Source organism: Homo sapiens, chromosome 6 (assembly GCF_000001405.40).
Source record: "Homo sapiens chromosome 6, GRCh38.p14 Primary Assembly".
Classification (NCBI taxonomy): domain Eukaryota; kingdom Metazoa; phylum Chordata; class Mammalia; order Primates; family Hominidae; genus Homo; species Homo sapiens.
In genome coordinates this window covers 126,756,922-127,253,284 of record NC_000006.12, presented here as the reverse complement: position 1 = coordinate 127,253,284, position 496,363 = coordinate 126,756,922, and the positions used below count along the sequence as shown (strand labels likewise).

The following is a 496,363-nucleotide window of genomic DNA, read 5'->3' as shown; positions in this document are numbered from 1 at the left end:
GTCCAGCTAATTTTTGTGTTTTTAGTAGTGACAGGGTTTCACCATGTTGGCCAGGATGGTCTTGATCTCCTGACCTCGTGATCCACCCGCCTCAGCCTCCCAGAGTGCTGGGATTACAGGCATTAGCCACCACACCCTGCCAGACCTAGGAATTTTCTATTCCACTGACTAAAATTTGGTTTTCCCCTTTTCTCTTCCCTATTGTGAAAGTTAATTTAATATGTCAACTCTACTGGCTAATGGATGACCACATAGCTGGTATAACATTATTTCTGAGTGTGTTTGTGAGGGTGTTTCCAGAAGAGATTAGCGTTTGGATCAGTAGATTGAATAAAGAAGATCACCCTCACCAATGCAGGTGGGCATCATATAATCTGTTGTGGGCTTGAACAAAAAGGTGGAAGAAGGGCAAATCCACTCTCTCCTCTTGAGTTAGGACATTAATTTTCTCCTGCCTGATGACATTAGTGATTTTGGTTCTTGGGCCTTCAGACATGACTGGGACTTACATCATTGGCTTTCCTAGTTCTCAGACTTTTGGGGTTGGATTGAAACTACACTACTGGCTTCCTAGGCCTCCAGCTTGCAGATGGCAGATGGTGGGACTTCTCAGCTTCCAAAATTGTATGAGAAACTCCTTCATAATATATCTTTTTTCTATATATGTATTTATAGCCATTTGGTTCTTTTTTCTGAAGAACACTGACTCATCACCTGTTGTCCCTGATTTCCATTGAGGGGCCATGACATTCTGGGAAACAATACTTCATTCTTGTAAGTGGAGCATGTAAAATAGATGAAGCCAGTGAGTGCATACCAACCCCTGGGCTAGTGACTATAAAGATGTGACCATTTGACCTCTGCTATCATGTGAAATTCCTGAACTTTTGTAAATAATTTGGGATACAGACTCTCTTCTCCTCTAGTTAGCAGCAAGTGCAGGTGTCACACCTGGAGCTGGCTCATTCATATTGCTGCTGTGAAGAACGCCACTTGAAGTTGAAACTGATACATGAAGAACAGCGGGAATAAGAATGGGGAGGCCTCATTAAAACAATTAAAAGCTGCCTTTTCTCTAAACTTCTCAATTATGTGAGCTTATACAATATTGTTGAAGTCAGTTTGAGTTAGCTTTTCATGTAGTATTCACAACAAGAAACATCCTTATACGTGTTGCAGGTCCTAGGTCTGGCTACAAATAGTTTCATATTGTAGCTACAAACTTTCACATTTCTGGCTCTCGTACTTTCTCATTCCTACTAGACTGTTAAAAATATAAGGCAAATTTGAAGAAAAAAATTTTGGGTAACTGATGCATCTCTCAACCTTTGTTAGAGTAAGTAGTTGAAAAAAAAGATGACAAGAAGAAATTGCGTGATAATATAAGGCTAAATCAATAGATATACGATAAGTTTTAAAGCTTTATATCCACAAGAGAAGAATATAACTTACTTAGATGCCCATGTAATACCAAAAAGAGACAGAAAAAAATAAACTCATGTACTTAGACTGAAAGGAATACTTCAATACATTTCTCAAATCAAAAATTCATATTTTCTGACCATGATAGAATTCACTGGATATTAATTTATTAGATGGGAATAAAATATCTTATCATTTAAAAGTTCAAAGTAAAATCTCCTATCTTAGCCAATGATAAAAATAATAATATAATCTGAGACAATTTTGAAACAAGAATAGAAAGAACACAAGGCATTAGCATTTTTCTTTTTTTAGTGTGGACTAAACTTACCTCACGGAATATTGGTAGTAAAAAAATGTTTATTACTAAAAAGAAGAATTTTAAATAGGAAACAAAAATAGAGGAAAAAGTCTAAATATAAAAGTCAAAGTGGAATTGATAATCCAAAAGTTTTATTTTAATTTAAAAATAAATGCATAATGTAGCAGCTATATCATAGGCACATTTTATTAAGAATGATGTCAAAGACAAACATTATTAAGGATGAAAAAGAAAAAATAAAGACATGGAGGAAGTTAATAGTATTGAATTACATTGTACTAATAAGTTTGAAAATTCCAGTCACATAGGTAACTTGGAGCATGCCAATCTTTGTATACAAATAAATTTTTCCTACACTCTGGACTAACTGTGCTTTCTATCTACATGGAATCTCTTTCCTTGGATTTTTGATGGTTCCTTCTTGTCAATGATGTCTCATCTTAAAAGTCACTTTCTCAGAGAGGTTTTTATTTTGACTACCCATAGTTTCTCAACATCCCTCAGCCTGTCACTCAGCACAATATCACACTCTTTTAATTTCACCTGGGCATTTATCATTAGCTGATATTTTAAAATTTTATGTGTTGGTTTATTATCTGTCTTCTCTTCTGAGAATATATATTCCTTTCATATATAATTACACACAGAAAGGCCCCTCTGTGTGTCTTTATTACCCAATGCACATAGAACAATGACACATAGTTGGTATCAATAAAGGTCTTAAGTAAATAGATTTTTAGGAAATAAACATGAGTAGAATCACAAAAAATATATCCAATAATCATGGTATTACCTCAAAAAAATAGTTCCAGGCACGACAGTTTGCTGTCAAACACTTTCAAGCTCTCTATAACTCAAAACTCTTCATGTTATGTAAAATGTTCGATAGCCCAGAAAATGGGCTATCAATTGACCAGCTAATGATATGCTTAGAAAACCTAAAAGAATACATTTTAAAATTCTTAAAACCAGAATATAAGTCAAATGTTCAGATACAAAATAAATAAAAAGAATATTTATATATTGGCAATAACCATTTAGGAGATAAAATTTCAATTAAAATATCAAAGGATGTTGTTGAAGATGCACAAAGTTATTCTTAAATTTACTTAAGTGTACAGGAAAGAAAAATTTGAAAAACGATACCAGTGGAGGGCTGCTGGTTTTTAAATGGATGAGGATTTTTTCATAGTTTTTAAAATGCTTCCAAAAATAATAATAGTTAAAATTGTGGAATTTATTATTATGAAAATAGTATGGAAGTGGTGGAAGAATATACTCGTTAGTAGGACAGCTGCTAGTATACAAGTATACAGTGTTTGGTGGTGGAAGGATAAGATCTTAATGAGAAAGACTGTTTCCAACAATTTCGGGGAAAAATTGCCTACTTGGAGATAAATATATGTGTGTGTGTGTATATATATATATATATACACACATACATATATATGTATAAAACATTCACCTCTTACACTATAAACCAAAGATTGCAAACTGGTGACCACCCTTGTATTATAACTGGGCCACAAATGTACATGGTTTGTTGCATGGTATTATAAAACTCAAAAAAATTTACAACAAACTATAATTTTTTTTTTGTTTTTTCTTTTTTAATATGGGAAGAAAAATTAAAACAGAAGATATAGCAACACTGGACTCACATTCCCAGATGGCAGCATTTGGCAAGAACAGAGGAGTGTCAGCTCCCCTGGTGCTCTGCAATTTGGCACAATTCTTCCCACCTCCTGTTTTATGCCAGTTTGCCTCACACATTTATGTGAATGGCTCCGCTCCTGTAGCCATTTGAGATTCAAAACTTCAGGTGGGTCAAGAGTTGGCTATAAAAGATAAAACTCAGAAATAAGTGAGAAGAAGATACAGGTGGCTATTTAACTGATTCTCACAAACTGGTGTAAGCCAATTCAATCTTGCATAACTCTTAGGTTATTTTTAAAATTTAGTAGTAGCCTCCAATGTTTAGAGGTGGATGAAGTTTAACTACTTCCCCACAACCTATCAGGTTATGAAGAAAGCAAATGCAGATCAAATTCTGCCACCCATACATCCATTGGAAAGCATGCAAAAAAATCTCAGTAGGGATCACGCCTTGGTGCCATCTTTAAGTGAGTAGGATATGACTCCCTGAATTCTTGTGGAATTGTCTCTGAAATCTTTTATTCAATGTATGTATCTCCCATACCATTAATTTCATCAATAAGTACCGATTTCATCAAAGATAAATTAGATGCAGTACTTATAGTCTTTGAAATGTAGCCTTTCTGATTAAATGCTAAATAATCGCCTTTTGTATGAGCATTCCTGATTAGGGCAAATGATCCCATATAAAGCATAGCTTAAATCAATTGTCCCGTAAATAATAGCACATTGTCTATGCCAAAGTTTAAAAAAATAAATTATAGAGACCACAGCATTGGCCTTTTGAATAGAAGTACTTTCTGAACATAGAAGAAATGGAAGAAATTACAGAGGAAAAGGATATGTTATTGATGTCACAAAATTGGAAGCTTTTTCATGTCAAAAATACCTTAAATAAAAAGGGAATAAAAAATTGTTTGAAAATATTAGTAGCAAATATTTCCAAAGCGAAATTTCTCTCTTGTTCTATTACATATAATAAAACATGATTTAAAACTTTATATATATGTGTGTGTACATATATGTGTGTATATATGTATATATGTATATACATGAACAAAAGACTGAAAACTGGCCACCACCCTTGTACTATTATTTATTTATATATATATACACACAAACACACACATATATGTATTTCTGTTTTCCTCTTAGTGTTTTTGTATGTAATAAGGTTTTGTATTACCTTATTATACAAGAATGGTTAAATGGATTTTCACTGAATATGTAGAGTTTAGAAGTTGCTCTGGAAGAAGTGCTTTCTTTCACTCTAGCACTCTCATCTTGCATCTATACTATGTTACTGTTGCTGCTGATTCTCTTGAAGTTTACTCTGCTGGCCAGATTCTCCCCTGCTCACCAGTAGTGAAACCTCATCTTGATCTTGGGCAACAAAAACTTTCTCCTGCAGTGCAAATGACTATTTTTTGTTTTGTTTTTTGATGGGGAGGGCAGTGTCGTTTTTTTTTTTCTTTTTTGGAGTGTGGGGAGCAGCATGTACCAGTTATCCACCACTCACTCAGAGGTACCTTTTCTCGACATGGGAGGATTCCACAAACACTGTCATGGATATTGGAAGCTCCAAAAAGTAGCTTATCCTTCTTCATGGTTGTTGTTGTTGCTACTTGCACAGTAAACAGAGGTACTCAGCAGCCACCGTGGTCAGGGGCAGCTTTAGAATAACATCTTGGTTTCAGCACAATGCCTCCAGCCCCAGAGAGTGAAGAAAGACCCCTCCTCCCCCAGATAAAGGCCCACCTCATTTCTTAATCTACTATTAACCACTTCCCAGAATGATTCATCTTGAGAGAATCGTTTCTTTTGTCAAAATGAGGGGTTCTGTACCAAGGTTCAACTGGTAATCATAACATTGCTCTACATGGATGCATTTCCCAAAATCTGTGTTATTCAGTCATGCAGTGGACATCTGTTGTTTATGCCTGCCAAAAATTCATTTCCCTTTCTTTTGAAATGATGCCCTGAACTTATATTGGAAAAGCTACTCCTTCACTATTGGCAGCCATAGAACTGCCGATCAAGATGTCCCCATTTCTCCTAGCCAAGGGATAGACATGTGACCCAAGTGATACCATCAGATGCTTTTCTCTCCTTGAAATTTGGAGCTCATGTGAAATGCAGAAAAAGATGGAGAAAGCAGTTTGTGATGATTAATCCCAGCTGGCCGTGACTGTCCATTAGTTTCTCCTCTCCCCAGAGATACTTTGGCTCATGACTTCTTCAGGACTGATCCTAAGACTGTGTAAAGGTGTCCTATATTCTCCAATCCTCTTATGCATTCCTATGTGCTTGATAGGCCGAGCTGATTTCTGTTTCTTGCACCTAAGGAATCCTAACTGATACAAGTTCTACCCATGATTGCACATTTAGGTAAGCATATTATTTTCCCAAATTTCCTGTTACTAGGTTTCACCTATCTACCAGGATAGAGCTGTAAAATAATTCTACCTTCTTACCAATATCAACTGTCTATCTGGTCTACTTTTCTCATGAGATGCTGCATCTAATAGCAGGGTAGGGAATAGGACAGGATCACACCTGAAATGTGGTTATTGAGGTCAAATGATTGCCATGACTCATTTTCAATTATAATGAGTAGTTTTATATTTGTATTTTATTGCATCAACTTGGAAGCACTCTGATTCTTTGAGAGAAAGAGAAGAGAATATGAATTAAAGAAAGAACCAGTGACATGGTGGTTCTCCTTTCCCCTCTTGTTGCAACCTGGAAGGAATCAATAGGCCAATGCAGTTATAAACAGAGCTAAGGTTTCTGAGTCCGGGGTGAAATATTGAATTTATCTTTGAGAAAGATACTCCTGTGTTTGGGGTTAGACTTCCTAGAAGTGTCTCTTTAAACATACAGGTCTAAGGCAAAAAACTACCCATTATTCTTGGAAAAGCAATTTTCGTATTTATATGTTACATGCCTTACTCTTCCATGTGAGTTTTAGAATTATTTTTAAATTCTACAAAAAATTATGTTGGGATTGTACTGAATTGATAGATTAATTTAGCTTAGAGTTGCCCAATAAAATACAGGATGCCCAGTTAAATTTGAAATACAAGTAAACATATTTTATATACACTCCTGTGCCACATAATGACATTTCAGTCAATGACATATTGCATACACAAGAACAGTCCCATAAGATTATAATACTGTATTTTTACTGCATCTTTTCTATGCTTAGAGACACAAATACATACCATTGTGTTACAATTGCCTGCAATATTTAATACAGTGACATGCTGTGCAGACTTGTAGCTTAGAAGCAAAAAGTTACGCTACATGGCCTACGTGTGTAGTAGGCTATACCATCTAGGTTCATGTATGATGTTCACAAGATGATGTAATCACCTAATGATGCATTTCTCAGCATGTATCCTTGTTGTTGTGTGACACATGACTGTATATCTGTATATTTATATATAACTATCTCCATCTCAATCTATTATCTATCTACGTGTCTATAAGTATCTATGTATATATGTATGTATGTATCTATCTATCTATCTGTCTATTTATCTGCCTGTTTATCCTATGCAATAATTTTTTATTCAACAGTATGCAATAATGTTTGGGACATACTTATATTGAAAAATTATTATTCATGTATTTGAACTCAAAAGTTAACTAGCTTTTCTGTATTTTTATTTGCCAAACATGGCAACTCTAATTTAGGAAGAAATAACAGCTTTCAAATATTGAGTCATCCTTTCCACAAACATGATGTACTCTCTATTTATTTAGGGCTTATATCACTAAATAATTTGGATTGTATATCTTGCTTATTTTTTTAGATTTATTCCGAAGTGACTTAACATTTCTAAAATTATTGTGAATGGGATCTATTGCTATTGCAAAGGAACCCTATTCATTTTTTATAGTGGTCTCATAGCAACTTTATTGTACTTAATTAATTTGTTCATTAGGTCTTTAAAAGTTTTGTATTCACAATAATATAACTTAAAAATAATAAGTTTATATTTCTTCCTTTCTATTCTATATTCATTTTGTCTCTTTTTATTATTTTACTATACAGATTACAACCTTTAGTACAATGCTGAATACAAGTGGTAATGGCAGACATCTTGTCTTATTCTTAACTTAAAAGGAACATTTATAATTTCCTTAAAGATATTATATTTATTAAAAGTTTTAATATATAGTTTTGGTCAGGCTAATACTTTTCTGTTTCTAGTTTGCTAAGAGTTTACAATTATTGTTATCATCATGAATGATTATTGAAACTTATCAAAAATGCTTTCTGTACCTATAGACATCATATCATTTTTCTCTTTTAATTTGTTAATGTGGAAATTACAGTAATAGATTTACCGATACAAAAAAACTTTTGATATGGATGTTTCCAACTTAGTTATGGTATACTCAGATGGAGACATATGGACAAACATTGAAGGGTTCCATTTGCTGATTTTATTTAGAGGCCTATGTGACACCGACTTAAAATTTTCCTTTCTCATAGTATTTATGTCTGATTCTGGGGTAAAGGCTATCTTGGCCTGACAAAATGAGATCACTACAGGGAAATTTCTTCTTGTTATATCCTCTTAAATTGTTTGTATAATTTGGGGTTGATCTTTTATTTCAAACAGTAATTCCAGTACAAAAAGAGAACAACAAATTAGCTGGGTGTGGTGGTGTGCAGCTGTAGTCCCAGCTACTCTGGAGGCTGAGGCAGGAGATTCGCTTGAACCCAGGAGGCGGAGGTTGCAGTGAGCTGAGAGTGCACCACTACACTCCAGTCTGGGTGACAGAGCAAGATTCCTTCTCAAAAATAAATAAATTAATTAATTAAAATAAAATAAAATTAGGTAACGCTCATTTTAAAAATCTGATGGGCCCATTTATTTTGCTTGTTTTGTTAAGTAATTGGTGTATTTTAAACTGTTAATTCACTATCTTCACTATTTAAGCTATTAATTCACCATCTTAATGATCTGGTTTTTAAAAAAGTTTTTTAAAATGGCACATGTTTATGTGCCAGTATGTAATAATTGTACATATTTATGGGTACATAGCAATGTTGTGATACATATAATAAATTGTGACCAGATCAAGGTAATTAGCCTATCCATCATCTTAAACATTTATCATTTCTTTGTGTTGAAAACATTCAATATCCTCCTCCTAGCTATTTGAAACTATATAATATATTATTCTTAACTATAGTCATTCTACAGTGCTACAGGACACTAAAACTTATTCTTCTTATCTAGCTGTAATTTTGTTTTTGTCAGGTTTCCATTGGAATCTATTTTGGTAAGTTACATTTCTCTAAGAAATTGTCCATTTTGTCCAAGTTTTCATTTATATTGACGGAGTTATTCTGAATATTCTTATAATATTTTAAATTTTTATTCCATTAGCTCCTGTTTTTCCACCCTAATTTTATTTCTTTGTGACCTTTCCAGTGGTGTGCTGGAGCTGACTTGTTCTGGCTGCCCAGAGCCATGTGTCTATGAATCTCTCCCCAGTTTGCATTCAGTGGCATCATGTTGGTAGATTAAAATCAGCATTTGTGGCAGGATCTACACTATGGAAATCAGAGACCCCTATAAATAGGAACCTATTCCCCACCCTAGAGAGAGAAGGTTTACCAGCACAACTCTACTGCTGTCTACTTCTGTCCTTCCCTTCTTCTTGCTTGTCTTCCTCTCTCTCTCTCTTTCTCATCAAACTTGTTATAGATTTTTCTATTATATTAGTTTTTTCAAAAACAATTTTTGGTTTATTTTATTCTGTGTTTTGTATCTTTGTTTTTAATATTAATTGATAATTGATTTTAGTTTTATTATTCTATTTGCTCTATTTCTAGGATTTACCCTATTATTATTTTTAGTCATTGGGTGGATTATTTATTCATTAATTCTTAGTTTTTCTTATTTTGTAATACATGCATTTTAAGACTACATTTTTCTCTAAAAACTGCCTTAATTACAGTGCACAAGTTTTGCTATATGGGAGTTTAATTGTAATTCATGACTTAATGTTTAATAATAACCACTGTCCATTATGATTTCTTCTTTGACTCATGGCCTGTCCAGAACTTTGCTCTTTTAAATGCCCAGATGTTTTCCACTAAGATGTTGGTTTGCTTGTTTTTTAAGGCTATCTTTTCATTAGTACTTTTGTTTTAGAGCCAAGTAGTTATAAAATGTGGTATATACCTTATCAGTTTTTTGGCATTCGTTGAGACTACTTTGTGGCTTAGAAACTGGTCAGCTTTAAAAAATGTCTCATTTGAGCTCAGAAAGAATCTGCATTCCCTAATTGTTCTCTAAATTATAAATTTTGTTGCTCAAAACTTCTTATCCTTAAAAAATTTACCTGCTTTGACTCTCATATTCTGAGAGAAGTGTGTGAAGATTTTTTCACTGTTTAGACACCTTGTCATACTTCAGTCAGCTTGTTTGCCTTAGAATAACAGGCCTTACTGAAATACCTGGTTGAATACTCCATGGGCTGGGATATTAGATTCATCTTCCTTCTCTATCATTGTTTCACTTCATTTATGGTTCCTAGAGTCTTTCAAGTTAAGAGTTGTATTAAGCCATTTAAAAAATTATTTCTTCCACAATTTTCTATGTTTATAGTCAGAGAGAAGCACCTGTACCAGCTCTGCTGGCTTTATTTGCTCATGCTCTTCTCATGCTTTCCAATTCTGCCATTTCATCTTTTTACTGAGATAAAAATTCCAACTTTTAGCTTTCTTAATTCCTTTCATCTGTATCTTTCTTATTTTTCTTTTTATTTATTTTCTTATTTTCCCTATGCCTTAATGCTCAGCATCTTTCTTATTTTTCATTTGCTATTCATTTTTTCTAATTTCTTAGATGTAAACCCTTATTTCCTTGTTACTTTGTATATAATATTTACTTATTTATTTATTTTTGAGATGGAGTCTTGCTCTGTCACCTGGGGTAAAGTGCAGTGGCACGATCTCGGCTTACTGCAACCTCTGCCTCCCAGGTTCAAGCGATTCTCCTGCCTCAACCTCCTGAGTAGCTGGGATTACAGGCACATGCCACCACACCTGGCTAATTTTTATATTTTTAGTAGAGACGGGATTTTGCCATGTTAGTCAGGCTGGTCTGAAACTCCTGACCTCAAATGATCTGCCCACCTCAGCTGCCCAAAGTGCTGGGATTACAGGCATGAGCCACCACACCCAGCCTTGTATTTAATTTAATAAAGACACTTAAGACTATTGATTTCTCTATAAATAATTTTTTAAGGAGGGGCATATGTTTTGAATATCATTTGCTTAGTGTCACATTATATCTATGTCTATTCTGTACCAATTTTTTCATTCTGTTAAGGTTTTGCTAATGCAAAATCCTGCATTCAAAATTTTTTTTCATATTACAAAGATGCTTGAAAAGGCAGTGTAATTTCTGCAGAATTTAGTCAATACATAGCTATTAAATGAATCTTATTTATAAAATTATTCAGGTACACCCTATACTCATAATGTTTGATCTAATTGACCATTTATGACTTAAGAATGACATGGTGCATTTATTTACTCCTTTTGTACTTCTAAAAATTTATTATTTAATTTTAACTATTTTTTGCATTATATATTTAATGGTACTTAAATAAACAGTATTTATATAAATGGTAGTTAGATATATTAGTTAAAAAGTAGAATACCATGAAATACTATGCAACCATAAAAAAAGAATGAGATTATGTCCTTTGCTGGAACATGGATGCATCTGTAAGTCATTGTCCTTAGCAAACTAATGCAGGAACAGAAAACCAAATACCACATGTTGTCACTTATAAGAGGGACCTAAATGATGAGAACACATTACACATAGAGGGGAATAACAGACACAGGGGCCAATCAGAGGGTTGGGAGAATGGAGAGGATCAGGAAAAATAGCTAACGGATACTACACTTAGTACCTGGGTGATGAAATAATCTGTACAGCAAACCCCCATGACACAAGTCTACCTATATAACAAACCTGCATATGTACCCCTAAACTTAAAAGTTAGAAAAAAGTGGTGTGGTATGTAAGAGATGCAATGGTATGTAAAGTTACATGACTATTAAGTAGTCATTGGAGCTTTTACTCTTTATCACATACATCACCCTTTTTCTACTTACTTTTTGTTGCTTGAATTATAATAGAATTTATTTATAGAATATGATTCTATAAATAAATAAAAGTTGCGTCCTTTATATTTTCTACATTACCCACTTACATATTCTATTTACATTGCCCATGCTGGTTAAGATGATCAACTCTGGAAACAGAGAAACCATATACACATCTTAAGTCCCGTGATATATTTACAGTGTATATTGGTGTATGTCTTTAATTGTCTATTTTCTCAACCATAAAATGGAGATGGATATAGAATCTACTATACAGTGTTGTATTAAAATTAACATTTTATTATATGTAAAGTACTTTAACACATATATAACCTATATTATATGTGTAATATAATATACATATGTAATATATAGTGTTATATATATTACATATGACATATACTACATATTACAAATATATATTACAGATGCATATTATAATATATGTAATATGCATATATGTTATATATGTATTATGTAGTACAGCAATTGGCAAATAATGAACATTCAATAAATGATAGATCAAAAAGCAGAAGAATTATCCCTTAAAGCAGCATTCAAATACTGATGAGTAGATGTTTAAAAATAGGGAGCTAACCATATTTTAGTTTAATACCATTAAATCTGTGGCCGTCACTACTAGCAGAAATAAGTTAGAAACACATTCTGTAGGGTTTTGAAATGTGGGCAGAATGTAATACTACTAGTAGATAACATTTGTTTTGTGGTAGAGGTTTTAAGGCAACTCAAATTTTTTAAAGTTTTGATTTAATTATGTAAGCATTAGAAAACTATCAGTTTTGAACAGGATAGTATTATGGTGAAGATAGTGATAAATAATAATCTGTTTGGCATTGATGAGCAAGAGATTGAAAATAGGGTCGAGAATGGAAATAGAAAGATTAGATAATCCAGTGATATACGATGACAAAAGATCTGCAAGATGGAATTGAGAAAAAATGGGAAGCATTGCTAAAGAATAACAAATACACTAAGAATAACAAATCTTAGTGAAAACTGAGTTTCTAGGGTTTCAAAGTAAGCCTTTAAGACGAGGTCCTTCATACATCTATAAATATCTCAGCATTCCTTCAAGGGGAATTAGCTTTTATTTCTATTTGAAAAATAAATATTTAGAAAGATTTATGAGCAAACAAATATTTGTTTAAAAATACACAAAAATTTTAAATTAGAACTTTTCTGGTGAATTTGAATTTGTTCAAGATTAACTAATAGGGACCAGATTTTACCCAATCTATTGCCTTAAACAACTACAAAAATAGATACATGGGGCACAGAAGTTTTTAGAGGTTGGACAATAAACAGCACAGTACTGTGTTCCCTGAAAGAAGGGAAATAAACAAAGTGAGCCTTATGATTTTACCAATTTATTGGTTAGAGGCAGTTTTCATGCTGTTGTACAGGTATAGACACTGAAACAGAGCCTAGTGGTCTTGCTAAATTGTAAAGAAAAAAAAAAAGGCTGGTCGTGGTGGCTCACGCCTGTAATCCCAGCACTTTGGGAGGTCGAGGCGGGTGGATCACGAAGTCAAGAGATCAAGACCATCCTGGCTAACACGGTGAAACCCCGTCTCTACTAAAAATACAAACAATTAGCCAGGTGTGGTGGCGAGTGCCTGTAGCACCAGCTACTCGGGAGGCTGAGGCAGGAGAATGGTGTGAACCCAAGAGGCGGAGCTTGCAGTGAGCCGAGATTGCGCCACTGCACTCCAGCCTGGGCGGCAGAGTGACATACTCCGTCTCAAAAATAAATAAATAAATAAATAAAAATTTAAAAAAACTTAAAAAAAAAATCTGAGCTTGGGGAAGGTGAGCTGGCTAGAATTTGCTAGTGAGATTACTAAGAGAAAACTGCACAAAAGGAGTTCCAGGGATTTTTAGAGGGGCCCCTTGAGTCTTTAGCTAAGTGATGTACACATGAGTGAAAGGAAAACTACCTGAGGATCACAGAAAGACTCGCCATTAAGGGGTAGGTAGAATAATTTCTACAATTCATACAGAATTGAGAGCTGTTCATGGTCCTAGCAGTGAATGTGTAAAGATCATGTAAAACGAAGCATCAGATAGAATTATTGAAAGGGTATCACTTTAGTGGTGCTACATTGGTCTCAGATGGAGGGCTGTTTTTGATACTGTTCTGATGACCTTCTACTCACCCCACTGGTGAAGAAGGGATTTCCCACCCTAAATAGTATAAGACGACTGAACACAGGATACCTAACAATGGACAGAAAGATCTTGGCAGCAGTTTATTGGTCACATATACTCACAGCATGGGAGTGGATCCTATGAGGCTCAAAGATATAAAGACAACACTTTAAACTTTAGTTTTTATACTACAGACACACGGTAATAAAGTTTAAAAGAAGACTCAAAATGATCCAACTTATTATAAGTAACTTACCTCTTAGATAATTTAAATTTTCCAAGTAACATGCCAAAACAAAACTCAACATTATTTAAAGGAAAATAACAAAACAGAGCAATTGATAATATAAAATCCACAATGCCCATTACCAATCAAAACTAAAATTAAAATGTTCAGCAAAAGAGCAGAAAAATAAGACCCATAAGTAACGGAAAAATCAATTAATAGAAATTGATCCAGAAATAATAACAATGACGAAATTATCAACAATGTATAAATAGCTCTTACAAACATAATTCACATGTTTAAGGATGTAGAGCAAAACATAAAATTATGAGAAAAATACATATAAAAACATTTCACATGGAACTTTGAGAGGTGAAAAATATAACTAAAATGGAAAACACCGTATGGAATTAAGAACAGACTAAATATCATAAAAGAAAAGATTAGTTATCTTGAAGACATAGCAATAGAAACTATACACAATAAAGCAAATAGAGAAAACAAAGTACTGATTTATAAAAACCCAAAAAGAATCAAGATCTGTGGGACAATATCTACTAGTTTAATACATGTATAATTGAAATCTCAGAGGAAAGGGGGTGGAGGGAACCCACTGATCCAGGAAGTTCAATAAAAATCATTAAGAAAGCATGCCAAATCACATCATAATCAAATTACAGAAAATCAGAGAAAATCTTAATATCAGTCAGAGAAAACGTCACATTACAAGGAATAAGTTTAAGAATAACAACAGACTTCTGTTAAGCCAGCAAAGAGCAGAGCAACAGCTTCAAATCTTTGAAAGAAAATATGGTCAACATAGAATTCCTTATCCAGTGAAAAGATGTTTCAAATAACAAAGCAAAATAGAACTTTTTTTCAGACTAATAAACCTGAAAAAATTATTACCAGCAGACATATACAACAGGAAATATTAAACAAACTTCTTTTTTTATTTTTTATTTTTTTATTATTATACTTTAAGTTTTAGGGTACATGTGCACAATGTGCTGGTTAGTTACGTATGTATACATGTGACATGCTGGTGCGCTGCACCCACTAACTCGTCATCTAGCATTAGGTATATCTTCCAACGCTATCCCTCCCCCCTCCCCCGACCCCACAACAGTCCCCAGAGTGTGATGTTCCCCTTCCTGTGTCCATGTGTTCTCATTGTTCAATTCCCACCTATGAGTGAGAATATGCGGTGTTTGGTTTTTTGTTCTTGCGATGGTTTACTGAGAATGATGATTTCCAATTTCATCCATGCCCCTACAAAGGACATGAAATCATCTTTTTTTATGGCTGCATAGTATTCCATGGTGTATATGTGCCACATTTTCTTAATCCAGTCTATCATTGTTGGACATTTGGGTTGGTTCCAAGTCTTTGCTATTGTGAATAGTGCCGCAATAAACATACGTGTGCACGTGTCTTTATAGCAGCATGATTTATAGTCCTTTGGGTATATACCCAGTAATGGGATGGCTGGGTCAAATGGTATTTCTAGTTCTAGATCCCTGAGGAATTGCCACACTGACTTCCACAATGGTTGAACTAGTTTACAGTCCCACCAACAGTATAAAAGTGTTCCTATTTCTCCACATCCTCTCCAGCACCTGTTGTTTCCTGATTTTTTAATGATTGCCATTCTAACTGGTGTGAGGTGATATCTCATTGTGGTTTTGATTTGCATTTCTCTGATGGCCAGTGATGGTGAGCATTTTTTCATGTGGTTTTCGGCTGCATAAATGTCTTCTTTTGAGAAGTGTCTGTTCATGTCCTTCGCCCACTTTTTGATGGGGTTGTTTGTTTTTTTCTTGTAAATTTGTTTGAGTTCATTGTAGATTCTGGATATTAGCCCTTTGTCAGATGAGTAGGTTGTGAAAATTTTCTCCCATTTTGTGGGTTGCCTGTTCATTCTGATGGTAGTTTCTTTTGCTGTGCAGAAGCTCTTTAGTTTAATTAGGTCCCATTTGTCAATTTTGTCTTTTGTTGCCATTGCTTTTGGTGTTTTAGACATGAAGTCCTTGCCCGTGCCTATCTCCTGAATGATATTGCCTAGGTTTTCTTCTAGGGTTTTTATGGTTTTAGGTCTAACGTTTAAGTCTTTAATCCATCTTGAATTTATTTTTGTATAAGGTGTAAGGAAGGGATCCAGTTTCAGCTTTCTACATATGGCTAGCCAGTTTTCCCAGCACCATTTATTAAATAGGGAATCCTTTCCCCATTGCTTGTTTTTGTCAGGTTTGTCAAAGATCAGATAGTTGTAGATAAGCGGCGTTATTTCTGTGGGCTCTGTTCTGTTCCATTGATCTATGTCTCTGTTTTGGTACCAGTACCATGCTGTTTTGGTTACTGTAGCCTTGTAGTGTAGTTTGAAGTCAGGTAGCATGATGCCTCCATCTTTGTTCTTTTGGCTTAGGATTGTCTTGGCAATGCAACAAACTTCTTTAAGCCGATGGAAAATGATATCAGAAGGAAATTTAAATGCAAACTAATCAATGAAAGAAAAGATAGATAAAAATGGATATCAGATTTTTAACTCATTTTTAATTTTTAAAAAAGACAATGACGTTTTAAGCAAAAATAATATCAATGTGTTGTGAAGTTTAAAGTACTCCAAAAAAAATTACAAAAATAGTAGAATAAAATACATGACAAAGAACAGGAGGGAGAAATGGAGGCATATAATTATATAGTTGCTAGACTATATACGAGTTTAAAAAATATTATTTGAAGGTGGATTTTGATGTTATTGAGGTATATTGCAAACTCTAAAGCAATCATTAAACAGTGAAATAAAAAGGAGTAGATAATAAGTCAATAGTAGAAATAAAATGTAATAAAAATAATACTGAATCCAAAAGAAGGCAGAAAAAAACTAAGTTGCAGAAAAGACAATTAGAAAACAAATACCAAGATAGTAGATTTACATCAATATATACTAATGATTATATTAAATGTAAATAGCCTAACACACCACATAAAAGGCAGAGATGGTCAGATGGAATTTTTTTTTCTTCAAGGCAGACTCAACTGTATACTTAACATAAGAAATGAAGTTTAAATAGAAAAAAAAAGCAGCTAGATTAAAAGTAAAAGCATGGAAAAAGATATACCATACATTGGATAATATATACCATGCAAAGGCCAATCAAAGGAATGATGTAGAACTTTCACTTTTAGTCAGAATTAAGAAACAGGGATACCCATGCATATAAGACAAATTTAAAATGTATAGATATTATTAAATAATAATTTTTAATACATTTTACATAAGGCAAAAAGAACAGTAATTTCTGAGAGATGGTAAACAAATGAGGCAGCCCTATAATCGCTTTAGTTTAATGCCTTGAGAGAGTTTCCAGACCATAAACATTGAAAGACATTAAATATCAAAGCTCACTCAAAAAGAAATGGGTAATCTGAATATACCTATATTTGTTAAAGAACTTGAAATTGTAGTATTGTAGTTATAAAACTTCCTACAGCAGAGGGGGTAGGGAGTGGAAAAAACAAAAACAAAATGAACAAACAAAAACTTCCCACAAAGATAACTCCAGGCTGATTGCTTACCTGGTAGCTCTAACAAATATTTAATAGGAAATCAATATCAATTTCACGTAGACTGTTCCAGAAATTAATAAATAAGGAATACTTTTCACTTTGTTCTATGAGGCTACTATTAAACTAATATCAAACCCAGGCAAGGGAATTCTAAGGAAAAAAGAAACAAACAAACAAACAAAAAACCAAGAACATCTACTGATTTGTATTTCTCATAAACATCTGTATAAAAATTTCAAACATATTAGCAAATGGAACACAAAATAGATTGAATGGATAATACATCATAAGCAAGTGGGGTTTATTCCAAAAATATAGGGTTGGTTTAGCAGAAAATAAATCAATGTATTCAGAATATTACAAGCTAAAAAAGAAAAATCATATTAAAAAGTTATCACAGTGAACTTGCAAAATTATCTCATATAGCACTTCCAAAATCCTACATCTATTCCAATCAAAATTCTCAGCAAAGAAAGAACACAAGGATATCCTCTCAATCTGATAAAGGGCATCTATTAACTAATGTTTTCCCTCTAAGGTCAGGAATAAGACACATGTCTGATCTTCCCAAATTCATCATTGGCAGGAAGGACTTCATCATACCAGACTTACACATCTGGAGTGAAATTTCCCTATGTATATCTGTGTGTATGCACAATGCCTGTACGCTTACTGTTTAGTGATGGGGTGAAGAGAAATGTCATACTTTGCATGATTTCTTCCCAGCAGCCAAAGACTACAACATTTCCATTCTTCTTTTTAATTCAATAACTTTTGGTTAATTTGACAATTTGCAATACTGGTAATAACTATATTTTGGATCCCAAATTGCACCTAGTATTAACTCAAATTCCAGTTGGTATTAATTCAAAATCATTTTGTTTGGACTATTGAAGTGAAGAGAACCCAGGCTTGGGATCAAGAGTTCTGGTTGGGATCTCAGATCTGCTACGTAGACATGAACCTTATCCCTTTTTTATCTCAGTTTCTCATCCAATTGAAAAAGGACTAGACTAAAAGATCCCCAGATTTTTTCTAGCTTTGAGATTTTATATGTATCTAGGTTAATATCTCAAAATTTAGCATACATCAGAATCACCTGGTGAGTTTGTTAAAACACAGATTCCTAACTCCTGTGAGAGAGTCAGGAATTGTAGAGATTTTCATTCCATAGATCTCAGGTGGAACCAGATGATTACATTTCTAAATAGCTCCCACATCCTAATGATGCTCTGTTCCTCAGAATGTACTTGGAGTAGCACTGGTTTAAAAACTAGAGATTATACTAGTTGCAATTCTCTTTTAAGACACTAGATGATGTATTTTTGGATTAAAACTAGTTGGAAATACTCTAGTATGGCTAAATGGTTTTAAAAGCCCAATATAAGAAATATTTGTGTTTGTATAAAAAGCTAGTATTTATCATTTCATATATATATTTTATTATACTTTAAGTTCTGGGATACATGGCAGAACGTGCAGGTTTGTTACATAGGTATACAGGTGCCATGGTGGTTTGCCGCACCCATCAACCCATCATCTACATTAGGTATTTCTCCTAATGCTATCCCTCCCATAGCCTCTCACCCTCCAAGAGGCCCCAGTGTGTAATATTCCCCTCCCTGTGTCCATGTGTTCTCATTGTTCGACTCCCACTTATGAGTGAGAACATGTGTATTAGTTTGCTGAGAATGACGGTTTCCAACTTCATCCATGTCGCTGCAAAGGACATGAATTCATCCTTTTTTATGGCTGCATAGTATTCCATGGTGTATATGTGCCACATTTTCTTTATCCAGTCTATCATTGATGGGCATTTGGGTTGGTTCCAAGTCTTTGCTATTGTGAACAGTGCTGCAGTGAACATACATGTGCATGTGTCTTTATAGTAGAATTATTTTTAATCCTTTGGGTATATACCCAGTAATGGGATTGCTGGGTCAAATGGTATTTCTGGCTCTAGATCCTTGAGGAATTGCCACGCTGTCTTCTACAATGGTTGAACTAATTTACACTCCAACCAACAGTGTAAAAGTGTTCCCATTTCTCCACATCCTCTCCAGCATCTGTTTTTTCCTGACTTTTTAATGATCGCCATTCTAACTGGCATGAGATGGTATCTCATTGTGGTTTTGATTTGCATTTCTCTAATGACCAGTGGTGATGAGCTTTTTTTCATGTTTGTTGGCTGCATAAATGTCTTCTTTTCAGAAGTGTCTGTTCATATTCTTCACCCACTTTTTGGTGGGGTTGTTTGTTTTTTTTCTTGTAAATTTATTTAAGTTCCTTATGGATTCTGGATATTAGCCCTTTGTCAGATGGATAGATTGCAAAACTTTTCTCGCATTCTGTAGGTTGCCTGTTCACTCTGATGGTAGTTTCTTTTGCTGTGCAGAAGCTCTTTAGTTTAATTAGATCCCATTTGTCTATTTTGGCTTTTGTTGCCATTGCTTTTGTTGTTTTAGTCTTTGCCCATGCCTATGTCCTGAATGGTATTGCCTAGGTTTTCTTCTAGGGTTTTTATCGTTTTAGGTCTTATGTTTAAGTCTTTAATCCATCTTGAGTTAATTTTTGTATAAGGTGTAAGGAAGGGGTCCAGTTTCAGTTTTCTGCATATGGCTAGCCAGTTTTTCCGACACCATTTATAAAATAGGGAATCCTTTCCACATTGCTTGTTTTTGTCAGGTTTGTCAAAGATCAGATGGTTGTAGATGTGTGTCCTTACATCTGAGGCCTCTGTTCTGTTCCGTTGGTCTATATATCTGTTTTGGTAGAAGTACCATGCTGTTTGAGTTACTGCAGCCTTGTAGTATAGTTTGAAGTCAGGTAGCTTGATGCCTACAGCTTTGTTCTTTTTGCTTAGGACTGTCTTGGCTCCATATGAAATGTAAAGTAGTTTTTTCTAATTCTGTGAAGAAAGTCAATGGTAGCTTGATGAGGATAGCATTGAATCTATAAATTACTTTGGGTAGTATGGCCATTTTCATGATATTGATTCTTCCTATCCATGAGCATGGAATATTTTTCCACTTGTTTGTGTCCTTTCTTATTTCCTTGAGCAGTGGTTTGTAGTTCTCCTTGAAAACGTCCTTCACATACCTTGTAAGTTGTATTCCTAGGTATTTTATTCTCTTTGTAGCAACTGTGAATGAGAGTTCACTCATGCTTTGGCTCTCTGTTTGGCCATAATTGGTATATAGGAATGCTTGTGATTTTTGCATATTGATTTTGTATCCTGAGATTTACTGAAGTTGCTTATCAGCTTAAGGACATTTTGGGCTGAGATGATGGGGTTTTCTAAATATTCAATCATGTCATCTGCAAACAGAGACAATTTGGCTTTCTGTCTTCCTGTCTGAATACGCTTTATATCCTTCTCTTGCTCAATTGCCCTGGCCAGAACTTCTAATACTATGTTGAATAGGAGTGGTGAGAGAGGACATCCTTTTCTTGCACTGGTTTTCAAAGGAAATGCTTCCAGCTTTTGCCCATTCAGTATGATATTTGCTATGGGTTTGTCATAAATAGCTCTTATTATTTTGAGATATGTTCCATCAATACCTAGTTTATTGAGAGTTTTTAGCATGAAGGGGTGTTGAATTTTATCGAAGGCCTTTTCTGCATCTATTGAGATAACCATATGGTTTTTGTCATTGGTTCTGTTTATGTGATAGATTACATTTATTGATTTGGGTATGTTGAACCAGCCTTACATCCCAGGGATGAAGCCAACTTGATCGTGGTGGATAAACTTTTTGGTGTGCTGCTAGATTTGGTTTGCCAGTGTTTTACTGAGGATTTTCACATTGATGTTCATCAGTGATATTGGCCTGAAAATTTCTTTTTTTGTTGTGTCTCTGACAGGTTTTGATATCAGGGTGATGCTGGCCTCTTAAAATGAGTTAGGGGGGAGTCCCTCTTTTTCTGTTGTTTGGGATAGTTTCAGAAGGAATGGTACCAGCTCTTCTTTGTACTTCTGGTAGAATTCGGATATGAATGTGTCTGGTCCTGGGCTTTTTTTTTTGGTTGGTTAGGCTATTAATTACTGCCTCAATTTCAGAACGTGTTATTGGTCTATTCAGGGATTCGGCTTCTTCCTGATTTAGTCTTGGGAGGGTGCACGTGTCCAGGAATTTATCCATTTCTTCTAGATTTTCTAGTTTATTTGTGTAGAGGTGTTTATAGTATTCTCTGATGGTAGTTTGTATTTCTGTGGTATCAGTGGTGATATCCCCTTTATCATGTTTTATTGTGTCTATTTGATTCTTCTCTCTTTTCTTCTTTATTAATCTGGCTAGCGGTCTATTTTGTTAATCTTTTCAAAAAACCAGCTCCTGAATTCATTGATGTTTTGAAGGGTTTTTCATGTCTCCTTCATTTCTGCTCTGATCTTAGTTATTTCTTGTCTTCTGCCAGCTTTTGAATTTGTTTGCTCTTGCTTCTCTAGTTCCTTTAATTGTGATGTTAGGGTGTTGATTTTAGATCTTTCCCACTTTCTCCTGTGGGCATTTAATGCTGTAAATTTCCCTCTACACACTGCTTTAGCTGTGTCCCAGAGATTCTCGTATGTTGTGTCTTTTTTCTAATTGGTTTCAAAGAACTTATTTATTTCTGCCTTAATTTCCTTATTTACCCAGTAGTCGTTCAGTAGCAGGTTGTTCAGCTTCCATGTAGGTGTCAGGTTTTCAGTGAGTTTCTTAATCCTGAGTTCTAATTTGATTGCACTGTGGTCTGAGACACTGTCTCTTTGTGGGTCTCTAAGAACTTGCTTTATGAATCTGGGTGCTCCTGTATTGGGTGCATATATATTTAAAATAGTTAGCTCTTCTTGTTGCATTGATCCCTTTACCATTATGCAATGCCTTTCTTTGTCTTTTTTGATCTTTGTTGGTTTAAAGTCCATTTTGTGAGAGACTAGGATTGCAACCCCTGCTTACTTTTTTTTTTGCTTTCCATTTGCTTGGTAAATATTCCTCCATCCCTTTATTTTGAGCCTATGTGTGTCTTTCCACATGAGCTTGGTCTCCTGACTACAGCACACTGATGGGTCTTGACTCTTTGTCCAATTTGCCAGTCTGTGTCTTTTAATGGGGGAATTTAGCCCATTTACATTTAAGCTTAATATTGTTTTGTGTGAATTTGATCCTGTCATTATGATGCTAGCTGGTTATTTTGCCCATTAGTTGATGCAGTTTCTTTGTAGTGTCGATGATCTCTACAATTTGGTATATTTTTGCAGTGGCTGGTACCAGTTGTTACTTCCCATATTTAGTACTTCCTTCAGGAGCTCTTGTAAGGTAGACCTGGTGTTGACAAAATCTCTCAGCATTTGTTGGTCTGCAAAGAATTTTATTGCTCTTTTGCTTATAAAGCTTATTTTAGCTGGACATGAAATTCCAGGTTGAAAATTCTTTTCTTTAAGAGTGTTGGATATTGTTCCCCACTGTCTTCTGGTTTGTGGGGTTTCTGCAGAGAGATTTGCTGTTAGTCTGATGGGCTTCCCTTTGTGGGTAACCCGACCATTCTCTCTGGCTGTTCTTAACATTTTTTCCTTCTTTTCAACCTTGCTGAATCTGACAATTATGTGTCTTGGAGTTTCTCTTCTCAAGGAGCATCTTTGTGGTGTTCCCTGTATTTCCTGAATTTGAATGTTGGCCTGTCTTGCTAGGCTGGGGACGTTCTCCTGGATAATATCCTGAAGAGTGTTTTCCAACTTGGTTCCATTCTCCCCATCACTTACAGGTACACCAATCAAACGTAGATTTGGTCTTTTTACATAGTGCCATATTTCTTGGAGGCTTTGTTAGTTCCTTTTCATTCTTTTTTATCTAATCTTGTCTTCATGCTTTATTTCATTAAGTTGATCTTCAATCTCTGATATCCTTTCTTTCGCTTGATCGATTCGGCCATTGATACTTGTGTATGCTTCATAAAGTTCTCATGCTGTGTTTTTCAGCTCCATCAGGTCATTTATGTTCTTCTCTAAACTGGTTATTCTAGTTAGCAATTTCCTTAGCCTTTTTTCAAGGTTCTTAGCTTCCTTGCATTGGGTTAAAATATGCTCCTTTAGCTCTGAGGAGTTTGTTATTACCTACCTTCTGAAGCTTGCTTCTGCCAATTCGTCAAAGTCATTCTCCATCCAGTTTTGTTCTCTTGCTGGTAAGGATTTGTGATCCTTTGGAGGAGAAGAAGCATTCTGGTTTTTGGAATTTTTAGCCTTTTTGCACTGGTTTTTCCTTATCTTTGTGGATTTATCTACCTTTGGTCTTTGATGTTGGTGACCTTCGGATGAGGTTTCTGTGTGGATGTCCTTTTTGTTGATGTTGATCCTATTCCTTTCTGTTTGTTAATTTTCCTTCTAACAGTCAGGCCCCTCTGCTGCAGGTCTGCTGGAGTTTGCTGGAGGTCAACTCCAGACATTGTTTGCCTGGGTATCACCAGCGAAGGCTGCAGAACAGCAAAGATTGCTGCCTGTTCCTTCATCTGGAAGCTTCGTCCCAAAGGGGCACCCACCAGATGCCAGCTGGAGCTCTACCGTATGAGGTGTCTTTCAACCCCTGCTGAGAGGTGTCTCCCAGTCAGGAGGCACGGGGGTCGGGGACCCACTTGAAGAGGTAGTCTGCCCCTTAGCAGAGCTCAAGCACTGTGCTGGGAGATCTGCTGCTCTCTTCAGAGCTAGCAGGCAGGAACTTTTAAGTCTGCTGAAGCTGCACCCACAGCCACCCCTTCCCCCAGGTGCTCTGTCCCAGAGAGATGGTAGTTTTATCTATGAGCCCCTGACTGGGGCTGCTGCCTTTTTTTCAGTAATGCCCTGCCCAGAGGGGAGGAATCTAGGGAGACAGTCTAGCTACAGTGGCTTTGCCTAGCTGCAGTGGGCTCCACCTAGTTCGAACTTCCCGGCGGCTTTGTTCACACTGTGAGGGGAAAATCACCTACTCAATCCTCAGTAATGGTGGTTGCCGCTCCCCCTACCAAGCTCGAGCATTACAGGTCAACCAGACTGCTGTGCTGGCAGCAAGAATTTCAAGCCAGCGGATCTTAGCTTGTTGGGCTCTGTAGGGGTTGGATCCACTGAGCTAGACCACTTGGCTCTCTGGCTTCAGCCCCCCTTTCCAGGGGAGTGAATGGTTCTGTCTCGCTGGCATTCCAGGCACCACTGGGGTATGGAAAAAAAACTTCTGCAGCTAGCTTTGTGTCTGCCCAAATGGCTGTCCAGTTTTGTGCTTGATGCCCTGGGCCCTGGTGGCATAGGCACCTGAGGGAATCTCCTGGTCTGCAGGTTGCAAAGACCATGGGAAAAGTGTAGTAACTGGGTCGGAGTGCACCATTTCTCATGGCACAGTCCCTCATGGTTTCCCTTGGCTAGGGGAAGGAGTCCTTCTACCCCTTGCATTTCCTGGGTGAGGTGATACCCCACCCTGCTTCGGCTTGCCCTCCATGGGCTGCACCCACTGTCTAACCAGTCCCAGTGAGATGAGCCAGGTACCTCAGTTGGAAATGCAGAAATCACCCGCCTTCTGCATTGATCTTGCTGCTGGGAGCTGCAGACCGGAGCTGTTCCTGTTCGGCCATCTTGCCAGCCCTATTGTTTTATATTATTACCAGTGTTTGGTTGGTTAATGAAGTGCATGATTGGTTTATGTGTGTGCATTAGTAAATTTAACCTTTCTTATTGAATATCTTTTATGTATAAAGCTTTCTGGTTTGTATTTTGGGGACATGGGGTTAGTTTTCTTCTTTTCATGAGCTTATAATCAAGTATGGGAGACAGACATAAACACAAATGACTCTTAAATAAGGCATCAAATTAAAATGCCAAAATAGTTCTTAGAGAAGACTGGGTGCCTTTGGAAGGCTGAGGTGGGAGGATCACTGGAGGTCAGGAGTTCGAGACCAGCCTGATCAATATGGTTAAACCTGTCTCTTTTAAAAATACAAAAATTAGCTGGGCATGGTGGCAGGCACCTGTAATCCCAGCTACTTGGGAGGCTGAGGCAGGAGAATTGCTTGAACCCAGGAGGCGGAGGTTGCAGTGAGCTGAGATCACACCACTGCACTCCAGCCTGGGTGACCAAGCTAGACTCCATCTCAGGAAAAAAAAAAAAAGTTCTTAAAGAAAAAAACACAACATACTCCCCTTAAAAACAAGGAATTCTGAGGGAGAGGTTAATTATACTTGTGGGGTCTACATGGAGAGTCTTGAGAATACTTGGAGAGAGAGAGAAGAAAAACAGAACTGGCAACCAAATTCTGGAAATATAGCAAAGAGAAAATGCCAGAGTAAGGGAATATAAAAAAATAGATATAATGGTGTATTTTAAGTATTCTTCTGTTTTAGAAGACAACCAACTTATTGGGAACTTTCTTTTGTGGTACTACTTGCATTTTTAAGTATATTAGTTTTACGTTGTGGAGAATCATTTAAAAATAATTGTTATCTAAAGAATATGCTTAGTCACAAAAACAGTCATTGGAATCATAAAATATTTTACTTTTCAATCTATTCTATTACTGTTAAATTCTATTCACCTTTATATTCATTCTATTTCTATTAACAATAATATCTTCTAAATCTTCACGTACATGAAAAATGTGTAAGCAAACAGAAAATTTTCAAGTCAAACGCTGGTCAATTCAAATCCACAAGAGAGCAAACAGTACTTCTAAAAATAAGTTTTTTAAAAAACCATAATGTAACATGTCTTCATATTTAACGACAATACATAATCATATGAGGAACATATGGATATTATTTTATCTGTTTTAGAAATTAAAGTTCTAGAACACAGATATTTAACCAGATTCATGTGCTGTATATATGGGTTTTTGTATTTTATTGTAGTTCCTTACTTGCATCATATTATAGTTGAAATAATATTAATAATAATTATTATGATTTATTGAATGGCTCTTATGTGCTATCTACATGATATATCTTTTCTTAAATGATCCTAACAACTCTAGAAAATAAGTAGTACTAACTTCATATTAAGTATGACTTAAACAAGTCATGCACTTTGCAAATGATATGGCAGATTTCTGCTTGACCACACAGTGAATGCTTTGTCCAAACCACCTATTTTGCTTTGAACTATTCTATTTTGGCCTGGGAAGGGGAATTACTGCTGATGTGATTGGTTAATGGTTAGTCCTATTACACCAGGCTTGTATCCATTGCTACCTTTTTGTATGTCTCTGAATTATCAAACGAACAGGAGCCTCCTGACTGAGACTATGTACTATTAATGGATCATATGTATCCAGATATATTTACAGATAGAATACATTTCAGAAACATAAAGGACAATAAAAAATGGCAGAATTTACAATCTTAACAACATGGTTGCAGAAGCAGAACGGGAAAGTCATGTAGGCAGTCAAGGTAATACGCACAATGTAAACATGTCATCTAGGACATGAAGAAAACCTTTTGGGCCAAGTAGTACAGCATGTTTAGTTAGATCTAAACAAATGTGCATGACTATAACCCCAAATCTGTAATTTCATTTCTTTCCTTTTCCACAATTATCCAATCTTCAGTTTTACCAGTAGTATCAGAGACATTTTCTGCTCTTAAACTCTAGCTATCTGTGACACTTCCTTCTGGAAAGTGTCCAAAGCTTGAACCCTCCCTAGTTTCTCACACATCTGTGCATTATTAGCCTGTTTCTGGTCAAATCGTGTGGCAGATGAACAACAGCCACAAATTCTTTGACATTCTTCCTATAGGGAGGTAGGGCCTATTTGCTATCTCCTTGAATCTGGGCTGCCATTAATCTCTTTCCACTAATGGAGTGCAGTGTTAGGGATTATGACAGTTGTAGACCTTGTTTCTATGAGATTGACAGCTTCTACTTCAGTCTCCTAAAGCCCCCAGGGACAAAACAAGAAGTCAGATCACACTGCTGGAGAGACCACATGGAGAATATTGAGAATATGTGGAGAGAGACAGAAGAATCTAGCTGAGCCCAGCCTTCCAATTGTCCACAGCAAGACATAATGAATGGAAGTAAAACCACCTTGGATCAGGTGAAAACTAGTGAGTCAGCACCCTGTGGAGCAAAATAATTGCCCAGCTGAGTATGCCCAAATTCCTGACTCACAGAATGATGATATATACTAAAAGGGTTATTGTTTTAAGTCATTAAGTTTGGCATAGTTTGATATATGTATATTCTGCCTTGGTTTGCATGTTGGTCTATCTTTATAAAGTATGCATGTCCTTTTTTGCATATGGATCTCTGTCTGTAATTATGTTACAACGAGACTCTCTTTATATCAGTTTCCCATCGCCTCTGTGGAATGTGCCTGTGTTTCTCTCCGTTGATTCTTTTCTGCCTGATCTTTATGTTTATATGAGTCAGTTTTGCCTATTTAATTAACTTTCTATTTCCCTTTTCTTTCCCCTTCAGTGGCTCTTTCTACTAATTTCTCTCACTTTCTCCCAGGACAGGTAGTGAATTAGAACACAGACACTGGAGCCCAATTGCCGGGGACCAGACTTCAGCTCTGCCATTTACTGTGGGATGACCTCGAGCAAATTTTTTCACATCTTAGTGTTGTTGGGGTTTTCTCATCAGAAGTATGAGGGTATAATAGTCTTCACCTTATAGAATTGTTGTGTGTATAAGTTAATAAATATCTAGATAAATACATGTGTGTATACATGTACATGTATGTCTATGTACACACATACATATGTGTGTATTAGAATGATAGCCCTAAGCATTAAATATCATTTATAAGTTCTAATTCTCACTGTGTTTCCTTGTCTCTATTCCTTGTCTTTTTCGCTTCTACTTATCACATTTCTCTGGAAAGTAACTGACATAAAAATTTTATTATCTGAGCAAGTCAGTAGAATTCAACACTCCCATTATTAATTTTAAAAGATGAGTAGATTGTAGTACACTTCTCTCTGTTAAAAAAAATTCCTCAATTTAGGCTGGGCACGGTGGCTCACGCCTGTAATCCCAGCACTTTGGGAGACCAAGGCGGGTGGATCACCTGAAGTCAGGAGTTCAAGACCAGCCTGCCCAACATGGAGAAACCCCGTCTCTACTAAAAATACTAAATTAGCTGGGCATGGTGGTGCATGCCTGTAATCCCAGCTACTCGGGAGGCTGAGGCAGGAGAATCGCTTGAACCTGGGAGGCAGAGGTTGCGGTGAGCTGAGATCACAACACTGCACTCTAGCCTGGGCAACAAGAGCAAAACTCCATCTCAAAAAAAAAAAAAAATCCACAATTTATATAATAATCTTTAAACTTGTATAGACATTGACTTTAAAATTTTTCCCTCCTGAAGTGCAATATATGAAAAGATTCCTCATCCAGGCTTAGTATAGGGAAGGATTTCAATCCCTTTTTTTGGAATGAGACATCTCACAGATGACATTCCTAGAAGGGACAATTCTGAGTAGACTTGGGAGGTGTATTAGTCCATTCTTATGTGGCTAATAAAGACATATTAGAGTCTGGGTAACTTATAAAGGAAAGGGGTTTAATTGACTCACAGATCAGCATGGCTGGGGAAGCCTCAGGAAAGTTGCAATCATGGCAGAAGGGGAACTAAACATGTCCTTCTTCACATGATGGCAAGATGGAGAAGTACCGATCAAAAGGGGGAAAAGCCCCTTATAAAGCCATCAGATCTCGTAAGAACTCACTATCATGAAAACAGCATGGAAGTAACGGCTCCCGTGATTCAATTACCTCCCACCAAGTCCCTCCCATGACACGTGGGGATTATGAGAACTACAATTCAAGATGATATGGTTTGGACACAGCCAAAACCATATCAGGGGCTTGTGCAATTTCCGTCAGAACATCTCTAAGTTTATCATTTCTCGTCTATTCAAGACAATGTATTGCCTTAAGTAAATTTTCTCAGAAGCATATCAACCCTGAGACAAGAATGTGTGTGTGTACAAGTGATTTGTAAAGAAAGTACTTGCAGGAGATTCCAGGAAGGAAATAGGGTCAGCAGGACAGGAATACAGGAGAAGCCAGGTAAGAGCCTCAGCCTGATTTTGTGGAAATGTCAAATTCTCTGAAATGTAAAATTCACCACAGCGTTTTCCTGATTGGAGAAGGAAAAGACCAAGATTTCATACTTTTGCATCAGTAAGTAATCAGCCAAGGACTGGGGATGTGGGAGGTACATAAGCTCCCAGGAACTTTCAACTCCTTTGCTCTTAGCCTGTAGGCAAAATAGCTTCAGTTGTCTTCAGGTAGTTTTTGTAAGAGTCTGAGGTATAGGCCAGAAACTGGAGGAGGGCTGCTCAGGAATAGTAAAGGAAATCCAAAGAGATCTAGACAGAACACTGAGACTGTCCTGGCTGCACATATATCAAAATGCAAGGAATGGGAGTAATAATACTTTAGGAATAAAATTTGAATCTGTTCAAATTTACTTTTTAAAAACAAGTCACTCACAAGTGTTGGTACTTTAACATCTAGCAGGTGGTATCCTCATCTGGTGGCTACCTTTTGTGTCACAACATGGTTATATCTAACTAGCTAGAACTTAATTTCTCTTTCTTTTTAGATGAGTAACATAGCATATTTGTGCCTTAATTCAAACTCAGTTTTTGTGTGTGTTATGATTGTATTTGCAAGTTGGCACAAGTACCAGTGATGTGAGGGAAGAATAATCATTTCAAGGTGACAATCACAGGTTAATTAACCTTTTCAGGTCAGCACACTTCTAAATTAGGTGGGAAGAGTTAACTTCTTCTGATACTATTGGGCTATTTGAGGTGACCCAGGCCATCCTGAAAAAATCAAGAGAGAGACAATTTCTTATTGATTCCCTGATTTCAAAGGTGCCAAATGGACTCTTAAGCCCACTCCTAAGCCCTGCAAAGCCTTTCCCTGAAGGGTATCTAAAGCACAGAAAAGGCCAGCTGAGAGCAAGGCATGAGGCACAGAAGTAGGGAAGCTTGTATTTGGCAGCCATGGTCTCTCTTTTGTCTGAGTCTCTTTTTGCCCCCTCTAGGTGTCTTGTAAATGTTTGCCTCACCTCTGTGCTTCTTCTCTACCAAAAGAGAAGAAAACTAATATGGAGTTCTAACTATGTCCACCATAAACTCTATGGTGCTGTGTGTAAAATGGTTAAATAGATACACACTCAACTGCTGTAGTCAGTGTTGACACAGGATGTGTCATACATGATATTCCTACTTTAGTCAATGTAAAAGTTGTTATTACCCCATCCAGAGACAACTGTTCTTGCCCAAATTTGTGCAACATAATACCAATGCTCTCTTGAGAAGTTTCTTCTCTTCCTCCCCGCTTCCCTCCCTTCCTTCCTTTCTTCCACCCATCCATCCATCTTAGAAAGAAACAGATAAACAGGGGAAAGGAGGTGGGAGAGAGTAAAAGACAGAGAGAGAGAGAGTGAGAGAGTGAGAGATCGTGCACACACAAGCACACACGAACCTTTCAAGGTTAAGAAATAAGGCAGGCTGAAATTATTTTGTGGCACAAATTAGGAGAGTCAACTCTCTATAGAAATCAGATGATTAGTGAAATTTAAGCATTTGTAGATACAAAAATGAAAACTAGTCTGAAAATAGTAATGAGGGCTTTTAAATAAGAAAGACACAAATCCCAGGGTAGGTGGCCTGATAAAAACTATCAGGGCAATAGAAGTGAATATAAGAGGATTCCAGATAGGAGCAGTACAGATACCAGATATCCTCAATCAAACTGGCTAAGGGGGTCTCATAAGCTCCTTAGTAAAATATAGCTAAAAGTCTATTTTAGAGCCCTGCTATATTAGTTTATCAACTTCCATATGTATATGTACGTATTTAGTTATGATAAAATAGATGAATGTCTGAGTATGCACACATATGTACATGTGAACTGCAAGAGATTTTATGGAAAGAGATATGGCTATGGCTAGTCAGGATAGGGCATCTCAATCACCTTAATTTGATTCTTAACAGGTACCGTACCCACAAATCCAGGTAAAAAATACATATGTAGAAAACAAAACCAAATAAAATAATATTTTATTACTATCTGGGTTTGGCTCCACACTCCCATGGAGATCTCGGGTGGGCTGAGCTTGGCTTAACCATTCACTGATTCTTTCGGCTTGGTTAATTGGACCTATGTAGTCTAGGACAAAAGTTGAGTGGAAGACCTACTTGCTTTCTTTGCTTCAACTCCAAAGTTTAAATCTGAATTCTCAATGTCAACACTCATTGAGTCAAGGAAAGCACACCTCTAACGACAAGCAGTGGAGGAAAGCACTGAAGACTAAGATAGTATTTGGCTCAAAGGGTAGGGCAGAGCTGGTTGGATTCCCAGCCTCTGTGTTTTTTGGGTTGGCTGTGGGGAGACCTCAAGGGAGCTTCTTTGGCTCTTCTTATGCAGCTGGGCGGAAAAATTAGCCAGGATTATACAACATACACCAGACACAAGCTTAGCTCAGTTATATAAGGCCAGAGATATAAAGTGCCGGAAAGTTGTTTTGTTTTTTCTCTAAAACTGAACAAAACAAACCCCTTCTTTTAATCAAGAACTTCCTCGGTTCCCACAAAAGAAGTCCCTTAAATGGATTTTACCCTCAAATTATTCCTGACTAAATATAAAATTCCATAATAGTACAGGAACATAGATTTTATTTTTGCCTCTTTTCCTGCTGTTGGAACTATTGTTCAGGACTTCCAAAGTGTTAGTATGTCAACTCCAGATTTAGAAGAGCTCTGATGAATTTATTTGTTCAGTAGCTTTCCCCCTTCTTCATGTGCAGCTCTCATTCATTTGTATTTTCATCCACCTGGTTCGGATGGGAGCTGACAGTCATTTGCCCATGGATGGGAATATTCCCCAAACTGAGCAAACCAGAGTTTCTTTCCAGGAAGTGAATCTCTTTCTATTTCTTCTCTAATCAGGAGCCATGGGATGTGCTCCTTGATTAGTTAGTTAGGAGGCATTCCACATATTTACTGTATTGCAAAATTTAGGAAAATAAAGCTGTCACCATCCAGTTCCCCAAAGTAATAGAAATGATGAGAAGTAGGGGGAATGTCCCATATTTAGAAGATCTCTTCAGTATCTGGTTTATCCCTGAGGCTAGTTCAACACTTGTTCTCCCAAAGTTCTGGTTGTTTGGTAATTTTCTAAGTTCTGAAAATGAGACAAATACCTTTGCAAAAAAAAATCTTCCTTTTTTCTTAAGCTAGTCCAAGGTGGGTTGCTGTCACATATGTTGATTCCAAGACTTCCATTTGTTTTATTTTATCCCATGAATACATTGCTACACCATTTCAGCTGGGGCTTCAGCTGCAAACCCTATATTGGGAATTCTAGTTGATGAGACTGGGCCTTCAGATTGGGTTAGAATGAGTGACCTATTTACAAAACTGGCCAAAAGTTGTGGACTTTTCTTACTCCACCGAAATCTACCTCGGAGTTTTTATTGCACGGCAGGGACTGCTAGTGGTTTACTGTAGTTTGCATTCTCATTTTCTTTCTTGTAATTAAAACCCTGGATTTTAGTTGGACATTTGGTTGCCTGGAAATAAGGTTTTATTTTCTAATCTTCCTTGTGGCTAGGTATGGCCATGTGACTAAGTTCTGGTCAACAAGACATGAGCATAAGTTTTTGGATTTTTGTTTATAGTTTCACAAAACCCTCTGTAATGGTCATCTGACATACGCCTTTTGCTTCCTTGCTTTTTCAGCTGGCTGTAATGCAGTCCAGATGGAACTTGACCAGTTTTCTTGGGCCATGAGGTGGAAGTCATGAGCTAAGGTTGATGTAGCTGGGACTACTCTTCTTTGCCTCATCAATTAAAATGCTGTATATATACTATCAATTCCTAAATATGTATCTCTAGCCCAGACCTCTCTCAATGGATGGACTTTAGTATCTGAATGCCATCAACACCTCCACTTGAATGTCTAAAACATCTCAAACTGAACTCCTGATTCTTGCCCTAAATCTCTCTGTACCCATAGTTTTCTCCATCTTAGTGGATGGCTACTCCATTTTCTGGCTAGTTAGACCAAACACCTTAGAGTCACACTTCCACATTCATTCTATCAGGAAATCTTGTTGTTCCTACACTTCAAAACAAATCTGAATCTAACCACTTCTCACTGATACTGCAGCCACCATTTTAGTCTTAGCTGCAACGTCTCTTGCCTCAGTTACATGGCAGTCTTTTGAAATCTACATCAGTGCATGCCATGGCTCTACTCAAAACCCTCCAATGGTAGCCCATTGTACTCAAGGGGAGAGCCTGACATGAGCTGGCTAAACTGTGACCTCTATGACCTCATTATCCTATTCCTCTACCCCAGCTCAGCCCTGAAGCATAGCTCAGTCCCATACAAGCCCTCTAGCGCATATCTTTAGGCTTTTTTTTTTTTTTTACAAAAAACATGAGACAGAAATAAATTTCATTCTAGTTTAAGTCACTATTATTTTGTTTGTAGCCAAACTAACCATAAGTGATAAAATATTCTGGTTGGAAAAAATTCCAGTTGAGGTCACATCCAATAGCAAGAAGACCCAGAGAATAATTTAAGGGTCTTCGGTGACTAGAAAGCCGTACAATGACTGAAAGGTCTTAGCACAATTAGCAAATATTGTGCCTATTTGTTTCTTTAGTTGTTTGGGTTTTTTTGTTCTTTTATTCTTCCTACTGAATTATATGCTCTGCAAAGGCTGAGACCATGATATCTTGTCATGAGTGTCTACCACTGTGCTTGGCACAGAGTAGATGGCCAACACATATTTGTTAAGTGAATGACAAAGAGATGAATGAATTTAGGAAAAAAATCAAGAACTTGAGAAATCCTTGAGGTAATACTATTTCATAATAGTTCCTAGACTGAATTGATTATTATAGTTAAGATTCTGGTGTGCAAAAAAAGATTACACCAAGTAGCACTTCTTATAAAATCTTGTTTTAATTGTTCTATTTATAGGGAGTGGGTGGCATGGTATGCTATATACAACAGGCAGAATTCTAGGATGACTCTCAATGACCTGTGACTTTGTATTACTCCCACCCATTGAGTGTGGGTAAAACTGTGAATATGATATCACTTGCATGATTAGATTACTAATTTGTTGACTGATTAATCTCAAAATGGAAGTTATCCTCAATGAGCCTGACCTAATTAGATGAGGTCTTAAATAAGAAGTATCAGCAGATACATTCCTGCTGGCCTGGAAGAAAGCAAAGAGCTAGATTATGCACTGCCTGTGGAAGGCACATGATAAGGAACTGCAGGTGGTCTCTAGAAACTCAGAATGGTCACCAGCCAATAGTCAGAAAGAAAATGGGGACCCCAGTCCTACACTGCAAGGGACCAAATTCTTCCCATAACCTGAATAATCTTGGAAGAGAACACTGAGCTTTGAAGAAGAATGACAGTATGGCCAACACCTTGATTGCAGGTTTGTGAGACCCTGAACAGAGGATCCAGCTAAGCCATGACCAGACTGCTGACCCACAGAGATGATTAAGCCTCTAAGTTTGTGGTAGTATTGTTAAGTAGCAATAGAAAATGAATATGAACACTTTCACATACATTGTATTATTTATTCTTATCACAATATACATATTTATATTTGAATTTAGGAAGGTTAAACAACTTGCTAAAGTTTATCCACCTAGTAAGTTACCTAGAAGAATAGGGAGGCCAGGCACGGTCGCTCATGTCTGTAATCTCATCAGTTTGGAAGGCCAAAGTGGGAGGATCACTTGAGCCCAGAAATTTAAGACAAGCCTGGGTAACATAGTGAGACACTCACCTCTAAAAAAAATATAAATATTAGCCAAGGTGGCATGTGCCTGTAGTCCCAGCTACTCAGGAGGCTGAGGCAGGAGGAATTGCTTGAGCCCAGGAATTTGAAGCTGCAGTAAGTTATGATTGTGCCACTGCACTGCAGCAGCCTGGAAGACAGAACAAGATCTTTCTACTAAAAAAAAAAAAAAAAAAAAAAAAAAAAGAATGAAAGAAAAAGAAGAATAGAGATACTTTTATAAAGACCATATTACAGGGGGTATAACTGTGTTCTCATGTGGTCAAAGGATGGAATAGACCAAGAACTGAGGCTGCAAACACTTCCATAATGTGGTACCATTGCTTTCTATCCAGCTAACAGTGGTGATTGGATACTTTAATTCTAACCAAAATATGATGACCTAGGCTGAAATTTTCAACTTTTAATTGCTTAGAAATCTCTGTAGGTGCTTTTAAGCCTATGTATTTCTACTCTTGGCTTTCTACATCTACTTTTCAGGTTCTTATTGTTTTATTGGATATATTCTTATTGAAATCTCTCTCAAATCCTATGTGGCATAAGGTATAATGGAAGGAAGGGAGGAAGGAAAGAAGAAAAAGAGAGGGAATGGGAGGTGGAGGGAGGGAAAGTAGGAGAGAATGAAAGTAAAGATGAAAGGAAGGAAAATAAGATAAACAGGAAGAAAAGAAAAGCAAACACTACACAATGATGCCTTAGAAGTGAGGAAGCTATGATTCAGAGAGGTTATGTGACTTGCCCCAAATCACTCAGTTTGCAAGCTATAAAGCATAGTTTTCAAGTCTTCTGACTTTAAAATCTATGCAATTTTTCAGGCTGACATAAATATTTGATTATCTTTATCCTGAGGCTTTCTATTTTTAAAACAATGTGTGTATTTCGTTCAGGCAAATCACGAGGCAAGCACCTACTCCACCTACTCACAATGAGAGATGCACCAGTGCCCTTCTGTTACCAATTAGGCTTCATAGTAGATTTGGGTCTTTTTGCAATGCTAATAGGAAGAGGCTGATTGAAATAAAACATGATGGATTTAGATGAGCTCTACTCCACACATGCTCCAGAAAGCACACTTTAACTTCAGGATAAAACTGATGACTTAAAAATTTAATGGCCCACAGAGCAACTAAGAAAAAAATGCAGTTTTAGAAAGAAGAAAAAAAGAACAAGCAGAAGGTAATAGAAAAAGAAGGAGGAGGAAAAGGAAAAGGAGGGTTATAAAACAAAAACTAAAGAAAAATAGATTTTTCAAAAATAAACCTTAAAATCCACTCTGTTATTTTTATTGTATTTTTGCAAGTCTTAAACAGTTCCTGTTTGGGATTCATTTATTATGGATGCAGTCTGAATTGTACTATTCTTTAGACCATATGGAATATCAGAGTATCTAGAATACACTGATCCATCCAACTTGTCATCACTATATTTCATAGTACAATTTGATTGCTGGGTTCAGAATACTCTTTTCTCCAGGGATCAAGATTTTTTTTTTGAACTTTTGATGTACACTAACAATTTCTGTTCACTGAGGAGGAAGATTAAGCTTAACCAGAAATAATAAACTCTAAGACCTCACCAAAAGCCTTTCTATCACAGTTAATGGCCACTCCATCCTTTTAGTTGTTCAGACCAAAAAACACTGAAGTCATCCCTCATACTTCTCTTTTGTTCACATCCTACTCATAACCTATGAGCAAATCTGGTAGCTTTATTTTCAAAATAGTTCGAGAATCTGACCTTCTATTACCAGTTCTACTGCAACCACTCTATTCTGCAATACCACCTTTCCTCAGCTGCTTCCTTTGCTCTTTGTCCCCTAAAGTTGATTTTCAACCTGGAGGCTAGAGTGATTCTGTTAAATATTAGTCTGATCAAAGAATTCCTCTGCTCAAATTCTCTAATGGCTCCCCACTTACCCCAGAGCAAAATCTCAAACTCACTCAAGTGGCACCTCCCTAAAGTCTTCTCTGTCCACTTTATTTAAAATTGCCACAACATTTTGGGGTCTTATAACCACAAGCCTCTATCTTATTAATGGCCAGCAGATGTAGGATGAGGTTTATAATGGTGTACAAAGTAAGAAGGCTGTAAGTGGCTAAAAATCTGGGTGTTTGGGCTATTCAAAAATAATTGGATGTATAGACATTTGAGTTTGGTGCTGGGGGACTTTTGATTTAGTGGGTTTCAGCCTGCAGTGATGAAATAAACAACCTAGAGACCGAGATACAGAGGCTGTCTTTGGCTCAGTTATATAACAGCCATTATGAGCATATTTTTGCCAGTCAGAAAGTCTCTTGGCCAAATTCTGCCTTTGCTACTTCTATTCATTATTTAATCTTGGGTATCTAATTATTCTGGCCCCATTTATTTTTACTTTAAGGATTATTTTTAGATTAATGTAAATGGTATATAAAAAGTTACCATACTTGGTAAGTACTGGATAATTTTGTTTAAAGTAATGGCAAACAATGGGGAAAAATTTTGATTGGGTGGATACCTGGCAACAGTTGGGATGATGAGTATTGCTCCAATGGCTTTTAGCAGACACAAGGAGGAGGCTTTTGTAGAAAACACACAGAGAACCAAGCATGAAACAGTAATCATAGAATACTAATAACAAAAGAGTGGATTTAAGGATTATTGAGGGAAAAACATAATAGGACTCAGTCAATAGATTGAATGCAATTTTTGGCTTGAGAAAACGGCTGGGAAGTAGTACTGTTTGCCAACATAGGAAAAACAGGAGATCAGCAAATTTCAAGGTACGAAAGAGATGGTGAGTTCAATTTAGGATATAATATGTTTGAAATGTGATATTGAGAGGTGACAGCGTGCTGGCAGTTCTCACAGCCCTCGCTCCCTCTCGGCGCCTCCTCTGCCTGGGCTCCCACTTTTGGCGGCACTTGAAGAGCCCTTCAGCCCACCGCTGCACTGTGGGAGCCCCTTTCCGGGCTGGCCAAGGCCAGAGCCGGCTCCCTCAGCTTGCAGGGAGGTGTGGAGGGAGAGGCGCCAGCGGGAACCGGGGCTGTGCAAGGCGCTTGCGGGCCAGCTGGAGTTCCGGGTGGGCGTGGGCTTGGCGGGCCCTGCACTCAGAGCAGCCGGCCGGCCCTGCCGACCCCAGGCAATGAGGGGCTTAGCACCTGGGCCAGCGGCTGCGGAGGATGTACTGGGTCCCCCAGCAGTGCCAGGCCACCGGCGCTGCGCTCGATTTCTCACCGGGCCTTAGCTGCCTTCCCGCGGGGCAGGACTCGGGACCTGCAGCACGCCATGCCTGAGCCTCCCACCCCCTCCATGGGCTCCTGTGCCGCCGGAGCCTCCCCGACGAGCGCCACCCCCTGCTCCACGGCGCCCAGTCCCATCGACCACCCAAGGGCTGAGGAGTGAGGACGCACGGCGCAGGACTGGCAGGCAGCTCCACCTGCAGCCCCGGTGCCGGATCCACTGGGTGAAGCTAGCTGGGCTCCTGAGTCTGGTGGGACGTGGAGAACCTTTATGTCTAGCTCAGGGATTGTAAATACACCAATCAGCACCCTGTGTCTAGCTCAGGGTTTGTGAGTGCACCAATCGACACTCTGTATCTAGCTACTCTGGTGGGGCCTTGGAGAACCTTTGTGTCAATACTCTGTATCTAACTAATCCGATGTGGACGTGGAGGACCTTTGTGTCTAGCTCAGGGATTGTAAACGCACCAATCAGCGCCCTGTCAAAACAGACCACTCGGCTCTACCAATCAGCAGGACGTGGGTGGGGCCAGACAAGAGAATAAAAGCAGGCAGCCCGAGCCAGCAGTGGCAACCCGCTCGCGTCCGTTCCAGGCTGTGGAAGCTTTCTTCTTTTGCTCTTTGCAATAAATCTTGCTAGTGCTCACTCTTTGGGTCCACACTGCTTTTATGAGTTGTAACACTCACCGCAAAGGTCTGCAGCTTCACTCCTGAAGCCAGCGGGACCAGGAGCCCACCGGGAGGAACGAACAACTCCAGACGCGCCGCCTTAAGAGCTGTAACACTCAGGGCGAAGGTCTGCACCTTCACTCCTGAGCCAGCGAGACCACGAACCCACCAGAAGGAAGAAACTCCGAATGCATGCGAACATCAGAAGGAACAAACTCCAGACGCGCCGCCTTAAGAGCTGTAACACTCACCGCGAGGGTCCGTGGCTTCATGCTTGAAGTCAGTGAGACCAAGAACCCACCAATTCCGGACGCAATGTGACATTCAAGTCAAGAAGTAAGTTAGGTGTTGTACTATTAAGGTTACTGGTAGTTAAAAATCCTTAAATGAATGAGATTTTTCTCTATGAAAGACAGAAGAGGCCTGGCGCAGTGGCTCAAACGCCTGTAATCCCAGCACTTTGGTAGGCTGAGGTGGGCAGATCACCTGAGGCTAGGAGTTCGAGACCAGCCTGGCCAACATGGCAAAACGCCATCTCTACTAAAAATACAAAAAATTAGCTGGGTATAGTGGCGGGCGCCTGTAATCCCAGTTACTCAGGAGGCTGAGGCAGGAGAATTGCTTGAATCCAGAAGGCATAGGCTGCAGTGAGCTGAGATGGTGCCATTGCACTCCAGTCTGAGCAACAAGAGGGAAATTTCATCCCCCGTGACCCTCCCCCTGCCCAAAAAAAAGAAAGAAGAGGAAAATCAAGAGTAAATGGTGGCTTAACAGTCATAGGAGGAAAGAATCTCAATAAAGATGATAAACAACATCATGAGTAGAAGAAAGGTCATGTAAGGTAAGGACTAAAACATGTTTGTTGTTTTTAGTAATTAAAGACATTTGCAAGATTGAATTTACTGTAATAGAGATAGAAAAACACAGATATGGTGGTTGACACAGTCCTAAAAAATGGAGTCATGGAGGTAAGTACATACTGCTCTTTGGAGAAACATGGTTGTAAGGTGAACGAAAAACTAAGGTGTACACTAGAAGGAAACAGAGCGACAAAATAGGAGATGCTGAAAGAAAAAGAGAAGTTGAAATACAGAAGAGAAGAGACGCAATGTAAGCTTCCCAAAGAAATGAGAAGATGTGATTCAAAGAACAGATGGTAGGTTTAACATTTGAAATGTAGGACAACAATTTAGCTAAAATAGAAAGGGAAGAGGTAAGGCTGGCTCTGACTATATTTACACTTGTTTGTGTTTTGGGGAGAGAAAGGAAGTGGAGAACGTTCTTGCAAGATGATCTGTATTTTCTCTCTAAAGCAGAGTTCATTTGCTGAGAATGATGGAGAAAATCAGGTTAGTGAAAGTTTGAAAATATTATTGTGGTGAATGACAGAGGAAGTGGATTAGGGATAGTTAGAAGTTTTACTGTGTAGTGTTAATAGCCCAACTGATGTGGGAGACCATAAATTTGTAGTGGCATCAATCCATGTGGTTGTGGAATTTGTTTTTAGCAGTGCTTGGCAGCCAGATATGTGACTGGAAAGGGAGTGATTGGTTGATCCAGGGTTTGAGTTTTGCTAATTAGGTGCAGAAGAAGGACAAAAGGCAAGGGAACTGATGGTAATGGCAAGAGAGATCTCTAAGTAAAATGTCATGAGCTTTATGGGGATTAAGGTTGGTAACCATCACTTAATGCCTACTTTTAGCATGGAACAAGGTTATGTTTTACATAATTTATCTCTAATTCTCACATCAAATATGTAAGGTGGGTATTCCTACTCCCATTTACAAGTGAGGAAAATGAAGCCCAGCTGAAAAATTTAGTGACGCCAGGTGGAGGATGAGAGATTAAGTAAAATCGGAAGGGTGAAGGACTAGAGTCCTTAATGAGATTGAAGAATATTATCAGTGGACCAAAAAGTTGAGGAAGCAGAAAACACATGAGATTGTGGACACAGTGTGGTAATCAAGAAATTAGAAATCTGGAGCTAGATGATTTGGGATATGATATGGACTAGGGTATCCAGACAGAGATATATAAACAATAAGGTTGGAGTGTTGAATATACTGTCCACACAGAAGTGGCAGTTGTCCAAGATTAGTAGAAATAGGAATGAAAGTGGATTGATCTGCTCAAATCTTTGATGAATCTGTCAGGAGTGGTAGAAGTGAAAAAGTGGCAATGGTACAGTAAGTGTAAAGCATGATTTTGCCAGATGTTCTGAACTTTAAGAGAAGTTAAGGTTTAGAAACAGTAACATGAAGTCCCGTTCTTTTTTTTTTTGACGCGGAGTCTGGCCGTGTGGCCAGGCTGGAGTGCAGTGTCACGATCTCGGCTCACTGCAATCTCTGCCTCCCGGGTTCAAGCGATTCCCCTGCCTCAGCGTCCCAAGTAGCTGGGACTACAGGCGCGCATCACTACGCCCGGCTAATTTTTGTTTGTGTTTTAGTAGAGATGGGGTTTTCCAGTGTTGGCCAGGATGGTCTCAATCTCCTGACCTAGTGATCCGCCCACCTCGGCCTCCCAAAGTTCTGGGATTACAGGCGTGAGCCACCGCGCCCAGCCAAAGTCCCATTCTTCTGGCTCCTTCCTTCATGTACATCCTTCTCATTCTTGGTCATCCCCTACTCCCCAAATTCTATGCTTTTCCTATTTATTTTGTGCTGCTTCCAGTCTGATCTAGCCACTTCTCACATCCATCTCTCTATCCATACCTAGACTCCAACATACAGCTCTTCTAAATTGAGCTGTCCATTTCTTTCATTTAGTGGATATTTGAATAATTCCCTTAAAAACGGGGGTGGCCTTGAAAAATCCCACCTCATGTGCTAGAATTCCCTGGAGTTACACTTCCTGATAGAGCTCATGGGTGAATTTGAACATGCTGTGGTTTGAGGACATGAATGAATGGCCACTTTTCAAGGCTCCAGCTCAGTGGTATGGATATTTTATTATGGTGCCTTTGAAGAAATTCTAGCCCAAGAATGCAGACACTCAGAATAGCTTTTTCCCAGGACCTGACTTTGGGGGTTGGGGGCGGGAGTAGCAGCAGCTTCTGGGAATGGCGGGCTGTCCACAGCACCATTGCTTCCTTAGCTCCTTTAGGCACCGTTATCAGCTTCTTAGCTCCTAGTAAGCTTGTGGTCCAATAAAACCTCTGAGGGTTGACTTTTTCCGTGCCAACTGCCATTCATTTCCTTGTATTGTGTGTTTTGTTGTATTTTAACGTAAGCCTATTTTTTCTTTTCTTACTGATTTTATCATTTTGGCCCAGCCTATCATCACACCTGCTATTTTACAGTTTCGACTTTCTCCTCCAAAGTATCAGTTATTTCTGTCAGCACTGTCCTATTTTTTTTTTTTTTTCAAATTCAAGTAGGCATGCTTTCTTTAGCTTCGTCTAAGCTATTGAGATGGGGCTAACAGGGCAAGATGAAGGACAAAGAGATTGACATAGATAATTTTATCAATACTTCTTACATAGGGTTGTTCAATCAGATATGGAGCCATCTAATTGTAGCTGCTTCTCTAAATCTTATACATAAATATATTCAGGGAAGTTCTGTCAAATCTGTTATTTAATTCAATACACATTCTGTAAAACTTCCCTAATCTATTACTTTAAAAACTCTAAAAAGCAAACAAACTAAACCACAACAGAAAAATGGGATTAGTAAGGCAGAGAGCATGATACCTGAGAGGGGTTGTGATCCCATGTGTCCTGTAGTTTTCTCTGATGGTAAAGGCCGGTATTCTAGCTTCTTATCAATAGTTTAACATTATTTTTAGAATTTTATCAGATACCAACACACAACTTTGGTGCAGTCTTCAAAATCCACAATTGTTTCTCAGGGCAAGCCCTGTTATTTAGGCAAAAAGGAAATATGTTTTGAAAATAAATTTTTTTAAATGAGCAGTTTTGGAGGGGTGCTGAAACATAATTGATTTTTTTCAGAAGTATTTACAATACATGTAAGATAATTGCTTTATTTTCTGGCCTTATATAATAAATTTTATGATTTAGAATCTAACTTGAAAGCAAGCATTTCTCTTTTATTGGCTTAGGAGAAGTTGTGAAGATGTGTGATTTTTTTACAGATCATCTGAGTTTCTATAGGACAGAAAACTAGAATTCTATATTTAGTATTGGATCCATACTGTAACCATTACATTAGGTTTCTATTTTTAAGGATTAAATAGTAAGTTAATGGAAACAATATAGCCCTATTTTTGCTTAATATGCTAAGCACAAGATGCTTTATATGAGCAACTGAATACATTAATAAAAAAATCTCATTTTTAATTGAATAGCTGAAATGATGCCAATATGTGAAAGAATTATAAACTGTTACAAAAATAACTGGTTGCATTAAACAGGATTGCATATAGTAGACTGCTGCTGCATGTGTTTGAAAAAGGAAATGCAAATATGGAAATAAATATATGTATTTAATTAAATAAAATATAATTAACAGGTTTAAATTTTTTAAGGGAAATTTTGCTACTAGGCAGTGACGTCAACCTGAGCTATTTTTTTTTCTTGTCAGTGATTTATATTCATGATTCAAATATTGGCTGACAATTTGATCAAGGGGGAGATAAGGCATCCTTAAATTGATATTAATAATATTATCAGACTTGATATTTTACAGCATTTTACATTTTAAAAAGATTCTGACATCTATTTTTATTTTATTTGTAATTTATTTAAAAAATAATGTACAAAAAGTAGAAAGTAATATAGTATACACGAGTTTGGGGCACAGAGTTGAATAGCCAATATTGCCTAAAAGTTGAGAAATTTGACTTAGGTGTTAAGGAGGGCAGCAACCAAGATTGATTTTACATGAAAAAAAAAATCAGTTAAGATGAAGTAGCATTACCAAATGCATTTATATAGAAAAGGATACAGAGAAATAAAGGTGAAGGCAAAAATATCTTACTGAAAATTATGAAGTGATATGGGAAGTCAAGAGAGAAAGTTGGGAAGATGTATTGGGGAAAACAAGTTTGAATGGAAATTCTGTTAAAATTGACATTTATCCCTCACGCTTAATATTTATAGTGGAATTTTAGTTTTATCACAGGTGTGGATAGTTCTACTCTTTGTTAAATTAGAACATTTACTCTTTTTTCTCCTTTGCCTCAGTAGGTTAATGGCTGTAGTCTAATTTCTTCATAAAGCAGACCCAAATAAAACATATGTTGACTCTCTGTAGGCTGTACCTTGAGTTTCCTTCTTACCCACAGATAGAAGCCTTCTCTATTGAGTTGTCTACATTCTGCATCTTCAATTCCCTACCTCTCATTCTTTCTTGGCTCACTGAGACCTGGATTCTGTCCTCAGAACTTTGTTAAAATAAGTTCTAAAAGAACACCATATTGGCAAGTCCTGGGGACACCTGCCAGTCTTCAGATTGATTGATTTTGTTGCAATATTTGATATAATCGTGCCCCATAATGTTTCTATAATGTTGCTTTCTTTATTCTTGACCTGTTTACCTCTGAGTCCATCTTTCTCAGTTCCCTTCATAACTCCCTGTTTCTCTACTCACTCTTTAAATATTGCTAATTGTATTCAATCTTTTTTCTTCTCTTTCACTGAATTCTCCTTAGGCTCACTCACATATGCCCTGTGATTTATTTATTAGATAATTACTTCTAAATCAATATCTCTACCTTTCATACAGTTTAGCCCAGGGACAGACCTATAATATTCCAGACTCCTAGGAGATTATCTCAATTGAATATCTGTCACACACCTCAATCTCAACAAAGCAAATAAACAATCCCACTCTCAGCTGTGGGTGATTCTCTGATTAATGACACTGCTTACCGAGTGAGACATGGGACTCACTTTGCTCCCCTGCTTCTTGCTATTGGTTACATGTTTCATGGCTTCTACCTTCAAATGATCTCTGGTGTCTATTCCCTCCTCTCCTTCATCTTTTTCTGCATTAATTCAGGTTCTTTTTATTTTGAAGTTGACTATACAATTTTATACTCCTATACTTAAAACTGTTACTCATCCGAGTGTTCTTCATTCTTAAAAATCCATCTTTTCATTGTCACCAAAGGCAACTTTTAAGACAAATAGAATTATTTCATTGCTCCTCATAAAAACCTTAACAGACTCATCACTGTTTTCAAGATAAAGTATAGACTCTTTCCCATAACATATAAGGCCATTTATCATCTGTTTCCTGTTCACACTTCCCAAATCTCTTGCCAGAGAACACAGAAACTACTTGTAATTCCCCAAACTGCATATTCTCATTTATGCCAGGCTTTTCTCATGGCCTGTGATACCCAACCCGACATTCATTTCCTATTTTGTTTCACTGCCAAAGAAGTACTCATGATTGAGGAATTAGCTCACGTTACTAAACACTCATCCTCTCCTGCTCCTGCATCCAAGCCTGAGTTAGGGGCTCATTCCTCTTGACCTCCGCACCAGGAGGCACAGACTTAGGTAAAATACCCTCATAGCATTTGGGTATCTTATGTGTTTCTCCTAGTAGGAAGATTCAAAGACAAGAATTTTATTTTGTGGATTTGTATTATCTGTATCAAGCATGTTGCCTGGTGAACAGTAGATATACTGTAAATACCTATTGATTAAATTAAATATTATAGAAAGATTGATTATTGAAGGAAATATATGTGTATGTATGTGTGTTTACATGATTGTATTTATATATATTTATATATAACAGAAATATCGATATTTCTGTTTCAGAGTGACTTGGAAATTCTATTTTAAGCAAAGCACATACATTTTAATTAGTAGCAATTTACTGGGAACCCAGTACATACTTGGCATGCCACATAGTTTCCTTTAATCTTCACAACTCTATACAGTCTGTAAAAATATTATATTTATTTTATATATGAATATATGGAGAATCAAATAAATTACTTTTCCAAGAGTGCACGGTCAATAATAAAGAGATTTAAATGCAAGTCTTTCTATCTGCAAAGCCTAAAATAGACAGAACTTTTAAAATTTTTATTTGTTGAATTATTGTTTGTTGAAAGAGAGGAAATGACTAATAATGGAAGCCAAAGATGATTCTTTTAAATTTATTACAACTTGTGGCTTGGGTAAATTTGATCTTACTTTCAGCCTTTGCAATATCTGATGAAAGAGGGTCTGGAATTTAGAATATCCTTTATGTAGCCTGCCTGCAACTGGCATTTTGGCTAATCAAAATAAGAAAAAAAGGAATGTTTAGTAAAATGCCTGTTATTTTCAAAAGGAAAATTTTTTAAAAGGAAAACTGAATTCCTCATTTTGCTGGTATAGTTTAGGCCATGTGAGAAACACAATAAATATGTGCCATCAGGAGCAGCCTGTGAGCAGATGAAACTATCTCAGACATAGCTCAGCAGTTTTCCTCTGCCAGACATTACTTCCTATGGAAAGAGAGACAAGTATACTTTTAAAAAACACTTATATGAGATTAAATATCCTTACATATTTATTTGACTAAATGGAAGGCATTTACTGTTCCCCTGATAGTTAACAAGTTTATTTCATTTTATAAAAATAAAGATTTATACATTGGGAACAAGAAATAATTTAGGGTATATACATTTCAAATAATTTATTTTGTCATTATTAGTAGTAGTTATTGTAAATTAGGTATAATGGTTTTTAGGAGGTATTATAATTTACTCATAAGTTACATATATTTCTTTTCTTTTTTTTTTTTTTGAGACAGAGTTTTGCTCTTGTCTCCCAGGCTGGAGTGCAATGGCATAATCTCGACTCACTTCAACCTCCACCTCCTGGGTTCAAGTGATTCTCCTGCCTCAGCCTCCCAATTAGCTGGGCCTACAGGTGCCTGCCACCATGCTCAGCTAATTTTTTGTATTTTTAGTAGAGTTGGGGTTTCACCGTGTTGGCCAGGCTGGTCTGGAACTCCTGTACTCGGGTGATCGATCCACCCACCTCGGCCTCCCAAAGTGCTGGGATTACAGGCGTGAGCCATGGCGCCTGGCTGTAAGTTACATATATTTCTAATGAGTTTTTTTTTTTTCTTGGCATTGGAATACAATGCTTTCTATGTCACCTACAAAAAATCTTACCAGAGCATTACACAAAATAAGAGAAGTAATTCCTAGGGCAATTATCTACATAATAATATTATAGTAAAATTTACTAGGAGCAACTCAAGCATTTGATGTAATTATTTTGTACAGGTAGAGAGCTGGACCAGTTGCTGTTTGCCGATGATAAATGTTAATTGAATGGGATAACTACACATAAGTCGGATGCTGATAGGAAGTGCATGAAACATGGTCTCTGCCATTGCAATGAGAAACAATGGTTGAATGTCATAATCATTATAATATACTCTTACAATGGAAGTATTGTGTTTTTCTGGTACATTATATTGGAGAAATTGGTTTCCCAAGACAGAAAGAAGATTTTTATGTAACAGGACAGTAATAATTAGACCTAAATATAAACCATTTTCATATCTAAATTAACTGCTTGGTGACTGAGTGCTAGTTTCAAACAGTAGAAAACAAGGGAATTAAAATATAACTAAGAAGATAAGCCCAACTTGCAAAAAGCCATTATGGACAGACAGTATTCCATTCTTTGGATTTTAAAGTAAAATCAGTAAGTCTTTGATTTGTTTTTGGTTAATAATGGAAAGCATTTTCCAAACTAAAAGAAAATGAAATTAATACTTTATTAATGGTGCTAAGAAAAGCTAGCACTCCCTCTCACCCCACTCCTAGCAAAGCTTTGCCTCCAGATGTTATTTTGTATTTATTTTGCAATGTTTATTATGGCAGTCCAAGATGTTTATGTCTTAAAGATACATTGGTCAGTTTATTTACAGAGAGACAGCTTCTTGAAGTGAAGGCAGTTTACTTTGGGTGTGGGTTAAGCTACATAGCACTAGAGAGAATGGGTGTGACTGGTTTCCTCTTGTGTGTTCTCTTATTATTTCTTTCGTTTCTTTTCATTACAAGCGCTTCTCTCTCTCTTTTTTTAATCCTGTAAGGTTTTATATGATTTGTCCTGTGAGAAATAGTTGAGTTTTTCTGAGCAGTTACCCTGTACAGGAAATGAAAGAAACACAAGGCAGAATGGATGACAGGGCCTTGACACCTTTGCTTACCACCTTTGCCTCCTGTCAAAGGTGACACTGGAATAGCTGGAGACCTTCTCAAGGCACTCAGGATAGAGAGCAGTCTGTAGTATTTGACAGAATCACTGATATTTCTCAGGCAAGGCTTAGGATTGACTAACGGGAGAGAAGGGAGGCAGTAGGTGCTTGTGTTTGTGCAGTAGGACTGGACCAAGGATTTTGAAAGATTCTGTCGTTCCTTTTTTTAATGTATTGCAAACTAACACAGAATTAAATTGTAAAACCAGTATAAGAAAGTTCAACCAAGTTCTCACTTTTCTCATTATGACTATTTCAATGCCATTTCAGTAATATTGAATAACATTTATTTGAAACATTGCTTTGTAATATAAAAACAACATTTTTAAAGTTGTTTTTTCTTACTTCTGCTTTGTTGAGTTCATCAGAGTGTACTAACACTCTGATGGGAAATCCAATTTGTGGAAGTGCAAGGACATGACAAAAGAGAAGCTGGCAATGTGATATTTGGTGAAGGCTGGAGAAGGGCTGAGACATGTTTTGGTTAGGACTGGTGTGGCGTCTTCATACCCATAATGTAGTATTTTGCAGGAAGAGTGAAGCTTCATCTTGCAAATTAGAATATATAGGGAATTCCACTTTTAATTATTTTCCTCCACTTTAGCATTATTTTTCTTTCCATGCTTTAAGGAGTGATTTGGGCATAGATTTGTTTTCTGAAGTATTCTCAATACACTTTTAACTTAATATTTAAGTCTTGTATGTTTCAAGTGATACAAGGGAAAAGCAGGACCATCTGCTGCTTTTTCTTTGTGGATCTGAAATAATCTTACACCTCTTAAAGAGACATTTTGTAAACACTGCCTGTGGCTAGCCCTTATAACTGGCTACTTCAGTTAAAATGATTCTCAAAGGTATAGTTTATTTTATTTAATTTTAGTCATTTGAAAATAATGACTAAATACTGCTTGAGTGGCAGATCAAGACATTAATTTTGCTGGCCAGTTCAGTAGTTCAGTTATGATCATTGTTACAGATAAAAGAGTTTTCCTTCAAATTGATAATTAAATCACCCAATCTCGGTGAAGCTATACTTAGATAACTATCTGTATTTTCACATTTTCTGGATCTTTTTTGGTATCAAAACATACAAAGTTGCATAACTATAAAAGCACTAATATGTTTTATATCATTTTTACAGAATGGAAAACATCAATATTTATTGTGGATGCCAGGCTTGGTATATCAATTATTACAAAATCATACAAGGCTTTTAACCTCCATCTAGAAACCTGATAGAAAATTTTAGGAGAATGTTATGTCACCTATACATATGAAAATTGTCTAATCTGATAGCTCTACTGGTACAGCAAAGCACTGTTGCTAATTTCCTAATGGCAGAATCTATAGGTTGATTGATTATTTATTTAAAAGATACTTTATTAATGGATGGAAAGGGCATCTGCTGACTATTTTCATGTTTCATGTTTTATATTCCTGTCCCAAAGTGACTACATTAAACCTGAAACAAGTGATTTTTTTACACAGTCATTTCTCTTTATGCTTATTAATTTCTAATTATTCTTTGCTTGTCAATATAGTGTTAATTTATCCATTATCTAATTGACTGGTTTCTTTTGGGGGTGAAAGGGGTGGAGGCAAGGAAACTGATATAGGCCCTGAATTTCAAATTGCTTAGGCTTGCAAGGATGTTTATGGCCAAACAATCTATTTTGACAATTGTGGAAAGGATAATTCTCATAATAAATTTGAGAATTCTAGAGATACTAGAACAGCACATTCTAATGGTCTCTTCTGTTCTAGAAATAATACCATTTTGGATTTAATTGGATCATCTGGATATTCAAATAAAACTCTATTCTCTTGACCCTTTCACATGTACATATTAAGCTATCCTTTAAATATTCCATAGTTAACAAGTGGAATTGTTGGTTTACCACAATAATTCATTTCCCCCCCTAAAATTCCAACATTAAAAGGAGACTGGCAATCAAGAAAGCTAGAACTTATTTGCATGAAACTGACTCACTTTCCTAAATTGACTCTGCATGTCTATGTCTTTTTTGGAATCATAAATTATTCTCACTGCTGGTTTGGATAAAACTAAAATCTATTTTCCTGTAGCATTTGGTGTGTTCATAAAGTGAGTCATAATCATTTTTTTTTTACTATGGGAAAAAGATCAGTAAGGGTGAACTTAGTGATAAATAGGACCTTCTTCCAAATAGTTGCCACATGAGGAAAATCCCTTGTATGTGAAACACAAAGTGTTTCTATTTTTGTTTTCTAGTTTATTTTTATTAAACTTCTTTTAAGAAGTATAAATGGGGCCGGGCGCAGTGGCTCACGCCTGTAATCCCAGCACTTTGGGAGGCCGAGGCGGGCGGATCACGAGGTTAGGAGGTCGAGACCATGCTGACTAACATGGTGAAACCCTGTCTCTACTAAAAATACAAAAAATTAGCCGGGCGTAGTGGTGGGCGCCTGTAGTCCCAGCTACTCGGGAGGCTGAGGCAGGAGAATGGGATGACCCCGGGAGGCGGAGCTTGCAGTGAGCCGTGATTGCTCCACTGCACTCCAGCCTGGGCGACGGACCGAGACTCCTTCTCAAAAAAAAAAAAAAAGAAGTATAAATAATATTCTTTCCATAGCTCTATACTTCGAGGAATTTATTAAATTATGTCTTCTCCAGTTTATTCCTAGGTTAATTTTTAAATCATTAGGTAGGGTTTTTTTTCCTTCCCAAACTAGTCAATCAAAAACCATAAATAAGCAAAGTGTAGAACAGAAGTAGGGAAGGAAGTCAAAAGGATGGACGGACTGCTGCCAGGGACAGCACAGTGCCCCAGGGCATGGCACTCGTTTTTGGCATGTCATTCTGGTGGAGGGGCAGTACATGTCACTGAGTAGTTATAAGGATGAAAATAAGGGTTCCTTTCTTTTTGGGATCAGAATTCTTTTTACTTTTTTTCAAATCTTGAGATCATCATAGCCAGATAGTTGACGGAGTTGTCACCAAATTTTCTACCTCTTGGGAGATTGGGACCAACCTGGAATGTGCGTGTTCTGGGGAGACCGTATGTGGTAGCGTTAACTGACTCAGAAATGTCTCCAGTTCAAGATTCCACATTTAGTGGTAGTTTATTTTATTGTATTTGGGTATCACACAATGTACAAAGTAAAGTTGCACCTCTAGTTCCATGTTTGATATAGCTCCATTGCCAGCAGCTACAGAAAAAAAACAATGCAGATATACTAGAAGGAAGTGAAGTATATCCTTACTCCCTTCTAGTAAGGAAGGGCTACATTGTTGCATTCTCAAATATGTGGTCTCATCACGTACTTCTATTGACTCCTTTTGGGGAAGAATATAGGTAATTCTTAGACTGAAATCTCCAGTGTGGGCGGCAGTGTGAGCAATGGGGAAAGGAATGTCAAACTGTTGCTGTAGCTAGGGACTGGCTAGCAACAGTAATAGCTTATATATTTATTGTGCTTTATAATTTCAAAGCACTTAAAATACATTTGATTGTTTTATTTATAAAGGTAGACTCCTCTTTAAAATGTTTAAGAAGTTGTTAAATTTGTTGAAGAAAATCTAGATCTTGCTTGAAATTCATTTGTGATAGAAATTCGGAGCAGCTAAAATAGTAACTGATGCTAATAGTACAAAAGTGAATACTTCCATTAAACCTGTTAGGCAGAACACTTTGGTAAAGTTATTATTTAACCTTGTTTAAAAACTTTTCTTATATGTATCTGCCAGTTTTCTTTTTTAAAATAAAACTTAATCCTTTGTAGGTGATTCAGTATGTTGGATTGCCTCCACATCATATTGAACAACAATTTTCACTGCACACAGCTATAGATATAGAAGTAACTGTAACAGTTTGCAAACTGTTTATATGTCAGATTATTTTGTGGTCATGTAATTATGTCTTTTGAAATTATTATGTAGCCAATTTTCCAATTAATGAAATATTTCCACTTGTTGGAGTTGTGTTACCACTGTATTTTAAGGACTATGAATAAAAATGATTGCTATTTTGCTTTCTTGCTTCCCCCCTCCCTCCGTCTCTCCTATGTTTCTTCCTCCCTTTCTTTCTTTCTTCCTTCATTTTTTGTACCTGTGTATGTGATGGATATGTTAGCCTCAAAATTACTTGAGAGCCAGTATGGGCAAGAAAAGGTGTGTGACAATTAAAATCCTGATATTGAATGTCTGAAAGTAGCTGGAAGAAAATGAAGTATCCTCTGAAGAAAGTTGTTTTGGTAGTTCCAACAGTGAAGAAAATCTGTTGATGTTTCTTCCTGGATCATTGCAATTCTGAACAAGGACTCAGGGGAAAGATGATCATGCTGGCAAATACCCTGCTTATACCAGAAAAGAACTGAATTGAGGGCTAATCCACAGACATAAAGGGCTATAACAATCGAGGGCTTCCCAAGGAGCCAGACTTACTGTTCTCTTTCTGAACTTTGGTCCTTTACTGATAGCACGTATTTCCCATTTCTCCTTTTTATTCCTCTTGCCTACCAATGCACTTGCCTCCCCCAATCCACTGTTCCCCACAAACCCCACATCCAGCCAGCCCATAGGCTTCCTGCAGCTCTGTGTCTCACCGCCTCACCCTACCCCGCCGCGCCACACACACACACACAGTCACATTTCGAGTTCAGATTCAGAGTTAAGTCTTATCCTGGGTTGAGGCCTCTAGAACTTGACGTCTCAGGCTTCTTAATGGGGGATAATAGTTTTAGATCATGAAGAAATACCTCACTATTATATGTCATGGGCAATCTTGGAACTAATAATAAATATGACTTTAGAAGTTATGATGAAGGAGAAGGAAAGTGGGCTTTGGAGTCAGCCAGAGCTGGGTGTCACTTCCAAACTCACATGTTGCTAGTTGTATGACTTTAGACACTTCTCTGTGCCTCAGTTTCCTCTTTTGTAAAACAAGGACATCAATGACTCACAGGGCTTTTGGGATAATTACATAATATAGTATAGTCAAAGGGTTAAGTGGCTAGCATAAAGGAGGTACAGCCATTTGTTTTGTTTTGCTTTTCTTTTTCTAAGAACATTTGAAATAAAGTTACAATAATCTACTATGTTAGTAAGATGAAATGTTATTGCTTAAATTTGGAAAAATTTCAATTGATTTGATCATGATCCTTGTTTAATTTTATTTTTTCAGTGGTGGATGAATTCCAGACAAATTATCTTTGCGTTACAAGAAGTTACACCCTGTTTGTAACAGATCAACCACAAAACAGGCCTTTTCCCCATAATTTGACCAGAAATAGTTGCAGTTGTATTGAGAAAGAATCTAGTTGGTTCCTCTGCTATGAAAATATATCCATGGAAAATATATACTGTCTGTATTTATGCCCATTTATAAAAAATGTACTTTAAGTAGTTTCCTAATTTTAAGAAGACTCAAGACAAAATTACAATTTAATTACTAGTTAATATTATTAATTTCATTTCCATGATTCTCACATATATACTTATTCCTTGAAATTATCATGCATGTACATTTTTATGAATACTATCACATATCATGAATCAAGAAATAAAATTTATATGTTTGACTTGTGGAATTAGTCATAACTTTTAATTGATATTCATTTATATACAAAATATTTATTATTATATTGAATGAAGAACCTTTTAATTCTCATAACAATCTTGCAAAAGAGATGATGCCAATTCCATTTTGCAGATTTGGGATGATATTCTGCGAGATCATACAATGTGCCCAAGGTCACACAAGCTGCAACCAGTTAGTAGCAGAATTGAGACATTAACACAAGCTGTCTAACGCTAGCACCAGTGCACTTTCCATTTTCTTTGCTGTCTCCCTTTGTGAGAATGAATATCTATTCTTGTTTTTAGCTGTATTTATATATGCTTTTTCTTCCCAGTGTTATTTCAATATTTAATAACCACTAATGTGAACAGCTTTTAATTCAATAACATTAGAGAAGCAGAGTTAAATCTGTCTCCTCTGAGAGCCTATACATTTTCACTTTTGAGAAAAGCAGGGTTGGGATAACTTCCAAAGGACGCAGTCACTAATGAGGACTCAGGGACATCACCCTGAAGTAAACAAAGTGTGAAATGTTCCCTTGTCTGGAACTAGAGTGATCATCTCCAGTTCCCCTCTTTCTTGTTGCACATGAGAAATGGGGACCCAGAGGAGTTAAGTGACTCACTAGTGGTTACACAACTGCTACTAGAACCTAAATCTGAGGATAGAAAACAGGCCTTCCCTTAATTATGAAGCTGAATTCGGAGAACAGGGCAGGAGCTTGATCAGACATTAACAGATTTATGTTGCTGCACTCTCTCGATTCTTCGAATCAATAATTTACCGACCATCTGTTGATGGGGTAAACTATCAACAGTTTACCCCATTATGGAGACAGAATCAGAGTAGAAAGTTAACACCTTCTGTGACTAGTGTAGGAACTTTACCAGAGGTTGATAGAGTTTTTGCTCAAATTTGAGAAGGCTGCTGGTTTGAATACTGTATGATTCTATTGTCTTAAGGATCTGTTACTGGTGGATGGAGAATTACAGTTAAAATTGATGTTATCTTTTTCTTCATTTATATTTCATCCAACATATGAAAATGAATGTTAGTTTTTATTTCTTTTTCCTTTGTAATAATTCTACTTTTATATAAGTTTAGCATCAAGGATTCAGACCTTCTGCCATTGTCAGAAGGACCATAGGGTAATAAGTTTGAGTCAAACACATGGGAAGACCTGATAGTCATTTGCCACCATTGTCATGTCCTGGTTTACTTAACCCTTTTTCCAGCATTGCCTATGCAGGTGTAGACCTTCCCAGTAAGTGCTTGTTGAATAAATGAAGACATGAGAAACAGAAAGATGTGCAAAAATAATTTGGCTACTTATACTTGACTGGGTAACACTCAGAAGAAAGATGGTATATGAAATCATCCGAAAGGTCTCAAACCTGGGGACATATTTCTACCTAACATCATTCTGTAGGATAAAGTTTGTTTCTTCTTGGTAATATATGTTTTAGCTGAAAATGGAATTAGAATTATTTTATACATTGGGAATAGATTTAGTGAGTTGAGACACTTATCTCATAGGGACAAGGAAAGAAACACCAGAATAAGAAACAGGAATAAATCATTTAAAATGTTTATATCTTAGAAGAGGAAGAGAGAAGTGGAAAATCAATTAAGCCAAGTAGATTACATGAACTGTACAACTGGTGGAGAACGGGTGTCCAGAGATAAGCAGCCAGAAGCCAGAGTCATTGCAAATTCTTCAGAAAGCAGTGATCTTGAGAGGGCTAGGAATCACAGTGGACAGAGCAGCCGTGCATCCTTCCATGACAACAGGAAGGTTAAGGTGGGTCATGCGATTCTGTGCTGCACACTCAGAGATACCTCCTCCTGCAAGGGGTGGGCTGTGTCCTCTGTGAAACACTGGTGAGGCCTTCAGCTAGGGTGACTTCAATCCCCTAAAGAGATCCACAGATAGAAAATATGGAGAAGAAAAGACTAAATGTTGAAGATGCAGGGGGATCTGACATACAAGAAATGATGCCCATTTCTAAGCAATGAAGGGGGAGCAGTGAAATCAGCTAGGGAGGCCCATGTGTCTATAATTAGAATGTTGATTAAAATAAGAAAATGGAATAAATATCTCCTAATACGCTATAAGTAAATCTCCATTGGCTCAGATAAAGGTGGATTCAAAAAACAAATATTACTGAGAAATGTAATATATTCTGAATTACATAGGAACCAGGTTCTCTGAGTTAGCAGAATTCTCTTTCTTAATTCATGAGTCTCTAAGAGTAAGAATTTCTCAATAAAACAAACAATAAAACAGAGTGAACAAAACTTGAAAAACTATTAACAAATATATTTATTGTGGTGGCTTTCTCCCCTACTAGATATACCTTGTTAGAAAATAGTATCCCTTTTAGTTCCAGGTGGACCATTAAGCAGGTAATAAAATTGTTTTTCCCTCATTGAGAAAGAAAACACATGACTTTGCAAACATGTTATATTCTCCTTGCTCTATTTTTTTTCTATAAAATCAGAATTTTCTTCTAATAAGTATGATTTTGTTTTTGGAAGTAAGTTACAGGCACATGTTTACAGGTTGATATATAATCCAAGGGGTAACAGAGGCTGAGCCACATAGTGCTAACATAGATTGGAGACCTGTTCCAGGTGACCACAATCCTTCACAGTTTTGTAAAGCACAAAAGTAGTCTCCAGCTCTATGATTTCTTCCACATTTGTCTTTCTCCAATCCCATATGGTATATTCAATTCTGGTATGCACTCTTGTGTTTCTTATAAAAATACAGGATGAGAGTGATGGAACTAATCTTAAAACAGTTGTTTCTGTGATGATAAATCCTGTGATTCCAAATGCCAGGCCCTAATTCTGAGCACTCTCTAGATCTCCCGGTCAAAACAACACTGTCCTTTGAAGGATGTTTCTCTTCCCTGAACTCCTATTTGTTTTGAAGGGATACTGTATCTTTGAATTTGCAGAACTATCTTTTGCTTCTTAAAACAACAGCTTGAAAACACATTTTTATAAGGAAAAGATGTTTCTTCTCCAGATGTCATCATTTCGTTGTTACATCTTATAGCCTATTGATAATATGTACAAGAATGTCTTGTCTTTTAAAAATGCAGAGAAGCACACAAGACAACCATCTGAAAGTATCCCTTCTTTGATCTTTTGGCTCTTTGTTGTTAACTATGCTTGTATGAAGAATATAGCAACTACTGGGAATGTTGTTTAGACAGAGCAATAACTGACATGTCCATTTGTGGTCCTAATGGCTAGAGCACCTGTCCTGGGCATCTGGTTGAGATAGCAGCATCATGAGTCTACAATAATCTCATGGAACCCTCTAGTGTACAGTGCTGACTGATACCGATTTCTGTTTATCTTGGACTTTTCGCTTCTTCTGCTGCTGTTTGTTTTCTCGTTGCTCTGGGATTTCTTTGCTGGATTCCAGACTTTTGCTGTCAGGTATTGCTTCTTTACTTTCTCCTTTATTAGGTTTTTTTCTTTTCCTCTCCCTTCCTTTTTTTCCTGAAATGAAAGGATACTCTTTTAAAAATTACATTCAATTATGTTCTATTTTTTAATTACATTTTAAAAAATGACTTAAATTTCTCTTAGATTATATATCATAATGATAGATACTAAATATCTACTATTTCAATCATTCAACTATTATTAAGTCTGTGGTATATTCCAAACAATGTAAATGTGAAACACGTATATGATATAATAAGGCAACTAACATATGACTGTTTGAAATCCAAATAGTTCTGTTCTTCTAAGTTTGGAACTTATTTTACATGATAGTTATTTATGCATGTTTCATGGAAAGTTTTAGATAGATTTCTTGCTGTTGAAAACATTTATTAAAATGTATATTTTGGCTGGGCCTGGTGGCTTACGCCTGTAATCCCAGCTCTGTGGGAGACTGAGGTGGGAGGACTGCTTGAGCCCAAGAGTTCAAGATCAGCTTGGGCAACATAGTGAGACCTTATCGCTATAAAAAATAAAAAAAATCAATGAGGCATGGTGATGCATGCCTGTGTCCCAGCTATGCAGAAGGCTGAGGTAGGAGGATCACTTGAGCCTGGGAAGTCAAGGCTGCAGTGAGCCCTGATAGCGCCACTGTACTCTCCAGCCTGAGCAAGAGAGGGAGATTCTATCTCCAAAAAAAAAGGAGAGATTTTTATCTGGCTCATATTTTTAAGGTACCATGTTGTATTCAATTTTTTTCGAAGTAGCAGTTACATAGTTATAATTTGTCAAGATATTTGCCTGCTATCTAAGAGAAAAGAACTGATTTGCATAACAAATGCAGAAATAATAAGGATGAATAACAAGATAATTGTATTTTAACATAAATATTTGTATGTTGAAATTAATTTTGATTATAATTTCTCTACATGCAGGGTGGTGATGACTATAACTGATCAATAACCCTCTGGTACAAGCTACCAGGGCAGGTTGAGTCTCTATCCAGCAAATGAGTAGATATTTATCACATGTATACTGGATTTCATGCAGGCCCCCGACCTGGAGCTGGGTTTGAAGCATAGATTTAACTCAGACTCACATTATGAGAGGAGACATTTTTAAAAGTGGAATCAACATGACTTTAAAGGTTTGGATGTGAAAAGGTATTATTGTAGCCAACAGGGAGCCACTTGAAGAACTGAATTTTATTCTGTCGGCATTGGAGAAATGCTGGGAGTTTTAGAAGAAGAGAATAATTTGATCGAAGTAGATAAACCTGGCACCAAATTGGATGATTATTTTTATTTATTTCTAAACAGTGAATTAACTAGATGTTTTATTATCATGTACACCTTTTATATATGTAGTCTACAGTGTAGTCTGAAGGCATGGTTTTAGTAACATCCATGAACACATATATCCCAATGAGAAATTACCTAGATTCAAATCAATATTACAGTAAACAAAAACTAGGAACCAACTGTTTCCTGAGGTATGACAAATTCTGAATGTGTATCCCACATACTGGGTCATTTAAAATTTGAAATTAGACTGTCTAAAATAAGTAACTTTTGACAAAAATATTTTGGAGAAATTGTCTGCATGAGAGAACCAAAATATTTTCATGTCCTGAAGTAGGCTGCAAATATTGAATTCAGTGGTTTGGCTTTCCTTTTCTTGGGCTCTGGTTACAGAATCCTAGGGAGTGGTATTATTAATATTGCATAGGTATACTACGCCAATACGGTCTCCTTGGATTAATGATTTTATGCCACATCTAGCTTTGTCATGAGACTGTATTTATAAAACCTTCCAGTTACTTTTTGAAAGCTTTCCTTGTTGGGCTCAGCACAACATACCTTCAAATTCTGGAATCTAAAGGGACAATTGACAAAAATCAGAATTCATTCAAGGGTGAAGCAAATTGTTTTGGACATACAGAGAGGAACAAACAACATTAGAGGCAACTATTATGCCTAAACTGAACTACTTATATTCTGATTACTCGATTCCATTATTCTTTTCACTTAAAAGAATTTTGCTGGGTTGATAAGATTTCTACAGAAGGGATCAGGGCCTTCTTTCCATGCTGGATTTAATGAGTACACATTTGATGTGCTGACTTGAATATAATAACCAAACAGGGAAAACTGAAGAGTAAGTTTCCCTTTCTGAATATGTAGCATAATTTAAATTTTATAAAACTGTACAAACAGAGAAAAATACTAGTTTTCATGCTATGTGCTTAGTTTTCACAAGGAGATGGCTGCAAAGGTTGGATTACATAATATTTCCATATTGAGGAGCATTTTGGAGGTGTTTGAGTTCAACTCGAAAAAATTGTCAGCAAAAACCATTCCAAAGTTCCATAAAAACTACTGACCCCAAGCAAAATGTTATTTTTATGGAAATCATCCAGAAGTTCAGTGTTTGACATTGTTCTCTTGATGACGGTCCAACATCTTACAGCTGTGATCCCAACCATAATGTTTTGGACACATAAGAAATGTATTGTTTCTTCCTTGGTCACAGATTGATTTATATGTTTTTTAGCCACTTGTGACAACATCCTCAACTGGCAGTGCATTTCTGCTTATTAGCAAACTGATATGATTATTTCTTAAGACAGGCCTAAACATTTTTGGAAGTAGATTGAAACTCGGTATTATAACTTTATGTCCAAGGAATAACTAGTCTGGGCAGTGAGTGAAAGGGAAGGCTCTAGTAAAGTAACAGGAAACTAACACATTGTACATTATTGCTGCTCAACAGAGGGCTATTGCACAACAGAAGAATGAGGTTGTTATTTTTTTACAGGCCATGTGTTAGTGGTTGGAAATGCTAACTACCCTTTGCATAAATATATTTTCTGCTTGTGTAAGAAATAAAATAGAAATACACAAGAGTGGCTGTAGTCCATTAAAAATCACGTGTAATTTGGGATAATTTTGTAAGGTTTTCATTAAAGGGGACTTCCTTTTTTATTCTGGTGACTTTTCATTGATGTGGTTAATATTTTTTTCAGGCTTTTTTGGCAATTTTGCAAACTAAGCATTCCAGTTATGACAATCTGACATATATACACACACATATATATATACACACACACGTGTGCTTTGCCATTCACTGAATATTCATGTTTGTGTGCATGTGTACACGCACGTACCTGCCTGAACTGGGTTTTGGAACATTCTAGTGATTAAAACAGCGTTCATCTCCCCTTGATGTTCTACCTATGAGGGTGTTTGGGTAGAAAACATCAAAGAGAATTTGCTATTAGCAGTCAAGTACAATCTGAGCCCTTGCAGAGAAGCACTATGGTGTAACATTTAAGTACACTGTCCTTAGGGCCAGAAAAATGCTGTTTTCAAATTCTAGGTCTGCCACCAACTAGTTGTGTGAACTCTGGCAAGTTGTTGATATTTCTCAGGATTAACTCTCTGATATATTTAAAATGTGAATAATCCTTACTTCTTGCTAAACTTCATAAGGATTAAATGAGATGCTGGTAGAGCATTTAGCATGGTGACTGGCATATGTTACTCATGGGACAAATGAAAACTAATATTATTAACCCCTTGCACAAACATGAACAAAGCCCCTACTCTGTGCCAAAAATGTGTGATAAAACCTGGGGATATAAGTTAGATATGGAGACTGCCAATAATTATAGTCACATGTTAATGCTAAAATAGAGGTGTGTACAAGGTCCTGTTGGGGGTACAGTGGGAAAGCATTGAACTCCATGAAGAGAGACTGAAAATGATTTCAGAGACTGAAAATAATTCCCCTGATGTAATGATGTTTGAGGTGAGCCTAAAAGAATGACTGAGAGTTTGCTAGGCTGATGAGGGAAGAAGTGCATGCCAGGCAGTGAACATGCACTAAGGCATGCAAGGACATGGTGAATCTGGGGCATTGAAAGTCAACTTCCTTGGTTTGATCAGAGTCTATATATAGAATATTACCCATAGAAGCTGGAAAGATATACGGGCTTCAATTGCCATGTTGGGAGTTTGTCCTGAGGACCAGTGTACTGAAAACTAGAGAAGGGCAAGTATTGAATTCAGATAGCAGGCCAGAGTTTGGATGTTTCTGTGATGAGTTTAGAAAAGGCCAATAGGCTATTCTTACATGTTGACCTTATTTCCTATTTCAGAAAATTGCTGTAAGTAATAAGATGCTGTAGAGGGAATGTAGTCAGTGGTTGGTATTTTTGAGCCTTAATTTTTGAAAGAGTAGCTAAAATCTCCATGTAGACCAAAAAGCCATATTTAAGATTTTGTTGCATAGTAGTATCACATAATTGAATTGATAATTGTTATTTTTAAGATTCTGAAATTATTTTCTGTTAGTATAAACACATACAGTCTTTTACATAAACATTTCCTATGGCCTTCTGCAGACAATGTTCCAAAACATATAAAAATACAGATTCCTAGATCCCACCCTTGGAGATTATGATTCAGTGGTTCTTATGAGGGGCCCAAGAACCTGTAGTCAACAACAAGTTCACACCCCTCCCCCCCAGTTTATTTTGATGTGCAACCACATTTAAAAGCCAAAGCTGCAGAGCAACAGAAGACCCAATTTCTTCAAATATATACTCTCAAAACTTACTTCAAATTGCATGGTTGCTCCTTTGTTTCTTTCATTTTTCCTAATGAATATCAAATACGTTTTTGACTTACTGTAGCTACTAATTTTAAGGCAAGTTTTCTTAATAGATAAATTTGGAATAGGCACCCAGATATAAATTAAATTAATTGCAGGTTATCTTTTTAAAACCTGTTCAAGTGCATATATGAACTAGAAAAAATAAACATGTAAAAAATGACAAAGAGAGTGATCCTGAATTATTCTTCCTAACTTGTATATATTTAAATTCCAAGTGAAAATGCAAACCATAGAACACGTTCAATATCCTTTAAACATAATGAGGTTATGAAAAAAAGAGTTGCTTTCCCTAGAATCACAACTGTAATTCACTTATTGAGAACCACTTAAATTATGAATAGCAGCTATTTTCTTGATGTTTGGATAAAATCTGTCTATAGGTCTTCATAAAAGCTGCTGCTTTGTGAATTTCTTGCGAAGTGTCACTAAGGGGAGCCATTGAGCTGTAAGTAGTTCACTTCCCAAGACAAACTAGGTTATAATTTTTACCCAAATGCTAAAAATGTATTCCACATTACAGACTGAGGACTAAATATCACGAATTATATGACTCAAACCAATTAAATAAGTATTACATTTTTCTTTTCTTTTTATTTGGTGTGGAATGAAATTCAACTGGAAGCCCATGGCTTTATGCCTTCTATAAAGCACTCACAGTGTGAAAAAGGGGTTGATCTTATTATTTTTGAATCTGGAATTGGACCTGATTATTATGTATAGAGAATGAAAATTCCAGCTTTTGTTCTTTTTTCTTTTTTGTTTTTTGTTTTTGAGACGGAGTTTTGCTCTTTTTGCCCATGCTGTACTGCAATGGCGCAGTCCTGGCTCACTGCAACCTCTGCCTCCCAGGTTCAAGTGATTCTCCTGCCTCAGCCTCCCGAGTAGCTGGAAGTACAGGTGCGTGCCACCGTGCCTGGCTAATTTTGTATTTTTAGTAGAGATGGGGTTTGGTTTTACCATGTCGGTCAGGCTGGTCTTGAACTCCTGATATCAGGTGATTTGCTTGCCTTGGCCTCCCAAAGTGCTGGGATTACAGGTGTGAGCCACTGTGCCCGGCCTGTTATTTTAAATTAAAATATCACTGGGAAAATTTGCAAGGAAGAGGAATTGCTATAGTATGACTTTTTTCTTTTGTGGGGGCAATTATAATGTATTGTGTAGATACATATTTACAGGCCTATATTATTATCAAGTAAATTGAGAAATGTCTTTTGTTTGTTTTAATAAAATAGAAAACTTCTTCTTGCTCTAAATTTAACCTAGGAATTTACAACAAATATAGTAAAAATATCAAAGAATGAATGTCTTTTGCTTTTTGATAAATAAGCACACAATTTCTCCACACTGAAATTTAAAGCTACCTGATTTACCTATGCGGTAGGTTACACACGAATTCTATTGCCTTTTCTATTTAATTTTCAAGATGCTTCTGATTAATTATTCAAAGAAAAATAATTTGATACATCATTACATACTCTACTAAATGCTATTAATTTGGGATATTACTTTGAGCCCACTTTTACAAAGATAGCTCTGACCATTAAAATATACTGAGATTGAAATAACATTTTATCATCAATTTCAAAGGACCAGTTTAAGAGAGGCACTCTATTTGTATCATGCTGTTTTGGGAATTTAGAAACAAGAACATAATGATTGGAAGGCACTGAGTATAAACTTTAGGAAATGAAAGCAGATAAACCCAAGCTTCTTAACATGGCCCTCAGGGTCCTTGTCCACTGTGATATGACCCCTGCTTACTTATCTACTTTGCTGGCCTCACACTTGTCTTTTTAGTCACCCCTGCACTTGTCCCACCATAATGTTTACTGATCCCATATATTGGATACATTTATCTAGAATGCAGTTTCTAGATCCCTTGCCCTAACTCAGACTTACTGTTGAATTATCTGGCCTTCAGGGAAACCTTCCTCACTCTCCTAACCTCTTCCTAGGCTGGACTATTTACATTTCTCCTCTCTGTGTTCTCAGCTCCCAATTAGGACCCTGCTGCAGATCAAGGTGAAGATGACCTGGATAGTTTGTTTTTAAAAATAGTAAGAATAATTATAACTACAATTCAACACACACTTTTATTAGGTTGGTGCAAAATAATTGTGGTTTGTGCCATTACTTTTAATATGTACCAGGCCAACTTCTAAGTAAGAGTACGGTGCCTAGAAGCTCTATTCAACCCCTGTTCTACAGATGAGGATAAGGAGGGTTCCTAACCACAGCACCCTTCTGCCTCCACATTATTTCTCAATAGAGCACAATGTGACATGCCATCCTTGTTTATGTCACTTCAGCTACTGAGGCAAGGAAAGAGCCCAGCTGTGGACTAACTGTTTAAAAGAGAGGAGTTTTATAAAAATCAAGATTTGGAGTGTACTTTCTTAATCTCTTGAAATTTGAATTTGCTGGGCAAGGAAAAGCTGCTTATCAGAAATTAACTCAGAACTTAATAGCATTTGGAATAAACTTTTTGAGTCAGCACCATTCAGCACTATCTCATTCTCTATTCTCTTTCTTTTTATTTTTGCTACAAGCCTATATTTTAGTATTTCCACTCCCCCAACATATAGAGGTATGATATATATATATATATATGTAACTTGAAAATTATACATCATTTATATCTAATTTAGAAATAATTTTCCATTAGACTACTACTGTTACATTTTTGAAGCTTTAATGAAATTATCACATATTTTCATATTTTGTTATACTTAATACTAAAAAAGAGAAAGAAAAATTATATAGCTTTAAAATTTTAAAATGCTACTTGAGGTTTGAATGCAGTCCTATTATAAATCATTTCACCTTATAGCAGACATCATAAATATCAGTAATCACAACTTTTTAGAATGTGTATTTTCATAGTCTGCTTTAAGCATAATAAACTCTCTTTTGCCTAATTAAATACCTTCCTTACAAATGGACCATTGCCAATAGGCCTTTACAAATTTTTTTCTCTGTTGTTTAAATAATTTTATTATCCACTAAAGACTCAGAATCTGAAATTTTGAATGTTGGCTCAATGTCGTGACAGAGGTTTCCATAACCCTTTCATTCAAGCTAACTCCATTCCACCTCATTGCTTCTGCTGCCTGGAACCCCAGCCTGGAATCCTTGCTTCCATTTAAAAGGGCCATTAGCTGGAGTCCAAAAGAAACTATTAAAGGCACTGGGTATTGCATACTAGGATGCCTTCCTGTTCTATGTTAAAAGAACAGTTAAAAGTGATCAGGGGAGAAAGTACCCAAAGATTTTTAAAAATATTGGCAATGTTTACGAATTTTACTCATTATAAAAGTAAAGGATATTCTGTATTTTATTGTATAATATTTTAAAAGCTAGCAGGGTATTATAATTTATATTAAATATTTTAGATTTTGCATTCTTTTGTATGGGTTTATTTCTCTTGTATCAACTGCTTTTTGGTTAAAAGTTCATTTACAATAAGTAATTTTTTCTTCAGAGCAGAAGTTGTTATCTTGACTTTGAAATCCTATCTATCACCTTAGGATAGATCATAAAACTCTTGGAAAGTAAATCAGATACATTGACTTACATGTAGACAATTTCTTGATCTAAGCATGTTTGCATAACACATTTTGAATTAGATCTTGGGTTTTAAATAATTGTATCTATTAAATAAGCATATAAATTTATTCTCATTCTTACTTGTTATCAAAGGGTATGTTGGCAAATTTCATCTATTAAGCACCGTCAAATATTATTCATTACTTTTGCCGTGAAATTCATGACTAGCTTGTTGGATGAATATTATTGTTCCCTTAAAAAAATGACCCTGAATAGGATACTTTGGTTGTTTTATATAATGTTTATGAGCTTATAATATGGGAATTTTATTACCTATCTTCAGAAATTTAGTCAGTGGGGCGTCCTAACACTAATATTTCAAAGACCATTAAAGCCTGCCTAACAACATTGTCGTGTTCTATCCCAAATTTTCAATTTGGACCTAGTCCTCTCAAAATATTAGTGACTATCTCAAAAACGAATTGATGTGTTCATCTTTTTTTTGTAACACTCGTACTCTACCCTGTCCCCATCTCACCACCATGCCCGCTGGCGCCCCCTGCTGCTTCAACCACCATCTTCCATCTCAAGCTGGAGAATATGCGTGAGTCTATGGAACTTATTAAATATTTATTTCATATTACCCTTTAAAAAGTTCTCTCAGCAATTTAAATATTTAAAAAAGTGGAACAGCCTCTTTGAAAAATTTCTGTTATACACACATTGCCAGACTGAAAGTACATAAATAGTATTACCTAGAAGTCTTCCTATAAAATTATTTTAAATCAGAATACACAATTATAATTCAGACCATCTATCCAGTGATTCCTTTAAGACATCTGGAAAAATTATTTCTTTAGTACTTGACTATCATTAATTTTTAAACAACTTTTCACATTATTTGCGATAAATTAGTTTGCCTAACGTGCCAATTTAAAATTTAAATGTAACAATGTTATTTAATATATCTATAATCAATGACTAAGTTTAAAGTACTGCCTATGGTACAGATTGCTTTAAAAATATGAATTTTCAAAATAATTTTTTCCCAGTAAATTTTTATTTTCTTGCTGTAGATCTTTTTGAGTTGACTCTCATGTTTCCCCAGCCCCAATAACACATATTCCAGTAACACAGTAAAGAACACTTAAATGTGTTGACTTATCTAATTCATTTGCTTCAGAAAATCAGGAACCACAGCTGTATTATCCATCTTTCATTCTCAAAATTAATGGTTTCTATTTCTATTTTCTCTTTACATATTCCTCTCATGACTGAGCATAGTGAAAGTTAGCTTTTATGTAGAGTTTAAAATAAAACTTGTATTTGAATTTTCCCTATTTTTCTTTAGTTAAATGTGTAGGCCCACAGCTCATTCATTTGTGCTTAAAATACATGTTCTGGAATCAGTATATGATAAATATTCACCAAATGCCTTTTATTTTTTCTAAGAATCACTAAGGCAAGATCACTGTCTTCATCTTTGATGGAATATAACTTTCCAATTAACAGAAAAGTCCTTCATTTCAAAAGGCTGAGCAGAATGCTACTTGAAAATTTATTCCAGCTGGTTAAATTAAAGAATTGAACGAATTCCAAAGAAAGAATATTCTCTGGGCATTTATCATTTGATTTTTATTTGGATAAATTTCCATTTGTTCTAAGAGCTTGTCTTAGAATTTTGTTCTTTTGAGACAGAAACAGAAGAAGTGTTGATAGCCACATTTGGCACTGCTATACTCATTCCCTTACCCAAATTGTCTACTGGGTTGTATGGACAGGAGCGGATGGCCTCATACTTGCTGACATGTTTGCTGTGATTGATTATACAAGAAATCTTGATAGTATTCTACTCTTTCATCATGTTATGCACTAGTTGACTGTGCTGTCTAATTCTCATTCTAACACAGCCCACTATGTCTTTCTCTGAAGCTTTTTATTGGTCTATGGGGGAAAAATGTACCTTTAATCTGGAATTGCATCATGTGGGGAAAAATGACTACCCAGTTTCTTATTTGTGCTGCTCCACGTATCATGTGTCTCACTCCATGCAATTTTAGCTACAGATAATATAAATGTTTATAGTGATGGTTTAATGTTTTCAGCTCTTTATTAGCTACATATGTAAAGATGATTTTCATGCATCTTCAAATACGTTCTTAAATGGTTTCACTATGCTTCAGGATCTTACTCATTCTTCTTTTGTTGCAGATTTTGCTTCAAACTACTGGTTTCTTAACTAGTTTGAAAAACATAGAAAACCCCACTCAACCTCTACTACATTAAAATTTGTGATAAACTTTACCCATAATATATGATAAGGGGAGTATTTCACCTATAGCAGGTAATGCAGATTGTTCTAGGTACTTTTTCTCCCATTCTATTTGTTGAAGCAATTGTCTGTTCTTAATCAGAAATACTTTCAACATCCATTTCCACAATCATCAAGATAGGTCCTTGTAATTACTTCATCAATAATGGTTACATATAGGACTTGGAGGGGAATACAACTGATTTAATCATCTTTAAAATTTGTTTGGAGGTTAAGTGTTAACTAATCTAGAAATATCCACCCTGTAATTTAGCAAGATTAGTAAGATTTTACTGTACCTATTTTACAGCTTTTCACTGTGCTTTCTCTATCATTATTGATGAGGGTAGGTTTGGAAGTATAGACCTGGGGAACAAATGTGTATGTATGTTTGTGTGTGTATATATTTTTTATATATAAATGTATATGCACATATTTATTTATAGGTCCCTTTCCACCACTGATGGAAAAGTTCTATTTTTGGGGTGAATTTTAAGTATCAATTCCAAGACAGCCGGTTTTCCAGTGTAATTTTTAATGATTCTGAAGAGAGTGTCATCCTTTCACAAGAGCTCTTTAGAAATTTGAATCTTTAAATTTAGTGATTTCTGTAACTTATATGACTTTTAACTTTTTCTTATCAACCATATTTTCCATGTAGCATATTAAGACTTGTACCCTATCTACTTTTTCTCTTCACAAACTTTCAGAATGTCCTGAGGAAAATAGAATATGGCTTTCTAATAAGCATCTGATTAATGCAGAAGAAATCAAATAATTACTTTCATTCTTTGGATAGTCAACCTCCTATGCATAGACTTTCCCTCCCAACATTAACGTTATCATTAGTAGATTTCACTCCTCTTCCTTTGCTACTAACTAGTGTGTTTCCTTCTATTGTTTGATTGGGTCCCTATGTGCAACCCAGTATATCATCTACTAATTTTAATTCATATTTCTAGGCCTTTTTGCAATTTGTCAAGGTGATATTGAATTTTGTTTCCAGTTTTCATAATATTAGGAAGAACAATTAATGTAGTAACAACTACAAATATAAAGAACTTACTCTTTATAGAAATTCAACCTTAATTTTTATTTACCTATCAAAGTATTGAAAAGGAAATGCAATTCACAGGACTGATTATTTTGGAGTAGGGTGGTTATATGGTTTGCCTGCTTCCCTACCCAAATCTTACCTTGAATTATAGTTCCTATAATCCCCATGTGTGGTGGGATGGACCCAGTGGGAGGTAATTGAATTCCAGGGGTGGTTACCCTCATGCTGTTCTCGTAATAGTGAGTGAGTTCTCATGAGATTTGATGGTTTTATAAGGGGCTTTTCCCCCTTTTTCTTGGCACTTCTCTTCCTTCCGCCATATGAAGGATGCATTTGCTTCCCTTTCCATCATGATTGTAAGTTTCTTGAGGCCATGCTGAACTGTGAGTCAATTAAACCTGTTTCCTTTATAAATTACCCAGTCTCGGTTATGTCTTTATTAATAGTGTGAGAATGCACTAATACAGGTGGGGTGGATAGTATTGGGAGATTCTAGCAGTGATTCCCTGATTTACTTGCATAATTTTGTGCACAAGGGGAGACATGTAAGGCCGATATTCCTGGTATATTAGTAAGCACTGCTACTATTGCTCTAAAGGCTGTGGTAGCTCCTTTCTCTTTGGCAAGAGCCTGAGAACTGTAGTGAGTCTATAAATATTCGTTGAATGAATTAAATGAAAAAGATAAATATTGTTCCCTTTTCTTGATTTCATGGCTGTGACTTAATTCGAGTTAGAGTTGGAGAAGGACAGGCATAGACAGAGATGCTTTGGTGTTACTCTCTCATATGCGGGCATGCTGTGATTACCCAGTGTCCCAAACAACCTGTCTTAATAAGTCCCACTTATTATAGAGTACTCAGCCAGTTAGCTACTTCTGTTCCAATATCAGCTTCAAGAGATTACAGTGAACTCCAGAGAGCTATATCATGTTTTCAGGAATATCATTTTGACTTGTCATGCTTGGTCCTTTGGGACCAAGTCAATGATGAATAACTAGAGTATCCCTAAAGCTGTTTCAAGAAATGGCATTAGGAAGTCCAGGTTGGAACAGAGAAGTTAGAAAGAATTCCATTCTCTTGTTTCCAGAAGGCATTTGAGTTCTAGGACAGTTTTAGTGATTTGAAGACTTCAGAGTTTCCCTGAGGTTGGGAGTGTGGATCAGAGTCCATCTCTCAGCCCAAAGCTGGAAAACAGTGGTCTACCAAAAAGTTTTTGCGATTGTTTGGAGAAAAAGAGGTGGTCAGGAAGAGGAACAAATAACAAGAGAAATAGAGGAAGAGAGGAAAGCACTTGGGATGGTTGTCAAAAGTTGAAAGATGACAAAATAACCTTGTCTTCCTTAATTATCTTCTATAGCAAGCATAAATGATGCTTTATTTGGTGGAGTTGAGAATGTAGTCTTCCTTTAAAGTCATGAAATATGATTCTAGCCCATCTTGCCTGATCTTGGGGCTTTTGTATCCTCTTTTGAAGTGGCACTACACAGTCTCAGAAGCCTGACTTCCCCTTGAGTTTCGAATAACTGTGGCTTTTGTTGTAATCCATTGAATTTTTCTTTCAGTGGAATGCCACCAAAATGGACCACTGGGTAGTATGATGAAACTTTCCATTTAAGAGGGTGTAGCAAGGACAGCAGATGTTATGTGCAATGCAATTAATGGGAAGAGAAAGTCTCAGGAAAGGCTTAAGCAAATGAGCTGAAAATTAAAGGAAATGTGACAATTCCTGAAAGAATGAACACTGTCTTACTCAATCTCTAAGAACACTGTCTTAATCTCTAAAATAAATATTTCTCATTTAATTGAAGTATTTAAGAACGAAATAAAGTGACCCTGGAAAAAAGAAGGCCAGATGAAATAGATAGAAAAAAGTTTTAAAGGGGTAAAGAGCTTGAAATAGCCCATATGTTTGGTTTTTATTTTCTGAGCAAAGTAAACTTCATATATACCTTAAGACCTAGTTAAGGTAATGCTATAGTTTAGATATTTGACCCTGCAAATGTCATGTTGAAATTTGAGCGCAAATGTTTGGGGTGGGGCCAAATGGGAGGTGTTTGGGAGTCATTGGAGTGGGTCCCTCATGAATGACTTGGTGCCATTCTCATGGTAATGAGTGAGTTCTCACTCTATATTAGTTCCTAGGAGAGTTTCCCAGAGAGCTGCTTGTTAAAAAGAGCCTGGCACCTTCTCTCTCTCTCCATTCTCTCACACACTCTCTCTTTTCTTCTCTAGTCATATGATCTGCACGTGCCAGTTCCCCTTTTCCTTCTGTCATGAGTGGAAGCAGCCTGAGGCCCTCACCAGAGTCAGATACTGGTGCCATGCTTCTTGTACAGCCTGCAGAACTGTTAGCCAAATAAACCTCTTTTTTTGAATGAATTACCCAGCCTTAGGTATTCTGTTATAGCAATACAAAAATGTACTGAGACAGGTAGAAACGGGGATACGTGATCAATGACTGTATATAAGCCATTCCCTTATCTCCAGAGAATATTTAGGAGAAAGAGTAGTAGTCAAGAAGTGACTTCAAATATTGGGGAGTGAAAATACTGAAGGAAAGCAGAAGTAAGGTTGGCTTACTTGTTTATCTCTTATGTCAGAATTTGGGGAGAGGAAGGTGAATCCCTTTTTTGTCCATTACATCTTGCCCACCCTTAATCAAGCACACTTTTGGATCCTGCAAGGTCTGCTGGAACTTTTAAACTGCAGAGGATTTAAGGAGTTAAGCACAAAATGTCTCTGAGGAAGCCTTCCCTGAGTATGAATGGGTCTGGGTGTGGGTGTGTGAATCAACCCTAACAAACTGAAAACAATACCGGGTGATTTCTAAAAATTAGCAACTCTTTTCAGGCATCACTGAATAACCTCACAAATGATTTGCACTACTGCTAACAACACCTGGTAAGCAGCTGTATTATCTATGTATGATAATATATTTAACATATTTATATATGGGGTACTGTATTTGTATATTTTACTGTATAGTTTTTAAGTATCTTGAAGATCACCCCTTACCTACATACATCATTCAAGATACATTTTAAAGGCTACTTCTCTATTAATTCTTCCCTGATCTTCTCCAGCAGGTGAGGAGGGATGCAGTAATGTATAGCTGCTATGACCTTGGGCTTTGAAGTTAGAAAGATCTGAGTTTGATTTTCTGTCAAGCTATTTAGTCATAGTCTATCTTTGGGGGATATTACTTAAACTCTCAAGACCTCATCTTTTAAAATGTGTGCTTAAAAAAAGTGGGACATTAAATTTTAAATATCTGAAATAGGTATCAGGAAACGTGCATTTTAAACTTGGCTATATTACTCATCAGCAATATGACCTTAAGTAAAGCACTTTCTGTGCTTTGTTTGCCTCATTTATAAAATAGAATCAATAATTCCTACTATTCTCATTATTTGGGGTAGGTATGAGAAACAAATGATATATAAGTAGTTGAAAATGAAAAGAATTCTAAAATTATAATCCCTAAAATAAAAATAATTAGTAACAATAATAAATGGTCTCTATGAAACTATAAAACAGCTGAGTGAATCAACTCACCCTTAATAATAGAACAGCCTTAATCTGGTTTGGGTAAAATCTGAGGAGCACTTAATTCCTTTAAGATGTTTGATGAAAGTTGTTAACCCACTCAAGGCCATCTGCCTTACTTCTTGCATATCTCTCAAATGTGTCATTCCTTCTTTATCCTCATTCAGTTCAAACCTCTGTCATCTCTAGAACCTCTAGAATGATTTTTGCAAAGATCTGGTGGTTTTTTTTTTTTTTTTTTTTTTTTTTTTGTTTTCTTCCAGATATTTTCCACTTTGCTGTCAGGTTACCTTCTTATAGTGCAGAGGGCTGGTCTTTTATTCCTGTTGGTTTTTTGTTTGTTTTTAAATCTGCCCAGTGCCTGTACTCCCAAAGTTCTTGGCATGGTTTAGAAGGCCCTTCTGAATCTGACTCTTGGTTATGTTATTGAACAGCACCTCCTTCCCTAATTTGCCTTTGCTCAGTCACACTACATAGTTAACTATAATTTGATCACATCATGCTCTTTCTTGCTTTTGTGATTTTATTGATGTTGCTTCTCAATGGAAAGTTCCTCTCCTTCTCTTTAGCTGGAAAATTCTACTTGGCCTTTAAGAGCCAATAATAATTTATCTCCTCTATTTCCAGAGGACACATCTGTCAATTTTGCATTTATTTGTTTACAACCAATTCTCCCATGAAATTATGAACTTCCAAAGGAGTCTCATACATATTTGCATATCTTTGTTATTTTCACTTCTAGCATCTAGCTAATCAGCTGACCATGAGATGCAGAGATTATCTGGAATTATCCAGATTGGTCCATTTAATTACATGAGTCCTTAAAAGTGGAAAGTGGAAGAAGAGGCAGAAGAGTGTGTCAGAGAGATGCTGTGTGAAAAGGACTCAACCTGCCACTTGAGGCTTTGAGGCTGGAGAAAGGGGCCATGAACCAAGGATTGTGAGCAGCCTGTAAAATCTGGAAAAGACAAGTAAGTGGATTCTACCCTAGAGTTGCCAAAAAGGAACACAGCCTTACTGATGCCTTGATTTTAGCATGGTAAAACTTGTGTCAACCTTCTCACCTACAGAATTGTAAGATAATAAATTTGTGTCATTTAGGACACTAAGTTTTTGGTAATTTATGATGACAGCAACAAAAAACTAATACAAACCCAACTTTGTAATGGTTTTCTTATATTTCAGTTCACATGTCCAAAACAGTTTTAAAGACCCTCATCCCACTATTCAAATGTTCTAGAGTAAACTAAATGAGATCGTTTTGGTTATGAGCAGCATCTAATTTGTCTACACAGAATATTAGCACATAAGAGCCTTAATTTCCTTTTTGAAAACTTTGTTCCAGCAAATTTGGATAAGGTGAATTTATTGATAAGATGCAAACTAATAAATCAAAGGAAGCGGAGCATCAGAAAGAAACCACATTCTAATTTTTATTACGAGTTTATACCTCTACTCTCAATCTAATTCTCTACTCTCAATCTAATTATTGTAAGAAGCAAAAATTTCCTTTTCCTAAAAATGATCTGATAGATTATTAGCTGAATTATGAGAAAGGTATTATGGTATGCTTGGGTATTCTCCACTGTGTTTTTACATATATGGTTGGTATATTTTTCTGTCAATTTGTGAACAAGAATTCTTATTAAGCAGAAATTCATCTGGACTATATCATCTGCAAGATCAACTTTAAGACAAATGAAAGAATGTGAAAACAGGGACATTCTTTAAGAATGAAATTATGTCTTCCTCTATGCACCCACATCACTGTGGTTACAGAACTTTGGGGAATTTATTCCCATGTTTTCTCTCCTCTGGGTGTTCACCGCTTCAGTTCTTCCTATCAGAACCTCCTGAGGTCAGAAAGGTTTGCCCTTTTCAGAGACTTTCTTTGGCTGGTAAAGCCTTCTGAGCTAACCAGAAATCAAAATGGGATGCTGTATTATGTCAGAACTGTGTGTTTAGTCTGCTTTCCTAGAAATAATCAAGAAAAGTTAGATGTGAGAAGACACAGATGGTCCTTTCTCAGCAATATTTTCATATTTTTGAAGTATAATATAAAAATATAGTTCATATCTAGAACAATATATTTTATATACACATATTTTTATTGATTCCATTTATAAAAGTTCACAAAACATGTGTGTGTTTGTGTGTGTATAATGTAATACAAAGCAATAAATGTTATATGATGTTGGCCCTTAACCCAGCATGTTTTTCTTTGAAAATTCACAGAAATTGATATTCTATTTCTGACTTATTACTGAGCATATTTATAGCATGGAGAATATTTTTATTTGCCAGATTACAAATCATTTTAGGAGAATCTTTGAAGGGATACCTAAAACCATTTTTGCACCAATATTAATCATTTTTTAACCTGACTTCTATTTTTATAATTATATAAAAAATAGGACTCAAAGCTGCTTCAAGACACATATTCTGTTATGAGTTTGGTAATTAAGAAGCTTATGTGTAGAACTTAGAGAATCTCAAGGAGTTGTCTGTGATACTATTAGCTGTTGTCCAGCCAAATAATACAATATGTTTCCCCTTACCAACTATAATATATAATCTACTATTTAAAAGTGTATACAGTGAAATATAATTAGTTACCATTTCAATATTTAAATTCAAGATGACTAGTAAAGGATCTCTCATATACTGCACAGTCCTAGACATGCATCTAAATGTACCTATTAATATTCAATGAATACCAGGCTCATTTCATGCTCATTTCTATTTCAGGAATGACTCAAAAAAGGACTGTGTTCCACTGATTATGAGACTAATACTAACGTGACAAAAGTTATTTCACCATTCTCTTTTTGTAAAAAAAAAACCAAGAGAACTATAATAACACAAACAAAACTTTAAGACCACTATTTGGCTCTCTCTGACTCCCTTCCCTGAAGAGCATTTACGACTGACTTTTGAGGAAAAACAAACACATTCATAAAAAAAAAAATTGGCTTCTTGCAAGTCCTTTTCTCCTTTGTCTTCCAACTCTTTTACTCAAGCTATGAAAATAAAGTAAACAAATATTTTCAATTTACCTATTTTAAAACTTCTATTCTTGTTTTACCATTTCAGTTTTTCACTCTGCTCTTATTCATTCCTATAGTTTGGGACATACTATGCTTATACCTTATCATTAATTCTAATAGCATACAAAATTAAGTCTTATGATCAGCACTTATTACTGGCATGGAGCATCTGGTGCTAATCTCAAATTGATTCCAGATTACATCGCAATCCTGTTGTCTTCCCAACAGGGCAATACCCTTTGCTGTCTCAGGGTCAAACATGCAACTCCTGCCTGCTTGTATGGCCAGCTGGGTTCAAGAAGGAAGGAACCTCATTGTTGACAGTTACCAGATGAATGTGCCCCTTCTGTACAGCTAAGAAATGGAATAGACATTGGTGAGTGTTGGATACAGTTTACAAGCTTGAAATGCTGGGAATTCACATTTGTGATACTTAAGCAGATTTTAGTCTCACTGGCTTATTCCCAAGAATTGGGTAACATGTTACAGTTTTTGATGATTTGTTGGTTATTTGTTATTCTTTGAAATTCCCAAGGAATGAGCAAAATATCCAGCGGGAATATTGATGTGAGCAATAGACTTAGCAGTCTCTTTCATGGGCCATCAGCTGTGGCACTTCACATCATAAACTCCAAAGGCAGGCTAATCGTGGGTGAAAATTCACCCTAGTTGGAGGAAGTCCTTGCAATAAGGAACGACCAAGTTCAAAATTATTCTTGGTTTAAAACACAAGGTTTTGAATCTCAATAAGGTGAAGGAAAAAACAAGTTGTGTTTACTAGAAATAAAAATTTGCTGCCACAGGGAATTGAGGGATTATCAAGCAAGGGTATAAAGATTCAGCTTCAAGGAATGACAGCCAAACATTTTCCTCAATATTTTGCAACAGGTATCAGGTACCTAAGTTAAGTGAAGATGAACTTTGATTTTATTTGAATTTAAATAATTATAAAACCCTGGAGTAGAATATGTCTTCCTTAAAGTGTATCTTGAGCTTTTTCATTGTTCAAACCCTGGATTATTATACATTCATCCTAAATTACTTTCTGTTGACACATAAAATGAAGTGTCATATTGTTTTCCTAGACATGAAAACCCACTGTAGTTTTTTAAAAGCTTATTCTTTGTATTTGTTTGACCGTATCAAAAATAGTCATGGAAAATAGCTGACCTAACCAAGTGGAATTTTAGGACCCAAAGAAACCAGTAGTAAGGAATGAGTGTTTTAGGTCTATTAAAAAAAAATAAATAAATAAAAAGGAAATAACAAGTTCCTTGATGTTGGAGCCCCAGCACCTTTTGTTACGAGCTTGTATTTGGCTTCCTTTTCTGCTTAGTCATTGCTTTAACTCCCACTCTGAGATTAATTGCATGACCTCTGGAGATGAATGATCTTTTACTTAATCTTAGTCAATGCAATCTGGACAACCTCAGGTTTGGTGAGGCTCCTCTTGGGTGGTTTTCATTTGTTTTAGAACATTAAAGTATCTCATAAATCTATATTTATTATATTGGTGAGTAATCTACTGTAATTAAATATGAAATGCTGAAGACAATGTTACGGTAACATTGGGGTCAAAAACCCCTTTTTATGGTGATTCCATGGCTACAAAAATACTCTGGAATTTACTTTTGTCTTTATGTCTGGATCTGCTTAACATTACAGAGCATCCAAAGGCACATCATTTTCAAATGTTCACTTTCTAAGTGTTTTAAAATAATAGTGATTTTTAAAATGGTAAATACACAATTCTTATAAGAAAACAATTTAAGATGAATCTTAGAATTTGGCTAACAATACCCTTATTCAATATAATGTGTCCCCATTTACTGGTATTAGAAAATTTGGTGAACGAGTCTTAAATAATCCAGTCTTTAAGAATATCCAGGTTTGATATTAGATCTCTTCTTACTAGTTTTCAGGATGAGACCAGTCTTAAGATGCAGAAATGAGGCTGAGTAACAACAAAATCAGTTTAAGGCCATCAATTTGTAATTTATGAGTTAGAAGGAACTGTCACAACTGTGCTAAAATTGGCCTCTGCAATGTTGACAGGGAGAAAAAGGATTTCTTAAGCAAATTAATATTGAAACAAACTATGATTTTTAGATGCATTTAAATGATCCAAAAGTATAAAGTTTTCCAGTACTTTATGCTCATATACGAACAAAATTGATGTTACCAGGCAGTATTATTTGATAACTGAAGTAGTCACCTACCCAATTTCCACTTGGTGGTGGTAGATTAACCATATGCCACCACTGAAGAAGGTAACACAACTGCATGTTTTTCAAACATGTTCTGTAATTGAAACTAGCAAAGCTTTTACTTACTGGTTTTCAATATTCCGCAAGATGCTGAATATTGAAACACAAACTAAGTAACATGCTTTGGGACTTTATATTCAATAAAGGAATTCTATTTTCTAAGTTAGACAAATAACCAAAATAAAACAAATGGGCCAACTTAAGACAGACAAAAGGGCAAATACAGGAAAAAATATAAATGAATATTTTTAATTTGGGAAAATGTATACATTAGGAGACAAATGAATTATTGAATGTAAAGAGAATGAGCATTGAAAGCTTTTGATAAGCTGGGGAAAATCACGTTTTTGCATTGAAGTAAGGTTGAAAATCCATTCACTAAGAAGTCTTAAAATCAAATAAATTTTCATGCATCTATGCTTAAAGTCAGGGATATAAATGAAAGAAGTCTAAGAGTTCCTCACTCATATGATTCCATGGTTAGTTTAAAGTTTAAGATAAAGCTGCCCAAGGGTAGAAAGCTTCTTCATCAACCTAAACACTCTTTCTGTCAGACTTCCCTTTGAACTGCCCTAAGAAAACTTTCATGGGTACTTCAAATGAAAATCTCTTATATCACTGAAAAGAAACACAAATAGACCATAAAATACTTTAAAAAAATGTGTTGGTGACTATGTTCAGTTCTATGACTCCATACAATTACTTTCAATTATTTTATTATTGAAGTGTTAAATAATTGTGTAGCACACATACACTTAAATCTTTGAGGAAAACAGAGTAAGACTAGTTCCATTCTAGTGGCTCTAGAGAATATGGTGGCAGGGAGGTCAACTTGAAAAATTATAGTCCTCATCTTCCCATAGGACAATGGTAACAAAATAAAAGCTAGCACAGAAGCAGTTTCTTAATGTATCTATTACCCTGATTTTAAAAACATGTTTCTTTTGCTTTCTTCATACTGCTTAGTCCTCTGATCAGAACATATCCACCATTTCAAAATTATGCTAAATGAAGTGTTTGTAAAAATACTCAGGCAATGCTAAAATGCAAACACAAATTTGTTCGTTTTTCTATTAGGCCAACCTTGAATTTGCAAATCTCTAATTATGTTGCAAGTGCCTTAGAAGGCTTAATAGACTGCTAGTAGGTTTTACCACATCTTAATTCTGAAAATCTGTATACAAATTAAAGGAAACATATCCATGTGTTCCTGACTAATTTGCCATTAAGCTTATTTTGTGAGCTCAATTTCATGCCTAAAAAGTATTTCAAAGCCTCTTTAAATTTTTAAGCCTTTGCCACGAGCAAGGTATCACAAACACACATTATTAGAAATGCACTGATGTTTGACAACCCAACTAAACTGTAAATAGATATCAAATAATACTGCTAAAGGAAATCAATGTTCCCATATTTTTATAAAGAAATAGCTTAACGCCCTCTGTGCGCCCACACGAATGAGCACGCTGTACAATTTTCATGTTAGAATGAAACTCTTATTCGGTTAACAGCCAATTCCCCTTGCTTCCAAAGTTAAACTACAATATTCTAGGAGAAATTCTGTACCATTCCCTAGTCTCAATCTCACGTGCCTTCAGCAGATGTCTACAGCAATTGGGAGCAGCATGTATTTTTCCATATAGTTGTGTGTTCCCAAAGAACAAACCCAAAGTCATGCTGCATCTGCTTTCCTCGCACATGCACGTTGTGTTCCCTCTTGGAACTCTACCCACTTACAGCTTGCTTCAGGCTGAGAAGCCTCCTGGGGTGGGAAGTTTGCTTCATGTCTGGCATGTCCAATGATTCACACAGCATTTAGGAGACCATATATGCTTCATAAATTGAGTAGAAAATCCAAGCCTTTGAAATACATTTTTTTTAGTAAATTTTACTTTATGTCTTCAATATTATTTTATAGGAATTGGATTAAGTATTAATTTTAACAACCTTTTAAAAAGCCAAGTGAGATTCTTTATTAGGATTTATATTTAAGCATAATCCTGTGAAAATTGCACAAACCACTTAACAGCCTGAAGGTCACTGACTCTACTGACTGACAGCGCCTTTGTTTAGACAACATGATAGCACTAACATAACCATTTAGTGCATTTGAATACAATGTTGGCAATTTGTGAAAACTATTTGGCTTTAAAACATCAGAATGATTTGAAGCAAAAGGGGAAATCACTGGCCAATTTGCTTATTATAGTTAAGTTTGTTATTTGAATAACAAAATGGTTGTAAACAGAAAGATGAAGCAGATTTGGTGGTAAAAAGAGGTTTTCAATTTTTTCAACAATGATAATATCATTAATAAGAAATAATGGTTGATGCTAAGCCTCATGTGTGATAAGTATAGTTAGAAAAGAGCAGATGATTAGAAATAAATGATCCTCTTGAACACAGGGCAAAAGTGTTGAAAAAGACAGAATGGAAAGATCAGATTGACAAAAGATTTAGGTTCTAGTACTGACTAACTTGCTTATTAACTGACATTCTTAAGGTAGTTATATACTCTTTTCAGCCTCAAATACTTGAAATATCACTGGACTCAGAATTAGGTCTGAGTGTGAGTCCTGGTCTTTGAGTGTGAAATCTACTACTCACACTCAAAGCCTCAATTTCCTCATCTTTAAAATGCAGTCGATAATAATAATGCATATATGCCTGCAATATTTAAAGAATTTTAAATGAGATAATTATGTAAAATTGCCAACATTTAAACAAATAATATTATTATTAAATCACAGTCCAATCAGAAAGAATCTATGTTAATATGGTTATGGTAATGGATATGGTTGAATAAGGACATATAGCCCAAGCGAATACATGTTTCTGTCTTTTGGCTTTTTGTAAGGTGATTTTGAGTCCAAGTGTAATTCCCCTGGAAAACCATTTACCTTCATTGCAGTAACTGGAGGTCTCATTTCCATTTTAATCATTGTATAGGTTCCCAGATTTATATAACCAGGTAACTGAACTACTGTGCCCTAACTCCTTAGTGTCCAGAGATGAATAAATCCCTTCCAGCTGTTATATTATTTAGTGGGGCTCTATGGAACATTAGGATTTAAAGCAACTCAGCATTTGGATATTTTTTTTAATTTCTGATTATAAAAACCATATGTATTAAACAATTTGGTTTTAGACTAGGAAATTAACAGGTGTCTGTATGTGTGAGTGTGTTTGTGTATATATTATATATATATATTTATATCTGTATATCTATAATGATTAATAAGCCAATTGTCCAGATTAATATAGGCTTGTGAAACAGGCATTTCAGTGTATAGAGTTTCATGGCAATACAATATGTAATATGATGAATTAAAAGTACTTCTGTTTCCTCTGGAACTTTAGGTGCTTGTAGTTAGAAGATACTAGATCACATGTTGGTAGTTTTGTTCTTTTCATTATTCCAATACATACATTCAGGTCCTCTGGGTCTTAACTAACTTTTAAAAAATTTAATACTACACACACATTTTTAGTTAAGCAATATACATGTGTCATCTGCCATTTATTAATATTAATTATAAATGATCAGTGGTTAATGGGATCCAAGTCCAGCAGCTGAGATTTTTCTGAATTTGACCTCCTTAGAGTTTATATAAAAAGTTTTCAGAGTAGTTCTCCCAAGCTCCTAGCCAATTTGAAGCTAGTTTGCAACCTAACATTTTAGATTATGTATTTAGCAATCAAAAAGAGGAAGGATAAATGACAGAAATCCTGAAAAAAACATTATGCCAGAGGATTAGATGGGACAAATAAGAGGAAGAGATGTTGTTTAAAGTGATACAGTGTCGTGTGTTAAACATTACAACAAGCTAAAGGTTATGTATACAGTATATGTTTTAGGAATGTTACAGTTTCATCTTTGTTTTCCATAGTTTTACTATAGTCATAATGACAAATGTGGAAGGGATGTTTCTATAAGTTAGTATAAATGAATGCAAACTTGAGGAGAAAACCTAGAAAGAAAGAAATACAAAGCCCAGCATGTTAGTATATCATGAGAGCCACTTCTCAAAGTTACTTATTTCTTGCTACCCTACAACATCCTACAGCTACAGCATAATGGACTCCAAGACATCTGATATAACCTCTGCACAATGCCTTGGGGAGCACACTGATATATTTTTCCTTCTGAGAGTCAAGCAATTTTCCTAAGAAAAAAATACTGTGCTTTTCTGTGGCAAAAAGTCCACAGGAATGTCAAATACAGATTTTACCATGATTATAACTGAAAAATATAAAAGAGGTTTTAGAAAACATCTTGTTCAACAGTTTTAAAATACAGTACTTTGGTATAGAGCTACTGGTTGGCTAGACCTTACTTCAATAGAGGCACTTAGTTTATTTTTATTTTATTTTAAATTGGGGTAAAAAACACATAACTACCTTAACCATTTTTAAGTGTACAGTTCAGTGGCATTAAGTACATTCACACTGTTGTATAGCCATCACCAGCATCCATCTTCAGAACTCTTTTCATCTTCCAAAATTTGAAAAGTCTGTATCCATTAAATAATCACTCACCATTTAGCCTTCCTTACCTCCTGGCAACTATCATTTTACTTTTTATTCTATTAACTTGCTACTTTAGGTACTTCATATAAGTAAAATCATATAGTATTTGCCATTTTGTAACTCTTTGAAGTTACTTAGTATAAAGTCTTTAAGGTTTATCTATGCTGTGGCGTGAGTTAGAATTTTCTTCCTTCTTAAAGACAATAATATCTCATTGTATGTATATATCACAATTTGTTTAATCTATTCATCCATCAATGAACACTGTAGTTGCTGCCACCCCAACTTTTAGCTATTGTAAATAATGCTGCTATGAACATGGGTGTAAAACTATCTCTTTGAGATTCTATTTTCAATTCATTTGGGTATACGCTCAAATGAAATTGCTGGATTATATGGTAATTATATATATATGTATAACTTTATATATATATGTATATTTGTGTGTGTGTGTGTGTGTATGTGTGGAACCACCATGCTGTTTTCATAGTGGCTGGCTGTACTATTTTACATTCCCATCAATAGTGCATGATAGTTCCAACTTTTCCCACATCTTTGCCAACAATAAGGCACATCTATTTTTTATCCATTGTATAAATTGGGCTCTACATGCAATTTCAACAGAGCAGAGGGTTCTGTTGCTAAAATCCATTTTAAAACAATTTTTTTCTACTCCAATTTTCTCATCTTGTAAGCATCTGTAGATAGCCAAGCAATCTATTACCAGGAGGAAAGCAAGACCCAGTCAAATGCCCACTAAAAGTCTCCTCTTCCTACTCCTACTTACATTTTTTTTTAAGCCTCAACTTTTTTGGCAGACCTTCTCAGAACACCTTTCTGAGGATAACTCTCTTAGTCTAATGCTCAAATCTGCTTTACAGAATACCTGGCCCCAAGCCACATCAGACAGTGAGAACAAAGTGCTAGAATAGCCATTTTATTGAAGGGAGACTGTTTTCCATTGCAGCAGGGGAGAGTGGCTCAAGTAGGTGGCTCCCCTTGCTGCTTAAAAATAAGACCCTAAGAAGTGATTAAAAAAAACAAAAGAAGCAAGTAAGCACAGTTAGTATGGTGATATATTATTAAATATGTGGATAGCTCCACAAATTGAATTAACACCGTCAACACAGTTCATGGTAAACAATACTTCACAAAATATTGTGTCCATAAAGCCTTATGATACAGTGGAAACTATAATGCACTGGGATTCACATTTCTTTTCTGTCATTACCAGCTTTGTGATAATGTCACTTCTGCAAAGTCACTTTAACTCTTTCGTGTTGTTTATTGCAAAAAAGAATGGTGAAGTATGCATCTCCAAGGTACTTTTTGACTTATTCTGATGTTTTATGTTTTGTTATTCCTACATAAGAGGAAGAAATCTAGAATTAGTTCTAACATAAGTCTTCTTAATTACATCAGCACAGGCAGAAGAGTTTAGGAGGGATATAGGACAAGATAGCTTATACATACCTATGATCATATGTACATGCAAATATATTTACCCTAGTGTGCCTAGCACTATGTCTGGCACACAACTGTCACCTATAATGTTTGTGAATGAATACCCACACATGTAAGATTGCAGTATCTAACAATTTTTATTAAAATCAGCATCTGAGAAGGAGAAGTTGTAATTACAAAAACAAAGCAAAATAAAACAAAAAACCAAACAGAAAAAAAAAACCCAGATGCTGGTGAGGTTGTGGAGAAAAAGAAACACTTCTACATGGTTGGTGGGAGGGTAAATTAGTTCAACCATTGTGGAAGTAAGTGTGGCGATTCCTCAAAGATCTAAAGGCAGAAATACCATTTGACCCAGCAATCCCATTACTGGGTAAATACACAAAGGAATATACATCATGCTACCTGACTTCAAACTATACTACAAGGCTACAGTAACCAAAACAGCATGGTCCTCGTACCAAAACAGAGATATAGACCAATGGAACAGAACAGAGCCCTCAGAAATAATACCACACATCTATAACCATCTGATCTTTGAAAAACCTGACAAAAACAAGAAATGGGGAAAGGATTCCCTATTTAATAAATGGTGCTGGGAAAACTGGCTAGCCATATGTAGAAAGCTGAAACTGGATCCCTTTCTTACACCTTATACAAAAATTAATTCAAGATGGATTAAAGACTTAAATGTCAGACCTAAAACCATAAAAACCCTAGAAGAAAACCTAGGCAATACCATTCAGGACATAGGCATGGGCAAGGACTTCATGTCTAAAACACCAAAAGCAATGGCAACAAACCCCAAAATTGACAAATGGGATCTAATTAAACTAAAGAGCTTCTGCACAGCAAAAGAAACTACCATCAGAGTGAATAACCTACAGAATGGGAGAAAATTTTTGCAATCTACCCATTTGAAAAAGGGCTAATATCCAGAATGTACAAAGAACATAAATAAATTTACAAGAAAAAGTCAAACAACCCCATCAAAAAGTGGGCAAAAGATATAACAGACACTTCTAAAAAGAAGACATTTATGCGCCAACAGACACATGAAAAAAATGCTCATCATCACTGGCCATCAGAGAAATGCAAATCAAAACCACAATGAGAAACCATCTCACACCAGTTAGAATGGTGATCATTAATAAGTCAGGAAACAACAGGTGCTGGAGAGGATGTGGAGAAATAGGAACACTTTTACACTGTTGGTGGGACTGTAAACTAGTTCAACCATTCTGGAAGACAGTGTGGCGATTCCTCAAGGATCTAGAACTAGAAATACCATTTGACCCAGCCATCCCATTACTGGGTATATACCCAAAGGATTATACATCATGCTGCTATAAAGACATATTCACATGTATGTTTATTGCAGCACTATTCACAATTGCAAAGACTTGGAACCAACCCAATAATGACAGACTGGATTAAGAAAATGTGGCACATATACACCATGGAATACTATGCAGCCATAAAAAAGGATGAGTTCATGTCCTTTGTAGGGACATGGATGAAGCTGGAAACCATCATTCTCAGCAAACTATCATGAGGACAAAAAACCAAACACCGCATGTTCTCACTCATAGGTGGGAATTGAACAATGAGAACACTTGGACACTGGAAGGGGAACATCACACACCGGGGCCTGTTGTGGGATGGGGGGATGGGGGAGGGATAGCATTAGGAGATAAACCTAATGTAAATGACGAGTTAATGGGTGCAGCACACCAACATGGCACATGTATACATATGTAACAAACCTGCATGTTGTGCACATGTACCCTAGAACTTAAAGTATAATAATAAAAAAAATCATTCTATTATAAAGCTACATGCATTCATATGTTCACTGCAGCACTAGTCACAATAGCATAGACATGGAATCAACCCAAATGGTGATCAATGATAGACTGGATTAAGAAAATGTGGCACATATACACCATGGAATATTATGCAGCCATAAAAGGGAATCGGATCATGTCCTTTACAGGGATATGAATGGATGTGGAAGCTGTTATCCTCAGCAAACTAACACAGGACCAGAAAACAAAACACTGCATGTTCTCACAAATGGGAGCTGAACGATGAGAACGCATGGACACACGAGGGAAAACAACACACACTGGTACCTGTTGGGGCCAGGGGAAGGGAGAGCATCAGGAAGAATAATTAATGGATGCTGGGCTTAATAGGTGATGGGACGATCTGTGCAGCAAACCACCATGGCACATGTTTACCTATGTAACAAACCTGCACATCCTGCACATGTACCCCGGAACTTAAAATAAAAGTTGAGGGAAAAAAATAAACTAATTCAAGTATATCAGTAATATAAAAAAAGAAAAGCAAAACACATTATAGTCAAGTTAATACTAGAATAAGAAAAATATTTGCTATGCACATGACAAAAGGTTAATCTCTAATATACAAATAATTCCTATTAAGTGGTGTTTTACTTAATAGAAAAATTAGAAAATTGGATAAAACATATAAATAGGCATCCTGTGGAAATTCAAATAGGCTCTAAACATGAGATTAGCCTTATTAATAGGAAAATGTCAATAAAACAATAGAATACCATTTGTCAATCAGATTGGCAAGAGTTTAAAGGACTAATAACATGCAGTTAGAGTCAGGATATGAGGAAACACGTAATTTTGATATATTCCACGTGTGAACTGAAACACCTTTTTGAAAAATAATCTGGCAGAATATATTAATATTTAAAATATTCACATCTTTGGTTTATCCATCAAATGTTTGAGACTACATTTAATATTAGATCTCACAATTATTGAGTGCTTACTCTGTGCCAGGCACAAGTCTGAAAGTTTTATACATACTCATAACTCCTCACTACAACTTTGTAATGTAGTTAGTGTTATCATCCCCATTGTACAGATGAGGAAAAATGGGATATGTAAAGGCTAAAGAATTTGCTTAAAGTCATAGCGATAGTTAAAAAGCACAACTGAAATTTGAAACCACATGGTTCCAAAGCCTGTGCTCTAAATTCTAAGATGCATCACCTCCTTTTCCTCTGATAGAAAGTCAATGTATCAATTCATTAACATGATAGAGATTTTTGTTACAGTAAGAAGAGCAAAAAAATGGGAAACAATTTTACAATCCATCAATAGCAGAATGGTTGAATACATTATGTGATATTCATAGCATGTAACATTTTGCAGCTATTAAAAAGATGAATTAGAAAGACGTCCATGATATGCAAATTTTAAAATGACACAAGTAAACATGCACACACTATTGAGCTACTAAGGTGCACAATTTATTCTTTTTCTGTAGACACAGAAAGAAAAGTCAAATGCTTTTTATAAAGAAAATAATATATTCATTCTCTATGGAAATTTTTTATATGTCTATTTCTATAAGCAGAAGATTAATGTGGAAGAATATACAACCCACTTTCACATTGCTTTTCTCAGAGGAAGGACTGGACTGAGGGAGAGTGAGATTATTAATTTTTTATTTATGTATCTTTTAGGCTTTTGTGTTTTTACAAGAGCATGCACATCATTATTGATATTAAAAATACAGCTTTTGTGTAAGCCAAACAAAGAAATGAATAAAACAAATAACAAATCTGTAGCTTAACTGAGATGGTTCTGGTTTTTAAACTATTTCAATACTTTCTTAGTTCACTAGGCTGACACTGCAAATATTAAATATTAGTTTTTGAAGATGATGAACATGAGAAGAAACAGTTATTCTATGAGCAGATAATTTTAATTCAAAATTGAAGAAATCTGCTGAGATGGAAGGAAAGGGTGACAAGGTAGGAGGAAGGGCATAAAAGGTATAAAACATGGTAGAAAGCCAAGGGACTGATGGAGAGAAGTTAAATTTAAAAACTCCCTTGTCTTATACATTTCAAGACCTTGACAAACTAGACAAATGTGAAGCCACTACAGGTTTGCCAATGAAATACTTTGGTAACTGTATCTTAGCTGTTGAGACAAACCAAATTTGAAATAAAACAAAATCCCTTCATGATTTTGCTGTTGGCTGGAAAACAGATAAGCAGCATAGCAGATGTTTACAATTGTACTTATTATTCTGAGAAATATTTTACTATCATATGTACATATTCCATAAGAAATAATTAGCCATCTAAATTGTATTCTACTAATTACATTATGAAAACCTAGGTTCTTATTTCTGTGAAGACAATAATTTTTGTTCATGAGTTATAATTAATTAGATATTAACTCTTGATCCTAAGTATGCACATATTTTCTATATCTTTTATTTTTGGAATTAGCAACTATTCATATTTTCTGCATGTGAATTTAGTATATTGATATTTCCTTACCTAAAATGTGCTATTACTCAAAAAAGTGAATAGTAAGTGGCATTGTGCTTTCAGATATTACATTTTATGTAACGCAAAAGTAAAAGGAATATCTCACTTACAGATGTACATGTTTTGCATTGAGATATAAAATGTAATTAAACTTTATTCAGAAACTCTTCCCTACATCTGTTTCTTTGCAAAAATAGGAAAAGCAAGCTCTTCCAGCAGAAAAAACAAGTAAACAAAACAACCATTTGCAAGGCATATTTCTCAATTATGGCAGCTGGGGCTCACAGAGGCTAGAGTTATGACCTGGTGGTGTATACACAATATAAACACCGCAGTTCAGTAATTAGGTTAGAGTTAATTTTAACGTTTCAGTGGCCTTGTGCATAATCAAGCAAAAGGTCATTGCCCACACTGGTGCATTTCACACAGAACCCTCAGCAGCTAGAAATGGACATGGACATGTCTTTACTTAAGCCTGCACAATTCAATTCCAGAAACCATTCATATGCATAGTAGATTATTTTTTCTATTCATTTAAAGCCAGTTTACTCCCAAAAAAAAAGTTTCTAGCAAATGCAGAGAAACTAGAAAAAAATAGTTAAAATATTCTTAGCATTATCCTGAACGTGTGTTTAGTCTGAAATAGACAGAAAAAACTTTGGTTACTCTTCCTCACTTAAAATTATTTTCAAAACCAGTATTGAAAAGGGATTATCTTGTAGAAAAACATACGTTTCTAGATTTGGTAAGTTTTGTTTCTTGTTTGGTGGGGAGAGATGGGAGATGATTTACATCTGTTGTGTTTTTGTCAGTACCCTTGTTTTCTAAACAGAGCCAGCAATCAAAATGGCTCACTTGACCCTGGCTTCAACTGCAGGCATTTTACTTACACAGACCAATCTCAGGACCCCAATTCCTCTGCCACAGTGATTCAAAGTAGGGTCCATTGGAATCCTTTCGTGAGATTGGATGCAGGGATACTGAAAGAGAGAGCGAGAGCACTATCCTTTTTTATTTGGAGCAATGTGGATATATAGACTTGGAGCTGCCCAGAGCCAGCTTTCCTCCTAAATGGAGAAAGACTCTGCAGCAGAGGAGAATAAGGCCGACAAACAATGAGGAATGAAGGCAGTGTGAGCTGAAATGGTGAGAAAGGGAGAGAGCAGAAGGCGATGCAGTGATATTGTGATAAAGTGATATTGTTTGAGGACTTAGTGCAGTCTGCGTTTAAGCCAATAATTTTCTTCTTGCCTAAGATAATTTGAGATCTGTCATTTTCAACTACAATGTCCTGCAGAATACAGAGGGCAGAACAGTGAGCTTGGTGAAAAAGGACTATCATTGAGAGATAACATGCTAATATATTATTTTGCTATTAAAGTAATAAGTATGTCGTAAATAATTTTTTAGAGAAACTGAAAAACAGAAAAATTTTAGGAAAGTATTTCTAATTTGGGACCTGAGAAATGGGATGTTTTAAATGAAAGGTAAGGAACTGAGTAGGAAATTAAATAGAAAGAGAAGGGCATGTAGAAGAGAGTGAGAACAAAGTGGATTAAGAGGTTTTGAAGAATTTTCATTTCTATACATTTTGTCATGCTAATAATAGCCTACTTACTCACACCTCTTGAGAGGCCCAAGGATAAGGCATCAACTCCTTTCTGCAGACTATGACATCTACAAAGTTAGTCTGTAATGCTTCTATGAAGAAGCTGCTGGAGGATATAAAAAGCAAGATAATTATCTATGGAAAGAATAATTCTTTGTGCCTTCAAATGTGGGGTGTCCCCTATGTCAAAGAGGTTTCGGCAACACTAGCAGTTTTAAGGAGTGACTGTATTAGGGAGATGGGAAGGAGAACAGGAGCATGAAAGGAGGGAGTGTCTTTTTGCTGGAGAAATATTTACTTTGCAATTAGCAAAGGACAAGAAGCTTCTTTTGGAAACTACATTTGGGGGTCCAGAATTTAAATTTATGCTGATGCTCTCGGAGTCTCTCTCTAGGGAACCCTCCTAATTGGCAGGGATCTCAGTTGGCTAGAACAGGCTGTAAAGGAAGCCAAGGTCTTGGGGTCATTTCTCCAAAGGGCCGGTTAACTCAGCATTGTTCCACAACCACAAGCTGTACCTTTAACCCTACTTAGCCGTCTTACAAAAACATATTAGCACATCAACATGGTGGTCACAGAAAAAATACATGTATTCACATTGAGACCAAAATGAAATGTAAGCAGAGAAGTTTCATTTTTGCCAGCATTAACAAATGTCTTTGTAATGTGTTAGGAAACTCTAATGAAGACAGCAGCTACTGGTGGTACAAATCACAAAGGTGAAAACTGTTAACAAAGGTGTATGCTTACAAAAGGGCTGATACTCTATGGTCATTACCTTGTGGACTGATATAAACCATTCGGAATATAAGATCTATGATGAAAAGAATTTTGTCTTTTTGGTGTACTGCTTTATCCTCAGCACCTAAGAGTGCCCAGCACATGGTGGAAGTTTAATAAATATTTGTTGAGCGTATGAAGGTATCTTGGCCTCAGATTTTATTTATTCTTCCTGTTCTGCCCTTTACAAATTAGAAAGTACAATAGAAATAATATCCAACACAACATCTCCTGTATCAATAGTTGACTGTTTTTACAAAGGAAGGAAGGAAATTTACAAAGGAAATACAAATCTCTTACTGTATTTCAGACAATAAGAGATTGTTAAGTGAATGAGGAATCACACTAATCTAACTACAAACAAGAGAAAGACCTCTAGGGTAGAATGCAAAAATGGCTATAATTCTCCTCTCCCACCCTGTATATGCATGCCACCTTGCAAAGTAAGTTTGCACCTTCTCCTGCCAAGAGATAAAATCTGTTTCTTCAACTCTTGAATCAGGACTAGGCTTATGACTAGTATAGGCTGACAGAATGTGGTGGAAGTAAAAACTATGCCAGGTTCTGAGCCTAGCCTCAAGAGGAATGACTTCACCTTTTCTACTTTGGAAGGCTGTAGGACCTCTTGCCATCTTGATGATAATAGAAACATGGCAATTTCCTCATTCTCCAGCCATCCAACAATGTGACAGAGCCCAGCCAAGATCAAAATTGCCCAGTAGGTCTCAGCCTTAATTGCCCAGCCACAAATTGTTAAGTAAGTGGTTGTTGTTTTAAGCCTTTATGTTTTGAGGTTATTTGTTATGCAGCAAAAGCTAACTGAAACAATCCTCGTGCACCAGACCTAAACAATGGCAAGATCATTGTTTGCTTAGGAGCTGAAGAATGCTACCACTCTATTCAATAACCTGATCACTGTGTATTATGTCACACTCACCAATGGGTCACAAAGCACTAAATATTTATAAATATCACTAAGTGAAATCTCAGAGAATATAGGCATTTTCAAGGGTCATTTATTACAAAGTTTATTTTAGAATAGGAATGCTGAGGTACACACCAATTAGCAGAAAAGCCTACAAATAATTCTTATACTATCATAGGAATGAAGGGATTGCATGGATGATAATAACAATTAAGTATTTCCCACTGTGAATAATGTCCACCATGATTTTCGACCACCGTTAATAAAATCCCCAAAATCTCAGAGAGCCTACAAAAATGGTATGGAGCAAACTTGGTCTGAATTGTAAGAGGTAGTAACTGCTGGCTGAGTTCTAAAAAATGATATAATATCAAGGAATGCAAGGCATGAAATAAAGTCTTATTTTCTGCAGAGCTTTTTCTTTAATATTGAGAAGTTTAAGAACATACAATAGGATGTAAAATGTGTTAGAGGCAAGAAACTTAAAAACTGTCATTTCATTTTTTTTTCTATATCTATCAAGGTGCTGGCTGTAATTCTGCTGCTTCATTATGACACAGGGGAGTCAATTGTGCATGTCTTCAACCCAAAAACCTAGGCAACAAAGAATCCTCACATAGATCCTGCTATTATAATGTCAATGCCAGAGGAAACAATAAGAGGTGGGGCCTATCACTGAGGCATTAAATGTTTTCACCTACATGGATAATAAATTCTGATACTTGTCCACTGAATTTACAAGGTGATTTGATGTTTCAGTGATTAAATTGGAGGTGGTGGGAAAGAAAAAAAAAAGGAATAAGGGTTGAGTAATATAGCTAAGGAGAAAAAAATATCAAATAAAAACAGAGAATAAGTCATATGTGACCATGATTAAAGAGCATCTGAAGACCAAACATGTTTTTATGAGAGACTTTAAAGATGAGTAGTGAGGTAGGAGGTAGGGCTTGACTCACAAAGTGAGACTTGACTCTGGAGGCAGGGTTCAGACACCAGACCAAATTGAGGACTAATTAAAACAGGCATGGAGTGGAAGCACCTTTCTAAAAGACACACCCACCAATGTGCCATGTCAGTTTGCCATTGCCATGGCAACACCCAGAAGTTACCACCCCTTTCCATAGCAACAACCCAATGACGTAGAAGTTACCACCCTTCTCCTAGAAATTTCTGCATAATGTGCCCCTTAATTTGCATCTAATTAAAAGTGGGTATAAATGTGACTGCAGAACTTCCTCTGAGATGGTACTCAGGGCACAATGCCTATGGGGTATCCCTGCTCCATAAGGAGCAGTACCTCTGCTGCTGCTGTACACTGCTGCTTCAATAAAAGTTGCTGTTGAACACCACTGGCTTACCCTTGAATTCTTTTCTGGGCTAAGCCAAGAACCCTCCCAGCCTAAGCCCCACTTTTCAGGGTCCTCTTCACTGCATTGGTAGTGCCTACATTCTTTCAAGGACAGCTGTACAGTTTACTATTATTAAAAGCTTAATATTTAAAACAGATTGTAGTATATACAAATTGTAAACTGTCAATCCATAAGAAACATACTGTAGGTCTGGTTCTAAAACTTGATCAGTTTAGAGAGATGAAATTTTAAAGTATCAGGTTGAACCATATGAAACTGCTTACATTTGACCATTTACGACCTACAAAAAAGGCGGTTGCAAACAGTTCAACTGAATAGATAGGAGAGTATTATGAAAAAGAAATGATTATAGCCATATAATTAATTTTAGTGGAGGGAAAGCTAAATAGTGATTCAGCAACTGGAAGTCCTGTCCACTGAGGACATTAAATTGAAAACGTGGCTTAGCCTTTAAGAGAGAATACATTCAGCCAGGCATGGTGGCTCATGCCTGTAATCCCAGCACTTCGGGAGGCTGAGGCAGTTGGATTGCCTGAGCTCAGGAGTTCGAGACCAGCCTGGCCAACACAGTGAAACCCCGTGTCTACTAAAATACAAAAAATTAGCCAGGTGTGGCAGCGTGTGCCTGTAATCCCAGCTACTCAGGAGACTGAGACAGGAGAATCGCTTGAACTCAGGAGGCAGAGGTTGCAGTGAGCCGAGATCGCGCCACTGCACTCCAGCCTGGGCGACAGAGTGAGACCCCATCTCAAAAAAAAAAAAAAAAAAAAAAGGAGAATGTATGTAATGCCTTTATATAATGCCTGGTAGACTTTTACTATACTTAATTTTGAGAAAGTACATAAGGCAACCTACAGTATACTCAAATAGTACAGTAATACAATGATTCCCACATTTGTTTCTTCCCTGGAGTGTCCCTAAACATTTTATTTCTTTCTATTTTAAAGGGTTCCTTTTATATTTCTCTGGTGGAATGAATGCTAGCTTGTCTTTATACCAGGAAGATAGACCTCCACCTCACTTCTTCCAGCAACATGCTCTGCTCTTCTCTCTCCTTTCTATCCCAAGATCATACACTATCTGTGATTAATAAGAATCTTTTTTGTAAAACTAACCAAAGAACAAAATTTCTTTTATTCTTGGTGAGTTGCCTTAAAAACCATCTATAGGAAATTCTCTTTAGTTAATTAGAGGAAGGTACAAATGAATGAAAAATGTGTTTGTTGACTCTGCTTCCACCACCACATACACAAATATACCCTTTTGCATCAAATGCAGGTGCACACACATCTTCCTGAGCTGTTTCAGTTTTCCTTATCTGAGATGGTTATACACTGTATGTCAAAAAAGTCAATAAATAAAACCTGGCAACCACTGGAAATGCATTTTCTCCTTGTTTACTTCTACTTAAATATGATGTTTCAATACACATGTGATAATAGTTTATATATTAGTCTGTATAATCTCTTAAAATCTATATTTTTGATATTTCAAATATATAATTCAATTAAGTTCAAGCTAGAAAGAATTGTATTGGTAATGACCTCTTACTAAAGTTAGTAATTGATGGAGAAGTTCAGGCTGATTAAAAGGTAGCATGTCAAGTAAAGGGGAATAATCTGAAATACTGTAAACAAATACATGAGATAATTTAAATGTAAGGATACAACAATTAAATTTATCTCCTTGGGTTAACTTATTCTAACCATGAGAAAATGGTAGTAAAGAAAAATGTGTGTGTGTAAGATTTTGTAACATATACATATTAAAAAGCATCTCCCAACTAGATGAATCCACTCTGTTCCTACAAACTATTTTCTTCTATTCAACTTCTTCTTTGTGTACATTTTGAAAAGTCATTTCTGGATCTTATCATTCTTCCCTGGAGATCTTGCCTTTGGCAATTTCAACAGAGCAGAAAAAATCCTGAACACATGCTCCCTACCTTTTCCAAATATGAGTTATCTACCTCTGTCTATTGTTAACCTCTTAGGCAGGGATCATAGACCTAACTTTAAATTCATAAGAAAAGCCTTATCTTTTAGTACACTCATCTTGAAATGCTCAAGCTGTGAACCTAAAGGAATCTTCTTATTTTATTAATCCATAAACATCTGGGAGCAACTCAAATAATAGCTATCCTAAGTGTGAGGGGAAGTCATGTCTGTACCACTTTATTGTGTTTATCTTTAAAGTTGATTAAATGTTTCTAATGCTTACCCTACTTAAAATAAGAAATGCCAACTTTTATAGAAAAATATAAAGATAAAGTCCTCTACTAAATTTGCTCTGTTGATATGCTTCTCTATATGTGTATGTGGGGTTCTTATCATTTAGGTTATAAATTCAAGACAATGAGTAATTTTCAAGATATTTTTATTATATATTATACATATTATATAAATATACAGTAGAGCCTAAATGAAGACTCTGGATGTTATTATTTTGATATGATGCTTGATAGAGAGGATACGGTGGGATGTCCAGAGGTCACTATTACTTTTCTATTTGGTTTGTGTTCAAATAGGATACTTGCTAACTAAACCTTAAGAGAAGTTAAGAAAACTGGAGGATTAGAGAAATAACAAAGAGAGAAATGATTTTCTTCCTACCTGTAGTTTATAGGCTACTTAAGAAAAGTTTTTGACAAACACCTTGAAAAATAAATGAAAAAAAATAAAAGTAGGACTAAATCTGGAAATTAATTGTAAATGTGATTCATATTTGCCACTTGTTAGTCTACATTTTATGAAATTTGAAAAAATAAAACACCTACATTTTCTAGTTGTATAAACTTCTCTTTGTAAATGTAAAATGTCACTGTATCCTCAGAGGGGAAGAAAACAAATCAGAAAGACACTTTTAAGCTAAATCTTATGTCACAGGTTACTATTTCAAACTTCTTGTGATGTTGTTTATTTTATCTCTTTCTAGATGAGATAAATGCCAGTTTTAACAGTTGACATTTTCAATGTTTAAGTCAAGTGCTACCAAAATATAATCTATTGAAAGATCACATTCTCAAGTAAAAGAAATAAAATGTAATTAGAATCGTGATTTAATTCTGCTATTGGATAACTTTTCTTCATTTATATTTTAAAAGGAATGTGTACTGAATACTGATTAATAACGTACAATCTTTGTGAAAAGAATGATATGAGCAAAGACCACCTGTAAGTCATTAAATTTTAAGGAAATTTAGTAAACATAAGTAAATGTACGGCAACAGGAGCATACCAACAAGTAGAGTGATGAAATATTTGACTTCCAAATCCAACTTTTAAAATCTAAGATGTTTTAAATTAATTGGTAACAAATGCCAAAAGGCCTTTTTCACTAGCCAGCTTTCATTCCTTAAACTAAGTTTTAATCAAAACCTCCTACAAATTTACAAAAGTTTGAAGTTCTCTTTAAATAACCCATGTCTTCAAGAATTTTTTCACATTAACTACTTGATTAGAATGGCAGAAACAGGTTTTATAGCTTTTAGTGATGGCCAATTCTTTTGGCATAATGGATGTTTCTTTGCAAAGTACAGGTGACCCAAATTCTCTTTTGTATAAGCAATGTTCAAGTTTGCAGTGTCCTCTTCTGTGTTCCCTTTAAACTAGTTCACACATCTATAATCTCCCTTATTCTACGATGTTGTGATTATCTGTTTAAACATCTCAACCTTTCACTGGACTCTGGTGTACCTTCACAATAGAGAGACAGTACCCCATTCAGTTGTGAATCCTTAGGCCCTAGTACAGTGCATAGCCATAAAGTAAGAATATAATAAAACTATGTTGAATGAATAAATGAATGAAATAAGCTAGTAAATGAATGAAATAACCTAATAAAGGTCAACTATGGAGAAATAAGAAAGGTCAACTACAGAGGCAATCAAACTCCTTTGGAATTAATTGAGAAGATCATTTATAGACTCACCAGATAACTACCAATAGTTACATAAAACTACACAACATATTTGTAGGAAGTGGTGCTGAATACATTAGTGAGAAAGATAGAAAAATGATATTTTAAAGATCGGCAACTGAGGGTCTTCTGGCTGGAAGTTTATTCACCCTAAAGGATCATATTATTAAATGCTATATTTCTCCTTGTTGATTTCACAGCAAATTCTAATAGTTAATATTGATGGAATAGGTTCTGTAATCTGGTCTATAAAGACCAGAATATGAAAAGAAATCAATATGAAAAGATATCTGGAGACAGATATGAAAAGAAATATGAAAAGAAATATGCAATATGAAAAGAAATCTGGAGACAAATGTCGTTAATGATTTTGCTATATTCATAAAATGTGGTCTTGGTCATTTCAAAATAAAGTCAGTATTAACTATACTGGCCAGGTATGGCGGCTCACGCTTGTAATCCCAGCATTTTGGGAGGCTGAGGTGGGATGATTGCTTGAGCCTGGGAGTTTGAGGTTGCAGTGAACTGCGATGGCACCACTACAATACAGCCTGGATGACAGAATGATATTCTGTCTTTAATTTTATATATATGTGTGTGTGTGTGTATATATATATATATACACTTAGCTACAAAAGCTTACCACTACATTTCACTACTTTGGTTTGCAGGCAGTGAGGAAAGGAATGTTTGATGGCGGTGTTTCTTTGTCTTGTTCTTGTAAATATCATTAGACTTTGTAATTATGAGACTTCCCAAAAGTTTTCTAAGTACTAGCAAAGCAGATTATAGTACAGATAATGCCCTGAATGCTTACAATACAGCCTAGTTCATCATAATTCAATTAGCACACTTCTATAGTAAAGTTCTGACATCAGGCTCCATATTTTGGAATTACCACATCTATATTCTGTAATTTACAAGCAGCATATTCTTGCTTGGTACACATTTTAGGATATTAGGCATGAAAGATAATGCCAAGTGTTTCATAAGAAATAAAATGAAAAATGCAACAGATTATGAGGATTCAAACAAGCACATTTTGTTATTATGATTGTACCTCGTTCTCCCTTCTGACACTTCTTCCTTTGCACTGTACACTTTCTTGTCTCATTTGTTGGGGGACACAGGTTACCCTTTGCTGAAGGATGCTGTATTATTTCTCGGACCCGTGTTTCAGTCCCTCTTTTGAAGCCACATGTTTTTCCCTTCTTCGTGCATGGACTCCAAGGATTCCATTCACTGACCTCACAGTGCACTGAAACAGAACAGAAGAAACAGACTCAGCTGGCTTACAACCACTTTCACTATTGTTGAGTTAAAAAAAGATTTGCTTCCATCAGAACTTGCCCACATTTGAGAAGAATCTTGCAGATCAAAGTCGGGCAAGATGACTTAAATATAAAACAGGAGAATGGGAAAGGCAGAAATTGAATGTTTTCAGTTTAGTACTCATTATCAGGTAAACTCATTTTTGCATTGGATTTCCTTTTTCTCTAGATTGATTAACACAGGCACTAACATTAATATAATCACTAAAATTGATCAATTCTTTATAATTTCCAGAGCACTGCTGCAATTGTTGATTGATCCTGACCAGAATTTGAAGAACAGTTGTTATACTATGTGCTAGAGAATTGATTCTCAAACTTTAGCATGCATCAGAATCACTTGGAGGGCTTGCTAAAACAAAAAATTCTGGACCTTTCTCCATTAGCCCCCACCAGAGTTTCTGATTCAGTTATCTGGGGCAGGGCTGTGAATTTGCCTAACAATACAGGTAATGCTGATTTGCAGGTACTGGGAACTCCTTTTGAGAACCTCTGTGTTAGAGAATGCTTGAGCAGAAAATGAATCCAGGTCTTTGGCCTACTATTTACTGCCTTTGCTTACGACATGTGCTGTTGTACGCTTAAATATTGATATCTGTTACTGAGTATGGTTCAGGCATAGCGGCATCTATTATATGTGAATTCTGGGTCAATTTCAGCTGATAACCTGCTTCTAAAATTAACCTGACCAAGTGATTCCTAAGATGACCTGATGTACTTTTTCTGAAGCTTCTTTTGGAGATTTGTTTCCTTTTTCTGTATTAGTTTCTTTTTTTCAATAACGGCTTTCTCAGGTTGTAACAGATTTTTGAACTTCTAAAGAAAAGAAACATCTCAAGGTGCTATTATATTTATGTCCCTAAAACTTTCTAATGTATAACAACAGCTAGCAACAGTAACTCTTTCAGATGATTTAAGACTATCTTTCCACAAAAAGAAGTTTCCAGTAACCTCCCTTATTGCCTTCTGATTTAATGATTCCTTACTTTAGAGCAGAATGCTATCTCATAACAGCAGAGGCTGAAAGATAACTTAAATGTTTTAGAAATTTAAATCCATTTATTATACATTTTTCACAGGACTTTTCAGACACTTTCAGGTCCCTGAGTGCAACACGGAATTAAATGGAATTGATTAAATACATGACTTTATGTTTCTGTGAAATGAAATGAACTTTATTGAACCATTTTAAAATAGTCTTCATGCTCAGTTATACCACTACAATTTTCATTCAAGAATAGAGTAACTAAGTCAATTAATAATATTATAATCTCTTGCTGGTTATGGATATTATCTTCCAGCATCCCATTCTGATATTAATCATTAAAAAGTAGTGTATCCTTAGGATTACAAAAAAAGGCACCTCCAAAAAAGCAAATGAGAAGAGGAAAGTCTATGTTTGTGAGCTGTCACTTTGTCCAGTATTCATTTAATTCCAGAATTAAGAGGACTGAATTAGAAAAAATGATCTGATGTGCAAGTGACCAGAACTTCGGTGCTCTTTCATAATAGCAAAAGTGGTCTAAGCAAATGTACACTTGGACATTAGAAAAACGTATTTAAAAAATTACAGCTTAGGTAATTATTAGTTTATAGTCAGAAGATGAAAGGTTTTATAAATTAAATTCTACGGACAACCTTAGATAGTTTCATTGGAGGAGGGAAAATATTCAAAACTAATGAGTTTAGGTAGTAAAAAGTTCTAATGAGACCAGAGAGTTAAAACACCATGAAATGAGGTGAATTTATCTTAGAGAAACACTGTAGAATAAACCTATAATGTTAGCATCCAAATAATATTTCCACTAAAAAAAATGAAAACTGAAAAAAAAAAGTGCTAAAGACAACACAAAGGTGATTTAGGTTCTATTCAGATCATTTAATGAACAATGTAGAATTGAGGCACTCCTTGGTTAAGAGATAGTTAAGGAAAAACAGAATATTCACCTTCTGTGTTCCTCCTAGCTTCTGTATTAAGAACCATCTTAAAACTGGAAATCTTTAGCTATTCACTAATGAAGCAAATGAAGCACATGTCTCATAAAGGTAATGAGCTCCGGTCCCTGGGAATGATTGTGCTGTGGTTGATCATCAGTGCAAGATGCTGTAAAAGGGATTCCCGAATTGGCAAGAAAGTTGAATAGGATGTCCTATTAGTAGTGACTTTACTGGTCATTTTGCTCTAATTCTTGTTGACTAGTTGCATGGTTCCATAGAGAACATAGCAAGGGAATGTCCCTTGCTACTCAGTCCTTGAAGTGAGATATATTCTCTCTGTGTTTCTTGAACAAATCCAACTAAGAGAAGCAGTGAGGGTGACAAAATGACAGTGCAGAAAGGAAGCAAATATCTGGAGCACAAAGTGAAAAGAATATGTTCTCTTATAAAATTTGGTTCAGTGGATGTTTCTGTTTCATTTCACCTGCAAACCATGGAAAGCAGATACACTGTGACATACCTCTTTCATCCCAGCTCTATATCAGGGTAGCATTTCCTCTGTTTATGACCTTTCCTCTCAATTTAAAATCTCGATAGAAAAGTAGAAATACGGTGTGGATTTTAGCAATGAGAAAGACACATTCTTTCTATTGGATGAGTAGTGGGAAGCTAAAGTCAGGCTACTAATTACAGCACTGAAAATAACTTAAAATGTTTCTTTGGGATCACCATTTTGGCTCTCCGGATCCTAGTTTTCATATTTGTTAAAGGAACAGGCTTTAATATTCCTTTGTGATATAGAAGCAGGTCATCATCTTCCCTGAAATTCTGGACTGGCCTAAAGGCATGGCAGGTGTAGTACCTGCAGGCTAGGCGCCATATGATGGGAGACATCTCTTATTGAGCAAACAACCGGAGCCAGCCCTGAATGAAAGTTGGTGATTTGTGTTACTACAGTGTCCTAGGTCATTTGCATCTGTTAAATGAACCAAACTCAGTAATTGGCCTTTGGACTGCTAACCTCTTTTCCAAAATATATAAACTTAAATGTAGTTGTGTTAAGAAATAAATAGTCTTAGTCTTACTAGCAGCATAAATTACCAGTAAGCTTTAAAGGCAAATCCAATAGTGCCAAGTGTGAAATGATCTCCCTGACAGAAAAGCATTAATACATTTAAGGTAAATAGCCTTTCCAGGACTGAATGTTACACCTTCAACAACTGAAAAAATCTAAATATGTGCCTTTTTTCTGGGTAGAGAAATGTCACAAACATTCTGCAACTCATCCTGAATTTCTGCTCTTGAATATTCCACAGACGTGTTTTCTATTTTTTCCAGTGTTTGGAACTTATTACCTCTAATCATCAGCCCTCAGGACCTATAAGAAAAAGAACTTGAAGTGCTTTCTTTTGTACTTTTTACCCTATTCCTAAGTTGCTTTTTTTTCCATGTGTTTTTACAACTAGAGAAGAAAAACTTAACCAAAATGAGCCACGAACTGTTTCAAGACTGTTGTTTTCCAGATGCTTCTAAAATTATCTTTAAAATATCTATTTATTTTATTCTATCAAGAACATTGTTTAGAAATAAAAGTGCTACGGTACACTTGAAATGGTTAAACCATCACTTTAGAGTTATTACTCCAGCCCTTTAGATTCTAAGGGACCCCTAAGATGGGGACTCCAGGGGAGTCCTGGAGACTATCTTGTACTGAATCAGGAGGGCAGTTGTGTGGATATGCCAACATCACCGCAGCATCAAAGGTTCCTGTAGTTCTTGCCCAGGGGATTTTGAGATTTCCTAGGCTATTTTACCATTTGGTTCAGCATCTGCTTCCCAAGTGTTCATCAAAGTTGTAGCTGTAGTAGCTGCACAACGTTTAAAAGATTGAAAATACAGCCTGACAGTGATCTGTTACTTAGACAAACAACTTGTCTGAGGGACCTCCCCTTCAGGAAATTTGGCCTGCAATTAATCAGCCCCAGGGACTGTCTCAATCTGTCAGTTTGAGTAAGTCCACAATCCTTTTTATTATGTATCAATACCTGTGCAAGCAGAATACTTCAGCATAGCAGTATGAGAGAAAAAGAGTGAGATTTTAACTAAATCAATTCCAGTTCTCTAGGTCTTTGATCCATTTACTGAGCATTAATGGGCTGTGTCAAGAGAATATATGTTCCCACCTTGGAAAATAACTTTGGTCATTAGTTGAGATTAGACCTAGGTGTTTTATGAAACTGTTGCTCTAAGGTAAAAATTAAGTTCAAGACATATATGTATGTCACATAACAGATCACTGTCAGATATACATATGTGTGTCTTGGCTGAATGTTTACTTAAATAAAATTCATTAAATAATTAAATAAAAATTCACTAAATAATAAAAATAAATCTATCATAAACAGAATGGTTGAAACGATTATCAATAGTCCCTAAGAAATAAGGAAGCACCTACTGTATTAAATTGTACCATAATACATACTAGATAAGGTTATGAAAAACACCTTTAAGAGAGTATCTTTGTAAAGAAGGATGGAGACAGCCTTTAAGAGATCTCAGCCCAAGAACCTTCAAGTTCTTTTGGCAAAGGACTTTGAAAAGCACCTCCATGGAGACTGACATTATCACTTACTCAAATTATTACAGGTTCTCCTTACCAATACTGACACACTCCATAGTATGGTTGTTGGCTTCCAACCCTTCTGGGCAATTGTCAAGGCACTTTCCAAGGTGTAAGTAAAATCCACTTTTACATTTTGTGCAGAAATTTTTGTTGAAACAGGTATCACAGTCAGCTTTGCATTCTGAAAGAGAAAAAAGAAAGAAATATGCTTGCATTATGTTCTCTTAACTATTGGTCCAGTTCTACATGTGTCAGACACAGCCACACACAACTTTAGTATCAAATAAACACCTGAAGTCCAAAATTATTTTGCCAGACTGAATTCACGATTCCTCCACAGTGATTTAGTTGAGGTACATTGGTTATTGATTTTAAAATCATTGTACTGATTGCCCTATGAAAAAATCTTTGTGTGTGTGTATATATATATATATATATATCTCCAAGAATATTTATAAGATGAAGTATCTGTTTATATTAAGTGATAGTGAAAATGTTTCATCAGAACCTTAAGAAAACATACAAAGGATATTATCTTTGTGTTGTTCTTGAGGGCTATTGATTCTTACAACAAATATTTGATTGCCTACTATGTGCCAGGCATTGTTTTTTATATTGGTTGACAGCAATGCACAAGAGGGGTAAGAGTCAGGCTTCAGAAAGTTTACATCCTAGGAGAGGAGATACAGTAAACAATAACAATAGTTCACCCTTATGTGGTGATTACTGTAAGCCAGGATTGCTATAATGCTTTACAATATTATTAAGTTATTTAAAGTTTACAACAATCCAATGAGGTAGTCATTGGTATAATTTCATTTTACATATAAGGAAACTGAGGCTCACAAAAGTTATAAAACTAACCCAGGACAACAGATCAGACTGCTTTTTGAAACCAGGCAGTCTAGTTCCAGAGTGATAAGTGCTCTGGAAAACAAAACAAAAAAACAACAGCAAATGGTGGGAAAAAGAGATGGAGGGTGGTTGACAAGGGGAACAGGCTGATTATTTTGGATAGGATGATCATGGAATGTCTCTCTGAGAAGGTGACATATGAGCAAAATCATCAATGATATAAGACAGCCAGCTATGCAAAGATGTGGACAAAAAGCTTTCCAACTGCTAGAACAGCCAGTGTAGAACACAATTGCAAAGGCTTGAGGTGGGAAGATCTTATGAGAAGGGAAGTGAGGCTGGTGCAAAATGGGTGAGGGGGAGTTGTAGGAGATGAGTTTGGAGGAACTACATATGGTATTTGAATAGAGTGGTATTTCCTAATTTACATTTTTGAGAAAGGTCCCTGGGTCTGCAGTGTGAAAAACAGGTTTTCAGGTTCCAGATGACAGTACTCCCAATATTTATTTCCAATTGATAAATAAATGTTTCAGTTGCTCTGGAATCTCTCTTGAAGTCAAAATAGCTGAAATGATTTGGCAAGTTAGTCAATACTTGGATTTTGTGTTGATAATGGAAACTCAGATGGAATTGAGGCTTGCAGTACTTTTCTATAGGTTCAATGAGCAATAATCATATTCCCAGCCTTTGCTTTCATAATTAAAAAGAAAACCAAAACATGAGTGCTTTTTTGTAAGTTAGTGATAAAAATTTTCTGGTTCTGAGGGTTAAGTCCAAGTATGGTTTAGCCTAATTATCAGATAAACATTATCATTTACTTAACATTGAATATCACAAATATATTAGAGGCCATTTCAATCTGGAAAAGTCACCAAAGATGAGATAAAAATACAATTTCGTGTGGGCACTTACTTGTACACTTATTTATATCTGGATATCGAGTTCCATAATATCCACTTGGACATGAAGAGAGACATACTCCAATCTGCTTCATGCCAATTCTTTCCAGAGCAAAAAATAGTCTGGGCTTACATGACAAACATCCATTGTAATCTGAGCATGTTGCACAGCCTCCTTGGCAGCCTTGACTAACGTTAGGATGCACTGTGGAGACAAATGTAGAAAGACATTACAAAGGTTAAATCACAGATAAAAAAATGACATTTTCTGGGCAGGATATATGTTCTCTTTCATTAGCTTTCAATTTGTTGGTAATGGGTGAATGAGGTGGGATTTTTTTTCCTATCTTTTTTTATGATCTTTTATTTCCCTTTAGCACATGTATTGTTTTTAATTTCAAAGTTCTTAAAATTGAGCATTTGAAAAATAAAGAATATACTGCCTCAAAGGACTTATATATGTGTGTGTATACATAGTCTCTTTATCATATAATATATATTTTTAAATTATGTATAACTAATTATATATATTCTCTTCATATATATAATATCCTCACTGAACTAGCACCCTGGGAGATTGGGGACTGGTAATTTTGTGCTCATTTACACAGTGAAATTAATACACATTTGCTTTGCTTTTCATTTATGTAATGGAGGATAAGCATATGTTTCTAATTTCTTCAGTAAGTAAAATAATGTACATTAGGGCTTAACTTGAGTAAGGACACTAAGTTTTATATCTGTTTTGAACTATGGTGTATTAGAGAACACAATTTTACTTTTTGATCCAATGCAAACTGATGCTGAAGCTATGTTAGCTGTTGAGCTCCCCAGAATTCCTTCATTAAATATTTCTTCTCACACGAGCTTAATAATTGCCAGTTCAAATAGATATAATGGTGAAAATGTGATGCTTATCTCACCAGTGTTTCCATGTGGATCATATATGACTACTTATGGTAATTTATGTTCAATATTTTCTCTTTTGGAACTGGAGTCTTACAGTTTCTGTGCCCTTATCTTCTACTTACTCGAGTGAAATGTATATTTGGTGAGAATGGACCAGTCTACCTTAAGAATCACTGTTACACATATTCCAGGGTTTCCAAGAGTTACCAGTGTGTGAGTTAAGAGTGTTCATTAGCAAGTCTGAACAAACAGAAATGAATATTTGGGAGACTCATGTTTGCTTAAGATCATCACAACTTTAAATCTTCTTTTGACTATTAAATAGTCATCATCACCTCTGCATGAGCTGGTAAAAACTACTGACTAACGGATGTTTCTCATATAGCTGGTGTTTAGGATGATTTCTTTTCCTAATGTGTTCTCCACTCAAATATATTGCTAATAGCTTTATTGTCCTTTGAAGATGCCAGAAGAAAAAAAAACCATAATCCTTAGAGAAAGAAAGATTGATGCACAGGAATCTAAAGGCATCCCAGTGTATTTCTGGCTTCTCTTGTTGGTAGTAGAAGGAGTAGGCTCTGATGGACCTTAACATTATTAAATCTGTCTTTACAGTGACGTTTGGTTATTACTAAGTTCTTTACCACAAAAACAAATCCCTCCAAGCTTAGTTAGAAGAGGTACCTATAAGACCAAACAGCCTTACCACAGGGGTGCACGGGTTAGTTACAGAGAGGTCATTCGGTTGACCAGCATCCTCTGCCTGTAGGAAACCATCCCTGAATCAGCCACAGGAACCACAAGCAGCTCATTCTCATTCCAAGACGTTTTGTAAATAAACTAAGGAAATGTGTGGGGGAAGGGAAGTCTGCTTTTCCTGTGCATGCTCCTCTGTGGGGGCGGGGTAGTCACATAAAGTGGCACAGGAGGTTTAGACATTACAGGGCCTGGGGGACTTGTAAGTGAAACTACTTTCCAAGTAACAGGGTCATTTTTCATGCCAGTAACTCAGCATTGGTGACTTACAGAAAACGTGTACATATTGTAAGCTTGCAAAGATCCTAAAAAGTAAAAGGGGCAAGAGATTTCCATGTGTTTGGAATCTATCATTATCCATTTCAAGAAGCGAGAGGTGTAGATAAAAACTTGTAAGACCTTTTCATAGAATTGTCTATAGAAGAGTGGACCTCAACTTGAAAGAAAAGTGCTTCAAACTCAGGGCACTAAGAGACTCTGGGTTTAAGAAAGATGGACCATATTGGTCCATGCCAATCCATCCCTATCTCTGAAATGTGGCTGCTGAAAGAAAACACAAAATTCTAATTTTATGTATTCTGAAACTTTTGCCAATTATGATATAATTTTAAATATATCAATTATTAATATAAACATGATTTACATATTCAGAGCTTCAAAAACTGACATTCCTTAAGATAAATTTTATTTTAAAAACTAGGTTTTGAATGTTTGGAATGTTCTTCAGGAGAGAGCTTTGAATAAGTCTCATGATTGTAACTGTATCCACTGAAATTATGAGATGTGCCAAAATACCTTGCTTGATTCCCTCTGTCTCTAAAACTTTTACTGATGAAATGGAGCACAGTCAACATTGTGCTACAATAATTCTTTTTACCTTTTTTTTTTCATATAATGACTTCCTAGGCAAGGGTTTTTAAAAATTTGATTTTTGAAAAAGCAAGAAAGACCTAGTTGTCCCAACTTGCAATAAAATTTTATGTTTTAATCAGTGAATTTTGAATATGGCAATGAATTTTGAATATCAAATGATGGCAAACCTTATTTCTTCAGGAAGGTTTAAATGCTGGCTGTGGGAAGAGAGAGAAATGAAGACTATGAAGCTCAGATTCAATGAGTCTAGATTTTTTTTATGGTTATGTAGTGTAGTGACAGCTTTCTTGAATGCCGTATAAGGATCATACAAATTACACAGTCAGTATTACACAACTAAGTACAAATTTCCCAAACTTCATTTTAAGGCAAGAGATTTTACTTTTTATATGGAAACCACAAAAAACTTTGGTCTATATTGACTGTAACAACACTTTCAGCCATAAAATCTTGTGATTCTGAGACAGAAAATAGAATTTTACTTTCTCATGTGTCTTTCTTTTTATTCCCCATTCAATATTAACTTCATTTTGAATTTCTAAATCACCTTTTTCAAACAATATTTTCCTACTATTATTTGAAGTTGTTGGTGGAGAGGTAGGGAAAGTTTCACAGAATCTCAGTGTTTGAACTTAATCTTAGAAAATGAGTTGGAGTTTATGAGTATGTAAGTGGCCATGTTTGGCTAGAGAAGGAAACACTACAGTGACCCAAGCTGGGAAGGAGACTGGCATGAGTTTGATGCAACTGGTGCATAAGTAGTGGGGAATGAAGATATAAGGAATAACAAGAAGATTGGAAGTATAAAATAGATCTAGATTACAGAAACTTTTGTGAGATAGGCCAATGAAATTCTTCTGTAAACATAGGGTGTTTCAATCACACCAGTGATTGAAATTTAAGATTTGAATTGGAAAGGAAATTTCCCTGGCAGTGTGGCAGGCATGCAAACTAGGAGAAGAATAATGTAGTAGTCAAGGTAAGAGGCTGATGATAACTTAAAGTACGGCAGAGGCAATATAATGTAGTGAGGAAGGGATGCATGTTTCAAGGATATTTAGGAGGTGGTACCAACCAAATATAGTGGCCAATGGCATGTAGGCTGAACAAGAAAGAGGATTTGAAAAGGTGGGTTTCTAGGTCCAGCCAGTGAATAGAGAGGGGAGGGGCTACCAGGGGAGTAAAAGCCTGCAGTTGGAGAGTAGGGCATGGTGCATAGAATACTGACGTTTAAAAAGATAAACCTGGCTTGGAATCATTAATTTTGCAGATTTTATGAAATATCCAGAGAGTGATGCTTAATAGATGGAGCTTACTTTGGAGTGGCTGTTGGAGATGCACACATGAGTCTCTGATGGTGGCTACTTAATTAGAAAAGCCATGGGAGCTACTGGGCCTGGCACGGTGGCTCACGCCTCTAATCCCAGCATTTTGGGAGGCCAAGGTGGGCTGATCACATGAGGCCAGGAGTTTGAGACCAGCCTGGCTAACATGGTGAAACTCCGTCTCTACTAACAATACAAAAATTAGCCCAGTGTGGTGGTGCACGTCTGTAATCCCAGCTACCGTAACTGCTTGAGCCTGGGAGTTGGAGGTTAAAGTGAGCGCAGATTGCACCATTCCACTCCAGCCTGGGTGACAGAGTGAGACTCTGTCTGAAAAAAAAAAAAACAAGGGGAAGCTACTGAAAAATTACAGAAAAAGAAGACATCATGCAAAATAGGGGACATTTGGTAAGAGAACAAAATGTATTATAAGCAGCTTTAAACAATACTTTGAATTTCTAGGTCACTCACTGTTGCTTTCAGAGCATATTCAAAAGCTAAATTAACTGTGGTAATTGCCTTATGATACAAGTAAGTAGAAGCTATCATAATCATTTATTTTGAAACTTCAAACTTGAACTCAAAGGAATAGCCTGCTGGAAAAATAGTGAGTTTAGATCAGAGGTGAAAATAGAGATCTTTGATATCTGGTAACTATATCTTTATATATAAGTAAACTTTAGATGTGTAATGGGGGTAGATATGAGTGGGAAAATGGGCAGAATTCATGGAAACTTTAAATTGGGACTTTCTACTAAAAATGTGTCACATACACAGTGAAATTAATATGTCTATCTTTAGAATTAAGAAAGAGGGAACTATTATTTCTTAACTTGTTTATTATGGTTAGTTGTACAAAAAGGGTGTACACTGATACATAACTTAAACCTACTTTCAGTGTCTGAACTGTCAACATTCCCTGAGTAAAAAACTTCAATTTCACTATCTGTTAAGAAGGCTTCCTACTATTTGATAACCTTTAACTTGTGATACATAACTGATGCAACCATTCCTAAGAGACTTGCTATTATCATAAGAGTTAATTCAACTTTGATAAAATATCCAGAATACAGAATTTTAAATGGAACCAAAACACTTGGTCAATATACAACCTTTGGCTACTTGTTTTCAATGTTTATGATGTATCAACTAATACAGTATTGGGAACTAAATTCTGTTTCTGTGACAATTTAAATGCAAGCTTCAAGCATTTGCTTTACGTTAATTCACTTCTAAAGCTCAGTTACAAATGTACTAACATCTATTGTAAGTTGTTATGTGAAAAAAATCCATTATTGCATGCTGCCAATTACTGCTGATGATCATTTATTTGTAGCTAATTTCCAGAAATGTAAATTTTAGTAGACTTTAGACTAATAAGACAGGTTTGACTGAGTTGAAAAGAAGTGCCAGATACATAAAAGTAATAATGATTTTATAATCTAATTAAAAATTAATAAATTCACAAATTTGATCTAAGTTATTTTTAACAACAATAAAAACATCATATATAAAATCTCTCCAAAGCATACTTGTCTGCACAACATTCACTGCCTGTTTTTCTGTATGCAGTGGCCTTAAGAGACAGGGTAGAGAGAAGAGACCAACTGAATTCTATAATCAAAGTTTTTTTTACATCTGTCCTTTCTTCCATGCCTTCTCTTTTTAGAAGTGTGCTCACATTGACTGTACGCTTCCTGAGGGAAGAGGTCTCATGGTTTGATAATTTCTTCTTCTTTTTTCCTCTATAGATTCAGGAATTTGAGATAATTCCCACCTTCTATTCAAGGAAGCTATTTATTGAATAGGTTCTCAATAAAGTGTTTTTGATTATTGAAGGAATGAACACAATACATATAAAAAAGCTATTTTTTTAAAAAATGATAAATATGTTGTTAGGTACAGTGGCTCACAACTGTAATCCCAGCACTTTCCTTGAGCCAAGGAGTTTGAGACTAGCCTGGGCAACACAGCAAAACCCTGTTTCTACCAAAAAAAAAAAAAAAATTAGCTGGGCACGGTGACACATGCCTGTGGTCTCAGCTACTCAGGAGGCTGAGGTGGGAGGATCCTTGAGCACAGAAGGCCCAGGCTCCAGTGAGCCAAGACTGTACCATTGCACTCCAGCCTGGATGACAGAGAGATACCTTGTCTAAAAAAAAACAAAAACAAAAACAAACAAACAAACAAACAAAAAAAACAACCAGAAAGAAAGAATAATAAAAATGTTAAAGTAGTAAATGTTTAACAGAAAGTATCTATAACAATTTAAGTGGGCTATGCCTATGAATATCTGGCAAAGAAATCATGTTGCAAATTACATAAACTTTGAATGCTTAATTATGAAATCAATCATTCAAAGTGAAGTAATAATGGTTTTCTTATGTGTCATTTACTTCAGTAATTCATTCCCTTAGAGAAAATGTGGCGATTTTTCTTGCCTAAATTAGGACAACACATTTCTACCATATCTTGGGACTTGATTAGTACGAAGTCACATTTAAGTTTGGAGTAATATTACATTTATTGAAAATTAAGAGATGTTTCCCGATTCCTCTGGTGGCAACGATCACTTTAAGAAAAGTCTAATGTTAAAAATTTGAATTATTTGGCTGTCTCTCTAAAATTCTGCCCAGTCAACCCAAGAAAATATTCAGAGTCAGTGTTTCTCATTTGTTCATGTGTTAAAGCTTGCAAGTAGAGCCGACAATGGCTAGGTCTCCACAACCATTTAGGCAACTTGAGAAAGTTAGGTATAGATAGCAAAATATGAACACAAGATTTTCTGAATAAATATAATTACTTATTTGGATACAACACTCCTTTTGGATTATCAAACTATGATATTTGGGTGAATACAGGTTTATTCATTATTATTTTTTATTGATAACTTATTGAAAGAACCACATGTTTATATGTCCAAATATATACAGACCCTGCCATTTTTGAAATACTGTTTATCATCTGATGGTTTTAGGGTTTTAATATACCAATGTTTTAACCATTAAGTAAATTAAAATTCACCTATGCTATTTAAATATACATATTTAAATATGTGCACATATGTGTTTGTATGTCTGCGCATGTGTATATGGATACACACACACATATATGTGTGTATATACATATATATATGCACGCATGCATGCCCATGCATGCACACACACACCTACATACAAATTCTATTGGTCTTTCGTCAAACTCAAAAGTACATACATTAATTGAACTTTAACAGCTAGGATAATAGAGTCTACTGTATCTTTTATCCTACTAAATCAACATCTAATCTGAAAGTCTGTGCCTACACCAGAGGTTGACAGAATTCCTAAGAGTCTCAGAGAGGAATGTCTTCACCAGCTGCTGAATACAGCCCAGTTGGTGCGCCACCATTATTATTATGTGGGGAAACATACTGTTTTTAATGGAAATGGTTTCTTTGAGAACTTGGAAAATCTTTCTTTTTCTCTTACTGAATAATAATTTCCTGAAGGGAGTCTAATATTTATATTCTATAAATACTTTAAAATAAAGCCACAGCAATAAAACAAACCTAACATTAAGCAGCAAATAGCTAGGCTTTCCACTAAAATCAAGTCAGCCCAAAATATTAAGAAAATGGCTAGCAAATGATGTTAGCTGTAGAATTCATGAAATCTAAGATATGATGAATATTTGGGAGCTCAAAGCCAACCTGGTAACTGAAGGCTATGCTTTGCCTAACCACAGCTAGTCCAAAATCAGGACTAGAAATGAAAGATAGATGCAAGTAGGCTTCACTGTATATGGATACACTGTGGAAACTATGATTAAGGTTTTCAACAAAAATTTCACCCACAGTGTGCTCAACATTTCATGTGATGCAGGAAAGGCAGGAATGAATAAGACATCCAGTTCCTGAAGACATGATGTTCATCAGTTAATAAGTAAGTAAACAAGGAATCAAATGATTAAAGATTGTAATGAGTGTTGTTAAGGCAACAAACAGATGAATAAGGCAGAGAATAACTCTGGGAAACTTCCTTAAATACATGTCAGGGAAGAACCTTTAAGTCTACTCCTTAGCCGAGGCCTGCAGAATAAGGAGGAGTCATTATGTAAACCCAGGAAGAGTATTTCAGGTAGAGCACCAGCAATGCAAACAGTATAAAGCCATGGGAGAAGCTGGGCACAAGGAGCAACATGACAGGTACCAATGAGGCTGCAATGCGTTGAGTGCTATAAAATGAGTTACAAAGGGTGGTTGGAGCCAGATCCTCCCATCCCTTGAGGGCCAGAGTAAAAAGCCTAAGTACATGTAGCCTCTGCATTTCTAAGTAAATATTAGAAGGAAAGGAAACAACACATTTTGTCTGATATAGTTACTTTAATTTGTGTTAATTTTATGGATCTTGGAACAGAACCAGCATCTTGTATTCCATGAAGATATGTTCTCTTTTTAACTTGTATATTAGATGAAAATGTTCTAACTAGCAACAAACTTGGGGATTTACATCCAGATTCCAATCTTTGAAGAGGCTGTGCATCAATCTACATGTGTTTTGCTCTTGGGACTATCTCGTTTCTCCTCTGTTCCTCCCCATCTTTCTCTAGCAGTAATTTTAGTTTGCTTTGGGATTTTAATTTTCATTCTGTGTAAGTGTGTGTGTGGGAATAAGTGGGGAGAAGTAAAAAAGTTATCAAATACATGAAAGGTCATAAGAACAAAGAAAGAATAAAAAGCAAAAAAATTACAGTCTTGCATATAATCTTTTCTTGTATTTTTCTAAATTGTTACCATTAGCAATGCATATTGAAACAGTCTAAATAACTTAGAGTAACAACACTGTGCTTTTTACTTCTAATTTAATATTTCTTTTAGTATCTTAATATTATGTTCTTTAATTCCTTAAATGAATTAAAAATCTATGGACTAATTTCAAATTGGATACTTCAAAAGTAGTAAAAACCCTATGAACTTTCCTGTGACCAACCGACTAGCTACAATTGATGCTGCTATTGAAACTGTTACAAACTACTCACAGAACCAAAAATAAAGAGGTGTTTTTTTTTCCTAATCGCAAGTAGAAAAATCCTTTGTAAAGTGAATGCACTCTGCTACGAGTGTAAAATGTAAGGTACTGAATCAACATCCCCAGCTGTTGCTAAGAGAGGGAAAGCTTCCCCTTCTCCAAGTGGCCATGTTCCCAAGTGGAGGTGAATAGAGGACAAGAGGGGGTGGATGAGGGTGATGAGACCCAGATTCTGTAGAGCCAGGACCTATTGATGAGTTAGTAGGTAATAACAGCGTTTTTCATAAGACAGATCCAACAGTGTTCATCCAACAGTGGGAATCATTATGTGCTGTGGTCTGGCTGAGAGAAGCATTCCATTTTTTTTTAAGGTTAGAAATAATTAGAAATTTTTTTTTAAGGTTAGAAATATTTTTTTTCTAACCTTAAAAAAAAGATATATTTTTTTTAAGGTTAGAAATAATTAGAAATCAACATAAACAGAAAATGTGACAGTTTAATGGTAATGAATCCGCATGAGTGCTCCATAACTACTAACTTCACATTCTTGAATGAAACAAACTTCAGTTTGTGCTAAAAACAAACTCCACTTTGTTATATTGTGAATAAACTTGGATATTTGTGCTACATAGCATGCTAAAGTAGCATATCTGATGGCTGAGGTCTTAGCATAAGTAAACAGCAAGTGAGAGACTTGTGGTATTTCAACAAGCACTAGAAGATGTACCAATAGTGAGTATACCATTTTTAAAAACTCCAGCTTTATGTATCACATACAAAATTCTGAGCAAGGAAAATAAGTGATTTTTTTCCTAGATTCACAAAATTGCTAACAGAATTGAAGAAGAATATACATGCACCTTTGTAAGTATGATGCATCTTTATACTTATGTGCATGGCTCCAATTGCTAACGGAATTGAAGAAGAATATACATGCACCTTTGTAAGTATGATGCATCTTTATACTTATGTGCATGGCTCCCTGCATTGTGACCTCATTCAGAAATGGGTCCTGCACACTTCCCAGAAGAGCACAGGGACAGGGTGAAGAGGTACTGGATCTGCACTCATTTAGAGTCTGGTTTTGAACCCTAGTTGTCATGTTTTCTAGCTGAGTTACCAATATTTATTTTTTATCCAGTTATTCATTTAAAAAATTAAATTATTCAACATCCACACAGTGTTCTAGTAGGTGAGCATACAAAGATGAATATAACCAATTATCTGTGTAAATGAATTTCCAGTCTGATTATATATTTAGACAAAAGTTGTTTAACTTTTTTGAGCCTAGGTTTCCTCATCTGTAACACCAGAATATCTGCTTGATATGTATTTGAGAGGATTAAGTGAGATGCTGTGTAAAGTGCCTAGGACTCTCTTAGGCAATCATCAAAATCATAGGTATAAGACACTTTGTTTAACTCAAGAGGCACTAAACTCATCCTGTGTTATCATCATCCATATTTGAAGCAGCTGGCAGCTTTATCCAATAATAACTCTTAGAAAAGAGGATACATACTGAGGCTTCTAATACAGGAGGTGTGAGAAGCTTGGGGAACCAGAAACTCACTAACAGTCATAGAGTGGCTACTTTTTAAGTACCATAGACACAGACTTTAATAGGAGTCACAGACATCCGGGTCAAGAAGACCTCTGAGGCACTAGCTGCTCACTGAAGATACACACCTACTTAAACAGACTGAAAAAGGTAAGATATGGCATAGAAATGATATCAATATGGTACCGAGAAACCAAAGGTCTATATGGTACAGAGAAACCAAAGGTCTAAAGATTCTAAAACTTTACTGTGTGTAAAAATGGCCTGGATTACTTGTTTACAATGATGAGGTAAGATGCCACTCCCAAATATTTTGATTTGGAAGTGAATCCAGTGGATTTAGGTAACTGCATTGATAAGAAGCATCCCAGGTGAATCTGACGAAGGTGATATAAATACCACACTTTCAGTATTACATTATTATTATCTTCACAAATAATTGTTTATTCAATGATTACTGGAAGCAGTCTTCTAGGTACTGATCATACTGAGAGACAAAAGATAGTCTCTGACTCAAGAAGCCTACAATACAATTAATAAGATAATACTTTAATATTCTAAAACCCATAAATGTATAGATTAGAAACTTTTTGCCGCAAATTAAAAGGCAGGAGCAATTATTGATAATTGAGATATCTAAAGACTACAGAGAACAGATAGGAATGATTATGGAACTTGAAGGAAAAGAAAAACTGAGACAAATGGAAAGGGGGAAGGAGGGAAAATGTTATGAACAAAATGCTTTATGTAGGAATACATACATAATATCTGAAAGGATGGTGAATTTACCTATGGAATTTAAAGGGCTCTTGAAGCTCTTCCTTCTCCCTTAAATTTGCAGATGAGAATATTGAGATCCATATAGTCAGCTTCCAGCCAATAGAATCATAAACTTTGGGAACTTTAGAGGTATCTAGTTCAAACTGCTTTCCTGTAACAGTCTACTTGATTATGTCTAGTAAAACAAATATCATGATACTTGGGGAAAGCCCATACAATTATCTTATAATGATATTTATTTATTTATTTATTGAGATGGAGTCTCTCTCTGTCACCCAGGTTGGAGTGTAGTGGCACCAACTCCGCTCACTGCAACCTCTGCCTCCCGGGTTCAAGAGATTCGCCTGCCTCAGCCTCCCAAGTAGCTGGGACTACAGGTTCACACCAACATGGCTGACTAATTTTTATATTTTTAGGAAAGACGTGGTTTCACCATTTGGCCAGTCTGGTCTTTAACTCCTGACCTCAAGTGATCCACCCGCCTCAGCCTCCCAAAGTGCTGGATTACAGGCATGAGTCACCGTGCCCAGCCCATAATGACATTTATTAATAAACATCCCATTATATCAAAACTCAACCATTTCTCTCAGAAAGTTCTACTACCATAGAGAATACCCAGCAAGTTTTCTGCTTTTTCCTGAAGACAGTTTGCCAAACAATGCTTGATGCTCTTGCTTCGGTATCTCCTTCTCCCCACAATAAGCTCATTCATGGGTATTCAAATGGGACAGGACGTTAAAGATCTGCCAGTTCACATTGTCAGCTAGTAAGACTCTCATCTATAATAAAGATTTCCTCTAATATACATGCCTTTCTTGTCAAATCCAAAGGAATTATACTAATAGTAGGAACTTCAGGGTAGATATATGAGAACTGTGGTAGTGTGGGAAAAGTCATAGAACTGTAGAAAAACAAAACAACTATCCCCCTACAAGACCTTTGAGGCTAAGTTTTGCAACTTACCAACCTTGTGATACCATACAAATCACTTACCATCTTTGAGCTTTAATTGTGAAATGAGTATGATAACACCTGTTCTGCCCATTCCAAAAGGGTGTTGAGAAAAAAATCAAATAAGACGATGAGAAAGTGTCTATATGCTGTACAAAATCATATTAATATAAGTTATTGCTGATAATGGGCAAAATGATACTTTTCCAGCTCAGGATCAGATTTGAACCTTCCTCATTCCCAGGAATAGAATATGTTTGATGAGGAAATGGATAACTGTGTTTGATGAGAGTACGGCATGTGTAATTGGTTTGTTTTTTAAAATTGTGCCTTGTCATGAGCCATCTTACTTTAGGGCAACAGGTTATTGTAACTTTTTAAAGTTTGGCATATCTTGGAGTAAGGAAATAAAGAGACTGTGAAGCAACTCCTCAGTCAATGAACAGATAATTCTCTCCAAGAAGGCCATTATTAAACACATAAGAAATCAGATTGGCAGAGGATCCATAGAGCCCTTCTCTGGAAGGTCAACCCTTGGAACCATCTGCTGTGTAGCATTTGGTATTACAGAATGGCTACAGGAGTTATTTCTACTCTTGGCTCCACTGCAAAGTGACTTCAATTAAGTCACTTACTTCTCTGGTCTCTCTTTATCTTCTTCAGTAACATGAGTGGTTTATGCTGCATATATAATTCACACAAATCTTCCTAGCTATTAAAACTATTGTACACTTAATTGACATGTGCCTTTTTTTTTTTTTTTTTGAGGCAGGGTCTCAGTTTGTTGCTTAGGCTGGAGTGCAGAGGCATGATTACTGCTTACTCCAGCCTCAAAATCCAGGGTTCAAGTGATACTCTCACTTCAGCCCCCACAGTAGCTGAGACTACAGGTTTGAGCCATCATGCCCGGCTAATTTTGGTATTTTTTGTACAGATAGGGTTTAGCCATGTTGCCCAGGCTGGTCTTGAACTCCTGGACTCAGGAGATTTGCCCTCCTTGGCCTCCCAAAATGCTGGGATTACCTGTGAGAGCCACTACATCTAATCGACATGTGCTTTTCTGTTGCAGCAAATGGCGCCATGAAGATGCTACAATCAGAAATCTAGGAGCCCTCCTTATCCTCTTCTCCAATCACCTTTCTTACAGATTCTACCTCCCTTATTAATAGAGTTCACATCTTCCCATTTCCTACTACTACTACTGCTACCATTACCAATCAGAGGGATCTTTTAAGAACAATAGTTGTAAATTTTTTTTTTTTTTTTTTTTTTTTTATGGATTCTCACTCTGTTGCCAGGCTGGAGTGCAGTGGCACGATTTCGGCTCACTGCAACCTCTGCCTCCTGGGTTCAAGCAATTCTCCTGCCTCAGCCTCCCAAGTAGCTGGGACTACAGGCATGTGCCACCACACCCGGCTAATTTTTTATATTTTTAGTAGAGACGGGGTTTCACCATGTTGGCTATGATGGTCTCGATCTCTTGACCTCGTAATCTGCCCGCCTTGGCCTCCCAAAGTGCTGGGATTACAGGCGTGAGCCACCGCACCTGGCCAATAGTTGCAATCTTATTGGGCCTCTGATTTAAAAACAGTTAAAAAACTTGGCCTGGCACTTCCTAAGTAACCATTCTGTCAAGTAGTCTGGTTTATTTTCTCACACCCTCACGTTTTGTCTAATGAGGTATTAGTAGTTCCATCTCAGTTGCAAAGATAACTATTTCTCATTTAAACCTCCTCTGGCATTCTCTTTTACAGGCTTAATGAAAAGCAGGGTGTATTGGGAAAGCTATTCATTAGGTCAGAAGATCTAGATGTACAGTTTAGGTTTACCATCTCTGACTATGTCATTTTGATCTGTTCCTTAGTTGTTTTCAGCCTCAATTTCTTTATTTATAAAATGGAATAATATCTCATGAAATTGTTGTGAAGGTTCCATGAGATAAACATGTGGAAGTAGCTGGTAGTAGCCTTTCTTTACTTAAAGACCTTTACAAGTCAGTGATCACATACCGAAAATAATTGAATCAAGTTATTTTCAAGACTCTGAATTTTGGCAACTGATATCTTTAAAGCTATCAACTGAGGTTAGGAAAGGTCATCAACAAAGTTACATAAGAATCCAAATAACTTGTTGACATATATTTGCCAAACTGGTGCTTTAAGTAGATTGACTTGTATGTTTTATGTGGTGGTCATGGGGTTACCATAAAAGGTTTGAAAATGCTTCAGAGAGATGGACAAAAAATGCACTATTTTAAAACATACAATATGTTAGTGTTTGGGAAAAGTAATTCCAGTTAATGAACTATTGTGAAAGTTCAGCTATAGAAATTAGTCAATGTGCCAAAAATGGAAATTCACTCAGCCAAGCTATGCCACACCATTACAAGGCTTACTTAAAAATGCTAACTACATTTAAAGTGGACAATAGCATACTTCCTATGATTGTCACAAACGGCATGCTAAGTAATGAGTCCTATTCATTGCTCATAAATTTTAAGACAAGAAAATACCAGAAGGCCTAATAAATTCCCATGTTTTCAGTTAATCTTCCTTCCACCTTCCTGCTTCATCCCCATATGTGGTCTTGTTCAGCTTTGTCTCTGTTTCCCAGAGAAAAATCTGGGTAGCTATTAGGTTCATTGTAAACTAATTAATTTCCAACGCTATTTAAACAAATCAAAAAAGAGGTACTATTCGGCTTAGAAATGATATCTAAAGTGCTCTAATTTATCTTTAGCCAAATATTGTTTTTTAAAATCTGAATTAATATTTTCTTTCCTTAACCACTGTGAAATACTACAAGGGTAAGTTCCAGGTGTGTTTTGCTCATTTTCGTAATTTTGGCACATAGTAATTGTTTAATAAAGAGCTATTAAATAAATAAATGAATGTATGATATTGTAGTTAGTGCTGAGTTCAATTTTGATTTTTCCATATTTTTCCCCTAACAAGATTCCTTTTTTGCCTTGTTAGCTTTTTAAAAATATGGTCTAAAACTTCCATGAATGTGCAAAAAGAAACTTAAACTTTTGAATTCTAGCCATAACTCAGCATTCTAGACATTTGGACGGGCAACTATCTAAGGTTAGAGCATGCTACAAAAATGAAAAGGGAAAGCTCATTGATCTTACTGTTGGAGGAGTGGACTTTAAGATCAGTTTTCTGCTTTCAGATAAATGAAAGATTATGAATTCATTTGTATAGTGGATACAATCAAATCACAGACTAAATGATTTGTCTAAATTATATAGCAATATATAAATTAAAATCAATGTCCCTGCCTCCTAAGGTGGGATTTTTCTCACTACAGTCAAATCAAGAAAATCTAGATTCTAAGAAGGTAATTAGAAAGACAGGATTATCTTCCAATTAAGTTTATAAAGTCTCTATTTCATATTCCATGGATCCCTTTTGATTATTTTCCTTGCTCATTTATAGCAAATACAGTATTTAAATAGGATTCAACTGGAAACTTAGCAGTGAATGACTGCCATTACGTTTGAAGCAAAACAAAAAGGAGTAAAGTTCCATTGCATATGTTTTAACATTATTTACATTGAACTTTTTCTAAAATGGTTTTTCACAAAGAAATCTTAAAATTAAAAAAATCCTATGTCTGTAATGAGGAAGTAATCTCCAGATATTAAGAAGAAATCTCATATTGTGACTTACCAACAAAGAAATGAAATTAAGATTCATGGGTTCTTAAATTTTAAGGTAGGCCTTAAATCATCAAGGGAAAGAGGAAACATTAACTAGTCTAAATGACATATGCCTTTCCTAGTCTAGTATCACAGGAATCATTAATGCTGTAGCATTAATTTGAAATTCAGTCAATGAAGTTTCTGAGGTTTTTAATTGCTTAGCTGTGTAATCCCTTAGTATATAATAAACACTTGAAAATGCTGTGCAAACAGGAAAGCACAGAAAGGGAACACTGGTTTGCTTTCACCTCTTGAGGCCTAGGGTACTACCCTGTTTTAATAAATAATATTCAATATAAGGCTTAGAGCTCAGCAGTTATCCCTTTTAGTAGTTTTTGAATCATAATAATATGGATACCAGAGCTTACATCAGATCAGATCTCAGATATGTTACTTCATTTTGGTGAGAATTTGGAGAACTAGCCAAGAATTGCATTTGAACTGGCATGTGATAAGATTTGTAATTGCCCCCACCTTTTTTTAAGCCATTAAAGCACGAGTAGTCAGTTTTTACTATTTTTCAATTTAAATGAACTCATTTCCCTTATATCCTGTGCACATTAAAAAAACTAATCTGTATAGAGATAACTTAGAATAATATTTTGCAGTTCAAATTACATACAGTTCATACTAACTCCTCTCTTGATTCTTTTTCCTTTAGCCTTTTCTCTAGTATACAGTATCAGAATCTTTGCATCAGATAGCATCAGACCTGCTGTTGCAAACACTACTAAGATCTATCATTTAGGCACAGTTACTTAAACTTTGTTTAATCTCTAGTGGAAAAGATTTCTATAAACATTTACACCAGAACAGTTTGTCAGAATGAATCCTGCAAAATTACTGGCATACTCCCAGGATCAGGGGGCTGGTGTTGGGGGAGAGGGGAGATTCCTGGTTACACAATTTTAAGCAACCCTAGAATTTCAGGGGTTTTCCTGCTAGAATATGAAGGGTTTGTATTAACAAAAAGGTATTTCAGTGCCCAGAGCAATTCAAGTAAAGTGTTTGAACAGCCACTTTAGTTTATTGCTCTTGTAAAAATGACTCTCCATTTGCTTCAGGTTTAAAGTAAAGGGATTATTTAGGTTTCAGAGACCCAGTAAATAAATTGTCTATGAGGAAAGAAATTTGTACAAGAAGTGTGTGAAGAGACACACCAAACTTATTCAGTGCAATGGTTCTCAAGGTGCTTGATACATAGGAATGACTTGATCCTCCATGAGTTGCTAAGTAGTCAGCATGAAAGAGCTAGTGGGGGGAAAACTGACATCTGCCAAGATAAATGCAGCACTGTTTTATAAATTAACTCGGCTGTCTGTGTCTTTATTTTTTCTTTGGAAGATTATAAAATTAAGACTGTTCAACTCATCTTAGTAGTGGTTTAGAATTTGTGGAGTGGATGAGGAAGTGAGTTTGAGCTAGGAAGGGTGACGAAAATATCCTGCACTGGAAAATCTTGGCAATTTTCATTTGAATGTGTTCTTATCTGATGACCTAGAGCACTTCAGCCCAACAGCTTGTGAATTAAATAGTTTGGGTAAAAACTATTACATGAAGGTTTCTTGGATCGTAGGCTCTCCTTAGAGCACATACTCAGTTCAGAGGCAAACAGTTTAAAATGAATTCCTGGAATGTCAATGGGATGTCCACATGGATACTGAAGATGGTAGTTATAGCATGAAATTGTTTGGAGGTTCTCTTGCTGCAACTCTCCCTTATTCTGTTAGAAACTAAACTTTGGGGTATGGTCACATAATGCCCACAGGTTTAAAAACACAGGCTGGATATGATAGCAAATGTTATTGATTGTACTAGGGCCAAGTATGCATCTATGTGATACTGCAAGCCTAACTGGCCTCCAAGGAAATCCCACTGATCTGTGTTAAAAGCTTGGATCTACATTAAGCTCTGGATAGAACTGGAAAGTTGGCTGGATGTCTTAGAAATGTGCTATATGAAAGAAAGACTGTCCTTTTAAAATTATATTCAGTCTTTGTGGAGGGGACTGAGAGTTACCATCTTGAGGATGGCATGAAATGAGAGTGTGTGAATTAAAGTCAGAGGGGCTAAGGATACCATGTTTGGACCTTGTTCCTTGTTACCAAACAAGCAACGAGGGTCCTTTTGGACTCCATATAAAAAAAAACTCATCATAAATTGAAAAACAAAACTAAATTCTATAAGAAACAAATATGTAGCTTCTCAGTATGTCCTCAGTTTGTGGCCAAGCAGCATTTGTCCATACCGTTTGTATTTTATGGCAGAAACTACATGACCAGTGGTACAAGTAAACACAGCAAAAAATTTTGCTAAGTTTTTCCAAAATTAGGATTCTTCTATTCTTTGGTTATCTTATTGTCAATTTAAGATGAAAGAAAATTAAATACATTGTTCCACAATATTGGCCATAGTGACAATCAGGTCATGATAACTATTAGATGTGTGCAGTGCACAAGGACAGGGTTTATTTGTCTGCCAGATGATACCTGGAGATTTCCAGTTGCCAGAAAAAGCTGGCCAGAAAAAGAGTTTGACTTCCTGTTTGTAGATTTAAAATAAGCAATATCACTCATCCACATATTTAAACTGAGAACTGGTAGTCTAAGCTCAAAAGAGTGCTGAAATATACTGAAGTCATTCTGAACCATAAAGGAATTTGAAACTTACCACTGTAAGGACAGTGTCTTTGTTCAATTAAAGATCCGTTACATAAAGTGATGGAGTATCTTTTCTGGGTATCCAAGCCAATGGTTTCAAAGGCAAATTTTTACTTTGGGTATTGAGCAAGAATACTTTTGTGCTACTTGAGTATTTTCCTAGGGAAAGGTTTAACAATCTTTTAATTTCTCAAATATTGAAAGCTTAAAATTATAGCACCACTTACTTGTTGATAATTTCTACTTAGATACTTACAACACCATGTTTCTAAAGTGAATTATTTTCAGTACAAGAAATCATAAGTTTGTTCTAGCTCCAGATATTTTAGAATTGCTTGTCTGATATAATGTACTACCATTTTCTTGTTGCCAAATGTTACTTCAATAATATGATATTTAAGTTGACCTAAGGATGTTTACAAGAATTCCTTCCCTTCCATTTCCATGCTAGTCAGACACCTTCTTTTATGAACTTAGACTAGATTCTTTGAGTTCTTTATCTACTCAGGAAGGGAGGAGGAGAACTTGTAGTGATGAATTGGGAGTTCTCTATGTGGGCACGTACATTCACACAGGCAAACAAGGTGGTTTATGAGGATAGTGACATAAACTGCACATACTGATGACGTATTTCCATCTCTTGCACGCTTATGGTAAATAACCTATTGGGAAAAAAATTAGTGAAAAAGCATTGTTTTCTGGTATATTTCCTACTCTCTGGAACTCATGATTGCTCTCCATCCTTAGGGACAATTAACTAGGTCTGACGTTGGAGCAATGGCTAAAGCTCGCTGTGATGACCTTCCTCCCAAGGAGCCTGGCTTTCTTCAGTCTAATTACTTTTGGCAACTGCGGTTATTGGGATTTGGCCTAGTGACTCATTGGAACCCATATTATCCCAAAGAGCCCCCTTAACTAGCAGGATTAAGTCTGTCAGGAAGCCCAGACTTCCACCCCACTTTTACATGGAACTTTCCCCAGTTTATGGCAAGATTTGAAAATCCTTCATGGACTAAAAAAGACTCATAAACACGATTTAATGGAGATAACTACCCAAAGAAGAGCACATTAGGAGTGAAGTAGAAATGATAAGTTCATGAATAAATGACCTACTGCAAAACAGAACCCATTAAGGTAGAGTTAAAACTGTGCTATTTATAGTCGTTTTAGTGATCACCAGTAGTCAATCTAAAGTGAGTCAGGAACTGTAGAAACTATAAAAGAAAAGGACATTTATTTCTCGTTAGGTATTTCCTAACCATTAAGTTTTCCCTAAAAACAAGGAGGACTCTAGGGCACATTACCAGTCATCTGGTAAGACATAAAAACAGTTGTTTATTATTAAGTAGCTTTGAAAAAAAGTTTGAGTATGGCTGATACCCATCTTCTAAAACTGTCCTATTTATACTCCCTCCACACAATATAGCTCAGCAGCAAAGACACTCCCCCATGGTTTGTACCTCTCCTAGTAGCTGTGTTCTTATTCTATGAAGCCAGCATCTGTTACATTCACTAGTGTGTCCTATTGTGTGCATTTTGCTCTGTTCTTTTGACTGAGATAATTCTCTATCAGACAGTCTTGTCTGTACCAATCAGTGCTACAAGTTTAATAATACTCTTGTTCAACAATACAGATCAATAGAGTATTGATCAACAGTATCAGAATACTTTATATTTTACACTACTATTTGTTCAAATGACATCTATCTCATTTGTAATCACACTCCACATACGTCTATTTTGTCTGTCTAGCCTTCCCAAAACTGGCATGGTTTTCAGTGGTTGCTTAGCTGCAATAGTCATTATTGAATTAAGGCTCTTACAATATTTCTCAGTCTTGGCTGCACATTAGAATCACCAGAACTACTTTAAACAATGTAGATATTCAGGTACCATCCCCAAAGATTGTGTTATTTGTTCAAGGGTGGAGAAGATAGTTTTATTTGTTCAAGGGTGGAGTCTGGGCATTAGTATCTTTTTAAAGATCCCCAGGAAATTCTAATGTGACCTCAGGGCGGAAAATTATTGTACCAAGACCCATAAAGCAAGAATTCAGAGTGGAGGTTACTGTTAATGCTCATGGTAAAAGTAATATAAATAACAGACTTTATGAAGTGCCATAAAGATAACTTTTTCTGGATAACAATAGCCAGTAAAATATCTATTGTGGTTGTAAATTACATAGAAGGATTCTGATTTTTAACTGCAAAATTACAGACTTTTCTAACATTCTCATGCCTACATTAATCTTTTCTTGGTTACGCGCACCATAGATGGAAATAACAATCACAGAGTCTTTCATATAAACTGTGCAATCCTATTGCTTTTAATGAAAAAATCAGCAAACTTTTATGTTTAAAACTCATCAATAAGACAGGTTTAAGGAAAGAGAGGACAAAGGGTAAGGAAAAGAAAGCGATGTAGAGGAGGGTACTTGAATACCAGAAGCAACCTTTATAGTAAATGTTTGAAAAAAGGCTTATGGTTTGTTAAATGAGGATAAAGAAAGAAGGAGGAAAGAAGAGAGAGTAAGAGAAAGAAAGAGTGGGTGGAATTTAGAAAATGCACCATGATTGCCTCAAGTACCAACCCTAATGTTAAGGTGGAGTGAAGAATCAAAGAAGGACCTTGGCTTTGGAGTCTAGCCTAGACTGGAATCTGAGGTCCACCTCAATTCCTTGAGTGATCAATGAAAGTGGGACTATTGGCACATTCCTTACAGGTGGGTATGAAGATCAAATGAGATAATTTTTGCAAAAGCATCAAGCAAAGGGTCTGGCACTTACTGGTGATTATAACATGGGAGCTATTGAGTAATAACTATTATCATAATACTCACTTTAGTAAGTATACATGCATATTTAGATAAGATGTACATAAATATAACAGTGGCTCTGAGAGCTAAAAAGCTGTTGTTTGCCATGTAGCACTTACACATACTTTGGCATATTATTTCTTGTTGGCAAAATGTGATTGATATTTGCTTTGCATATATGACAGCCTTTGTTGAGATGACAGTGTTCTTACCTTTGAAGTCTCTTTGTAGAACAGGGGAACAAAAAACAATGAGAAAGGACTGCTGTTTTTCTTACCAACTTATCGAGCATATGTTAAGAAAACAGTGTTCTAAAATAAGCAGCTCACAAATTCTGTTATTTTATATTGTGTGGTAGTGGTTTGTATTATGTGGTTATAAAATGGGGGCTGCTTTACCACTTACTGTCAGGAATGTGCTTTGTATTGGGGTATAATTATAAATATGCTTACCAGCTAGTTTTCTAAGGACAATTTTTGGGAGTGAATGTAGCACATTGCGTTACTGTGTGTTCATTTTAGAAAGGTGTTTTAAGGTAACTAGATCTAATACCATGCCCATGCCAAGTGCAAAGAAGAGGACTAGGAGAATAAACTGCTTTGGATACAGAAGCCCTAAAAATAGGAGGAAAAAGGGGGAGAGCTTAGGGGGCTGACTGTTACTGAGGCTAGACAGTTACTCAGTGGGGATGTTGTAGAAGTGATCCCACACTGTGTAGATGGACTGGATTCTTTCAAGTTTTATCCCTTCCAGAGATTCTCTTATATTAAGAGAGCATACTTTGTAGAGAAATCTACTTAAAAGTAGAACGCTACAGTGATGAACAGATACTGCACCCAATTCAATGGTTCAAAATTTTATTTTTATACCTTATGTAAACTTGCCTTTCATTATCATAGTTTTTCAGGTCTCCTTATGATCTGTGGCAAAGTTCCACAGGTAAGAAGACTTCTAAGTGCAATTTTCAGCTGCAAGATTTGGCAACAACAACTACAGCTTATGATACCAGTGACCATCCTCTTATGTAACACAGAGAGTATTATAAAAACCATAAAAAACCACAGTTGAAAATGATATATTAAACTACTTAAAATAGACAAGGTACCTTAATGTAATTAATGTTATTTTGACATTACCAAGAAGAGTGAGTCTCAATGTCATCACAGCACACATTTTTTACACCCCCGTATCAGTAGGAGAGCACACACTTTTGATAATAATAAACATCATTTTTATGTGAGTGACTCTGAAGTACTTGTGTTCAGCCCTAATACTCTAATCCCAGGTGTTTTGAGTTTTGAGTTCCTAAACGTCCTACTGGCTCCTCAAAAGAGAAACAGATTTCCAACAAGACCTGCTTCTCCTATTTTTCTTTTTGTTGATCGTCATCATTTTTCCATTCACCCAGACCTGAGTCCTTATACTCCAAAGTTTATTGCCAAATATGGGCCTCCATCTCTTTCCCTTTCATATGCAATTAATTGCCAAGAACTACTGATTTGATTAAAAGAAATTATCTGCTGTATATACTCTTTTGTGCAGTCATTCACTGTTGTAGCCTAGGGCCTTATTTTCTTAAACCTGGACTATTGTAAATCATCTCTTCCTCATAATTACAGGCCACCTCTGAAAGCCTGCCATGCTAGGGAAGCTCTGAAGTGACCCTTGAGTCAGTATTCTGATCCAGCTCCCTAACCCTGAGCCTAAGGACAAGATGGGGTAGACTGAGTATGCTGATTGTTGCTGTGACTATGGTTTTCAGACAATAAAAAATGTGAATTATGAGGTATATCATAATTAATTCATTATCCACATTGATCACTTACTCGTTAACCTTTATGTGATAAATTTACTTATAATCAATGAATGTTTATGTTTGTTTGTACTCAATCTTTATCTGTTAAATTTAGTTGAATAAGACAAGTTATTATTTAACTCCCTAGTTGTGACTTATATTCTCATACCAAAAGATTAAATGTTGAGGAAACCGTAGGGATCACTAGATCTAAGTTTTTGATCAACCTCCTCATTTTGCAGATGAAAAACTTTAGCTTGGTATAGTAAAAGGACTTTCTTGGGTTATTCAGGCATTAGCAGCAATGCTGGATCTGGAACCCAGGTCTTTAACTTCTGAGTCTACCTTCTCCCAACATACACTAAGGAGCCTTCTTTCTCAGGTCTCAGATTCTACCACAAACTTATGATACTTGCAATTAATTAAATTCTAAAGGTCAGATGAAACATTAATAAGGCGGTGTTTTGAAGAGTAGATTAGATGTTTGCATAAAACATAAGGACAGTTAAAAGCCATTAAATATTTATTTAATTGGACAATCATATTCTTTAGTACCAATGAATTTTCTCTAAAAAAATTCAAGAAAAATTTTAGCTACAGCAGATAGCACCTAGGTCCCTTGCCAAGTGACAAATAAAGCAGAAATGCTCTTATCAGATAAGAGGCACCTGCAACCCTGTTTTTTAAAAATAAAATTTAAAAATTATTCAAACAGTTCAAATGTGAAAAGAATTCAGGTATTTTGCTTAAAAGATCCATGTTATTGAAACTTTAGAGCAGAAAATGGGATTCTTAGCAATCAATGACATTTAGATATTTAGCATTCTCAGCACCCCCACAGTCTTTGAGAATGGAACACCCCATTCTTTTCAGTATTGCTGGATGACTACTTTAATCAGAATGCCAGTAATATTCCTGAATGGAAAGATCTGATGGGCAGAATTGAAGAAACAGAAAAGATGGCTAGCATCTTTTACATATGTATATGCTGTACTTCATGTGTTTAGTTATGGTTGCAAAGCATTTCAAATTTACTAGGTTGTCAGATATTAAATTTTAAGATATTCAATCATGTGAAACCCTGAGAAAAATCTCTAATTAAGAAAGCAATCTACATTTGCCCTTAAAATCAAAGGCCAAGCAAAAAAAAAAACTGTGCAATTTATGATGCAACATTTTTTCAAATTATTATTTTCAAAAAAAAAATGCCAGCACATAATGCACTGTTAGAAGAAATAGTCCTAACCAAGTCAAACATAATTTCAACACACTGTCTTGCATGATCCTTACTGTGCTCTTAAAACTGAATGATGTTTTCCTAATGGTAACCAAAGTTTTTTCTTACATTTCATGAAACACAATATCCACTCTGATGGCATTTCAAGAATTCACTACTTGGAAAATAATTTTTTTGGGGTGGGGATGGGATATGTGAGTGAATAGTGAAGAAGTAGGAAGAGAGAGATCAAGATATGTCCAAAATGAAACATTGGGATGGAGACAAAGGGGAAAAGACAATTTGGCAAATCAGTATATCTAGAATAGTTTTATTTTTTCATAGCTCATTCTTATAATTGCAGAGGTGTATTTTGGTCTTAACTCTACATAGGGCTCTGAAAACTCTACATAGTACTCTGCCAACATTGCATAGGATTCAAAAGAATTATTACAACTAAAAAAAGATTAACCATTGAACTAGAAAATATTTTAGACATTTAGTAGCAATCTGGAGATCTCTGTCCAGATTCAAATAATCTAAAATAATCAGATGTCTAATAAATTCATTTTGGAGCAATGCAGCAAGGGTTTCCCCATAATAACTGGAAAATAAAATTTTACTACACGTTGTAATTTCCATTCATTGCTTTCTGGGGACCTAATTTGTACAATATTAAATGCCAGGGAATTATTTAATGGAGAAATGACTTAGTAAAGCTTATCTATTTGCAAGTTCAAATACTCTTCATATTTCATGTTTAAAGGAATATTGAAATAACAACATTAAATCAGTTTCATACTCATTCTTACATTCTCATTACTTGAGTAACTTGGGGCTAAAAAGAAGGTATTTTAAAATTACCATTTCTAACGTTCTTGTTAAAATCCTTCTATTAAAGTAATAAACGGAATTAAAATAGTGTCACCATGGGATATTTTGAGAAACAACCCTGATAATGTAATGATGATTAAATTTGAGTTCACAAAGATGTTTTTCCTTGCATTTAGATGTTGCCACTACCGCATATGAATTTGCATTTGTCTTGATTTATACAGCTGTTACACGACGTATCAAAGAATACACTTTCTTCAGCAAATTCTATTCGTGTCTGTATCTTTAAAACACTGTTACTCTCAAAAATAAGGCAGACTGGTGAGAAACGTAGACAAGTGTGAAAAATACATTGTAGTCAATATCCAAACCAAACTTTCATTTGAAATTAATATTACAAAATGTATAGTAGAATTAAAGATTTTTCTATTTTATCAGTTAACTTGTTATTTTCCAGGATTCACAACATAATCACAAAGGGTGTGTCATAATTTCAAAGACTGGCTCAACATCTGAAACAATGTCATGAGCAATGACCAGTACATTCCAATAGTCTGTTTTTATTTTATTACCATGAAAATTATTTCCTTTTTATTCTTTCTCTCTTTCTTCAGACGTCTTTATGAAAGACTTGCGAAGTTTTATAGATTGTGCAATGAGTGCTTTTAAATTATTATGCATATAATGGCTTTTCAAAACTTGCATTTATCTAGAGTCTGAACAATTAAAACCGAGCTACTAGATGGCATCAAATAAAAAGGATGCTAAATGCCATCTGATGTTTCTAACAATAACCTTCTGGCACAGAATAATCCCATAGTATCTCCTAGATAATCAAATGATATATTCCGTTTAGAAAACTTTACTATTAGGTATTTAATTCTTTGACATTGATCACCATTATATAAAATAATGAGTTCAAAAATTTCCAGTCAAGGAGAACAGTTTATTCTCTAAACCTATTGAATAAATGATGGCCTTGAGACCATCTAATTTATTACTTAATAAACCTGATATCTTCTCTATGACCAGAATATAGAATAAAGGTGTACATAACTGTGAGATTCATGGCAGGAGACAAGTTCCACTTGCTAGATATATGGCATTATGTAGGTTACTGAGCCTCTAGTTCTCAGGCCTTTTCTTTCTAAGATGGGAAGATAAGTACCTGCTTCTTCACTTCAGTGGCTATTTCAGGGCCCAAGCAACTAATCCACGTGAAAATGTGAGGCCCCACTAAGATTCTGTGGCTATCATTATGGCAAAAAAAAAGTGCTTCTTAATGTTATTAGCACACAATCTGGAATTCAAAGGTTGAGTCATTTTTAAGAGCTGTATACCAATTCAAATAGATAAAAATTTATTGTGTATTTATTCACCCATAACTAAATAGACATTTTAAAGTACAAGGGTCTTGTCTTAAAACATTGTTTCTTTTATGAGAAGAAACACTAGTTTGTAATAACTAGGATCACTAGTTTATATCAAAGTAGAGACAAATGGAATTACAGTTGTTTTAGGGAAACAGGAGAATACTGATATGGCTTTATTTGCTATTTCTGAGGATAATGCATGATTCTTTGGACATGACAATATTTAACACTTCAAATGAATGTTCTTGTTTACAAAAAAGTTTCCTACTAAATCAAGAGAGACCATTAAATTTTTTGTAGAAGTTTTTAACACCTAATTTTCTACCTGTCATATCTTTATTGATGATTTTAAGCTTAGGAAATTGAAACTATATAACTACAGGCCAGAAGACTCCTTAAATATTCACTTAATTGTCTCTTGAAGAAACAATTAGGATAGCCAGCCTCTTTTGAAAACACGTTTGACCACATGTTTTCATTTTAAAAACTTTTCCTAGTCCTTACTTGAGAAACAGGAACTGTGAATTGAATCTTTTTGTTCGTTTTTTTCCCCCAGAGATTTCAAAACAAACGGTATATCTGAGTTTGTGCACATGCAGTTTGACCTTGAGTTTCTGGGCATTTAAAGAGGACCTCTCTACCCTCCACTCCTTCCTCCTTAAGTCATACTGCACCTGCCAAGAGTCTAGTCTGTCTCCTCCGAGGACGCAAGGGGTCGCCCCTCTACCAGGATTGCACCAGCAAACCAAGCCGCAAACGCAGACTCAAGTGCGAAGGAGCAAGAGCATCGCTGTGGGTGCTGTCTCCCAGTCCCACTCCCACAGAAAAATTGGAATTGCAACCCAGTTCCACTATTCCTTCTTTCATCCCCTCAACACAAACAGAGGTCTCCTTTGACTTGGCCTTGAGATGATTAAGGCAGGTCGAAAAGCAGTTTGCCTTTTGACTCCTCTCGGCCCAACCTAGAGGTGCATCATCCCACAGCTCCCTGAGGCAGCGCCCGGGGAAAGCTTCCTGCGCCGTGGTCCTCGCTGGGGGAGGTGGGCACAAAAGGACTACAAGCTTTCTTTCCTGTGTCTTCCTTCAGAATCAGGGGCCCCAAAACTGCAAAGCGAGACGCCTCTGACACTCAGTACCCTGTCCCTCCTTGACAAGTGTGTGGCTCCCAGCCCGGGGGTCCTCGGTGGGGGTAAAGGAGAGAGCGTGCTCTGGGACGCCCAATGGGCACGGGCTGGAAGAGCGGATGGAAAGCAGAGTGGGTTGCGCTCCAGCCCGGGCTCCCTATGCCCACTGACCCTGAGACTCAATTCCCCAGGCCAGACCCTGGGAGGAGAGGAGGCGGGGACCGCCAGGCGCGTGGACACCGCTGAACCCCAGGCCTCCCCTTCCGCGTCCGGGCCGGAATGAAAGAGTGGGTGGGGAGTTACCAGAGTACACACCATTCGGAGGCCAAGAATAATAAATCGGATGCCCTGACATATTTAGTTTGGGCTCTCCTGCCCCCTGCTAGGTGATCCTAAAGGCGGTGAGGCCCGGCCAGGGCCCCTGTCGCTCTGGCACTGCCACCTTTTTAAAAGGCAATTTTCAGGTGAATCAAACCTTGTCTGGCCGAGGCCAGCAATACAAAGGGAGCTTTCAGGGGACCCTCATGCCCAGGGGCAGGGCAGGGACAAACAGCGGCCGAGAAGCGATTACTAAATTTCCATCTCACACAAGCCGGTGTTGTGTCCTCCGCGCTGCCCCGACGTCTGCCCCGAAAGGCTTCCCGGGCGGGACGCTGGGAGAGGGATCCCCTTGGGAAACCAGGTGGGGCCGCTGGGCCTGGGCTGCACGCCGCGGAGGTGCGAGAGCCCAGAGCAGCAGCATCGCTTCCTGCCCCTCGCGAGCTCCAGGAGAAGTTTCCTCCTCCCTCTCTCCACCAGCGCCCCCAACCATAGAGCCAGGGTCGCCCCTGCTCTGAGATCTGCGAAAGGACTCCCCATGGGAACACAGACACTAGAGCAGCGAGGGCGCCAGGCTACCCTGGAGCGAGGAGAGGTGACACCTTCGCATCTGTCCCTTCATCTTGGGAAGATTCTACCTTTCAGACAGACCAACCCAGGTTGAGGCTGCCGTGGTGGTGTCCGCTTAATTCCAGCTAGGACACCGTCTTAAGAAGCCATCACAATCCAACCCTCCAAATAACAGCATTAAGGGCAGCGAGGAGGCGAATCTTTAGGGAGACCCCACTCTCTGTACGTGTGTGTCCCAGGGGACACACTTGAAAGGGCCAGAGATGGTACAGACGCTCACATGTGACAAGAGAGAACCTGGAAACTCCGCACCTCCGGCTCCCCACAGCTGGGGTTTTGCTGTCTTCAACCCTCGGGCGGGGGACGTCCGGCAGCTCTGCAAACGCGCAGACACGCGAACCCCATCGCCTCGCGCGCCCTTTGGCTCCGCTGGTGCGTGTCGGGGATGCGGCCGCGCAGGCGCTCGCTCCCTGGCTTCCTGGCCGGGTAGCGGGCGTTCGGCTACCGGAGTCCAGCCTAAGGGCCCAGCCGAGGTCTCCCCGCGCGAGGCGGTTGCGCTAGGTGAGCGGGTACCGCGGCCGCGCCTCCCTTGTCATTTACTCAGCGGTCAGAGGCATCCTGCGTCTGGGAGTCCCAAGTGCCTTCGGCTGGGTGCCCCTGTCCGATCCTCAAAAGGAAAGCACAAATCCCGGGTGCGAGTCTAACCCAGGACCGAACTTTCCCGCGAACCTGAAGTTACCATGGGGCGGGAGCCACCTTAGCGCCGCGTCCGCCCGCCCCTCGCACCGGCTAGGATGCTGCGGAAGGCAGGGGCGCCGAGAGGCAAGGGTGAAAGACGCCGTCCATACCCCCAAAGCCCGAACCTGCATCTCCTCTGCGAGGCGCAGGGCGGGAGGACCGCTGCAGTTGGGAGCCGGCTCCGGACAGGCAAAGCGACCCGACAGGTGAACGCGGCGGGAGGGAGCAAACGCGTAAAAAACCCTGCACTTACTTCTTCGCTGGCGCCTTCCCCGGGAGGCGTTTTGGCTGCCGATGTATTCCATAAAGTTCAAAATGATAAAAAGCCAAGAAATCAGTCGCAAGTGCATAGTAACCCAGTAATGCTTCCCTTCCTTTCTCCTCTTTCTTTTGATTGTTAATTATATTTAATGTTTTTAAAATATATGTAGGTGTTAGGCGTATATAGACAGTGCCCGAGCAGCGGGACTTCTCCTCTCACATCCGATAGGCGTGCTGTGATGGCAAGCGAAGTGGGGCGGGTGGACAGGGAAACCAACTATTGTACTTTCAAATTATCCAAGCACTGAACTGCGGCGGCTTCGCTGGGGTGGCTGGCATCGCCGCGAACCGGGGTTCCAGGAGCCGCCGGGGCGGCCGCAGGTAGCATGTTGTGCGGCAACTGCCGCAGGCGGGATCCGGGCGGGCGAGCGGCGGCGGCGGCGGCTGCAGCGGCGGCCCCTTGGGCTCAGAAGCTGCGGCGGCTGCGGCTGCAGCGGCGGGGGCCCCTGGAGCGCAGGGGAGCGGGCGCCGTCGGCACAGCGGCCATGGCCAAGGGGCGGCGGAGAGACCCCGAGCTGCTTCTGGCGTGCGCGAGCAGGAGACGCTCCAGTGTTGGGCTGGGCTCCCGGGAGCACCACATAGGGGAGGAGGAGGAGGAGGGCAGGGAGGGGGGAGGGAGAGGAGGGCAGGGAGGGGGAGAGGAGGGGGGATGGCTGTGGGGGGCGGGGGGGAGCTCGGGGGCGGGGAAGGAAACTGCTGGAGCAACAACCCTGAGCGACCTCAATAACTTTCAATTTCAAGAGGGAAAGAGGGAGCTGGAAAAGTACAGGCGTTGCGCTTTGGCAGAGGGACGGGAAGAGGCGCCTAAGGGGTCCCGGGTCTACAGCGCAGCATCTCTGGACACTGCAGTGACGGCCGGAGAATTCCAGCCAGAAGAATGGGGAAAGCAGTGCGTGCGAAGAGCCCCTCCAGAAGGGCAGCTCTGGCGGGGAGACTTGGGCGCACTGGGGCTGGCAGGCAGTGTTGAGGCCGAAGACCCCCCACCCATCCCAGTTCGGCTCCTCTCCGCGGCCTCAAGCTAGGCGCACCCGGCTGTCGGTGGCCGTGCGCCCCTGCGCCCTTGTGCCCCAGCGCCCCCACCCCATCCCCAGCGCCGGCGCGCAACTACCCTCTCCCCCTTGGCAGATCGCTGGAGAGTTTCTGGCTGCTGACTTGTTCCCGGCTTTCCTGACCTTCTCCTCTGTTGCCTTTCTCCCTTTTTCTTTTTCTCTCTCTTTCTTTCTTTCTTTCTTTCTTTCTTTCTTTCTTTCTTTCTTTCTTTCTTTCTTTCTTTCTTTCTTTCTTTCTCTTTCTTTCTTTTCTTTCTTTCTTCCTTCCTCTTTCTTTGTCTTTCTTTCTTTCTTTCCTTCCTTCCTTCCTTCCTTCCTTCCTTCCTTCCTTCCTTCTTCTTTCTTTCTTTCTTTCCTTTCTTTCTTTCTTTTCGGCTGCAGTTGGTCGCCAGGCGGGTGGTGGGGAGGAAACTCTGTGGGTGCTGCCGGTCAGCTACTCTGAGGTTTACCTGCTCCGAGCGGGGAGGACCCAGAAGTGTGTGCGCTCAGGACCTTCCCGTTGGAAATGCAGCTGTGCTACGGCTTTCTTCCAAACCAAGGCTTTTCTGTGGCTTTGGAAGATTCCTTTCCCGCTCAGGCAATTCCCTCTATAGTCAGCTCGCCCCCCTTGGAGTTTTCTCTCCCACCCTCGGTCTCCCAGTGTTCTTGAGAGGATCTGTTGTACATTCTAATCTCGCATCTGGAAGACTGGGAATAAGATTTGGAAAGATTTTCCCAGTCTTGGGGAAGGAAGGGGAAGGTCCACTACTTTCTTATCTTCCCAGCCCAAGTGGAGGCCCAAGGCAGCAGAGAGTAAGATGCTCTGGCCCACCCAGGGATGGGAGAACAGAGGGCCGGCACCCCTGAGTGGGGCACACCCTGGCTGTCGTTAGTAAATGGTGAGCTTTCCACGTCTTTTCTCCGGTAGCACCAGCCGATGAACTTTTCAGTAATTACTGAAGAAGTATTTAGTCGAAAGTCACAAGCCTCAAGTGATTTTAACATAAGCCTGCCCTATGTATTATATTTAACAGAATATCTGAAGGACTACACTAGCACTACAGGTTAACACAGCAGCAAACTTCTGGGAGGTCACTTTGAAAGAGTCCCTGATTCATAGGTGCTTTGCTAATTTTTGTGCTCAAATAATTCAGTGTAAGTCAATTGCTAAAGCCTTGCAGAGTAGCAAGTGACACTTGCACTTCTATCTCCTTCCTCCATTTGTAATCCCTATTACTGGATTGCCTTCAATTTATGTAAATTAGGTAAATTTACATGAATTAGAGCATTTTGTAAGTTTGCAATGCTGTGAATTGTATGTCTCTGGAGTCCTTTAGTGGTATATTTGTTATACATCCCAAAAGTAGGATAGAGGCGATAAAGTGGCCTGGATGCAAAAGGAAGGGAACTTGAAATATGCATTATTTTCAAGATGCTAAAAATTAGAATCTGAGAGATGGCCTTTTGATGTTAATTCTTTAATTAAATATCATTTATTATTTTGCATGCTCGTGTTGGAATTTCGAAAGTAGGCATAGTCTCCTTTAGGTTTGATATTATGAGGAAGATGACACCTCAACAGGATTATGATTTTTGCCTTCTTTTTAAGAGCTCCCATTTACAACATCCCTCTTTCAGTGGTAGAACTTTTTCTGTACATTGTATGCACATGTGTGTGCACACCCCCACACACAGACTTTCCATCCTTTATCTGTTGCAAAGTGTCTACTTATAAATGACTGAGTTTATCACTTTGAACCAGCGAAGTTACAGATAACAAGACAATTCCAATAATGATTATCCAAAAAAGAAGCCACTCTATTTTACTGTGCCTGTCCCCATCTGCTTTGCTTTCCTTCTTGCTAATACCTCAAATCCTGAATATCTGCACCATAAAACATGGGGGATTTAAAGACTATGGGAGGCTCCCTTTGAAAAGGACTCCAGAGACAGCCTTTCTAATCTGGGATACTTGAGCCGGATGGGATGAGATTGCAAAAGGGATGTGAAAAAGCTATTTGATGAACAACTTCAGGGAAATAAACATGAAGAAAGACATTTACTTTTCACTGTGCATTGTGCAGACACATGTTAGTTTGGATGAGAACAGGAATGGCAGTGTAAGTAAATAAACAAACCAAATGAGAAGCTACAGTTCTTGAGCCATCCCAGAAAAGAAGTGCTAGATGCAGTGGGAAGGAAAAGCTTGTCAAGGAATAAGCTCTGCTCAGAGGAAACATAAGGAAAACATTAAATAAACGAGGAGAGTATTCTTTCTCTCTTGATGCTGTGCTTTAGAATAACTTTTTCCTGATCCATATTACCGTCATATTAAATGTGTGTTTACTTGCCTGGCTGAGTTTTACGTTCCCTCAACTGTCTTAGAAGCTTATGAAAAGCATGCCATGGCATATTTTCTAAAACATAGTACCTTTTTTTTTTTCTTCAAACAAGAAAACAACACTCACAGTAGCCTGTGGCTGCCAGTGGATTTCAGAGCTCAAGCCTAAAGAAAGTTAAAAACCATAGGCTCAGCATAGAGGTCAACATTTGCTTATTTTTCTCCAAAACACATTAGTTCCAGGGAGTTTTGGATAACCAGGAGACTGGGAGACTTGGGCCAGGAGAATAGAATAGCTTTGAACAAAGATAGGAGGCTAAGCATATCCCGACTAGATACTGCAACTTCTCATCTCTCCTTCCACTTATTCCAACCAGGCAGTGACAACAGTAACAAGTTATTTTTATCCATTGCAGCAGTGGCACTCTAAGGAAAGAAAATGATTGTCATATTGTTGAATCCATACTGCAAATATGTGAAAGGGGGTGTGCTCCAGAAAGAGAGAGCAAGCCCAATAGTTTGGAAAGGGATATAACTAGTAGTGATGAGAGATGTTTGGCAAAGTTGGGGCTGACATCAGTCATTATACCACAGAGCGAATATGCAGATTCTGAAAATGCACAGCTCTCCAGTTACTCAGATCTGGATGCATCTGAGTCAGTAAGTCAAACAGGGTACTGCTGGTGGGATGTGTGTAACTGATGCAGCTAGAAGTCATCCCTGAAATACAGAGTGGGTAGCAGCATTTAAACACCATTGAAATTAGTAGATGATGGAAAACTATTTTTAGAGAGAGAAAGAAAGGAGACAGAATTATTGTAGCAATTTAAAAAGTGATTATATGGTTATATAGCATTAAGAAAATGAGAAAATCAAGACCCATGATGGATTACTTTCTGTCAACAAGAAAGAATGTTCTTCCTCCCAGATGAAGTTATGGGACATTTATGTAATTGTGGCAAGCACCATCTGGTATATGCCTAAGTTTAAAACTTATTTCACAAATCAATTGATTGCTGGGCTCACTTAAAATGTGAATATCCAATAGTACTCAATATAAAGAATTTAACAGCTCAGAAAATTTTGCATGATCATGGAGCTTTAGTACAAAGAGGCTGTATGTTGTAGTAAGAGGGCACTAAATTGTGAATCTGGGGATCAAGGTGAGTCCTTGTTTTCTACTTATATTGTTGTGTGTCAGGTTTCTTCATCTGAAAAATGAGGAAATTGAACTAAACCATTTCCAAAGTTCCTTTCAGCTCTGACAATAATGTAACTATTTCTAAGAAAGAAAGACAGACTTGTAATTGCAAATGTCAGAGCTATTTCTAGTTGTGTGACATCACAGCTTTTACTTACAGAATTGTGTTTAATTGAATAGGTCCAGATTTAGAAATCTGCTTTCAAACTTGTTGATTTTCTGGAAATGCCTAACCCATTACAAGAATCCTAGATGACTCTGGCCCAGCAAAGATAAATCCAGGACAAGTTCAATCTGTCTAGATGTCTGCAGACTTTGGGACAACCAGAAAGAACAAATTATAAACTCGAGATTCTAGGCAGAGTCCTACAGAGAGCAGGAAAAAGGACTTCTGCATCTCATAAAGAGAGCACTCATTTAGACCTGTTTGTAGGAATCACAGATGAGGGAGGAATGTGGATCTCACTAAGAGCCATTCTTTTTATCTTTATGTTATTACTTTCTTTTTTGGAATAAAAAGTTGGAAATAAAAGTCACATTTTATTTTTCCTATTCTTATCTTTGGATGAGGATTTATATCCATGTACCCTTCATCCCAGGAACCTCTTCTGAAGTTCAACAGTGAAGGTTGAGTGGTTGTGGTCACAGATTTAGGTTGAAGGGTTACTATCAAAGACATGAAAGTATAAGTTGTAGGCTGGGCACGGTAGCTCACGCCTGTAATTCCAGCACTTTGGGAGGCTGCGGTGGGCAGATCACGAGGTTAGGAGATTGAGACCATCCTGGCTAACACAGTGAAACCCCATCCCTACTAAAAATACAAAAAATTAGCCGGGTGTGGTGGCACGTGCCTGTAGTCCCAGCTACTTGGGAAGCTGAGGCAGGAGAATCGCTTGAACCCGGGAGGTGGAGGTTGCAGTGACCCAAGATTGCGCCACTGCACTCCAGCCTGGGCAACAGAGCGAGACTCTTTCTCAAAAAAAAAAAAAAAAGTATAAGATGTAGAGTGCTAGATGAGGGATAATACCAATGAGTAATTTTTGCAGCTTCTTTTACATGTATTATCTCAAAACATTGTCTCATAGATGAGACAACCGAATCCAGAAAGATAAAGTCACTTGCTTAAGCTTATAAGATTCTGGCTGTTTTGTATTACCCCAAAGTCTATTTTCTCTGTCCTCTCTGTCCCCCAAGAAGTTGACTTCCATAAACTAAATAACCAGAGCTCCTTTCCTCTGCTTTCCAGTTGAGTTCAGGCCTAGCCAGGGGTACCTGTGGGTGATCAGATCATGGGAAGGAAAAGTGATGCCACTCCTTCCCTGCTTTGGCATCATTTGCCACATCCTTCAGGAGACTACAGCCCTGTCATGCAGTCCTTTTTCTGTGGCTCTAGCACTCAAGTAGGTTTCAGAATCACCATTTACCCTCCTTGACTCCTCGGGCTTAGGGATAGAAATGGCTTCCCCCTCTTTTTAGTTCCTTGGTGCCTCAACATCTCCTCTTGATTTCTTCAACCCTGTCTGCACTATAGAAAATGGCCATTTTATAAAAATGTCTTTCAAAAATTCTTGCTGGGTCCCTAAGTGACACAAAAGTGTCAGTGCTTGGACTTGTGACCAAGTTGTCTGATTTAATGCCAGTGCCCTTCCTACTATGTCGTCCTGCCTTTCCAGAGGAATGCACTCTGATTAAAACTAAGTTGCATGAAGGGAGAGGGCCAGGGTATGTTACAAGCCAGGAAGGCTTATAAAGTAAGGAAGTGGGCACACAACAAACATCAGAGCAAGGTCATGGGCTAAATCGCCATGAATAACTAGAATCAGAATGGCAAAGAGCAAAGCAAAGTTCATGTTTAAAATTATAGCCAGGCAATCAGAAACAAGAAGTCACAGGAAAAGAAAGAACAAGGGAGTCAAGAAACAGCAGCAGCAAAAGCTGACATTGATCTTAAAGCATGGTTTGACTAAGTCACTTTTTACTTATTTTTTCCTGTTAGGTCCAAAACGAGCCTTGCACAATCCACAGTGAGTAAGGGTAGTTTATTGGAAAGCATACTGAAAGATGGCAGCTAACGTCAATGTGCCATCCATTCATCCCATGAATATTTGTTGATGGTGCCTACTATGGGTAACTCCAGGCTACACACTGAAGCAGAGTTTTGTGCATGGCCTTTAAGGCAAGAACAGTGAAGGAATTATATTAGGGGTTCTATTGGTGCTCAGATGAAAAGCAATGCTATGGTTTATGACAGAAATGAACTGGACACACCCAGCAACAAGCTTTAGGAAGTACCTCTTCAAAGCTGCCATATTCATAAACAAAACAGAATGAAAACCTCTCTCCACCTATATATGTACTATCAGTTATGGTTTATATTTGTTACTGCTGGTGCCACTTTGGGTAGCTACTTTTGGCTGTCTGGCTACTTTTATTTCAGCACTCACTGAACATGTGGCAAGCACCATGCTAGGCCCAAGAGATACAAAACTAGGGACACTAGGCCCCTGCCCTCAAGGTGAATACCCTCAGTGAGGGAAGCAGGCACATAAGCCATGTGGTAACTGCTGTGTCATAAGGGCTCTGTGGTGTGTTGTGGGGAAGGGAAGAGGAACAATACTTGGGGGGCAGTGATAGTGGTGAGGAAAGAGATAAATTCTGTGTCTAAGATAATACAGCTTTTAAAGAACGAATGGTGAATCTTAATGGGGATAAGGAAGGATTCCTTCTTTTGCTTAGGCTGGCCCTGATTCAGAGGTAGGGGGGCAAGCCCCTTTTCTGCCTTGCTTTGAGGAGGTCAGTGGTCATGGTTGGCTACATGTTTGCTAGGGAGGTAGCCAGACTCGAAGAGCGGCATCAGGCCTCCTCCTCTTCCAGCAATTCCTGTGGCTCAGTGGTGATCCTGTGGGAGTGTGGTTCACGGCTGATACCTGTGTGGGGGTTTGTGTGGGTTAATGATTTGACTGGTTTACTGTAGTGAGAATGTGGACAGATTCCTCTCATGTGAGAAAGATGACATTTCATTTCCCCTGTTCCTACAAGTGTTTGAAAATGTTTAGAGTAACTACCAAAGAAATCAGGGTTGGTCTTCGTAAGTGTCTGGCTGTTCCCATTCTCTTGCCCCAACTCCATGCCCAAGCACTCTCTATACATTCTGGTATTCCTTTGTAACATGCTCTCCCCAGACAGTGTTTTGTGCACCCATCCTTATCAAAAATCCCCTGCTGAGGCTCATCCCTTCTGCTTTCCAGCTCTCCCCACCCTAAAAGTTCCCTATTCTGAAATCTAATCCTTGCTTACTCACTAGTGATAAAGGGCTGGTTTAGCTCTGCCCTTCTCTCCTTCTCTTCACCCCATATAATCTTTTCTTCCCAGAAACATATTTTGATTTCACTTTGGCCTGTGGGGTATGTCACAGGTGTAGGCGGTTTCAAGCCATTATGAAAAAGCTCCAGGTGCCTGGTGGTCATGATATTTTTCCAATTTGGCAGGTGGTATTCTATATTTGTAGATAAGATTGCCTCACTGAGAAGTATTCTGCAAGAAGATAGAGGAGAACAAAGGACTTTCTTTCCATGGAGCTTGTATCAGTTACGTATTGCTGTATAATGAACCACTTCTAAACTTAGTGGCTTAAACTATCAACTATTTATGGCTTCTCACAATTTTGTGTGTTGACTGACTCTCCTGCTGGTCTCTCCTGGGCTCTCTCATATGCTACATCCAGCTGTCAGGTCAGCTGACACAGCAGAGATAGCAGGCCTCTCTTCCCAGGTAGTATTACATCTCAAGAGCGTGGAGCTCTCTGGGTTCCAGAAGTGTGAGAGAGGAAGTTGCAAGGCCCCTTGGAAGCCCTACAAGCGTCACTTCTACTGCAGTTTTTTGACCAAAGCAAGTCAAAAGACCAGCCTAGATTCCAGAATTTACCCAATAGACTTTATCTTTTGATAGGAGGAACTGCAAAGAATTGTAGGCTATTTTAAATCCACCCCAGAGCTAATGGGCAGGTTATTAACCTCTGTATAAAGCCAAATGTGGAGCTCTTTGGCCAGTCAGAAAGTTGATACCTAATTGAAGCAAGAAAGCAAAACTGAGGTTTACCATATACCCTATCTGACCACCTATACAGAGTGTCTGGTTCTAGATCAGTTCTTTCTCTGAATTGAGTTTTAATTCTATACTTGAAGCCTCACAAAATCAAAGCAGTACAAAGGTCCAGGCCATTGGTGGGACAAATTTTCAGCTTTGGGTACATAAATAAGAAGCAATTATGGTTTGGAACTCAGAGAAAAATCTTTTCAATGTTCTCATTTTGGGGGAAGTCACAAGTGTTTTTCTTCAGCCTGTTATTTCCTTCCCTTTTCTCTTGTCTTAAGAGCTAGGATAGTATTACTTAAGGTTTGTGAATATAATATAGACATCTTCTCATTGAAAAGAATCCTGTGAAAATGCCTCCTTACCAGGAGGCCTTCCTTTTGTCTACTAAAAATGGCAGCAGAACTTATCATTTTAGTGCATAGAAACATGAAGCACTATCTCATTAAATTCCATAATTCTGAGATTTAATGACATGAGGTACAATCATTTTGCCCTACAACATAGATTTACCTTAAGTGTTTAGGAAAGGAGGCAATTTAACTAATGGATTTATTTCCTCATTGTGACTTGATTCTCTGATTTAGTTAGGAATGATATATTGGGTTTTCATGAGTTTTTGGTGAATTTTCACCATTATGATCATAAGAATCAATACTTTTTTAAAGTAACATTGTAAGTTATATACAATATGGTGTCTTTTGTGTTTTTAAAAAAATACACTGTACTATGGTTCGAATGTGCTCTCTGCCAAATTTATATATTGAAACTTAATCTCTAATGTGATTGTATTTTTTAGAGGTAGGGCCTTTGGGGAGGTGATTAAGTAATGAAGGCTCCACTCTTATAAATTGGATTCATGCCCTTATAAAAGTGGCTCCAGGAAGCTCCCTTTGCCCATTGTTCCATGTGAAGACATAGCAAGGAGGTGCCATCTTTGAAGCAGAGAGCAAGCTCTCAGCAGACAATGACTCTGCTGACACCTTGATCTTGGACTTCCCAGCCTCCAGAACTGTAACAAATACATTTATGTTGTTTTATAAATTACTCAATCTAAAGTATTTTGTTGTGGCAGCCCAAAAGAACTGGTATACTAGATATTCAAGGACAGCCTGGTTTCTAATAGACAACTAATGCCTTGAGGATTTCTTCTTCAAATAATTATGTTTGTATGTGTAGCTTGCTTTCCCTCTGTTCATGTACATTTGTATTTTTCCTCTACTTATTTTTTAGCATTGTTAAAATTATTCACATCGTTATGTATACTACTTGAAATCATCACAATTAGAAATTTATTTTAAATGCAAATATTCCCAAGAAAGTTAAGAATGGGTGAATTATTTTAGTTAGATTGTTTCCTTCTGAACACATCTCTGAAATTTGACAAGGAGAGAGGGTCTGACCTGTTCAGGGGCATTATGAAGTGTGAGTATGAGGGAGACCTGTGTCTGATAAGGACACCGAGTAACTAAGGGAGGTGGAAAAGTGAGTGCAGAAGCAGAAGCTGCAAGAAAAAGCAGCAGCAAAAGGAGCTGTGTGAGTGTGCTAGGGATGAACTTAGTAAAAGGATGCACTTAGTTTTCTAGAGATAGTTTTATGAAGTATTAAGAAAAATCTACATTTGACACATTATGGCAACCTCCTAAACATAGGAGGAGATTGCATAAAATATTATACATAAATTGTTCTCAAAACAATGACATAAATTCACCTGATATTTGACATGAGATAGGAAGGAAGAAAAATTACCCAGAACATGCCCCAAAGATGGAAAGTGGGTGAGTATATATTATGGAATGCAAGGATGTGGGGCAAAATGCATATAGTTTCTTTTTACTCATTTTCTTTGAAAAATTAACTGTTTTCAAAATTGCTCCTATACGCATACCTGTTAGTGAGGACTGTATGAAAGTATTTTCTCTGCATGACCATCTTCTAAATGCCTCTTTGAGAGAAACTTCAGTGACAACATAGACACGTTTGATTGGATACTAGTACTTATGTTACCTTCTTTTTAAAAGAGTAACCACCTAATAAAAATGTTTTATTTAATATATAGCCCTGAAGTTTAATATTCTAGATTGATTAATTTGCAGGTGTTCGTTTTTAAAATGTTAAGTGGACATATTTTTCATTCACTGAAAATTATGTTGCCTTACAGTTATTCTCTACCTATTGAATCAAGGTCATTCATTGTTTGGGGTAAGGGGAGATAACTCCTAGACCACAATTTCACTATTGTGCTTTGAGTCTCAGAGCTGCCTTCCTTGAATCCCCAGTAGTTAGTCTTGCCATGGATTTGCTGAGAGAAAGAGATTTCTAAACTCCAAGTTTCCTTTATATATACCAGCAAAGTTTTGGTTCCAAATATGCAGTTTCACTGAAAGCCACAGTGTAGTGAGGAATCAGGACTGTAAAAAGTGTCCTTGTCAGAAGGAAGAGGAAGTGAAGAACCTTTCTGGAACTGGAGGAAAGAGTGGGAGTGTTGGGCAAAGAAATCAGACTCTAGTCTACTCTTGACAATTGATCATTCATAGAAGGAGTAGAATTATTATGCACCTTTAGGGCCTTGTGTAAAGTGTTCACAGAGAACTAATAATCAAAGGTAGAAGATGAACTAAAATCACCCCTGTGCTGGTAGAAACTAATGTAATTGTTCAAAGGCAGATCTGCCAGGGGCCAGAGACATCTTGCACAACTGTCAAGTATGGGTGAAAAGTGCTCAAAAAAGTTTTCCCTGCAGTGTTGGCCCTGGCATGGCATTGTGTGGTAGCCATGGGGCTGTTCAGCAAATCGTTCTGTCTCTCCTCAATCTGTTTTCTGGACACGTGTAGAGATTGCATTTCCATGCCTCTCCTTGTCACTTTTTTTTTTTGAGATGGAGTCTTGCTCTGTTGCCCAGGCTGGAGTGCAATGGCACAATCTCGGCTCACTGCAACCTCTGCCTCCCAGGTTCAAGTGATTCTCCTGCCTCAGTCTCCCGAGTAGCTGGGATTACAGGCACGCACCACCGCACCCAGCTAATTTTTGTATTTTTAGTAGAGACAGAGTTTCACCTTGTTCCCCAGGCTGGTCTTGAACTCCTGACCTCAGGTGATACACCTGCCTCGTCCTTCCAAAGTGCCTGTTACTTTTAAAGTTAGGCATGGGATGTATAAATGGAAATAAATGAGAGAGAAGTGACATTAGTCACTTGAAGATAAAAGTTTGAAGAGCCAGGGTTGAGTTTACCACATTCTTTTTCTAGTGCTATCGTGATCATAGAAGCATAAGACAGAGTGAAGCCTTTGTCAGACAAGGTCCTTGAGTGACTATGAACAGCCCCCTCGCTCCCTGCCTGTTGCTGACCTATGCTAGACACAGCATGAACGAGAAACACAACTTTGTAGTTATCGGGCCACTGAGATTTCCCTTAAGTCAGCTTCCATATATTTCAGTCAGAATAGTCCCTTGTCTATATAAATCAGGACACGTGTGCAGAAGGAGAATAAAGAGACAAATAAACAATTTCCACCGAAATACCAAAGCAGGAAATAATGGATAATTTACAGAGTAAGTTCAATAGATCCTTATTGATAGTGGGCAAAAGTGAATGAAAAATGGAGCAGCCGAGTCCACTGCAATAAGATATATTTGCTGTTGCTGAATTCATAGATATTTAAAAGTTAAATACAGAATGAATTACTTTATGTCCATTGTTGAAGAATGATTATCTTTAACACCAAGTTGAGAAACATATAGAACTTGAAGGGTCCTTGACAAATCAGTTAATCTTTCACACTTGGCAAATATTTCAGTCTGAGGCCACAACTCCTTTCTTCCGAAGTGCACTTTATTGATGTGATCTTGGCACTCTGGACCACTGGCTCAAAGGGGTTTCAGAATCCTTTATGTAAAGGGCTGCATGCAGTCGCTGTCAATGGATGGGAACTGGAATATAGTAGAGAAATCTGTTTGCCCCCTGAACCTGAGGTAGGAGAACATTTAAAGCATCCTTGAGAGACAAAGATGTATACTCTTTGTAAAGACTTTTTAGGGAAAGAATTTTCCCTCTTCTTTAGAAGCTTTCAAAAAGGTAGAACAAATTTTATTTCACAAAATATTTTATTTCCCTCTAATGGCAGTTTATGGCAGCATAAGTTTTCTGTACTGAAGTAAAATTTCAAAAGTAAATTGGAATCTTTGTCTAGAAACTGGAAAAACTTTTGATTTTTAAGAAAAAAAATCTAGTTTAATTGACTTATGAAATTCATAGAATTCTAGATCTGGATGTACTCTCAGAGATCGTTAGTATACATTATTTTATTTTGACTGAGACCTGAAAGATTAAGTGACATGCCCAAGGCACTACTGGCAATGCTGAGACTAAAACCCACTCCTCCTCATTACTAGGATTATATTTTATTGCACCACCATTCTGAATGCTGTTTTGTTCAGCGTTCAGTGTTTAATCAGTCATTCTACTTTAGAAATCCATATCCTTGTTTCGTACCAATGGAATCTGAGAACAACTCATTTATTCACCAATTCATTCATTCATTTACTCACATTAATTTAGCATTCCCTTGGTGCCTATCTTCTTTGGACATTGTCCTTAATCCTCATTGTTATTTCAGACTAAGAACACTTGATAAAGTTTAAAACAATTGTGAATGTATCCATTTCGTAGGGCAAAACACTTTAATTCTGATTCTTTTAATAATTCTTCTTTGACTTTCATATACTTCTTATTGCAAAGTTTAGGGTCAAGTAAGTTCTGAATGTAATAGAAAGAAGACATAATTTTTCTGCATTTATTTTGATTAAAAAACCTATATTTATTATTATAACTAGAGAACTCCTTATGGATTTGTTATACAAACTGACCCTAGGTTTTTTTTTCAGTCATACTTAAGGAAAAAAATAAACTGCTTAAAGTAATAAGGCAATGCATTTATATATTATCCTATATTGGCACTGCTGAAATTTATTCATTTCTTTCCAGATTGATGCAATGTATAAAAATCCCTTGGATTCTACTCCAACACTGCCATCAGTGAGCATGCTGAGTACCTACTATGTGGGCAGTAAACATAAATGTGTTAAATGTAGTGAGAATAACACCAAAGAAATAAAGGACCCAGGTCTCCAGGAGCACATAACTAAGTCATGAAGAAGACCTAAAGAAATATATTAGTAACAAAAATGCTATTCTATTTATGCCTTTATTACCAAAAAGGAATCACTCTTAAACTACCAAGAAAAGAGAAGAACTAAGTCAGTTTAGTTAAAATACCAGTCTTTGAAGACTTGAGTCAGGTAAGCCAGGTTTTGAAGCAAGTCTAAATCTGATAGAGATATAGGGAAAGAGCAATTAATATAGGGAGGCATTACTATTTAAGGAAAGGCTTGGGTAAGAAGTCTTCCTCTCTCTTTTGAGTGACCTCTCTCAATTGAATGACCCACTCTCTGCTTAGGTTCCTTCAGAAGGTTCAGCTTCACATTCAGCAGCATTTCCTGAGACCTCGTGTTCCAGGCCCTGTGCAAGGCACTGTGGCATGTTATCACATTTGTTTAACCAGTAGCTCTTCCCTCTAGATAGGTTGGCAGGTTATTCTCAACCTTTTCTTCCATGCTGTGCATCTTATTCACCCCTGGAATCTAAAATACATAAATAGTGTGTGTGTGTGTGTGTGTGTGTGTGTGTGTGTGTGTGGTGGGGAGGGAGGGTGAGTGAGTGATCAGTAGCTTTAGCTCTGTCTCCATTCCCCAAAATATTCACTTCAATAGGCCTTGCTACTTATAGGTAGTCCAGAGAGCAGAAGCACAGAGATCATCTGGGAGCTTGTTAGAAATGCAGAACATCAGGCCGGGTGCGGTGGCTCACGCCTGTAATCCCAGCACTTTGGGAGGCCGAGGTGGGTGGATCACCTGAGGTCAGGAGTTCGAGACCAGCCTGACCAACATGGAGAAACCCCGTCTCTACTAAAAAATACAAAAATTAGCCAGGAGTGGTGGCGCATGCCTGTAATCCCAGCTACTCGGGAGGCTGAGGCAGGAGAATTGCTTGAACCCAGGAGGCAAAGGTTGCAGTGAGCCGAGATCGTGCCATGGTGCTCCAGCCTGGGCAACCACAGTGAAACTCTGTCTCAAAAAAAAAAAAAAAAAAAGAAATGCAGAACATTAGGCCCCACCTCGGACCTGCTAATCACAATCTACTCAATCATTTTAACCATTATTTATCCAGGTGACTGAATGCATATTAAAGTTTGAGAACCCTTCATGATATAATCATATGAAAGAGCTTTTAACAGGACTATTGAGTAGGCTCAATTTCAACACAATTAAGTCAGAAAGTCTAGTGACTGGGGTATCTGTGTGGTTTAAACACTCTCCAGGAGATTATAGTGTGCACCCAAGGTTGGGGCACACTGCTCTGCTCTTTCCCAAAATGACATATAGATAAAAATTTCACAAATCCCTTGTAAACAAAGTAGATTTCAGAGTCTAGATTCAGAACCTATAGAATCAGAAATCATAATTTCCAGAAAAGAAAGCTGTTCATCTGTATATTTAACAAGCAACTCAGGCTCTATTTCTTTCATCTGGTGACCTTGTGGGAACTCATTTTTTCCTGTGTCCTTACATCCTTCACCAAAGGACAAGAGGCAGTGGAGTCACAAAGTAGGGAGACAAACATGGAAAGGAAAGAAATAATGTGAGATGAGAAATAGATTCCAAAATATCCAATAGGGTGGGGGCAGAGGTGGAGGTGGGACTCAAATCAGCCTGAATCCCTTTGTCACTATCAAGAGCCACTGCTGCACTTAGATGAGTGAATGATTCCCAACAACTGTAAATCTCTTTGTTTGAGAAAGGACTGATGTTGAAAGGGCACATTTCAGAGACGATAACCATGGTTTGGGGGAAGAGAGAGATCAAATCAGAATGGGTAACTTGACTGAGAGTCTTCTGGTTCATTACAAAGGGAATGAGTCAGTATTCTGTAGGACTGTGGGAAGCTGTCCTTTGGATTCTTTCTTTGCTTATGTGATTCTCAGTTTGAGGAATACCAATTTCGAGAATGTGTAGTCTCTCTACTGGTAAATGTAACACAAAAGTCAATAACACGTTTCTAATACTGGTATTGATTATAACACATTATAATGCATTATAATACATACTCATTGCATTTGTTCAATGTATCTGCTGTCTTGATATAGAGTACCGGGTTGGTTTGAGAAATTCTTTTTCATAAAATTATGTTAAGTTGTATTTCAAGAATTTTTTAAGACCATGCATTGATTTATAGAATTATTTATAGTTTTATTTATATTTTGCAGTAGGAGAAATACCATGTGTTTTAAATATCTACTTAAAAAAATACGCGGAGTACTCTACTAGGTGCTGCAGATAGAAAATAGAGGATAGAGCCTCCGCTTCTGAAGTGCTTAAAATTTATTTGGAGTCAGAGGTGTCAGAACTTATATGCACAAAAAAATTAGTAACAATGGAGCAGAGGATATGTTGACAGACAAATGGGAGATTTGGATGGTAAGTGTTAAAGGAGTTGAGAGTGCTGTTATGCCTGTGGGCATTGTGCTTTGTGCTATCCCTAGAAAACTTGCCAGTGTGAACTAAGAGACTATTTTTGTATTTCATTACCAATTCTCACTGTAAAACTTTAATGATTATTTAACTTCTCTGAATAATAGCTGAATGCAAATGCAATTAAAAAACATATTTTTTTGAATTTCCTTTGATGCTAAACTTAAAGGAAGTTTAGAGACACAATAAGTTATCCTTTCTAGTTTGAATATCTAGAGGAATTAAAAGACCCTAAGGTAATTCGCTTTTGTAATATGGACCCAAACTGGATATTTGGTTGATAACTATTTTCTTGCCTTCTCATTCTAGCAAGGGGTTGTGATTTCCCAACAAAGACAGAGAGTTGCAAAACAGCAGGACTTTGCTAGAGTTAGTAATTAATTAGGTGCTAAAAGTACCAGAGGCTCTGAGACACAGTGTGTGACTCAAAGGGATAAGAAGCACCCAGAATTTCAAACAAGTGTCACTTAAATAAACAGAAAGTCAAGTGAGTCCTGTCTGTGGAATGGGAAATGGTCAATTGACATCAGGAGCCACTATGCAACTGTGTAATACAACGTTATAAGGATTAGTCACGATATTTTGCAACTTGTGCATGACTGGAGGTTTTTTTCTCAGTTCTGTAGAAGGTGAGCAATTATCTGCCTGGTAGAATTCACAGAAGTCAAAATGAACTCTTAATGCACCATAGTGTTCAAATAAATAACCAGTCCTTCAGAGGTTCCCACCAGCTGACTTTCCTCTACCCCTTTAATGTATATTAATCAATCAAGTTAATTATTAATATTAGTAGACAAGCCAAAGCACTTTACTAATCAACTAATAGCTGGGGACCCAAGGCCAAGCAAGAGCTTTCATGACTGGGAGGAACATTCCAGAGAGAAAATTATATAAGTGGTCATTTTGTCTAAAAGGAAATGTGTTTCTCCTATGGAGTAGAAGAATTCCTGCATAAATACAGATAAGTGTTAAGGTGTTATTCAACTTAAGATTTTATGGTTTCTTTCCCATATTATTTCCAAGTTTCTTTATGTAACTATTTAAATTTTGAAGTGGTAGGTACTAAACACTGTAATAGGGTCTATCAACATAAGATAGTGGAAGATCATCAGAGCTCACAAATAGATCTATAGGTAAACATTATGTGTGTGTGTGTGTGTGTATGTGTATGTGCGTATGTTTTTTAAAATGTGGGTTCCCTGCAAGAATGGGAAAGGAGAAAAAAGATCTGATGTAACTTGATTATCCTCGAGTGAGTATTATTCCTATGAGGGATTTCATGAACATTTTTTATTATAATTAATATATGGTACAGAATGCTTCAGTGTAACATTGAGAACATTTTTGTTATGTTGAATAAGTCTGCCTGAGGTTGAAAATGCAAAACATGTAAAACAACTCTTAAATGTATTCAAGTTTTAAGAGTTTAGAAGAATTAAGCAACTCTCTGATTTTGCGCTTTTTTTTGCAATATAAAATTAATACATGTATGTCTTGCCATAAAGAAACATGTAACTTGCATATTTGCAAGTGAATATGTGTTCGTCAGAGACATGAGAGGCCAAATTTCATTGAATTTGGTTAGTAAACTTTAAATTGTAGACATAAATGTTTCATGACAGGTTTATTTGATTTGATGGCATGTATTAAATGCTAATTCATTAAAACATTATCTGATTCATACTAAAAAAGCTATTACTGCAAATTTGGAATTTTTTTACTTTATATTACAGAACCAGTAGTTAATTACTTTCCTTTAGAGATCTCTGGTCCTGGCACTAGTAGATGAATGAGTTGGAGTTACAAATCAGTAGTTGACTTAGCAGAAACATTTTAGCTGTGTCCATTAATAAAGACTGAATATTGTTTTTTCTTTTTTTTCTTTTTAAGACAACTTGTAGTTTTTTTTTTTTTTTTTTTTTTGGAGGTTGGGACAGATAGTTTCGTAGCATGAATGCTCCACATTTTAAAATGTGTATTGAGAAAGAATTTACTGGATCAAGTCTTTCCCATCAACATACTCTAGAGGGAGTCAAATCTAAGAAAGTTATGTTTAATGCATTTCAAGTGCTGTTGGTTTTTTAAAAATAACTTCCTCTTCTTGGTGACAATCTGTTTTGGCCCTCTTAGTTAATAAGGATGCAGTCCAGGAATTGGTTAGAACCGGGATCTAATGAGGCCAAGGTAGAGACTGATTCCATGTGTGAACCATTTAGCCACTTACAGAGAAAATACCCCTTCCCTTGGTCACAGACTGCTTGGGTCAGCATGTGAACCAATGCATACTTAGGCATGAATAGGGAGAGAGTGAAAGGTAGGATGTGGAGTAAAAGAGTATTTACAGGCCAGGAAAAACTACTCCTTCCCGAATGGAATAATAAACTGCAATATGGGTCTCAATAATGCCATTAGTTAGCTGTGTGAACTTGGAAACACCTCTTAACCTCTTTGAAATTCAGTTTTTCAATTGTACTAAAACGGAATTTTGAGCTAGAAGGTCTCAGGTCTAAGTTTTATGATATTATTTCGATAGAAGAAAGTTTATGGTTTGTATAAAAGTGTATCTTGAAGATCTGGGTATGAGCCAGTAGCTCCTGTAGAAATCTTGGAAGTCTGGGCTGGGCGCGATGGCTCACGCCTGTAATCTCAGCACCTTGGGAGGCCTAGACAGGTAGATCACCTGAGGTTGGGAGTTCGAGACCAGCCTGACCAAAATGGAGAAACCCTGTCTCTACTAAAAATACAAAATTAGCTGGGCATACCTGCCTGTAATCCCAGCTACTCAGGAAGCTGAGGCAGGAGAATTGCTTGAATCTAGGAGGCAGAGGTTGTGGTGAGCCAAGATCTCGCCATTGCATTCCAGCCTGGGCAACAAGAGTGAAACTCCATCTCAAAAAAAAAATAAAAATCTTGGAAGTCTAGCATTTTGTTTTTAATATACTTTTGTTCTAAATATTCTTGTATCATGCACAACTGGATTACATGTACTTCTGCCATATATCTCCTGTACTTTTTAAAACGTTTGTTCCTTTTATTGCACTATTTCTTTCACTTGATGTTTACTGAGCTTCTATTTACAGTTATAGAAACCTCACATGCTCTTTAGACGCAACTCAGCTGATGTGAACTCCATGAAACACTCCTTGTCCCTTCTTAACACTATAAGAATGATTTCTACTTTCTCTGAACTTCACTCAAATTTTGCTGTTACTTTTCTTTTGGCACTATCACTTTCTGCCTTACCTTATAGTTGTTTCTGGAACATGTCTTACTTGTCAATGAAACTCAAACTCCTTAAGTAGGTGTAGAGATCAAGGGATCTAAACTTTACATTCTCCATTTTAAGCAATGGGATTTGCTAATAGTAAATATTCAACACAAATCTGCTGACAAAAATCAATAAAAGAATGCTGCTTAAAATATCTAGTTTTTGAAAAATTATTTAAATAGACATGTAGTTCATTTTAATGAGACCATCAATTGCAGTTCCTCAGACTTTATAGTTCTTATGTTTGTGAGGAGACACTTTTAGCAAATTTTCTTTTTAGGAAGGGAGGGAGGAAAAATGCTTGGTATTATTTCTTTCTAACTTGTACATGCAAACTAATTTTAAGAACTCATACAGCTTCAGTTTTTTCCTTTGTCAACTTTTAGGTTGGTATCTACCCGAAACAGAGTTTGAGTGAATGTTTTTTAAAGATTTTCATACAATTTTACACCGTTAATCTTCTATAGCTCTTGATGATGAGGAGCAGCCAGCATTTTTCTCATCAGGTACCAATTTCTTTGTATATCTCAAAAGGACCAAATCTCCAAATAGAGTTGGGTGTGCAATTAGAAATTCTCACATTCAGTGCAAGTATGTGTTAGGATTTTCTTCAATAGCCTCTTAGGTACTGTGTAGCTTTTATTTCTATTATGCCTTCTCCCTATCTTTCTACTTTAATTTCTACTTTTTGTTTCTTCCTTTCAGCCCACAGTCATACAAGGCATTTATATAGTAGGTGCACAATGCATAATTTATTTGGTTTAATTCTCTCTGTTCTTTTCCCTTAATCAACACATGGAATTTTATCCAGGGGAAAGAGTAACATGTGGAGTTTATCCTCTTCATCTTCTATTTTAGCTTTTCTGTATTTCTTTCTTCAAGCGGCTGCCATTTCATTTCTTTTGAGTATTAGCTTACACTGTGGAATCCCCTCGCTTGGTAATTGCAAAGGCTTAAATCTCTGATGATAAATGTCAAGTGGTGGGGTTGAAACTTTTGGAAAGGAGGGCCTTGTTCATCATCATTTCCTTCCTTTTTCCCTTCCTTCTTCCTTCCCTTTCTTTTTCTTTTAAAGTCTGGAACTGACAAGTTGATATTTCAAGACTAATATCCTGAAATAAGGAGACATTAATGCCTAAAGTTATTTTCACAATCTAAAACTGAACATATCATAGCTATTATGTTTATCTACAAAGACATATAAGGCCAGTGTCAAGATCATTCTTCGGGAAAAAAATTAATGCCGTTAAGAATATTCTTCATGTAATCTGTGGGATACTTATAGCCATGAAAAAGTTTCTGGTAGTCTTTGCTGTTTTTAACCTGGGTGTATGTTTTTTGCTCATCATATTTTATATGTTTCTGGGTGAAGTTCATACCAAAGAGAGAAATAAAGGAACAGAAAAATATTAAATAACTATCTTTCATTGTAACTGAACATTTTTCTAAAGATGAATGATATGGACTTTGAAGGAAGATGTACATTTCTAAACTGCAATGATTATCTCAAACATGTAGATAATGACTTTGGAAAATTTGCTAAAGATTCTTGACATAGAGAAGAATAAGATAAGTTTCATTTATAATAATCTAGAAAAAATAAAAATATTTGAAGAAAAAAGCTGTGTTGGTGCACATGCAGAGACAGAGAAATAAGGAACTTATGTATACACCTACAATGTGCCCACAAAAATAAAAATATTAAAAAATAAGGAACTTAATCATAGTAAATTCTCTTTAAAAGTCTTATTTGAATTATTACTGGTGAATTTGTCTTGTTGTCTTTATACTTATGTTGAGTCTTGTGTCAAGATTTTTAAAAATCAAAAACACAGAAAAGCAAAGCTCCCAATGCATCTTCTTCATCAGCACAAGGATTCACACTCTTCCTCCATTCTTCCTCTCTCCACTCCGTTGAAAAATCCCAATGTTACCATGGTTTCTGTGATTTCAAAAATGATACTTTTTGCATCTCCCCAGTACTAAAAACCAAGAAAGTAGACTAGAATTTTTACTGCTATAGATAGCTCGGATGTTGTTACAAATTATTTATTTATTTATTTATTTATTTATTTATTTATTTATTTATTTTTGAGACAGAGTTTCACTCTTGCTGCCCAGGCTGGAGTGCAGTGGCACAATCTCGACTCACTGCACCCTCCGCCTCCTGGGTTCAAGCAATTCTCCTGCCTCAGCCTTCCGAGTAGCTGGGATTACAGGCATCCTCCACCAGGCCTGGTTAATTTTTTTTTTTTTTTTTTTTTTTTTTGTATTTTTGGTAGAGATGGGGTTTCACCATGTTGGCCAGGCTGGTCTCAAACTCCTGACCTCAGGTGATCCACCCACCTCGGCCTCCCAAAGTGCTGGGATTACAGGCATGAGCCACCACGCCTGGCCACAAATAATTTAAAGGAGTATTTAGAGTCAGACTTCCAGATTGCTCAGCCCTGGCCAACAGATTTTCTGCATAGACTCTAAAATCTGAATAACAGATTTTCTGCATAGATTTATATTTATCTATGCATCTTTGGGCTCTCTATTGACAGCTAGCAATACTTTGCATTATTAGATGAAAGTAATATCTTAGTTTGTGCATTGAGAGGTCTAAGAACTGATGAGGAGTGTTTTGCCAATAAGTATTTGGATATTGGTTTATTTGTTTGCTTTAATATTATCTATGTCTCCTTGCCTCCTGATGGGGTGTTAAGCATTTAGCATAATTGAAATGTATGATCTTTCTTTTTGGTATTTTTTAATGCCTCCTAATTTTGTGCTTCCTTGCAGTCTCTTTTTATTTCTGTTATGAACTACATTTTAGTTTTTACTTGTTTAGAAATTTGGAAAGTAAGTATCCCATTTTTTAATTCTACTAGTGATAAACTTTCATTTAAGAAAACATTTTAGTTTTATTGTTTCCCTTATTAGTGAAGTTAAAAATATATTAGTAGCTTTGTTTAGTTATTCAGTTTTAATTCTGAACTTAGCATATTTACATAATTTAATAAACACATTATAGAATTAAACATTTATGCACCTTCCCAGATTCACTTGGCCCTGCCTGCTTCCCAGGGTCTTAGCCACTTTCTCAGTAGAGATCTTTGGCTATGTTACTGAGGAGTCACCTCACCCCAAATATCACTTGTTGTCTCAGGTTGTCCTGGCAAGAAGTCAAGGTTCGTTGCACCTGAAGAAGGGGGACCTGCAGCAGAATCTAAACTGGGCTCAGCTTAACTAAATGCCCGACAATTCTGTCTCTCTCCACTGGTTCTGCGTTCACATCAGCACTGAGTATTGGGCATGAGATCTGACTATTCAAAGAGGGTGACTAATACAAGCCAGAAATTCAGGCACTTGTGAGGAAGAGTTGACCAATGAAGAATAGGAGACGTGAGGACTTGTTTTCTAGTCCACTTCCCATCCAGCTCCCAACTGCTCCAACACGGAGGTGCTCCATATGGCCTGCTATGCTTCCTGTGAGGCAATGCCAGCTTCACACTGACCCACATTGTTTTTACTTTTCTGGCTTCCCTGCCTCAGTTTCCTATTTCTCTCACTCTTGCTGCCCTGGGATTGCATACCCTCCGCTCAGCCTGCTCATTCTCCCCAACAAAGCAGTAAGAGCCAAGCTTTACCTTTTTTGCTGTTACAAATAATGTCCCCCCAAAATATTTTTACAAATACTTCTGTATGCTCATGTTCAAATATTTCTTGGGGATAACGAAGTACTATGAGTGAGGTTGCTGGGGGTGAATGTTGCACACATTGCAAATTTTACTAGATATTCCTAAGCCTTGCATCTCTCATCATGTACAGGCTTTTACTGTGACTCATTTTACCTATACTTCCAACAGCACTGGATGTTATAAAAAAAAAATTTATACTTCATGCCAAGTTCACACGTGAAAAATAGCATTTTACTTTTTTTTAAATTTGTGTTTTGTTAATTCAGGAGGACAAATAGCTTTCTGTTTTTTTACTGGCCACTAAAATTTCTTCTTCTAAAAGATTCCGTTTGTATTGTTTTCTTTTGGTAGCATATATGCCACACATATGATGTAGTATATGGGATTATTTTACCCTATTTGGCCCTTTGCTACTGAGGTACTATTTTAAAAAAACATTGATTTTATAATTGATTATTATTAGCACATAATTATTTTTCTTGTATGTTCCTAGTTTTACTATCAAGTGGATGTTTCAACTTGATTCTATGTTTAATACAGCTCAGCACTTACCATCATTTTTTAATATTATCATTGTTCATTCTTAAGTTCCTAATTTTAGTTAATTCCTTGGTTGCCAAAAAACCCAAACAAAAAAACAAGAAAAAACTGACCCAAAACAAATAAACAAAAATCAAAACTTTTAAAATATCTTTACATTTGGATATATAACTTTAAAGATTTTTATGCATATTACATATTTGTAAAGATATGTAAATATATTTTAAATGGCTTAAATTATGTGTATTTTATTTTTTTTAAATTACTAATTGACAAATAATGATTGCATGTATTTATGAGGCATAATATGATATTTTAACAGCTATTGTTTTATAACCTCTGTTTCTACTTAAACTTGTAATGCAAACATTTTTTGAGTATGTCTTTTTTTTAATAAATGTTATAAGGGTGGTATATTTCTGAACCTTTGAGTATCTAAGAATGTGCTTCAGTTGGCTTCACAGATGAATAATAACTTGGCTGAGTTTTAAATTATTGGCTCAAAAAGTTTTCTCCCAACTGCTTTTGCCAATTTTTATTGCAGAAAAAAAAGCTGTGTAAGCTGTCCTGTTTCTTTACTTTTATCATGTAAAATTTTAGTGTAGTTTGTATTTATTTTTATGGATTTATTCTGATGTTCGATGTAACTTTTCTAGTTGTTTATAAGCTAAATTCTCTTTTTTCCTTTGGATTTTTTTCCCCCTAGATGTTCTTATTGAGGATCATTATATCATAGTAACTAACATTTGACTTTGGGGTCAAATGACCTTGATTATAATTGCTCTCTCCATACGAACTTTGTGACCTTGGGCTAGTCATTTTAACCTCTTCTAAGTTGGTTTTAATATGTATACCTATAGGAATGAGTTGTTGAGCAAATTAAATGTGCAGCATGTATATTTTTTTTTTGGTAAAACGCTTTGAAAGATGTTCTGATGCTATGAAAGATGTTAAGTATTGTTGCTCATTTAGACATTCATTACCTCTCCTACATATCTATCTTTTAGTTTTCTTCTTTTTCTACAATATTTCAGGAGACTGTTTTAACATGTTTACTGCATCACCAATTTGAGTTCCTACAGTGCTGATAGTGCCATTTATGCCTTCCAATGTGGATTTTATCTCTGTTATTGCGTTTTAGCTTAAGAAAGCAGTCATTCCTCATTTCATCTGTATCTCTTTCCTATGATTCTGCTGGTTTTTAATCTCACTCTTATGGCTTTCTTTTCTATTTTATAAGTGTTCTGACTTCTTTTGTTCTAATTAAGATAACAAATATGTACAGTTTAAGCCCGGCTCACGCCTGTAATCCCTGCACTTTGGTAGAACAAGGTAGGTGGACCACTTGAGGTCAGGAGTTTGAGACCAGCCTGGTCAACATGGTGAAACCCCATCTCCACTAAAAATACAAAAATTAGACAGGCATGGTGGCACGTACCTGTAGTCCCAGCTACTGGGGAGGCTGAGGCAGGAGAATCGCTTGAACCGGGTAGGTGGAGTAAGCTGATATGGCACCTCTGCGCTCCAGCCTAGGCAACAGAGCCAGACTTCATCTAGAAAAAAAAAATTATATATATACATATATATAGTTTAAATTTATGTTCTAAAGTTCTATTTCTTTACTGGAACTTAAATTTAATGTAACCTTCTCCAAGCTGTCATTCTTTTTTTTGCCCAGAAGTCCAGCTTTTTATCTTTCTTATTAGTTTTGTTTTTCTATTCACTCACTTTTGGTGTTTGTCAGCACACTGGATGTGTGCCTCTCCCTTTGGCTTCAGAGTCTGTTTATTTTAGTGATGGTTAATTCTACTTCTCTGTGGCTATAGTAACTGGTTGGTGTATGGAGTTCTTTCCCAGTTTTTACTATCTACAACTGTTTATCTAGTGTCACTCTCTAAGATGTAATTTACTTTTACATTCCACTGCCTGTAATGTACACATGTACATTAAAAACTATATTCTGCAATATATCCTTCTCCCACAAATCTTGTCTCCACCTATACCTGTAGTGACTTACTTGTATGCCTTCTAGAATTAAAGAAGTACACCTTCTAGAATTAAATGTGCCATTAATATTATGCCCACACTATATTGCCTGCACAGTTCTAAACTTGGAGGCTTAGACCAGAGTTGAACAGGGAGCTCCTAATGGTGAGGTTAGGTGGTGGAGGTGGGAAGGAGCCTCTACTGGCTTCTCAAACCTGTGCCTACTGTCAGGGATATTGTGTGCTCCCCTCTGCATAGTATATTTTTGATCCAATGAGTTGTGATTAATTTCCTATCCAAAGTATCTACTAGATTGCTTAACATACAGTAGGTACTAATAAATGTATATTCCTTTCTCCTTTCTGGTGGGCAGCCATACTTAGACTCTGGCAGTGCCCTTGACTTATTATTTCTAAATGCGTTCTGAATTCTAGTATAGTTTACTGTCCTTCTTAATTACCAGTTTTTTTAATCATCCTTTCATGTTTTTATAGATGGTAGTGAGAAGATTTATCAGAGACTTCCAGCCTTTTTATAATGAATTATTTATTTTTTAAAAAAATTTTGCTCTGATGTCCCTAGGGAAGATGCACCAATGGGGAGTGACTTTGAGGAAGCAAAAATTGTTAGTGGGCTATATTCATGATCCTAACCAAAAATGATGAAGGCTTGAACATTGGTAAGAGAAGATTACAGAGAAAAGGATATGATATTCAAGAGAGATTTGGGAAGTGCAATAGCAATGCTTAGTAACTATACTTGATGTCTGGAGGAGATCGTTGAGGAAGAGGAAAGAGCTCACGATGACTAACAGATTCTAACATGCACTATTAATTCAATAGCTTAGTGCAAAGAGCGAGTAGGCTGCAGGGCAGGAATTTAAAAAATTTAGTTTTTGATATATTAGACATTTGAAGCCTGCAGTATATCCATTTGGAAATGTTCAGGGGTAGTTCTAACTATGGATCTGTATTTCAGGAGATCAGTCAGGGCAGGAGATATGGTTTTGAGAGTTACCAGCATATGGAAGTAGGATTAGAGGGAATGAATATGCTGCATAGGAAGGAACAGATGCCAGGAAAAGGCAAGACTGTAGGCAGGGAGATCAGTTAGAAAATTGCAATAATCCAGGAAAGAAATGATAACTGACTTTACCAAAACAGTAACAAAGCAAATGGAGGGAAGGATCGATCATGTTTCAGTAAGCTTACTGTAAATGCGCAGTCAAGAACAAGGTAGGGAGGTAGGAGGAAATCATCTGCTGGGCTGTGGCAAGTGGGATAGAACATAGAGCCTAAGAAAAGTTGTGAAAATTTGGAAGGGCTAACATGAGCAAACAGGAGTGATGGGGCAGACACCAGGGTCAAGCAAAACATCATAGGTCCAGCTGAGGCCAGAAACCATAAAATTGTAGGGGGCAACAATTTTCACAATGAATGGTTTTCTCCTTGTTTCCTGAGTGTACAAAGCAAAAAGCTAGATTTCTTGCATTGAAACAAATTTGGAGGCTTTCCAAATGGGCACTGCAAAAGCACCATGGACTGTAAACTGGTAACAACATAATAAAAGTGTTACGGGGGTATAGGCTGTACACAGGAGCAACTAAAACAGTGCGTGTGAGGTGGGATAGTTAATATTCTAGGAGAGAAAAGCTGGGTAAAGGGACCAGAGACCTTAATTTGGTTGAAGATTGGGTATCTTAGCTTTTGTAAAATACGTTTGGATGAGGTATGAGTTGCAGTAAGTGATGAAAATTTCATTTACATATCCTCTTCCCATCTCAGGCTGCTCCAGATATTAAGCACAGATCACATAGGAATGAATATAAAGTGGCTTTACTCTCTGAAGCCAAGGACAATGTACTTTAGAACATGAGCTTTCCATTTTTGTCCATATGTTCTAAGATCATCTGCATAGATCTGATGCAGATATGCTAGTTGCCATTTGTCTAGGGCCTGATACTTCAATATAATACATTCCCTGTGTGTGACAATAGAGGTGGATGTCATTGGGAGGGACCCCAAAAATACATCAATAAGATGACTGTCAGATATGGTTTGAAGGTAGCAGGATGAGTCTTCAACATCTATTGTATCTTTTATCCTGGCCATGCTGTCTGAATCTTTCTTTAGATTCACTTTAAAAAAAAAATACAAACCAAACACTGCATGTTCTCACTCATAAGTGGGAGTTGAATAATGAGAATACATGGACACAGGGAGGGGAACATCACACATCGGGGCCTGTCTGGGATTGCAGAGAAAGGGGAGGGAGAGCATTAGGACAAATACCTAATGCATTCAGGGCTTAAAACCTAGATGACGGGTTGATAGGTGCAGCAAACCACCATGGCACATGTATTCCTATGTAACAAACCTGCACATTCTACACACGTATCCCAGAACTTAAAGTTAAAAAAAAAAAAAAGAAAAATACAAACCTCATGATGGTAGTGAATTTCACAAGGAAATTAGATTGACTTAGCAGCTCCTTGTTGATGCATGACTGGAGAACGGGGATTGTAGTGGTTATAGAAAAACCACAAGTTATTGTTATTGTTAATTTTTAATCTCGGGCTGATTTCTATATTTCTAGTACTTTGCAATTTAATAAAAATGAATGACAAGAATGAGCCTAGCCACTTATAATTTTGCTTCACTTTTAACTTTGCAAAAGTATAGTAACAATTGTATATACTATGCATATGTATGTCTCTATATAATATTTATAAAATGTCTTTTTAAATTTGTTCTGATAGGTCAAATCACTTAATAAATGTGGCAAGTTGAACCAACTAACAACCTAAATATTTTTGTTGGAGTGGCAATATGTGTTTGCCTCTGTGATGGTCTGTTTCCAAAGATAACTGCCCATTTTAAGTTCCTTTAGGGTAGGGATTTTGTTTTATTCATCCCTTTCTACCCATGCTGAGCACAATGCGTTAAATATAGTATATGATCAATGGCTTTTATTGCATAGCAGAGAGTGAAAAACTATAAACTAAAAGGAAAATTATAGTTTAAAACGTCATCAACTCTAGGGAAAAATTCCATTGACAGAAATAAGAACTCTGCTTACCCAGGGGGCCTGTCTTGAAGTCCTGAAAAATATCAAAACCATGAATTCCAATGTGTGGTTATTGAAATAAACAATTCCTCTTTTGTGTGACACCAAGTTGAATAAGCATGTAAATCTGGTCTTGTCCAATTAGGTGTGGCCAGAAAGCTAGCATAGATAAGTTTGGGTGGGTGCACTGTTTCCCATTGTCTCTGAAACCTCTGTCCCTTTGTTCCCTCTTGAACAGCCTTTTTCATGATAAAACCTTTGCTTTTGAGTAGGAGGATTTGTTAGACCACAAACTTCCAAACTCGATTTTTGTATATCCTGATGAAAATTCTCAAATTTCTCTACTGAATGTAAACATCTATGTGATGTATTTAAATGGAAACTTACTGAGCATTTGCAAAGATTTGCTGAAGGGACTAGGAGGCTGCATTTGCACTGATCGAGTTTTTCAGAATGTTAAAGTGATAAAAGAGAACAATCCAAGCCTGGAATGTACAACCACGTTTACCTCAGGCCCTCACCTGCAGTGTCACCTCTACCTTTGCCACTTTTGTCTTTTCCTATCATGGATTTCTTTGGAATTTATTGACCTCTTTTCCTCTTTGCCTGATATTTGGGTTTCTATGTTTTGTTGCTTCTCTAATACCTACATATTTTGATCCTTCATTGCCTCTGTCTGCACCTTTCCAAAGCTATGTTGCAGCATGACTGCCCCAATTTAGATATAATTCTGATAGCATTTTAAAAGAGAATTTCTCTAAAAATTCCAAGGAACTTCTATAAAGAATATCATATAGACATAATTCATGTTCCCTAGCACTTTTAATAAAAGACGTGCAATACTGACCTGGACAAATAAATTAAATGTTGTAGATGAGGTAACTAAAAAACAATACACCAATATAATTTAATTTTAAATTTTTAGTAGCATTTGAGGTTTGCAACATCCTGAGGACATAAATAAAAATCAGTTATAAATTGAAGCAGAAATCAAGGATAACTTAAGTGAAACTTAGAGTTAATAGGATTTCTAAGCCCAAATTTTATCAACTACGAGGATATCTGGTTTAGGAGAGAGATAATGCATTCTATGTATCTTTAGGTATGAATGAATTTACTTTTAGTAAGTATGTATAGGCTTTTTAAAGTGAAGTTATATGAAGCTAATATTTTGGTATCTAAAATATAATAGAAAACTAACACATGAAGCATAGATTGGTTAGTCCACCCTTTTAAGTTTTCCCAAGTCTATGATAAATGTAAGTATCACTTATCACTTGAAGACAACTAACAGAGATAAGTCTGTTAAGACAGTTTTTACAAGCAAGCTATTCTTTTTTTTTTTTTTTTTTTTTTGAGATGGAGTCTCACTCTGTTGCCCAGGCTGGAGTGTAGTGGTGGGATCTCGGCTCACTGCAAGCTCCGCCTCCCGGGTTCACGCCATTCTCCTGCCTCAGCCTCCCGAGTAGCTGGGACTATAGGCTCCCACCACCAGCCCGGCTAATTTTTTGTATTTTTAGTAGAGACGGGATTTTACCGTGTTAGCCAGGATGGTCTCGATCTTCTGACCTCGTGATCCGCCCGCCTCCGCCTCCCAAAGTGCTGGGATTACAGGCGTGAGCCACCGCACCCGGCCGCAAACTATTCTTAATTATTTTTAAAATCTCATTTGATATTTTACACTGCTTGTAAGCTAACAAGTTAGTCTGCCAAGTTTCATGGATGCTGGTGAAAAGCGTAAGCCTCCGGTTTCAGAGAAAAATGACCTTATTATTAGCAATAGCAATAAGCAAATTATCTGCATTTTTTTTGTGCTGGTTTCTCATGCCCCAGTTTCCAAAAGCAGCACAACGAAGAAGGCCTGCACATACCTATTAAAGGCAATGGGTCCTGAGATAGAGAACCTGAATCTTTTATCATGGGCAATAACCATTTGTGTCCTTTACTCTGAAGATAGACCTATTTTCTATCATACAAGACAGTAAGCAAACCTTCCCTTTCCTTTGGTGGAAAACACCATCTCTATTTTCCAAGGCTTTTTGTTTTACAAGCATCCTTCAAAAGATAGTCTGGAAAAGTGACAGAAAGTGCCTCTGCTCACAGATAATGGAAAAATGGAAGAGACACATGGAGAATTGTCTCCTACTAATATCCACTTCCTTTTCTGCACCATTTTGGTTTCTGTCGAATTTCCCTATGAGTAGGGAATTTGACCAGCCACTCTAATTAATATGACCAACGGAATCTAGAATCAAATCTGTTCAATTTGACTCATAAAGCATTTAATTAAATGTACTGTCAACAGGACTCCAGGTAGCAGAAAGAGGCCAATCTGTAGGTTGAGTATGGTTGGGTTTGCCATCTCTACTTTGCTAGGGAAGTTACTACCATCTATTTGCTGTGTGTTTTTAGAAAATTTGTGTGTGTGTGTGTGATTTCAGAAAGGAGGAAAGATAAATTCATGTATTCTATCCACCATATGTAGCTGGAAGACACATTTCTTCCATTTTTAGACCATATTAATGGCCTAAAAGACCAATAAAAGGCCATAAAGAAATGACTTTACCTTTCAGTAGCGTTTTACTAAGAAATATTTAACAACCGCTTCACCAAAAACTGAAACGTTAATAAAAAACCCTCTGACTCCAAAACTAAAAAGCTTTGATTTTTGGCATTTGGTATTTTTTATGCTAATACTTCCAACACAGTCAATATCAAGCAACTAATGTGATATCATTGACCAAGAAGTTGGGAAGAGGTGAAAAGCATAAGGCTCCTGTTTCAGAGAACAAGGACCTTATTATTAGCAATAGGAATAAGCAAATTATCGCATTTTCTTGTGTTGGTTTCTCATGCTCCAGCACAAGAAAATGTGCTGCCATGGATTGCTATGGATTGCCATGAGCCAGTGTGACCTGGCTGTAGCACACCACTGAATCCATGAGTTTAATATGAGAACAAAATTAAAATAACATCTACAAAAATTCTTCTCCTTTAGATATCTTACGCTTGATTTATTGAGTGATCTCAGAATGCTATTACAAGTTCTGCCCGCGCAGTGGTGCTAAGATGGCTTCAAAAGGGCCTGGGACATTTGAAGAGGGTTTGGCATTTTTCTCTTGGTGCAAGATTCTACCTACATGCCTTCTCTACTGGATAGTTGTAGGGGGAAATATCCAGCCTAATATTCCTTTAATCTGACCAGTCTACCCACCATTCAAAAAGATAAAGATTCTGGAAGACTTGCTTCATTCATTCACAGCCAAAGTAGCACTATCATAAACATTTCACTGCATGCCACCTCTCACTCTGATTTCAGACCCAGTTGTGTCATAATCTCTTTAGCGCCTGACCTTTTGCCTCATTTCCTGTCTATGTCTTAACATTTGTTTCTTGCATCTTCTGTTCAATAATATTCCTCTGATAGTCACTGGTAATCCCTGTGATTATAATAATGCTGGCTCTTTGGCTTACATTTGCTGTCCAGTGCTCTGCAAAACAAATCTGATCCATTCAGGCTGCTGGATTCTATCTCATGTCTGAGAGCTGTCCACAAGGTTGAAGTCCCACCCAGTTTTCTCCAGTTTTTACAAAAGAGGCAAGAGTCTACCCAAAGCACGAATGTCCTCTTTAAAATCCCCACCAGATGACCATCAAATTTTTACCTGATTTGTACCTTCTGGATTGGCAGTAGAATCACAGGAATCAAAAAGTAATATACACTTGGGAGGTATATACTGAAAACTATTTCAATAAAGATTGGATTTGGAATCACCTCAGTATGAATCAGACATATGCATTAAAAAGTATATGGGATATATTCTTTTCATAAGGCATGTAGAATTGCCCAGTTACAATGTTTCAAATATTATCTGCATCCTAGGAAATTTGAGGGTGTATGACAGATAGGACTTTTTCTGGATGAAATAGATATTTTGCAGGAAAAGGTCACAAATATTTGAGAACAGATGATCTTGAAAATAACTTTACTACCCCATACAACAGTTTGTGATATTTAAGCATGTAGAAAACATAGTCTGAGTACTCACATGAAGAATGATGTTAGCAACTACATAAGACCTTTCAACCTAGGCAAGTCTTTGCTCTGTCTTCCTTTATGCTTAATGTTCTTTTCTACTCAACATTCTCTTATTTTACTTTTTTGACGATTTATTTTTTCTGTATTTTAAATATTCTTATATGTTGTGAATTAAAACGGTATGAACAAATACATAAAATCTTCACTGGTTTTGTTTCTGTTTAATTGTTGAAAAAGTTTAAAATAAAACATGGCTTTAGCTAAATTTCCTGTGTATTCTAGACTTTTTCACGTCCTATCAGAGTATAAGGAGAATGTGCTCTACTTAGAAATACTACCTCAGGGTTTGGCACCATGGGAATTCCTGTGGATTGTTTGGAAGTCAGAAATTCATAAAATTTTAGAATGTATGAAAGCCTTAGAAATTAAAAATGACTTTTTTTCTTTCTGAACAATGGAGAAAACTGAGCTCCTTGGGGGTGAAAATAACATGATCAATGTCATACAATTAGTTAATGGCAAAACCAGGACCTCAATGCAAATCTTACTATATCAAATTCAACATTTTATTTGCTATAACCTGCATTATCATTTTAGCTTGATATTGAAAAATGGATCAGAATTGCACAATTCAGAAATGAAAATGAATGCTACTTAAAAGATAATACTCTTAGGGAATGTGGAGCTAATTCATCGTGAATTACTTGAGGAAATTGAACTCACAACCAGTATATAGAGACAGGTCCCCAGGTTAAAAAGTGAGTCACAGATTTTAAAAACTCAGAGTATTTTGTGACCAATAGCATTTGAAGTTATGCAAATCAGATAAAGATAATCAAATCTCATACCACAGCACAGAAATTGATTGCCCCGGGGATCCAGCGCCTCCTTCTCTTTCTCCCTTCCTCTCCCTTATGAAGTAATTTCTTGGCCCTTAGAACTGTTTTCACAATTTATTCAAAGTGTTGCTGCCAGAGACCCATCCCATTTGGCACAAAGAAGGGAACAAAGCCCCCAACAACTCCATTGCTTTCTTCAAGGGACTTGACTCCCACTGTCTCTTCATTTCTTGGCTTTGGGAAATGACAGATTGCAGAATCAGATGTTGCACAGAAGTCATGATAACAACTTAGAAAGATGATCGTTCCTTGCTTGCTTGTTCTGTCAGGTTTTCTTTCCTTCATCTTTTTTTTTTTTTTTTTTTTTTACTAGAAAGTTTATAATATGTATTTCCAAAATTGAAAGAAAGATTTTTTTTAGCCCTATCTTCACAGGTATCGAATTCTCCCTGGCAAGAGAGCAACTACTGACCCTCCAGAAGGCCAGGCTGATTATTTCTATAGGTCTATTAACTTACTTCACAAGATGCTAGTGCATTTCAATCACCTTAGAATTCACTTAGCAACTCTTTCCTACATGAACTTGATAAAATAAGAGTCACTTTTTGACTATTTTGTAAACAATTGTTTATGTATGTCAGAAACCAAGCTCAAGGGAGTTTGCTTTCTGTAGTAGGAAGAGCACATATGTACTGAGAATCAGGATTCAGGGGTTTGAGAGCAGGCCCAGCTACTTACTAGCCTAGTGGCCCTGAGAAAATCACATCTTAGCTTCAATGTCCTCACCTATAAAATGAGGATAATAATACCTACTCTGTCTACTGCATAGCAATGTGTGGTAATCAAATGGAAAAATGCAAGTGAAGGCTTTTCTATAAACCATAGAGTGCTGTGCAAATGGAGGTTATCATTATTACTATCTGAGAAATGTGAAAAGATTAAAGAATAGTTATGTCACAAACAGCCAGACTGATGAAAAATATCAACTTCAATTTGCCTCCAAATGATTGTGTATTTAATTGTCCCAGCTCTGTAATATTGCTATCTGTGATGAAGGGTTATAAGTGCATTTTTATCAGGGCATTTATCCTAATCGACCGTGCTAGGGTGGGGTTGTGGAAAGTACGTACATGGTGGTGTTTGCTGAAACAGAATTCTGGTGTTGAAAGAGGTCCGCAAGAAGAAAGCATTTTTCAAGCTGTGGTCCTGTTCAGAATCATGAACTTGAAATTCTGCAGCATGCCTTGAAACTAGAGTGAAAGTATGATGAGATAGGACTCGTGAGGCCTGGGTTCCAATGTTGCCTTTGACTAGCACTGAATAACAAGGAGGCAAATGATGATGTGGGTAATATTGATGATGATGAAGATGATAGCAGTAATAACAGTAACTTTTATTGGGTAATTATGTTGGGCCAGGCACTAGGCCAAATGCTTTATAGACATTAAATTATTGAATCCTCTCAACAACTCTGCACCATAATTATCCCCATGTTACAGATGAGGTGATTGAGAATTAGACCTGGAAATCATTGCTACTAAGAGCCAAGATTTAGTCCCGAAAGTCTCATTTCCAAACCCAAGCATTTGCTGAATACTCTATCGCCTTAATGTTTCTGTGCCTTGGTTATTTCCTCTGTAAAATGCAAAGGTTAGCACAGATTCTCATATAGGGCTCTTCAAACCTGCTGTCATTTTGTAGGTATGAATCATTTAAAAAACTTGGTTGAGCAATACAGAATTTCTAAAGCTGCACTTCAGGTGTTCTATACCTCTGAAGTAAAAGAGGAAATAGTACCACCTGAATTTCCCAACACATATTTACTGCTATCTGGTTTATTTCTTGTTTAACATCTAAACTCTGCTAATGCTTTTCAGAAAATAGGCAAAGATTCAGACATGGAATTTTTTTTTTCAAAACTAAATATGACATATTTACTAAATTAAGGATGCTCTTTTAAATTAGACAAGTATGAGAATGGGGGCAATTAGGAGTTCAAGAAGAAGAAGAGAAAGTTGGGGAAGAGCAGGCATTGTTAGTACTAGTCAAAGGGCTCATTTTGGAACCCTGCTTCATTGGTAATGAAAGAGTAGGATAACTTGCCCAATAGAGTACTGGCGCAACAGAGGTGGAAGGAATGTTAGAGTTGGAAGGAATCTTAGAGAACATCTAGTCTCAAGTATTCATTTTACAGATAGGGAAAGAGTGTAGCAGGGAAAGATCACAGGCTTTGGATTTACCCATGTCCACATTTAAATCCCTGTATTGCTACTTGCTATTCTACCTTTGGCCAATTATTAACTTCTGTGAGGCTCTTCAAAGAATAATAGTGCTACCTATCTTGCTCAAATATATGTAAAGCAGCTAGGATAATTCTGGGTGTCTAATAAGCATTCAATACAAATTAGTCTTCCTCCCACTTAAATATCTTATCCTTTGTGAAAGAGTCACAAATTTGACCTCACCAAGGGCCGTAAGGTCATCTAACTTCCACAATCAGCAGTGGTCCCATTGGAGATTTGTAGCATTCTCCTAAGAATCGCAGTGCTTGCTTTTCATCCTCTATTGCATCCTTCCACCTCAAGCTGCCATTGTGAAAAAAAATGGCATTATTTAGCAGGAAAAAAGAGAAGGAATAGGAAACTTTTAACCTAAAAAATCGTATCCTAAAAAAAATTCTTTGAGCTTATTCTTTCAGTCAGTTCCTCTTGGGAACTTTTTTCTTCAATTTCCTGTTTTCTCTGATTCCTTCTCTTTGCCTACAAGCACACTAAACAGTGACATTAAACGTAATGTAATGATATTACAACTTGTAATATCACACTAAACAATGGTATTACAACTTGTTTCATACCTCTAAAGAATCATTCAAAGCCTTTATTTAATTAGTAATTATTATTAAATATTTTAAGGTATTAAAATATTTAATCTATTTTAACCTTAAAGTATTTAATCTATTTTAATACCTTAAAATATTTAAACTTACTAAAATAACTGAAAAAGTAGTGGTAGTAATTTTACTTACTGTCCTCTCTTTCTCACCTTTCATTTATTTCTTAAGCATTAAGAAACTCCCTAAAACATAGATAGGCATATCCTATGTCTCCCTGTCTCATACAAATGAGTCAAAATTTCTTAACATTCCCATTATCAACTCTATACTCATGAAGTCAATATTTCTATTTTACCTAAACTTTACATTTATTTTTCCAAGTATCTCAATGTGATGAAACAAATCTTATTATTTTGCCAGTTCTCCTTGTTCCCTATCTTTTGGACTCTCTGATTTCTTAAGCATTTCAAATAATTTTATTTTCCCATATTCCATTTCTGTTCATCTGCATAGAAACAATATGTAATCTTAAGTACCCTTTTGGAACATCTGACTTTATTTATGTATTGATACATGATAGTTGTACGCATTTATGGGGTACATGTGATATTTTGATACAAGTATACAGTGTGAAATAATCTATTGGGATATCCATCATCTCAAACATTAATTATTTATTTGTGTTGAAAACATTTCAAATCTTCTCTTCTAGTTATTTTGAAAAATACAATAAATTATTTTTAACTATAATCACCCTATTGTGGTATCTAACATTGGAACTTATTCTGTCTATATAATTGTATTGGCATTTACCAATCCCTCTTCATCCTCAAAAAAACTGAAAATCCAGCAATTACAATGCTGGGTAGAGATTCAAAAGAAAGAAAATCAGTATATTGAAGAGATAGCTGCACTCCCATGTTTATTGCAGCATCATTCACAACAGCCAAGATGTAGAATCAATCTAAGGGTCCATCAATGGATAAATGGATAATAAATATTGCATATATACACAATGAAGTACTATTTGGCCACAGAAAAGGAAATCCTGTCATTTGCAGCAACATGGATGGAACTGGGGAATATCAAACTTTAGCAAGTCAGCTACTTGCCAACTTTATTCAGTCTTCACAAAGCATTTCAGACCTAACCTTTAGACAATATTCTAGCACAGATTGTTATCAAATAGCTTCTGAAATGTCATAGGTATTTATTATTTGATCTGTTCTTCCTCTTTCAATTCATCTGCATGGTTTTGCCAGAACAATATTTGATTTGATTTGACCCCTTCTCCCCAACTGCATGAGCTTGAGAGTGCTTTTACATTGCTTACTAAAGTTACTTTGAACATCTTTTTAAGATTGAAAATAAAATAATTTGACCCTAATTAAATCTATCTAACTGGATTTTACATCACTCCCAATAAGTCTTCTATTCCAACCCAGTTAGCTTTCTTACTGTCCACCTAATCCCCTTCCGTATACCAGGCTCATGGTGGCCTCTTGGTCTTGATTCACATCATTTCTCCCACTAAAAGCAGCTGGAGCATATTCATGGTGCTTTGTAGTTCCCAAAGCACTTCTGCAGGCATTATTTCATTTGATCCTCCTTGTAATCATAAGAGATAATCAGGATTATTTTTCCCTTTTGGTCACAGGAGAAAGTCCAGAAAGGTTAACAGGCTTGCAAAAATCGTATGACTCTCAGTGCACCCAAAGTCTTGTGATTTTGAAAAAACTGTATTTACCACAGCAGAACACTTCTTAGACTACTTCCTGAGGCCTCATTAGCTTTCTATTTATTATTCAAGCCTAATTAAATTATTTCTCTTCCTTAAATTGTCTTATGGCTCCAAAAGCCCACAGAGATCTACACAATAGATGTTTAATAAGTATATTCACTTTTATCTCTTAATATTCTGATGATGAATCCAAAGAACTAGAGTGTCATTTTAGCATGGGCAAGGATGGGGTAGTTCTGAGTGCTTATTGTGGTGTTTTGATACTCAAATTATTTTGGTTGAATGAGGGAATTCTGTTTTGTCTGTATAGGTCAGCGTTTCCTATGCCTAATGTATTCAAAGAAAGGATTTATTCTTGTCTTCAATTATTATTATTTAAAATCACTATTGAGATTAAAAATATTGTTAGAATTCAAAAACAGACAAATTTAAAAGGACAGGTTTTATTTTTCTTATGGCAATTTAGTGGTAGAATTTATATAATAACTTAATTGACTCAACAATATCCAGTGTTGTTTTTGCCTTTTGTCCAATGATTTTTTTTTTTTTTTTTTTTTAGACAGAGTCTCCACTCTGTCACCCAGGCTGGAGTTCAGAGGTGCGATCTCCACTCACTGCAACCATGCAACTTCCATCTCCCAGGTTCAAGTGATTCTCATGTCTCAGCCTCCTGAATAGCAGGAATTACAGACATGCACTGACAAGCCTGGCTACTTTTTGTATTTTTAGTAGAGACTGATTTTCACCATGCTGGCCAGTCTTGTTTCATACTCTTGGCCTCAAGTTATTTGCCTGCCTCTGCCTCCCAAAGTGCTGGGATTACAGGCGTGAGCCGGTCCCAGTGCTTTATTTTTATTATGAGAAATATTATTTGACATTTCAACCTCACTTTAGTTCTCAGTTATTAAATATTTTCTAAGAACAAGGTGTGGCTGCTTAGTTTTCTCTGAAAATGGAAGAGATGTGGATTAGCTAAGTAAAATCAGTGTTATGCCACTGTGATTAACCCCAAGACTGACAAACAAAAATTTCAATTGGCCATCCTATGTGACCTTAAATAATCTTTCTTAGCTGTCATGCTACTTTTACACTGCTAAGTTATCTCTGCTTGGCTTGGACCTATTCATATGACACAATTACACATGACAAGCCAAGAACAAATAATATCAAATGCATACTAACATTTCCTAGTCTTTTGGTATTCAACAATCTTGGGAAAAAATAATAGATGGGAAAATCTTTCATATACCAAAATTGTATTATATATTATATACACTTATTTTAAGTAAAATAAACCCACATCAAATGATATATTTAAAAAATATTTATCTATACTTATTACAGAAGTAGCCATAAAGGGCAGAAAGAATACATAGCTCATCTTGCTGAGTGGGAGAAAAAGCCATCAATTGAGGGGCATACAAGTTATGCTGGATCTAATATGGCAAAGTGACCAATGGAGAAGAGGTTGAGAATACAGCATTTGTTGAGATGACAAACCCATGAGTTCCAGGGAGCACTGTGAAAAAGTTGACAAGGCATGGAAGCTTCAGTTAGACCAGTGGATGTGCAGATCCAAGTTGGGGTACAAGTTCAGTTGATGCATAAGGAGTAATGGGGCAGGTCAGAGAGGGCCTATTATGCCACTGTATGGGCTTAGGATATTACTCCAGGTAAGAGGGAGCCATTGGAGCATTTTGAGCAGAAAGTCTTTCTCTGGCCTCTTTTGAGAAAGGAAGTAAGGAAAAAGTGTGAAACAGAGATACCATTTAGGAAATTTTTGCAACAATCCGAGAGGCAGACAATGTCAATTTAGGATAAGGTGGTAGAGATGGTCATGGCTATAACGGATCAGATTCTGGAATCATTTAGAAAGTAGAACCAAGAAGATTTTCTCAAGGATTGGATATGGAATATAAGGAAAAGAGAGGAATTAAGCACGACTCGAAAGTTTTTGTCCTGAGTAACTAGAAGGAGGAACTTGTTATTAACATATATGATAAAGACTGTTCAAAGAGCAGGGTTTGGGGAAGAATATCAGAAATTCATTTTGGAGTTTTATGTTTAAGAAGTAAATTAGACATCTAAATGGAAATGCTGAGTAGGCAGTTGGATATACAATTCTGTAGAGGAGTACTTCAGGAAAGATGTATGGGCAGGAGTATAAATCTATGAATTCACTGTGTATAGGTAGTAAAAGAGAGGAAAAGATGAGCATCGTTTTCTTTTTCTGATGCTCTTCCCAGGAACAAAACTTCCTAAAATAAAAATGTAGGTTCTGGCTGGGCGTGGTGGCTCACGCCTGTAATCCCAGCACTTTGGGAGGCCGAGGCAGGCAGATCACGAGGTCAGGAGATCGAGACAATCCTGACGAACACGGTGAAACCCTGTCTCTACTAAAAATACAAAAAAATTAGCCGGGTGTGGTGGTATGCGCCTGTAGTCCCAGCTACTCGGGAGGCTGAGGCAGGAGAATGGCGTGAACCCAGGAGGCAGAGCTTGCAGTGAGCTGAGACACACCACTGCACTCCAGCCTGGGCGAAAGAGCGGGACTCCATCTCAAAAAAAAAAAAAAAAAAAAAAAAAAAAAAACAGAGGCTCTAGTAAATTTTATTTACCAAGACCTGATTTCAGGCTGGGTGAGATCTGGTGGCACGTTGGAATCTAGTTTCTTCCTACAGGTCTTCAAGACTGTGATGAGTTCAACAAAAAGTAGATTAAGCTCCTTTGAAAGGCAGGATATACATCCTAAATTAAGAAAAAACATGTACTACTGCTATTAAGACAGATTTGTTGATGGTGCTTAGAAGTTTTTCTCATCAAGAATCAGAAGCCCAGTAACATTTCCATTCATTCACTTCCTGATTGAGTCATTCATTCCTTAGCCAGAAACACTCATTAAGTACCTTCTATGAGGAACAGGATGGACAACACTTGGTGTGGAATAATGTAAGGTGTGAGGGAGAAGGAAGATTCTTGCCAAGACTTCCGAGATGTTTAGCTTGGGTAGTGCCTTTTAACCAAGATGGAAATAGCAGCAAGGAGTAGCAGGACAACTGCGTTTGTATAGGAAATTATATTTTTACCTCTTAAAATCAAGAAAATTATAGGCTACTCAAATGAACTGTCTAGTAGGCAATTGTTGGAGTGTGTTCAGAGCTCAGGAGGATATTAGGAATGGAGAGATTCCAGGCCAGAAACCCTGGACCAATTTTCTCCCAGATCATAGCTATATTGGATCTTTCTTTTTTCTAGATCTAAGCTTAAATGTCAATTCCTTAGTGACTTTCCTTTCTCCTACCTTATTCTCTTTATGTCCTGTTCTTCATGGCTCTATATCATTTAATTTTTCTTATTTATTTACTTACTTGTTTGGCGTATTTACATATTTAGTGTGTGGCTGTAGTACTCTACTTTAAGTTTCAAGATGGTGATGACCATGATTATTTTATTTCAGCTAACATAAATGTCTGGGACATAGTGATCAACAAAGCTGTGTACAATAAATGAATGGGATATACAGTTGGGAATTTATAGCATATCACTGGCAATAGAAGCCCAGGATATTAATGAAATTTCTAAGGTTAACAAAGAAGAGGACCAGTGAAATAATCTGAGGACACTTCAACATCAAAGTAAGACAATAAGGAAGTAATCATTAAGGGGATTTTAAATAACAAAAAGAGAGCAATGCCTTGAAACCAAATGAAGAAAGTGTTTCAAGCACTGCACTTTTTTTTTTTTTCCCAAAGAAAAGCAAAAGTTAAACTCCAATTCTTGGTCTTTATTTTTTTGTAGAAAAATAAAACAAACAGAAATCAAATAAAAACAATCTCTAGTCATTTATTATTTTTGCCCTTCTCCTTCTGATCAACTATGTCTATGAACTACAGATATTGAGTGTACGTTCCTGTATGTTTCTAGTTTTTCTTTGGATTTGGAACTATTATTTACTCAGTTAAAAAAAAAACCATCTAATTTTCTTATACCAGTGTCCAACGTAGTTAAACAATAAAGAAGATGCATTTGCGTGTCTCTCAGTGTGTAATATGTAGAAAGAGTGTATGTATGTGTGCTCCTGTGTGATTTTTTAGATAAAAGGAGGGTTTGAGTCAATGAAAATATTTCATGAGTCCTATCTAGGTCTATATAAGAGAGCTCTGAAAATACAAAGTGCATAGGGCCTAAATGTACTGATTAGAAGATCTAAATGTCGTCGGGAATGACCCACGGAGTGAATAATTTGTTTCTCTAGGAACATATGGAATCCACTGACTTCAGGAAATATTTTCAGAGCACACACATATTTCTTCAAGACGTTAACATCCCAGGGGAAAAGGAGGAATAAAAACATGACAGGGAGTAATTTAAAATGGCAGGTACTCCAGTTTTCTTTTCCTGTGCTGGAAACCTGATATTTGATACCAATGTAGATGATTTTCTTATGATTGCTATAAAAAGTTGATACTGTTCTTTCCAAATTCTCTAAGATTTATTTTTTCCTCCTCCTTTGTGGAATTTTGTTGTTTTTGAGTGGCTTGGATTGTGGGTACAAAGAAATCAAAACATTGCACATAATTTCTTAAAATGTAACCACAAGAAAACGCAAATGTTGAGGCTCTGATTCACAAAAGAATATTGCCTATTAGTTATGGTATGGTTCAGTGGGAAAATGGAGTCTAAAATTAAATTATATTTCACTAGACTGTAACACAATCAATCCTTGATTTTTGTGCATCAGTTATGTCATTTCTCTGTTTCATTTTAATCTTTTTAGTATTTTAAATAAGATTATAACACCTCAGGAGACTTAAATGCTGGATGGACTTCAGTACAGGCAACCTAGGTTCTAAGTCTTATTTTGCTACAAATGAGATATGTGACTTTTGGCAAATTACTTAAATTCTTTGAGTTTCAACTTCTTTTACCTATAAAAAAGGGCTGATACTGTTCATCTTAAAAATTATTGTGAGGATTAAATCTGATAATAGAAATAAATAAATGTGTTTTTCCTTTCTTTGTTTCTAAATGTTCAGTCTTTGGGTGGCTAGTGAAAATGTTAAAAGTACTGGGTACATTATTCACAAACCTTGGAGAACATAGTCTTCCACGTGAATCTAAACTTGTAAGGCAATACTTGTGGAAAAAAAATTTCAGAATTACTTAGGTGACGTGGTTGTCCTGAAATTAAGCTGTGTTATACTTTGGAAAGATGGTTCCTGAGTTTATAAATGATAGGCTTCATCTGAGGATACAGATTTTTATGACAATGGCATTTGTAATGATGACCCACAGTATGAAATACATCTTAATACTGCAACTCTGCACATCATGAATGAATGATGAATGAATGAATCCACTAATGAAGCCATCCCATAATGTGAAAACCTTTCTTTACTTTAGATATGAATATATCTGTAAGAGAGCCTTTTTTCTGATTGTATTACTACAAAGAGTATCTTTACAAGTTTCAAATTTACAAGATTCTTGGCAATCACCTTATTAGCATTTCTTTTTACAGTCTGAAAGTATTATTTTTGGGCACAAACTAATCAACAATTGGTCTTCAACCTAAGGAAAACTTAAGTCACCTGCCCTCTGATACTAAAAACTTTTACAAGACAATTTTGTTTGACCACTTAGCTTATTTAGATTGATGTGGTTGTTGTTTAAAAGACTACAGGGCTTGTTTAAAAGACAACAGCCCTTGCAGGGCTGGCTTCATGGATATAGAATCTGTTTAGGTCACACAAGTTTCTGTCCTCAGAAAGGCCCTGTACTTGGTTTAATGCTCTGTTGTTATCATCTTAAAATTCTTAATAATTTTTTTTAAACTTGTGATTTGTAACTGAAGTTTGTTGGGCTAATGGAGCATGCCTATGAGCAGAGAAGGTATGAGCAATATGTGTGTTTACAGTTCCTTGCCATCCATTTGTAAAGAGCCTTTTTGATGCCCCATCAACAGAATTGCAATGAATCCATGAGGCATGGGGTTTCAGTAAGACTCAAAGTAAATACAAGGTTAAGTGTGTTATGGAAGCTGCTATGTTATAGAAGGAAAGAGAGAGATAGGGCAAACCCACAGTTTCTTTTTCTTTCATTCCTTCATTACTCATGGGTAAACTGAAGGTAGAGAGTGTGAGTACAATGTGTGCATATCAGGAAATGAAATGAAAACAGGTGAGTTAGTTTTGTGCAGGGTTTATATTGTTCTAGTAAGAACCAAGTGCATATGCATGTATAAACTACAAAATAGGAATTGTATAATTTCAATGATTCTACTTACAATTGGATGTTTTTATATTTGCATTTAAAACTGATGTTGTACAATATAAAAATGAACAGTAAAATTCATGTTAAAATTTAAAACTTTAATTATTCTTTATTTAGAATGACATTAAATAGCAAATAAAAACACCATGATGGTTTAACAGAAAAAGCACAATATAAAAGAAAAAGCTTTGTATTTTAATAACTTTTAATGGCACTTTTTTCCTGCTTTGTGAACAAGGGACTTTATATCTTCACTTTGCATCGAATGCCATAATTTATTCAGTTGGCCTAAACTGCAAAATTTACTCTCTCTCTCTCTCTCTCTCTCTCTCTCTATATATATATATATATATATATATATAATGTGTATATATATATATGATATGTATATGAGTCAATTAAGAAAAACCAGTGGTTAGATAAAAAGTATCATGGGAATTCATGTATCAATTCATTTATTTGTTTGTCCACTCAATTATTTATTGAGCTTCTGTTAAATTGTCCTAGAAACTATAGATTCACACAAGTGAACAGGACAGAGCATCACTGCTGTCATGGATCTTGATATGTGGGGAAGGTACTCATTATCATTAAATATTTACAATGACAATTATTTAATAAAAAATATGTTAAGGGATAAGAAGAAGAAATCCAAGATGTATGAAGGTATATAATAAATGACATCTAACTGCTAATATTGGTTCAAGATCAACTTTAAACTTCCTCTTTCCTACCTAGTAGATGTCAGGCACTGTTTAAGGCAATAAAAATATAATGAACATTGGCCCCAGGAAACTCCCAATTTATTACAAGTATCATGTATTCTTTGTTAATATGTAATAATGTGCAATACTGTTATGACAGAGAGGGATTCAAGGTGAAGCAAAGATAAAGCAGTCATTTTCTGAGTGTTGGTGATGGGGATTGGGGTAGATAGCCCTTAAAGAAGCCTCCCACTAAGAGGAATGTGGGAGCAATAATTTTTGTAGGATTTGAGAAGTCAATATTTTAAATATTAGGACCTTAAATCGAATGAGTGGAAATCAGAACTAGTGAACTTTCCTATGATATGTTGCCTTTCCCTGGGCTCTAGTGAGAATGTCTCCTCCAGATCTTTATATCTGTCTCTATTGAAACAGATATTTTACTTGCTCCTGTTCTAGAAAACTCTTTGAATACCAAGTAATTTTTCATCAGTCAATATCTCCTTCTTTGCTATTTAGAACTTCGTTGCTAGGTTAATCATTCTCTGTTGCTATGTTAACAGAAGTGATAGCAGCTGTGGTTTACCTTAGTAGAGATTCTGTTTATTTGGTCAATATTGCTCATCATTGACCAAAAGATTCAATTTCAATTCCCTGTCTAACTTTCAAAATGCCCTGGCATATTTCTCTCATCTTTAGTTTAATGTCTTTTAATACATAATTTCCAAGATTAAATATTCACATTTAAATTCTTTCTAGTATTAGATTTTAACATAGCCAAGAACTCCAACCTACCTAAATCTTTAAGAACATTTGCTGGATTAAAATTTCTTTATATATCACATTGTACTGAGTAGGCTACAACATTGCAATATGAAATATTTTCCCTCTTGATTATGAAATTATCTCTAGCTACTAATGGTAACTAGTGAAACTAATGGTAATTTTCCTTGTTTAAAAAGTTGATTTTGGGGGGAATTTCTATAAATTAATGGAATCTTCATCTGAAATACTTTTTCACTCTTTCCTTGAGTGTAACATCTTGCTCTGAATTTTATTCCCTGGTTGCACTGATATACAGTTCCTGCTGTCCCTTTTCTACAGTGCTTAAATTCTCCTAAATTCCAATATTGACATGGATACCACTTAACTGTCTTTCTACAGTTTGTTTTCTGCAAATGAATACTCTATTCAGATTACTGATCTACCATGTTATCTCATTCTTATGTCTATATGGATTTATAATTGTTTTCTGGTTCTATCACATGTTTGTGTATTATCTCCCTTCTTGAGGGTGAGGGTCAGGTTACTTTGTAAATGTGCATAGTTTGACTGACATTTGGAATATATATGTCATGAGTGCATAAATTTAAACATTTCTAAAGCAGGTTTAATTTAAGGGAATTTTTTTTCTCCAAATAATGAGAGGTCTCCAGGTAAATGTAAATATAGCCATTTTTGTGTGATTTTAGGAAAGGAGAGTCATTTTTAAAAAGTCTTCAAATTGTAGGCAGTGGACTAATAGGACCTGAAGGACCAAATATAAGTACCTCAGAAGTGGTCTCTTGTCATGAATATTAATAGAAGTATCATTAAAGGTTTTTTCCAATTTCCTTCTTTCATGTGTGCATTAAGAAATCCTGGGTACAAAATTCAGACACTTAAAAAAAAGTTTAAGACCACAAAACCTCATGACTAAATTCATTTCTAATACAGCACAAAGATTCTAGTTCCGCCATTGAGGATTTCTTTCCTTTCATGATTTTAATAATTTATCTAGAATCACAAAATAAACCTCTTCCCAAACTTCATATTATATTCCAAAGCAGAAGTTGCAAGTCAAGAAGTTTATGTTGTAAATTCTAGGGTCTTCTCTCTTAGGATCTGTGCAGATCTCTGGCTGATTGCTTTATGCCTGGTTCTGGAGCCTTTGCCAGTGCATTCTAAGAAGAACAAGGGAAGACCAGCAAGCCACAGCAGAAGAAACTCAGAAGGAAATGTAATTAACTTCTAGCCTTTCACAGCTTTAGACCTTGGTTTGTGATGAGTAGAAGAATGTCCATCTTGAGAATGAAACAAGTGGAATGAAACTTTATGTTGGTACAACTGCAGTTATCAATGAGAGTAACTTCACCTTCATCCAAATGTATAAGAACAAATTATCTTACCTGACTGAGGGCAAAAAACTAAGGAATTCCCATAGTCTGACCTGTTATTGAGACATATAATACCTCCACAAGTGATGTTTCAAGTGCCCAACATACAGTGAATATCACAATGAACCCAAGACTGTCATCACTAAAGTAATATATTTAGTTACTTGGTTAATGGAACCTGAGTAAAAAGTATCTGATTGTGTTGTTCTGATCATTCTAAAATTCAAAGCATTGTCATTTCACCAGGGAGGAGAAAACAAAACAAAACTAAACTAAACTAAAGTAAGACTGAATTACTGTCTAACTTGGAAAACAAGAGGACATGCCTGGCAGAACTAGGCCCAAATAATTCAGCTCAGATATCATATTCTTCATCTTATATCCAGTTCCTAACTTAAAAGAAAGTTGTCTACTATAAGTTCACTTGGCCAACGTTGTCCTATAATAACACTATTTTAGGTGGTGGTTAGGTTTCCAAGATTAGTACAAATGCCTACTTTATTCAAGAAAACATACACCTGAAGTGTAAATATGTGCAGAACATGTTTTGTTTTTGACAATGAAATTATATGAGAAAGATTCAACAATAGTTTCCTGTAGACTGGTGCTTGAAGAAAAAGTATACTTTCATTAGACGGAGAGTTAGAAAATGGCAAGTTTGTGTGGGTTTTTAAGGAGATACACAAAGACTGATAGCATTCATAGAATTTGTGGCTAACTTTACTTAAAATGTTTAACCTTTCTCTTTTCTTATACAGGTAACCTTCCACAGGCCCACACATGTGTTATCAGCCATACCTTAGGACAGAAGGAATGAGTTTGCAGAAAGGATGGTAAGTGTTTCTGAATAAATCGAGCATACAATAGGAGATACATGAGAAGGAGTAAATGGCCAGAGCAGTATATTTATAGACAAGGAATAGTACCCAAGATGGAATTATCTCTGTTGTGATATAAATGAAAATGTAAGAACATTATTGCAGACACAAACCTTCTCAATGAAAAGAAGTAGGTTGTGGAGAAGAGATACTGAGACATGCATTGGACTTATAAAGAGGACAGGGCCAGAAAGGCCAGAGCAGACACTAGTTCAAACAAAGGAAGAAAATGAAAATGAAGACCCGACCTGGAGAAAAATTTCATGAGTAGGCAGTATAATCAGAGATTGTTTCACACCCTTGATTACAAAGGAAGACAGACTAGCCAGGAAGCTAGACTATTGAGCTAGACAGACTAGGTCAATACAGAAACAATACTCAGTTACTAAGTTATTAAGAAGCAGATATTGCGATAATCTTCACATGGGTTATTATGTCTTTTCTTCACGAGAACCTCAATGTAGATATTACAATTGTGAAGGGCCATATAGTACATTGATATCCTCAATGTGGATATTACGATTATGAAGGGCCATATAGTACATTCCAATTTTATAGATGAGAAGAACTCTATGATATAGAAATGCTGAATAATTTGTCTAGAGTCATTCAGATAGTAAGTGGGAGATGAGAGGTTTGGATTTAAGAAGTCTGATATTTGCTGTATGCAAATATCCCAAAGGAGCATTAAATGCTCCAAACCCAAAATAAGAGCGCTCAGGTGTGTGACTGTTGGAGCTGAAATTAGATTCTGCTGGGGTTTACTTATTGCTCCTGCTGTCATTGATAAACCCTATTTCCAAAGGTTTAAATCTCCCAAGTCTCTTGAAGGTGGCAGGTAGCATATATCAAATCATATAGTTCCCATCCTAGCCACTAGGTGGTAGTTAATACTATCAACTCAAGAGTGTTTCCTGATACGGACAGGGTGGAAAAGGACAAAATGTTTGCAGTTTTCAGTGGTCAAACTAGGTGCTCTTTTTGTATAGTGGTGAGATGGCTAATTGCTTTTAAAAAGAAAAAAATAATGTTGAAGGGACAGATTCTCTCATTCTTAACATACTTATTGAGTGTCTATTGTGCTCTAGGCACTGGGATAGATGCTGGAAACAAAGGTAAGCAACAGAGTACGGTGAGACATATAAACACCTAACCAAGGTTGCATATCAGTGTGATGATTGGCTAAATAGAGATATATGCCAGATATAAAATTGAAGAGAAATACTGCAAAATGAGGTGTGTGTGTGTGTGCACACCTACATCTATAGTCAAAGAAATATTACAGAAAGTTTAGGAATGAAGAGACCAAGACCTAGGATAAAGACTTTGCCACTTATGCATTGGGATGCAGTAGCATCTATAGAACAGAACAGGGTTGTATCAATGATAACTATACTATCAGAGTATGAATTATGTACAGTTTCTTTATTTTTAATGGCAATGACTCAAATTATAATTGGTTACATCTGACCACTCTGTCACTTTGGAACTATATATTTGAAGATTTTATCTACTTATTATTTTAAAATAATCATCAATTCTACACTCATATGAACGAAAGACATCAAGCTTCTAATTAGAGGTTCTGGTCAGATGATATAATTAGTGTTAGTATAACTGTTTAGTAATAAATAAATAGAATGCAGCAAACTATATGTTGAATAAATAAAAATGGACTGATATTCTTAGTTTTGTGTATATACATATGTGTGTGTCTGCTAGCGAAAGATATTAACAACAACAAAAAATTTTGAATTTCAAGCTTGAATAAACTTGATTTTTCTCAACTTGTCATTTTTGTATTTTGGAAAGCCTACATTTGTGAAGCTGAATTTTGTGAGGTCAGATACAGTTTTTGTTCTTATTATGCCAATTAATGTTAAGATTGGTTTCATGCTTGTGGCTCAGAAAAATACCAGGGTTGATATTACCACCCATATTGGCCAACGTGAGAAAGCAGAATCCTCTGAGTTGGCTCTGAACCCAGTAGCATTGGAGAACATCCATGCATGGTTAACCCACTTGCCAGAGGCCCACTGGGAATAGTTAGAGTGAGATTTGCCCTTCGTGATGCTTGAAAGCCCTAATACTGAGTTCAAGAATATCCAGAACAGTCACCTATACACATGACAGTCAGGGTATTTATAGTAGAAAACCAGACATGAGCATTCCTGCCTAAATACCATAAAATAATGAAAATTAAACCTATTTTTAAAGATAGATAATTGAATATCATATAAAGCCATGTAGGCCAAGGAAACTAGAAATTTCTCTTAATTATTAATTTATGTGATCTACTTAAATAAGAAAATTTAAGTTTTCTTTTTATATTTTTTTTTCTATTATACTTTAAGTTCTAGGGTACATGTGCACAATGTGGTTTGTTACATATGTATACATGTGCCATGTTGGTGTGCTGCACCCATGAACTCGTCATTTACATTAGGTATATCTCCTAATGCTATCCCTTCCCCCTCCCCCCACCCCACAACAGGCCTCGGTGTGTGATGTTCCCCTTCCTGTGTCCAAGTGTTCTCATTGTTCAATTCCCACCTATGAGTGAGAACATGTGGTGTTTGGTTTTTTGTCCTCGTGATAGTTTGCTGAGCATGATGGTTTCCAGCTTCATCCACGTCTCTACAAAGGACATGAACTCATCATTTTTAATGGCTGCATAGTATTCCATGGTGTATATGTGCCACATTTTCTTAATCCAGTCTATCATTGTTGGACATGTGGGTTGGTTCCAAGTCTTTGCTATTGTGAATAGTGCCACAATAAACGTACGTGTGCATGTGTCTTTATAGCAGCATGATTTATATTCCTTTGGGTATATACCCAGTAATGGGATGGCTGGGTCAAATGGTATTTCTAGTTCTAGATCCCTGAGGAATCGCCACACTGTCTTCCACAGTGGTTGAACTAGTTTACAGTCCCACCAATAGTGTAAAAGTGTTCCTATTTCTCCACATCCTCTCCAGCACCTGTTGTTTCCTGACTTTTTAATGATCGCCATTCTAACTGGTCTGAGATGATATCTCATTGTGGTTTTGATTTGCATTTCTCTACCTCTATCATTGTATTAGAAAATATGTCTGTAGTCTTCTTGAGAAAACTTAAGTATCTCTCACTAAAAAGCATGCTGTAGCAAAAGCAAAATCTCAACAAAATAACAACATGGAATGATTAAATACCTACCTATATACATGAAAATTAACCCACTACTCTTAAAGTGTAGTAATTTATTTTTCACATTAGACTTTATTTGATTTGACAAGTTGGATTTAATTCATAATAAAGAGAAAAGCCTGCAATTTCAAAGCTAGAAGGGTTCATAGAGCAACTCAATAAGGTTTTGATTGTGCCAAGGTAGAACCAGAATTTAATTAGCAGAGAAGACGGAAGGGTATAAGCAATTTCATAATAAAAATGAAAGAATTTTACATTTTTGTCAGCACAAAGAAATGAATTAATAAATGAATAAAAACAAAGAGTCTCAATAAAATAGACTTTTCTATTTCTTAATGAGGTGGCAGTGGGTAGAGACTGAAATACTTTTTTAAATGTCTAATTTATGTCATCTGCTGTGCTGTTATATTATCATCACTACATTCACTTCTCTACTACTCCTACGTAATTGTAAAAATTATAAAACAGTGATCATTCTTGTGTGCATGGTGTTTTGAAAAAGTTGGTCAACAGTGGCAGACAAAAATGGAAACCTTCTGGATAAAATTAGAAGTACACCTAAACTAAAATGTAGACTAAAAAACACTTCTTTGCCCAAGCAGAATGTAAGTTTTTTTTCCAGGCTAGACACTGAGGAACAAAGAAAACTGCATTGATTTGTGACACTACTTTGTATTATTTATAAGTTCCAGGAGTGCTCCTAGCTATAAAATTAATGAAATAAATGATCTTGAACGAGTAATACTCTTAATTTACCTGGTAGAAGTAACAGAGAGAACACTTTCACACTCCTGGCCACATGCAATTACCAATAGAGAAAATGATTTCCAGTAAGATGAACTCACAATAAAAAGTTACCAATGAGATGAGGAAAAAATCTAATATGAAAATATATAATAAAGAAAAATTAGGCACACAGAACTTTACAGAATTAGAAGTTATGGATTATAAAGCAAATATGTTTAAATTGATCATATCAACACAAAATAAATTGAAAAGTACAACGTGTTATGAAAAAAGAATAGGCATCTTTGAAAAATAACCAAATATAATCCCTAGGGAAAACAATGTAATCATTTTTTAAAGACCACTTGAAAGCAGATTAGGTGCTGCTAAAAGGAGAAGGTCTGAACTAGAATATAGGTCTGAGGAATAACCATTTTCTCTCTCTGTCTTCACATCGTCTTTCCTTTGTGCCCATCTGTCTCCAAATTTTCCCTTTTATGGGAACACTAGTCACATTGGATTAGGAGACCATGCAACTCTAGGGAGACTTCATCTTAACCAATTATATCTTTAATTATCTTATTTCGAATAAGGTCACATTCTGAAGTACTGAGAGTTAGGACTTCAACATATGAATCTGAGGGAGACACAATTTTATCTACAACATCTGGTCTTTTTCTGTCTTGAGAAGTTTAGTTGTTTTATGGGTAATGCTTTTATTTATTTATTTATTTATTTATTTATTTATTTATTTAGAGAAGTAGTCTTGCTCTGTTGCTCAGGCTGGAGTGCATTGGCGCGATCTCAGCTCACTGCAACCTCCACATCCTGGGTTCAAGCAATTCTGCCTCAGCCTCCCGAGTAGCTGGGACTACAGGTGTGTGCCACCATGCCCGGCTAATTTTTTTGTATTTTTAGAGGAGATGGGGATTCACCGTGTTAGCCAGGATGGTCTTGATCTCCTGACCTCATGATCTGTCTGCTGAGGACTCCCAAAGTGCTGAGATTACAGGCGTGAGTCACTGTGACTGGACTAGGTAATACATTTTTTATCTTTAGTTGCTTTGAAGAATTATTTTAATCTTTAGTGATTTTGCAGTTCATTACAGTATTTACAGGTACATATTTATTCTCATATGTCCTGATTGAGACTCGATGAGTTGTTGTTGTTTTTAATATAAGTGTTCTTGTCTTTCATCACTTCTGAGAAATTATCTTTGTATATTGGGCTTACCACCCTGTTTAACAAATACTGCATCTCCTCACTCTCACTCTAGGCCCTATGTGTCTAGTCTGTACTGTTTTGAATCTTGTTATGTTTATGTGCTGCATTCTGGGTAATTCCTCAGTGCTGGGATTACAAGTGTGAGCCAACCCACCCAGCCAAGAGCAAACTCTATAGTTAAAGGCAAATAATCTCAGGTATAACAAAAAGAATAAATTCAATTATAAGAATCACACCTTAAGCATAACAAAAAATAGCTAGTATTTACCTAGGAATAAGCACAGTGCTTAGAATTGTAACTTCTTCAAATCTCACAAAAGCCTTTTGACATAGTATTCAGCTGGGTTGACCTCATGCTTATGTCCAGAACTACCTGGAGTAATCACCCTTGGCCAATGTTATAATATATTTTAACTAGTGATAAATTATGTTCTATAACCATGTGGATGCATCAATTTGTCAACACTGTTTTGTAATTGATGATTTGCATCTGTGTTTGGTGCAACCTGGGTAATTTTTGTAATTTAGGATGATCACATAGCTGGAATGTGCCTATGTGACCACCTCTCTATAACAGACCCCATCATGAACAGACTTTGAGCTTGTTGGTACCAAGATGCTTTGCATACATTTTGATGGTGATTCAAAACTAGGAGAACAAGTCAATTCAGTGCAATCCATAGTGAGAAGACAAGCCTGCATCTGAGATTTCCAGACCCCTTTCAATGAATACCTTTGTTTTGCCATTGTTGCATTGTATCCTTTACCCATAATAAAGCTATTTTGTGAGTAAACACTATTTGAGTCCTTTCAGCAAACAAACACGAAGATTAATATAAAATTAAGGCAGATATATACCATGTTAATATCTCTGTTTTAAAAATGAGAACCCGGAGGCATGGAGGTGTTAAAAAACTTCCCCCCAGATAATACCATTATAAAGTGACAGAGCAGGGACTTAACAGGAAGTCTGAGAGCTCAAGACTTGCTGTCTTCCCCACTGCACTACATTGCATCTCTGGTGGAACAGAAAAATTAAAAACAAAAATGGGAAAAATATACTTGGCAAATAAATCCTAAGAGGAAACTTGTGTAGCTTTATAATTATTGGACAGAATAGATTTTGAGGCAAAAGATATTATAGAGAGAAAATTTTGCTAAGTAATTATACATAAAAATACTAATCAGAAAGATGTAACAATTTTGAACACGTGTGCACCTCTATCAAAACAATCTTGGCTGCGGGCAGTGGCTCACGCCTGTAATCCCAGCACTTTGGGAGGCCGAGGCGGGCGGATCATGAGGTCAGGAGATTGAGACCATCCTGGCTAACACGGTGAAACCCTGTCTCTACTAAAAAATAGAAAAAATTGGCCGGGAGTGGTGGCGGGTGCCTGTAGTCCCAGCTACTCGGGACACTGAGGCAGGAGAATGGCGTGAACCCAGGAGGCGGAGCTTGCAGTGAGCCAAGATCGTGCCACTGCCCTCCAGCCTGGGCAACAGAGCGAGGCTCCATCTCAAAAAAAAAAAAAAAAAAAAAAAAAAAATCTTATTATGCATAAGAAAAATTGACACAATTTCAAGAAGAAATTGACCAATCCACCATCATGATACGTAACACCATTCTTTTAATATTTGATAAGTCAAGCAGATTAAAAATAATACTGATTTTGAAAATTTGAACAACACATAAAAAAGCTTGATAATCTGGGCACATATGTAATTCTGCTCTTAAATTAGAGAACACATGTGACCACATATTATTTTAAAAGGATTATTAAGGTATGTAACAGGTATATATGGCATATAAACAAAATCCTTTTTAATTTAGGTTACATTTTCTTATCATTCAGTGACAAAATTGGAAATAAATAACAAAAATGACCAAAAAACCTGTCATATCAGAACATTTAACAATGAACTTCTTAACTCAGACTTTTGGTATAAACGGAAAAATACAAATTAGAGTATTTTTCCTTCTCTTCCTGGCACACTTAAAAAGCAACAAGTAAAAAAAAAAACCTATAAAAACTCCATCTTGAGTGAATGTAGGAGAAAATTATAATATGAATATATATTTGAGATTAAGAGCAGAGGACAGAGAAGGGCCCACTAGCAGAATATCTCAGAATGCCCCAGCAAAGGCTTGGTGTGGTGGCTCGTGCCTATAATCCCAGCACTTTGGAAGGCCAAGACAGGTGGATCACCTGAGGTCAGGAGTTTGAGACCAGCCTGGCCAACATGGTGAAACCCTGTCTCTACTAAAAATACAAAAATTAGCTGGGTGTTGTGGTGTGTGCCTTTAGTCCCAGCTATTGGGGGTGCTGAGGCAGGAGAATCACTTGAAATGGGGAGGTGGAGGTTGCAGTGAGCCGAGATTGTGCCACTGTACTCCAGCCTGGGAAACAGAGTGAGACTCCATCTCAAAAAAAAAAAAGAAAAAAAAAGAAAAAAAAGCCCCAGCGAAAGTGTTCTTGTGAAGCTGAGGGGAGTACCATAAAGTGTAAAAACTACATTCAGCATTGATGTTATTCAGTGCACATAATAGTGTTAGTTATTAAAATCCTGCAATAATTCAGAGTAGATTTGTAAATAGTTGCTGTTCCACGCTCCCTGAGTACATTCACCAACCACCTTTCAGCTGCTTTGGCTTTCTCTGCTCCCTTCCTTTCTGTACTATTTGTTAAATATTTTAAATATTACCCTGGCTAGTCACTTTTTTACAATAAGCATGGGAACTAACGAGATTAAGGTTGATGGCAGAAGGCCTCCTTGATCTGGGAAGAGGGAGTTGGAGAGGTATGGTTACAGTAAACACACACACACACACACACACACACACACACACGCACACACAATATATCCATACATGCAGGAAGCAGTTCACCTCTACAGTAGTGGTAAAAGAGAGAATTTGGTATGTAAAGTCTGTATGGCTTATCTGGCCCATTCTATCTTCACCTTCAAAGAAAACTCTTGCGAACAGTTGATCCAGAAAATTGAACTAATTCAAAGATAATAAAATTTAAAAAGAAAAAATAGAATTTATACAAAGATACTGTAAGAATAAAGAAGAAAATGAGCATTACAACATGCCAATAGATAAAAAAAATACCAGAAAAGGAACACCACGGAGTAGCTGAAAAGCATTATCAGCTATGTGAATGAAAATAATAAAATCTGAGTTAATAAATTCTGTGTTAGAAAGCTACAAGGAAGAAATGAAAAAAAAAAACCCTCTGGAAGGAGAAACCAGAGCACTAGGAGGATATTAAATAGGAACTACTTGAACCAAAGAATAAAGGAGATAAATAACAGTGATGAAATTGGAAAGACTACAAGGTATTAGAGACACTGGAGAAACCAATGGATGAGAAAAATAAGAAACCAAACACAATTAAGTGGAAATTAGAGAAAGAGTGAAAAATGAGAAAGCATGATACAGATTGAATATAGATTCAAAGAAATCCAACATAAGTGTAATTGGAGTCTCCAAAGGAAAAAAATAATGGAACATTACGAATATATAGATAATTCTAATATATCTTTAAAAAGAGCTAACAAAATCCACATATTGAAGTGTCACCATGTTTGGCAGAAAAAAATTGATCCAGAATGTTGACACTGAGATATATCTAGTAAAGTTTTAATTTTAGATATAAAAAATATATACGTTTTAGTCAGTTTAGATACTCACTTATTGTGTGTGTGTGTGTGTGTGCATGTGTGTGCATGGTGGTAGAGAATGGAGACTGTTCCAAGTTTTAATTCCACTGTGGCAATGTAAGTTCCCTGTACCTCATCACTGTAGTTCATAGCAAGTATAAACTTTGAAAAAAAATACAAAAATAATCATAACAAATGAACAAAAACCCCAAATGACCTAAAGTTTCTAAAAAGTAAAGAAAAGTAGGGAATTTATAGAGGTGAGTTAAAGCCTGAAAAAGCAAGTGGAATAGGAAGGTGATTTCTTTTCTTTCTTCCTTTGTATGGTTTTGCCCCAAGTTCAGCCTCACTCACCAGGTGTGCTGCATGGGCAGCTAAAATTTCAAAATAAATGCTGACATTTTTCTGACCTAAGCAATAAGTCCCACGGGAAACATTTGGCAATGTCTGAAGACATTTTTGGTGTAACTGGAGGTGAGAGTTTGAGATGCTACATATTGTTACAATACACAGGACAGCACCCTACAACAAAGAATTATTTGGCCCTAAAAGTCAATAGTGCCAAATCAGAAAAACCTTAAAGCATAGTAACTGCAGGAAAAAGCCTGGGCAGGTAAGAGAGTAGGGGAAAAGTCCCAGAAGAGACACAGCCAAAGAGGGGGATCCCTTAGTTCAGTGTAAAAACCCATTCGAAAAAGTGCACCCCTTTTTTTTTTTGAAATGCAACCTCACCACGTTTTTCAGGCTGGTCTCCGTTTCCTGGGCTGAAGTGATTCTCCTGCCTTAGCCTTTTGAGGAGCCAGGGCTTCAGGAATGCACTATCACACCTGGCTAGAAAAGTGCACATGTCTTAAATTTATAATATATAAGTTATTGTGAAATGATAATGCCCAGATAACAACAAGGGCAAGAAATAGAATATTACTCGAGTTCTAGAAGCCTCCTATGAAGAAGAAATAATGGTTAAGAAACCTGTTTTTATTATAGACAAATCTGCTTCAACAATTATCAGTTTAAGTTCAATCTTGTTTTATGTGTTCCCTTACCCATTTTTCCTCTCCCTATATTATTTTGAAGCAAAATCAAGAGATCTTATATCTACTTTCGCATGTATTAGTATGTGTCTCTAAAAGAAAAGAACTCATTTTAAAAAATAACTACAGTCACATTATAAACACCTAAACACTAACTATAAGTCCTGAATATCATAAAAGCTTCAAATATCTCATAAATGTTACTTAATGCTTGGTGTTTTGTTTGGATCAGATGAAAGTAACGTCTGATTGGTTGATTTGCCTTGAAGTAATTTTTAGTTTGTTTCTCCTCCGTTTCTTTTTCTTTTCTTTGCAATTTATTTCTTGAGGAAAAGGTCTTCCAGGGTTTACCAGTCTTCGATTTGCTGATTATATTCTTGTTGTGTTATTTTATGTGTCCCTATGTCCTCTGTATTTTCTATAAATTGCCCTTTAGATTTAGAAGGTTGATTAGATTGAGATTCAATTTATTAAATTATTTTGAGGGACAAGACCTGACAGAAGTGCATACTGTCTCCTTTTCACTCCATTAATTCATTAGAGGTTGCAAAATTGTGATTTTTTTTTCAAATATGATCATTTTTACTTGCTGGAATATCTATATTTAAAGTTTGCTTTTTTTCATCATTCTTTTCCTGATGTTTGTGTCTTTAAAAATGCTTTTTTATATACTTTTGTCCAGGTTTTAGGGTTGTTTTAGGATGGGAGGCTGAATCATGCCACCTTGGAGAGAATCTGAAGTTTCTTTGTTATCTATTAATAGAGCTTCACAATTTTTTACAGGTCTTGCTTATTTTGTAAAATTTATTCCTGGAGATAAATTGATTTATATAAAACTTTAGAAACTCTTGTACTGGATATTCAATTATACATTAATCCAGCAACATTAATTGTATTTAACTAACTGCAAGTCTTATTTTAGACAGTCTCCTGAATGAAATAAGTCAGAAATTGTCTCTGCCCTCAATGAGCTAATGGAAAACAACAAGCTAATGGAAATCATCTTGTTTTTCATTAGCTGTATGTATTAGTCAGGGTTCTCTTAAAAGGCCAGAACTAATAGGATATATATATATATATACATATATATATATATATATATATATATGTATATATATATATGTATATATATAGGAGTTTATTAAATATATATATTTAATATATACATATAGGGTAGTTTATTATTAACTTACACTATCACAGGGTTCCACAATAGGCTGTCTGCAAGGTGAGGGGCAAAGAGAGCCAGTCTGAGTCCCAAAACCGAAGAACTTGGAGTCCCTTGTTTGAGGGCAGAAAGCATCCAGCATGGGAGAAAGATGTAGGCTGGGAGGTTAGGCCTGTCTCTCCTTTTCATGCTTTTCTGCCTGCTTTATATTGGCTGGAAGCTGATTATATTGTCCCCACCAGATTAAGGGTGAATCTGCCTTCCCCAGCTCACTGACTCAAATGTTCATCTCTTTTGGCAACACCCTCACAGACACACCCAGGATTAACACTTCGTATCCCTCAATCAAATCAAGTTGACACTCAGTAGTAACCATCACACTGTATATATTCCATTAGCTGTAATATATATGTATTCCAATCTGTATGTGTATGTGTGTGTGTGTGTGAGTGTGTGTATATAGAAAGAGAGAGAGCTAGAGAGAGAGAGAGAGAGCATCCCTAATACAGAAATCCAAATTTTAAAATGCTCCAAAATATAAAACTTTTTGAGAGACATCATGATGCTACAAGTGGAAAATTCCACACTTGACCTTATGGGATGGGTCGTAGTCAAAATGGAGGCACATAATGCACAGTATATTCAGTGCCTCCAAAGGAAAAATTACCCTCCCAACCCCCTTCAGTTTTGATATATCTCTTCTGTGTATAGCCAGATTCCCCTTTGCAAGTATGTCAACAATGGGTAAAAAAAAAAAAGGTACATGTGTAGGCTGGATGTGCCCATGGTGGGTTACTACGATGTGCCACATGGAGCCAAGCCCTGTGTACATGACTCACTGTGGGTTTTTTGCTTATTCTCTCTTCTGGGTATAAAATGTCAAAAAGACCTGCAGCTATCATTATGGTAAAAAAGAGGTTAAAAAAAGAGGAAGCATTTATATTTATTTGTAGCACAGAAAGTCAAGCTGTTCTAGAAGTTGGACAGTGGTATAAGTGTGAAACATCGTACAAAGAGGATAGTATTAGAATTACCACCATATATGGCCTGAAGAAAAAAAGTATACATTGTTGAAGTTCTATGCTGAAAATGATGGACAAAGTTAATGAAAAATAGAAACACTGCATAAAGCTAGAAATGAAGATGTTGATCTTTTATTGGAAGAGTGAATCCATCAGTATCACGGTGAACATATACCACTTAATGTTATGCTATCATGAAACAAGCAAAGATCTGTCATGATGAACTTAAAATTGAAGGGAACTATAAATATTTAATAGAATGGTTGAAGAAATTTCAGAAGGGATGTGGCATTAAATTTTTCAGGATTTCTGGTTATAAAACGTCTGTTGATCATGAAGTAGTGGAGAAATTCACTGACGAGTTTGCAAAGGTCATTGCTGATGAAAATCTGATGCCAGACCAACTCTATAATGCTGACAAAACATAACTGTTTTGACATTATTGTCCCAGAAAGATATTGACTACAACTGATAAGACAGCCCCTATAAGACAGCCCCTATAGGAATGAAGGATGCCAAGGATAGAATAACTGTGCGGAGATGTGCTAATGCAGCAGGCATGCGTAAGTATAAACTTTTTATGATAGACAAAAGTTGGGGCCCTTGGTGTTTTCAAGAAGCAAATTTCAAACTAGTTCACTATTATGGTACCAGAAAGGCATAAATCACCAGGGACAGATTTTCTGATGGTTTAACCAACATTTTATACCAGTGACTCATGCTTAATGCAGGGAAGCTGGACTATATGACAACTGCAAGATCTTGTTAGTCCTTGACAACAGTTCTGTTCATCCTGTAGCTGAAGTTTTCATCAAAAATGTTTATTGCTGTGCACTTTTTCCCATATAGGACTTCATTAATTCAAACATGTGACAATGGTATCCTTAGATAAATAAAGAGCAAATATTAAAAAAACACTTTTTTGAACAGCCTGTTAAGAGCATGAACAGAGGCATGGGTGTGAATGTTTTCAAAAGAAGTTTAGCATGAAAGATGCTGTTGCCAGTGCTTGGAACACATGACTAAAGACACAGTTGTGCATGCCTGGCACAACCTCTGGCCTGTGACAATGTTCAGAGATGGATGATGAACAAGGTGGTGACTTTCAAGGATTCCACATGTCAAGTGAGAAAAAAAATGATATCTGACCTTCATAGCCTGTCTGTAAGATGGAAGAAGTATACATTAAATAGTTTTTAATATTGATAATGAGGCTCCAGGTCTTCATTTACTGACTGACAGTGAAGGAGGAGAAATGATTCTGAATAAAGGGGATCGTGATAATAGTGATGATGAAGGTGATGCTAACACTGCAGAAAAAGTGCCTATAGATGACATAGTGAAAATGCGTGTGTGACTTTTTGAAGGACTGGAGCAGCATATATGATATGGTTTGGTTGTGTCCCCACCCAAATCTCACCTTGAATTGTAATAATCCCCACGTGTCAAGGGTGGGGCCAGGTAAGGATAATTGAATCATGGGACGGTTTTCTCCATACTATTCTTGTGGTAGTGAATAAGTCTCATGAGATCTGATGGTTTTATAAGTGGGAGTTCCCCTCCACAAACTCTCTTGCCTGCCACCATATTAAGATGTGACTTTGCTCCTCATTTGCCTTCCGCCATGATTGTGAGGCCTCCCCAGCCATGTGGAATTGTGAGTTCCTTAAACCTTTTTCCTTTATAAATTACCCAGTCTCTAGTATGTCTTTATTAGCAGCATGAGAATAGACTAATATAATATATTATAACATAACAAGAAATCATGTCAATTTATAAAATCAAAGAGACACTTCTAAGATAAAGACCATTGTTAATGAGGCAGATGACTGTGGGAAACATTTTAAAAAGCTGTCCAGCAGAATGCCTCCTCATCCCTACAGGACTTTTTGGCACTTCTTGGTCCCTCAACTGTTTCTGGTGTTTATTTTTATCTAAAAAATAAAATGCAATGTAAACTTTTAATCAAAACACAGTATCATACACAGAGAAAGTCTGCTGTTGATTGTTGTTGCTGTTGTTTAAAAGCTGATAAAAACAATGACAGACTGTGAAGCCAAACAACCACAGATTGTCCACATGTGCGGCTGAGATGGTGTCACCTATGGTTTCTGATGGTTCAATGTGTACAAACTCTGTTTCATGCACAAAATTATTTAAAACATATAAAAATACCTTAGGCTATGTGTATAAGGTGTATATAAAACATAAATGAATTTCATGTTTAGATTTAGGTATGTAAATGCAAATATTCCAAAATCCAAAAAAAAGAAAAAAAAAGAAATCTGAAACACTTCTGGTTTCAAGCATTTTGGATAAGGGATACTCCACCTGTAATGGTCAAAGACAAGGTGATTCAAATGAACATTTTGATAATTCTCTTGAAAAATCATCAGGAAGAGTTTGAAGGACATATCATTTGAGCTAGTATCTGCAATCTAGAGATCTTTTTAGCATAAAATGATGGACAATAGATAAAATCCAGGAAAAGAGAACAGAATCAAAGCTGTGAAAAATGTGAAGTTCTTAAAAGATGTATTAAGTTTTCCAATGTGTCTAGCATTTTGGGTTATTAATGGGAAAAGCTTGGAAAGTAATATAGGAAAGGTAGTTCAGTAGCAGGTTCCAGAGAATCCTGGATATAAAACTAATTGCTTTGGCCTTCATTCTGTGGCCAATAGGAACTTACTGAAAAAATCTGAATAGGATGATGACAACTTAGATGCAGTGATGTTTAATATTGAGTGTCAACTTAATTGGATTGAAGGATGCAAAGTATTGTTCCTGGGTGTGTCTGTGAAGGTGTTGCCAAAGGAGATTAACACTTGAGTCAGTGGACTGGGAGAGGCAAACCCACCCTCAGTCTGGGTAGGCCCCATCTAATCAACTGCTAGTGCGGCTAGAATAAAGCAGGCAGAAGAAAGTGCAATGAGATTTGATTTGCTGAGTCTTCCAGCCTTCATCTTTCTTTCGTGCTGGATGCTTCCTTCCTCAAACATCAGACTCCAAGTTCTTCAGCTTTTAGACACTTAGACTTACACCAGTGGTTTGACAGGGGGTCTCAGGCCTTCGGCCACAAATTGAAGTTTGCACCACTGGCTTCCCTACTTTGAGGTTTTCGGTCTCGCACTGGCTTCCTTGCTCCTCAGCTTGCAGATGGCCTATTGTGGGACTTCACCTAGTGGTCATGTGAGTCAATTCTCCTAACAAACTCCCCTTCATATACACATATATCCTATTAAGTTCTGTCCATTTAGAGAACCCTAACTAATACAGATGCATTTCAGATAGAATAGACTGGCAGCTTCATGTGTAACAAAAATTCAGTCTGTTGTGATTGAAGAGAACAGATAAAGTATGAACAGTCTACGAAGACTTCATTGGAACTCCCTCAAACACATAACAACTAAGGCAAACTTAATCAAATGGATTCTAGGGTGGACTTAGATATGTACTGTTTAAACGAAAAATAATTATTGATACTAGAATAAAAACTACCCGAATTCCAGCCAGGTGTGGTGGCTCACACCTGTAATCCTGGCACCTTGAGAGGCCCAGGTTGGTGGATCACTTGAGGCGAGGAGTTCAGGACCAACCTGGGCAACATGGTGAAGCCCCGTCTCTACTGAAACTACAAAAATTAGCCGGGCATGGTGGCATGTACCTGTAATTCCAGCTGCTCGAGAGGCTGAGGCATGAGAATTGCTTAACCTGGGAGGCGGAGGTTGTGGTGAGTCGATTGTACCACTGCACTCCAGCCTGGATGACAGAGCAAGACTCTGTCTCAAAAACAAAAACAAAACAAAACAACAAAAACAAACAAACAAAAAAAACCTACCTAAATTCCACAATGCCAATTTCAATTTTTAAACCACATTATATTTGTTGATTTGGAGGAGGAGGCTGTTAAAATATATCATTGAATTAATTTTATCTTTTATTCATTTCTCTGCCAATGATAACTGCTGTGTGCGATTTTCCATGCTGGAAGATGATTTGTTTCACATTTTCAATATATAGTTAGTTTACTGCTCAAGACCACATCAGAAAAACAAAGTCAGTCATAAAGCAGCTTGCACTCTGTGATCATTCCTTTTAAAAATCTCATATTCAGCATCAAAACATTTATCCATTTCAGAGAAACCAAACCTCGGCACATGATTCTGCACCGTGTGATGATATTAAACATATTATACGTTAAATGATTTCAATTATTTTGCCTATTTCACAAACTTCATTTTGAATCTTATTAGCATTATATCTTTGGTTTTATTCAATAACAGTGCTTTAAAACTTAAGGAAGATGACACTCAAAATAGTACCATTCTCCATTATCTCTACTGGTTACTTCTATAGCCTCCCACCCACCATTGCCACTTTGCCAGGGTGGCAAACACTCAGAAGGTCTTAATGGAGCCTAAAGAAGAGCTTGTAAGCATGTCTTTAAATTCCCTGAGGAAATTGTAACTGAAAAGGAGATTCTAATACAAGTGTATTATATCTTAGTTTTGAAGACTCTAAAATAATACTACAGTTTGAGAGCAAGCCTCAGGTTTTAATTAATTTGTGATAAAATGATTCACCACATGAACAAGCCTAAAAGAGAAAAAAGAATCAAGTCAAAAGATGCAGAAAAAGCATTTGACAAAGTCAACATTCATTCCTCATAAAACACTCAGAAACTTGGGATTGAAGTAAACTACTTTAACCTAATAAAGATAATTTTCAAAAAGCCTACAGCTAACATTATACTTAATGGTGAAATACTGAATCCTTTTTGCCTAAGATAAGAAACAAACAAACAAAAAAAGCGTCTGTTCTTACCACTTCTATTCAACTATAGTAGAGGTTATATCTGGTACCTTCAGGCAAAGCAAAACAAAACAAAACAAAACAAGGCCTTCAGATTGGAAGGGCAGAAATATGCCTGTCATTATTTTCAGTTGACATAATTGTCTATGCAGTAAATCTGACAGAATCTACAAAAATGCTTGTAGAACTAAGTGAGTTTATCAAGGCTACAGAATATAAGATCAATATACAGAATCAGTTGTATTTTTATATTCTAGCAATGAGTAATTAGAAAATGAAATTTTAAAATATCATTTAAAATTAAAACTAAATATGGAATACTTTGGATAAATCTGACAAATGATGTCAAGGACTAGTAAGTTTCTTGAAACTACAAAATATTATTGAGAGGAAGTAAAGAAGGCTGACATAAATGAAGAGCTATTTCCTGTTGATGAGTCAGAAGATTCAATATTGTTAAGGTGGCAATTCTTTTCCAAACGTATCTTTTGATTATCCACAATTTCATTCAAAAATTTAGTAGATTTTTTTTGTAGAAATTGACAAACCAATTTAAAAGTTCACATGGGAATGTAAAGCAGCGTTACATTAGTTCTCTATTGCTACTTTACAAGCTACTACAAACACAGTTGCTTAAAACAACATCCATTTCTTAGCTCACAGTTCTGTAGGTCAGAAGTCTGGCATGGCCTGGCCAGATTCCCTAATTAGGGTGTTAAAAGGTATTTATACAGGGTATCAAAATCAAGGTGTTACTGGTCTGAGTTATTGTCTGAGGTTCTGAGGAAATACTGCCCTTCATGTTCATTATTGCTTGCAGAATATAATTCCAAGTAGTTATAGGACTACAGTTTCTGTTTCTTGCTGACTGTAAGCCAGTGGCCACACTCAGCTACTAGAGGCTACCCACATTCTTTGACACTTAGCCCTCTCCTCCAAGCCAACAATGATATGTCCAATCCTTCTTGTGCTTCAAATCTAAGCATGATCCTCTTTATGAATATTGCCTAGTGTGATACATTGAGATTCTCTAAAATCCTTGAGGAATATTTGTCTTTATGCTAAACAGTCATCCACTGCTACAAGCTAGGGCTCATGTACCAAACTGTATAGTTTTATTGTTTCTTTCTTTAGTATTTATCTGCTTTCATGTATTTTGCTAGGAAGCAGGAACTGTGCAACCAAACTTGATAAAGTTTTTATAAAATAGTGACTTAAACATATTTCTCCAAAAAAAGCACTGTGGTCCCCCCAAATAGTTGAGTACATCTATTCTGAATACTGAAAGGTTTCTTTTCCCTCTTTCTGCATTTTCTGTTTTTTTAAATCATTTAAACTTTTACTTTAGATTCAGAAGGTACAATTTGTCAGTTTGTTTCATGGGTATATTGCATGATGCTGAAGTTTGGGGTACAACTGATCCCATCACCCAGATAGTTAGCATAATACCCAATAATTAGTTTTCCAACCCTTACCCCTCTCCTTCTCTCCTCTCATTAGTAGTCCCCAGTGTCTATAGCTGCCATCTTTATGTCCATGAGTACCCAATGTTTGCCTTCCACTTGTAAGTGAGAACATGTGGCATTTGCTTTTCTGTTCTTGTGTTAATTCACTTAGGATAATGCTCTCCAGCTGCAACCATGTTGCTGCAAAGGATATGATTTAATTCCTTTTCATGGCTGCATAGTGTTCTCTGATATATATGTACCACATTGTCTTTAATCCACCATTGATGAGCACCTAGGTTGATTCCATATCTTTGCTATTGTGAATAGCTCAGTAATGAACATACAAGTGTGTGTCTTTTTGGTAGAATAATTTATTTTCTTTTGGATATATATTCAGTAGTAGGATTGCTGGGTTGAATGGTAGTTTTGTTTTAAGTTCCTTGAGAAATTTCCAAACTTCTTTCCACAGAGGCTGAACTAATTTACATTCCCACCAGCAGTTTATATGCATTCCTGTTTCTTTGCAGCCTTGCAAGCATCTTTTGTTTTTTGACATTTCAATAAAAGCCATTCTGACTACTGTGAGATGGTATCTCACTGTGGTTTTGATTTTCATTTCTCTGATGGTTGGTGATGTGGAGCATTCTTTTCATGTTTGCTGGCCACTTGTAGCTTGTATGTCTTATTTTGAGAAGTGTTAATTTATGTCTTTTGCCAATTTTTTAATGGGGTTATTTGGTTTTTGCTTGTTCAGTTGTGTAAGTTCCTGGATAGTAGACCTTTGTCATATGCATAGTTTGTGAATATTTTCTCCCATTCTGTACATTGTCTGTTTACTCTGTTGATAGTTCCTTTTGGTATGCAGAAGCTCTTTAGTTTAATTAGATCCCATTTGGCAATTTTTGTTTTTTGTTGCAATTGCTTTTGAGAACTTAGTCATAAATTCTTTCCCAAGACTGATGTCCAGAATGGTTTTTCTTAGGTTATCTTCTAGGATTCTTGTAGCTTGAAGTCTTACATTTAAATCTTTAATCCTTCTTGAGTTAATTTTTGTATATGGTGAAAGGTAGAGATCCAGATTCATTCTTCTGTATATGGCTAGCCAGCGATCACAGCATTATTTTTTGAAAAGTGAGTCCTTTCTCCATTGCTTATATTTGTCATCCTTTTCAAAGATCAGATAGCCATAGGTGTGTAGCTTTGCTTCTGGGTTCTCTATTCTGTTCCATTAGTCTATGTGTCTATTTTTGTACCAGTACCATGCTGTTTGGCTACTGTAGGCTTAAAGTGTAGTTTGAAGACAGGTAATATGATGTCTCTAGCTTTGTTCTTTTTGCTTAGGATTGCTTTGGCTATTTGGAATCCTCTGTGGTCCCGTATGAATTTTAGAATCTTTTTTTCTAATTCTGTGAAAAATGACATTTGTAGTTTCATAGGAATTATGTTGATTCTGTAGATTACTTTGAGTATCATGGTCATTTTAATGATACTGATTCTGCCAATCCAAGAGGAGCATGGAATGTTTTTCCAACTGTTTGTGTAATCTATGATTTCTTTCAGTAGTGTTTTGTAGTTCTCCTTGTAGAGATCTTTTACCTTTTTGGTTAGATGTATTCCTAAGTGTGTGTGTGTGTGTGTGTGTGTGTGTGTGTTTATGGTAAATGGGATTGCCTTCTTGATTTTGCTCTCAGCTTGAATGTTATTGATGTATAGAATTGCTATTGATTATTTTACATTGAGTTTTTATCCTGAAACTTTACAAAGAGTGGTAAGTGAGCATTTTTGTCTTGTTCCAGTTGTCACGGGTTCCAGCTTTTGCCCATTCACCATGATGTTGCCTGTGGGTGTGTCATAAATGGCTCTTATTATTTTGATATATATTCCCTCAATGCCTAGTTTGTTGAGGGTTTCATCATGAAAGGAGATTGGATTTTGTCAAAAGCTTTTTCTGAATCTATTGATGATAATGCGGCTTTTGCTTTTGATTTTGTTTATGTGGTGAATCATATTTATTGATATGTGTATGTTGAACCAACCTTGCATCCCAGGAGTAAAGCCAACTTGATCGTGGTGAATTAAACTTTTTGATGTGTTGCTGGTTTTGGTTTGCCAGTATGTTGTTGAGAATTTTTGTGTGTATGTTCTTCAGCGACATTGGTTGGTAGTTTCTTCTTCTTCTTGTGTTTTTGGCAGGTTTTGGTATCACAGTGATGCTGGCTTCACCGAATGAGTTGGGGAAAAGTTCCTCCTCCTCATTGACTAGTTTAGCAGAATTGGTACTACCTCTTCTTTTCACAACTGGTAAAATTCGGCTATGAATCTATCAGGTCCAGGTTTTTTGTTTTTTTTTTTTTATTGGTAGGTTTTTTTTTTCTTACTGTTTCAATTTCAGAACTCATTATTGAATGATTTTTGGGTTAACAATAAAGTTAAGCAGGAATTTAAAAAATCTTTGAAATAAATGAAAATAGAGTTACAACATACCCAAATCTTCAGGATGCTATAAAAATAATGTTAAGAGGAATGTTTATAGCATGAAACACCTATCTTAAAATGTTAGAAAAATCTCAAATTAATCATCTAACATTGCACATAAAAGAGCCAGAAAAACAAGAACAAAACCAACCGCAAAGATAACAGAAGAAAATAAATAACTAAAAACAGAGCCAAAATGAATGAAATTGAGATCCAAAAATTCATACAAAAATTGGCCAGGCACAGTGGCTCATGCCTGTAATGACAGCACTTTGGGAGGCCGAGGCGGGTGGATCACCTGAGTTCAGGAGTTTGAGACCAGCCTGGTCAACATGATGAAACCCCGTCTCTACTGAAAACACAAAAATTAGCCAGGCATGGTGGAGGGGGGCTGTAATCCCAGCTACTGGGAGGCTGAGGCAAGAGAATCGCTTGAACCCAGGAGGTGGAGGTTGCAGTGAGCTGAGATTGCACCACTGCACTCCAGCCTGGGTGACAGAGTGAGACTCCGTCTCAAAAAAAAAAAAAAAAAAAAAAAAAAAATTCATACAAAGAATCAATGTAATCAATAGTTGGTTGTTTGAGAAGATAAACAAAATCAATAAACCACTAGTTATATTAACAAAGTAAAACATAGGAAAGATCCAAATAAGCACAATAAAAAATGACAAAGGTGATATTGCAACCCATCTCACAGAAATACAAAAGTTCCTCAGACTTTGAACACCTCTATCAAACAAACTAGAAAATCTAGAGGAAATGGATACATTCCTTGAAACACCTGACCTCTCATGATTGAATCAAGAAGAAATTGAAAACCTTTCTGCATTTTTTAAAAATTATACTTTAAGTTCTAGGGTACATGTGCACAACGTGCAGGTTTGTTACAAGTGCAGGTTTGTTGCACCCATTAACTCGTCATTTACATTGGGTATTTCTCCTAATGATATACCTCCCCCAGTCCCCCACCCAGTGACAGGCCCCAGTGTGTGATATTCCCCTCCCTGTGTCCAAGTGTTCTTATTGTTCAATTCCAACCTATGATTGAGAACATGCGGTGTTTGGTTTTCGGTTCTTGTGATAGTTTGCTCAGAATGATGGTTTCCAGCTTCATCCATGTCCCTGCAAAGGACATGAACTCATCCTTTTTTATGGCTGCATAGTATTCCATGGTGTACATGTGCCACATTTTCTTAATCCAGTCTATCATTGATGGACATTTGGGTTGGTTCCAAGTCTTTGCTATTGTGAATAGTGTCGCAATAAACATACGTGTACATGTGTCTTTACAGTAGCATGATTTATAATCCTTTGGGTATATACCCAGTAATGGGATGGCTGGGTCAAATGGTATTTCTAGTTCTAGATCCTTGAGAATCACCACACTGTCCTCCACAATGGTTGAAATAATTTACACTTCCACCAACAGTGTGAAAGTGTTCCTATTTCTCCACATCCTCTCCAGCACCTGTTGTTTCCTGACTTTTTAATGATCGCCATTCTAACTGGTGTGAGATGGTATCTCACTGTGGTTTTGATTTGCATTTCTCTGATGGCCAGTGATGATGAGCATTTTTTCATGTGTCTTTTGGCTGCATAAATGTCTTCTTTTGAGAAGTGTCTGTTCATATCCTTTGCCCACTTTTTGATGTTTTTTTTTTTCTTGAAATTTTGTTAAAGTTCTTTGTAGATTCTGGATATTAGCCCTTTGTCAGATGAGTAGGTTGCAAAAATTTTCTCCCATTCTGTAGGTTACCTGTTCACTCTGGTGATAGTTTCTTTTGCTGTGCAGAGGCTCTTTAGTTTAATTAGATCCCATTTGTCTATTTTGGCTTTTGTGGCCATTGCTTTTGGTGTTTTAGTCATGAAGTCCTTGCCTATGCCTATGTCCTGAATGGTATTGCCTAGGTTTTCTTCTAGGGTTTTTACGGTTTTAGGTCTAACATTTAAGTCTTTAATCCATCTTGAATTAATTTTTGTATAAGGTGTAAGGAAGGGATCCAGTTTCAGCTTTCTCCATATGGCTAGCCAGTTTTTCCAGCACCATTTATTAAATAGGGAATCCTTTCCCCATTTCTTGTTTTTCTCAGGTTTGTCAAAGATTAGATGGTTGTAGATGTGTGATGTTACGTCTGAGGCCTCTGTTCTGTTCCATTGGTCTATATCTCTTTTTTGGTACCAGTACCATGCTGTTTTGGTTACTGTAGCCTTGTAGTATAGTTTGAAATCAGGTAGCGTGATGTCTCCAGCTTTGTTCTTTTTGCTTAGGATTGCCTTGGCAATGCAGGCTCTTTTTTGGTTCCATAAAAAATTTAATGTAGTTTTTTCCAATTCTGTGAAGAAAGTCATTGGTAGCTTGATGGGGATGGCATTGAATCTATAAATTACCTTGGGCGGTATGGCCATTTTCACGATGTTGATTCTTCGTATCCATGAGCATGGAATGTTTTTCCATTTGTTTGTGCCCTCTTTTATTTCGTTGAGCAGTGTTTTGAAATTCTCCTTGAGGAGTTCCTTCACATCCCTTGTAAGTTGGATTCCTAGGCATTTTATTCTCTTTGTAGCAGTTGTGAATGGGAGTTCACTCATGATTTGTCTCTCCGTTTGTCTGTTCTTGGTGTATAGGAGTGCTTGTGATTTTTGCACATTGATTTTGTATCTTGAGACCTTGCTGAAGTTGCTCATCAGCTTAAGGAGATTTTGGGCTGAGACAATGGGGTATTCTAAATATACAATCATGTCATCTGCAAACAGGGACAATTTGACTTCCTCTTTTCCTCATTGAATACCCTTTATTTCTTTCTCTTGCCTGATTGCCCTGGCCAGAACTTCCAATACTATGTTGAATAGTAGGGCATCCCTGTCTTGTGCCAGTTTTCAAAGGGAATGCTTCCAGTTTTTGCCCATTCAGTATGATAGTGGCTGTGGGTTTGTCATAAATAGCTCCTATTATTTTGAGAAACGTTTCATCAATACCTAGTTTATTGAGAGTTTATGGCATGAAGTGCTGTTGAATTTTGTTGAAGGCCTTTTCTGCATCTATTGAGATAATCCTGTGGTTTTCGTCTTTGGTTCTCTTTATCTGATGGGTTACGTTTATTGATTTGCATATGTTGAACCAGCCATGCATCCCATGGATGAAGCTGACTTGATCGTGGTGGATAAGCTTTTTGATGTGCTGCTGGATTCGGTTCACCAGTATTTCATAGAAGATTTTCGCATCGATGTTCATTTAAAATTGGTCTAAAATTCTCTTTTTTTGTTGTGTCTCTGCCAGGCTTTGGTATCAGGATGATGCTGGCCTCATAAAATCAGTTAGGGAGGATTCCCTTTGTTTCTATTGATTGGAATAGTTTCAGAAGGAATGATACCAGCTTCTCATTGTGCCTCTGGTAGAATTTGGCTGTGAATCCATCTTGTCCTGGCCTTTTTTTGGTTGGTAGCCTATTAATTATTGCCTGAATCTCAGAGCCTGTTATTGGTCTATTCAGAGATTCAACTTCTTCCTGGTTTAGTCTTGGGAGGGTGTATGTGTCCAGGAATTCATCCATATCTTCTAGATTTTTTAGTTTATTTGTATAGAGGTGTTTATAGTATTCTCTGATGGTAGTTTGTATTTCTGTGGGATCAGTGGTGATATCCCCTTTATCCTTTTTTATTGTGTCTATTTGATTCTTCTCTCTTTTCTTCTTTATTAGTCTTGCTAGCAGTCTATCAATTTTGTTGATCTTTTCAGAAAACCAGCTCCTGGATACATTGTTTTTTTGAAGGGTTTTTGTGTCTCTATCTCCTTCAGTTCTGCTCTGATCTTAATTATTTCTTGCCTTCTTCTAGCTTTTGAATGTGTTTGCTCTTGCTTCTCTAGTTCTTTTAATTGTGATGTTAGCGTGTCGATTTTAGATCTTTCCTGCTTTCTCTTGTGAGCATTTAGTGCTATAAATTTCCCTCCACACACTGCTTTAAATGTGTCCCAGAGATTCTGGTATGTTGTATCTTTGTTCTCATTGGTTTCAAAGAACATCTTTATTTCTGCCTTCATTTTGTTATGTACCCAGTAGTCATTCAGGAGCAGGTTGTTCAGTTTCCATGTAGTTGTGTGGTTTTGAGTGAGTTTCTTAATCCTGAGTTCTAGTTTTATTGCACTGTGGTCTGAGAGACAGTTTGTTGTGATTTCTGTTCTTTTACATTTGCTGAGGAGTGCTTTACTTCCAACTATGTGGTCAATTTTGGAATAAGTGCGATGTGGTGCTGAGAAGAATGTATATTCTGTTGATTTGGGGTGGAAAGTTCTGTTGATGCCTATTAGATCCACTTGGTGCAGAGCTGACTTCAAGTCCTGGGTATCCTTGTTAACCTTCTGTCTCGTTGATCTGTCTAATATTGACAGTGGGGTGTTAAAGTCTCCTATTATTATTGTTTGGAAGCCTAAGTCTCTTTGTATGTCTCTAAGGACTTGCTTTATGAATCTGGGTGCTCCTGTATTGGGTGCATATGTATTTAGGATAGTTAGCTTTTCTTTTTGAATTGATCCCTTTACCTTTGTGTAATTGCCTTCTTTGTCTCTTTTGATCTTTGTTGGTTTAAAGTCTATTTTATCAGAGACTAGGATTACAACCCCTGCTTTTTTGTTGCTTTCCATTTGCTTGGTTGATCTTCCTCCATCCCTTTATTTTGAGCCTATGTGTGTCTTTGCACATGAGATGGGTCTCCTGAATATAGCACACTGATGGGTCTTGCCTCTTTATCCAATTTGCCACTCTGTGTCTTTTAATTGGGGCATTTAGCCCACTTACATTTAAAGTTAATATTGTCATGTGTGAATTTGATCCTGTCATTTGATGTTAGCTGGTTATTTTGCCCATTAGTTGATGCAGTTTCTTCCTAGCATCAATGGGCTTTACAATTTGGCATGTTTTTTGCACTGGCTGGTACCAGTTGTTCCTTTCCATGTTCAGTGCTTCCTTCAGGAGCTCTTGTAGGGCAGGCCTGGTGGTGACAAAATCTCTCAGCATTTGCTTGTCTGTAAAGGATTTTATTTCTCCTTCACTTATGAAGCTTAGTTTGGCTGGATATGAAATTCTGGGTTGAAAATTCTTTTCTTTAAGAATGTTGAATATTGGCCCCCACTCTCTTCTGGCTTGTAGAGTTTCTCCCAAGAGATCCACTGTTAGTTTGATGGGCTTCCTTTTGTGGGTAACCAGACCTTTCTCTCTGGGTGCCCTTAACATTTTTTCCTTCATTTAAATCTTGGTGAGTCTGACAATTATGTGTCTTGGTTTTGCTCTTCTCGAGGAGTATCTTTGTGGTTTTCTCTGTATTTCCTGAATTTGAATGTTGGCCTGCCTTGCTAGGTTCAGGAAATTCTGGATAATATCCTGAAGAGTGTTTTCCACTTGATTTCATTCTCCCTATCACTTTCAGGTACACCAATCAAACGTAGAATTGGTCTTTTCACATAGTCCCATATTTCTTGGAGGCATTGTTCATTTCTTATTACTCTTTTTTCTCTAAACTTGTCTTCTCACTTTATTTCATTAGCTTGATATTCAATCACTGATACCCTTTCTTCCACTTGATCGACTCAGCTATTGAAGCTTGTGCATGCATCACATAGTTCTCATGCCATGGTTTTCAGCTCCATCAGGTCATTTAAGGTCTTCTCTACACTGTTTATTCTAGTTAGCCATTCGTCTGATCTTTTTTTCAAGGTTTTTAGCTTCCTTGTGATGGGTTCTAACATCCTCCTTTAGCTCAGAGTTTGTTATTACTGACCTTCTGAAGCCTACTTCTGTCAATTCGTCAAAGTCATTCTCTGTCCGGCTTTGTTCTGTTGCTGGTGAGGAGCTGCAATCCTTTGGAGGAGAAGAGGCGCTCTGGTTTTTAGAATTTTCAGCTTTTCTGCTCTGGTTTCTCCCCATCTTTGTGGTTTTATCTACCTTTGGTCTTTGATATTGGTGACCTACAGATGGGGTTTTGGTGTACATGTCCTTTTTGTTGATGTTGATGTTATTCCTTTCCGTTTGTTAGTTTTCCTTCTAACAGTCAGGTCCCTCAGCTACAGGTCTGTCGGAGTTTGCTGGAGGTCCACTCCAGACCCTGTTTGCCTGGGTATGACCAGCAGAGGGTACTGAACAGCAAATATTGCTGAACAGCAAATATTGCTGCCTTATCCTTCCTCTGGAAACTTTGTCCCAGAGGGGCACCCACCTGTATGAGGTGTCAGCCGGCCCTTACTAGGAGGTGTCTCCTAGTTAGGCTACATGGGGGTCAGGGACACCCTTGAGGAGGCAGTCTGTCCATTCTCAGAGCTCAAGCACTGTACTGGGAGGACCACTGCTCTCTTCAGAGCTCTCAGACAGGGATATTTAAGACTGCAGAAGTTTCTGCTGCCTTTTGTTCAGCTATGCCTTGCTCCCCGAGGTGGAGTTTATAGAGGCAGCCAGACTAACTGCGCTGCAGTGGGCTCCACCCAGTTTGAGTTTTTGGGCCAGTTTGTTTACCTACTCAAGCCTCAGCAATGGCGGACGCCCCTCCCACTGCTGGGCTGCTGCTTCACAGGTTGATTTCATACTGCTGTGCTAGCAGTGAGCAAGGCTCCATGGGTGTGGGACCCACCAAGCCAGGTGTGGGATATAATCTGCTGGTGTGCTGTTTGCTAAGACCGTTGGAAAAGTGCAGTATTTGAGTGGGAGTGTCCCGTTTTTCCAGGTACAGTGTGTCACGACTTCCCTTGGCTAGGAAACGGAAATCCCCCAAACCCTTGCACTTTCAGAGTGAGGTGGTGCCCCACCCTGCTTCGGCTTGCCCTGCATGGGCTGCACCCACTGTCCAACCAGTCTCAGTGAGATGAACTGGGTACCTCAGTTGGAAATGCAGAAACCACCCATCTTCTGCATCGATCATGCTGGGAGCTGCAGACTGGAGCTGTTCCTATTCGGCCATCTTGGGAAAACCTTTCTGCATTCTTAATAGCCTTCTAACATACATAAAATTCTGGATGAATAAGTAACAATTAGAAAAATAATAAAATTTCAAACATTTTGTGTTTACTTAAAGATTGATATTGTTCTCAGACTTGCCCTAAAGGGCAGAAATATCATGAGCTATATGAGAAATGAATTATCTGAAATAGTATGATATTTTTATTTTTCAAGGAACAGAAAATATTCAATTATGGGTTTCTTTCTCTTATGGAATACCACGTTTGCTTTTTTTAAACTTTTAAATTCAGGGTTACACATCCAGGTTTGTTATATAGGTAAACTCATGTCATGGGGGTTTGTTGTGCAAATTATTTCAGAACCCAAGTCTTAAGCCTAGTATTCATTAGTTATTTTTCCTGATCCTCATCCTCCTCCCACCCTCTATCCTCTAGTAGGCCCCAGTGTGTGTTGTTTCCCTTTTTGTGTCCGTGTGTTCTCATCATTTAGCTCCCACTTATAGATGAAAAGATACAGAATTTTCATTAATGTTAGTTTGCTAAGGATAACGGCTTCCAGCTCCATTCATGTTCCTAAAAAGAACATGATTTTATTCTTTTTTATGTCTGCATAGTATTTCATGGTCCATATGTACTACGTTTTTTTTTTAATCCACCTAGGTTAATTCCATGACTTTGCTATTGTGAATAGTGCTGCAATGAATGTATGCATGCATGTGTCTTTATGACAGAATGATTGACATTACTCTGGGTATGTGCCCAATAATGGGATTGCTGGGTTGAATGGTAGTTCCATTTTAATTTCTTTGAGGAATTATCACACTGCTTTCCACAATGGTTGAACTAATTCACACTCCCACCAAGAGTGTCTAAGCATTCCCTTTTTTCTGCAACCTCACCAGCGTCTGTTATTTTTTGACTTTTTAATAATAGCCATTCTGACTGCTGTGAGATAGTATCTCATTGTGGATTTGATTTGCATTTTTCCAGTGGTCAGTGATGTTGAGATTTTTTTCATGTGCCTGTTGAACACATGCATGTCTTCTTTTGAAAAGGGTGTGATCATGTCTTTTGCCATATTTTTAATGGGGATATTTATTCCTTTTCTTGTAAATTTGTTTAACTTCCTTAGATGCTGAATATTGAATCTTTGTCAGATGCATAGTTTGCAAAAATTTTCTCTCATCTGTAGGTTGTCTGTTTATTTGGCTGATAGTTTCTTTTGCTGGGCAGAGGCTCTTTCATTTAATTAGGTCCCATTTGTCAATTTTTGCTTTTGTTGCAACTGGTTTGGGTGTCTTTGTCATGAAATCTTTGCCTGTTCCTGTGTCCAGAATGGTATTGCCATTCTTCCATGGATTTTCTAGCTTTGAGTTTTACATTTAAGTCTTTATTTTAATTTATTTTATTTTAAGTTCCAGAATACATGTGCAGGATGTGCAGGTTTGTTACATAGGTAAACATGTGCCATGGTGATTTGCTGCATCTATCAACCCATCACCTAGGGATTAAGCCCAGAGTGCGTAAGCTATTTTTCCTGATGCTCTCCCTCCCCCTGTTCCCCCAATAGGACCCAGTGTGTCTTGTTTCCCTTCTTGTGTCCACGTGTTCTCATTGCCTAGCTCCCACTTGTAAGTGAGAACATGCAGTGTTTGGTTTTCTGTTCCTGTGTTAGTTTGCTGAGGATAACAGCTTCCAGCTTCATCCACATCCCTGCAAAGGACATCATCTCATTCCTTTTTATAAATGCACAGTATTCTATGGTGTATATGTACTGCATTTTCTTTGTCCAGTCTATAATTGATGGGCATTTGGGTTGATTCTATGTCTTTGGTATTGTGAATAGTGCTGCAGTGAACATATGTGTGCATGTATCTTTATAACAGATTGATTTATATTCCTTTGGCTATATACCCAGTGATGGGATTGCTGGGTCAAATGGTATTTCTGCCTCTAGGTATTTGAGGAATCGCTAGCCTCTCTTCCACAATGGTTGAACTAATTTACATATCCACCAACAGTGTAAAAGCATTCATATTTCTCCACAGCCTCACCAGCATTTGTTGTTTCTTGACTTTTTAATAATCACCATTATGACTAGTGTGAGATGGTATTCCATTGTGGTTTTGATTTCCATTTCTCTAATGATCAGTGATGTTGAGCTTTTTCTCATGTGTTTGTTGGTCACGTAAATGTCTTCTTTTGAGAAGGGTCTTTTCATGACCTTTGCCCACTTTTAATCCATCTTGAGTTGATTTTTGAATATGGTGTAAGGAAGGGGTCTAGTTTCAATCTTCTGCACATGGCTAGCCAATTATCCCAGTACCAGTACCATTTATTGAATAGGGAGTCTTTTTCCCTTTGCTTGTTTTTGTCAGGTTTGTCAAAGATCAGATGGTTGTACATGTGCAGCCTTTTTTCTGTGCTCTCCATTCTGTTCTATTGGTCTATGTGTCTGTTTTTGTACCCATTCCATGCTGTTTTGGTTACTCTAGCCCTGTAGTATAGTTTGATGTCAGGTAGTGTGATGCCTGTAGTTTTGTTGTTTTTGCTTAGGATTGCCATGGCTATTTGGGCTCTTATTTGTTCCATATGAAATTTAAAATAGTTTTTTCTAGTTCCATGAAGAACGTCATAGTAGTTTGACAGGAATAGCACTGAATCTGTAAATTGCTTTGGACAGCATGGTCATTTCAACAATACTGATTGTTCCTATACATGAGTGTGGAATGTTTTTATATTTGTTTGTGTCATGTCTGATTTCTTTGAACAGTGTTTTGTAGTTCTTGTTGTAGAGCTCTTTCATCTCCCTGGTTAGCTCTATTCCTTGGTATTTTATTCTTTTTGTGGCAGTTGTGAATGGGATTGCATTCCTGATTTGGCTCTTGGCTTGACTGTTGTTGATATATAGGAATGCTAGTGATTTTTATAAATTGATTTTTGTATCCTGAAGTTGCTGAAGTTGTTTATCAGGTTATGGCTCTTTTGGGCTGAGACTATGAGGTTTTCTAGATATAGCATTGTGTCATCTGCAAACAGGGATAGTTTTACTTCCTCTCTTCCTATTTGGATGCCCTTTATTCCTTTCACTTGCCTGATTGCTCAACCAGGACTTCCAATACTATATTGAATAGGAGTGGTGACAGAGGGCATCCTTGTCTTGTGCTCTTTTTTTTTCTTTTAAAGGGAATGCTTCCAGCTTTTGTCGATTTAGTATTCTGTTGACTGTAGGTTTGTCTTAGATGGGTCTTACTATTTGTTTCTTCAATAACTGATTTATTGAGAGATTTTAACAGAAGAGGTGTTGAATTTTATCAGAAGCCTTTGCTGTATCTATTGAGATAATATCATGGTTTTTGTCTTTAGTTATATTTATGTGATGAATCACATTTATTGATTTGCATATATTGACTCAACCTTGCATCCCAGGGATAAAGCCTACTTGATTGTGATCGATATGCTTTTTGATGTATGGCTGGATTTGGTTTTCCAGTATTTTGTTGAGGATTTTGCATCAACGTTCCTCAAGGATATTGGCATGAAATTTTCTTTTCTTTTTTTTTTTTTGTTGTTGTTGTTGTTCTGCCAGGTTTTGGTATCAGGATGATGCTGGACTCATAGAATGAGTTAGGGAGGAGTCCCTCCTTCTTAATTTTTTTTATCAGTTTCAGTAAGAATGGTACCAGCTCTGATAGAAATTGGCTACGAATCTGTGTGAACCTCAGATTTTTTGGTTGGTAGGCTATTTATTACTGATTCAATTTTGGAGCCTGTTATTGATCTTTTCAGGGATTCAATTTCTTCCTAGTTCAGTCTTGGGAGGGTGTATGTGTTCAGGTATTTATTCATTTCTTCTAGATTTTCCAGTTTTTGTGCATAGAGGTGTTCATAATAGTTGCTTATGGTTCTTTGTATTTCTGTGGGGTCAGTGGTAATATCCCTTTGTTGTTTCTAATTGTATTTATTTGGATTCTCTCTCTTTTATTCCTTATTAGTCTGGCGAGCAGTCTATTTTTATTAATTTTTTCCAAAAAAACAACTCTTGGATTTGTTGATCTTTTGAATGGTTTTTTGCATCTCAGTCTTATTTAGTTCAGCTCTGATTTTGGTTATTTCTTGTCTTCTTCCGGCTTTGGGGTTGGTTTGCTCTTGGTTCTCTACTTCTTTTAGTTGTGAGGTTAGGTTGTTACATTGAGATCTTTCTAACTTTTTGATGTGAGCATTTAGTGCTATAAATTTCTCTCTTAACTCTGCCTTAGCAGTGTCCCAGATATTCTGATATGTTGTATCTTGGTTCTCATTAGTTTCAAAGTTTCTTGACTTCTGCTTTAATTTCATTACTTAACCCAAAAGCCATTCAGGAGCAGTTTATTTAATTTCCATGTAATTGTATGGTTTGGGGCCACTGTCTTAGTCTTTATCTCTAGTTTTATTGTACTGTGGTCTGAGAGAGTGTTTGGTATGATTTCAGTTCTTTTCCATTTGCTGAGGATGGTTTTATGTCCAATTGTGTGGTCAATTTTAGAGTATGTGCCATATGGCAATTAGAAGAATGTATATTCTGGTGATTTTGGATGGAGAGTCCTGTAGATGTCTCTCAGGCCCATTTGGTACTGGGCTGAGTTCAGGTTCTGAATATCTTTGTAATTTTTGTCTGGATGATCTGTCTAACACTGTCAGTGGGGTGTTGAAGTCTCCCACTATTTTTGTGTGGGAGTCTAAGTCTCTTTGGAGGTCACTAAGAATTTTCTTTTTGAATCTGGTGATTTTGTGTTGGGTGCATATATATTTATGATAGTTAGACCTTCTTGTTAAATTGAACTCTTTACCATCACACAATGCCCTTCTTTTTTTAAAATTTTTATTGGTTGAAAGTCTGAAATTACACATTTTCTTTTAACAAAGAATATCTTGGCACATTAGCAGGGAATTATGAATTGTATGACATCCGACATTCAGCTTCAGTTTAAACAGAAAAGCTTGAGGATGGTAAGGAAGCTACTTTAGATTAAATGCTGATGTCCAGATATAATGCCAAACTATTTTCTATGTATTAATTGTTCAATCAGCACTCCTCCTTGAAGACACTATCATTACCCTACACTTGGGGTCCTAGCAGGACCATAGGTATTAGTGCTTTAACTGTGTTATTCCCAAAGAGTCTTATGATCCAGGTTGAATCAGTTACAGAGTACCATACTTCCCTGGAGACGAAGTTTAGTCTGGAAGAGGCATAATCCAAAAGGGCTGGTAGAACAATGTTTCTACTATCAATGTCTACTTACTGAAATAAAATATCTTTGTATTAAGATAAATTATCTAGAAGGATGTGAGTCTGAGGTCGCTGGTAGACATCTTGCTGAATGTCCATATGGCCGAATCATGTGGATTAGCGTGAATGCAGAATGAGGCCAAGCAGAAATGGGAATTGCTGACAGGTGAAAGAGAAGACAGGGCCCTAATGACACATTTAAACTCCTGGATTAAATATTCATTTATTCAAAAAATATTTATTGAACATCTTTACTACTCTAGACATTGTTCTGGAGTCAGGTATGGCAGTGAACATGACAGAAAAATTTCGTGCTTCTAGGAAAGATAGAGACAGACACAGACATGAATATATACATACATACATATGAACATGCACACATACATAACTAAGTCACGCAAACTAAGCCAAGTGTTCATAAACAAAGTGAGGAAAAAGAGGGGGAGAGTTTGTGTGTGTTTTTTAAAAGGATAATCAAGGAAAACAATACTAGAAAGGAGAAATTAGAGCAGACTTCAATGAGGTGAGGAAAGAAGTCATTTAGATATCTGGGGAAAGAAGTCTTGGCAGAGGAAATAGCAAATACAAATGTCTTGAGGTGGAGTAAGACATTCAATATGGCTGACACAGAATGAGTGGAGAGAGAATGTAGGGGATGAGAAAGATGGAAGAACAGTATGGAGGTCTTGACAGCTCATTATTTTATTCTAAATGACATGGATAACATTGAGAGGATTTTATAAAAAGTATTAAATAACCTGAATATTTGGAAAACATAAGCAAAAACAATCTAGTGCACAGTTATCCAGGAAGACAAGCAAAGAAAGTGTTTCAAGCTATAGTGACTGATCAACCATGAGAAATGGTGCTGGTCCTGATAGGTGAGATGATATAAATCCTAATGTCTGATGATTGGTTTGCAACGTGAAGGTCATCTGTGATGTGATAAAAACAATACGTGTAGAGTGGTGGAGGTGAATCCTCAAGGTAGAATGAAAGAGAAGCCTGAATACGGTCTCATCTCTGGATTTTCTAGTTAAGAAAAGATTTCTTGATATCTTGAGTTGGGCTTCTGTTTTGTGATAGCAAATAAGGCATGCGATCCAAAGGGGGCAGATAGGACAATGTTTCTACTATCAATACCTGCTTATTGAGAGAAGATGTCTTAATATTAAGATAGATTATCTAGAAGGATAAGTCTTAGGCTGCTGGTGGACATCTTGCCGATCACTTGGATAGGCATGAATGCAGAATGAGGCTGAGTGGAAATGGGAATTGGCTTTTAAAAAATTAACTTAAAAAAAAGACATCAGTCTGATTTCCAGCTTACCAGTTAAAACCAATTATATTCTATACTCATAAGACAAGTTTTATAAGACTACATCCTAGACAAAACTCTGCTCACAGAAAGAATAGCCTTTCCATCAATTTTTCTGGTCCTGATACTGGTGCCATTATTAACAGCTATGCAACTGGACATCTGAACAATTTGTCCCTGATATAGAGCTCGTTAATACTATATTATAAACCTCTCAGATTAGTCACAATCTTTTCTGTGCTTAGTTCAGTAATATATGTAGTTTAGTTTCCGCATTCTCCATGCAGTAAGTCAATCACAGATTGAAAATATGCATAATTTTGTTTCATACTATTTTATATTTCACAGCAATATCCCTATTAACATCTGTCAAGGGGGTTGCCAAGGAAACAAAAATATAACACACACTCTGTCACACATACAGATTATATTTTGCTTTATATCCTTTCTAGTGGAAGTTTGTGCACATGTTTAGTTTTATATTACTCTATATTTCTGTGTTTTAATTTTCTTTTCAATAAAAGCAGAAGTTATTTGATATACTAACACTATAATGTCATACGGAGGGAATTTCTTTAAGCTTTAAAAATTATTTCAGTAGTATGGTTTTAGAAAATAGAGTATATAGAAAAAGCTAAAACAAATCAGACTGTAGAACATACTTTCATGTATTTGGAAGTTAGAAAAAATGAGTATTAAAAATTCATAATTATCCAGAAAAATACCTGGATTATTAATAAGATTGTGTCATTGAAAAGGGGTTTGCAGTGTGGTTTAATAGGCAGGAGTGATCTTTAACCTTTAGGGTTTTACTTAAAATAGTATGTAGTGATATAGGAGGCAGGGTAGCAGCCTTTAATGTTTCACTTTAAAGTAAGAAGCAGGAAGGTCAGAGTAAGAAAACTAGATTTATTGAGCAGTAACTATAACACTATAACAACTATTTATTTTATTATTATATGGTATATTTAAAATTACAAATATCACAATTTTGCTTCAAGATATTAAATCACAATTGTTCAAACAGTAACTCCTGATTGTAAGGGAAAAAAAATTCTATTGTGTTACATTGCAGCTAAGTTTTACTTTAAACTGCTTAAGGCCTTTGTTTATTTTTCCTTAATTGTTTTATATCTATTTTTATTTTTGCTAAAGATCAATTCTTGTTCTTTAGGATGGAAACTTTGTCTTCCATGCATTCATATGACACAGATGACAATAAGCCATGTTTTCAACCTGATATTAAGTCTGCTTGCAGATTTTCTTTTTATCCAAGTGTTCTTTTTACCTGGTCTGTGTGGCTGGCCAAAATCTAAGATGGCTCTTGTAGCCCCACTTGGTGTACATGCACTACATGATTCCCCCACCAGGAATGTGGGCTGGACCCATGGATACGATGGGCTATGACTCCCTCTATTAGGCTGTGCTATATAAAACTGTTGTAACAGACTGGAGGGAGTTCTTGCTGCTGGCTTTGAAGAAGAAGCTGCCATGTTGTGATAGAGTCACAATGCTAGAACCTGAGGGTGGACTCTGGAAACAGAGAGCAGTCCCAGCCAACAGCCAGCAAGAAAATGAGGAACTCAGCTGTACAGTTGCAAGAGACTTAATTCTGCCCACACCTCAAATGAGCTTGAAAGATGACCCCAAGCTCAAGATGCAAATGCAGCCTTGGCCAACACCTTGGTTGTATCCATTTCCAACACTGAGCAGCTACACTATGCCTGGAATTTTGAACTACAGATACTGTGAGATAGTGAGAGCATGTTGTCTTGAGACACTAAATTGGTGTTAATTTGTTATGCAGCAATAGAAAACTAAAAATAATATGACCTACTTCCTTTTCTATATATTTTTCACTCTTCTTCTGCCATAGATAATATAACAATAGCAGAAGGCCTTACATGATTAATCTCAAAATGACTACAAGGACAGTAATTATAATAGTAATGTGGCAAACTGAAGCAGATTTCAGGTGTGTTAAGGCAACATTCTGTAAATGCTACTTTCCTGTGCCACTTCTACCTTTATACCTGTGTGTTTTCTCAGTTCAGATAAGTGCCTTAAAACATTCCTTAAAGTGTTCTTTTTATCCAAGAATTCCTAATGAAAACAAAGCATTCCTTAAAAAGGATTGATTTTTATGAAATGAGCTATTTGCCATCAATTAAACAACTATCCAATGTATTTGCGTATTTTCTTGGCTATAATGGGTTTTATCATGCTTGTTTCTGAAACTGGGATGCCTTAAATAGATGTCAACAAAAATTTGCTCTGATGAAGGCAAGACTGAGTTGATCTGCAGTTGTCTTTGCCTGCATATGTGCAAACTTAGCCTTCTAGGTATTTTATGTTTATACAATTTTCTGTTCATTTGAGTTATTCACATCAGAATCACATAAGCCATTGATTTCTAAAGAAAATTTATATCCTTAAATGTTACTTAAAATGTCTTCATAAAGTTGGTGTTATGAAGCAGCATTGACACGAAAAATTATTGTCTATGTGGAAGGTTACCTGTCATGAACCATGATTATTTTTGCTCACTATGTATGGCCAGCATCTAGAGCCATGTTCTAGTCTACAGTGGAGTTGTGTCTTAAGGCAGAGTTAGGTTTTCATATGATGGCATAGGCAAAAGTTACATGCTGATAATATTAGCTTTTAAAAATTGTTTAAGCCAATCTGTGTAAGATAAGTTTGATGTTACTAAGATTGAGTAATAGTTGAACTAGTTGTGGAGTCGAACTCACTCTAAATTTCTGCTTTAACTATGCTTTTTATTTTAGCTATTTTTATTTTAACTATTTCTCATTTGACTATGTTTTTAGTTTGACTATTTAAATACATTATTACCTCTCCCAGATTTAAAAAAACAACAACAAAACATTTCTTCCTTGTAAATGAGTTTCTGTATGCATAACTCCAAAGTAAATTACAAAGGTTGAAGATAAAAATAAGCAAATTTAAATCAGATAAATGCAAACAAAATAAAGCTCCAAGTTACAATATTAATATCAGGCAAGAAAGAATCCAAGGAAAAAGAGAAGCATTAAACTGGACAACGTGGCAATTTTTTTAGCAGGTGAAGGATATTATACATGATGAAGTTTTACTAAATAACATTTCCATAAACCAAATAGAGTATCAAAGTTGATGTGAAAAAAACATTATAAATCAACGGGAAAATGAGAAGAATACAATCATAAATGAGAGATTTAATACAACTTCTTGCCTTTTAAAAGCAAGTAGGCAAAAGAAAATACAGATAATCTAATATAATTAATTGCATTATTTTAAACATCTCTATATATCAGATTTTATAAGCTGCAAAAAGGGAATAAGTCTTACATTTATTTATATCAGTGAGAGGTTCGGTTGTAGGAAATAGAGGTTGTTCTAGCTATTTTAAAAGGAAAGACATTTGACATAGGTAATTTAATTCTTACAAAATGACTGGAAAGACAGGAGGAGTAGGCCCTGGGCCAATTCCCCAGGAACCATTCCCAGAATTACACAGCCAAATAGGTCTGCCAGGTTGCTGCTACCTTTTCCATAGTTAGGAAAGTGGACAATCAGATGAATACCACTAGAAAGCTGTCAATTTCAAGAACACATCCCTGGAACTGTGATTCAGAAATCAGGAAGCTGCCGTCCACGCCTCCCCTGCAAGTGTTCTTGAAGTGAAGGACTAGATGTTGGAGTGATGCTCTATATTTGTCCTTACCTGCCAGAAGCAAGAGGCAAAACAAAAAGTCATCCCCTACCTCACTTGCACTCTCCCAATATCAACGGATGGAATGGGGGCATTTTCAGTGCAATCCGATTTACATCTTGAGCTCTAATTGTCAGTAATAGATACTGACTGCCAAATTCACCATGTCCACCATCCATGATCCTGAAACTGGAACTTTTTAAGCAATGGGTATATATTGATACACAAATAATATTTATTTAAGTGTTTAATTCAGTTTAAAAACCTGAATTATGCAAATCAAAGTCTCAAATTATGAATTAATAAGACGGGTAATTAATAATATATATGTAAACAAATAACAAATTCAAAGGTTGGAAGTTAAAAGTTATCCTGAATATGAAATTGAACCTGCAGGGCCTTTATACAATAATGACAATGAAATACTGTGTAATAACATTTTCAGAATGAGGCCAAAAGTTTAGGGAGTCACAAATACAACATAAAATTCTTCACTCTTACAGAAAGACCTGAATTCAACATCTCCATGAAACCAGCTATATCTAGTAACTTTGCCTGCAAATCAAATAATAAATGAGGTAGTTTCTATATACCAAGTTTTCAGTTTTAAGAAACTATAATTTTCAGGGCCAATAGTATGGTGATGATGATGTATTATACATTCCCAGAAAAATTATAAATTGGTATAATTTTTCAAAGGGTAACTGGGCAATGTACATCAAAAGCCTTTAAAATGTAACTCAACTTTGATGCAGCATTTTTATTTTGTAGATCTTATCTTAAGAAAGTAGTTGGAAATTTGCACAAAGACATGGAATAGGTTAGTTAGTAAGCCAGTATAGCACTATTCAGCAAAATTGTCCAGTATTAGTGAAGGGCTAGATTAAATATGACACAACTTTAATACTGTATGACTATTAAAAATAATTGTTTGAAAAAAGATTTAATGATGAAAAAATATTCATAATACATAATTTGGTAAATAAAATGTTACAAAAACAGCATGTGTAGCAAGATTCAAATTTCTATACATATCTATACATAGAAAATAACACTGGATGGTTAAATATAAATATATTAACAGTTTTTTAGTGGTTGGCATATCAGTCAAGATAGGTTACAGTATGATTTGGAAACAAACACCACCAAATCCCAGTGGCTTAATACACGACAGTTTATTTATTTGCTCTCTCAAGGTCTGTTGAGGGTACAGGCAACTTTCCAAGGCAGCTGTCTTCCATGTGGGAGCTCAGAACCCCAGGCTAATTCAGTCATGTGGCACTTCCATAACAAGTGCTTCCATGATTGCTGTGTCAGGGCAAGAGAGAGCCTATTTATTAAATTGTACAGGCAGCTTTATCCCTTAAATTTGTATTTCATGAATAAGCAAGTATAAATGATGAGAAGTCTAAGTATCTCCAATTAGATAACTTCACCTACTTAAACAGTTGAATTTCTTGAATCATTTTAGTGCCTGAAAGTTACATTCCAATTCATTTCTTTCTTTCACAATGATGGGGCTAATCTTGAACTTGCCATTTATTCCTCCATAGCCTCTATTACCCCACCTAAAATGAGAAATAATTGCATCAAAGTCTTGATAAAAAGTCTATGATATCTCATCAATAAATAACCTCAAAATGAGATGTAATACAAAGCTTGTATTTGTGTTTTAGATTTCTTTGGACATTTTTTTGCTTTCTGCTTTTCATAATGTTCATAAATGTTAAACAAAATAGGCTCTGGAGTAATTTTATAGATGGAAATCATATTATATATTCCAAGTGATCTGCCTTGGTTTTCCCCAGTGGCTGCCATTATTTTGTTTTTTGTTGTTATCCTACGTTTTGCCAGGGATGTTATGGGTTCCAACTTTTAAGCAGCTTGTATTGCCCAACATTGACTGGGAGCAGGGTCATATTTTCATCATGCTTCTCATCTTGTGTATAGCCTTCTGTTATCCCAGCTGCATTCTGTATCAAGTCTTATTCTTGTGTAAAATGAAGTTGCCTTTTATCTTGAAGAACCTAACTTACTTCTACAGTAAACTTTAAAGCCAGCATCATGACTTTTTGTTAGAATTGGATTAATAGCTACTGGGCCCCATATTTAGAAGATAACTGCAGTAGGGATACAGTATAATAAAATAATAAATAATAGGTTAACATTGAGAAACACCCTAAATTACTGGACCCGCATTAGGGACAGATCTTAGGTCTTTTCCTTTAGAATTGTGTCATCTCCAGGGTAAAAATGATGTGGCCCAGGTGGGACTTTTGAAATGTGTTCTATAACTCACTGCTAATCAAACTGTTCATGTAGAGATATTACAAACAAGTGACTTATTCAGAACAGGTGAAACAGGATAAATGATGAAAAAAGGTAGATAAAATTCTTTGAAAAGAAAATTATTTGTAGTATTAGCAATATAAGATACATGTGATTTTTTTATTCCTTCTGCATGTGGTTATAATCAAATCCAACTTTTCCCATTTCACATACAAAGTGAAGTTGGAAATTGGGCTGGGAAGGGAATTTCAATTGGCTTTGACAGGTTGGAGTAATTTTCAATATGGCTCCAAGATAGTGGTTTTGCTTGGCTAATACATATTTTTCAGTTTTGTCAATTGAGACAGAAATCCCAAACATTAGAAAAGTGTTTTGTGCCAAGAAGGCACTATGACTTTGGTATACATTGTTAAGATGGTGAATTTTGCTAAATGCAATTGCAAACACATGTTCTATTGCAAAGCAGGCAATTAAGAAGAAATTTTTAAAAAAACACACAGAAATGGGTTTCAGTAAGAAACACTGAGTAACACCAGGGGTGTTTTTTAAAATTATAAAATTGTGCAACTACTACAACTATTTTTTACTTTGCGAAGTTATTAGCGAGTCATATTGATTGTGCAGTTTCTATTTTTTTAATAATTGAATCATGGAGATTGAATCATGAAAGCTTGTATCTTACAAATTTAGCCCTCTCAGTGAAGAAATTTTAAATACATAAGGAACTAATTTCAGGACTATTGAAATTTTAATTATTACAAATTATCTTTTCTAATTTTTTTTGGTCAGATCAGAATAGAATGGATTTTGAATGAAGATTATTACAAGACTAAGGAGAAAAGCGTAATTAGAATGTGATCTCCAAAATAACAAATTTTGAAAAATGCCACCACAATTCTGAATGGGAAAATGGGTGGCATTTCAAAGTTTATTTCATAAATGGGGTTATGTTTTATTCTCTATCCAATCATCTTCATCACATTACTTCTTTCTTTGAAGTAATCCAGAGTCATTCTACATGCTAAAATATGAGACCATGATATATGAAATCCTTATTTAAGAATCTTTCCATGGGCAAAGCGATGCATCCTAAATCTTGGTTCAGAATCTCTTATGTTCTAGCTTTCTAATCTTGTAATTTGCTGAGATCATTTTCTACCATTATTGGAGCAATATATGCTCAAAATCATTTCTTTGAGACCAACTGGTGTTTAAACTCCAAATTCAGAACATGCCAGGGACATGCCATTTCCCTTTCTCTCAACTTACAACTTATAAACAATAGAAAGGATTTAGTTTATTTATTCTTTCATTCACTCAATTTATGTCTTTCTTTGAGGTGCATATACTTGTCTATGCTTCTCTTACATTTGTCTTGGTTGTAGTCTGCCTTAAATCATAAGTTCCTATAGGACAGGGACCATGCCTATTTAATTTACTTTTAACACATCTAACCCAATGCAATGAAAATATGTGAACTTAACACATGAATCTTGATGATGACAGTGATTATAATAACTTATGTTGTTTCTCCTTTGCTTCTCAGTGGCACTTGCCAGTAATTCACACATGCTGATAGGTAAGTTCTGTGTATTTTTTGTGTACATTTTCATACTTCTTTCAGCCAAAATGCTACATAAAGTCATAATGCATAAAATTTAACTGCAGTATTCCTTTAATTTTATTTCATTTCTTTGGCTCTTTTCCATTTATCTGGCAGAATTATATATGAGGCCAAATCTTTAAATTCTTTGCAGTTTTCTCTTTGGATTTACAGCACAAGTCTGTTGATTATTACATATCAGTCACTATTAATATAAGACAAATATTAAAGAAATGGCAAAGGGGCAGTTAAAAGAAAAATGCTGCAGAACAATGCATGGTATTTCTCTTCCCACATTCTAACGTAATCCATCACAGCCAAGATCTTCAAAATCTGCAGGGATCTCAGAGAATTGTGGGTATTTTTTTTCTTCTCTAAGATTTTATCTTTTCTGCACAGTTGAAAAACACTTCAGTGTTTTGTTTGTTGGCTTATTTATCTTAAAGACAGGATCCACGGTACCTGATGAAATGTACAGAGTCACATTTCAATATAAATATATAATTACTAACAAACACGTTTGGTAATACCAAGCCTTCTTATTGGAAACCCACTCCAGTGCTGCTTATTACTTGGCATTTATAGACTCTCTTACATCACCTTCTAATGGCTTTATATGGGTACCCCAAATGGACTTGAATTTTAAAAGCAAATATGACATCATATGCATCTCTTATATGCCTACATCATCACATTGTACAGTTCTGGCATACAATGGATGTCAATAATATTAAAAGTACATAGTTGTTGTTACCATTATTATCAATTACTATGGCATCATTATACATTAGCTTATGAAGTTAGTGTAGGTAGCAAACAAAAGTCAAATTATAAATTCCTAAAGAGAATACATCTTAGGTCATGGATTTTTACTTACATATTTTATTTGTCAGCTATGGATCTCAAGGAACTCACTCTCTTATCTTTTCCCACTTCAATGACATTTATCTATTCTCTTATTACTAAAATACTGCATTAGTTCAGCTTTGGGTAGATTTGCTGCCTGATGCCCTCACCTATGTGAAATAAAGGAGGCAAGTGTGTTAAAGAGTTATTAGCAGGTGAACCAGGTATGGCAAAAATCATGTGTTTCATTCATGAAAGGGCCCTGTCCACTCAGATATTATTTATTCATTGTTTACACAAATATAACAAAATTAGAACCACAATAAATTCAAACTAAAGAAGGTATATATACTCTGAAAAAAGAAGTGAGGCCTGTTAGCTTTTTAGCAAAAGAAGGGACTCAGAATGAACCTGTATGAAACAGACATAACTGAAAGAGCAGTTTTGTCTTTGTTCATTTTCTAAAAACAGGCTGTACCTTTCAGCTAGCTTCCAAGGCAGCGTTGTAGTACATCACAGTTAAATAATTGAAATTTTTTTGTACAGCCTTTGAGTCTACAAGGATAAGTTAAATAATTATAATTTGTATTTCTTTAGTGATGTTGCAGGGAATAATCAGACATTCCTACTTTGTAGGTCAATGAGTTAATGAAATTTGACCTAAAGACGTTTAAAACAAATACAAGTGATCTCCAAACAACTGAAGAAATCCAACTGTTTCACAGTGAAGAGAGATTTACTAAAAGATGGTCCATCATCTCAGTGGAACATGATGTAATCATTTATGTGATAATTATGAAGACTATATAAAAACAAGGGATAATGTTAACAGTGTTAAGTAAATAATGAGTATGGATTCACATGGACATATGATTGGTTACCACAATGTAAAAGAAGCTTATTTGCTGATAAATATTGGTATGAAACAGCAGCAGCACTGGCAGAGCACAGCAGCCATGTGCACAGATTTGAAGCCACATTTCCTGAGTGTCGTTTCCAGGTTTGCTGCTTTTTAGTTGCCTTACCTTGAGCAAATTATGAAACCTATGTCTTTCTGTTTACTCATCTGACAAACAAGGATAGAGTATTTTCTTCCAATGGCTGTTGTAAGGATTTTTTTTAACATGAGATCATGTATATATTAAATACTAAGAACAATGCCTGCCACATAGTATTACTATGTGTGTTGTTAATTTTTTTAAGTAGTCATGTTATATTGGTGAGAATAAAGGAGAATTTTATGTTGTTTCTAGGTAAAGTAAATTAAAATAAAAGATTGCGTCATGTGAGAGAACTCTATTTAAAAATCCGAGGAATTACACAAATAATTCAAAAAGTATTTTTAAAGATAATGATTAAAATGAAATACTTTTGGATTCTGAAAGAGATCCAACTCACCTATATGGAAAATTCTACTAATTGATAATTTTCTAAAATATCTGGATAGTCAAGATGTTGTTATTTTTAATTATTTCACTCTTGTTTACAAATTGCCACCATGTTGTTCTTTAAATTCATTATTAGTAATATCATGTTTGTTTAGCCTTTGCAGCCAAGTTATATATTTATTTTGTATTTGCTAATATTATTTAACATAATGCTCTCTTCACACAACAGTGAAAAATAACTGACTAAGTCTCATTGGGCTTTGATGTTGTCTTGTCCACACAAAGAGATTTTTATAGGTAAAAGCTTAACTTTCCCTTTGTGCATCCACATACTTCTTTGGTGACTCATTTTGCTTTCCATTCTTAGGTAATATATTAAAGCTCCTTATCTTCCTTTAAGATCTCTCAGAAGAGACTTTCAGGGGATCCAGAAATTCTTGTGAATCAGGTAGAGGATTCCTTTATGGCTAATGTAGTCTATAAAGGACAGAGACTTCCCTGCTGCTATTACAGTTGCCAAGCATTTCCAGATTAATGACAGTCTCTATACCTAAACAAGTCCCCGTAACTAACTTCAGTTGTCTCCAACATTAACACCACCAACAGTACCTCAATATTGGCCTTGATCAGGTGCTTAAGATACTTCCAATCTACTTCAAGTAAAGGATGTGGACTGCAAGAATGGATGAATCCAGGACATGGATACTTACTTCACAAGGGGGAAGTCCTCTGCTTGGCACCTCTTTATTAGAAGATCTGTCTTCTACCAGTGTGGCTGTTAGAAAACAGGCTTGTGACCTTTCTTGATAGTGAACTGCTATGTCCTGAGCAAGCTTGTTTGCTGTTCTTTGGATTAAATTTCCTATACCAAGAGACAGAGGTATGACCTTGGCAGTTGCAGAAAGGCACGTGAATAGCTGGAGCACTGATTCTAGGCTATGGTCCAACATGTAATTCCATGTAGTTCAGCCCAAGACACCAGCTAAATTCTGGTTCTATGTTGGTATTTGGGGCCAAAGAAATAGCAGGTGATAAAAAGTCATTCCTTTAACTGGTGTTCTTATTTTTATACTTCACTTAGACTTGACTGTTTCAGGAAAGTACTGAGGACTTCAGGTTCCATTTCTCAACTTACAACCCCATAGCTTAAGGGAAGCATTCTGCAGGTTCATAGCACCTAGTATTTTTCTCACTGATGTATCAGTGAAAACTGATTCCAAATTACATTTGATTTTGGGTTATGCTCAGTAATGATCTGAACCAGAAAAAACTGGCCAACACTTGATTTCTGTGATTGAGCTTGTAGAATTCTATTACCTACAACCACCTAGGAACATCTTCTTTGAAAGATTAATAATATAGATTATAGCCGGGCGAATTGGCTCACACCTGTAATCCCAGCACTTTAGGAGGCCAAGGTGGGCAGATCACGAGGTCAGGAGATCAAGACCATCCTGGCTAACACGGTGAAACCCCATCTCTACTAAAAATACAAAAAAAATTAGCCGGGCTGGTGGTGGGCACCTGTAGTCCCAGCTACTTGGGAGGCTGAGGTAGGAGAATGGTGTGAACCCGGGAGGGGGAGCTTGCGTGAGCTGAGATTGCGCCACTGCACTCCAGCCTGGGTGACAGAGCGAGACTCCATCTCAAAAAAATAAAAGAGTTTACGAAGATCAAGTTTTATAGCAATGTCATCGCAACACAGGCAATAGTGGGTCAAAATTTAAAAACATTTTCTTTTATCTTTTAAAAATTTGTTTGTTTGCTTACATGTTTCCAGAGCCTACTCTATGATATACGTGCTCACCTGGAGCCACCATGGTTCTACAGGCTATGGCTTAAGGAAGGACTTTCACCTACGGCTGTGGTACACACTAAATCAGAAAAGTTACCAAAGCTAAGTGCTGAATGAAAAGTCAATATACCATCAGCCACTGAGATGATTCTGAATAGGCCACCAAAATTAAAGTGTTAATGGGTTTGAGGCCAGAATCTAGGAATATGATTTGTGAGAGTAAGAGCAGCAGGTTGATCCCAGAAGACTGAGACGTGTGTTTGACATAGAATTTGTTAGCTGCTGAGTTTTAATGCCTGCAGAAGCATGATACACAAGTGAGTGAGTCTTCCATGTTTACAGGGCCATAGGTAGATAAGTTACCATTATTCTTTAATTTCTAGACCAGTTCTTCCACTTCCATGGATATGAGTGTGTATGTTTGTATGTGTGTGTGTGTGAATGGTATTTTGATGCCCAAGATAAAAAGTCAAATTCTTTTTGAGGACAAGCAGAACACACTTAATATTTGCACTGATCTTTTCAGTTTACTTGAGCACCATTTAGTAAATTTATTCTTTCTGTGTTTAATGGGGTTATCCAGTTTCCCAAAATGCCTACTCCCAAGATGTAGTTCACTGGAAAACATTCCTGAGAAAAAGTCTGAGAAAAGTACTCGAGATTGTGCCCCAAATCTGTGGAGATTCACTCGTAGTTGGTGTCTTATTATATTGAAATTCTTCCACCCAAAACTGATTTTTTATATAGATTTACACTATTCCCCTTATAGCAATAGAATAAGGCCACAGACTTATGAGAGTATTAAGAAGTGGCCATTTGAATCATTCTATTATAGACACCTGTATGTGTATATTTATTGCAGCACTGTTTATAATAGCACAATAGCAAAGACATGGAATCAACCAAAATGCCCATCATCGATAGACTGGATAAAGAAAATGTGGTACATATACAACACATAATACTATGCAGCCATAAAAAAGATCAGGATCATATCCTTTGCAAGGACATGGTTGGAGCTGGGGGCCATTATCTTAGTGAACCAACACAGGAACAGAAAACCAAATACCACATGTTCTCACTTATAAGTGGGAGCTAAGTGATGAGAACACATGGACACAGAGAAGGGAACAACACACACTGGGGCCTATTGGAGGTTGGAGGTGGGGAGGAGGGAGAGGATCAGGAAGAATAACTCATGGGTACTAGGCTTAATACCTGGGTGATGAAACAATCTGCACAACAAACCACTATGATGCAAGTTTACCTATATAACAAACATGCACTTATATCCTTGAACTTAAAAGTTAAAAAAAAAAAAGAAACAGCTATTTGAATATTATGTCTTCTCAATGAAAAACAGTTTTTACCACACTTAGGTGTCCTTGTTGTATGAGTGGCCTAGCATTGTACAGTGCCTGCTCAAAGCCACCACTGACAGCTGGTTACCATTCAGTTGCTAGTGCTGGTGGCCAGTTATTTTCAATTTGGCTTCACACTGGTAGTGACTAACATCTGCTAAGTGATGGAGTGATGTGTAGGTTCAGGTCTTTAGAGTTGAAATGACCTTGAATTTACTTTAGGAGAGGGATCTAGGCCTATATGGGAGCTTCTTCAAAGCTGACCTGAATAGTTGCAAAAGACTACAAGCAGTAATGGTTTTCTGGTTTTTACACAGTCTGGACATCCTATGGAATGTTTCCTGTCCATCCTGGCCTCAGAGGACTTGGTTGCCTCATTGTCTAAGTAGAAACAGAAGGGCTATTATCAATAGTTTGGGACAAGTAGATAAGTGCTTTCAATAGTGTCTAGATTTTTGCCAAGTCAGGCACTCTGTGCTGAGAATGATATTTACATAAGATATGTCTATTGGAGATGTGAAGCACAAATATTTGCTGTGCAAATTTACTCACACTTCTACCAGGAATCAGCTAGAAATTGGAAGTTGGCTTTTGGAATGTGTTATATCTATTGCCAGGTCACAAGGTGGTGTTTGAAAGTTCAGGAGGTAAAAGGCCCAAATGGTAGCGAAAGTAAGAAAAACATCATCTATCCTGATTGAGGAACTAGCCAAGCTCAAGTAACTATAGCTTCCTTTTTGCTCATATTTATTTCTTCCATATTTATAGTTCCTAGAAGTTAGAATACTTACTTGTATTCCACTGTCTTTTTTCTTATTTTAAGACAAAGAAGTAATTTATTTTGGAAAACCAGTGGTCTTTAGTATCATTTTAATGTATATTTGAGTAAATTTTAGAGTAGGAAGAATAAATGAAACGCAGTATTTACATTTAGCTAATTTTCTTCCCTTGTTAGAAAGCCACTATTTTGCAGAAAGAGAAATATGTTAAAAATGTACGTATTTTAACTATAAAAATCAATTGTCATAAGTTGTATATATAGCAAATCACATGGGAAGTCTTTATTTCCTAATTTAAAAAAGCTGCCTCAAAGAAATGTTTCAGCACACAGAGGCACATGGGCCACTTGGCAGACGGCCTAATTGAAACCAAGGGCCCGGGAGAAGAGCTCAACTCTGCATCTGCCGTCCAGAACTGGCTGCGCTACACTTTGAACCAGTGCTGATGGCTTTGTACACAAAGATCAAAATGAGTTTGTTTTATTCAGCCGGGTTGTGGAGGTGCACGTATTTTGGCTTCTGGATGCAATAAAGCATTGAGCTCTCAGATAAACAAACTATAAATCTAATCAAGTCTGGGCACAATGATAAGTAGATTGCTTATATGGGGGTGGGGGAAGAGAAGGAGAGAGAGAGAGAGACAGAGACAGAGAGAGAGAGAGAGACTCTCACAAGATAAAATGACCCATTCTCATTTTATGCAGTGGAATACTGAGCATGAATCTTGGTATATTGCCAGTTTTAAAAACTGTTTCTTCTTTTCCTTCTCCCTCTCCTCCTCCTTCTCCTCTCCTTTCTTCTCCTTATGAGGCAGAGAGACTATAGACTTATTCTCAATTAAAGAGCTGTCTTCATAGCTACATCAGGCTCCTTGAATGGAAGCAGGTGAAGTATTGTAAAATATTTCTTCTTACATATGTTTGAGGACTGAAATATTTCTATCTCTGTTTCTCTAACAAGTAATGCAATACAGGCAAACAATATGTAAATGGTGTGTTCCTTATGTGGAATTTGTAGCCAACAATATCTCCATCATGTGCCCTTTATTTGTCCCCAGTTGCACGCTGGGAATAGAACAGAAGAACAATGAATGCCCTGTGTTAAACATGTTTAGATGTGATGACTCCTAAGCATGGCTGAGAGTTTCAGCTATGATGAAGAAATGGAAAGGGATCATTGACTTATTTCTGTATTTGGATGCTTTGGCCCACTGTACAACTTCAAGGATTGTTGGAATCAATCCATCTCCCTACTTTACTAAGTAGCTGCCAGATAAACCTCTAAATATGATAAAATATGTGTCCATTAGGAGTGACTGAATTCCACAACTAGACTTTACCTGAAATTGAAATGATAAAGTTTTCATTTAAAGTAAATATATAAAAGTTTTCATTTAAAGTTGACAGGTTTAGAAACTGCCCAATAAATAAATAACAGTGATTATGAAATTTCCTCCAGAAACAGGAGTCCTAGCTGTGGGATAAAAGAATGAATTTCTTAAAAATAGAGACTCACAATCTGAATCTCTAGTTTGTAATTCATGTAAGTATGTAAGATACTTACAGCATGGTTAATTGCTTTTTAAAAATCCTTTTTATTGAGATATAATTCACTTACCAAAAATTCATGCTTTTACAGTATACAATTTAACTAGTACATAATATATCACTATATATAGTAGTATATAGTATATTCATTAAATAGTATGTAGTATATGTACAATCATCAGTTCAATCTAATTCTAGAACATTTTCAACATTCCCCAAATAAATGCTGTGTCCATTAGTAGTGTTTTGTGGGATTTATTGCTGGAAATGTCGGGGAACTGGTACTTTCTGTCTAACTTCTAATTTGAATAAACTTTCATTTGTAGTCCTGAAAAATCAACGTGGATTTTTTTCATCTCCAATTTCCATGCTACTAAGATTCTTTTCTGTAGATAACGAAAATATTTCAAGTATGTAGTGAAATGTAGTATAGTTTAAAGAGTTCACCACTAAACTGGATAGCTTATTGTGTTAATGACCTAAGTCCCTTAAAGTCTCAATACTTTATTTCTTACTAGAGTGAGATATATAGGTCACTGCTGGGGACTACATTGTCCTGAGTGTCATGCCAGGAGCCATATTTCTTGTTCAAAACATATATAGAAAGTTCAATAATAATACCTATAATGATATTAATAATGATGAGAAAAAAGAGGAAGAAGGAAAGAAGTAGGAGGAAGAAAAAAATTTATATAATATACTGATCACCCTACTGTATTAGGAATTTTCGATATACTTCTCATTTATTAACTTGTCTATCCTCAGTGCAACTCTTGCACATAACTAGCATAACATAGCATTAAGCATAACTTGGTTCCAAGCAGCAGAAAGCAACTCTACTTATCTCCAGAAATACAAGGAATATTATTGGGAATATATCTAGAGGCTCCAGACTCAATGGGAGGCTATAGGACCAGCTAGATGCAACTGAAGAAGCTACTGAAGACTCAGTGACAGAAACTGTATCAGTACTCATGCCCCAAGTATAATATGGAAGCTACACCACTGCTACTACTGCTGCTGTGATGAATATGACCTCTTGTTTTCCTGATACCATTACATCAATTGCTTAAGATTCAACAACTAAGAAACAAGCACCCGATTTGCTGAACTTGTATCAGGTGTCCATTCTGTGGCTGAGTAAGTGAGGAAAAAGTCTCTTTGGCTTCTGTCATGGTTAATTTTGTGTGTTCACTTGTCTGGGCCAAGGTTCCCAGATATTTGGACAAACATTATTCTGAATATTTCTCTGAAGGAGTGTTTTGTATGAGATTAACATGAAAATCAGTGGATATTGAGTAAAGACAATCTCCATAATGTGGGTGGGCCACATCCCATCAGTTGAAGGACTTTCACAGAACAAAGTCTGACCCCTACCCAGAGCAAAAGAGATTTTTGTCAGAAGACTGCCCTTGGGCTTGAACTGCAACTCGTCCCTGAAACTCTAGCTTGCAGGCCTACTCCAGCAGATTTTGGACTCTAAGCCTCTATGATCAAGTGAGCCATTTTCTTAAAATAAATTTCCTTTTATATACATACATCCTATTGGTTCTATTTCTCTGGAAAACACTGAATAATACAGCTTCTTTTGTAGGAGGTGGCTAATATCTCCAAAGGTTTCTGAAAAATTATCAATTTCTCAAATAAAATTGGGTTACTAATAGTAAGGGGCTCAATGAGGAACAGTCAGAAAGCTAGAGACGTCCATTACACATAATAATATACAAAGATAGTGTTGAAGTTCTGATGGGGAAGGGCACATTAAAGATATGAAGTTAACCTGGAAAGAAGTCACAGGATATTTTCTAAAAGAAGAGAGAGAGATGGGGAGAGACATGAACTGGAGCGGGAGAAGGAAGTTATTCTAATTCAGGGGAATAAAAGTGGACACATAGTCTCTCACTGAGGCAACAATAACAACAGCATGTTAAGGAGATGATGTTGTGCCGGGCCCTTCAGCAGTCTGAAAGCCACTGCTTTCTGTCTCTTGGAAGCCAGCTGCCATGTAAGAACTGCAAGTACCCTGAAACCGCAATGCTATGAGAAGTCCAAGGCACGGGGAAAGGTGTTGGGGAGAGAGAGAGAGAGAGAGGTGGGGGAGAATGCACACAAAGAGTACCTATGTGCAATACATGTGAGTGAAGAAACCTTTTAAGAAGTTGCTCCCCAGCTGCCCTAGGAATCCAAGTTGATGTCAAAGATTAAAGATGAATCACCACGTTGAGCCCTTCTTGGACACCTTAGCTCCAAATCATAAGTCAAATAAAATGGTAGTTTTATGCTATTAAGTGGGTTTAGAGATTCATTTATTAATGCAGGAGTAAATTCCTGGCACATATATCATCTATTAATATTTGATGTATGAATGGTCAGAGAAAAAATACCCCAGATGTTAGTGAAGAAAACAAATGATCAGAGAGATAGGATTAAACTAGAAAACACATTGCCACTGAAGTCCAAGATATTATTGAAGGGGATGGTGGGAACAATATATTCAACAGAGAGAATAGTGATCCAACGAAAATGATTAATTTTGTTGAGGTCCATACTGATCTCATATAGGGCAATTTTTATGAGTGAAGAGTAAAACAAAAATGGAGCCAGAATAAGATTTGTTTTTGGCAAATTAATAATATATGATATTTTAAAATATTATGGTACTTTAGACTATTAACAACTATAAGCAAGTTCTTTTTTAAAGAAAAATAACTTACTGCTTATTTTACTAGCATAAGTTTATTTTGTAAAGGATATGATTTATAAATAAAATGTATATATCAATTTATTTGAGAAGTGATAAAATATGTGTATAAATTTATCTTATAAATTTAAATTTATAGAACTTACAAACCACACAAAAGCAATGAAGCTGTTTTAATGAAAATAAAAATTTGAAATATGACTTTACAAGTAATGGTTACTATCTAATGTCAAGTCTCAGCAGCCCATTGATTTGAATAATTTGTTTTGCATGCACAACATTGAGGTGCTCCGTGGTGCTCCCTTCATTCATCCACTGTTTCAAGAGTGAATATGCATACACCTAAAAAGAACAGTATAAAGTTATAAACTTCCTAGTGAATACCACATTTGTAAGAGTTTCAAAATATACATAGAGATGGCATAAGAAGCTTTATTCCAATATCCACTTAAAAAAAGTTAACCTAGGAGTCGAGATGAGCATCACAGTCTCTCCAGTGTGTTAAAATATACTGTATATTGTATCGTGTGTTTTTCTAGTTTTTAAAATAGTCTAAATATGTTTAGAAATTATGTTTCTATTAAACATTTGTGTGACTCTGGAAGCTTCTCTGTAGAACACTTGGAAAACTACTGGTTTAGATTAAACAAAAGGAAATCTTCAAGGAACTTTGTTTTCAGCACACTATTTTAGATACAAAGCAATTTCATCCATCTGAGTATACAAATTATATTCTCCATGCTCTAATCTGTTTTTATTTTATCTTTAATTGCAATTTTACCGGATTTCAAATAAAAGTGTTTTTTAAATTTTTTTAAATGAAACTTCTCATGAAAAGTAGGTAATTTATTTCTGGATTATCTGCTTTTTAGAACTTTTTGCCTTTTTGTATAAAGATCTTGATGACAGGCTGTATGGCTCACTAAATTCTGCCCAATACCATGCAAGGACAATGGGATAGTCTTTCAGTTTGCTTATATTATTAGCTATTATGTCAGTATTAAAGATATCAGAAAGCATTTTAGCCTCATAGATAAGGCAGACAGCAACTAAATAAGTACTGTCACACCTGTTAGTCTCAATCAAGACTTTGGGTATCGTTAGCAAAGAAGCATGTTGGGGTGTGAGTAGAGGCTCAGCCGTGTCTACTTCAAGGTTGGAATTGCCCTAACCCTGCAAATAGCTTGTAATATGGACACCTCTGTTTTGGATACAAGAGGAAGAGAACTATTCTGATGTTACAGTTTATGAAATGTAACACCATTGTCTGGTTCTGTTATTAAGTGCAGTTGTTCACACCTAACCACATATTTATCATCTTGCATTGTTATCTCAAGATATTTATTCTCTAATGAATCTCTAATAGCTTTATGCAGGAGGTCTTGTCTCCCCTATTTAGCTGTAAGCTCTTTGAAGACAATGGGCAATGTCTCATAATTTTACTCACCACTGTGCAAAGTAGTTTGGGTCACACACTAGACATGCAATAAAGGTTGATTAACTAATTAATATAATACTTATGAACTTCCCATCTCATGTCAGTGGCTATGCTAGGTACTATATGCACAATAGTGAGTATGGTTCTGTTCCCTTAAAGAATTGCAAAAGCAAAAAGGCATGTATACACACACACACACACACACACACACACACACACACACTCATATATTGCTATATGATTTTCAGGATTATAATCACATTAGAACTCAGTTGAATCTCAAACTTGTTGTATTATCAATATTATCATAGATAAACCAGAGTTTTGCCATTCATTTACCAGAGACTTTTATTCTTAAGAAGGTTTTTATTTATTTTTATTATAATTTTAAAGTCTAGGCATAATAACTTAACAAGGAATAATAATTTAGAAATTAATAACCTAGTGTGAAAATTCTTTGTATTTCAGTTCTTCATTATATTTTCTGAATGATAAATCCTGTTAGAAGTTTTGTGTTTTCTAAGAAAAACATTTAGAAAATGGTTCATGTTGAGGATTTCTCTTCATTGTGTGTTATAAATGTAAAGAAACTTAAAGTAAATCTTACTGCCACTGAAGGATCCTCTTCCAAGCTGAAACTTACCTTAAAATCTGCGTGGTCTTGAATCTCTTGAACTCTGAGCCTGCCCTGAGTCCTTTATATCCTTCTTAACCAAAGCTCTGGCCCAGGGTTTCCTATTTGTCAGCATAGAACAAAGAACATTAGGAAAAACAAGATGGAAAATAAAGAAAGAGATAACTCAAACCTGGGAAGGATGGTAAAATACAGATGGAGTTGTGTGATGAACGTTGTATTTCATCCTTCCCTTCATTTCCCAGAACCTCTCGGCTTCCAGTATGAAACAATGTCTTTGCTAGGGACTGAATTGTGTTCCCCCCACTTTATATTTTGAAGCCCCAACTTCCCATGTGGCTGTATTGGAGATAGGGCCTATAAGTAAGTAATTATTGTTAAATGAGGTCATAAGAGTGGGGCCCTGATCTGGCAGGTTTAGTGCCCTTATAAGAAGGGACACCAGAGAGCTTGCTCTCTCTCTCTCTCCCCCCCTCCCCCAACTTGTAGAAGCACAAAGGAGAGGTCACATGAGCACACAGTGAGCTGAAGGCAGCCTGAAAACCAAGAGAAGAGGCCTCAGAATGAAATCTGCCTTATCAATACCTTGATCTTGGACTGCCCAGCCTCTAGATCTGTGAGAAATAAATTTCTGTTGTTTAGGCCTGCCTGTCTGTGGTATTTCATTATGGCAGCTGGAGAAGACTAATACAGTCTTCAAGGTTCAAGCTCTGAACTTCTTATAAATGGTAAATCTCCTTCAGGATAAAACCAAATTGGAAAATTCTTGATGGAGTTCACAAAATATCTGAAATATGTGCTATTTGGAAAGAAGAGCAATTTAATCCCTCATAGTGATAAATTTGAGCATACTGTATGATCAAGCACATAGACAGATGCCTTGCTACTAGCAAACACCATTCCCCAGGAGGATTCAGGCCTGTCTGGGCTGACCTGACTATTCAAAGGGTGCTACATGCCTCAGAGATTGATGTTTGGGTATGGGGATGGATTCAGATTCAAATTGCTGGCATTTGAATTCACGCAGCTATTGGCTCTTTGATATAAAACCCTGAAACGAATTCCGAACCTGAAAAATATGTTAGAGTTAGGATGAAAAAAGTAGGAAAGGGGCTAATTGATGTACCCACTTTCACTAGTGACTATTGACTTATTGAAGAATATTGAATTTTGGAGGCAATTTTTTTATTATACTGTGATATATATAAAGTGGCTGTGATTTAGATACGTAGAGAGTTGTGTGAGCTTTCCAATGAAATTTAAACTTTTTGGTGCACAAAACAGCATTCAGCATTTTTTTTTTGAGATGGAGTCTCACTGTCTCCCAGGAGTGCAGTGACGCGATCTCAGCTCACTGCAAGCTCTGCCTCCCGGGTTCACGCCATTCTCCTGCCTCAGCCTCCCGAGTAGCTGGGACTACAGGCGCCCGCCACCCACCACGCCCAGCTAATTTTTTTGTATTTTCAGTAGAGATGGGGTTTCACCGTGTTAGCCAGGATGGTCTTGATCTCTTGACTTTGTGATCCACCCGCCTCGGCCTCCCAAAGTGCTGGGATTACAGGAGTCAGCCACTGCGCCCGGCCAGCATTCAGCATTTTATAAAAGTGATAAAAATAGTCTTACAGGAGATACTGAATTAGGGGATAACAGTGAGATAAATTTATTTTAAACTGAGAGTCAGAAATAGCTGGGGAATATCAATTGAATAAACTAATATTTTATATTCTCAAAATCACAAATAGCAGCAAATACAGTAGTTGGCTTGGGTTACAATGTGCTATGATACTTCAGTGAAAAAAGATTCAACATTTTACCATCTATATATTTTTGCGAACATTAATGACTGATTTTTTTCTGGACTGTTTACAATTGTATAGATATAGGCATTGTATCTACAAGAAAGAAAAATATTACAGATTGATCTTAACCATTCCACATGGACCCAAACTTACAAGCCAATAGCAGGAATGACAAAAACATTCCTACTTCTACAAGGAAGATCAAGTTTGAGTTTACAAAGAGACAAACAATCCATTGTTTTGGATTTGTCTTTCCCTGGTCAAAAGATCTTCTTCATGCTTAAAAATGCCTATTACATTTTTTAAATGAGGATTTCATGCTTCACACTTCAAGTCAACGAATTTTCCTATGAGAAAGAATCTTTGTATGGAAATTGAAAAGAAGCTGGTTATTATGCCATTATTATTAGCATTATCTATTTAGTCATGAAAAAGATGATATATATTGTTTAAATTTTGTAAGTGAAATTTGTGGTTATTTTCATGTCCTTTCTGAAATGTCTGAGTTTTAAGAAAAATTTTCATCTAAATCAGAGACCAACATAACTTGGAGACATGGTCTTAGAAAAGATAGTTTGGGAAAGAAAATTTTACATTTCCAGAATATCGTAATCGTCCTTTCTTATGTCCTTTAGTTTCTTTCTCTTCTGCTGAACAGGAAGCAGTTGCGTTTCTCCTTGGAAAAAATATGGCATAGTTGATCATTAACACTTTTGTCTTTTCCTTTGCCTCTGCCCTATTGCTGTAGTGACTCACATCTAAATATGCCACTGACAGTTGATACAAAAAGGCTACATTTCAGAATTCTGCATGGTGGTTCAAACACTTAACACTCAATATACAGAATTCATGGAAAAGCTTGGTATCCTTCATTTTGAGGTGTCTAAGAAGGTAGGCCCATCCTGTTCCCTATTATATTAAGTTTTGTCCTTTGTTGCCAAAGAATTGGTCCTGATATCAGTCCATCAGAGCAATTAAAAGAAAAATCTCTTCTTAGCATCAAAATCTGCCTTGTCACCCCCTACTTTTAATAAGCCTCAAGTACATAATGGATAAATTTGGTAGGCCACAGCAGATGGGTGGGTAAGCCACCTCCCCAACCCTTACAACTCAGAAGTATGCTTAAGTAGGGATGATACTACTTGAACTGCCTTCTCTTTGCCTAACTTTTATCTGTTCAATGGGATATTCAAACAGGTGATTACCTTCCTTAGGAGATAAAGGGAGGAAGAAGAAAGGAGATGAAACACCTGGTTTGGGGGAAGGGATCGTTAGATAAATAAAAGCCTGAGGAGGATTTTATGCAATTTTTACCAGATGTTTTTCCACATCATACCATGAATTCTTTAATAAAATTTGCCTTACGTGCTAATGCATTATGAGTGAAATATGTTTCTGGGGTGGGCAGAAGTGCTGGCTTCTGATCCATGTGAAGACCTCCATGAGAGGTCACTACGTGTGAGCAAAGAGATGCATCCACAGTAGGGCACAGCCAACTTCTCTCTTCTTTCTCTCCATACAAAGACTCCTGCCCTTCCTGAAAACTTGTGACTTTTGAGATAGTAGCAACTTTGGAAGAAGAATTGTTTTGAAAACTTAACCTCTCTAAGCCTCATTTTTCTCATCTGTGAAAGGGGGATAGTAAAAATACCTGTCTCATAGATCCTTTCAGTTTGCTCTAATCCACATTACTGGAACATTGAAAAACTAATAGGTTCATAGTTGAGTTAAAGAAAGAGCTCTACATCATGGTTCTATAAAATTGTCTTAGTTTGTCCAGCTTGATATTTGAATCCTAGATTCTTTGAGCTCTTATTCTGGGACTGATCCAGCTAATGTCTTAACATTTTTAATTTCATTTAATTTTCACAATCTCTCTGGATGAATTTTCAGCTCCATTTTTCAGATGAGAAAAATAACTGAAATAAAACCTTTTTTTGTTTTTATGTTTTCAGCCTTTTCTTCTCTCCCATGTCCATGTAACCAGAATTTCGAATCTTTATAAATATTTCTTGCTTTACATCAAAACAAAGTAAAATCAAAGTTGGATTTTACTGGGACAAAACAATATATGTTGAATTTCAAAGGAGATACTAGACCATATGCAAAATTTCATTTGGTAGTTAACTAAAAGTGTATTACTTCATTGTACTACTTAAAATGTGAGTCCCTCACATATTAAGAATATAAATGTATTCAGGGTAGAGATAAAGGAGGCGTTTTTTGAGACATATGTTTGAGGAGAACCATTGGAGTGCTGTGAGTCTACTTTCTACCCCCACCCATGGGAATGAGGGGTGCAACTTCTTAACCCTAGCTCTTCTAAGAGGGACTTCAAGGGGCCCACTGAAGAGCATGGCATAGGGATGTGACGCAGTAAGAGGCTGTGAGATGTATTCCTGGAGACAACAGTGGGGGGTTGGGAAAAAGCAGCCAAATGAGAGTCACTGTCTGCATCAAGGGAGTTGTAGCTGGATAATCTACCTAAGGGCCTCAACAAAGTACCCAGAAAAAGAAAGAGTCAGTGTTCAACAGAGCAGTGTGCCATAGGATAGTAGTGCCAGTCAAATCCTGCCCACAAAGGTTTAGGAGAAAAGCTGCTGTCTCATGGGGAGAAAGAGAGAAGCCAACCACCTCTGTCTTGGTCTGGGTGCCCTAAAATATAAAGCCCCATTGAAAGCTTTTGCACTAAACCTTTATTAGGAAAGACAATCTTAAGATATCAAGATCAAAGAAAAAGGGAAATGAGGCAGGGAAAGAAGGAAAGCATACACCAGACAATACATTACTGAGCACTCCACAGCTTTACAAGAACATACAGCTGGTTGCTTCTTCCTAGGGCACATCTTCTAGACAGGCCTTGTGGAATCACTGTGCCTTAGAATATTCCCTCAACAGAAGTAAGGGAGAAGCATTACTGGAGAATGGAGAAGCTGGGTTTTTCCCCATCTTTTGTCTCTCTTTGGTCCAAGTTCAACTCATGAGACATTAAGTTTCCTGTGCATCACCCTTCTCAGGTGGGTTATATTCTCAGTCTGCTGCTCCTACACCCTACCACCAAGTAACCACTAGGAAAGCCTGACCCTCTTCCTTGCAGTGCTTAGCTTCCTCATGAATGCGGAAGTAGCAAGAGAGCCAGAGTCTTCACAGGTCCAGTTAGATGGGATTAAGTGCGATGATTCCACCATGGTAGACACAGAGAGGCTGAGAGCATCACCAGTAGTGATGGTGGCTGAGGCTTGCCCTCGAGTAAGTGACCAAGATTTGGAAGGCAGGTGGAGCAAGATGAGGTGGTGCTTGATATTTGCCTCCTTTGCCTAGGGAGAAAGAACAAATTTTTAATCTTTGATTGAACATTGAAGATGTGTTTATGTTGTTCTGGACAATTTTAATTATTAAAATGATACTGGAGTTGTGACTTGAAGTGTCTGAAAGAATTTTTATGAGCTAGAAGAGTCATGAATTCTGCCCTAGTTTTTATCTGAGGACAGGGAAGGACTATACATCCCCACTGAAGTCAGGGCTTAAAGAGATGCCAAAATTAGTTTTATGAATAGATCTTAAGATTTTGGCATATTCGGTTTATTGATTATGCTCCAAGTTCTTAAAATGCACTTCAATCCATTATCTATAATTCGCCTCCATATTAATTCTTCAACAATATTTTTCTTTAGCCCAAGTCACTTCACATCAGCATCTCCGGCCAATTTTACTTCTAATGTTTACAATTATTCAAACTGATAGGCTATTTTAATTCCCAATTCCCTTGCCTCCTCTGCAGCATTTGTCTTTGTTCACCGTTATTTATTCTTTAATAGCCTCCTGTCTCATATTCTGAGATATTATGCTTCCTGGTTTACTTTCTACCTCTTGGATGAGTCCTTTGAATCACTTTCCTTTTCTCTACCTGCTATCTGCTTTAAAAAACTTGATGACCCCAGGGGCCCACCCCTCAGCTTATACTTTCTTGTCTCTAGGATGACTTTGTTCTTCTCTGCCAACCCTCAGCTATTCTGAACTCCAATCCCAGAGAACTCCTTATCTATGGGACATTTCTGTTTCAAAATCAATATGTCCCCAAACCAAATGCTTTATCTTCTACTTCCAAACTGGCTGCTTCTTCTGGCATTTACTACTGTGATTTATAGTATGACCATTAACCACCACCCCATCCTCTGCCAAAGTCAGTAACCTGGGAGTGATCCCAGACTCCTCCCAGACCTTCATTCCCACATCAAATAATTCACCAAGCCCTGGAGATAAAGCCTTGAAGAACTCATGATTCTATCTGTTCCATGTCAACCTCACTGCTACTGCAGTAAGTCAGGTCTTCATTGGATCTGACCTGGGCTATAACCTTCACCTCCTTAAGTGTGTTCATGAAACCATTTCTACTCTTTTAAGTTTCTGACCCCCTACTATCACAAGAGCTGTTTTTATAATTTTTTAAAAAATAAAAATTTAAAAATAATTTCCATCCTTTTTATTCTACAAAGGAGAGTTCAAATTCCTTAGAAGTACAATCAAGGCCCTCAAGATCTGACAATGATCTAGCTACCTCTATTGGACTGAGTGAGAGAATAATATGATGAACACAGAGCATGTGCTTTACTATCGGCCAGTCCAGGGTTCTCATCCTGGCTTTGCTACTCACTGTCTGTCTCACTGTGGGCAAAGTATTAACCCCTTGGATTCATCATAGGCAAAATGTGAGTCAGCATATGCAACCATAATGAAGATGAAATGAAATCATATATATGATGGATCTAACACATAGACAATGCTCAATACATCTTACATTCCTCCTTTCCTCACTTTATTCCCTACCCTATGTGTCAGCATTGCTGACTTGCATGAAACACCTTGCATCTCTTCTGGGATTCCATTCATATATTTCCTCTAAAAGTAACTCTCTTTCTTCTGTTGGAAAACTCTTTCTCGTTCTTGAAGCTGAAGCTGAAGGTCATGTCTTTTGTAAAGCACCCCTTCATACCCAGGACAAAGGTAAACACCCTTCTTTTTACCTCTTTCTGTATCTTGTGCATTTGCCAAGTCAACTTTTATGCCTTTGTGCTATAATAACAAGGCACTTGGATATGGAGGGCACATGAAGCTGTCATTAAAAGCTGGTGTGATGCCAATACAAATTTTAAACATGCATAAAAAGACCTCTGGAAAGATCTTCTCATCTAATGATAAAAAGGATTTTTATCATTAGAAATTGAGTATGAGATTTACTGAAAATTATTGTTTGATAAAATAAGACCTCTGGGGAAAAGCTAATCATAGTGATATTACTTGGTCTAAAGAGGAGGTAGAAATTACTGAATAACAACGCTCAGTCATGAAGCATTTTAACATAGAGGAGGTGACCAGGCATTAGTCTGCATCTTTTTACCCCCAATTATTGAGGATACTTTAAATTGTTGCAAGAAATATAGACACAGTAACAGGAAATCTTTCTGAGGGTGAAAGATTAAACAATGGTATATTTCTTCAACTGGCACCAGTGGCAGATCCTTGGCACCATCTTTCAAGGTTTGTTTGAAAGTTGTCCCTCTTGACTGCCAGGGAATGGACCAGTTGGCCCTTTAAGTTTCCTTCCACTCATATGAGCCAATGAATGCCATCAAATAATGAAGAGTTTGCTCTTGTGCAAAAGTAAGCATAATACATTTTGCACTCTTGTGCAAAAGGAAACAATCATTTGCATAATTATGCAAAAGTAAGCATAATACATTTTTCTGAAAGCTGTTAAACCTTTTTTATTATATGCAGTGCTTGCACTAGGGGAGACTAAGGTTCACAGATGGATAGCATAAACTCATATAATTATACTACATGTCTGCAAATAATTAATTTTCTTTGTGCATATAATTTGTGTGTCATTGCCCAAACATCCTCTTTCAAAAATGTAACTCAAAATGTGTTGAATGGGGCATCAAGCTTTTTAGGCTTCATGGTGACATATTTCAAGAATAAGTCATAACAGACATGAAAGTCGACAGTTGGCCTGTCTTCTGTGGGGCCCAAGAGTAGTTACTGGATACTGAGGAGTAATTGTAAAGGCTGAAGGAACTATTGGGTTCCAGACAGAAAATTGCCATATCATGAGCCAATAGCACGCAGGAAATTGGCAGCCAGCCAACAGAGCCTGCACTGGGCGGGTGGGCCTTACTACTGCTCCATTTTTTTTTTTTTTTTTTTTGAGATGGAGTCTCGCTCTGTTGCCCAGGCTGGAGTGCAGTGGCGTGATCTCAGCTCACTGCAATCTCTGCCTCCCAGGTTCAAGTGATTCTCCTGCCTCAGCCTCCTGAGTAGCTGGGATTACAGGTGCACACCACCATGCCCGGCTAATTTTTGTATTTTGAGTAGAGATGAGGTTTCACCATATTGGCCAGGCTGGTCTCGAACTCCTAACCTCGTGATCCACCCACCTCAGCCTCCTAAAGTGCTGGGATTACAGGTGTGAGCCACTGCGCCCAGCCTCACTACTGCCCCTTTCTTCCCATAAACTGGAGATGCGTACCTCCTACTGTGTTTTCTCTTTCCTTTCCTTATCACTTATGACTATAACTCGGTATGGAGACTGACCATCTTTGCACATCCATACACTCTGATTGGACTCCCTAACCTGTCTCTCTTGATCTAATATAGTTTTTGCCCCATAGCAGTGGCTTAGTCCATCCATATCTGTCTACAGCAGCATGTTATCTGCTCCTAACATTCTGGGCTAGGGCCAAAATGATGTAACACTGCGCGGAAAGTCCAGGACTGCTTCTTGCAGCAGTAGAGCAGCTTGCTGTTGACTATCGAATATCATAAGACTGGGCGAGCTCAGTGGTTCTTAGCTCAGGGCAGTATTACTGTAGGGTGGGGTTTTGTATTTGTGTGGAGGCCATTGCTATTTTGTAGGTAGTGTCCAGGGATGCAAATGTCTTGCAATGATTGGGATAGTCCAGAACTGCAAATAATTGTTTAACTTCATATGCCAATAGTGCTTCTGTTGAGAAGCATGTTTAGATTTAGAATTGTCCCAATGTTGGCCCGAACAGCCAGGTAGCAACCTTAAGTCACTATGACTCTTTGCCAAGGAGATTTCATGTAGAAGAAATGCTTGTTCTATATTATTTGCCCAAAGCACCAGGCCTTACTTATAAATGGTAACAATTTATTTCATCCACAAAGTTGTGATCCTACCAAGGGATCCAGGGCTTTGAAATTTTTCTACCATTCTAGTTAAATAAAATACACACACACACACACACGCAGACACACAAAGAAGTAACTATCATTTAGTGAAAAAATCATTTGATTTGTAGATTCAGAAATTCTTCATTTTGAACACCTCTTCAGCACTTGGTAGGATGTAACCTTGGCCAAGATACTTGCTCCATTTCTATATCTGTGGAAGAAATATCATATAGTACAACATGAATTGCTGAGAAACTGTTTAATGTTGTCCTGCCACAATGGCTTGGTGATTGAAAAATGGTCGCGAATAATCAATAATAACATTAGGAGTAGTGTAATTATTCAGAGTAAGAAAAACCTGAGCTGTAGTATCTTGAGTCCAATTGATACTCCATTCAATGTGACATAAAACATCCTCATGTAAAGTAAATATAATACTTAAGTCTTGATGGGATGATGAACAAGATAATACTCTATGGTAATAAATGCACAAAACTTCTGAAGAGGAGGAAATGTGGTAAAGAGGAAATTATTTGTTTTCTGGTACTGCTTTTTCTCCTAATTAATTATATGGCACCTTTCCAACTCAGGTTTTGTTGTCTTTAACTTTAAAAGCTGAAGACCTCTTTAACAGCTGAAGATTCAATTACTCGATAATATAATACTACCCATTAAAACCCCCTACTGTGAGTTTTGTTGCTGTGAGCTTTCATTTAGAAGAACTATTGTGTAATTAGCAGCATCTTGGTATAATTCAGTTTTGGAGGGTGAGAACATTGAAACCATAGGCTCTCACTCTATTCATCCATCATGTACATCTGTGTACAAGAAAGAGCTATACTATGTTGAAGTACAAATATCCTTAGGAAAAAAGTGCTCAACAAGATGAGTTTTTGAATTCATGTAAGACAAATAATGGTCCTATGTCATTTCTTCCTATCAATTCCAGATGCATGCAGAGTTTTACCAGACTTTCCAGTAGTTGCTTTGTTGTTCATGTCTCTAGTGAATCTACAAGAAGATCTATTGTTCTTTTAAAAGAATACTTTGTTGCTTGGCCTCCCTAGCACAGCTGAAATTTCAGGTGCAATGATTTGTGTGTTTGCCAGGGGTGGTGGTGGAGAGTTGCCTTAGTTCCCTTGAACTATAATATATTTTCAAGTTCTTTAATGGATCTTAGCAAATGCAGAATTTGTTTTTAGTTGTGCCTAAAGCAATTAGCTAGAAATTTCCGTAAGTAAAGCGAATGTTTGAGAAAGAGCAAATTTCAATTTGCCTTTTCTCATTGGGATTCTGGACTTGAGAATTTGGTCCCTTGCACTACTGCCTCATTTATAGCTTTTGTTCTTGATTTATAGGAATAGAGCATTTACTCCTTTCTCCATAAATGTGTAGTATTGGAGCCTAGTTGGTTTAATAAACCACTTATAAAGCAATGAAAATGTGTTTTTTAAAAATAGAAGTCTTTGGAGAATATTAGCTAATTAAATAAATTAACCACAAAGATTAATGTAGAAAATACAGTGTAGAAAAACACAAAATGGAATTATAGGATAAATTATTAGTATTTTACATTAAAAAGCCAGGAAACAACAGATGCTGGAGAGGATGTGGAGAAATAGGAACACTTTTACACTGTTGGTGGGAGTATAAATTAGTTCAGCCATTGTGGAAGACAGTGTGGCGACTCCTCAAGGATTTAGAACCAGAAATATCATTTGATCTAGCAATCCCATTATTGGGTATATACCCAAAGGATTATAAATCATTCTACTATAAAGACACATGCACAAATATGTTTATTGCAGCACTGTTCACAATAGCAAAGACTTGGAACCAACCCAAATGCCCCTCAATGATAGACTGGATAAAGAAAATGTGGCAAATATACACCATGGAATACCATGCAGCCATAAAAAAAGGATGAGTTCATGTCCTTTGCAGGGACATGAATGAAGCTGGAAACCATCATTCTCAGCAAACTAACACAGGAACAGAAAACCAAACACTGTATGTTCTCACTCATAAATGGGAATTGAACAATGAGAACACATGGACACAAGGAAGGGAATATCACACACCGGGGCCTGTTGGCGGGTGGGGGGCTAGGAGACGGATAACATTAGGAGAAACACCTAATGTAGATGACGGGTTGATGGGTGCAGCAAACCACCATGGCACGTGTATACCTATGTAACAAATATGCACATTCTGCACATGTATCTCAGAACTTAAAGTATAAGTAAAAAATTATTAGTATTGTAAAAAATTAATTATGTATATGTTAATACTTCATTACTATTAAGTATCACACTATAATTGTTACATGATAATGATATATTTATATTTAGTTAATAATCTTGTATAATTTATAGTTTTCATAATTTTGTGTACAGGGGAAAAGTTAGCAGTCAATGAACTCAGGTGATCAGAAAATAAAACTTTGTTATCTTCATGAACATTATTCTTTTGGAGGCAGAAACATTTACTGAGACAATGTATCCTCCACTCCTGTTCTCAAAGTTGTATTTGCATTCTGAAACATTTGGGCAGGTGTGGACACTCCTCCCCACAAGCCTTGGCTCTACATACCCAAACTGTTGTCTGTTTGTGCAAGAATACACCCATTTTCCATCTGGTGCTCAGTACTTCCAGATATCTCTGAGCTGTCTTCATTTCTGCCTGCAGGCCCCTTCAGGTCCTGGCACAACTGAAATCTGAGCAGGGCTAAAGTGATGACACCCTTTGCCAGTTCATTATAAGTGACATTATAAGTGTTGACAGTGGTATAGCTGCCACTTTCAACATAAAAGGTTACTGAAGAAATTGTGGCTGTGAGCAAGAATAAAAATGCCTGATGGTATTAGGTGCCAAAGAACAAGATCCTACCTAGGAACACTCAGAACCATTTGGGGAGAATTTTCTGAAGACTAGATTGGGCAGAAATAGAGCCAGAACGTACTGTTGGTTATGTTGTTATTAGCTTATCCTACCCAGAGGTTAGCGTAGTCTGAAAAATATGAGTTGTATTCCTCTTTCTAAAAATGTGTAAGATAATAAAATTATACATACACAATGGCTGAGAGATTTTCATCAAACTTTCAGATCTCAATTCAATTTCTTTTTTTTTACCCAGACTTATGTAATTTTCTATCACCCTTGTGTTTTCAATCCCCATGGACAGCTCTTCAGAACTCATGAAGACATAAGGTGCTTCAAAAGAGGAGACTTTCGGAACATGAGCAGGGAAATTGTCACTTGATAGATGACAAGCATTGTGAGAAACAACAGTTTGCCTTTCTTCATTCCCTTCCTGGTTATCTTTCCTGTCACATGAAGAAGAAATGAAACACCAGAGAGAATCAGGTTATCATCATCTACACCAGCCACTGTCACTGGTTAAGTATTAGTTTAATATTCCATTCTTCATATAAGATGGTACCTGACCCACCATTCCCTGTACATGCATTTTGAATTGTTTCCCACACATGGCATTGCAGGAGAAGTTTCTTGGTCACTGTGGGGGCTGCTACTCTAAAGCAGGAGTTTTCAATCTTCATTGTCCTTGTTGCAGAACCCTTTGTTTAAAAGCCCAAGATGTAAAACAGATGAAAACAGAGCTGCTTTGTTAGAAACCAGGCACATGAGAGGGATCACAGTGTTTCTCTTTAGCTCCTTTGAGGACTTTGAAGACCCCTGCTCTAATGCAATTCTAACTTCTTGATTGTAACAAAATTTAGGAACACTATGAGTTTGCCCTGAAAGGAGACTCTCCAAGTGGGGAGGCACAGATGATCAAGGGGCTCTGTCTGCATCCTTTAGCTTCATATTCATCTTAGTTCTTGCACATGTTAGATCCACTCTCATCCTCATGACATACTCCTGGTAAATCATAGGCCCTGAATTTCTCATTACAGAGCTGATCGGTTGTAATTTCCTGCTACTAAAAGCCAAGTAATTACACCCCAAACTTTAAGTTCAAGGAAGGATGGAGATTAGGCTTGTTTTGTTCAGGATGTCATCCCATTGCATAATGTGCCTGGCATACACTGGGAATTCAATAAATATATGTGGACAGAATTGAATGAAGGCTCACAAATGGACAACCAATGGGGAAAAGCACAGAGACCTCAAAAAATATAAAAAGAGTGCAAAAGTTAAATGCATAGCTTTCTAGAGCAGCGATGGCACTCTTGTCACTAAGCTTATGAACTTGTTTCATCTCATTATTCGTTTTGAGTCAGATGCCCCCCAGAGGTTCTACTAGCTTTCCCTGGACTCTTATGACTTACCTCCTGGCCTGCTTTTTCTTAGTACCGTCTTAAAATTACCTTCCTGGGTATATTTTATATGCCCTTCTCTATAATGCACCTTGGCATGCCCATGATTAAGACAAAGAGAGCATGATACTTTCCCGCAGCTAATGGAGTGCTGGCCTTTGGTTTCTGGGAATTTTTGTGTGATTATTTCTTTATTCTGTCTAAGAATTATCAGAAATAGGCCAGGCGTGGTGACTTATGCCTGTAATCCCAGCACTTTGGGTGGCTGAGGTGGGCAGACCACCTGAGGTCAGGTGTTCGAGACCAGCCTGGCCAACGTGGTGAAACTTCATTTCTACTAAAAATACAAAAATTAGCTGGGTGTGGTGGTGCTACTTGGGAGGCTGAGGCAGGAGAATCGCTTGAACCTGGGAGGCAGAAGCTGCAGTGAGCCAAGACTGGGCCACTGCACTCCAGCCTGGGTGACAGAGTGAGACTCATCTCAAAAAAAAAAAAAAAAAAAAAGAATTACCAGAAATAACCTCATCTATACATAGTGAATGAGCTTTACTTGTGTAGTCCTTAATGTGTAGTCATATTTAAATAGAATTCTAATAAGAGTGATAAATGTAGAGGCATAGGAGTAAAGTGATCCCCTGAAATCTATAGAAAGCACTCAGAGTGAGAGGAGGGTGGTTGGAAGGTAGAGTAAGCTGAATAACGACCCCTAAAGGATGCCAAGTCCTAATTCCTGGGGCCCAGAAATGTTACCTTAGAAGGAAAAAAGTCTTTGTAGATGTGATTGAGTTAAAGATTTTGAGACAGAGAGAATATCCTGGATAATCACGGTAGACCCTAAATGCAATCACGTGTGTCCTAAAAGAGAGTGGTAGAGGGAGATTTGACACAGACAGTAGAGAAGAGGATACACACACAGAAAAGACAATGTGACGAGAGAGGCAGAGATTGGAGCAAAGAAGCCACAAGCCAAGAAATGTCAGCAGCCATCATAAATTGGAAGAAGCAAGGACGCAATCCTCTCCTAGAGCCTTGGGAGCGGGTACAGCACTGCTGGAGTCTTGATTTTGTCCAGGTAATACTGATGCTGGGCTTTTGGCACCCAGGACTGTGAGAGAGTAAATTTCTGTTGTTTCAAGTGACCAACTTTGCAATACTTTGTTACATGAAACAAATACATCAGGAAATGCGCCCCTTTAAGATCTAGTATTACATGTCTTCAAGCTGCTCATTGACAAGAGTTGCTAGGTTTAGGCACATCTACTGTGTGTTGGGGGGTGAGTGGGCATGTACATAGTCATGTATATCCATATATATATATGAAGAGTATCCGTATTGTTGGCTATTTCCTTATGGTTGAAATACGTAAGAGTTTTCTAAATCTTAGGGGATAAGAGAGAGAAGCTTTTGAGAGGCCAGACCACCACCATGAAAAACAATTTATTTTTATTTATTTATTTATTTTGTGACGGAGTCTCGCTCTATCGCCCAGGCTGGAGTGCAGTGGCACGATCCAAGCTTACTGCAACCTCCACCTCCTGGGTTCAAGAGATTCTCCTGCCTCAGCCTCCTGAGTAGCTGGGACTACAGGCGCCTGCCACAAAGCCTGGCTCATTTTTATATTTTTAGTAGAGATGGAGTTTCACTATGTTGGCCAGACTGGTCTCAAACTCTTGACCTCAAGTGATCCGCCCGCCTCGGTCTCCCAAAGTGCTGGGATAACAGGTGTGAAACATCATGCTTGGCCCATGAAAAACAATTCTAATCTATAAAATAGAGAGAAGAAAGGATGAGTGTGAACCTGAGATCACTCTGGGGACCAATGCTGTTATCAGACATTAGAATTACTAAGTAGACCTAGGAAGCAGACTTCTCAGTGGCTTAGGCAGTTAGTTGCTACTGGGATGATAAGGAAAATAGACTAGGGGATTTAGCTGTTAAATAAAATATGATATTTGTAAATTTATACTAGAGTCTATGTTACCTTGCTGTGCAAAGCCTCTGGCTTTAATAAGCAACAAGCTCTGCCTGCCCTCATGCAGATGAATACCTGGAGAATACCTATGTGGATCAAGACCTAGTGCAAGGAGCACTTGTTAATAAAGGGTAGTAAGTAAATGACCTCAAGGGCTGACACCCCTGGTCCAATAAACCCTCTGTTGGTGAAGCTTGAGGCACCAGCTCTTAAAGATTTCAGTTGAACTCGGGCCATACTTTTCCCTCTGAGGGGCCTTTTCATGACTGGGAACCTTCTTTCCAAGAGGCCAGGCTGAAATAAAACACCTAGCCTTGGCCTCAAAACAGAATGAATACATTGGGCTTTCTTTAAATTGTGTTCTAGTCAGGTCTTCCGCAAAAATTATAGATGTCAAAGCTCCTGTAAAAGTTCTGGGTAGTGAGAAGTACAGAATAGCTATCTACATTTTAAAGCCATCTGTGCATGAGCTTTAAATTCTCATCATGTCATGTAAAGAAAAAAAAAAAGATTGTTCACACATAAGCACTTACAATTTCAAACTGCTCCATGGTTCTGGAATTCTGAAAAATGTGTGTAAGTTCTCGAGACCAAAACTCGACATTCTGATAGATTTGCCAACATGCTCTACACTTAATTACAATATCCATAGGGCCCGCCTGCTTTTGCGGTAAGGTAGGAACCTCGAACTTGCTGTTCAACTTGCTAATTTTCTCACTCAGTTAATCATAAGCTTTTTGTAATTCTATATCCCAGAGACATGATTGTGTTGTCATCACTGTGGTGTGATGAAGGGACTTAGTCTTACCATGATCCTATAGAATGTTTGATTTCCCCTAGCTTTTGAAGTTTATAAAATTACAGCTTCCAGCAATGTTTTAATACTTTTCTAAAGAAACAGCAAAGACATAAAACTCATGTTTGCTTGATTCTGTTCCGTATTACAGGCCTTCAAAGTTCAACCTCCCTGGAACTCCAGAACTCCCCACTTTATAAGATGAATGGCTAATTGGATCCTAGTACATAAGGAAACACTGGCAAAATAGCGGTATATAACAAATGTTTCTTTTTATGATAGATCTACATCTGAAACAACGGTGAAAAAGCATGCATTAAATTAAAAAGCATAGTCTTCCATTTGTAAGTAATTTTGTTATGTGCTGCTTATGGGAGATTGTTTAGTTAAAGCTATATTACTGCAAAAGAGAGGCAAACAGAGACAGCACAGCACATTAGTAAAACACTAAAGCTTTTAATTTCCTCATTCATTCATTAAAGAAATATTTTCTTAGAGATTATGTTTGGCAATATGACACATTTTTGTAGAAAAATGCAATGAGACAATAATAAAAGTTGTCTTATAGAAACAACTTCTGCGATTAAGAAACTTATAAAATTTAAGACACAAGGTAAGGTGCTAGTTACATACTATGAAGATAATGATTATTAACATTTATTGGGCTCTGTGCCAGGTACAAGATATTAATACAAATTAATGCATCTGTTCCTCAGAATAGTCATCTAAGGAAGGTAGTGGTTTTCTAGGTAAGAAGTGTGAAACCCAAGGCTAGTAAATTGAGTAAATTATGAAGCTATGATTAAAATTTAGGTGATTTGTCTCCATGCCTATCCTATGCTATCTCACTGTGCTATAATTAAATGTATAATTAAAAGAATGCTTCTTGTTATAATGTGTAATTAAATACAAATGAAAAGCATTAAGTTAATTAAGCTTCATTTCAAGATGAAATTAGTCATGAAAAGTTTTTTTTGGAAGTGATCAGCATATAACTTCAATAAGGTTGGGTTTGAGTATAAATGAAAATGAAGGATGGTATTTATAGGTTAAAGGCACAGAGGTGACAAACAATGAGGATGTTCAAATAGACATGAACACAAGCAGAGGGTATATAGAAGGAAGTAATGGGAAGTGAGGTTCCCTCTCCCAACATTTTATTATAAAATTGTTTTAATACTCAGAAAAATGAAAGAATTGTATGTAAACATAAATATCTCGCTACCTTAATTCTGTCAGTAACATTTTAGTATATGTGTTTTGTCACATATCTATCTGTCCCTCTTTCTGTAAGCCAATCCATCTTAATTATAATTCATTTCAAAGTAAGTTGCAGACATCAGTATATTTCACCCCTAAACACTTCATCACATGTATCAGTGAGTTCAATAGTTGTTTAGTTATATTTTTGGAAGTAAAAGTTATATACAATGAATAACCAAATCTTAAATATAGCATTCAATGAGTTTGACAATTTCATATACATTTATAAAATAAACCTTCATCAAAATAAAGAACACTACCATTCCCGAAATTTATCTTTGGTTCTTATCAGTTATTTTTTGTAATTGCCACCTCAGAGGCAACCAATGCTCTGATGCTTTTCAACCATAGATTAGTTTGCCTTTTTTAAGACTTCATATAAAAAGAATTTCTTTCGTGTATTTTTTTCATTTAGTATTTTGTTTTTGAGATTTATTCATTTTGTTGTATCAGTAGTTTGTTCCTTTTTATGGGTAAGTTTCCATTGCATGAATATACTACTGTTTATCTGTCTATTAATAAACACCTGCATTGTTTTGAGTTTGAGGCTATCATGAATAACAGGTGCTACAAATATTCCTGTATACATTTTCTTTTCCTCAGAAAAATACCTAGTGGTGAAATTGTTGGAACCTAAAGTAAATATGTGTTTAGTTTTATGAGAAATTTCCATATCTTTTTTCAATTTCTATTAAAAATACATGAGACCTATGGTTACTCCATATTCTTGCCAACATTTGGTGTGTCAGACAGAAGTTAAGTGGTAAAGAGTAAATACTGACTAGATTGTGAAAAAACAGAATTTATTGCTAAAGCCTCTATCTTAAGTAGCAGATAGTCACTGGACTGTGGACTGGAAGATTGCCTGGGGAATGTGATGTTTGATAAGATTAATCTGGTGGTGGGGTACAAGATGGTGCTTGAAAATAAAGGACTATAGACAGAATCTAAGAAGGTTGTTGTAATAATTTAGGCATAATCTACTAATGACCAAAACCAAAGCAATGGGAATTTGAAAATAAGACAACATGAAAAACTTTATGAGGAAGTTATTTAAAGTATTTGGTGCCAATACATAGATAGGTAAATGAAGAGATGAAAAATTCCAAAATGGGTGCAGGGAAAACAGTATTACCATTAATAAGTATAGACAAACAAAAAGAGAGTGTTGGCTTAGTGATCATCAGGTTATTGGCTGTATGTATCCACAGACCAGCAAAATGACCATCTTTTACTGGGAGGAAAAGTAAGAGGCGGGAGGTTTAAGGAATAGAATTGGAATTAGGGAAAGGTCACCTCTGGAGATGACCTATACTGCTTACACAAATTGGCTTGGAGAAAGAAAAAATCCCTGTCAGTTGCTATAGAAGTCAGCAATTAAGAATTTAACTACAAACCACCTCAGATATAAGCTGCTCTATTCGCGATGCTCTAGATTTGCACCTTCTGTCTCTCCTGCCTGGAATATCTTTCCTTCACTTCTCCACCTGGTTACATGAACTTCAAAGACATCATCGAAATGTTGTCTTATATGTGGATTCTCCCTTGACTGCTATGGCACTTCACCCTCATATTTATCAGAGAATTTACTGTGCTGTCCTGGCATTGTAGACCTCTTATGCTTCTGTTCTTGCTGTACTGTTCTCTAGCCCAGTGTTTGATACTTAGATGCATAAAGATATTTGTAAATGAATGAAGTGCTTTAACTTCTATCCTCTCTGCTTCAAAATTTGTTTTCTTTTAAATTACTTTCTCATCCTTCCTTCTTTCTTAGAGAAAAAAAAAACAATTATTTCTTCCATTCAAAATTAAAAATCTCCTCTACCCCTTCTTATTATCTATCCACCATATGTGCTTTTATTCCTCACCCTCTATATATTATTTCTTTTGCTTCTTTAGTATTATCAAAAAATTCTGTACTTTTATGCATGATCGAGTCTTCTCCCATCCAAGAATAGTATTTTGCTACCCCTCTGAGTTATTTTCCTAGGTGTCTCCTTTTTTCATAACCAAACTTTGAGACAAAGAGTTGTTTCTGCTGCTTTTTCCAGTTCCTTACTACATACACCTTTGAAAACCATGTCTTTGTCTATTGCTCCAACTGCTCTGTGGAAACAGTCCTCCCAAAAGTCTCCAATGGTTGATAGATCCAATGCCTTTGAATCCCTTTTCAAATTCCCCAACACCTTTGTAGTATTTGACAGTGTTGAAAATCCTCACCTCATTGCTATTCTCTTCTTTGTGGTTTCCTTAACATTTTGCCATCTTTAACATCTAGTGTGACTGCCACAGTACTAGACACGTTACAAATGTTAGCACATTTGACCAAAGCACTGATTGTTCTCCAATCTCCTTCTTAAAAACAGAGTATTGTCCAAAGTCTTTAGATGGCATTCAGATTTGCTTTTAGTTATTCTCATAAAATGATATCAATCATTTTTCCTACTGTCTTTTCAGTCCTTCTAAATCCACTCTACTATTGCAGTATCCATTGCAACCTATACTCACTGAAGGCATTCCTATTAATAGTAGAAATAGTTATGGGACTATTTTTCTAGGATTATTATATATTTATGCTTCTATATTATAGGATTATCCTATAATATAGTATCCTTCGTCAAAATGTTCTTTATTTTCATGAAGGTTTATTTTATAAATGTATATGAAATTGTTAAACTCATTGAATGGTACATTTAAGATTTGCTTACCCATTATATATATGAAAGCATTAGACAATTCCAGCCTAATGTAAACTGACAACTTGTTAATTAACACCAATATTCTATAAGTAGAAATAATTATTTCTACTTATAAGAGAACTTAGTCTCACATATGTTAAATAGTAAATATTACTGGTCACGGATGAGCTGATTTGCACATTTGCTTAACTATTGGGTTGAGAATGTTACCTCTGTCTTTCATCTATCTGAATGTCCTTACTGTACATAGGATATCATATTATCCAAATCCTAACCATCTGTCAAAGTATATTTGGAATACTGTCCCTTCCAGGTAGTTTTATTTTCCCTGATTATTCTGACTGGAAGCAGTATTTCCCACTCTCAACTCACATGGCATTTAAAAAAGTATTAATAGACTATTTTTTAGAGCAGTGTTTTGTTTATAGAAAAGTTGAGCAGAAAGTACAGAGTCCCCATACACTCCCTCTTTCTCCACATACAGTTTCCTTTATTAACATCTTGCATTACTGTGGCATATTTGTTACAACTGATGAACTAATATTAGTACCTTATATTAACTAAAGTGCAGAGTTTACATTAGGGTCCATTCTCTGTACTATATAGTTCTATGGATTTTGACAAATGCATAATGTCATATATGCATCATTATAGGTTCAGGCAGAATGCTTTCACTTCCCCCAAAATCTTCTGTGCTCCTCCACCCATTCATCCCTCTCTCTCTCCCCATAAACCCCTCACAAGCACTGGTCTTTTTTATCTCTAGTTTTGTCTCTTCCAGAATGTCATGGTTGGAATCATACAGAATGTAGTTTTTTAAGATTTGCTTCATTCTTTCACTTAGCTAGCAATATGCATTTAAGTTTTCTTGCATGTTTTTTCATAGCTTGATAGATTATTCTTCTTTTTGCTGAATAATATTCTATTGTATGGATGTACCACAGTTGTTTATCCCTTTACCTATTGAAAGATGTCTTGGTGACTTCCAGTTTTTGGCAATCACAAATAATGCTGTTATAAACATTTGCATGGACATAAATTTCCAACTCCTTTGGGTAAATACCTAGAGTTTCAATTGGCAGATAGTAAGGTAAGAGTATGTTTATTTTTTAAAGAAATGGCCAAATACTCTTTCAAAGTAACTATACCATTTTGGTCTCCCACCAGCAATTAATGAGAGTTCCTTTTGCACATCTTTGTCAGCATTTGTTGTCAGTATTTGTGTTTCAGCTATTCTAATAGATGTGTAGAGTGGTATTTCATATTGTTTTAATTTGCATTTCCCTCTTGATGTATGATGTGAAGTGTCTTTTCAGGAGCTCACTTGCCATTGGTTTTTTTTCATTTATGAGGTGTCTGTTCACATCTTTTACCCATTTTTAAATTGGGTTGCTTGTTTTACTGTTGAGTTTTAAGAGTTCTTCATATATTTTGGATACAAGCTCTTTATCAGAGAAGTGTTTTGCAAATATTGTCTTCCAGTCAGTGCCTTGACTTTTCACTCTTTTAACGGGGTCTTTTGTAGAGCAGATCTTTTAATTTTAATAAAGTCCAATGTATTACATTTTTCTTTCAGAGATCATGCTTTTAGTGCTGTATGTAAGTAGTCATTACCAAACCTAATATCAGCTAGTCTCTTATGCTATAGCCTGTAAGTTGTTATAGTTTGGAGCCTTATATCTAGGTCTATGATCCATTTTGAGCTAATTTTTGTGGAAGATATAATCTGTGCTAGATTCATTTTTTAAAAACATGTGAATATTTTAGCATCATTTGGTGTAAAGACTATTCTTCCTCCACTGAATTGTCTCTGCTTTTTCATTATGTACCAGTTCACTCTATTTGCGTAGGTCTGTTTCTGGGCTGTTTATTCTGTTCCATTGGTCTATTTATCTGAGCTTTCACCAATATCACACTTTCTTGATTCCTGTGGCATTTAAAATACGTTACGTAGCAATTTCCCCATATATTGTGTTATTGTTGTAGCTGACTTATCTGACCAAATAGACTGGATGCTCTTTGAGGACAGGATGTTTATCTGATTTATTATCTTCTTTCCCATTTCTTCTAGTACAGTGGTTTGTATATAATAGGTCAAAAGAAGTATTGTATACAAAGCAATGTTTCTCTACTTTGTTCATTACAAACATTTGTGGAATTTTAGACAAATATATAGATTCTACTGAAATTTACAGAATACGAGTTCACATATTTATATGTTTAAAAGCCCAGTGGAAAAATCCAATCCTTAGCCAGGATTGGAACAGTGAGGTTAGTAGGAGTAGGAGTTTAATTTAGTAGGAGTTTAATTTAGACAAATTTGTTCAACTCTTTGTCTCTCTAATATCACCTCGGAAAAATAGAAGCCTCTCTACATCACTGTAAAATTTAAACAAGTTAACATATGAAAATGCCTTACATTGTTTCTAGCACATGGTAAGCATTTACTAGATGTTAGTTTCTCCATCTTTTAACCCTCAAAATGTAATTATTCACTGAATGTTTCTTAAGTTGAAATGTTGAATCACAGAATCATAGACCTACATGTTTCCTGTTTCCCACCCATTTGTTCCTCCTTTACTTAGGATATCTTCCAAAGCTTCCCACAGTCCTAGTCTCCATCTCTTTTTTATTCTGCTGTACCCTCTGTCATGCAGCCTCTGATACTCCATCACTAAATTAACCTGCACAACCATCACCTCTTCCCTTGGCAGAGCACCACCTTCCTTCAACTTTGTAGCTCTGTCTCTTTCCAAAGTAATTTTGAGCCAATCTTAATAAATTCCCTCCTCTCCACTGTGGTTAAATAGCAGCTTGCCAATGCCATATATTTCAGCATAGTTCCCACCATAAATGCTATCTACTAAAATATAAGAAGCAATCCCAATTTAAAAATACCCAGCCGGGTGCAGTGGCTCATGACTGTAATCCTATCACTTTGGGAGGCTGAGGCGGGTGGATCACTTCAGGTCAGGAGTTCGAGACCAGTCCGGTCAACATGGTGAAATCTTGTTTCTACTGAAAATACAAAAACTAGCCAGGCATGGTGGCAGGTGCCTGTAATCCCAACCACTCAGGGAGCTGAGATAGGAAAATCACTTGAACTGGGGAAGCAGAGGTTGCAGTGAGCTGAGATGCCACCATTGCACTCCATCCCGGGCAACAGAAAGAGACTCCACCTCAAAAAAAAAAAAAAAAAAAAATTACCCAAGCTATCTGTACCACAGTTTGGAAAAACAAAACAAAACACATTTTATTGAGATAGCTGTATAAATGCATTTAATCATAAAATGGAATTAAAATAACTTACTTCCCATCTAACAGCCTCTGAAACATCAACAAATAAAACAAACATTTATATACAAAGTTGGCCAAATACTTGTTTTATATATGCAACTAACCAGATGTAAACATTTCTTAGGCAGCTACTAGCACAAAGTCTTATGCGACATGCCGGGAACAGTTTTAGACTTTGCCCTTGAGGAGCTTATAGTTTTAGTAGAGATGGACAGATATAAATACTGTAGACCACTTTGTGTTCCACTACACATTTTGATAGATTTAATTTTGATATCAGACTAATGTGGTGTATAACTGTACGTTTCAAATATTTATATGCTTATGAATCTCCTGGGAATCTTGCCCATTATGTTGAGGGTGGGGTCTGAGATTCTGTGTCTCCCAAGTTCTCAGATAGTGCTGATAAAGCCTATTTGCGGACCACAGTGTAGTGAGGGTCTCAACAGTCTTTCAGGCTGTCATTTGAATATAAGCTCTGCCACTCATCAACTGTGTCCTCTTAGGTAAGTTACTCATCCTCTCTGGAACTCATTGGGTAAATGGAGAAAATAATACCTACCACACAAGATTTTGCAAATATTCATTTAGATAATATATAAATAATTTACTATATACTTAATAATGTGTAGCTATATACAAATTATATAAATGCACATGTAATCTGTATATGTGTGTGTATATATATATGTACTCTGTATTATATGTAGTTTTTATACAGAGACTGTATAAATGTAAGCTTCTCTTATCCCTATCTTTGATAGCATTTTCAGATTCTTAAAAAGTATTTAAAAAAAAGTGTTACTACTAGATTTAAAACTAGAAGACTTAGATTCAAGGATTAGCTCTGCCACTTATAGCTACATAACTTTAGGAAAGTTAAAATCACTCTTCTGAACTTCAATTTTGTCATTCATAAAATAAGATTAATAAAACCTTAATAAAGATGCTCCTTGATTTATGATGGGACAACTTCCAACAACCCATTCTTAAAATGGAAGATATTATTAAGTGGAAAATGTATGTAATACACCTAACTTACCAAACATCATAGCTTAGACCAACCTACCTGAACCGTGCTCAGAACACTTGTATTAACCTACAGTTGAGCAAAATAATATAACACAAAGCTTATTTTATAATAAAGTACTGAATATGTCATGTAATTTACTGAATAAATACTGTGCTGAAAATGAAAAACAGAATGGCTGTGTAGGTACTCAAAGTATTGTTTCCACTGAATGCCTATGGCTTTCACACTATCATAATGTCAAAGAATCACGTCAAACAATTGTAAGTCAGAAACCATCTGTAAAGGAATGTGGAAAGGATTAAATGAATGGAAGTACACAATTAATTTGTAAATTATAGGCATAGGATATTCTATTTGGAGCCTATCTTGATTAGTTAAAAATAATCTTTTTTTCCCTTTTTAACTTCTGGCAACATGGACTGAGAAAAATGAAAATAATTGAGGAATATTCTAGTGATACGATTTAATACGGAATGCCAAGGTGGTTGATTCTAAAAAAATTGCCTCGTGTTTTCTTCAACAGGATTTTTTTTAGTCTGAAATATCTACATGACTTTTTCCATGTTGCACTTTGTAGTGTAAACACAGCCTCAAGATGTATTGAAAGCATTAGACAATTCCAGCCTAATGCAAAGTGACAACTTGTTAATTAACACCAATATTGGGAACAGCGTGTTTACCAGCCAAATTTCATAGATAACAAGAACATCGAGCATACTTTTAATCTTGTTTCACAGCAGTGCAGTATTTTAAAGTTGTTGATGAAAATGAAGACTTTCATTCATATTTTAATTGAATAGTGGAGTTAGTTAATTTACTAAAACAGATAGAGCTGTTGTATTAGGAATATGAGCAATAATCTAGTGAATTTGTCTTTTAAAGAGTATGCAACTGAATATTCACATGCACACTTATTTTTTGAAACTAGTGTGATGACACTAACTCACATGTAACAAAACAAAACCATGTTTTTTAAAAAATTGCTGAATTGGTGTTAGTTTTGATAAAAAAATTGTCTTCACACTACTTTTGATTAAAAGCTCATGTAAATAAGTTGTATAAGAAAACCACGTTTAAGGTACTTTGGGTTAAAATCCATGTTTATGAGCTTCTCTAATGCATGATTTTAAAATAATTAATATTTAGAACTTTGCAGTGAACATATAACATGCAGATTCTGCTCTTCAGTGATGTATAGAAATGTCTTTAAGTAATCACCTTAAGATATTGTGTTCTGCCTTTGCCCTGCTACACCTGGAGCAGGTGCTGCTAATATAAATACTTTGAAAAAGAAAATCATTCTTACTGATTACATGTGGTTAAAAATGGAATCTAGGAAGATTTGTCATTCAAGGGGTGCTTGTCTCCACCCTGGTCTTTGTCTTGATTATGTGGTCTCTTCGCATAGCAGCTTCCTTCCTTGACTGGTTTGCTGCACACTGCACAGATGTTTCTCCTATTGCTGCTACATGGTGATTTTTTTCAAGCAGCTCCATAGACAGATATTTCCAGATGTGCTCTCCATTTCTCTGGATAGACCTTTTCTCCTTACAAAGAGCAGATCATACTGCTCCATAGGCTTTTGATCTATTGACTATAGAAAAAATAAATAGTACTTCATTGATGTTGTGCTTTGGGGGCTTTGACAATAGCACTCACAATAAGTCCCCTCTTCACTCTTTGAAACACTACTGGCAGATGTTTTCCATGGACTTCTCCACCCAGTAGTCCTTATTCTCATCCCAGCTTCTACTTCCAAGGAGAAGGTGAATTATTGAATCTCAGTCTCTGCTTTCTGTTTACATTTGATTTAAGGTTACCTTTACCTGCACTTTGAGATTAACAGCAAAATTTAGTTCTTATCAAATTAAGATCTAGTTAATACTTTGTTTTGGTAATAAGGTAAGTAATTTTAGGTAATGTATATTACTAACAAAAATAAATTTTAATTCTTTTTACTTAACAATTTTATTCACCCACATTTACAGAGAAAAGCATGAGCCAAGATTACCTTACTATTTAAATATTTTTTTTTCTTTCATCCACCCATTTGTCCACCTACTCATTCATTCATGCATGACTATTTAGCACCTATTAGTTGAAGACCTGCCAGGTAACTGACACTGGGGATACAGAGGCAGAAGAGATAGAATCTCTGACCTCAGGAAGCTCAGGAACCAGTTGTGGAAGCCAATATTAGATATGTAATATGAGGGTTTTTGTTGTTGTTGTTGTTGTTGTTTGTTTTTTTTGAGACAGGGTCTCGCTGTGTTCCCCAAGCTGGTGTGCAGTAAGGTAATCTTGGCTCACGGCAACCTCTGCTTCCCAGGCTCAAGCAATCCTCTAACCTCAGCCTCCTGAGTAAATGAGACTACAGGCATGTGCCACCATGCCCTGCTAATTTTTTTTTTTTTTTTTTTTTTTTTTGCATTTTTAGTAGAGATGAGCTCTCGCCATGTCACCCAGGCTGGTCTTGAAATCCTGGACTCAAGAGAGTCTGCCACCTCGGCCTCTCGAAGTGCTAGGATTACAGACATGAGCAACCGTGCCAGGCCTAAGTACTTTGATGGCAGTCTATAAAGAGTTCAGAAAGGATGAAAGGAAGGAACATTTGGATGATGCACATAGCAATGCTTTAAGCAAATATGACACTTCAACTAAAGTTATGACATATAATAAACTGTTGGTGACTTAGAAGAACTCTTTTGTGTCTTATGAACAATAGACATTTTATAAAACAATAATAGCCAAGGGCATGTTTTCATTTGCACTTTGAAATAGAATTTAAAGATATTTGGGATTATGATATTTTACAGAGAGAATACAAATAAAATAGATTATTATCCACAGAGATTTTCTGATTCTAAATGTTAGATAAGCAGAACTACTTTCCTGTTGCAAATTCTATTACCCTTTATTAGGTACTATACTAAATGGGACAATTAACGTGAAGTAAAATGTTTTTGAGAAAATGGCTTTCTACTTCCTCAAGGAAAGTGTATCTGCTTTTTAAACTTTATATTCGAGGTATCTTGATAAAATAAAGCTATGCCAATAGAATTCTGATAGATCACTCTCTTTATTAAAAATGTTAGATATGGGGGGCTACGTGTGCAGGTGTGTTACGTGGATATATTGCCTAATGATGAGGTTTGGGCTTCTAGTGAATCCATCATCCAAATAGTGAACATTGTACCAGACAGATAATTTTTCAACCCTTACCGCTCTCCCAACCTTCCCCTTTTTGGAGTCCCCATTGTCTATTATTTCCATTTTTGTATCAATTTGTACACATTGTTTAGCTCCTACTTATAAGTGAGAACATGCAATATTTTATTTTCTGTTTCTGAGTTATTTCACTTAGGATAATGGCCTCCTGTTCCACCCATTTTGCTGTGAAGGACATGATTTCATTCTGTTTTATGGCTGCATAGTATTCCATGGTGTGTATATACCACATTATCTTTTTCTTTCTTTTTTTAATGTTCAATAAAATCATAAAATATAATTATATACATCAAAATCTTCCTATATAACAAAAGGCATTTTGTATTTGTGTCTGCCATTTTTATTTTTATTTTTTATTTTACTATACTTTAAGTTCTGGGATACATGTGCGGAACCTGCAGGTTTGTTACATAGGTATACATATGCCATGGTGGTTTGCTGCACACATCAATCCATCATCTACATTAAGTATTTTTCCTAATGCTATCCCTTCCCTTGCCCCCCACTCCCGGACAGGCCCCAGTGTGTGATGTTCCCCTCCCTGTGTCCATATGTTCTCACTGTTCAACTCCCACTTATGAGTAAGAACATGTGGTGCTTGATTTTCTGTTCCTGTGTTAGTTTGCTGAAAGTGATGGTTTCCAGCTTCATCCATGTCCCTGCAAAGGACATGAACTCATCCTTTTTCATGGCTGCATAGTATTCCATGCATATGGAATATAAAAGTATTCCATGCATATGGAATATAAAGTATATGTGCCACATTTTCTTTATCCAGTCTATCATTGATGGGCATTTGGGTTGGTTCCAAGTCTTTGCTATTGTGAACATTGCTGCAATAGACTTACATGTGCATGTGTCTTTATAGTAGAATGATTTATAATCCTTTGGGTATAGCTCAGTAATAGGATTGCTGAGTCAAATGATATTTCTGGTTCTAGATCCTTGAGGAATTGCTACACTGTCTTCCACAATGGTTGAACTAATTACTCTCCTGCCAATAGTGTAAAAATGTTCCTATTTCTCCACATCCTCTCCAGCATCTGTTGTCTCTTGCCTTTTTAATGATTGCCATCCTAACTAGCATGAGATGGTATCACATTTTGGTTTTGATTTGCATTTCTCTAATGACCAGTGATGATGAGCTTTTATTCATATGTCTGTTGACTGCATAAATGTCTTCTTTTGAGAAGTGTCTGTTCATATCCTTTGCCTACTTTTTGATGTGTTCTTTGTTTTTTTCTTGTAAATTTGTTTAGGTTTCTTGTAGATTCTGGATATTAGCCCTTTGTCAGATGGAAAGATTGCAAAATTTTTCTCCCATTCTGTAGGTTTCCTGTTCACTCTGATGATAGTTTCTTTTGCTGTGCAGAAGCTCTTTAGTTTAATTAGATCCCATTTGTCAATTTTGGCTTTTGTTGCTGTTGCTTTTGGTGTTTTGGTCATGAAGTCTTTGCCCCTGCCTATGTCCTGAATGGCATTTCCTAGGTTTTCTACTAGGGTTTTTATGGTTTTAGGTGTTACTTTAAGTCTATAATATATCATGAGTTAATTTTTGTATAAGGTGTAAGGAAGGGGTCCAGTTTCAGTTTTCTGCATATGGCTAGCCAGTTTTCCCAACACCATTCATAAAATAGGGAATCCTTTCCCCATTGATTGTTTTTATCAGGTTTGTCAAAGATCAAATGGTTGTAGATGTGTGGTGTTATTTCTGAGGCCTCTGTTCTGTTCCATTGGTCTATATATCTGTTTTGGTACCAGTACCAAGCTATTTTGCTTACTGTAGCCTTCTAGTATAGTTTGAAGTCAGGTAGTGTGGTACCTCCAGCCTTGTTCTTTTTGCTTAGGATTGGCTTGGCTATACTGGCTCTTTTTTGTTCCGTATGAAATTTAAACCAATTTTTTTCTAATTCTGTGAATAAAGCCAATGGTAGCTTGATGGGAATAGCATTGAACCTATAAATTACTTTGGACAATATGGCCATTCTCACAACATTGATTCTTCTTATCCATGAGCATGGAATGTTTTTCCATCTGTTTGTGTCCTCTCTTACTTCCTTGAGCAGTGGTTTGTAGTTCTCCTTGAAGACGTCCTTCACATCCCTTGTAAGTTGTATTCCTAGGTATTTTATTCTCTTTGTAGCAATTATGAATGTGAGTTCATTCATGATTTGGCTCTCTGTTTGTCTCTTATTGGTGTATAGGAATGCTTGTGATTTTTGCACATTGATTTTGTATCCTGATATTTGCTGAAGTTGCTTATCAGTTTAAGGAGTTTTGGGGGTGAGATGATGGAGTTTTCTAAATATACAATCACATCATCTGCAAACAGGGATAATTTGACTTCCTCTCTTCCTGTTTGAATACACCTTATTTCTTTCTCTTGACTAATCGGCCTGGCCAGAATTTTCAATACTATGTGAATAGGAGTGGTGAGAGAGGACATCTTTGTCTTGTGCTGGTTTTCAAAGAAAATGCTTCCAGCTTTTGCCCATTCAGTATGATATTGGCTGTGGGTTTGTCATAATACCTCTTATTATTTTGAGATATGTTCCATCAATACCTAGTTTATTGAGTGTTTTTAGCATGAAGGGATGTTGAGTTTTATTGAAGGCTTTCTCTGCATCTATTGAGATAATCATGTGGTTTTTGTCATTGGTTCTGTTTATGTGCTGGATTACATTTATTGATTTGTGTATGTTGAACCAGCCTTGCATCCCACGGATGAAGCCGATTTGATCTTGGTGGAAAAGTTTTTTGATGTGCTGCTGGATTCGGTTTGCCAGTATTTTATTGAGGATTTTTGCATTGATGTTCATCAGGGATATTGGCCTAAAATTTTCTTTTTTGTTGTGTCTCTGCCAGGTTTTGGTATCAGGATGATCCTGGCCTCATAAAATGAGTTAGGGAGGAATCCCTCTTTTTCTACTGTTTGGAGTAGTTTCAGAAGGAATGGTACCAGTTCCTCTTTGTACCTCTGGTAGAATTCGGCTGTGAATCCATCTGGCCCTGGGCTTTTTTTGATTGGTAGGCTATTAATTACTGCCTCAGTTTCAGAACTTGTTATTGGTCTATTCAGGGATTCGATTTCTTCCTGGTTTAGTTTTGGGAGGGTGTATGTGTCCAGGAATTTATCCATTTCCTATAGATTGTCTAGTTTATTTGCTTAGAGGTGTTTATAGTATTTTCTGATGATGGTTTGTATTTATGTGGGATCAGTGGTGATCCTTTATCATTTTTTATTCTGTCTATTTGATTCTTTTCTCTTTTCTTCTTTATTAGTCTAGCTAGTGGTCTATCTATTTTGTTAATCTTTTCAAAAATCCAGCTCCTGGATTCACTGTTTTTTGAATGGTTTTTCATGTCTCTTCTTCTTCAGTTCTGTGCTGATCTTAGTTATTTCTTGCCTTCTGCTTGCTTTTGAATTTTTTGCTCTTGCTTCTCTAGTTCTTTTAATTGTAATGCTAGGTTGTCCATTTTAGATCTTTCCTGCTTTCTCTTGTGGACATTTATTGCTATAAATTTCCCCCTAAACACTGCTTTACTTGTGTCCCAGAGATTCTGGTACATTGTGTCTTTGTTCTTATTGGTTTCAAAGAACTTAATTATTTCTGCCTTAAGTTTGTTATTTACCCAGTAGTCATTCAGGAGCAGGTTGTTCAGTTTCCATATATTTGTATGGTTTTCAGTGAGTTTCTTAATCCTGAGTTCTAATTTGATTGCACTGTGGTCTGAGAGACTGTTTTTATGAATTTTGTTCCTTTATATCTGCTGAGAAGTGTTTTACTTCCAATTATATGGTCAATTTTAGAATAAGTACTATGTGGTGCTGAGAAAATTGTATATTCTGTTGATTTGGGGTGGAGAGTTCTGTAGATGTCTATCAGGTCCACTTGGTCCAGAGTTAAGTTCAAGTCCTGAGTATCCTTGTTAATTTTCTGTCTTGTTGATTTGTCTAATATTGACAGGGGGGTGTTAGTGTCTCCCACTATTATTGTGTGGGAGGCTAAGTCTCTTTGTAGGTGTCTAAGAACTTGCTTTATGAATCTGGGTGCTCCTGTATTGGGTGCAGATATATTTAGGATAGTTAGCTCTTCTTGTTTCATGGATCCCTTTATCATTAAGTAATGACCTTCTCTGTCTCTTTTGATCTTTGTTGGTTTAAAGTCTGTTTTATCAGAGACTAGAATTGTAACCCCTGCTTTTTTTTTTCTTTCCATTTGCTTGGTAAATATTCCTCCATCCCTTTATTTTGAACCTATGTGTGTATTTGCACATGAGATGGGTCTCCTGATACAGCAACACCAGTGGGTCTTGACTCTATCCAATTTGCCAGTCTGTGTCTTTTAATTGGGGCATTTAGTCCATTTACATTTAAGGTTAATATTGATATCTGTGAATTTGATCCTGTCATCATGATGCTAGCTGGTTATTTTGCACATTAGTTGATGCGGTTTCTTCATAGTGTCATTGGTGTTTATATTCTGGTATGTTTTTGCAGTGGCTAGTACCGGTATTTTTTTTCTTTTCCATATTTAGTGCTTCCTTCTGGAGTCTTGTAAGGCAGGCCTGGTGGTGACAAAATCCCTCAGCATTTGCTTGTCTGTAAAGGATTTTATTTCTCCTTCACTTATGAAGCTTAGTTTGGCTGGATATGAAATTCTGGGTTCAAAATTCTTTTCTTTAAGAATGTTGAATATTGGCCCCCCACTCTTCTGGCTTGTAGGGTTTCTGCAGAAAGATCCCCTGTTAGTCTGATGGGCTTCCCTTTGTGGGTAGCCTGACCTTTCTCTCTGGCTGCCTGTTTCAAACTTGGTGAATCTGATGATTATGTACTTGGGGTTGCTCCTCTCAATGAGCTGCCTTTCTTTCAGAGATGCCCTGCCCAGAGAGGAGGAATCTAGACAGGCAGTCTGGCTACAGTGGCTTTGCTGCACTGTGGTGGGCTGCACCCAGTCCAACCTTCTTGTGGTGTTTGTTTACGCTGTGAGGGGAAAACCACCTACTGAAGCCTCAGTAATGGCGGATGCCCCTCCCCTCACCAAGCTGGAGTGTCCCAGGTCGACTTCAGACTGCTGTGAGGCAGCAAGAATTTCCTGCCAGTGGATCTTAGCTTGCTGGGCTCTATGTGGGTGGGACCTGCTGAGCAAGACCACTTGGCTCCCTGGCTTCACACCCTTTCCAGGGGAGTGAAAGGTTCTGTCTCGCTGAGGTTCCAGGTGCCACTCAGGTAAAAACAAACAAACAAACAAACAAACACCAGTAAACTCCTCAGTTGGAAATGCAGAAATCACCCGCGTTCTGCGTTGGTCTCACTGGGAGCTGCAGACCGTAGCTGTTCCTATTTGGCCATCTTGCTCGGAACCTATATACCACATTTTCTGTATCCAGTCATCTCATGAGGGATGCTTAGGTTGATTCCATGACTCTGCTATTGTGAATAGTGCTACAATAAACATATGAGTGCAGATATCTTTTTGATAAAATAATTTCTTTTCCATTGGGTAGATATCCAGTAATAGGGTTGCTAGGTTGAATAATAGTTCTATTTTTAGTTCTTTGAGAAATCTTTATACTGTTTTTCACAGGAGTTGAACTAATTTACATTCCTAACACTGTATACGTTTTCTTTTCTCCATATCCTCCTCAACATCTATTATTTTTTGACTTTTTAATGATAGCCATTCAACAATAGTGTAAGATGTCTCATAGTGGTTTTCTTTTGCATTTCTCTTATAATTAGTTTGAGCATTTTTAAAACATGTTTGTTGGCCACTTGTGTGTCTTCTTTTCAGAAGTGTCTGTTCATGTCATTTGCTCACTTTTAATGAGTTGTATTTTCTTGTTGATTTAAGTTCCTTATAGATTCTGAATATTAGTCCTTTGTCAGATGTATAGTTTGCAAATATTTTTTCCTATTCGTAAGTTGCCTGTTTACGCTGCTGACTTTCTTTTGCTGTGTAGAATCTCTTTAGTTTAATTAAGTCCCTTTTGTCCATTTGTCCAATTTGTGTATTTGTTTTTGAGGTCGTAGTCATAAATTCTTTGTCGAGGCCATTGTCCAGAAGAGTTTTTCCAAAATCTACAAGAAACTCAAACAACTCAACAAGAAAAAAACAAAGAACCAATTAAAAAGTAGGCAAAGTATATGAACAGATATTTCTCAAAAAAAGACATTCAAATGATGAACAAACATAAAATAAAATTCAATATCACTAATCATCAGAGAAATGCAAGTTAAAACCACAATAATACGCCATCTTACACCATACTAGGAAATCATACTACAAATTATATTTCCATTTGAATAATTTTTTTTGGATGAAGTCCAATTTCTATATATTTTTCTTTGGTTTCTTGAAGGTTTTTTGTGTTATATCTAAGAAACTCTTGTCTAATCCCAGGTCACAAAAATTTATACCTCTTTTCTTCTAAGTGTTTTATAATTTCAACTCTTACATTTAGGTCTTTGATGTATTTTGAGTTAAATTTTGCATGTGGTGTGAGGTAGGGGAATAAATTTATCTTTTGCATAGGGACACACAGTTGTCACAGCATCATGTATTGAAAGGATTATTCTTGTTCCCATTGACTGGTGTTGACATCCTTGTTGAAATTCACTTGGCTGCAAACACAAAGGTTTCTTTTTAGACTCTCGATTCTATTCCATTGATGTATTGTCTAGCCTTATTCCTATACCATACTTTCTTGATTGCTATAGGCTTTTGGTGGCTTTTCAAATTAAGAATTGCGAGTCTTTTAATTTTGTTCATCCTTTTTCAAGATTATTTTGGCTCTTCTGGATTCATTCCATTTCATATACATTTTGAGATCACTTTGTCCATTTTTTCTAAGAAAAGCAACTGGAAGTTTAAAAGAGATTGCAATCAATATAAAGATCAATTTGGGGAGTATTATGATCTTAAAAATATTAAATTTTCCAATCTAAGAACATAGTATGCCTTTCCATTTACTTAGGTCTTCTTTAAAATTTTTTAAACAAGGTTTTATAGTTTTTAGTCTACAAGTCTTAAACTTGTTTTGTTAGATGTATTCCTAAGTATTTTATTCTTTTGATGCTACTATAAATGTTTTTTCCTATTTTCACTTTTGGAACATTTATTAATATAGAAATACAACTGATTTTTGTATATTGATCTATCCTGAAACCAAAATTGCTGAACTCTTATTAACTCCAGCAGTTTTGAATGTTCATGTGTTTATGTGTGAATTCTTTAAAGTTTTGTATATATAAGATCATGTCATTAACAAATACAGAAAATTTTACTTCTTTTTTTCCCAGTCTGAATGCCTTTATGTCTTTTTCCTATCTAAATGTTCTAGTGTAACCTCCCATAAAATGTTAAATACCAGTGGGGAAAGTGGACGTCTTTGTCTTATGTGGAAACCCTTCAGTCTTTTATGAAGAAATCTTTTTGTCTTTAACCATTAAGTATGATGTAAACTATACATTCTCTATGAATTCCCTTTGTTACATTGAGGACGTCTTTCCCATTTGTAGCTTGTAGAGTTGAAAAGATGTTAGACCTTGCCAAATGCTTTTTATACATCTATTGAGATGATCAAGTGTTTTCTTCTTTTTTCGATTAATATAGTATATTACATTGATTAGTTTTATTGTATGAAACAACTTTGCATTCCTAGGCTAAATCGAATTTGATCATGATCCACAGCACTTTTTATATGTTGTTGGATTTAGTTTTTCATTATTTTGTTAAGGATTGTTGAACCTATATTCATGAGGGATTTAGGTCTGTGATTTTCTTTCCTTGTGATAACTGTTTGATTTTTGTGTCAGGGCAATAACGACTTCATAGAATGAGATAGTATTTCCTCCTTCTCTTCTATTTTTGGGAAAACTTTTAGAAAGATTGGTGTTAATTCTTTAAATGTTGGTATAACTAATCATTAAAGTCATCTGGTCCTGAACTTTGTTTGTGGGAAGTTTTTTAAATTTAAGATTACTGATTCAAACTCAATCTTAATAGTAATAAGTCTATTCAAATTTGCAATATTTTCTTCAATCAATTTTTGAGGTTTGTGTCTTTCTAGAATTTTGCACATTTAATCTAGGTTATGTAATTTGTTGGTATAAAAAGTTCATAGAGTTTTCTCAGAATATATTTTTAAAAATTTCTTTAAGGTCTTCTCCTTCATACATGATTTTAGTAATTTGAGTCTTGTCACTTTCTTTTTCTGTTAGTTTAGCAAAAGTTTTGTCAATTATGTTGATAGCTTCAAAAAATAACTTTTGGTTTCATTGATTTTCCGTATCATTTTTCTATTCTCTATTTTGTTTATTTCTGCTCTTTTCTTTATTTTATTTCTTCTACTTGCTTTGGGTTTAGCTTGGTCTTTTTTTTTTTCAATTTCATAAAGTAAAAGGTTAAGATTGATTTGCATCTGTCTTCTTTTTCAATGTAGGCATTTACAGGAATGCAGTTTCCTTTAGGCATTTTTTTTAATCTCATAAGTTTTGATAGGTTTTATTTTCATTTGCATACATCCTATAGTATTTTCCACTTACCCTTATGATTTCTTTTTTGACTCATTGATTATTTAGGAGCATGTTTAATTTCCACATATATTTGTAAATTTCTCAAGTTTTCTTCTGTTATTGATTCCTAATTTTATTCCATTATGGACAGAGAAGATACTGTGTATTATTCTAATCCTTTTAGATTTATTGAGACTTGTTTTATAGCCTAGCATACAGTCTATCCTGGAAAATGTTGCATATACTATCAAGAAGAATGTGTATTTTGCTGTTTGGAGTGACTTATTCTATAAATGTCTGTTAGGCCTAGTTGGTTTATAGCATTGTCCAAGTCTTCTATTTCTTTGCTGATATTCTGTTTAGTTGTTCTATCTATTATTGAAACTTGTGTAGGGGCAGAAAGGTGTGATACCTTTCCTTACCCATCATAATGGTCACTGCTGACTCTCATATAACAAAGGCAAGTTAACAAGAGAAAAGTATAGCAAATATACTTAAAGTTTTATGTGACATGAGAGCCTTCAGAGATGAAGGCTGAGGGAAAACAGTCCATTTGTATAGTTAGGTTTGTTGAAGAATCAACAGCCATGTAGAAATGTAATTGGACAAAAAAGTGAATGATCTAATAGTAACAGAGTGGGGAAATCTAGCAAGGCTTGTCTCTTCAGATTCTTTTTGACCTCTCTGTGTAGCATTTCTTCCTCCCAGGTATAGGGGAGAACTTCTTCTGGAACGAGGGTGTTATGACCTACTATTAGAAAAGGTAGGTCAGAGAATTTCATTATGGCCAGCTCTCACAGAAAGATGGGAAAAGGTTAGAGTAATATTTCTAGGTTTCCTGGCTGGCTTTGGGGAAGAGGGGTTCTAGTTTCTATGACCTGCCTTAAGGGAAGATAAACTACAGTTTTTATGACCTGTCTTGAGAGAGAAAGGGGAGCATTAGAAAGAAGGTCAGAAGGCCGGGCGCGGTGGCTCACGCCTGTAATCCCAGCACTTTGGGAGGCCAAGGCGGGTGGATCATGAGGTCAGGAGATCGAGACCATCCTGGCTAACAAGGTGAAACCCCGTCTCTACTAAAAATACAAAAAATTAGCCGGGCGCGGTGGCGGGCGCCTGTAGTCCCAGCTACTCGGGAGGCTGAGGCAGGAGAATGGCGTGAACCCGGGAAGCGGAGTTTGCAGTGAGCCGAGATTGCGCCAATGCAGTCCGCAGTCCGGCCTGGGCGACAGAGCGAGACTCCGTCTCAAAAAAAAAAAAAAAAGAAAGAAAGAAAGAAGGTCAGAAGAAGGTCAGAAAGGGACTTTGCTTCTGAAGTCCTTCTAATGTCCTTCAGTTCAATGTACTCAGCGTAGCAAAGCATGATACTTTGTGGTTACATTTTCTGAGCCCCAACAGTAACATATTTAAGTTTCCTATTCTTATTGTTGAATGGTCTATTTCTCTCTTCAATTTAGTCTGTTTTTGCTTCATGTACTTTGGAAATCTGTTGCTAGGTGCATTTATGTTTATATTAGATTGAAGCAAAAGTAATTGTGTTTTTTGTCATTAAAAGTGTTATATCGTTTTTCCCCTCAAGTTTTCATTACTGCTTTATTTTGTGTTAAGTAGATATTTTCTAGTGTACCATTTTAATTTTTTTGTTTCTCTTCCAATGTTGTTAAGATATTTTAATAATGGCTGCCTTGGAGCTTACCATAAAATTTTAATTTATAACAGTTTTATTCAGAATAATGCCAATTTAATTTTGACAGTACACAAAAACATTAAAAGTAATGGCAAAAACCTCAATTACTTTTGCAATAACCTAATAATTACCATATCTTCTTAATAGATTGACATTTTTATTATTATAAAATGTCCTTTGTCTCTGGTAACAATTCTTGCTTAAAATCTATTTTGTCTCCTATTAATGTAGTCACTTCATTTTTTACACTATTTGCAAGATGTATCTTTGCCCATCTTTTTACTTTTAATCTACTTATGAGTGAATCTAGAATGAGTCTCTTTTTGACAGAGTTGGTTTATTTATTTAGTTATTTATACCATTTTGGTAAGCTCTTCTTTTTGATTAGAGAGTTTAATCCATTTACATTTAATCTAATTACCGATAAGGTAGAATTTACATTTGCCATTTATTTTCTAAATGTGTTATATATTTTTTCTCCTCAATTCTTTATTACTACCCTCTTTTGTGTTAAGTAGATATTTTCTAGTGTACCATTTTAATTCCTTTGTTTTTCTTACAATATGTTTTTGAGATATTTTCTTAATGGCTGCCTTGGAGCTTAGTATGATTTTTTAAAAATTTGTAACAGTTTTGTTCAGATTAATGCCAATTTAATTTTGACAATACACAAAAACATTGCTTCTGTGTAGCTCTGTTTTCCTGCTCTTTTATGCTCTTATAGTTACAGTTACATATTACATATTGTGTACCCATCACCTTCGACCTATAATGATTCCATTTTGTAGTTGTTTCTAAATCAGAGGGAAAAGGCATTACAAATACAAAATACAGTTACATTGTCTTTTATATTTATCTTGTATTTGACTGTATTTGTGCCTTTTGTTTCTTCATATAAATTTGATTAGTGACCTAGTGTTCTTTCACAATTTGAAACAGAACTATAAGCAAAAGCCACGACTTCAGTACACTGAAACCTAAAATTCAATGACATGGGAAAATATTTATAATATATTTATAAATTTTTAAAAGTCAGTTATAAATCATCAATATGTGTGCTGTAATCTTATGTATATAAAAAGTAAATATATTTTATATAGACGTAGAAAAATTTAAAACAGACAAGAAATGTATATGCCAAATTATTAACAATGTTTATCTCTGTGTAGCAGAAATAATGGTAATTATTAAATTTTAAATGATTTTTTCTTTGTTTCTAAGTTTTTTCTTTGAATATATATACCTTATATAAAAAGAAAAACATCGGTGTGACTACTTCTTAATGTATTAGTCCTCAATAAGATGTTCACGGAGAGATTAAAAGAACATAGTATTGAAATAATTTGTTCAGGTCATTCAGAGTTGTATCTTAAACAGTCTCTTAACCAGAACCCAACTAGAATGTAAGCTCTTTAACACTTATTTATATAGCTTTACATCTACAGAATGTTAAGTACACATGCACATGCAATACATGTTTGTTCAGGATATGAATCAATGAATCAATAACTCGGTGAATGAATATATGAATAAACAAATGAAAATGATTATAGCCTATATATGCGTTGCTTCTTCTGAAGCTACTTGGAAGAAATTACTTGTTAGAACAACACTTGAGACTCTTTAGTTGCAATTCTGAAATGAATGATTTATTGCTTTTAAAACAGTATGAGATACTAGGTGAAAAGCTGTATGTAAATGCGAAATATTATTTTATTAATTGTGACTTGTAGAATGATCTGAAAGATTCATAACATATAGTGATTGCCAAAAGCAGCCGAGAAACCCAGTTTGCTTTTGACAAATAAAAGTGAAATTTGGAGGGGAAAAAATCATATTCAAAGTTATTCTATATAAGCTGAGACTTACCAGACTTACCATGCCAAATGAATAATATTTACTTTCATTTAAAATTTATATAATCCAACCATAGAAAGTTTACATAGCAGTATTAAATATAGCTATTATTAATTTATACCGTGGGGCCATGATTAATGTTTTTTCTGCCCTAAGACTTTATTTTTTTTCCTCTTTTTCTCAAACATGTTTGGCATTTAGAAGTTTTAACGTAATTTCCCCCTTTGGTTTCACCTGGGGTCTCTGCTGTCCCAGAACCTCCTTCTGACCTCAGTGTTGTGTTTTCATTTAAAATAGGGCATGTATATAAATGTCAGCAATACAGGGCAATTAGAAGTTTGAAAAGGGCTGTAACATAAACCAGCATTATAGTGAAATGGATATTGCCTTAAGCTGCCTGCAGTTCACTTGCTGTTGGAAAGACAATATCCTGCCATTCTCCCATGGTGGCCTTCAGTTGAACACATTTGGCTGAGGATTGACCCATTATTAAGATAAGTCTCTGCCTGGCTTGAAACAATGAAGAAACACAGAGTGAGTGAAGCCAGCAAATTGGGCTGGTAGTTAGCAAGCATTGGGCAGAAATGTGACACTGGATTAGACTTTAATAGCTGTCTGTGGTGCTATCTGTGAAATCCAATACTGTCCTGATTCCCTTGAATTGGACAGTACGTACATGCTCTTTGGGCTTGTCCAAAGTTTTCAGGTTTTTGAAGGAACTGCTATTTATTTATTTAGGCATGTGTTTATGTTATTTTTATTTTTAACACTGCCACCAATAACAAGACAAAAGAGTTTAGCACTCCTGACATTAGCTTACGTTTATTGATTTTCATTTTCTCTACTGCTAGGAATCCAGACCACGAACTGTTTTTGCAAAGTTAGAAAATGGAATATGTTTTTACACAAGGCATATCATATTGTTCCAATTTACCCACTTCCAAAGATGCTCGACCTTTTTGCACTCAAGGATGCTTTCTTTCGCTAGCTGGAGGCTTTTCGACACACTGTCAGCTGAGCTCTCGCTTGCTCCATGTGACCTCAGAGCAAATTTTCAAACAAGATAAGGTTGCTGTTGAAAGTCTCTCCTGGGCTTGCAAACTTTGTCCTGCCTGTTCTGGTGTTTCGATGAATAACAAAATGCAAAAGGGTACCACGCCTTTCCACATTCTATGTACTCTGGGTCAAGACCTTTTTTTTTTTTTAAGACCACATGAGGTTTGGTGGTAAGGAGAGAACAAAGTTTGGGGGACAATCTACGAAATTACCTGTTTTTTTGCTCTTAGGATGAGTCATTTTAATTAAATATATCTCCGGTGAGGTGTTTCCATGATCCTGACTTTTAGTTCCTTAACAACATTTCACCTTGTCAAACTCAGCTTTGTAAAACTCATATGCAAAGCTGAATTGAAATGAGGGAATCTAATTGAGTGTAGAAGGGAAACCTATATCACCGGTTTGCTTGTAAAAATCAAGGTTTCTATGCAGGCTATGAGCTATAGTTTTGGCTGTTGTAAGAAAGACTTTTAAAAATCCTTGCTGTCAACATGCTTTTGAGGTTTTCCAGACTTCAGGGAAAGTTAAATAGACCATGAAACATATAAGAAAGTATGCCTGGGCCATGAGAATTGGGAGAAACTAGAATGGTCTACAAGTGAAGTTGGTTGGATCTCTCCTGCTGGAAAAGTTTAGTGACATTTGAATTCCTGCACCATTTTGCTTGAGATGGCTTAAGTGACACAGGTGTCAGAGTGCCTATGATGGTTTAAATTCCAACTGTCCCTAGGCAAGTATGTGGATTAAACAGCTTTCCACAGTCAAATTTACCTACTCTATTTCAAATTCTATGTAAGTGCTCTTTCTTCACTTTCTTCGCATACTTTTCTATATAACTAGGTATGATTGTTTCCAAACAGATACATAACATCCTTTTACAGTAAGTACAGTGTAGAAATATTTCTCTCTAAGTGAAGAAATTGGGCCTCAGAGACAACTGGAATGGTACCTTTGATGTGCTTCATGAATCAAGATGGTTACTACATTACTAAGACCAGAGAAATCTAAAACATTAAGATTGAAGTCACTTGAATTTCATTGTTTTCATATCATCCTGTTTCCCAATATTCTCAGCCACACTTCTGCATATGCCTAGCAAAATCCTATTTTCAGACTTTGTAACAGCTATTACAACATTTTCTTAATATTTGCAAAATGCCTACTCACCCCAGCTTTCCTCCCTTTTTATCAATAGGCTCACTCATATTAACAAAGAACATGGAGCCCATTCTAAACTTCCTCAGGTAAAACTTTCTCAACATTTTGGCCTCAAACCAATCTATATCTTTATCCGTCATTTCTCTTCTCATAGAAAAGGCAGATTCCACCTCTGCAAAGCTACACTTCCACTTGTGTACTTGCATCTTTCCCATTCCTAAGTCTTGATCATCAATGGCGTTCTTTTTTTCCGGTGGCCAGAAGTGTATGTAAATTGCTGTCACTCTACTTCCTTCCCAGAACTTGGCATTTTAAATCTTTTAATTTTTAGTCACTTTGGCAAGTATATGGTGGTATCTGGTGTCTTCAATTTGCATTTTGATGATTACTCGTGAAGTGAAACTTTAAAAATATGTTTTGGCCACGTAGATACTGTGTTTTTGAACTATCTGTTCAAGTGTTGTTTCCCTGCTTTCTCTGTTTGTTTTGTCTGATATTCCAAAACCTTGTATGTAGTCCTCACTGTGTCTTCTCTACTTTTGCAAAGTCCCAAAGCAAAGTGAAGAGGATTCACTAGAGCCATCTTCCTTGGTAAGCCCTAGACTCAACTACAGTACTCCTACTCCCAAGAGGCTGTCAAAACCATAGCTCAATCTTCCAGAACCTCCCTCTTTAATTGTCAAACTCTCCTAGGGTAGAGTAACCCTAAATTCTGTTCTTATCTTCCTGGGCCTTTGTCCTTATTTTAGATTGTTGGATGGTAATGTTATGATGTCTTATTGGTTCTCTAATTTAAGGATATGATTTGTTTTATTTTAAAATATTTTATCTAGTTTGTTCAGTAGTCTTCAGTTGGAGACAAATTACCTACACTTCTATTAGTAGGAGGAGATGTCACTCTTCCTTTTTTTTATGTTGCTGTTTCTTGGTTTTAATCACCAGAAAGTTACTTGAAAGGCTGTTTTTCCTCTGCGTTGCCTCTACACTTCTCCTGACTTTGTCCTTGTCCTTCTTCTTTAAACTCTCTTTGTGTCTTTTCATCTAGTTTTATGCTTTCAACTAACAGAGCTCAAATCTGTATCTCTATCCTAATCTCTTTGTTTTGAGTGAAAGACTCCATCTCCAGGCAGCCCAATGGACATATCCATCAGTATATCCTGAGCACGGCTCAATCTTAAATGATCAAATCTACATTTTTATTAAGCTCATTCCTACCCCTGGCCGGGATTTAATCATGTTCTTATATTTCTTAATTTGTGGATGGTGTCATCAATAAGTACTGTCACTTTTTATTAATGTCGCTATTTTTCCAAATTTGAATCCTCATACTCCTTCTCTGACTCCCTGCTTCCAATCTAATCAATCATTAAATCGTGTTGATTCTTTTCATTGATACTTCTCTAACCATTCTCCATTTCTTAAAACCTTAGAGACATAAAAGTAAATTTCTTAGACAACAGACACTAAAGCTGGATTATTTGGTGAACTGTTAGCTAAATGACCTAAAGCAGATTACCTAACAACTCTGTGCTTCTGTTTACCTACCTGCAAAATAGGCATGATAACAATAATACCTAACTAAAGAAGACTGTAAACAACGCCACAATCTTTTCCTCCTCTCTCTATCCTTACCCTTTGCAAAGTGACTTTGCAGCCCTTATCATCAAGAGATGAAGTTGATTTCCCCACCTTAGAATTTGGGCTGGACTGTGCCCTGCTCTAGTTAATAGAGTGAGGAAGATATGATAGTATGTCTTTTCTCAACCTAGGTCTTGAGAGGCCTTGAGTGCTTCTGCTTGCTCAAAATTTGCCCGGTTACCATGTGAATAAGTCGGATTCAGGCTTTGGTGAATGAAAGACCATCCAGAGTAGAGACAAACCTTCCTAGCTGAAGCATTCTAGTTCAGCCAGCCCCCAGCCAACCTGGCAACTGACCAAAGATTATGTGTGATCTCAGCCAAGCCTAAAAGAACTGCCAGGATGATGTGCTAAATAAATGGTGGTTGTGTTACGGCACTATATTTGGGGTTATTACCTAGAAAATACCAACTGATAACACTACTTCATAGGGTGGTAGTGAAGATTATATGAGTTAATATGTGTACATTGTTAGGACATTGCTTGGCAAATAGGTAGCATTATTTAAATGATAGTTATTGTTATTATTATTCTTATTTTCCTCTCTATCCCTAGAGGAACTCTCATCACCAATTAATTCTTTTCTCTTTTTTTTGAGACTGATTCTTGCTTTGTCTCCCAGGCTGGAATGAAGTGGTGCCCTATTGTCTCACTGCAACCTCTGCCTCCTAGGTTCAAGCAATTCTCCTGTCTCAGCCTCCTGAATAGCTGGGATTACAGGCACACATCACTGCACTTGGCTAATTTTTGTATTTTTAGTAGAGACTGGGTTTTGCCATGTTGGCCAGACTTGTCTTGAACTCCTAACCTCAGGTGATCCTCCTTCCTCGGCCTCCCAAAGTGCTGGGATTACAGGCATGAGCCACTGAGCCCAGCCTGTTAATTCTTAAGTGTTCCCTTTGCTGTTTATCCCTTCCCCTTCAAGTCTACCATTTAGATCTGTCTTGTTAGTTATCTTCTAAAATACAAGTTCAATCATGTCAGTTTCCTGTTTACAAATGAATCTTTACTAATTACATTTGAGTCTAAACTTCTTAGTTTAGTTGTTTGAGACCTATTTAATTTTGTCTTTTTATATATTACCTTAATTTATCTATGTTTTTAGGCATGACTGCTACCCTATATTAATTATCAGTAAAATAACTAAAAGTAAGACATAAATAGTGTAGAGACAATTACTTTTAGTTGACTCAATATGGCATTTGTGTTCAATTCTGTTAATACTGAGTTGTAGATGAGGAATATAATAATAATCCCAATATTTATCATATTAAAATAAGATTTGATTTATAGCACCTTTTCTATAAACTAATCCACCATAAAATGCTATCTGTAAACTGTTCCTGTTAGATTTATTTGCTATAAATATAACTCGTAGTGCATATGCATTGTTGGATAATGAAATGCTCTACTTCAGGAATTTCCAAATGCAGGTCCCCTCATTGACACTGGATTGTTGCACAAGAAAAAAGCCAGGGAGCTTTATAAAAATATGAGTATTTCAGTGCCATTTCAAAACTTCTGAGTAAGAATTTCTAGTGATATAGCTAGGAAATCTGTATGTTTTCAAATAACTTTTGGCTCATATACCTACCTCTGTTATAGCTAAGAACATTTCTAGTTATTTAGACTAAGTTCATTGAAAATTCTCCAGGAAAGAAAAAGCTTCTGTTTAGACAATATGAAATCAGGGACTGGAATTCTCTTTAGGTGTGAATAATTGTAGGCTGTTTGTTTTTTTATTTTACCAACTGTAGATCTGCTAATAACTTAATTAACCCTAGCAGAACATGCCAGAAGTATGGTAAAAGCACATTGCTTTCTAATGTGAATTTCATTTTGATTGAACTAAGCCAAATTGTGGATATAGAAACCGACTTTTAAAAAACATTTGAATTAATTTTGGAAATTCAAAGTTGATGGAATTAGAAAGTGTTCTCCAACCAAAATAGCATTTAAAAAAATCTAGAGCCTGATTTTGTTTTATCTTATTGGAGGTCAGTCTACCTTTGCTTCATATAACCTAAAGGTTAAAATATACCTTCAGGTACGAATTCCATGTGTGTCTGAAACCCTTCTTTTCTAAAGCTGTCCAGTACTTTAATAGGAACATGATTTCTTTTATTGTTGTATTAAGTGGTAAAGTGATTACAGGCTAACTTCAGTCCTGTGTGTGATAAGCCATCAAGTTATGCAACATAATAATGATAGATATACACTCAAATTTAATCTATCTATAGCAGCCCAAGAGTAATTTTTTTTGCTCTGAAGAGTCTTCATTTTGCTATGAAGAGTATCACCCAGAAAATGCATAGATAATCACAGGGGAACCCTCTTCACCCTGTTTAGACCAAGTTTGGAATTTTGACTCTAATCCCGTCTTTCCATATGTTAAATAGAGTATCCAAAGTACCCACCTTAGGCCAGGGGTGGTGGCTCACTACTGTAATCCCAGCAGGTTGGGAGGCCAAGGTGGGCGGATCACCTGAGGTCAGGCATTCAAGACCAGCCTGGCCAATATGGTGAAACTCCTTCTCTACTAAAAACACAAAAATTACCTGGGTGTGGTGGCACATGCCTATAATTCCAACTACTTGGGAGGCTGAGGCAGGAGAATTGCTTGAACCCAGGAGGTGGAGGTTGCAGTGATCCAAGATGGTGCCATTGCACTCCAGCCTGTGTGACAAGAGTGAAACTCCATCTCAAAAACAAACGAACAAACAAAAAACAGAAAAAAACAAAGTATCCGACTTAGAGAATTACTATAAGGATTTAATGAGGTAGTATATGAAAATATTCTTAGCCCTAACTTAGTAACCTATGAATGTTAGTTACTATAATTCAAAAATTATGTCGTCACCTCTTAATTATCATCAAACATAAAATGTAATTGAGTCTTACATAAATCATGTTTAACTTATGATTTATGATTAGCTTTATAATTCTGTAATGGAACTGACATTTTACTAGAAATGAACAGACAAGAATTGAATAAAAACTGCCATGAATAAGTAAATTTAGGCAGTTGCTTCAACTTCCCCCAAGCTTAGCCTTCATCTCTTGATATGGTTTGGCTGTGTCCCCACCCAAATCTCATCTTGAATTGTAGTTCCCATAATCCCCACATGTTATGGGAGGGACCTGGTGGGAGGTAATTGAATCATGGGGGTGATGGTTTTAGAAGGGGCTTTTCCCCCTTTGCTCAGCTCCCATTCTTTCTCCTGCTGCCCTGTGAAGAGGTGCCTTCCACCATGATTGTATGTTTCCTGAGGCCTCCCCAGTCATGTGGAACATTGAATCAATTAAACCTCTTTTCTTTATAAATTACCCACTCTTGGGTATTTCTTCATAGCAGCATGAAAATGAACGAATACATCCCTCAACTAAGGTCAAACTGTAGATGCTTTGTGCTTTACATAGATAAAATATGATACGGTATGTCAAAATTGTTCTGTACACTACATTGTTTTTTAAGGATAAGGTATTATTATTATCAACAACATCTCGATGCAAGTTCTCATTACATATATAAATATTTGTAGAGTCATTGTAGAATAGTTTAGGCACTTTTCACATCAACAGTATCAATCAATTCAAATAACAGTTTGAATAGTTCTATGTAAGTAGTAAAATCAGAAGTATTTCATAGAGAAATCTGGTCCACTGTGGTTTTAGTAATCGCCTTTCCAACAATTACTGTCTAAACTTTTTTTTTTGCATCATCTCTACGTTGTTGATTGTTGCTTCTAAGATATATTGCTATTTAACTTATCGAGTATTTATGTTTGGTGTCTCTCAACTTGGGAAAGCAAAAAAAGAAAAAAAAAAAAGGAAAACAAAAAAACAACTTGTCCTGGCTGGGCACGGTGAGTCACACCTGTAATCCCAGCACTTTGGGAGGCCGAGGCGGGCGGATCATGAGGTCAGGAGATCGAGACCATCCTGGCTAACGCGGTAAAACCCCGTCTCTACTAAAAATACAAAAAATTAGCCGGGCGTAGTGGCGGGCGCCTGTAGTCCCAGCTACTCGGGAGGCTGAGGCAGGAGAATGGTGTGAACCTGGGAGGTGGAGCTTGCGGTAAGCCGAGATAATGCCACTGCAGTCCAGCCTGGGCGAAAGAGCAAGACTCCGTCTCAAAAAAAAAAAAAAAAGAAAAACAACTTGTCCCAGGTTGATAGAAAGCAACTTAAGGGTAGGCATCATAATTTAGATTTCCCGTTTCTCTATTTTTTTCCTGCTCAGCTTTTGATAAATACGGCAAAATAAAAGTGAGGGTAAATGTATTTAAAGTCAAAATATTTGATTATCTCCCTCACTCACAGAAACAGAATCTTGAATAAAATAAAAATAATGTAAATGGTGGGGGGACTACGCTCTTTTTAGTCCATTGTTTTCATATTCATAGTAGCCCTTTGAAATAAAGGTTGAAGAGTGGGGTATAGTTTATTGAAGATTGTTTGGGCTTCCATATTTTTTCTAAGAGATATAAATTCTGGAGTTATCATGTATAAATCATTATTACCTGTTAGAGAATACGTTCCAAGATAGAACATGTATAAATTCTTGATTGAGGTGCTAAACTAATTTATACCTTGAATCATCCCTATTAGGAACAACAGTTTAGTTGGTTTATCTTGGTTTTCCCTGTCACTATAATGATTATCATGGAACTCTCTTAGCAAGCACCTGCTTATGTACAGTTTTCTCGTTAAATGAATGATTTTAGAAAACACATAGGATATTTTGTAGCTAAACACTAGAAAGGATATTTTCATATAGTAACTTCTGTACAAAGTGTTGGGCTTGAGAATGTCAATAATGCAACAGTTGAATATATTTGCTTTCCAACATTAAAGTATCAAGGCACAATATAAAAATAAGATGAAATTAATTTATAATCATAAAGTCTTTCTTTTAGGAGTAACATTCTACTGCTTACAAATTCCTTCTTTTTAATAGTTATCACAATGAACTTAAAAATAATTTACAAATAGCATGGCATGTCAAGCTGTGATTATGGAGCTTAATTCTATATTAAGCACAAGAGAAGTAGATGGTGTTGAATAGCTTTTTAAAGCTCGTGATTTTCTGGAGATTTCTGGTCCTCATTGGAGGAGACAATTGTAATAAAAAATAACCTTGGTACAGTCATCTGTTGGAGTAGTAATCTGAGAATTTGTGCTTTGCATATTTTTCTTTCTTTGGATACATAAAGTAGCAGAGCATGACTCCATGTGGGTTGGTTCCACTTTGTGTTTTGGCTTTTGTATTCTAAAATGGAATAGTTTTCCTTGGCAGACTCAGCAATAGAGTAAGTCTGGGGTAGGTAGAGTGCATGTATTTTATTTTTTTAAAGGAGAATGGGGATTTGCACAGTGACCCAGATGTGTGCTCTCTGAACTCCAACTGTCTGTGTTCAAATATGCACTGTGAAGTGAACAGGGTTTAAAAGGACCCCGTTGGATACCTTGGGGGTATTTCTTGCACAGTGTTTTGGCAGCATGCTCTTCTAGCTGAATTAGATTTATTGCTGAAGCACTAAATCTTCATTATACGTGACAACCTTATTCCCCTGCCGTCCTAGTCCCTTTCCCTGCATAGTCCTTTTGTTTTATTCCAACATCTTCTTTCCCTTCCCTAGCCCTGAGATCCCCAAATATTTTACATTCCAGTCTATCTCAGAGTTAAAATTGTGTTAAATTTGTGAATGTGTCATTCACAGATGTCAGAAATTGGAAAGCACAATAAAGGTTAAAAGATGTCTCATCCAATCCATCAATATTTAGCCAAGAGTGCACTGGAGCTTTTAACATGATCTATATGGCTGGATGCCTGACATAACTCTATCAGTGAAAAGCAGTCACAAGCACTCTGGCAAAGTGTAGTTACAGGTGTGTATTGAAAAAGAATACCATTTCAGGTGTGTGGTCCTGAAGCTGTCACTTTTCTTCTATCCAGCACCATAGGCCCGGGTGAGGAGCCAGCACAAATGTTCAATGGACTTAATCTCCTGTTGAATTGCTGTGGAATTTTTAATAACTTAAGAAAGACTAGACCAGATGGACTCTGGAATAAAGGGGTAAATTTAGAAATATCAAGAAAGCTGATTTTCTTAATCCTTGCTATACAAGAAATTTCACCTATTCCCAATTGCTTAGATCTACCTAGCTTGCTTAAAAAGACATAATATTGTTATAGATTCTTTCTCTGCTTACTGCAGTAGCAGTATATTGGAGAATTACTATCAATCATTACATAAAAAGTCAAAGTATCATGCTGGCATACTTAATACAGATACTGCATGAAAGTCATTCATTCATTCATTCATTCACTCCTCTATTCATTTAATAGTATTTATTTCATGCTTACCATGTGCCAGAAACTGAGATGTATAATTGTGAACAAGACCAATCAAATACACCTCTCTCGGTGAGATTACCACAAGGTATGAGATTCAGACCAGTAAATAGGCAACTTCAATGCCAGTGTTCAACAAGGGTAGTATGTTAGCTACAGTAATACAACAGGCTTCTAACTCAGACTGTGTGTGAGTGTGGAGGAGAGAAGTTAGCAAAGAGAAGGGCAATGTGGAATCTGAAATCTGAATAGTTAGTATGGTTGGCCATTTGAAATAGGTGGTGAATGAGTCAAGACATGCAAAAAAGATTAAAGATGAGAATGGCATGTGATATGGTTTGGCTGTGTCCGCACTGGAATCTCGAATTGTAGTTTCCATAATCCCCATGTGACACTGGGGGGACCCGGTGGGAGGTAATTGAATCATGGGGGTGGTTACCCTCATACTGTTCTTGTGATAGTGAGTGAGCTCTCATGAGATCTGAATGGTTTTATAAGGGGCTTTCCCCCTTTTGCTTGACATTTCTCCTTGCTGCTGCCATGTGAAGTGGATGTGTTTACTTTCCCTTCCGCCATGATTGTAAGTTTCCTGAGGCCTCCCCAGTCATGCAGAACTGGAGGCAGTTCTGTTTTTCTGGAACCTCAAGGATGAGGCAGGAAAGCAAAAGTGGGGCCTCTTAATGGAAACAGGATACTTTTAGATGTGAACTTGGTCAGGAACTTCTGTTGCACATGTGCTGTTCATAGACCCTGCTTGTGGAGCTCTTTGCTTTAAAAATGTACCTCATCTGCCCAGAGTGCTTCAAAACATTAAATGCCACTTTCAACTATCATAATGTTTGGTTTCTAGTATATGTTAAAGAGATTGAAATAGAGAGACAAAGAAATAACTCATAAGTAAATGTGTTCCTAACCCACTGAAAAAATAGACTTCTTTTGTGATTAAGAGGCAATATTATTGTTGCATCAATGAAAAAGATATTTTTAAAAACAACACATGAGAAAAATAAAAGATGAAATAAAACAGAAAATAAACCTACTCTGAGTAGAAAGTCAAAATATAGTTTATTCTAAAACTAAAGCAGGTAAGAAATCGTGATCAAAACAAAAAAGTTAAATAGGAGAAAACATTCTCTAATAAATAGAAATATACCAACCATAGTATGGACTTTTTTTGGAAAGTACTGTGGTCCCAGTCATGAGAACACCAAGTAGATGGCTCTGCCTTCATTTATCCATATTTTTGTGGAGGGATTCCTATAGATGCAGAAAAACATTATTCATTCACAATCCCGAAATACAAGTTTTGAATTCTTACGTGGTTTAAGTCAGCTTTAAATGAATTTAACAGTAGATTTGAGGACAAGTGCTGCTCCACATCACTCAAGGTCACCTTCCACTGAAGTCTGATCCCTTTCCCTAATGTCTGTAGCAGATGTGTGTAAGAATTTGGCCCACCGTCCTAAAGATTACCCGGTTTGTTGACGTCTTTTGAGTCCAGTCTTAATCCCAGAACTTTGACACAGAATTTGAATTTTAAATTGCTGGAGAAATTTCCTGAGAATACATGTCAACAAGTTGTCCAGGTGTTAAATATGTACAAACTGTAATACATACCTCAGAACTTGAATTGGCATACATTTATGCTAAGTTCTTCGTGGTAGGTTTGTTGAAAATGTTTGGTATTTGTTCATAAACAAGAATGGATTTATTACTTTAAATTTGGCTAAGATACAAATATGGTAACCCAGATTTTTTAGTAGAATGTCTAAATAAACTTCCCCAGGCATGTTTAATTATAGGGTTAATAAATACTACCTGTAGCGATCCCTCATTTGCCAAAGATTTAACTTCATTCACAAAACACAAAATGTAAAATGTTAACCTTTTGCCATGTATCTATAAAAGAGAAAGTAAATAGCATATCTGATTTAATAGTTTATACAGTATATTTAATGATAAAGTTTCTGTTGACAACATTCTTCTAATTTTTCGGGTGCGGTGGCTCACGCCTGTAATCCCAGCACTTTGGGAGGCCGAGGCGGGCGGATCATGAGGTCAAGAGATTGAGACCATTTTGGCCAATATGGGTGAAACTCTGTCTCTACTAAAAATACAAAAATTAGCTGGCCGTGGTAGTGTGCGCCTGTAATCCCAGCTACTCTGGAGGCTGAGGCAGGAGACTTGCTTGAACCCGGGAGACAGAGGTTGCAGTGAGCCGAGATCGCGCCACTGCACTCCAGCCTGGAGACAGAGCCAGATTCCATCTCAAAAACAAAAACAAAAACAAAAAAAACCTATTTGAAATACCATCTTCTTCATGAACTCTTCTCTGATATTTGCAAATCAAATTTGATATTTACTTTATTCTAATTCCTCACTACAATCTTTAATACCCTCCCCCTGATATTTTGTCTTGTACTTATTTGTGGACTCTAATCTGCTAACTTTTAAGATAGTGTTATAGGTTTGGTGTTATTTTTTAAAAACTGTCATCAATTGTCTTGTACCTCTTATATAATAGGCCCTCAGAGGAAATAGTGTTCTAGAAGGACAAATCTAAGTTTGAATCTTGTATTTGCAGTTCTCTAGCTGAGTGGTTTTAGGAAACATACTTAATCTCTCTGTTCCTCAGTTTTTTCACCTGTGCAATAAGAACATAACACATACTTGACAGTTTTGCCATTTAAATTCAAAAAGAGAGCAGATCTAAGTGCACTTAGAAGACAGTAAAACATTGCCAACTTCTCTCTCTCCTTTAGTAGAATTTTTCAATTTTTATTTGAATGGAACATCTTGTGTCTTTTAAGGTATATGGTTTTTTTGTACATTTGCTAATTTACAAAATACAACAGTTTTCCAGTTATTATAGCCAATTAGTTTAATTGACCTTTAAAAACCATTTTGTATTATTCTTATCTGGAAGAACGGCCTTGCCTTACATGTAAAGTGCAGTGATATGTACTGTTAGAGATACTTATAGCTTTCTGTTGTGCTCCTATGGAGATCCCCTGTGTCATGAAATGGCCTGTTGTTAGAAACAGACAGGAGTCAATGAATCAACAACAGCCCAGTGAGCTGTTATTTACAGTAACATTACAGCAATGATTTATGCTTATGAGGTTCCTAGGTGACAGGGGGACTGAGATTGTAAATTAATGTAGATTTAGATTGTTGCACAGGAGGTGCGGATGGCCTTTGTTTTCTATTTTGAGGCACAACAAAGGACAGAAGGATGACGTATTAGCCCAGACATCAGCTAAGCTCACATTACATTTAGCATTCTGGCCCATCTTCTGATTTCTCTTTCGTGTGAGGGATGCTTGCTATTTTATTTTCATATTGCGATATATGTACCCTCTTCTTGCAGCCCCGAGACTAACCCTAAATGACTGAGGACCTCCTACCCTATAACTTTCCAAATCCCAAGCCACCTGCTGTCCTTGCGTAACAGACTCAATGACATGCTTTCATTGTCGTGATCATCAGGTGCCTTCTGCTACTTGTACTTGAAAGTCACCAGAAGCATTTATGCAGATTATATGCACAGTCAGGGTGACCTCTGACTGAGCAAATGTCAAAATCGCCAGAAGAGGGTTACTGACCTGATAAAATTCAAGATGCTTATACAATTTTCATTTTTGCAAATTTGTCTAGGTGAATATTTCCAAGTCAGATTCACTCTTAATGTCAAGGTTAATGTTTTGATTTCTAATTTTGTTGTTTTAGGTGATCATTTGAGAAATTAAAAAAAAAATTAGAGCTATTTCTAAAAATATATTCTAAAATATTTTCTCTTTAAAAAACTTTCACAATGTTGATGTCTTTAATGTCTTACCATAAAAGAAACAAGGAAGGCATTTTAAAAAATATTACAGAGAAGCTTAATGACATCCTTCAAAGTATTCTGGATAGTACAGTTTGAAACCAGAATAAGAACCCAAGTCTTCTGAATCTTACTCCAGTGATTTTTGTTTTTCCAATTATAGAATTGCCTCTTCAACCATGTTTACATAGGCAATGTAAAAATGTATGTTTGACAGAGAAATTTAAAAATGGTTACATGTATTTGAATATGGTATACTCTCTATGCACACATTAATCCACGTAAGTAACTATTTGTCTTATTATTCCACAATATGCCTTCTTATTCCATATTTCAAGCAGTGTTTGACAGTAAATCCAAAATAGTACAAATAAATGAAATTCCAGAGCTGGGAAAAATATAGCTTGAACAGAATATCAAAGTATAAAAGAAGGTTAAAATATACTATAAAATAGAAAACATAATATGAAGTATGAAGTCACAACTAAGAAAAAACATGTATACACTATCAGTAAATGCAAATGACCTAATCTTTCCTAATATTAAGAGAAAAGCATTATCAGATTGGATCACAAGCAAAACCAACAGTAACAGCAGACTTATTTAACACACAGTGATTCAGAAAGATTGAAAATTATAGAATAGACAATGACGTACCATAACAATTCAAATACCATTATATCAGAATGGTTACAAACAGGGCACAAGTATTAAATGGGACAAAAAAGAATCTTTAGTGATAATAAATATTGCATTCTTCAATGAAAACATGACACTTGTGAGTATCTATTAACTAAAAACATAGCATTGACATTCCTAAAGCAAAATCAAAGTCAAACACTCACAAAAATAGACATAGGGTTCTTAGTAATCTTTCTCTACTAAATCTATCAAAGGGCTAAGAGGAGTAAATAAAAATTAATTGTCAATGTATTTTATGTATTTTTGCGTATGTGTGATCTTTTAATTTACTTTTAGTGACATCTGTTGTCAGGTTTAGCCATAAAAATTAAGCAATTCAGAAGTTTGTTTTCTTCGTCTATATGCTGAAACAGTTAAATAAATTAGAGATTTCTGCTCCATACACTAAGAAATAATCTTAGGCTAGTGCTTTGGGGTGGAGGGAGAAGAAGTTAGCAAAATACAAATTCTTTCCTTGCTTTTAGGACAATGAACCGTTTACATTTGTTTATCTTCTCGAAATTGTTTTGGAAATTTATGCTTTTCTAGAAAATCTTCCATTTTATCAAGATGTGCAAAATTATTTGAATAGGGTTAAATATATCACATGATCCTTTTAGTTTTTTCTTAATCTGAAGTTGTTTCCCCCTCGTCAATTTTTATTTGTGGATTTGTACTTTCTCCTGTTTTTTTTTTATATGCTGAGACTTTCCATAAGCAATTGTTTAGCTATATTTCATAGGTTCTGAGATGTATATTTTCATGTCATATTCTAACTATTCTTCCATTTTGGTTTAAATTTTCTGTTGTCATTTAAGGAAAGTTTTTACTTTTTTATTTCAAAGGGCCAGTATTTGTTACTTTTCAATTTGGCTATTTCTGCTTGTTTTGCATTGTGATCCGAGTATGCTACCTGTATCATTTCTGTTGTTTTACACGTATCGATTTTTTTCTATGTCAATATATAATTAAATCTTGTGAATGGTCATTCTCCTGGTAAAAAGGCACATTATTTGCTTCCAAGGCACATACAGAGTTTGTCACATCAATTAGAACTATCTTATCTCTTGATTGTTTTATTTAGGTCAATTGAAAAGATATGCTTGGAATCCAGGTATTCTGTGTTGCTGATCAATAGAAATTCTATTTATTCACTAGAATAAAGTAAACGATAGAATTGATATATTCATTGTGAAAATTGAGGATCCCAACCATGACTCTTATGTAAATAGATTGCCAAGCCTCTCTGCACAGAGGTGGCCATCATAGTATCCATAGGCGGTGCCAGGATTGTGTTAAGGCATAAATAAACAAATAAAAATAGAAGTCAGCCCATTATTTTCTACAATGTGTAAGTGAATAAACAATAAATCCTCAAATGTTAACAGCTTAACACACAGTTGGGTCGATTTCAACTTGAACTTTTTTCAAAGCAGCATTCATGATATGTCATCCATGTCCATTTGAAATCTAAAAAATGTACTCACATCACATTTAGTTGGTTAAATGAGTAGACTGGAAAGTCCACCAATATGAATTGGTTGCTGTCATTATCCTAATAAATTGACCAGCTGTATGGCCAAATCGGAAGGAGAAAACTTTACAGTATGCTCAATTTGTCTGGATCTACCCAATGAAGTAGAATCAAACATGGTCACTATATTTGTTTTGAAATATGTGTTTGGTAATTCTGAAATCTCAAGATTTTGGTAGAGGGTAAGATGCTTATTGTTTCTACTGATTGTTATTTTTCATAAGTATCACTTCTAGTTTTATAATCCTCCATTTTTTTCCATAATTTTCTTTTAAATTGATCTTATTCTTATTTTTTTAATGGTCTTAATTCTATAATAGTCCTTATGAGATTGTTGTATTTTTTCTCTCATTTTGTTGTAGGAGAGTAACATCCTGAGTTTGCAGGCACTCTTTCTTAGTATTATTTAGTTCTAATAGTTTGAAATCTTAGTTTTGATGCTCATCTGGGTAAGCTAGTTCTGATATGCATATTTTATTTCTCTCTCTCTCTCTCCCTCTCTCTCTTCTCCTCTGTTTATCCCTCCCTAGTTTACAGTTCCCTCAATTTAGCTCCTCCCCCATCCTGGGACCTCTGTTCCAGCACCATGTTTTTTATTGTTGACTTTGGGTTCTCACATAGTGATTAGTTTGGCATTTTGATAATGTCATCTACGAATCATCTTCTTACAGTCTCTTTAATCCCTCCAATGAATAGGGAACACTTTTATTTGTGTAATGTGTATCACTTAAAATTCCTGTGGTTTTTGGATTCATAAACCAATGCACCTATGGCTGTACCTTTTATTCTCCCCACCACTCTCTACCACCTCATACATATCAGTCAGTACCCTGAAAATGCAATCACTCCAGTTATTTCAGAGATCACATTTGATTCAGATAACTGGTTACACAGATGAGTTGAGAAGTTGAACAGTAAATCATAACAGAAATTACCAACAGTGAGAAGATGATGTCTTTCCTATGACTGAGGAGGCATGAGAACAAGTTGCTGTTATCAGAAACAAGCCACAGGGCCATGGGAACCAGCCTGGATGGGAGTTGGGATCATGGAGGGAATAGGTCTGCAGGAGCTTGGGGCAGGATGGAGGAAGATGTAAATAGAGAGACACAGTCACTGTCAGATGCCAGTAAGGCAGAGAGAGGAGGCACGTTGCCCTAGTGTTTATTTCTCCTGCTACCCAGTTTCTTGCCATTGCTTTACACTGGCCCAAACTAGCCAAAGCCAGCTATCAAGAAACCCTGGGAAATATGGCAATCTGCAATAAGACCAAAAGAAAAGGAGGAAATGCATCTGAGTACAAACAGGCAAATGACCCTCATACCTCTTTCACACCTTCTCACCAACACACATACTCTCTCTCTCTCTCTCTCTCTCTCCCTCCTGGTTGTTTCTGTTCCCTTCAGGTTCACAGAGATGTCTGTCTCAATTTTTCTTAATTTGGTTCCACCATTTTTTTTTGTTATCCAAAAAGAGATTTCTTTTTTATAACCACTGTATTCAGAGTGGAGTAGGGGTGGAGGAATACTTTCAAAGTATGAAATCACAACATGGGCTTGACTAAAAGATATCACATTATCTCTCTAGCCCTGGAGTTTCACTTTGTAGATTTTTGTTTTTTTTTTTTCTTAGGCACGATTGCTGAGTGAAAGGGCATTGGCTCTCAGTACAATCACATCTGGATCTCCGTTTCAGCTTCACATGAATAGTGTGATTAATTTTGGATAAGCTACTTAGCAATTTTCCTTATCTGTAAAATTGGAATAATTGATACTGACCTTAAGATTTCTTTAATGATTGAATAAAAAAGAATATCTAAATTGCCATTTTCTGTGTCAGGTATTCAGTGGGTTCTTGACATATGGTTATTACTATAATGTTATTACATTATTATTGTCCTAGTTAAGTGAAAGTATTACTAACCTTGATTTGTGTTTTCTGATATGTGACTTTATGTTATATTTATGTTATGTATTTTCTGATGTGAAACTTTTACCTTGTTTGACCAGGAAGCACTGATTAGTAGGACTCACAGTAGAATAAGCCATAACTAGTCATGTATCAAGCATAATGTGGTTCTTTGGTTTTGAGTGTAATGGATGTGCTTAGGAATTAGTAAGGTGCCTATACATATCATGATTTTATCAATTGAAAGAATATATCTTGCAACATGTTAGCACAGTCAGCAAAAGTAAAACCAGAAACAGTTATAAGAGAAAAAGCAGGTTTGTTCAAAGTATATTTTAATGTAGATAAATTCCCCAAATCAAAGATTGGAATTGTAGTGCATAACATTTCATAACTCTAAGGACCCTCTTTGTTGAATTAAAATGTTAATATTTTAATATTTTAAAGGCCTTTTGCAAATATTTAACTAACACATTCATATTTTATAGCCTTTGAGCACTAAAATTTGGTGAGATTTTTTTTTTTACTCTCCAAATGTTGACTAATGCTGGCATACGCAATCTAAAGGGATTAATAGTTTTCATATACATCTCCCTTGTCTTTCATTTTAAAACCTCATCAAAAAGTTTCAGCCTCTTTTTGTTACTTTTCAAGAACAGCTCAGTTGATACTTTGACCCATGTTGCTCAATTATTCTTCTTCAGAGGGTGTCTACTTAAATGGATTGGTTTTACATAAAAAGGATTTGACTACATTCGATATTAAAATAAACATCAATTAACATACTTGTTGGGTTTTTATGCTGCCAAATCATTGGTTAGACTGACTGCTTCCCTTTCCAAGCTTGTTTTGGCATTGTCAAAACTATGTCTGAGCTACCCAGACTCTTTCCTAACTTCAGAACCCAAGTGCTTGGTTCTAATACCAGGAGGCGATGAATCATTATGGTTCCGTCAGACTTCATAGGGCCACATAAATGATGTAGAAGTTAGAAGCCTGTTTCATTGTCTAATCCCCAGCCTGTCCCATTTTATTGACATTTCCTATTTGATTAACAGCAAATTCTCACCATCTTTAACATTGCTAATGGAAATATTCCATACAAAGGCTGAATTTGTACTATGTGGTAACTTTCTGTTGTTTCCAACATGAGCAGTCTTCTATGACTAAAAAATGTTCTGAAGGGCTGAAATTTCTACCAATGCACATATAAATAATTATGGTGGTTGCAAGTATGTTCCTGGGCAATGAGAAATTCAATTTGTCCTTGTCAAAACAAAACAAAAGAACCAAACACAAATTGGTTGGAATGTTTGAGTTAGTGGAAAGCATTCATCAGAGATGTATTGGAGAGGGAGATAATCAGAAAATGGCTTAACTACATCAGTTTTGCATTGATCTGACTGTAATAAATGCCTTTTTGTGTAGCTATAAGAATGGTGGTAGTTGTCTTAAGGTCAAAATATCCACAGGGAGTTTGTTGAGAGTGGTAAGAAGAAACATCACAGAGAAGTGAAACAAAGGAAAATGATTGATGATGTATGAGGACTTCATTCTGTAAGAATAATCTAAAATTTTTAGTATTGTTTTCTGGATGTTTTAAAGTCTTTCTTTTATAAATCAGAGCTGTGTTTAGTACAATATGGATCCAAGTGTTGGACCCCACAATATTTGGTTCATTGTGTGAAATGCAACAAGTCTTAGTTGCTGTGTCAAAAACCACATAAGTACTTATTCTCAAGACATATTCTCAAAATACTGAGAAATCAACCCACATAAGAAGTGGTGAATGTAAAGATCTATCGACTTCAGAAAAGTCACTGTATTTCAAAAAATAAATTTCATCTTAGACAATCAATCACAAAGAATAACTGGAGATATAGTATGAATATAGTCAACAGCAATGGAGAACTATAGGAAATAGCTCATGTTTATTATACCAGGAAAACAAATTAAAATAATATGAGTGTGAAAAAATCAGAGGCTATACATTTTTTAACCTTAAGAAGGAATATCTTATGTTAATGACATATTAATAACTACAAAGTGGCTAAGCACCGTGGCTCATGCCTGTAATCCCAGCACTTTGGGAGGCCAAGGCAGGTGAATAACTTGAGCCCAGGAGTACAAGATATGCCTGGGCAACATGGTGAAACTGCATCTGTACAAAAAATACAAAAATTAGCAGGGTGTGGTGGTGTAAGCCTGTAGTCCCAGTTACTAGGGAGGCTGAGGCAGGAAAATAGCATGAGCCCAGGTTGAGGCTGCAGTGACCTGTGATTGTGCCATGGCAATCCAGCCTGGGCAACAGAGCCAGATCTTGTCTCAAAATAGTAAAAATAATAATAACCACAAAATATTGAGCATAGCATATATGTCACACATGGTGTTTTCTAAGCTATATTATGTTGTTATTTGATATAACCAAGCTAGGAAGAAATTAGTGGAAAAAATATAAGAAAAGAACAGATTGCATTCTTATAAATGATGGCCTATGTATTAGGGGATTCTATAAGAGGTAAATGTCATTGTTAGGCTGATCTGGAAAGTAATGAGAATATTTCTATAAGATACATGTGTGTACTGGTCTTATTCCTTTTTTTTCACTCATTTCTGAAATTAAGAAATAATCTTATACATAAATTCAATTCGTTGCAGGTAAAAGTATACCATTCAGAATAGAGAAGGAGAAGAAAAGATAGAAGGAAGTCACATTGTTCACCACACAAGGTTGTTGTGGAAATGTGAGGGAAGGGTCATTTATTATTGTTTTTATTTTGACTGGGCTCAGATTTTGTGCTCACTGAAAAGATACAATTGTGAGAACTTGCTCTAAAGTCCCAGCTGTTGATGGACAGGCATCCTCTCCCAAGGTAATAGGGAAGTTGTTTAAGCAACTCATATTTTTGGAAGAGGCAGTGTTTGTTGTAATTTGATCCTAACTGCAACCTATATCTCACCTGCATTCATCAATGCCAAGCCACAAAAATGCCTGGAAGGTCCAGAATGCTTGGAGCTTGTGCTCTGCATTAGTGGTATTGCGGCTGCTTCACTATGAAAGTATTGTGCCACAGAAAATATATTCTGATTCCTTATAGCAATTAAGTCCACAAACATGAAACTGAAGGTCAGTTCTCTTATCCTTGACTAACTTATGTTTTTTTGAGAGTAGAAAACTATACTACAGTAAATTCATGGGTTCATGTGGTTGTGCTGAGGGTGGGGAGGTAAGTTCAATATAAAGTCTTAATTTTTTCCCCTTTTCTGTAACACAAATGCTTTCTATCATATTTGATTTATTTAAAATAACTTTAGGCATTTCTCTTTTGTTTTATCAACTACTTACAATATTTTCATACAAAAATAATAGTAGCAATTCTTGTACATGTTAGTTAAAATAATAAGAAACTCAGAATATGATTCAGAAATGCCCAAATATTTTTTACCAGAAAAAGGAGGAAAATACTTCTTGGATTTACAAATGTAGGTATTCATTCATATACTCATTCAGTGCATTTTATGGTTGCAAATTGGTGGCAAACAATTTATTGGAAATCAAAGGGTTGAAAATAAATAAGCCATAATGCAAGCCATTAAAAAGGTCCATGGAGAGAAACAGACATTGATGCAAATGAAATTTCTGTAAAGGGAGGTGAATGCTCTAAAATAGTATGTGTTTTAAAGACAAAACTGCCCTTTTAAAGTCAATTATTTTTATATTAAACCATAGTTTTGTAGCTGTAGATTTGTCTTTTTGTTACAGTATCTAGATCTATTGGTATTCTTCCATATCATTTCCATTATCAGTATGTGTATAATGCCAACTATTGGAGGCTATCTAGTGTTATATAAAGCAGGCAACTTTGTGTAAGGAATTAATCTTGTCCTAGAGTTGACTTTATTATTTTGGCAACAGGCAAAATGATTGATTTTCGACACCTCTTCTCTGCTCTTTGTTGTGAACCAATTCTATCTTCATGGTAGGGGAAGTGAGTTAAATAAAACAACTGGTAACAAAAGGAGGCTTAGTTGTGTGTATACATTTTTTTAAATTTAGTTTTTATTTATTTATTTTTTGAGACAGGGGCTCAGTCTGTCGCCCAGGCTGGAGTGCAGTGGTGAGATCATGGCTCACTGCAGTCTCCACCTCCTAGGCTCAAATGATCCTCCCACCTCAGCCTCCCAAGTAGCTAGTACTACAGGCATGTGCCACCAAGCCTGGCTAATTTTTGTGTATTTTGTAGAGATGGCATTTTGCCATGTTGCCCAGGCTGGTCTCAAAGTTGTGGGGTCAAGGGATCCTCCTGTCTTGGACTCCCAAAGTGCTGGGATTACAGGTGTGAGCCACTGGAACTGGCTCATTTTTTTTTTCTAATATCAGCGAGAAATATTTCTTGTGGGGCCTCTTTCTTCTTTGTAATTCAATCGAAGAATTTCTTGACTCTCAAAACACTTTAGATCTTTGTCCTCATTTAGGAACTACTTTAATGCCGTATTTTACACATGGATATAGACCAACATAGATGTATATGTATTTATTCAAATGACTTTTTATTAAAAAATTAAAATGATTCGTTCTTTATTATGAAGCTTAGCCACATATTCAACACCTTTTTTTGCATCCCCAGAATTAATATATTGATAAATTTGTCATTTGGAGGTTCCAATGTTGGTTGTATTTATAAACCTAAAAATATATGAGAAATATATTTGAGGTGCAAGATATTTAAACTTTACCTTCACGCTTACTCACACATCCTGCACCTATCAGTAGGACAGAAATTCTGTGGGGGAAACAATCAAGAAAGTTATATTTCTCAGTCCATTTTCATGGAGGAGACAAAATATTAATTTTGAGTTTTCAGATTTATTATAGTATACAGCAGATGACCAGAGGCTGACTTAAGAATATTACTCAATACTCATATGTTCTGGTTTTCTCATCCATATTGTGGGGATAAGAGTTAGTGCATGTTTATGTTGAATAAATCTCTCACTTAGACTAGTGATAAGTGCAATGTAAATATCAACTAGGAAATTTTGTAACTCCACTGCTCACATATATTATTATAGAGCTTAAATCTACTCTAGGTTTTCTGTGTGCCCAATATTTCAGACACCAACTCAGTTCAAGCTTCTGAATGTTTTTATTTATTTTCAGTGATTAATAACATTTTTCTACTCCAACTCTTTCCCCCACTCTAAGTTGTACAAAGGACTTAAAAGAAATTCAGATTTGAATAAAAGCCACAAAATATACCTAATGAATAAATGCTATGATAAAAGTATAAAAGTGGAGACCCTGGGTTGCTATTTATTAGCTCTGTACCTTTGGTCAGTTTCTCAACTTTCTTGAGCCTGAACCTCTTCATACCTAAAATGCAGACCTATATCCCAAGATTTTTGGGTGAGGGTTAAAAGACATAAAACATGTGGAATTTTAGCAGAAATAAGATTGTCCGTGACCTATTTTTAATCCCATTTCCCTCCTCCTTACTGCATAAACTACTGCCTCTCAACATATACTGTAAACTGAATAAGTCAGGGAAAAATTACAATGAGTAGTTTGTCTTTATATGGAAGATATATGGAAAGAAGAGGAAGATAACCTCTTCTTTATATGGAAAAATTTAAGTAGCTTCTTGTTCTACAAAGAGTTTTGAAGCACATTTCTAAATTTAGTCCTTACAAAAACTTCATCAATTTAGCCCAAAATTGTCAAGTTTGTCTGGAGTAATGTTGAGTGAATTTTCTACCATTTAATGGAATGTGATTAAATTGAGTTGTAGAAAAAGATGAAAAGCCTTAAATGCTGGGCATTTAATTTGTGGATTCTTGGTATTCCATGCCCACCGTGTATAAAGGCATCAAAATTATGCTGTGATAGCGCACTAGTATTAACAATAAGGATAGAAGCGGTAATTGGAGTTGGTCTTGAAGCTACTCCACTCAAAGGGAAATGTGGATATAGGGTACATTTATTAGTTTGAATTTAGCTTTGCCCTGGGCACATAATGGTGGCAGGATGAAGGGAGGACTCAGGAATGAAGAGTGAACAAGAAAAGAAGAAAGGAGGAGAATATGAGAGAAGGGTCTTGAATATCTAGCAACAGGGGTTGAAAAGCAGCCTGATGCAAACAGTAAATTGGATTCTGATAATTTTCATGAGTGGCTTCAGGTAAGATTCTTTTCTTATTTTTTTTTTTTTTTTTTGAAAGGGCGGCAAATGGATTTTGTTTACGTGGTCCTTTTGATATTGCATTGTAACACATCAGCGTAACACTTCCTTCTCCTGCCACTGCAAATATGAACCTAGTAAGATATTTACAATGTTGTAGCCTGTTGTGTGGACAGAGAAGTCTGTGTTTTGGTATTTTTAAATTCTCAGACCCAGATATTTTTAGAATGCCTGGGTATATTTTCTGGAACACAATTCTTCTTTTGTTTATACCTTCTGTCTCATTGCTTCCAAATACAATTCTCACTGCATTTTTTTTTTCCATAGTCTTTTCTATTGGATAAGAATATGGATAAAGTTAAGGTTTCACCTCAAATCCTTTTTCTTTTCTTTAATGTGGTGATGGCATCATGCCAGACATTGACAGCCTGGTGGTCTATGTTTACTTTTTACTCAATCTTGAAGTGCTGAATAAACCTGGATCAGTTCTGCTAAAAGGCATTTAAAACCAGGTGGAAGTCTCAATCTAGGAAAAGACAAGGGCGTTCCCTGGAGAACAAAGGCCTGATCCCATCCACCATGGGATGGGTGGAGTGAGTAGCTGTAAAGGAAAAAGTAGCTATTGGAAGTATTTGTTAAATAATGACTGATTGAGTAAATATTGATTGAGAACCTCTGTGCATTGTTATGGGCACTGAGTGTTTCAGTGTTGAAAACGAAAAGATTGAACCCCTGTCCCTATGTCTCTAGGGGAGAAAAAGACCATAATCATGTAGATAATAAACAAATAATGTACTTTCAGATCAAAGTAAGAGGTGCTATGAGGAAAATAAACAGAATAAATAATTAGAGGACTATTTTAGAATGAAAGATCAGGGGAGACCTCTCTGAGATCACACTTAAGTACAGATGAAAACAAAAAGAAGGAAACAGCGATTCGAGATCTTGGGGAAAAGCATTCCAGGCAGACCAAATAGCAAACCCTAAGGATTAAGGTAGAAATCAGCTTCATGTATTTGAAGACACCCACTGTCAGGACCTGATAAGAAATGAGGTTGGGTGATACGGGGCCAGGGTATCCAGGACTTTCAGATTAGAATAAAGAATTCGGGTTTTCTTTTAAATGTTAGAGGAAGTCTCAAAACTAAGTTTTAGCAGGAAGATAATTCAATCTAATTTTTTTAAGGAGGAGATACTGGCTTCTCTTTGGAGAATGAAATGAAGTGGCATAGGAGTGGGACCAGAGAGATCATTAAAGAGGCCATGAGAATAGTAAAGGTGATAGCACTGTAGACTTGGACAGCAATTATGCAAATAGTGAGAAATTGTCTAATTTAGAAGATATTTTAAAATTCAGAGCAGCTAAGACTTTCTGATGAATTAGATGTGAGAGATGAGGGAAAGAGAGGAATCACTGATAGCTAGTGGTTTCTTGGACTAAGCAACTTTGTGAAAATATGGTACGTTTTACTGAGAAGGAGATTATAGAAGGAGCAGGTTGAGATCAATTGTAGATCAAAATTCTGTTTTAGACCTTTTAAGTTTGAAGTGCTTACTAAGCAACCAGTAGATAAGAAATAGCTGCACTTTCTCCTCCTAGGTGTTTGTAAGTGCTCTCTATATAGTAACACATTTAATCTTTATAGCAACTTTGCAATATTTGTAATATTATTATCATCATCATCTCCATTTTAAAGATAAGGAAGCTGGGACACAGAAAGGTTGAATACTTAGCTAAGAAGACACTAATATGGCAGGAAGTCTGGCTTCAGGAGTTTATGCTCTTAACCACTGAGAAATATTCTTTTTAGATGGATCTGCCAACCAGACATTGGGGCAAAGGAAATCTTATTCTTTTTAATAGAAAATAGGTGAATAAATGTAACAATTATATATACGGAAGAAATTCTCCAACAAAAATATAAAATTACCAAAGTGATGCATTAATTTAAAAATTATTATCTTATTCATTTTATGAAACATTCAATTTTGGTACCCAAACTCAGAAAGTCCAAAAAATTATATAATTTAGCTTCATTTATGAGTATTTTTGGAAAATTATATATAAAATTTTAAAATAGAACACATCTTGTTGAAATAATTATCCACTGTGAAGATACAGGATTTGTTCTAAGAAACAGACTCGTATAACATGAAGAAAACCATTAGCAAACTCTAATGCATTCACAAGAAAAATAATAAACATGTCAATCACTGATTAAAAAGCCAACAGGATCACATATTGTATATGATGTTATATGAATAGAGAATTTTCTCAACATTTAAAACCAGATACATGGAAGTCTGCTTGAGTAGGAACTATAGATGGTTCAATCTAATAAAAAGAAGGGATTCAAAATCAAGGAGATTCTCAAGTACCATGCTAAAGACTTTGGATTTTACTCTGGGAGGTAAAGTTGACTGATCAATAACAGGCTCTATTATAAGAGGAGAGGCCTAGAGAGTAAACAAATAGTCCTCAGTGAGCAGTCAAACCAAACAGATAGCAACTCACGGGAGTGGAACAGATCTGCTTAGCTGGGAAGGGGAAAGAAAAGGGGAAGGGTTTTCATCCCAAAGAAAAGTATCACAGATTGGGCTAAAGTCAATAATCTCCCAGAGATTAAGATATCCTGGCAGTTAAAAAATGCCTAAGATAAGTAAATAACTATCATGCTCTGCCCTGATGGAATTAGAAGTGTTATATCAACTTTACACTGGCTAAAAGGAATTGCTGGAATGGATTGCCAGAAAGCAGAGCATATTTAAGAAGGCACAAAAATCTTTGCTCCTGACCTCAATACTTTGATATGTATATTTTAAAACCAACTAAACTAAATATATATAAGTTTATATGTTAAACTATATTAAACTAATATTTATATGCTAACCAAATATGTATATAAAATATATATAACATATATAACTAAATACATATATAAAACATATATATTTAGTTTAGTTGTTTATAAACATATTTTGACTCAATGTATATAAATTGAGTCAAAATATGCACTGGGCTGAGAACCAACTAACTATTGATGAGCTAAACAAATTTCATTACCGATGCCAGTATCCTGCAAGTAAGGGTCGTACTTGACCATCACTGATCATGAGAAGAACGCCATGATATTCAGTATCATATGAATGTGAAACACAGACTGAAGTCTTTTGGAATAGGAATAATTTCTGACACCCAAACTGGAATTCCATCTCTGGTTTACTACTTAATTCTCCTTCTTAAGGGAGATAGAATAAATGAAGAAAATAAAGGCTCTTACCTCCCCTCCTCTGCCTTCATTACCCCTTTTCACTACACACACACACAACACAGTACACCAAGAACAAGTTAATAGATGTATAGGCAACCAAACTCTGATTTACTAAAATATTTAGTCTTTGGACAAATAGTCACCCTTTCTTAGTATAAGAAAGTTTGGAAATCTTTTACATTCAAGTTGAGCTTAACGACTTAAATCATATCTTCAACACAATGAGAAAGATATCTCAGCAAACCCTATCTGTTCTAGAGTGGTGCACTGATTTCTCAACCTTCCTTCTCTCCATTGATCTATTTCTATCTAATATAAACCACTCTTCTCTCATAAATGGAGATGAATGTATGTGTAATTGAGAAAGATCATAAAGAATTTGGAAAAATGTAAATAGATTTTGTCTTCTTTATAAACATTGGTTAAAGTTGCCTAAGTTCAAATGTTACTGGAAGAACTAGTCTTCTGTCCTGCCTCTCCCTCATTCCTTTATCTTAGGAATTTGAAGAGGGAAATAAATCCTATACTGTGACCTCCTGCTTCCGAAGATATAATGAGTTAGGGAGATGGATGCCTGCCTAATAATTTGACCTTGAATTTCAAAAATTTTGACTTTGATTCCAGCTAACTTTTATATAACTAAAAAAAATATGTAATTTTGTTATTTGTCATGGGACTTTAATGGATCCAATTTCTTTTGCTTCACTAAGGGTTGGCATTATTGTCTGGAAAGAAGACATGGAAATGGAAATGTTTTATATAATAATATAAACTGCTATAGACATTGTTCACAGATATTGGTGCATATTATATTCACAAAAAAGTGCTTCTCTCTCCTGCTATGGACCTAGGTTGCAATATTTTTGAGATTATTGTTTGTCCTTGGGAGGTGTGTGTGTCTCTGTGTGTGTGTGTCAGTGAGTATCCATATAACTTGTGTAAATAGGAAAAAATTCCAAAATATATCATTCAGGAACCTTTGGATTGTGAGTGACAGGAAATCAATTCAAATTGGCTAATGTGGAAAAAAAAATACTTTGCTCTCACACTGAAAATTTCAGCAGTACCAGCTTTGATCATGGCTGGATCCAAGGGTCTCAAATTCCATCATTAGAGCCAGTCTGTCTTCACACTTCAGCCCTGCTTTCCTCTCGGTTGTCCTCATTTTTATGCTTTTATGGTGCCTGATGGCAGTTCAGACTCACTTCATCCTCTCTGCTAGCTGTCTTAGGACAGACACACACAGACACACAGACACACACACACACACACACACACACACACACACCCCAACCTGTCTTTTCTAGTTGCTCCAAAAAAAAAATTCCTGGGATTACTTAGATTAAAGAGTGATTAACCAATCATCATGGCCAGAACACAATACCAATTGTCCAGATCTGGGTCATGAGCTCACCTCTGAGTCCAGGGGTTGGGCCAGCCCCACCTAAACCACAAGGAATGGAAATATATAGGGCTGATATCCAAGGAAATTCAAGTCACTATCACAAGTATAAGGAGAATAATTCTGGGTGTGCAAAAACAACACACATCCACCCAGTAACCTAGGCTGGCTTCTCTTCACACGGGCTGAGGGGCCTAGATGGTAATCAGACTTTAAGCTGCAGAACCCATTATAGGCTATTTTCTGCAGGCCCCTCTCCTTCCAAATCCAACTCCCACTCCCTGCTCTTATAGACTTGCCTTGGATTCTCTATCTCAGTCTTTGGGAAAGGCCCTGTGGAATGATCACTGTATCCCAGAAGTGCCCAGATTGAAAAAAGGCCATGGGTAAAACCAACCCATGAGAGTATTCAGCAAGTTTTTTTTTTTCCTAGAGCATTTTACTTGGAACAGTCTCCAAAACTGCAGCAGAATCCATAACACATAAACTTTGTGGTTGAGTATTAATGGGAGCAAAGTGACAGGTCAGTGATAGAAAGTGTGGCCCTTCCGGTACTAGTGCTATACCACCAGGGAAGACCCAAGCCCAGGTCGTAAACAGCAGTGAACAGAGTCGTGACCAAAGGCCATGCTGAAAGCAAGGCAGAGTGGAACACATGACATGGGCAGCACTGCCAAGTCAATGACTCAGGAGGAGACACGAGACAAACTTTCTTACCCTTTATTTTCCAAATAAACTAGAAGGTGACCCTTAGATGCAAGAGGCTGACATTTCAGTTACACAATAATAAAAACCAAAAAATTAGAAACAACAGCAAAAGGTACAATGTGTTATTATTTTCATATGAGAAAACTGGGATGGAATGACAATTTCACAGTGACTATTTTAAGCTGTGAAGACATAGCACAATATTGCCAAGTGATTTGGCATTTTAATAGTTTACAATCAAATGTTGATTAAAAATCAGAAGCTTGGGCCGCCTTGCATGAACATTTTTTTCATCTGCTCTTCAGATGTAACTTTTCTATTCCTGCTACCCTCATTCAATATTGTAATTATGAGTTTTCTAGACTACGCCAATTAAAATTAGTTTGGGGCCAAGTGGACAGACAATTGAAGAACTTGGTGGAAAGTATAAAAGATGTTAACAAAAACTATGGATGTAACTGTGAAATAATAGTCACTCGCATTTAAAATCCACAGAGCTCTTTATGTACACATGAGTGTATGGGGAGGTGGGATGGTGGGAGAGTTTAGGAAATCAAATTAAGCTTAACCTTGGCACTTGGGGAGTTTCTAACACTCAGATACAGATTTAAATGTAAAAGAACCTTTATGCAAATGCGTACTAAACAGAACAAGTGATGTATCAGGGAAAGCACAAATGTAAGGACATTTTTATGTTGCTTTGCAATCATCAGTTGAATTTTAATATAAAGGCTTCAGTAAATGTCTGTCTTTCTGGCAGCCTGAGGGATTATCGGTAACAGGATTATCACTTTATTTTTCTCTGTGAACTCCTTCCGGGTCAAACAAAGAGCCTCTGGGCTTCTTTCACTGGTGTATCTGTACACACCAGGAACTGATCATAGACAATCTGTTGAATCTTGGGCCTGACTAATGTGAACAAATAGAAAATAATCAAACTTCCAGAGAAATTGTTGATGATTTCCAGCCATCATTAATGTTCAGTGCTCCCTTGGATTTTGGCCACGTTCTCACCTTTAATCACTGGACACCCTGAGTATAATGCACCACACCTGGGACTGGGGATAATTTACCACTTGCAGATGGGTTAGTACTGCAGTTCAGTCAGACAGAGTTTTGCATTTATTCTGGGTCCCAGAGGTCTTCCTTTTATAAAGTGCAGTTATATCCACTAAAATTATAACTTCCAAAATTCTGTTCTGTTTTATTGCTCTCGTGAAATATTTATGACCTCTACTGCTTAAGTGGACATTTTTAGAGATTTACTGCTGAAAGCTTTCAGGAGAACTGCACAAAATTGGTGCTGCTGGTACTGACCTATTAGGCTAAGGTTCTGTAAGAACTTTTTTATAAGATGCCAACAGAAAGTATATTGAGTTTTAGTTTCTGTAACTTAAAAGCAGATCATGTTGAAATGTGGACATTTTATTTTGTGTAGCATCACTATCCAGTAGACTTCCTTAATAAGCACATCACATTATGCAAACTAAGTGTTGATATTATTTTTCTCCTAGTATAACTCAATTTTAGGTAGCCAGAGACTGAGTTACTTCCTAATATATTAGGAAATCAGTTAATTGTGCATTTCTGCATTTTTTGGTGCTTGGATTCAAATAAGACCTTTTTGGGTAATTTCTTGTCCACTTTTCATATCAGTTTCCTTTTCTGCTAAGCTATTCGGTGTTCTTATATGGCCTGGCAGATAAAGTTTCCAGGGAGTGTTACTGGGGTGAGTCCCAGGAAAACACGAGCAAAGAATTCTCTGTCTCTTTCTGCCAGATAGAAGGATTTTGCACAAGCTAGAGTGGAATATATGAGAAAAGAGTATTTGTTTCAACCATACTGCAACTCTCCGCCTGAGCAGAGACTAAGACTGGCTAGAGGAAAGCTGATCCCTTTCCACACTCTGTCACCAGAGAATAAATAACTGGCCATGTCTTGTGAGATTCTCAGCATTTCCTGGGCCATTGATACCTGGTTTGACACTTCCATGGGCACAAAAAGCCCACACCGTACTCTTGTTCTGAATACACAGATATAGGTACAACTAAGAATATTAGAAAAGCATGCTTGTTCTTCAGGGTTTGTGACCCTTTACAGGCTAAAAAAGGTGACAAACATACACACACACACACATGCATACAGGTCTGGCCATCTATACCAATGCAGTATACATGCAATTTTCAATAAAGCAACTTAAAAAAGTACATCTAACAGTAGTGTCTAAGTTATGTTTTATGTTTTACTGACACTATTAGCTATGACATGAGAAAATCCAATAACAGACCCCTATCCTCTTTAGTAACTTAGTGACACCACTAGCCACTCAGCAGTCCCAGCCTGGAGACTGAAAATGGACCTTCCAGATGCTCAGGTCACCCCAGGCCGTTCTCCATGCTGCATGGATTCTCTGCCTTCCCCGGAACCAGAAACAGGAACTTCCAAGTATCTCTCATTTAGTCACACTAGGGAGGATGGTGGGAGGAGAAGAGAGATGAAAGAGACATATTAAACCTATTTGGGCACATGATTTCTCAACGGCCCCACATCCTCCTCCACGTCTTCTGCCTTCACCCACACTCCCTCTATTACAGCCATAAGGAACTATTGCTTCCAGAACACATCATGCTTCTGCAAGCCTCAGACCCTCTGAAATATGGTTTATTTTAGGCTGAGGAGTACCTCGTTGTCCTTAGAGACTTACTGGAGTGTCAAATCCTCTGGGAAAATGTCCCCGATTACCCAGGCAGAACTAGTCATTCTTCTCTTTCAGCAACCCTAATACTTATGATCACTAACTCGATTGTAATGTTTCTGTATCCTTATAAAGTTTCTTCCACCAAACCACAAACCCTTGTGTCTTTTTTTTTTTTTTTTTTCCATCCTGGTAATCACCTTTCCCTTCTCCAGGCCCAATGTCTAATAGAATGATTGCTTTGCCCAGAGAAAGTGCTACATAGTGGCATATTGAATTAATGCATGAAGGATAAAATGACTGAAGTACTAAAGGAAGGGAAAGATTAGGGAAAGATTACACCTACTCACCAGCACCCAGCCATAAATCTGAATCGGATGAGCAGCTTTAGAATGCCTGGAGGGTGGTTGATGAGAAGTAGCTAAAAGATACTGGGGCTAGTAAAGCCCTTTCACTCTTTCACTTTCTGCTTTTTTTTTTTCCTCCTCTTACTCAACTCTTTTTTTTTTTTTTTTTTTTTTTTTGAGACAGAGTCTCGCTCTTTTGACTAGGCTGGAGTGAAGCGGTGCTATCTCGGCTCACTGCAATCTTTACCCCCGGGTTCAAACGATTCTCCTGCCTCAGCCTCCCTAGTAGCTGGGATTACTGGCGCCTGCCACCACACCTGGCTAATTTTTGTATTTTTAGTAGAGACAAGGTTTCGCCCTGTTGGCCAGGTTGGTCTCGAACTCCTGACCTCAGGTGATCTGCCCGCCTCGGCCTTCCAAAGTGTTAGGATTATAGGCATGAGCCACCGAGCCTGGCCTTCCTCTTAACTCTTAACCTTAATGCTGTCTTATTTCTAAGCCCATTTTCCCTGTATTCTTTCCCCTTTTTTCTCTGTGTGAGATCTCTAGATTCTTCCTCTGTCTTCCTGCATGTTTACATTTGCAGACAACTCCAGGAAGGAAATTGGTAGACTCAACGTCCAGGGAACCTACGAATCTGCTATCCCAAGCCTTCTGCCCCCAAACACTTCACCCTGAAATACAGCCCAGAGCATGCACTCAGTGAGTCCCACTGAAGAAGAGACGGAAGGCAGAACTGAACAAGATGTGTCCAGAAGAGGTAGCCATAGATCATGGACATGACCAAAAGAAGCTTACTTTATTTTCAAGTAAGTTCCCAAGCCATTATGTCTTAGCCTGATTTTCTTGTGGGTGCACGTAATGCTGATGATGTGAAGTTTAACCATTAAATGATCCATTATAATAGATTAAATTTAAATGACCATTAAAATGCCATGCAGTTTTAAAATAAAATCATTAATATTTATACCTAATGTTGGCCAGAAAAAAATACTAAGTGAGAAATAATAATGTAAGCTAACAATTTAGGGGAGTTTACTACGTGTCCAGCACTATTCTAGGTGTTATTATCACAATCCAGTGGGGAGGTATAGTTATTTCTCCATTTACAATAAGGGAACTGAGGTAGAGAGAGGAGTCAAGTAAGTTGCCAGAGCTCATGGAGCGAGTAGGTAGTGGAGGTGGGTTTCAAGTATCAGCAGTTTAGCTCCCGAGTCTGCCGTCTTAAATCCATGCAGCCTCTTCAAAAATTAATAAAAAGCATTTCTTTTTGAGATGGAGTCTCGCTCTGTCACCCAGGCTGCGGTGCAATGGCATGATCTCGGTTCACTACAACCTCCGCCCCCCGGGTTCAAGTGAATGGCCTGCCTCAGCCTCCTGAGTAGCTAAATTTTGATATAGTAGTATAAATGCAATGCTAGCAAATTAATTTCTTATTTATGCATAACTGCCTAGAAGCATATCATGATGTAGGTACCAAATAAGCTACTGCATTTGTAATTTTATTGAATAACAAAATCCATATTTCAATAACCAGTGTTCATGATTCGAAGTTGATGCTACACACTTTCTTAGCTCAGCCAGCCTTCATGTTTCACATTTTATAATTACTAAAATTAATGAATAAAAATCATTGGTTAATGGTTTCTTAAAAATAAAACTTAAAACTCTGGCATTTCTGATTCCAGATTTTTTCTTTCTTCATGGTCACAAAACCATGCCCTAGGACATGCTTAATATATTGTTCAGCTTCTGGACAGGGGTGAAGATCTTTCCCCTAAGTATTGAAAAACTTGTAACTTTAAATGACTGCGCAGGGGTACAGAATTATGCCTGAGGGATTCCATATAGTTTTAAGGAAGACTACTGAGGTAGCCTTAAAAATAATAGCTAAATTATATTTAGTGTTTCTTATGTACCAGGGACTGTTCTAAATTATCTTTAAATTCTCTCAAAATTCTAAGAAATAGGTACCAGTGTTATCCCCATTTTACAGATGGGGAAATTGAGGCAAGGAGAAGTAATTTGCCCAGTGTCGTATAAGAATGGCAAAGTCAGGAAAAGTATTGGAACACAGTCTTTGCTCCAACCACTGTGTGTGCTGCTTCACTATGCTGCATGACAAACTTTTTGTAGTCAGAAAAACTTTTTACCCCAAGACATTTCATTAGTTAAACAAATGGCCAAAGTTAGATCTCAGAATCTGGGAGTCTTTATTCTCTGGAGTAACTTTCAGCATCCCAGTATCATCTATTGGCAAGCAACCAGCATTTTACACAATCTTCCAGGAGACTCTGAATATTAAAACATGAAGCTTTGCATTTGGTAAAATTTTAAATGTCTAATTTCTTCCTCTCTTGGAGTGAATCACAGGTTGATAGACTACTGATATTCCGAGGTACTTTTTCATCAATTTTATTGCAATTAAGGAGTCCATGGTAAAGTGTTCAGATTCAGAAAATATCTTTAAATCAAATATCATTCGTATGGGAAATATTCGTAGGCACACATCTTTAATTTTGATAAAAAAGATGTAGGCTTCAGTGGGGTGCAGTGGGAATGAACCAGGGTAATCCATAAAGACTCCATGCTTGATACCCTAAAAGTAGCCATCCTTTCAGTGAGGAGAAGCAACTCCCCCTAACTTCTTACTTTATTCTCCCTCTCAACTTCATCTGGCTGTTAATCTCACCCTACTCCTGGTCTTTAATCTTGTTCTAGCATGGGGGTGGAAAAAGTAATCTTTGTTAGTAGAAAGTCCCAAAACCCCACAACAACAGGAGTTCTGTGGACAATGTGAGGAACTGGGAATTCTTGGAAAGATGGGGAAAAAATAGGACGTTTTTAGGATGAATAAGATGCAACCATTTACATGGTTTCAAGTTAGTGGATGAGGAGACAAAAATTTTTTTAAGCTAAAAAAGCAGATTAGTTAAAAATGGATGTAAAAAGAAAAAATGAACAGAACGATCATGAGAAAAAAAGAGGAGAAATATTGCAGGAGGACGATTAAATATAAAAACTATGGAAAAATGAGAGAAGAGGATTAAAGTACAACACAAAAGATTCAAAAGAGGAAAGATTTTCAGTCATAGGCATCTAGTGTTTCAAAGTTGATTTCTGCATGTGCAGGAGAGCTAGATGACTGAGGACTGTACGGTATGTAAGACACCCTCTGTTAGAAAGATTCTCATCCTCTTAAGTTGGCCACAGAAACAGAATTAATGGGCTTGCTGCACCTCTGAGACACCTTTTGTCTCATTCATATTTGCACAAAAGCTAGAAAAAATATATTGGCAAGGACTTCTTAGAGCTTCGTGCTTACTGTGGGTTTGTGCAGGTTAAGAAGGCTGTCTCTGGGGTCTCGCACAGAAACCTGGATGAAAGCAGCTACTGGGAATTTGGCCAAGAGCAAGGTTTATAAGGTTCCAGTGTAGGACATGGGATCTATGCTATTCTACTTGATTAGTGCAATCAGGGAGGTTACCAAGAAAGTTTGCATTTATAGATCTCTGTTGGTGTCATTTGACACTATTTTATTGGGGTTCTTATTTGAGTGTTTTTATCTGTGATGAGGTATAAAGTATGTATTTCATATATGAATTTTCATCTAGGTAAGTTCATCCTTATATAAGCAAAGCCAGCTAACCCAGAACATTTTTCTTGTCCTTGGCTAGTTTATGATACTATTTGTGTTAGTTATCTCATTCTAACTATAGACTGGGTGGGTTAAACAACAGAAATGAATTTCTTAATAGTTGTGATGGCTGGAAGTCTGAGATCAGGGTGCCAGCATGGTCAAGGGCTGGTAAGGACTCTCTTCCTGGCTTATGGATGACTGCCATCTCTCTCTGGTGTCTCTTCTTTTAAAAGCATTAATTCCATCATGAGGGCCCCCTTATGACCGCAGCTAAACCTAATTACTTCCCAAAGGCTCCATCTCCAAAAGCCATCATAGTGGCAGTTAGGGCTTCACCATGTGAATTTGGAGGAACACAATTTCAGTCCATAGCTCTACTCTTAGGAGTGTCATCTCCCTCCCTGCCCTATCATGTCCATAAAACTTACTGAATGAAGGTGCGGTAGTTATTCACTATTATATTATTTGGAATGGTAGGACTACAGACAGACTCGAGAACAATGTTTTCTTTAAACCAAGAAATATTTATAGAGTCAAAAAGTGTAAGCTCTTCCCTTGAAGAGTGAGTTCTGCCATGTCAGCAAGAGTCCAAGCAGTATATGCCTTCCAATGTATCTCAAAACATTTTTTTTCTTTTTATTCTGTGCTAGCAACAATGGTTTACACAGAACTTTGTATTTTGTCGCATTTTATTTGGAGCATTACAATGCAACATCATTGATAAATCTCTGAGGATAGTTGACCTTTGAGGTCATTGATGGGCATATTCTATGAGTCAATAAATTAATAGAATACCAGGCCAGGCATGGTGGCTCACGCTTGTAATCCTAGCACTTTGGGAGGCTAAGGCGGCAAGATCACAAGGTCGGGAGATTGAGACCATCCTGGCCAAAATGGTGAAACCCCGTCTCTACTAAAAATACAAAAAAATTAGCTGGGCACGGTGGCACACGCCTGTAGTCCCAGCTGCTCAGGAGGAGGCTGAGGTAGGAGAATCGCTTGAACTCGGGAGGCGGAGGTTGCAGTGAGCCAAGATTGCACTACTGCACTTCAGCTTGGTGACAGAGCAAGACTCCATCTCAAAAAAAAAAAAAAATTAATAGAATATCTGTTATAATGAGCTTGGTATTATGAAGTATGAATAATATTTTCCTCAATACTATTACTGCAATTAATAGTTCTAATTTTGCTATTGTACACTAGAGCAGTCTTATTCACTAAACTGCTTTTTGAAACTTTTTACCATATTATAGGCATGGATGGCAAACACAACACTTACATGTGATAACATACCATTCTATAGTTTAAAGAATAATGCTACATATCTTATAGGTAATTGAGACCTATCAATTAAATTCAATAGTTGCTCATTATTCACTTGGCTTTACTTTACAATCCTGGTTGAATATCTGTTAATATTTTTCTCTATATATATTGAAAATGATATATATACTTACATGCAGATACATAATACATATATGCATATATATGAATATATGTGTGCATGTTTATACATATATATACAAAACACCCACATATATGTATCTACATATATGCACATATGTGTAAATGTATGTGTGTATATATACATGAACATATATACATATATGCATAAATACACACATACCTGTACCTATTGTATTAGTCCATTTTCACACTGCTATAAAGAACTACTTGAGACTAAGTTGTTAATGAAGAAAAGAGGTTTAATTGACTTGCAGTTATGCAGGCTTAACAGAAAGTATGGCTGGGAGGCCTCAGGAAACTTTCAGTCATGGTGGCAGGTGAAGGGGAAGCAAGGACCTTCTTCACAGGTTGGCAGGATAGAGAAGCTGAGCGGGGAAGTGCCACACATTTTTAAACCATCAGATCTCGTGAGAACTCATTCACTATCACAATAACAGCATAGGGGAAATCTGCCCCCACGATCCAGTCACCTCCCACCAGGCCCTTTCTCCAATTCGACATGAGATTTGGGCAAGGACACAAATCCAAACTATTGTCACCTATCTCTAGTGTTTTAAAACTAAAAATAACATTGTTTATTGCATATTTCAGGGCACTAGTGACAGTTAAGATGGAAAAGTTAAATATGAATGCTTATCTTTTCTCTGTTCTTCTTCCACTGGTACAATATTAATGCTGTGAACTTAGTTTGTCCAACATCTAACACATTTCCTGAGAGCAATTAAAGAGCCACAAGGGAGTAATTAAAGAGCCACAAGGGATACAGTGTACTTAGAGAAATGGGGTTGGGCAGAAACTGAAGGATAAGCGTTGCACGTACTGTTCACTCTTCCTGGAATACTTTAGTGTATCTGGAATATTCTATATCTTCTCCCCTTTCAGTCAGAATTAATTGCTATCTTTTCTGTTCTCTGGGGCCTTATAAATTGTGAATTATTGAATTCATTTTATTTTTTAAAATACGAATTCTCTGATTTTAGTATGTAAATTTCTTTATTACCTATTAAATAAGAGTTGTTAATTGTGTCATTTAAAGCCTCTGCATTTTTATTTTTTGTATACTGTTGATTTATTATGGGCATATTATTCTCAAATTATAATACTATATTTTTTCATATATTTCTATGAGTTTGTCAACATATAGCTATGCTGTCATAGGCATAAAAGTTAATTTGTTTGTCTGCTATATACTATCTCATTGTAAATAGCATATAGCTTAATTTTAAAAACTAGATCAGCTCTGTATTTTAATGTATCACTTTAACACTTTAACATGCTTTTTTGGTGATTAAATATCACCTTTATCATCTCCCTATGTTAAAATCATTGGAATTTTTATTCCAGAATTTGATTCCTAATTGATTTCTTTAAGCTACAGTTCAGCAAGTATTTAAAATGGCTTTCTTGGTTTCTTGACTCACCACTTTTTCTGCTAGCCTGCTTCTTCCTACTCCTTGGGCTCTTTTTCTCCTGTGTTATACTTGAGTAATTTTCTCAGAGAACTATGGTTGGCAAACTTTCTGACTCATTACACATTTCTAAATGTTGCTATTTTGAATTTCAATGTAGTTAAGTATTTTAGGTTCAAAAACAGTTGTTTTTTTCTTAATGATAACATTAAAGATATAGCACCATTATCTTCTACCTCTCAGTATTGCAAAGGAGATAATTTCTTGTTCATCTGATTTGTGGGTTGCTTCTTGTAGTTAACTAATTCTTTTCCCTCCTAAATCTTGTAGGATTTTCTTTTCATCTTTGAATTTCTAAAACTTCAGTATGGTGGCCTAGGTGTTTATTTTTATTCGTCTTTCTTGGCACTCTAAGACCTTTCAGCTGTGCAATTAGATCCAAAATTTTCTTCTTTAGTTTTCATGATTTCTTTGTCATTTCTCCCATTCCATTCTCTTTGCTCTTTTTAGAACTCCTATTAAATTGATGTTGGAATTTCTTTTCTTTGTCTATTGACCTTTCTCTTATCCTCTCCACTTCTTTGCTCTTTAGTGTTATGTTCTGGGAGATGTCCGTGGTTCCATTCTCCAGCTCACAGATTTAGCATCTGGCTGCACCCATTCTCTATTTAATCAATTTATAGAGGGTTTTGTTTTTGTTTTTCCATTTCAACTACCTTAGTTTGTATTTCCACAATCTTTATTTGATATCTTATCGATACAGAATTCTATACTAAAAGTTTATTTTCTTTATTGTATCTCTTTTTCATTATTGTTTTCTTTTTTTTGTTATTTGTGTGAAGTCTCTTTGTTTTGGTTTTCATCAAATTATTAGTAATTTTGTTGTTTTATTAATATTTTTTGAGTACTCTGCCCACCTCAGTATGGGTTCTAGTTATATTTAATCATAAACTGCTTTTGTGATTTTGGGTGAAAGATAAAAATATTTCAGATTTTGTAGACAGCTTTCAGACCTCTTTCCTGTTTTTCATGAGCTACTGCAGATTCGTTATCTAAATATAAATATATTTTTTATTTCATGGCATTTTAGACAGAAGAGCAGTTGGACATACATGTTCCTTCTTCCATATTGCTCCAATCCTCTTTTCATAATTGGAAATTGTTACAATAAAGTTTATTTTATTCCTTCTCTTACTGTATTCATAGATAGATATCAATATAGAAATTGTTAGAGAGACAGATACAATTTTTCTTTGATTTCATGGTATTTTAGGCATAAGAATAGGTGGAAATGTATGTTTCTTTCTGCCATATCGATCCAATCTTCTCTTATATTTTTAAATGGTTAAAATAATGATTATCATGTTCCTTCTTGTCTGGATTACAAGCTCTTAAAAGTGTAGATGACATCTTATTCTTCTGTGCATTTTGTACATGTCTTGCCCATGATGTCTGTTTGGTAAGCTTTTGCTGAACTGAAGGGAGGTAAACAGAATGTTAAAGAAAAAAGTTTCCTAAGCACCAGAAACTTTGTTTATTAACTCCAGGCTAGGCATGAATCACCAAAGGGTCAGAAAGAAGAATTATGAAGTGTTAACATTTAATAAATAGTACAATGGTGAAATCAATCAAATACTCACTTGAATCAATCATTTTCTGTGATTTTTAAAATGTGTAAATAGGCAACTTGATCAACTGAAGTAATCACGTATTTTAATTCAAGGGTAGAATTTTTCATACTTGAATCAGATTATCTTAATATCTTTAATTTTCCTCACAGGTCCTTCTCACTAAAAGAAAATGTAAGTCACTAAAATTATGTCTCAGTTTATAATCATTTGAACTCTTTCCACTAGATCCAATCATGAATAATTTCCTCCATGGGTGAAAGAAGAAAAAAATCAAAACAAAACCTCTGTTCTCTTCTCTTTAAATCTTCTAGTTTGATTTATTGCTATACCAATCTGAATGAATTTTAGATAATTACAGGAACAATGGGAGTGACTCAACATTTACATGGAAAATTTCTTCTGAAATATAATGATAAATAAAAAGAAAGTCTCCTTTTAATTAATACCTACTCTGGGATGTCCCTCCTATATAGTAAAGTTATTTAAACTCAGAAAAGTTTACCTAACAAACATAAGGATGACTAGTATCAAAATAAAGAGAAGAAAATAGTAAGTGTTTGCAAAGAAGTGAAGAAGTTGGAGCCTTTGTGTACATGTGTTGCTGGTGGGAATGTAGAATGGTGCAGCCATTGTGGAAAATAGTACAGCGATTCCTCAGAAACTGAAAATAAAGTTACTAACACAATCCAACAATTCCACTTCTGTGTAAATGCCCCAAATAATTAAAAACAGGGACTCAAACTGATATTTATACACCCATGTTCATCACAGCATTATTTACAATAGCCAATAAGTGTTCATGGATAAACAAAATGTGGTATACACATAGAATGGAATGTTACTCAGCTTTAAAAAGTAAGAATATTGTGACACATGCTACAACATACGTGAACATTGAGAATATTTGGCTAAGTGAAATAAGCCTGTCACAAAAAGACAAATACCATGTAATTCCACTCAAGGATTGCTTGAGCCCAGGAGTTCAAGGCCAGCCAGGGAGGCATGGTGAAAAGCCTGTCTCTATAAAAAATAAAATAAATAAAATAGCCAGGTGTGGTGAAGCACACCTGTGGTCCCAGCTACTAAGGAGATTGAAGTGGGAGAATTGCTTGGGCCTAGGAGGTCGTGGCTGCAGTAAGAAGCCAAATTCATAGACAAAAAGTAGAAGTGTAATTGATAGAAGCTGAGGAGATGAGGGAATGGGAAGTTGTTGCTCAAAAGATGTGGAATTTCAGTTGGAGAAGATGAAAAAGTTCTGGATATTGATAGTGGTGATGGTTGCAGAACAAGTTATGTATTGAATGCCACAGATCTGTATGCTTAAAAATGTTGATATGGTAAATTCTATGTAATGTATATTTTGCCACAAAGGTTCAGGACATGACTTTAATCTGTGATGGTTACAGAACAAGGTATGTATTGAGTGTCACAGATCTATACACTTAAAAATTGTTAAAATGGTAAGTTCTGTGTAATGTATATTTTGCCACAATTAAAAACAAGGACCAGGAGGGTTAAATAATGTTCTTAAGTTCTTTCATTGATAAGTAGGAAAGTGAGAATTTCAACCCAGGTACATGTTCATTCATTCAATCAGCAAATTTATTAAGTTCCTACGATATGCCAGGTACCATGCTAGTGCTGGGATAGATCAGAGAACCAAAGAAAGATCCCTGGCCATGTGTAGCTTAAATTCAAGTTGAAGGAGAGAGACAATAAACCAAAATAATTAAAGTGTAAATTATGTGGTCTGTGAGAGGCTGGTAAGTTACTGATAAAAGGAAAATTGAAACAAGGTAAAAGAACTTAGGATTGCCAGTATAACTGACTTCTAAAACCAGGCTTCATCCAGAAACCTATGCTGTCAGGATATAATATTTCAGAAAAAAAATGAAATAATGTTATTTACCAGTTTTCTTTACTTTGGATGTGTTTTTGTTACAGCTGTTTTCTCTTTTCCTGCAAGTACTTTATTAAGAAAGTAAAAATTGGCATGTTTTACTTCTCTAAGAAGCAGAACCAGCCTCTTTAGAACAATGCCTGAAATAATATTTCTTCTCTAAGAACACCTCAGCATGTAGATTATTGTCCCTCTTACAAACCTGGGAAATAAAAGACACGTGGGAGCTTGGGAAGGACTCATGCACCTTAATTGGGTAGAACGATCTTGGGCAATACAAGAATTCTCAGATTTTAAAATATAGATATTAAAGTATCTTTATTTAAATTCCTGGATCAGGATTTTACCAGTTGTGTGGCCTTGAGAAAGACAGACTTTCTCATAGGCAAAATGAATACTAAAAATCAGCTCCATGGCCAGGTGCGGTAGCTTACACCTGTAATCCCAGCACTTTGGGAGGCCAAGGCAGCAGGATCAGTTTAGCCTAGGAGTTCAAGACTAGCCCCGGTAACATAGTGAAGGCCATGTCTCTACAAAAAATAAAATAAATAAATTAACCAGGTGGGTTGAAGCATGCCTGTGGTCCCCGCTACTCAGGAGGCTGAGGTGGGAGGATCGCTTGAGCCTAGGAGATTGAGGCTGCAGTGAGCTATGATCATACCACTGTAACCCAGCCTGGGTGACAGAGTGAGACTGTCACAACAACAACAGCAACAACAACAACAACAACATCAGTTCTACTCACTTTATAGGGCTGTTGTACATAGTAGTAGAGAAGCAGTTTGTTACTTCTCAAGCACTATGTAAAGAGGAATTAGTCTGTAGTAATAATATTATGACATAAGCTTCTTTTCATTGAATATGATGAACTGATTTTGGAAGACCCATAGTTGCCCTAAATGTGTACTGAGGCCTTAAACATTCTCAGGTCACAAGGGAGGAAAGAACAAACTTTTTCCTGCCCAAGTGCCAACGGATACACAGTAGCTCTCTCATGTAATCTCTGGTGTGGAGTGAAGAATTGCGAGTGGGAACATCAGAATCACAAAGTTCTTACAAGCAGCCATTTTATGCAGATGTCCTGAAATAGTCTTGATTTCAGCATTTTTTTCTCTTCTAGGAAAGTAAATCATTTTTTTCTTCCATCTTTATGGTTGTGTAAGTTCACTAAGAAGTGGAAATTGATGCATTATTTACAACCAGCTGGTGAATTCACTGCCAGTGTAACAGAGCTCTAATTTACTCACCAAGTGAAAATGTTCAAGTCAAATTTGAATTATGTCACCCAGTGATGTGTAAACGTGTACAAAAGTATGCGTTAATGCACTGCCTTGTCCCCCATGGAAACCAAGTGTGGCTACCCTAGAAGGAAGTGACTGCTGGTCTGCAAGAGTGAGAACTCAATTCATGATGCAACTTTTTAGAAAAATTAATGCAGTATGTTTATATTTTGTATCCATTACACTATGTTACAATTATATTTGTAGCTGTCTAACCTCCTCCTTCTTTTATACTGTGAGAGTCTGAAAGTCTTACGATGTGTCCCTATTGTTAAGGGAATACTTGGCACATTGATGGTGGGGTATTGCAGCTGGAATCATTTCCTGATTCAATGTTGAAAGCCTGAGTGGTCCATGATTTGTAGTGCAACCCAGGCAGCTCTCGATGAAGAAGGAGACTTGCTTGGGACACAATCTGAGAAAGGCTTGGTACTCAGCAAATGCCTGGCTCCAGGCAGGAAGACAAAGGTTCAGGACATGACTAAACTCTGCACATGGCTGGAGCACTACCTCATATCAATATTGGTTTCTCATCTAGAAAATTCTTGGTTACGTGGACCACAAATCAGAAACCAATATCAGTGAAAGGAAATTTTAGACTTAAAGGCTTACATACTATGATGCCACTAATAAGACAGGGAAAGAAATCAAAGCATGAAATTCAATGGAATGAAGCAGGAAAAAAGTGAGTATAGAAGAATTAGACAACATGTTAAGGAAGAAACTGATTCAAATAAAACAGTGCAAGCAAACACAGGAGGAGGATAAATGTCAATATGGAATTAGAACATTTCAGCACTGAAAGTACAGGAATATTCTAGGAAGTTGTCTCATAAAATAAAGGACATCATATGATTTCCCAAATGTTTACATTGAAACACAGCAGAGAGATGTGACAGCAGTCTGGGCTTAAGAGATCAATTTAGGAGTGACCAACCTCCAGGTGCTCCCCTCTGGCATCCTTCTTACATGTTTTCAGTAATCTTTCCAAAACATGGATATAATCATGCCATTGCCTATATACAAAAATCTTCAATGAAAGATATGAAAAATAAAGTTTAAATACTTCAACATAAGCATTCAAATACCAAAGTTTGGCCCTTTCTAAACTTTTCCATCCAATTTCCACACCCCGGCTTTCCACAGAGCCATGGCATCAGCCCATGTACTCATTTGACTGCAAACATGTTTGGCAAAATCCTTTGGATTTTTGCTCAGGGCATTTTCTCAGTCTAGATTGCATTTTCCCATAAATATCCATCTTCTGAAATCCAATTTATTTATAAAGGCTCTTTAAAAATCTTGGTTACTCCAAAAAAGATTTTCTACATTTTCCCAGGTGAATTTCTCCCTTAGTACAGCGTTTGTATCTACTGGTGTAACGTTGGTTAGTGTTATTTAGGCTCACGTCCATCTCTGCACCCAGACTATGGACCTCCAGAGGGCAGAAGCCCCATAGTCCTTACACTCTTAAATTTAGCAAATAGTCCTTACTCAAATAATGTTTCTGACACTAATCTCAAACATAAATTAAACATTGTTTTAACCCCTCCTTTGTATGAGTCTTTTTATTACTATTAAAATCAATTATTACTTTGATGTTTAATTTAACTTAAAAAAAACTTCTTTTCCAACCACAAAAAAAGCCCAAGAAATTTTCCTCTATACTGTCTTTAAAATTGATAATTTACCATGCAGCTATTTGCACATTAAAAAAAATTATCAACTTATTTATAAGCATTTTTGCTCAATTTCTGAAGAATCAGAAAAGCATATTGAAGATATATTCTACGCTGTTTGGTGGCTTTCAAATATTCAGAAGGAAGAGTCTAGCTTCTCTGAGAATTATTTTATGACAGTAAGGTAACGATCACCACGAGGAAGAGACTCTGAATAATAGCATGGGGGAGAATATGGTTCCAAGTTCTGTTGTGAATCTACCCACCAGAATCAGGCTGAAAGAAAGTAAAAACATTTAATGTTCATAAAATGATAAGGGATAATAACATAGATAATTACCTAATTAATTTAACAAATGACTCTAGAAACCTGAGCTGTTCTTACATAGGAGGGGAGATGGGGGCATGGGGGTGACAACCTCGTAGCTTTTCTCTTCATTGTAAAAAAACTAAAAGTACTTTTGTAAAAAAGAAACCCAAACCTAGCATTTTCAATAGGGTGGAATTGTGAGAGAACTTGTAGGTTTAGAGAAGAACCAGTATTTCCATATAGCTGCAGTGTCATGAATACAGGAAGAAGAGTTAGGCAGAGATTAAAGCTTAAGTGAATTTGTAGATCATATTAAAACCTTTGAATAATTTTGATTGCAGGATTCTGCCTAATATATCATATCATATGCCTAGGTCAACTTAATTAAAATTCTTCATAAATATTGTTTGAATGACTTTCTATCCAATTGATATGTTATTATATTATTTGTTTAAGGATAACTTGGGTGTTGGGTACTTTGGTATTTTTAAAAATTTTTTTTCACTATTATAAACATCACAATGGTAAACATCTTTGTAAATCTTTGTTTCTTCTTGTCCATCTCTGAATTTTTCCTAGAAGAAGCACTCTTAAGGTAAAACTAGAAACATATTAGAATCAAAGAAGCCAGACATAATCGTGGCCCTATTCCAGGTTCTCATTTTTCTTTAGTTAGAAAAATGTGGGATTGCAACTACAGACTATTAATTAATCTCCCAGCATCCAGTCTTGCACCCCTCCAATCCACTCCCTGTATTAAGCCAAAGTAAACTTTCTAAAATATAAATCTTATCACGTCCTCCCTACTAAACCTCATACAATAGCTCCTCAATGTGTCACATGTGAACTAGTGAACTATCCAAATTCAAGAACATGTTAAGACTTCTAATATATATTACTGAATTGCTTGCAGGAAAGTTGCAGCAATTCATTCTCCAACAAGCCGTGTACAAGATATGGATCTTATGCCATTACCAACATACAGTATTCTCATATGTCACACATATCATAGTGATTTGTTGTTGTCTGTCTCTCTCATTAATTTATAAACTACTTACGATAAGGAATGCTGCCTTATTCATCATTGAATCCTAACACCAGAGCTGAGATAGTGAACAATGAAAGAATTAATACTACTTAGCACAAGTACTTCATCTGTATGTAGGATTTAAAATTCCTTTACCCTTTGCCCTGCTGGGATTTAAGGAGAGGCAGGGTCAAGGCCAGGAGCTGAGAGGTCAAACAGAGGTTGCAGTATCAGACATGAAACCAAAGGTCAAGGTAAGTAATGCAAAAACCATAGTTCAGAGTATCTGACAAAAGTTGATCTTTTATAGATTATTTTATTATTGTTTTTAAGTTCCCTACATCCTGTATACTAAGTAATACATAGTTATTTGACTGAAAAAGCCCAGGTAGGGAGATCAGGTGAGATAGCCCCATCTCACTCAGTTATGCTCCTTTGAAGAATGCCTTTCTGTTGGAACTGACTGAACAGTTTCATATGCAAGGCAAGCCACGTGCAGGGACGGTTCATCCACTCTTCAGAGAAGTCTCATGTGTGTGTATCCTCCCTCTAGCAGAGTGCCTTTCAAACTTGAAGATGCATACAAATTACTGGAGGGTCTTGTTATTCTGATACAGAAACCCTGGCTTGGGTATTCTGCATTTCTAACAAGCTCTCAGGTGATGCTGCTGGTACACGGACCACACTTTGAGTAGGCATACTCTAGCATACTTTCTGCTTAATCTCAAAATATTGTTGGGAAACTTAAATATCAAGAATCTAGACAATGTACCTGGTTATTATTTAAGTACTTCGTGGATGCTCATTGTAGAAGCATCTTTTCGTCCCTTCCAGTGGGTCTCAAACTAGGCTACATGTTAAAAGCATCTGGGAAGACTTTAAAACATACTCATGGATGCCAGGATTCCATTCAGATGAATCAAATCAGATTATCTTGGGAAGGAGACCAGGAATGGGTATTTTTTAAAGCTTCTCAGGTGACTATTTTCTCATATAAGGAGATTGCATGGTGATGAATTGCAAGTGCACCTGAGTTCTGAGTTTGAGGCTCCAGGTCCTCCTTTTGGATGGTACACCAGAGAGACATTAGGTATTTAGGAGAAGGGCAGGCAGCACCTTGTGGGAATCCATTCTACTCTTTGGGCATATGTAGTGGTTGCCAACCCAGCAAAGCATCAGAAATCAGACTTGCCTCTGGAACTTTGTACATCTACAGATTCCCAGGCACCACCAGTGGGTAGGCAAGGCTCTGAAATCTGGATGTTGCTGTTTTAATGCTTTTAAATGTTTCTCAGTGATTCTGATGCCCCACCAAGTTTGAAACCACGGCATGCATACCAGCCAGAGAAAAGGGAAATTCATCAAATACATACTATGATAGTAACTCTGCTAACAAACGAAGGTCTAGTTATATCTTTAATGCCTCAAATAATAGCCAATTCACTGAAATACGTAAGTTCTTTGGTGTCAAATCTTCACAAAATAATTATAATTAATAGATTCATCACTTTTTACCTGATTTGGAGGGTTCTGCCAGTAGTACTTTGACCATAATTCAGCTTCTCTAAGAAACACTTAAGCCTTCCTTGATTGTGACTTTGGCTTCGCTATGCCTCGAGTTTCCCAAGCTGTGTATGTATTGACGGAACTCACAGGAAAAGACTCAATAAGAGTTCTGTTGTGCTTTAACTATAAAGCACCCTTTAAATAACTTTCTCTTCTATGGGAAAATTCGACTGAAGTGTCTTGGGATGGCCAAACACAACTATTTACAGAGGAGTATATTGCTTCAGAAAGGATAAACCACCAAAAGCAGGGTCCTTGACCTAAGAGGCTTAAGCTTTAAGATGGGGTAAACAAATGTAAGATAACTGTAAAACAGAGTCAATCTCAAGGCTGGAGAGCCAGCAGCCCTGGAGGCTGCGCAGAAACAGAGTGGTATTCACTTCTAGCACCTCACAAAATAAACTGACTTCTAGAAAACACTGGTTACTTTCAGACCCAAGAATAGTTTAGAAATTGAGGTTTTCAGTTGTAGGTTTTTATAGGGAAAGTTGGAAATAAGATATTCAATTCAAAGTGTGGTTGTTTTAGCTTCAGTTAACATTATATAGATGAGATTTATCACTATCTAGGCCAGGTTTGCTACCAATTTAGTTTTAAATATTTTACTGAGTAGATTTTTGTATGATGCCAAGACTTTTCCATTGGTCTATTTAATGGTTTTATTTCTATTTTTATTTTTTTTTGGTCAGACTAAAATATTTATTTAATTTAATTAATTTATTTTTATTAATGTAACTCAGTATAATACACTAAATAAATTTGACAGGAGCTGATCAAATGCTTGGCAGTCTCAATTTCATTTGCAATTAGTCTTTCAGAGTATTCTGCCTTTGGCTCCATAATGTTAGCATAAGAAAGAAAATGTAGTCAAATCCCTAAGTGATATTTGGTCATTAATAGTTTAATGTGTGTTTATTTTTTTCTTCCAGGTTTTTATTTCAGAAAATAAATCCTGGATTATGTTCTCAAAGGAATTATAATTATTTTGTGTATTTTTTTCTTAAAACCATGTAGGCATTTTTTTCCCCTAGTGGTTTTTATAAAGGTTTAACAACTGGCAGCCCTGGAATCTGATGACCTCTTTCTTTCCTTTGACTAGATAAGGTAGTGCAGCTGCTCGGTAACTTTTCCCATAGAGGCTGCCAATGGTGGTGGGGGGACAGGGTGTCCCTCTGTAATTTGATCTCCACATAGGATCAGACCTGGTCCTTGTCAGGGCTGAAATTGTGTGCTATATTAAGTTACGTTTAATGTTTTCTGTCCTGCTCCTTAAACTACTGTTTGCAGAGACCATCCAACCTACAGAACTTCCTTGAGTCCGTTGGGGAACCAAGTTACAGCAGTCCACATGGTCATTCAGTCGACAGGCTGTCTGGAGCCAGCTTCTTTAGAATCCACTGGTGATGTTTCTGGCAAAACGATTCACATTTCTAGTAAAATCTCATCACATAAGAAAAGTTAATAATCTTTGGTGAGAAATGACTTGGGCTATGAACCTACAGAGCAGGAAATTGAGAAGCGGTCGGGCAAAGTTTAGAGATGAGCAGTTTGGTTTTGGTGTATTGCTTTTACTTAGCCTACCCCAACCTTACACTACCTTTTGTGTCTGCATTTGTAACTTCTTGTGCCCCCACCGTTATCCTCTAGTTCACTGATGTTCAAACACAGGTGTGCATGAGACTCATTCCTGCACCTTATCCATAGACAGTCTGATTCAGAAGTTTGGTGCAAGGTCTTAGAGGCTACATTTTTAACAAACACCCGATGTTCTCCTCATTCAGGTGGTCTAAAAACTACGCTATGAGAAAAGCATCATTAACAAAATGTGCTATCACTCAGCCGACATTTGTCAAAGGAATGTATAATTCATAGATTATTCATATTTGATTGTGTCAACCTACCCTCGAAAAGTAAAATTTTATCGGGAGATATACATATAGAGAAAAATCTATTCCAAGATACCTATGCAAAACAGTCGTATAGACTTTAAATGCTTGATGAGTTAATAAAAGGGGTAGTTACTATTAGCAGCTGTGGTCATGGAAATATGCCCAATGCTTTAATTTCTTCACTTTCAGAAAAGCTGTTTTTGAAATAGCAAATTTTAAGTAGGAGGGAACCAGGGGTTTGCTTACAATCCCAGCTGATGTTAGAAATACATTTTTGGGAGACTTCATTTATGAAAGCAGCATGCATTAAGCATATGCTATGTGAAATACATATTTTGTTTGTTCATTTTTAAGGCCGCCTCATATCTATTCTGATCAGAATTTAAGTCCTCAGCATTCTTCAACTCTTCTAAAGCAATAGAACATATTTAGTAGGTTTGAAAAGGAAAAAAACATTCCTTACGATTTGACCCAAAAAAAACACCAGCGCTCTTAAAAAAGTCAATTCACTCTTACGAAATCTAATGAGGGATTTAAAACATTTTAAGATGGCTCAATTTATTACAGCCACTACTGGTGCTGCTGCTGTGGCGGAGGCTGCTGGTCTCAAGGGGCGGGGGGTGTATTTTTGCTACTAAAATGTAGAAACGTGCATTGGAACATGGTACGTTTTCTCTTATGTCAAAATAGAATAGTAGAAAGATTCAAAGACTATGTGAATCAGGTGATAATAGCTTCTAATACCAAGGCTGGCATTACCTTGACGATAAGTAAATAAATTAATCTTTCCGTGTCCCAGTCTTTTGTAAAATGGAGGTATTAATAATTCTATCTTGAGTATTTATTGGGAAGGTAAATAAAAGTAATAGAAGTCCTGGCAAATTAAGGAAGATATTTGTATATAAAGCATTATTTTAAAAATATGTACACACACATACACACATATTTTTTTTTTCCTTCCCTGCAATTCTGCAAAGCAACGTATGTAATGAAATTAAGCCTCTTGCAATGGGGCTTTGTATTCTCTGACTTTCACTGATGCACTTCTCTCCTGCCTCTGTTATCACTCTTGGCAATGCAAGAACGGAGTTCAAAATCCTAAGCCAAATTAATACAAACTTAATTGGGCTTCCATAAGTACTATATTAAAGTTGAAATATATAATTATAGCAATGGTGGACTAATAAGTGACAATGTTATCAAGGGCTTAATATTTTTCTAATGATTTCTCAACATTAAATAACATTATTATTGGTTTTAATCAAACAATAAGAAAAAAAGCTAAATTTCAAAAATACTATTTTATATCCACCAACAAATTTTGTTGAGAAACCTCTCTAAAGGAAGCATTTTAGTTTCTAGAACCTGAAATTTCTATTGCCAATTAAAGATCTGTGTTATTAGCATGGCCATTTACAGTTAAGCCATGACATTTTAAACTGAAATACAGACTTGGTTGCTTTCCACAGAAACATTGAACACCTACTATGTGCAATACTCTGTACTTGGTAACGTAGGAGACATAAAAATATTTAAATATTGTTAAAAAAAATGTACCTTGACAGAAACACTGATAAAGAGAAATAGGAGTGAAAGAAATAATGAAAGTAAATAAATAGATTGCCTAAGATTGAAAACTAGTAGAGCCAAGATGCAAAACTAACTGTAGATTTACTCTCTTTATTGTTCTGCCATGCTCCTCTGTATCATTAAGCTTAATTGCAAAGAGTGACCACGAGATATACTCGTCTATTATCTAGTTACAAGGTTGGGTTTTTTTTTTCCTGATTAGTTTCATACTTTGCACTATCAAAAGAAGAAAATAAGGTATTTGAAATGTTTCACCCCATTAAGAAATAACTTTAATGACTGAACCAACATAGTGTATTATCAGGACATATTCATGACCTTGCCCCTTTCTTTCTATGTTTGTTCATTATAGCATCATCCCACTACACTCCAGCCCTTATCATTAGCAATCCATGCAGGTAGTAGACTTACCTGTGGCTTCTAAGTAAGCTCAGTGTTTATGGAGTAAAATTGTTCCTCATCCAAGGGATTTTTTTAACTTATCTAAACCAATTATATAAGCTGCCATGTTTTCTTTCAACAGTTTGACAAATATTGTCTTTTATTGGTTAGAAAAAGAAAGTGGCCCAAAGCATTTATACCTCTTTAGCATGTACTGTTTGAAAGTTTGAGCACAACATGAGATAGGATGCTTTGGAATCCTTGATACCATTTCTTCCCCTGGAGCACATGTGATGGAGCAACAAGACAAGAGTATTATGTCCTTGCTGGAATAACATAAATCCTAGTCAGCCAAGGCAATTTCACAGTGCCTGACCCAAACACCTTGGCTGCTGCTGTCATGCAGGGAGACTTTTTGGCTGAGAATGAGGGCTTGAGTCAGTGATTGCTGAATGCCCTATATTTGGCATTCTACTGTTCATATAAACAGGGAGAACAGAGCAGACGTTCATGACTGTAGCTTTACTGACTGACATTTTGGTGAGTAAACGTCTACCTTGTTAACTCCATTGGGCTTTTTTTTTTTTTAGGTCAATATCTTTCACCTGCTTGTTTTGAAGTTCTAGTTGATGTTGACAGTTCTTTGATATTTATTGATAAAATACCACATTGACATTTCTTTCTGAATTTACTCTGTTGTGTGGATTCAGGAGTACCCCTTTAGCATGGTATTTCTCTATGATTACTTCTTGTATTTAACTTATTTTTTTTCACCCAGAGAGAATTTCTTACAATTATGCTCCAGATTCTCCAGACTCATATTCATTTAGTATTTGTTCATTGCTTAGCACAGTGCTGAATATAGAACAAACATTCATTAACTTTTTAATGGATTGATTGACTAATTGAGTTCACTTGCCATTGACTGTCGCAATGGAAGTAATGAACAGGTATTTACAGTGGACAAATTAGCTCCATTTGTAAGGGCATGGTGCTGTTACTCACAGGGAGAGGGTGGGTGTTGGTCCCTAGAAAGACCAATTTGTCTTATGAATGTTAGCTATTGTGTTCAACCAACCTCTTCTTAAAACTGTGAACCTAATTGCAAGAAAAAGCCTGTAATGAAATTAACAGCAAAAAGCAACAGCCTAAGGATATGTCCCCAAATGGTGGTTCAGTAATGATCATAACAAATTACATATTTGAAAGCAAGTAGAATAATAAAATAAATTTCTTTATCTCCCTGCTTTCTTTACCTTCACCAAATTTTTTGTTCTTTCTTCAAAAAATAATGATCGAGTCCCTACATGAGCCAGACACACACAGTACTAACAGGAAGAGCTATAAGGGCAAAAGAAGCACACCCTGACTCTGCCTGCATTTCAGTGGAAGAGTCAGACAAGCAGAATTATAATCAGGTCCCTATGCAATGCCACTGGAACATACAATCCAGGGTCAACTGACTGGAGGTGGTGGGAGGAGCTAATCAAGTTAGAGGGAATGAGTGCATTCATGCAGGGAATACCATGGGAAAGGCCCAGAGGTAGGGAAAAGAGAGACAGATTAGGAGAACCAAAATGATGTTAGCACAAAGTTGGGGTCAGGAGCAACAGGAATGAGAGTTGACATTGAAGTGTTATAAATGAACCACGTTACTGTAAAAACATTAAGACTTTACTCCAAAGTAATGAAAAAGAGTGGGGATTTTAAGCAGAAGCATGGCATGCTCAAATTTGTGTTTTTGACACTTCCCACTGATGGGGCTGGGAGCTGGGGGAAGACAGGAGGCATGGAGATAGGGGATTGACAGAGAGGATTGGAATAGCTAAATGAATTTGAATCATATCAACAGGACTGGAGTCTGGCTAAATGTAGGGGGTTTAGGGGAGAGTGAGTCAAGGGTATATATATCTGAGTCAAGGGAAGGTAGCAGCACTCACTAAAATAGGAATCAGAGAAGCAAGATCAAGTTAAGAAAAGGAAGTTCATGGATTCAATTTTAGCTTTGATAAATTTGAAATGCAGAAAAGGCATTTCGGCCAAAATGCTAAACAGATCTTTCTTGTTCATAATGACCTTGTAATTGTAATTCATATATTCATAGATGTTCATTTTTATATTGCTCTTTTTTACCTTCATTCCTATCATTATAGTCAAAGTTACCTACTCTACTTAAGCAAAGGCTATGAGGGACACCAAGGAGTATAGGCAATCTCCTTGAGGTGTTAAGAGCATGGATAGGTAGATAAGACCTACATTGAAAAACAATTAGGTAAAAAAAGCATCATGTTTAGGGAAGGGTATATATATATATATATATATATATATATATATATATATATACACACCCTGTAATGAGTGCTGTTATATATATACCTTTTCTGTATGTAATATATGTATATATAACAACATATATGCAATATGTGTATATATAACATATATGTATGTGCCTTTTCTATTTGTAATATATGTATATATAACAAATAGCACCGGTTATAGTATGTCAAATAATAGAGAGGTTGAACTGAACTAGGGAAAATTTCATGTAGAAACTAGGACTTGGTATCGGTTTCAATAAGGTAAAGACAGGGAAAGATGCTAGATAAGGGCATTTCTAATTTGGGGGCAGAAAGGAAGGGAAAATAAGCTATTTTATCTATAGTTTTAATGTAATGTATGCCTTGCAATATGGTACTACCTAAGCAAATAACTTGCTCATAATGTTTGTTGTAAAAAGAATGACAGCTTACCAGTACACACCCATCCAGGTGTATAATTTTAACTTCTAGCCCTACTGTCTTTCTCATATGTAGAATGTTTATTAAACTGGCAATGAAGGGTGTAGTTCTCTTAGGAAAAACCAGAGGAGGGAGTTGCTGTGCATAAATTTGATCTACCCCGCCTATGCCTCTAATTTCTTGAACAGCGATATGCAAACAAGTTCACTGAGGATTTGTTCTCTCTGTAGTTATTAACAAATATTTGATAAATCATTAACGTGGGACCACTGATTGAAATATTGCTATATTTATTTATTTATTTTAATTTAACTTTTAAGTTCAGGGTACTTGTGCAGGTTTGTTATATAGGTAAACTTGTGTCATGGGGGCTTGTTATACAGATTATTTCATAACCCAGGTATTAAGGCTAGTACCTATTAGTTACTTTTCCTGATCCTCTATCTTTTCCCACTTTCCACCCTCCAATGGGCCCCAGTGTCTATTGTTCCCCTCTATGTCCATGTGTTCTCATCATTTAGCTCCCACTTACAAGTGAGAACACACAATATGTGGTTTTCTGTTCCTGCCTCAGTTTGCTAAGGATAGTGGCCTCCAGCTCCATCCATGTTCCTGCAAAAGACATAATCTTGTTCTTTTTTATGGATGCATGGTATTCCATAGTGTATATGTATCACGTTTTCTTTTTCCAGTCTACCAACATTGCTATATTTAAAGTAGACAAGAAGAGTTAAAATAAAAAAACCACTTACTTGGTGGGAAAATGTGGTCTAAAGGCCAATAACTTAGAACAGTGCTATTCAATAGTAATATAAAGAGAGCCACAAATGTGAGCCACATATACAATTTTAAATTTTCTAGTAGGCACATTTAAAAAAATAAAGGAAACAGGTAAAAGTAATAATATGTTTATTTTTGTTGATAGATCTGAAATATAATTTTAACACATAATCAAAATATGTATATATACATAATCATAAAAATGTATTCGTGTGATATTTTACATTCTTTCATTTTTCATATTAACTGTAAAATTAACTATTTATTTTATACATATAGTACATCTCAATTCAAACTAGGCACATTTGAAGTCCTCAAGAGCCACAGAAGGCCACCATATTGGATAGCAGAGGCTTAGAGTGGAAAACCTCTTACGTTTGGATTGTAATGGTCAGGTTGCTTATTACTGCACACATTCAGTCTGCTCCAAAGATGAATGCTTTGACTTCTTTGTAAAAAGAATTCTCAGAAGCAGAAGAAATAAGAAAACATAAAAGAGAATTAACTACTATTAAACATCTGGGCTCCAGGCAAAGGGCTGGATATTTTATATTTATTATTTCATTAGTCACCACATCAGCTGTTTGTAGTGAGATAAGCACATGTAAATAAATCCATACACAGACAGACTTATAAGTAAATAAACAATTAAGTATTGCACAACAAACCCAATGGACAAAAAAGTGGAAATTCAGAAATTTAGTAAGTTGTTCAAGATTACATAGCTAGTAAGTGGCAGAACCATGAGTCACAGCTAGATCAGTCTGACTCTAAAGCTGATGCACTTTCTACTATGCTTTGCTGTCTCCTAAGGCATATCCCTGGTTTTTCTCAAACTTTCAGTAGTGAATCAGCACATGATTTTGCAGTGAAGAATAAGCTTTTAGCAAGATCTTGTAATAGAAACGTCATCAGGAACTGAATCATTGTAAAGACATGTTACTGGACCTGGCTCTTGGTAGACCCTAAAATTTAGTGAGAAGAAAGTAATTCTAGTGGATTACTCAGAAGAGGTAAATGGGAACTTCGTGAAGGTAAATAAAAATAATGGATTGTATCTGAACAAAGAGTAAGTACATCTCAACTTTAATCCAGGTTTTGCATTTAATTCACTAATGTACCATAACTCACTTAGAAGATTTGCTATTCCAAACATCTGAGATGTGAAAGGAGGGAGTTAACATACAGCATTATGTAAATATTATTGAAAAAGTGAATGTATTTGGTTTACCTTATTTCCTTTCTATTTCTATCCATATAGCCCTACAACCATACTGAGAATTTAGCCCTGGGGACATCTTCCGATATAATCTGGCATAGAAGAGTGGTTATCACACCTTTAGCATGGGTAAGTCACCTGAAAAACTGATAAAACACAAGCTCCAGGCCCCTATCTTCAGAGATTCTGATTCAGTGGGTCTGAGAAGAGACTTGATAATCTGTATTTCCAGTAAGCTCTAAGGAGATACTGATGCTACTGGTCCATGGACCACACTTTTGAGTGGCACTGGTTTAGACAGTGAGGGATAGCTGAGGTAGTTTAATTATAAAGTCTGTTTGTCCTTTGCTAACTGGTCAGCTGCTTCTGGATTCCCTGAACTTCCTCCTTTTGACTCTTTTTTTTCCTGAACTCCGTAGATAGATTCAGTAAGTAACACTTCAATTTATCCCAAGGAAGTGGCAGGAATGACTTCAACAGTCCTTAATTCCTATTTGGATACTGACTTAATGGCCATAGACTACCACATGACAAAGGTAGATTCAGTGCTGATCAAAGTAAGAGAAATTGCAAAGGGATGATCAAAGAGTTCTAGAATCTCCAAATTTGTGCAAGTTTCCTGATCTGGTAGAGTTATATTCTAGAACACTGACAAAATAAAATATTAAATTGATAAATATAGTGGTCTCTGAAGAATTGCAGTGAATGAGATGACAGGGAAGTAAGAAATTGTCATGTTTTGATTCTTCAGAAAGAGAGAGAGAGAGACCAGAAAGAGAATGAGAACTGTTTCCACCAATATCACAGCAGTGCCTTAATTTTGGTTTCTTCATAAGTAATTATGTGATTGTTTATTAGTAACAGTTTATGAATACCATAAGAAAAAATAGAATCCATTTAGCCTATCATGGCTTCCCTAAAAATAAGATGTCTTGTTTTCTTGTTTGAGTGGGCTTCTAAACCATGAAATAAGAAAGTGTGGTAAAAAAGTACAAGTAAATTTCAGACATCTATTTTTATCTCTTCCTATGAATATGACTAAGAAACTAACCAGATGTAAGGACAATAACAGCTGAATGTCTAATCTAATTGATTATAAGGTTTCCGTCGCTCTGGGGGTAGATGGTTATTAGAATGACATACCTTTGTTCTTAGCTTTTTATTCAGCCAAGATGTGAATAAAATATATGTGTTATGCTCATCAATTTTATGGATAGCAAATTAAAGAAAAAATGTGACTATTCTGGTTAATAATATTTTTAGGACTAAAAGAGTGAAAGACTGATTCTAATAAAATACATTTAAACAGCAATTAAATATGTAGAGAATGATAGAAATTAGGTATAGTAGGTAAATAGAAAGAATACAAAGTTGTAGAAAAAATTAAGCTGTATATGATTCAGTGTTAGTACCAAAAAAAAAAAAAAAGCCAATGCAAGGGTTGGTTACCTTAGTTAAAAATAATATATTTAGAATTAGATAATAACTTATTCTGCTTTATTTCTACTATTCACATTAGAAATATAATAGAGTTGGTCATCTGTATCTGAGGGTTCTGCACAATCCCCAATCAAAAATATTTTGTAAAAGTTGTAAAAAATAACATACAACAGTAAAGAATACACATAAAAATATGGCATAACAACTGTTACATAACATTTACTTTGTATTAGGTATTGCAAGTAATCTAGAGCTGATTTAAAGTATATGGGAGGTTGCGTGTAGGTTATATACAAATACTATATTATTTTATATAAGAGACTTAACCATTCACGGACTTTGGTATCCACAGGGATCCTAGAACCAATTTCCAAGTTGAGAAATAACTATTGAGTTGAGCTTTGGGTGACACATTTTATTAGTTTGGTGCAAAAGTAATTGCTGTTTTTACCGTTAAAAGTAATGTGCAGAACTAATTGCAGGTTTTGCCATAAAAAGCATTACTTTTAATGGCAAAAACCACAATTCTTTTTGAACCAAACTAATATAACATATACAGACAAATAGAACAAGCTCCAAGGATAGTTATTAGGGGAGGTACAGAGTGGGAAGCCACATCATATCAGGAAATGTGTATACTGTATCCCTTCCTTTACTGCATTTCAATGCTATCTAGCCACTCGTGTCTGCAATTAGATCCTCAGGAGAGATAAGTCATGGATTATTTTAGCCAAATACGTGTTTACTACTTTCTTCAAAACCTCTGTTTGCTTCCTAATCTCAGGACAATACTAAAATACATTAGGGGTGCCCTTTATTGCGATCACTTAAAGTAAAACTAGAGCCAGCCCCAAACAACCAGTTATATCTCCCTTCCCGATTGTTGTCCCTATGGCTCCTCTCATTCTCCAAATCCAAAGATTTTCTCTTAAGGACAAAGTTTTCTCAAGATGACTCTTCTAAAAGTGAAATAAAAAAAAAATAGAGCAACAGTGGGAGAAGCACCCACTCCCATCCAAAGTGGCACATTCATTCAGTGACTTGAGATATTTGAAGTAATATTGCTTGAAAAAACATATTTGATTAATTCTGAGGGTAAAACATGTACACAAATTGGAAGTAGTGGTGAAAGAGATTCTGGCTCAATATAAGAAAGAACTTGAGGGAAAGGACTCTTGTTTGCTGTATCTTTTCATGTACAGGCCTGGGACTGTACATGGCACACAGTAATTTCAACAAATATTTGGTGATGTGTTGAATGAATAATTAAATAAATAAATGACTCGGAAGAGGAAATAGGCTGTTTATGTCAATTATGGGGGATAATCAAGTAAATAATCAGATGTGATAGAGTTATATGCAACCGATTGTATATAACTCTATCACATCTGATTATTTACTTGATTATTCCCCATAATTAGCATTATATGTAGTTCAGGCATTAAATGGGCCTGAAATTATCTAAAAAATCTGAGAAAATTTGAGATTCTTCTGTAAGTTACTGTCCCTTCTTCTAACAATAACACTTCTAGCTTCTTTGTTATTTTGGTTCTGGACCAGATGTTCACTTAGATATAGTTTGCAGTCAGTTGTAAGTATTCACAGAATTTCTAATCTACAAACACCTTCCTGTGTTTTGTGTTCTGATGATGTCAGACATATAAAGCAAGTTTCCTGACTTACGCAGTTCATGATATATTTTATCAATATTTTAAGCCCAGATGCCATTTAGGTGATTAGATAGATCAAATAATAAAGCACATATTTTGCTACTTAATTCATCTGGGAAAAACCTGCCATGCCCTCTACTACTTTCCTTGCTCCAAGAAAAGTGATTGGGAAGAGAAAACATTTTGTGGTTAAACAGTCCTGGATATAAATTTCAGCTCAGCCATATTTCAGTTGTATAGCATAAGGCAAGCCACATTACTTTTCTAACTTAGTTTCCTTATCTATGAAATTGAATAAGAGTATATACCTTACATGATTTTTATGGATATTGAATGAGATGTTGCACTTTAAGTATCTATTACAATCCCTGGCCTACAGCAGACTATAGAAATGGCAAAGGCATTGCTGGTGGTGTTGATAATTATGGATAATTAAGTATTTATTTGCTTCTTCTCCTTCTGCGAAGAAGATCAATTCAATTGGTTTTATTGAAAAAAACAATCTCAAGGCATTGAGTATTTTTAGTATTTCTCCTGAGGTTTTATTAAACAGTTTAAACAAGCAGAAAAAATAGGTCATTTGCCCATAAACTGCCAAGATTTTCAGACTGTTGCCTGTTTTGGAAAGTCAGCATTCATTTCAACCATATTGAAATCATATGCTGAGCAAGTCTACAGTGAAAGGACAACCCAAAGTCATGCTAAGGAAAACAGTTTGGCCCACGTCCATCCAGCTGTAAATAAATTTGGATTTTTCTTGATAGACAGGAATCAGGTTTCTTTATTACTGTAGGGAAGAAGAGGTAGAAGCCATGAAAGAAGCTTATGTAAAATATTTACACAAGTCTTCTTTGATACGTTAATGAGCTAGATTCTTTGAAATGAAGCCTACTTTTGCCTTTACTACTTTCTTTATAAACATAATGAGCAAGAAACTTAGACCTGGAAAATCTTTCCTACTTGTCACTAATTTGGTTGCTTCAATTGAAGTATTATGCCAGTTTTAAGCAAAAGAAATGAAGACATCATTGTACAGCAATGCTTATTTTTCTGATTATCTGAAAATAATAAAGATCATGGTGCAATGGACCTGGGTAAGAAGACCATTATTGCCCATGAAGATGGCCAGAATGAATGAGGTTGGCTGGGCTGTACTCCCACTATGCTCCTAAACCTGAGCACTGGGGTTACCAGCAGGTTGGACATTTAGGTCCGTTGTCATTCAATGACACTGAGATTACATGGAATAAAAAAGCAAAAGATTTAGCTCTTTTGACTCTGAACTAAATGCTGTCCAGAGACTTTGAATGGTTGGCACTAAAAAAAATAATAATAATAATAATAAAACCTATTTTAAGTGAACTACCTTATGACATTCAATGCTGAAAAATGTAGTCAGGAGCTCAGCAAGACTCCAATAGGAGCTGTAAAACTGTAGTTATTGAAAAGTGCAAATATAGTATATCTTTCAAGTATTAAAAACAGACATTCTCCTTGGCAGCTGTCAGAAGAAATGTGTCTTAGCAAATTTCCTGACTGAACTAAAGCATTCAGCATTTACTTAAAGATTTTGAAGCTATGGCCCAAATTGTAATTAGCATACTTGTTACTGGCACTGAATTCCTTCTTTCCAGGAAACAGATGTAAGAGCAAAGCTGAAAGTGATAAAAATTTCATTCTTCATCACTATAGAAAATCATTCAATGATACTTTTTCATTTCTACTCTTGTCATTCACAGCACAATTTTTTAAACAATATTTCCTGTTCATGCACAAAAACAAGCAGCAGCTAAAGCCCTGAAAATGCATGCCTCCATACTGCTAAGATGGCAGGCAGCCCCTGATATACAATTTAATCTGTATCTTGAATGTTCTAATAACATGATCCTTTTGGCTGCAATGAACCAGCTGAAAAATTTGAATTGTTGATGTTGAGTTAACAGTCAGAGAAAACTCAACAGTGACCGACAGCCAGTGGGAAGAGTGATAAGATTTGACACTGGTCTAAGTCTAAGCAAAATATAATATTTTATTTCAGGTTCTTTAAAAAGCATAAACCTCTCAACTCAGGAGTTGTTTTGGGTTTACCCCAAGATAGACTGAGCAGCTGATGAAAGAGCCATTACATATCCAGTCACAAGAGGCTGCCTTCCTTTAACTGGCCAATGAGCGGCTGAGATCTTAGTCTGGCTGGCAGTGTTGGCTGTATTATTTGGTCAATCAACCATTACAGCTAAAGAGCTCAGTTGGCTAATTTTTTTGTTTTGATTTTATTGGACTTGATCAGCAGTTGGAATGAATGTACTAAGTCAGCTGGTTGTACCATTCGCTTTGACTCATTATCTAGGCTTCAGTGGAGTAAAAAACTACATGCAATTCATGGTAGACCAAGTAAATGTATGTGGATATCTATGCATACATAAAAGGACCTATCTCTACCTTTTAATGTTGTTTTATCTTTGAGTTGGGGTAGGAAATTTTGTAGCTTTTAAAACTTTATTTCTTTCTTACTGGCAGAGATATTTGCAATATTTTCATTCATGCATCATAACCATCATCATCACTATCATTATTCAGCTTAAACAGTCAAAAGTCCTAGAAAAAGAACAGGAAGATAAAAAATCTTTATTTGTATTTCTTCCCATATTAAGAAATCGGACAAACAGCTTTTTATCTTCCTAGCTGAATGGCATACTTTTGCTCTTGAACACATGGTATGTGTTGTTGTTAAACAGAAGAGTGTCTGGTAGCTTTCAATGAGAAATCTGTCAGCTTTTACAGTGGCTGAAATTACAGCTTGACCAAATTCTTTAGTGAATTTGTAGAAACTCCTTCTCTCTCTCTGCCTCTTTTCTCTTTTTTCCTTTTCTCTCCTCTTTCTCTGTCTTCCCCCCTCCCTTCACTTTTACTTTTAAACAAAATTCCAACATAAAAATACCATTTTCCAGATTATACTCCTATTCACAGCTTATTTCTAAATCTAGGGCAGATATCTCTAAGATATTTCTAGGAGTTGATCAAAGAGTTGGAGGATCTTTGCTGTTATGATAGACTTAAAAGTTGAAGATCATAAAGTTTGAGAGTGGAGTGATGATAGAGTCAGTATGTTATTTGATGATTAAAGCTCATAAATACTTGAGATGATTCTGTTGGGGGGAATATAGAAAAAAGATATGGTAACTCAGGGAATTAATAAAAATAAAGGTTTAAATTAAATGGAAAGGGGAATGGTTTACATTTTCATATTCACAAGTATTGGATGCGGAAATTAGTATTGAATCTGGGAATGAACAACCTGATTGGTATATTGTCTGAGCCAGCATTGGAGTCACTCATCTATGTCATAAATGACTAAGCATTGTGGGTAAGGAAAAGTATGGCATAGCAACCAATTTGGTGTTGGTGAATCCTAGAACCTGGAAAGGGGAAAGGATTACATTGGCATATCAGTCAGAGCTGCCCATATAGTATAAGGCCCATATAATTATTATAAAGAACCATGTAATCAGAAGGGACCATATAATTTAAGGGCCAAATAGGGTCTGTGAATATTGACATTTTCTTTCTAATTAATACTCCTTGTGTCAATTTAATGGTCTTGTGATTGCTTATATGATTACTGCCCTGATAATAATATATCAATAGTGAATGGGTCTCACAAATGGAAACCCAATTCAATAAACATGTATTGAACACCTAGCATGTGCCAAGCACTGGACTAGGTGCCATAAGCCAAAAGAAATGTGAGATGTCATCTTTATATCCAAAGACTTCACAATGGTTCAAAGCCACACCACAATTTTTGTAGTTAACTCACAACACTTTTTCCTTTAAGTTAACAATGTATTTTAAAAAGTAAAAGTTATCATGTAACAAAATCAACAGCATTATAGTCAAAGAAAGATGTCTCCATTTTGTCCTTGCTACCAGTGCGCATGCACACACACTTGTGCATGCACACAGATGCACACACACATGTAGACACACACGGTCCACATTTTCTTTTATTATTTTATTATTTTTTTGAAGTTTAAGAAGGATTCAACTTCTTAGGCTGTGATATTGGTTAAATATTTCTGGACATGTATCAATTTTTATATAAAAATCATAACCATCGGTAGGGATGGTACCAGGTTACAACAACAAAAAAATCATAACCAGCTACCATTAACAGAGGAATTAGATTGTAACCTCTGTTTTCCTTTGGTGAAATGACACCTCCTTATGTTATGACACAAAATGTTGATTAAAGAAGATTGCATGCCATTAATCCTTTCCTACCATCAGTTTACATATCATTAACATGGTCTTCTCTTTTTGGTTTCTCTGTCTTTTTAGGGTACATGAAACACTTTTAGCTAAAGGAGTTTTATAGTTCATGTAGCATTTTTAGTGGAAAGTTGTTTTCAGAATCATGTTTCATGCAAAGGAATATCTTATGGCACTGTTTCTATGTGTACAAACTAAAGAAGTAAATCTATAATTCTGTGGTTTCCTTTAACGACCACATTATTGTTTATTTCTATACGTACTTATATACTGGTGATGCCAACTCAAGTAGGCATTATTCGAGTATATTATAGCATCCAGATACTACAAGAACATTTAAACTGGATGAGGCTTTAGAGATCCCTTTACAGATGAGGAAATCAAGGTCCTAAAGGCCTTAGTGACTGCCTTAGTTACTAAGTCAGCTACCGGCTCAGCTGAGACTCATTTCTCTTACTCTTATTATGGAGCTTTGTTTTTTAGGCTGTGCCTCACTATATCTGCTCTGGTAAACCTTACCAGGTCTTTCATTCATTCAATAAAGGTTCACAGGGAACCATCTAAATGCATAATGCTACCATCAGCGCTGAGGCAGGGGACTACAGACTGTCATAGTTAAGTAACAGCATACAACAGACTATTACTAATGTTGACATCAAAAAGAGTATGACAATGTATTAAAGGAAAGAAGGGATAGGATCCTTTTACCTAGAGGTATTTAGGAGATATCTTGCAGAAGCTGGATTTTAGTGGGGAGCTAAATGATCATGAAGAAATTAGCCCTTCAAAATAAGAGCACAACAGGACAGTGGTTAGAGAAATTTAAGAGTTCACAGCATGATGGATCCTAATGTTTAACCAAATTAATCTGTGTAACTATTTTCAAATTTATAATAGCCACACCCTTTTTAAACGGTGCTTTGAAGTTAACTTATGACTTCAAGGGTTAGACTGTTTGCTTGCTCCCACCATCATACCCCCAAAATCACCTTGTTGGTTGTTCAATGACTTAACCTGTTATCATTTCCAATCCCCTTATGTAGTAGATTTGCCTTTTGTTTTGCTTCTACCTTTTATGACGGCACACTCTTAATTTCTCCTGTCACTTTCTGAGTACCTGCTATTAATTTGTTTACATTAGCACCGACTAATTGTGTTCGGTTTTTTTAGAGCTTAGTCTCAGAAAAAAATGGGAAAATTAAGATACTACCTTGTCTAGTACTTAAGGTGATTGGGAGTTATGAAATGGTTTTGGTGATATAAGGTGTTTTCCTTTTCATTTTCCACACAGATAGAAATGCAAAACAATATTTGTAATAGTCTGTGCTCACGCTGCTATAAGGACATACCCAAGACTAGGTAAGTTATCAAGAAAAAGAGGTTTAATTGACTCACAGTTCCATGGCTGGGGAGGCCTCACAATCATGGTGGAAGATGAAGGAGGAGCAAAGTCACATCTTACATGGCGGCAGGCAAGAGACTGCCTTTTATAAAACCATCAGATCCTGTGAGACTTATTCACTATCACAAGAACAGCCCAGGAAAAACCCATCCCCATGATTCAGCTACCTCCCACAGGGTTCCTTCCATGACACATGAAGATTGTGGGAGCTAAGATTCAAGATGAGATTTGGGTGGGGACACAGCCAAAACATATCAAAATTTAACTGCTATTTCTCCTTATGTAGTTGAGAATCTGAATAATATTATATGAGATAGAATGATAGAGTTTCTTTTGCAAATGTCGAAGTCATGCTTGTAAAAAGTATCATACATAACCTTATATTGAGGCTTGTCTAGAGATGCAAATGACAAAGATGATCTCTGGTTAACAGTTCTACCTTGGATCAACTTATGCTTCATCAATTTACCTTCTACATACTGTTCTTAAATTCGCAATATAAAGTTTCTACAGAGTTTGATTAAAAGATTGCTATGATAGTGATAAACATGGTTGTTAGAAACTATAGGAAATAATGAAAAACTTGGTGTTACTTTTTCCTCTACATAATATGAAATAATTATCTTGATGGCCTTTTTTTTTTTGAGCTGCCATTGTAATTATTGAACACAAGAACTCCACCTTTTCATAGCTGTGGTCTGATACAAATATATCATTGTTGCCCCTTGCAACTAGCTTGCTACCTTAGAAAAGTTTTATGTCTCCATCACCTTGTGAGCCAGTAGAAATAGCTGAAAGGTGTGAAAAGATGATCCCATCTCACTTTCTCTTCCATATCTTCCACAGATGCATCTAAGTGACAGAATCTAATTTTTATCCAGAATCTTAGATACAAAGCACTCTAGAAAAAGATGCTGCATTGCATGAAAGTGCATTACAGAACAATGAGCTAGAATTTGAACACAACAGTCTACAGTAGGCAGTATAGTGACAATACAAGTAAAGAAAACCAGCTAACTCAAGATTCTTAGGAGAAAATCATGTTAAAGTTAGATAGTTACTGCCTGAATAGAGGAAAGCATGTTCTGGGCAGAAGAATTCATACTTAAAAGATTCTGAGGTGAAAGGATGTAACATTGAGGAGACTGAAAGTAGTTTGGTATGCTGAGCGGGTAGAAACACTAGAAAAGGAACTGAAGATGAGGTGAGAGACATAAGCAGAGCCAGATGGCTAAAGGCCTGGTAATCATCAGCTCATTAAGAAGTGTTAACTCTTATTCGGTAAATTATGGAGGTTCAGCAGGAAGCCTGGTCATTCTGTGTTTCATCTCCACTCTCATTCTAACCAGAATGGAAATTTCCCCTCCTTCACTTTTAATTTCTTGTTTTGGAACAAAACTGGACAAATACTCGTGACACCAGGCCTAGGGCAGAGAACCCAGAGACGTGAAGCTTTTATTTTATTCCACCCACCAAGAAAAATGCAAAAACTATACGTATTCCTACCAATCTGAAGCAAAGGCCCTTATGTCATCAGGGAGCAAGTGATGCAGAATTGTGCTAATTTAATAATATATCAGTTTTTGCAAAATTTTAGGAGAAGAAGCATTTATAGAAATTAAGTACTTTTCGCATCCTCTGAGGCAATTGTAAAAATGTTTGGTTTTTTTGGAACACTTCAAACTGGTTGAAAGGTTATTAACAAAGTGACCGATACAACAACAGCAACATCTTATTAATATAATGGCTTCTTGGTACACTTTTAAAGAAGAGTTAAATTGAAAAAGCCCTTTAAGCATCACCAGTTACCTCCCTTCCTCTCAAGCAGAAATGTAGCTAATACACCGCAATATTATTTGCTGTAACTGAAGACAACTATGTTAGTGATTACTCTCAATTCTCTACCTTCAATGCCAGGCAGATATTTCCTATATTTAGACTAAATTCATTCTACATATCTCAAACATTCATTTAACCTAAATTCATTCTATATAACTCAAAATATGTGTGTATGTAAATAATAAATACTTGATTATTAGTGAATGTACACTAGCATTTCATGACCTAGAACTGTTATAATCATCTTAGCCTTTTTGCAGAAAACATCTTAATTTCACATCTTTCCTCAAGCCAGAAATTGTTCGCTAACATTTCTTTCTAGTTGATTTTTAAGGTTCTACTTTGCATAGATAGATATTAATACAAATAACTTCTGCTGCCCTGTCATCAAAATATATGGAGAACTGTGTATATGTTAATAAGGCCTCTTTCAAAAAATATTTCTGAGTAATGTGCTTCTTTACAAGAATGCTGGCAAATTTGAGTAGGCTGCACTTTCTCTAATATTTTATATCCATTAATAGAAGGCACATATAAGAAAACAAATATACGAAGAAGCTCAATGATTTATCTATTAGCCTTACTTTGACTATAGCCTTATCAAAAAAGTGAGTTTAGCTCTCTTTTCTTCCAGCCATGTCTTTTTCCCTAAACTCTACTATAACCGAGGGAAAAAATTGCTGACTTTTACCCTTCTGTATTCAATTCTGCAACTGAAATATGAACTTTTAAACCTAAAAATTCCACTGGAGCATTGGTAAATAGCAGGAGTAACACATATCCAAGGGTGTTCACGTTTCTGGCATGTGAAGCCTCACAGAAGAGAGCTTATTTTATATTGGTCTTTTGTATTTTTACATTTAACTGATTGAGTCAATGGAAACCAGCCCTAATTGTTGCTTTATAGGCGGACGATGTTTTCCATCACTGGCACATACTGAACTAAACCTTCGGGGAGTAAAACAGGGCTAGGCTGCTGTTTTCTGTTACTCTGCAAATCAGAAAAAGATTGGTAGTTCTGATTAATCTTTTATTTCGTTTAGTTGCCTACACAACACCCTGCCAAATTACTTTATAATAAATAATAAAAGTCACTGAGAACTATGTGTTTATTCTCACCACCAATGCAATAAAAGATTTTCTATAAATGAGTTATTTCTAATAAAGTACAAAGCTTGAAGAAAATTATTGAAAGCAAATTTGCCTTATGCTTTTATGTTAGTAGAATATCCAAAACTTAAGAATAAGTTCAACTAATGATGATGTGATTTTAAAGGTTCTAAAAAATTTAAAGCAGCAAAACAACTCCAAATGTATCTCTTCATGTTGTAAAATAGCATTTAATGAATAAAACTTACTATTAGGGTAAACAGGATGCTATTCAGGTTTTTCACAACAGTGGACTTCAGAAATCTAATTTGTTGAGTATGTTAGAATAACATTTTTTTTAAATGTGCTAAAATAAAACAAGCATTTGACTCTAAACAATAAAAGACTGCATTTAATAGCAAACAGAGCACAGTGTTGCCATACACACTTTCTCAATGGGAAAATGAGTTAATGAGGTCATCCTTATGCAAGAACATGAGGAACATCAAACTATGATTACTACTAAGCACATGTGTAGTTCTTTGCAAAACATAGAATTCCTTATATCCATTTTTGTTAATGCTTCCTCAGCACCACCAATCACTACTCCCATTTTTTACAGATGAGGACGTCAAGGTAGAAAATGAGTAAATTATTTACCCAAGATAGCAAATTAGTTTGTGTCCATGCCAAGATTTAGCTCATCAGCAGAGTGATTCTTATAACAAAGGGCCACGGCTCTGCGCCTCTCTACCTTCCTAGCTGCAGTAATACAGTAGACTTACTGAAACATGATGAAGAAAGAATTATTAGCAAATGTGACATCTGGAAGTTGTTTCAATAGTGCAGAATGTTAAAGCAAGTGTGTGGGGGTAATTAATTGATTTAGCACATTTAAGGGAAGTTTCTTCTCAATTACAATACTTGCTGGGAAACAATAGTGTACTAAAAAACAGCACTTTTTCTATGGCTAGAGTTACCATTATGCCATTTCTTTCTCCCTGAGTCGACGACATAGGCACTTAAGTTGAGGGTTTGAGCTATAAAATTTGTCTGAAAATGCTAGTCAATAGGATATTGGATAACTTTCTGGAAATTTTCAAAAGATCTGCTCCTAATACATTAAATTATATGGCTTCAGATGTATTTAGTTATTTTGCTTAACTGTTACAGTGACTTCCCTCACCTAATAATTCAAACACCTCTTAAACTACTGAACCATTAGGACATGCCCTGATTCTATAAGCTGCAGGTTACAAGAGTATTTTACACAGTCAAGACCTTTTAGAACTCAAAGCCTTCCTCTATTATATATTAAATGGCTACTTTACTGAAAGACAAAATCGTACATGAGGGTGAGCCCAGTGGTATTAATAGCAACAAACCAAACCAAACCAAAACAAAAAAATTATAGTCACATCTAGATCTATGGCAAGAACAGTTAAGTAACCATGCTATAGAGGCTGCTGTGCTTAACTGAAGCTGAAAATAATTTGAAGATAAATGAGTAGATGCAGTAAAAAGTTTCTAAAACATGTGGCTTCCAACCAAATTGTACAAGTCTTATATGATAATAGCATCAGCCTTGGTTCCCAAGAAAGCACCTTATTTCATGTTCGGTCTAATAATTAAAGAAAAATAAAGGAAAAAGAATTGGCCCAAAGACCAGGATGTGAGTTAGTTGATTAAATGAGCATTTATGAGTATCAAGTATGTGCTAGGCACAGGAGCTCACAGACACATAAACAAGTAATTGCAAGATACGGGGAGAAAAGGCAATAAGAAAGTGGTGGGAGAGTGCACCAGACAGCGACTGAGCCATGGATTGCGTGGGAGGGGAAAGATTCAGAGAAGATCACATTTCTGCTGACAGAGGACAATGTGTACACAGGCTCAGAGTGAGACAAAGGAAGTGTGACCTGGAAAGGCTATCCAAGTTCTTCATAGTATTTTATCGTTTTTTTTTCCCCCTGGTGAATTCAGTACATTTCAGAGTCTATACTCAGCCCTGCAGACTTAATCATTCAGTCTTTAGTGTTCCAGACTTGAAAGAATGGGGAAGATAAATGCAGACCAGCAAACCTCACTCACAAAACACGATATAAGGAACTAGAATTCTAATTTATTTATCTACTATGATAAATCTAATTTATTTGCACAAAACCTTTGTGTCATCCTATATAGAGAAGTCTGTCCCCATGTAGAAGACTAGAATTATCAAAAATTGCTTTGTGAGATCAGAGGAAGAGCATCTGCTTTAAATGCAGAATGCATATGAGCCTTTCATTGTGATAACATGCAGAGTATGTCCCTATGTCAGTGACATCCTGACCCACAGGACACCCTCTCCTTACAAAATGTTTATGGCCAAACTTATGTCCTCTTGCTTCCCCTCTTCCAAATAGCTCCCCACTCTCATCTCCAACCTGGGTGACAGAGCAAGACCCTGTCTCTAAAAAGAACAAAAAACAAAAGGTCATTCCATTATTCCATGAAGTTAATAATGAAATACATTTCTGGTTTTATGTTGATTTTGTATGTGTTTTCTAATTCATTTTATATTGATTTTAATATTTGAACCCTTAATTGGAAACACACTTCCAAGTTTTTAGAGAACATCTAACTGCCTTGCAGTATATTACAAGTTAGGAGTGTTCAGCATACCTGAAGTACAGAATACTTAGAGAAGAAGAGTGTTTATTGAAGGTGTAGAGATAGAACGAGCTGATAAAGGGCCACTAGTCTCTCGCTACTAAGAGAGGTCAGAACCTGTAAATAATCTGGGGGAGGAGGTGAGAAATGACAGTTTTTATGTAAAAAAGTGATTGACGTAGTCACAAGGAGAGTGAAGAGAACAGGTGGGAGTTAGCTGAGGGCATTCATGTGCATGTAGACATTGATTTTCAAACTCTGGTCAAAACATACACCTCCTGTCGGCTAAGAAATAAAAACCATAGTCACAAAACTATCAACCACAGGGAGATGAGACAGGAGGGACATAGGAGTGATGTCATGAGGGCCTTGTATAATTTGCTAAAAATCTGGAAATATTACTGAAGAAATTTACACATAGGGAGTGACCTTAGTTAGCAGATTTGCCCTTTAAAAGATATTCCTAGTGGAAATTTTTTAAAAACGTGTATTAGGATGCACGAAAAAAGGCAAGGACAAAATGTACACAGCTTCTGTGGTAATACAAGTAATAATTACTGATGGCCTGAACCTGAGGATGTCAGGGTAGAGAAGTGACAAATTAAAAAGACCCAAACAAGTACAGAGACTAGGACCTGATGTCCTAGATTGATGGGGGAGCGGGCTAGGGGAGGGAACAGAGGATAGTTTGACAAATGGAGTACACAGTGATGCTTTGCATTGTGGTAGAATGTGTAGAGAGCAGCAAGATTTGAGAAGATACTAAGTTCGTTTTGGACATGTGTTTGAGAAACCATTTAGGCATTCATTTGGAGAGATTCAGTAGAGAGCTGTAGGTTTGAATCTGGACTCCAAAAGAGAAGGTACAGACTGTAAATAGGGACTAGAAGCCACATTTAGGTAGTGGATGGAACCATGAAACTTGATGAGAGAGAATGTGTATTGAGAGAGTGTGTGCAGATTGAGAAAATGAAAGTAGCCAGTGTTTCTGGACAGCACAGTTCAACCATAATAAAGAGCTGTGTGGAAGAATAGGAATCTTTTAAAAAGAATAAGTAAGAATGGCCAAAGAGGAAGAAATAAAAGCAGAAGTGCTTGTAGTTATGGAAGTCTCAAGGAGGGAATGATCTATAGTATCAAATGCAACAAGGAAGGAAAACATCACATGGAATAAAACATCATTGGATTTTGAACAAAAAATTATTTTTGACCCTGGAAAGGGAGTTTCAGGGAATTTCTGAGGGCAGTGGAAGGAGGGATTAATGGGAGGTAAAGAATTGAGATGACAAATGGAATCTACCGTTTTTTAGAAGATAATCAATGGAGGAAAGAATAAAGACGTGACATTGACTAGAGAGGAAGACTTCCCAGATCCTTCTTTCATGAGCTCTAGTGGTACCTGAGCACAGCAACATTTTAACACTTAACCATCTTGCCCTGCAATTGATGACTTAGCTGGTTTCCTCTGAGGGAAAGATTATTGAAGGCAAGGAGTGTATTTTATCTGGTTATGACTCTTAAGCCCATCTGATGCTTTGTAAGTGGTCACTAAGTAAGTAATGAATGAGGAGGATGTGGAACTGAGGGATAACTTTTCAACAGCTGAAAGGAAATAATCAATAGAGAGAAAGAGGCTTAAGAGAAAGTTAAGAAGAAGTAACTGACAGAGCAGGGATCCTTATTTGCCTGTAGGTTGGGGTCCAAAGCATAGTTGGAAGCTTTTATTTTTGCACAAAGAAAAGACTTTTTTTCCCCCTCTGAAATGGAAATGAGGTGAGGATAGATTCATATGTGAATCAAATGTGTAGATGTGGGGTCAGGAAACTGAGGAAATTCATTCTGAGACCCTTGCTTTCTTTAGTGATGTGGAAGCCATTAATTGGGTAGCTAATAAATGCCAGGCATAAACATTTCCAAATATTGATTCATTTGTGAATCTGTATTTATAAGAGAGATCTGTATTTAGCATTTTTTTATAATGTTTGTCAGATTTTGCTGTCAGAATTATCCTTGATTCATGTAATAGATTTGATTGCTTTCCATGGTTTTTTTTCCCTATGTTCTGGAACAAATTATGTAGAACTGAATTTACTAGTTCCTTTAGAGTTTCAAACAATTCACTAGTAAAACAGTCCCTGGAGAATTTGGAGTAATTTTTTGAAAAGTTTTCCATTATGCCAATGGTTCTTATTCAATTCAGGTTATACTTTTTTTTTTTTTTTTTTTTGAGACGGAGTCTCGCTCTGTTGCCCAGGCTGGAGTGCAGTGGCGTGATCTTGGCTCACTGCAAGCTCTGCCTCCTGGGTTCACGCCATTCTCCTGCCTCAGCCTCCCGAGTAGCTGGGACTACAGGCGTCCACCACCACGCCCGGCTAATTTTTGTATTTTTAGTAGAGACGGGGTTTCACCGTGGTCTCGATCTCCCGACCTCATTATAAATATTTATTGCTAGTTTATGTCTTTCATGAACATCTTCCTTTTCACAGTTTTACATATTTATTAGCATTACATTGTCTTGCATTGTAATCTCTTATACATTTTATTCTATTTGCTGTCTCTACCCTTTCTCTTTCTAATTCTATTTATTTGTCTTCTTTTCCTTAATCAGATTTTTAAGAAACCTTTCTAATTTAATTTTATTGCCAATAATTCATGGGTTTATTTATTCTATTTTTTCTTGATTTTAATACATTAATTTTTCCTTTTAAGATATTTTTTCTTTTATTCTTATTTTATTTTATTGTTTTGTTAATTCTTGCTTAATAATGTATATCTTTAAAGTTGTGAAGTTTCCTCTGAACACAGGCTTTTTCATTGACTCCTCTAGGACTGCTTTCTATTATTTTGTTTTTGCCAGATAACTCTTTGATCTACTTTTTATTTTTATTCTTTGTCATTGCAGTTATTGGAAGTAGCATAGAGTTGAATTGTTCTATCCTAATCAGCAAAGCTTTACATATGAGTTGACAAACAAAGTTCACAAATATTGATGTTAAATTATTTTAAATTCTAACTTTTAATTACAAGAAAAGAACCTATATTTTCTCTTCTGATACAATTTAAAAACAAAATAATTAGAAAATAAAGGCAAGAAGAAACTTCTAGTAGTTAGTAGAAGTTTATTCGGGATGTGATGAAATAAAATAGGCTATTTTTTCACGCAACATTTTATTTAACCTGTTTTCACAAGTTTATGTTAACATCATAATTTTGTTACAAAGAGAAAAGTATAAAATAGGAAAAGAACAATATAAAGACTTTGTTTATCATGTAAAATAAGAAATTTAGTGATTTTATTTTATCTACCACTACTACTTAATAACCTTGAAAATAAAATCTAGGCTTACATACCTGAGTTCTTTTTGTCATTAAATTATATTTTTATGTTATGTATATTTTTAAGAATAATTTTATTTGAATTCAATAATATTTTGTTTATAAAACAATTATACTTAAGTTGAAGCATTTCATTGGAATAGAATACTGAGGAAAGTCTTCATAACGCTATTTTCTCATACTTAAATTTAAATTAGTAAATTAGTCTGTCACTCAGTGATTTTGAGTTTTTCAGGAGCAGAATATGAGTTGTATATTTTCTGACCTCTTATATAGTTGATCATACTTTACTATTGAATTCATATGGAATTCATGAATTATGATATTTTATCTCACAATATTATTTATAGTTCCACTTTCTTCCATTTTGTATAGGACAAGTCTAATTGTAATTTTGTTCCTTTGAGCATGTACAGGAATAATTTTTGAGATATTTAAGCCATATATTTTTTCCTAGATTTCTCACAGCTCTCACAGCCACTGACAGTCATCATTGCTCACGGGTAGAGAAGGGTCTAAAGGTAAAAAAAAAAGTGATTATTCAGCTTTGAGTTTTAAATTAAAAACACAGTCTGTATAATGACACACTAATTTTGAAAGGTAAGCTTCATTGCATTCCATAAATTCCAAATCTTCCTTTTAGATATCAGAGTAGATTTTGCAAATCTGATCACTGTTTTACTCTGCACCAAAATAGAGAGTGAAGTTTGCTTTGGTGTAGGAAAGTTCCAGAAAATAGGAAAGAGGAAGGTTTGAGAAGGACCAAGTTGTTGTTAGATATTTCTATTTGTTCTTTCCTCTTCATTCATCCCTACCCCATGGTCAGATCTCAAAGAGGCATGGCAATGTACATAATAAAAATAGAAAGTTAAAAAAAATTCCTAAGCAGAAAGCCTAGTGTCTCACTTTTTGAAGAGCAGACCAGAAAACTGAAAAACATAGAGAAACTCTGTGTTTGGCAATTGTCTAAAAGAAAAATGATGTCAACCAAGTGACATAGTAAAAATACCTGAGGGAGGTATCTTGACAGAGAGCCCTTAGTTAGATTCAAGATTACCATTGCCTTTGTTTGGCATCTAGGAGACTTCTGGTTGGGAAAACAGTCGGGCAAAAAGAACTGTGAACCAAAAAAGGCCTGAGGTCCAGAAAAGGAAGCTTCAGAATGCTGGGACCTCTTGAAAGCAGGCTATACCAAAGTCAGAGACTTCAGTGGGGTATTTCTGCACAATATCTCCCCAAAACCAATGAAGACAGCAGTAACTTTGTAAACACAGGTGTGGCATGTCCAATAACTGGGTGAAATAAGGAATTTACTTTCCAGGGTAGCACATGAGGATCTATGCAGCTCAGAGGCCACTCTCTGACCTCTGTCTTATCATGAGGACATGGATACTTTCTTTGTGTGTATGTCATCTGGGGAAAAAGGAGGGAAAAGAGAATCCTTGAGAATGGAGAAGAGCACCTGACAGAAAGATGCCTAAAAATATAACCCAAAGGAACATCAGACAAATCTAAAATTAGCTCATTTCAACACACCTATTTTTTAACCATTAGTGACAATAGACTTTATATCAAGATAATGAGTTATAGAAAGTTTTGTGTGTAAATTTACATTCATTTATAGCATATAAATTTTCTGCATTTGCAAATTAGTTTAAAAAAATCTGCTTGAGCTGCTTATTGACCTGTTTCTTTTATAATACTTGAAATTATCTAACATTGCTAGGAACATCTAAGTGTGAATTTTTCAATTGAATTTCAATCTACCTCCTCATATTTTTTCAAATGAGGACAATTTATTTCTACTATAGTCTTCAGTATTGCTTCTCACCTCTCAGGAATGAGATTGGAGCACTAGGCTCTGCCATTCACATCTACTATACATCCCCTCATCTTTTTCTAAGGTTTTTTTCCTCTGTATTCTCAGAGACCTACTATAACTTGTACTTTTTTCACTCTATCTATTCTTCAAATAATGCTGATTCTTTTCCTTAATGGTTTCATGTTGGATACTGTCTTTGGCAAACAGCATGCATTCCATTCACCTCTGGTCTCCTTGTATTATAAGGTCTGGAAGCATGGAAACTGAATTTCCCAAAATCCCTTGCCAGCAGAACTCTGGATACTGTTTAAGCTCTGCTGATGAGGGTTATTCACATGAGATTTGGCAGGTAGAAGCCACACTGCTTCCTTGAGTAGGGGTGGCATATATCAGCTTTGGCAGATGAGAGTGTTTGCAATGATAGATATTCATATTGATATAGACATAGAAATATATTGCAGGAATTGGCTTATGTGATTATGGAAGCCAGAGGACTCATGGTCTGTCATCTGCAATCTGATGGACAAGGAAAGCTAGTTGTGTAACTCAGTTTGAGTCCAGAGGCTCCAGGGGTGCCGATGTCCTAGGACAGGTGAAGATGGATGTTCCAGCTCCAACAGAGAAAGTGAATCCACCCTTTACCTTTTTATTCTATTCAGGTCCTCAACAGATTGGATGATGTCACACATTGGTAAGGGTAAATTTATTTACCTAGTCCACTAATTCAAATGCTAATCTCTTCTAGAAACATGCTCATGCACATACCTAGAAATAATGTTTAGGCAGCTATCTGGGCAATTCTTAGTCCAGTCTAGTTGACACATAAAGTTAATAATCACAAACTAATGCCTTGTAAACTTGACACCTGTACACATCTTCCTAAACTATACTTAATCTCTGAAAACAAGGTCATAATTCTGCCTGACATGACACAACTATCCTGCATACAATAAAAAATGTGCTAACTCCTTCCCTAGGAGGGAAGGTAAAGTACTTGAGTGATGTCTATTCTTCTCCTGATAGCCTATAACTCAAATACTATAATGTGAAATTAATGATACTTAAATACAATATAAAGTCAACACATCTCATGTTACATGATAAAAGAATTAGAAGGGAAAGAAAATGAAGATAATTGCTTTATATATATGTATATATATAGATACATACACAAATATATTCATAAAAAAGAGGAAATATTCATGAAAATTACAGTCCTTGTTGCTATAACTTGTCATGTGGTCACAGCTGGTGCCTGTAACTCCTTCTACCACTCATTCTTCTACCCATTCTATTTTCTTTACCTTCAGCAAGCGCCTCAGTGGGTCATGGGTCTTTATCTGATGGAGTGACCCAAATTTTCATTCCTGAAGAGTCTGGGCCAGTTGTTATGTTGTTATAGTTTTCCATTGACTGTAATCACAGGACATGGTAATACTAAGAGACACCCTAAGGCAGGGGTCCTCAACTCCCAGGCCCTGGACCCATACCAGTCTGTGGCCTGTTAGGAACCCAGGCCACACAACAGAACGTGAGTAGTGGGTGAGTGAGCATTGTTACCTGAGCTTGCCTTCTGTCAGATCAGCAGTGGCATTAAATTTTCATAGAAGCATGTACTATATTGTGAAATGCACATGTGAGGGATCTAGGTTGCATGCTTCTTATGAGAATCTAACAAATGCCTGATGATCTGGGGTGGAACAATTTCATTCTGAAACCATCCCCATACCCATCCATGGAAAAATTGTCTTCTACAAAACCACTCCCTGATGCCAAAAGAGTTGGGGACCACTGCCCTAAGGGATCTCCTGTATTTCAGACATACTCTTCCTTACCTCCATTGTATAGAAGTAGTCCAAGTACTCTTTCATAATCCAGATCAATCACCCCAGCCAATACCATAAATCTCTTCTTTGCCTGTTGACTCAGAGGCGTAAGGAGCCCAAAGTGACCAGGTGGAAGTCTTCATGTACAGTTCAATGGATTATTGTTGTGTTTCCTGGTGGGAGTAGTTCTCCCTCTGGAACTAAAACTTCTAGGCCAGCAGAGCATAAAGTCACAAAAACGTGGAGCAGAAATGTTGCTAGTGGGTCACTAGGGGTAAGAGCGAGTGGTCTCATTCCCATTTTCCCACCTTGATTCCTGGATCTATAAATCCCAGCTATCAGAGAAACAGCATCGTATATTAGATGCTGACTCAACATATACAGCCTTCTGGAAAACCTAGCCCCACCCTGCAAGGCATTACCACATAGCTGACTCTGTAACTGTGTCTTCAAAAGGTCATTCTGTCGCTCTATCAAGCCAGCCACTTCATGATGGTGGGGAACATGGTAAGACCAATGAATTCCATGGGCATGGGCTTATTGCTTTATCTCTTTTGCTGTGAAGTGAGTTCCTTGATCAGAAGCAATGCTGTATGGAATACTATTACAGTGCATCATTCATTCTGTAAATTCATGGATTGTATTTTTAGCAGAAGCATTTCAAGTAGGGAAAGCAAATACATATACAAAGTAAGTGCCTATTTCAGTAAGGATAATTTGCTTCCCTTTCTATGATTAAAGTGGTCAAATGTAATAAGCCTGCCACCAGATAACTGGCTGATTACTTTGAGGAATGGTGCCTTATCAGGGGTTCAGTGTTGGTCTCTGCTACTGGCATATTGGGCACTAATCAGTGGCTACAGCCAGGTTGGCCTTGCTGAATAGAAGTCCATGTTGCTGAGCCCATGCATAACATCCTTCCTGCCATCAGGGCCACTTTGCTCATGAGTCCACTGGGCAATGACAGGGGTGAGTGGGGAAGGAAGCTTACTGGTATCCATGGAATGAGTAATCCCAGACACTTGGTTATTAAAATATTCCTCTTCTAATATCATCCTTTGGTGAGTATTCACAAGGACACAAATGTCTGTATGATTTTTTCCCATTTAAAAGAGGGTTTTCCACATACCTCTTCTCCAAATGTATTTGTTACCAGTTTTCTAATCATGTTCCCTCCAAGTCCCTGATGCTCCTACTAAACCATTAGCTACAGCCTATGAGTCAGTGTATAATAACACATATAATCATTTTCCCTTCCAATAAAAGTGTATAACCAGGTGTACTACCTGGAATTCTTCCCACTGTGAAGATTAATCTTTACCACTGCCCTTCAGGGATGTCTCAGAGAGTAGCTGTAGTGCTATAGTTGTCCACTTTTGAGTGGTGCCTGCATATCACGCAGAACCATTTATAAGCCAGGCCTGAGTCTTCTCTTCCTTTATCAATGAATTGTAGGAAACTCCTCATGAGGTCCCAGGTGCAGGCTGGGAGAAAGAAGGCAGTGTAGCAGGAGTAGGAAGCATGGGCATTTGAGCCACTTCTTCATGTACTTACTTGTGCTTTCAGGGCCTATTCAGGCTCCATCACATATATACCTCTTCCATTTGACATAGACTGTTGCTGTACATGCCCAGCTTTATGGCTTGGTGGGTCAGATAATACCCGGCTCATGTTGGGCAGCTCAGATCATATGGTAACTTGGTGGCTCATGGTCAGGAATTCAGTTACTACCAAGGTCCATTATCAGGCCAAGAGCTGTCTCTCAAAATGAGAGTAGTTATTTGGGGATGATGGTAGGACCTTGCTACAAAATTCTAAAGGCCTGTGCTGCAGGTCACCTAAAAGAGCCTGTCAGAGGCTCCAAACTGCATACTTATCTGCTACTAACACTTCAAATACCACTGGATCTGCTGGACTGTATGGCTCAAGTAGCAGAGCAACATGTACAGCAGACTGGACTTGTTGCAGAGCTTTTCTCTTTTTCTGAGCACCAATCAAAACTAAAAGCTTTTCAGGTCACTCAGTAAATGGGTTGAAGTCACACACCCAATTGAGAAATATGATTTCTTCAAAATCCCAATAGGCCCAGTAGATGTTGTGCCTCATTCTTGGTTGTAAGAGGGACCAGATGCAACAATTTATATTTTATCTTAGAAGGAATATCTCAATATGTTCCACATAACTGGGGCCCTAGAAATTTCACCGAGGTAGAAGGATTCTAAATTTATTTACCATTCTCTGACATGCAAATGTCTTATCAGTTAGTGTAGAGAAGCTGCTACATCTAGCTCATTAGGTCCGATTAACATAATGTCATCAATGTAATGGACCAGTGTGGTATCTTATGGAAGGGAAAGATGATCAAGATCCTTGTGAACTTAATTATGCCATAGAGCTGGAGGGCTGTATAGACCCCCGAAGTAGGACAGTGAAGTGCTTCTTGCCTTTCCAGCTGAAAGTAAATTACTTCTAGTAGGTTTTGTGAACAGAGATGGAGAAAAACGCATTTGCCAAATCAATAGCTACATATCAGGTAGCAGGTTATGTGTTAATTTACTCAAGCAATAAATCCATATCTGGTACAGCTGATGCATTTGGAGCCACCACTTGGTTAAGTTTATGATAATCCACTGTCATTCTCCAAGATCCATCTGTCTTTTGAACAGTGACAAATAGGAGAATTGAATGGGGATGTGATGGGAATCCACACCCCTGCATTTTTCAAGTCCTTGGTGACGGCAGCAACCACTGAAATCCCTCCAGGAGTACAGTATTGCATTTGATTTACTGTTTTCCTAGGTACAGATAGTTCTAATGGCTTCCTCTTGGCCTTTCCCACAATAGTAGGCATCATCTTACAGATCAAGGAATGAATTTTGGGATTTTGCTAACTGCTAAGTAAGTCTATTCCAATTATGCAGTTGGTAGCTGGGGAAATGATCACAGGATGGGTTCAGGGACCCACTTAGTGACCACTCAGGGATGCACTTTAATTTAAGATGGACCTAAGCTAAAACTCTATTATAATCACCTGATCTTTATAAGGCCCTATTCTGACTGGAGAGCCATTGTAATGTTTTGGGTCTCCTGAAATCAGTATAAGTTTAGAGCCAGTGACCAAAAATCCCTGAAAGGTCCGATTATTTCCTTTTTCTCAATGCATAGTTACTTGGTAAAAGGCCATGGGTCTCTTTGGGGAAGGCTGGGAGAAAGACTAACAATAAACAATTTTGGTAGTATACCAGGGTCCTTTCTTGAGTGGACCTATCCTCCCCTTTATTCAAGGGATTCTGGGTCTGCAACCTGGCTCAAATCCAGAACTTGAGGTCAGTAACTCTGTCTTTATTATTCAAGTTAGACTTTTGTTCACTTGACCCAGAATTTTTCTGCTTATACAGACCAAGTAAAAATTTAGTAGGCTTCCTATCTGTTTCACTTCCAGGAACACTGTTCAATTAGCCAGTGCTATAGGTCTGTGCGTCAGTCTTCTGATTGCTGATGTGACTCTACTGAGCACTAGAGTAACTATGGTCGCCTTGTCCTTGGTGGTTGAGTGCTGCCACTTGGGCACCCCAGGATCCAATTACTCCTGTTGCATTTAGATTTTCCAGTTGAGTGGCTGGATATGGTTCTCACTCTCTAAAGTTTGGCCTACAGGGAAGCACAATCACTATCACCAAGCTCTCTAGGGATACCAGGACTCCCTTCACAAATGCATTTCACAAAGTATTGGGGGAAAGTATGTTGTCTGAACCCCCTGGTGTGGGTGAGTAGGTCTTAAATGACAACTCCACTCTTCCTGAAGCCTTTGAATTCCTTCCTCTGTAAAACTCTGTAGATATATTAAAACCATTGACTAAATTGTACATTTTAAATAGGTGAACATTGTGGTATATAAATTGCATATCAATGAAACTATTTTCTTAAAAAAACTTTTTTTTTTTTTGGGGGATTGCAGGAAAGAGCCACAGATTTGCTTCTTCCTAGCAAGGGCGTGATACTAATTCCAGATCCATCCAAATATTGTTCACTGCTTCTTAGACAGAGACCCCTTTCTCCCAGGTAAGCAGCAGAATTCCCAGACTATTGGTAATTCTCAAAAATCATCATTCGTCAGGCAGTTGATGAAAGACAACACTTTGTGAATGAGAGATAATTTAGTCGGGTCAATATAAGATGAGTAGAAGTTCAAGTTATAATAAAGTCAGTGTATGAAGGTTTAAAAGCATTTGGATAGATGTGTGGGTGAGGAAGAAATAAATCACCATGGACATCTCATAAGAGAAGAGTAGCTTCCAGGCTTTCTGGCCAGTGGTCCAGCACCTGAGTCTCTGATATTCCAGGAAATAGAGTGGATGCTTGATCTTACTCTTCATCTGCCTAGCCAGGTGTATTTGTCCACTTTCATGCTGCTATTAAAAAACTGCCTAAGACTGGTAATCTCTAAAGAAAAGAAGTTTATTTAACTCACAGTTCCACATGGCTTAGGAGGCCTCAGGAAACTTACAATCATGGCAGAAGGGGAACCAAACACATCCTTCTTCACATAATAGCAGGAAGGAGAAGTGCCAAGCAAAAAGGGGAAAAGTCTCTTATGAAACCATTAGATCTCATGAGAAATCACTCATTATCACAAGAACAGCATGAGGGTAACCTCCCGCATGATTCAATTATCTCCCACTGAGTCCCTCCCGTGACACGTGGGGATTATAGGAACTACAATTCGAGATGAGATTTTGGTGGGGACACAGTTAAACCACATCATTCCACCTGTAGTCCTTCCTAAATCTCATGCCCTCACATTTCAAAACAATTACACCCTTCCCATAGTCCCCCAAAGTCTTAACTCATTCCAGCGTTAACTCAAAAGTCCAAGTCCAAAGTCTTATCTGAGAAAAGGCAAGCCCCTTCCACCTATGAGCCTATAAAATCAAAAGCAAGTTAGTTACTTCCTGGATACAATGGGGGCAAAGGCACTGGGTAAATAAACCTATTGGGTAAATATGCCCATTCCAAATATGGCCCATTGGGATAAATTGGCCAAAAGAATTGGCTCCAGGCCCCATGCAAGTCCGAAATCCAATAGGGCAGTCATTAAACCTTAAAAGTTCCAAAAAGATCTCCTTTCACTCCATGTCTCCCATCCAGGTCATGCTGATGCAAGAGGTGGGCTCCCACAGCCTTGGGCACCTCTGCCCCTGTGGCTTTGCAAGGTACAGTCCCCTTCCTGGCTGCTTTCACGGGCTGGCATTGAGTGTCTGTGGCTTTTCCAGGTGCACAGCATAAGCTGTTGGTAAATTTACCATTCTGGGGTCTGGCGGACGGTGGCCCTCTTCTCACAGCTCCACTAGGCAGTGCGCCCATGGGGACTCTGCGTGGAGGCTCCAACCTCACATTTCCCTTCCACACTGCCCTAGCAGAGATTCTCCATGAGGGCTCTGCTCCTGCAGCAAACTTCTGCTGGACATCCAGGCATTTCGATACATCTCCTGAAATCTAGGCAAAGGTTCCCAAACCTTAATTCTTGACTTCTGCACACCTGCAGGCCCAACACCATGTGGATGCTGCCAAGGTTGGGGCTTACACCCTCTGAAGCAATGGCCTGAGCTCTACCTTGGTCCCTTTTAGCCACAGCTGGAGCTGAAGCAGCTGGGATACAGGGCACCATGTCCTGAGGCTGCACAGAGAAAGGGGGCCCTGGGCCTGGCCTCTGAAGCCATTTTTCCCTTCTGGGCCTCAGGGCCAGTGATGGGAGGGACTGCTGGGAAGGTCTCTGACATGCCCTGGAGACATATTCCCCATTGTCTTGGTGATTAATATTTGGCTTCTCATTACTTATGCAAATTTCTACAGCCAGCTTGAATTTTTCCCCCAGAAAATGGGATTTTCTTTTTCTATTGCATTGCCAGCCTGCAAATTTTCCAAACTTTTATGCTCTGCTTCCTCTTGAACACTTTGTCTCTTAGAATTTTTTTCTACCACTTACACTAAATCATCTCTCTTAAGTTCAAAGTTCCACAGATCTCTGGGACAGGGACAAATGCTGCCAGTCTCTTTGCATATGAAGAGTGACCTTTACTTCAGTTCCCAAAAAGTTTCCCATCTCTGTCTGAGACCACCTCAGCCTGGACTTCATTGTCAATATCACTACCAGCATTCTGGTCAAAGCCATTCAACAAGTCTCTAGGAAGTTCCAAACTTTCCCACATCTTCCTGTCTTCTGAGCCCTCCAAGTCTCTAGGAAGTTCCAAACTTTCCCACATTTTCCTGTCCTCTTTTGAGCCCTCCAACCTGTTCCAACCTCTGCCTGTTACCCAGTTCCAAAGTTGATTCCACATTTTTGGGTATCATCGTAGTGTCCCACTCCTTGTACCAATTTACTGTGTTAGTCTGTTCTAATGTTGCTATAAAGAACTACCTGAGACTGGGTAATTTTTAAAGAAAAGAAGTTTAATTGACTCACGGTTCCACATGTCTCATGAATGTCTCAGGAAACTAATAATCATAGTGGAAGGGGAAGCAAACACATTCTTCTTCACATGATGGCAGAAAGGAGAAGTTCCGAGCAAAAGGGAGAAAAGCCCCTTATAAAACCATCAGATCTCATGAGAAATCACTCACTATCAGAGAATAGCATGGGGGTAACCACCCCATGATTCAACTACCTCTCCCTGGGTCTCTACCATGACACATGGGGATTATGGGAACTGCAATTCAAGATGAGATTTGGGTGGGGACACAGCCTAACCACATCACCAGTTTGCTGTGTTTCTGAGGTCTAAGCTTGAGTCAGCTAATGGATGCCCATGTTGCAGGAGTTACAGATTATAATATCCAAAAATTAAAAAGATTGATCAGTAGGTTTAAATTAGAGTGCTTTTGAAATTTGGCATGTTTAAAGATTTTTCACAGATACGTTGTTAGGGTGGTGAATGCAGGAGAATCAGGAGCAGGTAGATAATCTCTTTCACAACCTATGACTCAGCTAATTTTATTTTCAATTTCTTCCATATGAACTTAATTTTCTCTTCCATGTTCTTTTCTGAAACTGATTGTGTTTTCACAAGTTCCTTCACATAATAAAAATCAGCATTCATTCTTTTGCCAAAACATTCATCCTGCTTGTTTCTAAACACTCCTTTCTCTGTTAAGAGTTTTCCCCTCCTCCTACAGAGGAATAACTAATTTACCTGCCTTTTGAATTTGGCTTCTCTCACTTTAGGATAAGTAGCCCTGGATCTCCATGTTCAGACCTCCTCACTCTCATCAGCAATCTCTGTTTATCTTCAGGATCTTTTTTTTTTTTTTGAGATGGAGTCTCGCTCTGTCGCCCAGGCTGGAGTGCAGTGGCGATATCTCGGCTCACTGCAAGCTCTGCCTCCCTGGGTTCAGGCCATCCTCCTGCCTTAGCCTCCTAAGTAGCTGGGACTACAGGTGCCCACGGCTGGCTAATTTTTTGTATTTTTGGTAGAGATGGGGTTTCACTGTGTTAGACAGGATGGTCTTGATCTCCTGACCTCGTGATCTGCCCACTTCGGCCTCCCAAAGTGCTGGGATTACATTACAGATGTAAGACAACACGTCCGGCCCTATCTTCAGGATCTTTAAATTCAGAAGTTAAGTACAAGATTTCGAACAATATCTTCCAGAATACTTTGAACCTACTCATTAAACTTCTGCATTGAAAAAAATACCTCTACTGGCTGTCTTCTACTTTACTCTACTGGAGTTAGGCAAAACGTTCCATAAAATGTTTAAAGACACTTTGTGCCTAGCCAGAATATAATATATATTCAAGATAAAAAAAATCTGGGCAGTGATTTCAAAATGGATAGGAACTTCTATTTAAATAAGAAATAAAGACTACTGGATCAGACTGACTTGGCTTTTCCATGAATCTTTGTTGCTGTTATAGGCTGTTGTTAAATACACATTAAAATGTTTGTGATAGTCATGCATACCAAAAGACACTCCTCCTGATTTGGGGGACATCTTGGATCATATGAAATCATGGCATTGCATTGCAGGGCTGGGGTCAAGACATGCTGCTGCCAGGCCAGGTTCTGCTACTCCAGGAGCCCACCTGGCAAGGTGCCAGCTGCTTTTGCAGGGCCCTGACCTTTCCATCAGGCAGCAGCAGAATCACCAGACAGTAGCTCAAAAATAAAGCAAAGTTAAACATAACTGTGTCATCCCAGAATGGTGATGTTCCCTAATAAAAGCCACACTGATGAATAAAATATAGGGTGCAATTATCCATAGCGAGTGCCAAGAACGGTCTTATAGCCTGATCTCGTATCTGTAGTATTTAACTTCATTTAAAATCACTGAAGAATTTATGTTTAGTAAGAAGTAAAATCACTTAAAATGACTTTGGTAACTTTGTTTTTGTTTAGACCCCAAAGATAAAAGAATATCTTGACAGATGCAAACCAAAAACAATAAACATTTGATTATCTCCAAGTTTAGACATTTGTATAAGAACCGTGGTAAAGATTATAATCAGTAAGGACTCCAACTTCTTTCTCTAGCCCCACCACTGACAGGCCAAGTTAGCTCAATGAAATTCCCAGGGTCAGCTTTTCTGTTTTTAGAAATATAACTAATTAGCTCTCTGTAGTTTTAAACATCATTTCTTAATGATTTTCTGTAGTAATAATTCTCTTTGATTACCTAGCAGGGTGACATTCACGAGAACTGTTCTTTGTAAATTGGTTTCTGATAATAGGGAGGACAGACCAGTTCATGAAGCACAGATAAGAGAACAATAGGGTAGTGGGCCATGAGAGAGTAAAGGATTGGGCAGGATCAGGAGAGTGAGAGGAATTTCCTTTATCACTCTAGGCGAATGAGGTCAACATATCTCTTTGAGGAGGCTTATATCACATGATAGTTATGATGTTAGTTACTTGTAATAGTAACAGTATTAGTAGTACTCTGCATATTGTCAGAATTTCAGATATTTTAAAATTTCCTTCTGAATATATTTTGATGCCATTTCCTGTCCAAAAGCTTGGTTTAATAAACGTTGCATCAAACTTTCTACTTCTGCCAATGATTTAGTATAAAATTTGAATAAATTTAGCAGATCTTCATATGTTAAGACCCAGTGCCTTATTTGGAATGTTGATGTGAGGATTAGAGACACATTTTTCTATAACAGAACTCTCTCATTTTCCATATAATAAAAGGGCAAACAAACAGGAAGAAATGATTCAGTTCCGGAATAGTGATCCTCCCCAGTAATGGAAGTTAATTGAAGAGGGATTTTAATGTAGCTCACATTTAGGAAGGAAATAGTTTTCTTATTATTCAATAAGATCCAAACGTTATGATTTCAAGGAGATATGGATCTTCTATGAGGAACTAGTGAGTTCTGGTGGCAGGAGATGAAACACCTTTTTTTTTTTTTTTTAAGACAAGAGGAATAGATGAACAAATATGCAAAGGAAAACAATAAATACCAAAATATGCAGCAAACCAAAACAGAAACCCACCCTGGTGCCTTCCCTGGTCTCTTTTATTCTCAAAGCTCTAGTTTCCCTTTCCAATTACCTGGCAGAAGAAACAGATGGGAGATAAAAATGCTATGATTCATCTCAGGGTGCCATAAGGATGTAGAAGATACAACATGAGGAAGGGGGTATGATGACTACTGGTGAAGGACCAGAGCCCAGAAAGGAAGGCAGATGAGAGCATGAATGAACCAAGGCACTGGTTCAGTTGGAGGTCAAGTGGAAGGTCAAGTGGGTAGGCATGGAGAGGGCTCCCTGGAGGAATACCCAGCTGAGGGATGCCCATAAAACGATCACACTGAAGGTCTGGGTGATGAGGCTGCAGGCTCAAGAACAACCATAGTAGGGCTGAGTTTGACTGGGAACACAGGATTATCAGTCCTCAGCCTCTCATCTCAATAGCTTGAATTTGTGCTTGGTCATTGGTAACATGGAGTAAAAAAATGATTGAAGTTTCTTCAGGGATGTGTTTCTGCCTATCCTCTGTCAGGACCCTTGAGACACCTTTGCTGTGAATAATGGAGAAGCAAAAGGAGTTACTAATGAAGACAAACTAAACCTGAGAACAGAGAGAGCCTAACTATGTGCTCCAGAAGTGCCATGTGTGTCTAAGGTAGGTCCAAAGGTATGAGTCTAGAGATATTATGTATAAAACACCTAATTGAATGTCAAAAAATCCATAGAAGCTTAATAATTGGTAGCAATTATTATTACTCATTAGTGTGGGGGCTGGGAAGATGACAACAGAGTATAACTTGGAGGGTTGGTGTAGAGCAATTAGCTAGCAACTGTAGTTTGAATTTCCATGAAGTAGTTCCCTTAATTGTGTACACACAAACACATCAAAACTGAAACCACAGCTATGTGATTTAATAATGTTGCACGTTTAGACATGATACAAGGCACTTTTGCCTACATTATCTTTCTGTGAGTTTAACATTAGACCTGGTATAATTATCCTAAATTTACTACTAGAGAATTTAGTTTGAAAAGTCATGCAACTTTTCTAAAGAATTTTTTCTGATTTAATAACACCAATCAATGAATTAATCAATCAACTGTTCTGGCCATTAAATGTGTGAGAAAAAAAAGTCAGTGTATTAATTATAATTATATACCGAGACTTGGCTCTGTGTGTTTCACAAAATAAGTATAAAGTATCAAATTTGTTATAAATGTGTGACCCATTAAAAGAAAAAAAAACTTGATAGATGTGTATTTGGTAACAGCTTTTTAGAAAATTTTTTGAACATTTATGATGTTCAGAAAAGAACAGTGATCAGTGTGCTAAATTAAATTACTTGAATAAATTATGGAGAAAAAGTTCTGATTTTTGTGCAAGGTTTGCATTCTGGATTGAGGTCCAGTTCTTTTTGAAGTATCTGAAATCAAACATATATTTCCAAACCCTGAGGACTGATTTCCTTCTGAAGACCACCCTCTCTTCTATTTGAGGAACTCCATATTCCTTCTTGTAACACTACTCTGATTCTATATCAAGCAATCTTGGCCTTGTTAAGATAAGAAAGTTGCCTTAAGCACTTTCCAAAGCTTTCCTACATTCACTGTTGGTGGATGGTGTCCCTACCCTACTTGTTCCCCTGCAGAACCTCAGATTGGAGATATAAGGGGTGAAATAACAGCCAAGTACCTCAGAGCTAAGTACTTTACATATAACTCATTTAATCCTCACAGCATTGCTATGGAACAAGTACTATTATTCATCCCAGTTTACAGATAGAAACTAAGGCAGAGAAAGGTTAAATAATCAAAGTTTACCTACTAGATAACAGAGTGGGGGTAGAAACCAAGCCATTCTGGCTTTTCCTGCTTGTAACACCAGGGTGGTAAAGGTGAAAATTTGGGTTCATTCTCACAGAGAAGAGGTTATTAAGGCTCAGACTGGACAGATAGCATGGGAATGATGAGCAAGCAGGAAATTTAAGAGTCAGATCTTAGAAAAATATGACAAAGCCTAGAGACTGGCAACTGACATGATCTGAGAAAAGTGAGGAGGCCAGTGTTCCTTGTTTGGAAACAGGAGGAATAATGGGACCACTGGTTGAAATGGAGTGCAAATGTCTTATAAGAAAAGGAAAAAAATGACACCAACTTGACCCTCAAGTATATTTTGAGTATATTCTATTTCTCTTTTCATTAGAAGAAATTTAATTTGAGAAATGAATAGAGAAAGAAAGGGGAAAGGAGAATGTTTCAAAGAATAAGGTTAAAGTCATCACAGCTTGACAGCAATCTAAAAGTCAAAAAGTATGCCAGAATAGCAGGTATTTGAGACCCACTGTTCGAAACAATTTTATTTTAAACACATGTGGTTCCTTAATGATACTGGTAGCATGGTGGTTGTGCAGCCCGCCTTTAGCAGGAAGTGCTGATTTGCTTAATTCTATTAAGCCTATAAGAAAGGTAAATCTGTCTCCTGAACTTAAGGGGCCTCTGCTCTAAAGTAAGTTTGACATTGGCCAATAATCACCCTGACATTCTTGTGGCTTTGGCTGCTCTTGAAGCTGCTGAATTGCACCAAGAGAAGAGGCTGAGTGAGAAAGCCTGGTTATAGCAATGGCCCATCCTGTCAGTGCTGGGAGTGGGTACTATACTCAAAGCAGTATAAATACAGATGCTGCACATTATGCTCTGCTATGCTGGCTGCCTTTGGGATGATTGTTGGGAAAGTTCTTGAAGCCAGTGGTGTTAGAGGGGACAGTGTGCTTCTTGAAACAAAAGAGTTGATGGTGAGAATGGTCTTTGAAAACTGTACTCTTTACAAAGGTGAACTCTGCAAACTGGGCCTACTGAAAGAAATAGGGATTCTATTTTCATTACTGTTTTATCATCAAAATACCATAAGGCCTGGCCCTTAGCAAATAGTCCTTAAATATCTGATACCATTAGAAGCTTGCTTCTATGAAGGGTGATCACCCATCCCAGTTTGCGTGGGACAGTCTTAGTTTACATTATTGTCCTTGCATCCTGTTCAGCTGGTATATATCCAAGTCTCTTAATTTTTATTCAAGTATTATTATTAATAGTTGTACAAAAATAAGTCAGAATAAGTTTGGTAGACCTCTACTTTATTTCCAGCTTCTGTCATTTTCTTCCTGGTAGTAGGTATGAGACATATATACATGGAAAGATAATCAGCAGTAGCCTATCTCTCTCCCTTTAATTTTTTAAAGAACTTTCCAGATTCAAGAATGGACAAGGCACTCAGTTATGAGCAACAAATTCCTTTTGTCTTGGAGATCATGGAAGAAGTATTAGATGCTGCTCCCCTTAGTGTAACAGCCAGTTTTGTTGCAGCCTGTGGGGCCTGCAAGCTACACAAAACCACCAGGATCCTAGAAGAGTCACTAGGAAACGTAGAGTATTATAGCTAGATAAACATCATCACATATGTGTAAAAGATAGAGACTGAACAGTCCAGTCTTAAAATGTATAGCAAAGTAGTTTGAATGCTCTTGTTACAGTGATTTTGTCATCTACCAATTTTAAGTGTGTAGTGATTTATCTATCACATTATTTGGCAATACTTTCTGAATTTTGCAATACATGCAACAATGACCTAAAAAATGAAAGTGCATGTTTAATTTAAAAATTAAAAGTAAAGCCAGGCGCAGTGGCTCACACCTGTAATCCCAGCACTTTGGGAGGCTGAGGCGGGCGGATTACCTGAGGTCGGGAGTTCAAGACCAGCCTGACCAACATGGAGAAACCCTGTCTCTACTAAAAATACAAAATTGACTGGGCGTGGTGGTGCATGCCTGTGGTCCCAGCTACTTGGGAGGCCGAAGCAGGAGAATTGCTTGAACCTGGGAGGCGGATGTTGCGGTGAGTGGAGATCGCGCCATTGCACTCCAGCCTGGGCAACAAGAGCAAAACTCTGTCTCAAAAAAAAAAAAAAAAATTAAAAGTAGGATCTTCATACATCATAAAAGCCATAATGATTTCACACACCAGCTGACAACTAGCAGACAAAAAATCTTCTGGGAAGTCAGAAGCATCAGCCTTCAAAGTTATTATTTTGGGAAGACTATGCTCAAAAGGAGAATTTTACATATGTGACCACAGAAGGTGTGCCTATATATCACTCTTTAAAGCATGAGTTTTTATTTCTATCAATTGGTTGTTAGTTTAAGTTAATTTTGCTCATTTTCACTTTCAAGTTTTTGTGTATGCATGAAGCAGGAAGCAATAGCAGAAAATGTGGCTCCATTAGTAGCAGAACTTCTCAAGCTCAAAGGATGTCCATTTTGTATTAGCAGATGCTTCAAATTGAAAATCATTAATTCCAATATACGTTTTTTTCCCCATGTGGTTTCTGTAATCAAAGTAAAGCTTTTGGAATTCATTCTCAAAGGTGAAATATCTTGAGATCATTGTCAACATTAAAAGTACAACCCTGAAATTAAAGTATCTGTTTTTGTGATGATAATACAGATATAAATTTTGATGGAACAGATCATCCTGGTAACAGTAATGTTCTTACTAAATTAAGGAATCTATGGAGGAGAAATGTATTTGGAGTTGGATGTAGTATCCTCATAATTTGTAATTTTATCCAAACAAGCTGTAACATTCTACCAAAAAAAGAGCCCGTATAGCCAAGACAATCCTAAGCAAAAAGAACAAAACTGGAGGCATCACGCTACCTGACTTCGAACTGCAAGGCTACTGATACCAACACAGATATATAGACTAATGGAACAAAACAGAGGCCTCAGAAATAACACCACACATCTACAACCATCTGATCTTTGGCAAATCTGACAAAAACAAGCAATGGGGAAAGGATTCCTTATTTAATAAACGGTATTGAGAAAACGGTCTAGCCATTTGCAGAAAACTGAAACTGGACCCCTTCCTTACACCTTATACAAAAATTAACTCAAGATGGACTAAAGATTTAAACGTAAGACCTAAAACTATAAAACCCCTAGAAGAAAACCTAGGCAATACCATTCAGGACATAGGCATGGGCAAAGACTTCATGGCTAAAACGCCAAAAGCAAGGGCAACAAAGCCAAGATTGACAAATGGGATCTAATTAAACTAAAGAGCTTCTGCACAACCAAAGAAACTATCATCAGAGTGAATAGGCAACCTACAGAATGGGAGAAAATTTTTGCAATCTAGCCATCTGACAAAGGGCTAATATCCAGAATCTATAAGGAACTTAAACAAATTTACAAGAAAAAAACAAAGAATCCCATCAAAAAGTGGGTAAAGGATATGAACAGACACTTCTCAAAAGAAGACATTTATGTGGCCAACAAGCATATGTAAAAAAGCTCATCATCACTGGTCGTTAGAGAAATGCAAATCAAAACCACAATGAGATACCTTCTTACACCAGTTAAAATGGTGATCATTAAAAAGTCAGGAAACAACAGATGCTGGAGATTTGGAGAAATAGGAATGCTTTTACACTGTTGGAGGGAGTGTAAATTAGTTCAACCAATGTGGAAAACAGTGTGGTGATTCCTCAAGGATCTAGAACTAGAAATATCATTTGACCCAGCAATCCCATTGCTGGGTATATACCCAAAGGATTAAAAATCATTCTATAAAGATACATGCACACGTATGTTTATTGCAGCACTATTCACAAGAGCAAAGACTTGGAACCAATCCAAATGCCCATCAATGATGGACTGGATAAAGAAAATGTGACACATATATACCATGGAATACTATGCAGCCATAAAAAATAATGAGTTAATGTCCTTTTCAGGGACATGGATGAAGCTGGAAACCATCATTCTCAGAAAACTAACACCGGAACAGAAAACCAAACACCCCATGTTCTCACTTAAAAGTGGGAGTTGAACAAAGAGAACACATAGACAGAGGGAGGGGAACATCACATACTGGGGCCAGTCGGGGGGTTGTGGGGAAGGGGAGGGATAGCATAGGAGAAATACCTAATGTACATGACGGGTTAATGGGTGCAGCAAATCACCATGGCACATGTATATCTATGTAACAAACCTGCACGTTCTGCACATGTATCCCAGAACTTAAGTTTAATTAAAAAAATCTACTAATTGAAATAGAAGCTAAAGATGTCAAAATCCATAAATATTTTTATATCTACACAATTGGAATAATTAAACTTTTGTGATAAAGCTAATATTGAATTTAAAAATCTCCAGCATAACGGTATGCTTTTTCTGCAGCCTCTCATCAGTAAGATTTTAGGAATGTTTGATCATTTGAATAACTACTTTCTAAATCAACCTTAATGTCCTACAATAATATTCATATTTTGATAAATGAGTTATCTAACTTTTGGTTGCACTGTATGCAAAATCGGCTGAAAAATTTTTAAACAACGCATTTAAAAATGGTGTGGCAAGAAAAAACAGCAACTTCTGGTTGAAGCTTTCTGCAAACTGAAAATATTGAAGACAATATCTTGCAGGCAGGAAAACATTTATCTCTACAAAAGCAAGGGGAAGCTGAACGAACTGCAGAATGAGCTCACAAGAGGCTCTAACATTTAGTTTTGAAATTACATAACAGCTTTGGAACATCTGACTTGTGGAAAGAATTTGTTGATTTCCTAATTTTAATTGGATAAATGGTATTTTGTATCAGACTGAAAGAAAATTGACAAAGCCTACAATGTTTCAGCGCTTTAATTTGGTGAAGTTTTCAAAAATATTATAAATAGATACAACTTTTTTGACAAGTGTTGTCTTAAAAAAAATTTGTTGGAAGAAGCTGTGCTACATGGAGGCAAAAGAGGCAGTGCCCATGAAAATATTTGGGCTGAAACATTTATGCATTTCAGCTTAAAATAAATTGAAATTGAGATAATATCACATTTAGCAGAATTTATTTGGAGATAAGCAGTTCCCTTGGGACATTTACAGATATTTTATTTTTTTGGTTCTTTTACAAAGATGTGTCTAGTGAGTAAGGATATCAGTGACTTCAAATTTTTAAATGAAGAATTTTAATTTTCAAATTTCAAATATTTCAGACAATTTTATAGGAAAAATAAAAATAATTTAAAAATATTTTTTAAAAAACACATTAGAGACAGATTCAGCTAAGGAGCAGATTAAAGCACATAAATATGTGCAGGTAATATTCTTTCTGCTTATGTAACTTTCTAATAGTTTATATAATCAATATTTCAACCTGTTTTAAAGTATACAAATATATTTGTATCTTTAAAGAATTTTTAAAGTAATTTTTGAATAGAATTGTTTTTACAGACACATGAATATAAATATACAAAATTTCATACAATAAACAATATTTTTAAGCAATAAACATTTTCCAAAAATTGTATACATTTAATTATTTTAGTGTATCCTTTCGCTCTCAAACGTCTTCCATTTGGATGATAAATTATAAAGTCATCCAGAGCAGCTTCTGAAGTCAGTAAGAGCTATAACTTTTCTTCTGAAGATTGTGGTAGTTAAACGGGAATCTAACATTCAGATGAATCATATTTATTAAAGAGAATATTATGACCATGAAGTTGTTCTTAAAACTCCCAGAGAGAAAGAGTAACCACATTAAGCCAAATTTTAGTACATGAGAAACTCAGTGGCCTCAACATTGTGATAGAGGCATATTCGTCATAGGAGATCCAAGTGAGTTGGTGTGAACTCCAGGTGGCTGTTAAATGTGGTTGGGTGAAATTTATGAGGTGGTATTTCTCCACTTCCTGTTCCTTTTTTTTTTTTTTTCTTTTGGACAGGTCACCAGTGCCTAATTTTTTGGCTTTCTATGGCTGAAGTGTAGTTTTAAGTGGCAGTGAAATTATGATGACATTGGACAGTGATATAGCGGTGAGCGTGGTGGTAATTAATCAAAGTCTGAGATTTTTTTTTCTTACTGTATCAGATTACAAATCACTTCATAGAATTTAAAGATTACTTATTCCTTGGTGGGTTTGTGTAATGCCCACAATAAGACAATCTTTTCATTTGTACAACTATTTGCAATAATTGAAACTATAATTTGATCCTCATTTCATGTTTCAAAGTAAGGAGTGAGGTAAATTTATTCTATGCAATAAAGAGCAAGTATAGGGATTTGATATCTGCATATAGGACTTAAAGGAGCCAATTATAACCCTTCTTTGTGCCTGGTGGGCCAAATATGGCATTTACTAGTTTATCTCCTACGCTCACTTGTAATTTTTCCTGAGTAAATCCAATCCCCCTTTAAATTTATGGCAATGAAACTCTCTCCGAAACCATCTCCAGATTTTGGAAGATAGCTCACCCAATACTTTTGTTTCCAGCTTTGCTGTGGAGTAGTCACAAGTATTAGTTAAGAAAATCGTCCCACCCCATGTGTAAGTACGTTCTGAAACAGTGTATCATAGGCCCAGTGATGTAGAGGTACCCAGGAGCTTCAGATTTTATGACTGGATTCAACCGCTGGTCATAAATGAATGACACTGACTGGAAGAGAAAGATTTTCTGGTCCTGCAAAAAGAAGAATATTGGAATTTGACATATTTTCATTTACATAATACAAATGATTCCTTTGCTCTTTTGATTTCCTTTACTTATATTGCTAATCCAAATAACATAAAACAACACATTGCAGCAATTGTATGCATTACTGCTTTGGGATAAAAATCTAATAAAGATGGCTCCTGATATTATGAATTAAAATAATAATAGTGATTAATCATAGTAATGATAGTAATAGCACTGATTATATACCAGGCACCCTGCTCAGCATTTTATATATCATATAATTTTCATAAGTGATTCTTTAAGATCAGTGCTATTATTATTCCTATTTTTCAGATTAAGAAACTCAGGCATAAAGAGGTGAAGTCATTTGTTCAAGGTCAGGCAGCTACTAAGTGAGAGAACAGAGAATTATATCAAGGTGCCTGGATTCCAAGGTCATGCTCATAACTGGAGACTAAACAGCCTCATATTAGATTTCCTCCCTGGAAAAAAATCCTATTTTCTTTTGGTGAACTATGTATTTAATATTTTAATTAAGTTTGTTAGCACATTATTGTTCTTCCACTGTACTAAGTGAAACTGTTCTCTTTTTTGTTTTTTTATTGTGTTTCTGTGTGCACATGATACTTTGTTTTCTTTCTTTTCTATTTTTGTCAAACTTATATTTTCTACTTTGTAAAATAACTAAGAACTTTTTCGTGTTTTCTATGTCCTATAAAATAAAAAGCAATTAACCCTTAAAAGATTGAAAAATTAAGCATATGATTCTTTGAAATTGAAACTTTTTTTTTACAGTTAATGAGTACATGGTTCTGCAAAGTATTCTCTTTCAATTTTTGAATATCCTGCATTTTCATTTATTCTATAGATATTTATAGGAGACTGTTATGCCTATAAGTTGTTAGGTTACAGATGTGCTAGTTTATAAATTAATAAAATGAACGAAACAATGCCCTGAGAATTAAGAAGCTTACTATGAATTCAGTTTTATTATGTCTTCTTTCTGATTTCTAAGGTTGTTATATTTTAATATAATATTGTGTTGTTTTTAATTTCTTCATTAGAACTTAAAAGAAATTTTGTATTTTTCAGTTTATTTGCTTCCTTCTAAGAATTAGTTCTTAGGCTTATTTATTAATTATATTTGTATTTCATTTTTACTACCTTCTAAGTAATTGATTTTGGTGTTTATGCTTACTTATCTCCTAAAACAGAAGAAAACAACATAATCCCATAAGTCCATGCAATTATTTTTTAATATAGCTTTGGTCACATGCTATATATGCGGATATTATTATTCTTAGATTTATTGAATTTAAAGTGAATTTATATTTTTCCTTTTATTGTCCTAGTTGTATACAAAAATTTTAATTATATATCCAGATAATAGGATGTTTATGTTTACAATTTTGCTACTAAATTTGGATATGTCGGTATCATGGTCAAATGTTACCTAAAAACTTGTATTATTTGGAATTTGTTGAGAATTTTCAGTGTGTTTTATGAGTGTATATAAATATGATACTTGCTTCTTAATCTATTAGCATTACTTTTATTTCTTAATCTATTAGCATTACAATAGTCAAATCCTTTATATCATTAATTTTTATCACATTTGACCTGAACTCATATAGCAATAGTAATTCATAGTACTAAAGCTTTTCTTAGTCAATTTATTATTGCATAAATCACTATTTTGCCTTAATTGTGAATTGTGTCTATGATCAAATTAGTATGATCCCTTCTTGCCCCTTTAATTTGTTTTACCATTAATTTTATTTGTTTGATTTTAATATAATCATTTCTAATATCTATTTATATTTATCTATTAAGCCATTTATGTAAAGTATACACACTATCAACCTTTTGTACCATTTTGGTTTCCAGATACCTTTTGTGAGCAGTATATAGTTAAATTTGCTTATTGAACAAATTGCCTTTCCCTTTAACAAAGGAAGTTAAATTAGTCATATTCAGGTTATTGCTAAAGTTTGTTTTTCTGACTTCTTAATAGAGTGCTTTTGTTTTGTATCGTAAACATTTATACTGTTTTCCTTGTGGTCTGTCATTTGCTACATCATCGACATTTCCTTTGTTTTTATGTTCCAGTGGGTATTTAAAATTCTGTGAGTGTTATCTTTAAGTTTTTGAAGTCAAATTAAACAAATTTTTTTTAGAACTTACAGCAGGGAAAAAATATGACTTTTTACTTTATAAGATATAGATTTGAATTTTTACTATTTTCTCCTCATATATGATTATCAATTTTTGTACATTTAATCAAAAATTATAAATTTTCACAAATATTGTAAAATGCTTTTTTATGATATTTGCACTCATTTTAAATTATAGTTATAGTACTTACACAGTCTTATCTTCTTTACTGAAATGTCTCCAATATTTACTGCTACTTTTTTTAATGCTATGAGTGTTTTGCTTTTAAGTGTATCCAGAATATATTCTTAAGAATTTTTCCAGGACATCAGCAAGATGATGAAAAGGGAGTTTTCTACTGTCATTCCCCAAAAGAAGCATCAATTTTACAACTACTCATGGACAAGAGTATCCTTGTAGGAATCTAAGAGTTTAGCAAAGAAGTTTCAGCACATTCTCAGAGCAAAAAGTTTGAGTATGCATACGGAGAAGAGAAGAGAATAAGAACAGTTGCACTTTACCTGCACTTTTTCTCCCCCAAGGTGTCACAGCTCAGTGCCAAGAGAGACCTCCTTAGCCCGTTTCTCCCATAAAGGAAAGTGAGAGTATAGTAAATAAACTGTCAGTTCCCTGGCTGTGTGAGATGCTGCCCAATAGCCCCACCTCTTTTTTGTCTTACCCAAATTACTGAGGTGATCGGCACAGGTGAGAGATTGGGAGAGGGTAGAACCAGAGAAGAGAGGCCGTGGACTCTCATAATTGCTCCAGTGGATTCCATGAGGAAGTTTGTCCATGAGGCACTCGAGATGTCTCACCTGCGGACACCACCAATGGCCCAAGGCCACTGCAAATGCATTTCATGCTTCTCCCACCGCCTGGATGAAAGAAGGATAGAAAAAAGGCACACAAACTGGAGCATCTCAAAGCACTGCTCTAATAGGTAATAGAAAAATAGGTAAGTGTCCATTGACAGATAAATAGATTAAGAAAATGTGGTGTGTATACATACACAATTCCATTGTATATTTACACAATGGCATATTATTCAGCCAAAAAAGGAAGAAAATCCTGTCATTTGTGACAACGTGGATGAATATGGACAATATTATACTCTATCATATTGTACTATATTATAATAAGAGAAATAAGCCAGACACTGAAAGACAAATACTGAATAATTTCACTTATATGTGGAATCTAAAAATGTCAAACAGAAGCGGAAAGGAGAGGAGTCAAACTCAGAAGCAGGGGTGAAGCTGTGGAAAAAATGGAAGATGTTGGTCAAATGGTACAAATTTTCAGCTATAAGACTAATAAATTCTGAAGGCCTAATATACAGTATGGTGACTATAGTTAATAATAACATATTGCATACTTGAAATTTGCTAAGAGAGTACATCTAAAGAATTCTCACCACACACACACACACACATGCACACACACATACAATAGATAACTTTGTAAGATGATGGATATGTTAATTAGCTTGATTGTGGTAATCATTTCACAATGTATACATGTACAGTAGTTCACCCTTAACCACAGTTTTGCTTTCTGTGGTTTCAGTTACCTGCAAAAAAATACAATAAGATATTTTGAGAGAGAGAGAGAGACAGAGACAGAGACAACATTCACATAGCTTTGATTACAGTATGTCGTTTTAATAGAGCTACTATATTATTAGTTATTGTTGTTAATCTCTTACTGTGCCTAATTAATGAATTAAGTTTTATCATAGGTGTGTATGCATATGAAAAGACAATATATTTAGGGTTTGGTACTATCCACGGCTTTAGGTATCTTGGAATGATATTCTGAGGTATCCACTCAGAATCTTGGAATGTATGCCCTACAGATAAGGGGGGACTATTGTATCAAAACATCACATTCTATACCTCTAAATAGATATACTTTTTATTTGTGAATTATATCTCAATAGTCTTGAAAAACGAAAACCAAAACTGAACAAAATATTTCCAGAATATTTATGAGTCACTTGTTTTCTTTTTTCTTATGGATCTGAGAATATTTTCTATGGCTTCCATTTAGTGAATGTGTATTAGGTTATTCAGATACAAATGCCATACAAATCATTTCATTTAATTCTGATGTTGTCATGGAGAATTTTTAAATCAGCTTAATTTTTGTGATTTGCTGATAATCTTTCAACTGGATTTAAAAAATTTTTTAATATTAAAATTTTTAAATGTTGCCACTGCACATCTAAAGTTGGTATGCTGTTATTATTATTATTTTTTGCCTGGTGTATATTAACACCTTTCAAAACCCTTTCTCTTCTCCAATTCAGAACATTTCTTCAATTATATGTTTGATTATTGCTTTCTGTTTTATTTGTTTCTATTCTTTCTTACATTGAATATGTTCATTCTAAATTATGTATCTTCTCCATATGTTTTTGTCTCTTTTATTTGTTATTATTTTCATGTAATTTCTATGCTATGGCTTGAATATTTTTGTCTCTTTCAGAATTCATGTTGAAACTTAATTCCCAATAGAACAGTATTAGGAGGTGTGGCCATTAGAAGGTGATTGAGTCCCTCATGACTAGGATTCGGTGTCGTTAAAATAGGGCATGATGGAGGAAGTTCATTCATTTTTGCCCTTCTATTTCTTCTGCCACATAAAAAACAACATTTCTTCCCTCTGGGGATGTAGCAACAAGACCTCATTAAGGGAGCAGCAAGAGCACCCCTCTCTGGACACAAACAAACAAACAAACAAACAAAAAACAAAACTGCCGGTGCATTAATCTTGGACTTCCCAGTCTTCTGAACTGTGAGAAAATAAATTCCTGTTTATTATAAATTACCAGCTTAGGTATCTTGTTATAGCAGCAGAGTTGTGCTAAGACACCCTATATAATGGAAAATTTTATCAAATTTACTTCTGTATTACTGGTTCAATTTTCTGCTTCCATAATTCTGTTCTTTCTTACTGTCTTCAATTATCTTTGTATTTCTGTTAATAGTCTGATACTTTTATTATTTTTTAAACTTTTAAATATTTTTCAATGAATTGGTTTGCCATTTTAGTTCAAACTGCCTGTTAACTAGCCCAAAATTAATGACTTGCTGACATATTATCATCAGTTGTTCTTGTATCTTCATCGAAACACTGTTTTATGAAAAATATAAAAGAAATAGATTATGTTTTCTTCCATTTTCATAGAGAAATTACCTTAAGAATATGACTTCCCTGAGTCCTATCTGTGTCAAAATTAGTATTTTGTTCTGGGCATACAGAGAGAATAGTAGGTATCAGAATTAATTGTAGAGCTCTTAAAAATTACCTTCTGTGTCCCTACCAACTGAACTCCTGAGAGTGTTGGCCTATGGTTGGGCCAACTATATTATTTGTTTTTATTTGTATTTACAGCTCTACAGCTAATAATTATAGTTAAATAGGTTTGAGAACCACTTGGCCAAAGAATATTAAGCTCCTCATAGAAGACAGATGCATGTGAAAATTACATTCTCTCACCTCTGTCCTGTATATAACTCTTCAAAGAAGGTTTTATGCACCTCAAGTTTTAATTTATAAATATGCTTTAGTCCACCCAATCAGACTCTTTGAAACTAAGACATAGGTTCTTCACTTCCAGAAAATAAATTAGCTGCCACCTTCCACTATATTGGACAGCCACTTTTTCTTCCACTTTAGCGCCTTTTGTGCTACATGAATTTGAAGGCTGTAAAACTGCAGGAGCTTAACGGCTACCTTTTATTAAGCATTCACCCTTTGTATACATTCTCTTATTTAATCACCCTAACAACTTTAAAGAGATATGTAGCATCGTTTTCTTCATAAGATGAATTAGAAGGAGCATAGAAAGTAAATAATGTATATAAGATTACATAACTGGTGAAGCCAGAATAAGAAGATGGATCATTTAACTCCAAAACCTGTCCTCTTATCCACTGCTCTACATGGCTATATCATGACCTGAAGAAAAAATACAACACTACTGTCTTGGTCTGTTTTGTGTTGCTGTAACAGGATACTATAGACTGGAAATTTATAAGGAAAAGAAATGTCTTACAGTTCTGGAGACTGAGGAGTACAAGGTTGAGGGGTCTGCATCTGGTGTCATCTCATGGCAAAAGGCAGAAGGGCAAGAGAGCAAGAGCAAGAGGAGGCTGAACTTGCTTTTATAACAAGCCCACTCACATGGTAACCAACCCACCCTTGTGATAATGACATCATCAATCCATTCATGAAGGCAGAGCTCTCATAACTAATCATCACCTTACTAGACCCCACCTGCCAACACTGTTGCATTGGGGATAAACTTTGAGGAATACATTCAAACTACAGCAACTACACTACGTCTTTCAGAGTTTTCTTTTCCTTCACTGTAGCAAAACATAATCCACTGGGGCACTGGTAGTGTGAGGAGAATGCAGTGTGAAAAGAGGGCAACATTCAGTTTTGAAGAAATGGAAGAAATAGGTGCCTAGCTACATAGATGCAGATGGTCTTCAAAAAAGAAATCAATTTTCAAGAGCATATGGTTATTAAAGCATAACAAAGCTCAAAAGTTTTGGGGAGGAAAACCACTGTATGTAAATAGATTATACTCTTCATCTTTCATACAAATATCTGGCACTGGGAAAGAGGCCAAGCATAACATCTGTAAACAGTTTGGCATTGTCCATTGTATTCTCAGTCAACAGTACCATTTGAAAGTTTGTCCTATTGTTGCTCATCTCAATCTTTTAGAAGGATTTTTCTGCAGATACATAAAACTGATGAGAGGTCAGGTCAAGGTGGGAATTTTCCCTCATGAGGAAAATATTTTAAATGTCCAGTGAAACTCATGATATCAGTATGTATTGAGTGATTCTTGTATTGCTATAAGGAAATACCTGAGACAGTAATTTATAAAGAAAATAGGTTTAATTGGTTCATGTTTCCGCAGGCTGTACAGGAAGCATGGCACCAACATCTGCCCAGCTCCTAGGGAGGCCTCGGGGAGCTTTTACTCATGGTGGAGGGTGAAGCAGGAGCAAGTACATCATACGGCGAAAGCAAGAGCAAGTGAGTCGGGGGCAGGTTCCACACACTTTTAAATGACCAGATCTCATGAGAACTCACTCACTATCTTGGAGAAAGCACCAAGCCATAAGGGATCTGCCCCCATGACCCATACACTTCCCACCAGGTCCCACCTCCAACACTGGGGATTACATATCAACATGAGATTTGGGTGGCACAAATATCCAAATCATATCACAATAATTAAGGAATTTTAAATACTGAAAGAACAGAATAAACTTGGAAAATAAATATTGCTGAAGCAACTGGTTAAAAATGAAAAATTTAACCAAGCATGTTATTTGACATCATGTGCACAATATAGAATTATCTGAATTTGAGAACATTTCTATAGAATTCAATTTAAAAAACCCAGACTTCCAGGTGTAAGATTAAATCTTTTCATAAGAAAACAAAGAGAGAATGAAATTAACTTGAGGTGATTTAAATCATGGCAGTGTATCAACATCATACGTAGATATTTCTTGTTTAACAAGTAAAATGCAAAGTGGCCAAACAAACCACTGACTTTTTATTTTCATTTTTTTGATACAGAGTCTCACTCTGTCACCCAGACTGAAGTGCAGTGCCACAATCTTGGCTCACTGCAACCTCTATCTCCTGGGTTCAAGCAATTCTCCTGCCTCAGCTTCCTGAGTAGCTGGCACTACAGGCATGCCCTACTATGCCCAGCTAATTTTGTATTTTTAGTAGAGATGGGATTTCACCATGTTGGCCCGGCTGGTCTCAAACTCCCAACCTCAGGTGATCTGCCCGCCTCGGCCTCCCAAAGTGCTGGGATTATACTGCTGAGCCACTGTGCCCGGCCAAACCTCTGATGTTATATACATTTTTGTTAACCTTTTACCTAGTTGCTCTGATATTTGGTAAAAATAATTATAGTGGAAAGAAAATCTTGCTACTACAAATTTATTTTGACATGCTAAGATTTATTTTATTTTCCCTGTTATGCCCAGAGTGATACCTCTCAAAAGTTTAGGCATTAATAAACTAAAGTCAGTCATTATGTAAGTACTGTTCATAGGGATGCATAGAGGCTTTGAATGAGAATTTTGGAAGACAGAAAGGGAAAACAGGTATGAATATTTTGGGAAATGATGTGCCAGTGGGTTCTGTGGGCTCACAGATTTGAGGCATTCTGATCCAGTCTGACATCCTTACTTTACACAGAGGAAACAAAAAAACAGACAAGCTAAGTAAAATCACACAGCATGTTAGTGACAAAAGGAAGTTTTGATACAACCAATGTCCTTCCACATTTAGGTAGAGATCAGTTTCTCTGACAGATTCCCAGAGCACAGCTCAGTTCCTTCATAGTCAAAGAGCTCTTTACCCACACTGTGCTTTGAGAGGAAGTCCCACTTACCTCCAAATATGCCTATTACAAGATTAATGAATTATTCTGGGCCATCAAATCACTTCTCTGAGGTTAATGAATTAAACACTATTCCCAAAGTGAATACATGCTAGGTGCCCTTAAATTATTTCTATCTTAGTTCAAAAGAGTTTTTCAGGTTAACTGGGTATTATCCTGGGGATTCATGAAAAAAATGAATTTATACAAGGCCAGCTACGAAATAAAACAATGGCAAAGAATCAAACAGGTTAGAGGTCGTTTCAATTCAGCTTCTTATTAACTCTCCAAATTGTGAAATTTTTATCCTCTCTAAATGGAATAGTAATACATCTCAAAGTAGTTGTTATTCTTTTGGGATTCCAGATGACATCTTATCCTACTATAATCCTCTCTAGGTCTCAAAATTCCTAAAATTGTTGAGAATTTTAGGAATTCCCAACTCTCAATTAAGATTGTTAGAGATTAAATTTTTTGGATTCAGCATTGGCTTATCTATTTATAAACACTGTTTAAACCAAAGACCCCTCAGGACTCAATACATTGTGGATTACAAATTACATTAAGGATTATAAATTACAATCCTTGTCTAACTGTATCTCCTTTACATATTTCCAAGATGGGATAGAACAGAATAGCATGCCGTCTGGAGCCCATGGTGAGCCAGTGATTAGATACAGGAGAAGTGTAGAGAAAGGCAGGGAAAGGTGAAGAGCTTGGGTTGTTGTGCAGCAGGGCATCTCCGGGTATCGGCCAATAGAGGTTTAAAGGCCTTGATGGGAAACAGGATGCAGGGAAGGACAGAAGAAACAAAATGTTGGAAAGGTTTTCTAAAAAGGAATGGATAAGTGCTCAAACAAGCCACTCACTCCAGAAGAAATGGAAAAATGTTCTGATTCCTGGAATGTTTCAGCCATTCTGAGCTTCAAGTCACCCCTAAGAAGCTCTTGGGAACCCAATATCTAAACTCTCTTTAGGACTGAAACAGAAGAGCTCTTGATGGCCAAGGGGCATGAGAATTATCTTCAAATACATGGCTGTTTCTTTTGTGACCCACTATGTTTAATGTACATCCCTAGGGGAAAGTCAAGAATCAATGTGTTTACTTTGCAAGAGGCAGTTACAGTCATTTCCTCAAAACATTTCTTGAGCTGCTTCTGTGTGGAGGGTAGGAAGGCAGAACATGTGGTGGGTAAGCCCACAAGCTCAGCAGTCAAAACTGCCTGGGTTCAAAACCCAGTCCCACCACTTATTATCCTTGTGATCTTGAACACATAAATTAACCCTTTTATAACTCAGTATACTAATCTATAAGGTAGGAATAATAATAGTATCTACCTGATAGAATTTCTATGAGGATTAAATAAAATATTACCGATAAGTCTGCAATATTCAGTAAATGTTTATTTTTATTATTATTTTTTCTACATGTGAGGCTCTGTGCTACCTGTAGGGGATATTTGGATGAATAAGATGCACATACTTACTCAATTCAAATTTATCACAGATGCAGGCATGAGTCTAAGCTGTGAATTTCTGGGATTTAGACCTGACTGGTCAGTTGATTGAGAGGGGTCCTTCCAGAAGTGTATGGGCAGGAAGAACTCAGGAGCACCTAGTAGTAAAGCCTTAGAAATTGTATGAGAGGAGGTTTTCTGAGTGCAGTGTTGTATCTGCATGTTGTATTTGGTACGTAACTCCCTTTGGAGTCATATCTGCCCAGCTGTGAATGCAGATGATACTGGGCATTAAAGTAAAAACACTGAGAGGAGCAAGGCACAGTGGCTCATGCCTATAAAGCCAGCAGTTTGGGAGGCTGAGGCAGGCAGATCACTTGAGGTCACGAGTTCGAGACCAGCCTGGCCAACATGGTGAAGCCCCATCTCTACTAAAAATACAAAAATTAGGTGGGCGTGGTGGCACATGCCTGTAATCCCAGCTACTTGGGAGGCTGAGGCAGGAGAATCGCTTGACCTGGGGAGGCAGAGGTTGTAGTGAGTTGAGATGGTGCCACTGCACTCCAGCCTGGGCAAGAGTGAGAATGTCTCAAAAAAAAAAAAAAAAAAAAAGAAAGAAAAACCCTGAGAGGCATAGAGGTGGGAAGAGGTGGCATGGAGCACACAAGCAATGACAGAGGGCACCACAACAACTGGAAGGGCCAAAACATCTCTCTGGTTGCTCCACAAGCTACTGCACAGCTCAGGGCTGCCTTAGCTACTCCTATCTCAGTGAACAGAGTGGAAGGTAGCAAGTTCCCAGTGTGAGACAACCATGCCTAGCAGAAGTGGTAGGTTCTACATGACAATTGTCAATCTGACCTGTTGATCAATGCTTGTGAGATATTTTCTGGGACAACTAGAAATTCAAGGGCTTAGCAGAAGCATTGTGGAAAGATTCAGGTTACTATGTGAGCCAGTGGAATATGGATACTGCTTTAAATGGGACCCTATTTGAATCCACATACTGTTATTGTCTAGGATAACTCAGTTTACATTAAGGGACAATTTTATAATGAAAGAGGTTCCAAAATGGAATATAGCATCAATAACTGGAGTTGGTTACAGAAACTGAAGAGCCACTCAGTGGAGATATATTAGATAGAGGATTCCTTTAAAGTGTAGAAATAAACGACCTCTTAAGATTCTTTCTAACTCTGACATTCTTTGGCTCTAAAACCATTTAGAACTTTAGATAAAAGTTATTTCTACTTACAGACTGCCTACTTCTAGACATTCTGACAAGTGCTTTATCAGTTTTTTCTACAAATAGAGTTTGCTTGCATTATAAAAATAGGCTATTAGGATATGAGCTGCTCCATGATAAGAACCAGATTTTAATCACCTTTGTATCCTCAGCAAGGAAGATCAGCCTGCAGCCTGCAGAATTTAATAGAAGTGCCTTGGGTCTTATATTTTTTCTTTTAAATCATTGTTTTAATAGTTTTAACAGTTTACTATTTAAAGATACTCTGTCATTAGTTCATAAAATATTTTTTATAGTGAGATATCCATGCTAAAAAAAATAGACAAGGAGTACCTTATAGTTACTACATAAACAAAAAATCTTACCACACATCCTCTTAGTTAATCCCTGTACCTTACTTGCCCATATGGGCAATAATATATACATATATTATTTAATGTAGTTCAAATATTTAGGCAATCTGACTTATAAGTCAGTTGTATCAGATATTCTGATGGTTAAGATAATTTATTTTGAAAATTCTTCTCTTCCTCTTCTTATCTGTAGTGACTTTGTGGCATGGTATAGTTGACAGAGATTTGAATGTTAATTATTCCAGGGATTTCTTGGACGGAGGGAAGGAGCAGGCAAATATTTTAATATTGATTAAACTTTTAAGCTAAAAACATGGAGCCTTGGTAGTCAAACTTCTGGCATCATCCTGCAGGTGTGATGATTCCTTAACGTCAAAACTGGAAGATCTTGGTTCCCTATGCCTCCTCAGCTTTCTACATGGGTGAAAGGATTTTGGAGAAGGCACATTATCTTTTTAGGTTTCAGTTTCCACACTTACAAAATAAGGGTCTTGAACTCGGTGGTTGTTATCGTACTTTTTAGTGCTAGCATTTTATGGTACTTCATCAATTTTCCAACTCCATTTCATTATTTTCTAAGGGCATCTGTGACAGAATAAAATCCTTTTACATGTTTATAAGGTTTTTCTCCTGAATAATAATAACTTGGTAGTTTGTTGCCTGAAAAAAAAAATGCAACAAAAGTGAGGGAAATGTAAATATGACAGCAAATGGACAAAGGGAAGCCAGAGCACATGGAGAAGTGATAATGCCTATGGGTATGGCCTTTTTTTCTTCTGGGTTTTAAAAGAAAATTAATCATTTTCTCTTGGAATGCTCATTTCAAACACATGTGAATTGTGACTAAATTTTATCTCCTGCCACTGACTCCACTGGGGAGCTTCTGGCGATAAATCTCCTTGTCAGTATACACCGTCTCCCAGAATTGCAAGCATGCCGGAATGAAAAAAAAATCTGGGTATGCTGAAAATAACAGAGACCAGGGCCATCCCATATAAAATTGCCTTTTATTCCCCTAAAGAAAAATGGCAAGGTTTATGTAATAAAATCAGAGACAACATTTGGGGTAATATGACAATAGCCACTTGAAGCCCAAGAGCGGTATGAGGCAATCACATTGGAAAATTTTGTATATTTTAGTCTTTCTGTTTTAAATGGAAAGAAGAAGCAAGTGCAAAACCATGTGTGAAGTCCTGATATTTAGAGGAACATTAAAGAAACCTGATGCATTGGAGGGCAGAATGTCTGGTAGTGCGAGAGTTGGTAACTAAAAGATCATTATTTAATTATCTTTCTGCAATCCTGAGCAGAGAAAGTGTATTTGTCATAAATGGGTGGGTACCAGTATACTATGCAGGGCACAACGGTGACTTCTTGGCAAAGACCATTTTCTATGATGGCTTTGAGCAGCGTATTATTTATGCCTAGTTGGCAATTGTTATTAAATACTAATGATGAACTTCTTCTGAGGAGAAAGGGAAGAGAAGTGATGTCTATATGTGTTGTAGCACAGGAGAGTAAATGCATTGGGGATTGGAACTCAAAGAAACTACAGAGAGATTTGCTCCAGATTATGGGTGTAACTAGAGAACCCTATGTCATACAGTCATAGAAAAAATACGAGTTAGATTGGCTTTTGAATTTATCATAAAGCATTTAAGTCATGAAAATGTATAAAGATAATGCAATCATTGCATATGGAGCCACCCCTAGTTCAGAAATGAGATGTTACTTATGCAGGTAAAATTGATTAGTAAGTCTTTCTTTTATTCCTTTTTTTTTTCTTTTTTTGAGACACGGTTTTACTCTGTCTCCCAGCTGGAGTGCAGTGTCACAATCTTGGCTCACTGCAACCTCCACCTCTTGGGTTCATGTGATTCTCGTGCCTCAGCCTCCTGAGTAGCTGGGATTACACGCTTGTGCCAACATGCCCACCTAATTTTTTTTGTATTATTTGTAGAGACAAGGTTTTGCCATGTTTACCAGGCTGGTCTCAAACTACTGACATCAAGTAATCAGCCTGTCTTAGCCTCCCTAAGTGCTGGGATTACAGGCATGAGCCACCGCGCCTGGCTGATAAGTTTTTCCAACTATATTTTTCTCTCTACTCCCAGAGTTACCAATATCCTACAGCGGTGTATCTTTTCCCACAAATTTCATGTAAATATATATATATACATACATATATATAATATATAAACACAAATCCATGTATACACACATATATGTATACATATATACACACATATATACACACACATATATATACACATGTATACACATATATATCTTCTTCAATAAGGGCATATTCTTAAATAATATATAATGACTTTGCAAGTTTTTAAATTTTCATAGTTATAATTTTCTAATATTATTCTGCAATCTACTTTTTAAAAACTTTTTGGTCAATATAGTTTGTATAGTTTGTGAGAATTAATTCTCTAATATTATTCTGCAATCTACTTTTTAAAAACTTTTTGTTCAATATAGTTTGTGAGAATTCTTTACCTTCACCCATGTTCCTTTAATTTTTTAATCTATTTTATTTCACTGTATGATTATACAGGAGTTCATTTATCCATTCTCTTGTTGAGGGTCATTTAAGTTGTTGCCAGTTTTTTGATGTTATAAACAATGTTTCTACAGAGATTTTATAATATTTTTCTAGGTTCCTAAATATATACCTAGAAATGAGACTGAACCTAGGACACCTATGTCTACTTTGTTAGAATTTGTCAAATTTTGCTTTCCAAAATGTTTGTAGCATTTACATTTACTGCTGGTGATTTAGCTCTATTTGCCCATATTCTGGGTTTCTTGTGGATATGTTATCACCTCATTTTATTTGGATGTTGCCTGTAAGTTTTTTGTTTTACTCATTGAATTCCCCTCTAGACAGAACATTTTCATCTAATCAGTTTGAAACTTCTATTCCTTATGGTTATATATTCATGTATTTATCCAATAGAAAGTAATGTTTTGGTAGTTGTGTTCTGTAACTTACCGTAAATTTGTATTTTCTTCTTATATAGAATTTCTCACATTATGCAAGTATTCTGCCAAAAATGATGTTCTCTTTCTTCCTTGGAGATTTGCAGTGCATTAACATATTAAAGACTCTTAATAATTTCTCCAGTAAATAAACTTGATTATTCATTTTTTAATCCATCATTTCCCAAAATTAATTGGCCATGGAATTATCTATTAATATAATACCTTGTTAAACCCTGCATTGCTGTGCACCACAGAACACAGTTTGGGAAACAGTGTTCAATTAACAAGCCCTTCTGTAAAACAGCATGCTTCAATTCAGAAACACATGAGCTGAACAAATACTTGACACCAAATGACTTTACAGAATGTATTTTCACAATAAGAAAGTAGAAACTAGGTTCCAAGATGGCTGAATAGGAACAGCTCCAGTCTACAGCTTCTGGCGTGAGCGACACAGAAGATGGGTGATTTCTACATTTCCAACTGAGGTACTGGGTTCATGTCACTGGGGTAAAAACATGCCAAATTGTAAAGACCATCGATGCTAGGAAGAAACCGCATCAACTAGCGAGCAAAATAACCATCTAACATCATAATGACAGGATCGAATTCACACATAACAATATTAACCTTAAATGTAAATGGGCTAAATGCTGCAATTACAAGACACAGACTGGCAAATTGGATAAAGAGGCAAGACCCATCAGTGTGCTGTATTCAGGAGACCCATCTCACATGCAGAGACACATATAGGCTCAGAATAAAGGGATGGAGGATGATCTACCAAGCAAATGGAAAACATAAAAAACGAGGGGTTGGAATCCTAGTCTCTGATAAAACAGACTTTAAACCAACAAAGATCAGAAGAGAACTCAGGATTCAAAAACTCACTCAAAACTGCTCAACTACATGGAAACTGAACAACCTGCTCCTGAATGCTACTGGGTACATAACAAAATGAAGGCAGAAATAAAGATGTTCCTTGAAACCAATGAGAACAAAGACACAACATACCAGAATCTCTGGGACACATTTAAAGCAGGGTGTAGAGGGAAACTTATAGCACTAAATGCCCACAAGAGAAAGCAGGAAAGATCTAAAATTGACACCCTAACGTCACAATTAAAGGAACTAGAGAAGCAAGAGCAAACACATTCAAAAGCTAGAAGAAGGCAAGAAATAACTAAGATCAGAGCAGAACTGAAGGAGATAGAGACACAAAAAACCCTACAAAAAAATCAATGAATCCAGGGGCTGGTTTTGTGAAAAGATCAACAAAATTGATAGACCGCTAGCAAGACTAATAAAGAAGAAAAGAGAAGACTCAAATAGATGCAATAAAAAATGATAAAGGGGATATCACCCCAATCCCACAAAAATACAAACGACCATCAGAGAATACTATAAACACCTCTATGCAAATAAACTAGAAAATCAAGAAGAAATGGATGAATTCCTGGACACATACACCCTCCCAAGACTAAACCAGGAAGAAGTTGAATCCCTGAATAGACCAATAACAGGCTCTGAAATTGAGGCAATAATTAATAGCCTACCAACCAAAAAAAGTCCAGGACCAGATGGATTCACAGCCAAATTCTACCAGAGGTACAAAAAGGAGCTGGTACCGTTCCTTCTGAAACTAATCCAAACAATAGAAAAAGAGGGAATCTTCCCTAACTCATTTTATGAGGCCAGCATCATCCTGATACCAAAGCCTGGCAGAGACACAACAAAAAAAAGAGAATGTTGGACCAATAATCCTCATGAATATCATGGAAAAATCCTCAATAAAATACTGGCAAACCAAATCCAGCAGCACATCAAAAAGCTTATCCACCACGATCAAGTTGGCTTCATCCCTGGGATGCAAGGCTGGTTCAACATTCGCAAATCAATAAATGTAATCCAGCATATAAACAGAACCAAAGACAAAAACCACATGATTATCTCAATAGATGCAGAAAAGGCCTTCGACAAAATTCAACAGCGCTTCATGCTAAAAACTCTCAATAAACTAGGTATTGATGGGATGTATCTCAAAATAATTAGAGCTATTTATGACAAACCCACAGCCAATATCACACCGAATGGGCAAAAACTGGAAGCATTCCCTTTGAAAACTGGCACAAGACAGGGATGCCCTCTGTCACCACTCCTATTCAACATAGTGTTGGAAGTTCTGGCCAGGGCAATTAAGAAGGAGAAGGAAATAAAGCGTATTCAATTAGGAAAACAGGAAGTCAAATTGTCCCTGTTTGCAGATGACATGATTGTATATCTAGGAAACCCCATCATCTCATCCCAAAATCTCCTTAAGCTGATAAGCAACTTCAGCAAAGTCTCAGGATACAAAATCAATGTACAAAAATCACAAGCATTCTTATACACCAATAACAGACAAACAGTGAGCCAAATCATGAGTGAACACCCATTCACAATTGCTTCAAAGAGAATAAAATACTTAGGAATCCAACTTACAAGGGATGTGAAGGACCTCTTCAAGGAGAACTACAAACCACTGCTCAATGAAATAAAAGAGGACACAAACAAATGGAAGAATATTCCATGCTCATGGATAGGGAAAATCAGTATCGTGAAAATGGCCATACTGCCCAAGGTAATTTATAGATTCAATGCCATCCCCATCAAGCGACCAGTGACTTTCTTCACAGAATTGGAAAAAACTACTTTAAAGTTCATATGGAACCAAAACAGAGCCCGCATTGCCAAGGCAATCTTAAGCCAAAAGAACAAAGCTGGAGGCATCACGCTACCTGACTTCAAACTATACTACAAGGCTACAGTAACCAAAACAGCATGGTATTGGAACCAAGACAGAGATACAGACCAATGGAACAGAACAGAGCCCTCAGAAATAATACCACACGTCTACAACCATCTGATCTTTGACAAACCTGACAAAAACAAGAAATGGGGAAAGCATTCCCTATTTAATAAATGGTGCTGGGAAAACTGGCTAGCCATATATAGAAAGCTGAAACTGGATCCCTTCCTTACACCGTATACAAAAATTAATTCAAGATGGATTAAAGACTTAAGACTTAAATGTTAGACCTAAAACCATGAAAACCCTAGAAGAAAACCTAGGCAATACCATTCAGGACATTGGCATGGGCAAGGACTTCATGTCTAAAAACCAAAAGCAATGGCAACAAAAGCCAAAATTGACAAATGGGATCTAATTAAACTGAAGAGCTTCTGCACAGCAAAAGAAACTACCATCAGTGTGAATAGGCAACCTACAGAATGGGAGAAAATTTGTGCAATCTACCCATCTGATAAAGGGCTAATATCCAGAATCTACAAAGAACTCAAACAAATTTACAAGAAAAAATCAAACCGCCCCCTCAAAAAGTGGGCAAAGGATATGAACAGACACTTCTCAAAAGAAGACATTTATGCAGCCAACAGACACATGAAAAAATGCTCCTCATCACTGGCCATCAGGGAAATGCAAATCAAAACCACAATAAGATACCATCTCACACCAGTTAGAATGGCAATCATTAAAAAGTCAGGAAACAACAGGTGCTGGAGAGGATGTGGAGAAATAGGAACACTTTTATGCTGTTGGTGGGACTGTAAACTAGTTCATCCATTGTGGAAGACACTATGGCGATTCCTCAAGGATCTACAACTAGAAATACCATTTGACCCAGCCATCCCATTACTGGGTACATACCCAAAGGATTATAAATCATGCTGCTATAAAGACACATGCACACGTATGTTTATTGCGGCACTATTCACAATAGCAAAGACTTGGAACCAACCCAAGTGTCCATCAATGATAGACTGCATTAAGAAAATGTGGCACATATACACCATGGAATACTATGCAGCCATAAAAAAGGATGAGTTCATGTCCTTTGTAGGGACATAGATGAAGCTGGGAACCATCATTCTGAGCAAACTATCACAGGGACAGAAAACCAAACACTGCATGTTCTCACTCATAGGTAGGAATTGAACAATGAGAACACTTGAACACAGGATGGGGAACATCACACACCTGGGCCTGTTGTGGAGTGGGGGCATGGGGAGGGATAGCATTAGGAGATATACCTAATGTAAATGATGAGTTAATGGGTGCAGCACACCAACATGGCACATGTATACATATGTAACAAACCTGCATGTTGTGCACATGTACCCTAGAACTTTAAGTATAATAATAAAAAAAGAAAGTAGAAACTGCCTCTTCTAATTAAAAGAAATAACTATTTTTAACGTGATATCTTATTTTCTTTGTCATCTAAAAAAGGAAGATATTTTACATATTGAAAATATTTTACTATAAGATCACATGATTTTTTAAAGATATAATATGAAAGATTAACAGGAAAACATATGGTTGTCAGTTCTCTAATACAAAGGAAGTATTTTATTGTTCCTCAGGCATTTTTCTCAAAATTTGTGTAAATGATGCATCTTATTCCTTATTTAGTAAACATTTTAAGACTCCTAGAATTTATACTGTCTATTTTGAAATACCCTAAGGCATGGCAGTATATTTATAGAACTACAGGATGGAAAGGAATGGCTAAAATCCCCTATAACATTCAGCTATAACATCCAGAAGTTAAGCCCAACTAATTTCCAGGTTCTAATACATGGGCAAGCCTCAGTGTTCAATGGTGTGTGCTTTTGAAAAACAATCAGTAATATGAGACTGAAAATAAAGCAGTAGTATCTATTAGCAGGAAAGCACTATGGGACATTCATTCATTTATTCATTTAGTCATAAAATATTCACAGTCCCTGATCTCATGCACCTCATCATCTCCCACAGAAGTAAGAGGACCACAGTGCAAAGAGATGTAATCATATTTCATGGGAGCATAAGAAGGACAACTAACATGTATGGAAGTGGAGAAGCTGGGATAGTGTTTAGGGTTAGAGACGGGGTTTTTATTCTTCCTTCCACTCCTCAGCCTTACCTTGTTCTGTTCTTTTTCTCAGGAGGACTAACCTCAGGAGGCTCTGTTTTCTAGCCTCCTGAGTCAACTGATCTTATAAACGAGACCAGTCATCAGTGGTTGCCACTAATGGGACATGAGGAGGGAGGTTATTTTTGTGATTCTAGTTTCTACCAGGCAGCCCTTCTGGGATTCCAGCTTTCTGCAGTTGTTCCTAGTAATGCCATTTTCTCCTTTGGTCTTCTAAGCTTCGGGATAGTTTCCTGTTTTCCTTATTCTTAGGGTTGACCTACTCTGCCCTAGCTGGATTCTTAGACTCTTCCTCTTATGCAAAGTCAATTTCCTGTTCTAATTTCTTGTGTTTGACATACTTAGATTAGTTTGTATCTGCTTTTCTCTTTAGATCCTGATACATACAGATTTTTTAAAGTAGGTAAAATCTGAACTGAGTCTTTCAGGGATAGAAGGCATTATCTAAGCAAATAAGAGAAGCAGACAGAGCCTTTGATCAAATCTGGTGACAAGAGTCCAAATTGGAGCATGTTAACTTAGTTTCTGAAGACGTTCAACATGAAAGGGAAGGAGTTTCATCAATGACTTAACCCCTTTCCTCTCAGTAGGCTCTTAGAACTCCAACACAGATTTGTCCACTTCTCATCTGTGTTCCACTTAGCAAGAGATTAGATGTTGAGACAATGGAAAGATAATGAAAAATATTACATAATAATAGAGACCACGAAGTGTTTCATCAGAACAAATAAATTTCCAGAAACAAGGACATTGTAGTACATTTTAAGTGAAATTTAAGTAACAACCTCTTTCTAACAAATATATGTGCATCCATCTTACCATGCACACAGTTATGGCTCTTTAAGAGTAAATTACTCTGAGAAACATCCTGTGAAAGTCAGTGCAACTCTTTCAAGGAAGCCCTCCTTTCCATCAGAGCTTATAGAAAAGCAGCATTGCTATCAGGGAAAGATCATGAACTCTGGAGCCTAAAAGAACCTTCTTTAGAATTGTGGTTCCCTCGCTTTATCAATATGTGATCTTACACAACTTACTCAATTTTCATCACCCTTTTTCTTTATTTGTGAAGTAAGAATAATAATGACTAACTTTTGGAGTTATTTTGAAGAATACATAATGAAATTTGGGACTGGGCGTGGTGGCTCACGTCTGTAATCCCAGCACTTTGGGAGGCCGAGGAGGGTGGATCACTTGAGGTCAGGAGTTTGAGAGCAGCCTGGCCAACATGGCGAAACCCTGTCTCTACTAAAAATACAAAAATTAGCTGGGCGTCGTGGTGCATGCCTGTCATTCCAGCTACTCGGGAGGCTAAGGCTCTGGAGAATCGCTGGAACCCAGGAAGCAGAGCTTGCAGTGAGCCAAGATTGCAACACTGTACTCTAGCCTGGGTAACAGAATGGAACTCCCTCTCAAAAAAAAAAAAAAAAGAAAAGAAAGAAAAGAAATTTGGCATATCACTGATAATCAATAAATGCTAGTACCTTTAATTCTCCTATAACATCTGCAAGTATAGTTTTTCAACATGTTATAAATGTTTGCAAGGCCAAGTATATTTCCTGGGTAGAATGTAAATTTGTGAGAAACTTACAAAATAACAGTAGCCTATGTATATCTATGTCAGATGAAAAAGTCACCTGTCCATTGATTGATATATTCATTGATTCATTTATCTATTCATCAATATTTATTACGTATCCTTTATATGTTCCCATTAGGCTAGGTCCTAGGATTTAAAAATGAACAAGACATAATCCCCAAGGAATGAATGATCTACAGGAGGAAGATAAATAAAGAAGGAATAACAAGGGATGTACTACAATAGGAATATACACCAAATGTAATAAAAAACATAAGAAGGGCTCAGTTTTGGGAGTGCAGGGATGATTTTCTGGAGATGTTATCCATGTAGAATTAATCAGGTAAAAGACTAGATAGAAGGACATTTCACGTAAAGAAAACAGGAAATGCAAAAGCCCAAAGAGGCAATGAGTCACCATACTCAATTTTCATGGGAAGTTGGGTAAATAACTACAACTCTCTTGATAGAAATTGGTGTAACCTTTCCCTAGCCTTTCCAGACATGCTATTTTAGATTACTTTTTCTAGACATATTCTAATTGCTAAATATTCCTCTAAAACTGAAAAAATTAAGTGTATCAAATAACCTAATAACTAACTGTAATACCAATGCTTATTAGCCATAATAATAAGCATTCTCTTCACTTAAAAATCACTTTATTATTGGCACATAATCTGTATTTAGTATCATCCTTATTTGTTCTGGTTTTGTTTGGGGGGTGAGGGATGCTAAATTTTTCACACTGGTAGATGAGAAGCCTGGATCTGATTCAAAGCTGTTATTTTTTGGCCTGTACAGCTTAAAAATGGAAATAACGTTGAAAATCTAGAAAGTTGACATAAAATTGAAATAATTTTCTGTGCAAAGTCAGAACTTCTGGCAATGCTGTGTCTGTATTTCTGGCATGGTTATGAGCAAAAGCCAATAGAGGCTGCCTTCTTCAGCCTGGGCTTGAGCTGGTTTGCCGCAATCACCAGTACTCAGAAGTTGCAACCCTCGGACCCTACAGGCTTCACATACTTACAGAAACATCTGCCTGGATGTATTGTATGTAAACATCTACATTTTAGTTTATAACCCTGCCCTAAATTTCCCTAGTTTTATCTGGATTTTAAAAATCCTTTTCCATTCTTCAATTTACCATCTTGCCTTTATTCCTGATGACTTTATCCTGTTTCTTTCAGGCTCTTTTCAGTAAAAGAAAGTTATATTTGCTTTTTAATATTTAAAGATTAACTCAGCCAATAGGGTGAATAATGGATACTTTCATGTTATCAATGTATTTGTTTTAATGGGCATTTTGCCTGTATTAAAAATGCAGAATGGGGCTGGGATTACATATCAGGTAGTGCATGGACACAAATGGACTTTTTACACAGTGTGAACCTTTTCAGAAGTATCATGTTGCATGTATCCTAATTTCTTCTAAGATATATTACAGCTTACCACACACATTGAAAGCTGAAGATTTGGTTTGGATAAGCAATATCTACTAAAAAAATTTATGTATTTTAAGTTAGATATGGTCTTAGCTTAGATTCAACTGGTTGATGGAATACTTGACTCCTTGACTCTCCTAACTATATATTTAAGCACCGTGTCTGACATTTAATAACATGAGGATTTTAAGTTTCATAAAGCAGATTCAACTTAACTGAAACATTGAGTAACAAATGTAATGTACCAAGAATAAAACACACGAAAAACATGACATGAATCTAATTTTCTAATCTGTTAGCACAGTATATATACACATATGTGTGTATATATGTGTATATATCTATATACACACTTTTATAAGGGGTTGTGTAATTGCATTGTCTTATTTGATCTTAACAATCTCAGTCAGTTGGATGAATATTATGATCCCTCTCTTTAGCAGATAAGAAAACCAAGTCTCACTTAAGATAAGCAACCTGCCAAAACACAAGTAGATAATGAAAAGCAGACCTGGAACTGAAACCCAGGTTTCTGAATTTAAGTTAAATCATTTATATAATAAATATTTATTGACTATATGCTTCATGCTGGTTTTGTGCTAAATCCTAGAGCTATAATAATGAAGGAAGCAGTTGCTGCCCTCAAGGGCCTCACAGATACATAAATCAGTATCATGCAGAATAGTTGATAAAATAGTAGAGATACTTCGAGTGCATGATGGAATACTCATGAGGCCACCTAAGGTTGACTTGGGGTGAGAGGTCTGGTTAAGAAAAGGCATTTGGATAAAATGGGGATGAGGATTGGCACACTAAGGACAGAGGGGGAAAAATGAGCAAATGCCTGTATGGAGGGGAGAAGCAGGAAATCCTAAACAGTCATTTATGGCTAGGACAGAAAAAGTTTAGGTAGGGAGGGGCAGGATGTGAGGCTGACAAGATGGACAGGGATGGAAGCAGCAATGGGTACTCCTCCAAGGCCTCTCGCTTTTATCCTGTAGCTCGAGGTTTAAAAAAAAAAAATTGAATGCATTAAAAAATAGAGCGGGAAACATTAGAATGTATCACATCCATTAAGTAATTTTTTGCACTTTTCTTTCATTTGTACTTTTGTGTTGTACTGGAAACTGAGGTAATGTGTATATCTACAGGGTAGTTCTAAATATGTGCAAAAATGGACTGGGCGTGGTGGTTCACGCCTGTAATCCCAGCACTTTTGGAGGCCGAGGCAGGCGGATCACGAGGTCAGGAGATTGAGACCATCCTGGCTAACATGATGAAACCCCGTCTCCATTAAAAATACAAAAAAATTAGCTGGGCGTGGTGGTGGGCACATGTAGTCCCAGCTACTCCGGAGGCTGAGACAGGAGAATGGTGTGAACCTGGGAGGCAGAGCTTGCAGTGAGCTAAGATTGCGCCACTGCACTTGATCCTGGGTGACAGAGCGAGACTGTCTCAAAATAAATAAATAAATAAAATAAAATAAAATAAAATAAAATAAAATAAAATAAATGTGAGCAAAAATGGTATAGTGAAAAATGTTAAAAAGTTCTCTTCCTGGCAGAAATATGCTCATCCATTTACCATAAAACATATACAAGAATGCTCATAGTAACACTAATCATATTAGTTGAACATGGACAAAATGAAAACACATTTTGATATATCCATATAATTGAATTTTATGTAAAATGGGAATAAATGATTTAAAAACACATATGATGCCACTAGTAATTCTCACAAATAGTTCAAAATGTGAGAAAACTAAATTATGCTGTTGAAAATTAGGACAGTGATTGCCACGGGGATGTGGGGGCAGTTTAGGGCCATGAGAACTCTGGGATGCTGTGATGTATATATGTACATATGTATGTATGTATTGTTCTGGGTGCTTGTTACCTGAGTGTGTTTATTTTTCTTTCAGGAATTCCCCATTGTGTGAGTTTAGATGGGAATCAGGGCACCCAAAAGGACTTAACATTCTCTCTCTGCGCAAAGTAGTATGACCATTTCAGATGCGCCTGCTCAGGATTTTGAATCTGGTGTGCCAAGATGGAAGAACATTGACTGATTGCTCATAACAGTGGTAGCTGGTCCACGATGGTCCACCAATTACGGTAGCTAGTATCACATGGGACAAAATGAGCAAAGAAGTCAAACCAACTTCCTGCTGGGTGACCTTGGCCACATTCTCTGCTGCCTAGTGTCCTTCCACTCCTTCTGGTCACCGAAGCCTGCTTTTACATCCTTCCTAGCAATTTCATGACTGGGCTTTCTGAATTAGCCAATCTGTGTGTGTGTACGAGTGTGTGTGTGTGTGTGTGTGTGTGTGTCTGTTAAAGCAGAAGGATAAGATGATTCAGGGACTTTGTGTAGAGTAAGTAAAGTCATAAACTACAGAAGATGGCCGGGGATAGACTAACATTAAAACAGTGGGCAAAGGAAAATGAATCTGGAAGGGAAGTAGAGAATAAAGCCTCACAGAAGAAGTAGAGAAGTAAAAGAATGAGGAGTAAGTGATCTCTGGGAAGTGAAAGTAGTTGTAAATTTTAAGGAGATCATAGTGCCAAATGAGGAGACGGCTTCAAAAAATAGTGTTTGGAAAATATTTCCTGGATTTGGTGATTAGAAGGTAGTTGATTACTTTACAAGAACTGCTTCAGTAGATTACAGAAGGTGGTGAGATGTAAATGAGAGGTGAGGTAGAGGAGAGAGTAAATATATGCAACCCAACTGATGTTCCTTCCCATTGCTCTAGCATGGATGGAACAAGTGGAGGTTTACCCATAATTCCTCGTAAGCTGTAGATTCAGGAACTGCCCTTCTTTTGTTGCTTGGAACCACTCCTCACTTCACTGCTAGTTGTACTCAGTTCCAAAGCATGGGGAGCCAGGCTTCCCATAAATGCCTCATGACCTTATTCTCTACAATGATATCCCGTAAGTTTGCACAAATGTATCAGGTTTACTGACCTGATCAGGGTAACTAACAAGAAAAAAGTATTATATTTTGATGACTATTCTTACAGTTCACTGGCAAAGCCACAAGAAGTAAAGTTCTTTTCAGGGACTCTCTTGTGAAAATCCCAAATTTCTAACTTTGCATCCCTGTCCTCAGGTCCTTGCTCCCTGCTTCCCTTTGAAAGGTATATCCTTCTTTAAATTACCTTTCTACAGTTTTCTATCATTTTTCACAAAATCCCATTTCCTGGTTATGATGTTTAGTTCTTTCAAAAATGTACCTTCCTCCACTAGCAATTAGTCAAATCTGACATGTAAAGTTTTTCATGTGCATCCGTGTGAAGAGACCACCAAACAGGCTTTGTGTGAGCAACATGGCTGTTTATTTCACCTGGGTGCATGTGGGCTGAGTCTGAAAAGAGAGTCAGCAAAGAGTGGTGGATTATCATTGGTTCTTATAGGTTTTGGGATAGGCGGTGAAGTTAAGAGCAATGTTTTGCGGGCAGGGGTGGATCTCACAAAGTACATTCTCAAGGATGGGGAGAATTACAAAGAACCTTCTTAAGGGTGGGGGAGATTACAAAGTACATTGATCAGTTAGGGTGGGGCAGGAACAAATCACAATGGTGGAATGTCATCAGTTAAGGCTATTTTTACTTCTTTTGTGGATCTTCAGTTACTTCAGGCCATCTGGATGTATACGTGCAAGTCACAGGGGATGCCATGGCTTGGCTTGGGCTCAGAGGCCCGACATTCCTGCCTTCTTATATTCATAAAAAAAATAAAACAAAATAGTGTTGAAGTCTTGGGGCGGCAAAAATTTTTGGGAGGTGGTATGGAGAGAGAATGGGCGATGTTTCTCAGGGCTGCTTCAAGCGGGATTCGGGGCAGCGTGGGAACCTAAAGTGGGAGAGATTAAGCTGAAGGAAGATTTTGTGATAAGGGGTGATATTGTGGGGTTGTTAGAAGAAACATTTGTTATGTAGAATTATTGGTGATGGCCTGGATATGGTTTTGTATGAATTGAAAAACTAAATGGAATAAGAAAAGGAGAAAAACAGGTATAAAAGTTCTAAGAATTGGGAGGACCTAGGACATCTGATTAGAGAGTGCCTAAGGAGATTCAGCATAGTCCTGCCAGCAAAGATTATTTATTTACTTCAAGAGTTAGGAGTGGCAGTTTGGGGATAGCAGGAGGAGATATCAGCTGTGATGGCTTGGAGAAACAGTGTAAACCGGCAGTGTAAACAAGAGCAGGACATGTATGAGTAGTTGAGAACGGAGAATAGGAGTATGACTAGACAGAAAATAGTAGGGATGACCAGTTTTTTTGGGGCACAGTCTAAGTTGGTCTGGTGTCTGGAATGAGACTGGGGCCTAATAAAAAGGAGCTCAAATGGGCTGTACCTTGTAGCAGCCTGAGGACAGGCCTGAATTCTGAGAAGCGAAAGTGGTAAAAGTATTGTCAAGTCCTTTTTAAGTTGGTGGCTGAGCTTGGTGAGGTGTGTTTTTAAAAGACCTTTAGTCCATTCTACTTTTCTTGAAGATGGAGGACTGTAAGGGATATAAAGGTTTCACTGAATACTAAGAGCCTGAAAAACTGCTTGGCTGATTTGACTAACAAAGGCTGGTCTGTTTTCAGACTGTATAGAGGTGGGAAGGCTAAACTGAGGAATTATGTCTGACAGAAGGGAAGAAATGACTGCGATGGCCTTCTCAGACCCTGTAGGAAAGGCCTTTACTTATTCAGTGAAAGTGTCTATTTAGACTAAGAGGTATTTTAGTTTCCTGACTCAGGGCATGTTGAGTAAAGCTAATTTGCCAGTCCTGGGTGGGGGCAAATCCTAGAGCTTGATGTGTAGGGAAGGGAGGGGGCCTGAATAATCCCTGAGGAGTAGTAGAATAGCAGATGGAACACTGAGAAGTTATTTCCTTGAGGATAGATTTCCACGATGGAAAGGAAATGAGAGGTTCTGAGAGGCGGGCTAGTGGCTTGTACTGTAGCATAGCCTGCCTTTGCTGGTGTGTGGCGATTAGGCCTGGTGGAACTGCCATCAATAAATCAAGCGTGATCAGGGTGAGGAACAGGAAAGAAGGAAATATGGGGAAATGGGGTGAATATCAGGTGGATCAGAGAGATGCAGTCACGGGGGTCAGGTGTGGTATCAGGAATAATGTGGGACACCAGATTGAAGTCTGGGCCAGGAACAATGGTAATTGTGGGACTTAAAGAGTGAGTACAGCTGAAGGAGCCAGGAGCAGAAAGTATATGCATCAGGTATGAGGAAGAAAATAGATTTTGGAAGTTATGAGAAATGTAGAGAGTGAGTTGAGCATAGTTTGCAATTTTTAGGGCCTCTAAAAGTATTAAAGCAGCAGCAGCCGCTGCACGCAGACATGAGGGCTAGGCTAAAACAGTAAGGTCAAGTTGTTTGGACAGAAAGGCTACAGGGTGCGGTCCTGGCTCTTGTGTAAGAATTCTGACTGCACTAACCATGCCTAGGAAGGAAAGGAGTTGTTGTTTTGTAAGGGATTGAGGTTTGGGAGATTAATCGGACACGATCAGCAGGGAGAGCACGTGTGTTTTTATGAGAATTATGCCGAGATAGGTAACAGATGAGGATGAAATTTGGGCTTGACTGAAGTAATGGGGTCTGTCTGTGAAGACTTGCGGCAGTACAGCCCAGGTGATTTGCTGAGCTTGATGGGTGTCAGGGTCAGTCTAAGTGAAAGAAAATAGAGGCTGGGACGAGGGGTGCAGGGGAATAGTGAAAAAAGGCTCTTTAAGATCAAGAACAGAATAGTGAGTTGTGGAGGAAGGTATTGAGGATGGGAGAGTATATGGGTTTGGCACCATGGGGTGGGTAGGCAAAACAATTTGGTTGATAAGGCACAGATTCTGAACTAACTTGTAAGGCTTGTCTGGTTTTAGGACAGGTAAAATGGGGGAATTGTAAGGAGAGTTTATAGGCTTTAAAAGGCCATGCTGTAGCAGGCGAGTGATAACAGGCTTTAATCCTTTCAAAGCATGCTGTGGGATGAGATCTTGGCATTGAGTGGGGTAAGGGTGATTAGGTTTTAATGAGATGGTAAGGGGTGCATGATCGGTCGCCAAGGAGGGAGTAGAGGTATCTTATACTTGTGGGTTAAGGTGGGGGAATACAAGAGGAGGACGCAAAGGAGGCTTTGGATTGGGAAGAAGGGCAGCAATGAGATGTAGCTGTAATCCAGGAATAGTCAGGGAAGCAGATAATTTAGTTAAAGTGTCTCAGCCTAATAAGGGAACTGGGCAGGTGGGGATAATTAAAAAGGAGTGCTTAAAAGAGTATTGTCTAAGTTGGCACCAGAGGTGGGGAGTTTTAAGAGGTTTAGAAGCCTGGCTGTCAATACCCACAACAGTTATGGAGGCAAGGGAAACAGGCCCTTGAAAAGAAGGTAATGTGGAGTGGGTAGCCTCCGTATTGATTAAGAAGGGGACAGACTTACCTTCCACTGTGAGAGTTACCTAAACCTCGGCATCCGTGATGGTCTACAGGGCTTCCGGGGGGATCAGGCAGCGTCAGTCTTCAGCCACTAAGCCAAGAAGGAGTCAGTCAGAGAGCATTGGGCCAGAGTTCCAGGGGCTCTGGGAGTGGCTGCCAGGTGAGTTGAACAGTCCGATTTCCAGTGGGGTCCCGCACAGATGGGACATGGCTTAGGAGGAATCCTGGGCTGCAGGCATTCCTTGGCCTGGTGGTCAGATTTCTGGCACTTGTAGCAAGCTCCTGGGGGAGGAGGTTCTGGAGGAACGCCTGGCTGCTGCAGTTCAGGCGTTTGGAAGTTCTTGTGTGCTGGAGATGTGGCTGGGGTTTGTCTCACAGTGGAGGCAAGGAATTGCAACTTATTTTTTATTATTGTACACCTTGAAGGCGAGGTTAATTAAATCCTGTTGTGGGGTTTGAGGGCCGGAATTTAATTTTTGGAGTTTTATTTAATGTCGGGAGCAGATTGGGTAATAAAATGTATTTTGAGAATAAGACGGCCTTTTGACCTTTTAGGGTCTAGGGCTGTAAAGCGTCTCAGGGTTGCTGCCAAACGAGACATGAACTGGGCTGGATTTTTATATTTGATGAAAAAGAGCCTAAACGCTGTCTGATTTGGGATAAAGAAAAAGGAGCATTAACCTTGACTATGCCTTTAGCTCCAGCCACCTTTTTAAGAGTAAATTGCTGGGCAGGTGGGGGAGGGCTAATCACGGAACGAAACTGTAAGCTGGACCAGGTGTGAGGAGGGGAGGTGATAAAAAGATTATAGGGTGGAGGAGCAGAGGCTAAGGAAGAATTGGGACCTAGCTTGGCCTGGCGAGGAGGGGAGAGGTCAGATGGGTCTGTAGAAAAGGAAGATTAGAAAGACTCAGCGATGCTTGGGGTTGGGACTGAGGGGACAGGCAGGAGGGAAAGAAGGAAGATTTGGGATGAGTTGCATTGGGCGCAGAGACTAGGAAGGGACTGATGTGTAAAAGAATGCCTAGATGTCAGGCACCACAGACCATTTGCCCATTTTACGACAAGAATTATTTAGATCTTGTAGGATGGAAAAATTGAAAGTGCCGTTTTCCGGCTATTTGGAACTACTGTCAAGTTTGTATTGGGGTCAAGCAGCATTGCAGAAGAAAATAAGACACTTAGATTTTAGGTCAGGTGAGAGTTGAAGAGGTTTTAAGTTCTTAAGAACACAGGCTAAGGGAGAAGAAGGAGGAATGGAGGGTGGAAACTTGCCCATAGTGAAGGAGGCAAGCCCAGAGAAAAGAGTAGAGACATGGAGAAGGGGTGGGGGCTTCTTGCCCTCCAGAAAAGCAGAGAAAGGGTTGGGGCACGGAAATAAGGGATTGGGACACAGAGATAAGAGGTTGGGGTGTGGAAATAAGGGATTGGGGCACAGAGATAAGAGGTTGGGGTGCGGAAATAAGGGATTGGGGGTTCTTGCCCCCTAGAAAAGCGGGACTTGCCACTAAGGGTGAAGGAGAAGGGGTTGGGGGTACTCGCCCCTCCCCCAGAAAAGCGGGACTTGCCACTAAGGGTGAAGGACCAAGGCAGGTGTCCCTGCGTGGTCTGACACCTTTGAAACGTGGGTGAATAATCAGAGAGGCGTCCCTGCAATGATCAAACACCAAGGGAAGGCTGCCTTGCCAGTCCGTGAATGGCGCCGGAGTTTTGGGTCCACGGACAAAACGTGTCTCCTTTGTCTCTACCAGAAAATGAAAGGAATTGAAATTAAGAGAAGGGAGAGATTGAAGTGTGGTGCCAAGATTGAAAGGAGAAAGAGGTTGAGGGATAGCAAGGGAGGTTGGAGAAGAGAGTAAAAAGAGGCCGCTTACTGGATTTGAAATTGGTGAGATGTTTCTTGGGCTGGTTGGTCTGAGGACCTGAGGTTGTAAGTGGATCTTTCTCACGGAGCAAAGAGCAGGAGGACGGGGGATTGATCTCCCAAGGGAGGTCCCCCGATCCGAGTCACGGCACCAAATTTCATGCGCGTCCATGTGAAGAGACCACCAAACAGGCTTTGTGTGAGCAACATGGCTGTTTATTTCACCTGGGTGCAGGTGGGCTGAGTCTGAAAAGAGAGTCAGCAAAGAGTGGTGGATTATCATTGGTTCTTATAGGTTTTGGGATAGGCGGTGAAGTTAAGAGCAATGTTTTGCGGGCAGGGGTGGATCTCACAAAGTACATTCTCAAGGATGGGGAGAATTACAAAGAACCTTCTTAAGGGTGGGGGAGATTACAAAGTACATTGATCAGTTAGGGTGGGGCAGGAACAAATCACAATGGTGGAATGTCATCAGTTAAGGCTATTTTTACTTCTTTTGTGGATCTTCAGTTACTTCAGGCCATCTGGATGTATATGTGCAAGTCACAGGGGATGCCATGGCTTGGCTTGGGCTCAGAGGCCTGACAAAGTTAGAGCAGAATTTGTCAACAGAGATTCTAGAACTCTAGGATTCTAGGAAATGTCAATTGGAATTCCACAAGAGATTGTGACTGAAAGGGAAATAAAAAATGCACGCTTTTTTTTAAATTTTATGTTCTTGATTGCCATGTGATGGGAGTACTCAGAGTGATAGACATTTAATTAATAAGCATCCCATTACTAACTTTGTTAACGTGCATCAGCCTCATTTGTGAGTACACAGTAGGGCCATGTTCCAATGATTGAGTCCTCTTCCCACTTTTGATATGACATGGGGAAGGCTATTTATAATTGATGAGCATTGAATTGCATGGAAGGAAGGAAGGGAGGCTAGTAATGTCAGCTCTTCCCACCTGCCATACCTGCCTCTTATTTGCTGCCAATGAACATTCAAAAGCAAACAAAATCCTCTGCAGTAATAAACAAAATTTAAGGGTACTTCATTTGAAAGAGGACAATTTTATATGCAGTGACTTTGCTGATTTCCAGACACTTAGCTATTATTGCTAATGTTGCAAAATCTGGATTTTGTAGTTTAAAAGAGAATTGCATTGTAAAGCTTTTATATTTTTGCCATTTCATCATTTAACTTTTTAAATGCTTTTATCATTTATTTGTGGTGCCTTATATTTTAGTTATAACTAGGTTTTGTTTTATGGTCAAATGAGCCAATTCCTGAGGATGAGCAAGTACAGAAATCTTCCTATTTCAGTTGGAAATGGAATCTTTATGTAGCTATCTGAAGCTCAATCAATAATTGAGTATTTGTATAGCATGATTTTCATATTAAGGAGACACACTTTTTGTGCATCTGTAGGTCTATAAAATTGTGTCAGGCTATATTTTAATTTTTATTTCTTCGACTTATGGATTTAGTAGCTTTACTATTCAACATTGTTAATAAATTTTTATGTTGTAAATAACACTAACTAAAATCAATTTAGAACAGTTATTTAAATTAAATCTATTGAGCCTACTTTTAGAAAAATATTCCATTTGCCTTTAGCTGGTTATGTAACAAAAGTTTGCTATGTTTGCCTAACTTACAAAAAGGAAAGAAAGATTTAATTCAAGAAAGGTGAACTATGTTTAATATTTTTTTTCTAGAAAGTTGGCTAGATAGTAATTCTTAGTTTCAAATATGGAAGAAAAAACTAGTTTTGTATATACCATGTATCATGGGCTATATCTTTGGAGAATCTTGCATAGTGGAAATTTGTGGTGTGACTTTTAGAACTATTTGGATAAAGTAGTTAAATCAAGATAACAATTTTTAAAAGGTAAAACTCGGGTTTCCAATACCCGACACTACTGCCTTGTATTCAAGTCGATAATCCTTTGTGGGGAGTTGCAGCCACACAAAAGGAGTAGGCTAGGAAGATGGCCAAAATAAACATCCACTGAAAACTATCATTCTCAACTCAAGAGACCATTGACAATTATTAGTGAATTATTATGTCTACAAATGATTAATGCTAATGTACCATGAGTTGCAGATACAATAACTTATGCAGGTTTCCCTGAGCCTTGAAAGGTATTTTAAGTGTTCCTCCATAGTTAAAAGACTGAAAAAGGCTGAGTTAGTCCAATGCTCCAGAGAACTTGAGGAAGACAAATTGTGGTATCAGATAAATTCAGAGGAAGAAGAGTGTCTTAGTCTGCTCGGGCTGACATAACAAAATATCACAGACTGGGTGGCCTAAACAACAGAAATTTATGTATTTTTTCCAGTTCTGGGGGCTGGAAGTCTGAGATCAGGGTGCCAGCGAGGTTTTGTTTTGGTGAGAGGTCTTTTCCTGGCTGGCATACCCAGCGTGTATGTAGGTGGGGAAATCTCTTCCTCTTCTTATAAGGCCTCCAATCCTTTGGATTAGAGCCCATCTCATATGATGTTATTTAACCTTAATTACTTCCTAAAATCCTTATCTCTATATACAGTCACAATGAGGCTTAGAGCATCACCATATGCATTTTGGGGTGATCCAGTTCAGTCCATACAGAAAGGGATCATCTTAGCACCATAGGCCTTGTTGTGCAGGCCAGTGTAGGAACAAAATCACCAAGTAAGTTACCTCTTCAAGGTGTCTCCATCAGTGTGTGATAATGTGCTTCTCTGTCCATAGTGGCTGGTAAGTAACTGTCAAATCACACACACACACACACACACACACACACACACACACACACATACACATATTCATTCTCATAAATACTAGAGTTATACTCAAAAAAAGAAATTTTTTCTATGTCTTACAATCTGTAAGGCTGTCCCACTACAATGAGATGCATCATGTTTTTTTTGTTTTCTACTTACCACCATCTCCCACGCTATATTGTGTATGATTTCTTCTTTAGATTTAATTTTTTTGGTACTAAAACATCATTATTGAAAGCTAAATAATTGAATTAAAAAACATGTCTTTTCATGTGTATCAATATAATATTGGAAGGGACATAGTAATTTCTGTTGTTTCATGTTCTAATCTGTATATGGAAGTTTCATTGACAAGCTCATAAAATGGCAGTTCCACACAACTTTGGGAAGCAATAATTTACATTATTAAAATTATCCTGAAAATTCTTAAATTGGCTCCCAATTTATCAATTAAAATATAAATTATTTTAACAGACTATCATTGTTAATTGCTCTTTATTGTACTTTGAAAATTAAAAATTTATGTATAGTTGTAGTAACTCAAGCAAAATATTGGATTAAAAAGAAGATGCCATTTTAAATTCTGCTAGATGCAGAATTAATTCTCTGTTATAAGAGTTTCCACAATTTGCCTTATCTATCTACCTATCATCTATCTATCTACCTATCATCTATCTATCTATCCATCTACCTATCTATCTAATCTATCTCTAAGAGCATATGTGAATACATGTGAGGATATATATATCTTTATGTGTAGATTTATATACTTTCACTAATAATATTGGGAACAATGGAATGGTAAATATCAACGGAATAGCCTACATCATGTCTGCCCTTTTATCTTGATTAAAAACCATCTACTATCGGCTGGGCATGGTGGCTCACGCCTGTAATCCCAGCACTTTGGGAGGCCGAGGTGGGCGGATCATTATGTCAGGGAATCGAGACCATCCTGGCTAACACGGCGAAACCCCATCTGTACTAAAAATACAAAGTATTAGCCGGGCATTGTCGCGGGCGCCTGTAGTCCCAGCTACTCGGGAGGCTGATGCAGGAGAATGGCGTGAACCCGGGAGGCGGAGCTTGCAGTAAGCCGAGATAGCGCTACTGCACTCCAGCCTGGGCGACAGAGCAAGACTCCGTCAAAAAACAAAAAACAAACAAACAAACAAACAAAAACCATCTACTATCTTAGGGCATAATAGTCCACCTTCTTTCTTACTTCTCCTTAATGTAACCCTTTCTCTTGGGAAGTTTCCCTTTATCCCGCTATGGGCATACATGTGTATACATGGACATAGAAAATTTTAGGGGTAGAAGAGATCATTAAAATTATTGTCATGACAAGTCATCTCTACAGACGCAACATTATAGAGATGAGAAAAATGATGCCAAGAGAGGATGAATTACTTTCACAAAGACTCACGTCTATTGATGACAGTGTAGGGTAAAATCCAGCTCTCATGTATTACAGCTAGAGTTCTTTTATTGAACCCAGTCTAAGTATCACACTGTTCTCACCTCAATGCCTTTGCTCACTCTGTTCTTACCATGAGGATTTCTCACTCTATTTCTACTTTGCCCATGTAAAATTGAAACCTTTTGTCAGCTCTTGTCAAGCTTTCTGGTTTACTGCACATGTCTGCCTTGTCCTACTTCTTAATATAACTGTTGTCTATTTCATAATTTCTCAATTGTATCTACTCTATTTTACATTTGTTTCCATTTTTTTTTTTGCTGTGAGAGTTCAATGTAAAAAAGATAATAACAATAATATATGACTTAAAATTATTTTCAACTTACTATATATCTGGCACATCACTAACAGTTTTACAAGCTCCTTTCATCCCTTTGACTGAGAAACAGTTACAGGCTGAGCATCTCTAAGCTGAAAATCTGAAATCTGAAATGCTCCCAAATCCTAAACTTTTGGAATGCTGACATGGCACCACAAGTGGAAAAGTCCACACTTAACCTCCTCTGATGGCCTGCAGTCAAAATGCTGGCACACAACACATAGTTTACCAAATGACCTCAAGGAAAAAAGTGCCTATAGACAACATAGCAAAAATGTGTTATGGGCTTATTGAGGAACTAGAACACTTTGCATTCATAGAAGAACAAGAACATTTATAAAATGTTCTTTTATAAAACAAGTGCATCTATTTATAAAATCAAAGAGAGACCTCTAAGACAAAAGCGTTGTTAATGAGGCAGATGACCCTGGAGAAAATACATTAAAAAGCCATCCAGCAGAATGCTTCCTCATCTCTAGAGAACCCACTTCCTGGTCCCTCAACTGCTTCTGATATTTCTTCTCATCTAAAAAAGTAAAATACAGTGTGCAGCAACCTTTTAATCAAAACACAGTGTTGCAGGTGGAGACTGAAAGCCTGCTGTTATTTGTTGTTGCTGTTGTTTAGCAGCTGATACAAGTATTCTAGTGATGATACTGTGCTGTTTGGTTGACTGAACACATTATTTTTTCACTGTATTAATAATATATTTTTTACTATTAAGTACTTATGCGTGAATAAGTGTAAGAAAATTATTGCTTATCAGTAGCATATAAATTTGGAGTCAGGAATGATGGCAATGCCAAACAACCACAGATTGTCCTCTTGTGTAGCTGAGCGATCCCTTTGCTCTCTGATAGTTCAGTGTACACCAACTTTGTTTTGTGCACAAAATGACTGAAAAAATTGCATTCAGTCTATGTTTATAAGGTGTATATGAAACATAAATAAATGTTGTTTTTAGGTTTTGGTCCCATTCCCAAGATATCTCATTATGCATATGCAAATATTCTACTATTGGAAAAACTATCTGAAATCCAAAACATTTCTGGTTGCAAGCATTTCAGATAAGGGATACTCCATCTGTATTATATTCATCCTATAGGTAAAGCAGGTGAGGCACAAGGAGTTAAATAACTCATTCAACTTCACACTGTGATGTGCTCATTTTCCACAGAAGTCTTAATGTGAACTACCGTATTTCATTGATTTTAACCTGAACATTTTCCTACAAGTTTTTTTACCTCTTAACTCTGGATGCATATTGTAATCAATAACACTTAATAAATGTGCAATACCTTAATTTGCAATTTTTTTTCTTCTTTAGTCATATAACAGTGCATCTTGTAATTGATAATATCTTAGATTTGATAAGACCTGGTATTTTTTGTGGACCCTGTACAGTTCAAGGTCTATTCACATGCAAATATTTGTAGTCCAGAATTTAATTAACACTTTAGAAGATAGTGAGTGTGAATTAACCTTACCCAAAGAGGGTCAAGTGAATGATTCTTAGGAACAGTATAGAATAGTCGTGCATTGCTTAACAACAGGGATTTTGGAGGGCAATTTTATTGTTATACAAACATCATAGAGTGTACTTACACAGACCTACATGGTATAGCCTACTACAAGCCTAGGCTATATGTTGTAGCCTATTGCTTCTAGGCTACAAACCTGTACAGCATGTTACTGAACTGAATACTGTAAGCAACTGGAACACAATGGTAAATATTTGTGTATCCAAACACACCAAAACATAGAAAAGTTACAGCAAAAATACAGTATTATAATCAATGGGAATACTGCAGTATGTGCAGCCCATCATTGTTTGAAATGTCATTGTGCAGCACTTGGCTTTGTAGTATCAGATTATATTTGAGAAATATTTTCTTTGTTTGCTGACCTTGCATTACCAACCTATGCTCTATAATTCTGGAAGTGGAGCTAAGACGACAGTAAAGACACAATCAATCAGTGAAAGCTCTTTCCATAAGCATTCATTGGATATCCTATATTAATAAAAAATTATTACATAAAACTGTTCATGTTGAAGGTAAATGAAGAATTTAAAAACACATATGGAATTCATGTGACAAAATAAAAGGAAAAAGGTATGAAAATGATGTAGTCTTAATTTGAAAGTTGGTGTTACTTGAAAAGAGGTGAGACAACCAGTGAAAGTTAACCATTGATGGCAATCAACCATCTGTGTTTATTTATGACTTATTTTTTTCTTAGAATAGAATTAATTTGCAAATTGTCAGAATTTGTGCTGTTCCTAGAGTGGTGAGTTTAATTGTAGTTGCCAAGAACTGTCTGTTCTTAAGAACTGCTCACATTTACAGTGTCAGTGTTGTACCCTGCCTTTGCTATAAACTTTCATCTCATGTTGTGTATAATAATTCTTTAAACCCTGAACATAAATTGAATAAAAACTGATTAATTGCAGTCTATTAAGAAAGAAATGCTAACGAATAAATGTGCTATTTTTCAAATTTTGCTTTATTTCTTTTTTGTTTTCATGTTTTTATAATTATAACACTTTTTTGAAACAATAATTATCAAAATTTTCTTTTGAATCTAAAATAAATTACTGTTGTTTCAGATATTTCCAGGAAGGCATAATTCAGAGATAAGAAAGTACGACACGCCAAAAAGTTTTAATACAAAGGAACTCAGCTTTTAATCACTGTATGACCAGACCTTTTAAAAAACAAATCACTGCATTTTGGGAGAAGTAAAAAGAAATACTGCTATGAACAATGAAAAAATACAGATTTATTTAATTTGATGCAATCAAGACTATAATTTTAAAATGTGGCTTAAGTCAACTGTGATTAAAGCTGAAATGAACAGTGTGTATAACTAACTCTTTTTTAAAATATGGAGCTAAGGTAATATATTTTTTCAAATTTTTGGAAAAATAATTTATATAGCCATGTATTGCTTAATGACAGGGGTACTTTCTGAGAAATGTGTTGTTAAGTGATTTCATTATTGTGTGAACATCATAAAGTGTACTTACACAAACCTGCATGGTATAACCTACTATATACTATGTATACTGCTCCTAGGCAACACATAACAGCATGTTACTGTACTGAATACTGTCGGCAATTGTAACATAATGGTAAGTATTTGTGTATCTAAATATAGCTAAATATCTACAGTAAAAATACAATAAAAATACAGTAAAATGCAAATGAAAAAAAAGTACACCTATACAGGGTAACTCCACCATAATCTTATGGGACCACTATTGTATATGCAGTCCATCATTGACCGAAATGTGATATACACACACACATGCACACAGACAGACAGGAGGACACATACACACACACACTCACACAAGAAAGGAGAAAATGAGAGAAGAATGATGACATAAAATATTATTTTTCATAGAATTGACTGCATCTCTAGAAATTATAAATTATAAATGTTCCTCCATTAAATATGTGTAAACTGAGACTCTAAGATGTTAAATAATTCCTTCCAGCCTATATAACTAGATAGGAGCATGCTGAAGTCAAGTCTGTGTAACTGCAGAGCCAGGCTTTTAATCAGTACACTGTAATAAGTATCTGGAATGGTGGATGGGAATGCTCTACTTATCTAAATACTCCATTAGAGTGACTAAGATAAAAAGACTAATCAGTTGTTGATAAGGATGCAGAGAACCTGTAACACTCATATACATATATATAACATAGGAATATAAAATGGTATGTATAACTTATACCATTGAAGTCCATAACTATTAAAGTTATAGACTTTGGAAAATATTTTGGAAAACATGTTATAGTTTCTTAAGAAGCAATTGTAATCCAGACAATCTACTTTACTTCATTACTTTCTGTAATGAAAGCATATTCTCAAACAAGACTTGTGTATTAATTTTCATAACAGCTTTAATAGTCCCAAACTGGAAAAAACCCAAATGTTCATCGTCTTGTGAATGGATAAACAAATTGTAGTACATCCGTATGATAGAATGCTATTCCGCAACAAACAGGAATGAACTATTGATAAATGCAACAAATTGGATAAATCTCAAAATAATTATGCTGATTGATTCCCACATATAAAAATTGAGAAAATAACAGTATCTTTTCAAAAAACCAGCTCCTGGATTCATTGATTTTTTGAAGGGTTTTTTGTGTCTCTAACTCCTTCAGTTCTGCTCTGATCTTAGTTATTTCTTGTCTTCTGCTAGCTTTTGAATTTCTTTGCTCTTGCTTCTCTAGGTCTTTTAATTGTGATGTTAGGGTGTGGATTTTAGATCTTTCCTGCTTTCTCTTGTGGGCATTTAGTGCTATAAATTTCCCTATACCCACTGCTTTAAATGTGTCCCAGAGATTCTGGTACGTTATGTCTTTGTTCTCATTGGTTTCAAGGAACATCTTTATTTCTGCCTTCATTTCGTTATTTACCCAGTAGTCATTCAGGAGCACGTTGTTCAGTTTCCATGTAGTTATGCGGTTTTGAGTGAGTTTCTTAATCCTGAGTTCTAATTTGATTGCACTGTGGTCAGAGAGACTGTTTGTTATGATTTCTGTTCTTTTGCATTTGCTGAGGAGTGTTTTACTTCCAATTATGTGGTCAATTTTAGAATAAGTGTGATGTGGTGCTGAGAAGAATGTATATTCTGTTGATTTGGTGTGGAGAGTTCTGTAGATGTCTATTAGGTCTCCTTGGTCCAGAGCTGAGTTCAAGTCCTGAATATCTTTGTTAATTTTCTGTCTTGCTGATCTGTCTAATATTCACAATAGGGTGTTAAAGTTTCTCGCTATTATTGTGTGGTAGTCTAAGTCTCTTTGTAGGTCTCTAAGAACTTGCTTTATGAATCTGGGTGCTCCTGTATGGGGTGCATATATATTTAAGATAGTTAGCTCTTCTTGTTGCATTGATCCCTTTATTATTATGTAATGCTCTTCTTTGTCTCTTTTAATCTTTGTTGGTGCAAAGTCTGTTTTATCAGATACTTGGATTGCAACTCCTGCTTTTTTTTGCTCGGTAAATATTCCTCCATCCCTTTATTTTGAGCCTAGGTGTGTCTTTGCACGTGAGCTGGATCTCCTTAATACAGCACACCAATGGGTCTTGACTCTTTACCCAATTTGCCAGTCTGTGTCTTTTAATTGGGGCAAAATAGATAGACTGCTAGCCAGACTAATAAAGTAGAGAAGAGAGACGAATCAAATAGATGTAATAAAAAATGATAAGGGGGATATCACCACTGATCCCACGGAAATACAAACTACCATCAGAGAATACTATGAATACCTCTATGCAAATAAACAGAAAGTCTAGAAGAAATGGATAAATTCTTGGACACGTACACCCTCCCAAGACTAAACTAGGAAGAAGTTGAATCCCAGAATAGATCAATAACAAGTTCAGAAACTGAGGCAGTAATTAATAGCCTACCAATCAAAAAAAGTCCAGGACCAGACGGATTCACAGCTGAATTCTACCAGAGATAAAAAGAGGAGCTGGTACCATTCCTTGTGAAACTATTCCAAACAATAGAAAAAAAGGGACTCCTCCCTAACTCATTTTATGAGGCCAGCATCATCCTGATAGCAAAATCTGGCAGAGACACAACAAAAAAAGAAAATTTCAGGCTAATATCCCTGATGAACATTGGTGCAAAAATCCTCAATAAAATACTGGCAAACTGAATTCAGCAGCACATCAAAAAGCTTATCCACCACAATCAAGTTGGCTTCATCCCTGGGATAGAAGGCTGGTTCCACGTACACAAATCAATAAACATAACCCATCACATAAACAGAACCCATGACGAAAACCACATGATTATGTCAATAGATGCAGAAAAGGCCTTTGATAAAATTCAACACCCTGTCATGCTAAAAACTCCCAATAAACTAGGTATTGATGGAACGTATACCAAAATAATAAGAGCTATTTATGGAGAAACCCATAGCTGATATCATAATGAATAGGCAAAACCTGGAATCATTCCCTTTGAAAACCAGCACAAGACAAGGATGACTTCTCTCACCACTCCTATTCAACATAGTATTGGAAGTTCTGGCCAGGTCAATCAGGCAAGAGAAAGAAATGGTATTCACACAGGAAGAGAGCAAGTCAAATTGTCTTTGCAGATGACTTGATTGTATATTTAGAAAACCCCATTGTCTCAGTCCAAAATCTCTTTAAGCTGATAAGCAACTTCAGCAAAGTCTCAGGATACAAAGTCAATGTGCAAAAATCACAAGCATTCCTATACACCAATAACAGACAAACAGACAGCCAAATCATGAGTGAACTCACATTCATAATTGCTACAAAGAGAATAAAATACCTAGGAATCCAACTTACAAGGGACGTGAAGGACCTCTTCAAGGAGAACTACAAACCGCTGCTCAAGAAAATAAGAGAGGACACAAACAGATGCAAAAACATTCCATGCTCATGGATAGGAAGAACCAATATTGTGAAATGGCCATACTACCCATAGTAATTTATAGATTCAATGTTATCCCCATCAAGCTACCATTGTCTTTCTTCACAGAATTAGAAAAAAAACTACTCTAAGTTTCATGTGGAACCAAAAAAGAGCCTGCGTGACCAAGACAATCCTAAGCAAAAAGAACAAAGCTGGAGGCATCATGCTACCTGACTTCAAACTATACTACAAGGCTACAGTAACCAAAACAGTGTAGTACTGGTACCAAAACAGAGATATAGACCAATAGGACAGAACAGAGGCCTCAGAAATAAAATCATACATCTACAACCATCTGATCTTTGACAAACCTTACAAAAACAAGCAATGGGGAAATGATTCCCTATTTAATAAGTGGTGTTGGGAAAACTGGCTAGCCATATGCAGAAAACTGAAACTGGACCCCTTCCTCACACCTTATACAAAAATTAACTCAAGATGGATTAAACAATATACATATGAAAAAAAGCTCATCATCACTGGTCATTAGAGAAATGCAACTCAAAACCACAATGAGATACCATCTCATACCAGTTAGAATGGCGATCATTAAAAAGTCAGGAAACAACAGATGCTGGAGAGGATGTGGAGAAATAGGAACGCTTTTACATGTTGGTGGGAGTGTAATTTAGTTCAACCATTGTGGAAGACAGTGTGATGTTTCCTCAAGGATCTAGAACCAGAAATACCATTTGACCCAGCAATCCCATAATTTGATATATACCCAAAGGATTATAAATCATTCTACTATAAAGATACATGCACACATATGTTTATTGCGGCACTGTTCACAATAGCAAAGACTTGGAACCAACTCAAATGCCCATCAGTGATAGACTGGATAAAGAAAATGTGGCACATACACACCATGGAATACTATGCAGCCATAAAAAAGGATGAGTTCATGTCCCTTGCAGGGACATGGATGAAGCTGGAAACCATCATTTTCAGCAAAGTAACACAAGAACAGAAAACCAAACACTGCATGTTCTCACTCATAAGTGGGAGTTGAACAATGAGAACACATGGACACAAGGAGGGGAACATCACACACTGGGACCTCTCAGTGGGTGGTGGGGCTAGTGGAGGGATAGCATTAGGAGAAATACCTAATGTAGATGACGGGTTGATGGGTGCAGCAAACCACCATGGTATGTGTATACCTATGTAACAAACCTGTGTGTTCTGCACATGTACCCCAGAACTTAAAGTATAATTTAAAAAAATAGAAAAATAGCAGTATCAGAAGTCAAATAAATTGCTACCTGAGGATAGGGGCACAGGGAGGTATGGATTACAGAATGGCAAAAGGAGACTTTTAGAAGTGATGGAACTGGTCATCGTCTTGATTGTGGTGATGCTCTTACAAGCTTACAAATATGTTAGAAGTTATCAAATCTGTACACTTCACTGTATGTCACATAGAACTTAATAATATTATAACAAATAAATGTGAAAATTAATACCACACAGATATTTATGGAGTCTTTGTGCAAGAATGACGAATTACTATTACCATATTTCAGAAATACATTTCCATAGGAACTATGTTCTAATGACTCTAAATAGCTCTGATTTGGTTAGCAATTTTTTTCTAATAATGTATTTACTAAAGTAGCGAGGGGCCTGTGGTTATACTTCTAGGGTTTGCTCAGGCCTCAAACATTTATTAATCACCTACAATATGCCTAGCATACTTCTGAGCCCAGGGGACAAATGGATATGAATAAAACAGATAGGTAGTTTAACCTCAGGGAGCTCATTGTTTTTAAGTAACAACAAATTAATGGTCACTAAAATAAACTAGATTGGTTTGATTGCAAGTACTTTTTTTTTTTTTTTCTTGAGACGGAGTTTTACTCTTGTTGACCAGGCTGGGGTGCAATGGCACAATTTCGGCTCACTGCAACATACACCTCCTGGATTCAAGCAATTCTTCTGCCTCAGCCTCCCAAGTAGCTGGGATTCCAGGCATGAGCCACCATGACCAGCTAGTTTTTGTATTTTTAGTAGAGATGGGGTTTCACCATGTTGACCAAGCTGGTCTCGAACTCCTGACCTCAGGTGATCAGCCCACCTTGGTCTCCCAAAGTGCTAGGATTACAGGTGTGAGCCACCACACCTGGCTGCAAGCACTTTTTAGAACTGAAATAAAATTGACTACAATGAAGTAGAATAGGTTAGGATGTCTCATAGGCAACAAAGTTACGCAGAATTACCAAATGTTTGGTAAAATTATCAGTTCTACAATAGGTATGTGTTTTGGGCTAATATATCAACTGTACTTCTTATATAGATGATGGTCCTTATATAGGAGATAGGAATATAAAAATAATAATATATAAATCAATTAAATAACTCAAACAACAGAAGTATACAGAGCAAAGAAAAATGTGATAATAATGACTGAGTGGAGGCAACCAGGAAGACAATCGTGTAGATTTTTATTCCAAGGGGAAGAGTTGAAGAAGTTAGTAGAGAAACAGATGAAAAGAGATGAAAAGATTTGCCTTTTGAATAGAATGAAGTAGCTTATATTATGTCAACCTGCTCACTGAAAATAAATATAAAGATGAATAATATAATTATTTTAACAGCTCTTTAAAGTCATGGAGAACAATCAAGGCGGCTGCCTTGATTTTCTTGGTTTTGAGGTGCTAAGATCCTGGAGAGAAGGAAAACACACTGAGGTGGGCCCAACATTCACTATTACTTCTTCCCTGTAAGCATTTGTGGCTCATAAGCTAGGATCCAAGATCCCTAGCAAAAATAAGTAATTCAGGCCTTTTAGCTGTCTAATCAGTTCAGGGAGACACAATTGGAGTTCAGGGCTACCAAGGCAGCCACGACTTTAGTGAACAAAATCCCAGAGACAAGGTAACACAGATAACGAGTCTGACATTCTGCACTCCTAATTCTTTTGAGGAATTTGCTTATATCTAAGCTCTTCCAGGCCAAGACAGCCAAGTTGAAAGGGATAGGTAAAGTATAAAAATTCAGCCTGAGGTTTTTCGGTCTTAACTGGAAAGGGACACAAAGAGGAGAGACCCTGGTAAACACTCCAGGCTGTCACTAATCTATGGTGATAAAAGTCAGAATAGTCATTATCTTTGAGAGAGTAGTGCTTGGGAAGGGGGGACAGGAAGACTTTTGGAGTGCTGGCAATGATGAATTTCTTCATTTGGTGGTAGTTACATGACCATGTTAATTTTATGAAAAGTAATAAATACACTTGTGATTTGCATAGGTTAATCTTTGATAAAATGGAAAATCAGCATTGCTTACTATAAAAAAGATGAAATATTGCTAAGATAGTAACAAAGAGGGATGTTTCATCATGTTCTTTGCTTATATGAATAAAGCAAGTATATTTGGTTGGAATTGTATGCTTACAAGGAAAGGAGTTTGAAAAGGATGAAAATTACAGATTAAAAATAATTATTGTTATATTTCTTTCCACTATAGTAATTGCACTGTGTTTATTTGTTGCATTCCACCAGGGAGTATCTAATATTAGGGAACTAATTGGAAAAAAACAGAAGGCACTAAACTGGTTATCCACTTTTAGTATTGCATTTAGATTTATACAAAAAAAATGATGTCATTTAAAGTAATTAGTGGGAGACAAGGATGGACGAAGGTCAGAAGATTAACACATTCAAAGAGGGGAAAGCCAAAGCTTGAAATGGCTGTGTGGGCCAGATCTGTGTGAGAATGTTGTATCATCCAAGAATTTTTTTTACTGCAACATATATCTTATTAGAATCCTAATTGTTTTCGGTCTCCAGCAGAGCAGTAATGGCGTAACAATGTTTTTGTATTTCTGTAAGGAATGTTTTCTATATATCTCTTGGAGTACTGTCATTAACATTTGGTTTACTTTTTTAGTGGCAATATTTTTTCCATTGTTTTGCATACTAAGACAGTAATTGATTAGTATATAATCTTTGGGCCAAGTTCTGCCCTAGAATACATATGTGATCTCCACTAACTTCAAATAGAGCTGCACGCACATGTCCTCAAGTACAATCTGGCTTTCTTCCATGGGAGGCAGTGGGAATCACCGAAGCCAATGGGAGCCATGCATGGATAACTGATGGTTGAACTTGGTCCTTAGGGATTGAAAGTCATCTGAGCCTTTCCCCTGGGAAACAAAAAATCAAAGTCTAAGAATAAAAAAATCATAATTGCTAGAACTGATTAGTTTTATCAACCCGCTCAAATTTTACAGTATGTATCTCTTGAAACAGTCTAGTGACAGAAAGTAAAGGAGGATCTTAATTTGTTATGCAATCTTTTTGTTCTTATAATAATACTTGAAACAAGAAAATAAAGAGACTTATTTTCAGGTGATTTCATAAAAAGCACATGAACTTTAGTAAGAGGGAAAGCTACTGTTTTCTAACTTCTCTAGAGAACATGTTTATATGTTTGTAGAAATATACACCTATTTGACCCTTAAAAGCTCGGGATTGAAAAAGGAATATTGGAGTCAATTTTATAAAGTTAGTTCAGAAATGAATAGACGAAAAGTTAACCTTCCTTCTCATTCTCCTGCTCTAATACTCTATGAGCAAAAGTGAGAGCTGTTTCTGTTGAGTACATGGCTATCTGTAGTGTTTATTACACCTGGGGGCGTTCTAAAAAAATACTTGGAGGAATCGATTTAATTTTGATTTGAGGTTTGTTTTCCCTAATAAACTCTCTCCTTGCAGACAAGGGCAACGTCTTCTTGAAGATAGCAGTTGTTCTGTACCAGACTTACAAGAATTATTTTTTTCTCAAATTCTCATGATGAAAAATTTCAAACATTTAAAACATAAGGAAGAATATGTAATATAAAATATACTCTCATAACTACCATCATGATTCTACACTATTCTATTTTTTTCTCTCTCTCCCCTTCTTCCTTCACTACTTCCTTCCCCTTCTTCCATTCTTTTTTCCTTCTGTCTTTTTTCTATTATTCTCTGCTGAACCATTTGAAAGTAAGATGCAGCCATATTGAGATATCACCCCTAACTACTTCATTTCCTAAGAATAAAGATAGTTTCCTGCAAAAAAGAATGCTTATACACTGTTGGTGGGAGTATAAATTAGTTCAACCATCGTGCAAAACTGTGTGGAGATTCCTCAAAGACCTAAAAACAGAAATAGCATTCCATCCAGCAATCCTATTACTAGGTATACACCCAAAGGAATATAAATCATTCTATCATAAAAATGCATGCATACAAATGTTCATTGCAGCACTATTCACAATAGTGAAGACATGCAATCAACCTAAATGTCCATCAATGGCAGACTGGATAAAGAAAATGTATGACATATGCACCACGGAATACTATGCAGCCATAAAAACACATGAGATCACCAGGCACAGTGGCTCATGCCTATAAACCCAGCACTTTGGGAGACTGAGGTGGGCAGATCACAAGGTCAGGAGTTCAAGACCAGCCTGACCAATATGGTGAAACCCCATCTCTACTAAAACTACAAAAATTAGCTGGGCATGGTGGTGTGCACCTGTAGTCCCAGCTACCTGGGAGACTGAGGCAGGAGAATTGCTTGAATCTAGGAGGCAGAGGTTGCAGTGAGACGAGATTGCACCATTGCAATCCAGCCTGGGCAACAGAGCAAGACTCCATCTCAAAAAAAAAAAAAAAAAGAAAACTCATGAGATCATGTCCTTTGCTGGAACAAGAGTGGAGCTAGAGGCCATTATCCCTAGCAGACTAAGGGAGGAACAGAAAACCAAATACCACATGTTCTCATTTATAAGTGGGAGAGAAATGAAGAGAACAATGAACACATGCATCAGTAGATACTTGGGCCTATCAGAGGTTGAAGGGTGGGAGGAGGGAAGGGATCAGGAAAAATAACTAATAGGTACTAGGCTTAATACCTGGGTTCTGAAATAATCTGTACAACAAACCCCCATGACACAAGTTTACCTGCGTAACAAACTTGCACTTTTACCCTGAACTTAAAAGTTAAAAAAAGATATTCTCCTGCCTAACCACATTATCATGTCTACAAAAGTTAACATTATTTCTCTAATATAATATACAATTGGTCAATATTCAGATTTTCCCACCTGTCCTCAAGATATCTGATGGCTATTTTTAGAATTGGCATACAATCAATATTCTTATATTGCATTTAGTTTTCATGTCTCTTTTACCATACTATAACCTTTCTTACTTTTTTTTCCCATAATGTTGACTTTTTGAAGAAACCAGATCAGTTGTTTTCCCCCATGGATGCCATGGACTCTCCCGAATGCTTGTTGTGTGTGTTGTCCAGTCTTTGTAATTGTTCTTAGGGAAAAGGGTCACTGATATCAAGTCTTATAGTAGGAAATCATAGCATGAAAATAGCATTTGTATTTTAAAGGTAGAAATTTTTAACAAATAATTCTCTAATTCATGGAATTTGATTACCTAGATTTTGAAAAAAGAAAACTTTTGGCCAAGTAGTTTTGTAGCATTTTAGTGTACCCAGTATCTCCAACCCCTTTACACACTCAAAGTCTGTTTTCCTTTGGCTAGTTTAGAATAGAGTGAAATAGATGCACTTAGCATTGGTTAGTAACATCTACCCTCACATACCATTCCTGTGTTTCAAGTGGTTCTGTATTTCCTCCATGATTTAAAAAAATAAAATAAAACTAATAAAGGAAGAAAGGAAGAAAGCCATAGTAAATACGTAGTTATTGTTAGCTTAATGTACTTTACATTTTCAAAGCTTGACTCATAGTTTTGATGAGTTTCCTTTCTAAGACTGTTCTTTTAAATCAGATTCCCTCAATTTTGACGCTACGCAAGAACCCTCTAGTCTTGCGTTCTTGGTTCAGAGATCAAAACGTATATAACTACTGTTTATTAAAGTATTGGTTTTCACCCAACACCCCCAATTGAAGAAACTTTCTTTAGTTCCAGAGGGCTATTTTTCTAGTCCTATCTTTGTCTAGGCCTTTGTTGCCTGAGCAGATAAATGGCTGCTGCCGACAGTGCTATAAAAGAATCAGAGCCTGGGGCTCTTGTTATTTTTTAAAATAACAAGTTTAAAAATAACGAGTGAATCTTGTTATTTTTTAAAAATGCCTAGAGAATTATTTCAATTTCATTTTGCAGCTATAAGGTTGGTTATATGTATAGAAAAAGAGATCTTGTAACTCAAAGGATTTGGGATCTTAAACTTTTGTATTTGATTACATTTGAATGCAATTATGGAGGCTTGTAATATAATATTTTCTTTCTACTGGATGAAAATTACAGATATGTAATATGGGTTTAGTTACCTGATTGCACATTAACTCTAATACTTTCAGATAGCCTGCGGCATGGGCAAAAATAAAAAGGCTATGTTGTTTGGCTTGGAACGCAATCAGGTATATCATTGGTTAAATACACCGCCTGTGTCCTACAAAGATGCAGCTTTAATGTAGAAATGGTGCAATACGTATGGTTTGCTTTATATCTTAGAGACCATCTAAATATCCACAATAAGGAAAAAACAACCCATAATACATTTCAGGGTCCCAGTGGTTGTTAGGAAAATTTTGATTTGTGAGAATTTGTAAGTAGTATGTGATTAGATGATATGAAAATCCAGGCCTGTGACCTTTTCAGCTAAATCTTACAAGTTAGAGGATTCCCAGAGAGTGGGAATCCCTTGACTGCATATGGAAAAGAAAAATCCTGTCCCTGAATGGTCCTAAAATCACCTTCAGGACCAAAACTTAGAAACCTTAGAATTTAGGAATCTTAAAAATTTCCATGGTGGAAAAACAGGCTGTAGGAATTATAGTACAAGTTCAAATAATAAAGAAATGATAGTTGAAAAAAAGTACCTGAATGTGGGATTTTTAAAAAATCACTGGTAATTACTACAAACAATTAGGTTAGGTTTTTCAAGAAAGTAAATATTTAAGGGAAAAAGATGTCTCCTGTCTTCCAGGTACTCCAACCTGGGGAGACATACATAGGTCCACAGAAGAGCTAGTAAATAAGGGTGTAACCAAAGGACAAACACTTGACGATGGGAACATGGGCCGTGGATGTCAATTCCTTCTATATTCTAATACATTTTGATTTTACAGAATCTTAGCGGTTTTATAGCTCATTTCCCAAACCATTGTGCAGCAGCCAAACATTGGATTGGTACATTCTTATTTCCACCAATTATGTCGAGCTGAGTTTGAATTGAAGATTGGTTTATGTAAGCAATAGCAAGATTATTTACTGAACTTCAAAATCAGAAGTAAATGTATTCCTCTGCTCTTAAGTCTTTTTTTCCTTGTTTGATATTTGTTATTGTTTATCACCTACCTACAATGACTTGAAACTTATTTCTATGTGGTTTGAGGTTCTGGAGGTTACTTTTTATGAAGAGCATAGCATGGCATCACAGTAGAACCTAGACAATAGCTTGAGTCCTAAAGAAAGAGACGGTGGCATGTTGAATGCTCGGTCAGAATCCAAGAAAGACTCCACGGAACAGGAAGCTCTGGCAGGGAAAAGGCCCCTGTCACTCATTTTTCCTTATTGTCACTTATCTTCATATTCAGTTTTGCCTCTGCATTTTTATAAATACTATCTCACAAAAATATGGTATTAGACATACATATTTATCCTTTCAGCAAAAGACCAAACTTAACCATGTGAGTATAATTTCAATCTAAAAAGTAGGAGTATTTTTGTTTTATGTGAGATCTTAGAGTCCCAACTATAATCTTCATTCTTCTAGCACTTCTCTCCAAGGCCAAACAAGATTAAATGCAAAATCAGAAAACCCACATAGATATTTCCAGAATATCTATATATTTGGTTTGGCTATAACACCTATATTTACAAAAATAATTTATTTAGGAATAATCCTAATATTCCATACTTGTGAATAACACAACAAAATATTTGAGAACATCTGTAAACTAACTTTGAGTTTAAGAAAACTAGCTTAATATTTTACATACAATAATTGAAAATTATTTTTAAGTGGTTTAGCGAATATTGGAAACAAATGAAGCTTTAAATGAAAAAAATTGTCTTCTTAGCTCACTATGAATGTTCATATATTAGCATTTATTCAACCACACATTGTGCCAGAGGAAAACTGAAGAACGCTGAGGCATTTCTCACTATGGATTCAACAAATCTGAGAGCTCCAAAAGAGAAAGACAAGAACTAAACATCCTTTCGTCTAGACATTTACCTCAATATAATTTATACCATCATTAACTTTGCAACTAAGTTGCTGGAGCTGTTTCTTGAGTTATTTGATAGAGAAAGATATATTAAAGCAAATTCACCTTAACTTCTTGCTGACTTATGCACTAAAATTGTGTTTTTATTATATGACAAGAGGACAGCAAGGTCATGGAGCAGCACATGGGTTTCAACTATGAAGTTGCCTGATGTTGCATCTCGACTTCAGGATTGCCTAGTTTGAGGGCAGCTAATAATTGGAGTAACTTGATAGCTCTTGTCATCAACTCAAGCAATAATCAGCCATGTCCCTGATGACAACAAAAGGCAATTAGTCTTCATTTTCAACCAAAAGAATGAGATTGAATGTATTTTCCTGTCTCAACTTTTAATTTCTAAAACTTAATATAAATTTTGTATCATAGTGTGTTTACTTGCAGATAATAGGTTATTTGGGGAGTGAGGGTGGGGAAGGATTCTGAAATCAGGCAGTTCCAAAGCCAATACAGTGACTCGGGCTTTTTCCATTCTTTCCTTTTACCTTTCTTGGCATGTTGGCTGTTTGTCCTTCCTGTAAATTTTCAATTCATGATCACAAGTTTATACTGCCTTTCTAAGTATCCTGGCTACACAATAGGAAGAAATAAAATAGGCAGAAAAAGGGCCAGTTTCCCAGATATTCTCTCATTTATCAAGGCAGTAAATCTTCCCTGATACCCTTAGAGCCCTGCAAAACATTTTATATTTTATTTTAAGAATGGAATCATATGACTACCCCTAGCTTATTCATGGGAAAGAGAATGTGTTTTTTTAATGACTGGTTGAGACCAAACATGATTTACCTACTGAAAACAAGGAGGGGCTTACCTTTCCAGAACACGCTGTTAACAGATCCATATCTAAATAAAAGGGCACTGTTAACAAGGTATGCACATGTGTGGGAGAAGGAATTAGAATGGTTTGACTAAGTCACTAACAGGACCTACCATAGATACCAATTAGGAAATAGAATTCTATGAGATCTTAATATGGAGAATCTTATTAAAAATAAATTAAAATGAAATATACAATTTTTATTCTCCTTGGGTCAGTTTTTTTCTGCCCTAAAGTTTTATTGCATCAAATCTTGTTTACAGGCTGCTTTTGCAAATTTTGACATAATTCATTTGGCAGGAATCTACAATGATATAAAAAGTTCCATGAGAAATTAAAATACCAATAGAGTACCAAAAGAAGTCAAGTTCATTTTATAGTGTTGGATAGATTGTAATTTTAATGTGGGGAAAAGTTGTGGATATATTAATATATTTATCTTACTAGAAATAGCAGCTCCCCAACCTTCTTTTGGCACAATACAGAGTTCTAAGTCACCTCTAAACATTAGCAGCAAAGTGGAAATTTTTCCACTCAATGAGATTGAAAAAAAAAAAACACCTATTAGTCAATTTTTACATATAGAAAGTCAAATTTATCAATAAAATACAAATGAAAATGTCAGTAGTAATAAATACATGTTATGTTTGTTCTTTGGGAGAAGGTTATTTCGAGCTATTAAGGATTCAATTGATTATTGGTTTAACATACATCAATATGTGTTGTAAATATTCTGTAGTAATTCTTGAACCATACATCTGGTAATCTGATTTGGTACTGCAGAATGTCATGCACAGAGAGAGGCTGCATAAAGTTCATTTAAGATCATTAAAGAAAACAAGATATTTGGTGATTAGCTCAGAATTTATCCCTTCAATTTTATTAAAGAGAAATTATCAGATCTTGGAAAAGACTAAATTTACCTTCATGTTTTGCGTGCATATTGCTCTACTTTGTGTTGAGACAGTTTTCAAGGCCAAAGTTTGATTGTTATACCCCCAGTGACAAAGGAGAGAAAATGTGACAGAGCTAAGCAATCCCAGGTTATTCATTCTTTATTTCTTCATTTTGAGTCTAGATTGGCAAAATGTAGTATGTAGTCTTAGGAGAATAATAGTTACAATTAGATTTAATGTATCTCCAGCGTATTTCAATTTAGAATTGGATTTTTTTTAATGTATAAACTGAGTATATCTCTATAAAACAATCACTTAAAATTTATGTTCCAGTTTAAACTAATGTTTTCATTTTTACACGAAATGTTCCATTGCATCTTAATTAAAATATATATTGATTCTGCTTATTGTTAACAATTTTATCTGGCTACGAAGTGTCAAATACCTCAAACATCAGAAAAGTGGTTCAGCAGATGGGAGAAATTCTAACCAGAGAATTTTACTATTTTATAACATAAATGTTATAAAATTTATTGTTAATTTTCATGCTCCTAGAGGGACAGCAAAGATTTGTGTTTGACTGAAAAATAATCTGTAGCTCCCTTCTAGCCTTTGATTGGCTGTGACTTTGCATTCTTACCTTTTTGGTAATTATAATATTGAATCTCAAAGATTGAATCTAAAAGATTTTCCATGCATACATATTCAGTGTACATATATTCACCCAACAAACATCATGTCCATATCACTCTTAAAAGCCAAGCATTGTGGATACAAAAACAAAGTATAGTCCCTGCTCTCATGTTGCTTACAGTTCAATAAGAACCAAAGACATAAGATAAATAATTAGAATGTAGTATAATGTCTGCTGTGATAGAAGTAAATACTCCTGCAGTGGGCCAACACAGCCAAATGAGTCAGAAAGCATTTCAAGGATTGCATTCTTGAAAAGATATTAGACAATAAGCATTAAAATAGTTAAACCATTGGCATGCAAGATGATATTTATCTAGTAATATGGGGCAGTTTATTTCTACTAGAACAAAAGTGAGAGACGTGAGTTTATTGAGTGCCATTTTCTAGGTTTCAGGGCTTATCTCCAAATAAGTACATTGCCAGAGGATTAGACATAGCATTTTCCAGAGACATAGCCATATGTGAGTTCCATATATAAACAAAATCCAAGTTAAAATACCTACAGGAATTTTGCAGCAGACTCACAGAATACATGAGTATTTCAATACAAGTTGATTCAATATGGCATACAGCTGGCCAAGCAGAGGGTTTGGGGTAGGGAAAGAAGAGGAGAGATTAATAACAAAGTGGAATCTGATTTTAAGCAGGTTGAATGTTGCTTTGAATGCAACATACGTGTATATGGCTGGTTTGTGCAATTTTTAAAATGTAACCCGTTCCTGCCAGTAAGAAGTGAATGCATACCTTGTGTTGTGAAAGTAAGTTAACTCTCAAACCATTGATTTCTTACATGCTAGAAGAGATTTACTGGTGTATTGCTGCTGTTTTCAAAATACTACATGTTAGAAACATAAGAAAACTTGACAGTGTGTTCACATATATATTTTTTACAGAATAATGAAGTTATTCAGATTTCTAAAATTAATCTTACTTTTTCATAATATTCATCTTTTGAATCACCCAATTTTTTTCTCCCTCCAACAATTAGATTTCTGTCATGAATTCTGTCTCCATCTCTTCCCCCAATCTTGCTGATACTCTTCTAGTTCCCGTTCTCCCAGTATTTGAGTCCTGTTCACACCTTGAGTTTTGAGGCATCACATTTTCTTCCTGGCCTGGGGTTCCACACTCGAGCAGTGATATCTTTTATCTGAGGATGGGGATTAAGGACTGAAGACAAACTGAGCAGTATGAGTACAGCTCTTATGTGTGATATCCCATTTGCACAAAATAAGGATATGGAAAATGCAATCATAATTGCTACCAGTGATAAAAAGCATCATTTTTAGAATTACTTGGTAATAAACTTAATATGCCTTCTTGTGGAAGAATAACAATGGAATCATTGGCTGAGGTTGGTCTCTGAACTAGTGCTTAGCAAACTGCACTAAATGGAACCTCATACCCTTACAGAGTGAATAATCCTTGAAATGTAGGTAATTTACTTTCTTCTTGCAGCTTATTCTCAAATATTTTGAGAACCAAAATTTTTTCTCATTTATTTATCCGTAATTCTGAATGATATCCTCTGCCCTCCTGTGATGCTCAGTGATCTGACAATGAGCAGGAAAATAAAATTAGGTGTGCTACTGAGATTGCATGCAAGGAAGGACACAAAAGAAAACATAATAGAGCCAGTGCCAGTCACCTATTTAGGCATGGCAGAAAGAATGAGTGAGGGACTTTGCAAAAGTGCTCGGCGGGGAGCATAGGGTATGGTAAACTGAAGAATCCAGGGCAGCTGCAGGCTAGGAAGAAGATGAACAGAGCTGTTTAGGTGAGTTCTCATGTTCCCATATGCCATATCTCTAGAACATGTCAGCAGAGTAAGGACACTTCTTCCCACAAGCAAATGGATAAAATCTATCTGTGTGGCCATTCTGAAACCAAAAGATTTTGTTTCAGCTGGGTAGAGATTATGCTGGTGGCTTTGGCCTCTACATGAATGCAGCAGAATATTCCTCAGTAGCTATCTATTTATTTTATCATTCGCCACACAGTGTATTGCCATTGTATGAGAAAATCATTTCTGGTTAAAATGAATGCTTACAAAGCAGCATTTTATATCTTTTCCCATCTGTGAGGAATTTGTCACATCTTAATATAAAATCCCTTGTTGCCTTAAAGTTTTTAAGACCAAACACATTATCGTTCTAAGGGGATGTTTGTTCTTGTCCATCATCTTTTTTTTTTTTTTACTTTTAAAACCATGTTTATTTATTTTTGTATCAGAATATGCATGACTTTGTTCTGACTTCCTTTTCTTTCTCCCAAGATAGTCTGAAGAATCAGATACTGGATCTCGAGAGGTTACCTCAAACTATTTTAGGAATGCAAGAAGAAAATGTTTGGCTAGCTCTCTTTTGTTGATTTGCCCCAGCAAGTGGGTTTAGTAGTAATTGCACCTTGTAATTCCAACTAGAAGGTCAGTCTTTAGGATTATGGAAGCTTTTATGACCAAATGTATCCTACACCAAGAACATAAACATTCTATAGGTAGGAGTTTGACAGTGCAACATAATTGCAAATTTCTTATCTTTTCCTCATTATAAATGCTTCTCTCCTAATTTTGCTTACCTGCTATACTTATATTCAGTGAAACTTCAGAATGTTACTGTCAAAAGCACTTTCATAAGGTAATATATTTATTCCATACTCTCAGAGGAAAAAGTTTCATATTTTATTTCCAGAATTTCATGTGCTGAGAAATCACAACCTTGGCTATTTTTTTCCATTATGTTCTTGGTGTCTAACAAGAACAGAAGCAAGAGCGTTGGCAAAATTGGCCGCAGTAAAAATGTGGGATCCTTTAATATATGGATTCATCCTGTATATCTAGCCTTCAAATTTATTATTAAACATTTTCCAAAAAGGCCAGGTGTGGTGGCTCACGCCTGTAATCGCAGCACTTTGGGAAGCCGAGGCAGGCAGATCACCTGAGGCCAGGAGGTCGAGACCACCCTGGCCAACATGGTGAAACCGCGTCTCTACTAAAAATACAAAAATTAGCCAGGCGTGGTGGCATGCACCTGTAATCCCAGCTACTTGGGACGCTGAGGCAGGAAGGTAACTTGAACCCGGGAGTCAGGGGTTGCAATGAACTGAGATTGTGTCACTGCACTCCAGCCTGGGCGACAGAGTGAGACTCCATCTCAAAACAAAAAAGAAAACAAACAAAAAACATTATCAAAAGAAAAGTTATAATCAAAAAGTATTTTTAAGCCATTCAGAAATATTTAAAATGTATTTAAAATTATGGAACCAATATATTTTATATTGAGAAAGATGCACTTAGCCCACCCTGCCACACAAGACAGAAGCTCCTTATATATTGAGCAGATTGAACATATGCTTAAAAGACCTGTGTCTATAAAGACAGCTCATTCCAGGTTGGATGACAGCTGATTATATAAAGGTTTTCACCAAAGGAACCAGAGCAGTTTCCCTGTAGTTTTACTTGTGGGTTCTGGCGCCCCTTTAAAAATAATGTGAAGCGGCCAGGCGTGGTGGCTCACGCCTGTAATCCCAGCACTTTGGGAGTCCGAGGCGGGCGGATCATGAGGTCAGGATATCGAGACCATCCTGGCTAACATGGTGAAACCCCGTCTCTACTAAAAAAAAAAAAAAATAGCCAGGCGTGGTGGTGGGCACCTGTAGTCCCAGCTACTCGGGAGGCTGAGGCAGGAGGATGGCGTGAACCCAGGAGGCGGAGCTTGCAGTGAGCCGAGATTGCGCCACTGCACTGCAGCCTGGGCAACAGAGCAAGACTCCATCTCAAAAACATAATAATAGTAATAGTAGTAATAATAATAATAATATGAAGCAAACTGTATGCTATCCTTTTCATAAGCTGTACCAGGATAGAAGCATCTGAATCTGTAAATTACTTTTTTATATGGCTTGTAGGTATCTAAACATTTATTTCTTATGTTGCACTCTAATGTATAAATATTCTTCATAAGATAGAATGCTCATAATTAAACATTTGCTAGGGGTTTCTGGGAATGTTTATCATTCTAATATGTAGTATTCCACTTGATAAAGCCAATTATTGCACACACTAAGTGGTAGGGCAGTAGCTTATCAGAACTACGTTGGTATAGAATGCTTTATAGCTACAATGTGAATTTTCTTTAAAATCAAAATCTTCTCATGTTAAAAAATATACTCTGCAATCAATCTTTTCTACTTCTAGAAACGTAACTAAGGAAATGATCTGAAGTATCAAAATATTATGCACAAAATATATATCTAATTTTAATATTAAGCACAAAAATATAGGGATATAAACTGTTTATTATTAAAAATAGAAAATGTTGAAATAAATCAAATCATGGAATGAAAATTTATACTACAGGTATTATGAACCATAAGAATAATTATGTAATATAAAAATTGTTATAATATAATATTTATGATATATACGTACATATATACACATACATACATATATATTTGATGAACACATACACTCTCTATTCATTCCAAACATACTGGAAAAAATTCCAAAGTTATAGTTATCTTTGTATGGTATACGATTTCATTTTTTCTTCCTTTTGTTTTTAGGCATTTTTCAAATTGCTACAATTAGCAGATGTTACTTAGAAAAACAAAATATCTCCAGTAAATTTTCATTTTTCACAATTGGATTTTTCTACATGGAATACAACTTCTTTAATATGCTTTTTGAACAATTTTATATTTTTCTTTTGTCGAACCACTAGAAAGTTTTTGGTTTCACTGCTGAATTTTTGAGGTTAATATAATAGAAGTGTGACAGCTGTACCCTCAGACAGACTTGCCCTAGCATCTCTCAGATGCAGAATCTCTTCATGACAGGAAGTGGACCTGTTTGAGCTTGCGTGGTATCTCTTAAAATTCATGTGTTCTTTCACTTTATTTTTATTTCTTGATGGAGCAAAGGAGATATGAGAGAGAGATTGATGGAGACAGGGAGAGAGAGACTGATGGAGGCAGGGAGAGAGAGATTGGGGGAAAGGCAGGAGATGGACTGAAGTAGAAAGGACAAAGAAAGAGCTGATTGCAACAGCTGCTTTGCTTATCTGAAAGTTTTAACTTGACTCTTGTTCACATCCCAGGTGACCAGCTAATAAAAATAATTTAAGCTTTAACAAAACAAGGATAATTTATACTGTGGAAACTGTAGTCTGGCACTTGTATCAGCACTAGAAACAAGATTTCTGAAAATTCCTTAGGGGAATGGAACTAGCAGGGACATAGAATTTAATAACAGCTTTCTTTTCACCCAGCCACCTCATCTCACCTCCCACCCTCTGCTGCCAACTCAACATCAACATCATCATCTTGAAGCAAATTTATACAGTTTTCCGTTTCATTGTTGGATTCTCCATGTTATTTTTAAAGCAATTCTAAAATCATTTCTTCTATACATGAAAATATTTTAAAAATTCAAACCTGAATGGTTTTCAATAAAATTATTGCTACCACAAATCTACAAGTATTCAAGAGACCTTGTTTAAGCAGAACTAATTCAATTTTTAAACTAGAATATGTATTGCATATTTTATAAAATTATACTTTTCTTGGAAAAAAGGTTAAATGTCTCACAAAAAGGGAAGATTTTATTATTTTTTCATCCCTGTTGAATTAGAGTGAAATTAATTTGCTAAATGAAAAGCTACTGTCATCTAACATATTTTACAAAATGAACATACACATGGAGATTAATCAAAAAAAGCACGGCACCAGCTTCATAACAGTGTCATGCTTAAAATGAACTTACATTTTTATTCCGCCTTGAGGATACACAGATTGTTTTGTTTTAATGGCTTCCAGCCATCTCTATTATATAGCATAAATCCTCAAAGGGGGAAAGCAGATTTTAATCCTCAAAACAACATGTATAGGGAAAGAGTTTAAAAGTGCTGATTAAGCAAATGTTGTTGGTTTAGTCTATCTATTTCACATTTGTGTTTAAGTCATTGTGGAACAAATATTTAACTATTGGAGTAATTGTCTGGACATTATTTCAAACTTGGGTGAATCTTGGGCATCTCTAAGGTTGCATTTTAAATGACAGTCATCACCGGTTTAAAGGAATTCCTTGGCAGAATTGCTAAGCGAGAAATGAACTCTGGTATTGGAAGGCTATAAGTTCAACATATTATTAAAAACTCAGAATCAGATAAAAGTTCTTGGAGGCATATGAGCTTCCGTTGGTAGGCAACTTGTCTTTCTCTGCATTCCCAACTGCTGAATTTAGAGTGAGAGACAGAAGGTGAAGCCATGTTTTGTCACATAGCTACTGTGTGACCTTCATTAAGTCAATTTATCTTTCTGATCCTCTATTTCTTTATTAGTAAAATGGAAGTTATAATAATTGTGTTGTCTAATTCATGAGGCTGGTCTAATATTAAATGAAAATAATTCATAGAAAATCATTTTATAGCAGCAAACAATAGAGAAAAATTCATTCACTATATAAAAGGTGAATAAATGTGCATTTGTGCAGTATATTTTATGGATACTTGATAAGGAAGAAGAAAGTTGGAATTCTGATTTGGAGTTACAATATCTGGGTTCGAATTCAAGCATTGAAAATAACTAGTTCTGTTATGAGGAGCATGTCAATTCATGAATTTAAGCTTCCATTTTTCTATAGTGAAGTTAATAGTAATACTTGCCTATTAGGTTATCTGGAGATCCAATGACCTCACATATATAAAAACATTGTATAATCTTACCGTTATTGTCATTTTGTTTCAAAAATTCACTTTTCATGGTAAAAGACTAAGATAATTTCTATCCCAACGTGGACCTCAGGAAAATAGATTTGGCTTCATACCTTCCCTCTTTTAAGTTTAAATTACACCTCCTTGCAAATTAATTTCCTTTGGAAGCTATAAATTTTCATCCAGAATTTCGCATTTTGTTTAATCTTCTTCTCTATATGTGGTGGCAGAATAGTTTTAGATTATTTTATTTATTTAATTCCCAAAAATAACTTAAGAAAATACAGTAACTAACAAAATTATGTTAATGGACTAAAGAATTGGCAGAGCAGAAGAATCTGTGAGAACATTGTGTGTCTCCTGGGATCCTATCCCCAAAACAGCTTGATCCAAGAGAAAGAGGCCTGGATGGAGGTAGGGGGCTGAGGTCAACTGGATTCTAGCTTTGAATTTTATGTGAAGCCTCTGAGAATTTTTTTTTTTTTTTTTTTTTTTTTAGATGAAGTTTCGCTCTTCTTGCCCAGGCTGGAGTGCAATGGCACAATCTCAGCTCACTGCAACCTCTGCCTCCTGGGTTCAAGCGATTCTCCTGCCTCAGCCCCCTGAGTAGCTGGGATTACAGGTATGCACCACCACACTCAGCTAATTTTGTATCTTTAGTAGACAGGGTTTCTCCATGTTGGTCACTCTGGTCTCGAACACCCAACGTCAGGTGATCTGCCCACCTCAAACTCAAAGTGTTGGGATTACAGGCATGAGCCACCGCTCACCTGGCGACTTTTTTTTTTTTTCCTATTTGTAAACCATGAGAATTAGAGTAAATGGCACATAAGACTTGTCTTGCTTGATGCTTGAACATTTTCTCTAGTTCTTAAAGTCTAAGCAATTTGTGGATGCTTAAGGGTAGAAGGGCTCTGATCATTACCTGTTGGTCAGTACAATTCAGCCAGAAGCCAGAGCTATTTGATTAGGAGTTAAAAGTGTTGTAGCTACTGTTTGATCATGTTTTGGTTTTGACCTTAGATAATTTACTGTTCATTTCTGCTTAGAAACGTACAGTTATTTAATAGTACCCTCATGCTAAGGAAAAGCTCATGTAGATTTCAAGGAAACTCTTCTTAGTCCTAGACAGTAACTTATGTTCTGGAAGAATGTGGTTCCGTAAGTATGAATTAGTGAAGATAAAATAGGGGTCCTCAACTTTATACCTTTTACAATGGGAAAGATTTATTTTATGGTATTTGTCTATCATAAATTATTATTATTATTATTGTTATTATTATTATTATTAGAGATGGAGTTTCACTCTTGTTGCCCAGGCTGGAGTGCAATGGCACGATTTCAGCTCACTGAAACTTCTGCCTCCCAGGTTCCAGCGATTCTTCTGCCTCAGTCTCCTGAGTAGCTGGAATTACAGGCTCCCACCACTACACCTGGCTATTTTTTTAGATTTTTAGTAGAGACGGGATTTCACTATGTTGGGCAGGCTGGTCTCGAACTCCTGACCTCATGGTCCACCTGCCTCGGCCTCCCACAGTGCTGGGATTACAGGGGTATCATAAATTATTTCGAATCTTTGAGAGCAAAATATATATGTGCCAATGTATCGAAGTTAGCGATTACTTAAAAATGTGACTGCAGGTATTCAAGAATTAAAGTTAGCAAATAACTTCTATTTCCTCTGTCATTATAAAAGGAATAGAATGCTGGATGTTTGTCGTTTTAATACCCCAAATCTTAAGTCACTTAAATCTGCCACAAATATTTTAAAATAAAATCAAAGGCAAGTTCTGTAAAATGAGCAAACATTTCTATATTTTGTAATTTATATACAAATATAAATACAGCTTATCTTAAAAATTTAAACTTTAACTCAATATCTTTTATTTTATTTATTCTGAAGCTAGTTGATGTCATCTTTAGAGATAACATGAGTTGAGCTGTAATTTTCCAAATAAATTTCAAATAATTTAGCATTTTAATCCATATATATGGAGTGTATTGTTTATGTAATATTCAACATTCAAACTCCCAGACTTTTTACTGAGAGTTGGATTATCTCATATGTAACACTATGCTATTATTTCACTTTTTGCATAGTACACAGGAAAAGACAATGATGTCCTTAGTTGCCTAATTCAGATAAACATTTCAAGTTTCTTAACTATGTATCTAATATGAGACCAAAATACTGGGTTGATACTTATGTATTAAATTTCACATCCTTGCTTCTTTTGGAAAATGTGTGTCATAGTATGGCATAGAAAAGTATTGGTCGGATGTCATGGTGAATGAATGTAGAATAGATCGTACTCTTCTGACTCTAATCCTTTTCTTAAGTTAGAAATTTAGGATAAAACCATGTTTGAGGCATGATTTAGAACATAGATATTAATCATCATGTAAGTTTCTCTTACCTATTAGTAACATCTACTCTTGTCTAAACATGTTTTACATTTGAAAATCTGATGATCTTAAATTCTTATAAATGGATAAAGAGATTTCTCAGTGCTTAAAAATATTTTGTATATTTAAATTTTTTATGTATTAAAATTATTTCAGTATGCTTTTAGAATTGCTCTCATTTACCAGATAAGAAGAAAAATAATTCTATCAACTTGGACAATCTCTCAATGTTGTTCTAATCTGCTACTTTCTAATTAGCTTCAGTCTTTGTGTCCAGGAAAGTGTGAGGCCCAGGGGGGAAAAATTCCCAAAGAATCTTGGAGAGTAAGCTGAGCTTTCTCCACCAAATAGTAAGTGTCTATACATTAAAATAATAATAATGATCCATTAGCCACTGTTCAATAAAGTTTCTGGAAAATAGTATCATGAAAAAGATTGCCTTATGTTGGGTTCCTCATAAATACTGAAAAAAATAAGAATTAAAACTTTATCAACTTAAGCAGTTATTTTTTGTGGAGTTTCTCCTTGATATGAATAATACTAGACACACACAAATGCATGCACACACACACATACATATACAGGTCTCTGGGCAAATACATTTGGCGGCAGAGACTTGAAAATTAAAGGATAGCCAGGTACAGCGGCTTATCCTGTAATCCCAGATACTCACGAGGCCGAGGCTTGATGATTCCTGGAGACCAGGAATTTGAAATCAGCCTGAGAAGCATAGCAAACCCCTTCTCTAAAAATATAAAATAAAATTATGTGGGCATGGTAGCACATGCTTGTAGTCCCAGCTACTCTGGAGGCTGAGGTGAGAGGCTATAGTGAGCTGCGATTGCGCTATTGCACTCCAGACAGGGTGACAGAGTGAGAACCTGTCTTGGAAAAAAAAGAGAGAAAGAAAGAAAGAGAAGAAAGAAAGAAAGCGAAGAGAAGAAAGAAAGAAAGAAAGAAAGAAAGAAAGAAAGAAAGAAAGAAAGAAAGGAAAGAAAGAAAGAGAAAGAAAGAAAGAAAGAAAGAAAGAAAGAAAGAAAGAAAGAAAGGAAAGAAAAGAAAAGAAAAAAGAAAGGAAAGGAAGGAAGGGGAAAGAAGGAAGGACGAAGGAGAAGGAAGGAAGGATGGAAGGAAAGAAAAAGAAGGAAGGAAGGAAGGAGAAAGAAGGAAGGAAGAGGGGGAAGGAAGGAAGGATGGAAGGAAGGAAAGAAAGAAAGAAGGAAGGAAGGAAAGAGAAAGAAAGAGAAGGAAGGAAGAAAGGGGAAAGAAGGAAGGAAGGATGGAAGGAAAGAGAAAGAAAGAAGGAAGGAAGAAGGGGAAGGAAGAAAGGAAGGGTGGAAGGAAAGAAAGAGAAGGAAGGAAAGAAAGAAAGAGAAAGAAAAAGAAAAGGAAGGAAGGGGAAAGAAGGAAGGAAGGAAGAAGGGGAAGGAAGGAAGGATGGAAGGAAAGAAAGAGGAAGGAAGGAAGGAAAGAAAGAAAGAGAAAGAAAGAAAGAAAAAGAAAATTAAAGAATAAAACCTAATTCCCAATGTGTTAACATTGGTTATAAACTCACTGAGATATAATAATAGTATTGCTGTCCAAGATTAATATCTTTATCCTGGCTTAATTGTCTTTAATTTCACTATAATAAAAGTTCTTGATTGTAACCAGGCCCACACAAATCATCTCCCAAGAGGTTTTCTGACAAAATAAAGGAAATACTTTTTGTAAGTGACCCTCATGCTCCAACAGGCCTTCTACAAGGAAGGGCAAATAGAAAGAGTGTTTTATCTTGGTGTTACACATAATGCATCTATGTCAAGACCCATGAATACATTTCAAATCTTTGCCTTTCTAGGTGTTTTATGCTGTTACATGGTCTAGAACATAATACATGTTCAGGTATTATGGGAAATGAATATGCAATAAGTCATATACTGTTCCCTCTGACACCCTTAACCTCTTGATAATTAAGATATTAAAAAAATGTTTTGAGCATGGTTAAATCAAATTCTTTATAATTTTTGAAACTGATGATTCATTACGTTAAACTGCCTCAGTGGAATAAGGAGGTTTTTTGGGTTTTTTTTACTATAATCTTCTTCAGATTACTTAATGGTATCATTTTTAAAAAATAGAACAGCATTTCCTTTAGAAAATTTATACTAAGCTTAATAATACAAGAATTAATCAGATAAACTCTTTAAGATAGTATTAAAATCATTGTGAATACAACTAAATCCATGTCAGTTGCATAATATTTATTTAATTCTAATTGAACAGGGGCTAAATATTAATTATCCCTCACTGAATTCCATTGCAGTCAATTACATTCTTCAGTTCCAGTATGATTTATTCAACTTGTCTTTATATTTGACTCTTTAATGCAGATTTAGTTCCATATTTGGTATAATAGTAATCTTGTTACTGATTTTATTTAGCCTCAGGTAATTCATCTATCAATTGATGGCTATCAAATACTACTCTCCTCTGTCCAGGGACTGGAGCTTGGTTGGGTCAGCCTAGACTCTTTGGGCTAATGCAACTAGAAGAGAGGTTTGCTCAGATCTTCTCTGAAGAGAAGATTCATATTCTCTCTCTCTCTCTCTCTCTCTCTCTCTCTCTCTCTTACTCTCTCCTTCTGTCTCCCTTGCAAGGTGTAAACAAAGAGACATATTCTCCCAGCGCCCATGGGCAGCCATACTGTCATGCTGAGGAAATCAAAACTGTAAAGCTTAGACAGCAAGTTTAATATTGTTGGAAATAAAAGCCATATAAAACAAATGGTTAATACAATGCTATAAGAAATAAGAGAAGAAATATTTAAGCATGTTTGTAATTAGTTATGCAGAAATTTTGCTTAGACGAAGGTTTGAATTGTTTTCTGAAAAATACATGTAGTTTGAATAATAGATGAAAGGAAAGCAAAGCAAATCCTATGAGAGTGGGAGATGAAAGAGAAATGCAAAATACAGGATAGGATAAGGATGATGAGTTTGAGGAATGCTAAGGAAACTGGCTTGGTCCAAACCATGCCTTTGTGTTGAAGAATTTAGATTTGTAGAGGGAGTGAAATAATGATAGATTTCTGAATTTCTAGACTTTATACTTAGTGTATATCAACTCAACTGCTAATCTTTCTGTTGTTGCAACTGGAGTGGGGTAGGTAGAAGGGGAGTGTATGTCAATTATGCTGACTGTATCACAGCCTTGGAGAAATCATCTCTCCTGCAGCTGACAGAGTTCTGGTTGGGCTATAATCATTGAAACCTGCCAACAGTCATAGGGGAGAGGATATCATTGAGGCTAGGCCAGTTATTGTTCTACATTATTTCAGACAAAATCATAGTTTCAATGAAGGAATATAGTTCAAACAGAGAGAAGCCAAGTCCTTTACAGGGATTAATACATAGTCACTGGAAGAAAGAACTGCTCTTCCTAGAAAAATAAAGGTCTGGCTCTGCCAGGGTCCTTTTCATCTTCTATGTGGAGATTCCAGCCCCCAGAGTGAAGCCAGGCAAAGCACGGAGAGCAGGGAGATAGAGAAAGGGAAAAAACCCTTGTGGCCACATTTGAGCTCCTGGTTCCCACAATGCCTGCAGGCAGCAAATTCTACTTTGACTTCCTAGTTACATGAAACAGTATATTCCCTTTCAGTCAAAGCTAATCTGACTTGGGAATCTGTCACTTACAACTGACAGCATTTTGATAAGTACCATATTCCACCACTGGCGAGAGGACTGCAATATCAACAGATGCACAACCACCAATCACACACTGATCATCACCAGACATGACTTTTATTTTTATTTACATATTATTATTGCTCCACACATCTGAATATAGGTTCTAGGTGGTTTGATAAACATTAGCTAGTTTAAGGTAATCAATTACATGTCACTTGAAATGCCTTTGATATGATGGAATAAAAATAAAGGAAATGAACTAAACATGGGTAAGGCAGGAACTCTTCATTTAACCAATCTAATAAATGAACACAGGACAAAGTGGCATATTTACATAATCGCCTTTAGTCTTCACATTGCCATGAGAAAGACTGTATTTTTAATGAAGCTTTAGGTGCTAGAATATGAAAATTGCTTTTAAAAAACAAAGATATGCCAGAAACACTGAAATTAGCCCTGTGGGTCATTATATTAAATCAAATTCTATCTCCTCACTTCTTGGCTCAGTTTCCACACTATCAACACTCCACTTCATTTCAACAAGCCCACTGAAACCATCAGTGGAAAACATCCTCCTGTTCAGCTATTTGATATCAAATAAACAAAATGATTGTTGATGAAACAAATTTTTCTCTTGAGTAGCTAGTTGTGTCACTAACCTTATAGCCAAATAATAGATGGGGCAATTTCCAATATAATAAAAAATACACAAAACTTCCAAATAGCAGGTTGAACATCTTAGAAATGGAATTTGGACTCAGAGCTGGGCTTCAGGTGCTTTGTGTATAATGTGTATGTTTGAGGAATGGTGTTTGTGAGAACAAATTTTAACCTCTATACTTCTTACTGATGTACAAACATGCACTAGATAGTCGAAGAAACACTTAAATCCGAGCTAGAAAAGAACTTCCTTGTTGCTAATGTACAATTAAAGGACTCAGTCCCAGTGTTGTAACTACAATGCAATTTGATACCAAGTGTGGAAAGATCTGCTTTGGGGGATGGGGGCTTGAGGGCTGCCAGGGGACTTGCTCTTTTGGCAGTGATTAACAGTTTGGTAATGAGGGTCTGTGGTGTAGGGGTGAGAATCCAAACACTGTGTCAAATGGTTAGCTGCTCTTTTAATGACCCCAAGTGCATGGCAGTCTGAGAGAAAGAGAGAGAGAGAGAGGAGAGAGAGAGAAAGAGAGTGAGAGTGTGTGTGTGTGAGAGAGAGAGAGAGACTATGAACATGACACAAGATTCACACTTTTACCTTTATACAAAGACAAACTATTGTTCTCTATTGTGGGCTGCCCACTACTCCACCTACTCTATTCCCCCCAGAAGAAATCATGGTATTATTATCTATTTGACTATAAGAACAAAATAATACAAATAAATTTTTAAAAAATGAAGACATTTGGGAGTGTAAGTCCATAAGTTGTTGAATCTGTTAAGGAAAAAATCTTTTTAGGTTAAAAAAAAATGTAACTTGAAAAAGAAATTCCTTATTTCTTAAGCTAAAAATGAAACTAAAAATAGCTTTACAGGAGATTCAACTGTCGTGTGAATCATCTCATTTATGTGTCAATTTTATGCCTTAAAAACTGATAACTCAGTTTTGTGTAAAAAATGTGATGCCCAAAAGAAACTAGCTCCTTGAGAAAATCAGAAGGGGGAAAAGTGAACTCTAGGCTGCGGTGTGTTTATATTTACTGGCTTGAGATCAACCTGTTATGAGATGTCTTGGAAATTGTGTCCATAATGGCTAGGTTTTTGTTTTTTTTTTTTTCTTAGCTACACATCCAGGGTTATGTTGTTCATAAGGAGACAGAAATACCCGGGCATGAATTCCACATATGTCAATTAGTGGTGACCTTGGGAAATTACTTAATCTTGGTTCCAGTAATAATATTATAATAATGCCTTCCTCTTACATTTACTGTAAAGATTGAATGAGATAACACATACAAAATCTGATACATAAGAAATCACGAATAGGTATCAATACTGTTTCTTTCTCCATTTTTGCCTTATTCAACTTAGTATAGCTTTATAATTATTATCAATTCAGTTAATTTTGAGGCAAAAATCTATGCTTGCCAAAATATATTATCCCTTCATACGATGGTGCACAGTTTAATCACTAATGTATTTCAGTGTTTTTAAATTTTAATTAAACAATGAACATGTAAGTTAATTTCAGCCTCAGCAATAACAACAACACAAAGAAAAAATAATTTGAGGGCTAAACATCTCAGTCATCAAGTTTCTTTTGTTAAAACGTCTGTTTGTAAATGAAGTTTAGTGTAAATTATAACTTAACATAAAAGTTTAATGAATAAAGTACAAGCCTCACACATGGCTCTCTAAACTCCAGAAAATGTCCAAAGTGGATTTTGGCTAACATCATCTGGACAGTTGCCTAGGTAAAACAAAGCCAAAGCAAAGAAACGGCTGGGCCAAAGGAAGCCTGAATATATAAACATGAAACTACTGAACTCGGAGGAAATAAGTAAATGAGTCAAATACTGATCCAGGAGCTCTCTGTCCATTTTTTTATCATGAAGATATTTTACTGCCTTAATCAGGCATCTGCTTTTTATGTTTTTCAGAAAGACTAAAGGCATGAAGAAGGTAAAGCAAGCACATGTATGTTCAAACATTGACCCCTTTTCCTCCTATCAAACATTATTCTATGGATTAATTAAACCTTATTACATTACATATAAATTAGACTATCTTTTAGGGAGGAGTAAACAAATCTCATATTGACAAGTTTAAATTTTATTTTGTAGTAAATAGAGGGTTTTTTTTGGTTTGTTTAAGTGGTCTAACTTAAAAATGATTCATTATTTTAACTGGGCACATGATTGTATCTATTTCTGGGGTACAATTTGACATTTCCATACATACATGTGTTGTGAGGTTAGTGTATCCATCATCTCATGCATTTAGATTTCTTTGTGATGAGAATATTCAAAGCCTCCCTTCTAGCTATTTTTAATATACCATCTTTTACTGTTAACCATTGTCAATATACTCTGCAACAGATTACCAGGACTTACTCTTCCTATCTAACTGTAACTTTGTCCTCATAAGCCAACTCTCCCCATCTTTCTCCTGCCCTACCCCTCCCCAGTCTCTAGTAACCACTGTTCTACTCTCTCTGCTTCTGCTTCTTTGATGTCAACTTCTTTGCTTTAAGATTCCACATAGGAGTGAGAACATGGCATATTTGTTTCTGTGCCTGTCTTATTTCACTTAACATGATGTCCCTAGGTTCATCCATGTTGTCACAAATGACAGGACGTCACTCATTTTTATGGCTAAATACTATTCCATTGTGTAGATATATCACATTTTCTTTATCCATTCATCTATTGTTTGACACTTAGGTTGACTCCATATCTTGGCTACAGTGAATAGTGCTGTAATCCACATGACAGGAGAGGTCTCTTCTATATACCAATTTACTTTCATAATGGCTGTACTAATTTAAAATTCCACCAACAGTGTACAAAGGTTCCCTTTTCTCCACATTCTTGCCAAAACTTGTTTTCTTTTATCTCTTTTATAATAACCATTCTAGCTGAAGTGGTATCTCTTGTGGTTTTGATTTGCATTTCTCTGATGATTATAGTAAGTAGTTTTTTGTTTGCTCTCTAATCTGATGTTTTAAATATCAGGTCCACAGAACCCTCTTCATCTGTGCATAGAATTCAGGAGATCCATGATGGGAACAAAAATACGTTTTTGTTGTTATTGTCCTGTAACTGAAATTTACTGTTTTCTTGAATTACAAATATGATGTATCACAGATACTTTATAGCATATTATTTTTGTTGCTTATGTCTTGAAATATCTCTTGTTGTAGTCACTACGTTGAAGTTATGGTAGTTATTAGATTGTCAGTGCCTACACAGCAAAAATAAGGATGAGGACCCCTGCAGGAAGGCTGCACATTTGTATCTGCTATGATTCAGGGACTCTGTGTAAAGTTAGCGGATGTATCAGGAAAATAAGACATAGGAGTTTCTCTTCCTTCCCCAGCATATTCTATAATCTATAAACATTTACTAATTCATTCATATTGTCCTCTATATGACAATGTATCTCAGTAACAAAATAAAGATCATGGGGCTAGCAGCTGCTTTTTCACTAAAGTCCCTCACAACTTCTCAAGCAATCTTAGCACAGGGTTTGATTATAGAGTAGTGGCAATAGTTTCCCTGGGCATAACTGCAACTGGTTCTGTTTCTTTAAAACTTTTCCTTTACATGCAGTGCCCTTCAGCTTGTCAATCAAAATTTGGAAAATGAGAATGTAGAAATTAGGCTGTTGTGTCAAACCTTAGTTGTCTTCATGATATCCCAGAGTTGAATAAATGAGGCATTTTTTAAGGCTAAATTTGTCAAATAGATAATATTGCATAAACGGATTATTTTTTGGAGAATATATACTGAACAAGATGTTATCTCTTAAAAATTAAAGTGGTCACCTTTCATATTAGAGAAACACTGATCCCCCCATCATTCAATAACTACTGAGTTAAGTGTGTTAAAACTTTAATCAGGAAAATGGTATACAGAGAGTTTATTTTGTAGTGCCAATAAATATATTTTCAAGTCCAACCCTTAACCAATTATAAGCTCAAATACCCATTAAATGTCCCTTTACTTATCATATTGTGGGTAATTTAAATGTTTTCAGAATTTTAGCATTGGAAAGAAGCAGCATTTTTGTCAGATAACTTCTTCGTAAAGTTTCCGTTTTAGTTCGGGTTGGTTGTTAATTGTGGAGTAAAGAGAAGTGACAGAATCTCAACATTGTCTTTATTTCCAAATATAGTAAGTTGCAAATCACTGAACTACTCATCTGTAGTGAGAAGGTTGACTCCAGTAAGCCTTATTAAAAACTCCAAAATTATATTATTTTATGACATTCAAAATAAAGATACACAAACATCTTTGTTAGAAAGTTCCATTCCCACACAGTGTTCTGATTTTTAAAAAAGATCAAAAGCAACTAAAATAGAAATTTATTTTTCAATCTTGTATAGAATACTCAGTCTTATTGAATGTCATATGACACCTTTCTTATGTCCTGGAGGGGGGTGGGGGGTGGCTGTCAGGGAAGGGATTTTCCCCTTGGAGGAAAGCTTTTCTTCATAAAAGACTGACAGGCAGTGCGGTAAAACTAATGCTATTGCTGGTCCTCCTCCTGAGACCAGTTTAGCCACGCTTTTTTTTTTTTTTCTATGAGGACCTTCGGGATTGGCCTTGGAAGCATTTTTGTTTCCTCCATTAAATGTGGAGAAAAAAATGTGGTGGAAAACACTGCTGGAATTCACATTTCTAATGCAACCCACCTAATAATATAACTTTGTATAAACAATTTTTTCCTATTTGTTCTGAGTCAATACTCTATAAAATAGAGACACATTATCAGTTAGCTAGCTCCAGGAATAAAATAGACAAGCTAAAAACAGTATTCATTTGAGCAAATGTATAACATTGAATTACTATGATGCAGCCTTTTAGGTAGTAACTTGTTGGAGTCTCTAATCCCCAAAATACTGAGTACCACAAATTGTATTTGTAGTAATATTTAGCAAATTAGGAAATCAAAGAAATGTCTTAGCTTTTTGCTTCTGCTTAGCACATCATTGTGGATATTATCTATGAAGAAAACAAACACACATAAAAAACTTACTTATGATAAAGTATATTCATAGGAACAATACACTAGGATGCATTTTCAAAAGCACTGTTTTTAGGACATAGGGATTGTGATGTCTTGAAAAAAAATCAAGTATCATTATGAAAACAGAGTATCATGAAATATCATGTGCCTTTAATAACTTCCTTATGCTGTGAAGTCATGCAACAACTCATTTATTATTTCATTCATGAGCGCTTGCCATGTGCTCTAGGCACTGGGATGAGGAGATGAACAAGATAGACAAAAGTCTCTGCCTTCATAGACTTTTTATTGTACTAGGAAGTGACAAGGATACCTTTATAAATATTCAGAATAATGACAGGTGATGATAAATGCAATGAAAAAAAGGTAAAGCATCCCAAAGGGTAGAGATTGAGCACATGTGCAGAGGAATGGAGGAAGAAGTGGACCTGGGTGGTGGAAGAGGGAACATTTGAGCAGAGAGAAGAACAAAGTGAGGGAGGGAGCCATGGGGAAAACAGGACATGAGGAAAAGGGGAATTCCAGCAAGAGGCATGAGAACATGCAGAGGTCCTGAGGTCTGTTCAAATAAGAGGCCAATGTGTTTGGAAAAGAGCTGGTTGAGTGAGTAGAGGAGCGTGGTAAGAAATAAGCCTGAAAAAAGGAGGGAATGGGAGGCTATGGAGAGCCTTCAGGCCATCTTAAATAGTTCATATTTTCCTCTATCGCTTATATTTTCAAACAGAAGTTATATGTCTGTAATTTATACTATGTTTAGGAAAAGCAATATAATGTAGCCAGCAGCATTTTTATAATCACTGAAATATTTCATAATTAAAGATCTATGATACAGCAATAGAATCAATCACTGAAATATTTCATAATTATATTAAAGATCTATGGTATAGCAATGGATTGAGACACTTTTATCATTCATCTTTTATTTCTGTTTCGTTTTCTTTACGGTCCATGATGCTTTCATGAAATAGAGTGTATTACTCTTTTATATTACAAGTGATAGCAAAGTATTGGTAGTATTTACCAATATTACAAAAGACTATGTTGAAAAGTGGCTTTATAATTATTGTAAAAATTCCAAAATTTGCCTACCTTAAATAATCTTGGAAATGTCATTGTGTAGGTAAAAAGTAAATGAAGTCAGGATATCAAATAGTAAAAAGACTTGATTTTGTTAGCTTTTCAGATCTCTTCTGACTACCCGGTATGTGCCAGACATGGTGTTAAATTTTGCAGGTTTGAATCAATTAAGATATTGTTCTTTGTTTTAAAGTACTCATAATCCATGAAAAGAATTGTAGTGGGATACATTGAATTTCAACCCTAAAATGGGATACATTTCATAAAAGTGTGCACAGAATAATAAAGTTGCCTTCCTACTCTTGTTCTGAATAATTTAAATCATCTTGCCTAACAGAACAGATGAGAGAGATGCCCTAGTCTGGCCAAGTAGCAGAAAGCAGTAGTGAGGAGCACCAGCACAAGGATGTCCAAGATGTGTTAGAGAAGCTCTCTGGTTTCAATACAGGACAATGTACAGTCAAAGAGATAGTGTGATATTATGGAAACACACAATTTTCAGAGCCATACATACATACAGGCATACAGGGAGACATACAGCTTTCTCTCAAAGAAGCATCTGAATTTGAGTATATTGAACTTTTTGACCCCTGTGTAAGATGGAGATAACAATAAATTTTTGCAAGGGTGTTTTGAGGTGTAAATCAATTCACATAGTTCACTGCACTTGCCATAGAGTAGGTTAGCTCCCCATCTGGCTGAACAATAAAAATAAACTTTCTTCTGTGGCGCAGGACTTATTTAACAGTGGACAGCTCTGTAGCTGTTCTCAATGTCACAAAATTGCAGTGAATACTAGACCTTGAGTATATAACTTACCTACCCCATAAAGGTGTTGGGAAGATGAATATTTGTAAGGTACGTTAATTACTCACGGGTCAAAAGCGCTTGTGAGTGCAAAGTCCCCTTCATAGGCATTATCACCAGCAGGTTCCACTGCTTTCCCTCAGAAACACTGTGAGAGAGAAAAGATGCCTTTTAGGAAAGCAAATTTTCTTATGTTTTCCTTCTGCCACCACTGGAAGAAAAATGCAGTATTTCAACGAGAAATATTACCACATTGCTTGTTCTTGAGGGATTTCCAGAAGAAATACCACAAAAATGCTTTTCTTTGAGGGTATTCAGACTAAAATTCTTACAGATTGAATACATATCAACATAGCTCATATGTAGTATATAGTCTGGTTTTTATTGTTGTTGTTGTTCTAGAAAGAGTGACATGTGGAAATCCAAGGAATTTCTTTATTTGATGGAGGACAGAGAGTGATTAGTCTGCTAACATGAAAAGCAAATTCCTCTGAACAATCCTGAGCAATACAGAACTCCCATTTACAAGATGAAAAAAAAGACCCCCAAATTAAGTAAAGCAATACCAATTTAATAATAAAAATACGAGTATAAATTTTGCAAAGGAATTTTTTTTAACCTTTCAATGCAGATGATGGCAGATTTTATACCTTCCTTTTAGAAGGCCTCTTTTCAATTAAAAAAAAATATTATTAGTGCTTTGGTAATTTGACAAGGAAGTAGTTACTTCCCCCATCCCTATAAATAGAAAACTACATCATTAATTTGAGCATAGATAATGGACAACTGCTGAATTAACCAGAATCATTTAGGGTAATGGCATCCTAAAATAATAGAATCCATCAGCTTGGTTCAGCACCTACTATGTGTAATTTACTTTGGCAGTGGGAACTACCAATAAGCAGGGGAATGAGAGTAAGTAAAATGAGTATTGCCTCTAAACACCAGAATTCACACCTTAGTTTTTATATGCAGTTGGACTAGTTGCTTAACTTTCCTAGTCTTTAGCTTTTTCAGTGTGAAAGATGAAGAAAGCAGTACCATCCCTTCCATTTGTTGGGAGGATTAGGATAAAGTGAATTTTACATAGTGAGTGTTCAAAAGCTGATAGCGCTGCTGCTGTGCAAGATGAACTTATGTGGTTATTCAGGAGCTTACTGTCTATGTGAGGAAATCTAACAAACCCTAAAACAGACTTTTAAAATTAGAGATTGCACAGGAGAATAGATTGTAAAATATTAAATCAATTTCACAGCTAGGAGCATATATTTATAATTTTATGATTAGTAATAATTAAATTTTGTAAACTCAAATTCGCAATACACTTTTAGTATTCTTTTTTTAAAAATGTCAACTGAAAATATCTACTAAATTCATTATAAAATCTGGGTATTTATTTGTTATTGGCTGAAATTTTTATTTTGTTATGTTCATTACCATTTTAGTAATCTATTAATTACTGAATAATAAGGTAATAATAACATATGAAATTATGCTGATTCCTCAGAAACTGGGTCTGAGATTCTAACTCCAGCTACTAACTTTGCCATAACTAACTTTTTTTAGTGTTCTCTGAAATAAAAGTTCTGGGATAAATTTCTCCTCTATGTTTATCTATGAGAAATGATACTTCAAGCCGAACAAACTGTGTTCGTTCTCTCCCACACACAGAACATGAAACATTCTAAGTCTCTCCAGTGCGACTGATGATGCCAAGTTAGCCAGTGTTGGTCTGTTTTCTTTAAATGAGATGGCTGTGTGTGTGTTCATTTGAATAACATGTTGGCTACTGAAAGACTTTCAGCATCTATAGTTAATTAAAAAGGAAAGCACAAGTTTTAATTTCTTCTTGTACTCTTGTTACTAAAAATTTCTCTTCAGAATCTGAAGCTAAACCTTTCTTCTCTGACCCCAGCCTTGTTAGTGCTGCCACCTACAGGAAAATATGGTAGCAAAATAATGAGGCATTCATGTGAAACCCTGTAACCGAATGGACCTCCTCCATCTGCCCCTATACTAACCTCTGTAAGCCACTGCTAACACACACAAATAATAGTTGCACACATATGCATACATGCTCTCCAAATTTACTCGCTCAGGTGTTCCATTCCTGATGGTTTACAGTGACTTAACTCTACTAAGTCAGTATACTAAATTGTAATGGTCTATTCTCTCCTTTATGCCAGTCCCTGCATTTTAAAAAGTAAAAATTGGTAGTGTTTTGTCTGTCGTATGCCTGGATTGAATTTTTATGCCCACTAATATTCATACTGAAATGTCAGGCTGGACACTTGTGTTGTAATTACATAACATGAGGAGAAAAGTTGAGTGATGTGGTGAATGAAGTGTTGGCTTTTTGCCAGAGATGCAGGTTTCAATCTGACCTATAGTTCTAGACAATATGAATAGTCTTAGCCCGGTCCCTAGGGTCAGTGGTCTATGGCAGATAAACCTTTGAATGTAATTCAACACAGTAGGCAGTCCTGTGAGGTTGAAAGCTGGGACTGTGTTTGCAAAGAGGATTAAATACTTCCCCACTTAGACAGGGAGAGAGAAAGAGCGAGAAACTTTCTTGCTAAGACTTCAATTCATTGGAAACATTCACACCTGAGTTCTTTGTACCTGTTACAGAGAAGCAATGGTGCCCATTTTCAAAGCCAAGCTAAAAATGTCTATAATGATATTTTTGCTTTCTGCAGTTAATCTGGCTATACTTTCAGTAAAGAAGTAGGGCAATTTCCTCCCAAACCTTTAGGCCAACATCACCATCAAGAACATTTCATTTCCCCAGCTGTTGCCAAGGATGGGTCAGGAAGGTAAATGTGTCAACCCCACTCCCAGTATAGTCAAATTGGTTGTTGCTTCCTGGAGAGCTGTGTTGAGAAGGTTGAGGTAAAGCCTGGACTCAGCAGGAAATTGTGCCCTGATTAAAATAATGGCTGCCAGAGGTGAGATCCCCAGAGGTGGTTCTGCGTATATAACCTATTTGGCCATCTCTGGTCTACATGCTATAAAATTCGTTTCGAAAGAGTTCTTTTTAAAAAAATATTTTCCCCACTAGAGAAAAGTCTACAGGAAATATAGAAATATTGAAAATGATAATACAAGCTTAAATATATAACACATTTCCATCATATTTAGATAGGAAGGCAACAGTTACTGGCAGGGTGTTGAGTGAAAACAGGATTGTGGGTTTTATGCATTTAGATGAGTTGGGAATACTTGTAAGTAGGGCAGTATGGAACAAGGATACAGAACCACATTACCATTTTAAGTCCCGTTAAGCAATTTGCCAGCTCTGTAACGTGGCTCATTTATGCACATTGGCAGACCCTTGTAGGGCCATAGCCTGAGACTGGCTCATATGCAACAAGATTTCCTTTCTGAGGCAGTCATCACTCGAGTCTCTATGCTGCTTTGGTATGACATCTCGTGGCTGTTGATTTGACTTCCTGCCTTACCTTTATCTAGGATCCTGATACCTGTATATCTTCCAGTTCTGGACTCCTCACTGGGTTTGAGTCCGCACTGGGGTTCTCCCAGCTTTGTCTCAGCAACATAGCCCAGTTTTTGGCATCTCTCCAATCACCCAGGTTGTGTCCATACATGATTCCTATCTTAGAATCTTTATTTTGCTGCTTTGCATGACCCTGTTTCCCTGCATAGTGTCAGTATAGCAGATAACAAACTGGGAAGAAAAAGTCACTCTAGCAAAGGAAAGAACTTAGGAAAAAGGTAGAAGCAAAAATAGAAATAGGTCTAGGAGAAATCAGATTAGTAGATTACCTTGGAGAATGGCGGGAGGACAAATTATAGGTAAGATATCAGGAGAAATGTTCTGTGTGGTCCCATAAGAAGTTCAAGCAGATGATTAATGAATGTTTTGGTCAGATTCATTATAGGAAATAAAGAATACGGAAAATCAGTTTTTCTCAAGAAACTTGGGAACTTGGAGCCTTAAAGAACTGTTGAAGGAAACTCTGGGGAACATAGTGGTCTAGTGTCAGAGGCACAGTGGAGGAAGGGGAAAGAAAGCTTGATGAGCGAGAAGGTAACACTTAGTCACTTTAGGTAATGTGCCGTGTTAATTCTTTGCTGCAATTCCCTGGGGGTCCAGTAACCCTTAATACCACCCACTCTTGAGTTTGTAGATGATTATTTTAGTGGCAATTAAAACAGAGGTGAGTGTGTCTGTGTGTGTGCGTGTGTGTGTGTGTTTTAATAAAGTAGGCTTATGTGAAATTGTTTCAGGGAAAAAAAACATCCCCAGAGCAACGTGAATTTCATTCCCAGGCCCTTTCTTTTCTTCCCCAAAAAATAAAATAAAAGACCCTGACTCTAAGATTTAGTTTTGGAATGGCTGATTTAATCCCTGCTGTTAGGACCTCACACTTTCAAAAATTAATTGGGTCAATCAACATGCCAGAAAGCAGAAAAGCAAAGCACACTTTAGTTAAATTCTAAAAGGGAAGGTGCTTCTTAAATTCACTGTTGCTTGCATACCGCATATTCACATAAAAGTACCATAGCTTACTCATTTCTCTAACCATAAATTTCTGAAGGTTGAGAAATAATGAGATATTATCCTAAAATATACAAACACTGTAGGTATGTGTTGATAGATAAAGTACCAAGTAAACAGGAGATGCTCCTAAACTAGCTCTAAAAAGATTCATTTAGTTTCTTAAAAAAATAAATAAACAAAAATAAAACAAAAAAGCATCAAGCAATTTAAATATTTCATAAATGAAGAGTATGGTATAGACGGTTTTTCCATGAAATCCACTTGCAAGAAATACTCTACTTACATTGTTATTATAGTTCATTTTTTGGTTTAAGGCTTCTTTTGAAAATGACATGAAAAATCTATGAACAAGATTATCTCCTAACAACTCACAGATCTCAACAGACTTATTATCTTTAAGAAGGGGAACAGAGAGTGCAAAAAATCACACTAATTACAGAAAAAAAAATCTTCAAAGTTGTTTGTTTACACATATTTTTAGCTAATCTAAAACTTCCTAGAATAAGATACAGAAAAAATGCTTGGAATAAAGTCTGAGGCCATCCATGGTTTGAGTGAGAAGAGAGTCCCAAAATTAGTATATTATTGTTCATCAGATTCTGTGGTCCCCAGATCAAGTGCAGAGCAACTAGAAATCACAAGGCCCAGCAGAACCTTACAGACTCTCTTATACTTATCTTGTGTCACACATATGGCAAAACTTAAATACCTTAACACTTTAATTTCTAAGAAAGAAGTCCAGTATTGACTGATTATGCCTCCATTCCTTTCAATAAACAGGCAGAGAGGAAAAAGGCCCACAGGAGCTCTGTCAGGGAAATAAGAAGCTCATAAAGTAATCTTATGAAAAGCAGAGTTGAACCATTTTTACTGAATTACATTGTTTACAAATGTCATCAAATGTATTAAGCTAGACACTTGTGACATCCTGAAGACCACATCAAGGCAAGCTCTTTGCAAAAACCAAAAAGATTGCTGCAATGGATAGGTAATAATACAGTGGGCAGCTGGCTAGATTTTTAACTGTGGCTAAATCAGAAGAGACTGGGGGTAAGGGGAAGCTTCAAAATCAGAGTAAATTCCTCTTTACTGCAAAGATCAAAGTAGAGTACAGCCAAAAAAATTTCAAGATGAAATGTCCCTCTTTATATTACCCACAAAAAAGAGATGAATTGGCTCTTGACCGACGAAAACTGATATTATTATTGCTTTGGATGGGAAGAGTTTAGCTCCTTTTTCAATCATAGTGACTTAACAATATGAAGATGAAGAGATATTTAGGCCATTCCTATGGTCAGAGAAGTCTAGCTCATCGTTGAGTGTAATTAACTACCTAACCAATGGCTCTAAATGTCTGCTGTTTTCTGTTTTGATTGCCTGGACCAAAAGCAGGAAAAGAACATCATGATCCTCAGAGGGCATCATGAGTGGAGTTTACAAGGGGTCTTGGCACCTGCTCTGTCTTGCCAACTAGAAGAGGCATGGAGTTCTTTTTTTTTAATAGTCACCATTATGTATATTGTAGCATGCCAGAACTTATTCATCTCATAAATTCATCTTATAACTGAAAGTCTGTGCCCTTTGACCAACATCTCCCCATTTCTCCTACCCTCCTGTGCCTGGCAATGACCATTCTACTCTCTGATTGTATGAATTTGACTTTTTTAGATTCCACATGTAAGCAAAATCATGTAGTATTTGTTTTTCTGTGCCCACCTTATCTTATTTCACTTGGTGTAATGTCCTGCTGGTTCACCCATGTTGCCACAAATAACAGGATTTTCTCCTTTTTTTGTTGAGTAATAATACGTGTGTGTGTATATCACATTTTCTTGATCAATTCATTTGTCAATGTATACAGGTAGTTTCTGGTTTCCATGTCTTAGCTACTGTGAATAATGCTGCAATGAGTGTGGGAGTGCAGATTTTTCTTTGGGATACTGATTTCATTTTCTTTAGATATATACCCAAAAGTGAGATAGCTGGATTGTATGGTAATTCTATTTTAATTTTTTGAGAAACCTTCATATTGTTTTCCATAATGGCTGTACTAATTTACATTCCCACCAACAGTGCACAAGGGGTGCCTTTTTTCTACATCCTCACCAACATTTATCTCTTGTCTTTTTAGTAACAGGATGAGGTGATATATCTGATTGTGGTTTTTAACTCCCCTTCCCTGAAAATTAGTAATACTGAGTACCTTTTTATATACTTGTTGGCCATTTGTATGTCTTCTTTGGAAACATGTCTATTAAGGTCTTTTGCCCATTTTTAGATTAGGTTGTATTTTTTTTGCGCTTGAGCTGGGTGAGTTTCTTATATACTTTGGTTATTAACCCTTTATCAGACACATGGTTTGCACATATTTTCTTCCATTCTATAGGTTGCCTTTTGATTTTGTTGATTATTTCCCTTGTTGTGAAGAAGCCTTTTATTTGATATAGTTCCTCTTGTTTACATTTGCTTTTGTTGCCAGCATCAAGTTCTTTTTAAGACCCTTTTGTTTCTGGCATTGTGTTTCTGTGATTCTGACTATCTCCTTAATGATAATTTTATGCCTTATATTTTACCACCTGCTTTTAACTTTTGCCATCTACTTTTCTCTCTATCTACTGGTTTCTATAAGCTCTGCTTTTCTTTGCTGACTTTTCATTCACTCAATTTCTGCCTTGATTTTGCCATTCCTACCTTCTGGCCAAGTAACCTCAGACAAAGGAAAATAAATCTTGGGGCCCCAAATCACTAAACTAAAGGAAAAAGTCAAGTTGGGAATTGCTTACGGCAAAACTGCCTTCCATTCTATTCAAAGTTACCCCTCTGCTCACTGAGATAAACGCATATCACATTGTCTCCTTTGGAAAGGCTAATCATAAACTCAAAAGAATGCAACCATTTGTCTCTTATCTACCTATGACCTGGAAGCCCCTGCCTCGCCTTTCCAGACCAAACCCATGTTCATCCTACATATGTTATGGATGTCTCACTTCTCCCTAAAATGTATAACATTAAACTGCTCTGACCACCTTGGGCACATGTTGTCAGGACCTCCTGAGGCTGTGTCATGGGTGTGTGTCCTCAACCGTGGCAAAATAAACTTCCTAAATTAACTGCGACCTGTCTCTGATATTCAGGGTTCACACCCCAATATTCTTGGCTGGGAAATTATCTCAAGCTCTCAGAATTCTTGAGATAATGGAAACGTCTATGGAAGCAATTATTCATTATTTGGTATTCATCATAAAGATGGCCCAAATTAAAAAACAACAGCTAAGACAATGAGAAAACATTCTTGTTCACAGAGAATGGGGAAAAAATTGGAATAGATTTACTGCTTAGATTTTTATTGAATATGCAAATTATGATAGAAATTTGCAAAAAGAATTTTAATATGCTGTCTCGATATAACTGAAAACTGCTTCCTCTAAAAAAGTTATCTAAAAAGAAAAAAGTGCAGATAAATGTTTGTGTATATTAGTGGTAAAATCAAGGTTAAAAGTTAAGGTATAGTCGGTAGAAAATTATTATATAATGTAGAAGAGAAAAGGAGTTATATAAAAGATTTTCATTATCCATTGTTTATCCATGTGTTGTTGAAATGTGGCTTTGATATGAAGCCAATGAAGTTTGCATTTTCCACATTTTCTTTCCAGTGAGTAATTAATCCCCACAATTTATTAGTCACTTCAGTTTCAGAGGGCCTTGTGACACTAAACCACCTTCCCTTTCGAAACAGTGAAAGATAAAAGAATCTTTTGCATTTTATGGCATATTAAACTTTAGAGTAAATATATTTTAATCTACTTGAAGTTCCTTTTCATAAAAAGTATTGTTATCTTTTCTTTTCTTTTCTTTTCTTTTCTTTTTTTTTGGGGGGACAGAGTCTCACTGTGTTGCCCAGGCTGGAGAGCAGTGGTGCTATCTCGTCTCACTGCAATCTCCGCCTCCCGGGTTCAAGAGATTCTCCTGCCTCAGCCTCCTGAGTAACTGGGATTACAGGCGCCCACCACCAAGCCCGGCTAATTTTTGTATTTTTAGTAGAAATGGGGTTTCACCATGTTGGTCAGGCAGGTCTCCAACTCCTGACCTCGTGATCCACCCGCCTCGGCCTCCCAAAGTGCTGGGATTACAGGCGTGAGCCACTGCGCCTGGCCATATTGTTATCTTTTCATACTATGACCACCATAACCTATATCTGACATTTTGAGACACATCTTAAACTATCCCATTTTATTTCTACTTCCAGTAATATGTATTACCAAAACAATATTTTTAAGGTTTATTGGAATGACTTCCAGTGGCTCTTCGGATAAAACACAAATCCCTACACACCCAACAGCCCGCATGGACATGCATTGTCACATTTGGCTCTTGCTTCAACATGGGCCTCTCTTCCCTTGCTCTCCTCACACCAGGTTCTTAGGTCTTCTTTCTGCTCCTTTTCACTGGAAGGCTATTGTCCCTGTTGTTTCCCTTGATTGTGTTCTTCTTTACCCTTCATAACATCCTTCTATTCATGATTATTTCCTACTCTTTTAAGTCAGGCTAATGGGATATTAATTAGAGAGCATAAATATCCTAATTTAAAATTACCTGACTATCTGCCTCCCCTTCTACAATGTAAGCTCCATAACTGCAGGGACCGTGTTGGTCCTGTGCAGTCCTCTATAGTCAGAGCTTAGCATGGTGCCTCCTACAGGGTAAGGACTCAAAAAATATTTATTCAATATAGACATGAACAAATACATGAAGAATGAATGGAACAATTGAAATTCATCATCTTTCTGTTAATTTATAATTTTCTTTTTTTCCCCAGTGTTTTTACTTTCTTATGCCATAGTGACGTTGGAGCTGGCTGTCATAAGATGTAGTATTTGTCAAAATGGGGTGCCAGTTGATGCTTATGGAAAAAGAATTAGAGAATGGCAAGCATGCTGATCTCGTTGTTCTTCCCCACTAAGTCCCTGAAAGAGAGATGAATGCAGAGAATAATGCCAAATAAGGGGTTTAACCCAGGTTTTAGTGAGAACTTTCAAAAGCCAGGATATAAGCAGAGGAAATTCCTTTTAAGTAGGCTAAATTGGTTTAGATGGCCTAAAATTAAAGCAAGTCAAAAGCCTTGATTTCTCTTCCCCTATCAATTCACTAGAATCTTGAATCTTATTATTCCAGTGATAAAAAGACCAGTCAAGAGTTCTCAGGCATCGAGAAGAAAGCAGATAAATGAAAGATCTTGAGCAGGCACAGTGGTCTAAGAGTATTTCTCACAAAGCCTAGATGGAAGGAAGTGGCTGGAAGGGAAGCCAGTGGTGCCAGTTGAGATATAAACTTTGAGAAACCATTGCTCTAGTTTATATATAGGATTTCAGGTGACTCAAGAACAGAGGTCTAATGAATCTCTATCTTTCATAGGACTCTTAAAAAATGTGTATGGTTGTTTTTTTTTTTTTTTTTGAGAGGTAGTCTCTTTCTGTTACCCAGGCTGGAGTGCAGTGGGGCGCTATCTTGGCTCACTGCAACCTCTGCTTCCTAGGTTCAACCAATTCTCATGCCTCTCCCTCCCAAGTAGCTGGAATTACAGGTATCTGCTACCATGCCCAGCTAATTTTTGTATTTTTAATGAAGACGGGATTTCGCTGTGTTGGCCAGGCTGGTCTTGAACTCTTGACCTCAGGTGATCTGCCCACCTCAGCCTCCCAAAGTGCTGGGATTACAGGCATGAGCCAACGGGCCTGGTTGCTTTTTAACTACACATAATATATTAGAAAATAAAAAATGTTTCTAATACATCTAAATTTTATGCAACTTTGTATTTTCTTTTTTCTATATTATAGACATTTGTATATTTCCATCAAAAGGATGGGCTTTTATTTAAGGAAGATTCTGAGTATGTTTATTGTCTCAAATAAGTGACTATCTGTGATAACTTGTCAGCAATAATTCTAATTAAGCTATTTGTTCCTTCATTCAGTGGATTTTACTGAGTTCCTCTTATGTCCTAAACATCACTGTAGGTATTGACCATGTCATTACATTGAACATTAGTTATGACTAATATAATGCCCAGCTTTGATAGCCTTATGTAGTTTACCTTTCAACAATGGAGACAGAGAGTAAACAAATAAACAAAAACATATATCAGAAAGTAATAAGTACCAAGAGAAAATAAAGAGTTGGGTAAAACATAACTAGAGGTGGGTACATGTAGGATTCTAGTAAAGCTGTTTAGGAAAAACCTCTCAAAAAAGATTATATTTGAGTAAAGACCTGACTGAAGTAAGGGAGCTAGCTGGGTGAAAATCTGAGAAAATAGCATTCCAGTGGGAGGGAACAGCAAATACAGAAGAACTGGGGCAAGATCAAGCATGGCATGTTAAGAGATAGCAAACAGACCAGCAGAGATGAAATATAGTAAGGCAGAGTATATAGGAGACAACACTGAAGAGTTAGCCAGAGATCAGATCATACACAACCCTGCAGGCTTACACATTTTATCTGCATGAGCTGGGAAGCCATGTGATAGTTTACAGCAGAAAGTAACATGCATTGAATTATACTTTTAGAAGTTTTCTCTGGCTCCATAGAGGAGAATGTACCAATGATGGGTAAAAATAGGAATACAGATCAGTTTTGAGGCTATTGCAGAGAGGAATCAAGAATGTCCCCTAGGCTTTCAACCTAAGCACCTGGTGAACAGTGGAGCTTTTGTATAAAGGCTGGGAACATTGACATTTGTTAGAGTAGGAATCCAAGGGCTCTATTCTGGATGTGTTAACTTTGGGACACCAATTAGACAGCCAAGTGGACACATCGAGTAGAGAGTTGATTATATAAGATAATGGTCCAGGTGAGAATTCAAAATAGAAAATATAAATTTAGGAATTTAGGAACCAGCAGCATATATCTGGCATTTAAAACCATGTGTCTGGATGATTGTAAAGAAAAGTTAGTTATTCGAAGAGTGAGACATGGGTATTCCAATATCAAATCTGCAACATCTACAGCTCCAAAAGCTAAGAGAAAAAAGCATTTCAAAAAAGAACAGATCAACCATGTAGATTCACTATGTCAAATATTATCTAGAAATCAAGGAAGAAAAGATTGAAAACTGACCGTTAGATTTAGTAATTGGCGATTAGCAACCTTGACAAGATTGATTATAATATAGTGCGAGGAATAAAAACCGGGTCAGCGATATATTCGAGAGAAAATGAGAGGTGAAGGAGTGTGAACACAAAGTAAAAGTAGGGTTTTAGAGGAGTTTGTTTTAAAGCGCTGCAGAGAAATAGGCCATTAGCTAGATGGAGGCCTGCAGATATGAGAGGATTGTTGTATTATCAAGATTGGAAACATTACAGCATGTACATATGCTTTATGATCCAGTAAAGAAGGAAACGTTCATAATGCAGAGAGAGAAAGAGAACACAAGAGTGAAGACCTTTAGTAAGTGAGAGGGGAGGGGATCTAGGGCACAAATTAAGAGATTGGCTTAGGATAAGAGCACAGAAACTCATCTATTGTAGCAGAAATAAGGCCCAGTATGAAAGTACTGATGCTTATAAGACCATAGATTTAGTGGTGGAAAAATGAGGAGTGTATGTTTTGGTTAATTGTATTTTCTAAGTAAAATTCAAAAGCAAGGTAATAATTTGAGAGTGAGAGTAAAGTGTAGAGGTAGAAGGCATTACATATGGAACTGAGAAGAAGAGAAGAGAAGGTATGCAGCAGTAAGAGTTGACGGTAAATGAACTGGAGACATATTCCCACTGGACAATGCAGAAGCCCATTGTTTGGGACAGACCTCACACTCACTGGGTGTACTTTTATATGCCAGACATATCTAAGCATCTAGTGTCAGTGTACTCTGACAGCACCTGCCTCAGCAGCACCACCTATATCTCATGCTGTATCCCAGGCCTCTAGTATATCCCAGGCTATATCCAATCTGCTGCTAAGAAGATTGCCTACTGAACCCCTCAGCCATAATTACACAGGTAAATCTGAAAGTATGAGGCAGTTAAAATCCCATGGCACAAACCTTGATCTTGGAGTATGAAAGTGGTAAGTAAATGTGCCCTCTTTCAGCTACTCTGGCAATTTTGAGGACGTTCTACAAGGCTCTTCAGAAGATTCCCAACAGGCAGGATAGTGTCCCAGGAGTGATAAGCTCATTAACAGGCCGAATTTGTCTTTCCCTCCTTCCCTGTCTCACTTTTCCCACTTCCCCCATCTCACCCCTGTAGATTGTTTGCCAAAATAAGCCATCTACGTCAAAGCCCTTGCCTCAGGCTCTGCTTTCTGGGGAACCCAAGCTAAGTCACCTGCCATCAGGAAGACACATACTAAGTTGCTTTCTCCAGGATGGGCAGTAATTTCCACCATGTTTTTCTCAGTTACTCTTCTAACCAACCATATGGCTTTGGATACAGTTGACCAAGTCTAGGATACAGGCTCCAGCCATATAAATACAAAGATATTTTCTGGGGAATGCTGATAGATTCTTCTATGGAATCAGTTATTTATCCTGTTTACTTAGCCACATGCTTTAACCCAGCAAGTCAGTCAAACGAAGAAATGGAAGAAAATATTTGAAAATTAAAATCAGGAGTAAAGTCCCAATGACAGCATATCTATTTCTCCTGGAATGATAGATAACTATACAGACCCTAAGAAAAGAGGGAAATTTGTTGTAGATGCCTGCATTGTCTTTCAGCTTCTCTCTCTGCCTCTCCCTGGGACAGCCTTCTGCTGTTCTTGGCCTTCTCCTCTTAAGCAGCTCCAGAGAGCAGGTCACCAGAGAGTAGGAGAAGTACTTCTTGGCTAACAACCTGTTCAGGTGGTTGGCCTTCAACCTGGTCTCTTGGGAAGGGCTCCTAGAAATGATTTTCCTGATTATTTTCCCAAACAGCTGGTCTCTTCCCACTGCCCATCTGGGGGAGTTGAGAGGAAGCAGTCAGAACAAAGGGGAGCGCCATGGAGCACTGTCAGGTGGAAGATCAGCAGACCCACTGCCAAGCGAGTATAATCTCTCTCCAGGGCTCAGCCAACTCCTTCCATCCCTTGAATCTGCCCACTAAGGTCCAAACTGTCTCCATGGCCAGCCGGCTTGCTTCATGATTCTTGGAAATGCATCTGTATCTTTCATAAAACATTACAGGGAACATCCAGAACATTCATAACATGTTCATAAATATAAATCTTTAAACGAAATGATGTTTTCCCTTGGATGAAATGAACTTGTTGAAGAAAGATGCATTTGGCATTCCTCAAACAGCTTTGGATCATGTGCTGTTTAAGTAACTGTCAGTTCACTGCTGGGTTCATTGACACTTGGTTCTTTAATGGTGCTTATAGTGAATAATGCTGTCTGCACAGAAAGGGTAAAGAAAACAGTCATACAAAATTCACACCATTGTCTGGTGGTTGCTGAGAACGAATATTCCTGATGTGCTTATTAAATATGAAGCCTAAATTCTCTTCACATATAATCAACATAAAGTCAAAATAATTATTTTACCCAAATGCTGTGTGTATAGGTTCAGTCTATTTTTATAAAAGAAAAAAAAAATCAACAGATGGCTAGAAAGAGTAGCTTAAGACATCAAAAACAGCTGAATAAACTTTCAATAGTCTGGGGTAAGAGAACAAGAGAGTGAAAGAGATCTTACTCTATACTTATATGCATTGATGGCTCATTATGTTAAAAATATATTTTAATATATACCCACTGATATTTTTATAAGAAACATAATTCAAAGGGATGATATAAAACCATATAATTACAATCATATATCATACATTCAAAATATTTAATCATATGTAGAATACATATAATAATCATGTAATTATAATAAAAATTATTTTATTTTTAAAAATACGTTTTTGTAAACAATGTATTCAACTACTTGCTAACCAAATAATGTTCTTTATTAGCGTTACCACAGGGTAGAGCAAACAATACATCCAGGGAAGTATACTTTTATATTAAAGATTATGTAATAATAAGTATGTCTTCACTGAATGTTCCCAGCAATCTGGATTTGTCAAAAATCACATGAAGAATCTGACCAGGATTAAATTTTACTGAAAATTATGACCTTGGAAAAGAAAAAAACAGCACAAATGACCTGTATAGTGCACTAGAATGTACTTCATGATGTCTGGGTCTCATCCCTGTTCAACCACAAAACTGCTTAACATCTCCAAGCCTCAGTTTCATCAACTCTAAAATGAATAGGTTAAACTACATGCTATCTCAGCTTCCTTCGGCGACAACATTTAATGATGTTAACAGAGTCAGCCTTACCCACATCATGTATTAAGGGGAAGAAAAACCTGTCCTCTCCCCCACCTTTTTCTTCCTGTTTCTCTTCTTCTAGCCCAAAATGTCTTCCCCACCACATGATTGTTATAGGAAATAATCTTGGAAAGAGCACCCATTATTAGCTTTTAACACTTTATCTGAAATTAGTAATTGGTAATCATCCCAATTACCAATTGCATGGAGAAAACACAAATTTAGTAAGAGGTGTGAGTCTCTGGCATGCCCCATCTTGTGACTCACTGCCTGAGGAGTTCAGAGCAATGTGAGGGGCCAGAGTAGTAACCTGGCACAACTAGCTAACAGGGAGATGAGGAAACTGAATGGGCACATTTACATTTTATTGTTTTCAACAACCATCATCACCATCATTAGATATTTTCAACAAAAGGTGATATATTTTGAAGGGGGCCTATAACACCCAGCCCCACTGTAACCCCCATTACCAAACACTTGGCCCGTTGTTAATTGCAAAAACAAAAATATCTTAATTGGAGTTAAGATCTTCCTTTCTTGCTCCCTCTGCCACTCAGAGAAAGCGTATTACTTTCGACTGGAAGTAGCCCAGCTACAATTGCTATTAATATTAAAAACATACCAGTTAGTTCATGCAACCTACGACTCATGAGTATTTATATTTGTTAAAAAAACCTAATTTTCTAATCATAGCAATTGCTCATTTAACACCACTAAAATGCAACTATGTTTCATTTTTAATTGTTATAGTCATTGAAGTATGTTAGCCTAATCTGACATTAATTATCCTTCCAACATTGATGTTTATTATCTCATGGCCTGTTCTCCTCTACAGGTTCATGAATTGATTTTGTTGATGTGTTACAGAGTCCTTTCAGGTATCTAAATTATTCCATATTCTTATTCAAAAATAATATTATTTTGTGGTTTTAAGCCTAAATTCTTAAATGAATGCCTTTTTTTCTTTTGCCATGACAACAGATGATTTTGTTTCCTATGAGTATCTATATCTTAAGCTGATCTAAAATATGGTTCTTTCTTCATAAATCCAATACACAAAAATTTAGATTTATCAAAAAAAGAAAAAAATTAGGAAGTAATTGGGTATGCCACAAAAGAGGCATTGAGTTTATAACAGACTTTTCTAAAAGTGTCTTTCAAATAGCAATCTGTTATTCAATTTACAGTAAGCTGACTTAATACTTTTTCATTATTATACAAAATAAGATGGTTTTCTTATATTTGAGATGCCAATGTTTCTAAGCTCAAATACTACTAATAAAAACCAAAATGGTTTTAGCCACATAGTAGGCAAAATAGTTACAATAAATCTTTATTATTTAATAGTATAACCACTGGGGATGGGAGAATCACAGGATTTTCCAAAGTATAGGAATAAAAATGTAGTCATTCCAGCTGAGTTTTTTCTAATTTTAGCATATTTATTCCACCTCTTTATTCCACCAAATCTGTTTAATTAGCACATTACTTGGCAGTTTGTTATCTTGTATGAACATTTGTTAATTTTTACTGGATTCCATATGTAAAATTCCAAATGAGAGATTAAATGTGTTAATTGTATGAAATTGTATCTATAAATCTAGCTTTCTCTACTTTCTCCACTCCTCACCTTTCTTCAGAAATATGTTAGAAAGAATAACTTCTGCAGATTGTTTTTGAAATAGAGTTCATAATGCCACATGTCACATCATGGAAGATCCTGGCCCCATAACATCTGTCTTCTTGCCTCTTCCTCATTATGCTTTGAAGGGACAAGAAACAGTAAGTTGGGAGTTACATGTGAACATGGAGTCAGCTTCTCCATGAAGGTGATAGAAGACAGACAACTCCCATATACCTTAAATATGACTAAAACCTGAAAACGAGTTTGCCTTATTGTTCCCCTCCTCCTTACACAGTGTATGCTGCAGCCTCTTAACTGGCCTGTTAAGAGGCTTATGTATGGCCACATCAAGAAACTTGTAGGGCACACATAGAGACGGCTGACTTGTAGTTCTGAAAATTCTCCTCCAACTTCCATCATGCCCCCTTTATCCTCCCCTTTGCTCAAAGCCTTCCAGACAGAGGTCCAGGGCAGGCATCCTTGTTGACCCAGTGGCACAGCCAGCCCTGGCCACGTGCAAATGAAAAATCTGCTAATTTACAAGATAATTTACTATTCTGGGTCTTCGCACTGGCACCTCTCTTTTCCTGTTTTTCCAGACAAACCGGGAAAGATATACACAGTATTACCAAGCCAAACTATTATGAAGGTTGCAAAATTTTATTTCCTGTGAAGAACTAAGGTTTAATTAGCTAAAAAGGAAGTGAATGCAAGAATGATAAGTAAAAGTTGGTCTCTGTCTCTCTAGTGAGATTATCCTCGGTACTTCTGAACTTTATTATCCAAACAATGAGGGGATGGCGTGACTTGGCGCCTCCAGTAATCTCATGCTCATTATTGCTCATGCAAAGTTGTGAAGAGGCTGTAGCTATTGCAGTGGCTTTGGAATAAGGAGAAGCAAACCTCAAAAGGTTTGTAGATTTGGAGGAAATTCAGATATGCTTCCATAATTTGGCTGCTTGTCCAAAGCTTATCCGAACTATCTGAACCTTTTAAATCTTCAGAGTTGGCCTGGAAATTTCTGGCTCTTTGTTACTGGACCTGGCTTGGAGCTACATGAGGATGGCCTTTTGTAAAGATTTTTGGCACCTCTGGCTGTGATGCTGCTTATGACAAACTGCAAATAAGAAATTAACAAAGAACAAATGAACTGTAATATTTTAAAACATCAGCAAGAGTTTAGATTTTTGTGAAAACATTTTTTTTAGCACTGAGATACTTTATTGATCTTTTTATAATAGTCTGATAGTAAATAATCATCGCAGTTTATCAAGGACTGAGATGATCAAGGAATGCTCCAGGTAAACTATGATCAGTTAGTCACTATAATATGAACATTTCAACAACAGGCCAAATTCCACCTGAAATTCACAGGAGAATGTAATTGATGACATATATATTAATTGTCTTTTAGTTTATAAATTTATCTGTGTTGATTACTATATAATTAGATCTTTGACCTTGACCAAAGACTTTAAAAGATAACCCTTTTTTTCTACTGGTTCTGTGGTATGAGATACAAACACATTTGCTTTATAAGTGGCTGTATAAAGTCATAATCTTCCATAAAACAAGTGATGATGTTTGAGAAAAAAGAGCAAATAAAAATTTTGGTTTTCATTCTATGTCATAAGCATGAACAAAAATTCCATCTTAATAAAACAAAAAAAACAAAAGAGAAATGATATTTAGACAATTACTCCATGGAGTGTTTTAACATAGCCTCCTAGGCTATGATAGAGTCTGGTAAAGAATAATGGTTGTAAGAATTATAAACTATATCACTATCACTGAACTTTAACTTGCCCCAAAGTGGTATCACTTTAATATTTTCTTAAAACATCGAATTTTCTAGAATTCATGCTTCTTTATTTTAATTTCTTAGTATTTATCAAACAGAACCATGAAATTTCTTTTAAATTGTCTTCAGCAAAAATTCTATTTTTTCTACCCCAATCTTCCTGCTCATTCCTTTCAAAGATACTTTAAATTTCTTCCCTGATGCTATGGCAATAATCTAATTTACTATCCTCACCAAGACACTTTTGAAAATGAAGAGGGTGCTATTAATAATTAAGCTGGGAAAAAGTCATAAATCTGAGACTAACCAGAGCATACACTACAAATGCTCATACAGTGTGCAGTTTACAAAGTGTATGGTCTACAAAAAATGGCTTAAAAAGTATATTGATGACAGGTTTAGAATTTGATTCTGTGTTCCCATGCATACTTTTTTTTTTTTTTTTTTGAGATTGAGTCTTACTCCGTCACCCAGGCTGGAGTGCAGTGGCGTGATCACTGCAAACTCCACCTGCCAGATTCAAATGATTCTCCTGTCTCAGCCTCCCGAGTAGCTGGGATTACAAGTGCCAGCCATGATGCCTGATTAGTTTTTGTATTTTTAGTAGAGACAGGGTTTCACCATGTTGACTAGGCTGGTCTCAAACTCTTGACCTCAGGTGATCCACCATCCTCGGCCTCCCAAAGTGTTGGGATTACAAGTGTGAGCCACCACGCCCGGCCTCCATGCATACCTTTTAAAATTACTAGTGCCCTCCTTTTTCCCATCATCCTCAACCCTCCCACACAACTATAAATTTCTTTTCCTTCCCCATGTCTCCTAAGCTGCTCTTGATACCACAGCTTCTTCAGTTAGCTGGTGTTCTCAGGGAGTGGGGCTGTTCTTCATCTTCCTTCATGGTCTCTGGTCTCTACTTGCTCACTCTCTCTGTATACCTCCCTCCCTGCTTTTTTGCTTTCTATGTGTTCTGTTTCGAAATTCCAGACTTTGGTTATGGTCATGGTACAGTGGAAGAATTATTTTTCTATAACAGTAACATTTCTTTTAATAACCTTTCATTTATCTGGTCTTTAAATACTTCACTTCTTTGTTGATACCTTGTAAATAACTTTTTTTCCCCTTTTCGTGTTCAGTCTCTTCTCTGAAGAAATTAGAATAAACTCTTCAGTTTTGAAGTAGCCTTCCTCTTCCCTCTTTACATGAGAACTACAACCCTGGAGACCTATGAGTCCTAAAGTAGACTTGGCTTTTTTCTCCCAGGGAACCTTAAAACTTACATGGAACCACAACCTGTGGTTGGTTGTCCAGTTTGTAGAGTTCTCTGAGTTAGTATATAAATTAGATTTCTTCCAGTAGCTCCATGATTTAGCAAACAAACAAACACTCCAAAAAATAAATAAATAAAAAACCTTAAAATCAACTCACAATAAAAGAGAAAAAATCATCAATATATTCACTCAAAAAATTTGTTTTTTAAGTGTAGGCATTTGAACAGGAATTTTTAAAAATTTAATTCTAATGACTCACAGCTCCATGATGGCTTTGAGATATGTCATGATTCTTTTTTATTAGCACATAATACGTTAAGAGCCTCTCTCTTTCACCTACATTCATATATGCACACACACTATATCTAAACACATAATGAATAAAACACAGCATGGTGAGTCATATTCCTAGGCCTGTATCCCAGTTCTCCCTTTAAAACATTCATTTATTTAATTTTCTCAACATATGAATCACCTGTGGACATGACAGTGGCTCTATGTTCTGTTATGTATGCCCACTAAAAGCTCCACTCTAGGGGCAACTGATACCACCAGTCCCTCAGCTTTGGGAAGTTCTGAGATGAGATGTAAATCCAGTTGCTTCTCTGCTTTCCCTACTGCTAACTTACGATATGGTTTTCTACAATCTGCCAGGTCTGTTACACTCAGCCATCTGCTTTCTAGCTTCCTAAATATTGTTGCCCTTGTTTTTTCTATTCTTCATCTTTGTGTATCTTTTCATAGTCTTTTGAGTGGGTTTTCTATTGTTAGGATAACTAAATATTTGCATTCAATCCACCATTTTAATGAAGTTTCATCTTAATCTTTGTGGATTTGGGTTTTTTCATCTCTAAATTGGGAAAGGTAGACTTTCTCTAAGGTAACTTCAAAATATCCTAATGCTATAAACTCTAACATGTTGCACAAAATATTTTAAAGCAACTAAATTAACCTCAAAATTAACATTGCATTCATTGGACCCTACATCACACTGCCCATGCAATGAAGCTTCAGTCTAACATTTAAAGCCTTGTGTAATTGGAGTCAATCTCCCTTTAAAAACAGCAGAAACAACAGCAAGAAGAAAACCAATCTTTATTTTTAATTTACTTCAATGCCAATCTTTCTAAGACAATGTAGTTATCTTAATCACTTTTATAATATTGTAAACTGCTATATCCTGAAAGCCTAGCTTAGTTATTGGTCTTTAAATATGTGTTGAATGCAATATACAATAATGAGTGAGATAGGCCACTGTTTAGGGTCATGGGTCTCACCTGATATAGAGGATTTGGTCCTAAAATGAATGATTCAGTTATCTGAAGAAATTCCTGTACCCACAAAATAAGTTATCTATTTACCAGAAGGACCTGGAAATTACTTTTTTGATAAAACTCTATATTTCCAGTTTCTGTTTCTTCATATGAAGAGTAGGAAGGAAGAAGGGGCAAAATACATTTTTTAAATGTGTAAGCTTATCTATAAGAAGAAGGGACAAAAGACATTTGATTTTTTCATAAGCTTATCTATAATTGCCTACATTTCTAGTGCCCCACTCTGTTTTGTATTCACATAGAAGGCAGGAGATGTGAGCCAGGATACAGATTGTACATTACTCTCTAGACAGGCCCCACATTGCTCTCCCTCCGTATTCCTTTGGGTCCTGAAAAGACTCAGGGTATAGAGGAAAAATGCACCAGTTTTGCTATCAGATGGGACACTGTTTGCACCCCACTCCACAACTCAGCATATGCTACTTTGAGCAGGAGTCTTTGTCAAAATGTTGCATTTTGTGTGGACTTTCCGGGGATGAGACAAACCTGGTATCATTCCTTATAGGTGTCATTTGACCTGAGGGAGAGGTAATCATTGATAAATGATCAAATTGTGTGATAACTGGCACATCATCCATGGCCTGGGCTTAGGGCTAATGGCTGTTGTCAAGCAAATTTGACCAAACCTATTATTGTGTTTAGAGTCATCCTTTAGTTAGGTATGTTACACAGACCTTATGCACCCTCAGCCATGGAGAAACGCTGCCTTTTTCCCACTGGATAAAATGGCCAGACATATCAAGTGAGCTCTCTAACCCTTAACTGATAATGGCAACAAGTTGCCCCAATCATTCAGGAACTCCTCATCCTCATCTCAAGTAACCTTGTGGATGAGGGCTGGCAGGGCCTCTGCCTTTCAAACATTTCAAATACTGTTTCTTGCTTTTTGGCGGAGACTCTCACTGATTCTGGAAGAAGACCAAGATATATCATGTTGTTGCTTTTTCAATCCTGACTTTGCTTTGCTTTAGACAAAATGCCTCTTGATTTGCTAACTGTGGGGAAAAAAATCTCTCCCTTGTTCTCATTTTCCCTTCTCATTGGGGGCTCAAGGTGATGTCAGGAATGCTATTAAGTGGCACCTTTTGAGGTGGCATGCTAGACACATGGTAGTCAGATCCATTTCACTTGCACCTTGGTTAATGGGCTTTTTATGGTACACTTGTGCACGTAGTGCACAGAATGAGCTTATGGCTCATTTCCTAAATTACCATTTGCAGGAGGGAAAAACCTCCCTGATGTCCTATTGTGTTTAAGCAGGAATATTATTTAGGAAATTTAGCACAGCATTCATTTGATACCATTCACTAAGATAGCAAAATTGAATCACTATACATTAATTTACAATTTTACACTAAGTAAAAATTCTTTAAGGGAGCATTCGCATAACAGGCTGCCCTCTCAGGTGGTTGTTTGTCACCTACAGCAATTGCTGTCACCCACTAAGACACACTGGAGACCTTAGAACCAGACTTTACACTACCACAGTAGCCTCTCTAATGACCCCCAATAGCTAATTGTGGCTTCATTTGCCTTTCTTGCGCAAACGAGATTCAATGGACTATAAGTACCAGATCAAATCATAGTTCTTTCTGCTCGTGTGATCCTATTACTCAAGGAAATAGGGATTCCTCTATGTCACTGTCTCCTCATTCCCCCAGAAAAATATTTTATTAATGGCATAGGGGAAGATAAAGGAAAAGGGTGAAGCCTCCACATACACTTTGTGAAAAAGATCAGAAACAGCTGTGTATGCTTCCTAAACAGGGGAGCTAAGGATAACGTCAGGGCTTGTACTCTGACACTAAATGAATGAATAATAAATAAATTCTGCTTCAGCCTTTCCTCATTTTCTTGGATCACTAGAGAGGACAACATCATTTTATTTTCAATGATTATCAATATGTTATGTTTGGCAGTATTTTTACAGGAGTAAAAGGATATGGTAAATATGCCTCACCTAAAATCATAGAGTAGGAGTGAAAGAACTAATGGGTTTTTAAGTAATAAAGAGGTGAATAAAATAGCAAGATCACCAGAGAAAATGAAAGAAGGAAAATCCCCAGAACTGACAGAAAACAGTGAGAGAAAGAGAAGGAGAAGGGAACAAAGCTAATGGCTGATGATCTGTTAATTGCATTTCGAAACGACAAAAATAATTTGCCTAGAACCTCTGTGTACCCAAGAAGAAATCCAAGTGTGTAACAGATGGGCTGTCTAAAGTTTGGACTGCACAGAACTTTTTAATTATTAATATTATTAATTAAATGTCAATTCAAAAGGACTGCACATATTTGTAATCATTTTCCAAATATACTAAAGTTCAGATAGAGCTGAAATCCAGATGAAAAATTGTCTTGTGTAATCTATCCATTCAGCTCTGTTGACAAATATTTATTTAAAAAAAAAAGAAAGAAAATAACCTTAATTGAGGTGGAAGTCTCTAAAAAGTCTTCTTTAGAGCTTTTGAATTTTTAAAGAAAATATCATAGTCATAAATACCATTGAGAGGTGAGTTTACCAGCTGTTCCCCAACTCCACTAAGGAAGTATAAGAAAAAAAATAAGATAATGCTCCAAGGAGATGATTTAAATGAAGTAGATGAGAGCTTTATCTTGCAGCAAGCTCTGTGAAAAACTAGAATAATATAATTAGTCAAGTGTTCAATGCCCCTCTGGTGCTCTCTAAAATTGACATTAATCTTGCTTGGCTTGCACTGATTTGCCTGGCAGTGTTAAACTATGATGGGAGATGATCTCTGTAACTTCTTGGGCTCCTTCAGTGAGAGGATTTCAAATTCTGTTTGCCGTCATGGGAAAATTGTTTCTTCCTCTTTCATATTACCTGTCATATGTCCTACTCTAGACGACTGAGTCTCGTCATTATTTCAGTCTGTCATTGGCCTTAAGTGACTCACCTGGACAGATTCTTAAGTAGGATTTTTCAACTGATATTCAAGGCAATATTGGAAGCCCAGGAGTAAATTTTACAGAACCTCTCTTCATTTTACCCTAACTGCTACCTGCCTATCCTCATATCTCCTGATGTCTGTGTCTGGTGAGATTAGTAAACAAATAGGATCCTTTTAAACTTTTATCAAGACTTTCCAGTTTTATATTTTTAGAATCAAATTTTAAAAACTATGAAAACGACTGCCATCTCAATAATGATATTGATATTTTTACTGAGACATAGCCTGAATTTTCTGTCTACAGTATGCACAAACTATAACAGCTGTTGTAATAACTGAAAAATGTCAAGCCCCTAGTTAACTAACTCCCCTAGGCAAAACCCATCCTTTTACAAAAGAATAAAACCATCCTTCTGGTTTCTGCAAATGCTTGCAAACCTCATTTACCACTACCCCATCAAATTTTCTCATGTTTCTCACTAACTTCTCTCACTGAACTAAACTCACTCAGATTATCTAATTGTTTCATTTTTACCCTGAGAAGTGGTAATTATGACTTAAAAACATATCGAGAACACAATTAACTCATCTGTAAAGCATATTCTAGTTCTAAAAGAAAAACCTAAAAAGGAAGTGCTATAAACTAATATTTGTGCTGCCCCAAAATTCCTATTTTGAAATCTGAATCCCCAAAGTGATGGTATTAGGAGGTAGGGCCTTTGGTAAGTGAGTGATTTGGTTCAGCCCTAGTGAATGGGATTAGTACCCTTATAAAAGAGACTTTGGAGTGCTTCCTCTCTCTACCATGAGAGGACACAGCGAGACAAGACTGTTTATGAACCAGGAAGTAGCCCTCACCAGGCACTAAACCTGCTGATGCCTTGATTTTTGACTTCTCACTTTCCAAAACTGTTAGAAATAAATTTCTGTTGTTTATAAGCCATCCAATCTAGAGTATTTTATTACAGCAGCCCAAACACACTAAGATAGACAGCTACCAATTAAACTAAGGACTGGGCGCTGTGGCTCACGCCTGTAATCCCAGCACTTTGGAATGCCAAAGTGGGAGAATCACTTGAGGTCAGGGTCAGGAGTTCAAAACCATCCTGGGCAGCAGGGTGAAACCCTGTCTCTACTAAGAATATAAAAATTAGCTGGGAATGGTGGCAGGTGCCTGTAATCCAAGCTACTCAGGAGGCTGAGGCAGGAGAATTGCTTGAACGTGGGAAGCGAAGGTTGCGGTGAGCTGAAATTGCACAACTGCACTCAAGCCTGGGCAACAGAGCAAGACACAGTTCATATATATATATGTGTGTGTGTGTGTGTGTGTATAATTTAAATTAACATCATTTTAATATTTCTGAACTGTGCATCAGTGCTTCCTAGTATATCATTCATATCACCTGAGGAACTTATTAAAATCACAGATTCCAGGGCACCACCACTGGGAGATCTTCATTCCAGAGGTCTAGGAGGGAACCCATAATCCTCCAGGTTTGGGAACCACAAGACTTGATTAGTCCAGCACATGCTGTGAAATGTAAGATTCTAAAATCAGTAACTAGTAATAACATAGAGAAAATACAATTAAGATACAAAGTTTCTTTAAAAAATTTTCTTCAATTTTTTTTTTCTTGAGTATACTGTCTCTTGACTGTCCTATTTTTGGCTGAACAATTTAGATCTCTAAAAAGTAAGTGAGACTTTCTTTTTGCTATGGGATTAGCCAGCGGACCAATAAACAATCAATTGACCTGTTTCCTTTCCTTCCTGTTTGCATTCCTGACATATTCCTGTGATTAAATACAATTTTAACTCTAGCTGGGAAGCAAGGTGATGACAGGACATGAGGAGAAATCAGTCACCTCCATCTAGAGCCTGTCATAGAACATAGCAGTACAGACGTTTACTTGCTTAAGTTAAGGGAAAGCACTAAACTTTTGATTCCTTCAAGCCTTCATGCAGACTAAACAGCCTTTGATCATCATGTTAATTCATGTGGGGCAAAAGTTCATATTCTGTCGATCTTCTGTGAGTTTCCAGTTTTCTATATTTTAGCAGACTCTACAATTGTACTGACTGTTACATAGGGAACTCATATTTGAGATACAATGGTTCCTAACAACAATAGGAAAATGCGAGAAGGAATAAAATCCTAAGATTTGACAAAAGATGTTATCCAATAAGTAGACAGGGCCAGAGAACTCTCCTAGCTAATCCATAGATTAGCTAGGAATGTAGTCAGATAAGAATTAGCAATAGGACTTGGGCAGGAATTACAAATGAGGTAAAATGACAAGCCGCCAAGATCCCTTAGTTCATAGGAAGCAAGGCCTTGGTCACTGGTATGGGTTCAGGAATAGAACTCTAATTTCAAGGCTGGCAGTGAGGAGTGACAGGAAGAAGAGTTGGCAAAATACATGTTGGGTTGGTGCCATTAGGGGGCACTGGATCCAGGGTATGGTTGGCAGACAAAGAGCCAAGATCAACACCAAGATCTCTGAATACCAAACTTTAGCAGAATAAAAGAAACCTGAGTTGGGAGACTTGTTTTATTGCAGAATGTACCAAGAATGAAGGATAGGATATACTATAGGTAAAATAGATCAGTGAGCCAAACTGGGAAAGACAGAGGCTGTAGAATAAATGTATTGCAGACAAGACAAGATGCCAAGTGTATCTAAACATTTTACAGAACATTATGCCAATGGTATTCCTATCCCTGTTGGGAACAGAAGTAACTTTAAATGTCAGGAAAGAATATTTAATTCAGTTTGAAATCTTAAGAGGAAGGAAGAATTCAGGGCAGACGGAATCCATATCTAAAAAAATTATCTACACTTCATCATTTAGAGCTAACATGGCAAATTACAGTTTTTTTTTTCTGATGATGAGTTTATATATAGTCCTAACAATCTCTTCTTAATGATAACTAGACACACTCCTACCCAAAATAATTTCCCATGTTCTTATAGAATTAAGTTCAGACTTTTCAGATGGCATTCAGATATCTCTAGATTGCTATTCCAACCTTATTTTATCCTTCCAATGACCCTCTGCTCTGGCCACCCAAGTGTAGTCTTTGTTCTGCGAACAGATTAAGAAATTTCACAACTCTACAGCTTTGCTTCAGCTGTTCCGTTAACCAGAAGTAATTCATTTTCTGGCTGTTTAAGGGTATTTTATGCAACTCAGCAACAGCCGTCTATGATCACCCATCAATAATTCCTGCTTTTTCTTCTGTGCACCTTGATTTGTTCACCTAATTTAGTCTTGCAGTTAATTTGTGATTATTCTTTTCATAGTTCATTTGAGACTTTGTCCAAGCCAACTAGAAACTGGGCTCCTTTGATGAGAAGATTATGTTTTATTCTTTGTTATGATCCCTGTGCTTAGTACAGAGTTTTGTACATGGCAGGGACTCAGTGGACATTTTTGAATTAAAAAGTTATCTGTTTAGCACGAATGCAAAATGTATTTCTAATTTTATTTCATGGTTAAGGAAAGGCACAGACTTGTTGATTGTAAAACAGGAGAAAGAATTTCTTCTCCAATTAATTACCTCCTTGTTCCCTAATGAAATATTTCTTATGAATTAATGCTCAATACATATTTTAATTATTACACGCTGATTATAACTTTTAAAACATTTTAAAATAATGTTGCATTTAGTCAAATAAAAAGTCCCCCACTCCAAATGTAGCAATCCATTCTAATTTTTTAACACATAGCAAGTAAATTGTGTAGACTTCAAATTAAGCTGTCGAAGATTGACAATTGAAGCAATTCTTTGCCTCTTTTTTCATGAAAGTTTCATTTTTTTCTCATTTATTTATAGTCTAACCTAGAGTAGAAGGAGAACATTCTTCCCTTCCATGCTTGAAGTCTACTTTAGATTTTTTAGGCTTCATTATCTTTGACCTTTTTGGTTAAAAGCACACTGGAAGCAGTAAGACCAAGGTCTTAGGATATAGAAAAGAGAATTTTAAATTTAACCAAAGCTATGTCTCTAGGCAACAGAGGTTCCACATTATTAAGCTCTGAGGGGATCCAGGTCTGGTCCCCAGTGGACTGTGCAGCGGGGCCTGGAGAGGGCAGCAACATCAATTGATAGAGTGTCTTGGTGACAATGGAAGTTATATACCACAGGGATTTTTTTTTAAAAAGCACAATTAAAAGCAAATAGCATCTAATTAGAATCATCTCTTCATTTGGGTTTCTTCTGAAGATGAATTTTCTTTCATTTCATAATAGATTATAGATCCATCATCTGAATTTATTTTGCAATTGCTTTGAGAGATTGAGATGAGATAGATAAGCATCCACTCAGGTTTCTTAGCCACAGGGGGCTGCACAGAAGAGTGATTTAGAGAAAGTACACACAGAGTGCTTAAAATGGTCACAAAATTATTGTATTTATGTTTTAAAAATATATTTTTTCCAGAGAACTTCTCTCAACTTAAAGGCAACAGCTGTTTCAGGGAGGTCTTACTTAATCATATTTTCCACCTGGGTTGAACAAAGTCTCGGAAAGAAAAAAAATACTTTTCTCGTGTTGGTAGACTTTGCCTGAATAACTAAGTGAAAGGAGGGTAAAAAGAGGTATTCTGCTCATTTATTTACCCCAGAGTTGAAACTGGTAGAAAGAGTAAACAATTGCTTTAAAATTTTTAGTAAATCCATCAGCTAGAAGCAGCTATATATATCACTAAACAGTTCGCAATCAAGATAATCTGAATTTCTATCAGGAAGATGCTCCTATACCGTGCAATTCTTTCAAAACAAGTCATTATTTTTAATGACTTAGGGGTCATTATGAAATATTTACAATGTGTTAGGCACTTTGCCTAATTTTTTTCATTTAATTTTCATAGTAATCCTGGGAGATAGGTGTTAACATCTCCATTTTAAGGAGGAAGGGAGTGAGCCCTGCAGGAGAAAGCAAGTGAAGCACTTGACCAAGTTCTCACCACTTCATACATCTGTGGAACCTGGGTTCACACACAAAGCTGTGAACAAGGTCTTTCTCCAAAGCCTGTATTCTTTATACTACACCACACTGTGTTTCTAGGAAAGTCAGTCTTCAGAAATATTGAGTTAGTCCATATTGCTTTTTTAATGAGAATGCAAAATTGCATTAGACCAAATCTTCTCACACTCAATCATTATTTGAAAAAGAATAAATACAAATGGTAATTCCGTGAACAGAGAATTATAAATTTCCTGTTAATCTTTTCTAACAAGCGATTTTTACAAGTGTGCAATACTTAAATAGTTAAAATGCATAATCTTGATGTTTGCTTTGAGCCAATTCCTTAACATCACATTTAATTAAAAAGCAAATGAGAAGGCAAATCCAAATAATTATTTGTTTTCTAAAATTCTTGCCTCATCTGGCTTCCAAGAGAGCACACCTTTCTCTCATTGCTATTCCTTCTCAGTGCTCTAGGTAACTTTTCCTCATCTCCCTACTTTAACACAAGCTTATTCCTCTAATTTCTATGTTTATACTCACCCTTACCACTCTCCTGAGCTAGAAGGGTTCCAAATAATTATTTCCATTCATGAAACACCAATTCCCCAATCTTAATTCTATAATCCAGCTCTCAAGATCTCCAGTTATGTGTAGGCGTCTCAAACATAAGATGTCAGAAAACAAATTTCTTAATATGCCCCCCGCCAAAGTCCCTCTATCAGGTTTATTTTTTTCTAGAAAAGGACAATGCTGTTCTAGCTTTTCAGGCCACATATCTTGTAAGTACCTTTCATTGCTTTTTTTTTTTTCTCTGACAATCCACATCAAATCTTGGTATAGATCCTCTCATCATTATTGTCAAAATATGAGCAGTTTTATGACCTCTCCTGCCCTAAGCCGTCATCATTTATGGCATGATTTTTTTTCTCAGTCACCTCCTAGCTGGTCTCCTTGTTTCCTCTATCCTTGTACCCACTTCTTTATTTTCATAAAGAAGTCAACACAGACGTTTTGAAATATAAGCTTATAAATGTACTCCTCTGTACTAACACCTTCAATGACTCCTCCTGTCACTCACCCAATGTCCTTAAAATGGCTTATGCCGCCCTCCCTGTATGTTCTGGCTCCCTGTGACCTCAAACTCCACTTCCCCCATGTTTTGCTCTACCTTGAACATGCTAAACATAATCCTACCTCGTTTTCTTCAAGGTGCTGTTCCCTCAGATGTCTCCTTCAGGTTCTCAGTAGAAGCCTACCCTGAACACTGTGTGTACAATAGCAATCTCCCTCTTCAGCACCCCCATCCCCCTCCTCAGCTTCATTTTCACCCTTTACAGTTGACACACCTGACAAGTTATAAATTGATTTCTTCAATGAACAAACACATATTATTTTAAAAAAAATAATTTAACAAATACATTATAAATTTACTTGTTCAGTGTCTCTCCCAACCATAAGCCAACTGGAGGACAGACACTTTTTCTATTTTTTTCAGTACTCTTTACCCAGCTCTTGGAACAGGGCCTGCCATAAACAAGGTGCTCAGTAACTATCATGGGATGAATAAATGAAGGACAACCAGTGAGATAAACAGACTGTCAGATTGTCTCAAAGTCTTTATTGAGAGTGGCAAGGATGCTCACATGGCCAGGAAATGTAAACATTTTAGAATATTTGGGAAACAAAAGGAATAATGTGGCAAAAGAACAGTTTAAAAACAAAAGCGGAACTTTTCTTAATGGTTTCATTTTAGAATGATAGCTTCAGGTCTAGGATCTCAACATAAGTCATAAGCAAAACAACTTAGTTCATCCATTAATAACTGTTGTGCAAAATTAGCAACAATGAAATCTTTCAGTCCACTGGAAATTATAATTTAAAACAAACCACATTAGTTTTTTAACAGGTCTTCAAGAGAATGAAATAGTGCTCGTTCCAACTGACCTTAATAGATAATACACAGATAAATTGAAATAGTGTAAGAGAGTTCTCAGTAGAAATCCCTTTTGCATGACTTTTAAAATTTTGAACAAGGCCTGGGTACCAAACCACATTTTGTCCTTAATAAGTTTTAAGACTTTAGTTAGAATGTCATGCAACTCCTTGGATCCATGTCTCCTGTTTATAAAACAAGTGTAGCTAGCAATTCCTATATCACATGGATATCATAAAGATTAAATAAAATACATCTATTAAGACAGCCTGGGGTCATGGAATAATATAATCAGTATCCCTGGACTTTAGCCTTTGGTCTCCATGTACTTACATGTGACCTTAGAGAAAACAATTGACCTTATGGGTTTCAGCTCTTATTTGTAAAATCAAGGTGTCTGGCAACTTGATCTTCAGAGTCTTCAAATTCTAAGAGGATATGCTACAAAACCTCAAAAACAATGAAGTAAACATGCAAACATGAGGTACTAGTATCTGTAACACCTGCCACAAAAATGATATTGATGTCATCTATATGTACTCCAGGACAGTTTCTGCGATGGTAAACTGAACTGATCCCCGCAAACTCTGCTTCAGATGATCTACAACAACCTGGAGATTATCTACCACAATCAAGGCTATGCCAGTCACTCATCCCCTACCAACCTAAGAACAGTAGTTACTGTGAAGAGTAAGATGGTAAAGTCATAAACCCAGCTTATCATAATTCCTAAGCTAGTCCATTTGTGTACAGCAAAGCCCTGTTAAGCTCTATCACTTTTTTTTTTCAGGCCACTTGTTTTTACTCAACAAATTACTTTGTCAGTGATAGCAGCTTTTTTAAAACTTTATAATTAAAAGGCTGTTTTAAACATAAGAGATCAAAGCATTTTGTTTAACAGTGAATTAATCCATTTATGACTCAGTTTCCTTATTTGAGCAAAACAAAAATATGAGGTAATTTGCCATGTCTTACAGCAGATTTGTAAGAAAACAAATACTTCAAAGTCACCTTTGTGTTTTGAAGAACAATAGTGTAAATGATCTTTTATCTCACATTCTGTCAACTATAAATCTCTTTGATATGTCTCCAACAAAGTGATAATTGAAGCTCATTACTACTCGGAATTATTGTATGATCCTGAAGAACACTTTAAAAATAAAAGAAATTAATTTATATTCAGCACAGCTGGCACTACAGGATTTATCCTTCTCCAATTGTTGGAAATGTGGTTCTTAAGCAAAACAAAGGACCTTTCAAATGCACCTCCAAGTTTTCATCTTAGAAACAACTTTATTGATTTAAGTCCATCTTGCACCCCAGAACAATATGAACTCAGGAGCTAATTTTAGGATTTGACTATTTAACTTGTTAAAACGATCAGTGAAGATGCTAACTTTGAAAGTACAACGAATTCTACATTATATAGTAAAGCCTTAGACATTAGTGGCTATTAAGATTGGCAGTGATTGCTATGGTTTCTGGCATCATCTGCTTTGAGATTTTACAAAGGACAGGGGGAGTAACAGACACTTGCCTTCTTATCTCACCATCATCTCTGAGAGTTCTATGACTACTAAATGTTAAGTTCTGCACTGCGACTACAGCCTTCAATAAGCAAAATAATCTAAGCACACTCTAACAACAATGGCCTCTGAAATACAATAACATTATTCTATTTTTTGTTGTCTTAAATCATTTCAGTTACAAAGGTTATTTATTTCTTTTGTAGTTACAGATTAAAATGGAACCTCCTTTTTGGTTTGGGACAAATCACATCAAATGAGACCATAACATCATAACCCTTTTGGAAGTACTCAGAATGGAAGCATGCAGGGTTTCTTTTTTTTTGCTTGTTTCTGTTCAAGAATTTAAATCTTCTTTTATTAACTGTCATGTTTATTAAGTGGCATTGTGTGGCTTGCCTTCCCGACCAGGCAGCCCCTACCTTCCCTCTTCTTCTTCATTCCCAACCCACCCCCACGACTTTCACCACTTTTCTCCTGTGTTAATTTGCACACCTCACCTGCTCCCCTGTAATTGACCGTTGCTATGTGTGTGGTATTTGGAGGGCAGGGAAAGAATAATGAGAGGAATGCACGTGTCAGCTTCCTTTGCCTGATACACAGCCACCGGAGCTGGGTTTCTGCCCTCTCCTTGGAGTTTGTGAAAATACTTAACTAATCATTCTGCAAAACATTTTGAATATTATCCAAAGAAGCCAAAGTGCTTTATAAATATGATGCCCTTGACACTGTGTGCCACTCATTATTCCCTTTCTGGAGAGGCAGAGCTATTTTCATCCCAGGGCCGCCCCTCCTCTGAGGACATTCAGTGCTAGACCCTTTGATTCGTACATCTGGGAATGTGAACTGAGAAATCGCTACCACTCAGACTCTGGAAGTATCCTGGACTCAAAAAGTCTGAGTGATTAAGCGAGTGAGCAGCAGACATCACCACCACCACCCTCCCCAGGCATTTCCCCTGATTAGCCTGAAATCCAGCCCATATTCTTAATGTGACTGTTTTGGTCTGTGGGTTCATGTTGGGTTCAGAGATGAAAATAAGCAAAATCAAGATCAAAAATTCCTTTTGGAACTAGAAAGAAGATGAATTTTAACTTTAGAATAGTCTTTGTTCTTATAATTACCAATAAGAATTACCTGGAAATTTAACTGAAATTAAGCTATTTTGGGTAAATACTGCATACAGTTCACAGAATTTAGATTAACTTCCACTTAGTAATAAGTTGTTTTCAGTTTTGTAATTTTGAGGAAAAAAATCTCAAAGTAATATAAAAAGTTATGACATATATGAGTTGGCTAATAAATAGAATGTTACCTCTGAAATTCCCAAACTGTTGTTCGTGACAACTTTTATCGTTTATTAGAAATGATCAGTCACATATACCTCAGGCAAATTATAACCGAACATTATGTACTGGGTATTTCCATTTACATTCAAAATTCAATTTCAGTGTCTATATCCTTCACCAATCATCCTTGATATTGTTTATGACATCTCAGGAATATTTGAAAATCATAGAGCTAGAATATATATTTCAAACACAGAAATACAACAGGCAGTTATGAATCAATGATGGCTAATACTTTAATTTTTTTCTCCTCATTTACTTTAGATGAGCCATTAATTAATCTAGAAAGAAAAATGACTTACAAGGAAAACATTGACATGACATAGCTACGCTGTATAGTGTGGCAAAGACTTGGAGTAAAGGGAAATAAAATAATTTTGTTTAATGTATTTGAGATTTATAAAATCTCATTGCTTTATTCCATGGGAACAGGGTCTTTTGAAAATGAATGTGATCATTAACCATCTGATTTACTATGAAGTTAACTAAAAAAGTGTCTCTCAAAGGCCAAGACTGGCTTAAACTGCTAAGGCTAGTTTATTGCTCCACTGGCACTAGCATGCCTACACTCAAGAGACGGCAGCACTGCACTACAGTGGGGCACATGAACACCTGGAATATATTCTCCAGAGTGAAAACAGCAGGGAACTGACCAGAAATAACCTCTCTCGTATTATTGCTTCAATTAGACCAAAACAACTTTCCCTTTGAAAACTTAATAATAAACACTGCAGGTCATTCACTTGTTTTGAGCCCCTTTGGGAGAGAGGAGCAGATGTATCCCCTTAGCCAGCCCCCTCGCTGTCATAGAGACAAGAGACACAAATCAGGACAGATATTGATTTTAATTGGAACCAACAGCACCTACATGCCATATTAATTTTCACATCTTCCTGCAAAAAAAAAATGAAGATTGGTTTTTGGTTCTGTTCAGTTGATTAGACAGAGTGATGTAATTATTGTATTCGTAGATTGAACAGTACCTTAAAAAACTTAGGTATCTCTAAAAGTCTTATTGTATACCAAAAGTGTAGAAAACAGCCTTAATACATTAAATTCCAGCTTATAACCAGTGGATAGGCATTTTTCTTAATAATTTTCACTGGAATCTTGTAAGATACCACAGATAGAAAGAGAGCTAGGAGTGAAAACAAACTCAGAAACCTAGATTGTTGTATTTTTCTTCTCTTGATTAGAATTGCCCAATGAAATTATTTCCACACAAAGCAAAACTGACCTTTAAACTTGACTTCTTTACCTTCACTAGATCTTTACCATCATAAAGGGAATGCCATTGTCTTCATGAAAACAGAAATGAGATTTTTTACCCCCATTTCTGCTCCCCATGCTACATTAGTTCCACACATGCTGGGAAGTGCATTGCATTCTATACTTCTTCAACTGACTGTTATACAAAATTTAGTTGGTTGCTGACCCCACCTACAAGTAGTTCTCAGACTTTCCTGGGCTTTAAATTTAATTATTCTGCCTTAGCTGGTCTAGAATGGGGCCCAGGAGTCTGTGTTTATTCCCAGTACTCCAGGAAATTCTGATCCAAGTGACCCACTTTTTGGAGAACTCTGACCTGGTCATAGGTAATAATGACACTTAAGGAGATGGAGACTAAAAGGGACCTTTTTAGTCAGTTCATTTTTTCCAATAGTGGAAAAACAAACAAGCTTGTAAAACTGCAATCACAGATTTCATGAGATGGTATTTGCATGTGATTTAAGTTCACTTGTTCAATTATTCATCTAATATTTATTAAGAACTTTTTGAGTAGCAACATGCTGGACATTGAGGGAGGAGAAAATGTGAAAAAGACAAATAAGATTGTTATTAGAATTCCAGGTTATGAATATGGGCCTTTAGTTTGTTAGGTGTGTTTTTATTTATGAGGTTTTTATCTGAGAGAAAAGAGGAAAAGAAAGTAAAAATTTAATGTGAGTTACTTGGCAAGAACAAAATAAAACTACCAAATATTTTCCAGTTTTCTACCATAAAAATTTCAAGTTTTTTGAGTTTTTGCTCAAATATATAGATTTTTTTATCACATATACAGAGGATTGTTTTAATAGACAGTGATATGTCTATACAATGATATTATTAAAATGATGCTTGTGTGCTTAACGATTGAAAAATATATGTTAAACTATAAAGAGAAAAACAGATTTCAAAATACTATCTCTATATACTGTACTACATTTTTGTGACAATAAACATATAATTTATGCTAGAACAAAGATTATAGCTAGTGAGATTAAAAATTAAAGATTATTTTTACTCATTTTCATTTCACTTGTTCATAATTTATAATAATAGATTTGCTAAACAATGAGATATTACCATTTTTAATGTATTACTTTTAAAATACATTTTAAAAAAGCAGCTTTAGGTTTACTATCTCATAAAAACTGGGAAACTTGTGAAACAGGCACGGTGCCAGAAAATCTGGCCAGATGAAGGATATGTTAGAAATTTAACTTCTTGGTCTTTTTAGTGCTCTTTTCTTCTATACTTCCAGGTTTCATGGAGGAGATTTCAGGAGAGGACTGTCTTTTAGAGACAAGACCTGAAGTTAAAAGATAAAAGATATAAATTGAGGGAAATCCTAGGTACAGTTCTGAAACAAGTTCCTCTCCACCAAGGCTATAAAGAAGCATGCAAAATCTTATTGAAAACCTGGGGCAAAGTGGATAATTTTTGTCGTGGGGTTTGAACATGAATATCTGGAAATGAAAATACACACCCCTACCTATATTATAGGTAGGAATTGGAAAAATTAGTAATTTACAAATGTGTGGGAATTTTAAGAGAAAGTTAAAGAATAGTTCTAGGAAATTGTTACTATATTTGTTTAAATTATTATATTTTTGTTATAATTTTTATTATATTAGTTTGATTTATATTTGGGATGACTAACAACAAAGAGCATACTATTCAATTAAGAAAATATGAATACAACTTGAAAAAGAGAGGAGTATGGTAAAAACAGAAAGAAGTAATGCTAAATCCAAGAGTCTTAATATTATTTGGCTTGTATAAAGGAAAAGTGGGGGAAAGTAATAACAACAAAACAACTACCGTTAACTGAGCATCTACTAAGTGCTGGACACTCTGCTGGGCAGTTTACATAAATCATCTCCAATCTTGACATAACCCTGAAAAGTAGATAACAATCTAGGTATATGTATAAGGAAACAGAGTTCAGGAAGATCAAGTAAATTGCTCAAAGCCATTCCACAGCATGTAAGTGGTAGACCCACTCCATATTACCCCAAAGTGCTTCTAAAATGTTTAGAAAACTGCTCTGTATTCATTCTTTTATTCAGCCAGTCATTGAACAAACCAGTGGAAAACTAGACAAAACTCCCTGCCATCATGCATGGGCTTTCTAATTGGAAGAGACAGCCAAAGAATCTAGGTAAAGTAGGTGATGTGTTAGATAGAATGGAGCAGGAGGAAGCCCAGGTAATGCTGAGGGAGGGTGGGGCATTTTCTGGAGGACTTTATCTTCCTAAAATTTAGGTACTTTTTAGTAACATTTTTTGAGAAGTATAGACACTACAGTACTCTCATTATTTTCAGAGAAAGCTATACACAGTATGTCTTGGTGCGGGTGGTGGGTAGGGAAAGCTGTTGTCTAGTATATAAATAGGCTACATGTGATGTGATAGTTCTTTTCCATATTTTATTCTTAAGCTATTAAACAGAGTAGGGACTCCCCCAGAGGAATTCATGGTCTTTTTTATCTTCCCTTTCTTGTATTCCTTTTTTTCCTCACTCCACTGATTTTAAGTCAGTTTTGGGAGCTTAGCAAGATTTGTCTTTCCAAAAGCTTCCTTGTTCGCTAAGCAGGTTTCCCAAGCTTGGGTATAAAAGACCCCCTGGAAAAGAAGTACAAGACAAACACTAATTACCGTAACAATTTATTAAGAAAGATCTTTGATCTTTTCTCACCTACCCAGTTGTCTAGTTCTGCTTTGTCTCCACAATTATAAAATGTGTTTACATAACTAATTAACACAACAGATTGAGTTTTACGGGGTACATGATAATAAGCGGTCCAAATGGTTTGATCTCATGATAAAGAAGGAAGTGTTTGGAATTAGCACTTTCTAAGAGATCCAAATGGGAGTAACTATTGTAGAGTTATCATAAAACAAAAGTTCTTAATGTTCCCAAATGGGGCATTCTATTATAGTAAGCTTTAGTATTTGAACTCTCACTACAGAATGTTTTATAAGAAAAATATGTAAATGTGGTAAATTCTGAGTTATTTTCAGAGATGACAAAAGCTTTAAAAAAATGTGTTTTTCCCCCCTGTAAATTCTTCTATTTGTAATTTAAACTCATTTTAGATAAAATATTCGGGGCCAAAAAACCTAGCACTTTTGCTTTGTTAAGCTCATATCTAAGGGATGAGGAGTTGTAAGTAAACCCAATTTTGACGATTATAATATTTAAAATAAGTTTTTGCTATAAAACTCTAATATTATCTGTGGTCATATTTGCTTGTAATTTTAAAGACAGAATCCTCCTGCTTCATGGGTCATTTAGCACCTTCTGCTGTATATTTTGAACTCTAAATATACTGTTCCTTGGAGAGAAGAATTGCATATTGCCAAGGGCAAGTGATGTCTACACCAAAAGGTTTAAGTCAGGGGCAAAAGCCCCAAAATATTTTTCTTTTCAAAGAACAGGTGAAATATACACATTTTTGCCCATCCCTGATTTCTGAATTTGAAATTCAATTTATTCTTCTGAGAGGTTATTGTTTATGCACACTTGGAAAACTCAACTTTCTGTGGAGAGAAAAAGATAAAGACTTGTGATTACAAAACAGTTTGACAACTTGAGTGCAAATGAATCAGAAACATGTGGATTAAATTTCCCTTGAAACACACATGACTTTTTAAAATTAAGAGGAAAAGGGCTTGGCAATAAACACTTTAGTTTTTGCCAGACCTAAAGCATTTGGAAAATAATCCAGATTGTGGTTGGGCTGTCTCCTCCGTAGTCAATTCTCAATTTCTGTACATTGATATTTGAAGTTTCAAGTCACTAATTCAATGTATAGGTTATAAATACTTGAACACATCTATTTTTACTATTTTCACTTCCACATCCTTTTTGAATCAATGGAAATGAAAACAATTGTGTACAAATTGAATCAGGAGAGTGGAGAAGGACTCCTTGGTAGGGAACTGGCATACATTCCCTCCATAAATGACAGCAAGCTTATTTTAATAAATACCAGCATATGAATATGTTATACATCAGGAGAAGCAAATGCATTCAGGAAAGATGCTGCTATATATTTTAGGATAGTCAAGAAAGTAACGGTCCTATAGGTCACTAGAAAACCTGGAAGAAGATGTAATTTCAATCTATCATATATTTTTATACTATGATCAATTTTACTCAATGAAAAAAATACCCTTAGGGATTCAAATTCTCCTCTATATTTACAGAAGAAAAATGATACTAATATTGGGCATTTATCTCTATCATTGTGGAGTATTTTTCCCATCATGCTATAATTCAGACCATATAAAATGTTCTGTTTACAGACAGTTAAATTGCAATATTATATTTTTACATGTCCTACTTGCAGAAGTTTTTGGATTTTCATAGAATAAATATTCAAAAATCTGTTGACTATATAGATATGCAGAAGGAAGGAGGGGAGGAAGGGAAGGAGGAAGGAAGGAAGGGAGGGAGGGAGGGAGGAAGGAAGGAGCAAAGGAAAGGCGAGACGAAGGGAAGGGAGGGAGGGAGAGAGAAGAAGTGAAGAAAAGAAAGAAGAAAGAAAGGCAATTCTTAGATTTTCTTCAAAAGTAGTTTTTAGAGAGTAGGAACAAAAAAAGTATGAAATATCTTTGGGGTATTTAGGAACCAAACTATAATATTAGCAAACTCACAGTACGGCAAAAATAAAACCATTACTCTCTCTGAGTGCTAACTCTGTTCCAGACACTATGGTAAGTGCTTCATATGCATTATCTGTTTTAATGTCCACATGGACTCACAGGAAAAAGAGAATTAATTAACTCACCTAAGGCCTTGTGACCAAATTTGGAGTTCAGTCCTTCTCATTCCAGAGCCGAAGCATTTCATCACTTTGCCTCCTCCCCTAACATGTTCAGCAGTGAGTCCCCTTCAATCCAAGACTAATTTGTTCATTCAAACCCATCATTATCAATTAGGAAACCCCTATCTAAACCACTTAGTGAGGTCAGCAATGTGTCCTTCCTGTGAGTCCAGTAGGATCCCTGAAGTGAATCTTACACACACAGGTCAACTCTCTCTCACAATTTAAATAGGGGCACACTTTCAAATTTGTCAAACTCTTTTTAAATTATTCAAGATATGTTCTAATTTCATAAACGGGCAGCTGTCTTTTAGGATATGCAAACTAATTAAATATGTAGTCTTATATTATGTTAGCATGTAACAGAATCTCTTAACAGAGAGCTTATATTTTTAAAGCCAGGTACATTTAAAAAATCAATTTGCTTAGAAACCTCAAAAAAGTTTATTATTTTCTTATACTAAAGGGTGATATATGTTATTAACCCCCAATCAGAAGATAACAGGAAATATAAATATAATTTTATTTAACTAATTTGATCAGGTCAATAAGCTTCAAATGTATCTACAAATCAGTAACACCTACCTTCTTCATAGTTAGATTGGTTTATATTAATAATTAATTATTAAGGTCAAATTTTTGATTCAACTATTTGCTAGTCTAACTTCCAAAACTGTTCTAATTTCTATGTGACTGTATTTTCACTAAAATTATTATTATTTGAGATAATATATGTTTCTCTTAAAATAAGTACTGTAGAGCAAAGTATTTTCAAATAAAATGATCTTTGTCTGGATCACATTTCTAATTCTTTCTGATCATTTTTTTTTCTTCCCTAAATATATAAGAAAGCCAAATTAGTTTATGGACCCTACACTAGAAAACTTTGTGAATAGAAAATAATCATTTAAGCTAGTGGTTCAACATTAATTAAGCATCACTATTTTGGGGATACTGAGAATTAAAATAAATGAGCTTCTATTCTGCCTTCCAGGAACCTGACACAGAGCCAACCAGTCTCAAAGTATCATGTATGGCAGAAAGATATTCTCCTCAGAATAAAAGCATTCCCTTCCCCAAATTTCATCATGTCCTCACTGAAGTGTAAAGCTTCAGTGCAACTCTTTACCACTTGAGTGTAGCTATTAACTACCTCTAGTGTCAAATGTTCCATTTGCTGCTGTTCCTCACCAAAGTTGCCTTTATATCTCCAGAATATCAGCCGTGGAAAAGAGGAGTTGGTAAGGTGATAATAGATGTCAGGGAAAGAGCCAGGAAATGTATTTGTTTGGGAGTTAAAATCATTTTGAGACATTTTCTATAATTTCAACTTAATTTATTCAGTAAATATTTACTCCAAATCTCTGTTTTAGCCTCCTGGGTATTAAAATGAGCAAGACCAACAAGTCACTACTCTGAAGGAGCTTACATTCTAGAAACCCTTAGAGAGCCTTCCTGCCTCCACTCCATTTGCCTTGGACGTTGTCATACAGACAGAAGAGAACTTGGGGTTCACCTGGAAAACCTTTGTACTGTTGCTCTCTTACATTATGAAGTGTGACATTCATGCAATATTTGACTCAACATAAAAGCACTTGAAAATAATATTAAACCATCACACTGAGTTTTCTCTGAACCCACAACAACCCAAATTCATGAAGGGCACATTCTTCCTTTTCCGGGCAATGTGAAAGATAAGCCTTCTTCAGAGTTGCCACCTGTGGGGTGTGGGATGACCGGCCCCCTTCTTCCACCCTCAGACCACAAGCCTCATTCTTGCCATAATGAAGAAGCTGATTGATGGATGTCGCCTTTCCCACTGCAGACACTCTTATCTTTCTCAGCTTAGCAGTAATAGACATGACCTGCTCCCTACCAGCTGGTCTCTGTGTGAGGGACCCGTCCATCACTCTTTTTCCCTCTTCCATCTGTTCTCCCCTCCTTCTCCAAATTTCAGCCCATATGCCCACTGGCAGCAACCAATATGTCTGTCTGTCAGTAACTCTGTAATGAGACCAATTTATAAGGTCACATAATCCTGACTCTTCAGGAAGAAAAAAAATCCCCTATCCTATTTACTGAGAGAAAGTCACCTTCACCTCTAGTTCAAATGGCTGTGGGAGGTCATGTACTAACCACCAAAAAGTAATTTAGAATCAATTTCAAATGGTCTGTTTTCTACCAAATTTATTTAAAAAGAACCCGTTCCCCTGGGTTTTCTTTTATTTGCCAATGCTCTTAGCTAGAATTTGCAAAAATGAAAATGTTGACCTTTAGGGAGGAAACTAAGGTCTAGAAACAATTTAGATTATTATGTCAAATAGTGAACACTTTACTTCATTCCAGTGGTATTATTAGCATCACCCCCGCTACTTGCATAAGCACAGGATTTCCATGGACCTGTCAGTAAGTGTTGCGTGTTTGTATAACACGGCAGAATTTTCCCCAGGAACATTTTGTGTCTTTAGCTGACTAGCGCAAATTAAATTCTGTGTCAGTTTTGGCCAGAGGCTAAGAGTACCTTATGACATTTTACTGAATTCAATAACTGCAATGAAAATATTTGTAAGCACAATGCAACCAGTGAGTCCTATTTTATGATATAAGCTGTCATGGGTAGTATATTTCTTTTCTACAAAGGGTGGTAACTTTTACTATTCCATTCGCTAGAGACTACATTCAACAACTGTTAATTAATTATAATATGTGTATGTTGTCCTATTTTTAACAGGAACAAATGAAGACCAAACACCAAAATGAATTAAAAGCTTTCCAGGACATCTAAAATTTGAGGATTGTTAGGTGTTTTTTTTTTTCTTTGTAGTAGTCATTTAGATACTCATGCTGGCTGTTCAAAAAGCCCCTGCAAGATAGTCTCCAGCTGCCTGGCAGTGAACCATCCTCTTTATCAATGGAAAAAAGTCCTTTCCCTTGGGATCCAGTTTTAAGTTACTGACAGTATTAGCCCATGAATCCTCAGCCTGGTTTTGAATTTAAGTCACTGCTCCAATTCACAGTGACCTAAGGGTTGGTTCACTCTGCACTGGGAATTATACCTGCTCTCGGCACTGATTTCGTGCCAGCTGTTTTCCTGTATGTTAGCTTCTTAAATATTGTAATGGAATTTGAATGACATTTGAATTTTACATGTCTGGCCACTTAAAACCCTCAGGACTCCCATGAACAGTTTGGAGTACAGAAAGCTGCCTTACAATTGGAGGTTCTATTTACAACTGGAGGCTTTTGAGCCTGAAGCTTGTGTGAACCAGACTGCACTCTGGAATTTATTGCTTAGTTTTGCGGGTTTGTTCAGAGTTGATTTGCTGGCTACAATCATTTGCCCCACATCCCACCCTCAACTTGCCACCCCTCCCAACCACCAATCTAACCCTGAGTTAAAGGTATGTGAGTAGAGGAGGCACTCAGTGAAATGAATGCCAAACCTTACTGTGCCTAATATTTTAAATTTAAACTCAGCTTATTATGCTTTATTTCTGTATTCCTGACTTCTCAAACCACAACTTTCTACTGGTAGAATTATAGTTACTTCTTCAATTTATTCTAGTATTAATTGAATTTTAGTCCTGGTAGTCTATAATTAATTCTGGAATTAATAGAATTAAGCTTAGTTCTACTACTAAATGTTGATTATAAGGTTGAACATAATCCTCTACACAAAAAAATAAAATATTTAGCCATGTAAAATATTTTCTCTCTCAGAGTTTCCTTTTGCAATTAGAGAACATTTGTCAATTTGCATATAATATGAAAAATCAAGAATTGATATCTTCTAAGTCATGGTTGTTTCAATAAATAACACATTTAATAAGAAAAAATTAGATGCACTTTTTTTAAAGCTAAATATCTTGTTTTCTGTGTTAAAGTATGAAGCCCAGCATACATGTATCTCTTTATTTTTGTCCATGAATATTACGAGGCTTTGAGATTTTTGTTTTAATTTAATGAAAAGAATCTATTTTTCTTCATTTTGCTTCCTCCAGCCCCAATTAAGAAAGAGGTTTGGTTTGAATTTCTGAAAAGGTGATGGGCCTACATGAATCTATCAACAGTGTTTCACCTAATTCCTCTTATCATTAGCATTTGTAGAACAGGTGGCTGGGGTTATTTTTTTTTTCTTTTTCAGATCATAGTTAAGAAACAAAATTATCAGCCTGAAATAGATTTTTTTAAATTAGCATATTCTAGTCAATGGGGTTTGGGTATAATTAGATCACTGTATTTTTAATAAAAATGAAATTTGCCTTAGACTATATTTTAAGATTATTTATCACTGTGTTGAAAAGAATTTAGAAGTAAAGCACTAGCAATAAACTTAAAAATTGTTTTGCATGTACTCTTTCATCTCTAGTTTGGAGACTGGAGAAAACCTGAAAGGTTGTGAAAAACTGACCTATTGCCTTTTGGGTCTAACACTGAATAATTGCAGTATTCAGATATATGTAGACCAAAGCTATACATGAACATGCTTTTCCATTACCATAAATGTGGTTAGTTGGTTTCACCATGGCACGGAGGACACATCAGCCTGCTTTCCTGAGCCACGGCACTACTTAAGGGCTTTGCTGGAGGAAAAAGAGGAATCTAGAGTCCAGAGCCAAAAAAAAGAGCAGAGTTCTTTTGTGAGCATGAAAGCTGTTCAATGTCTTTGGAAAGCAGAGCGCTGGGACTCTGGAAGAGTCTGGGAGAACTAAAGGTTAGACAGATTAGCAGTGTGCAGTCAGGAAGGTCCAGCTGAGCAATTTGGAGTTTCTCTTTAGGGCAACAGCTTTTAAAAAGAGAATTAACATGACAGTTATATTCTAGGAAGAAGCCTCTTATTGCAGTATCAAGAACAGGGGAAGGGGCTGAGCAGAGAATGAAGGTGGGAGAACACGGGCGAAAATGTAGTCTTGATAAGAAATGTTGAGGACCTGAAGCAGTGGGACTGGATAATAGGAGCAGATTTGACAGCTATTAAGTTGTTAGAATTATTAGGACTTGGCAATTGACTGGATTTGAGTGTTTAGAAGAAGCAGGAGGCAAGGAGGAATCAGAGATTTCTGAATTGGGTAATTGGCTTACTCTCTTTATGCATTTAATCAAGAGGAGGATCCAGTTTGGGGGAAATATGCAAAATTATTTTGGGACATTTTCATGCAGCTTGGTATGTAGCTGAGGCTCAGAAAGAGGAGTCTAGGACAAAATTTGTATTTGAAAGTTTCCAGAAGGGATAAAATTTGAAGCCATAGAAGTATATTACATTGTCCAGAATTTCTTATCTACTTACTATAAGCTAAAGCAAGACAGAAAACACATTTCCCTGAATGAGTTAAAAACACTTTCTTCGGATATCGCAGGTATAAATTGTGATCTACCAAAGAAAGGGTTCTCTGGGTTTGGGTTGAACCAAACCAAATGTCTTAAGGATCATTTCTTCAGTATGATATAGAAGGTACCATCGAGAGGACCTCTTGTTTCTGGAGGTAGACTCCTATAAAATCATGCATGCGCTCAGGAAGCTAGAAAATATCTTTGTAGTGGACTGGGTTAGACACACAGCCATAGGAAGTTTTCCTGGGCTGAGAAAATACTACCAGGCCAACTTCCTCCATTAAGTTTTCTCTGGAAGTTGTCCTTCCTTGAATCTACTCTAGAATATTTATAGACAGGCTAGCAGTCAATTTTTAATTTTTTCATGGATGCACTTTCTTACATCTCCTCAGGCAAGCAAACTACAAGACACTGGACATCAGACATCGTCAAACCCAGCTCCTTATCTCTGCCTCTTCTTTGTCTAGTTTCCCCACAGTTATTACTAAATACAGACTTGAAGCACAAAGAATTTTGGAGACTTCAGTTTCCGCTCAGAGGAACTAACCAGGTACAATCTAGGATATTCTTTGTTGGTTGCTTTAAGAGGTAGTGACCCAAGGCTGGCCTTCTGGCTCTCAAGCTGCACCTAGATCCAAACTTTTCTTGTTGATGCTCTGATTTTCAAGATCTAATTCCTGCTGGCAAGAACCCTAGTAACACCTGTCCTCATTGCCACAGTTTGCAAGGCTGGAAGTGTAATTTTGTCCATTTCCAAGTTTCTGTCCAGTCTTCTAGTTCCTCTTACAGTTGCCAGTTTCACCTCTTGGAACTGGAGCTCTGAATCTGTCCTCCAGCCCATTTGCTTCATAAATCTTTAAGCTTTGCTACTTGCAGATCTACACTCCTTTGAGGACCTTTGATTATCCTGTATTTTTTTTTAATATCAATATGGTCAACAATGTTACTACTCACCAATATCCATTCTTTCTCTACTCAGGGAGGTTTGGACTTTCCTGCCTCTAATAAGGACAGTGAAATGTGATTGGAAGTGGCAGTGGTTGTCTGATAGCGGAAGCTCCATCCACCGAGGTTCTTAAGTGAGAATGTCTTGAATAGAGTCAACATACCCTAACTTCCACCAACCTTTGATATAAATGCAGCATGAGTAAGAAATAAACATTTATTGTTTTAATCCACCCAGATTTTTGGATTGTCAATTACCATAGTGCAACTAGCCTATCCTGATGAATAAAATTACTTTCCTCACTTTGTTGTGCTTGGGCCCCCACCTCTTAATGTTAAGTGGCTACTTATTACCTCTTCTGCCTGCTAATTACTAGTGCCAGGTTAAAGGTTCTTTGGCACAGTACATATCTTGCTTTGCGTGCTTGACTACATCTCTGCACAAAGGATTTGACTTAGTGCAAAGAAGAGTTTTCTTGAAATAAGAGCTGCAAAGATGGTAATTCTAAATTTTGGAAAAAAGAAAATGGAAATTTTGTTCCCGGTGAATGCTTAAAAATAGGAAATAGAGTGAATCAATCTGGAACGACTTAAGGCAATTGTACCTAAAAAAAAAAAGTATGGACTGAGGCTATTTTCAAATTAAAATTGTGCTATCTAGCAAGGGTGCTGCTGAATAATGAATCTCTACCATAATGGCTTGCCATTGAAAAAATGGTAAATAAAAAAGTTTGGTAAACATATTAGGGAAAATAAATGGGCTATTGATAGTTAGATAACTCATGTGGTAGTACCCTTTTTAATAAAATAAATGTTAAGTGATATAATTAATTAACATCAGTGTAACAGACTGCAGCAGTATATTTTCATGCATGCCTCAAGGAATCATGGTAAACACACGTTACCCCGGGAGAGCTCACTTTACATCGACACCCCAGTGTCTTCTACATGAGGAAGGCTTCAGAAATCTTGCCAAGAACATTAGCACACTTAAATTCACATAAAACAAAGATGGGCTGATGTATCCTCTAATGTAGCTTCCTGGGAGGACAATGGTAAGAAATACTAATCCTCATTCTGATCCAATCAGTGGACTAACTGCTTTTCTTCAGGGAAAGAGAGTGGAACCACTTTCTTTTTTTTAAACAATCTGCTTTATTGATGTATAACTTATATTTTTAAAATGCACAGATTTTAAGGTCTAGTTCAAAGTATATTCTTCTGTGACCACCACCCCATTAAAGATGAGGAACTTTTCTATCACCCCAGAATGCTACCTCATACCCCTTTTAGTCCATACTCATCCACTTGTTATTTTGATTTCCATCAGTCTAGCTTAGTCTTTCCTATTCTAGACCTTTGTATGTAGTCATATGGTATGCACTAGTTTGTGTGACTTTTTCCTTTTAATATAATGTTTCTGAAAGTCATATATGTTGTTGAGCATAATACTAATTCATTCATTTGTATTGTTGGGTAGTATTCCTTATGTGAATGTGCCACAATTTGTTAATTTATTCACCTGCTGATGGACATTTGGTGCTAGGAAAACTGGATATTTACATGGAAAAGAATAAAATTGGACCCTTATCTGACCCCATACACAAAAATAAACTCAAAAAATGGATTGAAGACTTAAGTCTAAGACTTCACATCATGAAACTCCTAGAAGAAAACTTCTTGACATTGGCCTTGGCAATGATTTCCCGGATATGACACCAAACGCACAGGGAACAAATGCAAAAAAAAAAAAAAAAAAAAAAAGACAAATGGAATTACATCCAACTAAAAAGCTATGCTCAGCAAAGAAAATAAGAGAATGAAAAGGCAACTTATGGAATTTGAGAAAATATTTGCAAACCACTTATCTGATAAAGTGTTAATATCAAAAATAATAAGGAACCCCTACAACTCAATAGCTGAAAACAAATGACCTTATCAAAAAATTGGCAAAGGACTTGAATAGACATTTCACCAAAGAAGACATGCAAATGGCCTATAAAAATATGTAAAGGTGCTCAATATCACTAGCTATTAGGGGAACATGCAAATCAGAACAATGAGATACCACTCATTAGGATGGCTATTTAAAAAATAAAGTGTTGGAGCGAAACCGTGTACTGCTAGTGAAAATGTAAAATGATGCATGCAGTATGGAGTTCCTGAAAAAATTAAAAATAGAATTACTATATTATCCCATAATTTCCCTTCTGAGTATATACCCAAAAGATTTGAATGCAGTGACTTGAACAGATACTGGTACAGCCATGTTCATAGCAGCATTATTCACAATAGCCAAATGGTGGAAGCAACCCAAATATTTATCAACAGATAAATGGTAAACACATGTATATACATACATTGGAATATTATTCTGCCTTAAAAAAGAAGGAAATTCTGATACATGCTATAACATAGATGGACTTTGAAAATATTACTCGAAGTGAAATAAACCAGTCATGAAAGGACAAAAGCTGTATGATTTATCTTATATGAAATACCCAGAGCAACTCAATTCATAAAAACAGAAAGTAGAATGGTAGTTGCCAGTGACTAGGAGAAAGGAGGAGGGGTGGTAAATTATCATTTAATGTGGGTATGGAGTTTCGGTTTGGGAAAATAATAAACACACGTGAAATCTGATGGAGGCAAACAAACCATATTCAAACTCTAGCAATTTCTTTAGTCTTTTCAAGTGATTGCTCTAGGAATTATAGTGTTATGGTTTGGCTCTATGTCCCTGCCCAAATCTCATCTCAAATTGTGACCTACATGTATTGAGGGAGGAACCTGGTGGGAGGAAATTGGATCACTAAGGCAGTTTCCCCCATGCCATTCTCATAGTGAGTGAGTTCTCATAAGATCTAATGGTTTAAAAATGTGCACTTCCCTTAGCTCTCTCTCTCTCTCTCCTACCCCTATGTAAGACATGTGTTGATTTTCCTTTGCCTTCCACCATGATTGTAAGTTTCCTGAGGCCTCGCCAGCCATGCAGAACTGTGAGTCAACTAAACTTCTTTTCTTTATAAATTACCCAGTCTTAGGTAGTTCTATCTAGCAGTGTAAACAGACTAATACTGAAAATTGATACCGGGACAGTGGGGTACTGCTATGAAGATAGCCTGAAAATGTGGAAGTGATTTTGGAACTGGGTAACAAGCAGAGGTTGGAACAGTTTAAAAGGCTCAGAAGAAGACAGAAGACAGGCAGATGTGGGAAAGTTTGTAACTTCCTAGAGACTCGTTGAATGGTTTTGACCAAAATGCTGCTAGTGATATGCACAATGAAGTTCAGGCTGACGTGGTCTCAGACAGAGATGAAGAACTTATGGGGAACTGGAGTAAAGGTCACTCTTGCTATGCTTTAGCAAAGAGACTAGCAGCATTTTGCCCCTGCCCTAGAGATCTGTGGAACTTCAAACTTTGAACTTTGAACTAGGATATCTGGCAGAATAAATTTCTAAGCAGAAAAACCTTCAAGATGTGACTGTTTTTTTTTGTTTTTGTTTTTTGTTTTTGTTTTTTTTTTTCTTA

The 496,363-nt window shown here is 36.5% G+C and overlaps 1 protein-coding gene and 3 long non-coding RNA genes across 11 annotated transcripts, besides 1 other annotated feature; 2 read left to right on the top strand and 2 right to left on the bottom strand.

Annotated features, from left to right (window-relative positions):
* The first annotated feature begins 24,269 nt into the window (after positions 1–24,269).
* Positions 24,270–28,275, top strand: LOC124901398 (uncharacterized). Its single transcript, XR_007059749.1, has 2 exons — positions 24,270–27,556; positions 27,966–28,275. It is a non-coding gene; the product is annotated as an uncharacterized LOC124901398 (long non-coding RNA).
* Positions 28,276–40,440: 12,165 nt separating this feature from the next.
* Positions 40,441–388,018, top strand: LOC105377989 (uncharacterized). Of its 7 annotated transcripts, XR_002956387.2 has the most exons (14): positions 40,441–40,552; positions 73,289–73,517; positions 75,822–75,969; positions 131,549–134,384; positions 182,199–182,273; positions 248,887–249,100; positions 252,902–253,002; positions 333,639–333,725; positions 342,267–342,334; positions 358,900–359,003; positions 364,947–365,069; positions 375,400–376,015; positions 380,015–380,133; positions 387,594–388,018. It is a non-coding gene; the product is annotated as an uncharacterized LOC105377989 (long non-coding RNA). The 7 variants fall into 7 exon arrangements; XR_007059746.1 differs by lacking the exons at positions 131,549–134,384; positions 248,887–249,100; positions 252,902–253,002; ... (1 more) ...; positions 380,015–380,133; positions 387,594–388,018 and adding an exon at positions 309,677–309,899 and having other exon boundaries at positions 364,947–369,382; XR_007059743.1 differs by lacking the exons at positions 131,549–134,384; positions 358,900–359,003; positions 375,400–376,015; positions 380,015–380,133; positions 387,594–388,018 and having other exon boundaries at positions 364,947–369,382.
* Positions 53,804–134,614, bottom strand: RSPO3 (R-spondin 3). 2 transcript variants are annotated; one of them, NM_032784.5, is made up of 5 exons: positions 133,996–134,614; positions 104,446–104,637; positions 102,713–102,859; positions 97,847–98,044; positions 53,804–57,462 (listed from the first exon to the last, which is right to left on the bottom strand). In NM_032784.5, the coding sequence occupies exons 1-5, from the start codon at positions 134,090–134,092 to the stop codon at positions 57,278–57,280; spliced, it is 819 nt and encodes a 272-aa protein (NP_116173.2). In that variant the 5' UTR covers positions 134,093–134,614; the 3' UTR covers positions 53,804–57,277. The 2 variants fall into 2 exon arrangements, with proteins under 2 accessions (NP_116173.2, XP_016866867.1); XM_017011378.1 differs by lacking the exon at positions 53,804–57,462 and adding an exon at positions 60,574–60,641.
* Positions 276,490–277,060: an enhancer, noted in NCBI's record as "OCT4-NANOG hESC enhancer chr6:127297370-127297940 (GRCh37/hg19 assembly coordinates)". NCBI's record gives its function as "activates a minimal SCP1, AML or CMV promoter by ChIP-STARR-seq in naive H9 embryonic stem cells {active_cell/tissue: H9 hESC(naive)}" and the evidence as "EXISTENCE:reporter gene assay evidence [ECO:0000049][PMID:30033119]".
* On the bottom strand, positions 372,184–375,843 carry LOC105377991 (uncharacterized). The gene is made up of 3 exons (XR_942964.3): positions 375,755–375,843; positions 375,597–375,659; positions 372,184–372,924 (listed from the first exon to the last, which is right to left on the bottom strand). It is a non-coding gene; the product is annotated as an uncharacterized LOC105377991 (long non-coding RNA).
* Positions 388,019–496,363: the final 108,345 nt, after the last annotated feature.

Excerpts from the sequence above, each read along its gene's own strand:
- RSPO3 (NM_032784.5), bottom strand. The coding sequence starts at position 134,092 with ATGCACTTGCGACTGATTTCTTGGCTTTTTATCATTTTGAACTTTATG. Across the intron at positions 102,860-104,445 it reads AGATATAAATAAGTGTACAA|AATGCAAAGCTGACTGTGAT; the intron begins GTAAGTGCCCAC and ends TTTCTCTTTCAG. Across the intron at positions 98,045-102,712 it reads TATGGAGTGTGTCAGTATTG|TGCACTGTGAGGTCAGTGAA; the intron begins GTAAGGAGAACC and ends GTTCTGTTTCAG.